Source organism: Microcaecilia unicolor, chromosome 9 (assembly GCF_901765095.1).
Source record: "Microcaecilia unicolor chromosome 9, aMicUni1.1, whole genome shotgun sequence".
Classification (NCBI taxonomy): Eukaryota; Metazoa; Chordata; class Amphibia; order Gymnophiona; family Siphonopidae; genus Microcaecilia; species Microcaecilia unicolor.
This window is the reverse complement of record NC_044039.1, coordinates 194693965-195270680: the sequence shown is the minus strand read 5'-3', so window position 1 is coordinate 195270680 and position 576716 is coordinate 194693965. Positions and strand designations below refer to the sequence as shown.

At 43.7% G+C, this 576716-nt stretch overlaps 4 protein-coding genes across 6 annotated transcripts; 2 read left to right on the top strand and 2 right to left on the bottom strand.

Moving 5' to 3' along the window:
* The first annotated feature begins 68928 nt into the window (after nt 1-68928).
* SLC25A47 (solute carrier family 25 member 47) lies at nt 68929-84668 on the top strand. The gene is made up of 6 exons (XM_030215119.1): nt 68929-69019; nt 73149-73192; nt 74059-74130; nt 74222-74404; nt 79803-80076; nt 83590-84668. Exons 1-6 carry the CDS (start codon nt 68989-68991, stop codon nt 83868-83870), a joined length of 885 nt encoding a protein of 294 aa, XP_030070979.1. The 5' UTR covers nt 68929-68988; the 3' UTR covers nt 83871-84668.
* Nucleotides 84669-90766: 6098 nt separating this feature from the next.
* Nucleotides 90767-136162, bottom strand: WARS1 (tryptophanyl-tRNA synthetase 1). 2 transcript variants are annotated; one of them, XM_030214708.1, is made up of 12 exons: nt 136081-136121; nt 133206-133434; nt 124524-124732; nt 121290-121506; nt 119990-120098; nt 113818-113937; nt 113201-113383; nt 108528-108628; nt 104660-104772; nt 103258-103431; nt 96961-97101; nt 90767-92246 (listed from the first exon to the last, which is right to left on the bottom strand). In XM_030214708.1, exons 3-12 carry the CDS (start codon nt 124635-124637, stop codon nt 92088-92090), a joined length of 1431 nt encoding a protein of 476 aa, XP_030070568.1. In that variant the 5' UTR covers nt 124638-124732; nt 133206-133434; nt 136081-136121; the 3' UTR covers nt 90767-92087. The 2 variants fall into 2 exon arrangements, with proteins under 2 accessions (XP_030070568.1, XP_030070567.1); XM_030214707.1 differs by lacking the exon at nt 133206-133434 and having other exon boundaries at nt 136081-136162.
* Nucleotides 136163-136247: 85 nt separating this feature from the next.
* On the top strand, nt 136248-346181 carry WDR25 (WD repeat domain 25). 2 transcript variants are annotated; one of them, XM_030215303.1, is made up of 7 exons: nt 136248-136408; nt 138669-139443; nt 293101-293248; nt 296811-296941; nt 339057-339227; nt 344386-344526; nt 345492-346181. In XM_030215303.1, exons 2-7 carry the CDS (start codon nt 138721-138723, stop codon nt 345711-345713), a joined length of 1536 nt encoding a protein of 511 aa, XP_030071163.1. In that variant the 5' UTR covers nt 136248-136408; nt 138669-138720; the 3' UTR covers nt 345714-346181. The 2 variants fall into 2 exon arrangements, with proteins under 2 accessions (XP_030071163.1, XP_030071164.1); XM_030215304.1 differs by lacking the exons at nt 136248-136408; nt 138669-139443 and adding an exon at nt 268961-269017.
* Nucleotides 346182-356918: 10737 nt separating this feature from the next.
* BEGAIN (brain enriched guanylate kinase associated) lies at nt 356919-576159 on the bottom strand. The gene is made up of 8 exons (XM_030214925.1): nt 576133-576159; nt 501870-501959; nt 446056-446217; nt 434174-434240; nt 379085-379192; nt 364695-364778; nt 358390-358413; nt 356919-358293 (listed from the first exon to the last, which is right to left on the bottom strand). The coding sequence occupies exons 1-8, from the start codon at nt 576144-576146 to the stop codon at nt 357031-357033; spliced, it is 1812 nt and encodes a 603-aa protein (XP_030070785.1). The 5' UTR covers nt 576147-576159; the 3' UTR covers nt 356919-357030.
* Between the last annotated feature and the right edge of the window lie 557 nt (nt 576160-576716).

Below are 576716 nucleotides of genomic sequence, written 5' to 3'. Positions count from 1 at the left end.
CCCCCACAGTAGACATACCCCTTTTACCAGCCATGGCATCATTGAAAAAATTACACCAGTATAGAAGAAAAATAACTTAGCACACGGACCAGGAATTAGGAGAACAGACAGTCTTGCCAACTCTGAAAAACAATGTGTTATCAAAATTTCAGAATCTAACAAACAGATCCCTATTCAGACACTTGGCCTTGCAGTCACACATGTAGAACAGAGATAGCCCCTCTTCAAATTCTTAAAAAATTAACCTGAACTCTTAAGAAGTTAGACTCTGCATGCAGCATGATAGCCTTCCCATCGAGCACAGCTTAGGATCTAGCTAGGACAGACTTAATCAGCATAAACTAACATATTCTACAATCTGAGTTGGACAGACTAACAGGAGTTACTGAAGTGGGAATGAGAGATAGGTGATGGTTAGGAATTGAAAACAGGCATCTAGCCCTCCTGTCCTGTGAGTTGCTCTGTTGGGGGTGGGGGTAGAAAAGGGTGGGTCAGGTGCAGCACTAAACAGCAGTCTCTGACAAAACAAGGGTCCAAGCTCTGCTGTGCTGTTTCTGTCTGAGCCCTCTCTGGGCAGAGGACAGAGGTTAGCTGAGCTCCCACAAGTTATTTCAGAGCCAGATTCAGTTGGAGCAGTGACATCCTCTGACAAACACAAGGAGGATATTTCTCTGCTTGGGAGGGGGGAGGGGACGGGACAGAGAGCTAACAGCTTTGGAGCCAGACTGAGATGAGCAGCAGATATTAGATACTCAGCAGAGCTTGATTGCTTGCAAAGTGATGCCCTTGAAGGCAGGCGCCCTCCTGCAGTGCTTACCCTGCTTACCGGGTTTGACTGGCCCTGACTACTATGAATACAGAAGCTCCACTGGTTACACATTGGATGGAGAAACAGCCCACTGTTAAGAACATTAAATGGCGGATACTAGATCAAGTGACTGAAGGGTGGGAGGGTGGTAATTATGAAAGCAGAATGAATTATAAAGAACAGCACTGGATAGTTTTGCTGAGAACAGTTAATCCCACAGGCTTTTGATCACCACTACTCTTTCTCCTTTTCCCTCCTTTGCTATTATTTATTTTTATTTATTTATTTATTTATTGCACTTGTATCCCACATTTTCCCACCTATTTGCAGGCTCAATGTGGCTTACAAAGGTCTGTTATGGCAGTGCCATAACAGGGAAGGAATACAATTGGTGTAGCAAAGAGATAAAAGAAGACAAGAGGATCTGGTTATGCAGCTGTACAGTGAGGCATTCTGAGTAAAGGAGTGTAAGGGTTGTATTCAAGTCATTAAGGGTTCTCCTGGTAGGGTTTGTTAAAGAGATAGGTTTTCAAAGCTTTGCGGAAGTTGTTTAATTCGTGCATCGTTTTCAGGTGAGTTGGTAGTTCATTCCACATCTTCGTACTCATGTAGGAAAAGCTGGACGCATGTGTTAGTTTGTATTACCCTTTCTCTCTTTCACTTCTATGAAATTGATTGCTTGTTTGCTGAATTGTTGTATGTTTCTGTAAACTGTTGTAAGCCACATTGGGCCTGCCTGTGGGTCGGAAAATTGTGGGATATAAATGCTATAAATAAATAAATAAATAATCCAGCAGTAAATGCTGAGATACCCATTATACTCTTTTGGGCATCTCAACATTTAGCATCAACTGATTTTTAACATAAGCTAAAAACGCTAGCACACCATAATAAAAGACCCCTGAAGTCTTGGATCCCCATTATCGAGAACTTATGCTTTATTTTGTTTGTAAACCTTTTTTTTCTTTGAACTTTAGTGCATATGTTATTTTTCTGTACAAGATTATATGCTTGATTGTTAATGTAACATTTCACAAATAATTTTTTTAAGGAGTTAAAGATAAATAAGATAAAAAGAATCTTTTTGAAGATACAAGTATCATTCTACTGGAAGGGTTTTTTTTTAGGCGATGATTGATTCTAGAGTAAATCTCAGGCTTAAAGATATCTGAGGCTTTTTTTCCCTTTCATGTGGAATATAATTATATAGTTGTTAATGAATTAGCTGTTAGAGTGGAATAATTTGATAACATACATAGGGAATACATTCCACCAACCTCCAGTTCTTTTTCATGTAAAGGAACCGCAAAGTCATAATCACTACAAATATGTTTGTTGAACATTTTGTAATAGGATATTAAATCCATTTTTTTAATCTTTGGTGTGAGTTATATAGATTAAACTAAAGACATTGTTTGCCTGTTTGTAATAACATTTTCCCTGCAGTTTTAAAAAATGCAGTAACACAATAAATTTATTTTTATTTTATTTATTGCATTTGTATCCCACATTTTCCCACCTCTTTGCAGGCTCAATGTGGCTTACAATACATCATGGATAGTGGAAGTAAGAAGAGAATAGATAATTGGTATTACAGAAGGATTTGGGGTTGCATGGTAATGGAATACATGATAGTAATATAACAGAAGGCATTATTAAACATTTCTGGATATATGTGGGGAGTATCACATGTGTTGATCTCTGTGGTATATCTTGTCAAACGGATGGGTCTTCAGTTGTTTTCGGAAGTTGGTCAGTTCATAGATCGCTTTTAGGTTGCGTGGCAACGCATTCCAGAATTGCATGCTCATATAGGAAAAGGTTGATGCGTGCATTAATTTGTATTTTAGACCTTTGCAGTTGGGGAAATGGAGATTAAGGAATGTACAAGATGATTTTTTTGCATTCCTGGGTGGTAGGTCTATCAGGTCTGACATGTAGGCTGGGGCCTCGCCATGGATGATTTTGTGAACTAGGGTACATACTTTGAACGTGATGCGTTCTTTGAGTGGGAGCCAGTGGAGCTTCTCTCGTAGGGGTTTTGCACTTTCGTATTTTGATTTTCCGAATATGAGTCTGGCTGCCGTGTTCTGGGCTGTTTGGAGTTTTTTGAGTATTTGCTCTTTGCAGCCAGCGTAGAGTGAGTTGCAGTAGTCTAGATGATGGTAGATACCCGCATGGTCCATCCAGTCTGCCCTTCGAGGTGACCAGTGCTATGCCCACCACTCTGTGTGGGCCCCAGTCACCCATGCTTAAATGCCGATTGACAAGTCTCAACCATGCCAACCATATAAAAGGGGGCTTTACATCCTTCATTGGGTCTATGCTTCTACCAGCAGAAAGCATACAGCATGAATAGATATGAAACTAGATTACTATGCCTTGGTACTCTCCTCTGGGACTGATCCTATGTAGATGGCCACCCAGGGCAGATCGCCATTGCGCAGCCCCCTGCGTATCACCTCCACCCCCCAGCGCATCATCGCCACTTCCCCCCCCCCCCCGGTGCATCAGCTCCACTCCCCCCCCCGCGGCGCATAAGCTCCTGGGATACAGGGAGCAGTCACGCGGCTGTCATCTCCGCCGGTTCCCTGCCCCGGAACAGGAAGTAACGTCAGAGGGAGGGGGAACCGGCGGAGCCGACAGCTGCGCGGCTGCTCACTGCACCCCTTGAAGCGTTGGTACACCACTGAACTGGCCATCTTGGTGCAGTCCAAGGCGTTGGTCAGTATGTTCACAAGGGGATTTACTGAGTCTCGGTGAGGTGGTTGCAAGTGAGAGCAGAAAGAAATGGTCTCCTGGCTCTCTGAAGGGTTTTAGGGTCGGGGAAAGAGAAACTCAGCCTTGTCCCCTAATTGTCTGTGGAGCTGGAGAGGGAGGCAGCTTGGTTTTGCCTCTGTTGTGCTCTGTGGAGTGCAGGGGACCCTGCAGAGGGGTTTGTGCAGGGGTGTTTTCGGCAGTCTGGTGAAATGGTGTCATGAGGGGTTTGCTAAGTGATAGGAGTCCGTGAGGAGCAAAGCAGAAAAGACTTTAAAAGGAGAAATTCAAACTTTGGTACATCAGGTACTAAAAAAGAGTTCTTGGAGGTCAGAGCCTAAAAAATATCTAGAAAGGACTCAGGCCCAGATGCTCAAAAGTAAATGCGGGTGCTACAGGCCATTTGCGCCAGACCAGTGGTGAAGCCACAGGTGGGCCTGGACTCAGGCCCACCCAAAATTGTGACACTCTTGCTGTGACTGGTGGGGATCTCCAAATCTTGCCAGCTGAAGATTTTCTTTCCTTGGGCTGCCAGCGCTCTTCCAAATGTCAGCCAGCAGCTCTTGTCTTGAGCTGACGTGGAGACCAGCCCTTCTACACATGCTCAGTTTTTGCATATGCAAATGCACTGAGCATGTATGACCTGCCGGCAGCAGCATCAGTTTGAGGCGTGCTGCCAGCTGCTCGAGGAGGAGGAGGAAATCTTTAGCTGACAGGGTTTGGGGATCCCCGGCAGCTCAAACATTTAATATTTGGGGTTTGTGGGCAGGTAGGGGTGGAGAGAGGAGCAAACTGGAGGAGGGCCAAATTCCATGCCCACCCACCTTGGGCTCAGGCCCACCCAAAATTGACCGTCTGGCTACACCCCTGCGCCAGACTAGTGCCTGCATTTACCTGTGTAGAATGTTCAGAGGCCTTGAGTGTGGGAACAAGTAAGCGTGCAGGCGAACAGCGCAAGTAGCATGCTAATGTAGTCAAGCTCAATGCTCAGAAAAGAGCGCTCAGAATAGGGGCGTAACCAGACCTTACGGTGGGAGGGGCCAGAGCCCGAGGTTGGGGGCACATTTTGAGTGCCGCCCTGCCGCCCCCTACCGCTATGCCTCACCTCCTCACCCCCCCTCACCTCGCCAACAAATACCTTTGCTGGTGGGGATCCCCAATCCCCATCAGCTGAAGCCTTCTTCAGTGCTGGTCTCCGGCGCAGCCGTGTTCGCTGCCCTGCTCTTTTTTCTTCTTGCTCCCCAGATGAAATTTGCAGGGGCCCATGGTTATGCCCATGGCTCAAAAGAAAACTGCCTTACTGCTGCAAAAAACAATGACAGGTTGGAGCAGGCATTAGGGTGTTCGAATCATGAGAAATCCTCTTTTCCTTCTTTAAAATCTGTTGGTTTTGATTGCTTTTGGAAGCACAAGGAAGCTCGCACAAGCCCTTAAGCACTGGTCATGAGAAAAGACTATGCACAAGTCACAGCAGACCCAAAAGTGAAAGCACACATTGGCGTCTGTTTAAATATAAGCGCCCAAGCTAAAAAATAAAATAAAATAAAATGCTTATATCTAGGCCGCAGAAAACAGACGCCAATGTATGCTTCGCGTTTGGGTTTTGCAGGGTGAATGCACACAGGATTCGAGCTTACCACAAAACTCCTCTGCGCATACACCGAGCCCAATCCTCCCCCTGAACTCCCTAATTCTCAACTCTATGAGTGTGCCTATATTTGCATCTCATTAGCATTGGGCATTAGGGCGTTGTTCTTCTGCGCTGTTCTGGTGGTATTTTTTTACGGTGCTGTTTGAAACAGCATCGGAGTTTTGAGCATCTGGGCATAAGAGTCCGAAGAGAAGAGAAATAGGGTAACCCAGAAATGTTTGAAAGAAAATATTTAATCCTCTTGTGCATTGTTGTATTTATATACTGAATTCCATTATAACCTGGTGCCACTATTTCCTGTGAAGAATGTTATTCAGTAAAGTCTTATTTTGGAACATTGTCTCCTTCAACTATAAGTGGTACACTGTGGGCCTCAAAGTGAATGATCCGTTCCCCCCGTGAAAAGCCACACACAGATCACAAAGGGAGTCCGTGGACGAAGACCTGGAACACGGCAAGCCCTCCTGCACAATATGTGTACTCAGAAGAGAGGCTTCATGCAGTCCCATCCCTGTACTAGCTAAAGATTGATGGTCAGTGTGCAAATTCTCACACCATGCCAAGAAATCTGGCAGCCAGAAACTTACAGATACAGATACGCATCAAGCTTCTCCTTCATAGGAACTCAGCTATGGAATTCACTGCCTAAACTCTGAAAATCAACTCAGAATCATCTAAACTTCAGGAAATTATTGAAGACCACCCTGTTCAAGAAGGCATACCATCCAGGGCCACCGAGAGGGGGGAACAGGGGGGACAAAAGTCCCGGGGCCCGGGCCTCCAGGGGGGCCCGCCGCCGCCAGGCCCACCCTCTGTCGCCGCCTGGCCCGCCCTCCGTCACTCCCAGAACTAACCTTAAGCCTCTTTTCACTTCGCAGCAAGCAGCAGCAGGTCAGGCCACTCCTTCCTTCCATGTCCCGCCCTCGCCTGATGTAAAGTCCGCGAGGGCGGGGCACGGAAGAAAGGAGGAGAGGTCTGCCCTGCCGCTGCTTGCTGCGAAGTGAAAGGAGGCTTAAGGTTAGTTCCGAGGGCCCGGCCCGATAGCGGGTGGAGGGGGCCCGGCGATCTCGGGTGGGCGGCAACCTCGGGTGGGGGGGGCCCGGGGGCGGCCTTGTCCCGGGCCCGGCTCCGGCTCTAGGTGGCCCTGGTACCATCCAGACGTTACTTAGTTTCTCTCTTATCTGTTCAGCAAAATTTATGGACCCTACTGTTTTTCCATTATCTTTTATTATCTTTGTTGTCTTAGACGATACGTTTATGATTAATTTTTTACTGTGACATTGTTTAATGATATTATACTGAACTGTAGCCTACCCATGTTATTGTGTCAGCCACATTGAGCCTGCAACTAGTGGGAAAATGTGGGGTATAAATGTGTTAAATAAATAAAAAAAATAAAAGAAACCGCAGCTCCAAGAGCCAAGAGCAGAGGCTTGCGTTCCTCAGCCCCTGATAGGACTGCAAAAATAGCACACACAAGTTCTTTTGCTACGTTTTTCTAAGGCCCAGTGAAGCCACGAAAAAAGCATCTGCTGAGCCCACAGGACCAGTAAAAAGCAGTATATTTCACGTCTCAACACAGCCAGGCACAGACTGTATGAAGAGCATTACTTTTTGCACTACTGGGACCAGCTACAGTGGGGGAAATAAGTATTTGATCCCTTGCTGATTTTGTAAGTTTGCCCACTGACAAAGACATGAGCAGCCCATAATTGAAGGGTAGGTTATTGGTAACAGTGAGAGATAGCACATCACAAATTAAATCCGGAAAATCACATTGTGGAAAGTATATGAATTTATTTGCATTCTGCAGAGGGAAATAAGTATTTAATCCCTCTGGCAAACAAGACCTAATACTTGGTGGCAAAACCCTTGTTGGCAAGCACAGCGGTCAGACGTCTTCTGTAGTTGATGATGAGGTTTGCACACATGTCAGGAGGAATTTTGGTCCACTCCTCTTTGCAGATCATCTCTAAATCATTAAGAGTTCTGGGCTGTCGCTTGGCAACTCGCAGCTTCAGCTCCCTCCATAAGTTTTCAATGGGATTAAGGTCTGGTGACTGGCTAGGCCACTCCATGACCCTAATGTGCTTCTTCCTGAGCCACTCCTTTGTTGCCTTGGCTGTATGTTTTGGGTCATTGTCGTGCTGGAAGACCCAGCCACGACCCATTTTTAAGGCCCTGGCGGAGGGAAGGAGGTTGTCACTCAGAATTGTACGGTACATGGCCCCATCCATTCTCCCATTGATGCGGTGAAGTAGTCCTGTGCCCTTAGCAGAGAAACACCCCCAAAACATAACATTTCCACCTCCATGCTTGACAGTGGGGACGGTGTTCTTTGGGTCATAGGCAGCATTTCTCTTCCTCCAAACACGGCGAGTTGAGTTCATGCCAAAGAGCTCAATTTTTGTCTCATCTGACCACAGCACCTTCTCCCAATCACTCTCGGCATCATCCAGGTGTTCACTGGCAAACTTCAGACGGGCCGTCATATGTGCCTTCCGGAGCAGGGGGACCTTGCGGGCACTGCAGGATTGCAATCCGTTATGTCGTAATGTGTTACCAATGGTTTTCGTGGTGACAGTGGTCCCAGCTGCCTTGAGATCATTGACAAGTTCCCCCCTTGTAGTTGTAGGCTGATTTCTAACCTTCCTCATGATCAAGGATACCCCACGAGGTGAGATTTTGCGTGGAGCCCCAGATCTTTGTCGATTGACAGTCATTTTGTACTTCTTCCATTTTCTTACTATGGCACCAACAGTTGTCTCCTTCTCGCCCAGCGTCTTACTGATGGTTTTGTAGCCCATTCCAGCCTTGTGCAGGTGTATGATCTTGTCCCTGACATCCTTAGACAGCTCCTTGCTCTTGGCCATTTTGTAGAGGTTAGAGTCTGACTGATTCACTGAGTCTGTGGACAGGTGTCTTTCATACAGGTGACCATTGCCGACAGCTGTCTGTCATGCAGGTAACGAGTTGATTTGGAGCATCTACCTGGTCTGTAGGGGCCAGATCTCTTACTGGTTGGTGGGGGATCAAATACTTATTTCCCTCTGCAGAATGCAAATAAATTCATATACTTTCCACAATGTGATTTTCCGGATTTAATTTGTGATATGCTATCTCTCACTGTTACCAATAACCTACCCTTCAATTATGGGCTGCTCATGTCTTTGTCAGTGGGCAAACTTACAAAATCAGCAAGGGATCAAATACTTATTTCCCCCACTGTAAGTATTGCCATACTGGGAAAGACCAAAGGTCCATCGAGCCCAGCATCCTGTTTCCAACAGTGGCCAATCCAGGTCACAAGTACCTGGCAGAAACCCAAATAATAGCAACATTCCATGTAGAACCCCAAAGAGTAGCAAGATTCTAGAATTCTAAAGAATAACAAGATTCCATACAGAATTTCAAAGTGTATAGCAACATTCCATTTAGAACCCTAAACAGTAGCAAGATTCCATTCAGTATCCTAAGTACATAAGTATTACCATACTGGGCTAGACCAAAGGTCCATCAAGCCCAGCATCCTGTTTCCAACAGTGGCCAATCCAGATCACAAATACCTGGCAAGATCCCAAAAAAGTACAAAACATTTTATACTGCTAATCCCAGAAATAGTGGATTTTCCCCAAGTCCATTTAATAACGGTCTATGGGAAGCCGTCCAAACCTTTTTTTAAACTCCACTAAGCTAACCGCCTTTACCACATTCTCTGGCAACAAATTCCACAGTTTAATTACATGTTGAGTTGATGCAGCCAGAGTCACCATCTAAGCACCACTTCACATGCAAACACATGTGCAACCCTTTAAGTTTTGTTTTTTATATCATTCATTTTCTAGAGATCTTCTGTGTTCACGCCTTTTTTAATTCCGCCATAGTTTTTTTTTCCCACCACCTTTTTCAGAAGGTCATTCCAGGCATCCAGCACCCTCTCAGTGAAAAATAATTTTCTGACTACTCCTAAGTCTACCACCCCGCAACCTCAATTCATGTCCTTCTCTGGAAAATACTTGTTTCTATATTAATACCTTTCAAGTATCTAAACATCTTCTCCTCTAGGGTATACATAGTCAGGTGTTCCAAGTTGGAGCAAGGGGCTGACATTAGGGGAAATAATTAAGGTTATGTTGAGTGCAATGCCCCCCTTTTCAGCATCCCTGGCCTGGGTTTGGGGCCCAACCTGGCAAGACTCGCGTTTTGGGCAAGCTCTTTCAGTCCCTTAGGTGCCTGGTGCCTCCACCTGGGTCCCGAAAGATGTTAGTGGATAAGATTTTCCTCCCTTTTCTCCAGAAAATTCAAACCAATACCACTAAGTTTAAGTCTCTTAGGATTTCAGTCCTTTATCATCTGTAATTTACAGTGACTGGATTTTCAGTTCAGAGGAATCTTTTTAGAACCTCAGCCCTCTTTTGGCCAAGACCTGCAACTACAGCCTTTAAAGCACTGAAAAAACAGTTTGCCTAGCAGCTTTTTCAGGATATGGGCCCTCTTTTGGCAAAGTGGACTAACAGGGCTACCACACTCCTCTACTTAAGAAGGCAAAGATCTGTAACCGCAGGTTTTTTTTTTTTTTTTAAGCATTGAGGAAAACCCCTCCCTTCTCAGGAAAAGTGAGAGAGATAGAAAGAATGTCCCTCCTTTTGAATTCCAGCCCTTTGTAGACTAAAGGCCAGATGCACAAAAGCCCCTGCACAAAACTGTGCTTTTTGATCCCCGGAAAAAGTTACTGAGTTCTACATAGTGAGCAATGCTGGAAGGAAATCAAATGCAAATGAGCTGAACAATTTCAACAAACAGCTCAGTAGGGAAAGCATAGGGATACCATACGTCCGGATTTACCCGGACATGTCCTCTTTTTGAGGACATGTCCAGGTGTCCAGACGGGTTTTGCCAGTCCGCCCATTTGTCCGGATTTCTGGACAAACGGGCGGGCAGCGGGCCTATCCTAGCCTCCCCTCCCCTTACTTACTATCTACTGCCCTGGTGGTCTAGTGACCTCTTCGGGGCAGGAAAGAGCCCCCTCTTTCCTGCCCGGGGCGCTGCCTTGCCCTGCATTCTGTTGCTGTGACGGTCTCAGGATTCAAAATGGCCGCCGAGAGTTGAAGTGGCCTCGCAAGACTTCAACTCTCAGCGGCCATTTTGAATCCTGAGACTGTCACAGCAACAGAATGCAGGGCAAGGACAGAGCTCCGGCCAGGAAAGAGGGAGCTCTTTCCTGCCCCGAAGAGGTCACTAGACCACCAGGCCAGTAGATAGCAAGTAAGGAGAGGGGAGGTGACCCGGGGGAGGGGAGGTGACGGGGGGGGGGGGGGGGCAGGGGAGGGGAATATGTGACCTGGGGGGAGGGGAATATGTGACAGGGGGTGGGGTATGGGCGGGACATGTGTCCTCTTTTTCAGAGGACAAAATATGGTAACCCTAAGAAAGCACCAACTCATGCGTAGAACAGCCACCCACAGGAGGGCATTCCACATATCCACCACCCTTTCCATGAAAAAATACTTCCTGACATTAGTCCTGAGTCTGCCCCCCTTCAACCTCAATTCATGTCCTCTAATTCTACCACCTTCCCATCTGCAGAAAAGGTTTGCTTGCAGATTAATACCTTTCAAATATTTGAACATCTGTATCATGTCACCCCTGTTTCTCCTTTCCTCCAAGGTATACATGTTCAGGTCGGCAAATCTCTCCTTGTACAGTTTGCAACACAAATCTCATACCATTTTTGTAGCTTTTCTTTGCATCGCTTCCAGTCTTTTTACATCTTTAGCAAGATATGGCCTCTAAAATGAACACAATACTCCAAGTGGGGCCTCGCCAACGACTTGTAGAGGGGCACCAACACCTCCTTTCATCTGCTGGTTATACCCCTCTCTATGCAGCCTAGCATCCTTCTCGCCACGGCCGTCGCCTTGTCAGACGTATTTTGTCTCCGACAGCGGCCAATCCAGGCCCCAAGAACCTGGCAAAAACAAAAAATGTAATAATGATCAATGGACTTTTCCTTCAGGAATCTGTCCAGACCCCCTTTAAACTCAGCAAGACCAGCTGCCATCACTACCTTCAAAGATGCGTGGGATAAACACAAAGGAATCTTGTTTAGAAGGAATGGATCCATGGAATCTTAGGGGAGATTGGGTGGCGACGCTGGTAATTGGGAAGAGAAACTGGTGCTGGGCAGACTTCTACATTCTACGGCCTGATCGTGACTGAATAGATAGGGATGGGCTTTGATGTTAGCTTCAGTACTTTTAGTACAAGAAGAGTGCTGGGCAGACTTTTACGGTCTGTGCCCTGAGAATGGCAAGGTCAAATCAAACTCGAGTATATATATTAAGTATCGCATATCAAGTAAAATGAGTTTATCTTGTTGGGCAGACTGGATGGACCCTACAGGTCTTTATCTGCCATCACTTACTATGTTAGTACTATCCAGCTTATTTTCGAAAGAGAAAGACTCCCATATTTCGACCCAAATCGGGAGATGGGCGTCCGTTTCCCGTGGGCGCCCAAATCGGTATAATTGAAACCCGATTTTTGGCGTCCTCAACTGCAGTCCATCACGGAGACGAACAAAGATCACGGGGGCGTGTCGGGGTGTGGTGAAGGCGGGACTGGGGTGTGGTTATTGGCCGTGGAGAGATGGGCATCTTTAGCTGATAATCGAAACAAGAAGGGCGTTTTTGACGAGAATTTGGTCCGCTTTATTTGGACCCTTTTTTTTCAGGTCCAAGTCCCAAAAAAGTGCCCCAACTGACCAGATGACCACCAGATGGAATCGGGGATGACCTCCCCTGACTCCCCCAGTGGTCACTAACCCCCTTCCACCAAAAAAAATCCACTTTACAAACTTTTTTTGCCAGCCTGTATGCCAGCCTCAAATGCTGTACCCACCTCCATGACAGCAGAATGTGTTCTATCCTCTGATAGCCTTTCCCTGATTCTGATGTGGGTCTCGGGTGAGTGTGACACCTTTTCTGTTAAGGGCACTGCAGAGTCACATCAGCAATGCATTGTGGTGGGTATAGGGTATTGGGCTCCGTGATTCCACTAGCTTGTGTTAAATGCTCACGATGTTGGTAGTTGGTAGGCTCTACTCCCATGGTGCTTTTCCCTCTGCTTACTGGGTCAGAGTGTGCCCTGTTTTGTTTCCGGTAGTCCGTGAGGTAGTGGCCATTTGTGTAAGACACTTTTAGATCCCTTTCATGTATTAGCCACGTTACAGCACTTAGTTCTTACCTTGAATGTTGCTGAACGAGGGCATTGTACACCATTCTGCCAGTTCTGACCTACTGCTAATCTCAGTACCAGCGAGACTCGTTGCCAGTGGGGCACAACCTCTGATCTGCAGTTAACTGTGAGTAAAGGTGCTTATTCAAATAAAGGACGTTTTCAGCGAGATTAGTCTTCAGGTGTGAACTGCTGTGCCAAGGTTATACACCAGCAACAACTCCTATCCCTGGAGCACTTTTAGTGGGTACTGCAGTGCACTTCAGGCAGGCAGACCCAGGCCCATCCCCCCCCCCCCACCCGTAACACTTGTGGTGGTAAATGGGAGGCCTCTAAAACCCACTGTACCCACATGTAGTTGCCCCCTTCACCTCTAAGAGCAATGGTAGTGTTGTACATTTGTTCCTCCCACGACCAAATGGCTTGGATTAGGACGTTTCTGAGCTGGGCATTTTTAGTTTCCATTATCGCAAAAAAAAAAAAAAAAAACGTCCATCTCAGAAAGGACCAAATCCATGGCATTTGGTCCATACAAACCGTATTTTTGAAACGAAAGATGGACACCCATCTTTTTCAATAATACGGTCTGTCCCGCCTCTTCACATACCCGTTTTCGGACATAGACGCCCATGGAGATGGGCGTTCGCGTTCAATTATGCCCCTCCACATTATGACATCCCCTTTTAAGGTGCGCATGCCTACTTTCATCCACTCATAAGCTGCTAGCCATTCCTCCTCCTCACTGAGTCCAATTATCAATGGGCTTTTATATTCTTGTCCCTCTTCTCTGGAACTTCCCGGTTCGAAGAGTACATTTTCATTTTGGCCTTTGAGGTCTGAGTCTGGTCCCGGTCCTGGGGCTTTGGAGAAACAGAGACAGATGACTCAGTTTTTTATACCTTTTTTTTCTCCCTTATTTTTGACTTTTCAGTTGTGAACTGCTTTGATGTGTAATGAATTGCAGTATATGAAAACTTGTAATAAACATAAATATAATGCTTTCCTAAAAAAAAATGCCAAAAGTTGCTGTCAGATTTGCTAAGGTTGACCACTACTGTTTAAAATTCTAATGGAGTTACTTATAAACTCCACCAGGTGGCGTGAGAATATGGGCCACAACAGAACTGATCAGGGTGGTCTGACTCCTTCATGTCAAGGGTTCGGCAGTTACAACATTTGAATGGCATTACTTTGCAAATTGTTTATTTTAATTCTGTGCTAAATTCAGAAATCTTTTGAAAACAAAGCCTTGCATATTTGCATTTTTATATGTCCTGTTATTTTTTCGGAGAAAAATCTGGACGAAATTTCAGCGAATCTATACTATATTGTCAAATAATAAGCTGAACTCTGTTGAACAATCTATAAGTATTCATAACCTATAGGATGTGATATCTATCTTTTATCTCTTTTTTTAGTATTATAATCTTTCTTACTTTTTTTCTTCTTTTTTTCTCTCTTTTTAATCTCTCTTTTAATCTCTTTTGATTAAAAAAAGAAGAAAAAAAGTAAGAAAGATTATAATAGATATCACATCCTATAGGTTATGAATACTTATAGATTGTTCAACAGAGTTCAGCTTACTGTTATTTTTTTGTACAGCTGCTTTTCTTATTTTCAAGCTCTTTTTCATTTTCTCTTTACCCGCTGCCTTTAAGGTACTAAAACACAGACATCCAGCAGAGGGAGAAGAGGGCAGATTCTGCAAAATGGAGAGTCAAATGGGGATAGTATACAGGAAAGTGGGAACAGAGGAAGGCTAGACAAACTACAGGAACAACTCAATAGGAATTTATTACTTAAAATATGTATAAAAGTGACATAAAATCAATACTCAAAGAAACAATGAGTACAAAACAGAACACAATAAAAATACTCTAAAAATTCAGTAATATACATTACTTTTAATGTATACTATTGCCCTTCTCGTGGGACTTTTTCGATCAGTTACCTTCTGGTTAGAGTCAAATGGGGAACATCACCTTTTTTGTTGATTCACTATTGTCTTAAACTTCTGCAATGAGTAATGTATAAGTAAGCAAAACTTACTGGATGCGCTTTTCTTTCTTGCGTCTTCTCTCTTTCTAACTGGAAATCCTGTAGCCTTATTAATCTTAATTATTCGAGGTTCATAAATAGGAAAGTACATACCAGGCCTTGGATGGGCTGACTGGATAGGCCATATGGTCTATATTTGCCTTCATTTTTCTATGTTTCTATGTTCTGATCTTCTCAAATTCAAGTTTAAGTTCAATTTTATTTGATATATTCCAAATCAAAGCTTACGTTGTAAGATGAATAGTAACATAGTAAATGATGGCAGATAAAGACCTGTACGGTCCATCCAGTCTGCCCAACAAGATACTCTTGGAGCAGGCTGAATAGAAGACACCAAACTAGACTTGCGGGAATTCCTGTCCTTTCAGGGATACATCCTCCCACCGGAGGTAGTAACAACAAAACAAAAACAGTTCTGATTTAGACCAAATAGTTCCAAGTTAGTCTTAGGCAGTGCGTTTTTGCTAGTAAAAAAAGGTTCCAGTACTCAAATGCTAGGCCACCCGTCAAGGGTGGGGTAATCACTGAGGGATCCATCCCACAATAGCCAGGCCCCTGGGCCCTGCAACCAGTCACAGAACCTTTGACAAGGCAGAATTGGTGTGTAAAGCCTGAGCTCTTTCATTAAAACTTGGGGTCCATGGGTCAGTTTTTCGCAGACAATGGAAAAGGTGCCGATACTCATTACCCCCAAGTACCCCCTCAAAAAAAGCCCTGGTCTTAGGGCTCCTTTTACTAAACGGCAGTAAGTCCAACACGGGCTTACCGCTCGCTATACAGGAAGTACCACCGGGCTACTGCAGCAGCCCGGCAGCACTTCCCACCCCTAGCACGCCATCATTTCCGGCACTACAAAAATGTATTTATTTTTGTAGCACCAGAGTGTACCTGGCTGTAATCGGTTAACGCAGAAGCCCTTACCACCACCTCAATGGGTGGCGGTAAGGGCTTCCCCCCCCCCCCCCCAAAATGGCCACATGAGAAGTGCTTTACTTGCCACATGGCCATTTCCTTCAGGAAGTCAAGACTTCCCTTTTACCAGCTGCGGTAAAAGGGGGCCTCGGCGCATGTGTAAAACTTAATGCCCAAAGACAAGAAAATAGCATGACAGGTATGTACAGTGCGCTTTTTTGTGCCGGTATGCAGGCCTGAGGCAGGCATTCTTGTCAAAACACGGTCTGGTGTCAAGTCTACTTCAATAAAGGACCCTTCCTTTACATTATATTCCTTACTCCCTTGGTTTTTGGAAGAGTCCTGTTGGTCTTGCTACTCCTTTGCTTCTATATTGGGTTCCTCAAAATAAACAAACACCACGGGGAAAGTTGCTCGAGGACACAAGAGAGAGATAATTGATCAACTTTCTGTTTATTATGGACTTGATATACCGCCTTTGCTCATGAAGAGGTCAAAGCGGTGTAGAATAAAAACATAAAACCAGAGAAGAACTCCAATAAAAATAGGAAAGTGACATTTGCACATAGGTAAGGAGAATAATGGGGATGTGAGGGATGGGGAGAAGAGGAAGGGGAGAAGTACTGCGTTGCTGCTTTTACCCAAAAGAATTAGTATTTAACTAGGAACGAAGCCAAAGGACGTCTGAAGAAAATGGGTCTCAAGTTGTTTTTAAATTTGGGCAGGGAAAGTTCACGTCTTACCTGAGACCCTTTATTTGTTTTTCATTGTGTGTCCAATCTATTTTGGGGGTAATTTTACAATGGGATGTCAAGGCCTCTTAAAGCCAAGAAGTATAACCTCTGCACACCAAGCACACACCTGAAGCCTCTTTATTTTCTGAAATTTACTTTATTGAATAAACGTAGCTAATTTACTCACAGTTAGTAGATCCTCAGAAGTTATTGCCCCAAGGCAGGAGACTTCATAGTTTTCAGAGCTGTATCAGTGGGTGGAGATGGAAATCTGAAGAAAGGAAGCTTTATTGCAGAGGTGGGAGAGTGGTCAGGTAGATGAAAGCAGTTAAGAGATGGGGGTGCTGGGTTTGTGCAATATCTTGAGAGAAAGAATGATCAAGGTAAAAAAACCAAGTTTGCTGCAGGGGAACAGCAGGACACCTGCTGTCTGAAGCAGGGGCATATCTAGACTTCGCCGGTAGGGGGGTCCAGAGCCCAGGTGAGGGGGCACATTTTAGCCCCCCCCCCCCGGTGACTCCCTGGCGCTGCCGCCGCCATTGCCGCCACTCCCGCCGCCACCTCCAACAACTGTGGCCCGCCTGCCCGACAACCCTCTTGACCGCCGACGACCCTCTCGACCCCCCGCCCGCTGTCGCCTACCTTTGCTGGCGGGGGACCCCAACCCCCACCAGCCGAAGTCATCTTCCTTCGTTCGTTTGGGTTTCTTCTTTCTGAGTCTGACTCTGACATCCTGCACGTACACAACGTGCAGGACGTCAGACTCACAGAAACAGAATGAAGCCCTCAAGGTTTCGTTCTGTTTCTGTGAGTCTGACGTCCTGCACGTTGTGTACGTGCAGGATGTCAGAGTCAGACTCAGAAAGAAGAAACCCAAACGAACGAAGGAAGATGACTTCGGCTGGTGGGGGTTGGTGTCCCCCGCCAGCAAAGGACGTTGACGGCAGGATGGCGGCGGGAGGGGGGTTGCGAGGGTCATCGGTAGGGGGGTCCAGGGCCAAATCTATGGGGGCCCTGGCCCCCATGGCCCCATAGCAGATACGTCCCTGGTCTGAAGCACGATGGAGAATGTCTGAGCTCATGGGCCAGAGAGGTTGAGGAGAGCACCCACATGCCCAGGGGAGAGAGAAAGAAGGACCAATAAAGACAGAGTCTGAGATCAGATAGCAGAGGTGGTCCTAGAGGGCAGTCCTCGATTGGAGAGAAAGGTTATGCCCTAGCAGACCCATCAGGACAGAGATAGTAGGGAAGACAAAGGAGTCAAGCTTAGCTGACAGAGGGAGGAGTTCTTTGTAGAAGAATAGACCACTAGTAACAACTTTTGTACAAACAAGCAGGGGTGACTGCAGTATGTGTGAGACTACATTACACACAAGGCATTGCTTATATAGCTTTGCATTAAGTGACTGCAGCAGTGAAAATCCTTACAAGTGAGAATAATAGTAAAGGCATTAAACACATTTTATGGCTAAAACTAGTGTAAGGCTGCTGGGGAGCAGAACATGGGATATCTATTTATTTATTTAAGAATATTTATTTATCATGTTACAGAAAAGTATTCTAGTCGGGTATGCATGTAAGTGAATACTTATGCATATAATATATATTTATGCATACTATGGGCAGACTCAAGAAAAATGTCAGGAAGTATTTTTTCACGGCTACCTTTGCTGGCGGGGGACCACAACCCCAGCCAGCCGAGGTCCTCTTCTTCCGGCGCAAGGCTTCGTTTGTTGCTGGCTGATCTGCAAGGCTTCGTTCTGTTTCTGTGAGTCTGAAGTCCTGCATGATGTCAGACTCACAGAAATAGAACAAAGCCTTGCGCCGGAAGAAGAGGACCTTGGTTGGCGGGGGGTTGTGGACCCCCACCAGCAAAGGTAGCCGACGGCAACAGCGGGGGAGGGTTGGTGGCAGAAGGGGGGGGGTCAAAGTTGTTGTTGGCGGCAGCGGTGGGGGGCTCAAAAATGGCAGGGGGGTTGGCGGCACCGGGGGGGAGGGGCTAAAATGTGCCTCCTCACCTCAGGCTCTGGACCCCCCCCCTCCAGCCGAAGTCTGGCTACGCCCCTGGTTTTAATACTGGGACTAGGGAGCTAACACACAACTTACTATGATGTTCAAATGCTCAAATAACTGGAAAAGAATAGCTGCTGACAAGAAGTTTGGTATAAATGAGGTCAGGTGCCAGGATGATCCACGCTAATTTAGTGCTCTATAAAGAATGCTCTGCACTGAGTGCGCTTAATGGGCATTTCACACCTAACTTTGGGTGCGGGATTTACACCTGCCAAAACCTGGTGTAAATACTGATGCCCAATTGATAGTATTCTATAACGTCCTGCCCGACTTCTGGGAATGCCCCTTGATCTACCCATGCCGCTCCTATGGCCACGTCCCTTTGGAGTCGCACGCTATGAAAATTAGGCACATGCGCATGTTATAGAGAAGGGCACAGAGCAGATCTGTGCCTACATCCTAATTTTATGCCAAACACCACTGATAATTGACTGTTATCGCCTGATTATCTAATTAATTTAGGCACCATACCCAAAACTGCACATCCAACTGGGCGACCTATATAGAATCCGGTGGTTAGTTATCTGGATAGCAGTCTGAATATGTCCACTCTCTGGGAAAACATCTGGCTCCGCCCTCTCTGCCCAAGCTCCGCCCCAGCAGTAGTGGCTAGTACATAAGTACATCCTATATAATAAAACTCACCCTCAACATTCTGAGGACACTGACGTCAGTGTCACTTCCTTCGGGTACTTCCTTCTGGTTCGAAGGGTTCATGGTGGTGAAGCCACCGAAATCACTGTCTCTGGGCCCCGCCCTCGCGTCAAACGTGATGACGTCGAGGGTGGAGCAATGGCTTCACAGAGCAAGGGCGGAGCAATGGCTTCAGTGGCTTCACGACTCAGGAGATGAAGGTGGCGTGCGTTGACGAGGTGCGGAGCAATGACGGTCAGTGGCTTCACAACGCCGAAGGGGTGGGGGGGGGGGAGGAAAACCTTGCTAGCGCTCGTTTCATTTGCTCCAGAAACGGGCATGTTTTACTATCCTATATAATAAAACTCACCCTCAACGTTCTGAGGACACTGACGTCAGTGTCACTTCCTTCGGGCACTTCTTTAGGGTTCGAAGGGTTCATGGTGGTGAAGCCACTGAAATCACTGTCTCTGGCCCCGCCCTCAGCGTCAAACGTGATGACGTCGAGGGCGGAGCAATGGCGTCACAGAGCGAGGGCGGAGCAATGGCATCAGTGGCTTCACGACTCAGGAGATGAAGGTGGTGTGCGTTGACGAGGTGTGGGCAATGGTGGTCAGTGGCTTCACAACGCCGAAGGGGGTGGGTAGGGAGGGGGGAGTCGGGAGGAAGACCTTGCTAGCGTCCGTTTCATTTGCTCCAGAAACGGGCATGTTTTACTATTAAGTACATAAGTAAGGCACACTGGGAAAAGACCAAGGGTCCATCGAGCCCAGCATCCACGACAGTGGTCATCTAGGCCAAGGGCACCTGGCGAGCTTCCCAAACTGTACAACATTCTAGTACATGTTATTCCCTGGAATTGTGGATTTTTCCCAAGTCCATTTAGTAGCGGTTTATGGACTTGTCCTTTAGGAAACCGTGTAACCCCTTTTAAACTCTGCCAAGCTAACTGCCTTCACCATGTTCTCATGGAAACGAATTCCAGAGTTTAATTACGCGTTGGGTGAAGAAATATTTTCTCCGATTTGTTTTAAATTTACTACACTGTAGTTTCATCGCATGCCCCCTAGTCCTAGTATTTTTGGAAAGCGTGAACAGACGCTTCACATCCACCTGTTCCACTCCACTCATTATTTTATATACCTCTATCATGTCTCCCCTCAGCCGTCTCTTCTCCAAGCTGAAAAGCCCTAGCCTCCTTAGTCTTTCTTCATAGGGAAGTCGTCCCATCCCCGCTATCGTTTTAGTCGCCCTTCGCTGCACCTTTTCCAATTCCACTATATCTTTCTTGAGATGCGGCGACCAGAATTGAACACAATACTCAAGGTGCGGTCGCACCATGGAGCGATATAACGGCATTATAACATCCTCACACCTGCTTTCCATACCTTTCCTAATAATACCCAACATTCTATTCACTTTCCGAGCCGCAGCAGCACACTAAGCAGTAGTGCTGAAGCTAGGTGTAAGGATATTGAGCAGCACTATCCAGACAGCACCCCTGAATATCCATTGATAGTGGCAGCTATGGGAAATATCCCAATACTGGCTGCTGTTATCTGGATATTTCCTTTTGAATACTGTTTATTTATTACATGATATTTGCTAGCAGCATACACTAAAACAGACTGCAACAAGACCACTCCCTGCCCACTCCTATGACATACCAAATAGGGGAAACTGGGCAGATTCGATTGGCCATAATGTCCTTACACTCTTATCTGACAGCAGCTACTATGCCGTACTGTTTTGTTTATTTTACAATTTCCTTTTAAAAAGCAAGAAATAACAATACGTTCAGGAATGTTTCTTGTGCAATATCTACATAACGTTCTTTTTAGCTTTTTTTTTTTCCAAATCCAGAAAGAACCTGTTCTTATCTAAGAGGCAAGTCAGAGGGCAGACAACACAACCTGGTACTTGCTCTTTGTTCTGCTCATGTCATCAGCAGAGTTGGCTTCATAGAATCAAAGCTTCCTGTAAACGAATCACAACGTTATGCCGTGACGTTTAAGGGGTCCTTTTACTAAGGTGCGCTGAAAAATGGCCTGCGGTAGTGTGAGACGTGTGCTTTGGGCGCATGCAGAATTATTTTTGCCTTTTTTTTTGGCCGAAAACGGACGTGCGGCAAAATGAAAATTGCCGCACATCCATTTTGGGTCTAAGACCTTACCACAAGCCGTTGACCTAGCGGTAAAGAATCAGGGCAGTAAATGACCTATGTGTGCCAAATATTTTTCAGATGAGCGTATTGGATGCATGCCAAAAATGAAGTTACTGCAAGAGATACGTGGTACTCTGGCGGTAACTCCATTTTGGCGCACGCTTGGGCTTACGCGGCTTAGCAAAAGGGCCCCTAAGGATTTATGAACTATTTGGAACCCAATGCTTAAAACTAATAAATATCATGAAAATCTTTAAAAGATCACTTATTTATGACATTATAAGCCGCTTAAAGGACCCCAGCCAACATGAGCCAAGATTTGTTTACCAAAGTGTTTCGCCTATATTAATCCATTAAAAAAAATCTTTTTAAAAAATGGATTAACATAGGGTAACCTCTCTTATCTGCACCCTTCTCCTCCACCGCTAACTCCAGACTCCGTTGCTTTTATCTTGCTGCACCATATGCCTGGAATAGACTTCCTGAGCCAGGTCCGTCAAGCTCCATCTCTGGCCGTCTTCAAATCTAAGCTAAAAGCCCACCTTTTTGATGCTGCTTTAACTCCTAACCCTTATTCACTTGTTCAGCAACCCTTATTTTATCATCCTCACTTTAATATTCCCTTATCTCTTGTTTGTTCTGACTGTCTGTCCTAATTAGATTGTAAGCTCTGCCGAGCAGGGACTGTCTCTTCATGTTCAAGTGTACAGTGCTGCGTACGTCTAGTAGCGCTATAGAAATGATAAGTAGTAGTAGTATTAAAAATGCTTTGGCAAATAATCTTCTTCAACAGTTAATAAGGAACCAAAGTCCTGATGCAGCAGTGACAAAACCGTGGCCTCATGTTGGCTGGGATCCTTATATGTCATAAGATAAGTGACCCTTGTTAAGATTTTTCATGATATAAAATAATAAATAAGTTATATATTGAAATTTATAAAAAGATTATTGGACCGATGATGATTTCAGTAAATCATTTGAGCAGTATCTCTATGTGTACCGAGTTACTGTCGAGGTCCGTGAGAAAGATATATTGAATTGTGGTGGTATCTTAATTAAGTTACAGTTTAAGCAGTGTGTTTCAAATAGCTCTTCTGATTTCTTACCCCTGCTTTTCAGTACATTTGGATTTTAAGTGGGTTTGGGGTTTTAAAATATATGGTCCTGCAGTTTAAATTGTATTCAGTATGAAAGTCCCATTAAGTTATCGACTTTGAGCTAGCAGAAGGACTAGGGGCTCGATGCTCAAAAGTCGCCGTTAACGTCCGTGTATGTGTATAGCCACCGCCGAACACACCGAACATGGAACAGCGATCGATGCTCAAGGAAATTGCATGCAAATGAGATATACGAGAAGTCTACATGCGACTCGTAGAGAAAACACCAAGCACACGTGCAGACGTCTCACGGTAAGCATTCATGGAGGATTGTTTCATTGCTTATTGTTCCACAGCACCTTTTATACTACTGTTACGTGCAGAAAACACATATGAAACATACACATGACACATTTCCCTCACACGTGCAGATAGTATTAAAAAAATGCAAGCAGACTTTTTTTTCCTACGGGGAGAACACACACACATATAAATACATGCACATGGCACATTTCCCACACATCTAATATAATAATTTGCTCCTGCAACGTTCCAATGTCTCTCACTGCGTTCGTAACCATCTCCTGACGACATTCTCCCGCAGTAGAAGCCTGCTTGCCTGACGTCAGGAGATGTTACTACTCTCTGTGGCCTCCGAGTGCAAGGAGGACGTGTGCGAGTGCCCCAGCCCTTCGTACGTGGCAGCTGCTGTTTAAAATGTTTTACCTCCTGCTCGGCCGGCAACACTCAAGTTCACCAAGTAAAGATGCCGCTTCAGACAGGCTGTGGTTCGCTGTTCCTGTGGTCCCGCCCTTCCGCAAACAGGAAATGAGGCCTTTTTCCTTCCAGGTTTGAGTTAGAGACAGTGGGAGTAGCACTGTTTTATATACGACCTAATCAGGACATTTTCAGTTTGTGGAAATTTTTCATACTGTATTCTTGCGAGTTATAAAATATGCGCCAGTGCGTGTAAATCTACATGCAGAGATTTATGCCAGCTTTTCATTGGCGTAAATAAACACACATAGGCGCAGTTCATCTAAGTGTATTCTAAATATTGCACGGTATTTAGAATATGCTTAGGCATGATTGCGTAATGCGTGTTAATTTTAGTCGCCATATATAGAATCGGGCCCTATGTGCACAATAACATGTGCGCTAAACTGGCTAAAAGAAGTCTAAATGAAATGTTTCAAGCCCAGTTTGCTTTGAGCATTGGGGCCTAAGTATTCCAGGAGATTTCTGACACATAATAGACAGTTTTAGTTGTTATGACACTAGGGGGCTCATTTTCAAAACAGAAAAACGTCCAAAATGTATGATAAATCACCATTTGGATGGATTTCTTCTCAAAACGTCCAAATCGGTATTTTTGAAACCTGTTTTGCAGACATCTGTCTATGCGTTTCGTCTGCAGTGCATCCAAATCAGAAGTGGGCATGTCGAGGTCATTTCGAAGGCAGGATTAGGGTGGACTTAGGGTGTGCCTAACACTTGGGCATTTAACAGCCATAATGGAACAAAACCAAAAAGTATAAGGCGAAAACTTCAACGTTATGGTCTAGACCTGTTTTTCTAACAAATAAGTCACAAAAAGGTGTCCTAAATGACAAGTTGACCACTGGAGAGATTCAGGAATGACCTCCCTTACTCCTCCAGTGGCATGGATCCCCCCTCTCACCCACGAAAAATATGAATAAAAATAGTACTCACCAGCCTCTATGACGACCTCAGATGTTTAGCCAGGTCCATTAGAGCAACATGCAGGTCTCCGGAGTAGTATTGTGGTGGGTGAAATACTATAGATAGAAGGACCCAGGCCCATACCTCCCATACCTCCCCCTACCTGCTACACTTGTGGTGGAAACTGTGAGCCCTCCAAAACATACCAGAAACCCATTGCACCCACATATAGGTGTCCCCTTCACCCATAAAGGCGATGTTTAAGTGAAAAATTAGGGAGCTGTGTGTGTGTGTGTGTGTGTGTGAGAATGAGAGTGTGTGCCAGGGGCCTCCTCCCTCCCTCCTCCCTCCCTCCCTCCCTCCCAGTTTCAGGGTCCACCCGCCGCCCCTCCAAGTTCAAGGGTCCGCCCTCCCTCCCTTCACCCACTCAATTCCAGGGGCGTTGCCCCCCTCTCTCCCTCCTAGTCCCAGTTCTCCCCTCTTCCCCCCCCCCTCTAGCCACCCTGCGATGTTTAAGTGAAAAATTAGGGAGCTATATAGTGTAATAAAAGGCACCTGCAACGTTGTGAAGCTGACTCCATGGCTTCATTGAAGTGAAGGGTTCGTAAGGTTCGTCAGACTGTAACCATCTCTCTTGGCCCCGCCCTCGTGCCTCTGATAGGTCCGCCGCCCTCGACGTCAAAACGTGATGACGTCGAGGGCAGCGGACCTATCAGAGGCGCGAGGGCGGGGGCAGAGAGAGAGATGGTTACAGAGCGACGAACCTAACGATCCTTACGAACCCGTCACTTCAGTGAAGCCACGGAGTCAGCTTCAGAACGTTGAAGGTGACTTTTATTATAGTAGATACCTCAACAATTGAAGAGTCCAGTACTTCAATAAGAATATAGAAACCTTCTTGAATTTAAACAAGATGGAGACCTCAACACGAGTACGCAGATATGGAATGCATTACCCACAGACCTGAAATCAATTGTCGAAACAAATAACTTTCGCAAATCTCTGAAGACACAATTCTTCAACAAGGCCTACAAAGAGAACCAATATCTTCACTGACCCACTTTACCAACCCACCCAGCTATGAAAATCCACCTTACAATCACCCGCCTAATCACTTCCTCTATCTTCCCTTACTCAATCTCTGCACACTACTAATTGTATCTGATATTCTGGAATGACAATGTCATGACAAAACTATGTAAGCCACATTGAGCCTGCAAATAGGTGGGAAAATGTGGGATACAAATGCAATAAATAATAATAATAATAGTTTTCATGTCTTTAACTGGGGTTGTTTGTGATCATCATTGTTTTATAATTTTCTTAAAATCCTTTTATTTTAATCAATCTTCAATTTTTTTCAAAACATAGATCCTTTATTTCTTTCAATCAATCACTGAATTTCCCTTTCGCTAACTGCTTAGTGCACTGTAGTAAACATGCCCCTAGGCTGTGCTGGCTGTTAATGTGGTCATTCTCCACACACATTTATTTATTAGGATTTATGTACGCCTTTTGAAGAAATTCATTCAAAGCGATGTACAACAAGGATTTTCTATCCATTTCCATAAGTGGGGCATTCGATAATTAAAATAGTTACCAGTCACAAAAAGTCAATAAGAAAAGAGCGATTCCCTTAACGACACAAAATCACCAACACCAACCCTCCCAGATACCAAAATACACCTCTAACACTACCCTATATATCACCTTCTTCTCTAATTCCTCATCCAATCTCTGCTTATCACTGATTGTATCTAAGATCCTGTCATGACTATGTCATAACAACACTCTGTAAGCCACATTGAGCCTGCAAATAGGTGGAAAATGTGGGATACAAATGCAATAAAAAATAAATAATAATATTCGAAGAGTATTTCTTCTGTAATCTTAATTAGCACTTGCTAGATACTATACAAAACTGGGGAAGATTTCAACATCAAGGTTTCTGGTTAAGTATATATTTTCCTTTCTTTGGATTTACAGATCTCATCCTGACTCAGCATCACAATTTCTATTTTGAGACAAAGCACTTTGGTCTTCATAGATTTGTCTGAATAAACACCGTGTGGGTGTCAAGATTCAGAGTTGCCGTTGCCAAATGCTGAAATGATCTCATGGATAATACCCAAACATTTTTGCATTCACTCATCTATCAGGTGCATGCCTGTCATCGCAGATCAGACCTTTAAGCCAAATTTTGCACCTTTGCCTTGTTGTGAGTAGATATATCTGTTCATCTATTTGCACTGAGAAAAATGCTAACCAGCACAAAAGGAAAATGGCCTACAGGTCTGTCCAATGCTACTACCTGTACTAATCTATGTCCCCATTAGAACTGTAAATGTATCACAAGCACATCCTTGACCTGAATAAATCTCCCTTCTGTGTTATTCTGCCTGCAACAGAACAGAAAGAAACCAACCAACCAACCCCCTGTAACACTGAAAATGTCATTGCAGAAACCAGTATAGGGGTAGCAAAATGACAACCAATAGCTTTTAATCTAAGATGAAAACTCACGTAAAATGAAGCTGAGATAGAAAATAATCACTAATTTATATTTGTCTGTTTTAGCTTGCTTCATCCTTACAAAACAGAACGGGACTGAATTATATTCCATACAAAACTAATAGGCGTAAAAAATAAAATCCAATGACAAGAATTTCCTCCATTTGAATACACAGAGCACAGCCAACATATAAGTAGCCTAGAAGCCTTTTTACAAAGCGGCGGTAAGCCCAAATCGCTAAACAGGAGGTACCGCCGGGCTACTGCAGCAGCCCGGTACTAGTACCCACCCCCAGTGTGCATCATATCTGGCACTGGTGTGTACTCAGCGGTAATTATGCAGTGCCGCACGCTGCTCGGTTGCCACCGGGTTAGCGCAGGAGCCCTTACCGCCACCTCAATGGGTGGTGGTAAGTGCTCCCCCCCCAAAAAAAAAATGGCCACGCAGCAAGTGCTTCACTTGCCACACAGCCATTTCCTGAAAAAAAAAGAGAGACCTGCCTTTTTCCCACTGTGGTAAAATGGGGCCTTGGCACCAGTGGTGTAGCTATGTGGGGCCAGGGGGGCCTGGGCCCCCGTAGATTTGGCCCTGGACCCCCCTCCCGATGACCTGCCATCGCTGTCACCTGCCTTTGCTGGCGGGGGACCCCAACCCCCGCTAGCCGAGGTCCTCTTCTGCTCGCAAAAGGCTTTCTTCTGTTTCTGACGTCCTACACGTACCGTGCGAGCAGAAGAGGACCTCGGCTGGCGGGGGTTGGGGTCCCCTGCCAGCAAAGGCAGGGGACGGCGGGTTGGCAGCGCGAGGGGGGGGTCGAGAGGGTCAGCGGCAGGGGGAGAGGTAGGCGGCGCCGGGGGGGGGGGGGCTAAAATGTGCCCCTCACCTCGGGCTGGACCCCCCTCCCGCCGAAGTCTGGCTATGCCCCTGCTTGGCACACGTCAAAAACACGCACCGATGCCAGCGCAGGCCTCCTTTTGCCACAGCTTCCTAAAAGGGGCCCCAAAATTGTAAATAAATTTCCTTCATGGCCATTGACCCAGTGCTACATTAGCTACAGGCTACAAAGAGCCAACACAGTCCCTGCACCACGTGCGCACTGACTGCATACTGCATGCCCATAACTTCTTTGGGAACAAAAGTTTTAATATGTGTAATGTTGGTGGGCTTCTGGGTGGAAGTGGGCTCTTCACTGCCTAGGGAAAAAAGACGGTATATTTCATGTTGGTGGGTTTTTGAGTGGGAATGATCTCTGCAGTGCCCTGGTTAAAATTTTACAAAAGATTTATATTTAATATAGGTAGATTTCTGGGTGGGGGTGGGCTCTGCAGTGCCCAGAACACGAAAGGTTTTATGTGTGACTGGCAGGGGTCCCTGACCCTAACCAGCTGAAGCGTTTATCTGTCCTGCGCTGCTGGTCCTAATTAGATTGTAAGCTCTGTCTAGCAGGGATTGTCTCTTCATCTTCAGATGAGACCATAGCCCAGGCAAACCAATGGTTGTAGTTTTCCAAATTCCCCCGATTGAAATTCTGGAACTATGAACCCACTCCCAAGCTCATCTGGAGAGTGAACGGAACCTGTGAGAGAGTGCTGAGTGACTGAATGTGGGTGAATCTGAGGAATTGTCCCTGTCAGCCCGAATCACGGGAGACTGAGCTGTAGCCTAGGGGCAAGGCCTGGGCTATACTTGTAATCTGGGGGGTGTTACGGTTATTCCTGGTTCTGATATGGCTTCTTGTAGGGCTATTCTCTCATAGGCCGATGCTCAGAACTCCTGCGGTAAGCCAACAGTGCAGAAATTATACCGCTGGAATGCTGCAGAAACCTAGCTAGCCAATGCTGAAAGGAAATGGTATTCAAATTCTATGCATGCTGTAAAAGCGAAAGCATCTGGGAACGTGCTTGGCACATGCGCAGAACAGTTTCGTGGTAAGCTCAGTTCTGCTTGAGGGTTTGCACGGGCTTCCTTCTGCTTCCAAATTATATAAAAACTGGCAGATTTTAAAGAAAGAATCGTGAGGAATCCTCTCGTCAAACACCCTAACGCCTGCTTCAAGCTGGAGCTATTTTTTCAGCGGTAAGGGCGCCTTTGTTTTGTGTGCTGTTCTCTGAGCATTGGGAGGGAATACAAAATGACCTCATTAACATCCGTTTGACTACATTTGCATGCTATTTGCGCTAATCTTTGGCGAGTACATTGTCTCCTGCACTAGAGCCTCTGAGCATTCTGCGCTCACTAAGGCGGGCGCTAGTCCGCTGCTAATCGCCTCTAGCACCCGTGTTTGGTTCTGAGCATTGGCCCATCAACTGCTCTTATGCCCATAAACCATATTATCATAATATTTACACATTTGCATCCAGAATTTCCTTCATTCGAGGCTTATTCCTCAAGTTTCTCTCATGGATTTCATATTCTGTTTATTTTTATTATGTAATTGTAATGCCCCTGACCTGGGTGCTTCTGGGTTCAGAATCCAACCGTTCTGGAGCCTCCCGAAGGCAGTGTCCATCAGACCATTCACTCACTTGGTGGTCAGTGCCTCCACCTGGGGACAGAAGGGTTGATGGGTGGGATTACCCTCTTCTCTCCCCAAAACAAGTCCAAATAAAACAAAAGCTGTGGGGATTAAGACTGGCTGTTAATTTGGCAGGTTTAATAGTCACTTATATTCTCTTACATCCACATGAACACACTGAAGTCAGCAGCTTATACAAACTCAAACTGTTTATTCTTCAACTCTGCAACAGCAGGAACATCAATCCATTTCAGCTCTTCAACAGGGAATGCAAGGCGTTTAAAACCATAATCATTCTGGTGTTTTTTCAGGGGAACTCCTATGTTCTCCGCTCTCACATATATTTACAGGTATTTGTCAGCAGGGCTATGTACACTTTTTGCATACTTCTGTCCATGCCTATTCCAGAAAATAATGTCCCAAAGGGTGTGCTCCTCTCTTACGCTTAGGTCCAGACCTAACCTCCCTCCAAGGTGACCTTTGCATTGGCTCACCCTGGCTTCCGGGCTGGCTCTCTCCACTGCCCACCCATAGCTCTCCTTCTCACAGTTGCTGCTTTGCTCAGCTCAGTGGTTTTATTTCTCCTATTTGGGGTTCCTCTTGCTCCTCCAGGTCAGTGGCAGGGGATCATCAGGCAACCAATGACCCCCCTCCCCTAAAGGGCAAGTACTTCTCTTTATTTCTTTCCAGTCTCCTCCTTCCCCCCCCCCCCCCCCCCCCCCCCCCAGCCACTCTTTAGTCTCAGGGCATTATTTCTCTGCATTTTATTACAAAACTACTCTCCTTGGGCTGGGCTTCCTCACCCAGGGACATCCCAGTCACTCCCCCCCCCCCCCTCCCCAGTGACTCTCTGCTCAGGACTTACTCGCCCAGTAATCCCAACCTAATAAGGGGCTACATAATTTTTTTAGTTTACGATGCTCTTTGAATTCACGAGGTGAGAAAGAATGTTTTTATATAATCCATTGTATATGTATGTGCGAATATACACATTTGTTTATATACTTTTCGGTACATTTTGGGGTTCATGTTAGAAACAGGAAAGCATCCAAAAAAGGCACAAAGTGACAGATGGATTTTTTTTCCCCACAAAAACGTCCGAATCGCTATTTTCAAAACTCATTTTAAAGATGTTTTTCCACGCAGTTTGTCTAAATCTCAAGGGGGCGTGTTGGAAGTATGTTTTGGGCAGGACTAGGGAGGGCTTATGATTTGGACGTGTTTTTGCAATAATTGAACATTGTAAAAATGTCCAGGACAAAAAACAGGATATTTTTTGGCTAGACCTATTTAAATAATGACTACGTGCCAAAAAGTTACCCAAACTGACCAGATAACCACTGTAGGGATAAAGGCATGACCTCCTCCCACCCCTCTATACCAGGCTCTATGACAGTTGCAGATATAATGGCCTAGTGGTTGGTGCAATGTACGATAGAGAAGGGGACCTAAACTCATATCCCACTATAACTGGTACACTTGTGGTGAAAAGTGTGAGTACCCCAAAACCTACAAACTACCTACTTAACCCACATATAGGCGACACTTGCAGGCATAAGGGCTATTGTAGTGGTATATAGTTGGGTACAGTACATTTTTTTGCTATTCTTAGAGGTCTCATCATACAATATAAAGGGGTTATGATGTGATGTGTGCCTAGGAACGTTTATGTAAATTTCACTGCCGTGCCTCCTAGGATGTCCACTGCTCTGCTGGAATGTCTGTGTGGTTAGTCTAGTAAGACTGCTGGACCCCAGATATCCCAGTGGCTTGTTTTTGTGCGTTTTTCCCTTGGACTTTTTTGTTTGAAAATGGCCCTTAAAGAAAGACACACTGAGCACAAAAAATATCAAAACAGGATATTTGAACCAAAAAGACATTTTTCTGGTTCGAAAATTACCATGTTTGGCACTGGATTTTTGGACTTTTTATTTTATTTTTTTGCAAAATGTCCAAAATCAGATTTGCACATCATATCAGAAATGCCCTTCCACTTTATATTTTTAAGATTTCTTTCTTTTTTTTTTTTTAATTTCTTGCTGGTCTGAGCTTATGTATTTGTTAGGATATTTACAACCGATATTGTGTAATTTTAATTATGAACAAGCTCTCTGGTTTTAAGGTATATTAATTAGTATAGAGTGAGAAGTTTGACATTTACCAACTGACCCCCCCCCCCCCTCCTGCGTAGCAATTCCGACACAGCCCATTCAAAATGAATCGGCTGTGTCGGCGCTAGCGTGGCTTTGGTGAGTGAGTCGGTATATTTTCTATTTGGGAAGTGATGCTTTTATATTTTCTTTACATGAAGTGGTGGTTTGTTTAATATAATATGTTTGTATTTTGATTTGTGTATATGTCTTTTTGTTATAGGTGTATCTTTAGTTGATATTTGAACTGCTGCAATGCTGGCTGCTGGTGAATGTGTAACTTCTGTTAAATATTAGCCCACATATTAATAGCAAACACTAATGTGAAAACAAATATTGAAGAATCACAAATCAAGTAACAGGAAGTAGGAATACACATCTCTAGGACTGGTGCAAATATTAGGTGATGTGGTTAACCTTTTCAGTCTTGCAGTGTCGTAGCGAGGGCTAATGACACCCGGGGTGGGTCGCCGCTGCGCACCCCCCCCGGGTGCAGCACGGCGCGACCCTCCGCTCTGCGGCACACCCTCCCTCCAGAGCGAACCCCCCCCCGGAGCGCAACCCCCCCGGCCCGCATTCTTACCTGCGGGAGGGCCGATCCGCCCCGAGTGCACGTCACTCAGAGCTGTGTCGGCCCCGCTGGTTCCCTGCTCTCTCTGCCCCGGAACAGGAATTTTTCCCCACCCAAACCAGCCCAAAACCCGCCCAAGTCAAACCCCCGCCCCTGACACCCCCCCCCCCGCGTCATCACCCCGCCCCCGCCGTCATCAACCCCGCCCCTGCCGTCATCGACCCCGCCTCACCCGTCATTGGCCCCGCCCAGAACGTCACTGACCCCGCCCCCCGCGGCCGAAAAAACGCTTAAAAAACACCCAAAAGACCCAAAACAAGCCCAAAAAACCGCAACCCGCCGTGGGCAAAAATTTCCTGTGGCGGGTCGCGGAAAACTGCCCACCTGGCAACACTGGTTCCGGGGCAGAGGGAGCAGGGAACCAGCGGGGCCGGCACCCCCCGAGCGCGTGCACCCGGGGCGGACCGCCCCTCCCGCCCCCCTTCCTACGCCACTACAGTCTTGTACCCTCCCCCTTCCCTTCCCACGAATGATTTTGTTAATAAAACTCAGCAGGTCCCAATATCACTCTACAACTATTTTCAGAAAATTCCTATAAAAATGTATAATTGTAAATATTTCAATATTAAACTTTGTGACCCTTTTGACTTTGTACTTAGGACCAGATTCAGTAAATGGTGTCCAATGTTAGGAAAGACCTGCGCTAAATTCAAATCCCCTCCCCCGATATTCAAAAGCATTTAACCGGCCAGGATCGGCACCTGGCTGGTTAAGTGCCCCATAACTGGCTATTCGCTGATATTCAGCGGGGAATAGCTGGCTATTTCCCGCTGAATAATGCTGGTCAGCGGCTAGCAGACAGCCGGTTATATCAGTCAACATAACCGGCTATCTACCAGTTTTCATCCCCACTTTAGTGGCTATATTTGGCCGCGTGAATGCGTGGGATATCTTTGGCCGCTTAGAAGATAAGCGGGCTGAAAATCAACATGACGGGTTACCTTCTAACCAGCCAAAAAGAAACTGGATATTTAATACCGGTCACCAGAAACAGCCCGGCATTGCATATTTGGGTTTATCGGTGATTGCAGGAGTTAGCCGGGCTAACTCCCGCGGTCTGAATATTGACCCCATATTCTATAAAGGTTGCTCCGCACCAAGCACCCTTTATAGAATAACGCTTAGCACTGGTTCCTGCACCCAGTTTTGGGCTCAAGAACTTACACATGCTGAAACGTGGTGTAAATCCTTGCGCCCGACTGATGGCAGTTGGGCACGCAAATGACCCTATTCTGTAACATTTTGACTACATTTTGAGAATGCCCATGATCCGCACACGCCCCTTCCATGGCCGTGCCTTCTTTTGAGTTGCACGCACGACAATTTAGAAGTGCAGTGTTATAGAATAGCACACAGGCAGATCTGAGTGCAAATCCTAATTAATGCCAATTAATGTCAATAATTGATTAACAGATTGATACCTAATTAGTTTGCATGCAGATCTGGGATCCACACTCAAATTTGGGTGCCATTTTCTGAAGCTACTGAATGAAAGTGATGCCCAGTATGTAATCTGCTGTTACTGTGTTAAAATGTGGTACTCAGTGTTGCCAGATGGGAAAAAATTTCCATGCCCAAAAGAAGCCCAACGATAGCCCAAGCTGCCCAAAAGTCTATCTGAGGAGCAGGTGGGGGGGGGGGGGGGGTGCGGAGGTCCCACCCGTGCAAACATGCTACTTCTGCTGCCTCCTCTTCCCACATGGCTGCTGTACTGGTGCTGCTCTGCTCTTCGTCATATTCTACAGTGCTCTCTGTCTGGTTTCTCCTCCACAGTGTGATGTGTCATCATCAGCTGATGACCTCATCATGCACCTTGCCCTCCTATTGGCCAAATTTAGAACCAGAATGAGGCTTGAGATGAACCGAGCCTCAATTCAGCTCCAAATTTGACCAATAGGGTGACAGTAGAGAGAGCCGGAAGGAGGAAGCAGCAGCAGCCACCCAAAAACACAAAAGCCACTTCAAAAGTCACAACCCGCAACTGTTGGAAAGTGCCGGCAGAGACCAACAAAAAGAGGGTCCAAATCTCCCGCAAAACGCATGAAACAACAAGAAAAGCGGAAGAAACCAAAAAAAAAGAGACCAGACTGAAACCACAGATGGTAAGAGCACCAAAAAAGTTTTATTGGAACCCTACATGTGTTTCGGCCGAAAAGGCCTTCCTCAAGGGTCTTCAAATTGACGTATACAGATGTTCCTCCAAAATTCTCATGGAGTAGAAAGGCATGAACTGAGCCAGGTTCTAGTAGCTACACATACATAGCGAAGGCATACTCTTAGAGTGGCTTCCACTTTTATCAAGCTGCGGTAAAAAGGCCCTGTGGTAGCGTCAGAGAATGACATGGGGACGGGGACCAGAGTAACTGTGGGGATGGGGACGAGGACAGAGCCTGTGGGGAGAGGGTGGGGACAGATCCCATGGGAACAGGGCGGGGACGGGGACAAAGCCCACGGGGACGGGGCGGGAATGGGGTCAGAGCTCACGGGGTACGGGGACAAACTTTGTGAACTGGACTGTTATTTATGTTTGAGTGATGCAGACAACGATATTTTGATTTTTTTGGAAAAACAAGCAAACATGCTGGCCACATCTAGCAAAATTTGCATGGGGGATCCTGTGTCGGGACATGATCACTTGGGTCTCGTCAGGAGCAGAAGAGAGACAGACCCCAGTGCCGGGCCCCCCTTGGAGGTTGGGCCCAGGGGAATCTTGCTCCCCCTGCCCCCCCTCTCGGCAGCACTGCTAACATGAACTTTTAGAATTTATTTACTGCCTTTTTAAAGAAACTAGTAAAAAAAGGCCCGTCTCTGGAGCCAATGAAACGGGCTCTAGCAAGGCTTTCCTATGGCCCCCCCCACCGAACGCACCTTGGTTGTTAGTGAGGGCATTGCGCCGCCATGGCCGCCATCGATGTGTGACTGTGGCCCCCCCACCCAACGCACCTTCGTCGTCAGTGGGTGGCCCATTGCGGCGCCCTGGCCGTCGTCGATGTGAGTGAATTGCTCCGCCTCCGCCCTCAACGTCATAACGTTTGACGCGAGGGCGGGGCCCCGAGGCTGTGATTTTCTTGGCTTCAGAGTTTCGAACTTATGAACCTTGGCTTCAGTGACGTCATCAGACAATAGAACGTTGAGGGTGAGTTTTATATATATAGATTTGCCCAAGGCACTGTACAGCAAGTATAAGCTGGACAGAAACAATAAGCAATTAAAATAATAAAAATATTCAAATAACAATATACATTATGGCATAGTATGTTACTTAAAATGTCAACACAATGCACATTAAAACATCTCAATAGACAACCTGGGAGCTCAAATAGAAGGTAAGGGTCACCAACAAGGAGGTCAGAAAAGTTACAGGAAATGATCTTAGCTAGAGTAGGAGAGGTAGATAGTAAACAAAAGAGGTGACAGTATTGATTCTTGTGGTATCCTGCAGATCAGCACCCATGGTGGCAATGAGGTGCTGCTGAACAGTGTGAACCGTTGCCTATCTTAGGACCTGAACCAGGCAAGTACTGTGATACTGATACCTGTCTGTCAGTCCTGCTAGCATGATATTTATTTATTATATTATTTAGATTTTGCTCCTACCTTTTTCAGTAGTAGCTCAAGGTGAGTTACATTCAGATACACTGGATATTTCTCTGTCCCAGGAGGGCTCACAATCTAAGTTTGTACCTGAGGCAATGGAGGGTTAAGTAACTTGCCTAGGATCACAAGGACCAGCAGTGGGATTTGAACTGGCCACCTCTGGATTGCAAGACCGGTGCTCTAACCACTAGGCCACTCCTCCACTCAGCAACATTCCATGTAGAATCTCAAATAGTAGCAACGTTCAGTGTTCCACTGCACTAACCACTAGGCTACTCCTCCACTACCAACATTCCATGAAGAAGCCTGCCCTTGCAGATCAGCAACGCGGCCGCGCAGGCTTCTGTTTCTGTGAGTGTACGTGCAGGACGTCAGACTCACAGAAACAGAAGCCTGCGTGGCTGATCTGCAAGGGCAGGCTTCTACATAGAACGTTGCTAGTGGAATAGGAACAGTCCATGTAGAATCTCAATAGTAGCAACGTTCCATCTAGAATCTCCAATAGTAGAAACATTCCATGTAAAATCTCAGATAGTAGCAATAGAATCTCAAATAATTTATCTGGATTTTGCTCACACCTTTTTCAGTAGTAGCTCCAGGTGAGTTACATTCAGGTACTCTGGATATTTCTCTGTCCCCAGAGGACTCACAATCTAAGTTTGTACCTGAAGCAATGGAGGGTTAAGTGACTTTCCCAAGATCACAAGGAGCAGCACTGGGATTTGAACTGGCCACCTCTGGATTGCAAGACTGGTGCTCTAACCACTAGGCCACTCCTCATGTGTTAGTACTGCTGGATTTCTCAGCTGCTTTTCACACTGTGGATATTGTGGTCCACAGTGTGAAAAGCAGCTGAGAAATCCAGCAGTACTAACATGAGGCGAATCTCCTGTCTCGATTTCTGTGAAAATCACCTAGTAGGGCTTCAAGGATCGTCTCCACTTCATAACTGCAGACCTGTCAAGTCTCCCGCATTCAGCGGGAGACTCCCGCTTTGGCGGGTCATCTCCCGCACTCCCACAAAAGCGGGAAAGTCTCCCGCTGAGACACGGTGTCGGCAACTCCCCCTTCCACCCGGCATAGGCGCTGACTCCATGGGTGCTGTGGGTGCTCGAGCACCCCCAATATTTCACCCACCGGAAGTTCATTCACCCACCGGAAGTTTGTTCCCTCCCTCCCTCCCTCCTCCCTTCGAGTTCCAGGCCTCCTCCCTCCGAATTTTAAAAGTCATCTATTTTACCTCGTCGGGGTTAGGGCGGCAGCAGCGGTAAAAAGCATGCAGGCTCGGCGCTTAGTTCCATTTTCCCTTCTCTCTCTCTCAGCTCTGGTCCCGCCCTTGCGGAAACAGGAAATGAGGGTGGGACTAGAGCTGAGAGAGAAGGGAAAACAGAACTAAGCGCCGAGCTGAACCTGCATGATTTTTACTGCTGCTGCTGCCCTAACCCTGATGAGGTAAGATAGATGACTTTTAAAATTTGGAGGGAGGTGGCCTGGAACTTGAAGGGAGGGAGGAAGGGAGTGATGACGACCCTGGAACTGGGTGGGCGGGAGGACCCTGGAACTGGAAGGAACCCTGGAACTGTGAGGGAAGGAGGGAGGGGGGACCCTGGAACTGGGAGAGAGGGGGGAGGGAAAGGCGAGAGAGAGGGGAGGGAGGGGGCCTGGAACTCAAAGGCAGGGAGGGGGCCTGGAACTCAGAGGGAGGTGGAGGGGGACGGGGGGACAGGGAAGGGGGGACAGGGGGGAGAGGGAGGGGGGAATGCACCACCTGTAAAAAAAAATAATTCAGCACCCCCAATCATTTTGAAAAGTTGGCTCCTATGCCACCCGGTATTAATTTCCTAGCCACTGCTGCTTCCCCTCTTCAGCAGCAGCGGCTGCGACCAAAAAAAACATTAAAAAAGCAAGCGCGGGGCCGCAGCAGCCTTCAAGCATGGGCTGTCGGCTCTACAGCCACTCCTCTCTTCTCTCTCTCTGCCCCCGGAGGAGCAGGAAGTTGACATCGACTTCCTGCTCCGCTCCGAGGACAGAGAGAGGAGCTGCTGCAGCGCCGACAGCCCATGCTTGAAGGCTGCTGCGGCCCCGGGCTTGCTTTTTTAATTTTTTTGTTTGTTAGCTCTTTTTTGTTTTTGTCATGGCCGCTGCTGCTCAACAGGAGAAGCAGCAGTGGCCAGGAAATGATTATCGGGTGGAAGGGGGAGCGGGAGGCAGGTAGAATGGAGAGAGTGGGAAGATGGGGAGAGAAGGAGGGGACATGGAGAAGGGCTGGAGAAAGAGAGAAGCTGCTGAGGATGGGGAGAAAGGGGATGGATCCTGGCTGAGAGCAGAAAGAGGGAAAACATTGGAAGGAAGGGTAGGGAGAGAAACAGGAGAGACATTGAAGGATGGGGAGAGAGAGGGGGGACATGATGAGTGGAAAAGGGTAGAGAGAGAGACAATGGATGGAAAGAAGGGGATAGAGAGAGAGAGAGAGAGAGAGAGAGAGACACTGGATGGAAGGATCGGGAGAGGGGGTAGACGGATGGAAGGATAAGGAGAGATAGAGGGAAGATGGAAGGATGGGGAGAGAAAGAGGGAAAATGCATGGAAGGATGGAGAGAGAAAGACGCTGGATGGAAGGATAGGGAGAGAAAGAGGGAAGACACTGGATAGAAGGATAGGGCGAGAAAGAGGGGAGATGGATGAAAGGATGCAGAGAGAAAGGGGAGAGACTGAAAGGATGTGGAGAGAGAGGGGAGAGACTGAAAGGATGTGGAGAGAGAGGGGACACTGAACAGAAAAGGGTAGAGAGATAGAGAGACACTGGCTAGAAGGAGGGGGCGAGAGAGAGAAGTACTAGATGGAAGGATCAGGAGAGAGGGTAGATGGGTGGAAAGATGGGGAGAGAAAGAGGGAAGACGCTGGAAGGAAGGGTAGGGAGAAAAAGGAGATGCTGGATGGAAGGATGCAGAAAGAAAGAGGTGAGACACTAGAGGGATGGGGAGAGAAAGAGGGGAGCTGCTGGATGGAATGGGGGAGAGGATGGAGTAGTGAAAGACTGGAGAATAAGAGGAAGGGGCATGTGGAGAACATGGGTGAGGAAAAGATGAAAAGCCATAGGTAGATGAAGGAAAAAGAAGGAAATTAAAGAATGGATAGTAAGAATGAATTAAATCTGGACAGAGAGAGAGGCAGAAAAATATTGAAGAAAACAAAGAAAAAAGGAGAGAAAATGGTGAATGGCAGGAAACCCTGGCAAGAGAAAGATGAAGGAAAGCAGAATCAAGAGACTGGGAGCAACATAAGCACATAAGCACTGCCATACTGGGAAAAGACCAAGGGTCCATCAAGCCCAGCATCCTGTCTCCGACAGTGGCCAATCCAGGCTTCAAGAACCCAGCAACCCCCCCCCCCCCACACACACACACACACACCAAAAAAAAATTAATAATGTTCAATGGACTTTCCTCCTCAGGGATCTGTCCAAACCCCCTTTATATTCCGTAAGGCCAGCTGCTGTCACTACATTCTCCGGCAACGAGTTCCAGAGTCTAACTACACGCTGAGTAAAGAAAAACTTTCTCCTATTTGTTTTAAATCTACCATATTCTAGCTTCATCTTGTGTCCCCTGGTTCTATTATTGTTTGAAAGTGTAAACAAACGCTTCACATCTGTCCGCTCTACTCCGCTCATTATCTTGTAGACTTCTATCATATCACCCCTCAGCCGCCTTTTCTCCAAGCTGAATTAGAAATTAGAATTAGAAAAAGTCAATGGCCAGACAACAAAGGTAAAGAAAATAATTTTATTTTTAATTTAGGATAAAGTAATGTTAGCTGTGTTAATGAAGTTTAATAAATGCAAATAAAACATAAAATAGAAAATAAGGTGATACCTTCACTGATTTTAAAACATTTTTGATTAGCTTTCAGAGACCAACACTTCCTTCCTCAGGTCAGGAGAGGATACCGTAACAGCATTATACTGACCCGAGGCAGAAGGTTTTGACCTCTGAAAGCTAATTGAAAAAGGTATTAGGCTATTAAATAAAATATTTTCTGAAATGGCTGCAGGTTTGAGGTGTGCCAGGGGGCGGGGGAGGGGGGGTGGGGGGTGGGGGGGGGTCATGTTTAGTGGGTGGAGCCAATGCAAAGTGGGGCGGGGCTGGGGCCGTGTACTAAAATCTCCCTCTCTAAAATTGGGACCCCTTGGCAGCTCTGTAACTGGGTCTGACACAGATCTAGCTATTCTCTTCTAGTCAATCATTAAGCTGAACCCACACACTTTGAACTATACAATTTCCTAGAAATGGGATTGTAGACACTGGTCGTTAACTTTTGAGCTTGTCCTGGTTAAGGTTGTTCATGGGCAGGGTCAACGGAGCAGTTGCTTGGTCAAAGGCCTCTCAGAAGTTTGTCAAGGTCCTCATCTGTTATTGGGTTAATAGTGTCCCATATGTCTATGAAAGGAGAGGGCAAGTTTGTATGCTTCTGATTAACTAACAGGAGATTGGATGAGACTGCCTGTAAATCTTCATGGACACCTTTAACTTTGTTGATAAAAGTATGTAGCAAAATCATCACAGTTCAGTTTCGACTGGGCAGGCTGGCTCTGTTGTGGAGGTTGCAGTAGGCCACTTACTATGCGGAATAAGAGCTTGGTTGAATTGGCAGCCCGTTACGGCTGGGATCTTTGCGGAGACTGTAATTGTAATTATTCCTAAATCAGGCCAAAATCCACATAGGTGACTTAACACACACTGGAAAATATCCACTCTCCTGTGAGACTTTACATGGATATACACCTTTCTTCTCCTCTTTCTGTGACCAGGGGTACTTGACAAGGTGCCTCTTGTTTTCTTGATTATTTGTACTTGTTTTGGAATCATTGGCTTTTGCCATAAGACAATATAACCATATATAGGCGCCTCAGTCTATGCAGGTTGTAAAGAACAACTAACAAAGAAACTTCAGACTGCACAAAATACAGCAGCCAGATTGATATTTGGAAAACCAAAATTTGAAAGTGCCAAACCCATTCATGAAAACCTGCATTGGCACCCCACCAAGGAACGTATTGCCTTTAAGGTTTTTACTCTTGTCCACAGGATTATTTATGGTAATGCTCCTGGATACAGGCTGGACCTTATAAAATTACCACCTAGAAACAGTACCAACCTATCCCGTGCTTATTTAAATCTGCATTATCCAGACTGTAATGGACTCAGACACAAATCTACTTATGTATCCAGCTTTTCTTACATAAGTACACAACTGTGGAACGCTTTGCCCAAAGCTGTAAGGTCTATCCACAACCACCTTAACTTCAGGAAAATACTGAAAACCACTTTGAATGTAGTTACAAAAACCACAGAAAGGTGGTATATCAAGTCCCATTTCCCTTTCCCTATTTGAGGTTCTACAGGGAATGTTGCTACTATTTGAGATTCTACATTCTCTGGGCAAGTCACTGAACCCTCCATTGCCCCTGGTACAAAATAAGTACCTGTATATAATATGGAAGCCGCTTTGATTGTAACCACAGAAAGGTGGTATATTAAGTCCCCCCCTTAACATCAAAGTCTTTAATAATTTTATCATGCATTTTTATCTCCCTCTGGGCCATATACCAGGTAGACAACTAGAAAATCTTTAGCATCATATCTATGTTAGTTGATTGTTCTAATGCATGCTTATTAGGTGTATCATTAGTATTATGTTAACATTGTATTATATCTCTGGTACTTGAATTCCAGTTCTGTTAAATGTGTGTATATTTTTGATACTGTTTCACGGTAGCTCTATTATTAGGTTTCAATTTACTGTTTTCAAGTTTACCTCATTTACTGTATTTATGTTTATTCTTGGTTATTTTACTATTGTTTTATGTTAAACAATAGTAAAATAGGAGTGGAGGAGTGGCCTAGTGGTGAGGGTGGTGGACTTTGGTCCTGGGGAACTGAGGAACTGAGTTCGATTCCCACTTCAGGCACAGGCAGCTCCTTGTGACTCTGGGCAAGTCACTTAACCCTCCATTGCCCCATGTAAGCCACATTGAGTCTGCCATGAGTGGGAAAGCACAGGGTACAAATGTAACAAAAATAAAATAGATACTATTGGAGATTCTACATGGAATGTTGCTACTGTTGGAGATTCTACATGGAATGTTGCTATTCCACTAGCAACATTCCATGTAGAAGCCTGCGCGGCCACATTGGTGTCACTTAACCCTCCATTGCCGCATTGAGCCTGCCATGAGTGGGAAAGCGTGGGGTACAAATGTAATTTAAAAAAAAACTGTACCTGCTGTACACTGCCTTGCCTTGGGTGAATCTCTTCATAAAAGCAGCTAACAAATCCCAATAAGTAAATAAACTTCAGCCTCTCCTACACTTTCCAAGATGTAACTTGCGCGAGGGCGGGACACAGGGAGGGAAGGCCCGAAGGGAGGCGATCTGCAGACTGCTGCTGCTGCGCTTCTTTCACACGGAGCGAGGTCGAGGCGCTATGATTTGAATTCAGGGGGGCCTGGCCTGGTGGTGGGTGGAGGGGACTACGGCACCAGGCCCCCCTTGGAGGCCCGGGCCCGGGGAATTTTGTCCCCCCTGCCCCCCCCTCTCGGCGGCCCTGAGAATGTTAATGGCCCTGTTTAGAATACATTTGCATACTACTAGCATTCAGAGCCAGTGAGATCATTGTTACATGAGCTTGTCGGCTCTGATCCTAGGGTGCTAATCTGGCGCTTATCATTGGGGCCTGAGACCTTAAAGCAGAGTCAGGGGGGTGGGGTGAACTAAAAAGCCCTCTGGCAGGACAGAGCAGGGAGGCCCCCAAGGAGAGAAGAGAACTCCTCTAACCAATGCCTCTACCACAGAAGTGTAAGCTGCAGTAGTTCCACTAAGGTAGGCCAAGCTTATTTTGGAATCCTGCTGTAAAGTTTAACTTTGGAACAGTTTACCCTTTTCTCTGTAAATTATTAAACCACTTTGTTTTACTTTTAACACTCTGTGTGTCTGTAGTTATTAAGAGCCCAGGCCTGTCTGCTAGCAACGCCTGCCACACCCAATGACTTAATTGTTCTAAAATTCAATCCACTTGTTTGCGTTTAATAAAACTAAATTCTGAAAATGTCTGTCACTTCTGAGTCATTATTAAATCAGCACCACTAAAAAGATGTTCAATTGCTGCACTGACAGGAAGTGGAATGTTCAATCTAATAAAAAGTTCCTTCAAATCAGACCAGGCAGTGGTGTGCTGGAGCCGGCTCGCACTGGCTTGCAAGAGCCGGTTGTTAAATTTTCTTCCGGCTTGCGAGCCGGTTGTTGAAAATTGCGAGCCGGCTCTGGCTCTCCTCCCTCCCTCCTCTCTCCCTCTGGATCCGCCTCACCGCCTGCTTGTTTTTTGAATTCTTTGGGGCAGGCAGTCTTGCCTGCCCGCTTCCAGCGCTGACTGTCCTCCCCTGCCGGTTCGTGCTTTAAAAATGGCCGCTGAGACTTCCAGAGGCGGCCTCGCGAGACTTCTGCTGAAGTCTCGGCGGCCATTTTGAAGCGTGAATCGGCAGCGGGGGACAGTCAGCGCTGGAAGTGGGCAGGCAAGACTGCCTGCCATGAAGAATACAAGTGGGCGGTGAGGGACCAGATCGGGAGGGAGGGAGGAGAAGAATTTGCCAAACAACTCAGGAGGGCGTGGCAGGGGGGGAAAAGGGAGTCGCTGCTGGGCATGGGTGGATGGAGGGGGTTGCTGGGTATGGGTGCATGCAGGGCAGGGGAGAGGAGGGTCACTGCTGGACATGGGTGCTTGCAGGGCAGGGGAAAGGAGGGTCACCGCTGGACATGGGTGCATGCAGGGCAGGGGAAAGGAGGGTCACCGCTGGACATGGGTGCATGCAGGGCAGGGAAGAGGAGGGTGACTGCTGGACATGGGTGCATGCAGGGCAGGGGAGAGGAGGGTCACTGCTGGACATCTGGGTGCATGCAGGGCAGGGGAGAGGAGGGTCACTGCTGGACATGGGGGCATGCAGGGCATGGAAGAGGAGGGGAGAGAGAAGAAATGCTGGACATGGATGGAGGGGAGAGAAGAGTGAGGAAGGAGATGAGATGAGGGAAAAGGAAGAGAGGAGAAAAACTGCACATGGATGAAGAAAATAGGCAGAAGCTGAGGACCAGAAATGAAGAAGAAAGGAGGAAAGGAAAGAAATAAATGGAAAGGAAGCCCTGGAAACGGAATTAAGAGGACAGATAGCAGCAGAATCGGATACTGGGCCAGCATGATCAGAAAAACAGTCACTAGACAACAAAGGTAGAAAAAAATCATTTTATTTTCATTACAGTGTTGGAATATGTTCACTTTGAGAATCAGGTGCTCAACATTAAAAGTTTATATTTATTTACTTATTTATGGCATTTTATCCCACATTAAACATGAATTAGATTGGAACCTGGGATCATTTACATTTTTTTTCCTGGAGAGAGTAATGCATTGCCCCCTCCCCCCCCCCCCCCCGGCTATAGCCAGCTCTGCAATTTGGGGGGGGGGCGCAGAGGTGGACGGGGGGGCGCAGAGGTGGATGGGTGGGCGCAGAGGTGGATGGGGGGGGGGGGGGGGCGCCGAGGTGGACCGGGGAGAGAGCCTGTTGATAAAAATTTACCAGCACACCACTGAGACCAGGGTACAATACTACTGGGTCTGCAGGAGTTGATCAATGGAATCTCTGTCTTATAGCAAAGACTGCTTGATCATCCACCCTGCGCGAAATTTGGGATGCAGAATTGGTGCTGCAATTGCTTCAGAGTCATCAAGTAGATCAGAGAAGCGTTGATCGATTGTGTTCATGAGGGCAGTCTTGCAAGTTGTTGTTCATGTTTTCTTGTCAATGAGAATCTTCACGAAGCCTTATAACGGTTGGCAGCATCTAGGCCATGAACATCTTCTTTTTCGACTGCAGGATGCGTAAAGACTGAGCAACAGATTTCATTACAGAAACATAATCAACCAAGTCAACTCACCTGCAGTCAATCTTGGGACTTCCTGTTTTACTGCAAATGGCATTGAACTGCTTTTCACCATGCTCGTGATAAGGCTGGGAAAAGAGAGCTGATACTGGAAGATGCTGGGAATGGAACTGGCAAAAGACGGCTGATGCTGGAGACAGATGGGAAAATTATTGCCACATGCCTAATAAAATGGAAATTTGAAAAGGAAGTCAGCTATGGTCAGTTCTAAATCCATGAACATTATTTAATGATGAACTTGAAAAATTCTTTAGTGGAATTTTACTTTTATTTATACATTTCACAAATTATCTTCTAGCAAACCATAAATGTTTCTCACAGTCACTCTCTGAGAGGAAAAAAGACTTCAGATACCCGGTACTGTTTCACTCAATTAGTGAAATGTACCGCTCCGCTCAGCCACTGTGTGACTAGATTTCTGTACTGCTGTGTCGCGTTCGTGAGTTCTTGTGCCCAGGCGGAGCACAGAGATGAAGACTCGAACCTGTGCTCTGTTCGGCAGCCGAGCAACCCCAAGGCTTCACCTGTGATGACCGCTGTTCCCCGAGGGTTGAGCCCCCAGGTGCAGGCAGCCGACAGGACTTCCGGATGCAGGCAGGGGTCAGACGGCCGCAGGCAGCAGGCAGAGAGAAATCTGGATTCAAGCAGTGAGTAGAGGCAGGCAACAGCCAGAGAGTAGTTCGGGTTCAGGCAACAGTCAGGTCAGACAGCGAGCAGAGAGTAATCCGGGTTCAGGCAGTGGTCGGGTGAGGCAGCAGGTAGAGAGTAATCTGGGTTCAGGCAATGGTCAGGCAGCAGGCAGAGAGTAATTTGGGTTCAGGCAATGGTCAGGTCAGGCAGCAGGCAGAGAGTAATCCGGGTTCAGGCAATGGTCAGGTCAGGCAGCAGGCAGAGAGTAATCCAGGTTTAGGCAGTGGTCAGGTCAGGCAGCAGGCAGAGAGTAATCTGGGTTCAGGCAGTGGTCAGGTCAGGCAGCAGGCAGAGAGTAATCTGAGGTCAAGCAGTGGTCGGGTACGAGAAGGTAACAGCTTGAGAATCGATACAGCGCAAACAATCACCTACCGGAGTAGAAGCCGAAGCAAAGATGTGGAGTAAAGCTGCTCCTAAAATAGCCCTCACCATCAGGGAGACAAGAATCAGCTGGCAAGAGAAGTCTCCCGTTGGCCAGTCTGTCTTGGAGAAGGAGGAGCCTGACCGCAGGGCTCCAATCCAGTGGAGCAGGAGGCGGGGCAAAGAGTCTGGCGTTCCCCGTGGAGGCAAGCCACGCCGCCAACCACCCACCCGGACCCGCCTGAGAGGAGCTCCCGCTGCCGCAGACCACCCTCCCTAGACAGAGCAGGCCGAGCCGATCCTCTGGAGCGCCAGACCAGCCAAGATGGCCGGCGCTCCGTGTTGCGGGTGGCAGGACGGAGTTCCCGGAGCGCCGGGCCCACCAAGATGGCCGGTGCTCCGCGTCGTGGGAGCGCCCCTCACCGAGGTGAGGAGCGTGACATGCTGCTGGCGGGCGTCCTCATAAGTCTATAATAAAACCTCTCATAAGTGCTATTTCTGAATTACCCTTTTATGTGTAATCTATTCCTATATTAGAATAAGCACTTATCTTGACTGGGCGTGTTCTAGCTTGTTCGCTCTACAGCGAGCTTCTGTTTCACTTTTGCTTCCTAAGGAGCCGAACCCTCAATATCTGTGCCCTGTGAAAAGAATAAACTATTAGTACTGTGTGGAACATTTTTTGTAAAACTCATGTACTCACTTATTAATTTTTATGCAGCTTTTACCGGTAGGCCTTAACAGTAGGGTAGAGTGGAAGGCTTTTTTAATGAATACCAATATGGTAGGGACTGAGACACTCCCTAGGTAAGACCAGGAATATAGAGTTGAAAAAAAAGAGGAAGTTCCTCTTTAAATCAGTAAACATCCTCTGATTGGACGAGGCTGCTGGCGTCCCGCTTCTTAAAACAACGGGCGGGCGCCATTTTTTAGTATAGAGAAGCAGTGGAGACTGGAAAAGAAGCTGACACTGCAAGAGGTGAAATCTGCTTAAAAACTAATAAGTGAGTACAGTGATACCTCGGTTTTCGTTGACAATCCGTCCGAAAACAATCAATGAAAACCGAAACAGAAGAAAACCGAGGCAATTATTCCATATGAATCAATGTAAATCCAATGAGCAGGAGAATGCGTGGGTTGCCCTTTGTTTTCGCAAAATTAGCAGCGAAAACCGAGGCAACCAACGAAATCCGAGACAAAATTTTCACTGAAAAAATCAACGAAAACCAAAACCGACGATAACCGAAGTCAACGAAAACCGAGCTTTCACTGTACATGAGTTTTACAAAAGATGTTCCACACAGTACTAAGAGTTTATTCTTTTCACAGGGCACAGATATTGAGGGTTCGGCTCCTTAGGAAGCAAAAGCGAAACAGGCGCTCGCTGTAGAGCGAACCCGCTAGAACACGCCCAGTCAAGATAAGTGCTTATTCTAATATAGGAATAGATTACACATAGAAGGGTAATACAGAAATAGCACTTATGAGAGGTTTTATTATAGACTTATGAGGATGCCCGCCAGCAGCAGTACAGAAATGTAGTCACACAGTGGCTGAGCGGAGCAGTACATTTCACTAATTGATTGAAACAGTACCGGGTATCTGAAGTGTTTTTTCCTCTCAGTGAGTGACTATGAGAAACATTTATGGTTTGCTAGAAGGTAAGTTGTGAATTGAATACAACAGCAAACACCAGGTGGATTAAATCAAAAATTTTTATTTATACATGAAAAGTAATGAAGTAAAAGAAGTAAAAAATGGTTAAATATTACTTCATTACAATTAAAAGTATTTAATGTTTTCCAGTACTTTATTACAAGTGTTAGGAGTCACCACATAGGAAAAGGATTTAGGCTATATCATCATTGATGATGCAATGAAAACCCTCTGCTCAGTGTGCAGCAGTGGCTAAAAAAGCAAATATACTGTTAGGCAGTGGCGTAGGAAGGGGGGGGGGCGGTGGGGCGGTCCGCCATGGGTGCACGCCGCTGGGGGGGGGGGGGTGTCGGCTCCGCTGGTTCCCTGCTCTCTCTGCCCCGGAACAGGTTACTTCTTGTTCCGGGGCAGAGAGAGCAGGGAACCAGCGGAGCTGACGCAGCTCCCAGCGACGACGTGCACTCGGGGCGGAGCGCCAGTGGTAAGAATGCGCTCCGAGGGGGGGTGCGTGCGCCGAGGGGGGGGGTGCACTGTGCTGCATCCGGGGGGGGGTGCGCAGCGGCGACCCGCCCCGAGTGTCAGCCGCCCTCGCTACGCCACTGCTGTTAGGAATAATTAAGAAAGGAATGAAGAACAAAACTGAGAATATTATAATGCCTTTGTATTGCTCCATGGTGCGGCTGCACCTCAAATAATGTATGCCATCTTGGTCACCATATCTTAAAAAAATATATATAACTGAATTAAAAAATGGGTAGAGAGAAGGGCAACAAAAATGATCTAATCTACTCTAATTATTATTATTATTATTTGTAGCATTTGTATCCCACATTTTCCCACCTATTTGCAGGCTCAATGTGGCTTACATTATGCCAAGATGGCGATCGCCATTTCCGGGTACAGGATTTCAAATGCTATTACATTTAGGTGCATACATACATGGTACAGAGGAATGCATTATGGCATTGCATAGAGGTTTCTAAGTGATAAAGTGAGTTTTAACATAAATTAGGTCATTGACTATAGAGATGTCATTTTCAACTTAGGAAATATCTGTGGCTGATATACCACACTCATCCCAGTGAGAGGTTTTGGGTGGTTTACATTGTGATAGTTACAGTACATAGAGTGGGATGGAGTTGCGGGAGTCTGAAGGAAGAAGTGCGAACGGGGAAGGAAGGGTGGTTTGCTATGAATCATGTAGGTGGAGTCCCCTAACAAAAGTAGAACTGGTTAGTGTTTGTCAAAGAGTAGGGTCTTCACTTTCCGTGTGGAGGCTCATGTAATTTGACTCCATGCAGACTGTAGTAGGTTAAGAGTTCCATTCAGCTATGGAGTGAAGGGAGAATATGGAGTTGGTCTGACGCTCGAGTCTTGCGTTATTCAGTGGTAGATATTTCAGGAGTACATTGTCACACAGATGGGTTGATTTATAGAAGCATTGTCAGAAGAATTGAGACAGCGGTTCAGAAGAATTCCCGTGTAAAACTTGAAAGACTAGACATATGGATTTGAAGGTGGTTAGAGCTTAGATGTAGACCCAGTGCAATGTTTTGAGATGTCCAGTAACACTTTCAAATTTTCTTAGTCAGAAAATCATTCTCACCACTGTGTTCTGTGAGCAATTTGTTGTTTAGGCCAGTGAATAGGGAGTTACAGTAACCTAGGTTGGAAATGACCAGCTTCTGAACCGACACAGCAAAGTGGGATTTTTGAAACCGACACAGCAAAGTGGGATTTTTGAAAGAAAGCTCTTATCAGTCTCAGTTGATGCATTCGGAAGAAGGATTTCTTCCATAGTTGGCTTATGTGAGCTTTATAGCTTAGGGAGTAGTCTAGGGTGATTCCTAAGACTCTTAATTCTTTGGAAACCTCAAGGACTAGACTGTTGGGCAACGTGAGGTTGGAGGGGATAAAGGAAGCGGTATTGCCAAACCAGAGTAATTTCATCTTAGTCTGGTTCAGCTGGAACGTGTTCAGTGGGTCCATTTCTGGATTTTGTTCATTGAATTGACCACACTTTTGGATGTGTCTTTGAGTGAAGGTTTCATGGGAACGAGCATTAGGATATTGTCAGCATATGACAGTAAGCTTTTGTCCACTTCAAGGATGATGTTGGAAAGGGAGTTCATTTATAGGCTGAATAGCATGGAAGATAGTGGGGAGCCCTGGGGAACACCACATGTGGTTACCCAGCTCTTTGATATTACTCCCCCTTTCTGGACCATGTAGGATCTGTTTTTTAGGAAGTCACTGAACCAGCTTAGAATGGGACCAGACAGACCTAGGTTACTGAGTTTCAGCGGCGTACCAAGGGTGGGGTGGTGGGGGCGGTCCATCCCAGATGCACACTGCTGGGGGGGTGCAGATAGCAGCCGCGCGCCTGTCGGCTCCGCTGGTTCCCTGCTCCCTCTGGCCCGGAACAGGTTACTTCCTGTTCTGGGGCAGAGGGAGCAGGGAGCCAGCGGAGCTGAGAGCCGTGCGGCTGCTCCCAGCAGCTAAAAATGCGCCGGGGAGGGGCGCATTGGCGATCGGCCCCGAGTGGCAGCTGACCTAGGATCGTCACTGATGAGTTTCATTAACAGTGATAAAGGGGATGGGACGACTTCCCTATGAGGAAAGGCTAAAGAGGCTAGGGCTCTTCAGCTTGGAGAAGAGAAAGCTGAAGGGAGATATGATAGAGGCCTATAAAATACTGAGTGGAGTGGAATGGGTAGACATGAATCGCTTGTTTACGCTTTCTAAAATTACAAGGGCTAGGGGGAATGCAATGAAGCTACTAAGTAGTAAATTTAAAACAAATCAGAGAAATGGAAATGCCCTCCTTCAGCTATTTCCAAAAACGAAGATAATCTGCCTTCGTACAAATATAATCTAGCACTAGAGTACAGGCTCTATTAAAGCAAATGCTCTTTTGATGGCTAGACTTTGATGATACGTTGATGATATGTTGAAACCCTCTGCTCAGAAAGCAAATAGAATGTTAGGTATTATTAGGAAGGAATGGAAAACAAAAATGAGGACATTATAATGCCTTTGTATTGCTCCATGGTTCGACTGCACCTCAAATATTGTATTCAATTCTGGTCACCGCATCTCAAAAAAGATATAGTGGAATTAGAAAAGATACAGAGAAGGGCAACAAATATGATAAAGGGGATGGAACTGTTGGATTATTTGTAGTAAATAATTAGCAGATTTTAGTACACACAGCTTCAGCTTTAGAAATGTTAATTTCTTTCTTCATCTCTCTCTCATTCACCCCAGAATAATTCACTGCTGAGTCACTTTAAAGTTGAAGTAACAAAACATCTGTTTACTCACAGTTTGTAGTTAGATTATAATCAGACAGGCTTATATATACATATTACTATACATTTGTCTTATCAGCTCCTTCCATGTGCTTAGATGGTAATGGATGCTCACACCACCATAGATCCTCTCAGGTTAGGAGAGATCATGAGCTCCATGTGCTCCATGTGCTGCATGTGCTGCATCTACCCCCACAGGAAGTTGCATAGCAGTGTGACCTCTCTAAGTAATTCACATCAGAGGTCACAGAGTAATCACAGAGAAATAATAGGTGACAGGCAATGCATGTAAAATACAATTACATTCCAACAAACCCCTTCTCATGCATAACTGTCATGCAATTATTTATTCATACAAAGTCCAAGCTTTATACGCAGATTCACAAAATGTTCTCTGGGTAATGGTTTGGTCATGATGTCAGCTGTCATCTCACTGGTGTGACAATAGTGTAGACTGATGACCCCTTCTTTCGCCAACTCTCGCACGTTGTAGTATTTCGTTGCGATGTGCTTGGTGCGTGACTGAACCTTGTCATTCTGTGACAGTCGGATGCAGCTCTGATTATCTTCCATTAACTGGATTGGTCTCTTTTCAGCTATTCCAAAATCCAGCAAAAGTTTTTCAATCCACATCAGTTCTCTGCACGCTTCCGATACGGCCACATATTCAGCTTCTGTAGAAGACAAACTCACAATACTTTGTTTATGACTGGCCCATGAAATTTGTACATTTCCATACATAAACACATATCCACTTGTGGATTTATAATCAGAATGATCCCCTGCCCAATCTGAATCACAGTAACATATTAGTTTTGGATTACTATTGGCTGAAATCTTTAATTTACAATCAATGGTACCCTTTAAATACCTTACCATCCTTTTAACTGCAGTCCAATCTGATTTGGTAGGTGAGCTGACCCTTCTGCTCAAAATTCCTACTGCATTTGCTATATCAGCCCTGTATGTGGTAGCTAGATATAAAAGCTTACCTATGGCTGATCTATATTGGATGTTATCTGGTAAAGGTTCTCTTACTGTTTCATCCTTCAGAAAATCAGTGATCATGGGAGTGCTTACAACTTGGGCATCTTGCATACCTAAACTTTCAATAAGCTCATTTATTTTCTGCTTCTGGCTTAGAAGATAAGAACCATCATTTTGTTTCTCAATTTCTATACCAAGATAGTATGACACATTACCAAGTTCTTTTATCTCAACATTGAGGTTTAAACATTTTACAATGTCCTTGTACTCTTGCTCACTTTTGCTTGCAATGAGCAGATCATCAACAAAAGCTAAAATGTATGCATATTGTCCATTTGTGCACCTAGTGTACAAGCATTTATCTGCTTCACCTTGCTTAAATCCTAAATTTGTCAATATTTCATGCAATTTTTCATTCCAACATTCTGCACTTTGCTTTAATCCACAAAGACCTTTGTTTAATTTACACACTAGCTGTCTTTGTTTGTATTTATGAAACCTGTTGGTTGTTCCATGTACAAGTCTTCAGTTATATCTCCGTGAAGAAACGCTGTTTTCACATCAATGTGTTTGACTTGCATGCCTTTTGAGACTGCAATGCTCAGAAGTGTTCTTATTGTCGTGTGTTTCACTACAGGTGCAAACACTTCATCAAAATCTTCTCCATATTTTTGAAGATATCCCTTTGCCACTAATCTGGCTTTATACCTTTCCACTTTTCCTTGTGCATTCCTTTTTAACTTGAATACCCATTTGCATCCTATAGCTTTCTTGCCAGGAGGTAATTTTGTAAGAATCCAAGTATTATTTTTATCCAATGCATCAATTTCTTCTTGTGCAGCTTTATGCCATTCAGCAGCTTCTTCTGCTGGCATTTTCTCAATCTCATCCCATGTTAAGGGCTCTTGAGCTTCTGCTGACTTTGTTAGGTAAGACAGTCTTAGGGGTGGAACACCTTTGTTTTCCCTGGATGAGCGTCTGACAACAGGTTGGTCTGACCTTTCCGCATCCTCTAAATCTGAGAGTCCTTCTCCAATTGATTCCCCTTCTCCAACTGTACTGTCTTCTTCAATGATCCTTTCTGTGTCTGCTTCCTCTGCCTGTTCCTCGTTAGATACAGATGAGTTGCTTTCAGACATCTGCCTTGGTATGGCATTTATATACACTGGCATGTCTATTATGGTTCTAGTTTCATATTCTGGATGATAAGGCTCATCTGGGATAATCCAGCCTTTATCAACCCTCTTGTTTTCATCAAAATATGTAACATGTCTTATGCCAACAATGCCAGTTTTCAGATTCAAAATTCTATATCCTTTGTGTCCTGGAGCATAGCCAACTAAAATGCCCCTTTCTGTTGTGGAATCCAGCTTATGCCTTCTTTGCTTTGGTACATGAGCATATGCTGTACTTCCAAATGTTCTTATGTGTGACAGGTTTGGCTTCCTACCATGCCATGTCTCATGTGGTGTGCGCTCAGCGCCTTTAGTTGGCATTCTGTTTTGTAGGTACACTGCTGTGAGAATGGCTTCCCCCCATAGTCTTTTAGGGAGATTGCTATCTGACAGCATACATCTGGTCATTTCCACAATTGACCTAAATTTTCTCTCTGCAACAGAATTTTGCTCTGGTGTATAAGCTACTGTTGTGATATGTTGAATGCCTTCTTGTTCTAGAAATGTGCGCATGCTTTGTGAAGTGAACTCACCACCATTGTCGGTCTGAAGAACCTTTGGTTTTCTTTCAAATTTATTGCTCACCATGGCTACGTATTTCTTCAGCATGTCTGTGACTTGACTTTTCTCTTTCAGCAAATAGGCCACACAATATCTAGAGAAATCATCCAAGAATATTAGCACAAATCTGTTATTTCCCAATGATGGGATATTAAACGGTCCACATAAGTCACTGTGTATTAAGTCCAGTACTTTATTACTCCTATTTCCTGTGTATGCAGGAAATGAGGGTCTCACACCTTTTTGAGTAACACAGTCTATGCATTTCTCCATTTTACCAGCATCTGCACTTATCTGAATGCCGGTGGCCAGTTGCTTACTGTAAAGATCCTGGATCACCTTAAAATCACGATGTCCCAGGCGGCGGTGCCAGATTTCCAGACTACATTTACCATCATTCTTCCTTACTTGCGCCATATGTGAGGCTTCACCTGAAATGTTCAGCTTATAAACATCATTATGCATAAAGCTTCAGCATACACTTCATCATTTTTAGAGATTGTGCACTTACTGTTTTCAAAATGAATCACAAATCCCTTCTTATCTAAAGTAGATACACTAAGCATATTGCAAACTGCTTGGGGAATATACAAGACATCACTTACAGGAATTTCTTTAACTTCATTAGACACTTTGCATTTTAAGAATCCAATACCTTTTGCTTGGATCTTAGCAGTCCCTGCGTTTGCAGTTTTAAGAATACCTTCCTCTGGACACATTTCCTGAAAGAAATTCTTACAATTGGTTAAATGGCATGTGCTCCCTGAATCCAAAATCCAAGTACTTTCATTTGAATTATTATTTACCATAGTCAAAGATTTTTCTGCCATTAGAAAACCCTTGTGTTTATCTTTGTCCTTCATACATTTCCTGGTTTGAAAATTCTTTAGTTCCATTGGCTTAGGTGAGCTAGAGGGAGTGTTTTGTGTTTCCTTACACCATTTAGATACATGTCCCTCCTTTCCACATAAGTAGCAAATCAGCTTGCCCTTGGGTGGAGTTTTCCCATAGCTCCGCCTTCCTCTGTTCTTTGCCAAGAAATTTGTTTCATTTCTCTCTGACTTGCTTTGAGAACACATCTCCTCAGAATCATTTATTATGCATTCCTGCCTTAGTTTTGATGTTGTCTGTTCAAAAGATTGCCCTTCAATGGCCTCATTTACAGACCTAAAAACATCAAACTTCTTTGATAGTGAGGTAAAGAGAAATGCTCTTTTCAATGCATCACACATGGGAATTCCAGAAAGTTCTAGCTTTTGAAATGAAGACATAAGATGCATAATGTGATCATTACATTTACTTTTATCCCTTAATTTGGTTTCATTCAACTCTGCCAGCCAAATTGGTTGCTGCTTTGCATATGTAGTTGCATACATAGTTCTCAGTTTATATAAAATGTCCTTTGGTGTATCTTTTCCTTCCACTAATATGGCTTGTTTCTCTGAGAGAGCTTCCAAAAGCATGCACTTCACATAATAGTTTGCATTGTCCCATTCAGCCATATTTTCAGCTGTTCGGTCTTGATCTAAGCATATATTTAATCTTTTTGCTCGAAGGAGACATATGAATCTTAATTCCCACTGCCGATAATTAAACTCAGTTAATTTAGGCACCTTGAGAGAGTAGAACAATGGTGAATTTCTTCCCTCAGCCATTTTCTTAGCCTTCTGTCTGCTGTGTGGGGGGAGAGAGAGACAGACTGAATCTTTCCTTTAAAACTTAAGAGGAAAATGTGGCCTTTTTTTACTGCCTGGTAATATTTCTCTTCTTTTTCAATTCCTGAGCCCTGGGCCCATAACCCTTTTGTTGGATTATTTGTAGTAAATAATTAGCAGATTTTAGTACACACAGCTTCAGCTTTAGAAATGTTAATTTCTTTCTTCATCTCTCTCTCATTCACCCCAGAATAATTCACTGCTGAGTCACTTTAAAGTTGAAGTAACAAAACATCTGTTTACTCACAGTTTGTAGTTAGATTATAATCAGACAGGCTTATATATACATATTACTATACATTTGTCTTATCAGCTCCTTCCATGTGCTTAGATGGTAATGGATGCTCACACCACCATAGATCCTCTCAGGTTAGGAGAGATCATGAGCTCCATGTGCTCCATGTGCTGCATGTGCTGCATCTACCCCCACAGGAAGTTGCATAGCAGTGTGACCTCTCTAAGTAATTCACATCAGAGGTCACAGAGTAATCACAGAGAAATAATAGGTGACAGGCAATGCATGTAAAATACAATTACATTCCAACAGGAACGACTTCCCTATCAGGAATGGCTGACGCGGCTATGGCTCTTCAGCTTGGAGAAAAGACGGCTGAGGGGAGATTGTTTGTTTACTCTTTCCAAAAATACAAGGACTAGGGGGCATGCAATGAAGTTACAAAGTAGTAAATTTAAAACAAATCGAAGAAATTTTTTCTTTACTCAACATGCTATTAAACTCTGGAATTCGTTGTCAGAGAATGTGGTAGAGGCAGTTAGCTTAGCGGGGTTTAAAAAAGGTTTGGACGGCTTCCTAAAGGAAAAGTTCATAGACCATTATTAAAATGGACTTGGGGAAAATCCACTGCTTATTTCTGGGATAAGCAGCATAAAATGTATTGAGCTTTTTAGGGAGCTTGCCAGGTATTTGTGACTTGGATTGGCCACTGTTGGAAAAGGATGCTGGACTCGATGGACCTTTGGTCTGTCCCAGTGTGGCAATAGTTATGTACTTATGACTGTAACCTTACCTGCTCCAGGAGTGACAAATATGTTTTCTGAGATGACCAGAGCAATCTGGTAGAGTTATAAAACTCAATCTTTCACTGAGGTACTCTATATTCAGATACTCTAATTTAAAACTTTACAAATAAAGTAGGCTTGCTTTTCCGAAGTAGGCTGTGAAAACAGGCTGTTTATAGCTATTCTGCATGTTGTTTTAGATTCTTTAATTTGTCATTTTTCAATTTGTAATTTTATCTTTTCATGACTTTTTATTCTAATTTTCTTAGGGCTGCATTCTGATGAAAATTTATAATTTCGATTAATTGCGCGGTTAATGGTATGCTATTTATTTATTTTTTTTCCCCACTGCAGCTCCTTGTGGGCAATGGAAGGTTAAGTGACTTGCCCAGCCAGAGTCACAAGGAGCTGCAGTGGGGGAAAACCCCCCACAAAAACCCCCCCACAAAAAAAACATACCTGTAATCGTGTGATAAAGCAGAGAATTTTAAATTCCACCTGGTAGAACACCAATAACCAGTGGAGACTTTGTAATAAGGGATTCATATGGTCACATCTTTTTCACAACAGCCGAGCAGCCAGACTGCAGCCAGCTAGTTAATTTGATGAAGTTCTATTAGTTCCGTCAGTTCCTGGTTTATTACATCTAAAGTTCTGAAGAGCTGAGTGGACTGGTATTCTGTTCATGTAGTCACTTAGGGCCCCTTATACGCATAGCCGCCGAGAGGGGGGGCAGGGGGGACAAAATTCCCCGGGCCTCCAGGGGGGGCCCGGCGCCGCAGTCCCACCTGCCCTCCGTCGTCGACCGTCTGCCACCGGGCCAGACCCCCTGCATTGAAATCACAGCGCCTCTCACCTCCATGTGAAAGCGCTGCAGGCAGCAGGGTAGCAGATTGCCTCCCTTCGGGCCTCCTTCCCTCCCTGTGTCCCGCCCTCATCTGACGTAACAAGGAGGGCCGAAGGGAGGCGATCTGCTGCCCTACTGTCTGCAACGCTTTCACACGGAGGTGAGAGGTGCTGTGGTTTCAATGCAGGGGGCCCTGCCTGGTGGCAGACGGAGGGGGGTGGGTGGAGAGGGGAGCGGTGGCGGCGACTTCGTGGGGGTGGAGGGGAGAGCGGTGGCAGCGGCAACCTTCAGGGGGGTGGAAGGGGGAGCGGTGACAGTGACCTGGGGGGGGACGACGGGGGGGCCTGGGGGTGGCCTTGCCCTGGGCCCAGCCCAGTCTCTCAGCGGCCCTGCTTATACTAAGCCTTATAGGTGCCTGCCAAAATGGATTTACCGCCCAACTACCGCGTGGCTCTTGCGGTAATTTTATTTTTGCCGCACATCCGCTACGCGCATCTGAAAAATAATTTTTATTTTCGGACGCGCGTAGAGGACGTGCGCCAAGTGGCATCTGACGCGCTTAGGACCTTACCGCCCAAATTCTTTACCACTAGGTCTATGGCTGGCGGTAAGGTCAGAGACCCAAAATGTACGCGCGGCAATTTTGATTTTGCCGCACGTCCATTTTTGGGAAAAAAAGAGGGCTTTTTTTACAGACGCGCTGAAAAATGATTCTGCGCGTGCCCGAAACCGGCGCCTACACTACCGCAAGCCACTTTTCAGCACTCCTTTATAAAAGGACCCCCTTAGTGCACTTTTACAGAGGGACTGGGAAGTACTCTGGACTGACTGATGTGGAAAAGCTAACATCGCTTTTAGTAAAACCTTAGGGAGAATCAGAGGAATACTTGAAGCTCACTGACTTCGCGATGAAGTTACTGCTACTATGGAGAACACTTTCCAAGTTAGATATTTCAGCTCTGCTGATTCCAATTGATTTTTTTTTGTGGGGGCCCAAGGTTAAATTTGGGAAGGGGGGGGGGGGGGGAGACACTTAGCACAGAGATCTGTCTTTCTTCTGCTTTCCCTCTCCCCTGTATTTGCCCTCCCCCTCACTCACCTTTTGTATTTGCTACAGTCTCCCATCATATAGTATCATCTATCCCAGCAATTATCAAAGTTTCTCTGGCCATGGTGTTACAAGAAATGATTTACTTGGGGGAAGAGCTCTACAGCACTCGCTACTGTTTATAATTTAAGAGCAGGCGCTGTATTTATAAGTTTTAGAATATTAATTTCTCCACCAATCACCAAAGGTGATAATTGCAATATTGCAATAAATTAAATAAATTAAGTATATATCTCTGTTGAAATGCAGTATTCTGTACTGCAAGATTTGAAAGCATGTACTCAGAGCATGGCACTAAGTTTAAAGGTGTCCATGCGCTATCAGTATAACTTTAAAAGATACCATATACTCAGAACACAAAGAGACCGTATTTTTAGCTTCAAAAAGGTTGATTTAATATACAAATCATGTAAATAATATTGCAAACCAAACGAGAGGTAGGTCTTACAGATCTTTACAGATAATCTGTGCTTAAGTAAAGTAAAGTAGCAGGTCTAGATCAAAAGTTATATTACTTACAAGTCCTTGTTACATAGTATGAACAGCATGAGGTAAGCACATGTTTGCAGAAGAGGTCCTCATAGCAGGCAGGTGGGCTACAGGTCCCAGGAAGAGAGAATCTGAATCTTGGGGGAACAGCTTTTGCTTTTATATCTTGCAAGCTGCAGGAGGATATGATCACAGAGTCCCAGCACCTGCTTCCTGGTTTGCACTGGATAACTTGCAAGGCATTATGGTTATTGTAGTCTGTTCACATGATCTGCAGATGTCCTGGTGTCCATTTGTCTGATAGTTGATGGGAGGGGCAGGTATACCTCTGATGACAGGCAAATGTTTTGTTTATGGTTTTCCTCTGAGTTCTTTGTTGTCAATGGGTTCTCCAGACTTTCTGTCTCTTGGGTCTTTGGTTTTCGGAGATGTCTGGGTGAGCTTTCAGGTATCCACCTAGTCAAGCTTTTGTTAGGTGGGAGGGCAGAGGAAGCTATATATCTCTCTTTTGTCTTTGTTAAGTGTTTGTAATTGACTATCCTTGCTATCAAAAGTTCCCAGAAAAAGGGATGGGGAAAGAGAGTTTTGGAATGAAAGCCAGTTCCTGTTGCATCTTCAAATATATATATTTTTAAAGCTGTATTTGGTATTGCTATATATATATATTTGTATCTGATTCAGCACAATCTGCTCAATAATTCTGACACCATGTTACAATGGCACCATTTGCACGGCCACAGAAATTGTGTGACCCCCCCCCCCCCCGGCAGAACAGGACAATGTCATCATATGAAGGGACCACCTAGGTGATGACCCCAATGGTGGGTTTTGTGAACCCACGTGGGGTTGCAACTCACAGTTTAGGTGGCTCTGATCTAAACACCGGAAGGTTATCTCCATTACTCATTACTCTTTTTCCTGGCTAAGTTAGTCCAATAAAAATCATCTTATTTTCTTTTCTCTGCTTTTCTTTTCTTTTCTTTTATTTCTATTGATTACCTTTAAAAGTGGACTAACACGGCTACCACATCTCTCTACTCCTGGCTTCTGTAATCTCTGCATCTGTGCATGCGTCAAAACCTCAGGGGCAGTATGTTTGAATGCACTTGTAGATGCTCGGATTACAACAATGAAGGGATGGAGTGGTTGGAAGCAATGAGCTCCGTTAGCAAGGTGCTCAGGTATCTTCAGCTTGGGGCTTGGGGATCCCTGCCAAACGTAGTGTTCTTGCTCTGAGCACTGGAGGGGCTTGAGCCAAAAAAAACCCCAGAATGCATATACTCCTCCAGGAATCCTGTGGCTATGCCCCTGGTTCAACAAAGGTTTCATGAGCTTAGTTAGAACTTCATTGAGCTCCTATGGAATGATTACCTTTTGCGCTAATGAGTTCTACAGCGTTTTAGGATCTAGATTCGACTATTTCCAGGAGAGCTTATCCTTTGGAGGCTGTCTTCTGCAGGGTCATTCATTTTTGGTATCTTTTGAGGACGAATCATTTCCTGGAGTTGAGCGGTTCTGTCCCCTTCCACTGAAGACGCCTGGGCCTGTAAATGAACTGATCTGCTTTTTAAAACTTTTTGATGTATCTTAGGTGGCAAAGGCAAGTCCCCTTGTGAGTACTGAAAGGTCTTCATCTTCTAGCTTTTGAAATGTCCAGACCTGGCACAGTGTACATAGTTTATTTATTTATTTATTTATTTAATTTATTTATTTGTTACATTTCTATCTCACATTTTCCCACTATTTGCAGGCTCAATGTGGCTTACATAGTACTGTAAAGGCGTTCCCCAATTCCGGTATGAACAAATACAGTAATGTTGTGGTAGAATAAGGTTCGTGTGTACAGACACATTAGGGAATCGTAGAGAGGATCGTAGAGAGGAAGAGTTATTATATGTCCATTACGAGCTTTGGTTTCGTTGTGTTGCAGGGTACAGGCATTTAAGTTGGGTCGGTAGGGTATGCCTTTTTGAACAGGTTAGTTTTTAATGATTTCCGGAAGTTTAGGTGATCATAATCGTGTTTGGTAATGCGTTCCATAGTTGTGTGCTTATGTAGGAAAAGCTGGATGCATAGGTTGATTTGTATTTGAGTCCTTTGCAGCTTGGGTAGTGGAGATTTAGGTATGTTCGTGTTGATCCTGTTGTGTTTCTGGTTGGTAGGTCTATGAGGTCTGTCATGTAGTTAGGGTTAGATTCAGTAACTGGTGCCTAAAAATATCGGTGCCAACCCTCCCCCCACCCCCCCACAAACTTCAGCTGGTATTTTATGAGCTGTGCCTAAAGTTTGCTGCAGTTTATAGAATAACTTAAGCTTTACGATCACGTGTAAATGTAGGTGTGACCATTTGCACCAACAAAAACGTGGTACAAATGCCCGTGTCAAAATTTACATGTGGAGCATTCTTATTCTATAATTACATGTATAACACAAAACCACGCCCCCATTCCACCCCCAAATGCCCATGACCGTCCCCTTTCCATGCCCCCTTTTTCAGGCCATGCATAAATTTTAAGCATGGAGCCTGTGCCTAACTTTATGCACATTACACCAAATTAAATCTAATTAGTGCCAATAATTGCTTGTTATAAATTAATTGGCTCGTTATTCAATTAAATTGCACGCGCAAATCGGCACCATGCCTAAATTTGTGCATACAATTTTTGGCGACCTTTACAGAATCAGGGGGTTTATGAGAGCATGTCTCACACAGCTGTAGAATGCTGGTGAATGTCTGTAGAAATCATAGGTGCATTTCTTAAAACCTCAGGCATGCCAAAAACAAAAACGGTTTGCTAAGTCAAACTAAATTTTGAGAGGGAAGGACAAGAAATCAAAGTTTTTTCTTTTCTATTTTTACAGCAGGAATTCTGGCAAGATGAAAAAGGGAGCAGACCTTTTTTTTTTTGGAAGGAATACAAATACTACTACTACTACTACTACTTAGCATTTCTATAGCGCTGCCAGGGTTACGCAGCGCTGTACAAGTTTAAACATCGGGAAGGACAGTCCCTGCTCAAGAGAGCTTAATGTGTTAGACAAAATTTCCCATGTGATAACTCAAATGGGTTCCATGAGTCGGTGGCTATGGGGGAAATCCTGTAAATGATACCAAAGATTTCTGCCATTTTTGTGAGAGGTACCCATGTGGGCACCAGTGGAAACAGCACCCATCTGTGTGACTGATTCATCATCCTTGTCAATGAAGAATCAACTAATAGAAGCAGCTACCCTCACAGCTCCATATTCCACCTTCCACCAGTGGCACAGCTATGGGGGGCCACGGGGGCCTGCCTCCCCCAAATTGGCTTTGGGGTCCTGGGTTTGGCTTCACCAAAGCTCCGTGTGGTACCCTGGGCCCTCCAAGAATGTGTGCTGTGAGATGCCAGTTAGTTGAGTATTTTGGCTGGTTACATGTCAGATAATGGAGCTTTTACTGTACTTCCGAACTACCGAAACGTGTAAGACATTCGAAATTAAAATGGTCAGATGCTTTAAAACAAAGAGAAAGCAAAACTTGTGTATTCACTCATTACCTGTCATAGACATCCCCAGAGGGCCTGGTTGAGCCATGAACCCTCACTTTGGAGTGAGGCTCATCCAGTCAGTGACAGAAGGACAAGCCAATGACAGGAGACCTGGAGGCAGTGGCAGCATCCGCACTGCCTAGTATCCACCCATGTTAACCTTAGATCCCACCAACGAATCAGTCCTAGCTCTAATAGTGGTACCTCTGTCAATAGAAATTCTGTTGCGTGTCTGTGTCAGATTTCTCATTGCTGGCCATACATCATCCCTTACCTCAGCCCTTTAATGATGCACTGTAATTAACCCCTAATTTATCTGTATATTGAAGAAGTATCATCTGCAGCCCATATTATATTGACCCAATGAAGGGTACTTAGATCTGAAAAGCCTATCACAAATGTATTCAGCTAATTTTGTAGAAAGGGATCACCTACAATTTGTTTTCAAACTTTATTTCTATTGATTTCACTGTTAGCTTAAGTTTTCCTAGAAAACTATGTAAATTTTACTATGTAAAATTCCTCGATTGTCTAGACCCAATACCCGGTGAACATCCAGCTGATCGAACCTGGACTAACTTCGACACACTCTTGGATGAGAACATCTCCCAAGCAATCAAAAGGTTCGCCAAGTCCCACTGCAAACTAGACATACGCCCCAACAATCTTATAAAATTTGCCCCTCAACAATTCATATCAGACCTCACGATGCATTTGAATTATATGTTACAAAATGGACTCTTCCCAAAGGATAAAGGAAATATTTTACTCACCCCTATACCTAAGGACTAAATACAAGTGACTTAACCAACTATCGCCCAGTAGCATCTATCCCTCTGGTAACCAAACTAATGGAAGGTATGGTTACCAAGCAACTCACCAACTACTTAAATAAATTCTCAGTTCTCCATGACTCTCAATCAGGATTTTGGTCTAACCACAGCACTGAAACAGTACTAATTAAGCTTCTAACTAAATTTAAACAAGCAATTGCAATTGGCAACAATATACTACTTCTACAATTCGACATGTCCAGTGCATTCGACATGGTAAACCATAAAATATTATTATACTTCCTAGAATACTTCGGAGTTGGAGGTAATGTTCTTAATTGGTTTAGAGGCTTCATAACCTCAAGAACATATCAAGTGAAATCTAATTCGAATACGTCAGCTTTATGGATACCTGAATGCGGAGTCCCCCAAGGATCCCCACTCTCACCGACCCTCTTCAACCTAATGATGACACCCCTGGTCAAATCATTATCCAAACAAGGCCTTAACCCATACATATACGCAGATGATGTCACAATTTACATCCCGTTCAAACAAGACTTAAAAGAAATCACTCATGACATCAACCACAGCTTCCAAATCATGCATTCATGGGCGGATGCATTTCAATTAAAACTTAATGCAGAAAAAACACAATGTCTTATACTTTCATCACAACATAATGCAAGTAAATATGTTAGACTTTTTGCCCACATTCTCCACGAATTAATATGTTACAAGAAATTCTACCCACTTCTCCAGCAATTAATATGTCGGAAGAAATGAGTTATTTTGGGGAAAATAGCTCGAGAGCAACTCGCTACTGTTTATAATTTAAGAGCAAGCGCTGTATTTATAAGTTTTAGGATATTAATTTCTCCACCAATCACCAAAGGTGATAATTGCAATAAATTAAATATATTAAGTATATATATATTCAGAACACAAAGAGACCATATTTTTAGCTTCAAAAAGATTGATTTAATATACAATTGCACACGAGAGGTAGATTTTTAAGAGGAATCTTTACAGGTAATCTGTGCTTAAAATAGAACAAAGTAGCAGGTAGATCAAAAGTTGTTACTCACAAGTCCTTGTTACACAGTATGAACAGCATTAGGTAAGCACATGTTTTAGGAGCAAGGCTTCAGCGGAGCGGACCCCAAAGAGAGCAGCAGTTTCCAAGAGAGGCAGGTTTCCAGAGGAGGCAGGTCCCAAGAGCGGCAGGTCCCAAGAGAGCGAGCTGGGCTGTTTCCAGGCCTTTTATAATGTTAGCAGAGAAGCATGGTGTGTGCATGTCTTGGATATTTTGCAAGGCATTATGGTTAATGTAGTCTCATGTCTGCACACGACCCCTGAGTTGGTCTCATGTCTTATGACATCACGAGACTTAGTCTGGATTTTGCTGGCAAATGTCTTTTGATGTCCTGTTCAGTCTCTGTGGCAGATACACATTACAAGTCATTCCTTTCTGCACATGTCTGGAAGCTGATGGGAGGGGCAGGTATACCTTTGACAAGCAAATGTCCTGTTTATGGTCCACCCTTTGAAGTCTTTTGTCTTCAATGGATTCTCCAGACTCTCTGCCTCCTTGCATCCTCTGGTTAGGTCCAATCTTTGTTGTGTTGATAAAGCAGTCTTAAGTCTTTTGTTTTGAGGAATGAGAAAAGGCAAGGTGAGGCCCCAAAGGGAGAGGGAAGGGGGCTTTTGGAATGAGACTATTTTCTCTGCTGCAGTGTTTTTAAAAGATACACAATTATATTGCTGTATATATATCCAGCAAATATGCTACATATTTCAGTAATAAACTGATACCGTTACAAATTCACCACTATAACCACACCAAACTTTTCCCTTCCCGTTTCAGACACCCTGAAAATTCTTGGTATTACCATTGATCGAAATCTCACACTTGAAAGCCATGTGAAGAATACAACAAGGAAGATGTTCCATTCAATGTGGAAACTCAAAAGAGTTAAACCTTTCTTCCCAAGGGGTATTTTTCGCAACCTGGTACAATCAATGGTGCCAACCTGAAGGCCCAGTGTTGCTTTTTCTTGTTTCTATTTATGCTTGCATACTGTTTTACCCTGTCTTTTGTTACCTCATATCTAATGTCAAACATTACAGATTTTCTTTCTAAATTTAGATTTAGCTCATGTCTTCTCATGGGTAGCACGTCAAGTTGCCCTCATGCTCAGTAGGTATTTCCCTGTCCCTAGAGAGTGTAGAATCCAGGTTTTTGCCTGAGGTAACAGAGGGTGAAATGATTTGCGGAAGGTCAAACAGCCCATCAGTGGGAGAAGCAGGATCTGAACATGGCCTTCTTGGGCAGGATTGGGCTTCTGTTCTCTGCCTGCAGTTCTAACCACTAGGCTTGTTCCTTAAAAGCTTGAGTACTTCTAGGTTGTGACACCAAGAAAAGAGATGGTATTACCTGCATTTTCAAGATCTCACATGCCTCTTTCTCAGATGTCCTCTAAAATTTGAACTCCATCCACATGAACAAACCCAATGATCTCTCTGAATTTGGGACTGGTATGTATACTTAGCAGTTCTATTTGCTTTTTTAGCTGTTTTCACAGTGAACAGGTTGTTTGATCTAGGCTAGGGCAAATACCTTTATCTGTTAATATTCCCCTGACCTGCCATGCCTGCATATCAGAGAACATGAATTTTACCAGAAATCTACTAATGAGGGCTCAAACGTTATAAGGCACAGGCAATCCACCTATCCTGAATCCCAGCATGTTTCCCTCCCTTGATCTCTGCAGTGCCACAGATTGGTTCAGGATAAGGTCTGCAAAAGTACAGGCAGGGTACCCAGTCTCCAAATCAAAGGGAAAATAATGTGGTCTTCAGGTTCAACCAGTTCAGTGCTTCCAAACCTTGTCAAGGCAACGTTTTGAAAAATCTCTATAGAGCATAGACATGGAAAAGGACTCTTAAGGCCAAAAGGAAAGCTAGATAAAAATACTGACCCCATAATTCTGTAATCTTACTGGCCAATATTCAGAGAGATTTAAATGGGCAGGAGCCTCTCCTGTCCGCTTAAATTGCATACCATCACCTAAGTGGTGATATTCAGGGGCAGTTAACTGGACACTGCCGCTGAATGTCCAAACAAGAAAAATGTGTGCAGGTCAGGGGTGGCACTGGGGGGGGGGGGGGGGGGGGGCATCATTAGGAAGAAGCTGGGGGATATAGGCAGGTAGTGCCAATATTAGGCAGGTAGTGCCAGTATTCAGTGCCGGTACCCATATAGCTAAGCGGCTGAATTTAGGACAGCTCAAAAGCGTGCAGTACTGTCAGTTGCCATGAGAGGTCAAAGCAGCCATTTCACACAGGCAGCCACAAGGGGCAGGAGTGAGGGTGCTTTGCTTCTGCCCCCCAACAACCCCACTAGGACCACCAGGGAGAGAGGTAGTCCCTGGGGGGGGGCATACCTAGACCTCTGGGGGGCCTCATTCTAGGAGGAGGGGAGGGGGTAGGAGAGAGGGGGCAGTTTTGGAGGCCCAAGTTTATTTTGGAATCCTGCTGTAAAGTTGAACTTTGGAACAAGTTACCTTAGCAGGCAGGCAATGTGCAGGGGGAGGGCAGACAATGAACGGGATGGGGGGTATTTATTTGTTGCATTTGTATCCCACATTTTCCCACCTTTTTGCAGGTACAAAATAGTTATGCAGGTCTATTCAGCTGGGGCCCACTGGCCTGGCACTGAATATCTGGGGCTAATGTAGCCAGCGATAGTAAGCGTTTAAAAAAAATGGTTACTGCCTCCAGTTAAGTATTGGGGGTGAGTGCCTAAATGTAAGCGCCATCTGTGTGCCAAGATTATAAAATACAAGCACTTTTGTGCGTGAATGTCACATTCATATGGGTTAGTGCTCAGTGCACACACAGTGGTTTTCTATAAGAGTGCAGGTCTCATAGCATGGAACTGGAAAAGGGCGTTCGCAGGGGGGAGGTGCATGAGCGGGGCATGGGTGTGCCAAACAAATTTGGCATTTTCTCACTAAAGTGCTGCATTACCTCCTGTGATAGACATGGCACAAGTGAGTGTGGTGTAATGCTGGTGCTTCAACCAGGGACATAGCCAGACATTGGCGGGAGGGGGGTCCAGAGCCCGAGGTGAGGGGGCACATTTTAGCCCCCCCCGCCGCCGCCACCACCAACTTTGACCCCCCCCCGCTGCCAACCCTCCTCCGCCGCCGCCATCGCCTACCTCTGCTAGCGAAGGACCCCAACCCCCACCAGCCGAGGTCCTCTTCTTCCGGCGCAAGGCTTCGTTCTGTTTCTGTGAGTCTGACGTCCTGCACGTATAACGTGCAGGGTGTCAGACTCACAGAAACAGAACGAAGCCTTGTGCCGGAAGAAGAGGACCTCGGCTGGTGGGGGTTGAGGTCCCCTGCCAGCAAAGGAAGGCAACAGCGATGGGTTGTTGGCGGGAGGGGGTGGGGTCGAAAAGGTTGTCTGCAGGGGGGTCCAGAGCCAAATCTACAGGGGCCCAGGCCCCCATGGCCCCACGTAGCTACGCCACTGGCTTCAACACTGTGACAAGGTGGTGGCCATGGCCAGAAGGATCCTAGGCTACATAGAGAAGAAAAGAAGTGTTGATGCCCCTGTACAAGTCACTGGTGAAGCCCCACTTGAAATATTGTGTAAGGCCGTATCTTGTTAAGGAAGTAAAAGGACTATAAGTAGTTCAGAGAAAAGCCATGAAAATGATATGGAGTTTGCGCCAAAAAACGAATGAGGAGAGACTTGATGACCTGAACATGTATAGCCTGGAGGAAAGGAGAGTATTGGTATGTTTTATTTTGATGTGTAACTCCCTCCCTCCCTCCCAGCTCCAAGGCCCCATTCCCTCCCCCCTCCCCTGCCAGCTCCAAGGCCCCCTCCCCTCTGCCAGCTCCAAGGCCCCCCTCCCCTCCCAGTTCCAAGGGCCCCCCTCTGTCCATCTCTCCCAGCTCCAAGGCCCCCCTCCTTCTGACCTTCCATGTCCAGCATCCTCCCTGCTTCCCTCCCAGCTCCAAGGCCCCTTCCCCTCCCCCTCTTCCCTCCCAGGTCCAAGGCCCCCTCCCCTCCCAGCTCCAAGGCCCCCCTCCTTCTGAGACCTCCCGTCCAGCATTTCTCCTGCCCTCCTCCCCAAGGTCGCCACCGCCCCTCCCCCCCGAGGTCGCTGCTACCGCTACCCCCCCGGGGTCGCTGCCGCCCCCCCTCCACCTGAGCCGGGCCCTCTGTTCTCCATTGAACTTACAGCGCCAAAACCGCAGCAGGCAGATCAGCTCCCATCGGCCTTCCTTCCCTGCCTGTGTCCCGTCCTCGTGTGACGCAACATCGGCGAGGGCGGGACACAGGCAGGGAAGGAAGGCTGATGGGAGCTGATCTGCCTGCTTCGGTTTTGGCGCTGTAAGTTCAATGGAGAAGAGAGGGCCCGGCCCGGGTGGAGGGGGTGCGGCGGTGACCTTGGGGGGAGGGGGTGCGGCAGTGACCCTGGGGGGGGGGAGAGCGGTAGCGGCGACCTCGGGGGAGGGAGCGGTAGCGACCTCGTCGGTTCCCTCCACAGCGCAGTTTCCCTCTCTGTTCTGTCATCACGTCTTGACGCAGGTGCGGGACAGAGAGGGAAGTCTCTACTGCGTATTTGCAAATGAGTCGGTCACTTGTCATTTATATGTTTGATTATTCTTTACTAGGTGTAGGTTATGTGTAGGAATCTGTAAGTCTGACTTGTTTTTTCTTATCTTATTCCGATTTGTGTCGGAAGATCGCCGGTGATCCCTTTCGAAAATAAGCCTGATAGCGAAAGGTTCGTCTGCATTATAGAGTGGAACAAGCGGAAAGTAAAGTTAAGCCTTGTGATGATCACAGCATGACTGCAGGCCTTGCTGCTTTTTGGGAAGAAATGTTCTCTGATGGTTGGACACAAAAAATAGCATGGCCAACCATATTCCAACCTATTTCTAGATAATCGTTAATTTTTATGTCTAATTTTGACTGTTTTGTGTCCAAAGAGTTTTACGATGTTTTTATGTTTGTTTTTATATTAATTTAATTGTGTATATTTTAATGTGAACCACCTCTTCAAATAGTCCAGGTGATAAATGTTCTAAATAAACATAAATAAACAATATTCTTCATGTATCATAGTGAGACCTGTGTCTTTGTCTATTGCTGAATGTCCAGAGTGCTATGAACACTTTCCCAATAAAAATTTTCAAACAAAAATATCTAGATTATGGTGCATGCCTTTTGCATATGAGACATTAGCAAATAAATCTCAACTTTAGCACACTGACAAGCTAAGCCATCTGATGGGAGCGTGCAACAGGCTGAAAACAAACTGGTCCTTCACCCACAGGATTATTTATTTATCATTTTCAATGAACTGGCAGGTTATCTACAGATTTCCTGGTGATTAAAATTCAGGGAGGTGCTGAGTACTGAGTGGACAGTCAATCTGTATATAAACGCTGAGAGAACAGGCAGGACAGAACATTGGTGGCTGTAACTGACCTGATCATTCATCAATTTTGGAAATTGGGGTAGCAGAGCAGAAAACATACGCATCATGAGTGACTTCATTGCTGGAGCCATTGGAGGTAAGGATATGAATCAGTTGCTTTTATTGTGAACAAAAGTTTTGAATTTCTGCCAAAAAATATTTGTTGGCAGGCCACACCACTGCCTAGAAAGAGACTTCATATGCAGGTTCAAAGCAAGTCTGTTTTCAATTTACAGAAAGTATCTTCACACGATGCTTAGTCTTAAATAGGTTAGGGTCAGGGTGGAACCATCTAATTTCATTGTTCAATGTGTTTATTTTAAAATATAGTTGTTAATTAGTGAAGAATCCAGTAATAACAACCAAAAAATACACGGTCACTTTTCTTAAATTAAAACACGAGGAAAAAGACCTCAAGACACCCAAATGCTACTACAACCGCGGCATCTTCTGTTGGGGTTATGTCATTCATCATTGGTCTAAAAAAACCTTGTGTTATTGAAATTTTTATTTATTTCTACTTTTATTACTTTATTATATCCACTTATATAAAAAATGTTTTTAAGGTTTTCGTGTTCTTTTTCACACATGAATTTCTATTGAAAAAATAACTTGAAAACCTTAAAATACTTTTTTTTATTTAAGTGGATATAATAAAGTAATAAAAGTAGAAATAAATAAAAATTTCAATAACACGAGGTTTTTTTAGACCAATGATGAATGACATAACCCCAGCAGAAGACGCTGAAGTTGTAGTAAGCGTTTGGGTGTCTTGAGGTCTTTTCTTCGTGTTTTAATTTAAGAAAAGCAACCATGTATTTTTTGGTTGTTATTACTGGATTCTTCACTAATTAACAATTGTTTGAGGATTTTTGGAGCCACATTTCATTTCATTTCTCAATAGCAGCCCTTGGAAAAGAAAAGTTGTCCACAATCATTTCAGCCGCTGCATGGTTTTCTTCCAACCATCTTCACCCATTTCAACTGGTTTGTACCTTGCAATTTCCAGAGGAAGTGCATCTGAATGAAAGATTTTGTAAACAAACGGTGACAAAAGAGATCATGCTCTAACCAGATGACAAATACAGATGGTTTCAAAGGCAACATGCACAAAGCGAAATTAGGAGTCCTTTTACTAAGGTGCGCTAAAATATGGCCTGTGGTAGTGTAGATGTGTTTTGGGCATGCGCAGAATTATTTTTCAGCGCACCTACAAAAAAATGCCTTTTAAAAATTTTTTGCTGAAAGTGGACGTGTGGCAAAATGAAAATTGCCGCATGTCCATTTTGGGTCTGAAACCTTACTGCCAGCCATTGGCCTAGTGGTAAAGACTCATGCGGCGGTAATGACCTACGCACGCCAAATGCCACTTGGCGCGCGTCCGTTCCACCCATCCGAAAATAACAAATATTTTTCAGACGCGCATATTGGACACGCGCCAAAAAGGAAATTACCACAAGAGCCATGCGGTAGCCGTGCAGTAACTCCATTTTGGCGCACGTTGGGCGTGCGTAGACACGCGGCTTAGTAAAAGGGCCCCTTAAAAATAAATTCTGCCATCCACAAAAGTGTATCAACTTCACCCAACAGAAATGAGCCAACCGCCCTGATGACGCAAAAGCCAATCCCCCTCCCACTAATCACGATCAAGACATCTAAATACCCAATTCTACCCTACAACACCCCAAACAACCTAATCCCTAACCACTTACATCCAACCAACCAACCAACCAAACAACCAACCAACCAACCAACCAAAAAACAAACAAACAAACAAACAAACAAACAAACAGGAATTTGTCCTTGATCACCTGCTCCCCTTCACATTCTCTGCCATTGAAGCAATCACTAGGATCACCTACTTCTCATCCTAAAGGTAACTCCCTTTCTAACTTCATCTCAAATATAACCCTTTATAATTTTAGCTGGTCAAACGTGGTGGACTTACAGCTGAGATGGTTAGCGCTGATTTTTTAGCACTGCTAAACTTGGTCATATTTTCATCTGCGGATTGTTGTGACTGAAAATGTGCTCCGGACGGCCATCGCCCAGCCCAGCTGAAAATCCACCCACAAGGCTTTTTTCCTTTTCATTCTGTATCTTGGGACAGAATCTCAGTAAATCAGGCCATGGATTACATAAAAATTTCAAAATAGGACCAAGAACGAAGAGCAAATATTAGTACCCAACTGTTTACATACAGTAACTAAATAATCTGACATGCAGACAGGCAGAGCCATGCCTAGTCTCACAAACCAAGGGAGCTGGACCTTGGAACTAGGATTCATGTCATAGATCAATGTCCTAACATGAGGTCAGGTAACTATCAACCCTTAGATGAAATACAGACATATCACAAAATCTATGCTGCATGGAAGCCTGTGCTGAACAGTGGGGGAGGGAGAGAAGGAAAAGGTTGACTGGACAGGGGAGAGGTGGATTTGGTATGTGAGATCAGAGGGAGAGAAGGAAAAGGCTGACAGGACAGGGGAGAGGTGGATTTGCTGTGTGAGATTAGAGGGAGAGAAGGAAAAGGTTGACTGGATAGGGGAGAGGTGGATTTGCTGTGTGAGATCAGAGGGAGAGAAGGAAAAGGCTGATAGGACAGGGGAGAGGTGGATTTGGTATGTGAGATCAGAGGGAGAGAAGGAAAAGGCTGACAGGACAGGGGAGAGGTGGATTTGCTGTGTGAGATTAGAGGGAGAGAAGGAAAAGGTTGACTGGATAGGGGAGAGGTGGATTTGGTATGTGAGATCAGAGGGAGAGAAGGAAAAGGCTGACTGGGCAGGGGAGAAGTGGATTTGGTGAGTGAGATTAGAGGGAACATGTACTAACCATCTTCCAAAGAGCAGGATTTGATTTGTAGAATTCCCTTGTTAATACACACATTTTAGCACCAGGGGTAGGCAAATACATGTGTATGCCCTATGCCCACTCTGCAACTCATTTTAAAAGCTATTTTTTGGTTTTCCTCAGAATCTGGTGCAGCTCCGGGGGGGGGGGGGGGGGGGGGGGGGGGGGGGTGGGAGTAGAAGAAAGCAATGTCAGATTCAGAGCAAACAAACAAACAAAAAAAAAACTTGTGCAAGGTCTGGAAGCTGTAATCTAGGAAACTTACATTAAAAAAATAATACTAAAGCATTCCAGTTCTTCAGGGCTCTTGTTTTTAATGGCAGTCAGAATCTGGTTTACCTTGATCTGTCAGCTTTACTTGGCCTCTGTTCAGCTTACACTCCCAAACAAGAAGTGGAAAGGACAGACGAAGCAAAAGCATTTAGCTACCTTGCCAGTTTCATTAGAGTATTGATCAATAGTAATCACGTATCATATGGAGCTCACGCAGTGCCATATAGTTAAGCATTTAAGAATTAACGACACTCACAAGAATTTTCACCCACTCTGTCACTTCCTGACATTGAATTTACTGCTTTTTATGGGTTTGATTGATGCTATTTTTAAGCACCTTCCTTGGGTTCAAACATCTCTCCTTGTGAAGAGATTTGTTTTGAGATTAATTGTTTTTTGTTTTGAGTCATTTATAGCCAGTGTGTTTTTTCTAGCAAAAAAAGTGCCGGTACTCAAATGCTAGGCCGCCCTTCAGGGGTGGGGATGATCACTGAGTGACCCATCCCACAATAGCCAGGCCCCCTGCAACCAGTCACAGAACCCTTGACAAGGCAGAATTGCTGTGTAGAGCCTGAGCTCTTTCATTAAAACTTGGGGCCCATGGGTCAATTATAGCAGACAATGGAAAAGGTGCCGGTACTCAGTACCCCCAAGTACCCCCTCAAAAAAAAAGCCCTGTTTATACCCCATAAATAATTTCCTGAGTTTCTTACCTCACCTAGAAAGGTAAGCTGCACAGAGCTGCCATTATAAGCCTAATCATCTTACTAGGCTATTTCAGTCTTTATCTGACATCATCTACTATGTTACTATGTCTGAGGTGTCCTATGATGTTTACAGAACAGATCTGCATTGAAAGAGGCACTGCTATGCTGTTGTTTTTTTTCTTTAATTGATCAAATAAGAATGTTTTTCTTTTGAGAAGCATTTTAACCGCAACTGTCTTTCTTGATATTTTGTGGCGTACAATATATGGTTGACAGAAGTGCTGCTCTTTGTTTTTCTGTAATGTGCCACTTTGGGTCTGTCTAGCCAATGAACATTGTGCACTATTGAAACAAATATTCAAAATAAAGAGTTTCTGCAATTTTCTCTTTCAGGTGCCTTTGGCATTATGGTTGGCTACCCCTTGGATACAGTCAAGGTATTTATTTTCATTCAGTCTTTTTTTGTATTCTGAGTTTCTTTCTGACCCTGCAGTTCTCTCTTCCCCTTTGGGCTTAAGGCTCAGTTGGAGCCAGGCTGGGATTTGGCACCGCTAATCTTCATAACCAGGAAAGTCCAGTGTATTTGTTACCACGGTCCTTGACTGAGGTCCATCCATGCACCACGGCTACTTCTGGAACCGTGCAATCTGGCCACTAGGTGTCACCACTGCATGACTGCTATGACGTTCTTTCTCAGTGCGCACTGCCTCCGCTGCACTTAGGGGTCCTTTTAATAAGGTGCGCTGAAAACGGTCTGTAGTAGTGTAGGCACGTGTTTTGGGCACGCACGGATCCATTTTTCAGCACACCTGCAAAAAAAAATCCCTTTTTAAAATTTTTGCCGAAATTGGGCGTGCGGCAAAATCAAAATTGGTGTGTGTCCATTTTGGGTCTGAGACCTTACCACCAGCCATAGATCCGAGCAGTAAATTCTCACGTGATAACCGGATGGTAATGACCTACATGTGTCAAATGCCACTTGGTGCTGTGTCCGATATGCACGTCCGAAAATTTTTCAGACGCGCGTATGGGACGTGTGCCAAAATGAAATTACCGCAAGAGCTATGCAGTAGTCGGATGGTAACTCCATTTTGGCGAGTGTTGGGCGCACACAGACGCTTATGTGGCTTAGTGAAAGGGCTTCTAACAACCTTGGCCAACCTGGAGAATAGAAAGTATGAGTCAAGAGTGAAACCTTAGTTCTGCCACACTGCCACTGAACCACCAGCCACGCTTGTATCATTTTTTTCTCATCCAGAGGCTTGTGTTTCAAGAACTGCAATTTTTTTTTGTTTTTTTACAGGTGCGAATTCAGACTCAGAAGAACTACAAAGGAATGTGGCACTGCATTTACACAACGTACAAAATGGAAAAAGTGCGTGGCTCAGTTTTTGTGATTTACTAAGACCTTTTTAGCTGCTTCTGTGCATTAAACTTACTAATAACATGTGTCTTCTCTGCTCCAGATGTCCGGATTCTTCAGAGGTCTCTCTATGTCTATGTCCACCGTCTCCATCTGCTCTTCTATCTCATTCGGCACGTACAAAAGCTGTTTGCATGCCCTGTGCAAACTAAGATACGGCAGCGCGGAGGTGAAGCCATCAAACCTGGACATTTTTCTATCTGGATATGCTGCTGGGGCTGTTCGGGTGAGCTAATAATGCATTTCTATAACCAATGATTAATCTGATGATTGGGCATGGATTGGAGAGACAAAGCTGAAATCAACGAAAGCACCTTATCACAAAACAAGAAATTAAATAGTGAATATTAAATACGCTTTAAAGTGAGAATGGTGCTCAGAAAATAGTGTCCGTGATACCTTGTGACCATAAAATCAGCTGGCAATCGCTAAATTCAATCATTGCACCATATGACCCTGCCTGACAAGATACTCTTCTTCAAAACGCAAGAAAGGAAAAGAAAACGACTTGGCTTAATTCAATTCAATTGAACAATCTACAATGTGGACGTCTTTTCAGTGTAACAATCTCTTCAGGTAGGGAGGACAATTTATTCGAATATTCCACAAATCATAAATTCTATTATCTAGTTCTTGTATACCAACCATAATCCTGATTTGTGATTCACAGCGGCTCACAAGACGAAAATCTCTGAGCATGAAGAGAAGAATTTGCATAGGGGCCCTTTACAGAGTGGCGGTAAGCCCAACGCAGGTTTACCCTCGCTCCTCAGGGACTACCGCCGGCCCAATGTAGCCACTGTCGGTAGTCTCACCCCTCCATGGAAAAAGAAACCCCCAGAAATGACTTGCACAGTGATAACCTGGCGGTAACTGGGCATTGCCACACGCTGCCTGGTTACCGCCGGGTTAGCGCAGGAGCCCTTATCGCCATCTCAGTGGGTGGGCAGTAAGGGCTCCCTGCCGCGTAGCCATGTGGTAAGAGTTATCTCACTGCGTAGCCATTTCTTTTGGGCTTTTACCAACTGTGGAAAAATAGCCCTAGCGCATGGGAAAAATGGCCCCCACCATTAGCGCAGGGCCCTTTTTCCCGCAGCTTGTTAAAGGGACCCTGTAGTGAAGTAAAAAAAAAAAACAAGCACTTAATAAAAAACTTTTTAAACCTGTCCCTCAAATAGCACTTAATCATCTTCCTAAAGAATATATTGGTTGGTTGTAACTTCAAGATGATAAGCAATGTTTTCCATTGTAGCGCCCCTGAAGTGAGAATGATTTTTCTAAAACAGACTTTAATCCAGAAGCATAGCTATGGGTTGTCAGGAGAGCAGCCGCTCCCCCAAATGGACTTCTGCCGGCACCTATTTTTGACGCAATCTGTCGCATTTAAAATACATGCCGGCACTGGTCTGTCAGCAGTCCTCTTCCATTCCAACCACGTCTTCGACCTGGCTATGCTTCTGCTTAATCTAACAGTTTTTGTAGAAGGGATAACCTAATGCTAGAGCTCGGAGATAAAATTTCCTCTTTGAAATTGGAATCTCCAGCAATTCTACTAAACCTTTTGCATTATACCCAACAAGAGCCTTATAAATCATACATATAACACTTTAAAACTAATACGTTTTTCAACAGGCAACCAGTGTAATTCCCTCAATGCAGATGCAACACTGTCAAATCTTCCCAGCCCGAAGATCAGTCTGGCTGCTGTGTTTTGCAACAATTGTGAACGATCTTTCAATTTACAGTTAATCTGAGAGTATAAATCAATAACGTTCTTCTAAATCTTCATCTGCAAAATGATTTTGTGGATTTCTGTTGAAATCATTTTGGACAGCAAGATTTAGAAGAACTTTATTGATTTATGATTTGTGGGATATTTGAATAAACTGTCCTGGCAGCTGTAGCACCCCCCTAACTGGAGAGAAGAGATTATTACACCGAAAAGACGGCCACATTGTGGATTCTTCAATTGAATTGAATTAAACTAAATTGCTTTCTTTTTTTGCATTTTGAAGAAGAGTCTCTTGTCAGCAGGGTTATAAGGTGCAATGACTGAATTTAGTGATTGCCAGGTGATTTTATGGCCACAAGATATCACAGACACTATTTTCCGACCACCATTCTCACTTTAAAGCATATTGAATGCTGAATATTTAATTTCTTGTTTTGTGATAATCAAGGTGGTTTTGTTGATTTTAAGTTATATTTTTTGAACCACGATTTTTTTATTGTAGTCCCTGCTTTTTATATATTTTGTTGTTTTTGAAAAATAGCAAAAGCAAAAGGAACTGTGCACTGATCCCATGTACTAAAAATCCACACAGAAAAAAAAAATAATGTAAATCAAAACCGAGGGCTTCTTTTACGAAGCTACACTACCGATTCTCAGTACGGCAAATGAGAAGACGCCCATTCAATTCCTAGGGGGCTTTCTCTCATTTGTCGTGTGGGAATCGCTAGCGCAGCTTTGCAAAAGAAGCCTGAGAGACTTCTTCCTCAGGGGTCAAAGTTCAAGACTGAGCCAACATCCTGCAGTGCTTTATGTACAAATCCCTTTTTACACTGATTTATTTCCTGTGCTCTGAAAACTAAAGCTTGGTGGTGCAAAGGATGTGCAAGAAATCAGACTTGCAGGCTTGTTGCTCTTTTCTCCTTCAGTGGAGCATAAATTTAGCTGATGGCTCCTTTAGGTCATGTCTTATGTTACAGACCTGTCTGACAGCGATGATCTCTATGATAAATTTTATTTTCAACAGAATAGATATTAGAGTATAAGGCTGGCTTATGATGTCTTTTCAAAACTGGAACCAGTAATGTATTTTATGTTCAAATACTGGTAGCTGGACAGACATATTAGGAAACAATTTATCATTGTAACAGTGGCGTAGCCATGGGTGGGCCCAGGCCCACCCAGTAGTTGCACACCTATGATGTGGCTGGCAGGAATTCCCAAGCCCCACCAGCTGAAAACTCCCAACAACTGTCCCTCCTGCATACCTTGTAAATAGATCTTCACCTGCAGCAAGCAGTGACTGATATATACTGCTCGCACCAACCCCACAGCCTTCCCTCTGACATATTCCTGGGTATGCGGAAACAGGAAGTTGCATCAGTGGCGATCCTAGCCTGGATGACACCCGGGGCGGATCACCGATGCGCCCCCCCAGGTGCAGTGCGCCCCCCTGCGAAATGACACCTCCCCCCGTCGAAATGACACCCCCCCGGGTGCACTCCGCTGGGGGGGGGGGGGGTGCCGCGGCACGCGCCTGTCGGCTCCGAGTTCGCTAACTTCGCTCATTCGCTGCAGCTCCCTCTGCCCCAGAACAGGAAGTAACCTGTTCCAGGGCAGAGGGAGCTGCAGCGAACGAGCAAAGTTAGTGAACTTGGAGCTGACAGGCGCGCGCTGCGGCACCCCCCAGCGGCATGCAGCCGGGGTGGACCACCCCCCCTTGGTATGCCACTGATCAGTGGGAAGGCTGTGGGGCCAACATGAGCGGTGTGTATTAGTTGCTGCTCGCTGCCAGTGAAAATCTGCTATTTAAAAGGTATGCGGGAGAGGGGGGATGTTCGAGAGACCATTTGGCATGCAGGTGATCGAAGAAGAGACGAAATCACCTGTGGGACGGGGCGGGGTTCTTCTGCCCACCCATCTTGGACCCAGGCCCACCCAAAATTGGGTGTCTGGCTACGCCCCTGCATTGTAAGTTTAACCTTTTTATGTTAATAACAGAGAGCCAGACACTGATTGCCCTTTAGCCTTCACATTGCAGAGGTGCAAAAGTATTCTTGAACTGATTTCATCTTTTATTTTTAAATCAAGGGTCCATTTTACTAAAGGGCGTAAAGCCTTAATGTGCTTAGCGCGTGAGAAAAGGAGTACCATAAAACACGTTAAAGCGCTTTGCAGTATTTCGCCTGTTAGCACGTGCTATACTGTGCGTTAGCTTTAAAAAATATATTTTATGCAGGTTGTGTGATGGGCTCAGATTTCAGCACAACTTAGTACAAGAGTCCCTAAATAAAGCTTTCTTTCATATGATTTGGTATGCTGATGGCTAAAGGAGGCAAAGTGATTGGTTGATGCTATGTGATGTCATACCTGTGTTACCCTGGGGCAGGAAAAGTGATTGTGTATAATGAGAATCAAAGTAAAAATGGGGGGAAAAAGATCCCTGTTGAAATACAATTGAACAGACAGGCAAAATTTAATTTAAGCATTTACAGGACTTCCTGAACACTTTGGTTGTTCATCCCTGGCGCAGTGCCATCTGATGCACCCACATGATCTATTTTATCATGTCATGCTTTCTTATATCTCAAAGAAATATTTAAGAAAATCACCATTTGGTTTCAAGGAAGAGTTCTAACATATCCTATATAATAAAAACCAACCTCAACGTTCTGAAGCTGACTCCCTGGCTTCAGTGAAGGGTTTGAAGCTTCTGAAGCTCAGGCTCCATCTCTGTAAGCTCCGCCCTCGAGTACTTCCAGGTTTGTCACAAGCAGAAGAGACCAACCACATGAGGTTTCTCGGTTTCAGAATGTTGGAGGTGCATTCTATTAAATAGGATTGGTCAGTTCCTTGAAGCACAGCCAGAGCTCAGCGTCCTGCCTGCACAGTAACGCTCAGACACCAGAGAGAGAGAGAGAGAGAGAGAGGGGGGGGGGGGGGGCCTGACACCAGAGAGGGGAGGGGGGGAGGTATCTCTGTCACACACACACTCTCTCTCACAGTCAATGTCTTTCTCTCTCTCACTCTCACACACTGTATCACATTCACTCTCTATGTGTCACACAGTCACTCACACACTCTCTTGGTCTCATACACTCAGTCTCACAGACAGTCTGTGTCTCACACACGCTCTCTCGCACACATTGTATCTGTGTGAAACACACTCTCTCTCTCACACACTGTCTCACATACGCACTTGCACACACTCTCATTCTCACACACACACTCTCACAGACACACTTGCACCCAGACTCTCTCTCTCTCTCTCTCACACACACACACACACACTTGCACCCAGACTCACTCTCTCTCACACACACACACTCACACACTCTCTCAAACATACACACTCCGAGGAAAACCTTGCTTGCGCCCGTTTCATTTGTGTCAGAAATGGGCCTTTTTTACTAGTCTGAAATATTTTGCAGCTGTTCTAAATTCTACTGCACAGGATGTAAAATTCTATTAGAAAAGCCATAAGAAGCAAACAGTTCACGACTTCTCTGTTCCAGCCTTATGCAACTGTGTATGTTCATTTTATACCATATTTTTGAAATTAAACAACAAAGTGGTTTACAAATGATTGAGCCTGCAAATAGGTGGGAAAATGTGGGATACAAATGCAACAAATAAATTTTAATGGAATGAGGAAGGAACCGAGAATGTCACTGGATTATTGAAAAGCAGAGGGATAGGGAGTTAAGAATGGTTAGACTACAGCCAACATTTCATTCCCGCACAGTTCAGGATTCAGCCCTTTTATTCTGTTCCGCCTCATTTCATTTTAAGGAATATCCCATTGGTCAGAATCAGAAAGAACTAGGAATAAAGAAAATGTGGAGGAATGTGGTGAATGCTCCATTTCAGCTTTCCTTCTGCTATATATTTGCAGGTCTTGGTAACGTCACCTACAGACATGGCCAAAGTCAGACTACAGACTCAGATGCAATCATACTCTGCCGTCGCCTCTTCTTGTCTCCTCTCCAAGCCGAAGTATCAGGGCCCTGTCCATTGCCTGAGGATGGTGGTACAGGAGGAAGGCTTTCTGGGGCTGTACAGAGGCTGCTTGGCATTAATGTTCAGAGATTGCCTCTCCTTTGCAACATACTTTCTCTCGTATGCGGTTTTACGGGAATGGCTTGCCCCAGCTGGCCAGAGCAAACCAGGTATATGCATGTGGGGTATTAGAAACAGTTACCTGGGTTTTACCCATGGTTGAATAACATTAGCAGGCAGTGAATTCTATTGCTGATGGAGCTTCTTATCAGGAAGGACTCAATGTACTGAAAATGGGATGTGTACAACAATGTGTACACAGATCTGTGGATTTTCTGGAGAATTTTGACTTGGAAAATTTTCCAGAATTTTCCTATGCCATTAAGAAAAAGTCTCCTATTATATATTTTTATATATATACAACAAAATGAAAAAAATTGAGGAAGAAGAAAAAAAAAATAAAGTATTTTTTTGTGTTTAAAAATATATGGAAAGAAATTGAACAGTTTATGGATCAATGAAGATTACATATTCACCCTATACACGTTTGGCTAAGGGTTGAATTATGCATTTCTGACAGATCCAACAATATTTAAGATATTTTTGAAAAGCTATTTATATATATATAAAAAAGGAGTTAGGCTTGAAGATGTTATGATATTGTGCCGCCTCCTCCTCACTTTGAAAATTGCATAAAATTTCCATAAACATTATTTTCCGTAAAAATGCCCCATGTAAATGTTCCTGATGATCTAAATAGATTTTCGAGGCATTTCTAGCATCTTCCCTTACAGTTAATACAGAGGAAATGTCTTTACCTTATGTTAACTGCAGATAACAATTGCTGTAGTTAGCTGGCCCTATTCAATTAAGTGTGACTTGTGCCTGGTTATCTGCCCTGTTAAGTAACTCCTTCCACAGTCCCTGCCCATTCATCCATTTTCCATCCATTCCCCATTCCAGCGCATGAGAACTGTCATTGGAGCCGACTCTATGGGTGCTTGAGCACCCCCCAATATTGAGAATATTCCTTGTATGTGTCCAAGGAGGAGTTATTTTCATTGGGCTTGGCACCCCCAATAATTTTGAAAAGTTGGCTCCTATGATAACTGTCAAGCTGCCATGCTGTTAGCGTCTGCTAATTTCTGCATTAACAGCTTAGTGCAGTTTTAGTAAATAAGCATCTCAGTTTGATACACTACCCAGTCTTTTCTTTGGAGTCTCTTTCCTTTTTCTCTTTCTGGTGTTTCTGACACTTTCAGCAATTAAGAATTCACTAGATTTAATGATTTGCAGGTAAAATCGGTAGCCCTTTATCAACAGGGCCCCCGTCTCTTCTCATTTTTACCCCATCTGTTAGCAGCTCCCTTCTGCACGCAAAATGTCATTACTCTCTTCTCTCCAAGTCTGTCTTAAATTTTTTTTAATCTCCCATTTTCCACCTTCACTGTCTGTCCCCAGCCCAATAATGTCTTTTTTTTTCATCTCTCCAAACCATTATTGTTTCAGTCTCCTTCCAAAAACTATCTTTTCTGATCAATCTAGCCTGCTTTTCCTTCCCCAGTATCAAAGGTTCAATCTATCTCACAGTCCCTTTCCTTCTCTCTGGAACCTGGTATTTCTCCTTCCTCTCTAAAATTGTCTCTCATTTTTGTTCAACCTATAGCTTCTCACTCCACCTCCTTCCCATCTTCTGTCTGACCCATTTCTTTTCCCTTTTTCACTTGACCTGTCTCTCCACTCTTGCTTCATCTCCCAGCAGGTTTATAGGATGCGAGTGTGATGATCATGATTGCTGTGTGTATCAAACTCTTAGGGGGAAGGGGGTGAAGGCTGCAGACTAGGTGCCTGAAAGTTAATTTTGGGAGGGGGGGGGGGGGGGGGGGTTCAGGGTCATAGATTTTGTAATCCAGGCCTAGGTGAAATTTTCCAATCCCAGATGCTAATCTCACTCCCAATAAAACAGGCGCTGGTCCGGGCACACAAAGTAGGGTGTAGGCCGGGGCCGCAACCATCCCCACCATTTCAGAAACTCCTCCACTCAAAAAGAAAGAAGAACTTCACACTCACACGGGGTTAGAATTCATCGAAAAACTTTATTGAACTGGGAGAAGGGTAAATGGCAACTTAGTGAAAGTTCAAACAAGTCCAAAAAATAGGTACTATTTGCAGTTCAAAACAAAAATTTAATACAAGTGTCTATATTTACAATCCTAGTTAAAGTTATTGCTCTGCTGAGAAAAAGAACAAATCACCAAAATCCTTATTCAATTGAGCTATGTTGATAGTAAGTCTATCCCACCCTGGACCAGGTGGTTTGCCATTACAGGTGAATACCGAGCCCCTCACACTCTTCTCTCTCTTAGGCTCGCTTCAGACCGACTCCTTATTTAGTCCCACAGCGTCAACATTTCGTCTGTTACCAAGAGTGAGACTCTCCTTGTTCTCACTTTCGCTACTCCTGGGTAACTGAAGCTGATAAGGGGGGTCAGGAAATCTCATCACCAGTTCAGAGGGGTGGGCTGTACAACCAAAGCAGTTTACATATATGAAAGTACTTTTAAGATGAAGGTTTGCCTAGGCCGCCCAACATCCTTGCACTGACTCTGCATTACTCCCTGCCCTCCTCCCCAATATAGCCTTCTTCTATTTGCCATGCTATACCCCTGTCTCTTTTCCTTATCCCCTTTCCCCATTGGAATCTGGCCTGCCTTTCCTCAAGTCCTCTCTTCTGTCCCAGTAATCTCTATTCCCTTTCCTTACTGCCACATTCCCTGTCACCTCTCTCCTTCCTCTGTTTATTTAGTCTGTTTTCCTTTCCACTACACCTCTTCACTGCTTTTGGCCATTGCATTATCCCTCCTGTTTTTAGTAACTTTGAGCTGTGTGACCCATCACCTCGAATGTTAACAAGAAACGATCCAATCAAATAAGTGGAGTCATCAATGATCTTGGAAACAATCGATAAATCCAATATCTACTATCTTATATGAGAGTGAAAATCAATCATCGCTGCCAAACCTAGAGATTCTAATAAGGTCTTAAAAGCCCTCACTGAAGGTATTCGCTGACAATCCCAGTTATAGGTCAAATCTACCCAAATTACAAGATCTAGTTGGTACAGACATGATTTTTCCGGGTTGTATGGGGCACTATAAATGACTACTTTGGAAGGCCAATGGTAGCTCAAATTTTACACATCTACGTTCTGGATATATTTATCCCAAAGAAGAAATTAACACCTAAAAGACATCTAAAGCCCTTGGGAGCAGGCCTGGGAGGATGCATTTATATGGAACTGAGAAAATATTAGGAGCAAAATAATTCATTTGAAGGAGGCTTGACAAATATCCAGTGTACCTGAATGTAACTCACTTTGAGCTACTACTGAAAACAGTGTGAGCAAATACAAATACATTCTCTGTATGATGTATTTTCTGCACTTTGCTATTGGCATAGCTTAAAGCAGTAAAAATGATCCTTGAGGGCTACCAACCAGCTAAGGTTTTTACAGATAACCCTAACGGATGTGCATATGCAGCTTCAAGCATATGAAAGTCTATCTCATGCATATTTATTAGGGCTATGCAAAACACCTGACTGCTTAGTCACCCTCAAGAACTGATGTATCCACTGATCTTGAAACAATGAAGTGACCCCACTATCTCTGATTTCTCCTGCAGAAACACTGGGTGTACTTCTTTCTGGGGGATTTGCTGGAATGTTGGCTTGGACTGTTGCTACTCCCATGGATGTCATTAAATCCAGACTGCAAGTCAATGGAGCATCAATACCCAAGTACAGAGGAGTCATCCACTGTATCACAACAAGCGTGAGACAAGAGGGGGTCAAGGTTCTTTTTAAAGGACTTGGACTGAACTGCCTTCGTGCTTTTCCTGTGAACATGGTGGTGTTTCTCACCTATGAATCCATCCTAACTCTCACAAAACAGCTTTCAATATGAAAGTACGTTACAGAAGCTCTACTGTTAGAGGGTCACTGCCTCTAAGAATGTGAAAGGTACGGGAACGATCCCTCATAAGGTGTTGCATGTGGACTGGGTGGAAGCTAGAGAGAACTCATTTTCAGGCCAGAGCACAGGAAGGATTCTTGACTAGAGGCATCAGAAATGAGTGAGCAGGAAAGGGCTGAAGCCCAGGTAGAGAGGGCCCTGGAAAGCAAACTATGAGGAAGAGGAAGACGTGATGTACCCAGGATGCTGGGTTGTTTCAATTACTTTTAACTGTGGGACCTGATGCTGGACCTGAAGACTGAGTGGAATCTTGTTCAGGTTCTCAGGGCCCTGGAGCTCTTTACTTTTATAGCTGCTGCCCGAGTCAAAGACATTTGAGATCACATTGTGGGCACAGGAAATGAGAGAACTGCAAACCCCACATTCCTTACCTTGCAGTTTAGTATGGGACACACCATTTACTTGTTTATGAGTGATTATGTTGATGGTGTACTGGTTATACCAGCTTTTGCATACAAGCAACAGAGTGGTTTACAATTTTTATACAAAAGGTAGCAGAGTAGACAGAGAGAACGCCAATGTGTGACAGGACAGAAAAAAAAAAAGAGTATCAACTGTGTTTGGATGCATTCAATAAATACATTAGACTAGACTTTACAATGAACTAGACACAACCGGACTCTATACACAAGACTGACAACCTTGGCTGTCACTAATGAAAGTTACGCAATACGCACTACCTCTTTATTTCTCATGATGGAAATGAACTTTCTATTATCTAACTTATTTTATAATTCACTCTATCATTCAGGAACTTCAATGCGCCTTAATGCAATACCACTTGTAATTCTTTATCCGGAAATAGCGATCGCCACTACGGCATAATGTAAGCCACATTGAGCCTGCAAATTGGTGGGAAAATGTGGGATACAAATGCAACAAATAAATTAGTGGAAACCTTCACAACATTATCCAATTCAGGTGATTACATGCTAAAACTGTTAATCATCACAGATCCTAGTTAAAATGTAAGTGCAGCAGCACTGTTTGGGCTAAACATAGTCAAAGATCAAAATCATGGCATGTGCATTCATAGTAACATAGTAGATGACGGCAGAAAAAGACCTGCACGGTCCAGCCAGTCTGCCCAAGAAGATAAATTCATATGTGCTACTTTTTTATTTGTACTGTCCTCTTCAGGGCACAGACTGTATAAGTCTGGCCAGCCCTATCCCCGCCTCCCAACCCCGCCTCCCACCACCAGCTCTGGCACAGACCGTATAAGTCTGCCCAGCACTATCCCCGCCTCCCACCACCAGCTCTGGCACAGACCGTATAAGTCTGCCCAGCACTATCCCGTCTCCCAACCACCAGTCCCACCTCCCACCACCAGCTCTGGCACAGACTGTATAAGTCTGCCCAGCACTATCCTCGCCTCCCAACTACCAGTGCCGACTCCCACCACCAGCTCTGGCACAGACCATATAAGTCTGCCCAGCACTATCCCGCCTCCCAACCACCAGTCCCACCTCCCACCACCAGCTCTGGCACAGACTGTATAAGTCTGCCCAGCACTATCCCTACCTCCCACCACCGGCTCTGGCACAGACCGTATAAGTCTGCCCAGCACTATCCCCGCCGCCCAACCACCAGCCCCGGCACAGACCGTATAAGTCTGCCCATTCGTTAATGCATCTGGCATTTTAGTGCACTTTTAACAAATGTAGGAGGTCACTTACTACCAGCGCATGCTGTCTGCTGCAGGGTCCCTTGAAAGTGCAGACAGGGCTGCAAATGTATTCTTAAATGACCCCCACTGTGCGTGAATTAACAAGCACAAGGTCAAACAACACACCTTAAAAAGTATCAGAATGAATGTGTGAAATAAACCGGAAAATCAAAGATTGACTTTTCCCAAAACTAAGAGAGAAAAAGCAGATTTTCCACCGAAGAATGAGAAGGAAAAAAGCTGCAAAATCCTAGGGGAAAGAAGAGACACAGTAGCTATTGCAGCAAAATATGTTGCATCCTGCGGCCAGGCAAGGAATTTGACCTGACCAGGGACAAAATGGACCAAAACCAGAACCTGGGAATTATTGCTCTTATTGAGCTCTCTGTACATTAACATTGATTTTACTGTTGCTACTGTTTGTAAATGACCCCCCCCCCCCCTTCTGTTTGTCTTTCTTTTTATCTTAGCTGCTAGATGTGTAACTTTGGCAATTTGTGTAATTGTCATGACAATAAAGTTAATCTGAATCTGAAAGAAAACATGTCTTAAACTGGGGTGGAGGAAGGTGAATTTCCTTTTATTTTCTGTGCCTGTCCCTGTCAAAATCTGTTTTAGGCATGGCTCGGGCTTTTGTGAATCTTCTTGTAATGTCCAGAGTCCATAGCTACCCATTTTTAAACATCCTCTAGAATAGGTTGACCTATATTACGTAAATTTTAGACTAGAAAGCCTCTTAGCTGGTCCCAGGGTTCAGGCTGTAGAACAGAAACCCTTGTACTCAACATGACCTTTTCAGTGTTGGATAAATGGCTTAATTTGAATGACAAAACTGATGGTGGCTATAAAGATCCCTACAGGTTATGTCTCCCTGAAGACTTAGCTAAAGCCCACAAAGGTGCACATGTGTTAGCCAGGCCTGGAAACAGAGGAGGACGGAGTCCTAAAACAAGAGAAAATCTGTGTGGATGAAAACAAACAAACCCCAAAACAAAACAAACAAAAAAAAAAAGATTTTTTTTACTTGTAAATTCAGCTTTTCCTGCCTCTACAAACTGAGGGACCCTTTTACCACACACAGAGCACTAGAAAGTGGCCTGCTGTCAGTGGCGTAGGAAGGGGGGGGGGAGGGGGCGGTCCGCCCCGGGTGCATGCCGCTGGGGAGGGGGGGTCGGCTCCGCTGGTTTCCTGCTCTCTCTGCCCCGGAACAGGACGTCAGACTCACAGAAACAGAAGCCTGCACGGCCGCGTTGCTGATCTGCAAGGGCAGGCTTCTACATGGAATGTTGCTAGTGGAATAGCAACATTCCATGTAGAATCTCCAATAGTAGCAACATTCCATGTAGAAACTCAAACAGGGAAAGGGAAATGGGACTTGATATGCCGCCTTTCTGAGGTTTTTGCAACTACATTCAAAGCGGTTTACATATATTCAGGTACTTATTTTGTACCTGGGGCAATGGAGGGTTAAGTGACTTGTCCACAGTCACAAGGAGCTGCAGTGGGAATCGAACCCAGTGCCCCAGGATCAAGGTCCACTGCACTAACCACTAGGCTACTCCTCCACTCCAGGGGTGTCCCACATCCACCTTGCATTTACCACACAGGTACCACATTACATGCCTGGGCTGATAGCACAGACAACCCTCGCTATTGGCCCAGGGATTTAACATGGTGCCTATACAGAACGCATTCCAACAGTGGTGCCACCTATTCCCAGTCCCCCCCCCCCCAAGTTCTGATCCTCCTTGATGACCAGTGCTGATTCATTAGCTGTCCCCCCCTCCACCGTAGATGACAAAGTCTGTCTGCCCGCAAAGCCTCCCCCCTCCAGACCATCCCCGTAACCTTCATCCACCTCTGGGACTTACCAGGAGGCAAGGCCTGATGGTCCAGTGGCAAGGAATGCAAGTGCTCTCACTCTATCTGACTCCGGGTTCAAAATGACATTGATAACCCCTAGCAGTAGTTTTGTGGTACTACCACTAGGGGGAGGGTCAGCCTTCCATGTAAGGGCAAATATATAGAAAGCTGAACTGTAGTGGTAGTACCTTGAGATTACAGCTAGGGGGTCAGTAATGTCATTTTGAACATAGAGCCAGACAGAGCGCGAGCAAAGGGAGACTCTCCCACTTGACACCAGGACTTGCCTCTAGGTAAGCCCCAGGGGTGGATGGGGGGTTCTGGGGAGGGGCAGTATGAAGTGGAACAGGCTTTGTGGAGGAGCTGGATTTTGTCATCAAGGGGATGGGAGATCGACACATCATTTTGGTTTGAGCTGTGGCTGTTCTAACGGCAGTCATGACAGCTAGTGTGTAGTAATGACCCGTGCACTAGCTGGCATAGCGGGCCACTCCCACATTAAGCTGCTAGCGCAGGTTTCTTTTACCACGCAGGCTGCAGTAACAGCAGAGAAGACATTAGCACAGGTCCGCGCTAACAACCAACACATAGTAAAACCCACATTAGCTGTTTATCGCAGCTTAGTAAAACAGCCCCTGAATATGCATAAGCTAGATTCACCTACAACAGAGGCGTCTCATGCATATTCAACTTGGAGACTGTGAACCCCCGACTGGCTTGTGGCACTCGAGACCAGAGTTGCTGTGCCCAATCCAGACTACAGAAACACATTACTGGATGCCAGTGGTTAATTTTCAACTCCTCTCTATGTTCATACTGAGAAGTTGTTTTAAATTGGCTCCAGAAAGAAGAAATATGAAGACATGCGCTACTTTTTTTTTGCAGTTAAAACAGTCAGACAGCTGCTTTGAATGCACACTTCCGCAGCACATCATAAGCTGTAGAAAAGCGACTTACAAGAGGGCGTGTCCTCAAGTAATTAAAGCACTGCTGGTTTCCACAAAATGTATGTGACCAGCCTCATATTTCTACTGCACTCAGGAGAGTGAATAAGGTGACGTGCAGTGGCGTACCAAGGGGGGGGGGGGGGCTGGTGGGAGCGGTCCGCCCCGGGTGCACGCCGTTGGGGGGTGCCGCGGCGCGCGTCTGCTGCAAGAGTTTGCTAACTTCTCTCGTTCGCTGCAGCTCCCTCTGCCCCGGAACAGGTTACTTCCTGTTTCGGGGCAGAAGGAGCTGCAGCGAACGAGCGAAGTTAGTAAACTCGCAGCAGGCGCGCGCTGTGGCACCCCCCCCCCCCCAGCGGCATGCACCCGAGGGGAGGGTTCTTTCACCGGGGGGGGGGGGGGGGGGGGGGGGGGCGCCACCCCGGGTGTCAGCCCCCCGGGTGTCCGCCCCCCTAGTGATGTGGAAGAAAATACAGCCAGAAATATCCATGAATTATGTCTCAGAGAGAGACATGTCCTTTTATTCTGCAATTATTTCACAACTTTTAAATCAAAGTGCATTTCCAGAATCCATTTACACAATTGTATCAGATCTCAGCTTCTAAGAACCATCCCCCTGATAACGATGCAGTTGGCCCTGTTTTAAAATGCTGACCGTGGCATTTAAACTTATACCTGGATATTCGGCGCCAGGCCATATGGATGGATCCAGGCACTGAATTTCTGGAAATAAGCCCACGACCGAAACTTATATAGGCATGGCTGATATCCAGCCCTGGCACCTGAGTAAGCAAAATAGCTGCCCTAATCACCTGGATACCTATGCAGGTTCCAGCACCAAATGTTGGCAGAAACTAGACAGGCAGTGGCCTAGGAAGGGGGGGGGGGGGGGGGGGGCGGTATGGCGGTCCGCCCCGGGTGCACGCTGCAGGGGGGGGGGGGGGTGTCTGCTCCGCTGGTTCCCTGCCCTCTGCCCCAGAACAGGTTACTTCCTGTTCCGGGGCAGAGAGAGCAGGGAACCAGCGGAGCCGACGCAGCTCCCAGCGACGTGCACTCGGGGGGCGGATCGGCCCTCTCGCCCGCCCCTCGCTTCCTAATTCAATGTAAGAATGCGCTCCGGGGAGGGAGGGTGCACGCCGAGGGGGGGGGGGGGCGCAGCGGCGACCCGCCCCGGGTGTCAGCCGCCCTCGCTACGGCACTGTAGATAGACTTTGGCTCCACCCTGGCACCATCTGGACTGAACTGGGGCCAGTGAGGAGCTGCTCCAACTCAGGTAAGTAAGTGTCAGTGAATACTGGGCCCAGGATTTGTAGTGGAAGTCTATGCAATACATTATCTGATAGCAAGTCTATATGCTATTTGCCCTCCACCAGCCAGTTACATATCCAGCTGCACAAACTACAATCTTCATGCTCATAGGAGCAATACTTGCTTCTTAACCAGTATATTTTACCATTAATCCTTCTAAATTCCATTTTTCATAGACTAACACACTTTTCTGGTGCAGGATTTCTGGCAGACAACTTTTACTGTACATAAAAAAAAGAGAATTATTCTATGATCAGTGTACACAATTTACATACAATGTCATGTTGGCACTGACTTTACAGAAAAAGTGCAACAAGTATTAACAAGAGCCTTTTATTTTCTACACTGCTTGAAAATATGTACATATGTACATATATATAGCTTTGAAAGCAGAATCAAAAGAATATACATGAATTATGTTAAAATTGGAAGCAAACGTATTTCTGGAATGAATGAGCCTGCTCCTTCCAATTTCTTCAGGCCCAGATTGTCACGGAGTTTCTGCATGCAATCTTTACAATCTTTGTATAACCTAACAGGAGTTCTCTTTTAATGTGACAACCACCCGTAAACGATAACCTTCCCTAAAACGCCTTCAGCCCGTAAACCTTTCTATACGGTGCCATCTGTAGGTATTATATGCTTGAATTCTAAGATGTGTAAGATTAGCAGTGAATATTTAAGAATGCTAAAATAGCAAATATAGGGGTACTTTTACTAAGGTCCACTGAAAACTGGCCTGCGTTGGTGTAGGCCCGTGTTTTGGACGCCTGCAGATCCATTTTTCAGCACACCTGTAAAAAAAATCCCTTTTTAAAATTCTGGCTGAAAATGGATGTGTGGCAAAATAAAAATCAGCGAGCGTCCATTTTGGGTCTGAGACCTTACCGCCACCCATTGACTTAGCAGTAAGGCGTCACACATTAACCAGGCGGTAATGGTCTATGCGCGTAGAATGCCTTTTACCATCTGGTTAGTGCCGCGTGCCAGAAAATAAAAATTATTTTCCGGCACAAGTAAAAAATGAAATTACTGACCGGGCCACGTGGAAGCCGGGTGGTAATTCCAAATTGTCATGCGTTGGGAATGCATAGACGCCTACGCGGCTTAGTAAAAGGGCCCCATACTGTTACAAGATTCTTCATTCTATAATATATACAGTCCTGATACAAAAGCACCTACTGTTGCTAAGAATTTGACATGCTAAACATGTTACACTTGGTGGGTAGTTATTAATGCATGTTATAGCCCTAATGTACATTAGTTTTCAAGGGCAATAAAGTGCCTTAAATTATTGCAACATGTTATTATTTGATACCGCAGGACAGAGAGCAATGAGATGCAAAGCATGCAAAAGAGCTCATTACTATGTAACCCAAGTAACGCAGCTTGAGGTGAACACTGCAAGCCACATTTTTCCTGGAAAATTAGTGCCAGCATAAAGCACTCCCTTCAGTTCCCTTGTTAACAGGGCTCCACTTGTATAACCCTACAGGAAAGGAACAGAATTTTGTTTAACGAAAGGATGCGCTTAAAGTTCATTACTATGCAACTAAATAAAGAACTGTTTTCATACCTGAGACACCGCAGGCCAGTTGGTCCTGCGTGAAAATAAGGTGGGGGTAAAAGTCCAACTTCTACTGCATCTTAATAATTACCCCCTTAATTTGGTAATGTTGGGCATTTCTTGAAAAGGTAGCTGCATGTTCTCCATTCCCTCTAATGCATCAGCCACCAGTAAGGTTTACATAAACCATGTTAGGTCTGTCTGTCCAGGAAGTGACTCGTTCGTGTTCTAAGTACACTACAGGCATGAGGTTTAATGAAGCAGAGGGCTTTCTAATGTGATCATACAGCAGCTTCTGCAACCTTCCACTTGAACTCAGAATGGTGCAACGTATAAAAACTTATTAACAGCTGCCGAATTTAAGCTAGTGTCTACCAAATTACATGGCTTCACAGTGTATGGATCAGATAAGCACTTACAAACTGGAGCTGGAATGGGTTTTGCTTTCTACTGCATAACATTTGAAATGGAGCGCTGCATAGTGTATTAAACAGCACCCTCTGCTGTCGAGATCTCATCTTTCTTAACCTGCAAAAGCGAACTTGACACAAAAAACACCACACATTCTATAGTTAGGTTCTTGGAAATTAATCAACACCCATCTGTGTGTGTGTTCTCAATATAAAAGCAAATACGTTTCTAGGGCCATTTTAATGAGCCTGTTCATTTACTGAGTTCTCAGAGGCAAAAAGGCTTACTGACATGTAACAGAAGACTAGGTAGTGATAATTCACTTCTGCAGATTTATTGATAAAGGATACCAGTTATTGTGTGATAAATTACATCTGTGGAGATCATTAGAAATCAAATGCTAGTTTCCTTGGCGTCATGAACTGTTTCACCGTTTCGTCTGTAATTTGCTTCCGTCTCTCTTGATGTGCCTGGATCATCGGTTGCAAGGTTTCGATCAGTGTTTTCTTCAGCTCCCCCGTTAACAGGGCTCCACTTGTGTAATCCTACAGGAAAGGAACAGCATTTTGTCTGACAAAAGAATGCACTTAAACAGTTTATTACTATGCAACCAAATCAAGAGTTCTTTCCTTACAAAGACATCTAGAAATCAATGAGGCCGATTTTCAGAGAGTTATACGTTTGCTGGTGGGTGGCCAATGCATAACCTGCTTAGCCTTGGATTTTTGGCAACTTAGACACATAAAATCCTGCTGTTAAACTTGCTGAATGACCAGACTATATATACATATCAAAAAGGGCCCAGCACTGGAGAGGGGAGAAGGTGGTACTGCCTCTTATACATGTAGGGCTAGATTCTATATAAGGCACCCCAAAAAAAAACTGGCGCTGAAAAAGTGCTATTCTATAAGCCGTGCTTAAAGTTCAGCATGGTTTACAGAATAGCGCTTATGCCCGTGAATAGCGCCTAGGCTATTTGAAACAACTGAAATGTGGTGCAAATGAACGTGACTAAATTAGGCACGGATCCCTGATATTTTATAACATGTGTAAATTTTAGGAATGCCTCCTGTTACGGCCCTAACCCGCCCATTTCCATGCCCCCTTGTTCAGATTATGCCTAAATTTTAGGCATGGATCCCACGCCTAAATATACGCATGTACATCCCAATTAAATCTAATTAGTACCAATAATTGCTTGTTAAAAAGCCAATTATTGGTGATAATTAGATCATTCCAATTAAATTGTGTACGCCCAAATTCGTGCACAATATTCAACGACTTTTATAGAATTAGGGGGTTAGTGGCAATATTCGGCTGTTCAACTGATAAGCTGTGTCTTTAACAGTACAGATTTCTATTTAGCACACCTAACTTAAGTACATAAGTGTTGCCACACTGGGACAGACCAGAGATCCATCAAGCCCAATATCCTGTTTCCAACAGTGGCCAATCCAGGTCACAAGTACTTGGCAAGATCCCAAAAAAGTATATTTTATGCTGCTTATCCCAGAAATAAGAGGTGAATTTTCCCAAGTCCATTTTTATAATGGCTTATGGACTTTTTCGTTTAGGAAGCTATCCAAACCTTCTTTAAACCCTGCTAAGTTAACTGCTTTTATCACATTCTTTGGCAACAAATTCCAGAGTTTAATTACATGTTGCGTGAAGAAATATTTTTTATGATTTATTTTAAATTTACTACTTTGTAGCTTCATTGTGTGCTCCCTAGTCCTAGTATTTTTGGAAAGAGTAAACAAGCGATTCACGTCTACCCGTTTCCCCAGTATTTTAACGTGTATGTGCAGTACGTATATTCAGTGGTGGTAGTTAACAGTGCCACTGAACAGGGATGTGCATTCACTTCCCATGTCATTTCATGTCATCTTTAGCTCAGAATGACAAATCCCCCCTGAAATTTCATTTTTTTCCTGTGTTGTGAAGTGTGTGTACAACTGAAAAAAAAAAAGCCCGCATTCTCTGCAAAGACTGCACACTATGATGTTGTTCCCTGCCTCCCCCCCCCTGAAAACCCCTCCCCAAATCCAAAATGAATAAAACTCCTACAAATGACACAGAATGAAAATTAAACAGAATGAAAATTGCTCTACATACCTCTACCACTGAATATAAGAATACAGTTAAGTGCTAGGGATGTGAATTTGTTTGAAATGTGTCTATGTCACACTTGATATACTGCCTTTCTGTAAATACAAAAAATTTCCACCAAATGAAAATGTCTTATGCACAAATGTAGTCCTGCATAAAGATCTTTGTTCCAAGCTTTATGCAGGACTACGTTTGTGCATAAGACATTTTCATTTGGTGAAAATGTTTTGAGTTTATAATCTAGCGATTCTACATTTCTACACTTGATTGGTTTTGTGTTTTAGTGGTTTCTGTAAATACAGTCAAAGTGGTTTACATATACTATTTTTGCATGTACTTTTCTGTCCCTAATGGGCTTACAATCTAAGGTTATTTGTACCTTAGACTGTAAGCCCATTGGTAATGGAAATTCAAACATGCGTATAAACACAAAGGAATCCTGTTTAGAAGGAATGGTTCTGTGGAATCTTAGCGGAGATTGGGTGGCAACGCCGATAATTAGGAAACAAAACGGGAGCTGGGCAGACTTCTATGGTCTACACCCTGATCATGACTGAATAGATAGGGAGGGGCTGGAGTGTAAATTTTAAGGGGCTTCGATGTTAGCTTCAGAACTTAGTACAAGACTAGTACTGGGCAGACTTCTACGGTCTGTGCCCTGAGAATGGCAAGGACAAATCAAACTCGGGTATACATATAAAGTATCACATACCACGTAAAATGAGTTTACCTTGTTGGGCAGACTGGATGGTCCGTACAGGTCTTTATCTGCCGTCATTTACTATGTTACCTGTGGCAATGGAGAGCTAAGGGGGTCTTTTACAAAGATGTGCTAGCATTTTTACCACGTCCTAAATGATAGAGACACCTATATATTCCTATGGGTGTCTCCAGCATTTAACGTCTGCTTATTGCTAGCGCGCCTTTGTAAAAGGACCCCTAAGTGACTTGCCCAGGATCACAAAGAGCTGCAGTGGGACTTGAACGCCAGGATCTCAACGCACTGCACTAACCATTAGGCTGCAGTGGGAATCGAACCCGGTTCCCCAGGTTCTCAAATCAAAAGGCAAAATCTGTCAAAAGAATTATGTCGTACAGCGACAGCAGTCCTGAAGCAGGTCACATGATGGGCTCTCACAACAGAAGACCATGTGCTGTCTGAAGCCTGGAGAGGCGACGGGATCTCCTATCCATTACAACAATACTCTCTGAGCCAACATGAAACGTTGTGGAAGCAGTGTGCGATGACCCAGACATGACTCAAAGGAAATGTCTAATGGCTGGACTTGGGAAGGTCACATTATTGTGTTAGGGCTAAGCACAGGATTACACAAGAGGAAGGGAGAAGCTGGGTAACAGCAAATGAAGTCTTATGATTGCACTACCCAACAGAGTTTGCAACTGATTGAGGTGGAAGTCTAGAGGATTTCCATATCATTTCATATCACCTTTAGCCCAAAACGATAGGAAAAAATAAAACCTTAAGATTTCATTTTTTCCTGAGTACTGAAAAATTGCACATATTCTGACAATGAGAATTGTTGCTCTGCATACCTCTACAACTGAACAGACATCCATAAATCTGCTTGCTTCAGTCGAGGCAATAAGAGACAGCCAGGATAACTCCACAACACATCCTCTGGATGCAGAGGGTGTTTATGAATTACATATAGAGAACCTGACTCTCTAGGCTGTGATTGGCCAAAGCAGCTAAGACAGGAAACACACACATGCATAACTTAGGAGGTCTTTTTACAATGGCGCGCTAGCGTTTTTAGCACACGCTAAACACTAGAGCCGCCCATATATTCCTATGGGCGTCTCTAGTGTTTAGCGCACACTAATCATGAGAACGCACTAAGATCGCTAATGCGCCTTTGTAAGAGACACCCTTAACGAGGTTGAACTTCAAATAAACACCATTTCTCAGGCAGCAGAACTACACTACAGTTTCCAACGTATACTGATCATGTATACTCTTGAGGAAAAGAGAAACAGGGGTGACATGATACAGACATTCAAATATTTGAACGTTATTAATCCGCAAAGAAACCTTTTCCGGAGACGAGAAGGTGGTAGAACTAGAGGACGTGAATTGAGGATGAAGGGGGGGCAGACTCAGGAGTAATGTCAGGAAGTATTTTTTTCACGGAAAGGGTGGTGGATACGTGGAATGCCCTCCTGCGGGAGGTGGTGGAGATGAAAACGGTAACTGAATTCAAACATGCGTGGTGGGGTAAACACAAAGGAATCCTGTTTAGAAGGAATGGATCCACAGAATCTTATCGGAAACTGGGTGGCAACACCGGTAACTGAGAAGCAAAACCAGTGCTGGGCAGACTTCTACGGTCTTTGCCCTGATTGTAACTGAATAGATATGGATGGGCTGGTGTAGATTTTAAGGGGCTTCGACGTTAGCTTCAGAACTTTTAGTAGAAGAACAGTGCTGGGCAGACTTCTACGATCTGTGCCCTGAAAATGGGAAGGACAAATCAAACTCAGGTATAAAGTATCATACAGTGGCGTAGGAAGGGGGGGCGGTCCGCCCCGGGTGCACGCCGCTGGGGGGTGTCGGCTCCGCGCTGGTGCACTGCCCTCTCTGCCCTGGAACAGGTTACTTCCTGTTCCGGGTCAGAGAGAGCAGTGCACCAGCGCGGAGCCGACACCCCAGCAACGTGCAGTCGGGGCGGATCGGCCCTGCCGCCCGTCCCTCGCCGCAGGTATGCGCTCTGGGGGGGGGGGGGGGGGGGGGGGGTGCGCAGAGGCGACCCGCCCCAGGTGTCAGCTCCCCTCGCTACGGCTCTGGTATCAAATACCATGTATAATGAGTTTATCTTCTTGGGCAGACCGTGCAGGTCTTTATCTGCCGTCATTTACTATCTTATATGTTACAATCACTCTGGTTGCTTTACTCCTCTTCACACGTCTGTGCTCTCACAGTTCAGATGAAAATTCCTTAAATTTTAAATACACAGCTCACAGCACAACTTACATTTCACAGTATCAGTAGTAGGCGCACTTTTGGCACAGCTCCAACACTGTTGCTCTGAACAGCATCTTTTTAACCCCACCCCCACCCCCAGTTTGTCCCAACTCACAGGCACCTGTTCAATCTACTTGTAGCACCAGCCTGCAAGAATGCACGTGTACCTGTCGAATTTTTTCAAGTTTTTCATCATCTTCAAGGAAGAACGTTAAGTACATGTAGGACACATCAACTTCACAGTTGCCGCCGTACTTCCGGTGGTCCTCGATGGTGTCCTTTCCTCCCGAGAAAGCATGCTTATTGATCTAAAACACAAAGAGATGACTGTACAACTTCTGCTCTGTAACCTTGAACAGTGTAAACCCCGTCACTATTTATAACAGAGGAGAAAACTCACATTAATACATTGGATTTTTTGAAATTCTCGGGGGAAGCTGAACTTTTCCCTTGCAGTATACTAGGAAAGACATTTTATAACATCATTCCTGTGCAGATGTGAACAACATACATGTGCAAATTGAAACAAGATGACAGATATAGGCATATGACCCATCCAGTCTGCCCATCCTCTGTAACCCCCAATTCTACCTGTTCCTAAGCGATCCCACGTTTGTCCCATGCCTTTTTAAATTCTGGAACAGTCCTTGACACCACCGGGAGGCTATTCCACGCTTCCACCACCCTTTCTGTGAAATAATGCTTCCTTAGGTTACTCCTAAGCCTATTCCCTCTTAACTTTGTCATGTGCCCCCTCATTCCAGAGCTCTCCTTCATTTGAAAAAGGCTCTCTTCCTCTACATAAATGCCCTTGAGATATTTAAACGTTTCTATCATGTCTCCTCTCTCCCTCCTCTCTTCCAGTGCATACATGTTGAGGATCATAAGCCTGTCCCTATAATTTCTGCATTCAAGACCACTTACTAATTTCGTAGCCGCCCTCTGGACCGACTCCATCCTGTTTTTATGACCTCTTATAAAATGTAGACTGTGTAAGTATGTGTTTTGGCAGGAATGGGTGTGCTTTGCTCCATGCATGCACATGGGCAGAGTGTGGATAGATTATAAAATACTAGAAGTTTACATGTAGACTTGCCAAAGGTAGATTCCGACATTAACACATAGAAACATGACGGCAGATAAGGGCCGAATGGCCCATCCAGTCTGCCCATCCTCAGTAACCACTAACTCTTCCTTTCCTAAAGGATCCCACATGCCTGGGAGTAGGGGTGGACAAATGGTATGTGTTAAAAAACTAAGGCGAGTCACCAAAGATGTATTAAAAAATAGCCAAGGTCTGAGTAACATAAAAACAAACAAAAAACTCTATAAGGGCCAATATAGGGTTAAAAAAAAAAGGACTCATAAGCAATGCTCAAGTGAACCTTGGCTACGTTTTTATAAATCCTAAGGGGCCCTTTAACAGAGCGGTGGTAAGCCCAACGCGGGCTTACCGCTTGCTCTTTCAGGACTGTCGCCGGCCCAATGCGGTACCCCCGGAAACGGCTTGCACGGCGGTAACCCGGCGGTAATCGGGCATCGTCACACGCTACCCGGTTACTGCCGGGTTAGCGTGGAAGCCCTTGTTGCCACCTCAATGGGTGGTGGTAAGGGCTCCCCGTCGCATGGCCATGCGGTAAGAGAATGTGTGCTGGGGGCTTTTTTTATCCGCTACGGTAAAAAGGGCCCTGGCGTTCAGGAAAGATGGCCCCTGCCGCCAGCAAAGGCCCCATTTTCCCACAGCTTGGTAACCTTAGTTTTTAACACATACCATTTGCTCCATCCCTATTTTGTGTGTGTATGTTTTGAGCCGTAGGGAACCTTCTCCCTTTTTCTTTGTGGTTCTTTCATCTAGGGCTGGTTAAAATAATCAAGCCTGCAATGGAGGTTCGTGTTAGGCAGCTTACTTCTAGTATTTTATGAAGAAATGAGGCAAAAACTGTGCCTAGCCTGAATGTTATTAACCTGCACAGGGGGGATTTTATAACAGGGGCAGGAAGGCGCCTATTTTGAACCTATTCTATATTCGATTGCGTGCATGAGAAGTCTGGCGCACCACGTTATAGAATACACCTAGAAAGTTGTGCACGTAAATTCTAATTAAAGCCAATTAGTGCTGCTAATTGGTTAAGTATCAATTATCGGCGCGGGTTGACTTGATCAATTAAGTTGTGTGCGCAATTTGGCCAAGCAGCCAAATTAGCGCGTACAACTCAAGGTGTCACTTATAGAATTTGGGGGACAAATTGCAGAAAATTGCACCTGGGACAGTGAGTGCGTGAACATGTCTGCATGTAAAATACATATGTAAATGACACCAGGGTCCACTCCAAACCCCATCCTACATATAGGTATAAACTAATTTTATATGAGTTCTAAAATGACCCTCTCTGAATGTAATGTTATATAACAGGTTGCCTATGTGGCATCTATTTCAAGACTAATTTATAAAGGCAGATAGGTCCACACAAGCTGTGCAAAAGTCCTCCACCTACGTTCCTGCCAGTGGGGGGGGGGGGGGGGGGGGGGGGGGGGGGGGGGCGTTTCAATATCACATTTTCAATATCGAGGGAGAGGCAAGCTCTTAAGGACACCAGGGGAACCCACCTGTACCTAGCAATTGACAATGTGATAATGAAACAGCACCTCCCACTGGCAGGAACGAAGGTGGAAAACTCCTGCACAGTTTAGAGGAAACACTGATAGGCTCCTTTTTAAAATTAGGCCATAATTTATGCCTGCCCTGAAGCACATGCAAATGTTTGCACATATTTTAATAACGTTATGTTACAGGTCTTCTCACCCGCTCTGAATCTCTGAAGGGAAGGATAGAGCGGGATAACAGAAGGATACTGACACAATAATCAGAACAGTTCAATATAAAATACGATATAGAAAATGATCTTATAGCAAATATTTTGAAAACAAAAATAATATGACCACCAACGAATCTCTTGGGGTAGATCATTCCAAAATGTCACAGACTGATACATAAAAGAATTTGTAAAAAATAAACTTCAATTTAACGTTGTTGACAGAAAACCTACGTTTCGGTAATTTCATTTGTGGTGATCAATATTAGAACCTAATAAACTGATCAGAACAGTTAATTCTTCACAACAATGTCCTTCTAAGATTTTGTAAATCAAACATCCCATCTTGAATATTATACGGGCACATAATACCATGTAAAATGAGTTTATCTTGTTGGGCAGACTAGATGGACCCTACAGGTCTTTATCTGCCGTCATTTACTATGCAACTTGCAACCAAGGGAAGCTACAGTTCAGTTTTATTTAATATACTGCAAATAATAATAAAATATTTTTTTTTTGTTCCAATATTTTTATTTATTTTTAAGAGAAACAACAACAACAAATGCAAGATGACAATGTTAACAAATGACTAAACAAGTTAGTCAGTGAGGAAAGAAAAAGACTATGACTAAGCATCAATATACATGTCTGAGGAAATGAGTGAACAATGATTATTATTGCATCATAATAGTCACAGTGTAAATACAGATATTCAAATTCCGTAAAATAGTACTGTGCAGTTGGTCTTGTAAAGGAGCCCGTATTTTCTTACATTTAAGAGGTGAATTAAATTTTTCAGCACCTGCATATTCACATTTAGCTAGCGAACACAATATGAGTTCCACCATGTCAAGTAAGTTACTTTAGATAAGTCTTTCCAGCAGACGAAAAGTGTTCTCAAGGCTAGGTGAAGAAGTATGTCCAATAATTGTGCTTGATATTCATCCAGTGGAGATTATATTGCCAAGGAGCCTAATATGGCTATCTTATAAGAAAAAGAATCTGAAATATTTAATGTGCATGATGTGGTATTCCATATGGAGCACCAGTAATCTTGTATAAATGAACATGAGCAGATAATATGTTTAAGAGTTCCAGTGTTCATATCGCAGGTCCAGCATTTGTCCAAATGGTTTTTTGTAGTTTTGTTTAACTTGGCCAGTTTAGACGGTGTCCAAAATGCTTTGCGCGCCAAAAGAACATGGATTGTGAGGTAGATGCTGAATTGGTGGTATGTATTTAGTTCAAACTTCTCTTACTGACCTATAAGTGTATTCACTCTGCCGCTCCCCATTACCTCTCCACTCTCGTCTCTCCCTACGCCCCCCCCCCTCGGGTACTCCGTTCTGTAGATAAATCTCTCTTATCTGTCCCCTTCTCCTCTACTGCTAATTCCAGACTCCGTTCCTTTTATCTTGCTGCACCTCACGCCTGGAATAGACTTCCCGAGCCTGTGCGTCTGGCCCCGTCTTTGGCCATTTCAAGTCCAAACTTAAAGCCCACCTCTTTACCACTGTTTTTGACTCCTAACCACTACTCACTTGCCCTGTCCTTTTACCTCGCCTATTTATTCCCTTACCCTTAATTGTTCCGTTTACCTGTCTTGATTGTAAGCTCTTTGAGCAGGGACTGTCTTTTTTGTGTATGGTGTACAGCGCTGCGTATGCCTTGTAGCGCTATAGAAATGTTAAACAGTAGTAGCAGTAGTAGTACGTGTAGCCTTATGCCAAAATTTTTGCCACTCTCGTTGATCTAGTTGGTAATTTAAGTCCAGGGGCGTATCTGGCCTCCGGCGGTAGGGGGGGCCAGAGCCAGAGGGAACATTTTACCCCCCCCCCCCCCCCGCTGCCACCGACCCCCCCTCCGCCATTACCGGACCCCCCCCCCCCCCCCCACCGCCACCAACGACTCTCTCCACCGCCCCTCCCGCCGCCAGCCCTCCCCCGCTGCCGTTTCTTACTTTTGCGTCCGCTTCCTCCTGCGCCTTTAAAAATATTTCTTCAGCTGGCGGGGGACCCCAACCTCCGCCAGCCAACCCGAGGTGACAACTTGCAAGTTCTTCCTCCGCCGTGGCCAACATGCTGGAGTTGAGCGGCTGAATCCAGTTCGGAGTTCCATGACTGCATAGTACTCTGGTGGGTGAACCAAATTTTTCTTGTTGAATTGTTTTGTACCATTTAGATGCAGCTTTTTTAGATGCCATTAGAGTTCTGCATAGTTGCTAACAACTAGGAGTTTCAGTTGAAAGGTTATTTATTATGTCTAAGACTGCAGGTATACAGTGCTTAAGCTGTAACCATTGATAGTAACATGAATTGGGAAGACCATATTTACTACTACTACTATTTAGCATTTCTATAGCGCTACAAAGCGTACGCAGCGCTTCACAAACATAGAAGAAAGACAGTCCCTGCTCAAAGAGCTTACAATCTAATAGACAAAAATAAAGTAATCAAATCAATTAATGTGGGGGAGTGGTTAGGCATAACTGAGAAAAGGGTATCCAATTGTGGTCCTTGATAATATCATTTAATGACCAAATGCCAACTTTTTCCCCATACAGTCCAGTTTATACAAGGTTTATTGATTTTGAAAGTTGGATTATTCCAGATGGGGGTGTATATGGAATTCTTAAGCGGATTTCTCACAACTGACTCAAGTTCTTTAAATACACTTTTGAGAGACATATACAACACACTATTTGAAATAGTGTCATGTTGTGACCATGGAAAATAGTGTAAAGGAGTGTCTGTTTGCTTAATGGCTTCTAAATGAAGCCAAGTGGGAGTGTTAAATTGCTCCTTGTCAGCCATAAATAGTGAGTTTTGTTTTAATAAGAAGGATATATGATAATCAAAGAAACTTGGGAAATTAACACCACCACTCAGTGGACAAGCCTTCAGTTTTTTATTAGATATTCTGGGTGTCTTATTGGCCCACAAAAACTGAATTAGTTTTGATTTCCTAAGGATGAAATGCTCCTCATCTCTTTAACATCTTTCTTAGTCTCCTGGCTACCCTAACATGGTCGCATGAAGTCAATGGTTATTACTAGAAGGGGACATTCAATTAATCACAGGATTGGGCTCATATACTTTTAAAGTCTTGGTTTTAATGCACTAAGTACTTGTCTTGATGCAGTTTCAAAATGACTATTTGACCATAAACTGAAACTTAAACCAGCAACATCTCAGGCCATATTGACTTCTAGGAGGAATTCCTTTTCAAACCTCGATCTCCTTATCAGGCCATCCAATCTCTTCTTCCTCCACTCTAAAGATATTAGGGGTTGAGAAAGGAGAGGGAGCAGTGTCTGATCTGCAGGGAGGGGGGACAGAGGAGGGGGAAGAGTGTGGGATGGGATGGGGAGAAATTCTGGCCCTAAGGAGAGAGGGAGAGATGCTGGACCCACTTGGGGGGGGGGGGGGGGGGGGGGGGGGGGGGGAGGCAACAGAAGCGATGCGACTGGGAGGGGATGAGGTGCTACCAAAGCAAGTTGGCTTGGGGTGCCACTATCTTTTAAGCTGGTCTTGTCTTCATGACAGTATCAATTTGTGCACAAACCCTGTTCAAGCAGCAATGAAAGTGTTAAAGCAACTGTGCACAATGTACCTGCTGTTACATCTCACAAGTTCTCTGAGTTGTTACCTTGGTTTTGATCTGTTTTTGTGTGTCTGTGAGGTAGATGGATGAATTTGAGTCACTGGCACTCATTTTTGTCTGTGCTCCTTGCAGTGCTGGAAAGAAGGTTGAGTGTAATAAAGCAGGTTTGGGATAGCCAATCCTAGGGGCCACATCTCTTGTCATCCTAAAATAAGGATCCTAAAACAGGTGAGACATCACAATAAAACGTGTTAGTTCATTTTTAGCAGAAGAAACATTTTTGATCTACTAAAATCGGGCTGTTGAATCACGATCCTAAAGGGCCACAAACCAGTCTAGTTTTCAGGATATGGTAAAGAATATGCAGCATATATCCACATATAATACTTCGACAGTATACAAATATACTTTATGTATATTTATTAGGGATATTCTGAACACCTTGTTGAATGCAGTTTGATAATCCTGAACTATAAAAACATTATTTTGGCCTCACAGATCCTCAGACAGGACAGACTTCTTTTCCTATCCTCAACTGTGTTTCTTTACGGAAAAATCTCCTTTGATAATTTACATAAGAACGTAAGCATTGCCATACTGGGTCAGACCAAATGCCTCTCAAGCCCAGTATCCTGTATCCAACATGGACAAATTCCTTCAAGAAAAGTCTGTAAGCCATTATTAAAATGCGATTGGTAAAATCCACTTATTCCTGGGCTAAGCAACATAAAATCTGTTTTTATTCCTTTGAGATCTTGTTTTCGCAGGTACTTTTGATCTGAATTTGCTACTGTTGGATACAGTACTGTTGGATACTCTGCTAAACTAACTGCTTTTACCACATTCTCTGGTAACGAATTCCAGAGTTTAATTACATGTTGAGTGAAGAAATATTTTCTATGATTTATTTTAAATGTATTACTTCACTGCATGCTCTCTAGTCCTTGAATATTTACAAAGAATAAACAAGCGATTCATGTCTAACTGTTCCACTCAGTATTTTATAGACCTCTATCATATCTACCCTATGCCGTCTCTTCTCCAAGCTTAAGATCCCTAGCTGCTTTAGCCTTTCCTCATAGGGAAGTCGTCATCCCCTTTATAATTTTTGTTGCCATTCCCTGTACTTTTTCTAATTCCGCTATTTCTTTTTTGAGATGAGGTGACCAAAATTGTACACAATATTTGTGGTGTGGTTGCATCATGGAGCGATACAAAGACATTATAACATTCTCATTTTTGTTTTCCATTCCTTTTCTAATAATTCCTAACATTCTATTTGTTTTCTTAAGTCACCTCTGCACACTGAGCAGAGGGTTTCAACGTATCATCAATGATGATACCTAAATCCTGGAATATCCCCATGTCACAATCACTGGGCCAAGCCATTTGTCTCTGATCATAAGCTGAAACCTTGATGATTACATGTAGAAAAACACTCACTAACCTGATCAATAGCACACGGAATGAGGCACTGAATGCCCTTTTTGTCCTTGAAAATGTGTGGAAATGACGTGCTAAACGCTGGAGCTGCCTGAATTGCAGGGAAGCTGATCTTTCCTAACAAAGAGAAATCCATTTCAGAATGCTGATATTTAAATACAGCATTGTATTTAGATAATACCAATATGTACCATACACTACAGACAGAGGGGTAGATATTCAAAAATGATCTAAATAGCCAGGAGAGGCTCTTAAGCTGTTTAAATTGCCTGTGTGGGGCTATCTGGGGATATTCACAGGCCGATGATCAGAATCAAATGTGGGTGCTAGAGGCCAATAGTGCCATACTAGTGCCTGCGTTTGCTCCCGCCCAATGATCAGAGCCGGCGAGCGCATGTAATAACACTAAGCATGCATGCAAACAAGGGCGCTGCTCCCTCTGCAAACCCTATGCCAGCTCAGAGCTGGCATTAGGGTTTGCCAGCAAGGGAGGAATGGGGGAGACCCACTGACGAGGTTTGACAGGTCCAGGATTTTCTCTAGGACCTGTCAAACCTAAGCCCCCCTAAACACAAGACCTGGAGGTTCAGTGGACCTCCAGGCCCCCCCACCCCCAAAACACAAGAACCTTGGTGGTCCAGTGGGACTGCTAGCTCCCCCCCCCCATCGAACAAAAATGCCCTGGTGGACCAGTTGGACTGCTATCTGTCTGTTTATCTAGCTAGAACACCCTCCCTCCCCCCTCGGCGGTCTACCTCTCTGTAGTAGTAGTTGGAAGAGGGAGGGACTAGTGCTCCCTCCCTCATCTTCGGGGCGCCTTCCTTCTGGCGTCCCGCTTTGCCCGGTGCATCCTGGGATACTGCCATTTTGAGAACGCGACCGAAGAGGAGGGAGGGAGTGCTAGTTCCTCCCTCTTCCAAACTACTACTAAGGAGAGGTAGGCCGCCAGGGGGAGGGAGGGAGGGAGGACGGGCTAGCTAGATAGGTAGACAATGGTCCCGCTGGACCACCAGGGTTTTTGTGTTTTGGGGGTGAGGGGTCTCCAGGTCTTGTGTTTGGCGGGGGGGGGGGGGGGGGGGGGGGGGGAGGGAGGAAGAGGCGGGCTTAGGTTTGACAGCCCAGACCTGTCAAACAACTTCTGTGGGAGGACTATGCCTTGGAACAGCATGGGGCTTCTGATCATCGGCACCTCAGTGGCACTTAACCAGCTAGGTTAGATGCGGTCTGCAGGCAAAGTGACAACGTAGCTGGTTAGTGGTGATATTCAGTCTGCTAGCTGGTTAAGTAACTGCATAAAGTTAGGACAGTCTTTTTTGTCTTAACTTTAAGCAGTGAGTTAACCGGACACTGGTTTGAATAATTGGCCACGGCCCAGTTTAACTTCTAGATACGCAGTCATACCTAGATATACAATGCCAGGAGCCATACATGCTCAGGCATTGAATATCCAGGATTATTTCAGCCCACGGCTGGAATTGGTTTAACTGCTTACTGCATATCACCCCCAGAATTATTACCCAGCTACTACCCATTATTATTGTCCGCGTACAACTGGTACTCATCATCTGTGCATTGTAGATGATGAACAACATGATCTGTGGGGCTCTTCCCCAAAGAACTTGAACATGACCTTGGAGTAGAGAGGTTAAGTGATTTCTCAAGGTTAAACAGTAAGGGGGAGATTTGAATTGCAGGTTTTACTTACTAATTTACATTTATAGACCATTTTCCTGATCTGGTGATCATTCAAAATGATTTACAGAATGCATAAAAACAGTAAGTATGAAACAGAGAATAAAAACAACCTGAATAAAAAAAATAGCATCAGACTAACAATAAAACCAGAAAAACCCATGAATTCCTAAATTATTACAAAATTATTGAGGGAAACAAAAATGTTAAATGTTAGAGGTTCAATGGCTCAAGGTTCAGTTTAATTTGATTAGCCAGTTAAGGAAAAACTGTCAGAGCATAACACAATAAATAAGATCACATAAAGACAAAAGGAAACCTCTGAATGCTATGTCCCCATGCCCCTGGCGATCAAGTCTGAAACAAAAGTGCTATTAAGAAAATCACAGACTAATGGTCAAAAAGTCTCTGGAACAAATATGTTTTTAGAGTGGCCATAAATGTCTGTAATAAAGGTTCTGAGCGCAGAGAGTTCCAGAGTGTAGGCACCACCACAATAAACATTGATTTCTAGAAGGTACCAGAAAAGCCTTGCCAAAAAGAAGGAATAGTCAAGTATTGCTGCCTGGACCGAACTGAATGTGTAGGAACATATGGAATCAGGTGACCTGTGAAAAATTGAGGGGAACCTGTGAGTTGGATTTTGTGGACCAAAACTGATATCTTATACATTATCCGATACTCAACTGGGAGCCAATGTTCAGCCTTAAGTAATGGTGTCACACGGTCATACTTCTTGGCATAAAATATCAACTTAACTGCAATATTTTTGAATTAACTGAAACCTTCTAATTTCTCTTTGGCGCAACCCTTTAAAAGGCATGCTACAATAGTTCAAACATGTAATTACTAGGACGTGAAGAATAATTCTAAGGGCCTTTCGGTCAAACAAATACTGAACAGACCAAATCAGACACAGTTTGAAAAAAGAGTCACTAACTACAGGTAAGACATGGGTTCAAAATGTTAAATTTGAGTCAAGTACAACAGCTAACACTTTAATCACCTCACTCAATGCGATCACCAAGTTGTCTAGATGGAGGGTCTGCAAATTCAATGAGTGTTGACCCTTCTGATAAAGTTGGATCCGAGTTTACTGATTATTGGGTTGCATTTTGTTAACTAAAAGCCAATCAATGATGGTCTTCAATTTCAAGTTCATGAAAGAAAGACATGACCCATCAAAGTAGTCACAATTTGGACATCACCTGTGTATACAGATGGTGTTAATTCTAAAGACTGTATTAAACCTACCAGCGGGTACATGAAGACATTAAATAAAGTGGGGCAAAGAAGAAGAATAAGACAGTCAGAATAGTTGTCTTGCCAAAGGACATGATATGTTCTGTCAAGTAATTAGGCGTGGAACAGTTATACCTAAGGCTGAGTTTGCTGTTTGCTTCAATGAAGGTCAAATAATCAGCTACAATGCGTTTTGCGATTTTAGAGATGAAGGGTAGCTTGGAGATAGGATGTCATGTAGGTATTTAAATGTCTGCCTATCATATCTTCCCACTGCAGCTCCTTGTGACTATGGGCAAGTCACTTAACCCTCCATTGCCCCAGGCACAAAATAAGTACCTGTATATATGTAAACCGCTTTGAATGTAGTTGCAAAATACCACAGAAAGGCGGTATATCAAGTCCCATTTCCCTTTCCTCTCCTGGACTTCTTCCAAATTATACACATTAAGATTTTTAAGTCTGTCCCCATTTGCTATACGCTGAAGACCACTGACCATTTTAGTAGCCTTCCTCCGGGCCGACTACATCCTGTTGATATCTTTTTGAAGGTACAATCTCCAGAATTGTAAGCCACATTGAGCCTGCAAATGGGTGGGAAAATGTGGGATACAAATGCAGGAAATAAATAAATAAATAAATAAAATTGTACACAATATTCTAAATGAGTCTCACCAGGGTCTTATACAAGGGCATCATCACCTCTTTGACGCTGATTTTCCAAGCAGAGGGCACATAACTCTGTGCAATACAATTCTGTATCACCCTGGTTAAAAATGGAAGGAAAAGCGTCTGACTAAAAACGCCGTACACCAAAGTGTTTGCAACACTCTGTGCTCGAACCACCGACAGGCTCACAGTATGTTGTTCAGAAACTAGTTCACAGACAGGTACAGATAAAATGTTGGCAAAATGCGGAAGCCAACATTCCCACTTACCAATGCAATCGCTGTCTGTAAAGCCAAATATTCCTTTCACCTGGTTAAACGTGACATGCTTCTGAACTTGGACTATGTTCTTATAGAAATCAGGAGATCTTCTACAAGAGAAAGTATGGTTAAGAGGGAAAAGTCAGTAAGAAAAAGAAAGATAAATCTCATTACAAAAATGATTAATAACACACATTCACAACCTCTCAAGGCTGTTCTAGTAGGAAATGGCTTAGCTTGTAAAGGTGAAGATAACCTGACAGGACTAAGTGTAATTAATCACGAAGGTCTGCGAATCCCAACCTCCTGGAGGTCAATATACTAAAAGGAGCAAAACCTGTTCTGTGTGCAAAATGCAAAATACTGTGGGTTATTTGTGACAGTGAAAGCTATTTCCTGCTTTGGTATCTGAAGTTTTGTGCAACGTTTTGTTCTTCTGCAGAGTAACATTAAGAACATAAGAACAGCCATACTGGGTCAGACCACTGGTCCATCTAGCCCAGTATCCTGCTCCTAACAGTGGTTAATCCAGGTTACAAGTACCTGGCAGAAACTCAGATAGTAGCAACTTCCAGAATCCCAAAGAGTACCAACCTTCCATGCTACCAATCCCGGGGCAAGTAGTGGCTTCTCTACGTCTGCCTCAATAGCAGACTATAGACTTTTCCTCCAGGAACTTGTCCAAACCTTTTTAAAACCCAGATACGCTAACCGCTGTTACCACATCCTCCAGCAGCGAGTTCCAGAGCTTAACTATTCTTTGAGTGAAAAAATTTGTCCTCCCATTTGTTTTAAAAGTATTTTCATGTAATTCGGATTATTCTTCCCAAAGTGCATCACTTTGCATCTGATGCAGAGTCTTATGCATGCAAAGTGCTATTTAAATGAAAACTAAGGGGCCTTTTTACTACTCTTGACACTATGGGGAGAAGTTAGTTATCAACGTAGGCTACCATTTTATGCCATGAGATCCTCTGCTAAAACAGCATGACTTGTGGTAAAATAACTCATTTTAACAGTAGCCCACATTGATAACTTCCTCTCTAAGAGGCTTTACATTTTCCTATAAAAGCTGCAGAAATTCCAGTTATAATGAAGGCATGGATATTTACACAAGTAAATTGTAACTCTGCCTGCACTCCATGTAAAATTCAACCCTGAACATGTCTATACCAAGTTGCATACATGAACAGGTGTTCTTGTCACAGCACATAGTTTTATGTAGGGATAATTTTATAAGCACTATTTTACATCTGTGCTTGCATATCTGCATAAAAGAGTCTCTAGAAAATTACCCCACTGAACATGGCGCATAAATTGAAGTCTCGGCGGCCATTTTGAATCTCGCCGAGACCGTCAGGCTGCATACAGGAGGATGGAGAGCAGCGCGCTGGGCAGGAAAGAGGGGGCTCTTTCCTGCCCCGACGTCACTAGACCACTAGGGAAGATCGCGTGACGTGAGTATGGAGAAGTGGTGACAGGGGCAGGGCGATCCCGAACTCGGAGGGCGGGCGGCCAGCCAGCCAGCCAAATCTACCTTCGGACTATAAGACGCACCCCCCATTTTCCTCCCAAATTTTGGGGGAAAAAAGTGCGTCTTATAGTCCGAAAAATACGGTATGTGGAAACGGATAGGGAGCCAATGAAGTGACTTGAGGAGAGGGCTAATATGAGCATAGCGACACTGGTGGAATATAAGTTGTGCAGCAGAATTTTGAACAGATTGAAGGGAAGAGAGATGGCTTAGTGGGAGACCAATGAGAAGTTGCAGCAGTTTAAGTGAGAGGTGAAAAGAGTGTGGATAAGGGTTCTGGTAGTGTGCTCAGAAAGGAAAGGATAACTATATGAACTACCATCCTACATCTTTGAAACTCCATGGACAACTACATAAACTATCGATGCCCTTCATATGTCATCTACTATAATAAAACGCAGCCTCAACGTTCTGAGGACACTGAAGTCACTCACACACCGGTTCGTGGTTTCATGGTGGTGAAGCCACCACAACATCTTCATGCCCCGCCCTCGCGTCACACGTGATGACGTCGAGGGCGGAACACGAAAACAAATTTACGCACAGGGAGCACTCCTCCCCTTCCAACAAATCCCAGCCACCGCTGACGTGCACATGAACCCCGCCCCTTTCGCCACATAGCCCCGCCCACGGTAGCACACGCTTAACCTCACCAACCTCCCTCCCTCCCTGTCACCTCCCCTCCCCTTACGCGTGTCTCCCTGGTGGTCTAGAGGTACCTGTTCCGTCGGCCCAGGAAAGAAAGAGCCCCCTCTTTCCTCCCGTAGCGGTGGCTTCCTTGCTGCATGGTGTGGGAGTCCGGCTCTCGGCGTTTCAAAATGGCTGCCGAGAGTTCAAGCTGCCTCGCGAGACTTCAACTCTCGGCAGCCATTTTGAAATGCCGAGAGCCGGACTCCCACATCATGCAGCAAGGAAGCCACCGCTACGGGAGGAAAGAGGGGGCTCTTTCTTTCCTGGGCCGACGGAACAGGTACCGGAAGGGGAGGGGAGGGGAGTCCCGTGCCCGCTAGCGCCCATTTCATCGGCGCCAGAAACGGGCCATTTTTACTAGTAATTATATAAAACTACTGTAATCTCACCAAAATGTAAATTGTAAACAACTTTGAACCAAAACTTGTTTTTGGATAACAGTGGGATACAAAACTGCATAAATAGATAATGAAGGTCTACCAAAGCTATTTAAGTGGCCAGATGTGGCTGACCGGTTAAATAGAATATTGGCGCCAAACTGCTAAATATCTGCAGTTAACGGCTGGCTGCTAACCAGCTATACTGTGCGACGTAGCCGGTTAGGCATGGATATTCACCCATGCTGACTACTGCAACAGCATCTTCATCGGATGCCAAGCCCAAATCATGATAAAAACTCCAAACCGCCCAAAACACAGCAGCTAGACTCATTTTTGGCAAATCACGATTCGAAAGCACAACACCACTTCGTGAAAAACTTCACTGGCTCCCAATCAAGGAACGTATAAACTTCAAAGCCCACACAATAATCCACAAGATCCTCAGTGGCGAATCTCCAAGCTACATGTCCAGCCTGATCGATGTTCCAGCCAGGAACTTGACCAGAACATCTAGAACATATCTCAATCTTCATCTTCCTATCTGCAAAGGCCTCAAATACAAAACCTACTACGCATCCAACTTCTCTGTCATAGGCAGCCAACTCTGGAACGCCATACCTTGACATATCCAAACAACCACTGAACACCTACCCTTCCGAAAACTGCTGAAGACTTACCTCTTCAAACAAGCCTACCCAAAAGACCCCCAGATATTCAATGTCGGTCACCAGAAACTGCCCGGCATTAAATATTCATATTGAACGTCAGCAGTGGACAGCAAAAGCGCCACTTGCCATTGGCTGAATATCAGGTCTGGCGTCCTTAAAATGCAGTGCAGAGTTCCATCTTTAATCAACACGCTGTCACATTAAATCAAAAGATTATTCTTCATTGGATTTCTCCAATTCCAAAGCTAAACCACATTAAGCGATTAATACTTGATTTACCGTGTGTTAGCTTTTAGCGCAGACCTGCATTGTGATGACTTTGCAGTTAGTGTGTGGTAAACCGGATGTTAAGTGCTTTTTGTGTCAGGGACTTGGCTGCTCTTACTGTGTGCTAACTGCCTAACGCAGAGTTAATACAGGACCACTTACCACCTCCTAAATAGGAGGCATTAACTCCCGGATTCTATAAAATGCGACTTAAATTACACACGCAAATCCGGTCATATTATGGATTTGCGTGTGCAATTTAATTACTTAACAAGTTAATCAGTGCCGATAACTGCCAATACCTACCTAACACATACTCCCATGATAACGACATTGACCCACACTTCATCTCCCTCCTTACTCCCCTCTCCATTGCCTATTTCTACCTACCCATCTCGTCTATTATTCTGGTATACTTAACTTTTACCCTCTCTAACAATATTCTGTATTCCATTTACTGTGTAAGCCGCATTGAACCTGCTTTGAGTGGGAAAGCGCGGGATACAAATGTAATAAATAAATAAATTAACAAGCAACTGACACTAACTGGCATTAATTTGAATTTATGTGCACAACTGTCTAAGCGTATTGTGTAACATGATGAGCGTAAATTCTAAGTCACATAGTTGAAAAGGTGGGTGGCATGGCCATAGAATGGGTGGGTTTTGGGCATTTCTAAAATCTATGCGCGGTGTTAAATCTATGCGCGGTGTTATAGAATACACACAGTCTGCGCCTAATATAGGCGTTGGCATTTACACCAAGTTTTACTTGGTGTAACTGCCCGCAAACAAAATTTAGTTGCGTGAACGGGCGCTCAGCATATTCTATAAACCACGTGGAAATTTAGGCGTATTTTTCGGTGCCACTTTTTCAGGCACCATATATAGAATCTAGTCCTAAGTGTTTCCGTGTTAACCAGGAGCAGGTACCCGTGCGTTAATCTGAATGTTAACGCACAACCTCTAACAAAAGACCGTGAGAACGCCCTGAACAGGTGCCACATTAAATCTCCAGCTACCGCAACGTAGAATTCCATATTAAACCATGGCAACTGCAAATTTTACCATGGTTTAGTAAAAAGGCTCCCTAGTAAATAGTTATCAGCTGGATACAGGCAACTAAATACTTTCATGCTCTTACCCTATGTAGTCTAAATCCGAAAAGATGAATGTTTTATCGATATTAAAGCCACAGGCTATGATGTCTTTGGCATTTTCTACAGCATACTGGTACGCTTGCATGGGGGTCAGGTCTTTCCAGAGATATTTCTCATCATCGGTCAACTGGATAACCAAAGGAACATCAAATATCTCCTGCAACCACCTAGTCAACAAAACAACACTGCAGTGAGCATAGTTCTCCCAAACAAATTACACAGTAGCACAGCAGATGACAGTTGATAAAAACCTGTACGATTCATCCAGTCTGCCCAACAAGAGGTTCCCCAGTCAATTTTAATCACAGGAAGGAAAATTACTTTGAAACTCATCATTTCACGTTTTTTTTTCCAGTAAATAACAATATTCCAAATTAGTTAACCAGGGGCAGTATCTGGATAACGCCACTGAACGTCATTGCAACCCCCACACCCGTTCTGGTTCTATTCTGCTAGCGCCGAGCGGTCTGTGGGTGGAGCACAGAATTATCCAGAGAGTTGGCTATCTGGACAACTCGGAACAGAAAATCTGCTTGTCATATATTGGGGCCCTTTTACCAAACATGACTACGTAACTGCAACTTAACACCCTCACACTCACTTTGTAAAGATAAAAGGAATGAGATGACCCATGTGCATCGCCTCAGAGGAAGGTCCTCTTCCTGTATAAAGATAAAATGGCTTCTTCTGTTCATAGGCATCTAGGATTTGGTGCATATCTCTGAAGAGTAGACACAAGAGACAAAATCATCATCGGTTTTAAGAGGAAAGGGATACAGAGCACCATATTGGATTTCTCTGATTCCAAACCTAAAGCACATTAAGCGATTAATACTTGATTTACAGTATAACTTTCAAAATATGCATTCTGGTGCATAAAATAATTCACGGTGATGTCCCGACCTGCATGTTAGACCTCAATGACCTACCACCCAGGAATGCTAAAAGATCAGCACGCACATTCTTAAATCTTCACTTCCCCAGCTGTAAAGGTCTAAAATACAGAGTAATACATGCGTCCAGCTTTTCATATTTGAGTTCGCAAATGTGGAATGCTTTACCACTTGACCTGAAAATAATTCACAACCTAATTAACTTCCGTAAAGCACTGAAGACACAACTCTTTAACATGACATACCATAATGACTCATAATTGGAACCGTAATTCTCCATCATCTAGCTAATCGATCGGATTATTTTCTCCCTATATCGTACTGTCTAATTTATTATGTAATCCATGTTCAATATATGATACCAGTTGTATGTTCTCCCCTTTCTTACCTGATTGACGGGCCTTTTACTAAAGTGCATTAACCAGCTAACATGCGAATTAAGGTACGCGCACAGTAACTGTTGCTGCAGTAGTATGACTGCGCATGCTAATTGGGTGTTAGGAGGCAGGAAAGGGGCTGAGTACAGGGGCGATAAGCGCATCTGTGCTAACTGCGAATAATCGTAACATGAGCTAAAGAACTTTTCTGCGCTGCACGTGCGGGGAACGCGCTGGGCGTGCCCCAACAGTTACTGCATGTTGTTTGCACTTACTCCATCTTCATTTTGGCTGTTAAAGCACAGTAAGAGCAAAAACGTAGGGACCCTTAAAGAACTGTGTGGAAGTTTATATGGCACATTAGCACAAAGGCTCATATTAAATAATGCAATTTGCATTTTACTTTACAAAATTATTATATGGACAATTATTTTGGGGCCGATATTCAGAACCATGGGAGTTGGCTGAGCTAACTCCAGTGGTTGGCGCTAATGTCGGATATTCAATGCCGGGCTGTTTCCACTGACCGGCATTGAATATCCGTTTTATTTTTGGCTGGTTTGAACTTAACCAGCCAAGCCGATGTGCAGCGCTGGCCAAGTTCAAACCAGCCAAAAAGTATACCAGCTACACATGCGGCCAAAGATGGCCACCAAACCGACTAAAAAAAAAAAAAAAAAAAAAGAAATCTGCATATAGCCGGTTACATAGTGTGATATAACTGGCTATTCACTAGCTGCTAACTGGTAATATTAAGCAGGAGATAGCCAGCTATCTCCTGTTGAATGTTGTTGGATAGCCAGCTATGTACTATTTAACTGGCCAGGTGCCATTCCTGGCTTGTTAAATGGTCCTGAACATCAGGGGAGTTTGTTCTTTTTTTGGAAGAAGGAAAATATGGGATATGGAAAAAGAGGGTGAGAGAATCTTGGAGTAGTGAAACTGAGAGAGGATCCTAAAAGGGAGGAGGATGGCCATAAGCACACAGAATCAGGTGCTGTGTGTTCACCGGTCTCATAACACCAAGCTCGTACTACCACAGGAAAGATGTGCAGGTTGTTTCGATCCAGCCCTCAGGGTTCTCACAATTCCATGCGGAATGGGGAATTCTGTCGCCAGGACTGGATCCTGCCTCTAGCACATAATCCCAGGAAACGGGGAGCACTGACTTGGAACAAATCAACAGCTTACTCTGAAATTATAAAATTCTTGATATAATAGGGAGTAAGCCTCATTTTAGGTAGAGCATAGAAATGGGAATTGAGAAGTCCATGTAGAGATATGTCATATTCCCCTAATATTTCAGAAAAGGATTTGCCAACATAGAACCTTTTCCAAACTACATGTGGCTGGAGCAGCCATTTTACAAGTGTCAACGTCTACAACACTGCAAACACTTACACGCGTTTGTCAGTATTACGTTACACATATGCACTATTTTAGAAATCTACAAGTCTACTGTATATAGGAGGAAATTCCATATATGGCGCCTAAAAAAATTGGCGCTGAAATCGGTGCTGACTGAGCACATTCTATAGACACCTAGGTTTAGGCGCCGATTATAGAATATGCTTAGTTGATATTTCAGCGCCGATATCTACGTGCATCCACTTATGCCAACGAAAACCTGGTGTAAATCTCAGCGTGTAGATTTAGGTGCACTGGGCCATATTCTATAACTAGGTGCCTACATTTTGGAACGCCCATGAAATGCCCATTTCCCCGCCCGTCTTTGCCTCCACGCATTAGAAGTTTGGCGCACATTGTTACAGAATATGCTTAGCGAGTTGTGCGCCTAAATTCTAATCAGTGCCAATTAGTGCTCGCTAATGCTTACGTGCTATCAGCGCTCATTAACTTGTTAAAGCCAATTAAGTTACGCAAAGGGGCTCATTTTCAAAGCACTTAGACTTACAAAGTTCCATAGTAACCTATGGAATTTTGTAAGTCTAAGTGCTTTGAAAATACGCCTCAAAGTGTTATAGACTGTGCGCTGATTTCGGTGCCTAAATCTAAGCGCACTATACAGAATCCAGGGGATAATGTGTACATTATACACATTTTTACAAACTGCACGAACCCCCTAAACGCTATACGCATGGGTGCGCTATAGCGGTGTATTTTTACTAAGAAATAAAAGCAAAATTAACACATTTGTTTTTAAGGCTTTTTCTTTTTAGATATTTTGCAGATTTTGTGCAGTAATAATGCCTGCAAATACCTTAAAAAAAAAGCCCTTAAAAACAAACATGTTAGTTAGGTGACTAGCAGGTCCTTGAAAAATAAGCTGGTATAGAGGAGCATTTTCGACCGAGGGCGCCCATCTCCGAGGACGGTGCCTCGAAGGGGAGGGGCCAACCGTATTTTCAAACGAGATGGGCGTCCATTTTTCATTTCGATAATAAGGTTAGGGCTGACCAAATGTCAGAGATGGCCGGCCTCGGTTTTCGCCGATAATGGAAACCGAGGCTGGCCATCTCAAACCCGGCCAAGTCCAAGGCATTTGGTCGTGGGAGGGGCTAGCATTTGTAGTGCACTGGTTCCCCTGACATGCCAGGACACCAACTGGGCACCCTAGAGGGCACTTCTAAAAATTAAAAAAAAAAAAATATAGCTCCCAGGTGCATAGCTCCCTTACCTTGGGTGCTGAGCCCCCCAAAACCCACTACCCACAAGTATACACCACTACCATAGCCCTAAGGAGTAAAGGGGGGGCACCTACATGTGGGTACAGTGGGTTTCGGGTGGGGTTTGAAGGGCTCCCATTTTCCACCACAAGTATAACAGGTAGGGGGGGGGGGATAGGCCTTGGTCCGACTGCTTGAAGTCCACTGCACCCACTAAAATTGCTCCAGGGACCTGTATACTGCTGCGATGGACCAGAGTATGACATTTGAGGCTGGCAAAAAAAGTTTTTAAAGTTGTTTTTTTGAGGGTGGGATGGGGTTAGTGACCACTGGGGGAGTCAGGGGAGGTGATCTCCGATTCCCTCCGGTGGTCATCTGGTCAGTTCGGGCACTTTTTTGAGACTTGGACCTGAAAAAAAAAAAAAGGGACCAAATAAAGTGGACCAAATTCTCGCCAGGGACGCCCTTCTTTTTTCCATTATCGGCCGAGGGCACCCATCTCTTAAGCACGCGCCAGCACGCCCCTGTCCCGCCTTCGCTATCCTTCCGACACGCCCCCTTGAAGTTTGGCCGGCTCCGCGACGGACTGCAGTTGAGGCCGGCCAAAATCGGCTTTCCATTACGCCAATTTCGCCGGCCTTGAGAGATGGCTGGCCATCTCCCGATTTGTGTTGGAACATGGCCGGCCTTCTCTTTCGAAAATAAGCTGGTTAGTGTGCGTTATATGCATGAGTATGACATACTAGTTTATTTTTACACAAACTCACAATTTACGTGCGTTATGGACTAAATTCTATATATCACGCCTAAAAAAGATCGGCGCTGAAATAAAATTCACCTAAGCGTATTCTATAAAGTACGCCTTAATTTAGAGTTTTAAACGTGAAAGTTGATCGTGCTGGGACTTCACTAATTGGATTGCTTTATTCAGTGAACAGTGGATCAGGTATGTGCATGTTTTTGAACTTTTGTGGTTTGAGTTTTTGAAATATTTAATATTTTTTTTGGTAGACTGAAAGCATCGACACTAGTCAAAATATTATTTTGAAACTATTGTTTTGTACACAGTTGGACCAGTGCTTAGATCTAAGTGTGGGTCTTTGTGTAACACTTGGTTTGGAGGTCTTCTACTTTATACTGAATGTGAAGACATAGAGTAGTAAAATATTTTTGTCTGCTGATTCAGTTATGTTTAGAGCTTGTTTGATTTGAACTTAGCATTACTCATTGCTTTTGGATTCAGCTCCGATCTCTAATTGCCTTTATAAAATATGCAAGCATTTGTCAACTTCCTGGACTTTTCACATAGGCACCCCGTTACAGAATCAGTCCCACTGGACCCAGTATTCAGCGCGAGTTAACTGGCCGGGAACAGCTGCCGACCAGTTAACTCAACCGGTCATTTTCAGTGGCATTTAACCGGTTAACGCCGCTGAAAATGCCCGGTTAGCGCTGAAAATAAAGCCGGTGATGTTGGGGCATGACCAGTTAAGTCCTGATATTTAGAACTTAACCAGCCAGACTTAGCGGTCAAATAAGGCTGCATAAAAAGCAAACCTACCTTTGCCTGCTAAGTTATGGCTAATAAGTCTGAATAACCAACAAAAAGAAGGTCCAGGTCTCCCGCAAAAAAACCCCCACATAAAACAACAAAGAAAGCGGGAGAAAAACCAAAATAAACCAGATAAAAACCATAAAGAGTAAGAGCACCAAAGAAGTGTATTAAGACCCTACACGGTCCGTGTTTCGGCCAACCGGCTTTCTTCAGGGGTCTTCAAATTGACATATACAGATGTGCCTCCAGAATTCTCATGGAGTGCAAGGCATAAACGCTGGTGCTGTCTAAAATCGAACGTCAGCGTGTATAAGTCTGAATATCAACTTAACCAGACATGCGCTAGCCGGCATTGAAAACCCCAGATATTCAATGCCAGTTGCCGAAAATGACCCAGCACTGAATATCTGGATTGAACACCGGCAGTGGGCAAAGTACTGCCTCCCACCGGTTGAATATCGGGGGGGGGGGGGGGGGAGGGGGATTGTGTCTGACAACTATTTTTTCCCCCACTACCCATCATTACACTATTTACAAGGGCTACAAAGAAAGGCATTAAAATGCAGTGCAGTTTAATTTAACAACAGAAACGTGGGCCTCTCTAACTAACTTCGCTGAAATAACTTACAAGTCTCAGTGGCAAAATTCTTCTGTAGTTATAATTGAAAGAAATATTTACAAGAGATCCTTTTGCAGATCATTTACCTAACTAGCAGTTAAGCCCGTTAAAACGGGCGAGATTTCCAGCTACCCTCCTCGCCGCCGCTCCCGCCCCCCTCCGTGCCGGGCCCCCTGCACTGACCTGACAGCGCCTCTCACCTCTGTGTGAAAGCGCTGCAGGCAGCAGTAGATCTGCTGCTGCTGCCTGCAGCGCTTTCACACGGAGGTGAGAGGCGCTGTCAGGTCAGTGCTGGGGGCCCGGCACGGCGGGGGGCGGGAGCGGCGGCGGGGATGGGGGGGAGGGTGGAGGTTGGTGCGCGCGAAGTTCGTTTCCAGGCTCCAGCAGCAGCGTCTGACAGTCCGACTCCGTTTCCCTCTCTGTTCCGCCCTCTGACGTCATCACGTCTTGACGCAAGGGCGGGACAGAGAGAGAAGTCTCTACTGCGCATTTGCAGGTGAGTCGGTCACTTGCCATTTATATGTTTGATGGTTAGAAAGGAATAATGCTGTTATGTGTTATCTGCCTCAGGACCCATTTTTTTTTTTTTTTTTTACTTCTTCCTAAAATTTTCCTTCACATTTGGTGAAACTGAGCAAATGTCAAATGGACTCACAACGTAGATCCAAATTTTATCTTGCTATCCAGCAAACAAGAACTTACCTGTGTGAGAAAAAGATTCCCCTACGAAGAAAGTGATGAGCTTTGTGCCCTGTAAGTCGCTCGATCCGCTCTATCAAATCTTTATCAATCTTACTGCTACCAAATCGAACTGAAAAGAAAAAGAAACACATCTAAAAGTAAAGGAGAGCACATCCTTCAGTGTCGAAGAGACATCGGCAACGTCACACCATAAGAAAAGGAAAGAAGGAATCTTGGCTGTAAATGGTTTATAAGAGGTGAGAGATATTATCATGTGTAATAGGTACACACTCCCTACCAGTTGGTTTAGATTTTCACTCTTCAATCACTATGCAAATACCTTTTTATTGTTTTATGGCATACTAGCCGTTAAGCCCGTAAAAACGGGCGAGTATTGCAGCCCTCCTCTCTCCGCTGGCCTCACCCCATCCACCAATCCTCCCCCCCATATCCAGCGACCCTCCTCTTTCCCTTGGCCTCCCCCCTCCCCCCATGTCCAGCAACCCTCCTCTGTGCTCTGCTCTCACCCCAAGTCCAGCAACCATGGCCTCTCCCCCTGCCCTCCCCCCATGTCTAGCTACCCTCATCGCCGCCCCTCCCTCCCCCCTCTGTGCCGGGCCCCCTGCACTGACCTGACAGCGCCTCTCACCTCCGTGTGAAAGCGCTACAGGCAGCAGCAGATCGCTCTGCTGCTGCCTGCAGCGCTTCCACACGGAGGTGAGAGGCGCTGTCAGGTCAGTGCAGGGGGCCCGATACAGAAGGGGGCGGGAGCGGTGGCGGGGATGGGGGGAGGGTGGAGGTTGTTATGCGCAATGCTACTTTCCAGGCAGCGGCGTCCTACAATTTGACTCCATTTCCCTCTCTGTTCCGCCCTCTGACGTCATGACGTCTTGATGCAAGGGCGGGACAGAGAGGGAAGTCTGTACTGCGTATTTGCAAGTGAGTACGGTCACTTGCTGTTTATATGTTTGATTCTTTAAGCAAGTGTCAATGAATGATTCAAAGGTATAGCAAGCAGTTAGCAAAACAATAGCAGACAATGAAATTGCTGTAACTCTAGGAAACAGCACCAGATAGCCATATTACGGTAGGCAGAGGTTTAGAAGGTCAAGCTGAGTCACAAAATTGAGGTTGCCAATTATTTTCTTGTGAAAACTCCACGAGTTCTTTGATAGATGAGGCAGGACTTATTTATTTAATATGCAACATGAAGAACTATAAAACTGAACAACGCCCATTTCACACAGGAATCACAAGATTACACACTTTTTCAGACCATGGATGCATTTTTTTTTCCTATTCAGAAATGAAAAAAATGTACCTATCAGCTTATCATAGTCTATGCCTTTTGCGCTGCCCGTCTGCACTGTCCAAGGGTCAACGAAGTCTTCATCCCCATCCATTTCTGTGGCTGTGCCATTGATGCTCGTTGACATAACGTCTTCCGGAGGGGAACCCGGCTTATAATCCTGACCTGTTGTTTTTTTATAGTCCACCTTTAACTGAAGCAGTAGCTTTACCGCAGATTCAATTTCATCCTAAAATGTACAATGGAAGCAAAGTTTAACACCTATGCTATTTACATATTGTCACGCGACACATATAACTACTACTACAATGCGTAACACAGAATACATTTCTAAAAGTCTCCAACTAATTCAACACCTCCAACCAAGTTACCCAAATTTTCATGGAGCCCACTGTGCCATGGTAAATTACTGCTGGGTAGATGAGCATATCAGATCCCATGCTTCATCCCATACTCTGTCCTCCTTACACTAAGCTTTATAATCATCTGAACAGCTACGAGATGGCTCAGTAACTCCTGGATCACACTTAGGGCTTCTATTTTTAGGTGTTTATCAAACGTAAGAACAGGTGTTTTTTTTTCTAGCTAATTAGATATTCTTTGAGGGTACAAAATAAAAAGAAACACGGGGGGTTCTTTTACTAAGTCATGGTAGCGTTTTTAGCTCTTGGTAGAAATCAGCTGGTGGTAAACACCAAGACGCCCATTATATTCCTATGGGCATCTAGGCGTTTACTGCCGGCTGATTTCTGCTGCGGCTTAGTAAAAGACCCTCATAGAAATATATGGGTAGATGTAGGCCACATAGTCTATCCAGTCTGGCCATCCATACCATCTACTATTTTTTCCTCTCTTAGAGATCCTAAGTACTTTATCCCAAGCTTGCTTGAATTCATATGCAGTCTTCATCTCCACTACTTCCACTGGGAGGCTGTTCCACGCATCCACCACCCTTTCCGTAAAAACGTATTTCTTTAGATTACTCCTGAGCCTGTCCCCTTTCACCTTCATTATAAGCCCTGCTCATTCCAGAGCTTCCTTTCAATTGACCTGTGCATTTATGCCACAAGAGGTATATCTCCCCTCTCCTGCCTTTCTTCCAGAGTATACATAGAGGCATATTTTCAAAGCACTTTGGGAGGCTAAGTTCCATAGGTTTCTATGGAACTTTGGGAGGCTAAGTGCTTTGAAAATGAGCTTGATAGTGAAGTCTATATGTCTGTCTAATAATATAACCACATGTCAGACCAAACACTTGTGAAAAACAAAGATATATAGGCCTAAACAAACAAAATTAGTTTCAACACATTCTGTTTTAAGTGTTTAGATCTGAGCATGAACTGAGCATTAATATTTTGTTTTAATGTATTAGGAATTATTTACTGCCTTGTTGAAGGAATTCACTCAAGTCGGTGTACAGCAAGTTGAAATTTTGAACCAGAGTTATCCTTATATTTTGAGCATTTTTAAAAATAAATTAAAAGAGAGTCTAGATGAAAAAAAAATATATATATAGTTACCAAAATGATGGCTGAACAAATACATAAAAGGTTTGGGGAGTTTTTGAAGACCTATGGAAGAAAAACTTGAGCCAGGTCTGCTGAGACATTTCTACACTGGTCTCTGCTTCAGGCATCTGAGGTTTTTTTCTCCCTTTCTAAATTAAATTCAACCAAAAGGATAAACATATATATTTCAAGTGCTATTGCAATTATTTTTTGTCTAGACCTGAATATTTTTTGTCTACAAGTCTGTCCCCTTTATGACAGAGACCACCGACTATTTACAAGTACTATTGAGGGGTAACTTTCCCAGATGAATCAAATACATATATTTGTGCAGCTGAAACACAGTCAGCACTAAAAAGACACAAAACCTGAGTGGAGGATGATGATCCAAGGCAGGCCAGGGGAAGTAAATACCTACTTTAACTGGTTTGTATTGGAGGTATTTTATCAGTGTTTATTAGTTAAAGTCTGAAATCTGAAGCTCTAATTATGCTTTCCATGCTCCTTTTAGACCCCCCTCCCAAATTAAAATTCCTCTTTCTTATAGGAAACCAGTCAGTTCAGTTCAATTAAAATCTCAGGGATGTTACAGCCCACTGTGATGTCATCAATTATTTTTAAAGATGCCTTGTCATTGGTTAGTTCTTGTGGTCATCAGCTAGCTAATCTCCCCCTTTCACAAAACTGTGCGGTAAGGTCAACAGGTCCATTCACTCACATTGATGCGCGACAGCCGCTAGCATGGCTTTGTAAAAGGGGGCCTTAATGTGTTCCTAGCTCCTATATGTACAGAAAACTCATATCTAATATTTAAGGAAGTACTTATTACACAGAAATTTACATAACTTTCACTGTGAAAATGGTGCACAAAGTTCAGCAACAAAGAAGAAAAGAAGACATCAAGAAACATTCACTCATCTCCCTTTTAAGAATGTAATTCACATGAAGTGATCCAGCCCAAAATACACCAGACAGGTTGATATTTGGTAAAACACGATTCCAAAGTGCCATACTCCTCCGTGAAAAACTGCACTGGTTTCCGATCAAAGAACGTATCACCTTCAAAACCTGCACCCTGGTCCACAACATCATCTACGGTGAAGTCCCAGGTTACATGATTGACTTGATTGATCTCCAACCAGAAATAGAACCAGTTCATCACGGACTTACCTGAATCTCCATTACCCAAATTACAAAGAACTCAAATACAAAACAACCTATGCGTCCTACTTCTCCTACATAAGCACATGACTATGGAACGCACTGCCAAAAGCTGTGAAAACAATCTATGACCATCTAAAATTCAGAAAAATCACTAAAGACCTACCTGTTCGGTAAGGCATACCCTGCCGACCCAACATAAATGCCTCAACTCTGCAACACATCTATACCAAAGATCGTATTAGACATTATCTAACCCTTCCTATCTTAAACCCCTAATGTGCCCGAATCTTACCTACCCTATTCCACCCTAACGTCTAATTATATTTGTTCCTCTACCGGACTAGGCGATTGCCTTTACGGTACTATGTAAGCCTCATTGAGCCTGCAAATAGGTGGAAAAATGTGGGATACAAATGTAACAAATAAATAAATGAAGTCCACATCCACTGTTATTTGACACTGTGTTACGACCATTCTCATGATCATCAGAAAGACCAGGCCTATGGAACAAATAATACAGTGTACATGATAGCTGAAGGGGTAAGACGCTGTACAGGGAAAATGACAAAAATACCTTTGAGGCTTTTGCTGTTTTTAATGATCTGACTTTGTCACCTTGCTCAGTAATACATTGGAACAGCTGTAGTGGAGTTGACAAACAAGATTCACAGTTTTGAAAATCTCCCATTCTGCAGCTGAATATAGGAATGTAAACAACTTTCAGATGTGTAACCGTATCTTCTGATCTGTTATCCAACTACTTCAACCAGCTCTATGGAGGACCTGCAATGGAAAAACAAATAACACTATAGAAACGCATTATCAGCTAGGAAAAAGACCCATTTATCCTCCATAGTTAAAGGAAACGGTTGTCCTGGAAAAGATACAAAGAAGAGAAGCAAAAATATCAAATACGAGTGGCATTTTTAAATTTAACAGGATTGGAGTGGAGGAGTGGCCTAGTGGTTAGGGTGCTGGACTTTGGTCCTGAGGAACTGAGTTTGATTCCCACTTCAGGCACAGGCAGCTCCTTGTGACTCTGGGCAAGTCACTTAACCCTCCATTGCCCCATGTAAGCCGCATTGAGCCTGCCATGAGTGGGAAAGCGCGGGGTACAAATGTAACAAAAATAACATAGATACTATTGGAGATTCTACATGGAATGTTGCTACTCTTTGAGATTCTACATAGAATGTTGCTACTATTGGAGACTCTACATGGAATGTTGCTACTATTGGACATTCTACATGGAATGTTGCTATTCCACAGGCAACATTCCATGTAGAAGGCTGCGCGGCCACATTGGTGATCTGCAAGGGCCGACTTCTACATGGAATGTTGGAATAGCAACCAACATTCCATATAGAATCTCAAATAGTAGCAACAGTGGAGGAGTGGCCTAGTGATTAGGGGTGGTGGACTTTGGTCCTGGGGAACTGAGGAACTGAGCTTGATTCCCACTTCAGGCACAGGCAGCTCCTTGTGACTCTGGGCAAGTCACTTAACCCTCCATTGTCCCATGTAAACCGCATTGAGCCTGCCATGAGTGGGAAAGCGCAGGGTACAAATGTAACAAAAATAAAATAGATACTATTGGAGATTCTACATGGAATGTTGCTACTATTGGAGATTCTACATGGAATGTTGCTATTCCACTAGCAACATTCCATGTAGAAGGTTGCGCAGGCTTCTGTTTCTGTGAGTCTGACGTCCTGCATGTACGTGCAGGACATCAGACTCACAGAAGCAGAAGCCTGCGCGGCCACATTGGTGATCTGCAAGGGCCGACTTCTACATGGAATGTTGGAATAGCAACCAACATTCCATATAGAATCTCAAATAGTAGCAACAGTGGAGGAGTCGCCTAGTGGTTAGGGGTGGTGGACTTTGGTCCTGGGGAACTGAGGAATTCAGCTTGATTCCCACTGCAGACACAGGCAGCTCCTTGTGACTCTGGGCAAGTCACTTAACCCTCCATTGCCCCATGTAAGCTGCATTGAGCCTGCCATGAGTGGGAAAGTGCGGGGTACAAATGTAACAAAAAAAATAAAATAAAAATTTATTGAGGTGTAAGGCGGACAGAATTAACCCTTCAATGGGCACTAACTAACACTTTGGACTCCCCCATAGTGATTTAAATATTTAATTTTTAAAATATCTTAAACAACAAACTGTGCTAATTAGCATAACTATCATATGTCTTTATGCATAAAACAGAGGAGTGTGGTAGCCGTGTTAGTCCACTCTTAAGGTTATCAATAGAAATCAAAATTGGACATAACTTAATACATTTCTTGATTAGCTTTCGAAGGTTGCCCTTCTTCCTCAGATCGGAAATAAGCAAATGTGCATAAAACAGAAAATGAGAGGGTAAGGCATTTATAGATTCTTATTGACAATAGTTATATTCTGACCATGTTCCCCATTATCCTTTCTGCTACCCCCATATCCATTCCTTTCCATCTTTCTACGCCTACCTCTCAACGCTCTTTTCCTTCTGAACCCAATTCCTCCTATGTTTAACTTACCTTCCATTAACCCCATTAGTTTTGCGTCTACCACAAACTGTATATTCTTCTTACGACTTTGTAATTATTTATGTTGTTACTATGTAAGCCACATTGAGCCTGCCATGTGTGGGAAAGCGCGGGGTACAAATGTAATAAATAAATAAATAGAAAGAAGTTAGTTTCTCCAATGTTCAGCCGGAGGCGGGCATTGCTTTTGCTGTCTGCCAGCGGCTTTAAACCCGGATATTCAATGCCGGGCCTTTTCTGGTGACCAGCACTGAACATCCAGGGTTTTTTTTAACCACTAAAACGTTAACCAGCTATGCCAATATTCAGCACTAACCAGTTAACTTTTTAGTGGTTAAAGATAGGACAGCTATTAATGCGATCCTATTTGACTGCTAAACTTATCTGGTTTAGGCGCTGAATATCGGCACCAAATCGAATAAGTTGCACAATATAGCCTGTTATGCACGACGTGCTAACCGATGATATTCAGTGGAGATAACTGATTATCTCCCGCTGAATATTAGCGGTTAGGCGCCGATTATGCTAGTTAACTGGTCAGCAGTCATGTCTGGCTGGTTAAATAGCTTTGACTATTGGTGCGGTAAGAGACCAAAGACTTCAGATATATAAAAGAATCAGCGACTAGAAATGCAAAGGATAAGGTTGTGCCAATATTTATTTTTTATTTATTAGGATTTATTTACTGCCTTTTTGAAAGAATTCACTCAAAGCGGTGCACAGTAAGATTAAATCAAACATAAACAATAGACAATTACAGCAGTAAAAATATTCAAATAATACGAAGCATGGCATAGTATAATACTTACATAATAGAACATTTTAATAGACAGTGTAGGGTATAAGAATAGATGGAACATATAGATAGGTAAGAGAGTAAGAGGAGTTAGAAAATAAGGTGACTGATTTAAAGAAAGTTCCATGTGAGGTCATAGAGATGATTAACTGTTATCTCAGCTAGGGTATGAGTGGATAAACTACTACTGCTTATCATTTCTATAGCGCTACTAGACGTACGCAGCGCTGTACACTTGAACATGAAGAGACAGTCCCTGCTCGACAGAGCTTACAATCTAATTAGGACAGAGAACAGGACAAATAAGGGATAAGGACAAAGGGTAGCAAGATTCTGGAATCCCAAAGAGTAGCAAGACTCCGGAATCCCAAAGAGTAGCAAGACTCCGGAATCCCAAAGAGTAGCAAGCTTCTGTGCAGAGTCCCAAAGAGTAGCAAGATTCCGGAATCCCAAAGACTACTACTACTTATCATTTCTATAGCGCTACTAGACGTACGCAGCGCTGTACACTTGAACATGAAGAGACAGTCCCTGCTCGACAGAGCTTACAATCTAATTAGGACGGACAAACAAGAGATAAGGGAATATTAAAGTGAGGATGATAAAATAAGGGTTCTGAACAAGTGAACAAGGGTTAGGAGTTAAAAGCAGCATCAAAAAGGTGGGCTTTTAGCTTAGATTTGAAGACGGTCAGAGATGGAGCTTGACGTACCGGCTCAGGAAGTCTATTCCAGGCATATGGTGCAGCAAGATAAAAGGAACAGAGTCTGGAGTTAGCAGTGGAGGAGAAGGGTGCAGATAAGAGAGATTTACCCAGTGAACGGAGTTCCCGGGGAAGAATGTAGGGAGAGACGAGAGTGGAGAGGTACTGAGGCGCTGCAGAGTGAATGCACTTGTAAGTCAATAAGAGGAGTTTGAACTGTATGCGGAAATGGATAGGAAGCCAGTGAAGTGAGACTAAGAAGTTAGTTACTTCTTCCATTAAAAGCCTGGTTGAACAGCCAAGCTTTCACCTGCTTCCTGAAGTAGAGGTAGTCTTGTGTTAAGCGGAGCCTTTCAGGGAGTGCATTCCAGAGTGTGGGGGCTACTCCGGAGAAGGCTCGTTTGCAGGTATTGTATCATGTAATATCTTTTGGGGAGAGTGTGGTTAGGGATACCCCTTGGGAGGACCTTAGTAACCTTGGAGGTGTGTAGAGGGTCATCCTATTTTTCAAGTACTCTGGGCCATTTCCTTTAAGGGAAAGGGAAGGGGAAATGGGACTTGATATATGATATACCGCCTTTCTGAGGTTTTTGCAACTACATTCAAAGTGTTTTACATATATTCAGGTACTTATTTTGTACCAGAGGCAATGGAGGGTTAACTGACTTGCCCAGAGTCACAAGGAGCTGCAGTGGGAATTGAACTCAGTTCCCCGGGATCAAAGTCCACTGCACTAACCACTAGGCTACTCCTCCACTCCAGGGTTTTTTTTTTTTAAGGACCTTGAAGTTCAAACATAGAGTTTTAAATTTAGCCCTGTACTGTACTGGTAGCCAATGTAGTTTTTGCAAAAATGGTGTGATGTGGTCACGTCGCTTGCAACCTTCTATGAGTCTTGTTGTAGCATTCTGAATCAATTGGAGCTGGTGCAGACCCTTTGTAGTCAGACCAGTGTAGAGTGGATTACTGTAATCCAGCCTTGATGTTATCATGGCATGCACAACTGGGATAAGAAAGGCGGCAGGGGTCCTGTCTTGTAAGATTTCAGTGGAAAACCTGGAAGATGGAGCTATTTGGAATTGACCACTTTTCTTAGAACTGTCATAGGAGTTCAGCGGTTAGCTGGCGTTGTGAGGTGTCGGCAGCTGCCTAGTTGATATAGTGTATCGAGATTTTCAAAAAGCTTTTGAAAAAGTTCCTCATGAGAGACTCCTGAGAAAGTTGACGAGTCATGGGATAGGAGGCAATGTTCTGTTGTGGATTAGGAATTGTTTATTGGACAGAAAACAGAGGGTAGGGTTAAATGGCCATTTTTCTCAATAGAGGAGGGTAAATAATGGAGTGCCACAGGGTTGCTAACTCCGTGGTTTTCCCACGGGATTGGGTGACTTTTTTTTAGGAAGCAGCAAGCAATTTTCATCAGTTGCGGGTTGCGGTTTTGAGGCGGCCCGGCAGTTGCACAGCCCACCACCCCTCTCCAGGTGGCTGATTGGCTCTGTGTCAAATTTGGAGCTGGAATGAGGCTTGGTGCATCTGAAGCCTCATTCCAGCTCCAATTCTGACTAATAAGAAGTGAGGTGGGTGATGAGGTCATCAGCTGATGACTCATCATCATGCTGGTGTCTGGACTGGAGCGTCAGGAGCACAAAGCGCAGCACAGCAGTCTCGTGGGAAGAGGAGGCAGAGCAAACAAGCTGAAACATGTTGGGCATATAGGCTATTATGTAAAGTGTTTTGGACCTAATAATTTTGAATACGGTTGTTTTCAATTAAAAAATAGCTACTAGCTCAATATTCGCTGCTTTGTGCTTTTGTATTTTCTTTTGTTTTGTTGCTGGTTCATTGTACTGTGTTAGCTTGTTCTCATTAAAAAAAAATTATTCCATATTGTTTGACTAATATTAGCTTCAATATAAATTCAACATTACTACATTCAATAATATCAACAATGACCTTGCTGCATTTATTGAACGTTAACGCTTAACATACACACACACACCAGGTAAAGTCCCTACTACGGTTTTTACCATAAACCAACTACCACATCCCCTACAACAGCTGTGTTAATGTCCAACACTGTGTGTTCACCTCAAGATGGTTTGATAATCTAGACCTAGTGGCAACTGGCACCACTATATGTCCATCTAAAATGTTCTGTAAATATAATAGTCCAGCGTGTTCAACTTATCTTGCCGATCACTTGTCCAGGCATCGATAATCAATCATGTAAATCCAATAGGTAACCGGCTTATGCTATAAGCATAAACCTCCTCAGCACCGTTCTTCAATCTGTCACAGCTGTCGGGACAAAATTCATCACAAACACATCTTTTAGTGGGGCTCCATCTGGATGTTATTCCCACGTTCCAACATCAATTAAACCTCTGTCTTGGTCATCTTGAGGTGAACACACAGTGTTGGACATTAACATAGCTGTTGTAGGGGATGTGGTAGTTGGTTTATGGTAAAAACCGTAGTAGGGACTTTACCTGGTGTGTGTGTGTATGTTAAGAGTTAACGTTCAATAAATGCAGCAAGGTCATTGTTGATATTATTGAATGTAGTAATGTTGAATTTATAGTGAAGCTAATATTAGTCAAACAATATGGAATATTGATATACATGTGACTAATTAATGTAGGTTTACCCCTTGTGTTAGTATTAAAAAAATTAGAGACCATTATTAAATATGCTGTATACTGAAAGGTGGATTATAAATTGTAATTTTGCTTTGAGCTGATTAAGGAAAACCATTCCTCAGGGTCTTAGAAACAAGCTCACCGTACCATATGAAAATCTCTTTCCCTTTTAGTAATTTGCTCTGAAGATGGGGGAGAATGGTGGGAGTACATGGTAAAAGCATTTATTCCTTGGTGAGTGCATTATCCCACCCCAACCCAACACAGGGAAGCCTCTCTCTCCTTCTCCATTCTTTCTTTCCCCCAGATACAATCCTCATTGTGCTCCTCTGCAGCCCTCTCAATCTGACTTGTCCCTCCTCTCTTCCTACCCTTTCAGTCATCTTCCATGCTCTGACTGGGGCCAAAGATGCCTCCCTCCCTCTCCCCCCAAGACCCCGATCAGGAAATTCCACCATTTGCTGCTCATGATCGGAGTCTTGGGGGGAGAGGAAGGGAGGGAGGCATCTCTGGCCCCAGTCAGAGAATGGAAGATGACTGAAGGGGTAAATCTGGCTCATATCTCCTTTCTAAAGAAAAGATATCTGCTCATGAATACACAAGCCTCCAAAAAGATATTCAGTGTGACCTAGAAATCATATTGCACTAGAGGCGGAGTCAGTCTACAGACTTTATAGCAGGATTAGACTGCATCTCCATACTACCCACAAATGGTGAAATCACTCCCACATGCAAACACTCCCATGAGCTCTCAAACTTGAATAAATTGCTCTTAGTCAGGGCAGGGCTAAATCTATATGTCCTCTTTTTCAGTGACTAGACTTGAAGTTCTGTCAAGCAGGGATTATCTCTTAGGCATTTGTATACAGTGCTGCACATATCTAGCGGCACTATGGAAAATGAAAAATATTAATAGTACTATTTCCCATTGCTTTACATGGCTACTCCAATATTATTAGCACAATCCTTTATCAAGCACTTATTTTTTAAAAATAATTACCTCATCTTTAACTCTCATTCACAAAATTAACCATGCACACTTCACATTCATACCATTCACACTCCAACCTCCTCACTATAATTTATTGTCTCTTCCTCTGTGGAGGAGTAGCCTAGTGGTTAGTGCAGTGGACTTTGATCCTGGGGCACTGAGTTTGATTCCCACTGCAGCTCCTTGTGACTCTGGGCAAGTCGTCACTTAACCCTCCATTGCCCCTGGTACAAAATAAGTACCTGAATATATGTAAACCGCTTTGAATGTAGTTGCAAAAACCTCAGAAAGGCAGTATATCAAGTCCCATTTCCCTTTCCCTATTTGAGATTCTACATGGAATGTTGCTACTTTTGGAGATTCTAGATGGAATGTTGCTACCATTGAGATTCTGTTGCTACTATTTGAGATTCTACATGGAATGTTGCTATTCCACTAGCAACATTCCATGTAGAAGCCTGCCCGTGCAGATCACCAATGCGGTCGCGCAGGCTTCTGTTTCTGTCAGGACATCAGACTCACAGAAACAGAAGCCTGCGCGGCCGCATTGCTGATCTGCAAGGGCAGGCTTCTACATTGAATGTTGCTAGTGGAGGAGTAGCCTAGTGGTTAGTGCAGTGGACTTTGATCCTGGGGCACTGAGTTTGATTCCCATTGCAGCTCCTTGTGACTCTGGGCAAGTCGTCACTTAACCCTCCATTGCCCCTGGTACAAAATAAGTATCTGAATATATGTAAACCGCTTTGAATGTAGTTGCAAAAACCTCAGAAAGGCAGTATATCAAGTCCCATTTCCCTTTCCCCCTTTCCCTTATGACATCATAATATCAGAAGTGAGCCAAGTATCGGGCAATCAAGCCATTGTGACATCACTGATGAGGTTGGCTCTTATTGGTGGAATGAGTGGAGGAGTAGCCTAGTGGTTAGTGCAGTGGACTTTGATCCTGGGGCACTGAGTTTGATTCCCATTGCAGCTCCTTGTGACTCTGGGCAAGTCACTTAACCCTCCATTGCCCCAGGTACAAAATAAGTACCTGAATATATGTAAACCACTTTGAATGTAGTTGCAAAAACCTCAGAAAGGCAGTATATCAAGTCCCATTTCCCTTTCCCTCTTTAATACGAATATACTATATCTCTCTGATAACCTCTATAGTTTTCCAAATATGCTCCTAGTATTCTCTTTAAAATCAAATCACATGCTATAACTCTACTGCTCAGAATGCACACATGAATGCTTATATATATATATATTTTTTTTTTGCTGCATTTATATCCCACATTTTCCCACCTATTTGCAGGCTCAATGTGGCTTACAATATAATACAACTACAATCGCATTGATGGAATAGAGAATCAGAGTACATATAACAGATAAGGTGCATAGGAATATTATGGCAATCATATTAACAGAGAAGAATTTCAGAATTATTGCTATTAAAGGTATGTGTACATATATATATATATATATATATATATATATATATATATATATATATATATATATATGAGCAATTATTCTTGATTTCACCACATTTCACCAAACAGCTGTACTGCTAGTGTTCATATACTCATGCTTGAGGACACTTACCATCCGTCTATAAGAACTCTCCCCTATAATAAAATTGTCCATCAAAGTTCATTAGCTTGAACAACCATTTTAGTCAAGTAGATTCCGTCTCTGTATTTCACCTTCTCTTTTCCCCTCTCGTGATTGTATTTAATCCAGTTTCAGCTCCTTATTTGGATTTTAACTCTGATCACTATGTCAAACGCGAAACAGTTGCTCTGTTTCGCTCTAGGCATCTTCAGGGGTTTAACTGTGATACATGGATTAACATTATCAGAGAGTAAAACAAATTTTCTACCAAACCTCAACTAACTTCTAAAAACTTTGCATACCTTTCATTCTAAAAACTCATTTTCGGCTGCAACTGTTATCTGGCTATGGGAACAATGGCGCCCTGCACTGCACAACGCCATTGCATGCAAAATAATGCATTTTTCCTCTTTTTTAATATTGATTGGGTACATCACATCCTAAATATCTAACCATTCTACCTCCTTATTAAGACTGGACAGAAACAGTGTTCTTCATTCAAAAATAAGTCTCTATTCTTTATTAACACTTTTTGTAGTATACTGCCACCTTCCTGTAAATTAAATTGAACCAATACCACAAACTTCAAATCATCTAAAGAATGCTGGGCCGAGACCCAATGTTCTACCAATGGTGTTTTTAACTTCTGCAATTTAATGTTACTTAAATGTTGAGCTAAACCATGTTTAATGTTTTTGACTGTTTGTCCTGTGTACCAAAGTCCACAAGGACATGTTATGGCATATATAACATATCGAGGCATATTTTCAAAGCACTTAGCCTTCCAAAGTTCCATAGGTTTCTATGGAACTTTGGAAGGCTAAGTGCTTTGAAAATATGCCTAATGATGAACTGCATTTGTTCTAGATCTGAAAATATTTTTTCTCTTTTCCTTGATTTGGTATCATTATCCTTTTAGTTTCAATGCATGCTGACAACATCTACAGTCCTTGCACTTTGCATAAAACTCTTCTATTTGGGTCCTATGTCTATGAAAAGACAATTTTTCTCCTAGGTTTTGACCCCGTCTATAGGCAAACCAGGGCAATGATGCCTGAAGCCCTTTATAAATAGTTAACATTGGCCAAAGTTTGCATAAAATTTCTTTCACCCGATTAGTAAACAACACATATGGAAAAATACACGTCATTTTATTCTTGTTTACTGATTTACCTTGTGACTGAAACCACCAAGGTCTATGAGCATTATAAGCTCTTTTAAACGTTCTATGAAGCACTTTATGTGGACATCCCCTTTGCTTAAATCTATTCTGTGTTTCCTGTGCCTGGATCACAAAGTCCTCCTTTTCAGAACACAATCAATGTATATGCAAAAACTGGCCTATTAGTATACTGTTTTTGAAAAGGTTAGGGGTGGTGGTTTTTATAATGGAAAAGTGTGTTTTTATCTGTCTGTTTTCAGTATGCCTTAGTTACAAAATCTCCCACTATATAATGTATACTAATGTTCAAAAATTCAACGCTTAAACCTCTGACATGTGTGGTAAAGGTTATATTTTGATCACATAAATTAAGATAGTGATGGATAGAAAAATGTTTTGCAATATCTCCTCTCCATATTAACAGTACGTCATCTATATAATGTTTTCTATTATATAAGGGTTGTATTTGCTCTTACAGTATATACGTGAAAATCTTCAACTACAACCACATTCAAATAGGCTATTGTAGAGGCCACTGTGGCCCCCACTGCTACCTCCTTTGTTTGTCCATAATATTTTTGCTCAAAGCAGAGTTAATGATGAGGTAATTATTTTTAAAGATAAGTACTTAATAAAGGATTTTGTTATTAATATTGGAGTAGTCATTTGGTAAAAATGTGATAGTTTATGTGACTAGATTGAAATTGAGATCCTTAGTAGAGATATTGCTTTATATGGGAGAAAAATAATCTTTAATTTGAATTAACATTGAATTGCTAGCAGAGTAGATGACAAATCACTAACTGCGCAAAGAATATCTTTCTGCCAAAGGACAGCATTAGCCTTGGGCTTCACAAACGTGTACTGGAGATCCCATAGCCCCTAGAGTTTTTAGTATATGCATAATTTCTCTCATACATGCTTATTGTGGCTATCTTAAAAATCCTGCTGGTTATAGTGCCCTCTGTTCGGGTTTGGAAAGTCATGAATTATCTTCATGTCATTCATTTATTTAGATTTAATTCCCTTCTGTCTCGCTGCACCCTACGCCTGGAATAAACTTCCTGAGCCCCTACGTCTTGCCCCATCCTTGGCCACCTTTAAATCTAGACTGAAAGCCCACCTCTTTAACATTGCTTTTGACTCGTAACCACTCGCCTCCACCTACCCTCCTCTCTTCCTTCCCGTTCACATTAATTGATTTGATTTGCTTACTTTATTTATTTTTTGTCTATTAGATTGTAAGCTCTTTGAGCAGGGACTGTCTTTCTTCTATGTTTGTGCAGCGCTGCGTATGCCTTGTAGCGCTATAGAAAGGCTAAATAGTAGTAGTAGTAGTTTTTGGCATGGATAGTTCAAGGTGAATTACATCAGTAATCAGTAAGTAGCTCCCTACCCCAAAACATTTTCAATCAAAGGGATCTCTAGCTACTAAGCTGTTTTCCAGAGGCACAAAATGAAAGAAAAACTGAGGCCCCTAAAGTTTGTACCTAAAGGGAATGGGGGGGGGGGGGGGGCGCAAAAGTGGGTTAACAGGATTTGAGCCCTGGCTTCCCTGCTTCTTAACTTGCTGCGCTAGCCATTAAGATAGTACCCAGACTTGGTCACTGCAAGACATTACAACCGGGGCCCCTCTGCAACCGATCCGGAACCATATCCCGACCCACCAAACGGCAGAGCTTCCCCCTAGTGAGGGGAACTCACCGGAACGGCGGGGGACTGTGAGGTGGTCTCGTCCTCCTCCTTCAGCAGCTGGCTCCTGAGCTCTGACAGCACATTGCGTCAGCCGGAAACGAGGCGCAGCACCACAAACCTTCCGGGCGGAAACGCAGCTTGTGAACGCCAGGTCCCACCGGGAAACCGTTCCCCATCCCAGCAACAGCAGCTCCAGCCACTTTCAGCACCACAGAGGTTCCCAGTCCTGCAAGCTTTCCGGCTACGGTTAAGCTTGTTTGCAGAGAGGGGATAGAGCGATGGTTCAAGCTCTTGTTTCCGCACGGTTGTGTGCACTGACCGGAAGTTCACGGCAGGGGTATGTGGCGAGGAGTGCGGCGGTGGCTTATGTTATTTATCTCTGTAGTCGCAACTGGTCAGCGATAGCATAATAAGCAGGTGCGAGGGAGGCAGAGGAGTTTTCTGGCCCAGTTTAAAGCTTTGTCAAAAAATACAAAATCCCAGAATAAACCACTGGTAAAATAGAATAGAATATAACTGAAAAACCAGGGTCCAATTAGAGAGGAACAAATGAGAGAACGGATATAATAGAATAAATACCGTTGAAGCTTAAATACGTGTATAAATTTATATTGTTTTTATGGAGTAATCTCAGAGTAAAAACTCACCCCTTACAATAAACAATGGTCTTGATATATTAATCATTGAGGGGATTTGGAAATTAAGAATTTGTGTGAAAATACCTCGTAGCACTACTTACTGGAGTGCTAGAGTGAACACATTGGAGGGGGACTATGAGAGAACGATTGCTAGAGTGTGAAGTTTAATTTTAAGAGCACTGGGTGTTTGCTCACTTAAGAAAATTACAGGAGTAAATCTATGATTGAGAAGCTTAGCCAACCTTAGAGGTATAAATCGCTTTGGCGTTTCCTCGCTTGGGTGAGTTTTTACTCTGAGATTACTCCATAAAAACTATAAATTTATACACGTATTTAAGCTTCAATGGTATTTATTCTATTATATCTGTTCTCTCATTTGTTCCGACCCTGGTTTTTCAGTTATATTCCAGTTTAAAGCTTGGCGGAGGACTTATTGCTTGTCAGTAGATCTGGATACGGTCATTCGAATTTAATGTCTGACTCACTTGCCAAACCTCAGTATCTTGCCGTGTCGGTGGGTTGGAGTTAAGCCTGACATTTTATGGATCGCAACCAAGACCCCAGTGAATTTAGTAAACGCGTATTCAAAAGTACCACAAAGCAGCAATGAGCTCAGACTCTTCGCAGAAGAGCAGACTTGGAGGATAGGCATCACTTTTAATTAGTCTCAAATACTCATTCCCCAAAAGCTCTTCTTAAATTTGGCAGCTGAGTATGTGTGCAAGGGACTAGACTAAGCGTTTGCCTCAAAAACTTAAGTTTGAGAGTTCACTGTGAGTAGCTTAATAAATAAATTGGAAAGCAGGCAGAGCTGAAGAAACTTCGTACACCCTTTCTTACCGACTGCTCTGCCATCCCCCTTTCTCGTCCTAGTAGTTTTCTCTGGCTTAGCCCTGAACAGTAGCCAAATCAGAATCCTAACAATTCCAGTGCCTATATGAATTTCTACTTTTTCTTATATATATATATGTGTGTGTGTGTGTATATATATATATATATATATATATATATATATAAATTCTTTTGTGTGTGTTTGTAGAGGGAGACGTGTAGAAACATGAAACATGCTGGCTTTCATCTGTGTGTGGGCCAGCCTCATTGGCCGCTCTATCTACAGGATGTATTTTATGATTACTTGGCTCAGTGAAATGGTCACAGCATGAGAGAACCTTTTGCCTGTAGGCCACTACCTCAAATTCCAGATAAGGTGGCCTTTGTGAATTGAGACAACGGTCTAAGTTGTGTTCCAGGGGTTATATCTGAAATGTTCACATTGCAGCGTCTATCAGATTCCGATAAGCCCCTGAGTTCTGTTGTAGACGTGATCATTGATTTGTAACAAGGACACGAGTTGGGCATTCGTCCTGATTCTGGTGGGCACTAGGACTTATTTGTGTTGGGGTGTCTGTAGCTAAGCAAGAGTACAAAGCCATAAACTGGGAGACTTCAGTTTGATTCACCACTCATGTTGTAATCTTTAGAAAGTTACTTAACCTCCTTAATTGAAATAAAAAATAAGATGGTAGGATCTTTGGGACAAGGACATGAACTAGGATAATTAACTTGTGCATCACTATATATAGTTTCTATTGTCATAAACTAGTTTGATATGTTCAAAGGACTAGAAAACTATTTTGAATAAACACTGCAGTTCCCAGAATGGGTTATTTTTACGCATACTGTGACAGTAATGAAACTCATTCCTAAGCCATGGTATATGGAATATGATCTTAATCTCTCAAATTTACTGCTAATGCTCACTGTTGTACTTGCATTGTGCCAAAGAGAACTCATTCTGCATCACTTGGAAAATCCATTTAATAACTGGACCAGCAGTATTTTGTGACGAGTTTGTAAAATAGCTGACTGTATGATGTGCAGCTATGCCATGACAGTGAACTGAATTCTAGAATTTATCAGGTTGCTACAGATCTCCTAAATTATTACTTTTTCTTGCAGGCCCTATGCATGGTTGATGAAGGTCTAGTGACACCATTTATTTGTGTCTCTGATGACTTCGTTAGTTTCCTATGATGATTCTGATTCAGAGACAGATGTATGGAAAGCAGAAATATCGGATGGTTCCAATCAGGGGAGAAACCTGGATTGTTCCACCACGTTTCACACAAAACACTTTTCATCAGATAACGTAAACATGGAAATGCCCCACAAACAGAAATCTGTCAAGAATATTGGTGATGTTTGCCCTGGTAGTATAAATGAAGACTTGAAGCCTTGCCCAGTTACTTATTCTAGCAAAGTTGGCTTGGGTACATGTTCAGGACCAGCAAGTACGTACCTCTGTTATAAAAGTCAGGGGCGGTCATTAGACGCTTTGTCTAAATCTGTGACTGTCGGGGCAAATGTGCAGAAGAGAGTGCATGAGGACAATGTTTTTCCAGCTATGGGAATTAAGCCATACATCCCTAAAAGATTGAGGCAAGAGCAGCCCTCTGTGCTGAAAGATTCTACAAAAGATGGGGAAAACCAAAAACAGTTTCCAGATTCCACGATTAAACTAGATACAGCAGGAGAACATTTATCTACTATGACTTCCAGGGTTTCTGACATTATCAAACCTTACTTAGAAGCAAAGTGCAGAACAACAGAAATTCCGCGAAGTCTGATGTTTCAGATGTGTGAGCACCAAGGACCTGTTAATAAAGTCCAGTGGTGTCCTGTGCAGCAGTATAGCCACATGCTTCTTTCAGCATCTATGGATAAATCCTTCAAGGTAATATATTGATGCAAAGGAACAGTTGCTTTAAAGGCACTACATGATAATAGGATGTGAACATTGAAATAACCTAATGAAAACTACTAGGCCACATCCCCATCTCAAGCAGTTTTGTTACAAAGTGAGCACAGGGAATGAGATCCAGCTAAGGGATAGGGCTTTGATAATTATCATTTGTTATTGTCTTAACTATTATTTTTTATAATTATTGAGTAGCTCACTGTTTATGCACGGAAATTAACTTTATAAATTGCATTTTTATTTTGCTGTAGGCTGCACCGGGGCAGTTCTTTGGGATTGAAAAGGCAGATGATAAAATATAATGAAATGAAGTAGCTTTGCTAAAAATTTAACCTGTTTTCTCAGATTTGTTTGAGGCCATACTGCCATTCCAGGTAGCACATTATAAGTTACGTGCAGTTAGTTATGTGTTGTAGTGCATCTGTATTTTTTGCTAGGTTTATCGGATAACTGTTCTTGGAGGTCTTGTTCATTGACAGCTTGACTCAGTTCTAAGGCCAGCCCATATTCTCCGGTTTCTATATAGCGCGTCTAGAGATCCGCGCTGAAATCCAAGCATATTCTATAACATCGTGTGTAAGTTAATTGGCTTAACAAGCCAGTCAGCATTAACAGCACTTAATAATGGGCACTAATCGGCAGTAATTAGAATTTACATGCACAACTCCCTGCAGTAATGTTCTAATTCATACAGACAAAAAGGAGTGTGGTTATGGGTGGGGAAATGGGTGTTCAGAAATTTATATGCATAGTTATAGAATGTGGCCTAGTGTTGTTTCCAGTGTGGAGGAGTAGCTTAGTGGTTAGTGCAGTGGACTTTGAGCCTGGGGAACTGAGTTCAATTCCCACTGCAGCTCCTTGTGACTCTGGGCAAGTCACTTAACCCTCCATTGCCCCTGGTACAAAATAAGTACCTGAATATAGGTAAACTGCTTTGAATGTAGTTGCAAAAACCTCAGAAAGGCGGTATATCAAGTCCCATTTCCCTTTCCCCCTTTCCCTTATGACATCACAATATCAGAAGTGAGCCAAATATCGGGCAATCAAGCCATTGTGACATCACTGATGAGGTTGGCTCTTATTGGTGGAATGAGTGGAGGAGTAGCCTAGTGGTTAGTGCAGTGGACTTTGATCTTGGGGAACTGAGTTCGATTCCCACTGCAGCTCCTTGCGACTGTGGGCAAGTCACTTAACCCTCCATTGCCCCTGGTACAAAATAAGTACCTGAATATATGTAAACCGCTTTGAATGTAGTTGCAAAATACCTCAGAAAGGCAGTATATCTAGTTCCATTTCCCTTTCCCTTTTGTAGGAATATTCATTTGTTCCTTTTGTCATCACTGGCAATGTTGTTAAGAGTGTATACCATTCATGAATAGTCCGCACTCTTTTGAGAGTGTGCACTGTTGATGATACACAAAAAGCAGGGATTTTCATTTTTCTTCTGCTTCTTTTTGTTTGCAAATGACATGAAACAACATGGGAAATGTCATTTCAAAAGAATGCACATCCATAGTAGAATAGTACTTCAAATAGTAAATAACTAGTAGCTTCAGAGTTGGTGTTTTATTTTGAAGACAAGATCTCACCGGCCTCCCACTTAGCCATCTCTCTCCTCTTCAACCAGTCCAAAACTCTGCTTCACGACTCATTTTCCGCCAGAGTCGCTATGCTCACAGCCCTCTCCTCAAGTCACTTCACTGACTCCCTATCCGTTTCCGCATTCAATTCAAACTTCTCTTACTGACCTATAAGTGCATTCACTGTACCGCTCCCCAGTACCTCTCTACTCTTGTCTCTCCTTACGCCCCCCCTCGGGTACTCCGTTCTGTGGATAAATCTCTCTTGTCTGTCCCCTTCTCCTCTACTGCTAATTCCAGACTCCATTCCTTTTATCTCGCTGCACCTCACGCCTGGAATAGACTTCTCGAGCTTGTACGCCTAGTCCCGTCTTTGGCCGTTTTCAAATCCAGGCTAAAAGCCCACCTCTTTAAAGCTGCTTTTGACTCCTAACCACTACTCACTTGCCCTGTACCCTTTTATCGCCCACCTCTTTAATTCCCTTCTCTTAGTTGTTCTGTCTGTCTGTCCTGTTTAGATAGTGAGCTCTTTGAGCAGGGACTGTCTTTTCATGTATGGTGTACAGCGCTGCGTATGCCTTGTAGCGCTATAGAAGTGATAAGTAGTAGTAGTAGTACTGGAGCTGAAGTATTACTAAATATTAATTGGTCCCCTGAGGAATTTCACTAGAACAGGGTATGCCAGCTGATAGAATGCTAATGAAATCTGAGGAAATTGACCTTCCAACCACGACAAGGTTGTTCATGAGGTTTTTGAAATCTTTCTACTATTTGGATAATTGCCCGCCTTATTTGCTTAAAACTCCCACACCTAAATTTTTGAATTTACTAAGGGGTCCTTTTACAAAGCCATGGTAAAAAGTGGCCTGCGGTAGTGAGGGCGCATCTTTTTTGGCACGTGCTGGGTTACATTTTACCATGGCTGGGAAAAAAGGCCATTTTTTAATGGGCCGGGAAATGGGCATGCACAAAAAGTAAAACTAGCATGTGCCTATTTATGGCCTGAGCCCTTACCGTCAGCCATTGACTTAGCAGTAAGGGCTCACGCACTACCTATGTGGTAACCGTGCAGCATGCACCAACATGGCTGCGCTGCTGATTACCGCCAGGAACACCCCTTGCATTAGAACATAGAAAACCATTTTCTACTGCAGGATTTGGTGCATTCCAACTCAGAATTACTGCTGCATGCACCTGCTATCCTGGTGGAAGTGCCGATTTTGCGCATGCTATCTGTGTGTCAGCCCTCCCGCGGCTTTGTAAAAGGGCCCCTAAGTGATTGGATAAACTTTCACTTGAGCAAAAGACTGTTTCCTCCTTCAGGCAGGGACATAATCATTACCCCATCCCTAAGAACTCTCAGAGGTTAACAATTATAGACCTGTTGCCTCTCTTCCCTTACTCATCAAAGTAATGGAAAGATGAGCTCTTTCATTATAAGCATGTCAGGCTTCAGAAAAAATTACAGTAGAGAGACATCGTCCTCGGTGAAGCCTAAAGCAAAAAATTAATTTAATCTCTCCGCTATGGCCTTGTATTTCCTGAGTGTCCCTTTTACCCCTCGGTCATCTAGCAGCCCAGCTGATTCTTTTGCCGGCTTCTTGTTTCTAATATACCTAAAAAAGTTTTACTATGTGTTTTTGTGTCTTGGTCAATGAAAGAATAAAAACTTTTTGAATTTAAATATCTGTACAGTTCAGTTGCTGTTGAGTTTTGCATATGTGCAAACATTTCTCCAGGCTATTAATTTCTGTGATATAATTTGGTTGCCTAGCTCACATGAATGTAGCGATATTTTCCCGAAATTCCAGAATGTGCCACATTTTGCTTGGGTTTCTTTTGATGACTCTGCTAAGGCTTGCAGTGCTTCCCATCGCTGATGCAAGAACTGTCTTCAAAATAGCAGGTGTATGTGCTTTGCTTGGTGCAGATCTGGGCCCTCATGTACCAAATTGTGACTTTGCGAAAGCACGTTTTGTGTAAATAAAAATAGTAGAAAATGCTTGGAAACTTGCTAAAGTGCCAAATTATGTCTTTTACACAAAGACTATGTAAATTTGCCATTGGTGAGGTGCTGTAATGCAGAATTATGTAAAGCAACTCATTAATGGCCAAACTTGCAAAACAGACTTTGTGGGTGTGTTTTGCAAAAAAAAAAAACAACCCCAAACACCTCTCCCCCTCTCCCCCCCCCCCCCCCGCCAAAAAAAAAAGGGATGTCGTTGCAGCCATTTTGATTGTGGAGCTGGCATGGGCAGGATCAACTGGGGCTCAGTCCTGCTAGGAGACCACTAAACCACCATGGCTTCTAAGGTAGGCCCGGGGAGAGCCTGGTGGGAGGGTGGTGCTTTTGGTCGTGGAGGGGGATGGAAGTGGGCAGAGAGTGGTTGCGTTGTGGTTGTGGGGGGAGGGAGGAGTTTCAGACTGGCATTTTGGTCAAAGCCAAAGCATGGGAGGATGGTGATCCAAGATGGCGGCAGTTTGAGATACGGCGCCAGATGTGCTCTGACCTGCGACAAAAACGCTGCTGAAGGGGGTTCCTCTCCTACCGCCAAAATAGGGAAAAGGAGAGACAAAGTCGGGGAAAATCCCTCAACCCCTGCCGGGACTCATCGACTTCAACAAGCGACTCTGGAACAGTTTGGAGTCACGCCGGGTCCCGGGTTGGCTTCTACTCCTGCTGTCGATGCAGGCGCATCGGCGTCTGCTAACAGTGCAGACGGGGTCTCTTTGAGCCCTGTCGAACGTGCGGCTTCTCCTCAACCAGGACCGGGAAGTATGGAGACAAGTCTTGCAGCTCAGTCTCCAAGACGAGACCAACGCGAGCAAGGGGGGAACTTGCCCATACTGAGTGAGAGCTTAAACATCAACAGATTGGAGGAAGAAATGGCGATACCGGTACCTGTGCTGTCTTCACAGATAGTGAGTACATTGGAACAATCTGCTAACGCTCCTCTCCCTGTTTTTTTCTATGGAGAGAATGGAAAAACCGGCCGTAGCAACATTAGAGTCACTCTGGGATTTGACTTTTACTATGCAATCTTCTCTACGATCGTTGATACTTAAAAATACTAATATAATTAAGACTCTTTCTGAGGCTGCTCTTATTATTCAAACCCATGAAATTACTAAACAAGCTTTGGTAGTGAAATCACTAGTTGAAAGATCTCAGAAATTGGAACTTGTGGGACAAATCTCATTAAGGGAGAGGAATTTCACTTCCAGACGCTTAGAATATTTAGAGAACCAATCCAGGAGGCTCAATCTGAGGCCGACTAACTTTCCTAGATCACCTTTAATAACACCGATACAAACGGTTAAAAAATACTTGGTAGAAATTTTAGGTATGTCAGAGGAGTCATTGCCACCTATAACTCGGGCGTATTATTTACAAAGTAATATTTAAAAAATAGTAGGAACAATACAACCCCAAGTCGGAGAAGCAGTGAACCTCACATCCTTTTTGGAATCTTCTTTAGAGATTATAGTAACATAGTAAATGACGGCAGAAAAAGACCTGCATGGTCCATCCAGTCTGCCCAACAAGACAAACTCATATGTGCTACTTTTTGTGTATACCCTACTTTGATTTGTACCTGTCCTCTTCAGGGCACAGACCGTATAAGTCTGTCCAGCACTATCCCCGCCTCCCACCACTGGCTCTGGCACAGACCGTATAAGTCTGCCTAGCACTATCCTCGCCTCCCACCACCGGCTGGCTCTGCTACCCAATCTCGGCTAAGCTCCTTAGGATCCATTCCTTCTGAATAGGATTCCTTTATGTTTATCCCATGAGTGTTTGAATTCTGTTACCGTTTCAAACACGCGTGGGATAAACATAAAGGAATCCTATTCAGAAGGAATGGATCCTAAGGAGCTTAGCCGAGATTGGGTGGCAGAGCCAGCCGGTGGTGGGAGGCGAGGATAATCTTTAGAGATTATAGCTCAAAGAACAACTATGCTGGCTTTGTTTGCCCTGGAAATGGACAGAGATGCAGTCCTGAAACTTTCCTTTCGTCATCTAGACTCTAATTTTTTGGGATCTAAAGTAAGAATTTATCCGGACTTGTCTAGGGAAACACAGAAAAGATGAAAGGCTTTTTAAGCCTTACGTATGAGGACTTTGGCGATAGGTGCAAATTTTGTACTTAAATTTCCCTGCCGTATATTATTTCAAAATAAACAATTTCAATTCTTTGATCCTAAACAACTAGAAGAATTTTTGTTAAGTAAAGAAGAAGTTAATGTACTACTTACTACTACTTATCATTTCTAAAGCGCTACTAGACGTACGCAGCGCTGTACACTTGAACATAGGAGCCGACTCTGTGGGTGTTGTGGGTGCTTGAGCACCCCCAATATTGAGAACATTCTTTGTATTTGTCCAAGGAGGGGTTATTTACATTGGGCTTAGCACCCCCAATAATTTTGAAAAGTTGGCTCTTATGCACTTGAACAATGAAGAGACAGTCCCTGCTCGACAGAGCTTACAATCTAATTAGGACAGACAGACAGGACAAACAAGAGATAAGGGAATATTAATGTGAGGATGATAAAATAAGGGTTCTGAACAAAGTGAATAAGGGTTAGGAGTTAAAAGCAGCAGTTTAATCGCAGATGAAGCACTGAAAGACAGCTTAGGATAAGTAAAAAGGGTGAATTTGCTGTACCTAATATAGTTACTTATTAGATATATATCTATTTCTTATTTCTTTTGATTTTTCCTTGGATCAAATTTCTAAGAATTATTGTGGTCGTTAAGGTGATTATTTTCTAGTTAATCTGTTATATAGCATCTAGGAATACATTTTCCAATTTTGTGTATTGTTACTTATAGAGGTGTATAATATGAGTGTAATAAAATTTATAAAAAACAAAAAACAAAGCATGGCCGAACCTGGATTTCGGACTGGTTTTGGTGCTGAAACTGAATTTCAATCGGCCTGTACTGCAGGGGCGTAGCCAGCCTGCCGTGGGAGAGGGGTCCAGAGCCCGGGGGGAGGGGGCACATTTTAGCCCTCCCCCCGGCGCCGCCCCCCCCCCCCCCCGCCGACATTGCCGCCCTCCCCTCCCGCCGCGAACCCACCGCCGCTGCAGCCTACCTTTACTTTTGCTGGCGGGGGATCCCACTCCCCGCCAGCTGACGTCTTCTTCTCAGTTGCTTCCTGCTCTTCAATTTCTTGCTGACGTCCTGCACGTACTAAGTGCAGGACGTCAGCTAACAAATTGAAGAGCAGGAAGCGACTGAGAAGACGTCGGCTGGCGGGGAGTGGGATCTCCCGCCAGCAAAAGTAAAGGTAGGCGGTGGCGGGTTCGCCGGGAGGGGGGTCGGGGGTGAATCTGCGAGGGCCCCGGCCCCCTCAGGCCCCACGTAGCTACGCCACTGCTGTACTGTCGTCCAAGAGCAGATAGTTTTAATATACACTTGAGTATATCCAGAAGCCTCATCTATATTTATTAGTTTGTAGTTTATTTGATACTCGTAAAAGAGGCCCGTTTCAGATCAAATGAAACAGGCGCTAGCAAGGTGTTTGTCGCCAACACCCCCCCTCCCTCCCTGGCCAACCCCTTCGTTATTCTTCCATTGCTCCGCCCCCAACGTCATGACGTTTGACGCGAGGGCGGGGCCCGGAGCGATTTCCCACCCCCCCACGCCTCCCTGCCTCCCTCCCTGCCAACCCCTTCATTGTTCTGCCATTGCTCCGCCCTCGAGGGCTGGGTCCAGAGTGATTTCCCACCCCCCCACGCCTCCCTGCCTCCCTCCCTGTCAACCCCTTCGTTGTTCTGCCATTGCTCCGCCCTCGAGGGCGGGGCCCGGAGCGATTTCCCACCCCCCCACGCCTCCCTGCCTCCCTCCCTGCCAACCCCTTTGTTGTTCTGCCATTGCTCCGCCCTCGAGGGCGGGGCCCGGAGCGATTTCCCACCTCCCCACGCCTCCCTGCCTCCCTTCCTGCCAACCCCTTCGTTGTTCTGCCATTGCTCCGCCCTCGAGGGCGGGGCCCAGAGCGATTTCCCACCCCCCACGCCTCCCTGCCTCCCTCCCTGCCAACCCCTTCGTTGTTCTGCCATTGCTGCGCCCTCGAGGGCGGGGCCCGGAGCGATTTCCCACCCCCCCCCCACGCCTCCCTGCCTCCCTTCCTGCCAACCCCTTCGTTGTTCTGCCATTGCTCCGCCCTCGAGGGTGGGGACCGGAGCGATTTTCCCACCCCCCCACGCCTCCCTGCCTCCCTCCCTGCTAACCCCTTCGTTGTTCTGCCATTGCTCCGCCCTCGAGGGCGGGGCCCGGAGCGATTTTGGTGGCTTCACCACCACGAACCTTCGAACATTTTTGAAGGAAGTCAGGGCTTGGCTTCACTGACGTTAGTGTCCTCAGAACGTTGAGGGTGAGTTTTATTATAGTAGATACTGTATCACATATCACTGGGTTCTAAGGAGTATATATAACAATCAATACATTTTTAAAAATGTCCTGAAAATCAGATTTTGAAAACTTATATTAGGCTAAGAGATTTGCTCTTTGGGCTTCACAATTTTGTGCCTGATCTATCCAGGAATATTGGCAAGAACACAAGTCATTGACGTTCAGCGAGCTGTGTTGCCAAATGCAACTGTATAGATTAATCAATGTTTCTGTCTCACTTGGAGCAGATTAGTACTTTATAGAGCAGGGGTTTCAAATGCTGGCCTTCAGTTTTTCAGGCGATTTGTAGTGACAAAGATCTTCATGCATACTGCCCTCATTGTATGCACATCTCTTGCATACTGTATTCATTAGGGATACTCTTAAAACCTGACTGTTTTGCAGCCCTGGAAGACCAAAGTGGGTTTTGTTTTGCTACATTTGGACCCCGCGCTTTCCCACTCATAGCAGGTTCAATGCGGCTTACATATTATATACAAGTACTTATTTGTACCTGGGGCAATGGAGGGTTAAGTGACTTGCCCAGAGTCACAAGGAGCTGCCTGTGCCTGCAGTGGGAATCGAACCCAGTTCCGCAGGACCAAAGTCCACCACCCTAACCACTAGGCCACTCCTCCCTGTTATGAGATCCCTGTTATAGTATGTGTATATTTCTTCTTTTTTAAAATTGGGTTGTACATTTGATTTTTTGCCTGTTGCTAGCAGAGAATTTCAGATCGGGTCTTTAGAAATTAAAGCAGGATAAAAGAAAGTATTTAAAAGTGATTGGGACAGATACAGAGGCCTGTGGTAGGAACAAGATTGAGAGGTTGGGTAAAAGGCATGGGGGTGGGGGGAGAGAAAAGTCTTTCCATTGAAATAAGCACAACCTGAAAAATAGCTGAAGACACTGAAGAATAAGATTTAACCTTTTAATTTTCTTCTGTTTTATTTGTTTTGTTTTATTTGAATTTTGTGTATGACTTTGTTACCTGCTTTGGGACCCTGTTTAGTAAGCAGTGCTAAGGGCGTGCTAGTTTTTTTAGCACGCACTAATGATTAGCATGCGCTAAATGCTAAAATCGCCCATAGAAACATAGCACGCACTAAAAACACACCTTAGTAAACAGGGCCCTGGTTTTTAGATAGAGCAGGCTGCACATTTTTAAATAAATAAATAAATACATTTTCAGCTAGAATTCACTGGGGCAGAAGATGCCAAAGCTGAGGTGCCAGCTTGAATTCACAAACCATAGAGTCTGTCTGCGTATGTGGGTGTCTGACATTTTAAAAGCTGTAAATCACTAATACAAATAGTACTCTACTCACCCATTAATCATATAAAAGGGTTTTTTTTTTTATTTTCACACTAATTAATTACTCAACCACTCCAACCACCATGCAGCTTACTTCCACATGTCATGTGCGTCATCATCCGCTCAATAAAAAACAGCGGTGTATATTATGCACACATAATTCCTGCATTAAAGATATTCCACGTTATTATTTAAACTCGAGTCCATTGCTTGCATCGGTACTCCATTCAAAAATCTGATGTCTTTTAACTTCTCCCGTTGTGAGTCATTAACTCACAGATCTTTCTTGATCCAAATGATGAAAATGGTAGTCATCAAAGCTCTCACAATATTCACCTTTAACAGGATATCAAATCACTATTTTCAAAGCACTTAGCCTTCCAAAGTTCCATAGGTTTCTATGGAACTTTGGAAGGCTAAGTGCTTTGAAAATATGCCTCATGTGTGCACCACTCAGTTAATACTTCACCCTCAAACAACAGGGTTTAACTTGTCTTGTGGATCTGTGTCGCAGCATGAGAAAGGCTCACATGGATAGCCATCAAACAGAGATCACTTTTCTAATTAATTCTTAATTCCAGCTGGATTTCTCTGTTCCTCTATGCGAGACCGTATTTCGTGATGTCCTTTATCAGGAGGAACGATAATTCACAACCTATAATCATTTGGAAATATCATAACGTCCTCACACCGCTGTTTTTTATTGCGTGGATGATGACGCTCATGACATGTGGAAGTAAGCTGCACGGTGGTTGGAGTGATTGAGTAATTAATTAGTGTGAAAATAAAAAAACCCTTGTATATGATTAATGGGTGAGTAGAGTACTATTTGTATTAGTGATTTATAACTTTTGTACTCTTAGAATAAGCTGTTTCCCTCAGTAAGACATAAGATTTTAAAAGCTGTGCCAAATCAAATGCACTTTCAATTCCTTCTAAGCTTCTTGTGTGACTGGGAAAATTAGGGGTTCTTTTACTAAGGTGTGCTGAAAAATGGCTTGCGTTAGTATAGGCATGGGTTTTGGGCGCACGCCGATCCATTTTTCAGTGCGCCTGTAAAAAAGACCTTATTTTTTTTATTTTGTCTGAAAAGGGACATGTGGCAAAATCAAAATTGCTGTGCGTCCATTTTGGGTCTGCGACCTTACCGCCAGCCATTGACCTAGCGGTAAAGTCTCACGCGGTAACTGGGCGGTAATGGCCTATGCACGTCAAATGCCACTTGGCGCGCGTCCGAAAATAAAAATGATTTTTTCGGCCGCGCGTATTGATGCGCGCCAAAAAATAAATTACCACAAGAGCCACACAATAGCCAGGCGGTAACTCCATTTTGGCACACGTTGGGCGCGTGTAGATGTTTACGTGGCTTAGTAAAAGGGCCCCTTACTTTCCTATCCTCTGGCTCAGGTTGTGATCTGTAATGTCTTCGTTCCTTCATACTTTATACACACGAGTGTCAAAGTAAAGGCCTCGAGGTCACAGACCACTCTGATTTTTAGACTATTCCTAATTCATTTGCACCAGAGAGATTTATTTAATTTCTTATATAATTGCAAACACCTGAGGTAGTGGATGCAACTATCTCTAATGCATGTTCATTTGGAATATCTTGAAAACTAGGCCAGTTTGTGGCCTATGAGGATTGCAGGTTAGAAGTCGGATACTCTTATCAAGACTGTTCAGCCCAGAGGTGGCTGTAAGTATGTCACAGAAATATTGGAAGCTGGTTTGGATGATTGGCGCTATATAAATTCACTTCTAAGGCCTTGTCCATTGGGATTCCCCTCCTAAAGAAAGTAAAGCAAAAGTATAAACCTGGATGTACACAGAAACCTTGGGCCACACAGAAGCCTCTGACTGGACAATTTGCTTCACAGTTTCAGTGTACACCTGTATGCAGGACGCCCTGGGATTGGACCTTTAGCAAGTGAGCCCCCCAATAATCCTCCTTTTCTACTTCTCTTAGTGGGGTCAACTGAAAACATTCATTAGCTGTTTTATGAAAAAGTTGCTGTTCTCATTTGGAAATGTCTGAGAATAAAACATAATTTCTCTAGTGCTAAACAACTTGTAGAATATTATGAGGTTTGAAATGGTTTCAGCCCTGGAGCAGCCATTTTGTTTTTAAGTATATTTTCCATCTTGCCTTGGTGTGGTTGGCTTGATTTTCAGCTCAGCTGCTGAGAGCTAAGCTCTCCAGATATTATTCTGACATGTCAAATAAAATTCCTTTACCCTTTCATCGTCTGACTGAGCTGAGAAACTTGAATATTGAATAGCATAAACTCTTTTAGATATATAGAATGTGTTGAATATAAAAAGCATCCCTTATGTTATATTTATACTGTGTCAGCCTAGCTCTAATGTGATGAAGTCTTGGTGAGCTACTGACATATTACTGGTTAAATTATAATATTGCATTTGGTAATAATTTGTTAAAAAGAAGTTCTAACATTGAGCATCACCTACCACCACTTACATTAATATAAAGAATTGCCATACTGGATCAGGTCAAAGGTCTGTCAGCTCAGAATCCTGTTAAACATATAAATGATCGGAGAAAGGAGTAACGAGCGAGGTGATCAGATTTGCAAATGGGATAAAATTATTAAAGTTGATAAAACGGTGGAGGATTGTGAGGAATTGCAAAAGGATCTTGTGAGACTAGGAGACAGTCTGGCGTATTTTCAAAGCACTTAGCCTTCCAAAGTTCCATAGGTTCCTATGGAACTTTGGAAGGCTACGTGCTTTGAAAATATGCCTATATTATAGTGTTTAAATGGTAGATGAAATGTCATGTGGACAAGAGCAAAGTATAAGAAAAATAATCCCACCTACAGGTACAAACTGGGTCCCGAGGTAGGAGTTACTACCCAGGAAACAGAGCTGAGTTATCACGGACAAGATATTGAAATTTTCAGCCCAGTGTGGTCACAAAGGCCAAAAACAGCAAATGGAATATTAAGGAATCGCTTGAACAACAGTGAGCGTATCACTATGCCTCTGTGTAAGTCTTCAGTATAACTACTTCTTGAGTGCTGTATGCAGTTCTGGTCACACCCATCTCGTAGGGGATATAGAGGAACAAGAAAAGATTCAGGGAAGGGTGACAAAAATGATAAAGGAGATGGAACACCTACCTTATGAAGAAAGATTAAACCGCTCAGGGAAAGGTGACAGGTGGGATATGATAGAAGTTTATAAAACGTGATTGAAATGAAGGTTAAATAGCAAACATATATTTTTTACTCTTTATGATTCTCTGTAAGAACATCCTGAGTCAGACCAGCCTCTATTGAGCCCAGCATGAAGTCTCCAATGGCGGCCAGTCCAGGTCACATATGCCCAGCAAATCCCAAAATGTAGATCACTTTCTCATAGCTCATTTCAAAGAATGAGCAACTTCTTTCCCAATTTTATCTGGCTAAAGATATATATGGACTTTTCCTTCTGGTTGTCAGTTTCATGAAATGCCGTCTTATTTGACAAGTTAAACAGTGTTCTGCATCAGCAAATGGATGCTGCTGAGGTTATGAAAGCTGGTAGCTTCATTTATGCGTCTTGCTGGTCCAATGCCTGTCATTTGTATCTTATGGAGTCACAAAAGAGAGGGTGACAGCATACAAATATAAGCAGAAGCACAAGAAAAGCAAACACTGGGCCTTCAGGATTGAGAATAATCAAAACCTTTATTCCAGAAATGACAAGACACGGGCCGTGTTTCGGCGTACAAACGCCTGCATCAGGGGTCAAAAAATCCTATAGGTCTGCTCATGGACATATAAGATAAAATAAAGATCCGGATATATTTCCCAAAGTATATTGAAAGTCCGTTTAAGCTTAGAAACGCCGTTATTTATATCTTATATGTCTTTTCTTGTGCATGGTGCTAACCCGGCGGTAATTGGGAATTGCTGCGTTCTGCCTGGTTACTGCCAGGTTACCGCGGGAGCCCTTACCGCCACCTCAGTGGGTGGCAGTAATTACATAAGTACATAAGCACTGCCACGCTGGGAAAAGACCAAAGGTCCATCAAGCCCAGCACTCTGTCTCCGACAGCGGCCAATCCAGGCCCCAAGAACCTGGCAAAAATCCAGAATTTAATAACGATCAATGGACTTTTCCTTCAGGAATCTGTCCAGACCCCCTTTAAACTCAGCAAGGCCAGCTGCCGTCACTACCTTCTCCGGCAATGAGTTCCAGAGTCTAACCACACGCTGAGTAAAGAAAAACTTTCTCCAATTTGTTTTAAACCTACCACATTCTAATTTCATCTTGTGTCCCCTGGTTCTATTATTGATAGAAAGCGTAAACACCTGCGTAGTAAAAAGAGTCCTGGTTGGCCCCCGCCACTACCTCAGGGTCATTTTTCCCGCAGTTTAGTAAAAGGACCTCATAAGGAACGAGACAACTAAGGTTGTGCTGGACCTATTTTTATGATTCAAGCTCCATTGACTTGTCCCTCTTCCTCTCTACCTGTGTCTAGCCCTTTTCGATTAGGCCTGTTAAATATTCATTCAGTTTGACACATCACTGTGCTTCTTGCCAGTTTGATTTCTGCTAATAGTGTATGCATGACTTCAAGCTGGCAAGAATATCTTCCTCGGTGAAACCTGCCCGCCTGGTTACTCTTTCATCCATGTTAATCATATCTTAAAGCAGGGCGGGAGTGTGGCTGTTCTTTTATTCCTTGGAAGTTGCCCTCACACAACTTGCCAGTACATGTGGGTGTAGTTGGCAGAGGTCATATTCTGTTCTCTTCACTCTTCTGCTACTTCTGATTCCTCTTTGCATTTTCTTCTTATCTATCTATCTTTTTCCTTCTCCAACCTCACGTTTATTGGAAGAACTGCTTCCATTTATGGCCGAATTATTGACTTACTACTACTACTACTTAACATTTCTAGAGCGCTACTAGGGTTACGCAGCGCTGTACAAATTAACAAATAAGGACGGTCCCTGCTCAGAAGAGATCTAAAGGACGAAATGTCAAGTTGGGGTAGTTGAGATTTCCTGAGAAGAGGTGTAGTGATTAGGTGCCGAAGGCGACATTGAAGAGGTGGGCTTTGAGCAATGATGTGAAGATGGGTAGGGAGGGGGCCCGGCGTATGGGCTCAGGGAGTTTGTTCCAAGCATGGGGTGAGGCGAGGCAGAAAGGGCGAAGCCTAGAGTTGGCGGTGGTGGAGAAGGGTACTGAAAGGAGGGATTTGTCTTGAGAGCGGAGGTTACGGGTAGGGACGTAAGGGGAGATGAGGGTAGAGAGGTAAGGAGGGGCTGCAGATCGAGTGCATTTGTAGGTGAGTAGGAGAAGCTTGAACTGTATATTCTGTTTTAGGTGATTTTAATCTGTCTACCTTGGTCGGTCCATCGACTGGGGACCTTTCTGTTAATGTTTATCCCCCACTTCTACCAAGAAGCAGATTAGAAAATTTCATCTGGTTAATTTTGAGGATTGATCTAGGTAGAGAAATTGATGTTTCCACCTACTTTTGCCAGTTTGCCCCTAGAAGCTCAGCTGGCTTGCTGGAAAATGGCTTTTTTCTGTTGTTGCCTCCGTTCAGAGTGTCACTGCAGTCTCATTTATAACCCTGGTGTCATTCTGGCCTCCGCTTTCTGAAATGTCAGGGCCACCATGCGGAACACCATTTGTGTAAGCTGCACACTTCACAGGCATTGGCACAATACAAGGAATGGCGATCCACTTCTACAAAGCTCTCTGCACTTTCAAGAAATTAGCTGTTTTGTGGTTCCTTCAAGGTGTGATAAATCAACCTAAAACTCTTTAATGAAGTAGTTAATTCTCTTACTTTTGATTTGGTCTCTGCTCCCAGTTTGGATCCTCGGGTTGTTGCAGCTGATTTAACATTTTTTTTTGCTTTGGACTACTATTTGTGATTTACAATTGTTTTTCTCTCCTCCGGTTTGATCCCACCAAGAGCCTTCTCACCGGTTCAGGATTTGGACAATAACGCCCTTCCAGTTGTTTGTTTGAGTTTTTCTTTCTACCCATACAGTTTCTATTAAGGTAGCTTTTTCTTCTTTGAAACCCTTCTCTTCTTTCTAGGATCCATTACCTGCCTTTGGTGAAGAAACTGACTCCAGTGCCTCATGCCTTATTTAAGTTTGGTGCTACAGTTAAGTTTTTCATCAGGGATCATTCCAACTGCTTAGAAGCAGCCCACCATTGTTTTCCGTCTCTAAGAAGCCTAAACTGAGGCTCCGATGCTGAGAAGCAAATGCGGGCACTAGAGGCCATTAGCGCTGGACCGACGCCCACATTGGTACTGCAAAATGTTCACAGCTGGTGAACATTTTTAAAAATACACGCTAACAGGGTTATTAAAATTCCTTCCCAATGCTCAGGGTTTGCCAGGGCATTGGGGAGGAATGGGGAGACCCTGTTTAGCATGCATTTGCATGCTTCAAGGCCCCTCACCCCCCTCAAACACAAGAGGGCTTGGAGGTCCAGTGGACCTCCAGACCCCCCAACCCCCTCAAATTTATAAGTTAAGGCCCACCCAGTCCATTCCAGAGTGCACCAGGCAGGGCGCTGCCATTTAGAGGTAGCGCCCGCAGAGGAGGAGGGAGTGCTAGTCTCTCCTCCAACTTAAAGGTAACAGGAAGAGGTTGGGTTGGGGGGAACTCCCACACTGCTAGACCACCAGGGCTAGCCTTCGGGGGGGGGGGGGGGGTCGGGTCAATTCAGGCCCCCTGTTGCGGGTCCCACTGGACCACTTGGAGTGTGTGTGTGAGGGTATGTGCTCGGGGACGGTATGTGCTTGGGAGGTGGCTGAGGGGCCTGGGGGTCCATTGGAACTCCAGACCCCCTGTGTGGGGTGGGATGGGTCGGGTTGGTTTGGGGGGGTGAGGGATTGGAGGGGGGGTCCACTGGACCTTCAGGCCCTTATGTTTGACAGGATCGGGGGCCTGAAGGTCCAGGTTTGACTGGCGGAAAAAACCTCTTCTGCGGGAGGATTGTGCCTTGAGTGTGTGCCCAGGCACAGTCCTCCCGCAGAAGTCCCCCTATGATCAATGCTAATAACAAACATAAATTTGCATGTTATTAGTGTTGATCATAATGGCGTTCTTTCCCCGTGCTGTTCTGGCGGTAATTTTATGCCACTGTTTGGAACAGTGCAGGGAATTTGATCATCGGCACTTGAATCCCTCAGTTTTATCCAGCTATTGCTCCATCTCCCAGCTTCCTTCTTTTGTCGTCAGCTGTCTTTGTTCCTGGATAAAACTTTCATCTTGCATATGAGGCAATCTGGTTTTAGGAAAATCAGAGCTTATTAATTGCAATGCTGAATGAGATTGCATCTCCTTTTAGATGCTGGCAAAGGTTTAATTTTAGTTCTATTACACTTATTGGCCTTTGATCTCATAGATAATTTCCTTCTACTTGATTGACTTAAAGAAATTGGTATTGGGGCTATGGTACTTTAATGATTTCATGATTATTTACATCAGCGTTCTTTCTGTGTGGCAGTTGCTGATAACATCATCTGAATTTCCATATGACTGCAGAGTCCCCAAAGGGCCTAAGTAGAGCTGTTGTAGGATTAAAAACGGCACGATTAAATTTTTAAATCTTACGTTGACTGGTCTGGCATCGCTGTATTTGCCTGCCTCACAGGCAATGTCTGCAAAGGAAGATGAGTAGCAATCTTAGGTGACTGCTTTCAGGGAATTTTGTAACCTAACTTTGGCTGAAAGTAGACGCCTAAATTTAGGTGCTCGGCTTTTTATTGGTTGTCCTTTAAATCTCTAGTTTTCTTCAAGACCAATAGAGCTGCTGAATGTGCAGTATAATATGCACATCAAATAATCTAGTAGTAATTCTTGTTTTGATCATAAAATCCTTGGCAGAAGAAATCTGAAGTCTTATTTTCCATTTCTCCCCACAGTTCTTGCACGTTATCATATTCTACAGGTTCTAAAGCAATTCCTGGACTTTATCTTGCTAGAAGAAACCACTAGGGGGCACTGTCAGATAACAAATAAGAGTAACATACAGTAGTTTCGCATTCCAATTGCACGATCTTGTTAACTCTTCTTGTCCCATTGGATACTGAGCTGAACTTTCAGCGTGGTTTGTTCTTTCCTTGGTTCAAGTGAAACTTACCTGTTTAAATCATTCATACTAGGAATTGTATGCATCAAAAATGAATTTAGAAAATTCTTGTATTTTAGATTTAATTGCTTGCCTCTTCAAAGCCAGGCGTAAGACAAGTCACATTCAGGTGCAGTAGATCACGACAGCTGTATAAATAAACCTAAACAAACTGATTTTTTAAAGAATAACATCCAGAAATATGTTACATATAAATATAACACACAGAGCGAGCAAAATTCAAAATGTGATTCATACCACTTTTAACAAAAGATAGGAGGAAAAGACCTCAGAAAAAATGACTTGCCACAGCAGGTCTACGGCAATTAGACAATTCTTGTCTGGCGCCTGTTTTCTATAATCGTCGGTCAAAACCCCCCAACCAACCACTTAGGTCGGAAAAGTGATTGGTTGGGGGTTTTTGACCGATGATTATAGAAAACAGGCGCCAGACAAGAATTGTCTAATTGCCGTAGACCTGCTGTGGCAAGTCATTTTTTCTGAGGTCTTTTCCCCCTATCTTTTGTTAAAAGTGGTGTGAATCACATTATGAATTTTGCTCGCTCTGTGTGTTGTACCATTGAGGTTTATTTCGAGTGAGATTTCCCCCTTTGCATACATTACTGACATATAAATATAACACATTGAACTATTACAGTAGAGAGTTGTTATAAAAACAGAAAGAACCAGTTCCCAGTATGGTCCTAAGAAACAAGATGGCAAGCGATCCGCAAAATCCAACGTGGATACAAACAAAGCAGATCAATCAGTGATATGGTTCAAAACTTTATTTTCAGAGATTCGCCCGACACAGACTGTGTTTCGCCCACAAGGGCTGCGTCAGGGGCTAATAGTCCAAGCAGGACATGAGATTGAAACGTAAAAAACCAGCAGGGTGCTTTCCTCAGTCAAGATGAGGACATCAGCTCAATGCACAGGGTAAGTCTCTGGTCGCATCTCTCAGCTGCTGGAAATCTCATGTCCTGCTTGGACTATTAGCCCCTGACGCAGCCCTTGTGGGCGAAACACAGTCTGTGTCGGGCGAATCTCTGAAAATAAAGTTTTGAACCATATCACTGATTGATCTGCTTTGTTTGTATCCAGTTCCCAGTATGTCCTTGTTTTGTCCAGACAGGCTTGTTTCAGGAGGCTCTGGTGACCAGTTACGTTATGTGAGTTGTATGATTGTTTCGAAGTGGAAGTGGCACAATGTTGCCACTTATTTATTTATTTACAAACATTTATAATCTGCCCATTCTGGGTGGAGTACGCTGAGAAATACATAATCAAATGCTTGTTAATCCATAATTATTATCTCTCTGTATATAAAAGGCAACCCCAACGTTCTAATGAAGCCTCCACGGAAGTTGAGGCGCCCGAGATATCCGGTGTGCCCATGAGTGTCTGCACCGCCCTCGCGTCAAAATGTGATGACGTCGAGGGCGGAGCAATGACACTCGAGGGCCGAAATGGAAACGGCACAGGCACGGAGGCGCAGCAAAAAAAAAACAAAACAACCCTCCCCACACAGAGCGAACCACGAACAACGTCCGACGGTCACACGGGGGCAGGCAAGCAGCTCGGAGGGACGGAGGGAGGGGGCCCCTACCATTATAGAACCTTGCTAGTGCCCGTTTCATTGCGCTCAGAAACGGGCCTTTTTTCCTAGTCTAACAATATTTTGATGATCTGAGATACCAGTTTGTGTTTATATATGTACTAGCCGTTGAGCCCGTTAAAACGGGCTAGTGGGTCGCCACTGCCCCCCCCCCAAGTTCGCCGCTGCCAGTACCCCCCCCCCGAGTCGCCATCGCTGCCGCCACCCCTCCACCCGGCCCGTCTCTTCGCTATTCAACTTACATCTCCGCAGCAGGCAGATCAGCTGAGCTCCCGTCGGCCTTCCTTCTCTGCCTGTGTCCCGCCCTTGTGTGACGTAACGTCGGTGAGGGCAGGACGCAGGCAGGGAAGGAAGGCCAACGGCAGCTCAGCTGATCTGCCTGCTGCGGAGATGTAAGTTGAATGGCGAAGAGACGGGCCGGATGGAGGGGTGGCGGCAGCGGCGACTTCGGGGGGCACCAGTATTGGCAACCTTGGGGTGGGGAGTGGTGGCGACCTCGGCGGTTCCCTCCCCTTCGCGCAGTTTCCCTCTCTGTCCCGCCCCCCGTCATCACGTATTGATGTGGGGGCGGGACAGAGAGGGAAGTCTCTACTGCGCATTTGCGAGTGAGTACGGTCACTCGCCGTTTATATGTTTGATGTATGTATATATATTGTTGTGACTTCTCCAAATTCAAAGTCATGTGGAGACAGGTTATAAATTCAGAAGACTCGGAAACTGCCCTGCTTCCTAGCTGGCTACCCACCATTAGTACCACAGTTAACTTTAAATGACTTTTTCCACACACAAACCACAGACAGACCTTCACAAAATACAGAACAAGGGATCACAAATTAGAAATAGAAATATGAAGACCAAAACTGAACTGGAAACCTCAAGAAGTTAAACTCGGGAAGTACTGCAACGCTCCTTTTGTACTGAACTCAAACAGTGGTGTAGCCAAGGGGGGTACCCATCCCCCTTTCCTCCCCAATAAGCCAGCTGGCTACACCACTGAACACAATACAAAGATATCAGCAATACACACATCCTAAAGCTAGCATATTCCAATTAATACAAAATAAAACACTTTTTTCTACCTTTGTTGTCTGGACATTTTATTTTTCCATTGTGTTGTTCTCAGTCTCATCTCTGCTCTCCTGTCTGTCTTCTGTTAATTCTCTTTCCTGTGGCTGTTGTACATTTTGTATTTTCTTCACTCTCCTGTCTTGTTCCATTCCTTCAGCACACCTGTCTCTCCCATATTGCTCTTTGCCTTTTAGCTCTTTCCTTTTTCTTTTCTGCCTCTCTGTCCACTCATATTTCACTTTCTTTCTCACCCTTCTTTTTTTTTTAACTTTTCAGCTACCTTTCAGCTTTCCATCTCTTTCTCTCACCCCTAGTTCTCCCATCTCCCTCCTTCACTCGCTTCCTATTCCCTTCCATCTTTCATCTACTCCCCATTGTTACATTTCTACCTCTATACTCACCATCCTTATCTCCCTCACCTCCTTGCCACCCCCTCCCTCTTGGCCTCTCCCACATGGCCTGGCGAGAGTTGTTTCTTGCTCACTGCCTTACGGCTGCAATTGGCTCCCTATGGTCTGAGGATTCCAGACCTGTGGTGCTTACCTCCCTCTTGGCGGGAGTTCTTTCTCTACGTTGACTGCTGCTCCGTCTCAGTTACCCAGGAGGGTGGTCATTGTGGCTCAGAGACCACTTGGGGGCTGAGAGAGTCTCTTGGGGCATGGGGCCTTCTTGTAGTTTTAGTCCCTCTGGGCCAGGAGAATGCAGCGCCAGGTCTGCATTTCCACAAGTTGTGCTCCTTTCTTGTTGGCCTCCTGGTATCACCTTCTTCTCTGGCTGTTCCCAGGGGCTCCATCTGTGCATTTTGCTTGTTGAGCACAGTTCCATCGCTGCATGCTGAGCGCAGCTCTGTCGCTGCATGTTGAGCGCAGCTCTGTCGCTGCATGTTGAGCGCTGCTCCGTCGCTGCATGTTGAGCGCTGCTCCACAGTTCCAGGTTGGCTTCAGCTTCATCGCTCCATGTTGAGGACAGCTTTATCATGGCATGTTGAGTGAAGTTCCTTCGCTGCATATTCTGCAACCTTTCATCTCTGCATGTTGAACGCAGCTCCATTGTCGCATGTTGAGTGTAGTTCTTTCTCTGCAGGTCTCAGTGTGGGGCACAGTCCTGTGTTTGCGTGTAGAACACAGCTCTGAGTCTGCCTGTGGAACGCAGCTCCTTGTCTGTGTGTGGCATGCAGCTCTCTCTCTCTCTCTGCGTATGGAACGCAGCTCCCTGTCTGCATGCAGTGCGCAGCTCCACCCCATGTTGAGTGTAGCTCCATCTCTGTGTGTTTAGCACAATTCTTTTCTGCAGATTGGGCGCATTTCCAGGGCGGTATGTTGAGTACAGCTATGTGACTGCAGGTGCTGCACAGCTTCATGTCTGCATAGGAAGCATAGCTCCTTACTGGTGTCTGGAGCGCAGCTCCTTGTTTGCGTGTGGAAAGCAGCTCCTTGTCTGCGTTTTTTACACGGTTCCATCGCTACCACAGCTTCAGTTCTGCAGGTACCTCTAACATCCAGCTCTTTCAGTGGGGCACTGCTCATCCTCTGTCTGTTACTCTCAGCTTCTTCTCTGCTTGTTCAGTGCATTTCTGTCTTTGCCAGAGGTGTGCAACTCCTTCTCTGCCCGCGGTGCGTGGCTCAGTTTGTGTGCTTTGAGTTAAGTAGAGAGGTGTGGTAGCCGTGTTAGTCCACTCTCAAATCCATTTGTTCTCGTTGAGCATGGATCCTACTTTGTCTGATGAGCTCAGCTTTGTTTCTGTCCCTTGAGCACAGTTCAGTCTCTGACTGTGGAGCGTATTTTCCTTTGCCGGTTGGGCACTGTTTCACCTTGTTGGTCAACCCCAGCTCTTTTCTGCGGGTTGGATATAGTAACTTCTCATCATCTGTGACTTACCGCAGTTAGATTGCTAGACAAGGCTGTCTTGTTTCCTGTTAGCTGCCATTCCTGTGGCATCTTTTCTTGCCATAGCCTCTTGGTGGCTGGCGAGAAGCTTCTCCATTGCTGGAGTTTGAATTCGTCTCTGTTCCTTTTTTGTGTCTTCTTGGCACCTTGGGGGTCTTTTCTCCGCAGTGTGACTCTTGACTCTCTTTCTTTTTGTCTCCTTTTGTTCTGTTGGCTCTGTTCTTTCATCCCTAAGTCCAGAGCGAACTGGTTTAGGAGTACTCTCTTTCTACGGTTGTACCTTAGTATGCTGCTGCCCTTTTCTTCATGGTTCTCCTGGAGAGACTAGCACTCCACTTAGTTGGTTCTCTGGAGTCTCTTCTTCTTCTGTGGAGTTTGATACTCTCACTAGGCGCAGGGCTGGGTGGTTCCTGGGCCTTGCTTTCTTTCTTCTATGAAGTGTGGCACACTGTTTGGGGTTGCATACTTCTAGTACTTGTAAGGGCCACTTCCTCTGACCATCTTGTACTCAAGGCAGACCGGCAGGTTTGGGAGTTAGCCTTTGTCCTGCCAGGGTTCAGAAAAGTGGTTCCTGGTCTAGGAGACAGTTCTTCTCCTTGTTGCTCGGATATGACTGTTGCCTCCCTTCCAAGGGGGGTCCTTTGGCATGAGTATCTTTGCTGCTTCTTTTGCTACTCTCGGGGTACGTAGTTTTTCTTTTGCTCAGGACGTTTGTTTTACGTCCTACAGCTTCAGTTCCTTTTCTAGTGTCTAACTCTGTTCCATTTTAGCAACCTGGTGGTTCAGATATTCGAATCCCTTTCTCTTGATCAGTTTTTGCTGTGTATATAGCTTTGTTGATTTTTCAACCTTCTGCATTCTTCTTTTCTCCCCCCCTCTTTGGGAAACTGCTTTGTTACATCCCATTAGTCTGGACTGGTATGGTATAGATGACAAGGAAGGAAAAATTATATTCTTACCTGATAATTTTCTTTCCTTTAATCATACCAGACCTGCCCAGATACCCACCCTGGCTAATGTCTGTCAGAGTGTTGTTTCGTTTAGGTATCCCTGGCTGTTCCATGACGCTGCAATACGGTGGGATGTCCTACAGCACTACCTATTCAATCTCCTTCCACTTGTTGTGCCAGCTCTGTATGACTCCTGTTACTTCGAATCACGGAGTTCTTTCACCGGATTCAGGGGTAGATCTCTATGTGCTTGGGCAAGCTCGGTATTGGACCATTCCCTCCCGCTTACTTTACTGTGAGGGGAGGTTGCAGTTGCCTTTGGCCAAGCAGGAACGGTGAGGTTCTACATATTGGCTCCAAAAGTTTGCCTGTTTGTATTAACTGTGTTTTCTTCTAGACTTCAGAGCACCATTGCTTGGCTATTCGAAATACTGAACGTTCCAGGCTGCACGATACCCTTAAGGGGCGGTTCACTTGGAACTATTTTCTCTGTCTCCTTCTGCTGGTAGATGGACACAGCCCATTAGTCTGGACTGATCTGGTATGATAAAAGGAAAGAAAATTATTAGCTAATTTTTCCATTTTTTCAAAAAGTGTGTTTATAAAGAACATGAAAAAGTTGACCCTCTACAATATGTATTCTGATCATCACATTCTGCTACTCATGAAGCCCCCCCCCCCATTTAAATTTTTACAAGTGATAAAACAACTTGCCGGAAATACAGAGAAAATAATACCTTTTTTTTTTTTTTTATAAATGAGTGATGTGATAGCCAGCTGGAACCAATGACAAGTTGTGCCCACATTAATGTCCTCTAGAGCCTGGCCATGGACAATGGATGTGGACCCACAGATGTTAAATGCCTTTTTAAAAATTTTTTCCCAGTGCATAACTGTTCTTGATTCTTTTCACTTGTGATCATAAAGCCTTACTCGCTTCCTGCTGTCCTTACAGCAGCATTGTTAGCGACTTCTTTTGAATGTTTAAATAGCTTTTTGAGTTTTGAGAGGAAGCCAGAGCAGGTGGCCTCGGAGCATTTGTTTCTGTGCGTAAACACAGGAAACGTGTTCCTGTTTGGAGCAACTTCATTCATTTCTCATGTAAATATTATTGTATATTTCATTTGTTTGCTTTTGTGCTACCTTAGCATGTGAGAAAGGTGAAGAGGAAAGACAAATTATAGATCTGTAAATGAACAGTGATTCTTTATAGAAAGACGAATTACTCATTACAGCTTTTGAAGTTAGTTCCTTTGTTTTATTGTCTTTGTTCCTTTATGGCCCTAATCTTCTAATCCTGAATTTGCATTGTCAGCATGTCCTGAGTATTTTGAATTGTGCTTTATATGTGAATCATAAGTCTTTTGCTTCTCTTAATAGGCTACATGCATGGAGATGCATATATAAATATGTACATGTCAAAATTCATTCATTAGCACTTCCTGCTTATCCCCCATGGCTGAAGATATAACCTCTTAATCTGAAGTGAGGATCGTGACCCCAATGATCAGAAGCTCCACGTTGAACAGTGCTGTAAAATTAGTGCCGGAACAGTGTGGGGCAAAAACGCCCTTGCGATCAGAGCTAATATCATGCAAATTTAGGCATGATGTTAGCTTTGATCATAGAGGAAAGGCGTGGGAGGCATGCTCAGGCACAGTCCTCCTGCACTTGTTTGACAGGTCCAGTCTGTCAAAAACCAGGACCTGTCTAACTCGGGAGATGGAGGTCCATGGGACCCCCATCTTTGCTTTGGCTCTTGTGGTCTAGTGCCCCCAAGCCCCCCCCCCCCGGACAGCGACATGGGGACTGGAGGTCCAGTGAACTTCCAGTCCCCCCTAACCCCCCTCACACTCCCCAAAAAATTCCTGTTGGCCCAGTGGGCTGCAAATCTAACCCCCCCTCCACCCTGGTGGTCTATCAGCCCCTCCCACCTGCATCTCTGTGATGGAGGAGGGAGTAACACACTCATTCCAGTGCTGCCTTCAAATTGGCATTACCCTTCCCTGCCCAGTGCTTCCCTACCATATAAGGGAGTTTTGGTGCTTTCTTTCCTTGATTTGGAAGGACAAAAGCAATTGCTGTAAAATGATCTTTCTCACAGTGCATTTCAGTGCAATAATAAGCGAGTCATGCATGTCTGCCTTCTCATGTAGCAGATCAGTATTCTGAAACTTTGGGGTCTCATAGAGATCAGTTGACCCACCACAGGTGCACGCTGGCTATGTTTAACACATATGTGCTTCCAGACCTGTTCATCATTCCTTTCTTATCTGCCTGTGAAGCCATCTTAATTCATTTAGGTACATAGAGAGGACAAAAAAATAAAGCTTATCTATGACTCAGTGGCATAGCCATGGGTGGGCCCACTTTGGACTCAGACCCACCCAACAGCAGCACACCTCTGATGTGCCTGGCAGGGATCCCCAAGCCCAGCCAGCCAAAAACTCCCAACAACTCTCCCTCCCATGTACCTTTTAAATAGTAGATCTTTGCCAGCAGTGAGCAGCGACTGATACACATTGCTTGCGCCGGCCCCACAATCTCCCTCTGATGTACTCCTGCCTATGCGGAAACAGGAAGCCGCATCAGAGGGAAGGCTGTGGGGCAGGCGTGAGCAGTGTATGTCATTTGCTGCTCTCTTTTGATAAAGATCTACTATTTAAAAGGTACACCGCGCCGGGGGGGGGGGGGGGTGCGGTTTGAGAGACCGTATGACATGCATGCAAGTGGGCAGGAGAGGGAGAGACTGAATCACCTGTGGGGCAGGGGGCAGGCCCACCCGTAAAGCCAGTATTACGGTCACATATCTCAGAGATATGTGACCGTAATACTGGCTTTACATCAGCGGATTATGTTTTTGGCATCTCTGATTCAGCTGTTTTTTTCAGACCAAATCAATCCTTCATACATTTATTGACAGGACATTCCACATACGCCTTATATTTGGTAGCAAAGGACTCTTGTATAGCCCCTGAAGCAGCCCAGTTGGGCGAAACACGGCCTGTGCCGGGCTGTTTATATTTATATAAGAATTGCTATATTGTTTGAAATAAATTACATTTTTCCTTTTACACGATCTGCTCTTTTTACTTTCCACCTTGGAGTTTGCAGACCGTCTGCCTTTGTGCTTTCTTGCCTGTGGGAGAGACTGTTGCTTGCTGGGGTCAGTGTCCTGCTATGATCTACCAGACTTACAACAGGAGATTCTCTTTGTGAATGTTAGAATTTCTATATGTGACACAACCAGGGGCGTAGCCAGACACCCAATTTTGGGTGGGCCTGGGCCTAAGATGGGTGGGCAGAAGAACCTCGCCCCGTCCCACAGGTGATTTGGTCTCTCCTTCTCTCGCCTGCATGCCATATGGTCTCTCAAACATCCCCCCTCTCCCGTACACCTTTTAAATATCAGATTTTCACCAGCAGCGAGCAGCAACTAATACACACTGCTCATGTTGGCCCCACACCCTTCCCAATGATGCAGCTTCCTGTTTCCGCCTAGGCAGAAATACATCAGAGGGAAGGCTGTGGGGCCGGTGCGAGCAGTATGTATGTCACTGCTCACTGCAGGCGAAGATCTGCTACTTACAAGGTATGCAGGAGGGACACTTGTTGGGAATTTTCGGCTGGTGGGGCTTGGGGATCCCTGCCAGCCACATCATAGGTATGCTGCTACTGGGTGTGCCTGAACCCAAAGTGGGTGGGCCTGGGCCCACCCAAGCCCCCCCCCCTTGGCTACGCCACTGGACACAACTAAGTGACACCTGATGTTCCTCCCTGGTGCCATGCACATTTTACTCTCCACGTGTAAGTTTAGTGATCTTGTTTGCTTTGTCCCTGCTTGGGATTCTACCGTACATCAGGGTGTTTCTGGATGATGGTCGTTAAACCTGGGAAGTGCTAGATTGAAAGCCCACCTCTTTAACATTGCTTTTGACTTGTAACCACTCCCCCGCATTCATTGATTTGCTTGCTTTATTTTTGGTCTATTAGATTGTAAGCTCTTTGAGCAGGGACTGTCTTTCTTCTATGTTTGTGAAGCGCTGCGTACGCTTTGTAGCGCTATAGAAATGCTAAATAGTAGTAGTAGTAGACTCCATGCAGTAGTATCCTTCCAAAGATTATGCCAGGCAGCACCTGCAGTTAAATGAGGGCCTTTTGATGTTAGCCACACTTATTCTGGATCCCGCGCATGGTATGGGGTCCTGGCTTGCAGCTTGGGAATCACGACTTTCATGATAAAAGCCTCTTTATCACATACTAGTTTGCATAGCAACTGTTGCCAAGTGAAATCGGCATCTGTTCTAAATCAAAATTCTAGCCTTAACTAGCAGCGGTATTTCAAGCAATAATAAAAATTAAACACCCATGGTAAGGACATGTGTTATTTCACTATACAAATGTTTCTGATGATTGATACCCCAAATGAATAGTTATTACAGTGATTCAATGGAGGCAGCCTTTCGGAATAAGAGCATGAAGGGCAGTTCTGTAATCGAGATGCCCACATTTAGGAAATGGCCCAGAGTACTTGAACAACAGGGTCTCCCTCTGTGCACCTTCAAGGTCACTAAGGTTCTCCCAAGGAGTATCCCTAACCACACCCTCTCCAAAGGACATCACACATTGTGATACCCACCAGCGAGCCTTCTCCGGAGTAGCCCTACACCAGTGGTGTAGTGAGACCTGATATTTTGGGTGGGGGGGCCCAGAGTTAACGTGAGGGGCACTAGGCACATAGGTGTGAGTAGTGCTCGATATACTTCTAAATAGTGCCTTACAGTGCACTTAGTAACATACATAGTAGATGACGGCAGAAAAAGACCTGCACGGTCCATCTAGTCTGCCCACGATAAACTCATATGTGTATACCTTACCTTGATTTGTACCTGTCTTTTTCAGGGCACAGACCGTATAAGTCTGTCCAGCAGTATTTCCCGCCTCCCAACCACCAGTCCCGCCTCCCATCACCGGCTCTGGCACAGACCCCGTATAAGTCTGCCCTCCCCTATCCTAGCCTCTCAACCACCAACCCCTCTTCCCCCCGCCACCCAATTTCAGCTAAGCTTCTGTGGATCCATTCCTTCTGCACAGGATTCCTTTATGCCTATCCCACGTATGTTTGAATTCCGTTACCGTTTTCATCTCCACCACCTCCCGCGGGAGGGCATTCCAAGCGTTCACCACCTTCTCTGTGAAGAAGTACTTCCTGACATCTTTCCTGAGTCTGCCCCCCTTCAATCTCATTTCATGTCCTCTCGTTCTACCGCCTTCCCATCTCCGGAAAAGATTCGTTTGCGGATTAATACCTTTCAAATATTTGAACGTCTGTATCATATCACCCCTGTTCCTCCTTTCCTCCAGAGTATACATGTTCAGGTCAGCAAGTCTCTCTTCATACGTCTTGGAACGCAACTCCCATACCATCCTCGTAGCTTTTCTTTGCACCGCTTCCATTTTTTTAACATCCTTCGCAAGGTACGGCCTCCAAAACTGAACACAATACTCCAGGTGGGGCCTCACCAACGTCTTATACAGGGGCATTAAAACCTCCTTTCTTCTGCTGGTCACACCTTTCTCTATACAGCCTAGCAACCTTCTCGCTACGGCCACCGCCTTGTCGCACTGTTTCATCGCCTTCAGGTCCTCAGATACTATCACCCCAAGATCCCTCTCCCCGTCCGTGTCTATCAGGCTCTTCCCACCTAACACATACGCCTCCCTTGGATTTCTACTCTCTAAGTGCATCACTTTGCATTTCTTCGCATTGAATTTTAATTGCCAAATGTTAGACCATTCTTCCAGCTTCTTCAGATCTTTTTTCATGTTTTCCACTCCCTCCGGGGTGTCCACTCTGTTGCAAATCTTGGTGTCATCCGCAAAAAGGAAAACTTTACCTTGTAACCCTTCGGCAATGTCACTCACAAATATATTGAACAGAATGGGCCCCAGCACCGATCCCTGAGGCACTCCACTACTCACCTTTCCCTCCTCTGAGTGAACTCCATTTACCACCACCCTCTGGCGTCTGCCCGTCAACCAGTTCCTAATCCAGTTCACCACTTCGGGTCCTATCTTCAGCCCTTCTAGTTTATTCAAGAGCCTCCTGTGGGGAACCGTGTCAAAAGCCTTGCTGAAATCTAAGTAGATGACGTCCATAGCACGTCCTTGATTTAATTCTCCTGTCACCCAGTCAAAGAATTCAATGAGATTCATTTGGCACGATTTCCCTTTGGTGAAACCTACTACTACTACTACTACTATTTAGCATTTCTATAGCGCTACAAGGCATACGCAGCGCTGTACAAACATAGAAGAAAGACAGTCCCTGCTCAAAGAGCTTACAATCTAATAGACAAAAAATAAATAAAGTAAGCAAATCAAATCAATTAATGTGAACGGGAAGGAAGAGAGGAGGGGGTAGGTGGAGGCGAGTGGTTACAAGTGGTTACGAGTCAAAAGCAATGTCAAAGAGGTGGGTTTTCAGTCTAGATTTAAAGGTGGCCAAGGATGGGGCAAGACGTAGGGGCTCAGGAAGTTTATTCCAGGCGTAGGGTGCAGCGAGACAGAAGGCGCGAAGTCTGGAGTTGGCAGTAGTGGAGAAGGGAACAGATAAGAAGGATTTATCCATGGAGCGGAGTGCACGGGAAGGGGTGTAGGGAAGGACGAGTGTGGAGAGATACTGGGGAGCAGCAGAGTGAGTACATTTATAGGTTAGTAGAAGAAGTTTGAACAGGATGCGAAACCATGTTGTCTCGGATTTTGCAACTTATTGGCTTCCAGGAAATTCACTATCCTTTCCTTCAGCATGGCTTCCATTACTTTTCCAATAACCGAAGTGAGGCTTACCGGCCTGTAGTTTCCAGCTTCCTCCCTATCACCACTTTTGTGAAGAGGGACCACCTCCGCCGTTCTCCAATCCCTCGGAACCTCTCCCGTCTCCAAGGATTTATTAAACAAATCTTTAAGAGGACCCGCCAGAACCTCTCTGAGCTCCCTCAGTATTCTGGGGTGGATCCCGTCTGGCCCCATGGCTTTGTCCACCTTTAGCTTTCCAAGTTGTTCATACACACTCTCTTCTGTGAACGGTGCTCTATCCACTTCATTCTCAGGTGTACTTTTGCCAGTCCCTCTCGGTCCTTCCCCAGGATTGATAGCAGATTTCTAAATAAACAAGTCTGTTCTGCATCAACATAAACCACATGCACACTTACAGAAACCTTGGAAACACTGGCATTTTAAAATATAGTCACACTATCCCATAGCTTAAACTTGAGTCTGATCAACATCTCAACACACATTACCAACAAAACTGAAAACAATTAACAAAATAACTAACTTTCGCAAATCTACTACTACTACTTAACATTTCTAGAGCGCTACTAGGGTTATGCAGCGCTGTACAGATTAACATAAATTGACATAAAGGACAGTCCCTGCTCTAAAAACCTATCTCTTCAACAAGGCCTACCACGAGAATCCATAACTTAACTATTACACTTCACCACCCCACCCTGACTCTAAACGACGTCTTTCTTTAAAGGTTGGCCTAGTTCTTCTCTGTCATCCTTGATCTCTTTGTAATACCAATTGTATCTTTTACCCTGTAATGGCGATGCCATAACAGATCTTTGTAAGCCACATTGAGCCTGCAAATAGGTGGGAAAATGTGGGATACAAGTGCAATAAAATAAATAAATTACAGTATCCTGCAAAATAATTAGTACAATGGTACATATCCTTCAGCTTGCTTTATAACAAATATAAACACCTTGTTAAGCTGTTTGAAGTAGTAGTTTAAATATGTAGCCTAAGAAATATAAAAAAAATACTGACTCCTAACACTGCACACTGGACTATCAAGCTGTTAATTTGTACATATATTTTGCATCCACAGAAACCCCCCTGGCTTTTCTTCTAAACATGGATGCAAAGCAGAAAAGGGGCATTTCCCTAGGAACTCACCATACAGAAAAGTTGATTTTCATGTACTCTCAGTAAAAACAATAGTAATATATCCCAACAAGGAAGAGAGAGTATAGAAATTGATCTCACACAAGATTTCTCTCTATGATAAAGGCAAATATTGTACTTAAAAAAGACTAAAGTTCTGTGAAGTGCATCAAACTTCAAGCTTAGGGATCCCACAGCAGGAAATTTGAACGCGTTGAAACTGTTTGGTTTACTCATGCCTTGAGACACTCTGGCCAAAGTCGGTGTGTTGGACCGATTACCTATACGTGATATCTTCTCTGCATTTGAAAATAGAAGTTAAGTTTGAAATTAAGTTTATAATTTTCTTCACATTTTCCTGGATCCGTAGTCAGTTCTGTGAAGGTTTAGCATCTCTTGCACCATAAAATGAAAGGGTTTTTTTTTGCCGATGATGATAAGGAACCCATGATCTCTTCCAGCCTGTGTCATTAAAGATAATTATTTGGGTTGGAGGTTGGGTGGATTTCAGAGACTTTTTCCCTTTCATATTTTTGAAGCTTGATGCATTTCACAGAACTTTTAGTCTATTTGCCTTTATCATAGAGAGAAATTTTGTTTGAGATCTCTCAGTAAAAACATACAGTAGACCATCTCCAGTCCCAAGCATATTGTGAAGTACTATAATACATAGGGGCAGTGGTGTGCTGGAGCCGGCTCGCACCGGCTCGCAAGAGCCGGTTGTTAAATTTTCTTCCGGCTTGCGAGCCAGTTGTTGCAAATAGCGAGCCGGCTCTGGCTCTCCTCCCTCCCTCCTCCCTCCCTTCGGATCCGCCTCACCTCCCGCTTGTTTTTTAAATTCTTGGCTTCTAGCGCCGAGTCGCTGACTGTCCTGAGTTCTCCCTTGCCGATTTGCGCTTTAAAAATGGCCGCCGAGACTTCGGCTGAAGTCTCGGCGGCCATTTTGAAGCACGAATCGGCAAGGTAGGACTCAGACAGTTGGCGACTCGGCGCTGGAAGCGAAGAATTTAAAAAACAAGCGGGCGCGCGGTGAGGGACTGGATCGGGAGGGCGGGAGGGAGGAAGGAGAAGAAGAATTTCATAAAACAACTCGGGAGGGGGTGGCAGGGGGGAAAAGAGAGTCGCTGCTGGGCATGGGTGGATGGAGGGGGGTCGCTGGACATGGGTGCATGCAGGGCAGGGGAGAGGACGGTCACTGCTGGACATCTGGGTGCATGCAGGGCAGGGCAGAGGAGGGTCGCTGGGTATGGGTGCATGCAGGGCAGGGGAGAGGACAGTACACTGCTGGACATGGGTGCATGCAGGGGAGAGAAGGGTCACTGCTGGACATCTGGGTGCATGCAGGGCAGAGGAGGGTCGCTGGGTATGGGTGCATGCAAGGCAGGGGAGAGGAGGGTCACTGCTGGACATGGTTGCATGCAGGGCAGGGGAAAGGAGGGTCACTGCTGCACATGGGTGCATGCAGGGGAGAGGAGGGTCACTGCTAGACATCTGGGTGCATACAGGGCAGGGTAGAGGAGGGTCGCTGGGTATGGGTGCATGCAGGGCATGGGAGAGGAGGGTCACTGCTGGACATGGGTGCATGCAGGTCAGGGGAGAGGAGGGGCGAGAGAAGAAATGCTGGACATGGATGGAGGGGAGAGAAAAGTGAGGAAGGAGATGAGATGAGGGAAAAGGAAGAGAGGAGAAAAACTGCACATGGATGAAGAAAATAGGCAGAAGCTGAGGACCAGAAATGAAGAAGAAAGGAGGAAAGAAATAAATGGAAAGGAAGCCCTGGAAACAGAGTTAAGAGGACAGATAGCAGCAGAATCAGATACTGGGCCAGCATGATCAGAAAAACAGTCACCAGACAACAAAGGTAGAAAAAAAATCATTTTATTTTCATTATAGTGTTTGGAATATGTTCACTTTGAGAATCAGGTGCTCAACATTAAAAGTTTATATTTATTTACTTATTTATGGCATTTTATCCCACATTAAACATGAATTAGATTGGAACCTGGGATCATTTAATTTTTTTTCCTGGAGAGAGTAATGCATTGCCCCCCTCCCCCACTATAGCCAGCTCTGCAATTTTTTTTTTTGGGGGGGGGCGCAGAGGTGGACCGGGGAGAGAGCCTGTTGTTAAAAATTTACCAGCACACCACTGGGTGTAGGGAAGGACGAGTGTGGAGAGATACTGGGGAGCCGCAGAGTGAGTACATTTATAGGTTAGTAGAAGAAGTTTGAACAGGATGCGAAAACGGATAGGGAGCCAGTGAAGGGTCTTGAGGAGAGGGGTAGTATGAGTAAAGCGACCCTGGCGGAAGATGAGACGGGCAGCAGAGTTTTGAACCGACTGGAGAGGGGAGAGGTGGCTAAGTGGGAGGCCAGCAAGAAGCAGATTGCAGTAGTCTAAACGAGAGGTGACAAGGGTGTGGATGAGGGTTTTGGTAGAGTGCTCGGAAAGAAAGGGGCGGATTTTACGGATGTTGTAAAGAAAGAAACGACAGGTCTTGGCAATCTGCTGGATATGAGCAGAGAAGGAGAGAGAAGAGTCAAAGATGACCCCAAGGTTTCGAGCTGAGGAGACAGGGAGAATGAGAGAGCCATCAACAGAAATAGAAAACGAGGGGAGCGGGGAGGTGGGTTTGGGGGGGAAAATGAGAAGCTCGGTTTTGGTCACCTCCATCCTGGTGCATTCTGGGACTTGCAGCACTGATTTCAATGGGCAGGATCAGACACTACAATTCCCATACTGCTTTGGGATTTACGTTCCAAACCAGGAGTGGCCAAAATGTCTCCAGCTCGGAACTGGGTAACTTGGCATCTCTGCACACGTCCTGCTATTCTTCTTGCTGGTAGTTATTTTATTTATTTATTTTTGTTACATTTGTACCCCGCACTTTCCCACTCATGGCAGGCTCAATGCGGCTTACATGGGGCAATGGAGGGTTAAGTGACTTGCCCAGAGTCACAAGGAGCTGCCTGTGCCTGAAGTGGGAATCGAACTCAGTTCCCCAGGACCAAAGTCCACCACCCTAACCACTGGGCCACTCCTCCATTGTTGCTACTATTTGAGATTCTACATGGAATGTTGCTATTCCACTAGCAACATTCCATGTAGAAGTCGGCCCTTGCAGATCACCAATGTGGCCGCGCAGACTTCTGCTTCTGTGAGTCTGACGTCCTGCACCTACGTGCAGGACGTCAGACTCACAGAAACAGAAGCCTGCGCAGCCTTCTACATGGAATGTTGCTAGTGGAATGTGTAGAATGTCCAACAGTAGCAACATTCCATGTAGAATCTCCAATAGTATCTATTTTATTTTTGTTACATTTGTACCCTGCGCTTTCCCACTCATGGCAGGCTCAATGTGGCTTACATGGGGCAATGGAGGGTTAAGTGACTTGCCCAGAGTCACAAGGAGCTGCCTGTGCCTGAAGTGGGAATCGAACCCAGTTCCTCAGTTCCCCAGGACCAAAGTCCACCACCCTAACCAACAACAAGGCATATATTTTCCTTACATAATTTGTTGGCTAAATAATTGTTTCCATGCTTAAATTTGGCTGTTCTGGCAACATACATACGCATAATTAACACTGTGTTTGATTTTCACTTGCATGTGGGTGCTCTGTTCTCCTTTGAGTTATATTGAGTACTGTGAAAAATAAGAGGGAACGGAATGATTCAGTCTTATTTAGTGAATGCCAGAAAAATGGTCCCTAAAGTACAGATTAAGCTATTTGTAAATACCTCTCTCTGCTTGATTTTGATTTTATAATCCTTAAGGCTGTGCAGTGACAATGAAGAATGTTAATGGGAAGTGCAGAATTGTTTGGAAATTGTTGCTGCAGCTGAGCTTGTGCATTTTGGTCAGTTATTATGTGCCCTTGTCCTTTGGTAAAATCTTTCTAGTGTTCCAGAGAGTAATATGTTTCCCTAAGGCAGTAAATAAAGCTATGGAAGCAAAGGGTATTCACGTGACCTTCCTCTTAAAGGACAGTAGTGGTGTTAACTCTTTCTTATACTTTCCAGCCCAGTGAATATACCAAGGTGCCCAGGTTCTGTTACAGAATACTAATGTAACCCAGTATCAGGGTGTCTAACACGTACGTATCCTCACTTATGCCAGCCATAGATCTGGTGTCAGTTCCAGTGCCTAAATGTGGAAACAGCATTGTGTAAGTTTCGTCTGTAAATGGTAGGGTTAGTACATAAGTACATAATAAGTACATAAGTAGTGCCATACTGGGAAAGACCAAAGGTCCATCTAGCCCAGCATCCTGTCACCGACAGTGGCCAATCCAGGTCAAGGGCACCTGGCACGCTCCCCAAACGTAAAAACATTCCAGACAAGTTATACCTAAAAATGCGGAATTTTTCCAAGTCCATTTAATAGCGGTCTATGGACTTGTCCTTTAGGAATCTATCTAACCCCTTTTTAAACTCCGTCAAGCTAACCGCCCGTACCACGTTCTCCGGCAACGAATTCCAGAGTCTAATTACACGTTGGGTGAAGAAAAATTTTCTCCGATTCGTTTTAAATTTACCACACTGTAGCTTCAACTCATGCCCTCTAGTCCTAGTATTTTTGGATAGCGTGAACAGTCGCTTCACATCCACCCGATCCATTCCACTCATTATTTTATACACTTCTATCATATCTCCCCTCAGCCGTCTCTTCTCCAAGCTGAAAAGCCCTAGCCTTCTCAGCCTCTCTTCATAGGAAAGTCGTCCCATCCCCACTATCATTTTCGTCGCCCTTCGCTGTACCTTTTCCAATTCTACTATATCTTTTTTGAGATACGGAGACCAGTACTGAACACAATACTCCAGGTGCGGTCGCACCATGGAGCGATACAACGGCATTATAACATCCGCACACCTGGACTCCATACCCTTCCTAATAACACCCAACATTCTATTTGCTTTCCTAGCCGCAGCAGCACACTGAGCAGAAGGTTTCAGCGTATCATCGACGACGACACCCAGATCCCTTTCTTGATCCGTAACTCCTAACGCGGAACCTTGCAAGACGTAGCTATAATTCGGGTTCCTCTTACCCACATGCATCACTTTGCACTTGTCAACATTGAACTTCATCTGCCACTTGCACGCCCATTCTCCCAGTCTCGCAAGGTCCTCCTGTAATCGTTCACATTCCTCCTGCGACTTGACGACCCTGAATAATTTTGTGTCATCGGCGAATTTAATTACCTCACTAGTTATTCCCATCTCTAGGTCATTTATAAATACATTAAAAAGCAACGGACCCAGCACAGACCCCTGCGGGACCCCACTAACTACCCTCCTCCACTGAGAATACTGGCCACGCAATCCTACTCTCTGCTTCCTATCTTTCAACCAGTTCTTAATCCATAATAATACCCTACCTCCGATTCCATGACTCTGCAATTTCTTCAGGAGTCTTTCGTGCGGCACTTTGTCAAACGCCTTCTGAAAATCCAGATATACAATATCAACCGGCTCCCCATATGTCCGGACATGTCCTCTTTTTGAGGGCATGTCCGGGCAACCGGGCGGGTTTTGCCAATCTGCCCGGACATGCCCTTTTGCCAATCTGCCCGTTTGTCCAGAAATCTGGACAAACGGACAGTTTGCTGGCCTCCCCTCCCCTTACTTACAGGTGCCTGGTGGTCTAGTGACCTCTTCCACCTTCGGGGCAGGAAAGAGCCCCCTCTTTCCTGCCCGGAGCGCTGCCCTGCATTCTTCCTGTTGCTGATCCTCGGCGTCGATTCAAAATGGCTGCCGAGAGTTGAAGTGACCGATTGAATCAGCGCCGAGGATCAGCAACAGGAAGAATGCAGGGCAGCGCTCCGGGCAGGAAAGAGGGGGCTCTTTCCTGCCCTGAAGAGGTCACTAGACCACCAGGGCAGTAGTAAGGTAAGGGGAGGGGGGTGACAGGGAGGGGGGGCGACAGGGTATGTGACAGGGGGAGGGGAAAACGTGACAGGGGCAGAACGAGGGTGAGGAAGGGGGCGGGGCGGGGTGTGAAAGGTGGAATATATGTATATAGCTGTGTATGCTAGTGTTTCAAACATTTACGTGTGTAACATATAAATAAATATTAGTGCCTAGTTATAGAATTGCCCTTTATCCCCCTAAATCTATAAAATGTGCCTCGAGACGTGTGCAAATTTGGGCACGCACCCAAATTGCACGTGCATCTTAATTGAATATCAAGCCAATTCGTTCCATTTATTGGTGCTAAATGAATTCAATTAAGATGTGCATACGTAAGTTTAGGTTTGTGATTCACGCCTAAATTTTGCACGCATCCCGAGAAAAGGGGGCATGAGAATGGGATGATCCTGTGCGGTTCAGGGTGCAGCGTGGGCATGGATATTTATTGTTTAATAGGACTTTATATACCGCCCTTCAGAAAACAATCAGAGCGGTGTATGAATACAAAAATGGAGAAAAGGGAAAGGAACTACAAAATCCAAAAAAAAACCAGGGATAGCACAGGAAGAAATAACTAGAGATAAGGGAAGCAGAATACAGGTAGTGGTAGGACAGGCAGCCAAGGGCGAAGGGAAAAGCCTGGAAAAAAAGTTAAGTCTTTAGAAGCGTTCTACAACAGGGATAAGACTGCTTGGAATGGAGCTCGGGTGGAAGGGCGTTCCAGAGAGATGGAGCAACTGCAAAGAACGCAGAGTGGTGAGTGGATTGTAGGTGAGACCAGTGGATTTGGGGGTAAGGAAAGTCGAGAGGCAAGAGGTAGAGCGAAGAGCTCTAGAGGAGTGTGTAAGGAGAAATAAGTGCAGACAGGTAAGAAGGGATCCCAGTGTGGAGAACTTTGTGAACCAGGTTGAGGCCCTTAAACCGAATACAGTAGGGGACAGGAAGCCAGTGATGATGGGCGAGAAGGGGGGAGATTTTGGTTACGCGTGCAACTGGGGCTATGTGCTTAAATTTAGGTGCCAGGATTTGCACCACATTTTCTTTGGTACAAATGGACGTGCCTAGATTTACACGTGACCCTTTGCTTAAGTGCTATTCTGTAAATCGATGGGGCCTTTTACAAAGCCGCGCTAGCGTAAATCAGCTGGCAGTAAACACTGCGATGCCCATAGGAATATAATGGATGTCTCAGCGTTTATTGCCAGCTGGATTTTGCTAAAAACACTAGCGTGGCTTTGTAAAAGACCCCTCCTAGTGCTTAAGCAGTTTTTTCCGGTGCCAGATTTTTCAGCGCCATTTATAGAATTCATCCCTATATGTTAAAAGTTGGCATTGTGTCGTCAGAATAAAAGTTCTGCAGGAAACCTAATGCACTGTGGAATCTTTATGGATAGAAATTTCATGTGTGAAGGGAAGGAATAGTGGTGGGGTATGTTACTACTGTACACCTGGCCTGAACGAACAGGCAAATGGTGAAATGTTAACAGGAATTAGGAAAACTAACACATTTGGCAACACAATAAAAGCGATTGATTTTAATTACTCCAATATTGACTAGAAAAATGTTACATCAAGACCCATAACCTTACAAAACTACCTTACTAATCCACCCAGTTATTAAAGTCCACCTTCTACCCTGCCTAACACTTTCCTTCTCTCTTCCCTCACTTAATCTTTGTACAATACTAATTGTATCTGATAACATGGAATGATTATGTCATAACCAAACTCTGTAAGCCACATTGAGCCTGCAAATAGGTGGGAAAATGTGGGATACAAATGTAATAAACAATGAAATAAATAACTGCTTTAGGGAGCAGCTGGTTCGGGAACCAACAAGAGGAGGAGGAGCTATTTTAGACCTAGGGCCCTGTTTACAAAGCCGCGTTATAGGCGCGTTAACATTTTTAACGTGTGTTAACCATGTACGCTCGTTAGCGGTGTATGCGCCTACACTATCCCTGTAGGTGCCTACACAGCGCGCATGCTAATTGTAGGCACTTTAAAAATGCTAACGCGCCTTAGTAAACAGGACCCCTAGTCCTTAGTGGAATGCAGGATTTGATGAGAGAGGTAATGGTATTGAGACCACTTGGCGATAGTGTTCATAATCTGTATAATAATTGGTAACTCTGCTTCCCTGGATGGCTGGATTCGTAACAGCACGCTGACGTCAGCTCTCCTCCAGCGTTCCCTTTCAGTGTCCCGCCCTTGCGTCAAGACGTCATGATGTCAGAGGGCAGAACAGAGAGGGAAACGGAGTCGGACTGTCAGCCGCCGCCTGGAAACGAACATCGCGCGAACCAAAGGGGTTGGACGGTTTACTAAAGGACAAGTCCATAAACCGCTACTAAACGGACTTGGAAAAATCCACAATTCCAGTAATAACGTATAGAATGTTTGTACGTTTGGGAAGCTTGCCAGGTGCCCTTGGCCTGGATTGGCCGCTGTCGTGGACAAGATGCTGGGCTCGATGGACCCTTGGTCTTTTCCCAGTATGCCATTACTTATGTACTTATGTAACCTCCACCCTCCCCGCCGCCGCTCCTGCCCCCCTCCGTATCGGGCCCCCTGCACTGACCTGACAGCGCCTCTCACCTCCGTGTGGAAGCGCTGCAGGCAGCAGCAGAGCAATCTGCAAGGCGGCGAGGAGGGTAGCTGGACATGGGGGGAGGGGGGGGAGGCCAAGGGAAAGAGGAGGGTTGCTGGATATGGGGGGGGGGGGGGGGGAGGATCGGTGGACAGGGTGAGGCCAGGGGAGAGAGGAGGGCTGCAATACTCGCCCGTTTTTACGGGCTTAACGGCTAGTATGCATATAAAACCAAAGTGGAACAGCCTAATGGAGTCAAACCACACACAAGAAAAATGTCTTGTTCATTCGTCCAGGGTGCAGTTTTCTGGTGCTGGCAGTCATCAGGACGTAGCTTCACACCTCTAAGGCTTGGGGTGAGGAGCAAAAGTACTCACAGACAATATAGAATATAATTATTTATTCATGGAACATTCCCAGATCAATCAATAAAACTCACCCAACAAGAGGTACAGAGCAGAAATGGAATGTTTCACTTTACAACTCAACAAACAAACTCTGGTGGTAAATCAGTGATAACAACACAAACTCCATTACCAGACACCTTCCACCTGCCCCCTTTACCCAGCCCCAGCATCAGACTGGTCTCATCAGCCCCCTTCTCCTGTCTGCCCAGCACCACCCTGCTGAGCCACCTTAATCTGTAGGATTACAGACACTTGTTGCTATGTATCATCTGTTAATAAAACATATACATACACCATTATATCACAGCATCCCAAAGTCTGGGTTGGGACCCCAAAACCTGCATTTGGGGTAATGAAATGGGCAGACACCTCATAAGATGTCACTGTCCTGCACCACCTAGAGATCATGCACTTTCCACAATTTTTGTGTTGTATTGATTTGTTCCTCTTTCTTTGGAAAATTCATAAATCTTTGAGCTGTACAGGCAATGCATAAGGAAGGGAATTCAATAAACAGCGCTAGAACTTAGGTACTGAAAAAATTCAGCACTAAGCGCTATTCTATAAAGGGTGCACGCCTTATAGAATAGCATTTATTTTTATTACATTTGTACCCCGTGCTTTTTCCCACTCATGGCAGGCTCATTGTGGCAGGCAACGGAGGGTTAAGTGACTTGCCCAGAGTCACAAGGAGCTGCCTGTGCCGGGAATCGAACTCAGTTCCTCAGTTTCCCAGGACCAAAGTCCACCACCCTAACCACTAGGCCACTCCTCCACTCCGATTGCAGATCCCTCACCTAATCTTTGGGTGCTGGACTTATGCCTGCTGAAACTTGTTGTAAATGCTGGTGCCCAACTTAGGTACAGTTAGGCAGTGTTCTGATCTCAAACTTTTGGAACACCCCAATAGGCACGATGCCTTATAGAATAGCACACATCCAGTTGTGCATTCAAATTTTAGTGAGTGCCAGTTAACAGTAATTGGTTGTTAGCACCCAATTATTGAGGGTTTGGAGTTCACTATCCAATTTATTTGTGCGCACATCTCACAAGCACACCTAAAGTTGGGCGTGCAACTTACATAGTAACATAGTAGATGACGGCAGAGAAAGACCTGTATGGTCCATCCAGTCTGCCCAACAAGATAAACTCATATGTGCCACTTTATGTGTATACCTGACCTTTATTTGTATCTGCCATTTTCAGGGCACAGACCGTAGAAGTCTGCCCAGCACTAGCCCTGCCTCCCAACCAAAAGCCGCGCCTCCCAATCTCCGCTAAGCTTCTGAGGATTTATTCCTTTTGAACAGGATTCCTTTATGTTTATCCCACGCATTTTTGAATTCCGTTACTGTTTTCATCTCCACCACCTCCCGCGGGAGGGCATTCCAAGTATCCACCACTCTCTCCGTGAAAAAATACTTCCTGACATTTTTCTTGAGTCTGCCCCCCCCTTCAATCTCATTTCATGTCCTCTAGTTCTACCACCTTCCCATCTCCGGAAAAGGTTCGTTTGTGGATTAATACCTTTCAAATATTTGAACGTCTGTATCATATCACCCCTGTTTCTCCTTTCCTCCAGAGTATACATGTTTAGTTCAGCAAGTCTCTCCTTATACGTCTTGAACGCAAATTCCATACCATTCTCGTAGCTTTTCTTTGCACCGCTTCAATTCTTTTTACATCCTTAACAAGATACGGCCTCCAAAACTGAACACAATACTCCAGGTGGGGCCTCACCAACGACTTATACAGGGGCATCAACACCCCTTTTCGTCTGCTGGTCACACCTCTCTTTATATAGCCTAGCAGCTTTGGGCACCATATATAGAATAGTTTTTAAGGCATTGTTTTTTTTAAATATTAACACCTGGTGCAGGTGTATGCCAAAAACATGTCCATGTTGGGTTTTATGTAATCAATTTATATAGACCCTTTTACTAAAGCCACATGGCCCGTAGGTATAAAATAGGATGTGCAGCATTTAGCATGCGTTAAGTTTTAGTGAAAGGGTCCTTTAATTATTTATCAATTTTTGATAGAGTTTTTCTTATTGATTTTTGCTCTTTGGTTTCCAGCGGACCTCTTCAAGCTGGTGATCAGTTCCTGCAAACTGTCTCTTGTTTCTCTCAGGAGTACTAAAATATATCAATCAGTAATGGAAGTAAAGTCTCTATATAAAACTTTTAGCAATTCTCATCACTAACCATTGTATCCTTCTTAGCTGTAGAGGATATGTGAAAGAAACCAAGGAGTGGACAGGCTTGGCAGTGTTGCCTCAGGAATGAGAAAACAAGTTGATCCTTGCAGTCCTTATCTACTCCTATTAAACATTTTCTATCGATTCTAGAAATATTCTCTTTAAATTACAACAACCGGTTGTTTCAAAGGATAAAGTATAGCAGCATTTGGGTAGACATTAATAGTGTGTTGAATCCATAAAACTCTTCAGTTTTAGAGGCTCTGTTCATTTTTGCAATTGAATGTATTTATTTAGCAAGACATACTGAAAAAAATGCCAGAGGCATTTCTCTGGAAATAAACTCTTCCTTGCCCTAGCTTATGCTTATTTTCTTTTAGCACTGAGGGATCTTAATCAGGTCTGGAGAATAAATATTGCATGCTCGTTAAGTTAAGGTCAGGAATTACTATGGCACAGTTGAGAATCTAAGGTCATTTCCACACTTTACATTGCTCATTATGAAATTTATAATGAAGAGGTTTGGCTTTTCAGGGTGCTTCCCCTTCCTCGGGGTATATCATATCAAAATTTCATAATAGGCATGTAGAAGTGTGTAAATTAACATTGCTGACCTTTTCATAGACAGGTAGCTAGCATCATTATCTAGGCAGCTATTTAATATGGATGAACATCTTTGGAGACAACCACCGAATGAATATATGTTAAACATATATCTTCATCAGACGTGTTGAAAAGATTTGTTGGCTGTCGTGAGATCAGATTTTGCACTAACTTCTTCTTTCTGAGGTTTAGGTGAAGTCTTGCATTTTAAACCAGCAGCCTGTGTTCTCTCTCTGGAAATGATGTTGTGGTGATTTATGTGAATTCATGTTTTTTTGGAATTAGAAACTAGAAGAACTTCTCAAGCAGCTGCTAGATGTCACACAAATTCAGGATATGCAGTTTACTTTTCTTTCTCTTGGTATTGTTACAGCATCTTTTCTTTTCAATTTATTCCAAAAATAGAAGTCTTGGTGTTTCTATGACAACGTAACCAGCAATACATCATATTCTTTTAGCTGAAGAAAGCCTTCCGCTTCTACTGAAGCCTTGACACATTGAGGATAAGGTGCAGGCTGTCTTAGAAAATGCCTAGAGTGAAGGTATGTCATGAACTGAAGGCCATTAATTAAGTCATACTGATTAGACCTGTAGGCACAGTGGGTGCCTCCACTACCCTCTGTAGACCTCAGAATGTTTTCTCCTCAGTCATGTGGACTTCTAATAACTCCCCCCCTGCACCTCCCCCCCCCCCCCCCCACCCATGTGGTCTTCAGGCACTTCTGCATCAGTATATCCCAGATCACTTTTGTATTTTGCTCTGGACTTTGTATTACTTTCTTCACACCTGCATGGAGGAGTAGCCTAGTGGTTAGTGCAACGGGACTTTGAGCCTGGGGAACTGGGTTCAATTCCCGCTGCAGCTCCTTGTGACTCTGTGTAAGTCACTTAGGGGGTATTTTACTAAGGCACGCTCACGTTTTTAGCATGCGCTAAAATTGGGCGAGCGCTAAACGTTAGAGACGCCAATGCATTCCTATGGGCGTCTCTAATGTTTAGCGCGTGCCCAATTATAGCGCACGCTAAAAACGTGAGCGCACCTTAGTAAAAGACCTCCTTAACCTTCCATTCCTCCAGGTACAAATAAGTACTTGTATATACTATGTAAACCGGATTGAATGTAGTTGCAAACACTACAGAAACGCAGTATATCAAGTCCCATTCCCTTTCCACAGAGCTAATGGCCTTTATTTTACAAGCCCTATTCGCATTTGATACATACATAAACTGGTACTTAAATGTTTATCTTGCATAAACGTCTAAGTCCCTGTTTTACAAAGCAAGGATATGCACATATCATACCCCACGTTAGGAGTTATGAACCAAGAAAGGGATCTGGGTGTCATTGTTGATAATACACTGAAACCTTCTGCTCAGTGTGCTGCTGCGGCTAGGAAAGCGAATAGAATGTTGGGTATTATTAGGAAAGGTATGGAGAACAGGTGTGAGGATGTTATAATGCCGTTGTATTGCTCCATGTTGCGACCGCACCTTGAGTATTGTGTTTAATTCTGGTCACCGCATCTCAAGAAAGATATAGTAGAACTGGAAAAGGTGCAGCGAAGGGTGACGAAAATTATAGCGGGGATGGGACGACTTCCCTATGAAGAAAGACTAAGGAGGCTAGGGCTTTTCAGCTTGGAGAAGAGACGGCTGAGGGGAGACATGATAGAGGTATATAAAATAATGAGTGGAGTGGAACAGGTGGATGTGAAGCGTCTGTTCACGCTTTCCAAAAATACTAGGACTAGGGGGCATGCAATGAAACTACAGTGTAGTAAATTTAAAACAAATCGGAGAAAAAAAGTTTTCTTCACCCAACGCATAATTAAACTCTGGAATTCGTTGCTGGAGAACGTAGTGAAGGTGGTTAGCTTGGCAGAGTTTAAAAAGGGTTGGACGGTTTCCTAAAGGAGAAGTCCATAGACCGCTACTAAATGGTCTTGGGAAAAATCCACAATTTCGGGAATAACTTGTATAAAATGTTTGCACGTTTGGGTAGCTTGCCAGGTGCCCTTGACCTGGATTGGCCGCTGTCGGGGACAGGATGCTGGGCTCGATGAACCTTTGGTCTTTTCCCAGTATGGCATTACTTATGTACTTATGTGAATGGTAAAGGGCCATAGACTCAGTGCTTTTTCACAAGAAAGTGGTATGGCAAGTTCATAGGCATTTATTCCCCATTTCAGAAGGGGACTATAAGGACTGTGTCCTAAAAGATAGACTTCGGGATTTACTCCTGCTACCAAGCACATTTAGGATTTGGTAAACAACTGGTATTGAGCAGCACTGCACTGGAGGGATTGGGAGGAAGGTTACCTCTTTAATCCCCTAGGGGTTTTGTACCCCCCCTTCCAAGTGCCAGACTTGCAAGGGAGACCGGTCACTTTGACAGCATAGGGATAATATCCAGTTGTTTCTAAGGTCACAAAAATAACTAGTTATGTGCTGGCTTTGAACCTGTCGATAGTATGTATGTTTATTTTTCTAAAGTGGATGTTTATGCTGTAGTGATTGTCTCTTCCACTCCACAGGCACCATCTCCTCCTGTCTCTCTTCCCTTCTCTTCCTCTTCACAGGCACCATCTCCTCTTGTCTCCTCATTTCTTCCCTTCCCTTCCATGGGCAATGTCTCCTCCTGTCTGTCTTCTCTCCCCTTCCCTTCCCCTTCATGGACACCATCTCTTCCTGTCTCTCTTCCCTTCCCTTCTCTTCCCCTCCACAGGCACCATCTCCTCTTGTCTCCTCATCTCTTCCCTTCTCTTCCATGGGCAATGTCTCCTCCTGTCTTTCTCTCCCCTTCCCTTCCCCTTCATGGACACCATCTCTTCCTGTCTCTCTTCCCTTCTCTTCCCCTCCACAGGCACCATCTCCTCTTGTCTCCTCATCTCTTCCCTTCTCTTCCATGGGCAATGTCTCCTCCTGTCTGTCTTCTCTCCCCTTCCCCTTCATGGACACCATCTCTTCCTGTCTCTCTTCCCTTCTCTTCCCCTCCACAGGCACCATCTCCTCTTGTCTCCTCATCTCTTCCCTTCTCTTCCATGGGCAATGTCTCCTCCTGTCTTTCTCTCCCCTTCCCTTCCCCTTCATGGACACCATCTCTTCCTGTCTCTCTTCCCTTCTCTTCCCCTCCACAGGCACCATCTCCTCTTGTCTCCTCATCTCTTCCCTTCTCTTCCATGGGCAATGTCTCCTCCTGTCTGTCTTCTCTCCCCTTCCCCTCCACAGGCACCATCTCCTCCTCACTTATTTATTATGGGTATTACTAGCTTCCCATTGTTCAGGTTCATATGTAATGTAGGTACTATGTTTTAAGTTCAGGTTCTGCAAATAACCAGCAAACTTTTTTTTTTACCAGCAATTCAGCACAATTGCGATTTGTGCACTCTTTCTATAAGGAAAGACTTGCCGACCTTTATTTCTTGAAGAGTTGGCATTGAATGTACAGTCTTTTTAATGCTAAAAAGGGACATGATATTTTTTTCTAAATTGTGCCAAACAGATGTTTACCTACCCGAATGTCCCCTGAATAAATCCTTTTGATAGTTGATATTCATTAAACCCCAAACATCTGGTTCTCTTTTCCAAGTGGAAGGCCAAAATAGCAGAGAATAAAAATGCGACAGAAACTATTTTAGAAGATATATTGGTTATCTAATACTGTGTAGTCTAAGCAAATATATTTGTTTTGCGAACCGTTCTGTGTAGCTTTCCCATCCATAGTCATTCCATTGGTTCATCCATTGATAGTGAAAGCATGGATTGTGTACTTCCTTTTGGTCTTCCATGGTTCAGGTTTCCAAAGTGTTTTTCTTTTTGACACAAGATAGAAGAAATTGTCAAATCTAAATATACCTGGCTATAGGTGAAATAACAAGACAAAATTTAACAGCTACAATGAGTACCTCTGGTGTTAGGATAGGGAAAATACAGGATGCTAACAGGAAACTGTCAGAAGCTGTGAAAAGGGTAGCTGTCAAAGGGATTCGAGGGAACGAGAAGTGCTGTGCTCTACAGTTGGAAAGTAGAAGAATCTGTATGTAAAGTGCTTTTTGTTCTTTAGACTCAGACAAGCAAACGATTATCCATTGAACAGAGTGAGAGATAAGATGTACAGAGTGAGATAGGGCAGCATGCTCTGTTATTACAATGTATTTGGTTGTGTTTTTCTGTTTAGTCTACACCGCTTTGTGTCAGATTTTCTTAAAACAGAAAACAAAGCAATAGCACAAATAGAGGCCTATTTACTAAGCTGCGTTAGCTTTCTAACACTGGAATTTAGTAGCATTAATTCACTCTAACAGGTAGAATAGCATGCTGTTAGCAAGCGGTATGTTAAACGGCTAAACTTTCTGTGGTTTAGTAAATAGGGGCCAAAAATGGCATTCCGCCCCAGAGGGAACACTGTCATAGATAAATATTCATTTTCCCCAGCTGGATGATCATCCTATATAATAATTTGTCCATCTGCGTCCCTGGCTGGCTGGCTTTGTAACCGTATGCACATGAGCTTACGTCAGCTCGCCTCCAGCCTTCCCTTCCCTCTCAGTGTCCCACCCTTGCGGAAAGATGAAATGACGTCAGAGGAGGGCAGGACACTGAGAGGGAAGGAAAGGGAAGGCTGGAGGTGATGTGAGCCGAGCCTGCCGCTTTCACTGCTGCCGCTGCAATCTAAGGTAAAATGAAAGTTTTGAAGGCAGAGCAGGTGGAAGGAAAAGAATGCTGTTGTGGGAGACGAGGGTGGGCAGGTGAGGCCAGGGGTTGAACTCGACCTTGGGTGCTTAAAAGGGGGGCAGTTGGGGGCTGGTATAAGTCACTGGACATGGATGGGAGGGGAGGGCAGAGGAGAATCGCTGGACATGGATGGGATGGGAGGGGAGAATCGCTCGACATGGAGGGGAGGGCAGGGGAGAATCGCTTAGACGAGAGTCATTGGACATGGATGGGATGGGAGGGGAGGGCAGAGGTGAATCGCTGGACATGGAGGGGAGGGCAGGGGAGAGAAGAGAAATCACTTAGATGATAGCCTTCCTAGGGCCCGTTTCATTTTTCGCGAAACAGACTTTTTTGCTTGTCTTGTAATAAACATCTGGCAGTGGTCAGCATTTTTTGGGCATGATGCCCAAACATTCAGTGTGGGGCCATGTCCAGGTTTGCGTGGCTAGCTATTTCTATGAGATTAAAGGGCTCATTTTCAAAACAGGAAAATGTCCAAAAAGTGGCACAAAGCGGCAGATGGACAGATTTTTGTCCAAAACGTCAAAATTACTATTTTCGAAGCACATTTTTTAACATTCATTTATATATCGAAATGTTACAGAAAATTGAAAAGAAATTAAATTATTTATTTTATTTATTTTTGGTACATTTATACCCCACATTATCCCACAAAAGCGGGCTCAATGTGGCTTACAGTATTACAAATGGTACAATTCAGGAGGGAACGGATTCAATAAAGTCAAAGGCAGGGGTAAGTACAAGTGGGTAAGATAGGGATGAGGAAGACTAGGGTATAGCATTGGCAGTAGGATAAGCATTCTTGAATAAAAACATCTTTAAGGATGTCTTGAAGAGCTGGTGGTCAACAGTCTCTTTCAACTGCTTTGGTAGAGCATTCCAAGATTTCGGACTGATGTTCGAGAAGGTTGATGCATAAAGTAATTTATATTTAACATTCCTGCATCTTGGATAGTGTAAATTGAGGTAGGTTCGAGCAGCCACAGAAGCATTTCTGGAAGGCAGATGAATCAAATCTAGCATGTAAGCAGGGGCTTCCCCATAAATAATCTTGTGAGTCAATGTACAGATTTTGAACGTCAGACGGTCTTTAATGGGGAGCCATTGCAGATTAAAACGAAGAGGGGAAGCATGGTCAAAGCATGACTTGCCCAATATTAGCCTTGTAGCAGTGTTTTGAACTGTTTGGAGTTTCTTGAGGATGTAATCTCGGCAACCAGCATAGATTCCACTGCAATAATCAATATGCGATAGGACCAACCAATGAATAAGGGTTCTAAAGAGCTCTGTTGTGAGGAACTGCCTGATACGCTTCAACCTCCACATGGAATAGAACATTCTTAATTACTATACATATCGTACAATACAAACTAGGCAATATTATGAAGGACCCTCCAAGAGGAGAAAAAGAATCAAGTAATAAGAAAATCTCTAAAGGATATTAATTGGGCACATCTGCAGAATTTCTAACTTAACCCCTAATGAAACAACCTGATAAAACATTAATTAGGAAAAATTAGACAACCTTTGTTAAAAGAAAATTCTCTAAGGGCTTGTTTTTCAAAGCCGCACTAGCGATTCCTGCGTGGTAAATGAGAGGAAGCCCATTCAATTGCTATGGGCTTTCTCTCATTTGCCACGCAGGAATCGCTAGTGTGGCTTTGTAAAAGAAGCCCTAAATGACTAGGGTCTAGAAAAATAAAGGAATTATTTTCATGTGTGACCAGACATTTACAAGGAAATTGAGAAGAAGGTACCCCTGACAGCCAAGACCTTAGGTTTCAGCTGAAGCAAGGCCTTCATTCTCAACTTGGGTAGTCCTGGCCACATCAGGAAACATACAAATTGTTTGACCACAAAATGGAATTGCCTTTTTGGAAAAGAAAGATTTGAGAATTGACATCTTTTGTTTAGGTGAACCTAACAGAGTAGCTCTCTTTGAATTATTATCCTGAGAGGATTCCAAAAAATTAGAGAGATCTAAACTATCAGAAGGCGCTAAGTTATCCATACCCTCTTCATTGTTCTGAGATCTCATCTTTCTAGGAAGATAATAAAGCGTCCTCACCCCTAAATCATCAAAATTAAGTTGCAAAACATCAAAACACAGTTTAAAGATTTGTTTTAATGCAGTTCATCTTGCAGTACATCCAAATCACATGGGGGCATGTTGGGGGCGGGATTTGGGCTTATCCACAACTTGGACGTTCTTCTGCCATTATGGCACAAAGCAAAAACATCCAGGACTGAAAGTTAGCTGTTTTGGTCTAGGCCTGTTTCAATCACGACTAAGTCTCCCTTACTCCCCCAGTGGTCACTGACCCCCTCTTACCCCCCAAAGATGTGGAAGAAACAGTACATACCAGGCTCTATGACAGCTTCAGATTTTATGACCAGGAGTATTAGAGCAGCAAGTAGATCCCTGGAGTAGCCTAGTGGCCGGTGCAGTGCACTGTAGAGAAGGGGACACAGGCCCATATCCCACTCTAACTATTACACTTGTGGTGGAAAGCGTGAGCCCTCCAAAACTACCAAAAACCTAAATTTTGCTTTAGATATTCAACTACAGCTGATCTGAAGGTCCTAAGAACAAAACATTTTCAAGGGGTTCAAATCCTTCTTCTCCCACTGATCCAGGGCAAGCCACCTCATCTTCCAATGCCTCAGGTACAAAACTTGGATTGTAAACTCTCTTGAACATGGAGATACCTACACTATCTCTATATAACTCATCTTGAAAAGGCAACAAATCATATCTAAAATCCAAGGGGTTGATAGTCAAAGCGATTTAACCATTCAGGAGAGGCTTGATAAGATAAGAGGCTTGGATATAAAAAATGAATGGTTATATTATGGATTTCAAAGGAAACTAAAGACCTTTTTTATTCAAAAGTATTTTATTAACATTTCTTAATTTTAAGCATGTTTATTTGTATTTAATTTATTATATTGTTTATAGTTATATGGATCTTGTTTGCTGAATATAGTTTTTTATGCTATGTTAGTTGAATGTAGCTCTCTCAGTTTATATATCGCTTAGGACCTATTGTAATAGGTGATTAACAAAAGCTTGGATTAGATTAGATTAGATTAGCTTTACTGCAATATTTTGAATTAGTTGAAGGTGTCTGATGTCAGTTAAGCAGAGGACAGAAAATAGAGCAAATTGCCAATGACAAGAGTTTGCACTAAGACCCTAAGAACTTTTCGATCAAGTAGCAGTTGAATTGCACTAATCATTCTTAGTTTGAAGAAACATTTCCTTATTAAGTTAGAGAAGGACGTTGAAAGTTCAGATTATTATCAAGCATCACACCTAAGATTTTTAGTGAAGCAATCAATGGAATATGGGTGTCAAAGAATATAATAAAGTCAGGTAGTGGTTGAAGTTGCTTACTAGAACATAAATAGCTTTGGATTTGTCTAGGTTCAATTTTAATTTGTTTTGACTCAGCAAAGATGCAGTGGTGGTCAGCTTGTCCTTAAATAAATGAACATCAGTTGAATTTGAAGGAACTGTAATAGGAGCTGGTTGTCATCAGCATATATAAATGTGGTAAATCCTAGGGTTTGGATAAACATAGCCAAAGATGTTAAGAAGGTGTTGAAGATTGTTGTCCTTTTTGGCTTCCATTTGGCTGCCAGTCTCTGTTAGATGCTGCTTTTAACAGATTCTGTTCCGTAATATTCTATGAGATAGCAATTTTCAAAAGTCCTTTATTCAACTAAGTGGTTACTTATACAGGTAAAAAGACCATTTGAAAATGGCTCTGAAAATGGCCCACCTTGCAAGTGGTTTACAAGTACATGCCTTGTTTCATTTGCACTTTCTTGAAGGTGTTAAGTTCAGGGAAGGCATAATTGTTGCTTTCCATAAGAAAGCAAGTACACATTTCTCTGGTACTTTTTATGATCTAATATACTTACAAGGGTTAAATTTCAATCCAGTTAGTTACTAAGTATTCAATACACCAATATCAAACTAACTTCTTTAGCACTTAATCTGCTTATTACAAAATATTTATTAATACACATCATACATACAAACATTTCAAATCCCACATATTCTTTAACACTCTCACTAATTCATCCACTTATATACAAATCACCCTGGAAATCCAATAAAGTCCAACCACAACCAGTTCTCCTTATATTGTCCAAGGTCCAAAAAATGACCAAACCGGTCAAACTCAGTCCATAGGATGAATAGATATAGCACTCCATGATATACTATCAGTGCTTCCTCACTGAAGATACAAGTCCACTAATCTTCCACTGTTAATTCCACTGTTGAATCTTCACCATCATTGATTTTATCTGGAGATCATCCAATGTTTGTTGGCTCATTCATTCACCATCCAATCCAATCGGGTCTCGGTCTCAACACAGGCCGTGTTTCCTTTTACTTTATCAGGAGACCTTTACCAGCTCCATTAGAGCGTCTGGTGCACCAAGGTCTACTTCTGCATCCGGTACAACAGGCTACGTAAATTATTGGATTTCCGGGGTGATTTGTATATAAGTGGATGAATTAGTGAGAGTGTTAAAGAATATGTGGGATTTGAAATGTTTGTATGTATGATGTGTATTAATAAATATTTTGTAATAAGCAGATTAAGTGCTAAAGAAAGGTAACAGAAAGGAACTACAATGATTATAGGAAAGGCAAAAGGCATCCATACAAACTACAAATCGTGGGGAAAGCCTGGATCAAGGCAAGGGAAAAGGGGATGTGACCGGGGGGGGGGGGGGGGAAGGGAGTAGAGGGGCAGGGTAAGGTACTCCTGGAAAACAGTTAGCCCAAAGGAGGGGAAGAAAAGAAAAAGAAGACACCTGGTTATGAAGAGTCAAAAACTAGCATAAAAAGCCAAGTCTTTTGGGCTACTTTAAATTTGTCATAGGATGATTCACATCTGATTTCCTTTGGTGGACAGTTCCAATGAAAAGGGGCGGCGAAAAAGAAAGCACAGTGGCATATGGACTCCAAGCTGGCCGTGTTTGGCCCAGGGAGAACCAGACACTGATCATTGATTGAACATAAAGTGTGAGCAGGAGAATAGGGAATGGTAAGGTTCGAAAGATAGCAAAGGAGACCCAACCTAAAAGCCTTAAAAGTGAGTGTGAGAAGTTTAGCTCGACAGGGAGCCAATGGTACTTTTTAACAAGGGAGAAGAGCGCTCAAAACGATATGCGTGACAGAGGAGACGAATAACAGTGTTGTTGCAGAGATTGGAGCTTTTTTTAAATTGATAGCGGGGACAACCAAGATAGATAATGTTATGGTAGTTGAGCCTTGTTATTAAAAGGGACAGTATGTCTTGACTAGACTGTGAGCTCCGTGGGACAGGAACTTTCTTTTATGTTTCTATACAGTACTACCTCAAGCTTGCATTGGTCGTTGACTACATTAACAGTGTCAGTAACAGCAAAGATCTCTTCTATGGTCTTTTGTCCTGCAAATAACAAAACAAAACAAAACAGTTGTATTCAGCAACTCTAGTAGTTGGGAACTAAGGCCAGTGCTGGACAGAACTTCTGTGGTCTGGGTCCTGCAAATGACAAAAGACAGATGGAGATCAAGTCTGCATATTTTATATCACTTTATTATCATATGCTATGAGTGAGGGTGCTGTGCATCTCAAGGGAGAGGGGCAGACATCTTTATGTTGAAATAAACAAGTTAAATACTGTTAGCAATACTTTTGGTTTGAACATATGCTGTTCCAAGACTGCATCATATTTAACTGCCTATATATGGTTGGCATGATGGCAAATTGTCAACCAGTGTTTAAGCATGAATGACTATAACCTGCACAGTGGTGGTTGCGGCTCTGGTCACCTTGTTGGGCAGACTGAATGGACATTGCAGGTCTTTATCTGCCATCATTTACTATGTTACATTTGCCTTGTGTAATAAAGCAAACTTATCTTTGAAGTGCTCAGGTTTCTCCCAGCATACATCTTTTGTTACTGTATTCTCTCTCTCTCTCTCTCCGCTTGAAGTCTCGGCAGCTATTTTGAAGAAGCAGCGGTAACGGGAAGGTCAGCATCAGCAGGCAGGACAGAGTGGAATTCTTTCCTGACCTGATGAGGCCACTAGGTCACTAGGATGCACTGTGGTAGGCTGGGTGGGAGGGAGGGAGAAGGCAAGCCTGTCCGCCCGCTCACCTGACAGCCCGACAGCCCAGAAACCCAGACAAACGGATTGGCTGTAAAAAAAAAAAAATTCCTAGACTCTCAACAGTTCCCTGAAAAGGAGGGCATGTCTGGGGAGACGTATGGTAACCCTAGGTATCTGTATAGGTCGCTCAATGTTAGGTGCTCAATTTTACATGGGGATTAAAGTTCTGCACACAAAGTAATTGGCATAAATTGGTGATAACAGTCTAGAACTGGCATTAATAAGCACTTAATTGGCATGAATCTGCCCTATTCTATAACATGTGCGTCTAATTTTCATAGTGCTCAACTCCAAAGGGGGCATGGCTATGAGAGGGGCATAGGCGGGTCATGTGTGTTCCCAGGATTTAGGTGCGGAATTATAGAATACTGTCTTTTACATGACCAAACGCACTCAAAGTTAGATACGAAAATGTGCTCTAAGCTTGTATTCTATAAAGGCTGTTCCGTGTAGAATGACCTTTACAGAATACTAGCTTAGCGTGGTTCATCCTGGTGTCTAACCTTAGTTGATCTGTACAGAATTCCCCCTTATATTTCATAAATCGCTCATGTACCTTGAAACGCCATCCAAACACCTATACTTGATCTTTGTAAAAGTATGTATGCTCTTTTCAGCACGCGTACTTGTATCTGTATATATACAGCACCTACACAATTTTATAACAGTTATTTCCGGTGTATAAAATATGTTTTACATAATGAGCCCCTAAAATTTTATTGCATGATATTTATTTATTTTGTATGTAGCTCGTGGCAAGCAGGGGTGGACTGATATTGGCCCCTGGGGCAGTGAGGGTGATCTGGGCCTCCCCCCCACTACTACTGCAGCAGCTGCCTCTTTCTGCTCTCAGCCAGGATCCCCCCTTTCTCCCCATCCTTCTCTCCCTCTCCAGCCCTTTTTCATGCCCCCTCCTCTCCCCATCTTTCCATTCTCTCCATTCAACCTCCTGCTTCCCACTCCCCCTTCCACCCGATATCTGTTTCCTGGTCACTGCTGCTTCTCCTGTTGGGCAGCAGCGGCTGCGACAAAAAAGAAAAGCAAACGTGGGGCCGCAGCAGCCTTCAGGTATGGGCTGTTGGCTCTGCCACTTTTCCCTCTGCCCGTGCCCCCGGAGCAGGTGTTCTCTGAGGACAACAGGGCAGGTATCCTTACAACCCTCCCACCTCCCTGAGAGTTGAATTCTTTTCCAGCTATGATTTGTTATTGAGGGTCCTGTGCGCACACATCAGGAGGGAGGGCACTCACTCAAGCACAGTGGGGCAAAAGCCTTTTAAAGATACAGAGTACTGGGTAGCGTCCCACACTGGGCTCCGTTGGGATGACGTCACCCAGATGTAAGGATACCTGTCCTCAGGGAAGACCTGCTACAGGTAAGTAACGTGGCATTATTGGCTTTTTTTTTTTTTTTTGCAGTTTAGTAAGCAAACGATAGGTGGTGTATTACAGAAGAGAAGCCTGACAGATAAGTAGCTGTGCAAACCAGTCTGCACGATCAAACCATATTTTTTTTTCTTTTGCTTTATGTCTAAAATTTGAAGAATTGTTAAGTCAGTGTGGGAGTCCCATGGGGGAAAGTACTTAACATTGCCATTAAACTTCAAAGCAAAGTTTCTGATCAAAGCAGTATACAAGAAGTATTAAAGTTGTTTTCCCACTCAGAATACAGAAGTGTAGAAGTGGCTTCCTTGTACAATGGTTTTGTCATTCTGTCTTCCTGTGCTTGGCGATGTGTCTTCTTCCTTTGTTTCCAGCAACAAATCTGTCTCCCGCTGCTGTCGACTTTCATGGCTCTCTTTCTCAGTGTGTCTTCCTCATGAAGCAGGGGCTTTCTCTTCTGCTGTGCTTTTCCTAGTTCCATTCACTCAGTTGACCTTGCAGTTGAACCTGATACCATCAGCTTTCACATTAGGATAGGACAGGGGCCAAATACCCAGAAGTTCAAGACAGTATCTTTATTAGTTTAGCTGCTGATGATAGTCCTTAAATGGATAGACATAAATTAACCATGGAATTTTGTTACCTACTTTGTACAAGAGTCCCTAAAATTGACAAATTTTAAGGGCAGAGTTGCTGGTAGAATGACTGGCATTGTTGTAGAAATGATTTTTTAGCTAGTAAGTTGAAATTTCATCTTTCAGAAGATGTTGCTTAGAACAGACTTTTACGTGCATTTGCATCATGGTTTTAGACCTGTCCTGAGCAACTTTTGGAAGAGATCAGGAGACAAAATCAATAGATTTAAAAGAAGCATTCCTTGTCATCAGTAGTGGATGAATCCAGTTACTTGTGGGTTATGACTGTCTACCAGCCGGTGGAGATAGAGAATGCTGAATTCTGTCATTTAGGATGGTATGCGCCTCATTTCTTCAGTATATCTCTATCTCCAGCAGGCGGTGGACTGTCTCTCAAAAGCTCCTGGTCTCATTTCGGACCATTGCTCCTGTTCTAGCTAGGCTGCTTCAGTTGAGCTGGAGGTGATTAGGCCTCTGGAGTGTCTTCTCTAGGAGTACACCTGGTGATACCAGGTTCCTCCCCCCTGTCCTTCTCCCTCCTGCCACATTTTTTTATTCCCCTCCCCTTCCTCACATAAAAAAAAACAACAACAAAGAAAGGAGAGAGACTCACAAATCAGTGGCTCTGCTCTCTGGGAAGAACAGCTGAACCACAGCTGTGCGGATGTATCAGGAGGAACTTTTTTGGGAACCGCAGGCAGCCTCAAGGCAGAGAAGCTTCCAGTTTAGTTCAGTCATTGGTTTACTGAGAGTGCGCATTTAAATTTTTATTAGTGGCATTGCAGTTCGTGTTTCTCCTGGGGGGACCAATGGCGGCGGAGGCTGTTAATCACTGTTCGTGTTGTGGGAAGTGCAGAGCAGCATCAGAGCTGTATGACACTTGCCTGGTCGTGTTGGAGCTTCCAATTTTAATGCTGGAGATTGCAGGGCCATCGGGTTTCTGTGTTGGGGGAGGTTTTTGCACGAACCATGCTGACAGCAGCCTCAGGCTCTTCATCTTCGCTGGCACCTTTGGTCATTTTGGATCCCTTCACTACTGTTTCTGCAGGTGAGAGCATCTCTCAGGAAGCTCAGGGGGCTGTTTATGGAGCAGAGGCTAACTTTCAAACAGCTCTTCCCTTGCCACTAGGTCTCAGACAGTTCCTCAGATGCCCTTTCCTCCAGAGTTTGTATTGCTGATGCATCAGACATTTTTGCTGAAGAGGTCTCTCCCAGTTACTGAGTCCCCTCTTTTTTCGCAGCAGCAGCAGCCAGATATGTCATCTAAAAGGAGATGGATGGACACTATCTTGGAGCTGGAGACGATGTCTCACTCTTCTCCTGCTCCCTATGCAAAGGAACCCGTTTCTGCATCTGTGATTTCTGGTTTGCCTGATTTGCTGAAGGAGGAGGAATTGCCTGATGAGTCTGATGACTCAACTGTGGTTTGGACCTTTCTAAAGCCCTGAATATCTCGGCTTCTGACTCTCAGCCTGCTGCTGCATTTAGTCCTAAAATGGTGTACTAGGTCTATTTGGATCCCAGTGGACAAAAGCAAGAAAACCCACACTTACACAGACAAAGGTGCTAAAGAAATACAGACATTTATTAGAAGATTAAATATACATTACCAAACTCAGAAACATCATCTCAATGTCCATCAACTGGGATAGCCCCTTCTCAGCGATAATTGAGAGAAAATTTGGGAACTGTATCATGCTGATCAGCGGAGTGCTTCAGCTAGGGTGGGGTAGCACACCCTCTTTCTGCAAGCTGCTCAGGCTTGCATCACAAATCATGCACAGTAGAGGTCAGCTAAAGTGCAGATTCCACACTGTGCCGCAGTGACAAAAGAAAACTACCCTGCTGGTGGACAGGTATAGCTCTTAAGGATGTCCAAGGTAGGAAGCTGGGGCTTCCTTGAAGCTGCCCTTTGAGATCTCAGTGCTTTTTATGCAAGTAGCAATCTGTAATTCTTACACAGCTAGGGCTTGCCTCAGCTGGACTCAGTAGACGGCTGAAGTTCTCTCTAGTTCACAAGCGTCCGATGCTGTGGAATTTATGGCTGTGGAAATGGGGTTGATGTATCTGGCTAGCTCCCTCTATGATCTTATCTGAGCCTCGACCAAGCACATGGTGTTGGCGGTCACAGCCAGACATTTGCTCTGGCTCTGCCACTAGGCAGCGGATGCAGTGTCGAAGCAGGGCTTCACTAAAACCCTCTTTGAGGAAAACTTCTGTTTGGGGAGGATTTGGAGAAACTGATTAAAGACTTGGGGGATTCTAGGGCTCAGCATTTGCCTGAAGACAAGCCTAAAGGCTCCTGTTCAGCCAGTCAGGCCAGCTCGAGGTTGATGGATACTTTGTGCTATCGGCTGGGCCGCTTATCAACTTTCAGAGGCCCAACTACCATCCTAAGAAGTCCTTTCATGGGGACAAGTGAGCCTCTACCCAGTCTGCTCGGTCTTCTCCAGCTGCTCACTCCTCGCAATAATGAGGTGCTGTCCCACTTTTTGGAGGAGGTGATTAGAGGACGCCTGGTGCATTTTTACAAAGATTGGGCCAAGATTACATCAGACGAATGGATCTTGGAGCTTATCAAAGAAAGTTACAAATTAGAGTTCTCCTTTTCTGTTGCAGATTTTTTCTTGGAATCCTTGTGCAAGGCTTTGCACAGAGGGGAGGCTGTCTCCTCTAACCTTCAGTATTTGCAAGAGTTAGGAACAGTGATTCCAGTTCTCAATCCAAGCAATGCCAGGGGTGCTATTCCATCTACTTCATAGCCCCAAAGAAAGGAGGCTCCTATTGCCTGGTCTTGGACCTGAAAAGCATCAGCAGGTTTCTGCGAATCAACATTTTTGCATGGAGACTGTGCGGTCAGTGATAGCAGTGGTACGACTGGGATCGCAAGGAAATATACAGTCATGTGCCCATCTGGGCTGTACATCAATGCTTTCTGTGCTTTGCTATTCTGGAATAGCACTTTCAGTTCCAAATGATGCCCTTTGGGTTGGTTACGCCTTCCTGGACCTTCTCCAAGGTCATGGTGGTGGTAGCAGCATTCCTATGAAAGGAAGGGATCAGAGTGCACCTGTATTTGGGCCACTGGTTGATTCGGGCTTATCTGTGCAGGAGAGCCATCAGGCCACTTCCAGAGTCAATCAGCTGTTGTGGTCTCTGGGATGGGTAGTCAATCTGGAAACTTTGGAGTACCTATGGGTGTGTTTTGACCTCTACAGGACAAAGTTTTTCTGCCATATCAACAGTGGGAAAAGCTACAGTCGCAAATCCACAGTCTGTTGTGTATCCTGTAGCCTCATAAGTGGGATTACGTACAGGTCCTGGGCTTCATGGCAGTGACTCTCAAAGTAGTTCCCTGGATCAGAGCTCATATGCACCTACTGCAGCAGTCTCTTCTTTCCTGGTTGTCTCCCCTATCATAGGAATATGGTATTTGTCTGTTCTGGACCAAGCAAACCAGGTACAGCATGCTGTGGTGGCTGCATCCGGACCATCTTCATCTGGGGTTGCCCCTGTCTGTGCTTTCCTGGGTGGTGGTGGTAACTGACATGAGTTTGTCAGGATGGAGAGCTTACGGTCTCCTTCACTCTGCTCAGGGTCGCTGGAACGCAGCAGAAGCACATTGGCCTATAAACCGTCTGGGAGAGCTCAATGTTCAGGCGAATTATCAGAGGACAAACACCCTGGACACTGGAGAATGGATGTTGTCCTAGGATGCCTTCCTATTGGTCATGAGGATGTGGGGAACTCTGTTGTGAGATCTGATGGCTTCCCATTGCAATGCAAAAGTCCCCAGATTCTTCAACAGAAAAGAGTGCAGTTCAGAGGGGATAGATGCCCTTCTGCAAGGATGGCCGGTATACTGATGATAGGTTGAGTGCTCCACAAAATTCTTCTTAATCCTAGCTTAGTCATTCTGATTGTGGTGGATTGGCCTAGAAGGCCATGGTATGCGGATCTGGTCCATCTCCTAGTGGACAAGCCTCTCCGTATCCCAACTCATTGGAGATTGCTGGTTCAAGGACCCATTCAAAGAGACTCCATCCCTCTTTGGTCATTTGGCCTTTCTCTTGAAAGGTCAAAGTTAAGAAGGAAAGGCTACTCAGAGGAGGTTATTGCTACTTTGCTTCAGTCTAGGAAGAGGTCAAACTCTTCAGCATGTGCTCGAGTCTGGTGAGTGTTTGAATCTTTGTGTTCGGAGAGAGCATTTTCACCATTCCATTCTTCCTTTCCTCATATTTTGACCTTCTTGCAGGGGGGGCCTTGCCAAAGGTTTGGCCTTGAATTCCCTGAAGGTGCAGGTGGCAGCCTTGGCTTGTTACTTGGGGCAAATTCAGGTTTCCTCCCTAGCCATGCATCCGGATGTCGTACGTTTTTTGAAAGGGATTACTCGTCTTTGACCTCCTCTGTGTTCTGCTTATCCTGCATGGAATCTTAATCTGGTCCTTAGGTTGCTACAGGGGGCTCTCTTTGAGCCCATTCGTAAGGCTATGTTCAAGGATCTCACCTTGACGTCCATCTTTTTGGTGGCAATATCTTCAGCGCTCAGGGAGTTGGAACTGAAGGCGCTGCCCAGTAGATAATCCTTTCTTTGCCTGATGGAGGCAAGGGTTTCCATTCGTATGGTACCTTCCTTCCTACCTAAAATGGTCTCTTCATCTCACATAAATCAACCCTTGTTTCTTCTGTCATTTAGGAGAGAAGACTATGAGAAAGACTTTGACTTGTTGCATTTGCTTGACATCTTGTGGGTGCTCCTGCAGTACCTTAAGATCACCAATGAGTTCCAGAGGTTGGATCATCTGTTTGTGCTGTTGGCAGGATCAAATTGTGGAGGTGCAGCCTCTAAACCAACTATTTCTTGGTATGTTAAGGAGACCATTTCTTCAGCTTATATTCTTTCAGGTAAACTGCCTCCACTGGTTTTGAGAGCTCATTCGACCAGAGCGCTGTCGACATCTTGGGCAGAGTCTTGGGCATTTTCTCTCAAGGAAATCTGCTGGTCAGCTTCTTTGTCCTCGATATACACCTTTGACAAGCATTGTCACCTGGATGTCTTGGCACAGTCTGAAGCATCTTTTAGGGTGTCAGTGCTCACACGGGAGTTTCTGGTTCCCACCTTGTTTGATGACTGCTTTGCTACATCCCACAAGTTACTGGATTCATCCACTGCTGATGACAAGGAAGGCAGTTATGTCTTACCTGATAATTTTCTTTCCTTTAGTCACAGTGGATAAATCCAGGATCCCATCCTGTGCCTGTTTCTCTGGTTTGAGTCTTGACTTGTTTCTCTCTTGCTTCAGGTTAGAGCTTGGGCTCCATAGTTATCAGGGAATTCTTTGGATTCTGTGTGGAATGAGACATTGGAAAATGTCATTGATTTTTCTACTTTGTAATGAGACATACTGAAGAACTGAGGAGCATATGACACAGTTCAGTGTTCTCTATCTCCACCTGCTGATAGATGGTCATAACCTACAAGTTGCTGGATTCATCCGTTGTAACTAAAGGAAAGAAAATTATCAGGGAAAACATAATTTTACCTATTCTATGCACAGACAGAACAAAATTTCAGTACAAAGAAAATAAAAACACAGGACTCTTTAAAAGCTTTCTTTTCAGGCACAGAATGGAAACATTTTTACTTTAAAGAACGGGAGCAGCATCACTTCCCAGAAGGAAACGGTTCTACAGTTCTCTAAATAAAATATGCTGTTAATTTTCTCGTTGAAGGCTGCCAGAATCGTATCAGCAGAGATGTGTTAACTGAATGAAACAAAACAAGCATAGTGACAAGGTTTTATCTGTGCCTCTTAATCTTAGCATCTTTTTCTCATAAATTCCCTAAAAACGATTCTTGGAAAACAACATTCTTGTTGCCATACAGCAGTGACTCTCTTCTCTCAGGAATTGTTGCTGTGAATTTATGTTCTTGACTTCTGTTGACCTGTTCTAATCGGCCACAGAGCTTGCAAAGGCAGCATGAAATTTTCTCTGACTAACGGAACAACTCTTTTGGCATGCCGTAAAGGAAAAGAACTGCTGGTGCTGCTTTTTTCATCAGTAATTCCAGTTTTTCGTGCTGCAAAGATACTGTTTACAATGTAATTAACTAGGGGCCTTTATTTTCTCAATTTCCTCTTCTGTTCTTAGTTGTTACTCACTGACTAGCTATTTGTAGTGATACTCAGGTAGTGATTTGGGTATGACCTGCATTCACTGAGAAATGTTCCTTCCATACTGTCAATTTTCAACCTTTTCTTTCCTCTGCATTCACACTGTGAAAATGAAACTTAATCTCCTCGTTTACTCCATCCTTGCTGTTCAATTCTAATCCCCTCTGATCCTACTATGTTTTGTAGCACCATCAGAAATGTTTCCGTCTTTAGTAAGTTTAGCTCTATTCTGTGAAGATAATTTACCTACATTCTTTTATGTTTCAACATTTTTATTGATGATTATCAAAATGGATTGTCAACAAGCTCGAGATAAAACATATCACAGAACCAAACCTTCCTCTTAGATACAGAAAATAATGAGATCATCAACAATTAGTAACATAGTAAATGACGGCAGATAAAGACCAGAACATCCAGTCTGCCCAACAAGATAAACTCATTTTACATGGTATGTAATACTTTATATGTATATCCGAGTTTGATTTGTCCCTGCCTTTCTCATGGCACAGACTGTGGAAGTCCACCCTCCACCGGTTTTATTCTCCAAATACCAGCGTCGCCACCCATAGATCCATTCCTTCTAAACAGGATTCCTTTGTGTTTATCCCACGCATGTTTGAATTCCATTACCGTTTTTATCTCCACCACCTCCCGCGGGAGGGCATTCCACATATCCACCACCCTCTCCGTGAAAAAATACTTCCTGACATTACTCCTGAGCAGGGGCGTAGCCAGACTTCAACGGGAGGGGGTTCAGAGCCCGAGGTGAGGGGGCACATTTTAGCTCCCCTGGCGCCGCCAACCCCCCCCCCCCCGCTGCCATTGCCGACACCCCCCGCTGCCGCCAGCACCACCTCCAACAACTTCCTTGCGCAGTCCCTTCTCTGTCATAGCGCTTATAAATTTGTGAATGTGGTCCAAAACAATCCAGACAGTAAACTAATTAAAATTAACTAAACTTAAGAGGTCGAAAATGATGTTTTCTGTGGGTGTAGCGATGGGTGTGCAGGAGCGGAGGTTTTCAGCGACCGTTTCTGAGCATGGCGCCATGTGACCCCCTTACCTACATTCTTTTTGATCTGTCCAAGGAAAATATTGGAAAGTTTCCTAAAATGAACTGTCATAAAAGCAGGTACTCAGTATTAGGGAAAATATATATGATAGCCCACAAAAAGGCAAGATTTTGTCTGAATACCGCATAGATCAGTGATGGGCAACCTTTTGAGCTTGGTGTGTCAAAATTCGCCAAAAAACCGAGCATAACTTGGGTGGTGTGTCACTTCGAGAAAAAAACCATAATTTCGCGATATTTATAGTTTAAATAACAAAAATGTATAATTGTAATATATAACTGTATTTAATAAACCAAAACCTATTTATTTAACTTACCTGCTTAGTGACTTCTTTGTTCATCTGTCAGTCGGTTTCTTTTGTTGGTCTTGATATTATTTAACTTGTGTGGGGTGCCGTGAACTAAGATAAGTGAGGGGGAGGGGGAATTCTTTAACTAATCTGCCTATTAGTGACTTTTTTGTTGCTGAATTTCATTGGCTAAATCTTCAATTGAAGGTTGGTATTTTGTACACTTCAAGCCCAAGCAAGCACTACTAACTTCATCTTTCAATCTGTTTCTTTTGTTGGTTTTGATATTATTTAACGCTGAGAATAAGGTTTCACAAAACTACGTAGAGGGAAAAATTGTGAGTAAAGCCATTGCTATATTTTTCAGGGTGCTAAAAGTGTCTGGTAATCGGATCCAGGCACTCCAAATTTCCTGGTAACTCAGATATTCTCTTAATAATTGCATCTTTATTCTGCATATCGTGAAATAGAACTGGTGCACATCTTAGGAGAGTTTCTTTAATAAATTCTCCCTCACTGAGTGCTTTTCCATGCTGAGCTATGGAGTGAGCAATGCTCAAACTTGCAGATGTTAAATTTGTAGAACCTTTTACAAATTTAAGGATGGACTTAGATTGGCTCTTATAAAAGTGTAGCTGCCTGGAAATGTATTCCTTCCTTTCATCCTCACTTTTTTTCAAGAGCTGGGAATGATTAGTTTCAAAATGTCTATTTATATTCCACGTTCTGCTTACTACCGTTTCAGTACATAGAACGCAAAATGATCTGCCATTTTTTTCTATAATGCCATACATCTCGGTCCATGTCTCTTGAAAGGGTCGGCTACTGCTACTACCACTTCCTTTACTTAACCTTGGTTTTTTATTTTTTGGGTTCTCCATCAGGGGGGCAGTGACAGAAGATAGAATTATAGATAGCCTGTTAGCCCTGCAGGCAATTAGGGGTTAACTAGCCTAACTGACCACCTTATGTAAATTAAGATGGCTGCCGCTATTTCTAATGGCGGGAAACGGCACCCATAGCACATGCCCTCGCCTCTCCCAGCCTCTCCCTCACCTATCTCAGCAATGATGGTCAATTAGAAATCCACGACACCCCAGAACAGTAGATTGGATGATGGTTGCTGTGGTTATGTGGTAATGGCGATCACAGGGCCCCCAGAGATGCGTCCCCCACGGCATTCCGCTGCTCTCTGCTCCGCCGGCCGGAAGTGAGGTCAAAGATCCCCTAACGGCCGTGCAGGAGCCGGGGCAGAGGGAGCAGCAGGGAGGGAACAAGCGGAGGACTCGGAGGGAGCCAATAGGAGCGCACACGGCACCCCCCCAGCGGGTAAACATGCACCGGGGGGGGGGGGGGGGGGTGATTTCGCCGGGGGGGGGGGAGGTCGCGCTGCACCTGGGGGGGGGGGACGCATCGGCGATCCGCCCCGGGGAACGCCGCTGCTTCTCTGTATGCGGCCACATGCGGCCGCGTGTCACCGAAAATGGCTAAGCGTGTCAGTACTGACATGCGTGTCATAGGTTCGCCATCATGGGCATAGATACTGTTCACAGACATGCTCACAAGAATGTACCTTTTCTTTCCATGTTTACTCCAAATAGAGGTTGATTTAAGTCCAGGCTGTAGTCCTAAACAATAGTTCTACTTTTCCCACAGGATTCCATAATATACTGTTTAAAAACTACTTTGACATGCCCAAACAGTTAAAATCTCATTTACAACATGCTCACCATCTCTTTCTTTCTTACCTACTTAGCAGACTTTGTATACGTTTATTTTTAGTTGTATGATATCTCTTGCAGTTTCTTAATTGAAACTGATTTTATCTAACAAAGTAAATTTCTGAACCACATGATAATAAAATGACAGAATATAATTTTTTTTGTTACATTTGTACCCTGCGCTTTCCCACTCATGGCAGGCTCAATGCGGCTTACATATTATATACAAGTACTTATTTGTACCTGGGGCAATGGAGGGTTAAGTGACTTGCCCAGAGTTACAAGGAGCTGCCTGAAGTGGGAATTGAACTCAGTTCCTCAGTTCCCCAGGACCAAAGTCCACCACCCTAACCACTAGGCCACTCCTCCACTGTTGCTACTATTTGAGATTCTACATGGAATGTCGCTATTCCACTAGAAGTCGGCCCTTGCAGATCACCAATGTGGACTCGCAGGACGTCAGACTCACAGAAACAGAAGCCTGCGCAACCTTCTACATGGAATATTGCTAGTGGAATAGCAACATTCCATGTAGAATGTCCAATAGTAGCAACATTCCATGTAGAATCTCCAATAGTATCTATTTTATTTTTGTTACATTTGTACCCTGCGCTTTCCCAGGCTCAATGCGGCTTACATGGGGCAATGGAGGGTTAAGTGACTTGCCCAGAGTCACAAGGAGCTGCCTGTGCCTGAAGTGGGAATCGAACTCAGTTCCTCAGTTCCCCAGGACCAGAGTCCACCACCCTAACCACTAGGCCACTCCTCCACTCCACTGTTGCTACTAACTGTTGCTACTATTTGAGATTCTACATGGAATGTTGCTATTCCACCACTGTGGCCGCACAGGCTTCTGCTTCTGTGAGTCTGACGTCCTGCACATATGTGCAGGACGTCAGACTCACAGAAACAGAAGCCTGCGCAGCCTTCTACATGGAATGTTGCTAGTGGAATAGCAACATTCCATGTAGAATCTCCAATAGTAGCAACATTCCATGTAGAATGTCCAATAGTATCTATTTTATTTTTGTTACATTTGTACCTCGCACTTTCCCACTCATGGCAGGCTCAATGCGGCTTACATGGGGCAATGGAGGGTTAAGTGACTTGCCCAGAGTCACAAGGAGCTGCCTGTGCCAGGAATCGAACTCAGTTCCTCAGTTCCCCAGGACCAAAGTCCACCACCCTAACCAATAGGCCACTCCTCCACTCCATTTCCTTTAAATGATAAGTTTTGAGCGATCAAAAGATTTTCAATAGATTGAACGTTACAAAAAAAAAAAAAACAACAGGTTAAAACTGTATTATAGTCAAATGCATACTGAGTCTTTAAAAAATGTTGAAAGAAATTGGCCCAGTTCATTAAGGTGATTCAGAATTCTGTTCTGTAATTTCAAGGGCAAACAAAAACAGGAAAAACACCTCCATGAAAATCTGAACAAATCATGAAGAGTAGAGATGGCAACACAAGTAGCAGTTCCGGGAGTGTTTATAAGAAGATCCCACATGGGAAAAAAATCCAGGAAAAACACCTGTATTGACACCGAGCAAGGTGTGTTTCCTGGATTTTTACCTGTGTAGGATCTTCTTATAAACACTCCTGGAGCTGCTACTTGTGTTGCCATCTCTACTCTTTCTGATATATTCTTATAATCTCAAGGACCATAAATGAATTATCCTAATTATGAGATTGTTGTGGTCAGGGCCCATGCACCGCACGCAGATATGATGAGCATCTGACTGGGACATATTTTAGCTGCATTGGGGACATTTCTAAAACCCCGGACGTCAGGTGCCATCCTGTGTCTTGTCCTTGGACTTAGCTTTGTCTTTTGTTTTGGATTTTTGTGCTTAGGGAATGTTGAAGCAGAGTGAGAGCAAAGTCCATGTGGAGCATAGAAGTGGAGAAGAGAAACTGGCTCATGGGTAATCTGGTGGCCAGTTAGCACTAGGGGGACACATTCGCACATGCCCAGAAAGGTCTTCCAGACTTTTCTGGGCTCTAGAGAGCAGGTCTGGAATGGCGCCATCAAGAGACTAATGTCATCTATATGTGGCTGCCTTATCCTGCTTGCACACGTAGAAATTAATTATCCTAATTATGAGATTGTAGAAGAACAGGGTGCCCATATTTAGGACTTGAATATCCCACATACTGGGACTTGTTTACCAAGCTGCATTAGGTGTTTAATGCACTTAATAATTAAAAATCCATATTAGGGGATGTGGCATGACGGGGACTGCACCTTGTACAACACAGATACGATTGATGTACATCAACTGCTAGCATGACAAATAATACAGAACAGTCAATAACATCTCTAGTGGTGTAGCTAGCTAAATTCCACATTATTGGGCATGCTAACGTGTTGTTGGGACCATTATTCCATGCTGACTGCCCTGGGAATGCCCACAACAGTTAATGAGAGGTTTTGCACTTAATGCAAGGAAGACTGGGCATCTACTGTGCTACTGTTTGAGTTTCTGCCATGTACTTCTGACCTGGGATTGGCCACTTCTGGAAACAGGATACTGGGCTGGATGGACCATTGATCTGACCCAGTTTGACTATTCTTATATTCTTATGCCCTTTAACTTTGGCTATTGACGCATATTAAGTACAAACTGTATGTTAAGGGCCTACTGTCAGTTAGTAAAAAGGCTACAAATATTCTTAACAGAGTGTGCACACCCCTATAGCCAGAATGAGTAGTGATTAGGGTCTCCTAGTGATCTGAGCACTGGGACTCCATACTCACTATTGGTAGGTGCTCAGTCAGGCTGTTTCCAGCTTGGGCTTTGTCAGCGTTCATCAGTTAGGGATCCTCTAGGCTTTACTCCTTTGCTGGAGGACTCCACCACACCAGATCAATTCTGCTTGTACAAAAGGACAGGCCCATAGGTGGGCCTTCCCATCGGTAGGCCCTACTGAATGGCCATACATACTAAAGGTTGTTTGAGTGGTCTTTCTTGTGGACTGAGGGATAACAATTTTTTTGTGGTTTATCTGTGGTCGTATGTTAAGAGATTGATGGTGGATGGTTCCACTTTTTCTTGTGTTTGTTTTTAATTATTAGATTAATTGGGATGGGTTATTTTATTTCTTAACCTTTTATTTGATGTGGAGCATTTAAAATTGCTATTAATAAATGTTTTTATTCCTGTGGTTTGAGGTGGGGGGGGGGGAGTTCTAATATGACAGTGATATCTTATAAGACTCGGTATAGATTTAAGAACCCTTTAATTGATTGTTCTACAATTAATTCTTTGATATGTGAGTACAGGCTATGGTACATATGGTAGGAAACTATAACATTAAGCAGAACCATGACTCCTGTTTAAGATTTGTAAAATGTGAACCTTCATAGTTGATTGCTGATGACTTTATACCTGTACCAGTTTGTTATTTCAATACTCACTTTGCTTGTAATAAGATCAAAAATTTCAAGGGTCTTATGGGAAATAGGCGATTCTGCTGTCTAAATAATACAGGCTAAAATGCATAAATGTAGGTGTTTCATTGATGTACATAAGATTCTCTATGCTCTCAATGTGGAAGAACAATTATAGAAATACGTGAAAGAGTAAATAATATGAAACTAAAACTTTTTGACTACATAATTCTTTATACCTTCTTTTATAGCAAACCCAAATTAACTCTATTCCTAATGAGACCCATTTTAAGTTAAAAAGTGCCTACACGTATCCAGTAACAGTTGTTGAGCTGATTTAATACTCATGGATGAAGAATGTTGTGTGAAGTGAATCTGAAGCAAAGGAAAAAATGCTGAACATGGAGTAAGCAGAAGAATTCCAGGATAACATTATTCAAAGGTACAGATTGGGGGAAGGTTATAAGAACATTTCAGTAGGTTTGAATAACTTCCTGGAGTACTGTCTGGTCCATCACTGTAAAGTGCAAACACTTTGGTTACCACCAAGTTTTGCTTTCAAAGACAGTAGCGGAAGTCTTGCAGCCCATCTGCATGTTCCTCCCAGTATTCTCCGAAGTGACTCCTATGTCCACCCTGATACACTCAGGCCTCCGCTCCCCCCCTACCCACTGCTCTCTCTAACTGCCTGCCAGGTACTGGGAGATCTTGCAGCTCATCTGAATATGCCTTCAATAATACAAAACAAGCAGGGGTGACACCTTGAGACTGAAATTTTGTTAGGCCGGCCAGTTTAACAAAGCACCCATCCCTTCCATACTTGCAACATCCGTCCTATGCCCCGCTGAACAGGAATGAGTCTCACGTAATCCAAAGAATTTTACACACAACACACTTGCCCAACATTATAAAAATAAATAGCACTCAGAATAAAAAAAAACAAACAAACAACTTTGTACCCAATTAAATGCCAAACATGAATCCCAGCATAATAATTATTATCCTCAGTACAATTGTAGACTGATAGAACCCCCCCCCCCCCCCTTTCAATTTCTACTGGCCCCATAAGGGTGGTAGCTCACCGTAGGCTCTGATCTCCTTTATGATGGCATTGGCCCTTGGTAGTGAGATCCCTAGTAAGAAAATAGGGTCCCAAGCACTGAGCCACAGGGGAGATATCGGCTTTCAACTAGAAGATTTATCAACAGATAGCAGCAAATCCAAATAAATACCCTTAACTTAAAAGATAGACAACAGCAATGGATGTAATCAGCCTATGAGAACTCCAGACTAAAATCAGCTGGCTAAATAAATTTTCTCTTTCTTTCTGTGGTCCATCTTAGGACCACATGAATCCATAAGCAACATAGTGGATAATGGCAGATTAAGAATGAAATGGTTCAGCCCAGTAGGGTAAGAAAATAAGTGTTGAAGAGCATAGGTCCAAATCAAAGTAGGGTATACACAAAAAGTAGCACACATGAGTTGTCTTGTTGGGCAGACTGGATGGACCGTGCAGGTCTTTTTCTGCCGTCATCTACTATGTTACTATGTATGTATGTTGCCATACTGGGACAGACCGAAGGTCCATTAATCCCAGTATCCTGTTTCCAACAGTGGCCAAGCCAGGTTTTATGCTGCTTATCCTAGAAATAAGCAGTGAAATTTCCCAAATACAACTTAATAGTGGCTTTTGGACTTTTCTTTTAGGAAATTATCCAACCTTTTTAAAACCCTGCTAAGCTAACTGCTTTTACCATATTCTCTGGCAACAAATCCTAGAGTTTAATTACTTGAATGAAGAAATATTTTCTCTGATTTTTTTTTTATGTTTACTACTTCAAAGCTTTATTGAATGCCCCTAGTATTTTTAGAAAGAGTAAACAAGCGATTCACATCTATCCACTCCACTCCAGTCAGTATTTTATAGACATCTATCATATCTTCTGCCACTTTGTGCAGGTTACTCCCATGTTGGTTGCCCCAATACTTCATTTTCATCTTTTTGCCATTGAGATCATCTGTGAAATTTGTGTACTTTGGAAATCCATGTGCATATGAATCTCTCTGATGCATATTCCTTGTGGATATCCTGAAAACTGGCCTTTCTAAGATGGATACATGAGGGATGTATGAAGAAAAGTAAGTTTGCATCCAATGAGTTTCTGGAGGAATGGAGCATACCTTACTTTTTCATGAATGTCTTTGCAAGTGGAGGGGATAGCAAGGAACCACCCCTTTTTTGTCCCTTCCTCAATGCCTGGAGATGGTAGAGGATGCAGAGAGGGGAGAAAGTTTTAAGGATATCCTCCTTTTTTTTTGCAATTTACTGGAAACCGGGCCTTCCAGACTAGGATGGACTCACCTTGGCTTCAGGAATGGTTTATAAAGGGATGTTTGGCCCTTGTCTGCTGTCATGTTTCTATGTTTCTATTATGTATGTATTTATTTATTACATTTGTATCCCACACTTTCCCTCAATGCGGCTGAGAATGTTTATGAAAAAGTTAAAGACTAAGTGGGCTGTAGGGAATGCACACTGTCTACAGTATATGCAAGCCAGACACTAATGGTCAGGTTTTATTGCAAAACACCTGAGTAGCCTCATGTGGTTGACAGTAGATAAGGGATTTTTAAAGATAACCACCAGTACAAACAGCCTGTTCAACTGGTATACGTTAATAAAAGATCAGTTTAATTCTCCCCATCTCACCGCTTTGGTGAATGCTTGGTCCAGAGATACAGGAGAGAAGAAGTGACAGTTAGTACCTATGCTGGACACCTGTTTTGAAAAGATCCCTTGTATGGCGAGAAGGGCAGACTTACAAGAGTTACAGTATAGAATATTACATAAATCCTATATCACACGGGAGTGAAAATGCATATGTGGCAGGGGGACAGTTGTGGAAAATGCATAGTGGCTACAGGGACTTGGACACAGTCCTTTTTGGAATGTATTAAACTGACCAGTTTATGGCAGAGGGCTTTAAAATTCTAGAGAAAATATGTGGTCCTATTCCCTGTTATTGTTGGGAATTGAGTCTGCCTTACGAGACACTGGGTTGCATGAATGTATATTAAATTTGTTCACTTAGCCTTACTGGCGATAAAGAAAATTATTATGAAGCAGTAGATAGGTAATTAAGCTCCCAGCCAGTGGGAATGGATACATCAGATGTAGGATATGGGGTGCTATATGACTTGTGCAGTGCCCGGAGTAAGACCAACCCTGTCTGGGCATATTACAGACACTTATAGCACAAGTTCCAAGACGCTTGTTTGGAAGCCCTTGGGGGCAGACAGTGGGAGAGAGGGATGAGTCATCTCTCTTCTCTTCACTTATGGCGCCGTGTAACTGCTCCAAGATTGTCAACTTTTCTGGAGGAAAGTATCCACACACATACAAATAAGGAGGATATGAATGATTCAGCTGTATATGCTTGAATGTGAGAATGAGTGGAGGAATGACTGGAGAGGGCACAAGTTTGAAAACTGAAATTGGAGTAGTCCAGACTTGGAGAGGCAGTGTAGAAGTTGGCGGGAAGGGCTTGGCCTGTAATATTAACTACTGACCGAGCTCTTTCCATTTTCCTTTTCCTCTTTGTTTTTGTTTTATACTGTATGTTTATAAGACTTCTTGCCTGTAATGTGGGACTACTTATTGGTATTCTTGTACATTTCTACATGATTAGTTTGGTGTGATTCCTCATTTATAAGTGGCATTTTCTTCTTTTTGTCTGACTAAAGTAATTTTTACTGTGTATTCTGGATGCTACTCTTCAATTTCAATAAAAACAATTTACAAAACAAATAAATGTAGAATACTAGCATAGCAATTAATTATTCAGGCATGTGCATTTAAATTCTTCAAATATTGAAGCACATACATTGAAACTGTATTGTTGCTTTATAGGAAGCCATCGTAGGCTCTCCGACTAAAGAGTAGTATGTGCCCTAACTAAGATACCCAATAACAGATATTCTGCAGAGTTCTGAATGACTTGTAAGTAAGGAGTCCGAAATAAAGCAAAATAATCTAATCTTGAAATGACTCGTTATTATTGCATGATTTGAAACTGGTTGGGCTGCAATAAATGTCTCAATTTACATACCAGTCTCAGCTCAAAAAAGGAAGAGGAAACAGTGGCTTATATCTTTTTATAAAACACCAACAGTGAGTATCAATCTGTAGCTCTGAGGCTTTGCTGAGGAAGAAACTGGTAGGGTCAAATCATCCAGCAACACAACAGAGAGAGGTGAAGAATGATATTTTGTATTGGTACGAGTTATCCATAACAACTTGCTTTTTTCACAGTTTAAAATAAGCCTGTTTTTTTTTTTTTGTCAGCCAGTCATGGATGATCTGCAAGCTCTGACATACTTGCACAAAAGATCCACAAGATTAATTACTTGAAAAAGAATGTGTTTATCGTTCGCATTAATCCAAAATCAAAGGCCCTTAGTTCACTAGGCACTAGCAAGAGGCTGCAGATAGACATTAAACAATAGTACAGACTTGGGGCACACCAGAAAGCAATGGCTTCCAAGTGAATTGTTTCCCTTCAAAAATCATTTTCTGCCGAATGTTAGTAAAAAAAAAAAAGGATTGAAACCATGACAGCATTGAACTACCCATCCTCAAGGCATCGGGATTGAATGGTCCAGTATGTGAAAGGCTGAAGGATCAATGGGGCTTGGTTATCTTTGGTTAATATCTATATAACATCTAAGGGAATCAGTAACTAAAAGCAACATTTCAGTAACTGCCCTGACAAGGATCCAAAAGAGAATGCTCTTCTAAAAAATCTACCAGCTGGAACACAACACATTTCTCTGCCAGTTTGGCCAATAAAAGTAAATTAGAAACTGGGCAATAGCTAGTTATGGATGACGCATCTAACTTGTCTTTTTTTTTTTCTAATTTGGTTGAACTATTGCTCATTTAAGGAATGAAGATAAATCCCCTAAAATCATGGAAGAGTTAATCAGTTTTACAAGGAATGGGAGCCTCTTTAATTCGCAGCTGTTTAACCAGACAAAAAAAAAAAAAAGCAAGGACCCAGAGCTAAGAAAGTTTGTACTTCAGATGTTGATATGGTTGAAAAGGAGTCCCAGACCAAAACACCACAACGGGAAGTCATGACTGGGAATAACAGCCCCTGATGACTCTGTTACTAGTCTGCAACCTTTTTCTTTAAATAAAAAGTTTGGTAAAACCTCAGCTGCCAGAATGTGCTATAGTGCCAACTAATCTCTTAACAGTACCGAGTAGTTCCATGAATTATTTAGGGTCCCTTTTACTAAGCTGCATCAAATGCTAACAGGCGCTTAACGCAGGAAAGATGGCCTAATGCAGGATGCGCTAAAGTGTTCTGCATTAGTTTTACCATTTGTGTGTGCTAAACCCGCGGTATTTTTCTGGAGGGAGCCTGTCAGGGGAGGAGAGGGTGTGGAAGCGGTATTCAACTAGCATTCTGACATTGCCAGTGCACTAACTGGTTAGCACGTCTATAATGTGGGAGTCCTTAGCCCACTACTTATTCTCTTCCAGCCCCTTCCCATCAGGTTTTTTTTTACCCAGATCCTCCCCATTAGCCTCTTCCCACAAGTCTGTCTCCATCTTCTCCCTATTAGTCTCTGTCTCAGCCCTTCCCTACTAGTATGTCCACCTCTTTAACACTGCTTTTGACTCCTAACTAGAGAGTTGCACGGGGGACAGAAATCTTACCCATCCCTGCCTGTCCCTGCTGGAATCTTACCCGTCCCCACCCGTCCCCGCTGGAATCTTACCCATCCCCGCAAAAATTTAACCCATCCCAACCCGTCCCCATAAGAATTTAACCCATCCCCACCCATCCCCATAAGAATTTAATGGTACATAAAATAAAATTCCAGTCAGCTCTCTCAGTCTCTCTCTGGATTTGAGCCACAGCACTGTAGGCAAGGAAGGAACGGAAATTGGAACACTCTGGTGTGCACATGTAAGACTGGTTTCCGATTCACTTGCACTATGTGCTGAGAGGTCGCCACATGCAAGCGCCTGTAGGTCAGGTGACATCTGATTCTCATGCCTGTGTCAGAACTGAGGTCTGTGCACCAGCCTGGTAGCAAAGAGGATTAATAGTAACATAGTAAGTGACAGCAAATAGACCATCCACTCTACCAATAATCACACTCATGATCAATTCATCATTAAATCAACGAGTGTGATATTATATACTTGATTATGGTCTTTCTTTCGTGTTTCTGGAACAAAGACCACAGAAGTCTATCTGGCCCTATCCTTATGTTCCAACTACTGGAGTTGCCGTTGAAGCCCACTCCAGTCTATTCGTCTTCTCACTTGTGGGACACAGACCGTAAAAGTCTGTCCTACACTGTCCTCATGTTCCAGCCACTGAATTGCTGTCTAAACCTTTCCAGCCCATCCTAAACCAGATTGCCATGTATGAGACACAGACCATACAAGTCTGCCAGGTATCAGCCCTAGTTCATCACAGCCAGAGTCGCCATCTAAGCGTCAATTGACACAGCCACACACATGCAGCCATTTAAGGTTAGGTTTTATATAACTTCCATTTTCTAATTAGAGATCCTCTGTGTTCATCCCACGCCTTTTTGAATTCCGTCATCATTTGCCATGAGTGGGAAAGCGCGGGGTACAAATGTAACAACAAAAAAAAATGTGTGACTCTACCACCTCCTTAATGGAAGACTTTCCACATTTGTGCTGTTAAAGCAAGGAAGAAGAGGAGGAGGAGAAGACAGCACTCAAAGAAATTGGTATTCAGCAGATGAGAGGCTGGTGCAGCTTACACTTCTATGAGAAGACCGAACTGCTTCCATCCCCGCGGGAACCCCGCAAGAACTGCCTCCCTCCCCGCGGGAACCCCGCAGGAACTGCCTCCGTCCCCGCACCCACGGGATTCCCGCGAACCCCGTTCCCGTGCAGCTCTCTACTCCTAACCTCTACTCGCCCTGTCCTTTATCCTCAGCTATTTATTCCCTTACCCTTAATTGTTCTGTCTGTTTACCTGTCTTATCTAGATTGTAAGCTCTTTGAGCAGGGACTGTCTTTTTTGTGTATGGTGTACAGCGCTGCGTATGCCTTGTAGCGCTATAGAAATGTTAAGTAGTAGTATGTCACTCACAATTTCAGTCCTTCTTATAGGGAAAAAGGTCTGTGGTTTCTCACACAGTGGAAAAGTACTAACAAGCCTGTGTGAAAAACAGCTCAGACTAGAGATAAACTTAAACTCTGCACTATTTGGCAGGTGTCGAAAACAACTTTGAACTCCAAATGAACCTGATATGTGAAGGAAGGGTGAAATAGCTCAGAGGCTTGCTAAGAATACAGCTGTTTTCCCAAGAATAAAACACAGGGTGCTTGATTTGCATTGAGACTTACTTAACCTAGGACATGTTTAGGTGCCAGGATTGCCGAGACAGACATCACCCTGCCAGCTTGTAATGGTCCCCTGAGCAGTATGGTGCAGGAGTGTGCTGTGAACTTGTCTGTACAGTGCAGTATCTTTTATTGTGTTTCTTACTATTCTGTTGCCTTGTTCATGCATAATAAAATGATACTTTTTGCCCATTTTACCACTAATATCCTTGGTAATTACGACACATCACCAAGCTTAGTTTACGTCTCCCCAATCACTCCTGACTAGTTTCTCTCTCACAAGCCACTCCTCAGTAGTTTCTCTCTCCCCTAAGTTGCCAACCCAGCAATCCCTCGCTTTCTCTCTTCAGCTTCCCCCTATTTATTTCTCTCTCCATAGAGTTTTCCTTTGAAAAACTTAACAGATGTCAAAGTAGTCCTTTTCTCATGATCTTTGGCAGCCATTTGTCCAGCCTGGGATAGGGCCAGGAATAGGGGGAAGCAGAACAGAAGGGAGGGCATTTAGGAAGGAGCCACAAAGTAGCAGGCAATGTTCCCTCTAAGCTGTGTGGGAGTCCTCCAGCAGAATTCCTGCCAGTGGTGGGTAATGCCTCAATGTAGTGTTTTCAGTCACTAGAGTCAAGCAGGTCTTCTGGAGTCCTGCAGAATTTGCCTGTCCCTTGTTATTGAAAATGTGATGTTGAAACAGTATTGCCTCTGGCAGGAATGTAGGTAAAAGACTCCTGTACAGCTTAGAGGGAACATTGCTTACTGTTGTACTTCTGTGGCCCTGTCCTAAACTTCTTCCATTTTGTCCTGCTTTCCCCTATTCCTGGCCCCTTCATAAGTACCTTTTCTCTTGATTTCCCCCTTGGTCTTTTCCTGAAGACCATTCTCTTGCCCTTTACCCAACACCCTTGGTCCTTCTTGAGTCCCTTTTCAACTTCTATCTATGGTCCCTTCCCTGGTCTTTGCTTCCTGCACTTTACTGAGTGCCACTCCCTACTACCCCTTTCTAGGCGCTTTCTCTCATGTCTTCCTCATGTTCATGACCCTTTCTGCACTTCAGAATTTCTACATTCCCTACATGGTACTGTTTTCAGTGCCTTCTCCCCTGCTTCCTCCACAGGTGACATCTTCCTGGTCCCATACTCTCTCCCCAGTTCTATCCCTCCTATCCTCACCTTATTGCTCCAACCTCCCCCCCACAAGGGTTCTTCTTCCTGTATTCCTCTCCCTAAAGGCCCCTTCATTTTTCCATTTTGTGCTTCTATCCTATGTTGCCTCTTCAGCCCGTCTTTCTCCACCACTACAGGGATAGTATTCATTCATTGCCTCTTTTCTCCCCTACTGTAAGTCAGCATAGTAGTCGGAGCTCATGCAACAGTGTCTGGAAATATTGATCAGTGTTATCACCATCTTGTACATGGAGCAGTAGCTAATGAAGATGCTGGTGGCAGTATGGTTTTCCTCCTCATCTCTCTGTGGCATCTGACTCCTGGTGACGGTGATCAGCTATTCTAGTTTCCATTTGCTTTCTGTCCTTTTCAGGCTCATGGTGTTGGGAATCGTCTTTGCCTCCTGTCCATGATGATTTCTGCTTCTTATGATAGCAATCGGCTGCGCTCTTTCACTTCCTGTTAGAGTCTTGAGGTGAGCAGAAATCAGCTGCACGCTATCCCTTCTCCTCTCTGTACAGATTTAGTCTCCATGAGGCAGCAATTTTGCTTGTGTAGCATGAGCAATCTGGGGCTTGGAGCAGAGGAGAGGTCACCCTGTTCTTTTTCTCAGCAGTGGCATTTTGGTTGTCTCCTGTCTGGGGGACCCCCTATGATGGTCTCATAGACCTCAGATTGGAACCAACGATCTAGCACTTTTATTTGATAAATTGCTAGAAAACAGAAGGGTTTCCCCATAAACATTCCAAACATGTAAAAGGCTCCTTAGCCGCAGGTACAGTCTTAAGAAAATATGTTCACAGAATAAATAATTTGCAGTCTCTTGTATTTTTACAAGTTTTTATGCAGAGTTTACCTAGTGAAAAATAATTGCTTACTTTTTCAGTGTGAAGCAGGCAATCAATGATTCCAAGTTTAAGTTTCCCATCACTCTGATAAACAGTTTGGCTTTACAGTTCAGCAGATACCATCAGTGCTGTTTCAGTTTTGCAGTCATCCACAGCCAGTGTTTCTGATTGTGCTTCAGTAGAGAGGTGTGGTAGCCGTGTTAGTCCACTCTTAAAGGTTATCAATAGAAATCACTGCACCAGTGATTTCACAGTAAGAATACTGAAAGGTAATTTTAAAACAATACAGGAACGTAAGAGCTTTGAAATAAGAATGATTGAATATTTTGACACCCAACAAACAGGGCTTAATAAGGATCTGGGTCAGGGGTGTGCTGGTAAATTTTTAACAAGGGGATCTCTCTCCGGGCATTGCCGGCCCTGAAATTTGGGGGTGGGGTGGGAATACATACCTCTCTCTCCCCTTCCTTGTGCGGACACGCTAGGCATACCTTTGCCGAGCCCCACCAGCCAATAAATGGACTGCCACCATTCTCTGCTGCTTGTTTCTGGCTCTGAGCAGCATAATGGAACCTTCTTGTGCTTGCATGAAAAGTTCCAGCCTGATGCTCAGGGTCAGAAACAAGGAGCAGGGAGCAGCAGCAGTCTATTTACTTGGCTAGTGGGGCCAACATCACTGCCAGCAAAGTAAAAGAGAATTCAGGAGGGGGCCCAAGCCCACATTTTGGGAGTCAGTTGTTAAAGTAGCCATGGGGAGGCCTACTTTAACAACCAGCTCCCAAAATTCTTAAAAACTTAACAAATGGCTCTCGCGAGCCCGTGAGAGCCTGCTCCAGCACACCACTGATCTGGGTTTTCTAACTCATTATAAAACATAAAGCTGTTATTCTCTGTTTATTTCTCTGTTTAGTACCCTCCTCTCACCTACCAACACCCATTCTGTTAGAATATCAATGAAATGCTTTGATGTCCCCATGCATACCCCATCCTCCCACTCTGTCAGACAGTCAAAGTAATGCTTTGATGTTTCTCTCATATATACTATCTGCTACCTCATTTGCTTATTTCCGATCTGAGGAAGAAGGGCAACCTTCGAAAGCTAATCAAGAAATGTATTAAGTTATGTCCAATAAAAAAGGTATCATCTTATTTTCTTTTCCATGTTTTATTTTGTTTGATTTCTATTGATTGTGCTTCTCAATCCAAGTGCTCTGGAGCCAACCAATTACTTAATTGATGATAACGGCATTCAGTTAATGCCAGAATTGGTTTGTTTATTCTCATTCAATCCGTGGGGAATGTTTAGCAGGACCACACATTAACCTGACTTATAATTATTGTTAGCACAGATTTGTAACCCTTTACCTGTCCTGACTTGGAAATACAGGTCCCGATATTCAAAACAATTCAACAGGCAGGAGAGGCTTTGGCCAGTTAAATTGTGCAAAGAGGATCAGGAGGAGATATTGAGCAGTATTTAACTGGGCACTGGAGTCTGGGGTAGAGCTAGATTATTTATTTATTTAATTTTATTTATTTATTAGGATTTATTTACCACCTTTTTGAAGGAATTCACTCAAGGCAGTGTACAGTAAGAATAGATCAAACATGAGCAATAGGCAATTAAAACAGTAAAAACTACATCAAGGCCTAACGGTACTTGTAGCTCTGGACAGGCCACGTCGGCCGTGGTATGCGGATTTGGTACAGCTTCTCGTGGAGCCTCCCCTGAGGGTTCCGATCATTCCCGGGCTCTTTCATCAAGGCCCGGTGCAGATGGAAGAGGTCTCCCACTTTGGTCTTATGGCCTGGCTCTTGAAAGGGCGAGACTGAGGAAGAAGGGCTATGACGATTCCGTGATTGCCACTTTGCTTCGCGCCTGCAAACGTTCCACGATTTCGGCTTATGCCTGGGTATGGCGTATGTTTGAGGCGTGGTGTGCCGAGCGTGCTTGGTCTCCCTTTAAGGCGTCTGTTACATGTTAGCCGTTTTGCAGGGTTGGTCTACAGCGGGGATTGTCTTATAACTCTCTCCGAGTTCAGGTCGTGGCTCTGGCCTGTTTTCGTGGGCGTATTGCTGGCACTTCCCTTGCTGCTCATCTGGATGTGGTAAGATTTTTGAAAGGTTCTCTTCAACTTCGTCCTCCTGTTCGGCGTCCGTGTCCGTCCTGGAAGTTAGATTTGGTCCTGAGTGCTCTTCAGGATCCTCCTTTTGAACCGTTGCGTTCCGCTTCTCTTAAAGATCTCACTTTGAAGACAGTGTTTATGGTGGCTATTTCCTCAGCACGCAGGGTTTCTGAGTTACTGGCCTTGTCATGTTGAGAGCCTTTTCTCCAGTTTTCTGAATCTGGTGTCACCTTGAGAACAGTGCCTTCCTTTTTGCCCAAGGTCGTGTCTTCCTTCCACTTAAATCAGCCTCTTTTTCTGCCTTCCTTTCGGAGAGCGGATTTTCCAGCTAACTTTACGATGCTTCGCCTTTTAGATGTTTATCGTGCTCTACTTAGGTATCTGCGGGTGACTAATGATTTCCGGTGCTCAGATCATCTGTTTGTTTTGCTTTCTGGACCCAGGCGGGGTTATGCGGCATCCAAGGCGACGATTACTCTCTGGCTTAAAGAAGCCATTTCTTCAGCTTACGTTTTGAAGGGTTCCATTCCTCCGGAGGCTTTACGAGCCCATTCGACTTGAGCACAGGCTGCTTCTTGGGTGGAAACAGGAGTCCTTTCCTTGAATGACATTTATCGGACTGCTACCTGGGCTTCTCGCTATTCTTTTGTTAAGCATTATCAGTGTGATGTGGCATCGAGGGAGGATGCTCGCTTTGGGGCGGCGGTGCTCTCTATTTAGGGATTTCTGTGGTACATCCCACCTGTTCCTGGATTCATCTGCTGCTGATGCTAAGGAAGGTAAAATTATGTCTTACCTGATAATTTTCTTTCCTTTAGTCACAGCAGATGAATCCAGGATCCCTCCCTGTGTTGTTTACTGATTTTTCGACTTGATTTCTGAACTTTGCAGACAGTTCAGCAAAGAAAAAAAGAAAAGAAGAGGACTTGGACAGAAGTCAGTGGATTCTGATTTTCAGTTTGACTCCTTTGAATGTTTTTTGAGTCATAGTTCTTTTGTTCCAGTTTAAGTTTTTTTGTATGGCTGTTGCCGCTTTGTTGTGAGGAGAGTGTACCTTTCTTTCTCCTTATTCTGCTTTGAGATATGACCTATACTGAAGGGACAAGGAACTGGGCGTCCAGTGTCACTGCTTTCAGTGTTCTCTATCTCCACCTGCTGGTAGGTGGATACAACCCACCAGTTCCTGGATTCATCTGCTGCGACTAAAGGAAAGAATTTCAGGTAAGACATAATTTTACCTTTTCTAACTGAAGTAAATCAAGATAAGTCATAGAGAGTAATAATTCTATGAGGTGAGTTTTGAACATATTGGATAAATACTTTTTTATCTTCTTACTTTTCTTTGTAATTTATAGATGTTTTAGAAATTAATTCAAAACATATTCACTTAGGAAATATGTATTGAATTTTAGAGGGTAATGATATATGAGGTAAATTTGATTGTATCTTTTTTTTTTTTTTTGCTGACAATGTATTTTCCTGGTAATGGCCAGCCTTTTTTTAAAATTTATTTGCATTTTAATTTAACTTCCATCTATTAATAATAAATGTTGAATATAAGAAAAAATTAGAATCTTAGATACAAGGAAAAATCTTTAACAAAATTATAAAAGAAAATAGAGCAGAAACATGTAGAAAACCCGCAGCCAGACTTCTCAGCACATTCTCTCTCTTGGGCATCCTGGGTTGATCTTTCACTACTTTCTTTGGAAATTAAAACATTCCTCAATTTCTTAGGTTCCATGAACATATAATTGACTGAATTCAAGGATACTATACAACGACATGGAAATACTAACTTAAACAATCCCTCTATTGCAAGAGTTCTTGTTTTTAAACACAGGAACTCTCGCCGGCGGGCTTGAGTATACCTGTTTAAATCAGGAAATATTCGGACAGTTTCCCCTAGAAATTTATCATTCAAATGTTTAAAGTATAGTTTGAAGGTATTAGTCTTATCCATTTCGAGTGCAAAAGAAACTATAAGGGTAGTCCTTTCTGTTACTAGTTCCATAGAAATTTTCTAGAAACTCTGTTAAGTTCAGTTCAGGTTGTTGTGGTTGAGGATTCAAAGGATTTAACTTTCTCCCAGTTATGTATTGAATTCGTACTTTAGGAGGGAATCCCTCTGCTGGGAGTCCCAAAATGTATTTAAAGTATTTACTTAGCATCAGTGGCATAGGAAGGGGGGGGGGGGGCGGTCTGCCCCGGGTGCACGCCGCTGGGGGTTGTCGGCTCCGCGCTGGTGCACTGCCCTCTCTGCCCCGGAACAGGTTACTTCCTGTTCCGGGACAGAGAGAGCAGTGAACCAGCGCAGAGCCGACACACCCCAGCAACGTGCAGTCGGGCCGGATCGGCCCTCCCGCCCGTCCCTTGCCGCAGGTATGCGCTCCGGGGGAGGGGGGTGCGCTCCAGCGGGAGGAGGGTGCGCTGTGCTGCACCTGGGGGGGGGGGGTGCGCAGCGGCGACCCGCCCCGGGTGTCAGCTCTCCTCGCTACGGCTCTGCGTAGCATATCCATAGCTGGGATTAGAGGTGATTTGGGAAAATTAATAAACCGCAAGTTATTTTTCCTCCCTTGATTTTTGAGGAATTCTAGCTTCCTTGCTAGAATTTCTCTATCCTTAACTACAGTCCCTGCAAAATTCTGAAGAATGGAAAGTTCAGTCCTTAAAGATTCCATTTGACCTTCTTGGGTTTGAAATTTCTCTGATAATTGTTTTTGAGTCTGTTTCAAATTATCTATATCTTGAGCAAAGGAATGAGTTACCTGAGAAAGCAGAGAATTCATACCCTGAATGGCGTCCCATAAAGAGTCTAAAATCACCACATTTGGTCTTTTCACCTCCCGTAGCACCGACGTAGCTCCCATTGGTATGGGGGTAGAAGTTGTCAAAACCCTCTGTTGTTCCGTTCCAAATGAGGAAAGATCAGTGACGAGGCCTCCTGGGGGCAGTAGGTTCTTCTCAACTTCGGGCGTTCCTTCCACCCTCTCCGTCAGAGTCATACTGCATCCGGGTCGTGGAGGGATTGTGTTCCCCGGCGGACTCAAAGAGATCGCCTCCGCGCTGTTTTCCGCCGAAACCGTTGCGGAACGTTCCGAAGCGGGTGTCCGCATGACCAATGGTTGGACCCCGAACTGCTCCAGAACTGCTTGTTGAGAGGGGGGAAGAATCCCAGGTAACGAGGAGGCTGACTCCCTGGGCTTTTCTTTCCGTTTCTCCATGACCAGCACAGGGTACGGACCCAACTTCTCCACTTACAATCTGGTGAGTCAGGAGCTCAAACTCATACGGCTGCTCTGATCGGCCATTTTGTCCAGGCATAAACTCTATATGGCCAGCCTTTTTTGATGTAATACGCATAGAACCGCAAGGTTAACAGCGGAATATAGAATATATTGTTATGTTGTTATATTATAAAAAGATTAAAAAGAACTAGCAAAATACGGGAACCCTGCAGAACTAAGCATGCAAAAGTTCACCATTTTTCCAGACTTTATAATTCCTATTGATCATAAATTTTTATATGACAGGGCAAAGAAACTTTTATAAATAACCGCTAAATCTCTACTTCTCTTAGGAGCTCTTTTGCTAACACTTAGCATTCAATAAAGGACCTTAGCATGTGCTAAAAGCTGCACATCCTATTTTCTACCTATGGGCCATGAGGCACTTAGTGTGCGTTATTGTTTGTTAATGCATGCTAAGCTTTAGTAAAATAGCCCTTTAATGACCTAGAACTCTGAAGAACAGTATATCCAGGTGGACAAAGTTTAGCTAGCGATACACTTTTTTCCTTTAAAAGCTAACTTTCAACAATTAAGTGAAACCCACATCTGAATCACCAACTAAGGGCCCTGTTTACTATGCAGCGTTATAGGCATGTTAACTTTTTTAACGCGTGTTAACCATAAACATGCCTACAATATCCCTATAAGCACCTACATGGTTAACGCGCACAGTAAGTGTAGGCACACTAAAAACACTAACGCACTTTAGTAAACAGGGCCTTAAGTCTCTTTTAAGTTGAATTTTATTATGCACAGATCTGATATTAAAATAACAACAAGGAATTGGAAGACGAGTATCTAAAGGAGGATACAAATGATCTAACTTAATGGTTCTTAAGTTAGAAAAATTCCTCTTACCATGAATGGCAGTAGATATTGTACATAGCAGATGATTACCCTGATCTATAGGAATATTATACTACTAGTAAAAGAGGCCCGTTTCTGGAGCAAATGAAACGGGCGCTAGCAAGGTTTTTCTCCCCAACACCCCCCCTTCTCCCTCCCTCCCTACCTACCTACCTGCCGACCCCTTCGTCGTTCTGACGCCATTGCTCCGCACCTCCTGAACGCACCGTACGCCATTGCTCTGCCCTCGGTGTGTGACGCCATTGCTCCGCCCTCGACGTCATCACGTTTGACACAAGAGCGGGGCCCTGAGACTTGGCGAATTCGGTGGCTTCACCACCATGAACCCTTCGAACCCGTCTTGAAGGAAGTGACATCAGTGGCTTGGCTTCACTGACATCAGTGTCTTCAGAACGTTGAGGGTGAGTTTTATTATATAGGATGTGAAAGAAGAGCAATCAACTAGCCACCATGTGTTGGCTGTTCGGAAGCTAAAGAAGACAAGAAAGAGCACACTTCCTACCACTTGTCCTACAGACTCCACTGTGCATTACGACACTGGTTGACCTACTACTACTTAACATTTCTAAAGCACTACTAGGGTTACGCAGCGCTGTACAATTTAACATAGAAGGACAGTCCCTGCTCAAAGACCTCACAAGATCTTTTCAGATGAAGCAAAGGACCTTTGATGAGCACCAGATTGCATGGTGCAGCTAATAGAGCAAGAGGCAAGAGTATTGTATCTTGTCCCCTTTAGCTTTTACATAGCCCCAGTGAGGTAGGCTAGGAGTTCTTGAATGTTGAGAGGGAGCGTTCCTTAAGCATTGGGTAGATGGAGGTGAGGTAGGAGTTCAGCCTATTGTAGTCTTTCGTGGCCAAATGAGAGGGGAGGATGAACACATGCACATTTGTTACATTTATTTATTTATTTATTTGTTGCATTTGTATCCCACATTTTCCCACCTATTTGCAGGCTCAGTGTGGCTTATAATGGTACCGTGGAGGCGTTCGCCAATTCCGGTATAAACAGTTACACAGTGATTTTATGGTAGAATAGGGTTAATGTGGAGCAAACATGTTAGGGAATCATATAGAGGAAGAGTTATCTTTAGTAGGGTGTCTCTCTCACAAATGGGCCATTCATTTTCACAAAACAATGCTTTAATCTTTACATATCTTAAGTTATCTTCGTACTAAAGACATTCTTTCCAGCTTGCTTGGTTATTTGTATTCTTCTATTGCTGTCTACTTATTTCTTTCCCGCTTCCCTTGTTTTGAATTTGTCTTTGACCCTTCTCCAGTCCCTTTTTACATTGACTTTTACAATATCTGTTTCCAGTTCAATTCATCTTTCTGTTGTATTTGCTTGGCTGGTTTTATGAAGCTTCCAGTGCCGATAGAGTCAGGGTCAATTAATTATAGTGGATTGCTGTTCTCTGGCCCTGCGAACTTGGAACCAAAAGAAAAGTGCTTATTCTTAATGGAGGTTATATTCCATCAGGAACACAGTTGTATCTGAAAACTTTATACTATGCATATGATAGTGGGGGAAAAGATGGGCAATACAGATGCTAAAAATTATGAAGAAAGAAAGCATGCTATTACAAAACTGCAGTGATGTTTAAAAGGTATCATGCAGAAACACACCAGAAACATCCAACTCGGTTATCTGTAGCTGTCAATTATTCAAGGCGCAGACACAAGATCTTGTGCATATAGGAGCCTGGGTTAGTAGTTTGGTTTAAGAGAGAGAGAGAGAGAGAGAGAAAAAGCATAGGTTAGTGCTAATATGTCTAGGCATTTTGTATTTAGCATGAGAGACCTTAGGTAGGATCTAGCCAATGAGAAGGCAGCAGGGGTGGAGCACTGGAAGGCTGCTCTATTCACAGGAAGGAAGGAGGTGATTGACGGAAGTTTCTATGCTATAGAAGTGAAGTTTCTGCATCTGGTGGGAAGCAGAAGATAAACCCCCTCCAAAAATGTCACAGTACACGTCTATAGGAGAAGCAGTTCCAGCAACTGCAGTATACATACACTGAGTCACTTTAATATTATGATTAAGGAAGTGTACCTTTCGAACTTCCTTCCCTGTCATCTCCTATCCTGATCACAGACACACAGAAAGCACAAAAGCACATACACATATATCAACATACATGCATGTGCAACCCCCACATGCATTTACATACAGAGAGTTTATAAAGAATTCCATGACTCATGTTTTGCACATTTCCCCCACGTTTCTAACGCACATACCATTCCTTAAGAGAAAAAAGTGTTTGCGTTTATTTACTTTCCAACATTAAATATTACAAATTTGTATTCTCATAATGTGTTCAATAAAACCCATTTGCCTGGCAATATCTCCCACGGGCAAGAATTTTGGAAAAGCTGCTTGTTTTCATTTTAATTCTTCCCACATCAATGTCATTCCTAGCCTGTTTGCCACCTTGGGTGGGTCGCAACTGCGCTCCCCCCCCCCCCCCCCGGCATGCCACCTCTGAAGCGCATTACACCCCCCCCAAAGCGCATCACCAGACTTTTCCTCGCAGCAAGGGGGTGTGTGGAGCAGGACGAGGCTGTCGACTCTGCCGGTCACCTGCCCCAGAAATAACATTAGAGGGGACAGGGGACCGACAGAGCCAACAGCCTGCTCCACGCACCCTCTTGCTGCCTGCGCCCAGGGAGGACCTCCATCGCCCCGCTCTTGGTTGAAAAGGCAACAGCGAAAGCTAGAAGGATGCTTGGGTGCATAAGAGGAGGAATGGCCAATAGGAAAAAGGAGTTGATGATGCCCCTGTATAAGATTCTGGTGAGACCTCATTTAGAATATTATGTACAATTCTGGAGACTGCACCTTCAAAAAGTGATAAACAGGATGGAGTCGGTCCAGAGGGCAGCTACTAAAATGGTCAGTGGTCTTCGTCATAAAGCAAATGGAGACAGACATAAAGATATCAATATGTATACTTTGGAGGAAAGGTGAAAGAGGGGAGATATGATACAACATCCTGCATTCTAGCTATCAGGGCAGGACACACCCTATCTCTGCTCAAAACCCTGATATTGCTGCAATCACACTAAATAGTATGGAATTTTTACTGTGCTGGCTGGTTTTAACATATTGTAGCCGTTAGCACAGGTTTACACTAATACTCACTGTAAATGAACAATTGTATGAAATAGGTGCTAACATTTACATTCATGTTATTCAATATTCAGCCAGCAGTGGTCAACATAAAAAATACTTGAAAATGCCCTGTTTATTGGGCATGCTGGAAATGGGCTTAGCATGCAGGAAAGTCCCGTGTTAGCACACGTTAAGCCCATACCCTAGTGTCCTTTAGTAGACATACCCAATAGTCTTGCTATGCCCTTCCTAGAAACTCATGGAAGGCTTTATCTTGATAATATAACGGGTTCAGGTTCCAGATAAAATCCTTTGACCCTCACATAAGCTCTTGGACCACACTGATTAGGGAGTAGTCTGAGACCACTGAGCCTTCTATGTCTGCTTTTTTTTCCAGGTGGGAAATAAATTTAATATCTAACAAAACATAGTCTAACCTGATGCACATTCTGTGCAGATTGCAGTTAAAGATGAAATCTTCCTCCCAAGGGTGCTACAGTCTCCAAGCATCTATAAGGTCTTGTTCTTTCTGGACAAAGTTTACTCTTTGGTCAGCATCCATGTCCATGAGCTTGCTAGGCTTTCAGTCTGAGGGTTCACTGCGATGAAAAAATCTCCCCAATTATTAGCTGATACTTGCTATACATCACCATTTTGGCATCTAGCTAGGAAAATAAATGTAATGATTATAAACATTTGGTTCTAATAAATTACAGGGGATAACAGCAAAATGGAAAGAGAACCCTTACAGAAAAGTAAGTCAAACCAGAAAGGAGTAGAAGTTGACTGAATGACGAGCCAACTCAAGAGATGGGTCTTTCTCCTGGTGCTTTGAATAAAAGTATTTGCAAGCAACATCTCCTGAGTTGGCTGTCATTCGGTCAACCTCTATGTTGTTCTGGTTTGTCATATAAATTACAGAACATCAACTTCTGTCCATATAGGTCTCTGATACCATAATATTTCTCCAGATCCTGCAACACTTTGTGCATTTGGGATGGTATCCCTTTCCATATTAGTATCACCACCTCCCTCCGCCTACTGTTATAGACTGAGACGTGCATTTCCCCTCACCCATACTTTCTGCAACTTTCTATGTTCTATAGCACGGACGTGTGTTTTTTGCAGGTAGGCAACGTCTGCCTTTATCTTTTTCAAGCATGTAAGTATTTTTGTTCTGTTGACTGGGAGTGAATACATCCATATTTAGACTCAATTGTTATTTCAACCATTTCACCTAATTGTTCTGTCTTGACACAGTCTTTATCTTCCTGCCTTCATGTGCTTCCCTGGCTGTCACACCTTTCTCTTACCCTCTGCAGTGGTCTGTCTGGGGTTCTGCTGGAAAATTCACGTGCGTCAAGAGGCCACAATTCACTTCACCTCAGTCAGTTCTGCCAGGTTCTTTGTGCTATGGGAACTTGTGCAGTTTCCTTCTTTCCCTTCCACAGGAGCCATGCACAGTTCGCTCTGCACCATCACTCTCAGTGTGCTGTGGTGCTACCTCCTGACCTGTGCTGCTCACTTTGCACTGTCATTTTCCTCTGGTGCCTCCACATTTAACTTATTTCTTTGAGGCTTTCACTTTAGTGAAGCATCCTTTCTAGTGGTGTTTGAGGGACTTTAAGCTACTTCCTTAGCGTGGTGGGTACAATGAACCTCAGAGCAGTGTGTCCATCTTGGTCTATGACTCAGCCCACCTCATGTTAAATAGTTCTAATGCACATTAAAATATGTTAATTAAAATGAATTTGTGAATCCCCCTCCACCCTACCCCCCCCCCCCGAAATTCCATTACTGTTTAACCTGTGGTGACTTACATATCACCGTGGTAACTTTAGGGGCCCTTTTTCAAAGCGGCGGTAGGGCTTCCACATGTGTAACACACGCCAAATCGACATTACTGCCCAGTTACTGCACCCACCCAGCAGTAATGTCGAAATTGGCTCGCACTTTTTCCTGTGGTAGAAAATTATTTTCTACCACGGGGGGTGTTCCCGGTGGTAATCAGCAGCACAGCCACATTGACGTGCACTGCATGAGAATCGCACGTGTAGTGCACGAGCCCTTACCACTAGGTCAATGGCAGTAAGGGCTCAGGCAGTAAATAGCTGCATGCTACCTTTAATTCTAGCGCTCAGCCATTTACTGCCCCTATTGAAAAAAGCCTTTTTTCACAGGTGCGGGAAAAAATGGCCTAGTGTCCGCCAAAAACATGTGCCCACACTACCACAGGCCACTTTTTACCGCAGTGTAGTAAAAGGATCCCTTACTGAGGTGGCATTAGGGCTGTTTAAATCATGTTAAGGGTCAAATAACGCAAGTAAGGCCCTAATTCTGCTGGATGAATTCCCCCCTTCACTGGTTTCTCTTTTTAATGTTTACTTCCTGTTCATACTCTTTTGTGCAACATTTTCTGCATTCACGCCATTGGCCCTGCGTGCTTGCAGTCCTTTTCCACCATGTTTATCCTTTCCACTCACATTGCTGCTCCCCGGTCCATTTCCCCATTTTTTTCTGTTTGGTTGCCTTTGTTTTTTTGATCACTCACCTAATCTCCATTCTCTTGATAGTTACCTGGCTAACCCTAGCTCTGTGACGTTACAGAACAAGACTGAAGCTTATCTGCAACCCTAATTTATTAATCAGATCTTGTCTGTTTACTGAATGTATGATTCTAACAAGCTTTGTGCCCCGGTATGAGTATCGTGCATCCTCTCATTTTGGATGAACAGATACATTTGGATTCCCTTGAGTCTCCTCATGGCCTCACCCCCACACAAAAAGTACAGGTAATGCTTTGACTTTCTAGTTCCCTGCAATCGTGATGATCCATGTGTGTTACCAATGATCACACCCTCATGGGAATGTATTCACTATCGCAAGGGGGTGCATAGGCTGAAATGGAATCAAGTTCTTAAATTTCATTCCCACGTTGTTTCCTGACATGCAAAACTTACACATGTCAGCATCTCTGCAGGATGAGAGGTGGGTACGCACGGATAAAGAGTATGATTTGGGCTGTTGGCACAAATATAAAAATAAGCATGAATATGGAAAAAAGCTGCAATAACAAAAGTTGTCTAAGGGAAAAGGGACTGGCAGGATGTTAATCTTTTGATTGTTCTCTCTCAAACGTTGCTGGATGTCAGGAGCAATTCTTTAAAAGTTGAACTTTTTGACAAACCACACTGGGTTTCTGTGTTAAACAGCAGCATACCTAGGAAAATTAGTTTTTGATAGAGCTGCATTTTGGACAAAAGAAAGCCGTCCTGGCAGCTTACTCTGTGTAGGTGGGTTCATTCTAGCACTCAATGAAAATGACCTATTATTTATTTTATTTAGCAAAAATGAAAAGCAATTTAAAGTTATAAAATTGGCCTGCAATCATTTCTGAAAATATTCTGCTCCTTTATGGAGCTTATGTACTAAAAGGTGTTTCCAGTTTTGTGTTTACCGTGAAAATGGCTTGTGCATTTGGCCCTATGTGTTAGAAACAGAGTTTCAGGTTTTATTATATATTCTGAGATATAAGATGAATGATGTAACGTTAATCCGTAACTTTAGCTCACTGTTTCTTTTCTACCTAAAGAAAGTAGGGGGCTTTCTGGCTTATTAACAGAGGCTCAGAGCTGGCTGAACCTATGGACCAGTTGAGGCACTGGCTCAGGGTGCTAGTGATAAAAGGTGCCAAATCTCAGTCTGGCATCTCTCCTTGCTTCTTCCTGTGCCCTGTAAGCAGGGGGGAGGGGAGAAAGGAGGAGAAGAAGAGATCCTGGACCCCAAATTTAGGATTTTGGACCCCTTTATCACTTGCTTTGGGGGGGGGGGGGACATCAGAGAGAGAAAGAGATACTGGATTAGGGGGGACGGGAGAACTCAGTGTACCACATTCCCTTGAACCAGCCCTGCAGAAGCTGATGTATCAAAGGGCAAATTGTTTTATTATTTTGTTTTTTATTATTTTTTGTTTTGCAAATTTATATATGTATGTGTTTGTTTAATTATATTTGCTGTGCTGCCCCACACCATCAAAGTATTAATGTAAGTGCATCAGTAGCAAAAGCATAACATCTGTGCTATTATTTATTTATTTATTTATTTATTATAATTATTATTATATTTTTTTTAATAGATTACATTAAGGGGTTACATTTTAGGCTCATAGACTATCATACTCCCAAAATGGAAATATTTGCTATACCAGCTAACAAATAAGCACACAAAGTGGTTTACAGTGTTTGAAAAGAATGCTATTTAATGATAGGACAGAGCAGAAAAGAGAAGAAGACACAACAGTAGGGAAGGGAGCAGGCTGTCAGCTCTTACAGGTGAACAGCCACTTCTGCCATGGTCTGACTGAAGGCTTTTTTTGAAAACTTGGATCTTTAGTTCTAATCTGACCCTTAAATAGGAAGGTTCCAATTACAAGAATATAGAAAGAGAGTTCCAAAGAGCTGGCACAGTACAGAAAAAGGCTGAATCACGGGTAGAGTCCAGACGTGAACAATAAACTTGAGGGTATTGCAACACTGATGTTGTAATTCACCTGGGGGACAAATGACCTGGCTAACAATAGCCAGTTTACAGCACAGAGAGCATTCCAGAAGTTTGGGGAGGGACTGAAATCTTTGGTTCGGACTGTGGCTTTTTCTGAAGTAATTCCTACGTTGGGGAGGGGAGAGGAAAGACTACGCAAAACAGAGGAATTCAATAAGTTGCTTGAGTCTTGGTGTAAAGAAGAAGGTTTTAGATACATAGGAGAATGGGGTAATATGTGGAAAAATAACAGGCTGTACTGTAATGATGGGCTACATATTTCTGTGATGAGAAAAAGGATCCTTGGGGAGAAATTCAGAAGTATGTTTCTAGACATTTAAACTAGAGGGTGGGGGTGACAAAAGGAAACGGGATTTCGGAAAGTCAACCCCAGAATAAACATGATGGCAGAGGGAAAGGTCATGTAAATATAAAAAAACACTCACTAAGCACATGGAAAGCTATGTGCACAAATGCTCGTAGTCTAAGTAAAAAGGTTCAAGACTTGCAAGCCCTGTTGTTTGAAGAAAACTTGGATATTGTTGCTATTATGGAGACATGGTTCAATGATTCTCATGAATGGGATGTGACCGTACCGGGTTATAATCTTTTTAGGAAGGATAGAGAGGGCCGAAGAGGTGGAGGAGTGGCACTGTATGTGAGAGAGAATATCAGAGCGGCTGAAATGCAGGGAACCTGGGGAAAAGAAGAAGCTTTATGGATATTCCTGGAAAGAGAAGACTGCATCTGTATCCACACGGGAGTTATCTACAGACCTCCTGCGTAAACGAAGAAGTTAGACAAGGATCTGATAGAAGATATTCAAAAGATTGGTATGAAAGGGGAGGTGCTACTGTTGGGAGATTTCAGTTTGTCTGACGTGGATTGGAACGTCCCGTCTGCAGAATCGGAAAGAAGTAGGGAGATTGTGGATGCCTGTCAAAGTGCCTTGCTCAGACAAATAGTGATGGAACCCACGAGGGAAGGGTTGATGCTGGATCTAGTGCTCACTAATGGAGGTAGTGTTTCCGATATCCGGGTGGGTGCCCACGTATGTAATAGTGATCATCTCACCATATGGTTTGATATAAGGGCAAAGGCGGAGTGCGGACGCATAAAACTCAAAGTACTGGATTTCAGATGTACTGATTTTGATAAAATGGGGGAATACCTGAAGAAGGAGCTGTTGATGTGGGAAGGCATAGGAGAAGTGGAAAACAGTGGTCCAAGCTAAAGGCTGCTATAAATATGGCGACTGATCTTTTTGTGAGGAAAGTAAACAACAACAAGAGAAGCCTATATGGTTCTCCAAACAAGTAGCTGAAAAAAATAAGAGCAAAAGAGGCTTTGTTCAAGAAGCTAGTTTGAAGCTACTTGGGGTCATTCTGGATTCCCACTTGACTCTTGACCTTCAAGTTTTGTTTATTACAAAGCGAATGTTCCTCTCCATGAGGACCCTTAAATGTATCAAGCAGTTCCTATCGTTTGACCTATTCAGGACTCTAATCCACTCTCTCGTATTGAGCCATTTCAACTACTGCAATGGGATTTACACCGGCTGCAAATAACACACCCTTAAGAAACTCCAGACGGCGCAGAACACGGCGGCGAGATTACTATTTGGTAAATCTAGGTTTGAGGCAGTGAAACCCCTTAGAGAGAAGCTCCACTGGCTCCCGATTAAAGAACATATGAAATTCAAAATCTGTGCTCTTACCTACAAGATCGTATACGGGGACGCTCCAGCTTATGTGTTCAGCCTGATTGCCCTCCCTCCCAGAAATTCCAAGAAGCCGTCCCGCACCCATCTCAATCTCCACTATCCTACTTGCAGGAACCTAAGGTACAAACTACTCTTCGCCTTCTCTTTTTGCTTTGTGTGTCCCCATTACTGAAATGCTCTGCCATCAACATTAAAGGAGACTGCCAATCACAATCTCTTCAAGAAATCCCTAAAGACTTATCTATGTGATAGATCTTACTCCTCTGCTGCTTGACTTTTTGCCGTCCCTCGTTCGTTTCTCCTGTTGTTTTCCTCCCTCCCCTTCATGTACCTTATTCTCTGTTTTGAACTAGAATTACTATGATGTTCGTTTCATAAAATGTTGTAAGCCACATAGAGCCTGCCATAATGGGAATTTGTGGGATATAAATGTTCACAATAAATAAATACAAAAGAATGCAATGAGAGGATCACGGAAAAGATTATCGGATTAAACTGAAAGAAGCGAAGAGGGAAATATGGCTAGCGAAAGCGCGAGCAGAAGAAAAAATGGCTAAAGATGTAAATAGAGGTGACAAGACTTTTTCAGATATATTGGCGAAAGGAGAAGAGATAGGAATGGAATTGCAAGACTGAAAGATAATGAGAATGGCTGTGTGGAGAGTGATGAAGATAAAGCGAACGTGCTAAACAATTATTTCTCTTTGGTGTTCACGGAGGAAAATCCTGGAGAAGGACCGCAGTTGGCTGCTGAGGGAACGTCTGGGAATGGAGTGGATACTGCGCCATTTACGGAAGAAAGAGTTTATAAACAGCTAGAGAATCTGAAGGTGAACAAAGCTATGGGGCCGGATGGATTACATCCCAGGATACTGAAGGAGCTCAGAGAGGTCCTGGCGGACCTCTTAAAGATTTATTTAATAGATCTTCAGAAACGGGAGAGGTTCCACAAGATTGGAGACGAGCGGATGTGGTCCCTCTTCACAAAAGTGGACACAGGGAAGAAGTGGGAAACTACAGACCGGTAAGTCTCACGTCGGTGGTAGGAAAAATAATGGAGTCACTGCTGAAAGAAAGGATAGTTAACTTTCTAGAAACCAATGGGTTACAGGACCCGAGGCAACATGGCTTTACCAAAGGAAAATCCTGCCAAACGAATCTTATTGACTTTTTTGACTGGGTGACCAAAGAACTGGATGAGGGACGTGCGCTAGATGTAATCTACTTGAACTTCAGCAAAGCCTTTGATACGGTCCCCCACAGAAGACTCATGAATAAGCTGAAAGGGTTGAACTTAGGACCGAAAGTGGTGAACTGGATAAGAAACTGGTTGACTTACAGGTGGCAGAGGGTGGTGGTAAATGGAATTCGCTTGGAGGAAAGGAAGGTGAGCAGTGGAGTTCCTCAGGGGTTGGTGCTGGGGCCTATTCTGTTTAATATATTTGTGGGAGATATTGCTGAAGGGTTGGAAGGAAAGGTGTGCCTTTTTGCGGATGACACGAAAATAGCCAATAGAGTGGATAACCTGTAGGGAGCAGAAATGATGAGAAGGGATCTCCGAACATTAGAAGAATGGTTGAGGGTCTGGCAGTTAAAATTTAATGATGAACTATATCAGAAACCAAAATAATGATTACCATATTAATATCAAAAAAAGAAAAAAGAAACCCAGTAGTTTGAATAGTTAAAATTTAATGCCCAAAGTGTAGAGTGATGCATTTGGGATGCGGAAACCCAAAAGAGAGATACCGGATAGGAGGGGAGAGATTGGTAAGCTCGACTCAGGAGAGAGACCTTGGGGTGTTGGTGTCGGAGGATTTGAAGGTGAAGAAACAATGCGACAAGGCGACGGCCATGGCCAGAAGGATGCTAGGCTGCGTAGAGAGGGGCATAACCAGCAGAAGAAAGGAGGTGTTGATGCCCCTCTACAAGTCGTTGGTGAGGCCTCACTTGTAGTATTGTGTTCAGTTTTGGAGGCCGTATCTTGCTAAAGATGTAAAAAGACTGGAAGCGGTGCAAAGAAAAGCTACGGAAATGGTATGGGATTTGCGTTGCAAACCGTACGAGGAGAGACTTGCTGACCTGAAGATGTATACCTTGGAGGAAAGGAGAAACAGGGGTGATATGATAGAGACGTTCAAATATTTGAACGGTATTAATCCGCAAACTAACCTTTTCCGGAGATGGGAAGGCAGTAGAACTAGAGGACATGAATTGAGGTTGAAGGGGGGCGGACTCAGGACTAATGTCAGGAAGTATTTTTTCACGGAGAGGCTGGTGGATATGTGGAATGCCATCCCGCAGGAGGTGGTGGAGATGAAAACGGTAATGGAATTCAAACATGCGTGGAATAAACATAAATGAATCCTGTTTAGAAGGAATGGTTCCGTGGATTCTTAGCGGAGATTGGGTGGCGACACCAGTAATTGGAAAGAAAACGGGAGCTGGGCAGACTTCTAGGGTCTACGCCCTGATCGTGACTGAATAGATAAGGGATGGGCTGGAGTGTAAATTTAAGGGGCTTCGATGTTAGCTTCAGAACTTAGTACAAGAACAGTACTGGGCAGACTTCTATGGTCTGTGCCCTGAGAAAGGCAAGGACAAATCAAACTCAGGTATACATATAAAGTATCACATACCATGTAAAATGAGTTTATCTTGTTGGGCAGACTGGCTGGACCGTACAGGTCTTTATCTGCCGTCATTTACTATGTTACTATGAATCATAAACATAATGGAGTGTGCACACTAGGATGAAAGGTAAGTAGGGACCTGTAAAAAAAGTGCTTTATGGACCAGAGTCAAAAGAGGTAAAATGCACAGTTTTTAATCTCATGCGGTCAAGATCACATTTTGCATAAATATGGATGTAGTGCATGCTAATGCTTCTAGGTGTGCAAATTTAATTTGATAATGTAGACTCCTTAGTGTACAGAAGTTACAGATTTCTTTTAAGCATTTACATGTGTGAAATGGTCATTTTTGCAATGATAGATTTAGTCACGTGTTAGGGACTAGATGGTTAATTTTAATCTTCAGCTATAATTATACAGTCCCCTTCTGCAAGCATTTTGACAGATTTTTTTTCTTCCAAATGAGCTCCCTGTGTCTTATTTAGTAGCTTTCTTCTGGTAACTTGTAGTCGTAGTCTTCAATGCTATAAATAGAGACACTTCTTCTTTCATTAAGGTATCTGTCTAATTCTTATAGAATCCTTAGTTTTTCCAGCTGTAACGTTGATGTAGAGATTGCTTGAAAACCTTGTGTAAGTTTCTAGCCGTTGATGAAGTGTTAAGTCTTTTATATACGCATATCTGCAGAGCAATGGACTATATGAGTGGAGGCACTGTCCCTTGCTTCCAAAATCCAGTGTTCCTGAAGGCTCCCATTCCAAGGTATCCACCCCTTCGACCCTCCCCCAAGAGTATTCCCCCCTCAGATAGCTCCCTCCCAAAGACCGCTGAGGTCATTCCTCCTGATGAGGCCCCCCCAGAAGAAACCCCCTCCCAAAGTCCTCCCTAAGAGCATTCACACCCTCATAAAGATCCCCTCAGCACTCTATAGGCCATCTGAGACCTATCTTAATGATGCCTTGGTGATCTAGGTTAGGGTGGGTAGGAGCAATCCCCAGTACTTTCTGCCCTTGCCAGCTCAAGGTTCAAAATGGCAGCTGTGACTTCTACTGATAGTCACAAGCAGGGGCAGAGACCAAGAACAAGGCAGTTGTGGTGGAGGTTGCTCTATCTAGTGGTCTTGTCTGCAGCCCACATTGCATAGGTGGAGAACATTCAGGCTAATTTCCTTAGTCAGAATGTTCTGGATCTAGATGAGTGAAATCTGAAAACCCAGGCATTCCAGATACTAGTGGATCACTGGGAGTGCTGGTTTTCACTGTTATGGCACCACACTAGTACCAAACCTGGCCAGTTTTTCAGTTGCAGGAGTGAGGTTGGGCATCAACATACTTTTGCAACCATGGCCTCAGAGAGTCCAATGAATCTTTTCCTGCCTTGGCCACTCATTGAGTGAGTACTGCACAGCTTTGCCAATCACTCCTGACTGGCGATCCTGGTGGCTCCAGATTGTGTGCAATATGTTTGAGTCCTGATGTGTGTGCCAGAGTCTTTTGGTGCGATGTACAAATGTTTTGCAGAGACTGATTTTTGTATAGGGAAGACTCAGTTATGTTTATCGCATAATTTTCTTAAAGTGTAGGTGGCAGCACTGGCCTGTTTCCATGGATATGGATGTGGTGCACCCAGATGATGTTTGTTTTCTGAGAGATGTCAAGCAGATATGCCCTCTGCATCCGGGCCAACATTTGAGCATCTCCTGCATGCAGTCCCTATCTACCATTTTCAGAAAACTCAGTCACTTTGCGCACAGTCCCTTCCTTTTTGTTGAAGATGGTATTGTTCTTCTACTTTAACCAGTCTTTGCCTCCCAGCCTTCTCCAGGGGGATCTGAAGCATTTGCATGATTTTTCATTCTGTGGATGTTCATAGAGTCCTGATCTGGTATTTGAAGTTGACAAACTCATTTCGTAAGCTAGATTCTCTCTTTATCCTGCACAGTGGACAGTGCAAAGGAGAAGCAGCCTCCAAAGCTTTATCATCTAACTGGATCAAGAAATATATTGAGACAGTTTATTGTGAGCCATAAAGAGGTTTCTTCTGCTTTGCGGGCACAGTCACCCAGAAAGCGATAGTAGTTGCCCCAGAAAACATTTTCAAGGTAGTGACATGGTCATCGCTACATTCATTTTTCAAGTATTACATGTTGGATGTCCAAGCTCAAGAAGGCTGCTCCCTTTGGCAGGGCAGTCCTTAAGGGGGGTGTATTCCTCATACCTGGAATAGTAAAGCTTGGGTACATCCCACTTCTCTCTGGCCTGGCCTACAGAGCTGCCAAGTTTCCCAGTTCCAGGAGGGAGACTCTTTGACTACCCTTCTTTTTATCTTACAGCCCAAAGCTCCATGGATACAGCACTCCGCTCCATGGATAAATCCTTCTTATCTGTTCCCTTCTCCACTACTGCCAACTCCAGACTTCGCGCCTTCTGTCTCGCTGCACCCTACGCCTGGAATAAACTTCCTAAGCCCCTACGTCTTGCCCCATCCTTGGCCACCTTTAAATCTAGACTGAAAGCCCACCTCTTTAACATTGCTTTTGACTCGTAACCACTTGTAACCACTCGCCTCCACCTACCCTCCTCTCCTCCTTCCTGTACACATTAATTGATTTGATTTGCTTACTTTATTTTTTGTCTATTAGATTGTAAGCTCTTTGAGCAGGGACTGTCTTTCTTCTATGTTTGTGCAGCATTGCATACGCCTTGTAGCGCTATAGAAATGCTAAATAGTAGTAGTAGTAGGAATTTGTAGTCCCTACTTGTACCCATTGAAATCAGGGCGAGGCTGTCAGAATTCCAGGACTGGCTCAAAATTTCCTGTTTGAACTGGGTAACTTGGCAGCTTTGGTTCTAGCAGGATGATAAGGAAGGTGAAATTTGATCTTATTTGCTAATTTCCTTTCCTTGAATCCTGCTAGACCAGTTCAGGGCCTGCCCTAGAAAACAATGGGCTGCTGGAATGTATCTCCCACTGCTGCTTTTGAGTAATCTAAACTCTGGTTATACACACAGAGATCTGGGTCTAGGTATTGAGTCAGTAAGGGGTTCTGTTTAGTGTGTTATTAATTTATGTCTGAAAATTTAGTTTCTGCTTTGGCAAAAATATACAGTTGGGGAGCATGCCCACTTGTCTAGACAGGTTTAGCAGAGCTCAAGGAAAGGAAATTAGTAGGTTAGATCAAATTTCACCTTTTCTGTGAAATACTTCTATGAAGGCTCAAATATTATTAAAGATGGAGTCATGAGTTTGACAGCCAGAGATGTTGTATATTCAATACAGAATTCATTTTTTTAATTTAAATCTTTTTTATTCAAAACAATATCTTCAATTACAGTTACAATTCGCAATTCTAATTAGAAGACGTAACATGTCCTCAATTCAACGCTTTCCAACATATAAATTCACGAAAACAGATTCCAAACATTTCCCCCCAGCCCTCCTTCCCCCCGTCCCCCCCCCCATTTCCTAACAGGGGCAAAGCATCAGAAAGGCTTGGCTCATTTCAGCAGGATTGCAATGACTATTAAGGAGACTGCTCCTCGCCGCTGGCTGTAGCGTGTCCCAAAAACGACTCCACACCGCTTGCAGATGTCTGCCCTCTGTTATTTCAAAGTCCTTAATCCCCCGTCTCTCCAACTTTAGTCTCTCAATTATTTGTACTCTCCACTGTGCCAGAGTCGGGCTGGTTGGCGCTCTCCAATTCAGGAGCAACACTCTCTTTCCCTGCAGCACAGTTCTCCTTAAGAAGTCTTTCAGCCCGTGTATTCGAAAATCTCCCAGTAGGATTCATTTTTAAATCCTGTTCAATAGACAGTAAACTGATCTTGGTTTCCTCTTATGGTGCAGTGTTTTGCTGCCTAGTGCTTATCCAACTTCTCATAGACCTCTGTACAGAGGTATCTCGTAAGATATTCAAAACTCTTTTAAAAACCTGGCTGTTTTTATCAGGCCATCCCTGTTGTAGCCTCATAGATGGACATGATTTTGATATGAGTATTTAGTAGAATTCTAGGCCTGAAACTAGTATCTTCCTCCCCTTGTCTGTTCTGTTATCATTATTTTTTTATGATGATGTGCTACACTATTTCCCTCACCCTTGCCTTTGGTTAGATTATGCTCTTAGTGTGAAATATATGTATGTGAAACGTGTATATAAAACAGTACCTTTCTATATTTTTCTGGACAACCGCCATGGTGGCTCGCGAATGTGCAGTATACCAAATGACTTGTATGTAAAATAAATAAATAAAATATAACCTTTTAATCAGAAACATTTTTTTCTGTTGGCGAGATTTTAATCAGAAGCATTTTTATATTCTAATATAAAAATTATTATTATTGTGGTTTCACGCAGGCTGCCAGATGCTCTTGGCACTCTAAATATCAAGTCTTTCCCAAGAACTTAGGGTATTTCAGAGGTATCGGCACAGAATGTGGGCATTTCCAAGCAGTGCAGCCTTCTGTAGTTGACAGATGGTAATTTTGTCAATGCCCAGTGCATTCAGTGGTGTTCCAGGTCTTTTGATATTGCTCCAAGGGCCTGATTTCTACAGGGACCACACTACAGGATTTTGCTAGAGTGGCTCAACCTCAATTTTCAAACTATGATCCATACCTGCTTCTTTTCAACCACAGTGATATCAGGTATATTTAGGGTTACCATATGTCCGGATTTACCCAGACATGTCCTCTTTTTGAGGACATAACCGGGCGGGTTTTGCCAATCTGCCTGTTTGTCCGGATTTCTGGACAAACGGGCAGATTGGTAGCCTCCCCTCCCCTTAGTTACTACTGCCCTGGTGGTCTAGTGACCTCTTCCGCCTTCGGGGCAGGAAAGAGCCCTCTCTTTCCTGCCTGGAGCGCTGCCCTGCATGCATCCTTCCTGTTGGTGATCTTGGCGCCGATTCAAAATGGCCGCTGAGAGTTGAAGTGACCTCGCGAGACTTCAACTCTCGGTGGCCATTTTGAATCGGCGCCGAGATCACCAACAGGAAGGAAGGATTCATGCAGGGCAGCGCTCCGGGCGGGATGCAAGTCTGAGGAGTAGCAGCCTAGTGGTTAGTTTAGTGGAATGTAAACTAAGGAACCCAGGTTCAAATCCCACTTTAACTCTTTTAATTTTTTTTTTTTTTACTGTGAGCCCTCCAGGTATAGAAAAATACCTATTCTACCTAAATGTATAAGCCACATGCGTGCCTGAAAGCTATTGAACTAATATTCATTCAGATATAGTAGGTATTTTTCTGTTTTCGGAGGGCTCACAATTACAAAATAAGAGTTAAAGTGGGATTTGAACCTGGGTCCCTTGGTTTGTTGCCTACTGCATTAACCAATAGGCCGCCCCTCTGCTCTTTATGGATGTCTTTTGTGGCCATTTTCTAAGAATGCTGCCATATAGACGTCCATGTCCCTCGTTTTTCCCCATTCATAATTTGGACATTCTGGTTTGTAAAATGGCAGCTCATGCTGGATGTCTTCAGCACACAGACGCCCATCTCACATATTTTTGAACAGGAAATTTGTTTGAAAATACATGTGAATTGAATGTCTGTTTGAGATGTTCTGACTTGGATGTCCTTTTGAAAATGCCCCTCTATGTTATTACGTTAAATCCTAGTGCGCTGTCACAAGCAGAGACCATATCTGTTCGTAATGCAGAAACACCAAGATGCAGTGAAAGAATTGATACGTCCCTGACTTTTTGCCGTTTGAAACACGCATAAACAAATAGCTGTTTGAGTTAGAATACTACCATTTTGGGGGCAGTCTGAAACCCCCATGGAAATCACTTTCAAGGGAGGTGAACAGTGTATGTCCATGACATGTCTTTAATTTGGCCTTAATTTCTTTCCATTCTTTCACTTGTTTCTCGCTGTTGTTAAATTCTCTGCTGGTGACAAAGCTGTTTATGTGTTCTCTTTGAATAACTCGTAACATTAATGCCACTTTCTATGCTAGCCTTTTACGTAATCCAGCAGGACTTATCATTGTAAGGCTTCCTAGTGATGGAATCAATGACTCCAGTGAACTGAATGAACTGAAGTACAGTTGCGTCCCAGTCCTTGTACTATTTCCTGATGCAATCCGGCATCGTTTTTTCTGTGGAAAACAAATACTGTTCAAAGCATGCTAATCACAAAAAAATAAACAGTGCTTAGAGTTTAAAAAGACAAAAACCTTCAACCAATCATCAATGCTCATATAGATCTCCAGTTGGTCAGTTTTCTCATTACGTCTTACTGACCCACTGCTGTCTTAATCAGTATCTCAAAAATAAAAACGGCCACATGTAACAGCAATATTACATCTTTATGCTTATTTAAATATACATTTTTTGGCTTACTTTTTTAGTTCAATGACGTTGTGCCATCAAATGGAACACAAGCATTCCTGGGAACTGGATTATTCACAAGCATTTTACCATCCCCGGAATAGTAGACCCAGCTTTTAAGCATACTTTGGAGCACATATTTTTTAGCTAATAGGTGAGTATCAGTGGTACATAGGGAAAGAGATCAGTTTTGTTTACTCTTCATCTGGTTGCAAGAGGGGCATAACCCACTAGTCTGGACTGGTCTGGTCTGGTCTAGTAGGACTAAAAGAATGATGGTTATCGAGCAAGCTTAATTTTGCATGTATCTTTCTTCCATAACTACACTGAAAATGGGCACTGATGTACATTTTTTAAATATTTACCTATCCAGTATTAAATATCATACCATCTTGCTACCAAAATTTAGTTACTTTTTTTTTTTTAAGTCAATATATTTAAAAAGAACTACAGTATAGGCTAAAAACCTTTCATGCATACAATCCTTGTTTGTTTTTCCCCCCTGATTTTTGGATTTAGATATTCATTCACAAACACTTCTCGTAGCCTTATCCTTGAAGAACTACCTCTGAATTTCTGTGGGAAAGTTTAGTCAGAGGAGTCCTGCTGTGATAAAGTCACAGCCAGGATAGTTGGATTAAGGCAGTTTCAGTCTGAACTACAAGTCCCAGAAGGCATTGCAGGCAAGGAGCCAGTGGGTGAGATGAGGAACCCAGACTGGACTTCTAGCTGCAATAGGGGAAGACAAGGGAATAAGCTGACAGGATGTGTAGATTGGCTGCCACTAGGGGGAAAAGAGCTAGGAAACCCTGTGTGCAGGAGCTCCTCATTAGGCTCATGCTCAACTCAGCTGGTATGGGTGTGTAGAGAAGCTAATGAATGGAGAATGATTGGTTGTGAAGGGCAGAAGCCAGGGATTGATTAGGCAGGTGGGAATGAGTCTCATTAGTTCAGTTCAGGGAGAGCAGCAAGGACGGGGAGAATCAGTGACAGGCTAAAAACCCTTGGGCAGGGAGGTCCCTAAAGTACTGAAGTCTGAGAGGCAGTTGCAGGCTGGAAACCCTTGGGCAGGGAGGTCCCTAAAGTACTGAAGCAGGCTGAGATTCCTTGGGTGAGAGGAAGTCCCAAAAGTATTGAATTCATTGTGAAGCTGATGCAGGGGAAAACCCTTGGGTAGAAGGAGTCCCTAAAATATTGAACTCTCCTGAAGGTAAAGAGGATAGAAGGTAGAAAATGCTGCTTGGTGACTGAACTGTGATGATGAACTGAAAGAACTGCTTGTCTTGGGAATTGAATTACTGTTTACTGTGCACTGGATAAAGAGCCCAGACTGGAGCCTGTAAGCCTGTATTGAATTCTGGTATGTGCTATGCTGCTGTTGGAACTGTGTACTAGAAACCTGCATAGAATAAAAGTCCTTAAGATTGAAGTTACTGGTGGACATCTATTTCTTCATTGTGCCGGGAGCCTGTGGCTGGAGGAGATTGTTCTATCCTTGGCTGCACCTAGGGGCGCCTGGTTCACTGAACATCCCTGAGAAACCAGCAGTTCGATTGGCCAGGAGGCCAGAAGCTTCTTATTGAAAGATTGATTCTGTATAGCTCATTCACTCCACAAAACAAATAACTCTATTGACTTCTCTTGTTTTATACACCTTAATTGCTTTCAGCTTGATGCAGCTATGGGGAACTTTTAGTTCACAGTAGATTGTGGAAGAGCTCCATTTCCATTTGGTAAATCTCTAACGTTTAAATAGTTTACTTTCATTGTTTTTTTATCAAATGAAACCTGGTTTATAAAAGTACAAAGCCTAGCATTTCAATTCTTTATGAATCCAATAAAAATGAATGGAATCACCTCAGGTACTTGATAGTTATTGCTGTAATAAAGATCTCAATTCTGGCCCTATTGCTTGTTTACAAACCTAAGGGATTCATCAAAATGCTAAAATGGAGTTTAATGTTTTTGAATGACTAGGAAAACTGCAATAACCAGTATATTAATGACTGTGGGAAGTCTCTTTCCTAGTACTTGTGTTGTTTGAATGAAAAAAAATTGAAATGTCTATGCTTTTCGTACTGTTTTTCCCAAATATAGTAGTAATTGCCTCATACACTTCCATTTCCTCAATCTGTAACCATAGAACATGACTGCAGACAAGACATTTATGGCTTAGCTCATTCATACCAACTGCGTAGGTCTGTAATCCTTTGTTGATTATGTTAATGTTTATTAAAATATTTATATACCACTCTTAATAATGTATCAAAATGGATTATAGTAAAGTAGTAATATGGAATGTCCCGTCCGCTCCATCAGAGATCTCTGTGCTTCTCTTGTGCTTTCTTGAATTCAGATCCTGGCTTTGTCTCCTACCGTATCTCCTGAGTAGCTTTTAATATATCCCCCCAGCCTTTCTGTGAAGAAATACTTCCTCAGATCACTCATGGGTTCTCCCCCTTGTACCCGCTTCCTATAACCATTGTGTCGGCCTTATTTCTGTTGAAAGAGACCTGCCTCTTGTGCATTTATACCTTGGAAGTATTTAAACCTATCTCTCTTATCCTGCCATTCCTCCAGGGTGTACATATTTGTATCTTTAAGTGTCCCCCCACATTCTTTATGTGAGAGGCCGCTGTTTATTTAAGTAGCCACCCTCTGCATCTGGTTCATATCCTTTTGAAAGTGCAGTCTCCAGAATTGTACACCTTGGGCTTCTCTCAAATTAGTTTCAATTTCAGTCAATTTCAGGTCGTCTACATGAGAAACCTGGATCTGTTGTTTTTCTCCGTTAGGTTTATTATTGCCATTGTTTTATCTCAAGTGTCTTCTGTTCCTGGTCTATATTATTATCTTGAAGGTTTCTGTTCTGTTATCTACAATGCCTACTGCCTCTCAAATTAATGTGCATTTTAGACATAGCTAATCATATACTAGAATCCTTTCTTCTATAAACAGCGTGTTATGATTTTTTTCAAATCTTGTTTTATTTTTTAATTTTTTTAAATTAAAAAAAAAAAAAAAAGATTTGAAAAAAATCATAACATGCTGTTTACAGAAGAAAGGATTCTAGTATATGATTAGCCAGAACAGTGCAATTATCCTTCATTTTGCTCCATTATTCATTTTAGACATAGCATTATAGAGATGGTGATGTCAGCACATCAAAGTTCTGCTGGGGGCTTGATTGTTTTGTTTTCTACTATCTTTTTCATGTTCTCTGCGATAATGGATTAGGAAAGGGGTCTTCAGTGGGCTTTAATGCAAGTGACATAAAAGCAACGTGTTGCTACATAAAGAATATTGTCATAGCCTGCTCGTTCAGTATAGACCTAAATGAGTAAGAATTATATTCACTAGGAAGATTGTATCCTCTTTAGATCACTCCATAAATTGCTTTATAGAGTTTAAGGATTACTTTATTTCCCTGCTTCCTCTTAGATCCACCAGCTATTAACTAGCATTTTCTTTCAAATTATCTTATTGACAAGGTTGGGAATTTATGTGAAATTGGGGTATTACCCTTTTGTGATCTCCCTCTACTTTGAAATTTTTTCTCGTCAGGTATCCACACTAGCTTGCAAAAACTGAGAGATATGAACCTACTTGGTGTGCATTTGATCTTTTTCCCATTCATTCAATCAAGCTAATGTGTGGTGGTGATTACTTTAGACATATTGTTCAGTCTTCTTTGTTGAGAAGGTGTCCCTGCTTTCATCTTTGAAAGGAGGGTGTGACAGGTACTGGAAAGGCAACCTTTTGCCCCTTTGCTGTAACTACCATCCTATCTCGTTTCTCTTTTTTGAGAAAATGGTTGAGCAGATGGCTCTGCTTCAACTTCAGCATTTTGTTGATGGTTCTATTGTCATTCGTTAACATCAACATGGCTTCTCCTTGGGCTACAGAACCAAAATATTACTGATTTCTGTTTTGAATTCCAATTTTCGGGGTCTTAGCACCAGTGGAACAGCCTATTTGATGGCAGCCTTGAACTCTTGACAGCATTTCCTCTTGCCAGTTATTAAATTATGTTATGCCCTGCTTATATTTAGAAAAGGTCCTTCAGTTTCAAGTGATTGTTTTCTTTTCCTAGTGATCATATACAACAGGTTTGGGTTGGTTGTAGAACCTCAGCATGGGCTCCTATTTCCTCTGGGTCTCCCCAATGATCTGCACTATCCATATTGCTTTTTAATGTCTATTATGTCCCCTCTATGCCATGCTCAAAGATTTAAGGGTAACATGCCAGTTTTATGCAGATGACATTGTGTTGTTTTTCCCTGTCCAAATACAATCCTGTCTTCATTTCACAAGTATTTTGGAGTGTTTGAAGGTGGTATCTGCCTGGGGTGGCTAATGATGGTCTAACTAACCATAAACTTAGAAAAAAACTGAGGCACTGGTTGTCTCTAAATGTGTGTGCTATTGTTACCAGATCACTTCGCTCTTGGCAACTTTACTGTTCCTTTGCATTATGGGGTGTGTTACCTTGGTGTCTCATGAGATCCCAAATGAAAAATATTGAGCCCAATATTCAGCCCGCAGTGGTAAGTGGCTGACAAGTTGCTTCCAGCCATGGGTGAAGTAACTTTGGATATTCAGTGCTGGGGCATGCACAGCTCCCCCGGTATTAAATATCCAGATATGATCGCTCACCCAGAAGCTAACTGGGCACCAGCTGATATTCAGACAGGTGACTGGTTAAGTTGCCACATAAAGCTAGGACAGCTATTTTACTGTCCTAAGATTAAACGGTTACCTAACCGGTTAGTGAACTGGAAATTGCCGTTAACCGGCTAAATTTCTGCTTTGCCCTAAATTCATCCCTGCTCTGCCCACAGACTAGTCATAGACAGTTAGAGGAGATAATCAGCGGCACTATCTGGTTAAGTACTGCTGACTGGATAGCCCTGCTCATGCAATTTAAACAGCCAGGAGCCTCTCCTTCCTGTTAAATCGAAAGAGAAAAATGTCTAAAAGTGGCATAAAAACAGCATTTGGACGTTTTTCTCACAACAACATCCAAATCGGTATTTTCAAAATCTATTTTTCAGATGCTTCTTTATGCTGTTTAGTATGTCCAAATCTCAAGGGGGTGTGTGTTAAGGGCAGGATTTGGGCATTCCTAAGACTTGGACGTTTTTCTTCCATAAGGAAACAAAACAAGACTAAAACTACGACGTTTTGAGCTAGACCTGTTTTTAGAGCGAATAAGACACAAAAATGTGCCCTAACTGACCAGATGACTACTGGAGGGAATCAAGGATAACTTCCCCTTACTCCCCTAGTGGTCACTGACCTCCTCCCACTCCTCAAAAATGTGATTTAAAACATTACTTACCAGTCTCTATGCCAGGCTCAGTTGTTATACTTAGGTCCATTAGAGCAGCATGTAGGTCTCTGGAGTAGTTGCCCTCCCCTTGTTCCTTTCTCACCCAGTACTTCCCTCGCCCTTAATTGTCTTGTCTGTCTCTCTTTTTTAGATTGTAAGCTCTATTGAGCAGGGACTGTCTCTCTGTGCCAGGTGTTCAGCGCTGCGTTCGTCTGGTAGCGCTATACAAATGCTAATAATAATAGTGTAGTGGTGGGTGCAGTTTACCAGACAGGTGGACCCAGGCCCATACCTCCCCCTACCTTTTCCACTTGTGGTGGAAACTGAGCCCTCCAGAACTCACCAGAAACCCACTGTACAAATAAGTATCTGTATATACTATGTAAACTGCTTTGAATGTAGTTGCAAAAACCACAGAAAGGCGGTATATCAAGTCCCATTCCCATATAGGTGCCCCCTTTACCCATAAGGGCTATTGTAGTGGTTTAAAGTTGGGGGTAGTGGGTTTTTTTTTTTTTGGGGGGGGGGGGGAGGTTATCAGCAGACAAGATAAGGGAGCAATGGTGAGATATTTACCTCAGACCATTTATTTAAGGTCCACTGCAGTACCCCCTAGGGTGCTCCATTGTTCTCCTGGGAGGTCTGTGTGACCAGTCTACAAAAATACTAGCTCTTCCTATATCCCAATGGCTTGATTTTATGCGTTTTTAACTTGGACATTTTTTTTGTTCGAAAATGGACCAAAAAGATAAATGGACACAGCACAGAATCATCTAGCAAATAGCCATTTTTGAAAAAAAAAAAAAAAGATGTTTTTCTGTTGAAAATGGCTATATTCCCCACTTGAAGTTTGGCCACTTTTAACAAAACGACCAAAGTTGGTCTTAGACGTCATATCGAAAATGCCCCTCTTTGAATATTGACTCTATTATTGCTTCTGTGTTTCTCAAGTTGCAGCTATTATGTAGGCTTAAGCCTGGGGTGTCCAACCCTAGCCCTCACCAGGTCAAATTTTCAGGATTTCCCCAATGAATATGCATGAGATCTGTTTACATACAATGGAGGCAATGCATGCAAATAGATCTCATGCACAGTCATTAGGGCAAATTCTGAGAACCTGACTGGATTGTGGCGCTCGAGGACTGAGGTTGGACAACCCTGGGTTAAGCCTTTCCTGGAAACTTATGATTGTTCAGCAGTTACATAAGCTCTGATTTTACCTGCTTTTGATTACTGCAATTTTATTTATTTTGCGTTGCCTACAGCCTCTATTATTGCTCAGAATGTGGCTGCATTGGATGTAAACCAGGAACAGGCAAGCTGGGAAGTACAGCATGTATATAGATCTCATGCATATCATTGTGGAAATCTTGAAAGCCCAACTAGGTTGTGGCCCTTGAGGATCAATTTTGCCCTCACCTACTGTATAGTATGAATGTGTCTCCCTAAGGGTCTTTTTTACCTACACACTAATATATGGGCTTAGCGTGTTTTAACATGGGACTTTCCCATGCGCTAAGCCCATATATAAGGTGCCAGTATTTTAAGGAGCTCCCAGGCTAATTTTGTCATTAATGCAAGAGCACTTACCGCTTCCTATTTAGGAGGTGCTAACTTCTCTGGCATTACCTCTTCGTTACCTAGTTAGCACATGCTAATGTGAGCATTCTAACTGAATAACACTTATGTCCATTCCCTGCATGTGACACTCCATCTCCTGAAAAAAATACAGAAAAAATAACACACGATTAGCACATGCTGATGGGCAAATTACTGCTAAACACTTTAATGCATTTTGCAGTAGACCCCCCCCCCCCCCCCCCCCCCCCCCCCCCGTGTTGAGCACATGGTTTAATAAAAGAACCCCTGAGTCTTTGTTCACTCCACAGATTTCCTATTTTACTATATGTCTCGGGCATAAACTCTTACATTTGGGGTTCAGTGCCATGGAGTGCACTGTGCCAGTTTAGCTTGATGCCTTGTCCCTCCCTCCTGTTGGCCATGTGGTTCAGGCATTTGAACTGCATAGTAGAAAAGTTTGTCCTCATCCCGACCCAGTCCCCGCAAACTCAAACTCCATCGCACTAGTTCCATCATTTTTGATAAAAGACAATAGCTCACTTTTTTTGTATGAATGAAAATTTTATAGTGTTGCGGGGATGGTGTTTTGAGTTTATGTGGAAGGGATGGGGACAAACTCAAACTCCACCCCTGCCCTGTCATCCCCTACTGCGTAGCTCTCTGTGTCTGCAGAGTCCCATGAGGTTCAAACAGCAGCTATCTGAGCCACACAGGTTACAGGAGGGATGAAAGGTGATGAAGACAAAACTTTTTCCTGTTAAAAAGCAGTACAGAGCAGGAGCATCCAGGAGAAATAGAGACTCCAAGCTAAGTCATTGGGAGGTTATCACAAGGTACACAGTTTGCCTTGGTTACTTTGGATCAGGGACGTAGCCAGACACCCAATTTTGGATGGGACTGGGCCCAAGATGGGTGGGCAGAAGAACCCCACCCCATCCCACAGGTGACTTGGTCTCTCCTTCTGTCGCCTGCGTGCCATATGGTCTCTCAAATATCCCCCCTCTCCTGCACACCTTTTAAATAGCAGATTTCCACCAGCAGTAAGCAGCAACTAATACACAGTACTCATGTTGACCCCACATCCTTCCCACTGATGCAGCTTCCTCTTTCTGCATAGGCGGGAATACGTCAGAGGGGAGGGCTTTGGGGTCGGTGTGAGCAGTATGTATTATTCGCTGCTTCCTGCAGGCGAAGATCTGCTATTTGTAAGGTATGCAGGAGGGATAGTTGTTGGGAGTTTTCAGCTTGGGAATCTCTGCCAGCCACATCATAGGTGTGCTGCTACTGGTGGGCCTGAGCTCAAAGTGGGTGGGCCTACCCAAGCCCACCCTTGGCTACGCCACTGCTTTGGATAGCATTGCCTCCCAAACACTGGCGATGCTCTTTCCTCTTCCTGGTAGCCTGCCTGCATGGTACATTAAAGGGTGGTGTCTCCACATGGATTAGTTTAGTGCATCTTCTGATAGTAATGAACCTCATTCCTATGCTAGGATATAAGGAGTATGTTCTCAATCTCCCAAATTTAGTACTAACATCTGCTGTATTATGTGGCGCTTCATCCTGTAATGTATATGGGCAACTTATGAAGGTATTCTTGGAAATTGCTTTTTAGCAGGCCTGTTATCTACCAGAATCTTTTTGCCTCTAACTGCATTGGTTGGTACTCATGGATCTTGTCTTTGTCTACACAGTATACAGAATAGTAACTTGGTATTGACACCTCTATTAACATTTCCGTTGTATGGTTTTTTTTTGCCTTTACAGCTGTTATTTATTTTATTTTTATTTTTGTTACATTTGTACCCCGCGCTTTCCCACTCATGGCAGGCTCAATGCGGCAGGCAATGGAGGGTTAAGTGACTTGGCCAGAGTCACAAGGAGCTGCCTGTGCCGGGAATCGAACTCAGTTCCTCAGTTCCCCAGGACCAAAGTCCACCACCCTAACCACTAGGCCACTCCTCCACTTCTTGCACAGAGCTTCTTATAGATAGGAATAAGAATGTCCCAGGTGATCACAACCTCTTAATTTTTCTTAATTGTCTTGAATCTTGATCCCAGTGCTTTTCTGGTATAGTGATGTTATAATGTTTACAAAGTTTCTAACGATGAGACATGCCCTTTTACTGTGCCTTTCTCTATAGAGGGTTTCTCCTTGCAAACTGCTTCCAGCTCTTCCTTACCGAATCTCCATGTATCTGTTTTACCATTTTTTGAAACGTAAACTATCTTGTCCATAATCCACTGTCCTGGGCTTCTTTCATCCTTAGGTTTCAGTTCACCTCTCTTTAACCATTCATGTATTTGTGTCTGGTTTTGATCGGCATATGGGTTCCTGGCATAATGTTTTGCATTTCCCATTTGTTTTTGCTCATTTGCTTATCTAATTCTTTAAAGGTCTGTTTTTGTTTTGCAAATTCTGTTGCAGCCTTTCCTTTGTGTACTGTTGGATTCTTACTCATTCCTTCTACTGTTCAGAATGCTTGTTCAGATTTAACGATGGAGCTGAATTCTGGATGTTTCCTTTCATACTTAACTCTTTCTCAATATTTGGATCTCTTGACACTGTTAAGTAGGCCTGGAGACCTCTGATATTAGTTCTCTCTATATAATCTATTTCTGTAAGGCCCATTCCTCCTTCAGCTTGAGGAATGTGCTGTCTTTGGCATATACTGATTCTTATAAATGACATGTGCATGGAGTTTTCTTGTTAAATCAAGCTAGACTGTCGCCCCTTCCTCTACTCAAATACTATATACAGCTTCCTGTTCAAGTTCTTTTATGTCACAATCATCAGTCAGAGAGAAGTTTTCAGTTTGGTTTAACTGTCTTCTAAGGAAGGTTACCTTAGCATATTTATCCAGGCCAAAAGTCATTGTCATGTCATCTGAAAAACCTTTAGTACTCAGAGTTGTTCCACTCATTTTTACCAACTCTTGAACCCCATTATGCTCCATGGATATAACAGCGGCATGGTTCCAAAAATTGGTGATCAGCGAATTATGCATCCATACTACTAGAAAGAGGAAGTAGAGATACTGTTCTGTTGCAGCAAGAATAAACTATGGGGCAAGATGGCATCTCTGATGTTACATGGCACATGCTTTTTCTATGTCAGATGTGCACAGGTATTACTGAACACTTAATTAAAGACACCAACTTAGTGGCCTAGTGGTTAGGGTGGTGGACTTTGGTCCTGGGGAACTGAGGAACTGAGTTTGATTCCCACTTCAGGCACAGGCAGCTCCTTGTGACTCTGGGCAAGTCACTTAACCCTCCATTGCCCCAGGTACAAATAAGTACCTGTATACAATATGTAAGCCGCATTGAGCCTGCCATGAGTGGGAAAGCGCGGGGTACAAATGTAACAAAAAAAAAATATGGAGAAATGCCCTTAGACACACCCATGTGGCAGTCAGAATAAACGACTGCTAAAATGGTGACCCTTTGCACTCCATTCATCGAGCAAAAAACCTCCAGGTTGAAAAGTGATAATGCAATGATGTGCTTTTCATGCATTAAATATTTTAACTAAATAACAAACTTCGGTCATTAAATCAAGAACAGTCTCAAACTCCAAAAACCAACGTTCAAATATACAGCATCCAAGCTTCAAAATTGAGGAGAATAGAGTACTTATCTTTTCTGTTGCAAATAATTGCTGAGACACTGAAATGTGCACAATCATGCCAAGCTCCCCTGCATTTAAGCAAACAGACATCACACAGAGAGGTAGCACAGGGCTGGGCTAGTAGTCCCAGCTAAACAAAAGAACCACCCACTTAAGCACAAATAGAACCAAACAGAGAGGACATTCAGGGCTGTGCTAGATCCACAGCTATAAACGAATAATCCTAACCAAGTCAAAAAGAAATCGCACAGAGAGGTAGCTCAAGGCTGAGCTAGTAGTCCCAGCTAAACGGAAGAGCTGTCCACTCGTGCCACACAGAGAGGCAGCTCAAGGCTGAGTTAGTAGTCATAGCAAGCAGAAGAACCACCCACTCAAAACAGAATCAAACAGAGAGGATGCACAGGACTGTGCTAGTAGACTGCTAAATGGAAGAATGGCCCAGTCGTGCCACACAGAGAGACCGCTCAAGGTTGCACTACTAGTCACAGCTAAATGAAAAAGCAGTCCACTCAAACACAACCAGAAACCTCACAAAGAGAACTCAAACAGAAAGCACACAGGAAAAACTCAAGACAAGGCCACACAGAGGAACACTCATGGCTATGCCATACAGAACTCAAGGATAAGGGAACCACTCATGAGGGAACACTCTAAGTTGAACCATACAGCACTCAGGGAAAAGGGAAGCCACTCAAAGGAATACTCAAGGGTGTGCCACCAGGCACTCAAGGGTAAAGGGAAGCCACTCTTAAGAATACACAAGGCTGTACCACTCAGCACTCAGGGGTCAAGGGAATCCACTCACAAGACTACACAAGGCTGGCCATACAGGACTCCAAGGTAAAGGGAAGCCACCGTGTGCCACACAGCACTCAAGGGTAAAGGGAAGCCACTCACAAGAATACACAAGGCTGGCCATACAGGACTCCAAGGTAAAGGGAAGCCACCGTGTGCCACACAGCACTCAAGGGTAAAGGGAAGCCACTCATAAGAATACACAAGGCTGTGCCACACAGCACTCAAGGGTAAAGGGAAGCCACTCATAAGAATACACAAGGCTATGCCACAGAGTCAAATAACAGACACTAGAGACCAAGGGAAAAGCAAGCAAACAGGGAAAGCTGCCTTTACTTACACAAATCAGATAAGGAGCAATGCTCACAAGAATCAGGAAACAGACACAGCAGACAAAGAGTTAAAGCAGGCTAAAGGCAAAGGCTGCTTCTAAAACACAAAACAGCAAAAAGCAGGGCTTACACTGCAGTCAAAACTTTAAAGCAAACAAAGGGAAAAACAAAAAAATGTTCTTACCAGCACTCATGGGAGTGCTGTAAAAGGCGTGAACGTTCTGATGAAGACAACGTTCTGAAGTCACTCAAACACTCCCTGAGGGGTTTGTGGATTCATGGTGTGAAGCCACCCAGCCGTCTCTCACACCCATGTGGAGAAGGGCATCGGAAGAGGCAGTCTCTTGACCCAAGAATGACCATTGTCCCCTTATGTGTCTTTTTCTTCTGTCCAGTGGATTGAAGCAGTCAGCACCAAGAAAGGACAGGGCAAGAAAGTTTTTAAAGGAGACCCCTGAGGCAGGCGCCTAAACACGGCCCGTGTCGGGTCTTTGGCTAATAAAGTACTCCTGTTGTCCTATTCTTGAAGGCCCAGTGTTGCTTTTTTCTTTTGGTTTCTCTGATTGTATACTGTATTACCCTCTCTGTCTGTACTATACTTACCAGAACTCAGCCAGCACACAGCTGGGTAGGGTAGGGAAAGGAAAGGCAGGCAGAGACAGAGCATACCCAGCTGCATGGAAGCAAGGTAATCAAGGAAAGCAGCTGGGCTGGCAACAACCTTCTCTCTGAACAGTGAAAGGTAACAAGGGAAACCACACTAGGATACAGAACAGGCTTATGCTGGAGAGCCTAGATATAACAAGGAAGGAATGTATTCAGACTGAAACCAGAACCACACGCAGAAAAACAGAAAAGGGCTTTGCTTGGAAGCAAAGGTACTGGGCTAGTAATCCGTACAGGTTTAAAGCAGAACAACACACACAGAGCAACAAAAGAGGGCTTTGTTTGAGAGCAAACCTAACAGGAAAGTAATCCATACAGATTCAAACCAAAACCACTCACACAGGGCTCAGGGCTGTGCCACAGAGACTGTGACACAGCTTAACAAGAAGACCAGTTCCCTCAGAATCAAACAGTACAACAAGAAAAGGAAAATAGGCAGACTGGAGAGGTCACAGAGCTAGATACAGAGAAACAGTAGGTCTGAACATAAAGGCACGGCCACAACCATGACATAGCTCTTTCCATATTTATTAAAGTAACCACACTACTGAGCCATTCTGATACCAGAGGTAGTGGTTCTTCCAGTGCAGCATTTTGGCTTGGCACACAGAGAACAGTAAACAATGACATAATGCTTTCTATGATTAGACATGGTAACATTTTGGCACACCACCTAAATACCACTAGTAATGGGTTGAGCTGCTCAGATACTGTTCAACTGTTCTAACTTCTCCCAAACTCTGGTCTAGAATGTCTTAACTTTGTACACATCTAAAATACATAACCAGAGGTCCTACTCTATCACTAATAATTTGGGAAATTACTTAATCTCATTTGAGAAATAGGCGAGGAGTTACACAAGCATACTGTATCATTTATTTTTCTTACATTTGTACCCCGCACTTTCCCACTCATAGCAGGTTCAATGCGGCTTACATATTATATACAGGTACTTATTTGGACCTGGGGCAATGGAGGGTTAGTGACTTGCTCAGAGTCACAAGGAGCTGCCTGTGCCTGCAGTGGGAATCGAACCCAGTTCCCCAGGATCAAAGTTTTGCATGTTTCACATTCTCATTCAAAATGATATCTGTCAGTGATGTATGCACCCTGTGTCAGACCCAGCCCCCACCTTAAAATCCTATCTGCAGTGCTGCAGGCTTCACCCAGGGAACAGCAGCAGCATTGGCATGGGGCGGTTCAGGGAGGAAGTCCCGCTGCAGGCCCCATGAGTACCGCTTCTACTGCCCGGTTGAATACCTCAGCAGTCAGGATTTTAAGGGGCGGGGGGGGGGGGGGAGATGGGGCTGTTGGTGATGGCAGGAACGTTGCAGGTGGAGGGGGCAGCGGGCTGTGAGCCTTGTGAGATACAGTGTACTGATTATCTATGAACAAACAATGAGTTCTGAGAGGTAGTATGGTTATTTATTTATTTAAAGCATTTATATCCCACATTTTCCCACTGGTTGTAAGCTCAATGTGGCTTACATCAGCTATATCAGGGCTACAGTATAATAGTATATTAAAACAGTACAGACAGTAAATTAAAGCTTGGCATTATATTAAACAGCAGAATAGTAAAGAAAATAAATTTAAGTGTTTCTGGATTATCTGAAACCAAAGAAATTGATCTGATTATGTTGTTTCTGGAGAGTAGACCTTTTTGAATAGGATGGATTACGTTGTTGCATATCTGCCTCATCTGAGCTGCATCTGCAGGATGCCCATTTATAGTAAATCCTATCTTACCAGGCCCCAGAACTAGCTCTGGGGTACTGTTTTGTCAACAGTTCATCAGACCCTGTGCCTAAAACTTGGGAAAAATCCACAATTTCGGGAATAACTTGTATAAAATGTTTGTACGTTTGGGTAGCTTGCCAGGTGCCCTTGACCTGGATTGGCCGCTGTCGGGGACAGGATGCTGGGCTCGATGGACCTTTGGTCTTTTCCCAGTATGGTATTACTTATGTACAGATTTGCACTGCTCCTCCATCTTTGAACTTACTGTTATCATTGTATGGTCTGTAGCAAGTACAATAATTTTCAGCCAAATAGTTTTATGGAAGCCATAGAGTTAAATAGGTGGCCTCACTCATGTGGCATTTTATTAGATCATATAATCATAGACTCCTATATAGAAATTGATAACGTCAAATATGAATCATCTCTCTATATAAAACGCACCTCCAACGTTCTACTGAAGCCTCACTTACCCAACATTCTAAAAGTGAAGGGGGTGAGATCGCTTTGTGTCTGCCCCGCCCACGCGTCAAACGTGATGACGTCGAGGGCGGAGCAATGACAGTCAACCAATCGCATCGCTCGGCACCGAAACGTCAGGGAAGGAGGCGGCGCTCCCGACGTCTAGCCTTCCCTTCACTGTGTTCCGCCTTCTTCTGACGTCAAGGATGACGTCAAAAGAAGGCGGAACACAGCGAAGGGAAACCTAGACGTCGGGAGCACCGCCTCCTTCCCTGACGCTTCGCTGCCGGAACCGCCACGGAGGTAAATTTAAAAAGAAGAAAAAAAACAAACACGGATGTTGGGGGGAGAGAAGAGGGTGCCCAGTAAAATAGAACAATGGGAGCGGGAGGCCAGGGGAGAAACGACAGCATGGATGCGAAGGGGGGGGGGGGGGAAGAAGAGGGCGGGCCAGGCTGGGACATGGGAGAGAGAGGAGCATGGATGCGAGGGGGGGTCATGGAAGGGAGAGAGGGGACTTGCTGGAAAAGGATGAATGGAGGCGGCAGGGGACAGAGGAGCATGGATGGCCATGGATTGGGAGGGCAGGGCTCAGGGAGAGAGGGAAATTGCTGGAAAGGGATGAATGGAGGGGGCAGGGGAAAGAGGAGCATGGATTGGGAGGGCAGGACTCAGGGAGAGAGGGGAATTGTTGGATAGGGATGAATGGAGGGGACAGATGGGCATGGATGGATATGGATTGCAGGGCAGGCCTCAGGGAGAGAGGGGAATTGCTGGATAGGGATGAATGGAGGGGCCAGGTGACAGAGGAGCATGGATGGGCATGCATTGGAAGGGCAGGACTCAGGGAGAGGGGAATTGCTGGATAGGGATGAATGGAGGGGACAGATGGGCATGGATGCATATGGATTGCAGGGCAGGCCTCACGGAGAGAGGGGAATTGCTGGATAGGGATGAATGGAGGGGCCAGGTGACAGAGGAGCATGGATGGGCATGGATTGGAAGGGCAGGACTCAGGGAGAGGGGAATTGCTGGATAGGGATGAATGGAGGGGACAGATGGCCATGGATGGATATGGATTGCAGGGCAGGCCTCAGGGAGAGAGGGGAATTGCTGGATAGGGATGAATGGAGGGGGCAGGTGACAGAGGAACATGGATGGCCATGGATTGGGAGGGCAGGGCTCAGGGAGAGAGGGAAATTGCTGGAAAGGGATGAATGGAGGGGGCAGGTGACAGAGGAGCATGGATGGGCATGGATTGGGAGGGCAGGGCTCAGGGACAGAGGGAAATTGCTGAATAGGGATGAATGGAGGGGACACATGGGCATGGATGGATATGGATTGCAGGGCAGGCCTCAGGGAGAGAGGGGAATTGCTGGATAGGGATGAATGGAGGGGACAGGTAACAGAGGAGCATGGATGGGCATGGATTGGGAGGGCAGGGCTCAGGGAGAGAGGGGAATTGCTGGAAAAGGATGAATGGAGGGGGCAGGGGACAGATGGGCATGGATTGGGAGGGCAGGGCTCACACTCTCTCTCTCATATACAATGTCTTTCTGACTCTCACTCTCACACACTCTGTCTCACACTGTATCACATTCACTCTCTATGTGCCACACAGTCACTCACACACTCGCTTGGTCTCATACACTCACTCTCGAAGAGAATCTGTGTCTCACACACACTCTCTCTCTCTCGCCCACACACACACACTCTCTCTCACACTGTGTCTCACATACACACTTACACACACTCTCATTCTCACACAAACACACTCACACCCAGACTCACTCTCTCTCTCACATACTCACAATTTCACTCTGACTCTCAAACAGTCACTCTCACATACACTCTCCCAAACATACACACTCCGAGGAAAACCTTGCTAGCGTCCATTTCATTTGTGTCAGAAACGGGCCTTTTTTACTAGTATTTAAATAATAGAGGAAAAGTCTCAATCCTGGCGTGTGCTCCTTGTGTTGTAAAACAATGTTAGGGAGCACCGCCCGATCATCACTGGCTCAAAAACCTCTATTAAGTAACCCACTTCTATTTTCCAATTTTAATCAAATCTCAACTACATGGGTACTTAGCTTGCTGCTGAAAAAAATTCTGAGCAGTCTCACAAACGGAATACAGTCATCTGAACCCCGTCCACGGCCCGACTCGGCCCAAGTTTCGCCTTCTTCCTCAGGGTCCGTGGGTCAATCGACTGTATTTCAATCGGCACTTCGCTCGCTTCTGTGTCTGATTGTGGATAGATTTGACTGCCTATTGCTCCATTGGTGATTATTAGCATTTTATTAGATGACAGCAGCGTGAAAGGTCTCTCTGCATGTGGATCCCCGTCCCTGAATGTAGAAAAATGGATTGTGATCAAAATTGGTCTTTAAATGAGACGATTTCTTTAGACTCAGGTGACAAATGTCTTTCACCCAACATTGTTTCTGTTGCTTCATTGCGCTATGAAATGTGAATCTTTTACATAACAAGAGTGGAGGAGTGGCCTAGTGGTTAGGGTGGTGGACTTTGGTCCTGGGGAACTGAGGAACTGAGTTCGATTCCCACTTCAGGCACAGGCAGCTCCTTGTGACTCTGGGCAAGTCACTTAACCCTCCATTGCCCCATGTAAGCCGCATTGAGCCTGCCATGAGTGGGAAAGCACGGGGTACAAATGTAACAACAACAAAAAAATTATCACGATAGGCTTGAAGCTTTTGAAGAGGAATCTTGCAATGATAATGTGATTTACAAGGATTATACCATAATCTTAAAACCCCTTGCTAGTGTTGTTGGTTGTATTGACGTATAGCAACATTTGGGACACACTAGCTTTCTTTTTCTGTCACGGGTGCCCTTTAAGAACCAAAAGCATTGATTGTCTTATTGGTCACTCAGTCTAGCAGTATATTATTATTCTTAGGTGTTTACAAATTGTAAATTTAGTTGTTTATTTGCTGGCCAAATAGGGATTCTTTGTAAGTGCAAAAAATTGCTGTTTATCAGTGTTTTTATGCCACAGGTGCTATTGCTGGATACTTTCTTTAGTAGAATATATGCATATTTGGGATGCTTTTAAGAGTCATTAGCACATAAAAGGCACAAAAACTGAATTGAGGGTACAAGACAAGCCAGAGGAGGGGTCAGAAGTACTAGAAGTGACATTTTCTGGTGTTTCTCCAACTAAATACCTATTTTAACTTATTTTCAGTAGCAGTTTTATTGGTGTATATCAGTTACTTATAATCAGAAGTCCTAATTATAGTTATCTCTTTGGACCACAACAAAATTAGTAATTTGCAGAATAGATGAGAAACATCATGTAAAATTGCCTATTTATTTATTTTTCTATATCTTTCATTTAGGGCCGTAGTTATTAATGTTGGCTACTGTTAAGATGTGTTATTTTACTACTAATGTGCTCTTTTAGCACAGGTCCTATGTTATGCAGTGAGACCTAGTTATTAGTAACTGGGGTCAACAGTAAAATAATACTTCTTAATGGTAGCTCACATTGATAACGTTACTCATTTATTTAATGCATGTATTAACCAACACTATCTTACAACTTTAGGTGGTATACAAAATAAGACCATATAGAAAATCCAAACAAGGAGAGCATAAAACCCAAAAATATTTAGGGCCCTGATTACTAAGGCGCTTTAGCAGTTTTAATGCACCTACAATTAGCGTGCGCGTTAACCATGTAGGCACCTATAGGGAGAAATATTTTAAAGGTATTAATCCGCAAACGAACCTTTTCCGGAGACGGGAAGGCAGTAGAACTAGAGGACATGAATTGAGGTTGAGGGGGGGCAGACTCAGGACTAATGTCAGGAAGTATTTTTTCACAGAGAGGATGGGTGTATATGTGGAATGCCCTCCCGCGGGAGGTGGTGGAGATGAAAACGGTAATTATTATTATTACATTTGTATCCCACATTATCCCACCTTTTTGCAGGCTCAATGTGGCTTACAGTTCATCGTGGATACTGGAAATAGAAAAGAATGTACATTTGGATTTACAGCAAGTTTTGGGTGCATGATGGTGAAATACATAATATTGGGAATAGAAAAGAGTATACATTTATTTTAGCAGAAGTTTTGGTTACATGATGGTGAAATACATGATAGTGTTAGAGTCAAAAGCATTAGGTACAAGAAGGTGTGAGAGCAAAAGACATTAAAGAACATTCCTGGATATCTTGAAGAGGTGGAGTTACGCATGTTGTTCTTTATGATATACTAGCCGTTGAGCCTGTTAAAACGGGCTACTATTGGAATGAGGGTTTCCAAGGCCCCCCCCCCCCCCCGAGGTCACCGCCGCCGCCACCCCTCTACCCGGCCCGGGCCCTCTGTTCGCTATTAATTCAACTTACATCGCCACAGCACGCAGATCAGCTGAGCTCCCGTCAGCCTGGCCTTCCTTCTCTGCCTGTGTCCCGCCCTCGTGTGACGTACCGTCGGCGAGGGCGGGACACAGGCAGGGAAGGAAGGCCGACTGGAGCTCAGCTGATCTGCGTGCTGCGGCAATGTAAGTTGAATTAATTGCGATCAGAGGGCCTGGGCCGAGTGGGGGGGGGGGGTTACCAGTGACAGGGATCTCGGGGGGGGGGGAGCACAGTTTCCCTCTCTGTCCCGCCCCCATCATCACGTATTGACGCGGGGGTGGGACAGAGAAGGAAGTCTCTACTGCGCATTTGCGAGTGAGTTCGGTCACTCGCCGTTTATATGTTTGATTTTGTCGAAGAGCTAAATCTTCAGGAGTTTGCGGAAAGTGGTCACTTCGTAATGGAATTCAAACATGTGTGGGATAAACACAAAGGAATCCTGTTTAGAAGGAATGGTTCCATGGAATCTTAGCGGAGATTGGGTGGTGACGCCGGTAATTGGGAAACAAAACTGGAGCTGGGCAGACTTCTATGGTCTATGCCCTGATCGTGACTGAATAGATAGGGATGGGCTGGAGTGTAAATTTTAAGGGGCTTCGATGTTGGCTCCAGAACAGTGCTGGGCAGACTTCTACGGTCTGCCCTGAGATAGGCAAGGATAAATCAAACTCGGGTATACATGTAAAGTATCTTGTTGGGCAGACTGGATGTACCGTATAGGTCTTTATCTGCAGTCATTTACTATGTTACTACGTTATGTAGGTGCCTACACGGTTAGTGCGCATACATGTTTAACGTGCATTAAAGACACTAATGCGCCTATAACGTGGCTTAGTAAACAGGGCCCTTAATGTGTTACATAGCCAGACCAGCTAGCAAAACAGTAAATAAACAAACTGCCATGTTTAAATGTAGTTCGCCCGAGTAAAGAAATATGCTTTCAGCTGTTATCTAAACTGTAGCACTGCAGGAAGAGCAGTTACTGGCAGTCAGTTATTTTTATTTTTAGGTGTTCCTAAACATTTGGACACCTAGAAAGAAGGCCAACTGGAAACTTCATGAGTTATCCTGTGATTGTTCTTAGTCAGTTAAATGCACCTAAATGTTTGTGTTTGCAAAAGTAGTATTTAGCTAGGGTTACCTTATGTCCGGATTTACCCGGACATGTCCTCTTTTTGAGGACATGTTTGGGCAACCGGGCGGGTTTTGCCAATCTGCCCAAGTGTCCGGATTTCTGGACAAATGGGCAGATTGCTAGCCTCCCCTCCCCTTACTTACTACTGCCATGGTGGTCTAGTGACCTCTTCCACCTTCGGGGCAGGAAAGAGCCCCCTCTTCAACTCTCTTCAACTTCAACTCTCGGTGGCCATTTTGAATCGGCGCCGAGATCACGAACGGGAAGGATGCATAGAGGGCAGCGCTCCGGGCAGGAAAGACGGGGCTCTTTCCTGCCCCGAAGAGGTCACTAGACCACCAGGGCAGTAGTAAGGTAAGGTGAGGAGGAGTGACGGGGTATGTTACGGGGGGAGGGGAAAATGTGACATGTGGCGGAGCGAGGGCGTGAAAGGGGGCGGGGCATGTGTCCTCCTTTTTGGGGGACAAAATATGGTAACCCTATATTTAGCATACTTTGGAGGCACCATTTTGTAGGAGTTAGGAACAGGAAGGGCCTTTCTTGAAATCCAACACAGCTCCGATGATTAGAGGAGAGACCCTTTCTCCTACTGCACTGTTGTGGTGTAGTGTTTAACCTTCAGTTGTCTTCATTTACTTTGTTGTACTGTCTGGTGCTCAGTTTTCACATTTCACTTGAGATTAAAATTAGTTTGTTTTGGTCGAACTTATTTTTCTTGGCTGTAAGCTCAAAGGTGAACCTATTTAAAAACAAGCAAATCACATGTTTAGAGAGCTTGTAAGACAGCCAACTCTTTTGAAAATACTTCAACAAAACCACAAAGTTTTCAGTTTTCTTGACACTGACACGTAAGCTGGATTCCAGAGTATAATGAATGGTTTCTTTAGTGTAACAAATGAAGCATACTTTGTGGCTATTTTTATATTTATGTAGATCAGATGTATACTCGTTTGAGACTGAGAAGGAGCTTGAGATACAACCAAATGTTTTTAATCATTAGGTAGGGACTGAACATTAGGGCTGGGCTGTTGTTAGAAGTGACATCGGAGCTGCCAACAACATAACCCATGTCTTTTTCATGTCATTAAATCTGAAAACGACTGGGAGAAATCTGAAAATTTGTCCTGTGTATTTTTTGGAAAATAATGTACTCTATTTCATAAGGGCACTTTCCTTTCTTTTCCACCCCCCACTGTTTGCCTAATTGACAATTTGGCACCTGTAGAATCAGTCCTAGGTCACCTTGTTTGCTGTGCATGCTGACTGGTTGCTTGCAGCTGTGTGTTTGTTTAAGCTATTATGGCTCTTTTTCTGTAGCATTTTCTCAAAGGGGGCAATGAGCATGGGGATGAACATCATATATACAGTGATACCTCGGTTTTCATTGATAATCCATCCGAAAACAATCGTCAAAATCCGAAACCGATGAAAGCCGAGGCAATTATTTCCATATGAATCAATGAGCAGGAGGACGCGTGGGTCGCCCTTTATTTTCGCAAAATTAGCAGTGAGGTCGCGTGGGCACGCCGACGAAATCCGAGAGAAATATTTCACTGAAAAAATCAACGATAACCGAAGTCAACAAAAACCGAGGTATTACTGTATAGCAATCCTCTGATGGGTGACAGGATTTTTTTTTTCTCATGCATGGCTTGCTGGTCCTTCAAATTATGGGGTCGATGCAAAAAAAAAAAAAAGCACACGTTAGTGCCACTGATCACACCGCTACTAATAGGAGGTTCCCACAACAAATTACTGCTGTTATATGGTAATCAATGTGCTTGCAAATTACAGCCATGTTAAAATCATGGTAGTAACCCATAGCTCATTGCAAAATGTCCCTGTTACTGTCAATGCATGTGCAGTGATTGGCTTATGCACTGACAGGAAAGGGGACATTAATAAAAAATAATAAAGTAGCCGGCAAAATCCTTGGTAGTCTAGTGGCCTTCTGATCTGACCTGCACCACCAATCTGACCCCTCCATTTCCTCCTTGACTGGTAGTGTTCTGCATTTGCCCCTCTCCTTGATATGATCCTCCCAACTTAAAATTCAAATCCCTGGTAGTCTAGTGGTCTTCCCTCCCTCCCTCCCAGCAACCTGCCCCCCTGCCCCACTATTAAAAAAATTATACGTTGGTTTAATTTTGTCTGTATGCTTGATTATTGAAAAACCTTAATAGAAATTTATTTTAACTAAAAAAAAATGAATTCCCTGATGTCTAAGGTAACCCTTCCTCACACGGACCCCTCCCCACTACTTAAAGAAAAGAAATTGCCTGTTGTCTTTGATACCCCCACCCTCTCCCAGACCCCCTTTCCACTACTTAAAGAAAAACATTCCCTTGTGTCAAGGGTACCCCACCCTAGCCCCCCCAAAGCCCTTTGCACCACGTACCTTAAAAGAGGCAGGAGCATTGTGTTCTCACTCCTGTCTTGTCATCGCCATTTTGGAAAATGAATTCCCTGGTGTCTAAGGTAACCCTCCCCCACCTGATCCCCTCCCCATTTACTTAAAGAAAAAAAATTCCCTGTTGTCTTAGGTACCCCCAACCCTCTCCCAGACCCCCTTCCCACTACTTAAAGAAAAACATTCTGTGGTATCAAGGGTACCCCCACCCTAGCCCCCCAAAGCCCCTTGCACCACGTACCTTAAAAGAGACAGGAGCATTGTTCTCTCACTCCTGTCTTGTCATCGCCATTTTGGAAAATGGCAGTTCCTGACCCTGCACAGTGGATCCTGGGATGCACTGAGCAGGATCAGTCTGCCAAGTAAGGGAATTTTTCCCTTATTTGGTAGTCTCCTCCCACACTGTGAAATAAGGGGAAAATTCCCTTATTTGGCAGATTGGTCCTACTTGTTGCATCCCAGGTTGCACTGTGCAGGGTCAGTCTCCACAGTTTTCCAAAAAGATTTTTAAAAAACCCACTGACTTCCATTGCTGTGCCCTTAAAACAGGATACTATTGATGTAGCAGGTCAAATGTTGCTGTCAGATCCAATCAACCCAGAGCCATTTAGTCCTATATCTATCTCCCTATAAATCTCAATCAAAACAGAGATTTACAAGATTTCAGTACAGCAGTACTTTCAAATACCAGGTTAATATACAGCATTAAGTTCCTGTCTGAAAAGAGCTCCAACTGATGTAACATCATTTTCTCTAAGACCTTTCCAAAAAACAAGTTCAGTACCCATGTGGGCAGTTATCGAATTACACATCGAACCGAACCAAACCAAAGCGGGAAAAACTTCCACAATAGTCAAAAGCAGAAAGCAAGAGTGGAAGAAGTAGAACTCAGTACAACTAGAAGCCCAATATCTTCAAACAAAGGTTTATTCTCCAATAGAAGACATACACCATCCAGACCCAGTTATCAAATTATCCCTTAATAACATTCTGTTTATTACAAGTAATGTATATTATGTTGGTAGAACCAAGAGAAAGGCACAGCGAAGGTGACAAGGTGGATGATGTCAATGAAACTACTGCTGGACTCAAAAAAAGTTCACAGCAAGAGTTTATTGATAAAGACCGGACTCGACACGAATCGTGTTTCGGCCGCTCTGGCCTGCCTCTTCAGTGATTGTCGACCTATTATGTTGGTAGAACATGATTGTAGGCTTCCTGAGTTATGCAATTTAGGGGGACAACAAATGCTGAATTCAAAGGATACTACAATCTGAAAAAGCAATAGTAAAATTAGAGAGTTACAAGATTACAGCTACAATTATGATAATTTATTTTGCATTTGAGCAGAATGAACCAAGATAAAAATTGTTTTATAGAATGAGAAAGGGCCTGATTCAACTTTTTGGTACCTTTCTCCATTCATTGATCTTTCTGTCCTGACAAGTGTCTGAGTCTGTGCCCTTGAGAAACATCCCCAATTTATTTAACTTAATTACACATTTTATTTCATACTTAGGGCCAGTGGTGTGCTGGTAAATTTTTAACAACAGGCTCTCTCCCCGGTCCACCTTGGCGCCGCCCACCTCTGCGCCCCCCCCCCTCAAAATTGCAGAGCTGGCTATAGCCGGGGGGGGGGGGGGGGCAATGCATTACTCTCTCCAGGAAAAAAAATTAAATGATCCCAGGTTCCAATCTAATTCATGTTTAATATGGGATAAAATGCCATAAATAAGTAAATAAATATAAACTTTTAACGTTCAGCACCTGATTCTCAAAGTGAACATATTCCAAACACTATAATGAAAATAAAATTATTTTTTTCTACCTTTGTTGTCTGGTGACTTTGTTTCTCTGATCATGCTGGTCCAGTATCTGATTCTGCTGCTCTCTATCTGTTCCCTTGACTCCGTTTCCAGGGCTTCCTTTCCATTTATTTCTTTTCTTTCCTCCTTTCTTCTTCATTTCTGGTCCTCCGCAGACTTGACTGTCCAGTGGATCTAGCTTCTTCCTATTTTCTCCATCCATGTGCAGTTTCTCTCCTCAATTCCTTTTCCCTCATCTAATCTCCTTCCTCTATCTTCCCTCCATGTCCAGCATTTTTTCTCTCTCCCTTCCCTCCCCTCCATCCATGTCCAGAATTTCTCTTGCTCTCCCCTCCATCCATGTCCTGAAACTCTCCTCTCTCCCCTGCCCCCCTCTACCCATCCATGCCCAGCAAGCCTCTCCCCTGCCCCCCTCTCCCCATCCGTGCCCAGTGATTCTCCTCCCTCTCCTGCCCTTCCCTCCCGCTCCGGAACATGTCCAACGAACGATGTGCTTCGCCCCCACCCTCCCCTCCCGCTCCCATCCGTCTTTTTTTAATTACCTCCGTCGAAGCGCACGCGATATAAAGCCCTGCTGCGTGCTGGCCATCTCTCCAGGCTTCCCCTGTTTGCTTCGGTGATGTTCGCGCTCTTAGTCCCACCTTTGCGGAAAAAGGAAATTACGTCAGAAGGCGGGACTAAGGGCGCGAACATCACCGAAGCAAGCAGGGGAAGCCTGGAGAGACGGCCTGCATGCAGCAGGGCTTTAAATCGCGTGCGCTTCGACGGAGGTAATTAAAAAAGACAGATGGGAGCGGGAGGGGAGGGTGGGGGCGAAGGACATCATTGGGCATGTTTCGGAGCAGCAGGGGAGGTAAGCATGGCCTGTGATGGCGCCCTCCTGCCATGCTTACCTCCCCTAATGGAGCCGGCTCGCCCCCAACAACAACCGGCTCGCAAGAGCTGTCAAAATTTAACAAGCGGCTCTTGCGAGCCGGACAGAGCCGGCTCCAGCACACCACTGCTTAGGGCCCTGTTTACTAAGCCATGTTATAGGCGTGTTAACATTTTTAACGCATATTAACTATGTACGCTCGTTAACTGTGTACGTGCCTACAATATCCCTATAGGCGCCTACACGGTTAGCACGTGCTTCAATTGTAAGCGCGTTAGAATCGCTAATGCACCACAGTGAACAGGGCCCTTTGAGAGGTAGTTGTCAAGCTGCGTTAGAGCACTAACCTGCATTATTTGCTGCTTAACGCATGTTAAAGGACTCTAAAGCAGGTGCAAATGAGATGTAAAACAAGCAAATGCCTGTAAATAAGCTCATTACTATACTATAAAGCTGCTTTATACCCTGTATAATAACTTGTGCAAAAAGTTAGGGTTATGTTACCATCTGGGAGCATTAGGTCACGGAGCCATGGCCTGATGCTCCTAGGCATATCTTAAAGGGGCTAGCAATTATATTGAATAGGTGAGGCCGGGGCACGCTCTTCCCCCTTCAGCACAAAAAACAAAAACTCTGTAGCAGCCCTCCCATCTAGTGGCACCTAAAAAAAAAGGGCCCCTCTTATTGTTGAATCCCCCAATATCCATCCACTCTCCCGAAGGCATCCTTTCCCCGCCCCCGGACCTACTTGTATAAAAAAATCCCTGATCCCTAGTGATCTCATGTTAGCGCTGCATTACATAAGAATAGCCATACTGGGTCAGACCATTGGTCCATCTTGTACGGTGTCCTGCCTCCAACAGTGGCCATTCCAGGTGACAGGTACCTGCAGAATCTCAGATAGTAGCAACATTCCATGATACCAATCCCGGGCAAGCAATGGCTTCCTCCGTGCCTATCTCAATAGCAGACTCTGGACTTTTCCTCCAGGAACTTGTCCAAACCTTTTTTTAAACCCAGATACACTACCCTCCGTTACCACCAATTAGCATGTGGTTAGTGTTACATACTAGCTGGCTAACAGTTTCATTACCACACTCCATGACCTTGCCACACCACCTGACTGAAAAATTCAGCAATGCACAGTTGAACCTACGAAAACAAGCAAAACTCCTTAAAGCAGTCACATGGTAACCTGTTTCCGCTGGTTAACTGTGCGGTAAGTGCTTAACACCCTTTAGTGAAAGAGGCTCCTAATTTGTTGTTCTAAGTCATTTACCAACCTGAGATTGCATTATTGATTTCCTGAATAATATATAGTTCCCCAAATAATATATTCTGCGTAATTATAAACACTCTAGCCTGTGTAGCTTTACTTATACAGTATTATCTCTAATGCCGTAAACATTTTTTCTGGCATTTTCTTTATGGTTTTTGCAATTTCATTGGCTTAATTGTTCTATAGCACATTAATGAGCTCCTGCCATTCCCTGTGATGTGTGATAACAGAAGCTCATTAAGTGAAGGCAGCTTGGACTGCTGTTTTCCAGAGCCCCCAGGCATCTTTGGATGGTGTCATGCTTTCAGTTCTAATAACTACTTTTTAATGTTGTATCTTGAGTAATAATGTTTCTGCTACACAAAGCTTGCTTATTTTCCATGGACGAACAGTCTTACTAGAAATTGGAACAAACATGTATTGCAGAATGAGAAAACATATTTTCAAACCTCTGATTGATTGTTTTTTCTCTTCTTGTGCTTTGATCATCTCCAGCTTAACATCATAATATTCAAAGAGATGTCATTTTTATTTGTACAAGTAACATGCTTGCTTCCCTCTTTTTTTTTTTTGTTTCAAATTGCAATTTTCACCCCATAGAACTCGTGACTGAACATGAAAAAGCAGAGCAAATTGTGAGCAGTTAAGGCGACAATGATAAATGTTCTTCAGACAGTAGATGCTGAAATAATTTTTTTCCCATTACGTTTCAGCTGCAAATAAACTCTTTCTCTGTAATCCTATGTATAGATTGACCTAATATTTTTTTCTCTTCCATCTTGAGACTCACTGCCAATGAAACGGTGATCAAAAATGATAGCAGGGATGCTGTATTTCACTGTCTTTTACCTGTGGTTGCAAGATGTGTTGGATTGAATGCAAGAGGTACAATATAAAAAACGTATTTTACTGAGATCTCAAGTTTTGTAAGTGGAATTCTTAAAATGGAATTTTGTTTGTTGTCCATAGGACAACCAGTTAACCCAATGGTTACCAAACTGTGTGACGCAGCACCCTGGTGTGCTGCAGCAAACTCTCAGGGGTGCCGCGGCGCATCGCTCGCTACTTTTTCCTCCTGTGGGTCCGGCATCTGCCACTTCCTGCTTCTTCCCCCGCTGCCGCTGCAGTGCCTGCAGCTTACATTTTGGGATCATCCGCGATTCACACATGCACTGCGGGGACTTCCCTCTGCCGTTTCCGGCCCTCGTAACAGGAAGTTGCATCAGAGAGGGCCAGAAGCAGCAGACTGGGAAGGCCCTGGAGTGCCTGTGTGAATCGTGGACGGCCCGAAAATGTAAGCTGCAAGCACTGCAGCGGCGGCGGGGGAATGAGCAGGAAGCGGCGGAATCCTGGACCTGCAGGAAGGAAGGTAGCGAGCAATGCTGGATTTAGGGTAGGCAGAGGTGTGCTGGTGTGAGAGGAGGCGGCAGCTTGGTAAAAGGGCCCCTGAGGATGGGCAGACTGGATGGGCCATTTGGCCCTTATCTGCCATCATGTTTCTATGTAGATTCAGGAAATCTAGACTGCCCCAACTTGACATTTCGTCCTTTAGATTGTAAGCTCCTTTGAGCAGGGACTGTCCTTCCTTTTTTTTTTTTTTTGAATTTGTATGAAGTCTTTATTGTTCATTGAAACAACACAAAGAATGCAAAATACTATCCAGCAGATTACATTTACCTTTGACTAATACAGTATTCCACTAGTGCTTTGTACAGTATAACTCATCATAGTTTCAACTTTCCGATATCAACATTTTTAAACTTCAACATTTTTGTTTTTTTCCCAACTGTTTAATAGAACAGAGGTTACCCTCCCTCCCGCCCCCCTACCCCTCTCCGCCAAGAGAGCACCGCTGAGCACTACCTCTTTTTTTTTTTTTTTTTTTTTTTTTTTTTTTAATATATTTAACTAGGCACTCTTCTCTCAGACATATTAGTTCGTCAGAGCGTCTACAGGAATGTATTTCCAAACAGAGTGCCATTTCCCCATTTGTTGCTTATGCTCAGCCACCAATCTTTCCATTTCACGTACATACCTCAACTTATTAAGCCACTTAGCCAGCGGGGGAACTCCCTCCCTCCTCCATTGTGAAGCTACAACCACCCTTGCTGTACCAACCACATACTTTGCCAAAGTTTGTTGACAGGATAGTAAGCCTGCAATCCTAGCTGAAAATAGGAACACCTCAGGGGCCCAGGGCACTGTACACCCTATCCAAGCCTGCAGCCTGTAATGTACCGCCTTCCAAAAGGCACGAATTTTAACACAATTCCACCATATGTGTCCCATGGTACCCTCTTGGCCACACCTTCTCCAACACATGCCCGAGGCATTTGGGAAAATCCGCCTCAATCGGGCAGGCGTGAGATACCACCGATATAATACTTTCATAGCATTCTCCTGCAGGGGTACATGGGTTGACACCTTCACAGCTGCTTTTTCTATGCTCTCCCACCCAGGGTCTCCCAAACTCGTCCCCAGCTCTCGCTCCCAGCTTTTCCTATGTGCCCCGTAACTGGGCGCCTGCTTGCTTATATTATGGTACAGGGAACCTATCAATCCCCTAGATGAAGCATGTCGCTCACATATCCCCTCCAATTCTAATTTCTCACGCTGCATCACCTCCCTCACCGCCTTGCTTTTAAGGAGAGATACTAATTGACGGTATGCAAAGTCACCTCCCTCCACCCCAGGATATCTGCCCCGCAATGTGTCGAAAGATACCAGCTTATCAGCTTCAAATAATTGGCCCCAGGTTCTCACCCCTATCTCATACCATTTAGTAAAGATCCCCGTAGCCGTCCCCGGTAAAAATAAAGGATTAAAGGCTATCGGCGTGTAGCGAGTCAATATACATTGTCTCTTAGGGAACAAACTATCCCAATAATGGAGCGTTACCGCTATGGAGGGACAAGCTCTTTCATTTATACTTCTAAAGGATTTTGGCAGCCACATTAATGCACTCAAAGGTTTGTCACCCACAGAGTGTTGTTCTATTTGCACCCATTGGCGGTCCGGGTATTCTTGATACCATTCCAGTGCTGCTTTCCCCTGCGCTGCCCTGTAATACCATGCAAGATTAGGTACCCCAAGTCCACCCCTTTTCCTTTCCTTATATAGGAGCGACCTCGCTAGCCTAGGACGCTTTCCTGCCCAGACGAATCGCACCAGCCTATCTTGTAAATTAGCTAAGAATCGCCTGGGCATTATCACAGGCAGCACCTGAAAAAGGTATAACAGTCTTGGCAAGACATTCATTTTAAGAATAGCTATCCTGCCAAACCATGATGTTCCCAAATCTCCCCACCTCTCTAGATCTTCCATGATAATTTTACCCAACCCCTTATAATTTGCATTAAAGAGCTCCGAAGGATCCCTAGTCAGATTCACCCCCAGGTATTTTAAATGTTTGTGGGCCCACCGAAATGGGGATGAAATCTTTAAAGACTCCACCACATCCTCCGGAATTGTCACATTCAGGGCCTCAGATTTTGTCATGTTGACCCTAAATCCGGACACCGCTGAATACTGCTGTATCATGTGTTCTAAGTGCGGGAATGTGGTCAAGGGTCTAGTGACGAACAATAATACATCATCTGCAAATAAGGCCAATTTATGTGTTCTATCCGCTATCTTAGCTCCCGAGATATCAGGATCAGACCGCACACGGGCTGCAAAAGGCTCCATTACCATTGCAAATAATAAGGGAGACAAAGGGCATCCCTGCCTAGTACCTCTGTGTAAATTGAATAAGTCTGAATTTCCTCCATTGACCCGAACACAGGCCTTAGGGAACTCGTAAAAGGCCCGAATCCAGCTACGAAATTGTATTCCAAACCCCATATTTTCCATCACCTTATACATGAAGGGCCAGTGAACCCGATCAAAGGCTTTTTCCGCGTCGAGGCTTAAAAGACATAACGGCTTCTGATTGTTTTTTGCCAAGTTCATTATATCCACCGCCCTTCTAATATTGTCCATCGCCTTTCGGTACTGAACAAAACCCACTTGGTCTGGATGAATAAGTACTGGCAAAATAGGGGCCAGACGGTTCGCCAGTACCTTAGCCAATATTTTGACATCTGCATTAAGCACAGAAATAGGTCTGTAGGATCCGCATTCAGAGTGATCTTTGCCTGGTTTAGGCAAGACCGCTATCCATGCCTCCATCATTGATTGAGGTAATGACCCCCCTCTCCCCACCTGATTAAACAAATCTGCTAGGAGCGGAGCTATTTCAGGGGCAAACTTCCTATAGAACTCATTGGGCAACCCATCAAGCCCGGGCGATTTATGTGAGGGGAGACTACTAATTGCTTCCTGGATTTCCACGGGAGTAATTGGCTCATCTAACATTGTCTGCTGCTGGTGACTCAGAGAGGTAAGTTCACTATCCTGTAAGTAATGATCTATCAATTCCATCGAAGGGTTGAGCTCCTGGGCATATAGATCTTTATAAAATTCCCCAAATCTGTGTCGTATTTGTTCGGATGTACTTAAGGTATCTCCTCCACCATCTCGTATCTTTATGATATTCCGCTCAACTTTTTGCCTGCGCAACTTAATGGCGAGAAGGCGCCCTATTTTGTTAGCATATGCATATGAGCTCACCCTATTCTTTGCCTGTAGCATGCTTAGGTGTTCTGAATATATGGAGTCAAGGCGCATTCTCTGGGAATTAAGTTCTCTCAGAACCCTAGCTGCGCCAGTAGCCTTATGCTGCTCCTCTAGCAAACGAATGCTTTCCAGGCATTCCGCGATCTGCGCCCTACGAGCTTTCGATCGTCTACTGGCCAATTGTAGGAAATATCCCCGGGTCACCGCCTTCATAGCATCCCATATTATACTAAGCTGGGGTCCTGAGCCTAGATTAAATTCAAGATACTCTTTCAACACTTGCTTGTAGCCATCCACCACTGTTCCCTCCCGCAGAAGACCAGTATTCAGTGTCCATCTTTTATTTTTTTTTTCGGCCCTAATATTTGGTAGAGTCACCCATATGGGGGCATGATCCGACAGAGTCACATTACCTATCCCTGCTTCAGGACCATGCTCCACCAGGGTTGCATCCACAAATATATAGTCTATGCGTGAGTAAGAGTTATGTACTGCAGAGTAAAATGTGTAGTCTCGTACCCTCTGATGTTTTACCCTCCATAGGTCCACTGTGCCCAGCGAAAGCGCCAAAGACTTCAAGGCCAAAGATTCCCTATGACCCTCGCCTCTGGGGAGCCCTGAACGATCTATGCTCGGGTTCATCACTGTATTAAAGTCCCCCCCTATTACTAGTGAGCCCTGCGCAAAAGTAGCCAAGGAATTTCTAACCTTCTCCAGGAACCCAGCCTGTCCCGTGTTAGGCGCATATATAGAGGCCAGGGTTAAATCCACATTATCAATCTTGGTATGCATAAAAATATAGCGTCCACCCACATCCCGTTTTACCTTAAGAACCTGCGCCCCAACCGCAGCATGAATCAAGATCGCAACTCCTCCTTTCTTTGACCCAGTTGCTGATGCACAATACACTACTGGGTACTCTGGATGGGAAAGAAGCCTTTCATGTCTACCCACCAAATGCGTCTCCTGCAGGAGAACCACATGTGGTCTATGCTGCTTTATTTCCTTATAAAACTTTTGCCTCTTCTGAGGCATGTTTAGGCCCTTTACATTGTAGGAGAGAATTTTTAAGTCTGTATCAATCACCGTAGTTTGTAATAAAGCTGTTCTATCGCACCCCTGCATGATATCTCTATACAGTGCCATAATGCAAAATATACTCCCTGCATACCCAGCAGTGCCCCTCTCTCTCCCTTATTTTCCCATATCCCACTATCCCCCCCCCCCCCCCCCCCCCCCCCCCCCCCCCCCCCCCCCCTCCATTCACACCAATTGGAAGACCAATGTCCTCCAAGTGGGTCTTTGGGAAGTTATTCACCCACCACATAGTTCCCAAACCCACATCTATCCCTCCCCATCAATATCAGCTCATTCACGATCCCACTTAATCCTCACCCTTACATCTTTCATTACTATGCCCTCCCTTCAATTTACCATTTCAACATTCTTCAAAATCATACATTTTAAGGTTGTTGTCAACCCTACCATCAATGTTCAGAGTCAACTGGCATTTGCGGCAATGCCTACCCATCAAGGTAATCTCCTGGAAGCATGTCCCCAGTGTCCCGATCCAACTTGCTTCAACGCTTCTGGTTATTATGCCTTGCGGGTCCCGGGGTTCTCTGCCATCGCTGAAGCCTCGTCTTGGTAGCTGGCGCCATCACTCCAGGTGCAGTCTTTGTGGACACCATCTCAGCTGCGTGCAAGGCGTCCCATGCCTCTTGAAGAGTTTGCACCCGATATTTGGTGCCTTTCAGAGAGAAATTTAATGAGAAGGGGAAGCCCCATCTATATTGTATCTGTTGTTTGCTCAAAACTTCCAGCGCCGGTCTCATCAGCCTCCTCATCTGGAGCGTGAATAACGAGAGGTCCTGATAGACCTGAACCGGGGCTCCACCATACTCCAGGCTCTTTGTCTTCCTAGCTGAGGCTAAAATTCTCTCCTTAATCTCATATTTGTGAAATCTCACAATGATGTCCCTTGTCTGCTGCTCTTTTCGTGCTCCAAGAGCTCTGTGCGCTCTGTCCAGCTCGCATCTCATTTCATCTGCCTCAGGGCCCAACAAAGTAGAGCACAATGTATGCACTATTTCTGCCACGTTCTCTGTGTCTCCACCCTCTGGGACTCCTCGGAAACGGAGATTATTTCTTCGTCCCCTGTTTTCGATATCATCTAGTTTATATTGCAGGAGCTCATGTTTTTGTTCCATAGTCTGTAACATATTAGTGTGCTTATCAAGCAGTTCAGCGTGCTCATCTAGTTTTAACTCTGCCTCCTCCACTCTACCGCCCAATTCTCTGAGGTCCGCGCTGAGCGTATCCATGCGCTCTAAAATTTCTACTTTTGACTGCTTAATCTCCGACTGTATCGTAGCAGTTAACTTACGGAGCTCAACGGACAGTCCTTTCTTGGAAGGGGGGGCTCGCGTCTCAGCCATAGATAACGCTGAATCTGAATCCGAAGGAGACCCGCGCTCCGGGGACTCGCGGTGTCTGGAGGCCTTACTCGCCACGCTTTTCTCCGCTTTTTCCATCTCCTTTTTCCGGGTCGAGGCCGCTTTACTCATAGCGTCTGTATGCCAGGAAGTATTTTCTTACAGTTTTGCAATTTTTATCGCCGTTTGGATCGTGTTGTTTCCAATTTTACAGCTTTGGGGAAGGGAGCTGTGAATTCAGGCTACCATGCCGTCGGCTGACGTCACTTCCTCCTTGACTGTCCTTCCTTTTTAAACTGTACAGCGCTGCGTAACCCTAGTAGCGCTCTAGAAACGTTAAGTAGTAGTAGTAATGATTTTTAGATAATAATCTGCTTTACATGCATTTGCATGTTTTGCATCTCATTATTATGTAACCCACGGAGACCTATATATCACCCCCCCCCCCCCCCCCCCCCCCCCCAGTTGTACTGGTCTCAACCTAGACCCAAGTACTGTATCTAGTGAGAATAACCCTAGATGTCAGTGATACCCCACTGAAGGTGCGTCCCCGGTCTGTCAAGCAGATCTTAATGTCCTGTGAGGACCATGAACTAAAAGAGAGAGAAGAGGTGATAAAGTCTGAGACGTACGTTGGATATGAACTCAGATCTGGCTATCACTAGCTGAAGGTTTGATTCTCTCTTAACCTGTCCCCAGATGATCTGCAAATGCCCTTTAATTGACTGATTTTTTTCGGTAATTATTTCAGCAAACATAAACGTTACTACTGTAATAAAATCACAGAAAAAAATGTGTCATTCTTTATGTTACACGTGTGAATGTCAGCAAAACATGTAATTTCAGTATTGCACTATGTAATCAGACATTCAAAAGCACATACACTGTCAGCACTGGGTCCTAACTTTTTGAGTGCTTTTTATTAAAATATGTTTTTATTGAATACAACATCAAAAAGAAGAGACATTGCCGGCACACAGTGACTCCTTTACATACCAGCATGTGACCATAGAAACACAACACACTATGCACTAAAATTCAAACCAGTAGCCACAGTTTTGCAAACTTTGCCTAACCAATCCAATATTTTTCATTTATAATTCCAACTCAATTAATGTATATGTGTGTTTTAAAAAAATTCTGTGCCAAGTGATGGATAAATTCTGGACAGACAACTTGAACTTTGGCCAAAATTTATTTAAATGAAATTAGGAAAAATTTTATCCAGATAGCAGCAATATTCACTTGTTATTTAGATGAACCAGGGCCGCTGAGAGGGGGGACAAAATTCCCCGGACCTCCCGGGTGGGGGGGGCCGGCGCCGCTGCCGCCACCATCCGACCCGCCTGCCCTCCATCACTCCCTGGCATTGAACTTAAGTGCCTCACCTTTGAAAGCGCAGCAAGCAGCGGCAGACCACTCCTTTCTTCCGTGTCCCGCCCTCACCTGACGTAACTTCCGCGAGGGCGGGGCACGGAAGGAAGGAGTGGTCTGCTGCTGCTGCTGCTTGCTGTGCTTTCGAAGGTGAGGCGCTTAAGGTCAGTGCAGAGGGCCCGGTGGAGGGGGGCCCGGCGACCTCGGGTGGGTGGGGGGGGGGCCCGGGGGCGGCCTTGTCCCGGGCCTGGCCCATCTCTCGGCGGCCCTGAGATGAACTTATCCACAAATAGAAGGCGTAAGTTAATGGAAAAATTATCTGTTTGAGTTTATGGCCATAAATTCAGTGATCTGACCGAAACAGATATGTGGGGATGAGAATGATAAGGCACGGAGGGTTTTTTTCAACAGATTTAATACATGAGTGCTAAGGCTGTGAGGTGACATCTAAAATGTACAAAATGAATTAAATTTAACTTTCTTATATTGAATCAACTGAAAAATATAACTAGAAGCATTGTTTGCATCACGACAGACTGATTAAACATCTATTTTCAGCAGTCCTCAGTTGCCTGAAAAATAAATACCAAAATTTAGAAATTATAAATACCTAGAATCAGAAGCCCTAATGTTGTAAAATATATTGACTTCTTGTATAGCTAAATAGGTATAGCCACTGCAAAAGAAGCAACTTTTTTTTATTGACCTCACATTCCAGTAAAGGCAACTCTTTCACTGCTCTAGTTCACAGTCAGGTACGACCAGATATGAGCAAGTACAAAGATTAATTGTTATACCAGAACTTTATTTATTTATTTTTATTTATTGCATTTGTATCCCACCTTTTTCCCACCTATTTGCAGGTTCAAAGTGGCTTTCATAGTTTTGTTAACACAATTATTCTTGGATGTCAGGTACAATTATTGTTGTACAGAGATTAGTTAAGGGAAGAAGTAGAGAGTAGAAGGGAGGCATTTATTAGGTATAGTGAACGGTAGGTTTTCAGCAGTGGATTAGTAAGGTTCTAGGTTTTCATTTTATGCTTTGTATGCCTCTTCTACCTTCTTTTGAACATAAGAGTAGCCATACTGAGTCAGACCAATAGTCCATCTAGCCCAGTATCCTGCTTCCAACAGTGGTCAATCCAGGTCACAAGTACCTGGCAGAAACCCAGTTAGTAGCAACATTCCATGCTACCGGGCAAGCAGTTCCTTCCCCCATGTCGATCTTAGTAACAGATTATGGACTTTTCCTCCATGAATTTTTTTTGTTTGTTACATTTGTACCCCGCTCTTTCCCACTCATGGCAGGCTCAATGCAACTTACATGGGGCAATGGAGGGTTAAGTGACTTGCCCAGAGTCACAAGGAGCTGCCTGTGCCTGAAGTGGGAATTGAACTCAGTTCCTCAGGACCAAAGTCCACCACCCTAACCACTAGGCCACTCCTCCACTGTTGCTACTATTTGAGATTCTACATGGAATGTTGCTATTCCACTAGCAATATTCCATGTAGAAGTCAGCCCTTGCAGATCACCAATGTGGCCGCGCAGGCTTCTGCTTCTGTGAGTCTGACGTCCTGCACGTACGTGCAGGACGTCAGACTCACAGAAACAGAAGCCTGCACAGCTTTCTACATGGAATGTTGCTAGTGGAATAGCAACATTCCATGTAGAATCTCCAATAGTAGCAACATTCCATGTAGAATCTCCAATAGTAGCAACATTCCATGTAGAATCTCCAATAGTATCTATTTTATTTTTGTTACATTTGTACCCTGCGCTTTCCCACTCATGGCAGGCTCAATGCGGCTTACATGGGGCAATGGAGGGTTAAGTGACTTGCCCAGAGTCACAAGGAGCTGCCTGTGCCTGAAGTGGGAATCAAACTCAGTTCCTCAGTTCCCCAGGACCAAAGTCCACCACCCTAACCACTAGGCCACTCCTCCACTCGTCCAAACCTTTTTTTAAACCCAGATACGCTAACCACTGTTACCACATCCTCCGGCAGCAAGTTCCAGAGCTTAACTGTTCATTGTTTTAAAAGTATTTCCATGTAATTTATACCTTTTGAAAGAGTGAAAAACCGATTCACTTCAACCCATTCTACACCACTCAGGATTTTATAGACCTGTTGCTGTTGTAATTTTGTAGTGCCACTACAGACACTACCATGGCATGAATAAGGGGTTGTGTGTGTATTGCAGGCACATCAGTTGTGTTTGGGGACAGAGTTCCTGCTGAGGTGCATCTAAAGATCATTATTCCAGGCTTCTTGTCTTTTGCTTTCACTCTTGTAACTTTGATTTGCATGAACTATAACAGTAAAGCAGCTTCTTATTTTGCAGAAAGTAGCCTTTCAGGAATGAGTTAAGCAAGGGAAGTTGGCAAGAGGCATTGTAATACGCATTGTGCTATCTTGTGGCACATTATGGAAGGTTCTTATCATACAAGTAATTCTCTGACAATTACTGAATAGTCTGAAAGTATGAACAACCCTCTTAGACAGCCCTGTGTGTAAGGAAAGACCGCATAATATTACTACTGAAAAGAGCCATTAATTAGGGTTTGCAGCATTTTCCCAGCTTGTGGTGGGAAACCGTATAATTATTTCACCTATTTTCAAAGACTTTTATTCTTTCATTGTACATTTTGTACTGCACATGGTTGAAGACGCCCATTTTCCTCCACGTTCTTGATTTAATTAAATGTATATTCTTTGTAAGAATTTAATAGCAGTGTTTTAAAGGAGAGGGGCCTATATTCTTTATTAACTTACTGAATTTTTAGATCCCTACTTGAATATCAGATTGCTCACAGGGTATTCCATTGGCTCAGCTCAGTGTACCGAGTTGCACGAGGATAGAAATCTACCCATCTCCGCTGGAATCTAACTCATACCTGCTGGTCCCTGCTAGAATCTCCTCTATCCCCGCCTATCTCCACAAATAATCTCCTCCATTCCTGCCCGTCCCCTGTGCTAAAATAACCTGACTTGTGGTAAAATAACTCAACAATAGCCCATGTTGATAACGTCCCCTTTCCGTGCTTATAGGGATTTCAATGTTATCAACCATATCCATTAATTTTTTTTAGTGCTATTATAATTGCCATGATACAAGGAAACGGTTGATAGGCTAGCCTGGCACTACACTTCCGTGGGAACTCCGCAGAACCTGCGAGATCCCTGCAAGACCTGCATCTCTCCTCATGGGAGTCCCGTGGACCTGAAGGGGATTCCCGCCAACCCTGTTCCTGTGCAGGTCTCTAGCTCAGTGTTAAAACATATTATACACCAGAGGTCATATTCTGCATGTCTTTCAATTTGCCAAAATTACTATCATTTACATAATAAAATAACATAGTCTTATTTCCAGACCATGCCTAAATAGCTCTTAAAGAAGTTCACTTGACATTATGATGTTTAATATTATAAGTTAATACAGTATGTCTTAACAGCAGATCCAAAAGAGTGATAAGCTATATAATGGTAAGTCCATATAAACAGTAGTTAACAAACAAAATATATGTAATGAAGAAAATCAGAAATAGAGGTAAATGGCACTGAACCCTCCCCCCCCCCCCCCCATTAAGCATTATTCTATAAGCCATGCCTAAAGTCCAGCATGGTTTATAGAGTAGCGCTTAAGTGTTATGGTCACACTTAATTGTAGGCATGACCATTTGCACCAACGAAAACCAACAAATGCCCATGCCTACATTTACATGCAGAACACCACTATTCTGTAATTATGCATGTAATTCAAAGACGTGCCCCAAAATGCTCATGGCTGATTCCTTTCCGTACACCCCTTTTCAGGCCGTGTGTAAAGTTTAGGCATGCAAGACCCAATTAAATATAATTAGTGCCAATAATGGCTTGATGAAAGCCAATTATTGGCATTAATTGGCTTGTTATTCAATTAATTTATAAGTGCACATTGGGGAGACACCTAAATTTGCATATGCAATTTTTGGCAATCTTTACAGAATCGGGGGAATAATGTGCTTTACATAGAAGGTTATAGGAGGAGTAGCCTAGTGGTTAGGTCAGTGGACTTTGATCCTGGCAAACTGGGTTCAGTTCCCACTGCAGCTCCTTGTGACTCTGGGCAAGTCACTTAACCCTCCATTGCCCCAGGTATAAGTAAGTACCTGTATGTATTATGTAAACCACTTTGAATGTAGTTGCAAAAACCACAGAAAGGCAGTATACCAAGTCCCATTTCCATGTCCCCTATTGGAGAAACCCACCATTAAGTCCGTTAAGTGCACAATACATTCTTTTATTCAGAAAACCAAAACATTGTCCATCATTATGATAATACTTTATGAAACTTCAAAAATAAAAAAAAGAGTGTAATCAGGCAGTACGTACCTGAAATAGCACTGCCCAGAATCTTCATGCAGTTCAGCACCAACAAAAGAACTGCATCTTGCAAAAAATATGGGTGTCGCAGCTGAAGCTGTTTGCTTCCGGGGCCAGAGATAAATTCTTTCATGTCAGTATCATAAATATACAGCTTCAAAACCTTTGAACTGGACTAAAGAGGGTAAGCTGTGAAAAATGTCCACCTCAATGACATACATTATGTCTGATGCCCTTTATTTTATTTTATTTGATTTACTTATACTGCTACATACAAAAGATGTTTTCTAGCAGTTCACAATAAAATGAGTGATTTACAATTACATTGACTTTTATTAATACAAAAAATAAACACAGCGTTCATAATAACAACATAGTTGAAATAAACAGCTAAAACTAGATCCCATTACTTAAAACCTAATAATAGTAATAGCACAATTATAATAATAGTCAACCAATGAGCCCCTAATATTTTTGAAACAGCTATGTTTTCAAAGTTTTACGAAAAGCCCGGGCTAATATTAGAAGCAATGGGGTTTCTGGAGTCTGGAGTGGGCTATTAATTGAGGCACCATTTCTCTCCTCCACCCCTCCTCCTCGCTGTGAGCACCATTTTTCTCCTCCACTCTGCCCCCTTGTGGTAACTGCCCCCCCCCCCCCACCGCTATTACTGGATCCTGTTTTCTTACCTCTTCTCACTGTTATGGCGCTAGGCTGCTGTGGGGCCTTAAACATCTGTACAAGCTCAAGACTCCGTACCAGCCCAGTGCCATAACCATGAGAAGAGGTAAAAAGAGAGATCCAGTCATTGTTGGGGTGGAGGGGAGCAATTCCAGTTACTACAAATTTGGGGGGGGGGGGGCGGGGTGAGCTGTTATTGGGGAATCTAAATCTGACTTAAAGATGAAATTTACAGGGTGTTGTGGTGCTGAAGAGGGGGTGGGCGGGCTGTTACTAGAAATAATATGGCATTTTGTTTCTTGCTATTTTTATATGGACTCACCATTATATAACCTATCTCTGTTTTGGATCTGCTGTTGAAACTGTGGAATTGTTTTTTTTTCCTCTTTGTTTTTTTTTTTTGGCTTGAACAAAGTATGTTTGCAATATGAAGATAACCTCTTTTACTCCCCTACTGAATATGAGCAATTTCTATCTTCAGGGCAGCTATTAAAAAATAACAGTCAGCCGTTTGGAACAGGCTTATTTGTTGTTCTTTTTAAACTCATTTAATCATGTTTCCCTCTTGTTACTATAGGTAAGATTTGATAAAATGTTATAGTGGGTCTTCACAGTCAGGGAACACCTTTGGGCACATTAGAGATCTTTCATCTTAGCATGACTTCTTTTCTTTCTTATACAGTATATTCATTTATATTCCGCCTTACTCCAAAGCAGATAACACTAAAACGTACAAAATATCAAGTAAAAGCAGATAAAGTAAACCTTAAAACACAATCGCCATTCATACAAAATAAAATAAATACAGTTACAGTACAGATACAGTTAAGATTTCTTATAGTCCGCTAATTCCATTTGTATAGTTCAAAGCGGATTACTGCAAGAATCTAGATCACAATACATCTAGGATGTATCAGCAAAGTCTCTAAACTCTTCATAAACATATTATAGGTAAATAAAGAGCGTAAATTAATGGGTAACAATTGCCAGAATTTAGCTGCCTGATATGTAAACAAACTTCTTCATAATGATGCCTTTGGGACTCGGGAAATCAAACAAAAGAGAATTATGAGTATTATAAAACACATCCATTTGCACACTACCCACCAAAACTGCAGTGACCTTTTGTAGGCTATTCCTAATGTAGCTAGATTATAAAACATATACATACACTCAACTGTTGGGCTCTTGTACTAAAGGCATTAAGCACTTACCTGTAAACTCTATAAAAGTCGCTAAAACCTGTGCACACAAATATGGGTGTGTGCCCAATTTGTGCGCACAATTTAATTGAATGATGAACCGATTAGTGTTGCTAATTGAATGCTAAGAATCGATTATCAGTGCTAATTCGCATTAATTAAAATTTTCGTGCAGATCCAAAAAGGGGGCAGGGTCATGGGTGGATTGGAGGCATTCCCACAATTTACACGCATTGTTATAGAATAAAGGAGATCCGTGCCTAATTGAGGCATGGGGATTTACACCAGGGTTTCATTGGTGGAAATGATCATGCCTAAAAGCAGTCACAGTTCCCGGCACTAAGCGCTTTCTATAAATGGTACCCAACTTTGAGCACCATTTCAAGAATAGTGCTAAGTGCTGTTTTTTTTTCAGCATCCATTTTTTAGGCCAAGTCCAGACTTCGCGCCTTCTGTCTCGCTGCACCCTATGCCTGGAATAAACTTCCTGAGCCCCTACGTCTTGCCCTATCCTTGGCCACCTTTAAATCTAGACTGAAAGCCCACCTCTTTAACATTGCTTTTGACTCGTAACCACTTGTAACCACTCGCCTCCACCTACCCTCCTCTCCTCCTTCCTGTACACATTAATTGATTTGATTTGCTTACTTTATTATTTGTCTATTAGATTGTAAGCTCTTTGAGCAGGGACTGTCTTTCTTCTATGTTTGTGCAACGCTGCGTACGCCTTGTAGTGCTATAGAAATACTAAATAGTAGTAGTAGTAGGCACCGTTTATTGAACATCGTTCTTAATGCCATGTGGACCGCGTGAAGGAGTTTTGTGGTAGTTTGCCTGTTTCTGTGCATGAAACCGTGCGTTAGTGACTTTTTCACTCAGGGAGCATGGCATGGGTGGGGAATAGGCATTGAAGCATTAATCAGGTAGCATGTTATATTTATGGTATGCTAACTGGCTAACACGCTGTTCACATGGGAGCACTTAGCATCTCCTAAATAGGAGGAGGTAGTAAGAGCTCCCACATTAACTTCTAAATCAGAGGTGTTACTTCTGAGGCCACTCCAGTGTACCCCTCAGATATTCTGTTTTCTGGCAGCACGATTAATGTTTTTTGCCAGGTTCATAAAATGATTTCTTAAATTTGCCAAGCACATTCTGCATCCTAATCTGCATAGGAAGTGCATTCCATTCTCTAGGATGTGCTACCAAAAAAAGCACAAAATTGTGTTAGTTTTGAAAATTGAAGCATGCTAACTGCAAAGTCTGTGCAATAGTAGAATTTACCACACTGTGCGTTGCTGATAATATGAATGTATCCATGTTATGGACAGTGCACTTACTGTGGCCTCATTAAGCTAAAAAAAATCCCCAACTCCTCCCCTTTTTTTAAACAGAAGCCTCCCACACCCCCTCTTTCCTGGCTTTTATCAGAGGTGATCCTGGTGTCTAGCAGGGAGCAATTGTTATCCCCAGTCACTCTTGTCCCCTTGAGCACATGGGTTCAAAATGGCACCTTTGACCTTTAGTGGTAAACTCCAGGTAATACTGCTAGAAATCAAGCTGTTGTAAAAGGGATGCGGGTGTAAATGTACATGACTGAAGTATCTGCATTGGTGAATATTTTATAACCTTTGTGCTTACTTTGTGACACTGCTTGTGCTCTGGCCAAACTCTCACCCAAACACGTCTACACCAGAGTCACATACAAGTACGTGACTTCTTGGCATAGCACATACTTGTACCGGGGGGAGGGGGTAATTTTATAAAGGGTATTTTGTGTTTGTATAGTGACAAATGTGCATGAAAATTCCTTTATAAAATTACCTCCTGATTTGGGATCTTGGGATAAAAGCCTTATTAAATCAGACCCAATTACAGTGCACTCCATTTAAGTGCACGTCGGATAAGCGCAAGCTCTGTTTAACTGCATGCTGTACTTCGGTCCCGTTTTTGGCGCCATCAGTTTCTATGGGGACAAACTTCGGTTTAGCGCACCACTGATAAGTGCAAGATTCGTGCTTATGCATGGTTTAAGACCGCTTCTTTGCAGGAAAGACTCCGCATAAGCGCACACACGGAATATGGAAGCCAATTGGCACGTGACAAAGGGGCGGTAAATTTGAAATCGCGTTGGTTAGCTACCACAGGCAGAATAAGCGAAAGAATGTTGTTAGAGTGTACACTGGAGTCATCGTCGCGCAACTGTAAGACTTTAACACTGGCTGAACGAATAGAAGTTCTTAAAAAATTAGAAAACAAACAAAGTCAAGCATCTATTGCTAAAGAATATGGTGTCAATCCCAGTCAAATTTCACGTATCTTGAAGCAGAAAGGTCAGCTTCTGGAAGACTGGCAAAACAATACAAATCCACACAGGAAACGAAAACGGGTGGGAAAAGCTGAGGATGTAGAAGATGCTCTTCTTCGGTGGTTTTCTCAAGTCAGGAGCAGTTTCCTGTCAGTGGTCCACTGCTTATGGAGAATGCTAATCAGCTAGCTGAAAGTCTTGGACTAACTGAATTCAAAGCCACTATTGAATGGTTGGAAAGATAGAAGGAGAGGAACACATAAAATTCAAGAAACAGCATGGTGAAAAACAAGACGCTGATGACTTTGGTGCTGAAAATTGGGTTGTTTCAGTTCTTCCTACCATCTTGAACGAGTTTGCACCTCGTGACATTTTCAATGGTGACAAAAATGGTATCTTCTGTCGAGCAATTCCTGATGGAACACTTGCATTCAAACAAGCCGAAACTACAGGAAGTAAAACATCGAAGGACCGACTGACGATCCTCCTTTGCTGCAATATGGATGGGAGTGAGAAGTTGGAACCACTCATCATTGGAAAGAGCAAACAGCCCCGTTGTTTCAAGAATGTTAAGTGACTTCCTGTGTCATACGAGGCTAACGCAAATTCATGGATGACTGGGGAAATTTGGAAGCAGTGGCTAAAGAAGTTAGACACTAGAATGCGGGCACAAAAGCATCAGATTTTGTTGCTTTGTGATAATTGTGCTGCAAACAGTGATGATGTCAGGCTGCCTAATGTCAAGGTGGTCTTCCTGCCATCAAACACTACCTCTCTGATCCAACCTATGGATCAGGGCATAATAGCCAATTTCAAACAACATTATCGGGCTCTTGTGCTACGTTGTCTGATGAGTGTTATGGATGACCAGACTGGCAAGGATAAACGTGCTGTTGAACTGGCTCGTAATCTATCACTGTTGGATTCCCTACATATGCAGAAAGAAGCCTGGAATCATGTTACACAGGCAACCATTGTGAACTGCTACAAGCGGGCAAGCTTTCTTACGGATGTGGAGAGGAATGAAACAGATGCAGGTGTTGCAAATGTCAGATGAACAGGCTATTGACATCCCAGCCGGTGTTACAGAAGAGGAGTTTCATCACTACGTAGCTGTTGATTACGATCTACAAACAGCTGATGACAGCACTGATGTTGAGATATGCGCCTACACGCAGGCAACGGCTGATGATGAAACAGATGAAATGAGCAGCGAGGCACATGCTGACGAAATTCAACAACCTCCTGTCACTTTTGCAAGAGCACTGAAGAGTCTCAACACCATGCGGGCCTATCTGGACGCCACTGGATGTCAGTACTATGACAGTTTTTACCGTCTGGCAGACGTAGTCTATGGAACTCACAGACACAAGAGTGTACAGAGGACTATGACTGATTACTTCAAGTAAGCCTAACGTCAGTTAACGGAGACTATACTGTATGTATAATAAACAGTACTGTACATATGTTTATCAGATGTCAAGCTTCTTTGGGTCACAATAGTTAAGTGCACACTCCGGTTAACTGCATGTATTTCTTTGGTCCCAGACCCTTGCACTTAAGCGGATTGCACTGTATTTATTTATTAGGATTTATTTACTGCCTTTTTGATGAAATTCCTATGTGCATATATCATGCTTTGGGACATAGTTCAGCCTCTTTGCAAGGATAAGTGCAGTGCTCTGTAATTGAATGCATATCTTTTACCCACTGTGAAAACGTCATACGCTGTTTAACAGTGCATATACTTTTCACTCTTTGGAAAGTGGAGATATCAAATTCAAGCCTGAGAAACGGCGTAGTACTGGGGGTGAAGAAGAGGATGGGACAGTAAGTCTTCGTGCTTAAATGCCTTTTTTGCCCATAATGTTTCATGGACCCAATTCATGTGCGGCAAATGAGAGGAAACCCATAAGAATTGAATGGGCTTCATCTCATTTGCTGCACTGGGAATCGGTAGCGCGGCTTTGTAAAAGAGGCCCTTAGAGCTGCCTTTTATAAATAGAAGACTAGACTTTCCTACTCGTTCTTTTGAAGGTATATTTTCCTTTACAATTAAATGATTCCTGTAATCGTCGTCAGTGTGTCATATCACGCTTGAGGAATTTTGGCCCATTCTTCTGTACAGAACTGTTTCATCTCTGACATTTCAGGGCTTGTCTGCTTGTGCAGCTTGCTTCAGGTCTTGTCATATTTCATTGCAACTCCACCCAGGCTTTGCCCAACCTTACCCCCCCGAACTTGCCTATACCCTGCTTGCATAAAAGTATGTTTGTTCTGATTCTTACATATACTTTTACGTGGGAATAATTTTAACTGAATTAGCTCCCTATCTTGCACTTTAAAATGTTGGTTTAGAACAGATTATCTTTTATTCCTCCTGGGCAATATTCAGCCTGCAGCGCTTTTTTTTAAATGCTGCCCACCACAGACTGAATTAGACCTGGAGTTTCAGTGCTGGCCATATCTGGGGACTGACACTGAATATCTGGGGCTTCAGCAGCTCCCAGAAGTACGTTTGATTGATTGTTTATTTATTTATTGGGATTTATTAACCATCTTTATGAAGAGGTTCACCCAAACTAGTGTACAGCAGGTACAGTTCAACATAAAGCTTGCAACTTTGTTAACAGCATAACAATAGTAAAATGACCAAACATAAGCATAAACACAATCAATGTGGTATACTTGGAGATGGCAAATTGAAACCTAGTAATAGAACTAACATGGTATAGTATCAGAAATAAACACATTTAAAAGTACTGTAAAACAATCATATAACAGAAATATGATATATATCAGTACAGAAGAGGTGCTGTGAGAGACCTTCCAGAGCAGGACAGAAGTTCATTGGTAAGTTATTTGCTGGGAAATTGCTTTTACATTTGAGGAAAGGTAGACTTAGAGTTAAATAAATAATCTCAGTGGATTTATTTTTGTTACTCTGCTTATTTAGCAAAGGCAATTTAAGGAATAGAGGTTTTTTGTTTGTTTGTTTGTTTAGCATTTAAAGTCTGTATTTCAACTTCATAGGCTAGCAGTTAAGGGCCTATGCTAGAGTTTACCATAGTATCAGTGTAGAGCAGAGCTGATAGTCACAGGAACAGTTTAGATTTTAATTCTTAGATGTAATAAATGACTGCTTCTTGGAGCAACTAGTCCAAAGACCAACAAGAGGGGGAACTATTTTAGATCTAGTCCTTAGTGGAATGCAGGGCATGGTAAGACAGGTAACGGTGTTGCATCCACTGGGAAACAGTGATCATAACATTATCAAATTTGAGCTGATATTTGGAGTGAAGTCACTAAGGAAATCTACTGTAGCAGCATTTAATTTTTGAAAGGAGGACTGCAACAAAATGAAGAAAATGGTTAAAAAGAAGCTAAAGGATCGGACACAAAGGTTAGGGCTTTAAATCAGGCATGGACGTTGTTTAAAAAAACCATTGTGGAAGCCCAGACCAGATGTATTCCACATATTAACAGAGGTGGAAAGAAGAGCAAACGACAGCCAGCATGGTTAAAAGGTGAAGTGAAAGAAGCTATTAGAACCAAAACAACATCCTTCAAAGAATAGATAAAGGATCCAAATGAAGAGAATAAGAAGCAATATCATCGCTGACAAGATAATGTTTCATGGACCCAAAGCATTGATAAAGAAGGCTAAAAGAGAATATGAAGAAATACTAACCGCGGAGACAAAAACTCATAGTAACACATTTTTTAGGTATATCGGAATCAGAAAGCCTGTGAGGAATTCCATGGGACTGTTAGATCATGAAGGAGCAAAAGGCGCGCTCAGGGAGAATAAGGTCATAGCGGAGAAATTGAATGAAGTCTTTGCTTCGGTCTTTACAGAAGAAGAAGTAAGAGATCTACCAGTGCCGGAAATGGTTTTCAAGGGTGATGAGGTAGAGGAACTGAAAGAAATCTTGGTGAACCTGGAAGATGTAATGAGCCAAATTGACAGTTAATGACTAATAAATCACCTGAACCAGATGCTGTACACCCCAGGGTATGGAAAAAACTCAAATATGAAATTGGTGATCTGCTGTTAGTGATCTGTAGCCTGTCGTTAAAATTGTCTGTAATACCTGAAGATTGGAGGGTGACAAATGTACACTCATTTTTAAAAAAGGTTCCAGGGGTGATCTGGGAACTTACAGACCATTAAGCCTATCTTCAGTGCCAAGCAAAATAGTGGAAACTATTATAAAGAATAAAATTACAGAACACATAGATAGATATGGTTTAATGGGACAGAGTCAGCATGGGTTCTGCCAAGGAAAGTCTTGCTTTACCAGTTTGCTTCATTTCTTTGAAGGTGTGAATAAATGTGGATAAAGGTGATCCGGTTGATGTTAGTGTACCTAGATTTTCAGAAACGTTTGACAAAGTTCCTCATGAGAGACTCCTGAGAAAATTACAAAGTCATGGGATAGCAGGCAATGTCCTTCTGTGATTAGGAATTGGTAATTGCACAGAAAACAGAGGGTAGGGTTAAATTACTATTTTTCTCACATGAGGAGGATTGTGAAAAATTGCAGGAAGACCTTAGGAAACTGGAAGACTGGGCATCCAAATGGCAGATGAAATTTAATGTGGACAGATGCAAAGTGATGCACATTGAGAAGAATAATCTGAATCATAGTTATCTGATGCTAGGGTCCACCTTAGGAGTCAGCTCCCAAGAAAAAGATGTAGGTGTCATTGTAGACAATTCACTGAAATGTTCTGCACAGTGTGTGGCGGTGGCTAAAAATCAAACAGGATGCTAGGAATTATTAGGGAAAGGATGCAAAATAAGACCAAGAATATTATAATACCTCTGTATCACTCCATGGTTGGACCTCACCTTGAGTATTGCGTTCAATTCTGGTTGCCGTATCTCAAAAAAGATGTCGCGGAATTAGAAAAGGTTGAAAGAAGAGTGACCAAAATGATAAAGGGGAAGGAACTCTTCTCATATAATGAAAGGCTAAAAAGATTAGGAGGGGCATTTTCGATAGAACATCTAAATCTGAACAGGAAAGAAGGTCATTTTCGAAAAAGATAGACCTCTATCTTTTGTGTTCGAAAATGCTGCTATGGATGTCTTGTGATTTGGATGTTATATGATTTGGACATCCTTTTTTTTTGGTCCATTTTTGAACAAAAGACGTCCTAATGCAAGACATCCAAAACAGAAGAGGAGTGGCTTAATGGTTAGTGCAGTGGGCTTTAATCCTAGCAACATGGGTTCAATTCCCACTGCTGCTCCTTGTGACTTTGGGCAAGTCAGATGATGCACAAGGGGCATTTTTGGATATGACATCTAAGTCTGAATTTGGACGAAATACCAAGTAATCAGGCTGACCCTTGATTGTCATTGGCAGTGAATTCCACCGCATAGCACTCTGGTATCTAAAGTCAGCATTGGAAATCCTTGCACCAAGTCACCTACCAGGAATGGTGGAACTTAGTGCTCCAAATCTACAAATATGAATCACACCTTGCAAAGACATCTTCTCGCTTTGCTGCATATCGGGAGAAATGGCTACCACGTGTATCATATTTCAGCATTGTACAGTGATAAGCACTTCCCTAGATGTATTTTATGGCCTATGCATGTTTTCTATTTTGATCTGTACTCTCCAGGCCCCCCCCCCCCTTCCCTACTTTTTCTCTTTTCTGCCTATCTCTTTTCTTCTTAATTTTCAGCCTAGATATAGATAGCTACTTCTTACATGTGAGCTCCGGTATTGCCTTACTTTGTAAAATGTTACTTGTTATGTTGTGAGCTCTTGATTGTATCTGTATCAAAAATCAATACAAGAAATTAAACTAAAGTCAGCAGAGCGAACTGACTTATAACACACTCTCTTACAATCTGGAAGACGATGTCTAAGGTAGTCCCTAGAACCAGAGGTTATATTCTGTAGGGAACTAGCTATTAAGGGCTGCATATAATCCGGTGCCATGCCATATAATATTTGAAAGACAAAAACACATAATTTAAAAATAATCCTGGGTTTAATGGACAACCAGTTCAGCTTGCATAATAAGGGAATGGCTCTATCAATACGCGATACCTTGAGGACAAGCCTAGCTGCAGTATTTTGGGCCGTTTGTAGTGGGTAAGTTAGGATTATTATGTATGCAATCCTATTTGCCGGATATATATTTGTGCAGTGGAGCTTGGATAACTTCACTCTCTGCCTCTGCTCTGTCCCTGGACCACTGGATAGTGCCACAGAAGTCACACTTCACGTTCAGCAGCACTATCTGGTTAAGTGCCACCGAATGTCATGTGAGAAGCCGACCAGACAGGAGCAACGCCTGCTGAGTTAACTCCCACTGCATAGCAACCTCCTCATTGCCCTTTTACCTCAATCCCCAATCCATGCTCAGGCCTTATGAAATGTGACGTACCACAATGCTTACTTACATTAGGAGTCAGTTCCTTTCATAGGATTGTAGCTCTCACCATTCATATATTTTTAAAATGTTGTTAAGTTTCTTTTTCACTTTTTATAAGTGAATGGCCTCCTTTATATACATTCTTTGCACCTGTTATTGCTTCTCCAGTTTATTAATTTCCATCTTAAACGTTACTGTGAATTTTATCACTGCATATATTTTTATGATTAATTCAGATTATTTATGCTTGTACAGCTTCTCTCATTTCAAAGCACTTAGACTTACAAAGTTCCATAGGGGGCTCATTTTTGAAAGAGGAAAAAGGACACAAGAAGCATTACAACCTATCTTCAGTTCAGAAAAGTATTAAAAACCTACCTTTTCGAGAAATGTTATGGTTAATTATACGTGTTACTGATGTTCTATACTGTTTTGTAATTGTAAAACATTACAGTAACTTCTCTTGTTAACTGTAAGCCACATTGAACCGAAACTTGTTTTTGGATAATTATGAGATATATGAATAAATAAATAAGTGGCATAAACCGGCAGATGGACATTTTTCTCGGCCAAAATGTCCAAATTGGTATTATTGAAAGCCATTTTCCAGATGTTTTTCTATGTTGTTTGTCCGCAATGCATCCAAATCTCAAGGAGGCATGTTAGGGGCATATTAAGGGTGGTATTTGGGTGTTCCTAAGACTTGGATATTTTCTAGCCATAATGGAACAAAATGAAAACATCCAGGCAAAAACTAAGACGTTTTCAGCTAGACCTGTTTTAATTACGACTGAGCCACAAAAAAGGGCCCTAAATGACCAGTTGACCAGTGGAGGAATAAAGGAATGACCCCTCCTTACTTCCCCAATGGTCACTCACCCCTTTCCACCCCCAAAGATGTGAAAGAGGCTGGTATGTACTGTTTATGACAGCTTCTGATGTTATTGCCAGTCCTATTAGAGCAGCAAGCAGGTCCCTGGAGTAGCCTAGTGGTTGGTGCAGTGCACTGTGGAGAAGGGGACCTAGGCCAATAACCTTGTCTGACTGTTATACTTGTGGTGGAAAGTGTAAACCCTGCAAAACCCACCAAAAACCTACTGGACCCTATATAGGTGTCACCTGCAGTTGGGTACAGTAAGTTTTTTGTGGGTTTTGGAGGGCTCACTATACAATATAAGGGAGCAATGGTGAGATGTGTATCTGAGAGCTCTGCTGGGATGTCTGTGTGGCCAGTCTACTAAGAATGCTGGCTCCTCCTATATCCCAATGGCTTGATTTTAGACTTTTTTTTTTTCAAAAATGGACCAAAGAGATAAATGCGCAGAGCACAAAAACATCTAGCAAATGGCCATGTTCAGAAAAAGAGGTAGAACTTTTGCAGTCTTAAGAATCGCTGTACTCGTATTCAGATTCTGGACATTTTGAGCAAAATGTCCAAATTCGGACTTCATTTCATATCGAAAATGCACCTTCACGTAACTTTGTAAGTCTAAGTGCTTTGAAAATACGCCTCATAATAATTAGTTAATGATAAATTTGCTAAATTATATGTTTCCATATTTATATTTTGTTCTCTGCTTTCTAAGGTCTGGGATGCTGTAGATACAGGCAGCTGTTTGAAGACCTATTTGTGTCATTCTGGTGCTGTTCGAGATGTACAATGGTCCTCCTGTGGAAGAATGGTTCTCAGTGGAGGCTTTGATTCCATGCTTCATTTAACAGACATTGAAACAGGTACGGTACAGTATGAGCCCTTTAAAATACAGCACTTAGGACTTGATTCTTATTTGGCCTCTAAATGGCAGACATTGGAAAACAAGCACATAGATACTTTTTAAGAATAAGATATTCTGCAATAAAATAGAAAATTTGGGAAAAGCTTGATGACAGGACTAAAATCTACATACGTATTTGCCATTTCACAAAGGGAATACATGTGTATGTGGAATTAGTTCCTCATCTGCTTTTCCACCTGCATAACGGCACATATAGGTTTTAAAAAACTATTTGTTTCAGCCAGGGCTTTCCACAAGGGATTAAGGGGCCTCACTTACTAAAGGGTGTTACGTCCTTAACATATGGTTAACATGCACCAATGGGCTACTTTAAAACACATTATAACATTTTGCAGTATTTTGCCAGTTAGCACGCAGTATCCCATGTATTACCTATTTTTTGAAAATATTTTAAAAATTACTACTATGACTATTAATCATTTCTGTAGTGCTACTAGGCTGTACACATTATATGCAGTGTTATAAATAGCCCCCAGATAACCTGAGAACCTATACAAAAAGAACTTACAAAATCAAATTGGTGAAACAAGTCTTAATTAATTTATTGTTAAAAAAATACACTCTTGCAAGAATGGGTGTCTCTGAAAGCAATCAGGCACACCCTTCCTTAATTTTTACAGTTTTTATATATTCTTACTTTCTGGTTACATTAGGTGTCTGCCCCTAAGTTTCTCATTTGATATTGATCACATTTACCCCCTATTACATCAGTGCTGGTTATCATACAACAGTCCCTTCTGAAAATTTTCCATAGACAGAGCCTCTATTCATTGTTCGGTTTACATTTTCTTATCGTCAAACCTTCATGTGAGAACTCTGCATTAGTAGTTTCATACATGGTATGCTTCACCTTCCCCCAACCCCCCTTTTCTCTTGTTCCCTTTGTACATAGTTTCACAGTTTCATGTTCTCATGCCTGGCTCAACCTCCATTTCAGCTCTAAGGCCTGTCCTTGAAACCCTCATACATCTCTCTCAGCAGTTTGGGCTTGCTTCTTTCTCCTCCTCCTTTCTCAGCATTCCTTATCAATTTGCACACATCTCTTTAAACTAACACAGTTCCTTTGTTTAGTAATTTAGAAAGCCATAATGTGGTCTGTTAGAAAGGGCCTACACAAATATAGTTATACTCTTACCCCTAAAGAGTTCCTTTCTACCAGGGCATAAGCTATATATTCTATCTTTGCAATTATGTTAAGTGAAAAAGCAATATATTTACACATTTCTCACATGCAGATACTTTCTCTGTCCCTAGAGGGCTCACGATCTAAGTTTTTGTACATGGGGCAATGGAGGGTTAAGGGGGTCTTTTATTAAGGCAAGCTAGCGTTTTTAGCGCACGCAAAAAATAGGCACACGCTAAATTCTAGAGACACCTATAGGAATACATTGGTGTCTCTAGCATTTAGCTTGTGCCTATTTTTAGTGCGCGCTAAAAACACTATCACGCCTTAGTAAAAGAACCCCTAAGTGACTTGCCCAAGGTCACAAGGAGCTGCAGTTGGAATTGAACCCAGGTCACCGGGATCAAAGCCTGCTGCACTAACCATAGACAGAGAGTAGGTGTTCTTTCTATGTGCTCCTGGGTTACTTTTGTGCAAATGCCATGTTCTAATGACAACATTAGCGCCACACTCACATGAATAAATAATAAAAGAAATGCCCTACAAAGTATTGCATTAGATGGACCAGCCTGTCCCAATATAGCAGTGCTTATGTTCCTGCTTTGGGTTTCCCTGTCTTTCCCCAGTAGCTTTATTTCCCCTGGCAAAACCACGCCCTCCTGGCTCAGTTTCCCAGGCCTAGGCCTCTTAAGGTGGCCCTGTGAGGGATGTACATAAGAGAAACCAGTATCTTCCTATGTGCTCTGTCACACCACTGCTCTTTGGCAGGTTATTCCAATGCTTTAATGGATTTATAGGGTTTTAGAATTTTAACTGCCAGTCTGTGCAGGCTACCCCAGTGCCTCTGGGTAGGGTTACCATATTTTGTCCTCTCAAAAAGAGGACACATGTCCCGCCCCCTGCCCCACCCACACCCCACCCACACCCCACCCCTTTCGCATCCTCGCCCTGCCCCCTGTCACATATTCCCCTCCCCTGCCCCCCCCTTCACCTCCCCTCCCCAGGGTCACCTCCCCTCCCCTCACTTACTATCTACTGCCCTAGTGGTCTAGTGACCTCTTCAGGGCAGGAAAGAACCCCTTCTTTCCTGCCCGGAGCTCTGTCCTTGCCCTGCATCCTGTTGCTGTGACGGTCTCAGGATTCAAAATGGCCGCCGAGAGTTGAAGACTCGCGAGGCCGTTTCAACTCTCGGTGGCCATTTTGAATCCTGAGACCGTCACAGTAGCAGGATACAGGGCAAGGGCAGCGCTGCGGGCAGGAAAGAGGGGGCTCTTTCCTGCCCCGAAGAGGTCACTAGACCACCAGGGCAGTAGATAGTAAGTAAGGGAAAGGGAGGCTAGGATAGGCCCGCCACCCACCCGTTTGTCCAGAAATCCAGACAAACAGGTGGACTGGCAAAACCCGGCCGGACGCCCGAACATGTCCTCAAAAAGAGGTCATGTCCAGGTAAATCCGGACATATGGTAACCCTACCTCTGGGAAACTTGTTGCAGTTATACCACCGCTTTTAGGGATGTAACTGCTGCTCCATACGTTACGCCTTGGCTATCCCTATCACTTGTGGTGCCACTAGATCATGCTTTCACTATCTCTTCAGTTTGTGTAAAATATGCATTTTCTATGCTTTACCATAACTTTTTAGAGACCATTGTCATTGTGGCTCCCGAAATCTGCCATCTGTCTGTGAAAAATCTTTCCTTTCTTGTGTATCGGGTATTTAAGAGGAAAGTCTGCATATTACCCACGTTTCTGCAAAGCCCATGAATACTTTTACCCATGAGCTTTACACCAGTTTTGAAAGTGAAATGAACTGGTACCAGATGCAGCTCTTGTGCACTTTGACTCAGGTCCTTCCAGTGATATAAAATTTTTAAATACAGCGCTAGATACAGCATGCACAGGTATAAAAAGATGCAGTATTTAGGCATTTGGAATCTGCTGCCTAAGATGACATTAATTTTGAGCTGCAGTGGAGAACAATGCACAGTAATAAGATGATAATAACCGCAACGAGCAGGTATTCTCAATTACATTTATGCTAATAAATTAATATTTGCTCACAGGATTCTTTTGAAGATTATCGTACACACATTTGGAACACAGTGTATCCATGGCAACAGCATTAGCCTGGTGGAATTTAAATTAATTGCCTTGGTGAAGTTAAGTGAATGTTTTTCAGAATTTAGTATATATCTTTTATTATTTCCAATACACTATCTAAACTTTTGCGTATTTCCTTGCAATGGTGAGAAATGTTTTTACAGTTTTCATTTGTTATGGCATTTCATTTGTTTGACTTTGTTCTTACATGAGAGAATTGCAGATATTAGGGGTTAGAGTATATCTTATCTTTGGTTTTTCTTTTGCTTTTACACAGGGAAACAGTTGTTCAGCAGTGAAAATGAATTCAAGATCAGCACCCTAAAATTTCATCCCATTGATCGAAATGTTTTTGTATGCGGAGGGTTTAGTCCATCAATTAGAGCCTGGGATATCAGAGACTGTAAGGTACAGTGGCGTGCGGTAACATTTATACTAGGGATTCAGTAGATGTGTTAAACATTAGCGTAATGCGTACCCTTAACTAAGGTTAATGTACTCACTGTTTGTACTGAACGATGTCACATCTTGGTGTATTTTTGAGAGTCACCTGTAACATTTGCCACTTTTCCTTTTGACTTCTGTATTGATTTGAAGAAACTTAGGTTCTGTATCTCCATCACCTTTCCGAAATCTATCCTTCAGATTTATACAGAAACTGACATTATGTAGTATAGAATTGCAGATTTAATGAAAAAAATACTTTGAACAGTACAGGCTTTCTATGATATTTTGAGGCTGAAGCAGCAAGTTATTGTGTACCCACAAACAAGACGTGAAAGCAGAGAGCAGCCAGACACATGACTTCCAGGGTGCATGCAACAAAATAAAATAAGCTTTGCCTTGTCACCCATTTCCTTTTTCAGGTCATACTCAAATAGAAGTGACAGTAGACAATGCAAGGTCATTGTTGCCTGAAATATCCATGAAAATTTCATTAACATGTGAAACAGAACCAGTTAACAAGATCTCAAACACTGTGGCAGTTGCCACTACTCAGGACATAACACCTCCCGCCCTACGCCTCCTGTCCCTCACAATTTTTATTGAAGTCATTCTAGCCAAAATAATCAGGAACAATAGTAAAGAAAAAGAAAAACGACGAGAATGATACAGTCTCATCATATAACACTTCCAGAGAAACAAAAAACTCTGGGCAAGTCACTTAACCCTCCATTGCCCCATGTAAGCCGCATTGAGCCTGCCATGAGTGGGAAAGCGCGGGGTACAAATGTAACAAAAATAAAATAGATACTATTGGAGATTCTACTTGGAATGTTGCTACTATTGGAGATTCTACATGGAATGTTGCTATTCCACTAGCAACATTCCATGTAGAAGGCTGCGCAGGCTTCTGTTTCTATGAGTCTGACGTCCTGCACATACGTGCAGGACATCAGACTCATAGAAGCAGAAGCCTGCGCGGCCATATTGGTAATCTGCATGGGCTGACTTCTACGTGGAATAGCAACATTCCATGTAGAATCTCAAATAGTAGCAACAGTGGAGGAGTGGCCTAGTGGTTAGGGTGCTGGACTTTGGTCCTGAGGAACTGAGTTCAATTCCCACTTCAGGCACAGGCACCTCCTTGTGACTCTGGGCAAGTCACTTAACCCTCCATTGCCCCATGTAAGCCGCATTGAGCCTGCCATGAGTGGGAAAAGCATGGGGTACAAATGTAACAAAAAAAAAACAAACGAAAGGAGGGGCTCAACGGCTCCATCACATCATCTCTTAATGGGATGTGATAGGTTGAGGCTGCCAAGCCCTTCTTGTTTTTCTCAGGCTGGGATGCCCCAATCTCACGAGAAACAGCAAAAAGGACTCAGTAGCCCCAACATGATGATCACCTCTCACCCCCAGAGAAAGCAGCAAGAAGGGCTTGGTGGCCCCAACATATCACCTCTCATCACCAGAGAAAACAGCAAGAAGGGCTTGGTGGCCTCAACATATCACCTCTCATCCCCAGAGAAAACAGCAAGAAGGGCTTGGTGGCCTCAACATATCACCTCTCATCACCAGAGAAAACAGCAAGAAGGGCTTGGTGGCCTCAACATATCACCTCTCATCCCCAGAGAAAACAGCAAGAAGGGCTTGGTGGCCCCAACATATCACCTCTCATCCCCAGAGAAAACAGCAAGAGGGGCTTGGTGGCCCCAACATATCACCTCTCATCCCCAGAGAAAACAGCAAGAGGGGCTTGGTGGCTCCATCACATCGTATCTCAGAGGGAAGTGATAGGTTGGGACTGTCTAGTCCCTGTTGGTTTTTCTCAGGCCGGGATGTTCCCACCCCAAGAGAAACAGCAAAAAGGACCCAGCTGTCTGAATATTATCTCCTCTCATCCGCAGAGCAAACAGCAAGAGGGCTCGGGGGTCGCAACATATAACCTCTCAGCCCCAAAGACCGCCTCCCATCCAAAAAAGCACATTTTTCTTCCCAAATCTGCCCAGAGGCAGAGCCAAATCAGTGGCACTCAGTCAGTATTCGGCAGCGGGCTCCACTCCCACAGAGCACTCTGAAGGCCACAGAGCAAGCAAAGATATTGCTGCTACAGTGCTGCACGGGGAAAGGCCGTGGCTTTTCCTGACATGCAGCTGCTGCGCTGGGAATGGCATGACTGCTAAAAGATTCAGCAGTGAGGAATGCACATGCACTGACTACACAGCAACTCAGCATGAGTTGCTAAAGAGGCAGGATTACTCTGCTCTATTGGTGACAAGGGAAGGGACCAACTGGATCAAAGTTAAAACAGCATTTTCATAGTGCTGGGGATTCAGTGAATCCCCTGAGGGCCCTGACCGCACGCCACTGCCTAGTTTGTACAGCGCTGCGTACACTTTGTAGCGCTCTAGAAATGTTAAATAGTAGTAGTAGTAGTAGTAGTTGACATTTGAGGGATAATGCTATAAAAAAGGTGCTAACATTTGTGCACCTAATATACACATATTTATATCATTAGATTACAGTCATATATGGGCATATATCTACACATACACACATAAAAGCCCCAAAACTGCATAAGAGCTGCTTTGTAAATATGTGCATATCTTATAGAGTGCATATTTCACAGGTAGGCAGAGTACACATTTATGTGTATGATTTATAACATTCTCTAAGTTACATGCGTATGTCCGGCATTAGGCATGAACATTTAGATCAGCGCTGACGCCTAACCAAATATGTGTACATTTTCAGTTATACTAGTACTCTATAAAAGACAGTAGACGCCCACTTTTCCTTTATAAAATTGGTGCCACACGGGGTACCCAATGGGTACCTAAATATAGGTGCACTGTTAATACAACTGCCCTCCACATGTTTGTAGTTGTGTAAGTGCTTCTTGTAGCATATATTCTCTTTGGGTCTAGAAAGTGTTTCGTTTTGTTGGGAAGAACACATTGGAGTGGTGAAACCTCGGACGTGGTGCCTGCAAACTGTGGTTTACCTCCAGGTTTGATTATCAGGCTTATTTTTGAAATAGAAGGACGCCCATCTTTCCACACAAATCAGAAGATGGGCGTCCTTCTCACAGGGTCGCCCAAATCGGCATAATCGAAAGCCGATTTTGGGCGTCCTCAACTGCTTTCCGTCGCAGGGATGACCAAAGTTCATGGGGGCGTGTCAGAGGCGTAGCGAAGGTGGGACTGGGGAGTGCCTAACACATGCGCGTCCTCGACCGATAATGGGAAAAAAAGGGTGTCCCTGACGAGCACTTGGACGACTTTACCTGGTAGTGGGTTTTGGGGGGGGGGCTCAGCATATAAGGTAAGGAAGCTATGTACCTGAGAGCAATTTGTGAAGTCCACTGCAGTGCCCCTTAGGGTGCCCGGTTGGTGTCCTGGCATGTCAGGGGGACCAGTGCACTACGAATGCTGCCTCCTCCCACGACCAAAGGGCTTGCATTTAGTCATTTCTGAGATGGGTGTCCTTGGTTTTCATTATTGCCGAAAATCAGAAATGACCAAGTCTGGGGACGACCATCTCTAAGGATGACCTAAATTTCAAGATTTGGATATCCCCGACCGTATTATCGAAACGAAAGATGGACGTTCCTCCATCAGGACGTTTTGCGAGGACGTCATCAGCAAAACTTGGGCGTCCCTTTCGATTATGCCCCTCCAGGCTTCCCAAGGCAGATTACAACAACAGTTAAAATGAACCCAACAGGAAACAGGATATCCTCGCTGAAATTTGGCCATCTGTATTGTATAGAACAGTGTAGAAAAATTAGCAAAAATACAGAGTTTATAACTGCTGTTTCTACCAGCTATAATACATTTTTAAGCTGTTTTAATGATATTCAGTTTTTTTATTTCATGATATTTCTATCTACATATGGGAAACGTTCAAATAAATTAAAAAGCTGTCATATAAGTAAAAAACAATCTTTTGACCTCCACTTTTTAGGGCACTGCCTATCCACCAACTGGAACAGCTTTTGACTTTTTACAAATGGACTACGCATAAGCAATCTATTATAATCTTTTGCTATTGTTTTGATGCAGCAAAAATGATGAAATGTCCGCCTACTGGCTTCAGCCCATATAATGGGCTAGATAGGCTCATGCCGTCTCCTGTTCTCAATCTAACCTCCTTGCTCCCATCTCTCTCCTTGTCCCCCCCCCCCCCGTCCCCCCCTACATTGCTCCCGGTCTCGCCCCCACCCCAAGCATTGCTTCTCTCACCCTTCCCCCCGCCATTGCTCCTGTCTCTCTCCCTCCTCCAACCCCCCCCCCAAACCAGCATGCAACTGTTTTCCATCCTACTACTACTATTTAGCATTTCTATAGCGCTACAAGGCGTACGCAGCGCTGCACAAACATAGAAGAAAGACAGTCCCTGCTCAAAGAGCTTACAATCTAATAGACAAATAATAAAGTAAGCAAATCAAATCAATTAATGTGTACAGGAAGGAGGAGAGGAGGGTAGGTGGAGGCGAGTGGTTACAAGTGGTTACGAGTCAAAAGCAATGTTAAAGAGGTGGGCTTTCAGTCTAGATTTAAAGGTGGTCAAGGATGGGGCAAGGCGTAGGGGCTCAGGAAGTTTATTCCAGGCGTAGGGTGCAGCGAGACAGAAGGCGCGAAGTCTGGAGTTGACAGTAGTGGAGAAGGGAACAGATAAGAAGGATTTATCCATGGAGCGGAGTGCACGGGAAGGGGTGTAGGGAAGGACGAGTGTGGAGAGATACTGGGGAGCAGCAGAGTGAGTACATTTATAGGTTAGTAGAAGAAGTTTGAACAGGATGCGAAAACGGATAGGGAGCCAGTGAAGGGTCTTGAGGAGAGGGGTAGTATGAGTAAAGCGACCCTGGCGGAAGACGAGACGGGCAGCAGAGTTTTGAACCGACTGGAGGGGGGAGAGGTGACTAAGTGGGAGGCCAGCAAGAAGCAGATTGCAGTAGTCTAAACGAGAGGTGACAAGGGTGTGGATGAGGGTTTTGGTAGAGTGCTCGGAAAGAAAGGGGCGGATTTTACGGATGTTGTAAAGAAAGAAACGACAGGTCTTGGCAATCTGCTGGATATGAGCAGAGAAGGTGAGAGAAGAGTCAAAGATGACCCCAAGGTTTCCAGCTGAGGAGACAGGGAGAATGAGAGAGCCATCAACAGAAATAGAAAACGGGGGGAGCGGGGAGGTGGGTTTGGGGGGGAAAATGAGAAGCTCGGGTTTGGTTATATTTAATTTCAGGTGGCGTTGAGACATCCAGACAGCAATGTCAGACAAGCACGCTGAAACTTTGGTTTGGATGCAAGGTGAGATATCAGGGGTAGAAAGGTAGATTTGGGAGTCATCAGCATAGAGATGGTAGGAAAAGCCATGGGATGAGATTAATGAACCAAGGGAAGAAGTGTAGATAGAAAAGAGGAGCGGACCAAGAACAGAACCCTGAGGTACGCCGACAGGCAGAGGGATAGAAGTAGAAGAGGATCCACCAGAGTGAACACTAAAGGTGCGGAGGGAGAGGTAGGAAGAGAACCAGGAAAGGACAGAGCCCTGGAATCCAAGTGAGGACAGGGTATCGAGAAGTATGCTGTGATCGACAGTGTCAAAAGCAGCGGAAAGATCAAGAAGAATAAGGATGGAATATTGACCTCTGGATTTAGCTAGTAATAGGTCATTGGAGACTTTAGTAAGTGCAGTTTTGGTTGAGTGGAGAGGGCGAAAACCAGATTGTAGTGGGTCAAGAATAGCATGTGAGGAGAGAAAATCAAGGCAGCGGCGGTGAACAGCACGCTCAAGTAATTTGGAGAGAAAAGGAAGGAGGGAGATGGGTCGGTAATTAGAGGGACAAGTAGGGTCGAGTGAAGGCTTCTTAAGGAGAGGTGTGACCATAGCATGTTTAAAGGCAGCAGGGACAGTCGCAGTGGAAAGTGAGAGGTTGGGAATGTGACAGATAAAAGGAATAAGAGCAGGAGAGATGGCATTAAGAAGGTGGGTGGGAATGGGATCAGAGGAACAGGTGGTACATTTTGAGGAAGAAAGGAGAAGTGTAGTTTCCTCAATAGTAACTTCAGGAAAGGAGGAAAGGGAATGAGGGGAAGGAGAGAGAGGGGAACGGACTAGTGGAGGGAGAGGTGGTGAGGTAGAGAAAGCAAGGTTTATCTTTTGAACCTTGTTGTGAAAGAATTCAGCAAGGGTCTGAGGAGATAATGAAGGGGGAGTTGGGGGAGGGGCACCTTGAGGAGAGAGTTCAATGTGGTGAAGAGAAGTCGAGGATTAGAGCCAAGAGAGTTGGTCAGTTGGATATAATAATCCTGTTTGGCACGTAAAAGAGCAGATTGGAAGGAGGTCAGCATGAACTTAAAGTATAAGAAATCATCAAGGGTCCGAGATTTCCACCAGAGGCGTTCGGCGGAGCGGGTACAGGAATGTAGGTAGCGGATATTAGAAGTCAGCCAAGGTTGGGGTTTTGTACGCCTTACAGGGCGGGTCATCAAAGGTGCAAGAGTGTCTAAGGCAGAGGATAGAGTATTGTTGTAAGAAGAAACAGCCTCGTTGACAGACGTGGATGGTGCCACAGTAGAGAGGAGGTTTGAAACATGGGAGGATAGAGATGAAGGGTCAATATCGTGAAGATTCCTAGCTGTCATCAATGCTGGTTGCGGTGATAATTACAAAGCACAGCTGCGGGGGATCGCAGCTCTCTGCAGTCTGCATACTGCATCAGCGTTCCTGCAGGCCAGTCCCCAGCTCCTCTGATACAACTTTCTCTTTCAGAATAAGCAGGGCTGACTGGAAGGAAGCAGCCGCAGAGTGGAGAGAGCCGCAATCTCCCGCAGCTGTCAGCTTAGTAATTATTATCGGGGGGGGGGGGCCAGCATTGGTGGCAGCTGGAAGAAAAGATGAAAAGCTTCTGTATGCTGGCTGGTGGGGGGGAGAGGAGAAGGAAGCAGCAGGCGAGCAAAATTGTATACCAGGCGCCTATGCTGTACACTGGATTGGGGGGGGGGGGGGGGGCTGGGTCCCCCGAGGTCCCCTGTAGCTATGCTCCTGGTTGCTCCTGTTCGTTTCCGGAGAAGAACAGCAGTTTTAAAGGGTATGCACAGGCGGGGGCCTCGAACTGCTGTTTAAAACATTAGGAGCCCCTTTTTTCAAGCTGCACTAAAAGGGGGCCTGCGGTGGTGTCAGCACATGGATTTACTGCACTCCGAGGTCCCCTTTTACCCCAGCGGGTAAAAGGTTGTTTTCGGCCCAAAAAAAGAAATGGCCATGCACTAATCACAGGGATTGGTGCGCAGCCATTTCCAGGGGGAACCTTCACCGCCACCTATTTAGGTGATGGTAAGGGCTCCTGCGGTGCTGCCCGATTACCGCCGGGTAAGTCCCGGCGCTACAAAAATAAAAAATATTTTTGTTGTACCGGAAATGGTGCGCTATTAGGTCCAGTTGTACTTAAATTATTTTAACAGAAGTCTACTTTAAAATTAGGACTTAGAAGAAGGTAAATCTGAAAATATCAGGATGTCTCCTTTTATAACTATTATTGATTTTAAATGGAGGGCTATAGATTTTGAAAACATTCTCAAAAAGAGGGAAATTTATTGTTTCTGTTTGGTGAAGTTGAGAAGTGGCAACAAATGTGATCGAGGAGATTTGCTATATGCTGTGGTACAGTAAACGTGCAGTGACTTTGTGGAGAAAGCTGTGATCGTTTATGAGTGTGCTGATTAAACAAAAAATGAAAGAAAACTTCTAGCAGCTGGTTGTCCTGAAAAGATATCTCAGTGAATAGCCAGTTAGATAAGTCTTACGTTTGTAAATTTCAGGCAGTCCAATTTATTTGAAAGTAGGGCAGAGAGAAACAATAATATTTCACTTTAAGTCCTGGAAAACTGAGGAAGGAAAATTATTTTCTGATTTCAGGAAAGACAATTGGGCACTGTTAATAAGACACTACATTAAAAATTAATCCAACTGATTTGGTAATAATTTGTCAGTCGTAAAGTTCTATTTGAAATGTAAGCTTACTGGAGGAAAAGGAAATGGTTTAAACTGAACTTCCTTATACAAAAACTAGCCGTTAAGCCCGTTAAAACGAGCGAGATTTCCAGCTACCCTCCTCGCCGCCGCTCCCTCCCCCCTCTGTGCCGGGCCCCCTGCACTGACCTGACAGCGCCTCTCACCTCCATGGGAAAGCGCTGCAGGCAGCAGTAGATCGCTCTGCTGCTGCCTGCAGCGCTTCCACATGGAGGTGAGAGGCGCTGACAGGTCAGTGCAGGGGGCCCGATACGGTGGAGGGCGGGAGCAGCAATGGGGATGGGGGGAGGGTGGAGGTTGGTGCGTGCGATGTTCGTTTCCAGGCGGCAGCGTCCGACAGTGACTCCGACTCCGTTTCCCTCTCTGTTCCACCCTCTGACATCATCACGTCTTGACACGAGGGCGGGACAGAGAGGGAAGTCTCTACTGCGCATTTGCAGGTGAGTCGGTCACTTGCTGTTTATATGTTTGTTAGAACTTGTATTATATATATAGAGAGAGAAAGATAGATAGATAGATAGATATTGAGGTTAAAATAATAAAAAATATATCCTAAATAAGTATTGTTCATTAAAGAAGTGTTTTGCAAGTTTGCCTGAGCTGCTGCACTGAGCAGTTGTTTATGTAATACCCTTCCAATCTGGCTAAGGACTTAATAACTAGCAATCTGGTATACCATCTGACTGATAGTAGCTATCAGGTCTGTGAGGGAGTGGGTGGTACAAGGCAGTTCAGCCACCTTTCGACAGATGGCGCTAGTTTGCTGAGGCAGAGACTGATTCTGATGCTGAGTCAGAGGTGCGGGGCTTAGATGAAGCTGGAGCTAAAAGCTGTGAGGCTGAGTAGATCATGGAGACCCCAATACAGAGGTTTTTCAAGAGAGAGAGAGAGAGAGAGAGCACACACTGCCTTTACTGCCTGCAAATCTGTCTCATAAATATTCATTGTGGATATCCTGAAAACCTGACTGGCTGGGGTGTCTCCAGGATCAGGTTTAGGAACCACTGCCTTAAAGGCATGAGAGTTGATTGATTCAATTTGAGACCAGAAAGGGAGCCCATGGCAATTAGAAGTTTGGGGAGGTAAGATGAATATTTTAAATAGTATTCTGTGTTTGAAAAATTCATCCTTGAGAACCTGAATAGCTGCAGATAGGCTGATAATGAGTGTATAATTGAGGCTATTAATTGACCTTTGGCCCTTCAAGCCACAATATACTGGCTTGGTTCTTCAGCAGGAGAACTAGGCATGGGAGAGGATGAGGAAGCAATCTCATCCCTATAGGGGACCCAGGGAGAGGATTGGCCATTCCCAAGAGGGATTCAGAACCCTAGAGTGAGACACCTGAACCAAAGAATATGTAGTTAAGAGCTGCCCTTGGCCAGATGGTTTGGTGGAGAGTGACTAGGACCATGGACCCTCACGAATGGACTACACTTGAATGAACAGAGGAAGAAGAAACCTATTACCAGTAAATGACAATATTACAAATCTATGTAAGCCACATTGAGCCTGCAAATAGGTGGGGGAATGTGGGATACAAATGCAATAAATAAAATAAAATGCATTTTTTGGTTATAAAATTGCTTGTGGTTCTCTTCCTTGGATCTGGAGCTCTATAACTGCATGATTGATGGGTGTGAGTTCAGAAATATGGTTGTATGTTTGCACTGTGGAAACAGGTAGCATATAAGCATGGGAGAAGATGTAAGGGTGAGGTATGAATGTTAGGGAGGGGCACGTGTGGTTTGTTGTTAGGACGCTGGTTTAGCTGGTATATTATGGATGAGTTCTTTTTAACAGACGACATTTTGATCTCTAGTGGTGAAAATTGAACTGTCTATTTAAAAGCGATGAGATAGTCTCTTGAAACAAGACCTTTAGGGGTTCATTTTTATAAAAGCTGCCAAAATGTAATCACGCTGATCATGAATTCCATAACAGTATCTTGGTGCCCAGATTCCATTAAAGAATTCTACATGCCAACATTTAGATGTAGCCACTTATGCCATAGCAAGTATGAATGTGTGTGCGTAAGTACAGCACTTCAGCACATAACTTACAGTGTGCAACTGTCGAACTCACCTGTACTCCTCCCCCTGTGAACACCCCCCTTGCATTTACACGCCAAGGGCTTCTTTTACTAAGTTGTGGCAGAACTGGGCCTAGCGCGCCCTTGCAGGGGTTTTTCCCACATGCTAAGGCCATTTTTACCACTGCAGTAAAATGGTCGATTTTCCATTTTTTGTATTAATGGCCACGTACTAATGTTGCTGTTACTGCGCGGCCAAAAAAAAAATTACCATGTGAGCACTTACTGACACCTATTTTGGAGGCAGTAAGGGCTCACTCGGTGATCTTGCACAAAACAGCATGCGGAGGAGTGGCCAAGTGGTTAAGGTGGTGGACTTTGGTCCTGAGGAACTGAGTTCGATTCCCACTTCAGGCACAGGCAGCTCCTTGTGACTCTGGGCAAGTCACTTCCATTGCCCCATGTAAGCCACATTGAGCCTGCCATGAGTGGGAAAGCGCGGGGTAGAAATGTAACAAAAAAAAATAATGAAGATGTGCTAACTGATTAGCACTGGAACACCCAGTCTCTGCGCCCAACATGCCCTTCCAACAAATTACAAAATTTTTTTAGCATGCGTTAAGTTGGCAGTTACTGCAGGACGCATGAGCTCATTCCATGGTACGATATTTTAAGCAGCTTAGTAAAAGGACCCCTAAGCGAGTTGCATGCTAAAATGATAGACTACTACTTGGTGCCCAACTGTAATAATCGGATGTAAGAGCTAGAATTTTAGAACTTATGTGCACAATTGGTGCCTAACTTTAAACGACCTGTTATAGAATGGGGGGGGGGGGGGGGGGGGTTAAAGGACAGTTCTATAACAGGCTGCCTGGTGGGAGCCTATTCTATTAAGAAACTTAGGGGCCCTCTTATAAAGGCACGTAAGGGCCTACGCGCGTCCTCCAGCACACACCAAATCGGCATTACCGCCCGACTACCGCATGTCCTGAGCAGTAATTCCGGAATTTGGTGTGCACTGAAAACACATGGTAGAAAATATTTTCTATTTTCTACCGTGGGGCGCCTACCCGGTGGTAAACAGCAGTTGGAGTGCGCAGCATGCTTACCGCCCAGGTAGCATGTGAGAGTTTACCACTAGGTCAATGGGTGGCGGTAAGGTCTCAGGCCGAAAATGAACACGTGCTGGTTGCAATTTTAGTGCTCATCCATTTTCTGGCCCCTTAAAAAGGCCCTTTTTCTTAGATGTAGTTTAAAAAACGGGCCATCGCATGCCCAAAAGATGTGCTCGCACTTCCTCAGGCCACTTTTTACGGTTGCTTAGTAAAAGGGCCCCACATATACCTACAGGTTAGGTCAGGTGTGTCAAACTCATGACTAATGGCCACTACAGCAGCTGCTCATTCATCAATAGGTCGCACTAAAATATTTAGTTTCCTTATTCTCCCCATTACAATTAGTTAGGAGCTTAGGGGCCCTTTTACTAAGCCGCGTAGGCGACTACGCGCGCCCAACACGTGCTAATTTTGAGTTACCGCCTGGCTACTGCATGGCCCTTGCGGTAATTTCATTTTTGACGCGCATCCGCTACATGTGCCGGAAAATATTTTTATTTTCTGGCACACGGGCGGTAATCGGCATTTTACACGCATAGACCATTACCACCCGGTTACAGTGTGAGACCTTACCGCTAGGTAATGGCTGGCAGTAAGGTCTGGGACCCAAAATGGACACGTGGCAATTTTCATTTTGCCGCATGTCCGTTTTCAGCAAAAAATGCCTTTTTTACAAGTGCGCTAAAAAATGGATTTGCGCATTCCCAAAACCCACGCCTACACTACCGCAAGCCATTTTTCAGCGCGCCTTTGTAAAAGGACCCCACTGTTTCTTCCCAGCCGTGTAAAGGCAAAGAGGATTTTCCAAGCCACTTTTTCATATCGGGCTGCACAGTTTTGGAATTCTCTTCCTTCTTTTCGCTTAAGAATTTGTTGTGATTTTCAGTTTAGGAAAGCCCTTAAGACATTTCTTTTAATGAAATGTAATTAATTTGTAGTAACTGAGGTTTTTTTTGGAAATTATTGTTTAGTCTGGTTAAAACATTTTAATTCCTGATGTTTGTTCATTTTTTTTCTGTTGTTACCCGCGGTGAACTTTGTGGTGTTTTTCAGGCTATAAGACTGTAGTAATAATAAGTATAATAATTAATGTGCAGCCATTAAAAAAATTACCATATTAACACTTACTGACAACTATTTTGTAGGCGGAAGGGCTCACATGGTAATCCTGCTGTAATCAGTTAGTACACAGTAGTGTAGCTGGGCTAAATGATTAGCGCAGAAGCACCCACTTTCCACGCAAAATAAATAAATAAAATAAAAATTTGATGCGTGAAGTTAGCTCGTGCTGATTTGGTGCAGGACACCTGAGTACCTCCCATGGTACACTATTTTTAGCTGTGGTAAGCACCTGCTTAAAAGAATCCCCATAAGCAGCATGTAAATGTTAGTGCCTATAATATAAAATTACACCCTAAGCGATCTCTGCCCTGATACTGTTTTCATATCCTGCCCATAGGCAGTATTTTAGATTTAAATCTTATTACTTGCCATTTCCAAATCCGAGCTCAAGGCAAGTTACATCCAGGTGCACAAGTTATTTCCCTTTCCAATTAGGCTTATAATATAATTACAGATGAGGCAATGAAGGGTGAAATGACCTGCCCAAGGTTACAAAGAATATCAGTGGGCAAATTGGGATGATTGAATAAAAGGAAAAAAAGGCAACATAGCACGGCTGTGATGATTATCTAGGGGGGGGCGGAGGGGTGGAAAAGAAGGGTTTTCACATTTCTACCATGGAAGGTAATGGGAACTGTCCTGCAAAAAGTAAATATATGCAGGGCTGAGTGATTTGGGAAGTGAATAAAAGTTGAGTTAGTGTATGGGTGATTCATGCTTCATAAGCTGGTTTGGGCACAGAGCTACGAGCATTATTGGAGTATTTGTGAGGCCTCCTCCTTCGGCCACTTTGCTTTTCACATTAATGCTGAATAGATCTTCATGTGCCCTCTGACTGAGTGGCATAGCGACAGGTGTCTCTAACTGCACTCCTGCACTGATGGTGCATTTGAGCCACCATACAGCAGGTGCTGCTCACATGCCATGACAGAGGCTTAGTCAGTAGTGGCGAGGCTTGGACCAGGCTGGAGTTAAATGCCCTGAGTCAGTGTAGTACCTGAGGAGAGATCAGGGAAGCAGTGTGGCTCAAGCTTAACCCTCCAGAGTCTGTGTGGGAAGGACAAGTAGGAGATAACCAGGGGTGTGCTGGTAAATTTTTAACAGGCTTTTTCTCCGGACGTAGCCAGCTCTGCAGTTGGAAGGGCCAGTGGTGGCCGGGGGGGGGGGGGGGAGCAACACTTGCCTCTCTCTCCTCCCTCCCTTCGTGTGGGCACGCTAGGCATACCTTTGCTGGCAGCCATTAAATGGACTGCCACCACTCCCAAAGTCTTGCTCTGAGCAGCATGCTGGAACGTCTCTCACATGCTTAAGAAGTCCCAGCCTGCTGCCCAGAGCTGGAAACAAGGAGCGGGGAGCAGCAGTAGTCTATTTACTTGGCTGGCAGGGCTCAGCATCCCTACCAGCAAAGTAAAAGATAATTCAGCAGGGGGCCCAAGCTCACATTTTGGGAGCCAGTTGTTAAAGTAGCCATGGAGGGCCCTACCTTAACAACCGGCTCCCAAAATTATTAAAAACTTAACAACCGGCTCTTGCGAGCCTGTGAGAGCCTGCTCCAGCACACCACTGGAGATAACCTTGAATTGTATTCAGAAGGTATTTGCTTTTGGTGTGTGTCCAGAGGGAACCCAAGAAGGTGTTAATAGTCTGTTTTGGGCTAGGCTGGGAGCCAGCCCTAGGAAGAGAGTGTTGACATTGATAGTGAAGAACCAGAGAGAAATAAAGAGACTTTACTAATCCTGGACTAAAGCCTGTGATGTAACAGGGGTGCACATGTCGAGTCATAACAATAAAATGTTTTCCTTTTGCTTGCAAACCCTGCTTGTATGACTGTGTTTGTGACAGATCCAAACCACACCCTCGATCATGTTACCACAGGCCCAAATATCCCCCAAGGTAATCATTGGTGACTGATTTTTTTTGAGGGGGGGGGGGGGGGCAAATCCCAAACATCTGCTGTTAATTGTAAAACAGAGATTCGAAATGCAGAGTGTGAATCAACTCCATGGTTATAAACTGTCTGTTAGTTGGTTTTGTGCCATGTGTTCCTCATATAGCATAATTGTTGTGAAATAAGGACTAGTCTTCCCTATCTGTTCAGTTGCTCTTTGACACCACAGAGCCAGCCGACATTGCCTGTTGCCCTTATCACAACTCTGTAAGTGTCACTGGTTTATTCCTTCCTCCTCTACTCATAGACTATTCCAGATGCTTCACATTTCCTGAGAGCCTACCTGCCTCCAACGTCATATGGTTCTTCCTCCTTGAGTTACAATTTCTAGGTTTATACAAGAGGTTTGGGAGTTTTGAGTCATGGTTTTGCCCTTACAAAGAAATAGGATAAATACTAACACCCCCTGCCGTTCAGCAATGCTGACACAGTCCATTCAAAGTGAATGGGCTGTGTGTGTATTAGCGCATTGGCAGCCGCTGGCGCGGTAAAGTATTTAGCATCGTCTCTTCAAATCTGACACATGTTATGCTTTCTTTTAGAAATTCAAAATTAGACTGCAGCAGATTTCTTGAAACTCAAATCCTCTCTGAATTCACATTGTTAATAATTACAGAAGAAAACAATACATACCTCAATGTTAAGACTAAAAAATTGATGCTATTCACCAGTGACTCATTTTATGTAAATTTTCTCCACAGAGATGACATAAATTTTTTCCTACCAATTTGCTTCTAGTTTAAGAAAACAACAAAAATGTTTTCTTGATTCTGATTGATTAGAGAGGTGGAGTAGCCTAATGGGGTTAGTGCAGTTGGCTAAGAATCAAGGAAACCGAGTTCAATTCTCACTACAGCTCCTTGTGACTCTGGACAAGCCACTTAACCCTCTCATCACCCCGGGTACAAAAACGTAGGGGTCCTTTTACTAAACTGAAGTAAACTCTAGTGCATTCTTATCGCAGCCAAAAAAAGGGCTTACCGCGGGGCATGCTCAGGCGATCTGTGGTAGTTTTAGGATTGCCACACACTGCCCATGTGCTAAAAAAATTATTTTTTTAGCTCTGGGGGCGGAGAGTAAGTGTGTTCTACACTAATCAGTTAGTACAGCTATATTGCTGCTTGTTAACCAATTAGCACATGAGCCCTTACCGCCTGTGCTAATACCCATGAGCTAATGGGAAAATTAAAGATCGGCCATTAATAGAGAAAATGCTGCCATTTTACCCCCGCAGTAAAAATAGCCTAAGCATGCAGGAATAGCCCATGTAAGGACATGCTATATTGCAGTACGGTAAAAGGGCCCCTTAGATTGTGAGCCCACTAGGGTCAGAGAAAGTACTTGCATGTAATATATGTAAACCACAGAAAGGCACTATATCAAATATTACTCATACCCATCAATAGGTATTGAAATTCTGAACATCAGAAGTAAAGACAAATGGTCTGGCCAAGTGACCATAGTAATTCTCTTACCCATCATTATAACGGGTATGAGTAAATCTACACTGAATTTTGGATGTTGTTATCTCCGCCTTCTTTTTCCCACACCCAGTCACCATGTGCAGTCTTCTTTCTCCTCTGCCCATTATTCTCCTCCTCACGCCATTCCCTATTTATTTATTATTTATTTCTGCATTTGTACCTCACATTTTCCAATAGGGAATCGGTTCAATGTGGCTTACAAGTTATTTTGGTTGTGCATGTTACATAATTGTTATGTGTTGGTGATTGTCTAGTTCAGTTCTTGTTCAAGATCCGATGCCAATTGTGTGTTGTCGTGGGTCAGTTTGTTTACAAGGAGTCATCAAGGAAAGATTGTTTGAAGACATGGGCTTTCATGTATTTTCTGAAAGCCAAGTAGTTGTTTATGCATTTGAGGGCCTTTGGTAATATGTTCACTATCTTCCTTTCCCTCCCTCATTTTCCTCTCTCTCTTTCATCTATTGCAGCTGTCTCTTCCTTGCTATTACCTTCCCCATGTCTATCAGACCCAATGATTCTTGCTACCAAGTCTGCCCCTGCTGCTGTCCCCTTAGCCAAAAATGGCGGCTTCCAATCAATACCAAAGATGCTCCCACCTGGGCATCACAGAAAAATCCACTCATATCTAAAGAGAAGAAAAGTAGACTTTTTAAAATAGAACAAAATTACTAACAGAAATGCCCTTAAGATCATGTATATAAGACAAGATAATGCCTGGCCGTGCAGTGTTTCCTATGAGGAGACTATCTGGCAGAAAAGGGAGGCAGGCAGACATTCATTAGAAAAGGTTCAAAGAAGAGTGACCAAAATGATAGAGGATGGAACTCCTCTCATATAAGGAAGGAGCTAAAGAGGTTAGGCCTCTTCAGTTTGGAAAAGAGATGTATGAGAGGACATATGATTGAGGTCTACAAAATCCTGAGTGGTTAGAACGAGTAGAAGTAAATCGATTTTTTTACTCGTTCCAAAAGTACCAAGACTAGGGACACTTGAGGAAGTTACATGGAAATACTTTTAAAACAAACAGGAAGAAATATTTTTTTCACTCAACAAATAGTTAAGCTCTGGAACTCTTTGCCGGAGGATATAGTAACAGTGGTTAGCGTATCGGGGTTTAAAAAAGGTTTAGACAAGTTCCTGGAGGAAAAGTCCACAGTTTGCTACCGAGACAGACACGGAGAAGCAACTGCTTGCCCTGAGATTGGTAGCATGGAGTGTTGCCATGATTTAGTTTTCGGTCAGGTACTTGTGACCTGGCTTGGCCACTGTTAGAAACAGGATAAGGGGCTACATGGATCATTGGTCTGACCCAGTATGGCTGCTTTTATGTTCTTATGTACCATAGCACATTGGTGGGCATGTACTGCTTCCATTGTATGCAAATAAATCTAATGCATATTCGTTGTGGGAATCTTGAAAACTCGACTGGGTTGTTGCCCATCCCTACCTTAGCATACCATGATCTTCAGGTTTATCCTCTAACGATATTATGAAGGTGTAAAAATTCCTTATCAGATAGTGTTCATTAGGCCAAAGTAAAGCAGTTAAGTTTGGAGCAATGTGCTGTTCTAAATTCAACTTTCACCTGTGTCTTTCATTGATCTCTTCTACTTACAATTTCTTTAGCGCCACCAGATGTATACTGTATACAAATACCATTCCTACTCAACAAAGCTTACAATATATTAAGACAAATAAGAGATTAGGGAATGATTAAAATAATATTGCTATTAATCTATTTATTTATACATGTATTTAGCTCCAGGGATAATGGCCAGAACAGGTTACAAAAATACACACACAGCTATGATAATAATATACATAAATAATCATGATAGCAAGCAATGCATAAAATGTCATAGTATAAATCACAGGATACAAACGTTCATCTTCTAAAATACCCAAAACAGCATTAAGCTTGTAGAAACTAACTGATAATTTCTGGAATTTCATCTAATTAAACAATCAAGTTTTAATACATTTACCAAACTCAAGAAGATTATCAGTATTCCTAATGAATGAAGGAAGACGATTCCATAGAAATATAAAAAAACAAGAATAAGCACGTTTACGAGTCCACACAAGTTTAAAAGAATTTGCAGAAGGGAAGAAGGACGCGTCTCTCACCTTGAGAATGCAAAGTATGACAGGGTGTATGCAAAGGTAGCTTCTTGAGCACATACTTTGGTGCGATAGAATGAAAAACCAACAATTTAAACCAGCACCTCTTCTTAATAGCAGTCAAAGTAGAGATGACAAAACAGGAGAAATATACAAAATTTGGGGGAGTTAGTCAGAAGACGAGTGACAAAGAAGTGGTTGAGATAAAAGAAGACTCAAAGGGTGGTCTTTTAGCCTGGATTTGAATAGGGCCAGGAGCGGAGCATAACGTATTGACTCAAAAAATCTATTCCAGGCAGTAAGATGGAAGGAATAGAGTTTGGAAGTGGCAGTGGAGGAGAAAAACACAGATAAGAGTGACATACGCGATGAACGGATTTCCCGGGGAGGGGTGTAGGGAAACATAAGAGAGGAGAGATAATGAGCAGCTGCAGAATGAATGAACATTTCTGTCATATGATTACAAATTTTCTGCCTAATTAGTTTCAAGCTAAAAATGTAGGCTTTTAGATGATTTATAAATCCGAAACATAAGAACAGCCTGTCACCATGTTTTTTTTCTTTTTTTGTCTGTTGTGAACTAGAAATGGATTTCTCTCTTTCTAGACTTCCTAGTGCTGTTCCATTTAAACCTAAAGAAAAAATAGTGGGCTGTTTGCTTAATGCTGATCTGATCACACTTTTGCCTTGATCTTCCCTCCCACTCAGTAGAAATATACTGTATAATAGCAGACCTGGTCCATCTAATCTGGCCAATTTACTTCCTGGGATAGTACCATAGATCCCAGTTGACCTCTGACTTTCACGTCATTTCTATTCAATTAAGGAGCCTCTGCACTTCTTCCGTATTTTCTTGCATTTAATTACCATTCCTGTTTCCGTCACCTCCACTGGGTGGCTATTGCAATTACAATTACAACTACAACTACATTTATATTCCACAATACCACAAACGTTCAATGCTGATTACAGTAAAAGTAACCAGCCAAAAACTGGGAATATATATGTAAATAGTTAAAGTTTATTTAATTTATTAGCTAGACCTGTTCACAGCATTTTTTAAATTGTTCCTGGGGGAGAAGAGAGTAATCTCACCCTATCAGCACTTTTCTTCCCCTAGGTGGAGGCACCGAGCGCCAAGTAAGGGACCGACGGAGACTGCCTTTGGGACGCTCCAGCCAGGTCAGACCCCAAATCCAGGAGCGCCCAGTAAGGGGGCGTTACATAAAGAATTGAAAATTAATTTAACAATTTAATCACCTAAATATTGACTGAAAAAATAGATTTTTTTTGTTTCTTCCTAAATTGCCCATAATTTGTTTCCATCCTGATCATGCTTGGCAAAGAATTCCAGAACTTTGCAGATTGATAGATGAAAAGACAATATATATGTCTGTATTTAACATGATTGGCAGAGGGAAAGTTAACGTTTTAAGTGGTTATTTAAATGAAGACCTTTGCCAGATAAAAAAAGGAGGACAATACTTGCATTTAGTGGCTGGGGTCCCAAACCATGAATAAGGTTAACTACCAACACACATAATTTAAACAATGCCCAAGGTTTGATTGGTTACCAGTGAAGTTGTGTTAACAAAGGAGTTTCTCTTTCCCATTTGATTGCTTGATATATCAGTCTAGCTGAAGTATTTTGTAATGTCTGCAATCGCTTACGCAGTCTTTCAGAGCAGCCCACATAAAGTAGATTACAATCATCTAATTAGCTGATTATAAGAGCATGAACAACTAAGCTGAGCTGATGCGCAGAACTCCTGCGGTAATCCAACAGCGCAGAAAATTAGCTCGCCAATGCTCAAAGGAAATGGTATGCAAATGATATGCTCGCTTTTTTTTTGGCAAAGCTTACGCTCCACTCCCACCTAGCATCTCTAACTTCTGAACTGTCTCTGTCCCGGTGTCATATTGATCACCACTGCTCTTTCTCGTTTTCCCTTCCTTGCTTTTACCCTCTCTCTCTTATACTTCTAAAACATTGATTGTTTGTTCGCTGACTTGTTGTGTGTTTATGTAGACTGTTGTAAGCCACATTGGGCCTGCCCGTGGGTGGGAAATTGTGGGATATAAATGCTGTAAATAAATAAAGCGAAAGCAGGCATGGGGGATGTGGTTGGTGCATGTGCAGAAGAGTTTCATGGTAAGCTTTGCTCCTGTGCGCATGCACCAGGCAAACCTGAATGTGAAGCACACATTGGAGTCTGTTTTCTACGCCTTTAAATATAAGCTTTTCAAAATCTTTTAAAATTTTTATTATTTACTTGGAAGGCTTATATTTAAACACAGAAAAGAGGCGCCAATGTATGCTTTCACTTTTGGGTTTGCTCGGACTTGTACACATTTGTTTCTCACTGCTGGCACTTAGGAACTCGCACTGGCTTCCTTCTGCTTTGAAATAAAAAATAAAACGTCAAATTTTAAAGAACAAATCCTGAGAAATCCTCTCTTCAACACCCTAATGCCTGCTCTGAGCTGGAGTTATTTTTTCAGCGGTAAGGGCAGCTTTGTTTTGTGCACTGTTCTCTGAGCATTGGAAGGGAATAGGAAAAGACCTCAGTAACATCCGTTTGACCACATTAGCATTCTATTTGTACTAATCTTTGGCATGCTCGTTTCCCGCACTACAGCCTCTGAGCATTCTGAGCTCACTAATTCAAGAGCTACCCGGCACTAATGGCCTCTAGCACCCGCGTTTGCTTCTGAGCATCGGGGCCTGAGTTAGAAAAGATATTTTCTTATTCTTCAAAGTTTTTTCAACTTCCAACAGATCTTTTTTTACTTAATACATTGATATGACTCTGAAAAGTTAGCATGGGATTGAGTAATACTCAAAGCACTTTCAGTGCCGTTTCATTTTTCAGAAGAACATTCTTTAAAGAGAGAGCATTATTTATAAGTGGTGGTGTCAAGGTACCTGGGTAAATCATTTTAGTCTTATCTGCATTCAACTTGAGACAACATTTTTGAGCCCAAATCTCAACTTGTGTCCATACAAGTTTGAATAGTACATAGTGGGACTGACCGTTAACATTTTACAGGAATGAGCAGGGTAATGTTATCTGCATGTGTAGTAATGTACCTCCAGCTTGGACAAAAATTCACCTGAAGAACTCATTATTACGTTAAATAAAATTGAAGACAGTGGGGAGCACTGTGGGACCCCATTCACAGCCTTCCAAGCGTTTGAGAGCACATCTTGATATTTCACCATATATTCTTATCTTCCAAAAAGCCTTCAGACCAAGTCAATGCCTATTTCCTTTAGCATGTTCATTAAGATAGTATGATCTATAACATCAAAAGCTGCCAGTAGATCAAACCGGAGAATTATATCCTAATATCAAATGCTCCATAATCTTTTAACATCATGAACCAATAAGCTAAGCAAAGATTCTGTACTGGAGCACTTTTTGAACCCAAACTATGATGAATGTAAAATGTTATGAGACCCAAATGTTCAGTCAGTTGAGTGGCCATTATTACTACTACTATTTAGCATTTCTATAGCGCTACAAGGCGTACGCAGCGCTGCACAAACATAGAAGAAAGACAGTCCCTGCTCAAAGAGCTTGCAATCTAATAGACCAAGCCTCGAAAAGGTGCTTGAACTGACCAGATGACCACCAGAGGGAATCGGGGATGACCTCCCCTTACTCCCCCAGTGGTCACCAACCCCCATCCCACCCCCCCCCAAAAAAAAATTTAAAACAGTTTTTGCCAGCCTCTATGCCAGCCTCGTCATACCCAGCTCCATCACAGCAGTATGCAGGTTCCTGGAGCAATTTTAGTGGGTGCAGTGCACTTGAGGCAGGCGGACCCAGCCCCCCCCCCCCCCCCCATACACACACCTGTTACACTTGTGCTGGTAAATGTGAGCCCTTCAAAACCCACCCGAAACCCACTGTACCCACATGTAGGTGCCCCCCTTCACCCCTTAGGGCTATGGTAGTGGTGTACAGTTGTGGGGAGTGGGTTTTGGGGGGGTGTGGGGGGCTCAGCACACAAGGTAAGGGAGCTGGGAGCAATTTGTTAAGTCCACTGCAGTGCCCCCTTATTGCCTCTACGATCTTCACAAATATCAGCATGTTTGCAGATTGGTCTATAACTTGCAAGTTCCTCTTTATTTACCACTAGTAACGAAGGCCCGTTTCAAATCGCAATGAAACGGGCGCTAGCAAGGCTCCCCTCCGTCCCTTTGTGTCTCTGTGTGTCGGCGGCCCCCCTGCAGCCTCCGCCGAAGGCCCCCCCACCCCACTGACCTGCCAAAGTAACGTGTGCTCCGCCCTCGACGTCATCGCGTTTTGACGCGAGGGCGGAGCAGAGCTACAGTGGAGTACAACGTTGGAGCTGAGAATGTGCTCCGCCCTCAACGTCATAACGTTTGACGCGAGGGCGGGGCCCACAGACTGTGAATTTCGAGACTTCAGAGCTTCGAACATACGAACCTTGGCTTCAGTGACGTCAGCAGCCAATAGAACGTTGAGGGTGAGTTTTATATATATAGATCTTTTCTGTCTCTTTCAGCCCTGTACTGTAACCTCTTGTCTTCAAATGTTCTTTCCTGTGTAAAAACGCCTGCTTCCCGCGTATTATTTGTATTTAGGGTGTATTTGGATTACACTTCTCTCCTCTAGGTTTTATAGGTCCCTCAAGATTCATGTTATATGGTGCTCATCGCAGACTTCACCATTTCAGTTTTGTAATATACTGCTAGTGCTAGGAATAAGAAGTGACGACAGAATGCGGCATTGAGCCATGGATATGACATCTTAGAACATAATTAGTTCACTGTTGCTTAAATGCGATTTACACTTTCTACTTCTTGAGTGTGCTCTGTAATTTATCATGCAGTTTGTGGAAATGGTTCAGTCAAAGAATGCTGATTCTGCATGTTTTAATGAGTCTGTTCTGGTGTTTCCACTGGTACAAAGCCCACCTGTGGAGGAGGAGTCCTGCCATGAGGCTTCTGTGGCTTTGCAGCTCACTAAAGCAGAGTATAATACGCTTCACACGTTGTTGAGCGTACAGGGGTTCATTAGAGACTGCTGGAATGATTTTTTCACTGACGTTTTAGGAAGGTTAAAACTGTTTAATTAAACATTTCAGGATTGTTGGAAGCCCAGCAGCAGCACCTGCTACTTGGATAAATGCCACTGAGACATTCAGTGACACTATCTGGATAGAGATGCTGAAAGTCTTTACAGTCTTTCTGGATACTTTCTAGATAATGCCGGGGTGGTCTGAGGATGAAGTTGGGAGCAAGCCACAATTTAATGGGATAGCAATGATTTTCAGTGCTGCTATTCTCATAAGTATTCAGATAACTTAGGACAGCACAAAAAAAAAAAAACAGTCCTGAACGTTATCCACTGAATATTGGTGGCTCTTGTCCAATTAAACCATTTTGAATATCGACCCCAAAATGGGCCTGGCAACAGATAATGCATGATAATAGCACTATTACAAGCTAACCATTGGTAAATGACACCAGTAATGGCCGGTGTGTTAGGTATCCTTATATAAATAAGGTAAATGTATCCTGAGAACACAACATAGAAGTAAAATTTGTGGATTTTGTAAATAACAGTTTTTTTTGGAAGTGGTAGTCTTGAAGTTTTTAGTTTATTGCATTTTGTAAACCGCTTGGCTTACAAAAGCAAGAACACAGTGGGCTACATAATAAAAATCATAACAAACAGAAAAGGAACACTATTTAAAACATAGGAAAGACTTGAGGGGAAGGGGATGGATGGTGTCTGGTCGCTTGTGAGAGGGAAGTCATTACCTGTTTCTCTTGGTCTTCCAACATGGGAGGTGAGAAGCGGAAGGGGATGGGTCGGGGGGGCAAGGTTCTGTTTCCTCGATCTCCCGTTTTCTAGGCCCGATGAACCACCAAGCAGTAGTGTTGATACAGGGAACCGGACAGATACCATTGGCGGTGGCGAGGGAGCCGTTGGGAGTCGCTGCACTGGACATTGGAAACATCTTTGAGTCTGGGAGAAAGCAACCCCCCTGAATCTGGCAGTGATGAGATCTGCATGGGCGGTGCTGGATGTGCCAAATTTATCCCCAATGCCTGGTTTCACAACAGTTACTATGCAGAGGTTTCCTGATATTTGGCTTCTGGAGACCACAATTTTTATTTTTTTTCTCTCTACCCCAATCAGATTCTTAGTTCTACATACAAGGTTTCTGACTCTAGCACCCTTCAGCAGCTTTCATTTGCAACCTTCATGTTTTTTTTTCCTGTGAGTAATCACTTAGCCATCGTATCAGTGGTTCTTGACTAACAGACATGGAGTGCGACACCTATCAGAGCTTGGTGCCATTGTGCTAGCTGACACAATAAATTCTCTCTCTCCAGGAGCATAACTTCTGTTGAAGGAGCCAAGGGCTGCTCGATAGTAAGGGCCGTCTCTTCCGTCCTGTCACGGGACATATATGTGGCAAAAAGAAATAGCAGCAGAAGGCCTCGGAGGCTAGGCACATGCCCAGTGTTTACCAGTCCAGCCCCCTGTGACTTAAGTCAATGGGCTACTTTTACTAAGGTGTGCTAATGGAGCATGCGCTAAATGCTAAGAAGCCCATAGGAATAAAATGGGCTTCTTAACATTTAGAGCGTGCAAATCATTACTGCACACTAACTGCAGGATTCTGTAGAGGGCGACTTAAGTTGTGCGCACAGATCCGGTCGTATTCTGGATTTGTGCGCACAACTTAATTAGTTAACAAGCAAATCAACGCCGATAATTACCACTAAACATGCAATTATTGACACTAATTGGCATTCATCTGGGGTGGCTTTTGGCTCCAGAAATTGACCCAGATGGTTAAGCAGGCCTTGCACAGATCCCCTCTGGACTAATCCTAGTCTTTACCCTAACCTTCAACCTCTTGATAGGGGGGCCCCTAGGCATAGGAGCCAACTTTTCAAAATTATTGGGGGTGCTAAGCCCAGTGGAAATGACCCCTCCCTGGACACATACAAGGAATTTTCTCAGTATTGGGGGTGCACCAACAGCACCCACAGAGTTGGCTCCAATGCCCCTAGGGGATTGGCTGGGGTCCTGTTTGGTGTCTCAGTGTGGTAGAACATATCTGGCCATTACAGGAGGTACGAGTTCTTTGCAGAGAGTGGAGGAGGGCTCAGAGGTCCTCTCAGGCTCCCAGTCCCCTGTGGACTTCAGTTTCGGGGACCCTCCATGTCGGGCTGTGGAGGAGCGATCCCATAGGTTCCAGCCCTTTTGTCATGAGGAGCTGTCTCATCTTTTAGATGAGGTCACAGTGACCTTGGCTATGCTTAAGCTTCCTATAGCAGGCCCTTTGGGATCCCAAAGCATTTTCCGCTCCATAAGGCCCTCATCTGCTTGATGATGGCAGATTGGGAATCCCTGGATGTTTTCCTCAGGGTCACAAAGGCTCTTGCTTGTCTCTATGTCATTGCTGAGGAGGTGGAAAAGTGTTGGACCTTCCCAAAGGTGGACGGCCTGGTTATGGTGGTCACGAAGGTGACCGTTGGACCTGTCCAAAGGGGCTTGGACCTTAGGGAGCTCCGTGAAAAGTATGTGGAGCAGTACCTTCACCTGGCCTTTTCAGTGGGGGCTCCAGCATTCAGGCAGTTACGTAGCTCCATGCTGCGTTGTCAGGAGGTTTGTTTGCCCTCCTTTGTGGCGCAGGGATTGTCGCCAGAGGATCGGAAGTTTCACAAGCTGGATGTCTGCTCAGGGACCAGGCTGCTGGCATTGGCATTTAAAAAGAAGATAGAGCAACTTTTAAACTAGAAACTGGGGGAAGGCCAACAGTCGCTCAAAAGCGCATGATTCAGGATAAGGTATCTTTCAAAGATATCACCAAAACAGGGAAGATAGGGTATTCTGATAGGTTGCAAGAGAGACCATAGTAGATCAGGTGTCCTTAAATAAAAATAAAAATCAGACAAAAGATTGCAAATTAATACTGTCAAGTACTGAGCATGATGTAAATAGGAACAACAAACATAGTTTGAAATGTCTATATGCGAATGCCAGGAGCCTAAGAAATAAGATAGGAGAGTTAGAATATATTGCACTGAATGAAAAATTAGATATAATAGGCATCTCTGAGACCTGGTGGAAGGAGGATAACCAGTGGGACACTGTCGTACCGGGGTACAAATTATATCGTAGTGATAGGGTGGATCGAATTGGTGGAGGGGTAGCATTGTATATTAAGGAGAGCCTTGAATCAAATAGATTGAAAATTCAGCAGGAAACAAAAAACATCTTGGAATCACTATGGATTGAAATTCCATGTGTAAAGGGGAAAAGGATAGTGATAGGAGTGTACTACTGTCCACCTGGCCAGGATGAACAGACGAATGCAGAAATGTTAAAGGAAATTAGGGACGCAAACAAACTGGGCAATACAGTAATAATGGATGATTTCAATTACCCCGATATTGAGTGGGTAAATGTAACAGGGCATGCTAGGGAGGTACAGTTCCTTGACGAAATCAAGGACTGCTTTATGGAGCAGCTGGTACAGGAGCTGATGAGAGAAGGAAAAATTCTAGACCTAGTCCTTAGTGGAGTGCATGATCTGGTGCGGGAGGTAATGGTGCTGGGGCTGCTTGATAACAGTGATCATAAAATGATCAGACTTGATATTAGCTTTGAAGTAAGTACACATAGGAAATCAAATATGTTAGCGTTTAACTTTAAAAAAGGAGACTATGACAAAATGAGAAGAACGGTGAAAACAAACTTAGAGGAGCGGCTGCGAGGGTCAAAAATTTACATCAGGTGTGGATGCTGTTCAAAAACACCATCCTGGAAGCCCAGGCCAAATATATTCCGCGTATTAAAAAAGGAGGACGGAAGACCGAACGACAGCTGGCATGGTTAAAAAGTGAGGTGAAGGAAGCTATCAGAGCTAAAAGAAAATCCTTTAGAAAATGGATGAAGGAACCGACTGAAAATAATTTATTTATTTGTTACATTTATACCCCACATTTTCCCACTTATTTGCAGGCTCAATGTGGCTTACAAAGTACCGTAAGGCGTTTGCCATTTTGGTTGATAACAAATACAAGATTGTGTTGTGGTCAAATGAGGTAGAATTGAATCAAGCGACATGAGTTTGAGGTTGAGGAGAAAGAGGAAAGTAAGTTGTCCAGTACGATCATTGATTATGGTGTGTTGATGGATGTGAGGATTTATGTTGGACCGGTGGGGTAAGAGTTTTTGAAGAGATGGGTTTTTAATGATTTCCTGAAGTTTAGGTGGCCATGTATTGTTTTCACTGCATATGGGAGTCCATTTCATAGTTGTGCGCTTATGTAAGAGAAGCTGGATGCATAAGTTGTTTTGTATTTTAACCTTTTGCAGTTTGGATAATGTAGGTTTAGGTATGATCGTGCTGATCTGAGTCTGTTTCTAGTTGGTAGATCTATGAGGTCTGTCATGTATCCTGGGACTATGCCGTAGATAATTTCGTGGACCAAAGTGCAGATTTTGAAGATAATCCTTTCTTTGATTGGGAGCCAGTGTATTTATTTATTTATTTATTTATTGCATTTGTATCCCACATTTTCCCACCTTTTTGCGGGCTCAGTGTGGCTTACAATACATTATGAATGATGGAAATACATTTTGTTACAATTCGGTTATGGATTACATTGTGACGAGTTATACGAGACAAAATCAAAGTAACTTTGTAGCTTTTCTCGTAGGGGTTTAGTGCTTTAATAAGAAACAGTATAAGGAATGTCAAGTCAAATGCAAAGCGCTGATAAGGAAGGCTAAGAGGGCCGTCAAAAAAAAAGATTGCGTTGGAGGCAAAAACACATAGTAAAACTTTTTTTTAGGTATATTAAAATCAGGAAGCCGGCAAAAGAATTGGTTGGACCACTAGATGACTGAGGGGTAAAAGGGGCGATCAGGGAAGACAAAGCCATAGCGGAGAGATGAAATGAATTCTTTGCTTCGGTCTTCACCGAGGAAGATGTGGGAGAGATACTGGTGCCAGAAATGGTATTCAAAGCTGATGAGTCGGAGAAACTGAATGAATTCTCTATAAACCTGGAGGATGCCCCATTACATCCCAGAGTACTGATAGAACTGAAAAATGAACTTGCGGAGCTATTGTTAGTAATATTTAATTTATCCTTAAAATCGAGCGTGGTACCGGAAGATTGGAGGGTGGCCAAATGTAACGCTGATTTTTAAAAAAGGTTCCAGAGGAGATCTGGGAAATTATAGACCGGTGAACCTGATGTCGGTGCCGGCCAAAATAGTAGAGACTATTATAAAGAACAAACTTACAGAGCATATTCAAAAGCATGGATTAATGAGACAAAGCCAACATGGATTTAGTGAAGGGAAATCTTGCCTCACCAATCTATTACATTTCTTTGAAGGGGTGAACAAACGTGGATAAAGGTGAGACGGTTGATATTGTGTATCTGGATTTTCAGAAGGTGTTTGGCAAAGTACCTCATGAAAGACTCCAGAGGAAATTAGAGAGTCATGGGATAGGAGGTAGTGTTCTATTGTAGATTAAAAACTGGTTAAAAGATAGAAAACATAGAGTAGGGTTTAATGGTCAGTATTCTCAATGGAGAAGGGTAGTTAGTGGGGTTCCCCAGGGGTCTGTGCTGGGTCCGCTGCTTTTTAACATATTTATAAATGACCTAGAGATGGGAGTAACTTGTGAGGTCATTAAATTTGCTGATGACACAAAGTTATTCAAAGTCATTAAATCGCGGGAGGAAAATTACAAGAGGATGAGACTGGGCGTCTAAATATAGTAACGTAGTAGATGACGGCAGAAAAAGACCTGCACGGTCCATCCAGTCTGCCCAACAAGATAAACTGATATGTGTTAGTTTTTGTGCATACCTTACCTTGATATGTACCTGTCTTTTTCAGGGCACAGACCGTATAAGTCCGCCCAGTACTATCCCCGCCTCCCAACCACCAGCCCCGCCTCCCACCACCGGCGCTGGCACAGACCGTATAAGTCTGCCCAGCACTGTCCCCGCCTCCCAACCACCCTCCCCGGCACAGACCGTATAAGTCTGCCCAGCACTAGCCCCGCCTCCCAACCACCGGCTCTGCCACCCATTCTAGGCTAAGCTCCTGAGGATCCCTTACTTCTGAACAGGATTCCTTTATGTTTATCTCACGCATGTTTGAATTCCGTTACCGTTTTCATCACCACCACCTCCCACGGGAGGGCATTACAAGCATCCACCACCCTCTGACATTTAATGTGAGCAAGTGCAAAGTGATGCATGTGGGAAAGAGGAACCCGAATTATAGCTATGTCATGCAAGGTTCCACATTAGGAGTCATGGACCAAGAAAGGGATCTAGATGTCGTTGTTGATGATACGTTGAAACCTTCTGCTCAGTGTGCTGCTGCGGTTAAGAAAGCAAATAGAATGTTAGGTATTATTAGGAAAGGAATGGAAAACAAAAATGAGGATGTTATAATGCCTTTGTATTGCTCCATAGTGCGACCGCACCTCAAATATTGTGTTCAATTCTGGTTGCCGCATCTCAAACAAGATATAGTGGAATTAGAAAAGAGAAGGGCGACGAAAATGATAAAGGGGATGGGACGACTTCCCTATCAGGAAAGGCTAAAGCGGCTAAAGCGGCTAGGGCTCTTCAGCTTGGAGATAAGGCGGCTGAGGGAAGATATGATAGAGGTCTATAAAGTAATGAATGGAGTGGAACGGGCAGACGTGAAGCATCTGTTTATGCTTTCCAAAATACTAGAACTAGGGGGCATGCGATGAAGCTACAAAGTAGTAATTTGAAATGAATTGGAGAAACGTTTTGTTCACTGAACATGTAATTAAACTCTGGAATTCGTTGCCAGAGAATGTGGTAAAAGCGGTTATTTATTTATTTATTTATTTATTGTTCACTTATATCCCACATTTTCCCACTCATGCAGGCACAATGTGGCTTACAAACATTAAATAAAATACAGAATAGGAAAACTTAGAAGATTATACAAGGAGTATGCAGGGGGAGAAGCATCTAACAGGGTGAACTAGCAGGGTAGAAGCCAGGGAGGATGCATCAAGCAGCGGTATAAAGTGAGGAGTAGGTCTTGGCAAAGAAGTAGGTCTTCAACAACTTCTTGAAGAGGGCGTGGTCCGCTTGAGTTTTAAGGTGTTAGCTGAGCAGAGTTTTAAAAAGTTTGGACGGCTTCCTAAAGGAAAAGTCCATGGACTATTATCAATGGTCCTAAGCCATGCAGATTACTGCAACGGAATCTACGTGGGCTGCAAAGAACAACTCATAAAAAAACTCCAGACCACCCAAAATACAGCAGCCAGGCTGATATTCAGCAAAACATGCTTTGAAAGTGCCAAACCCTTCCAAGAAAAGTTGCATTGGCTCCCAATTAAAGAACAGATCATCTTCAAAATCTGCACCTTAGTCCACAAAATCATATACGGCGTAGTCCCAGAATACATGACAGACCTCATAGACTTACCAATAAGAAACAAAGTCAGATCATCAAGATCCTACCTAAACCTACACTACCCAAATTGCAAAGGACTGAAATACAAAACAGCTTACGCAGCTGGCTTCTCCTACATAAGCGCACAACTATGGAATAGGCTCCCAAAAGCTGTGAAAACAATCCACAACCACTTGAACTTCAGGAAATCACTAAAAACCAACCTCTTCAAAAAGGCCTACCCCAACGACCCCACGTAACCCTCATCACCTACCAACACAGCATGACTATGATCAAACAGGACAACACGCAATTTTCATCCATTCCGACCCTCCACTTATACCTCATACGATCACTATACAACTTTGTATTTGTTATCCACCGACTGGGCAAACGCCTTTGATGGTACTATGTAAACCACATTGAGCCTGCAAATAGGTTGGAAAATGTGGGGTACAAATGCAACAAATAAATAAATATTATTAAATTGGACTTGGGGAAAATCCACTATTTCTGGAATAAGCAGTTTAAAATGTTTTGTACTTTTTTGGGATCTTCCCAGGTATTTGTGACCTGGATTGGCCAATGTTGGAAACAGGATACTGGGCTTGATGGACCTTTGGTCTGTCCCAGTATGGCAATACTTATGTACCCCAAGGAGATGAGTGAGTTTTGTCTCTTGGACCATCTTTTTGTACCTTTCCATGCCCTTGGAAGGGCTAGGTAGCCTTGAAAGCCTCCATTGTGAGGTGGATTAACACAGCTATTGAATCCGCTTACTTTGGCAAGAATAATCTGGTACCTCAGGGGCTCTAAGTCTACTCTTCTAGGGCTCAAGCCTCTTTCTGGGTGGAGGCCCAGGTGGTATCCCCTGAGGAGATCTGCAGGGCAGCAACTTTGTTGTCTCTTCATTCCTTTGCTAAGCACTACAGATTGGATGTGCTGGCAAGAGCCCGATCGGACTTTGGCAGAGCCGTCATCTGGGGAACCTTGTCTTCTCCCTCCCAGTGGATCTGCTTTGGTAAATCCCGTTGGTTCAGAACAGTGGAGCTGATGCTAAGAAAGGAGAAATTATGTCTTTCCTGATAATTTAATTTTCTTTTCTTTAGTCAGTGACTCTGTTCTGAAGTCCTTCCCTTAGAAGACCTTGGCCCGGGGTTCTGGATGTGCTCTTTGCTTCCTTTTCAGTGCTCTAAAAAAAAAAGAGAAATTTATTTTATGATTGGCAGCCGTACAGCTTCCTGTGATATGGCTATATCCTGGTATATGCAGGATATTTTGCTCACTTCATTATCATTGCAGCTGATCGAATTTTTGTGAATTGATGAGAAGCTTTACCGCTGAATTCTGTATAATCTGTAGATGTCTTAAATCAGAGGATCGAGTACCATGCAGGAGAGCATTACATTAAACCATCTTACTGATGACAAAAGCATGGGTCAATACACGAAGAGCTCCTTGTCTTAAATAGGTGCTGTTATGGAATGGTATATGTGTTCTATAGGTCCTGATTGAGTTTTGTGGGGGGGGGGGGGAGGGGGGTTATTAATTCATAATATGCCTGATCTGGAGAGGGGTTATGTTGCTGTTACTGAGATGAAACCAGAATCAGAGGGATCAATATTCAGCATGGCTTAAACGACAAAAGAGGTTCGTCCCCGCTTAAACCACGCAGAACTGGCCAATGCCGCTGAATTTCAGCTCTAACTGCCCAAGTACAATCCTAGGCACTGCTGAGACAATCCAAGGGGTGGAGTCAGGGTAGAATCAGGAGTTATATAGTGATATTCAATGTGGGTGCACATATATCTATCTGGGCAAATTGGACTGCTGAAAAGATAGTCCTTACTTTGCCTGGTTAGATATTAAGGTATGTCAGCTGTTCCCACATAGTTTCCACATGCCACTGCAGATCAATATTCAATGCCAGTGTCCAGGCCTGACCTAGCATTGAGTGTTTGGGTCTATTTTAGCCAGCAGCAGCCAGCACTTAGAAAAACACTCACCACCACTGGCTGAATGTTGACCGGAGATTTTTTTTTTTTGTATGATAAATTCTATGGGGAAATGCCCTAGTTCTGGTCTGTACATTTGTTGTGTGAGGAAGGCTTCTGTGGATGCAAAATATGTTTGCATTTAACCCTGTGACAGTGCAGAGTCAGGAATTAGCATTCAGGCTAAATAAATTTAACTTAAAACAATTTTTGTTGAGTACAATCGATGTTGGCAAAGTTTTCAATTTTTCTAGTGTCTAGCCTGGAAATATAAGTTGTGTTCTGTTTTTCTTGGAGCAACTTCCTGACCAGTATTCTAAGTGAGGGGACTTCCTCCCTGACCAAGGTTTTGAGGGGGCTGTCTCTTTTTTGGGTGCCTTGGGAGAGACGGCGCCATCTCATTCTTTGCATCAGGCAGCAGACTTCCATGAGCTGCCTCTGAGCACTGGAAGGAGGTGAGCGCAGCACACATTGTTTTTACCATTAGCTGTGCTGCTGCACCACCTTCCAAATCAGTCCTTAAACTCTTCCCCATGTGACCTAGCAGCAAGTAAAGTGCCAAAGCACCCCATTTCCTGCTGCTGTGGTGTTGAAGTCTCACAATATGAGCCATGAAATCTCATGGTTCATACAGCGGTGAAGGGTGAAGAAGTGAAGCATCTTCCCTGAACCCTCCATGGCATTCATCTGCTCCTCTCTGCAGACCTGGAAAATCTCCCTTCTACTGTAGAGACCTACCTCAGACACATTTCCCTCCATTGCAGTCCCCCACCCAGTTCCCTTTCTGCAAACCCATAGCTGCCCTCAACTGTACACCCCCCACATCCTCTCTGCAGACCTCAGACACCTCCCTTTACTGCACCTCCAGCCCACACCCTTCATGCAGCCCCACCTCAGATACCCCACTACCACCACCATAGGCCAAGCCCTTCTCAGACCAGGCTTCTCCCATGTCCTCACTGTCCTCCTTGGTCTCTTATTCACATACCCTCCCCCACTGCTCCACAGCCCCAGACACCTCACATACACATATTCCCACTGCATCCCTGACATAACCAAGTCCCTACTCACACATCCACACATATTTCTTTTTTTATTTTATATTTATTAGTTTCAACTTTTAAACAAGTATTACACTTGAAACAGTAAAGGTACATTTGTCTGAAATAAAACATTTTTAAATAAAGAAAGCAAATTATTTAACAAAGTACACTCTAGTCCACCATATAGATCCAAGATTAACAATGCGGAGATCCACACATATTTGTGATGTTATAGGTACCCCTTATATACCTCACATGTACCATTCTGCCCTACATATAAAACCCCCAGACCCACACATACTATATCCAAGATATACCTTAATTTCCAAACACCCCTCCCCTGCTCCCTAACTGAAATGCTGAATTGGACCTGTGCTTGGCTCTTGCTGCCTTGGGAAATATGGAGGGGCATAATTGAACGAAAACGCCTATCTCCATGGGCGTTTATCTCCGAGAACGGGTCAGTGAAGGGGCGGACCGAACCGTATTTTCGAAAAAAATAGACGCCCATGTTTTATTCAACAATGTGTGAGCTGGGCGTTTTTGTTTTTCAGCGATAATAGAAAATGAAAGCGCCCAGCTCAAAAACGAATAAATCCAAGACATTTATTCGTGGGAGGGGCCAGGATTCGTAGTGCACTGGTCCCCCTCACATGCCAGGACATCAACCGGGCACCCTAGGGGGCACTTTTACAAAAACAAAAAAAAAGGTCAAAGAGCTCCCAGGTGCATAGCACCCTTCCCTTGTGTGTTGAGCCCCCCAAATCCCCCTCAAAACCCACTGCCCACAAGTCTACACCATTACTATAGCCCTAAGGGGTGAAGGGGGGCACCTACATGTGGGTACAGTGGGTTTGGGGGGGTTGGACGACTAATAAGCATTAAGCAGTACAATTGTAACAGGTAGGGGGGGATGGGCCTGGGTCCACCTGCCTGAAGTCCACTGCACCCCCTAACAACTCCTCCAGTGACCTGCATACTGCTGCCAGGGAGCTGGGTATGACATTTGAGGGTGAAAATAAAAATGTGTGAAACATCATTTTATTGTGGTGGGAGGGGGTTAGGTACCACTGGGGGAGTCAGGGGAGGTCATCCCCGATTCCCTCCAGTGGTCATCTGGTCATTTAGGGCACTTTTTGGGGCCTTATTCGTGAAAAAACAGGGTCCAGGAAAAGTGTCCTAAATTCTAGCTAAAAACGCATACTTTCTTCCCATTATCGCTGAAATGCGCCCATCTTTGTTCGGCAGATAACCACGCCCCAGTTCCGCCTTCGCCACACCTCTGACACGCCCCCATAAACTTTGTCCGCATCCGCGACGGAGTGCAGTTGAAAACGCCCAAAAATCGGCTTTCGATTATACCGCTTTATTCGTTTTTGTGAGATAAACGTCCATCTCCCGATTTAGGTCGGAACTTGGGCGTTTTTCTCGTTCGATTATAAGCTGGATGGTGTTATAGGGACCCTTCTTAAAATTTTCCCCTGGGGCCCATTCAGTCGTAACTATGCCACTTCCTCTCGCATTCTCTCAGTATGCCCCAACAGAGCCAAAGAATGGAAGTCTAGGCTTGGGTCTCAAACTTGGATTCTCTGCATAAACTGCTACTGGAGCATTAGGTCAAACCAAAGTCAAACTGAATTTGGATGAATTGAGTCCTGTGTCTGTTAATGCAAGAAAGACAGGGCACCTGGAGAACATATCACGTGGCAGCTGTTAAAAATGCAAGCCCTTTGCTAAACAGCACATGATTGGTCCGTGGATCTGACTGTCTCAGCACATCATGTAAGTAAGCAGTATAACTGGCTTTGGCAGTCCTTTTGCTCTTAGAAAGTTTTTATCATAATCATGGTGCCAATGATAACCAGGCCACAAGTTTTCATAGGGATATGGCATTGCAGTAACCCGATTAGTGAATCATATGACAAACCTTGCATAATTAATATCTTAAAAACATTTACTGAAAAATCCAGAACAATATTAAAAATAATGTCATTTCAAGATGCTCAACAGAAATGAGAAATTTTGTTATCATCTATATTGGATTTTTGTCAGCATTACTTTGAGGTATAAAAATGTCATCCGTGAAGACAGATAAGCATTGCTGGCAAGAGCTCTCATTTTTGTTCTTTAGCTGTCGATATTTTTTTGTCTGCGGATTTATAGCAGCTCTGTTTTTATAGGTTTCATCACGTTAATAGATTATTTAATCCATGCGCTTCCAGAGTGAGCCTTACTTCACAATTAAAAATGTAGCACATTTATTTCAAACAAATTACTGCTTTAATGCAGTAAAAAAATGTTGCTTTGATTCTTAGCTTCTGTAGGACGTGTCGTGTATTTCTTCTAAGCAAAAACAACTTATCACTACATACAAAAATTTCCCAAGAAATGCATCTGTGGAAATAAAGGTTAAAAAAAAGACAACAAAAAACCCACAACCTGATACATTTTTATTGGACTAGCTTCATACATCAAACTTATAAACGGCAAGTGACCGACTCACCTGCAAATGCGCAGTAGAGACTTCCCTCTCTGTCCCGCCCTCAGGTCAATACATGATGACATCAGAGGGCGGAACAGAGAGGGAAACGGAACGGAGTCTGAGTCACTGTCGGACGCTGCCGCCTGGAAACGAACATCGCGCGCACCAACCTCCACCCTCCCCCCCCATCCCCGCCGCCGCTCCTGCCCTCCTCCGTATTGGGCCCCCTGCATTGACCTGACAGCGCCTCTCACCTCCGTGTGGAAGCGCTGCAGGCAGCAGCAGAGTGATCTGCTGCTGCCTGCAGCGCTTTCACACGGACGTGAGAGGCGCTGTCAGGTCAGTGCAGGGGGCTCGGCACGGAGGGGGGAGAGAGCGACGGCGAGGAGGGTAGCTGGAAATCTCTCCCATTTTAACGGGCTTAACGGCTAGTTTCTTGACTAGACTGCAAAAGTTACACTCCCTTCTTTAAGTCGCATCAAAATCAGATTGCTAATGAATGTATAAATTGCGAATGTAGAGCACTGGAAACCTTTATTGATGTTGCTTTCGATCTGTCAGTGGTCTTTGGCAGCGAAGGAGTGTGGCGTGTTCAGGCCCTGATGTATTCATTTGCACGTAATATAATACACGTGTGAACAAAGACCGCAGTCAGTGACCGGTGGAAATGTTTGTACTTGTGCATGTATAAAATCCGCTTCAGTTTCTATGGCAACAGCCCCGCACATATTAATGCTCAGGTCAAATGCAGCAGGGCAGCCAGGGACTGAATTTCTTTTCAGATCCCTGAAAAGTGAAGAGATCATTAGCAAAAGTTCTGAAGGTTGAAACGAAACTAAGCTTGTTGAACCTGAGCTTTAGAACTTTATCATCCATGGTGCTACTGTCTGTAATTAAATTGCCATTAAAATGTGCCAGATGAAGTACAGAAAGTTAATGTGATCTAACCCTTGCTGTCACAGATGTGCAACATTTCATATAAAATGTGCTTGAAAGGATGAAACAAGTAAGTTGTGTTTAGTGGCATCAAATAAAGGTGTAGGAAAATGAAATGATCAGGGGCAATCTTGGATGCAAGATATTTGGCATGTCAATGTATTAATACTGATAAAGTAAAGCAAACTTTGGGGGGAGGGGAGGGAGGATAGTTACTAAGATGTGATAAAATAACATATTATTGTGCAGTTGTATTTACTGTGGGAGTCACCAACCTGCGGCTTGAGTCTGCAGTGCTTTTATGCTTGTTTATAAGAGTCGTCTGCTGTAACCAGTTTGTTGATTACTTTTCAAGGGCGACATGTTAACTGTACAGAGTTTATGAGTCTGAGAAAGGTTTTTGTTTTTAAGGATCGTTATGGACAGGCTTGAATTGTTCAGAGAGTTGCTTTGAGTTGGACTCGACTTGAAGGCATCTAATCACCATCACTTGAGTGATATTGAAGACAGGGGCGTAGCCAGACTTCGGCGGGAGGGGAGTCCAGAGCCCGAGGTGAGGGGGCACATTTTAGCCCCCACCCCTCTGGCGCCGCCGACCCCCTCCCACCATTGCTGACTTTGCCCTCCCCTGCCGCCGATTCCCCCATTGCCGACTTTGTCCCCCCCCTGTTGCCGACCCTCTCGACCCCCCTCCCGCCGCCAACCCGCCGTCGCCTACCTTTGCTGGCGGGGTACCCCAACCCCCGCCAGCCGAGGTCCTCTTCTTCTAGCAAAAGGCTTCCTTCTGTTTCTGACGTCCTGCACATTAGAAACAGAAGGAAGCCTTTTGCGAGAAGGAGATCTCGGCTGGCGGGGGTTGGGGTCCCACGCCAGCAAAGGCAGGCGACGGCGGGTTGGCAGCGGGAGGGGGGGGTCGGGCGGGTCGTCGGCAGGGGGTCCAGGGCCAAATCTACGGGGGCCCAAGCCCCACGTAGCTACGCCACTGATTGAAGAAGACAGCTAGTTGATGGCATTAGCAACAGCAAAATAAAGTTTCTTAGGAATTTGCATTAGCTACCTATTGGCAGTTTGATTACATTTAAAGTGATAATCCTGACCTTTAAAACCATAAAAGAAAGGGTAGCAGATTATTTGAGACCTCCCCCTCCCCTTTTTAAAGGGAAGGTTTGATTAAAAAAAAAGAAATTGGGGAGAGAGGGGAGATCTTTGGTCACAGTGAGTTTTAAATGCAGATTTTCTCTGTCTGTTGCATTGAGAAAATAAGAGAGGTTTCTGACTGTCATCTTGCTTGAGCATCTGCACTGTAGTAAAAATGTATGAATTTCCTGAAATGCTACATGGCTGAGCTAAGCAGAGAGGGAGGTGGGCAGCACCTTATGTTAATTATTCACTAAAGGAGAGACAGGCAGACTGATGGTACCACATTTATACACTTTGGGATATATTATTCACTAAAGGGGATAAAAGTAAAATGAGTTTAGCAATGTAAGCACATAGAGAAAGGATTGCATGAACTTTGGGGGGGGGGGGGTGCTGAGAATTTACTCATCACAATAAAAAAGCAATATATTGACAATAGCCTGTTGATTAGGAGGTGGGATTTTGGTTGGCATGTCTTTGAGACTCAGAGATTTTGTGCTTGGCCTTATGGTTGAACTTGGAGGTTGTTCTATATTGGGGAAACTTTGGAACCATTGATTAGAGAGTCCTGTTAAGGTCTGGTATTCTGGGCCACAGCAAGCAGGAAAAGTACCCTAAGCTTCTCGTGAAGGTTGATAGAGGGAAGTTTTCAGTCTACTGGGGAAACCCTGTTACTGCTGGTCATCACAGAGCCCTGCTAAAGGCTGGTATTTTGGCAAAGAGGTTGCTTTCTGTGGAGGAATCTTGGAACTGTTGGTCACAGAGCTCTGTTAAGAGCTGGTATTTTGGGCCATAGCAGGACCCCTAGAGGTACCTCGGGAAGATTGGCCACCCATAGGAGGTGCTCAGGGCAGCTGGTCTTGGAGCAGCACAGGGTAAGGCAGAAGGCCCAGAGGTCCAATTGCAGCGAGTAAAAGGTAGGTCTTTCTTTTTTTTTTAAAGAAATGGCCATGGGGCAAGTGAAGCACTTGCCACACAGCTATTTTTGGGGGGCTCCCGCACTAACCCGGCGGTAACCGGGCAGCACACGGCACTGCTCGATTACCGCCGAGTACACACCGGCACTACAAAAATTCTTTTAGCGCCGGATATGATGGTGCACTTGGAGTGTGTGGGAAGTACCACCGGGCTGCTGCTGCAGTAGCCCAGCGGTACTTCTTTTTTTAGTGAGCGGTAAGCCTGCATTGGGCTTACCGCTGCTTTGTAAAAGGGGTCCTCAGTCTTTATTGAAAATAAACAACAGCCACTTACATAGACCAGTATTCAGCCTTTCCTAGTAACCAATTAATAGCAACAAGCTATTGCAAGTTATAGAAATGGAATTACCCCCTCCCAACCTTCTATCTTCAGCCCCCCCAACTTGACATACTCCTTCCTCTCCTGTCAGTCATATACCTCATAAAATGCACAGGACTATTATATATATATATGTGTGTGTGTGTGTGTGTGTGTGATATGGTGCTGTATCAGTTTACTTCAATTCTTTGAAGGAGTAAACAAACATGTGGACAAAGGGGAACCGGTTCATATTGTGTATCTGGATTTTCAAAAGGCATTTGACATGGTACCTCATGAAAGGCTACAGAGGAAATTGGAGGGTCATGGGATAGGAGGAAAAGTCCTATTGTGGATTAAAAACTGGTTGAAGGATAGGAAACAGAGAGTGGGGTTAAATGGGCAGTATTCACAATGGAGAAGGGTAGTTAGTGGGGTTCCTCAGGGGTCTGTGCTAGGACCGCTGCTTTTTAATATATTTATAAATGATTTAGAGATGGGAGTAATTAGCGAGGTAATTAAATTTGCTGATGACACAAAGCTATTCAAAGTCGTTAACTCGCGAGAGGATTGTGAAAAATTACAGAAGGACCTCACGAGACTGGGAGACTGGGCGGCTAAATGGCAGATGACGTTTAATGTGAGCAAGTGCAAGGTGATGCATGTGGGAAAAAAGAACCCGAATTATAGCTAAGTCATGCAAGGTTCCACGTTAGGAGTTACGGACAAAGAAAGGGATCTGGGTGTCGTCGTCGATAATATGCTGAAACCTTCTGCTCAGTGTGCTGCTGCGGCTCGGAAAGCGAATAGAATGTTGGGTATTATTAGGAAAGGTATGGAAAACAGGTATGAGGATGTTATAATGCTATTATATCGCTCCATGGTGCGACCGCACCTTGATTATTGTGTTCAGTTGTGGTCACCGCATCTCAAGAAAGATATAATGGAATTGGAAAAGGTGCAGCGAAGGGCGACTAAAATGATAGCGGGGATGGGACGACTTCCCTATGAAGAAAGACTAAGGAGGTTAGGGCTATTCAGCTTGGAGAAGAGACAGCTGAGGGGAGACATGATAGAGGTATATAAAATAATGAGTGGAGTGGAACAGGTGGATGTGAGGCGTCTGTTCACGCTTTCCAAAAATACTAGGACTAGGGGGCATGCGATGAAACTACAGTGTAGTAAATTTAAAACAAATCGGAGAAAAAGTTTCTTCACCCAACGCGTAATTAAACTCTGGAATTCGTTGCCGGAGAACGTGGTGAAGGTGGTTAGCTTGGCAGAGTTTAAAATGGGGTTAGATGGTTTCCTAAAGGACAAGTCCATAAACCGCTACTAAATGGACTTGGGAAAAATCCACAATTCAGGGAATAACATGTATAGAATGTTTGTACGTTTGGGAAGCTTCAAGAAAACACAAGGGCAAACGGTCTGCAAGCTCCAAGATGGAAAACAAACGAAGCAGATCGCAAAAATAAAACTAATTTATTATTAAAACCTGAAGTTATATATACATAAATAGCCCGACAAAGGCCGTGTTTCGCCCGACAGGGCTGCTTCAGGGGCTATACAACAATCTTTTACTCACAAGTTTAATTGATAATATTGGATATGTGCTGAGATGAACTGAAATTTCATACATAGGAGATCACCTTGATTAATTTAGAAAAACAGCTCTATCAGAGATGCCAAAAGAGTATTGACATAACGTCAAACGATTAGTCTCTTATCTCTGATCGTTTGACGTTATGTCAATACTCTTTTGGCATCTCTGATAGAACTGTTTTTCTATGTATGAAATTTCAGTTAATCTCAGCACATATCCAATATTATCAATTAAACTTGTGAGTAAAGGATTGTTGTATAGCCCCTGAAGCAGCCCTGTCGGGCGAAACACGGCCTGTGTCGGGCTATTTATGTATATATAACTTCAGGTTTTAATAATAAATTACTGTTTTATTTTTGCGATCTGCTTCGTTTGGGAAGCTTGCCAGGTGCCCTTGGCCTGGATTGGCCGCTGTCGTGGACAGGATGCTGGGCTCGATGGACCCTTGGTCTTTTCCCAGTGTGGCCTTACTTATGTACTTATGTTACACTAGCAATCTAATGCTGTATAGAAGTGTTCCATCAACACCAGCCACACACTGACCAAAGAGAGATGCAAATTGCCTGCCTTCCCCAATGCCCACCATGGGCGTAGCCAGACCTCGGCGGGAGGGGGGGTCCAGAACCTGAGATGAGGTGAGGGGGCACAGTTTAGCCCGCCTCCCCCAGCCACCGACCCCCCCCCCCCCCCCCCGCCACTTTTGACCCCCCCCCCCCTTCTGCCGCTGACCCTCCCCCGTTGCCGCTAGGTACCTTTGCCGGCAGGGGTCAGCCCACAAGGTGAGGGAGCTATGCTCCTGGGAGCAATTTCTGAAGTCCACTGCAGTGCCCCCTAGGGTGCCCGGTTGGTGTCCTGGCATGTCAGGGGGACCAGTGCACTACGAATGCTGGCTCCTCCCACGACCAAAGGGCTTGCATTTGTTCGTTTCTGAGATGGGCGTCCTTAGTTTCCATTATCACTGAAAATCAGAAACGACCAAGTCTAGGGACGACCATCTCTAAGGACGACCAAAATTTCAAGATTTGGACGTCCCTGACCGTATTATCGAAACGAAAGATGGACGTCCATCTTGTTTCGATAATACGGGTTTCCCCGCCCCTGTATCGCATTTTTTGTGAAGACGTCCTCATCAAAACTTGGACGTCCCTTTCGATTATGCCCCTCTTGATGATAACAAACTGTTTATATTAGTCTGTGAATCTTATGCATTGTTTTCTGAAGGGCAGCGTGAAATTTACAAATGTGTTCATGATATTCTTTTTCCTTTTGTTTGGCAGGTGGTAAAAGTGTATAAAGCTGCGGTACAGCAGACTTTAGACATTCTCTTTCTTCCTGAGGGGAAAGAATTTCTCAGTAGCACAGATTCTGTGAGCCGGGATTCAGCTGACCGCACGATTATTGCCTGGGATTTTCAGACTACTGCAAGAATCTCTAATCAGATTTTTCATGTAGGTATCACAGTGCCATTTCTTATTTTGTATTAGAGAGTTAGCATTTTGAGGTAATTATAAAAGGAATTTCCATGTGTAAACAGTATTGTTTCTTAATTTAAATTTTTATTAAATTATTAAGAACACAACGATTCAAATTCAGATAACAAAAAAATAAATACACCTCAGCAAATATAGGGCCCTATTTACTAAGCCACACTAACGTTTTTAGCACGCGCCAAAAATTAGCGTGTACTAACGCCAAAGTGGCGGGGGGTCGGCGGCAGGGGGAGGTGGCTATACAGTGCCCCCCTACCTCGGGCTCTGGCCCCCCCTCCCGCCGAGGTCTGGCTAAGCCCCTGGTCTCTAGCATTAGCACACACTAATTTTTAGCATGCGCTAAAAACGCTAGCACACCATAGTAAACAGGCTTTTATAAAATTTCCTCACAAAACTACACATAAATGCAGGCTGTCCCAAAGGCATAGGACACCCTAGGTGAACTTTGTATTGTTAGTTGAATATTTTTACTGCTGTAACTGCCTGTTGCTCATGTTTGATCTATTCTTACTGTACACCGCCTTGAGTGAATTCCTTCAAAAAGGTGGTAAATAAATCCTAATAATAATAATAATAGTTGATGGCGGCAGATAAAGATCTGTACCATCCAGTCTGCCCAACAAGATAAACTCATAGCATAGTGTATGATGTGATACTACACATTTATATTTGATTTTGATTTGTCCTTGCCATTTTCAGGGCACAGACCCTAGAAGTCTGCCCAGCACTGACTTTGCTTCCCAATTCCTGGCCATCTAATCACTGCTGTTTGGTTTCATTCCCTCCGTACAGGATTCCTTTGTGTTTATCCCATGCATTTTTGAATTCTGTAACTGTTTTCATCTCTACCACCTCCTGCGGGAGAGTATTCCGAATATCTTCTCCATGAAAAAGTACTTCCTGACACTAGTCCTGAGTCGGTTCCCCTTCAACCTCAATTCATGTCCTCTAGTTCTACCACTTTCCCGTCTCTGGAAAAGGCTTGTTTGTAGATTAATATCTTTCAAATATTTGAATGTCTGTATCTGAAACTTCAGTCATGCCATACCCCCTCCTACATCAAACCTTCAGCAGTGCCAACTCCTTCCCACGCAGCCAAGCATCTTCCCTTCCTCTCTCTAACTCACCTCCCCCCAACACACACAAGTGGCCAGCATCTTCCCTTCCCCTCGAAACGCTCAAACCCCCCAGCTGACTGACTTCTCACTTCCCCTTCCTTACCTCCACCCTATGTCTAGCATCTGGCCCTATTCCCTTCTCACCAGTGGCGTAGCTACGTGGGGCCTGAGGGGGCCGGCGAACCCGCCCCCGCCACCGCCTACCTTTACTTTTGCTGGCGGGGGATCCCACTCCCCGCCAGCCGACGTCTTCTCAGTCCTTCCTGCTCTTCAATTTGTTTGCTGACGTCCTGCACGTAATTGTACGTGCAGGAAGTCAGACTCAGAGAACAGTTCTGTTTGAGTCTGACGTCCTGCACATACAACGTGCAGGACGTCAGCAAACAAATTGAAGAGCAGGAAGCGACTAAGAAGAAGACGTCGGCTGGCGGGGAGTGGGATCCCCCGCCAGCAAAAGTAAAGGTAGGCTGCAGCGGCGGCGGGTTCGCGGCGGGAGGGGGGGGGCGGCAATGTCGGCGCCGGGGGGAGGGCTAAAATGTGCCCCCTCCCCCCGGGCTCTGGACCCCTCTCCCACGGAAGGCTGGCTACGCCCCTGCTTCTCACTACTAGGCCTGCCTCCGTTTACATTTTCCCAGGCTGGCCAGAAGATTAAAGGAGCATTGGAGCTGCATGAGCCCTGTAAGTGCAGGCCCATGCTGAAGTGTCACTTTGTCCTGCCCCCCCTTTGAGGAAGACTTCCTGTTGGGGGAGTGTGGTGGTACAAAGCAGCACTTCAACTTCGGCCTGTGCTTTCAGGGCCTTTGCAGCACCAATGCTTTAATCTTCCAGCAGGCCTGGGAGGAGGCAGGGGCAACAGCGGGGGCAGACCCTGCAGCGAGAAGAGTAGCGAGGAAGGCTCTGTTGTTGCCCCCAAAACTTGCGACCCTAGGCGACTGCCTAGTACAACTAGTGGCTGGGTCGGCTTTGCATAAATCTATGCGCATGTAAACCTGAGTGTTCACATGTATATTCTGAGGAGACAGGACTAGGTGGGGTTCATGTTTACACACAAATTTTATAAATACTCACACTTGCACATTTTTTATGTTTAACTTAAGCTAGAATTCTATAAATGAAAGTGGGCACCTTCCCACGTCTCCCTAAGACAACTGTCTAATATAATAATTTGCTCCTACAACGTTCTAATGTCTCTCACTGCGTTCGTAACCATCTCCTGACGTCACTCTCCCGCAGTAGAAGCCTGCTTGCCTGACGTCAGGAGATGTTGCTACTCTCTTACTCTCTCACAATCCTCTTGCGATTTAACAACTTTGAATAACTTTTTTGGGGTGTAAAATTAACCTTGGTAAAATACCAACACTCAAGTCCACCAAGTACAGACGCCGCTTCAGACAGGCTGTGGTTCGCTGTTCCTGTGGTCCCGCCCTTCCGCAAACAGGAAATGAGGGCGGGACCAGAGGAACAGTGAACCACAGCCTGTCTGAAGCGGTGTCTGTACTTGGTGGACTTGAGTGTTGCCGGCCGAACAGGAGGTAAAACCTTTTAAACAGCAGCTGCCACATATGAAGGGCTGGGGCACTCGCACATGTCCTCCTTGCACTCGGAGGCCACAGAGGCAGGAGGTGCTGGGCAGTGGAAATCGAAGAAGGGGGATCCTGAGACGAGGGGGGGTCCTGAGACGAGAGAGAGGGGGGAGGAGGTGGAGGTCCTGAGATGAGAGGGGGTAGGGGTTGGGGGTCCTCAGATGAGAGAGGGTGGGGGGTCCTGGGGAGAGGAGGAGGGGGAGGAGGGGGTGATGAGGAGGGGGGAAGGGGGTCTGAGGAGAGGGTTGGGAGGGGGGTTGGAGGAGGGGATCGGATGAGGAGGGGAAGGGGGGAGGAGGCAGGGGGAGGAGGAGTGGAAAGGGGGCCCTGAAACCTTGCTAGCGCCTGTTTCCTTTCTGTTGGAAACGGGCCTTTTTTTACTAGTAAACACATAAAGCCCGTTTAACTTAAGACAAATGTTAATCTTGTTTTTCTATATAAATTGTAACCTAGTTCTGTACAAACTGTTATTCAATTTACTTGTTCTATATAAACTGTTAACCAATTTGCCCCCGACTCTTGTAAGCCATATTGAACCTACCAGTAGGTGGGAAAACGTGGGATTAAAAAAAAAAATCATCACCCCCAATCATTTTGAAAAGTTGGCTCCTATGATTTAGGGCCAAAGTTACTAAGCTGCAGTAAAATATGGTATTTTACCAAAGTTAATTTTGCACCCCAAAAAAGTTATTCAAAGTTGTTAAATCGCAAGAGGATTGTGAAAAATGACGGGAGGACCTTACAAAATTGGGAATCCAAATGGCAGATGATGTTTAATGTAAGCAAGTGCAAAGTGATGCATATAGTTACGTAATGCAAGGTTCCACACTAGGAGTCACCGATCAAGAAAGGGATCTAGGCATCATCGCTGATGATAGTTGAAAACCTCTGCTCAGTGTGCGGTGGCGGCTAAGAAAGCAAATAGAATGTTAGGTATTATTAAGAAAGGAGTGGAAAACAAAAATGAGGACGTTATAATGCCTTTGTATCGCACCTCTAATATTGTGTGCAATAATGGTCACTGCATCTAAAAAAATATATAGCGGAATTAGAAAAGGTACAGAGAAGGGTGACGATAATGATAAAGGGGGTGAGACGACTTCTCTGTGAGGAAAGGCCAAAGCGGATAGGGCACTTCAGCTTGGAGAAAAGATGGCTGAGGGGAGATATGATAGAGGTCTGTAAAACAATGAGTGGAGTGGAACGGGTAGACGTGACTTGCTTGTTTACTGTTTGCAAGAATACTAGGTCTAGTGGGCAGGTAATAAAGCTACAAACTAGTAAATGTAAAATGAATCAGAGAAAATATTCACTGAACGTGTAATTAAACTTTGGAATTTGTTGCCAGAGAGTATAGTAAAAGCAGTTTTCTTTTAGGAAGCTATAAAACCTTTTTTAAACCCCGCGAAGCTAAGTCTATAAACTATTGTTAAAATAGACTTGGGGAAAATCTACTGCTTATTTGTAGGATAAGCAGCATAAAATGTATTCTACTGTTTGGGGATATTTCCAGATGCTTGTAACTTGGATTGGCCACTGTTGGAAACAGGATGCTGGGCTTGATGGACCTTTGGTCTGTCCCAGTATGGCAATACTTATGTTTTTATGTTCTTACGTTCATTTATAGGATAGGCATCTACCAGGTGCACAGCTACAGAATTGCCCTCAATATGTGTATTTTTACCAAAATATAGAATGAGAAATTTTATAAAAAGCCATGTTTATGCATAAATCTCAGTTTTATGCATGTAATTCACTTTTAAAATGACTTCTTAATGGTTGTGATTTGTGCAATTTCCCTTCTAGCAGCACAATCCTTTTAAATTGAACTGTGTAGAGGACAGTCTTTGGATGTGCATAGTTTCTCTGAAGGCAAGGCGGATCACTAAGTCACACGTTTCTAGAGATTTGTAGGAAAAAAAACAAAGGTTCTTTTTGACAATGCAATGTCTGTTTCAGCATTGAATTTCTGGGTATAAAGGAGTGGCGAGAACATAGCCAGTTAAGTGTGATAATCAGCACAACCCGCTATGATGAACCACATAAAGATCGGACTGACTTTTATGCGCTCCTATTTATGTGGTTACCTTGGCCAGTTAAGTGCTGAATATCAGCACTTAACTGGCCAAGTACCGACTCTGCCCCTAGAATGCCCCCAAAATAGCCAGTTTCAGTGTGGATCTCAGTGTTTACTTCTCCTTTGGGAGATACATCATTGCCGCTGGGATTTTATTGTCCTGTTTCTTTGAACACTGTGACTTTGGACTCCTGAGGCAGGCACTGGTGCGCCGAAACACGGCCCGTGTCGGGTCTTTCTCAGAATAAAAGGACTCAGTTTATTCCTGAGGACCCAGCTGTGCTTTTTTTTCTCTCATTATTTGTTATAAACGTGAACGTGCTTTTTTTGTTTTTCAGGAGCGCTACACGTGTCCGTGTCTAACTCTACACCCCAAAGACTCCACATTTGTTGCTCAGACAAATGGAAACTACATGGCATTGTTCTCAACCCAACGGCCTTATAAAATTAACAAAAACAAAAGATATGAAGAACACAAGGTACTGATTGTTGAAGGTCCACTTTTCTTTTAACGTGGCGTGGGATGATATTGATTTAAAGATGATGAAAGGAAAACTAGAGGTATGCAGTTGGGCTTTTAATAAAAGTTGATTACTATAATTAGCGTGGTTACAGAGGTCAGACTAAGGGACTGTAATAGAGCTTCTTGTGACTTACATATCCAACGAGATCGCTGTTTTTATTATTTAAGATGTAATGAGATTGCCATTTGATAGTATAATTCATTTTCATGCACATGGCAGTTTTCATATTGCCAAACTATCCTCAAAGTTCTTGAGTAGCTTTTACTCATGATGTTTGCATCACTTTTGAAAATGAAAGTATTTTCGTATTTTCGCTTTGACAGTTTCCTAAGGATAAGACAGACAAATACATTTGTGCCTCCTTTCCATTGGTAAAGCACATTTTATCCATGGAACTGGCTTTGAAAATCCCCCTTTTTAGGTGCTGATCTTACTAAACAAATATCACACACATTTTTCCCTGTTCTGGTAATTGCAAATTTTCAAAACAAAAAAATACCTTCTGTTTTGAAAATTACCCCAAGGAATGTATTCACTTAGGTTTACATCTGTTCTTTTTGGGATGATTTTATGCATTTACTTGCATATTTTCAAAAGTATGCACGTAATTGCAAAACCTTTGTCCAAACTCTGGAAGTACCTCTGCTCAGTCCAAATAGACGTAAATGTGTAATAGCTGTATGCATTCAGCTTTATACACTTATCAGATATATGGTTTTCTAACTACCCGTTTCCAGTGTTTAAGTACAGAAACAGCTTTCAAAGTTATCCTCCCCATGTCAAATAAGCAACAATTTTTCAAGAAATAAGAGGCACTCAGAAATTGCAGGATGTAAAGAGTTAGGGAGCCAATCAGGCAGGTTTTTTCTTTGAAACAGATTTTATCCTCTTTGTTTTTCCTTGTTTTTGACCAACCCCAGGTGGAAGGCTTTGCAGTGGGCTGTGAATTTTCTCCTGACGGAACCCTTCTAGCCACCGGAAGCTCTGAGGGCAGAGTGTTTCTGTACAATTATAACACGTCCAGAGTCGTGCGTAACTTTCCTGCTCACAACCAAGCCTGTGTTAGTGTAACCTTCCACCCTGTACTTCCATCGCTTTTTGCCACATCTGACTGGGGCGGAGAAATCAAAATATGGCAGTAGTGGGAAATTACATTATCGACTTGGTGATTGCATGACTGGAGAAGCTGTCCTTCCTCCATTTGATGTTGTATCTGCTTCGTGATGGACATCCGTTACATCTTGCTGTGAATAAACATGACAACAGCATTATATATCTGAACCTCACAGCACAATAATAATACTGAGCCACATTGTTCCATTTGCAGGAACTCAGCACCACTCACCATGCGATCTGCCCTCCATGAAGAGCTTTTGATTGTCGAGTTGTCATCAATTATTAATTTCAAAGAGAGGAGGAGATTTTGTCTACATTGTAATATAAAGAATGGTAATTCTATTTTATCTACAGTGTATAAATAAACCAAGATGAGTGTACAATAAATTTAGTATTTAGTGCGAATGCATTGTTCATATATGAAATCTGAAACGGTCACTTAGGGGTCCTTTTACTAAGGTGCTCTAATGATTAGCGTGCGCTAAATGATAAGATGCCCATTATATTCCTATGGGTATCTTATCATTTAGCGTGTGCTAATCGTTAGTGCAGACTAAATCTGTTAGCGCACCTTAGTAAAAGGACCCCTTAGACAAAAGTTGTAGAATCACAGGCTTCTGTAAAATAGTTGTGTCAATAATTTAGGGGGAAGTTCTATAAAGGCTGCTCAAAATTAGCTGTCGGATTCTATATAGCGTGCCTAGCATTCCGCACTGAAATCTAAGCGTATTCCATAATGACATGCATATCTTAATTGGCTTCAAGAGCTAATCATCATTGATAACAGCACCTAACAGGCATTAATGAGCACTAATTGTCATTAATTAGAATTTACACGCATAACTTGATAAGCATATTCTGTAATGAACTGCGCCTAAATTCTAATGTGTACAGTTCAAAAGGGGCATGGTTATGGGCAGGGAAATGGGCGTTTTTCCAAAAATGTACGCGTGTACAGAATATGGCTCAGTGTGGGTAAACCTATGCCCAGGGATTTATGCCACATTTTCGTTGTGTAAATGGAGGCGCACGTAGTTTTAGGCGTTGGGATATCAGCTAAGTGTATTCTATATACCATGCCTAAATCTAGGTGCTGCATATAGAATACGCTTAGCGAGAAATATTTACCGCATGGATTTTTTTAGGCACCTTATATTGAATCTGGCCCTAGGCGCCCAAAATCTGTGCGCTAAGATGACGTTCTTTGAGTCATCTGGGCACCCATTGAATAGAGCCTAAGTTGGACGTCAGCATTTAGCACTAGTACGTACACCATGTAGAAGGCAGGTGTAAATGTAGTTGCCTAAATGTTGGCACCTAGTCGCACAACTTACAGTATTCTATAAGTTTGGCAACTAAGTGCCCCACCCAAAATGCACACCCTCTTTGCAGTTAAGCACTAAATTATAGAATAGTGCCTCAGAGTAGTTAGGCGCCTAACTGCCTTTTGAGCACCTAACTTGTGGCGCACTATGGGGCTCGTTTTCGAATCAGAAAAACATCCAAAAAGTGGCACAAAGCAGCAGATGGACCATTTTTGCCAAAACGTCCAAATCGCTATTTTCCAAAACCATTTTAAGATGTTTTTCTATGCAGTTTTTTTTACAGTGCGTTCAAATCACAAGGGAGTGTGTCGGAGGCGGGACTTGAGGGTTCCCAAAACTTGGACTTTTTATGCTATAATAGAACAAAGCAAAAAAATCCGGGGCTAAAAGTTAGATGTTTTGCTCTAGATCTGTTTCAATCATGACTAAGTCATAAAACGTTGCCCTAAATGACCAGATGACCACTGGAAGGATTAAGGCATGACTCTCCTTTACTCCCCCAGTGGTTTGCCACTTGATTTTTGGACGTTTCCAGCAAAATGTCCAAAATCGGATTTAGACGTCATATCGAAAATGCCGCTCAGCATAGAATTAGGGGGTTCATGACTTTCCCATACCAATCTTTGTCTTTTCCCTTTTGATATTTAAAAACTGAGGTTTTCGGGGCTCTGGTAAATTGTAAGTGGGATAGGTTTGGAAGTTGTTATTATTGATGGATTCCCACATCAGTTGACTGCCTGATTTGCTGTATATCAATAAAACATTATTCCAAATGTTTGTTTGGAATAGAAATTTTGGGGCCCTTTTACTAAGCTGTGTTAAGTAGTAATTCGCACTTAATGTGTGAAGGAGTGGAGGAGTAGCCTAGTGGTTAGTGCAGCGGACTTTGATCCTGGGGAACTGAGTTCAATTCCCACTGCAGCTCCTTGTGACTCTGGGCAAGTCACTTAACCCTCCATTGCCTCTGGTACAAAAATAAGTACCTAAATATATGTAAACCGCTTTGAATGTAGTTGCAAAAACCTCAGAAAGGCAGTATATCAAGTCCCAATTCCCTTTCCCTTTAATGCAGGAAAAAGTGGTCTAGTGCAGGATGCACTAAAGTGTTGTGTGTAACTGTTTTTCCACGTGTGTGTACTAAGCAGAGCAGTATTATTTTTAAAAACTTTTTTTGAGGGGGCTTGTCAGGGGTAGATCATGGAAACACTGGTGCACTGACTTTACTGCTGCACTAACTGATTAGCACGTCCGTAACACGGGAGCCCTTAGCATTTCCTAAGTAGGAGGCAGTAAGCTCTCCCATGTTAATTTAACATTAACACACGGCCAGAAATTCAACAAATAAAAAAATGCCTCTTTTACGGCCGTGCTCGAAATGGGCTTAGCACACTGGAAAGACCTACGTTGGGACGGGCTAAGCCCATTTAGTAGCTCAGCTCAGTAAGGGCCTCTTTGTAGACAAGAGAATGTGAAAAATGTACAAGGATGCAAATAGTTTACAAGCCGGTGTAGATCTTCCATAATGCATATGTTTTCAACTAACCTGCAAGGAAGCATCCCCAGAGGTATATATATATAGATCAGGGCAGGAAAATAAGGTGCATAGATTTGACTTTTAAATCTGTGCTTGTTCTTTTTAATTTCACCCACACAAAAAGCAGTTGAAAAATCCAAAGATATGTATAATTAGCTTTCTAAAGGAAAACAGATGTGTACTTTTCCTAAAATAAAAAAAAGCACAAGGTACCTTTTCTCTTTGTAGTTAGGCAGGGAGTTAGAAAATTCTCCCCTGAAATATTTAGCTCTAAAAGACTTCACTGTTGTATCATTTTGTAAAATGTATAAGTGCATCACCTTGGTAAATAAATAATGGGTTTTTGCAAAGCAGGTCTGAGTATTTTCTCCAGGTCTTCTAGTAGCAGCAGTTTTTCATTATAACAGTTTAAGTGAAAGTAAACTAGATGTCTGTTTGGACACAAGTAAATTACTGAGGCAGAAAATTCTATTTTTATTACTTTTGGTTTGTTGTTATTTTTATCTTTCTTGTACTCGGATATATGGCAGTGCAGACACCATGTTCTCACATTTATTCTATGCTTGACTAGAAATCAATTAAAATCAATTAGCACATCTGTCACCCGACATGTAGCAAGTTTTTTTTAAATCATCTTTACTTTTACCCAGAAATTGCAAGACTGTCTGTTAACCCTTTGTGTCTTAAGTAAGAAGAGTATATTGCATGTCACTCAGTTTTGGAAGGTGCCAGTTGTGCGTCTGCACGAAGATTTTGAATTCTGCACACATAGGGCTGGATTCTATAAATAGCACCTAAAAAAAAATCTGTGCGGAAAATATTTCTGCCTAAACGTATTCTATAAGTGGCACTTAGATTTAGGCATCCAAATCTCAAGGGAGCGTGTTAGGGATGGGATTTGGCCATTCCTAACACTTGGATATTTTTTTTGCCATAATGGAACAAAACAAACATCCACGGCTACAATGTAGACATTTTGGTCTAGACCTCTTTTTATCATGACTAATGGGCTCATTTTTGAAAGAGATGGACGTCCAAAAAGTGACATAAATCGGCATTTGGACATCCATCTCACAGAAACGTCCAAATCGGTATAATCGAAACCGCATTTTGGACGTTTTTCTCCGTCGGAAGGACATCCAGATCTCAGGGGGGCATATCGGAGGCGTGTTTGAGGTGGAACTTCGGCATTCCTAAGACTTGGACGTCTTTGAGCCATAATAGAACAAAGCAAAAACGTCCATCACTAAAACTTCGACGTTTTGAGCTGGACCTGTTTTTATTACGAATAAGCCACAAAAAGGTGCCCCAAATGACCACATGACCATCTGGAGGGAATCAGGGATGACCTCCCCTTACTCCCCCAGTGGTCACTAACCCCCTCCCACCCCAAAAAAAGTGTGTTGAAGAACATTACTTGCCAGCCTCAGATGTCATATTCAGGTCCATATAGTTTTGTAAAATTGCATAGCTTCACGTAGAAGAGGTTTGTCCTGCATATGGAGGTTGTGAAATCACTGCTTGCATGTGGACTTGCAGGGTTCATGCTGCTTATTTTTTTTCCCACATGTATATTTGTAAAATGGCTACTCCCTTTGTATGTGTCAGTAAATACATGTGCACTCCTGCTTGTCCTTAAAAGTATTTTACAAAAGGGTCTGGGCTTGGCCGAGCTTTTTGTGAAATACCACCGGAATTGTGAATGTCCCTGACTGGACATTTGAATTTCAATCTCAACATCCTGTTCAAAGTGGGCCTCCACATATAGAATTGCTTTAATTAAAACATTTGAAATCATGATATTATTTCCATTATACTTGATGTGGTCCATAACACACAAATTTGAATTCACCTTGAAAGAAAAGTTGCACAAAAGCTTTTGTGTGCACAGCCAATCAAATATTAGCGGGAACACTGGTTGTGATGACTCATTTTTCTTCACAGGAGCCAACAGCAGCAAAGGCGGTCTAAAGTGGAGGAAACACCCAAGGATGTTCGAAAGTGCCTTTATTGGTGAAATGGCCCAATAAATTCACTTTTGAACATCCTTGGTGGTTCCCTCTTCTTTAGTCCACCTTTGCTGCGGTTGATTCCTGCGCTGATTTCTGCAAAGGACCTACTTCTGTTCTTTGTAGTCATTTTTCTTAACAGCAGTCCACTTTCTGTCTGCAGTTTAAATAACATTTGTTTGCATTAGCTTCGGAGCAGCACCAGTCAGACCCTGAGGAATTGTTTTTTCCGCTTTGAGTCGATGTTGTTTGCCAAGGAGTCTTGCAGTGAATGTCGTTGAAGAGTGATATGGTAACTAGCAGTATAACCAGAGACATGTTCATCAAACATGTTGGAGAAACTGTTTTCTTTGTGTATGGAGATAATTAATAAAAGGATGCTTGATATTGCCATTCTGCTCCCCACCAATATGTAGTGCTGCCCAAAGGTTTCTGCAGATGGTCATGGCAGATAAACGGCCTGGCACAGATTTTTGTCAGTCTGTAGCAGATGGCACTATGGATCTAAGAATGAAACAAGCCAGGGATATTATTCAGAGGGAGGAGTGTAGCTAATGTTCTAGACTAATCACATAATTTTTCCAATGTACATTGAAAAATATCTCTCTGTATAGATATGTCATAGATACAGTATTACAGGTTCTTCCTTGGAAAAACGGGCATTTTTTCACTGCATGTCTTATCATTTTTGCTTTGTACTTTATATTATGTGCTGTTCTTTAATCTGAGTGACTGTACAGATTGCACATTTTTTTTGTTACATTTGTAACCTGCGCTTTCCCACTCGTGGCAGGCTCAATGCGGCTTACATGGGGCAATGGAGGGTTAAGTGACTTGCCCAGAGTCACAAGGAGCTGCCTGTGCCTGAAGTGGGAATTGAACTCAGTTCCTCAGTTTCCCCAGGACCAAAGTCCACCACCCTAACCACTAGGCCACTCCTCCACTGTTGCTACTATTTGAGATTCTACATGGAATGTTGCTATTCCACTAGAAGTCGGCCCTTGCAGATCACCAATGTGGCCGCGCAGGCTTCTGCTTCTGTGAGTCTGACATCCTGCACGTATGTGCAGGACGTCAGACTCACAGAAACAGAAGCCTGCACAGCTTTCTACATGGAATGTTGCTAGTGGAATAGCAACATTCCATGTAGAATCTCCAATAGTATCTATTTTATTTTTGTTACATTTGTACCCTGCGCTTTCCCACTCATGGCAGGCTCAATGCGGCTTACATAGGGCAATGGAGGGTTAAGTGACTTGCCCAGAGTCACAAGGAGCTGCCTGTGCCTGAAGTGGGAATCGAACTCAGTTCCTCAGTTTCCCCAGGACCAAAGTCCACCACCCTAACCCCATTCAATGGATATTTGTGTCTAAGGGGGGTGAGAAGGAGGTAACCCATTGCATTTGAGACTCTATTATTCGCCAAACAGCTAATGGCAAACTTCTATCCATGTTTTATAGACGCCTGATTTTGACCAAGTACAATGATTCAACCCCCAGGTACCTAATTTGAAATTGAAACCTAGATCAAGGGCTGCAGTTAACTGAAGACGATTGGGGATGTATCTGCGGAAAAAGCGCAGAAATTCTCAGTTTGTAGCAAAAGAACATAATTGTTTATTAGGCTCCTTTGTCGTACAAATAGGTGACCTGAGAACTTTACAACATTCTGCCTTACAGTGACTTCCTGGTGATGGAAGGGATGCAGCAGTTGTAATGCTGCTAGATTTTCCATAGCACTTACTTGGAAAGAATCTTGAATATTAAATGGCTGGTGGTCTTTATCATAAAGTGTACAGGGACAGAGTTAAAGATTTCAATATGTATTCTTTGGAAGAAAGGCGGGAGAAGGGTGGCATGACAGAGATGGTAACTACTTTTGTGGCATAAATGCACAGGCGGCGAGCCTCTTTCAGTTGAAAGGAAGCTCTGGAATGAGTGGGCATAGGATGAAGGTGAAAGGGGATAGACTCAGAAGTAACCTGAGGAAATACCTCTTCACGGAAAGGGTGGTGAATTCACGGAATGGCCTCCCAATGGAGATGGTGGAGATGAAAACTGTATCTGAATTCAAGAAAGCTTTGGGACAGGTTCATAGGATCTCTAGGGGAGAGGAAGGGATGGTAGGTTGCATGGGTGGACAGACTGGATAGGCCTTATGGTCTTTATCTGCTTTCATTTTCGATATTTCTGTTAGTCGTCGTAAGATACATTTAGAGGACATGGTTTCTATAGAGAGAATTATTTATGCCTTAAAGGGCAAATTTGTCAGAGCTGTTTCAAGTGGAAGGAACTTTCTTAGGTGTGAGTCTCTCAGAACAAATGTCTCTGTGAGTTGTGGATTGCAAATGCAAGTTCATATGCTATTGACTTTTCTGTTGTGTGTTCTGCTAAGGATGTAATCCTTTTTTTTGCGAGAAGAAACAACAAAGAGAGTCCAAAATCTCCCGCAAAAAAACAAAGAAACAACAAAAATGAGCGGAAGATATCCAGAAGGACCAGACTGAAGCCACAAATATTGAAACCAAGATGATTTATTACGACCCAACACGGTCCGTGTTTCGGCCAACAAGGCCTTCCTCAGGGGTCTTCAGACTGGTTTGTGCTAGTATTCCTCCAAAAAGGATCTCACATAGAGTGAGATGATCGCTGATGCTATCGAAACGGGCTTATAAGTGCTATCTACATAGACTTGCTGATTTGCTGAAATCTATCTATAGAATTCCCCCACTGCAAGACACTCCCCAGATCTACCCTTTGCAGTTGTGTGTTATAGCATTTAGACACCATTGGGGGAATTCTATAGATAGCACCAGTGGCGTAGCCAGACCTTGACGTGAGAGGGGTCCACATCCAAAAGTGTGTGTGTGGGGGGGGGGGGGGGTACGTTTTGACCCGTCGTTCCCTCCATCGCCACCTCACATATCTTAGCTAGTAGGGTCCTCAACCCCTGCCTTTTGAAGCATTTGTCCAGCGCTGGTCTCCGCCGCATTGCCTGCACTAAAACGAGCATGCACGTGACATGAGGGAAAGAGCAGGACAGGCAATGCAGCGGAGAGACGGAGACCAGCACTGGACAAATGCTTCAGCTGGTGGGGGTTGGGAACCCCTGCCAGCCAAACCATGGGTCCCGGAGCCAATTTGGGAGGTCCCTGGCCCCCGTGGCCCCGCGTAGCTATGCCACTGGATAGCACCCAAAGTTAGGCATCAGGAAGATCTGTTTGAAACTAGTATTCTGCAAAGGGCGCTCTGCGTAGGGCCTCCAAACTTTGGGCGCCGCTCTTATGCCTGCTGAAACCTGGTGTAAATGCAGGCACATGACTAATGGCAGTTGGGCGCATAAGTGACCCTGTTCTGTAACATTGTGCCTAATTTCCGGGAACACCCCAAAACTGCCCATGTCCCCTTTTGAGTTGCATGCCATAAACGTTGGGCGCACATTTTACAGCAGATCCACACTTAAACCCCAAAGAAGGCCTGTTAACACCCATTATTGATTGTTAACGGCTCATTGACTAATTAGTTTGCATGTGCATCTAGGATCTGTGCCCAGATTTGTCCCGCCTATATAGATTCTGGGACTATAGGCACCTAACTGCAAATCAGTGCCAATTAACACCAGTAAAAAGCCATTATTGAAACTTCAAGCCAATTAGCATCTAATTTAACTACTAAGTTAGGCCTATAACTGGCACTGTTCTATAATCATGTGCAATTGTATACACTAGTCACGAAATTGTGCACACAAGTTTATAGAATGAGGGGGTGAATGTGTGTGAGATACATTTATATAAACTGCCTCCGTATGCAGAGTTCTTGTGAACTCAATGACTTTATCTTACCCCTGTAACTTTACACCGTCCATATCCCTTTCACTTTATTGTACTTTACTGTTTGTTTCCTAAATGTTGTAAGCCACATTGAGCCTGCCAGTGGTGGGAAAATGTGGGGTATAAATGATATTAAATAAATAAATAAATAAATATATCTGATGAACAATCATTCAAGATATCCTGAAAAACAGGTGCTGGACAGCTTCTCAAGAATGGTGTTAGAGGAAGAAAATAACCACAGCTGATATGTCTTACAATTTTTCTGCAGAAAAACGCACAAAAACAACTTGATACAAGAGTCATTTTTAAAACTGTTGTTTTAGCTTTTATTGTTCAAAATTACAAAAGTTTTCAAAATCCACTGGTCACATCGGTCCAAAAAACAATTTGAAGCTTGCAGTTAAAAAAGGGAAGTGTTTTTAAAAACATGTAATGCATTTGCCTCTGTCGTGCTGCCTTTTACTTTCATACATCACTATGGTATCTTAGGACCCAGTTTCCAAGCTGAAGGATATTCTTTCTTATGTGATGATGAACTCCTTGATCAATGCTGCATGAGATATAAGTGTTGCTCTGCCTCTAGGTTTGCTGTACAGTGAGGACTCGAGCACTTTGTAAATTAAAAAAAAAAGAAAAGAATATCTATCTATATGGGGAAGAGAGCTTCAAATGCAGAAAATGGATTCAGCAGAGTGGATACAGGATTGGGTGCAGCCTAAGCCTAATATACCGAAAGCTATATTCAGGTAGTCAGTTGTTACTGTGCATAAAATTTCATGTTTATTTCACTACGAGGCCCTTTTACAAAGACGTGCTAGCATTTTTAGCATGCGCTAAATGCTATAGACACCCTAGGAATATATAGTAACATAGTAGATGACGGCAGAAAAAGATCTGCACGGTCCACCCAGTCTGCCCAACAAGATAAACTCACATGTGCCATTTTTTGTGTATACCTTACCTTGATTTGTACCTGTCTTTTTCAGGGCACAGACCGTATAAGTCCGCCCAGTACTATCCCCGCCTCCCAACCATCAGCCCCGCCTCCTACCACCGGCTCTGGCACAGACCGTATAAGTCTGCCCAGCACTATCCCCGCCTCCCACCCACCAGCCCCGGCACAGACCGTATAAGTCTGTCCAGCACTAGCCCCGCCTCCCAACCACCGGCTCTGCCACCCATTCTAGGCTAAGCTCCTGAGGATCCCTTCCTTCTGAGGAGGATTCCTTTATGTTTATCCCACGCATGTTTGAATTCCATTACCGTTCTCCTCTCCACCACCTCTCGCAGGAGGGCATTCCAAGCATCCACCACTCTCTCCATGAAAAAATACTTCCTGACATTTTTCTTGAGTCTGCCCCCCTACGGCTGTCTCTAACAGTTAAGCGCACGCTAAGAACGCTAGCGCGCCTTTTTTAGAAAAGGACCCCTTAGTAAAGTGCTGCAAATAAAACCTTATCCTTTCTATAGGTATATTCGAGAATGGGTAATTTTTTATTTGCATTATTGGGAAATGGATGGAATCTGGCATTTGCTTGGTTCTGGTTATAAATTCCTTTTTAAAATATATATTCCTTCATGCAAATTTCCGAGAAACCCACTTTCAAAAAAAAATTGTGCTTTCTAATGGCATCAAGTGCCATAACAGCTGCTTCAATCCTACTAAATGAGCCTCCTCCCTGTCAAACATTCTCAAAGCAATACCGTTTCAAACTTTTAACTGCACTACAGAATACATTTCATGTATAAAGATTGTAATAAATATTTTCAATAAATAAATACATTCTTAAAAACACATTTTAATCGGAAATATCCAAAGTATTCCATTGGTTTCTTTTATTATGTAATGCAAAATACAACACTATTTATAACACTTCATGCATTGTAGACAATATAAATGCAAGCCTATAGAAAATATAAGAGAAGTAACCCTCAATTACTCGTGAGGTAGTATATGAGGGAAACTTGGGAAAGCAAAAACGAGACCAAAGACAAATGTCCTTTAGCATTTTGTGCATTCATTTTGTATCAAGAAATACAGCAGTACAAAACAATCCAGAGCTCGTTTTATTTTAAAAATATACTTTAAGAGGGTCTTTTACTAAGCCCCAGTATCGTTTTTAGGTCGTGATAGAAATTAGCTGGCGGTAAAAGCCGACATGCCCATTGTATTCCTATGGGTGTTTAGGCGTTTACAGCCAACTGATTTATACCACGAGCTAAACCCGCTACCGTTGCTTAGTAAAAGACCCCCTTAATTCTTCAGCCTTCCACTTGTCAGCCACAAATGTGGTTGGATTTATAACACCTTGTTGGTATCTGTTATTTATTTTATTTTTTTACTTTCCTTCAGCTCTTACTCTGAGAGAAGACACACATGGGCTCATGCAGCAAGAAAGGCATTTTTATAGTACTATTAATGGAAAGAGATTGTGGTTTTGGTAGTTCACGTTAGCATTTCATTATGTATCTAGAAAAATAGTTCAGGTTTATAAAATGGAGGTTCAGGCATCATACATTAAATCAACAATGTTGAAAACAAGTTGTGCAACACTGTTTTGAATAATTTGTTTAAACCTGTGCCCATCTTAAAACTCTACTGAATATGCTAAATGTTCATTGTTATTGCACTTTGGAAGATGTTTAATTTAGAAGGGTTCCATACAGCTGTGCCTTGGTGAGACTGTCTTTTCTACTCAAGCCAATACTCCCAGTCCTTTGAAATTGCTGAGATTTGTTGTGGAAAGTTGAATGTAGTCCTTGCTCCATGGAAGACTGGTGCATTTCTGAAACCTCTTCAGGGCTTTGATTAAGGGATTCTGCAGAACTGTTTGGGCTAACATCAACATATTCCCTTTTTACACCCGTACTAGCATCAATACTTTTGCTGCACATCTGTATTGATATCATATCATTGTCTTGGTCTCTTCCTTCTTTTGTTTTATAGTTAGACAGCATTTCTTGCTTACAGCTAGCACTGATGTCGATATTTAAACCAGAGTCTGTTCTCAAAAAGCAAGAATCAACAAGTCTGCCCTCACAGTCCTCATCACCCTCCGAAAAACTATCTTGTTTGTAACTAGCATACAAGGGACTCATTCTACTCTCTAATTTCTTTACAGGGCTGTTTGTAAAGTATTCTTCCGTAAAACTACATGGAGACACCCTCTCAGTATTTCTGAAAGAGTATGCACCAATCTCGTCAATGCTCACTTGCCTCCACTGGGTTGGCAGGTCTTCCTCTGAAAGATGGATGCTTCTGCACTCACTGCGTAATTTTTGAGGCCCTAATGCTTGTTGTGTGCTTAGCCCAGCAAAGTGAAAAGGTTTCTCTACATAAGATGAAGTCCTAGTAAAACTTGGAGCAGTTTCATTCTCCTGGTTATGGTTCATGTGTTGCACAGATTTTGATTTTACAAATCTAGGGCTTCCTGCGGGCTCATAACCTGTAGTTGACTTTCTGTCAAACATGTCTTCTCTAGTACTCCTATATATAGCTTGTTGTGATGCTGTCAGAGTACTGGCCTGTGCATTTTCTTTTTCTTCTGATGTAACACTGAAGCTTGAATAGGAACTGGAAGTCGGTAATGAGGCAACATATTCGTTGAAGGCCTCGTGTGAAAAGCTAGAATGAAAGCCATCTTCTTCTACTGTGCTCTCAGTTGAATTTTGGGATCTTAAAAATACCTCTTCTTTAACTTGTACATCGAAACTTTGCCGTCTCTCTCGCCTTCTTTCTTCAGGGCAATAAAGGGCTGTGTCACTACAGTAGATATCAGACTTAAATTGTGACCTCTGGCCAAGTTTTTCTTCAAGTTCCTGATTGCTGTGCAGAAAACTGAGATCCCTCATGGATGCGCTTGACAGATGTGAAGACAGGCTGCTTGGGTCAGGTTTCTCCAACACCTTAGCAATGACACAAGTTGGTATGCTGTCAGAATATGAGGTGTGGCAAGGAGGCACAGAAAGGCTACATCCATGTTTTTCCATATGAAGACTTACTCTTTCCTGAAAGTCGGCTGGCAGCTGTAGCATAACAGGGAGAAAGAATGATAGGTCAGAGGCTGCTTTAAAATCATGTTAACACCACAAAGAGTATACCATAGATACTTGCTAATAGTCTGTAGAAATGTCCAACATCTCCAAGGGACAAAAATACAATTGATTAACAGCACTGGGACAAGAAAAGCAACAATCACAAACAATGTTACATACAATTCACCAATAACACAATAGTTTTTTTTAAGAGAGCACTTTTTCCTTTACCAGGTCATCTTAAAGAATTAGAAATATCCAATGATGGTTAATTGTCAAGAGTCATATTTCTTTAGACTATGATGGATAAAAACAAGATGTCAAGTTTAAACATATCTTGGACTCAAATGAAGTTTACAGTACAACTGATAACTCTTTGTATGGCTATGAGTACATTAGCAAAAAATATAACAATGATTGAAGAATAATATATGTAAAATAATCCAGGTGTTTATCTGTTTCTACAATGACAAGTAGGATACAGTTCTCCTCACATATGGGTGACATCATACGATGGACCCTGTGCAGGAACAGTTCTCTAGCTTTACTCAAGCTTGTGAGAGAGTTCTACTACTTACGCATACACCTTCCCACCTGCCACTGTCGCATAGGACCTCAACAGTCACTATTTTTCCTCCGAGCTCAGTGGTCACATTTTCATGGTGCTCCCTCATAGCTCACATCTGGTAACATTTTTCACAATTTGTTTCTGATTTTTTTTGTGTGTGTTTATGTTGTGTAAGTCCTGTCAGTGTTGTATGGTATCTCTATTTTTCCCATCAGCCATTTTAGGGTTTTTCGTCATTTCAAGTTTCTCTTATTTTTTGGGGGTTGGTTGAGGCCACAGTAGGCCTGAAGCACCAAGTCGGGTATCTTTTCTCCAGCTGAGTAATTCTATGAGTCTGAATCAGAACGCCCCTGAGTATCTGAAGAAGAGCTAGGGACCTTATCAGAGGAGGAATCTATTGGTCTCCCATCAGATCTCTTTCCACTATATAAATTTGGAAGGGAATTCCTTTCGCCAGCTTGCAAGAGCTGTGATGGAGATGACATCCCAAAGACTCTCCATGGCTTGTGTCCACTGGGTAGACAGAGTTTGTTAAGATTTAAATAGAAGACGTTTGCCATCAGGTATGAGGGCAAGACTTTAGATCTGTTCTCTTGTCCCACACAAAAACTGTTTGAATAACTTCTGTATTTATCAGTCAGTTCTCAAGACTAACTCTGGGGCCCTTTTACTAAAGTGCATTAAAATATGCATCCTAACATGGGACTTTCTCGAGTGCTACTCCCAGATTTTATGCAGCATTTTATAAACCTTTGGGGATTTTTTTGCTAATTTTGACTTTAATGCACAATACCTACAAAAGTTTAATGCGGGAGCATGTACCGCCTTATATTTAGGAGGTGCTAAGTGCCCCCACATTAACCCAGCGTTAACCAGTTAGCTTGTGATAATCCTAATGAGCTACCTGGTTAACACTTCCATGCCCATTCTCCACCCATGACTTGCCTCCTGGCAAAACTGTTTTGGAAAAAATAAGTAGCGCTTTAATGTGTTTTGCAATAGCCTATTTTTCACGTGCTAAGCATGCTTTAGGGCTTAACGCCCTTTAGTAAATGGACCCCTCTATAAGGATTCAGCTTAGTTTAACTGGTATTTATCAGGTAGAATGTAAACCCATCTCTGCTCAGACTTTAATTTTCGGTTTATGCAGGGCATACTTCTATGGACACCTCTCTTCAAGCCTCCTGTAGGTAGTGTCATGGGACCTCAGTGTTCTATCTCAGCTGTTGAAAGCTCCTTTTGAGCTGCTAGATACCTGCCAGTTGTAGAATCAGACCTGGAAGGCCCTGTGTTTGGTGGCACCCACTTCATCCTGTAGGGTCAGTGAGTTCCAGGCCCTAGTAACTGATCCACTTTACACAAAGTTCCAACAACAGAGTGTTCTTGTGCACGCATCCTAAATTCTTTCTTAACCAGTCAGTAGATCTGCCACCATTGTTTTCCAAAACCTCATGCCCACAAAGGTGAAAGTGCACTGCATACTTTGGCTAGCAGATTGCATTTCCTTTGCTTACATCCAAGCAGGCCTAACTATTGAGGGTCATGTCACTGCTCATAACGTTAGAGCTACGGCTATGTCCGTAGCCCACTTGAGATCAACCTCCATAGAGGAAATTTGCAGAGCTGCAACTTGGTCTTCACACATTCACATCACATTATTGTTTGGGGCAGGACTTCAATATGACAGTTGGTTTGGTCAAACAGTCATCCAGAATCTATTTGGTATCTAGAATCAAACTTCACTTCCCTGTTCCAGGCTACCTTAAAAAAAAACAGTTGTATGTTATTGTTGTAAAGTCTTACCTGTTGTGAGGCTCATCTTCATCATCCCCTTTTGTTGTTGAAGGCAGCCTGTAGCTAGGGAGTCCCACATCTGAAGATATCTGTATCCTGTTTCTCTTCGGAGAAAACAAAGTTACTTACCTGTAGCAGGTATTCTCCAAAGACAGCAGGATATATATCCTTACGTATACTCCATTCTCCCCTTGGGGTTGAATTCGATTAGGTAGAAACTCAACTGGTAAGATCCCATGCAACAGTGACAGGAAGGAAGGCATGTGTGGTAGCACTCAAAAGCTTGTGTAAATCTGTAAAGCTGTTCCCACGCTGAACTCCAAAAGATAATTTCACCTACCTGTGAGGATAGATGACCTGCTGTCCTCAGAGAACACCTGTTACAGGTAAGTAACTTTGTTATACTGCTGTAACCATGCAAAAAAAATGCTGGCACTGAACCTATTAGATCAAATTTACATTAAAAAAGCCTTTTATATAAATGTGATATGATATAATAAATACTAAACCTCTTATTCTGTAACCTTAGAATTTAAATGTAAGCACATTTGTGTGGTAAGATCATAGAATACCAACATGTACGTGAATGCTACATTCATGCATGTAAGTGCCAGTTGGGTACAAACTGGGTATTCTGCAAACATAGCACGCAACCCGCATAGCTAACAACTGCAAGGGGGCATACACATGGGCAGGGGCATGGACGGGTCCCATACTTACACACATAACTTATAGAATACTATGTTACGTGCTGAAGTGCAACATTTTGGCACTAACATTTATGACTGCCTTTTACATGGCATAAGTGTTAGCACCTTAATGTTGGAACGCAAATGTGGACTTACACTCTATTCTCTAACAGAATCTGGGCACCCAGATGCTCAGTGCCCTGCCTTTTGGCATCCAAATTTGGGCAACCTTTATAGAATTGCCCCTTCTGAAGATACAGAACAGTGCTTAAGCTCCCTGCTGGCAATAGTGCACATAACTTACACAGTGCATATTTGCAAGGGGGTGTCCATAAGGACAGCATGGGTGGGGCTCCCAGTTACACACTTGCCCCCCTGTTCACTAAGCCCTCGCATTAATGTCAACACAGGCCATTCACTTTGAGTGGGCTGTGTCAGCATTGCCGTGTGGCAGCCACTAGCACGGCGCAGTGAAACGGAGGAGGGGGTTAAATCCATAAATTTGTTGACTATTAATACCCAAACAAAAATAATGAGACAAACTATTTCCCGAAGTATTGTATTTGGAAGCTAAAGAATGATGTTTATTATCCATTTAAGGAATAGGTTAGACTGATAAATAAAATACGGTGGCATAATGATCTTAGGACGCATTTTGAAATTGCTGTTGCTTTAAGCTGTGCTGGACCAGGAAGTATGGTGAACAAGACTGAAGGTAAATAACACCTCAAAGATATGCTGGCATCTGCTTTCAATTATTTACATTTTAGGGATCTGTACTTTCTCCAGGTCTTGACTGCCCTTTATCTTTTCTCGATGGGCTGAATGCAGTGATGGTTTCCTACTATTGTTTTGTTGCCCTATCAGTTTCCCGTTGTTTCTTTCCATTGTTCCATTCAGTGCTTTTTTTGTGCCGGTACGCAACGGTACGGCGTACCGGCACCTTTTTTTTTTTGCTCCCCCCGCCCCGTGACGGACACAGTGCCAGCCCCCATTTCCGGCCGCTGCTGCTTCTCCTGTTGAGCAGCAGCGGCCGCTACAAAGAAAAAGATTTAAAAAAAAACTTCAAACCTGGCTGAAACGCGGCACCCCGGCACTGTAGACAGCCATTAGGCATTGGCTGTTGCCCCGCAGCCGCTCCTCCTCTTGCCTCTACGTCACTGCGCTCCTCCGGGGTCTTCCTCCAGGGGCAGTGACGTAGAGGCAAGAGGAGGAGCGGCTGCGGGGCAACAGCCAATGCCTAATGGCTGTCTACAGTGCCGGGGTGCCGCGTTTCAGCCAGGTTTCAATTCTTTTCAAAATCTTCTTTTTCTTTGTGTAGCGGCCGCTGCTGCTCAACAGGAGAAGCAGCAGCAGCCAGAAATAGGGGCTGGTGCCGCGTGCGTCGCAACTTCGCGCCGTTCGCGGGAAACTTGGCAGGGAGAGGGAAAACAACAGAGGGAAGGATTGGGGGGAGAGAGAAAGAGGGAAACCAACAGAGGGAAGGATTGGGGAAAGAGGGAAAACAACAGAGGGAAGGATTTGGGAGAGAGAGAGAGAGGGAAAACAACAGAGGGAAGGATTGGGGAAAGAGGGAAAACAACAGAGGGAAGGATTTGGGAGAGAGAGAGGGAGGGAAAACAACAGAGGGAAGGATTGGGGAGAGAGAGAGAGAGGGAAAACAACAGAAGGAAGGATTGGGGAGAGAGAGAGAGAGAGAGAGGGAAAACAACAGAGGGAAGGATTGGGGAGAGAGAGAGAGAGGGAAAACAACAGAGGGAAGGATTGGGGAGAGAGAGAGAGAGAGGGAAAACAGAGGGAAGGATTGGGGAGAGAGGGGAAAAACAGATGGAAGGATGGGGAGAGAGAGAGGGAAAACAGATGGAAGGATGGGGAGAGAGGGAAAAAACAGATGGAAGGATTGGGGAGAGAGGGGAAAAACAGATGGAAGGATGGGGGGAGAGAGGGAAAAACACATGGAAGGATTGGGGAAAGAGAGAGGGAAAACAGATGGAAGGATGGGGAGAGAGAGGGAAAAACAGATGGAAGGATTGGGGAGAGAGGGAAAACAACAGAGGGAAGGATTTGGGAGAGAGAGAGAGAGGGAAAACCACAGAGGGAAGGATTGGGGAGAGAGGGGAAAAAGATGGAAGGATGGGGAGAGAGAGAGGGAAAACAGATGGAAGGATGGGGAGAGAGAGGGAAAAACAGATGGAAGGATTGGGGAGAGAGAGGGAAAAACAGATGGAAGGATTGGGGAGAGAGGGGAAAAACAGATGGAAGGATGGGGAGAGAGAGGGAAAAACACATGGAAGGATTGGGGAGAGAGGGAAAAACAGATGGAAGGATGGGGAAAGAGAGAGGGAAAACAGATGGAAGGATGAGGAGAGAGGGGGGAAAACAGATGGAAGGATGGGGAGAGAGAGAGGGAAAAACAGATGGAAGGATGTGGAGAGAGAGGGAAAAACACATGGAAGGATTGGGGAAAGAGAGAGGGAAAACAGATGGAAGGATTGGGGAGAGAGGGGAAAAACGGAAGGATGGGGAGAGAGAGGGAAAAACACATGGAAGGATTGGGGAGAGAGGGAAAAACAGATGGAAGGATGGGGAAAGAGAGAGGGAAAACAGATGGAAGGATGAGGAGAGAGGGGGGAAAACAGATGGAAGGATGGGGAGAGAGAGAGGGAAAAACAGATGGAAGGATGTGGAGAGAGAGAGGGAAAACGGAAGGATAGGGAGAGAAAGAGGGAAGACGCTGGATGGAAGAATGCAGAAAGAAATAGGGGAGACATTGGAAGGATGGGGAGCGAAAGCAGAGCTGCTGGATGGAAAAGGGGAATAGAGAAAGACTGGTCAAGATAATAGCCACTCTGATAGTGTATTGGTCCAAGCCTTTTCTTTCCAGTGCGCCTACGTCTAACCTTTCTAAAGTATTTCTAATCTCATTCTCCTCCCCCCCCCCCCCCAAAAAAAAATGATGTCAAAATTAACTGCACATAAACCTCTGCTCCCAATAGAGATGCCAGAGGATTATGAAAATGCAATCATGTCTTTTCCATCTATTCCCCAAAGAACATGACAGTCCCAAGAGCAATGAACCTATGAAACAAGACCCAGGGGACCATTCTTGAGCTCTGGTATCTTGCAAGGCAGTGCACATAAGACAGTGCTGTCTATAGTACAGACTGATGTTAGATCATAGTATATCTTTTACATAGGATAAGTAAATTTGGCAACATTACCTCAGAGAGTTTATGTGCCCTGTGGTATGTCTTGTTGCTCTGAAGCAGCTGAGAAGCTAGATTGCAGTCCTTTCTATAGAGCTCCTAAAAAAAAGCAAAACAAAAAAAGCCCAGTTTTAAAGCTTGCATCAAAATTATGTTTGAAGTCATTAAAAAAAAGTTTGCCATTTTTGTGACATTTTACTATTGCACGTTATAGTCAAGAAAAACAAAGCATGTGCCATGTTTTGTTACATGTTGGTTTTTTTTTTGTGGTTCGTGCACCCTCTGCTCTTTGCACGCAGGAAAACTAGAAATACCTTCATGACTGCACTGGTGTCAGTGCATGTTTTTGATGCGCACCGAGGCCCCCTTTTACCGGGTAAAAGATAGGTCTTTCTTTTCTTCAGGAATTGGCCCTTACCGCCACCCACTGAGGTGGCGGTAAGGGCTCTTGCGCTAACCCAGCAGTAACTGGGCAGTGCATGGCACTGCTTGATTACCGTCAGGTACAATATTTTTGTAGCACTGTAGTTACGGACCAAGAATGGGATTTGGGAGTCATCGTGGATAGGATGTTGAAATCTTCAGCTCAATGTGCTGCGGCGGCTAAGGCGGCCAACAGAATGTTGAGTATTATTAGAAAAGGGATGGAAAACAAGCATGAGGATGTTATAATGCTGTTATATCGCTCCATGGTGCGACCGCACCTAGAGTATTGTGTTCAGTTCTGGTCGCCTCATCTCAAAAAAGATATAAAGGAATTGGAGAAGGTGCAGAGAAGGGCGACAAAGATTATAAAAGGGATGGGACGACCACCCTATGAGGAGAGGTTAAGACGGCTAGGACTCTTTAGCCTGGAGAGAAGGCGGCTGAGGGGTGATATGATAGAGGTCTACAAAATAATGAGTGGGGTAGAGCGGACAGATGTGAAGCCTTTGTTTACGCTTTCTAACAATAATAGAACCAGGGGACACAAGATGAAATTAGAATGTGGTAGGTTTAAAACAAATCGGAGAAAGGTTTTCTTTACTCAGCGCATATTAGGCTCTGGAACTCATTGCCGGAGAAGGTAGTGACGGCAGCTGGCCTTGCTGAGTTTAAAGGGGGTCTGGACAGATTCCTGAAGGAAAAGTCCATTGATCATTATTAAATTCGGGGGTTTTGCCAGGTTCTTGGGGCCTGGATTGGCCGCTGTCGGAGACAGAGTGCTGGGCTTGATGGACCTTTGGTCTTTTCCCAGCGTGGCAGTGCTTATGTACTTATGATGGCACACTGGGGGTGGGAACTACCGTTGGGCTGCTGCGGTAGTTCCTTCTTAGTGAGCGGTAAGCCACAAAGTAACTTACATGTAGCAGGTATTCTCCAAAGACAGCAGGACATAAGTCCTCACAACTCTCCTGCCACCCCAAAGATTTGTATTCCTCTAGCTTATAAAGGACTGAGGAGGTCCCACATGAAAGTGGCAGGTAGGAACAACTCTACACATGCAGTAGACTTATTCAGAGGCTTCTAAAAAAACCTTTTTTTGACATAGAGCTTTCTTGGCCGGCCTCCATCGGTGGCATCGCCCGTGTGTGAGGATTTGTCTTCTGCTGTCCTCAGAGAACACCTGCTACTGGTAAGTAAACTTGTTTTCACTAGTAATCTATAAAGGAAAGAAAAGATAAAAGTAGTCCCCTGTATGCATGTCTTGATTAACTTATGGGGGGTCCCAATTATATGACAGTTTCTTGACAGACTATTAGCAGTGTAGTTTGCCATTGCCTTCCTCAGTTATCTTTGTGAAGGTGGAAACAATCTTTCAGCATAAATTCCCAGTTGGTAGCGTAGCTAGCTGCTTCAGTTTGTTTAATATATCATGACACATCACTTTTGTTAAGGTTTTCTTTCTGTCATGCATTGTGACCTGTTATGCACAGGGCAGCCGAGAGACTGAGCCGGCCTGGGGCAAGACCACCGCTGCAGCCCCATAATGACACCGCGTAGCCAGACTTCAAACATTATGGGGGCTGAAGCTCAAAGTGCGGGGGTGGGGGGCACATTTTGCCCCTCCTCCCTGCCCCCCACTGCAATTCCGCACACCTTGATTGGCGGGGGTCCCCAAGCCCTGCCAGCAGAATCCTTCCTCCAACGCTGTTCTCTGCCACATTGCCTGCCCTGCGGCTACTTCCCCCTCACATCGCTCATGCTCAATTTAATCAAAACCGAGCATGCACGACATAAGTTGTAAGGAGTATGAAGGAAGGAAAAGGGTGGAGAGGAACCCCAGCTTCCTACAGGGGAAAAGAGAGGTGGAGGTTAGGAGGGAAGACCCTAGGGGGGCTCCTGTTTTGCCTAAGAGGGACATACCAATAAGAAACTACAACTCCCAGAAAGCCCCAGGAGAACCCCGGGTAAAGGGAAATAGGGTGCAAAACCAAGAAGCTCCAGAAGAGGGCTGCCAGAAAAGGGGAAAAGCTGAGTCACCACCCTGGTGGAGGAGGTGGCTGAACCGGGGGTGGGGGAAGGAAAAGCAGCCTAGCCCGGTTAATGAGGAAAAGAGAGATCAGCTGGAAAAGGGGTGGGGAGAGGAGAAAATGGACTGGGCTCCAGAGAGAGAGGAGGAGGAGGAACAGGAGGCCATGGAGCAAGAGGAGCCAGAGAATGTCTCAGAAGAACCGATGGAACTCTTGGCTCTGAGGCAGCCCGAGCAGGAGGTATAGTGGGAATGCCCGGGTCATGCGGGAGGAGGTCAGGAGAGTAAGGCTGACCAAGAGGGTGGGACCCGAGGCTTTGAGCCCGCGCAAAGCCTGTCTGTAATTGGGACTGTGTTTGGAACAGCCTGGCTATATTGAACTGAGTGGAGAAAAGCCTGGCTGTATTTTGGACTGTGTTTAGCACAGCCTGGCTATATGGAACTGAGTTGAGAAAAGCCTGGCTGTAATTGGGACTGTGTTTTGAACAGCCTGGCTATATTGAACTGAGTGGAGAAAAGCCTGGCTGTATTTTGGACTGGGTTTAGCACAGCCTGGCTATATGGAACTGAGTTGAGAATGTTGGAATGTATTGTATTTTACATGCATTGCCTGTCACCTATTATTTCTCTGTGATTACTCTGTGACCTCTGATGTGAATTACTTAGAGAGGTCACACAGCTATGCAACTTCCTGTGGGGGTTAGACACAGCAGATGCAGCACATGGAGCACATGGAGCTCATGATCTCTCCTAACCTGAGAGGATCTATGGTGGTGTGAGCATCCATTACCATCTAAGCACATGGAAAGAGCTGATAATACAAATGTATAGTATTATGTATATATAAGCCTGTCTGATTATAATCTAACTGCAAACTGTGAGTAAACAGATGTTTTGTTACTTCAACTTTAAAGTGACTCAGCAGTGAATTATTCAGGGGTGAATGAGAGAGAGATGAAGAAAGAAATTAACATTTCTAAAGCTGAAGCTGTGTGTACTAAAATCTGCTAATTATTTACTACAAATAATCCAACAGAGAAAAGCCTGGCTGTAATTGGGACTGTGTTTTGAACAGCCTGGCTATATTGAACTGAGTGGAGAAAAGCCTGGCTGTATTTTGGACTGGGTTTAGCACAGCCTGGCTATATGGAACTGAGTTGAGAAAAGCCTGGCTGTCATTGGACTGTGTTAGAAACAGCCTGACTTTATTGAGCTGTGCTGAGAGAAGCCTGGCTGTACTTGGACTGTGTTAGAAACAGCCTGACTTTATTGAGCTGGGCTGAGAGAAGTCTGGCTGTACTTGGACTGTGTTTGAAACAGCCTAGCTCCATTGAACTGTGCTGAGAGAAGCCTGGCTGTAATTGGACTGTGTTAGAAACAGCCTGACTTTATTGAGCTGGGCTGAGAGAAGCCTGGCTGTACTTGGACTGGGTTTAAAACAGCCGAGGAGCTGAAGAAGAAAAGGGGCTTGGGTTGCCAATCCCAAAACCAGGCCCCAGAAAGAAGAAGAAACACATAAAGAGGAAAACAGAGAGCTCGGTGCTGGTGGTGAGGAGGCTTCACGGACTTAGCCAGTAGGAGCCTTGTTTACAAGTGGTGGCAGTGGTGGGATCATCTGCAGGACCTGTCGCTAGAGGAGGCCGCGACCTGCCTAGACGAAAAGCCCCCGAGAGGGCCAACGCTGAGAAAGGCGCAGACCCGTCTTGGGTTCCGGTAAGCGGGCCCAACTTGGGGGAGGGGTAGAGGGAGCAGAGAAAGAGTCCAACATAAGTGGGGTAATCGCACTTGGAGGTGGTTCTCTGTTGTTTTTTTTTTCCAGGTGACGATTCCAGTGCCAGGATGGACCCCAAGGAGATCTTCGGGTGGATGACTCTGCAGTTCCAAAAACAGCAGGAGCTGACAGCATAGATAGTCGAGGACTCATTGATGGCGGCCAGGGATCAGCAGCAACCAGTACTAAACATGCTACAAGACTTTTTCCAAAGAGGTGCTAGTGCTCCACGAGAGGGGGACATAGGAGCGAATGGACTGGGGCCCGGAGGAAGCGGTGCGGTAGGACAAGTCTCCATGCATTCACTTAACTGGGGAAAGTTGTCCGAGCAGGATAATGTGGACGATTTTTTGACTGCATTTGAGAGGGTGGCTGGGGCGGCTGGGTGGCCACAAGAGCAGTGGGCCATGAGATTGGTGCCGTCTTTGTCAGGGGAGGCGCTGGCAGCCTTTAGGGATTTGTCTCCTGGGGAGGCTGCCAACTATGGAAGGTTGAAAGAGGCTATTAAGGACAGATATGGACTCAGTACACAAGCTTACAGGCGTAAGTTTAGAGCCACTAAATGGGAAAAGGGAACCCCCCCTAAAGCGGTAGCAAATAAACTAATGGATTTAGTGAAAAAATGGGTGGAGCCCGAGCAACACACCCTGCACGAGGTACTGCAAGAACTGGTAGTGGAGCAATTCCTCCAGGGTCTGCCAGCCGAGATTAGGGCAGAATTAATAAAGAGGGGATGTAAGACGGTAGAGGGGGTGACCTTGGGGTTGGAGTGTTACCTAGAAGCCCAGCAGTGGGGTGGACCAGAGCGGGAGGGAGGCAAGGCTCGGGTGTTAGAAAAAGGGGAGCAAAAAGTTTCCCTAGTTAAGCCGGAGACCCCCGCAGGGAGTAAAAAGACAGGGCTGGACACCGGCCAGAGTAGAAAGGCTACTCCTTTTGGGAGCAAGGTGTGCTTTAAGTGTGGTAAGGCTGGACACTTCAAAAAAGATTGCCAGTGGCGGGAGGGGTGGATCTCTCAGGTGGCCCAAGGGTTTAGGCCCCGATACCTAACTCAGGTTAAGGTGGAGGGAGTGCCCATCACAGCCATGTTAGACTCTGGGGCAGACCAATCCATGATCTCTAGGAGGTTGTGGCAACAAATACGAAAGAGGAGGACCCCGGGTAGGGATACCTATGATGGAGGGGTGTCCATACAATGTATTCATGGGGCCAAGACACGTTATGCGCTCCAACGGTTCAACTTACAGGGGCCCACCGGGGAGATAGAGCTGGCCATGGCCGTTCTACCCCGATTGCCCCAGGACATGATTTTGGGGAGGGATTGGCCACCGTTTATAGAGTGTATGGGCGAGAAAAAAGTGTTGGTCACTACCAGAGCGCAGTCTCACCGCGAGGCGGACGGGGAAGAGGAAGGCATAGGGGCTGTTTTTCCTTTTCAGGGGGAGGTCTTGGGCGAGCCGGGCCGAAAAAAAAAGAGAAAAGCGGAAAAAAAAAAAGAACAGAAAGATCGAAGGGAGGCTTTTCAGCGGGTACAGAGGGAGAGTTACCTGCCGGTGGCTCCGGAAGAATTAAGAGAGCAGTTTCCCCAATTTCATAGGGAGTAGGCCACTGACCCTACTTTAGAGTATGCCTGGGAAAGGGCGCGCCAGGGAGAAGGTCAGGTAGCTCCGGGGTTCATGATAGAAGGGAACATATTATATCGAAGGGTGCCAAGCTGGGAAAACTCGGGAGGAGGGAGACAGCTAGTGATCCCCCGGGCTTTTCGTCCTTTGGTGGTAAGGCTGGCCCATGATCATCCTCTGGGCGGACATAAGGGCTCCCAGGCTACCCTGACTCAAATATTGGCGAGGTTTTATTGGCCAGGTGTTTATGGGGAGGTGGAGAAGTACTGCAAGTCCTGCACCAACTGTCAAAAGGTATCAGACAGATTCCCTCCTAAAGCACCGTTAAAGCCTCTTCCGAGGGTAGAGCAACCGGGGAGGCGGATAGCCATGGATATTGTGGGGCCTGTAACTAGGTCACAGAGAGGGTTCCTCTATGTCTTAGTAGTTATGGACATGGCCACCAGGTATCCATGGGCCCTGCCCTTAAGGAACATTTCAGCGAAGGGTATTGCCCGGGAACTCATAAAAATTTTTTGTGAGGTCGGTTTTCCCCAAGAAGTCTTGACCGACAGGGGGTCCAATTTTATGTCACATACCTTAAGGCAAGTATGGGAGGCGTTTGGGATAAAACATGTACGCACGGCAGCTTACCATCCGCAAACCAATGGGATGGTGGAACGCTTTAACAGGACCTTAAAGGGTATGCTAAAAAAAGCCTTAGGAGAGGATAGGACCGGATGGGACCAGCTTTTACCATTTGTGCTATATGCATACCGGGAGAAGGTGCAAGACTCTTTAGGAGTTTCACCTTATGAGTTAATGTTTGGTAGGAGACCCAGGGGTATGTTAGATATCGTACAGGAGCATTGGGTGCTGCCCGAAACCACCGATCAGTCTGTGGTTGAATATTTACGGGATCTGAGGGGCCGATTGGATAGGATACAGGAATATGCCCGGGACCGGCTGGAACAGAGCCAAGAACAACAAAAGGGGTATTACGATAGAGGGGAAAGGGAGTTTGCATCCGGGGATAGGGTCCTTATCCTGATATCGGAAGATCCACATAGGTTCGCCTCTAGGTGGAAAGGACCCTGGGTGGTGAGGAGGAGACTCGGTCCCCTCACGTATGAGGTGGCAAATGAGAGGGGTCGGGTTCAGACTTTTCACGTTAATCTTATGAAACCTTGGGTAGCTAGGGTAGGGTTTCAAACTCGGGGGGAAGAGAAGGAAGGAGAGGAGTTAGGGCCTCAAATACGGGAGATTTTCAAGCCCGGCGAGCCCGGAGTTAACCCCCGGCTACCCCAGGGGCAGAAAAAGGAGATAAGAAGGCTTTTAGAACGCTTTAAAGATGTTTTGACGGCATGCCCGGGGAATACCCACCTAGTAGAGCATGATATTGTAACGGAACGGGATAAGATAGTACGGCAAAGGCCCTATAGACTCTCCCCAATGAAAAGGAGGGAAGTCATTAAACAAGTGCAGGAAATGTTAGATTTTGGGGTAATTGAGGAGTCCCATAGTCCCTGGTCAAGCCCAGTGGTATTAGTCCCAAAACCTGAAGGGGAGTGGAGATTTTGTATTGATTTCCGCCAACTTAATACTATCTCTCGGACGGATGCCTATCCTATGCCTTATATTGAGGAGCTGGTGGACCGGTTGGGGTCAGCACAGTATCTTACGACCCTTGATTTAACAAAAGGATACTGGCAGATTCCCCTGTCTCCGGGAGCTCAAGCCAAGACAGCTTTTAGTACCCCCATAGGCTTGTACCAATTCAAAAGGCTCCCCTTTGGCCTTAATTCGGCGGCGGCGAGCTGCCAAAGATTGCTTGACCGGGTCCTCAGACCACATCAGACATATGCTGCGGCATATATGGATGATGTGGTAATACACAGTGAGGACTGGAACACCCATTTGAAACACGTAGGGGCGGTGATGCAATCTTTTAGGGAGGCCGGACTTACCCTGAACCCGAAGAAATGTTACTTTGCCCAGTATAGGGTGAAGTATTTAGGGTATAACGTAGGCCGGGGGGAGGTGCGACCCTTACTGAATAAAGTTAAAAGCATCCAAGAATTTCCCAGGCCCAACAGGAAAAAACAATTGCGTAGTTTTCTGGGTATGGTGGGGTATTACAGGAGGTTCATCCCTCACTTTTCCGAAATGGCCACTCCCTTAACGGACATGTTGAAGGGTAAGAGTCCGGATCAGCTGAGGTGGGGGGAGGAGGAGTTGGGGGCCTTAGAGCAGATGCAGAAGGCCTTATGCCAGGAACCGGTGTTGAAAGCCGTAGATTTCGAAAAACCCTTTATTCTGCAAACCGATGCTTCGGGGAGGGGGCTAGGGGCAGTGCTGTCTCAGGAACATGAAGGGGCAGAACATCCGGTACTGTATCTAAGCCGTAAACTCCTACCTCATGAGGACCATTACTCCACCATAGAGAAGGAATGTTTAGCAATAAGATGGGCGGTACAAGAGTGTACGGTCTATCTCGAAGGGAGGCCTTTTAAGCTAGTAACGGACCATGCTCCATTGAAGTGGCTGAATTTAATGAAAAATAATAACGGAAGGCTAATGCGCTGGTACTTGGCATTGCAACCCTTCCAGTACACAGTGGAGCATCGTCCGGGGAGATGTTTGGGAAATGTGGATGCCCTATCCCGGGTAGGAGAGGATAAGGAGGAAAAGGAAAAAGAATTGGGGAGTGAAATCTTAAGGGGGGGGGGTATGTAAGGAGTATGAAGGAAGGAAAAGGGTGGAGAGGAACCCCAGCTTCCTACAGGGGAAAAGAGAGGTGGAGGTTAGGAGGGAAGACCCTAGGGGGGCTCCTGTTTTGCCTAAGAGGGACATACCAATAAGAAACTACAACTCCCAGAAAGCCCCAGGAGAACCCCGGGTAAAGGGAAATAGGGTGCAAAACCAAGAAGCTCCAGAAGAGGGCTGCCAGAAAAGGGGAAAAGCTGAGTCACCACCCTGGTAGAGGAGGTGGCTGAACCGGGGGTGGGGGAAGGAAAAGCAGCCTAGCCCGGTTAATGAGGAAAAGAGAGATCAGCTGGAAAAGGGGTGGGGAGAGGAGAAAATGGACTGGGCTCCAGAGAGAGAGGAGGAGGAGGAACAGGAGGCCATGGAGCAAGAGGAGCCAGAGAATGTCTCAGAAGAACCGATGGAACTCTTGGCTCTGAGGCAGCCCGAGCAGGAGGTATAGTGGGAATGCCCGGGTCATGCGGGAGGAGGTCAGGAGAGTAAGGCTGACCAAGAGGGTGGGACCCGAGGCTTTGAGCCCGCGCAAAGCCTGTCTGTAATTGGGACTGTGTTTGGAACAGCCTGGCTATATTGAACTGAGTGGAGAAAAGCCTGGCTGTATTTTGGACTGTGTTTAGCACAGCCTGGCTATATGGAACTGAGTTGAGAAAAGCCTGGCTGTAATTGGGACTGTGTTTTGAACAGCCTGGCTATATTGAACTGAGTGGAGAAAAGCCTGGCTGTATTTTGGACTGTGTTTAGCACAGCCTGGCTATATGGAACTGAGTTGAGAAAAGCCTGGCTGTAATTGGGACTGTGTTTTGAACAGCCTGGCTATATTGAACTGAGTGGAGAAAAGCCTGGCTGTATTTTGGACTGGGTTTAGCACAGCCTGGCTATATGGAACTGAGTTGAGAAAAGCCTGGCTGTCATTGGACTGTGTTAGAAACAGCCTGGCTTTATTGAGCTGTGCTGAGAGAAGCCTGGCTGTACTTGGACTGTGTTAGAAACAGCCTGACTTTATTGAGCTGTGCTGAGAGAAGCCTGGCTGTAATTGGACTGTGTTAGAAACAGCCTGACTTTATTGAGCTGTGCTGAGAGAAGCCTGGCTGTACTTGGACTGTGTTTGAAACAGCCTAGCTCCATTGAACTGTGCTGAGAGAAGCCTGGCTGTAATTGGACTGTGTTAGAAACAGCCTGACTTTATTGAGCTGTGCTGAGAGAAGCCTGGCTGTACTTGGACTGGGTTAGAAACAGCCTGACTTTATTGAGCTGTGCTGAGAGAAGCCTGGCTGTAATTGGACTGTGTTAGAAACAGCCTGACTTTATTGAGCTGTGCTGAGAGAAGCCTGGCTGTACTTGGACTGTGTTTGAAACAGCCTAGCTCCATTGAACTGTGCTGAGAGAAGCCTGGCTGTAATTGGACTGGGTTTAAAACAGCCGAGGAGCTGAAGAAGAAAAGGGGCTTGGGTTGCCAATCCCAAAACCAGGCCCCAGAAAGAAGAAGAAACACATAAAGAGGAAAACAGAGAGCTCGGTGCTGGTGGTGAGGAGGCTTCACGGACTTAGCCAGTAGGAGCCTTGTTTACAAAGTACATAAGTAATGCCACACTGGGAAAAGACCAAGGGTCCATCGAGCCCAGCATCCTGTCCATGACAGCGGCCAATCCAGGCCAAGAGCACCTGGCAAGCTTCCCAAATGTACAAACATTCTATATATGTTATTCCTGGAATTATGGATTTTTCCCCAGTCCATTTAGTAGTGGTTTATAGACTTGTCCTTTAGGAAACTGTATAACCCCTTTTTAAACTCTGCCAAGCTAACCGCCTTCACCATGTTCTCTGGCAACGAATTCCAGAGTTTAATTATGCGTTGGGTGAAGAAAACTTTTCTCCAGTTTGTTTTAAATTTACTACTCTGTAGTTTCATCGCATGCCCCCTAGTCCTAGTATTTTCGGAAAGCGTGAACAGACGCTTCACATCCACCTGTTCCACTCCACTCATTATTTTATATACCTCTATCATGTCTCCCCTCAGCCGTCTCTTCTCCAAGCTGAAAAGCCCTCTAGCCTCCTTAGTCTTTCTTCATAGGGAAGTTTTCCCATCCCTGCTATCATTTTAGTCGCCCTTCGCTGCACCTTTTCCAATTCTACTATATCTTTCTTGAGATGCGGCGACCAGAATTGAACACAATACTCAAGGTGCGGTCGCACCATGGAGCGATACAATGGCATTATAACATCCTCACACCTGTTCTCCATACCTTTCCTAATAATACCCAACATTCTATTCGCTTCACTGAGCAGAAGGTTTCAGTGTATTATCGACGACGACACCCAGATCCCTTTCTTGGTCCGTAACTCCTAACATGGAACCTTGCATGACATGAGGGGAAGCAGCTGCAGGGCAGACAATGAGGCGGAGAACAGCGCAGGAGGAAAGCTTCTGGTGGCGGGGCTTGGGGACCCCCGCCAGCCAGACCAGAGGCCACGAAGCCAAACCCAATTTGGAATCTTGTGTCTGCTCCTCCCCAGCCAGAACGCAATCACCCGGATCCCCTCAGGAGCAGGAGAGAGACCCCGGAGATGGCCCCCCCATGGAGGTCAGGCTCGGGGAATCTTGCCCCCCTGTCCCCCTCTCAACAGCCCTGGTTATACATGTCAGTAATGAATTTTCGTTAAATAAATATAAATGGTGCACAGATTTTCAGACTTGGTTTGATTGGCAACTGAGGTTACCTGTGTCCTGCTCTTAATATCTCCTTTAATATCTCTTAATATCTTCCTGATAAACTATTGACTCCTTTATTCTATTTCACCCCCTTTTTATTCTATCTTATTAACACACAACCCCCCCCCCCCAAAAAAAAAAACCTGTCCTTTCACTTGCAGAGGGTCTGACCTCTATAAGTTCCTTATCTGTCTCTATCCTATTGCCTATGTTCTGTGATTTTATATTTTTATGCTGGTATTGTCTTAAAGGGATTTTAGAGAACTGAGTTTTGAACATCTGTACTAGTGATTTCATCTTTTTATGCTGGAATTGTCTTAAATGTGTTTTCATTGGAACTGTGTTTTAACCTTTGCCAAGTGTTTTAAACCTGTGACTTAATCTGGTTACATTGAATCTGGTGTCTGTTTTCATTAGAATTGTGTGTTAAATCTACACTGCCAGAGACTTGGCAGCAGTATTAGAACTGAATAGCAGGTGGGTCTCTTTGGCAGGCTGAATGTTCTGTAATAAATAGGGGGTATATTTACTAAACCGTGGTAAGTTTTTGCAGTTTATTGCATCTACTTAAAGTGTGGTACATTGCCATCATCTTCTTTGCTTTTACCGCATATGGCAGACACTTGCTGCATGGGTCTGTGATACTGCACCTCACACTATTTGCCAAGACAGATAAAGTGGGCCCCTCTACTAACAAAAAAAGTCAGCTGCCACAGTGGTACATCCTGACTTCCCAAACAGCATTCCCCAAAAAGTGCCATCCCAACAGGTAGACCGCCAACAGATTTATTTATTTATTTATTTATTTGTGACTTATATCCCACATTTTCCCACACATGCAGGCGCAATGTGGCTTACAGAGAATTAAATAAGAGTACAGACTTAACAGTTTAGGCAAGCATAAAGAAGTGAGTAGGAGGGAAGAAACTAACAAAGTGAACTAGATAGGGTAAGGAACAAGGGATGCTTTAATCAACATGGTAAATTGAGGGGTAAGTCTTAGCAAAGAGGAATGTCTTTAACAACTTCTTAAAAAGGGCATGGTCCACTTGAGTTTTAAGGTGACGAGGTAACGTGTTCCAGTATTTGGGACTCCAATAACGGAAAGACGAGGTGAAGATTTTCTTATACTTAACTCCCTTACAATTTGGAAAATGGAGGTGGAGATAGGACCGAGCAGCAGGGTTGGCATTTCTAGGCGGAAGATCGATCAAGGGAAGCATGTATTCCGGAGCAGCCCCATAGACGATTTTATGTGTTAGGGAGCAGATCTTAAAAGCAATGCGCTCCTGTACAGGCAGCCAATGAAGTTTAAATCGCAGGGGGTCGGCGTGTGCGAATCTCCTTTCGTTTAGGATGAGCCTCGCCGCAGTGTTCTGAGCCGTTTGGAAAGTTTTCAATAAGGAGGCCTGGCAGCCCACATAAATACCACTACAATAATCCAGGTGGGATAGGACGAGCCAATGGACAAGGGTACGAAACAAGTCTCTGGGAAGGAGGTATCTGATGTGTCGAATCCTCCACATGGCCTGGAACATTTTTTTTGTTCAACCCCCAAACAGCTAACCCCCCTCAAGAGACTCCCCTCAACCAAAGGCACCTCTAAGTAGTAATCCCCCCTTAGCATTCCTTGATTCCCTGGGACTCACATGGTGGGTCTCCCTTGTAGTCCAGTGAATAGCTCAATTGCAGAGGAGGACCCATACCCACTAGGTTCAAAATGGCAGCTTTTTGTGCTGCTTATCCTAGAAATAAGCAGTGGATTTTCCCCAAGTCCATCTTAATAATGGCTAATGGACCTTTCTTTTATCCAAACCTTTTTAAACCCTGCTAATCTAACTGATTTCAACATGTTCTCTGGCAACAAACTCCAGAGTTTAATTACACATTAAGTGAAGAAATATTTTCTCCAATTTGTTTTAAATTTACTACTTTGTAGCTTCATTGCATGCCCCCTAGTCCTTGTATTTTTGGAAAGGGAAATGGGACTTGATATACTGCCTTTCTCAGGTTTTTGCAACTACATTCAAAGCGGTGTACATATATTCAGGTACTTATTTTGTACCAGGGACAATGGAGGGTTAAGTGACTTGCCCAGAGTCACAAGGAGCTGCAGCGGGAATTGAACTCAGTTCCCAAGGATCAAAGTCCACTGCACTAACCACTAGGCTACTCCTCCTTCACATCTACCCATTCCACTCCACTCATTATTTTATAGACCTTTATCATATCTTCCCTCAATAGTCTTTTCTCCAAGCTGAAGAGCCCTAGCCACTTTAGCCTTTCCTCATAGGGAAGTCGTCACATCCCCTTTATCATGTTCGTCACCCTTCTCTATACTTTTTAAAATTCCACTTGAATTAAATGCAGCTACTCTTTCAACGATCGTGACAACGAGCATGCAGTAACATCCCATGCATAGTTGTCAGTGCCAGCTGTTCCCAATTTCCACCCATGACCATTTTTTCTTTTATTATTGAATGGTTGTTCTTGATTTGACTGTATTCGTTCTTTTCTATCATTTTTATAGAGTGCCTTTTTATTTTGTTATGTATTTTTATTCTATGGTATTGTAAACCACTTAGATCCTGGCGGTATGTACAATTTCTAATAACTATAAATATTCCGAATCCCACAGCAGCTAGCATGAGATTGTACCATGTTGGTTGGTTTTAGTATGTGAAGCCATTAGTACTAGACCATGCTAACAGCTACCATATGTAGCATTAGTGCTAGCTGCTTAGTGGAGCTTAGTAAACATCCCTCCAGAGACCGGAATATTCTCAGAGGATCATTTCCAAGAAGGAATGATGGTCACCTGAAGCCCCAACTATAACCATAACTATAACTGTGCCTGTGCATTCTACTGATCATGCAAGCAACCCAAAGCTAAACAAAAAAAAAAAATACACAGTCAACAGAGCATGGGCCTGCCGCTGGTTAGACAAATGACAGATTTCCAATGCTGTTAAATGCCCAAATTAAGGATTTTAAGATAAAACCATTTCACACATGCTCACTGTTCTAATCAATGCTACAAATAATAGCAAAATACGATATAAGAATGCAAACAGTCTTGCTTTTAAAAATGGTTCATTAAGTACTTACGTTATCTTCGGATAATTTATCTATTGTCAATTTGGCCTCTATTAAATGGTTATTGAGTGTGATTATTTCATGCCCTAAGGCTCTTTTTTCCTCTTCATAATGTTGGCCCTGCATACAATAACAGAAATAAAAGGAAAAAAACCAAAACAAAACAATGCATCAAATATACACAGTCTGCGTGACTGACGTTTTCAAGAGTTGGGGCACTTTCATATGCTTTTACAATCAGAGAATAAAACCTGGCAGCAAAATAGTGCATAAAGCAATCTGCTTTACTTTAGCAAGGACTGAAGCTGATGTACAAAAACCTTTTACCACATTTTTTTGCCAGTTGGAGGTGGATTGGGGAAAAGGCTTAATAATTCAGGTTTTAGTATCATGCCACAGTATAACCATTATAGGGAGAAATCTGTACAAGCAACAAATAGCAAGAAAGGAAACAAATCTAATAAACAGAGGGGCCCGCAGTACAACATTGGATAGAGAGAATTAGGGGACTTATATCAATGGAAGAATTGACAGACAAAAGGCGGGGGAGGTATAGTCCAGAAGCAGAAGAATGGAAGCAGGGGCGTAGCCAGACAACAAATTTTGGGTGTGTCTAGGCAAGAAGTGGGTGGGTATTAAGTGTTCTCCTCTTCACCCACCACCAAAAAAAATCTCAGCTGGTGGGAAAACGCTTCTTTCCACCTTAGTAGTCTGCAGCAGGCACGCGCTGAAAACTGAGCATGCGCAGGTGCCAGTATCATGGAGAATAGCGTTTTCATTACCACCAGGGGGAAGTCTTCAGCTGGCGGAGCTTGGGATCCCCACCAGCTACCGCTAAATGTGTGCTACTGTTGGGTGGGCCTGAGCCTTAATTGGGTGGGCCCCTGCCCACCCAGGCCCACCTGTGGCTACGCCACTGAATGGAAGCATTTTGATAGGCTTTTAGGGAAAGACCGGAACATGGGGGAGGGGGGACAGAGGGGAGGGTGAATGGGGATGGATTGGGGTCGGGCTAGAGGAAGAAAGAGGAAGGGGATGAGAAAGTTGAGGGGGAGGGGAGGTGGGTGGGAACAGGGGGAACATAGAGGAGGGGAGAAAATGGAGGAGAGATATGTTATGATATTGGTTAATGTTTATATGTTTGTACCTTGAGGTGAGAATTCGGGTGCGGGAAATGTTAGATACGCAGGAGGTGCGACATGGTAATGTTGTTATATTTGTGGTATGTTCAGTAAACTTTACAAATTAAAAAAAAAAGCAATTTGAAAAGTTTAATTCCATCCCCAGCCTAGATAAAGGCCCATGCGTTCCTTGGATTTGCTTTTTTAATATCTCCTAACAAAAGAAGACCAAGGCTCTGAATTGCCTCAGCAGTAATACATGTGTTAATGCGTGTTAGGCTCCTGCATTATTTATTGCACTTAAACCAGCTTGATTAATATACCATCTATGCTAATGATCTGATGAGATGCAAAAGGAATCAGAATAGGTCATTACCTATTAGCACTGTGAGAAATTACACTTGCTAAACACACAAATTATAACACAGATGTATGAATGCAAAAGAATGGCTATTAATAATCATTGTTTAGCACATGCTGGACAGAAACGTAATGGGCATGCCCTGCTCCTCAAAGCTTAAAGTCTAGTCAGTGAAAACTGACAAGATTATGCAGACAAAAATGAAATAAGAAACTATAAGATAACAGCCAAACTGTGATTGGGAAGAACTAAAGGGCTTGTGAAGAAAAGAAGGGCAAAAGGATTGTGACAAAATGCCTAGCCACCCACCTGGAGTTACCCTGTGACTAGGGTTATCATATGTCCAGATTTACCCAGACATGTCCTCTTTTTCAGGACATGTCCGGGCAACCGGGCAGGCTGGCTGGCAGGCCGTCCTATGCTAGCCTCCCGGCTCTCCCCTCCCCTTACTTATTACTCTACTGCCCTGGTGGTCTAGTGACCTCTTCTGCCTTCGGGGCAGGAAAGAGCCCCCTCTTTACTGCCCGGAGCGCTGCCCTGCATCCTGTTGCTGATCTCGGCGCTGATTCAAAATGGTCGCCGAGAGGTCACTAGACCGCCCCAGGGCAGTAGAGAAAGGTAAGGGAAGGGGGGTGATGGGGAGGGGAGGGGAGTGGAGGGGGTGATGGGGTGTGTGACAGGGGGAGGGGAATATGTGACGGGGCGGAGCGAGGGTGGGAAAGGGGGCGGGGTGGGGTGGGGCATGTGTCCTCTTTTTTGGGGGGACCAAATATGGTAACCCTACCTGTGACCACTTAGATGGTCTATCCCCACACAGCTTAGGTCCACCTGCACCTGCCGCTTGTGCTCTACAGTAGCTCCCACTGTCTGGGTCACAGTCACCTCTGGGCGAGTCGCCTGATGTCAAATTATCCCCAGTGATTTCTAGGTTACTGGAGGCCACACTCCCAGTGGTCCCACAGATCCCAGAAAGCACTCACAGACCCAACAAACAAACCACCAGGATTCTTTATCAGTCCAGACAAGCACAGCCAAAAAACTAAGGGGCCCTTTTACTAAGCTGTGTAGGCACCTACATGCACCCAACATGCGTCAATTCGGAGTTACCGCCTGGCTACTACGTGGCCTGTGCAGTAATTTCATTTTTTGACGCACGCCCGTTATGCACAGCAGAAATATTTTATTTTCTGGCGCGCGGCTAAAATTGGGCGGTAACTCCGACTTGACGCACGTAGGCGATTACCGCACGGTTAGCGTGAGAGACCTTACCACTGTCAATGGCTGGCGGTAAGGTCTCAGACCCAAAATGGACGTGCACCAATTTTTATTTTGCCGCATGCCCATTTTCGGTAAAAATTTCAAAAAGGCCTTTTTACAAGTGCGCTGAAAAATGGATCTGCTTGCATCTATAACATGTGCCTACAGTACCGCAGCCCATTTTTCAGCGTGCCTTTGTAAAAGGACCTCTCATATTGTTTATTGTCTGAGAAATTGAACAGTGAAACATAAAAAGTGCAATCAGCAAAACAATAACAGGTAACTGAAATATGGATCAATTATAGCACTAACTAAACATTTGTTTACTTTCTAAAAAGTACCTGGGGAGACAGGAAATATGCTGCTCACAGATTATCAAATATAACTGATCACAGGGCCTCAGCAGAGAGATCTGTCTTTCTCTTCTCCTGGGCTAAGACTGGGGCAAAAGCCAGTACACTTCAGATGAAATTGAGCTCCTGGGCTAATCAGAGCCCAGAACAAGTTTGAAAGTATACTGCAGCCTGCCTTTCCAAAAGGCTTAAACAGCAGCTTCAAAACATAAACACGCACCACCTGCTGGCCAAACTAGAGAAATACACTTCAAGAATTAATTAAGCGGCCCTTTTACTAAGCTGCTTAGGCACGTATGTGCGCCCTACATGCAACAATTGTGAACTACCACCCGGCTACCACGTGGCCTAGGCAGTAATTTAATTTTTTATTTGCATCCACTAGGCGCACCATAAAATTTCTGGTGCGGTGGCGCAAACTGGGCAGTAATCGAAATTGTACGTGCATAGACCATTACTGCGTAGTTTACACGTGAGACTTTACCGTTAGGTCAATGGGTGGAGGTAAGGTCCCAGGCCCAAAATGGATGCACGCCAATTTTTATTTTGCCGCACGTCTATTTTGGGCCAAAAAAGGCCTTTTTTTGCAGGCACACTAAAAAATGGAGCTGCTCACGTCCAATAGATGTGTCTACACTAGCGCAGGCCATTTTTCGGTGCACCTCAGTAAAGGACCCCTAAGGCAGATTTACAGGCTTAAAAAACCCACTGTTCTGTCACAGGGCCCTTTTACTAAGCTGCTTTAGGTGCTAATGAATGCCTAACGCAGTTTAAAATGGCATACTGCTGGACGTGCTCAGGCATCCTGCGGTGAATACCAAATGTGTATGCACTAAGGGGCCTTTTTACAAAGGCGCAGTAGGGCTACCACGAGGATAGCGTGCACCAAATCGGGCCTACCACCGGGGTAGCGCAGGAGCCCAGCGGTAGTTCCGAAGTTGGCACGTTCAGTTTCCCATGGGGGGGGGGGGTGCATTCCCAGTGCTAATCTGTGGCATGGCCACATTGCTGCACACTGCCCGATTATCGCAGGGTTAGCGCGTGAGCTCGCACCACCAAGTAAATAGGAGGTGGTAAGGGTTCATGCAGTAAATGGCCAGGCACTAATTCTGGATTTATTGCCACATTTGGCTTTTGGCAGATGCGCTAAGAGGTGGCCTGAGCATGTGGGAAAATCACCCTCTAAAAGTAGCACAGGCCACTTTTTAGCGCACCTTTGTAAAAGGGGCCCTTAACAGTTTATTTATTATTTATTTTGTTTTAATTATTTATTATCAATATTCTTTCTGAGACCCTCGGCAGTCCATTACAGTCAACGGAACCCTTTTGCTGAGCAGCACTAAAAAGCGACCTCGCCATCCCCTGTGCGGGTCTTTCTCGCATGCTAAGGCCACTTTTAGCTCTGCCAGGAAATGGCTGATTTTTCTCTTTCTGCAATAATAGCCACACGTAATTTCCCCATTAGAGTATGGCCATTTGCACTTGAACATTTACCAACACCTATTTTGTAGCTGAATGAGATTCAGACCACCCGATTGGATATACAGAAATGAACCAATCAGACTAAGTGCAAAGATCCAATATTGTTCTTTAAAATTTAGTAGTTGATCAATAGCTGATGGACATTTAAATCTCAGTGGCGGTGAAAAAAGCCACGGCCATTTTTCCATGTAATTTATTATGCACACTACTGTTTTGTAAGTTGAACCCAGGGGCGTAGCTACATGGGGGCCACAGGGTCATGGGCCCCTGTAAATTTGGCCCTGGCCTCACACCCCCCCCCCCCCCCGCCCATCGCCAACCCTCCCCCGCCGTCGCCGTCAGGTACCTTTGCTGGCGGGGGTCTCCAACCCCCGCCAGCCGAAGTTCTCTTCTCCGGCGCGGCCGTGTTGCTGATCTGCAAGGGCAGGCTTCTGAGTCTGACGTCCTGCACGTACATGCAGGACATCCCTTACTGATTTATTTACTGCCCTTTTGAAGAAATGCACTCAAGGCTGTGTACAGCAAGAATAAGTTAAACTTAGCCAATAGACAATTACAGCGGTAAAAATATTCAAATAACAATACAAGATATGTTGTCCATTAATGCGCAGTCATTGAGAAGCTATATCAAATGTGCATGGACCAACACCTAGTTTGTAGACAGTAAGGGTTCACGCGGTAATCCTGCACTAGCCAGTTAATGCGTGGTAATGTAGCTGCCTTAACTGAGTAGCACAGGAATGCCCACTCTCTGCCTCAGACTTGCCCCCTCCAAAAAAATTAAGCAATGTTTTTTTTTAGCATGCACAGATTTAGAACGTACTGCAGGACGTCTGAGCATGTCCCATGGTAATCCATTTTACGCTAAGGTAAATGCGCGCTAGCGCTCACTGTAGCATCAAAAACACACACTGACGCTAGCGCAGGCCTCCTTTTACATCAGCTTAGTAAAAGGACCATCAAGTTTTGAGCAGTTTTTAAATGCTTAGTAAAAGGGCCCCTTAATTATTATAAGTTATCGACAATAGATATTTTAATTTCAGTTACCACTCTCCATAACTATTTTTTCAATATTTGTGCTTAGTATCAATTAGGCTTTAACTGGATAATAGATCTTGACCAATAATTATCTTAGTACACAATCCCTACTGTTTACTAAGCTGCGCAGCAATGCTGACACAGCCCATTCAAAGTGAAAGGGCTGTGTCGGCATTAGCGCTGGCGCAGCTTAGTAAACAGGGGGAATTAAGAGGCATAGCTCTGCCAGCAGGCAAAGCAATACAACAAACAAAGCAGATCAGCACAAAAATGAAAAGAGAAGTGGTTTATTACAAAAGAGTTACTCGACGTGGCTACGTTTCGCCCACCAAAACATGGCCGCGTCATGTTACAATAATAATCTTAGAAAGGGTTACAGCTTTTGGTCTTTTCTAGACAATCAGATGAGTGAGGCATCTGTCGCTTTTCAAAATGTGAAAAAGTATGTAGCTTAGCCAAAGTTTTACTTTCTTTATTATAAAGTGAAAATAGATGGTAATAATGGGAATGCGATGTCAGAGATCATATGTATATTCAGTATAGGTTAGACTTTCACCATCATCTCTGTTACAAGGACCATATCATCCTCCATATGCCACTACAGACCTCTTTCTGGCCCCTCCCCTTTACTCCTCTTCCTGCCGTTATTAGCATATTTTCTAATATTAGACAATCTTTATAAACATGCCAGTATAATAGTTCATAAAGCTTGCATTAGAAAGCAGTTGGTGCCACTAAAAATGACCACATTTTCTCAGCAAGGTTTATTTATTAAAGTTTGCTGATATGTACTAAGCAAATTGCCAAAACAAGGGGTCTAAACAGAGCCCTTGTAGAGCAGCAGGGAAGGGAATTTTCAGCACTGTGCAAACACTCAACAGCATTACTAAGGGCTAAGTGCTCTCCTTGTGGAACATGAATAGCTTTTAAATGCTTTTCTGCACTGTAAGAATTGTACAACTCTGTACATGCAGCACAGGGGTGACAGATTGCACCTTGTGGCGCTCTGTTGCATGAAAGCTTAAACAGACCCTGGATTCATTTGAGCATGTTTCATTCGCTGCACAGCTGACAAGTGCTAAAAGCTAAGCTTTGCTGTAATTGAAACGCTCCATTCTAGAAGTGAATCAGCACTTGACTGAGGAGTAAGTTCAGCATAGAAATCAGTAATCAACATGGTGAGTGAACTGAAGCTGCTGGGCATACCTCTGCTTTAATACCTCTATGCGTGCCCAACATGCGCCAAAATGGAGTTACTGCCCAGCTCTTGCAATAATTTCATTTTTGGTGCGTTTCCGATATGAGGGGCTGAAAAATAATTTTTATTTTCGGATGCAGGTATTGGGCGTGTGCAAAATGGCATTTGACGCGCGTAGGTCATTATCGCCCAGTTACCGCGTGAGACTTTACTGCTAGGTCAATGGCTGGCGGTAAGGTATCACTCCCAAAATGGACGAGCGGAAATTTTCATTTTGCCGCACATCCATTTTCAGCAAAAATTTTAAAAAGGTGCACTGAAAAATGATTCTGCACGCGCCCAAAACACACGTCTATACTACTGCCGGCCATTTTTCAGTGCACCTTAGTAAAAGGGCCCCTGAATATGCTCTTCATATTCTTCACTTAGGGACCTTTTTACTAACCTGCGTTAGGTGCTAACGCACATCTAACGCAGCTTAAAATGACCTACTGCAGGATGTACTTATGTGTCCTGCGATAAGTAGCAAATGTGCACAGACTGCATGCTAGAAAATGGTTAAATTTCTTTGAGGGAGCAAGTCTGGAGGGGTGGAGAGTGGGTATTCCTGCACTAACCAGTTACGGCCATTTTACTAAATGGTTGCTGTGTGGCAACCCAGAACTACCACCGGCCCAACATGGCCGCCAAGGGTAGTTCTGCCTTGAGCGCTCGCCATTTCTGGTGCTATGGAAAATAATTATGTAATTTCTTGCAAGACGCTAACCTGGCGGTAATCTGCCCGGTGATCACTGGGTTACCATGGGAGCCTTTACCGCCACCTCAGTGGGTGAGGGTAAGTGCTCCCCCCACATGACCACATGGTAAGAATAATCTTACTGCATGGTCATGTCTTTTTTAGGTTTTTTTTTTACCCACTGCTGTAAAAAGGGCCCTGACAAGCGCAAAAATGGCACCCACCATTACCACAGCTTGGTAAAAGGACCCCTTAGTACAGCTACATTACCGTGCACTAACCAATTAGTGCTCAAGCCCATACCACCTACAAAATAGGTGGCGGTAAGTGCACACACGCAAAAATTTTTAATAGGTGCACAATGATACAGTTCACAGTTTATTTTAAATTTGCTTTACTGCTTAACTTTAACAGAAGAACTCAGCAGTGTACAATATAAAAGTAAACAAGAAAAGAACTCCATTAATCAGATAAGACAGCAACACATTCATCCAAACCTAAATAAGTAAAAAAAAAAACATACGTTTCTGGGCCACCCACATTACTAGCTGTCAGGTAAGGATGCTCCAAATGCTAGTGTAAAAAAAAAAGGGGAGGGGGCTTTCAACAACTTCGTGAATCTTGTAAGGGAACCCTCCATCCTCACCCTCCCTGGAACAGAATTTCACAAAACAGGTACTAGCTTTAAAAAACTGTACTTGTGGCTGTCCAATGAGCCCTAGATAAAGATCTTGGGGCCAATATTCCGACCATGGGAGGTAGCCCACTGACCAACTGACCAACTCTCTTGGCTCTAATCCTCGACTTCTCTTCACCACATTGAACTCTCTCCTCAAGGTGCCCCCTCCCCCAACTCCCCCTTCATTATCTCCTCAGACCCTTGCTGAATTCTTTCACAACAAGGTTCAAAAGATAAACCTTGCTTTCTCTACCTCACCACCTCTCCCTCCACTAGTCTGTTCCCCTCTCTCTCCTTCCCCTCATTCCCTTTCCTCCTTTCCTGAAGTTACTATTGAGGAAACTACACTTCTCCTTTCTTCCTCAAAATGTACCACCTGTTCCTCTGATCCCATTCCCACCCACCTTCTTAATGCCATCTCTCCTGCTCTTATTCCTTTTATCTGTCACATTCTCAACCTCTCACTTTCCACTGCGACTGTCCCTGCTGCCTTTAAACATGCTGTGGTCACACCTCTCCTTAAGAAGCCTTCACTCGACCCTACTTGTCCCTCTAATTACCGACCCATCTCCCTCCTTCCTTTTCTCTCCAAATTACTTGAGCGTGCTGTTCACCGCCGCTGCCTTGATTTTCTCTCCTCACATGCTATTCTTGACCCACTACAATCTGGTTTTCGCCCTCTCCACTCAACCGAAACTGCGCTTACTAAAGTCTCCAATGACCTATTACTGGCTAAATCCAGAGGTCAATATTCCATCCTCATTCTTCTTGATCTTTCCGCTGCTTTTGACACTGTCGATCACAGCATACTTCTCGATACCCTGTCCTCACTTGGATTCCAGGGCTCTGTCCTTTCCTGGTTCTCTTCCTACCTCTCCCTCCGCACCTTTAGTGTTCACTCTGGTGGATCCTCTTCTACTTCTATCCCTCTGCCTGTTGGCGTACCTCAGGGTTCTGTTCTTGGTCCCCTCCTCTTTTCTATCTACACTTCTTCCCTTGGTTCATTAATCTCATCCCATGGCTTTTCCTACCATCTCTATGCTGATTACTCCCAAATCTACCTTTCTACCCCTGATATCTCACCTTGCATCCAAACCAAAGTTTCAGCGTGCTTGTCTGACATTGCTGTCTGGATGTCTCAATGCCACCTGAAATTAAATATGACCAAAACCGAGCTTCTCATTTTCCCCCCCAAACCCACCTCCCCGCTCCCCCCGTTTTCTATTTCTGTTGATGGCTCTCTCATTCTCCCTGTCTCCTCAGCTCGAAACCTTGGGGTCATCTTTGACTCTTCTCTCTCCTTCTCTGCTCATATCCAGCAGATTGCCAAGGCCTGTCGTTTCTTTCTTTACAACATCCGTAAAATCCGCCCCTTTCTTTCCGAGCACTCTACCAAAACCCTCATCCACACCCTTGTCACCTCTCGTTTAGACTACTGCAATCTGCTTCTTGCTGGCCTCCCACTTAGTCACCTCTCCCCTCTCCAGTCAGTTCAAAACTCTGCTGCCCGTCTCATCTTCCGCCAGGGTCGCTTTACTCATACTACTCCTCTCCTCAAGACCCTTCACTGGCTCCCTATCCGTTTTCGCATCCTGTTCAAACTTCTTCTACTAACCTATAAATGTACTCACTCTGCTGCTCCCCAGTATCTCTCCACACTCGTCCTTCCCTACACCCCTTCCCGTGCACTCCGCTCCATGGATAAATCCTTCTTATCTGTTCCCTTCTCCACTACTGCCAACTCCAGACTTTGCGCCTTCTGTCTCGCTGTACCCTATGCCTGGAATAAACTTCCTGAGCCCCTACATCTTGCCCCATCCTTGGCCACCTTTAAATCTAGACTGAAAGCCCACCTCTTTAACATTGCTTTTGACTCGTAACCACTTGTAACCACTCGCCTCCACCTACCCTCCTCTCTTCCTTCCCGTTCACATTAATTGATTTGATTTGCTTACTTTATTTATTTTTTGTCTATTAGATTGTAAGCTCTTTGAGCAGGGACTATCTTTCTTCTATGTTTGTGCAGCGCTGCGTATGCCTTGTAGCGCTATAGAAATGCTAAATAGTAGTAGTAGAAGTAGTAGCCCGGCTAACGCTCATGTTTGGTGGTGAGACTGGATATTCAATGCTAGGCCGTTCCCAGTGACTGGCATTGAATATCCGGTTTATTTTTGGCTGGTTTAAACTTAACTGGCCAAGCCAATATTCAGCGATGGTTGGTTAAGTTTAAACCAGCCAAAGATAGACCTGTTATTTTGGCGGCCCAATTCGGCTACCAAACTTAGCCGGCGATGCACTGAATATTGTTTATCGTTTATTTATTTACTATACCATTTCAAATTGCATTCACAAAACAGAACGGTTTACATCATGATATAAAATCTCATATTAAAAACATATAAGAAATCCATCAATTAATAGAAAAGCACAGCAAAAACTAAAAGAACATTCTAAAAATAATAACATCATTGAGCCAGGACAACCATTCATAACAAACTACATAAGCAAACATATTATGTTACTGTATATTCATTCTGCATATAGCGGATAGCCGATAATATTGCACGATATAATCAGCTACTAAAGGGGAGTTCTATATATGGCACCTAAAAAATCGGCGTAGAAATCAATGCCGACTAAGCATATTCTATAAGCGGTGTCTAGATTTAGGTGCGATATATAGAATCGGCTTAATTGGTATCGCAGCGCCTAAGATTACGCGCCTCCATTTATACCAATGAAAACAAGGTATAAATCCCAGCATATAGATTTAGGTGCACTGGGCCATATTCTATAACTACATGCTTAAACTTGGGAATGTTCATGAGCCGTCTATTTCCCCGCCCATAACCACAACCCTTTTTGCCTGTGCACTTTAGAAGTTAGGTGCACTGCATTACAGAATGCAATTAGCGAGTTGTGCGTGTAAATTCCAATTATATGCCGATTAGTTCTCATTATTGCTTGTTAAAAGCTGTTATCGCTGATTAGTTATGTGTGTTGTTATAGAAAATGCTTGGATTTTGGACGCAGATCTCTAGCTGTGCTATATAGAATCCAGGGGTAAGCGCTGACCAGAAATAGTCAGCGGGAGATAAACAACTAGCTCCCGCTGAGTATTCATGGATAACCAGTTAAGGGGCCCTTTTACTAAGCCGCGTAGGCACCTACGCTCTCCCAATGTGTGCCAAAATGGAGTTACCACCCAGCTACCGAGTGGCCCTTGCAGTAATTTCATTTTTGACACGCATCCGCTATGCAAGTCCAGAAAATAATTTTTATTTTCTGATGTGCATAGCGGACGCATATCAAGTGGCATTTTACATGCATTGGTCATTACCACCCGGTTAACGCGTGAGACCTTACTGCTAAGTCAATGGCTGGCAGTAAGGCCTCAGACCCAAAATGGACATGCGCTAAGTTTGATTTTGCTGTACGTCCATTTTCAGCAAGAATTTTGAAAAGGCATTTTTTACAGGTGTGCTGACACATGGATCTGAACGTGCCCAAACTCCACGCCTACACTACCGCAGGCCATTTTTCAGCGCACCTTAGTAAAAGGACCTCTGAGTAACCAGCCAGGAGCTGATCCTGGCTGGTTAAATAGCGCTGAATATCGGGGGGAGTATGACCAGTCTGATCTCATCCTTCAATCTCAACTTCCTCCCTGGAACATACAAAGATATCAAACCAATAAGAGTGGAAGGGAATTTCTCAAAGAGAACAGCATGGGCCAAGATCAGCAGTTTAAACAAAACTCTAAAATCCACTGGTAACCAGTGATAGTGGAGATAAAGAGGGGTTGCATGATCAAACTTCTGAGTATGCCCTATCAACCATATAACAGTGTTCTGTAATGTTGACAACTTCTTTCATTTGCCCTAGTTAGCCCAGCCAGGACCACATTACCATAGTCTAATTGGGACACAAACAAGGCATGAATCAGAGTAAAAAGCAGGTTCATCAAATAAACCCCTAAGAGAACGTACAATCCGATTAACCTGACTACAAAACGTAAGTTGAAAATCTATAATGACGCCAAGTATCTAAATTCATCAACAATTGGGGCAAATATATCCAACAACAGCACAGTGGCAGAAGGATGTAGAATACCGGCCATATTCAGTCCTATTTTAAGGGCAATCAACCACTGTTGATAGCAACCATACAAGACTGTAGTGAACTCAAGCCACAATTATCAGGGGAAACCTGACATAGCAAAAGAATATCATCTGCGTATGCACAAACAATTATAGCAAATGATTGCATAACCAATAGCAATGAACTTAAATATTTAAATAAGGGATAAAACTGAACCCTGGGGAATCCCACATTCCAGTATGCAAGTTCCTGATCACTCCCGTCCTCCTGTGACCGAAGAAGTACATCTTGAGAAAAAGGAAGTGAACCAGGCGAGGACACCACCACCAATACCCAGCGGCTGCAATCATGATAGCAGCATGGCATGATCAATAAGATCAAAGGCAGTCGTTAAATCAAAAGACACAGTCAACACTATGTCCCCAGCTTCCAATATCTCTCTAACCTCACTCAAACATGCGGTAAGAGTTGTCTCAGTGCTATGACCACATCTAAAGGCAGGTTGCCTTGGGTGGAGAATCTCATTCACCTCTACTAAATCAGTGAGTTGCTTCACTATTACCTTTTCAACCACCTTAGCAGCAAAACAGAGATCTGAAGTAGGCCAGTAGGCCTATAGTGTTCTGGCATCAAAGGATCCAAGGACATACCCGTCAATACCATCTGGGTCCGCGCATGTTTCCAAACTGCAGGAACTACACCAGTCTGCAAACTCTCATTTACCATCATCTAATAAGAGAGGGGCTAGGCCACGTATAGTAGACTGTATCTAATTAGCAGGTACGAAGCATCAACTTTTTCAAAGACACATCAGGGAAACAAGTTTAAACTCCTTCCTCATAATCTGGGTAGGATGTAGAGCATCCACCAAGAGTGAAAAGCCATTAATACAAGAAATAGAAAAAAGCCATTTTTATAGCTGCGGTAAAAATGGCCTTAGTGCGCGGGAAAAACCCACACAAAAACATGCTAAGGTCACTTTTTACCACAGCATAGTAAAAGTGCCCCTTTGGAAGCCTAGGGCTAGGTTTACTAAGCGGTGCTATGGGGACGTTAGCGTTTTTAACACATGTAAATGGTGTACGCACATTAAACGCTAGCGTTTAATGTGCGTACACCATTTACATGTGTTAAAAACGCTAACGTGCCCGTAGAAATATATAGGCGCATTAGCGTTTAATGCGCCTTAAATTTACAGGCACTTTAAAACCGCTAACGCACCTTAGTAAACATACACCCTAGTCAGGAATTACAGAGGAAACCAGTGCTGGCTACAGGAATACATACTACATAGTAACATAGAGGGGCATAATCCAACGTCGCCGGCGAAATAGATTGCCGGTGATCTATTTTGGCGGCGGTGCAACAGCTGGCCAGAACCGTATTATCGAAAAAGATGGCCGGCCATCTTTTTTTTTTGATAACACGGTTTAGCCCGGCCAAATGCCAGAGTTTGCCAGGTTTGAGATCGCCGATTTTGTTTTTCAGCGATAATGGAAAAAAATGCCGGCCATCTCAAACCCGGCGAAATCCAAGGCATTTGGTCATGGGAGGAGCCAGCATTTGTAGTGCACTGGTCCCCCTGACATGCCAGGACAGCAACCGGGCACCCTAGGGGGGACTTCTAAAAATGTTTAAAAAATACACAAATAGCTCCCAGATGCATAGCTCCCTTACCTTGGGTGTTGAGCCCCTCAAATCCCCCCCAAACCCACTCCTCACAACTCTACACCATTACCATAGCCCTTATGGGTGAAGGGGGGCACCTAGATGTGGGTACAGTGGTTTTGGGGGGGGGGGTTGGAGGGCTCAACACTTAGCACCACAAGTGTAACAGGTAGGGGGGGATGGACTTGGGTCTGCCTGCCTGAAGTGCACTGCACCCATTAAAAACTGCTCCAGGGACTTGCATACTGCTGTCAGGGAGCTGGGTATAACATTTGAGGCTGGCATACAGGCTGGTAAAAAAAGGTTTTTATTTTTATTTTTTTAGTGTGGGAGGGAGTTGGTGACCACTGGGGGACTACGGGGAGGTCATCCCCCATTCCCTCCGGTGGTCATCTGGTGAGTTGGGGCATCTTTTTGAGGCTTGGTCGTGAAAATAAAAGGACCAAGTAAACCCGGCGAAATACTTCTTAACACCGCTTTTTTTTTTCCATTATCCGCGAAAGCTGGCCATCTGGTAGCCATGCCCATGCTCGCCCATGTCCCACCTTCGCTACGCCACCGACACGCCCCCTTGAACTTTCGCCAGCGCAGTGACGGGAAAGCGGCGATGGTGTAAAAAAAGCCACTTTCAATTATACCGATTTCGTCGCTTTTGAGAGATCGCCGGCCATCTCCCGATTTATATCGGAAGATCGCTGGCGATCACTTTCGAAAATAAGCCTGATAGTAACATAGTAAATGATGGCAGATAAAGACCTGTACAGTCCATCCAGTCTGCCCAACAAGATAAACTCATTTACATGGTATGTGATACTTTATAAGTATACCCGAGTTTGATTTGTTCTTGCCTTTCTCAGGGCACAGACTGCAGAAGTCTACCCAGCACTGTTCTTGTACTAAGTTCTGAAGCTAAAGTCGAAGCCCCTTAAAATTTACACTCCAGCCCATCCCTATCTATTCAGTCACTATCAGGGCATAGACCGTAGAAGTCTGCCCAGCTCCCATTTTGTTTCCCAATTACCGGCGTCGCCACCCAATCTCCGCAAAGATTCCATGGAGCCATTCCTAAACAGGAATCCTTTGTGTTTATCCCACGCATGTTTGAATTCCATTACCGTTTTCATCTCCACCACCTCCCGCGGGAGGGCATTCCACATATCCACCACCCTCTCCGTGAAAAAATACTTCCCGACATTAGTCCTGAGTCTGCTCCCCTTCAACTTCAATTCATGTCCTCTAGTTCTACCACTTTCCCGTCTCTGAAAAAGGTTCGTTTGCGGATTAATACCTTTCAAATATTAGAACGTCTGTATCATGTCACCCCTGTTTCTCCTTTCCTCCAAGGTATACATGTTCAGGTCAGCTAGTCTCTAAGAGAATATCCCCCTATAATTGATTAAAGGGAAGCTACCACCAGATTGTCCTTCCTTTTTCCCTTTATCTCCCCCAGGCCTTGGGTTGCAAATGGCTTTTCTTGAGCTTAAAAATGTTTCTAGGGTTGCAATATTTTAAACTGCTCTCAGGTGTCATGGATGCAGTATGTGAAAAGCCCGAGTCAAAGTAATTAAATTTTGTTCAGTCAGTGCCCCTTGGGTCTTACGGTTATGTGATGAAGAGAGAGCTGGAAACAAAGAAAGACTGACCTACAATTCTAGGACATGGAAACTTCACACAGAACTCATCTTTTTTTCCTTACCCAAGAGCATCTATTTGTCAACTGCCAAAACAAATTTCCTTTGCTAATGATTTGCTTAATTATGAATACTTCATATCACAACTGCAGGGAAAGCTAAATTAGGAAGATGAAATGATGTGTGTGGGGGGGAGGAGGTCGGGTAATCTAATAAGTATGGGGTTAATATACAAAAAATATTTACACCGATAAATGTGTTTTTATATGCATGAAAACATCTTCTACAAATTGCCCCTCCCAATATACTACTTGCAGTTTTACCAATGTGAAAACAATGGAGCACTAAGAAATAACATTCCCCCTTTTCTGTTTACCTATTTGTATTCAACTCAGTGGAAAATGTATATGGTAGGGATTGAGAATATCTGTCCATCTGTCTGCCAGGGGGCAAAGTAACTCTCTGAAAATGCAACAGAATTGGATGAAACTTGGCATGGAGGAAAACGCAGTAAAAACACACAGTTCAAAAATGGGTCAAATCGGACCAGGGATTCCACAGAAATAAGCCTCCCTTCCCCTCCGCATTCCATAAAAATGGCCATTGCATTTCATGGGAGCTTGAGGATGAGTTTCAGGTGCTACAACGTAGAAAAATTAACAGAATGAAACAAAACTTGGCATTTTTGTAAAAAAAAACCACAACCCCCCCCCCCCCCAACCCAACAACATATCAAGTTCATAAATGGGTCAGTTTGGATAAGGGGTTCCAGAGAAATAAACTCCTAAAAATGGTCCAGTGCATTTCTATGGGAAAAGGAGTTCCCACCTCCATGTGCTATCCCCCTTCAATTAACCACTCCTTAAAACTACCTCCTATAACTGCCTCACCAACCCACAAACTGCTGCAATCCCTTGCAACTGCTCCACCCCCCCACCCCAAAATACCTTGCTCACCACCTAGCAAACTGCCCTCATACTGTAAACAAAACTGCCCCATGAACTAAAAACTACCTATACACAACTTCTCCATCACCTCGCAAATTGCCTGCATCCTCCAAAAATAGCCCCTGCTTCTGCCCCACCACCACACAGTCTGATATCACACCCAAAACCACCACCACCCCCACAAATGCACCATCACTCTGCAAACTATCACTATCACAAAAGTATATCTATGTTGACTTTCTGTACGTCTGCAATAGGGAGAATAGATGAGAGTGTAGCACAGTTTTAAAGGTGCAATATCTTGATCATGTTAAAATACTGTATACTGGGCCCAATATTCAAAGCAGTTTAACCGCTGGATATCAGCTCTGACCAGTCTCAAAAAAGTGGACAGGTCTGAAGGCAGCGTTGGGTAGAAGCTGGTAGTATTCAATGCTGGCATCCAAAGCGGGCAAAAATAGGACAGCTCAAAAACCACAACCTTAAGTACTCTGGAACTGACATCAGCATGTAGTGAACATCCCCACTACACTACCGCAAGCCATTTTTCAGCATGCCTTTGTAAAAGGACTCCTAAGTCTTTGATGGCAACGCTTCTACTTCTAAAAGACGCTGGACATGAGATAGTCACTACTCTGCACTCGCATGGTGAACTGACTAATGTAGCCTCTAGGATGTATAAGCGATTACTCAAGTATCACCATCGATTACCTTTACACCTGCAATCTATCTGGGAGATGGAATTGGGTTTGTTCCTCACAGAAACTCAATGGTCTGACTTATGGTCCAAGATCAATTGTCCTATATGCTCAGCCTCAAGAACATGAGGGCAAGTAGGCCCTATGCTGAATTTTCTCCTATAATTTGATGTTACTGCTGTTGGGTCAATGCTGGCAAGCAAATGACATAATCATGAAGTTGAGGGGGGACCGATGGATGGATGGGATTTGGGCAGCAGCAAGTGTTTCAGAGGGGAGAGGGCTTTTGAGGCCTTTGAGGTACGCAGGTGCTGAATGGCCCTATGCTTGTTGTGTCTTTTCTTTCCATCGTTGCAGCAGTGCATGAAATGGTATGGTGGGGGCTGCCACTGCTGCATCAGGAGGGGAAAGATTTTGGAAGGAAAATTCTGGTTCTGGGGAAGGAGCATGAGAAAGGATAAGGTAAGGCAATAGATGAGAGATGCTGGAGGAGGGAGGTGGGAAGATGGAGGAGGGGCATAGGACAAACTTGCTGGACATGGGGCAGGGAACCTAAGGATATGGAAGAAAGGTACTGGTCACAGGGGAGGAGGTACAGGGAAATGGAGAAAGGATGTTGTACCTGGGGGGGGGGGAGGGAGGAAAGATTCTGGACACAGAGGAGGGGTCATAGGGAGATGGAGAGAAATGCTGGACACAGGGGAAGGGGGCATAGAAGGATGGAGGGAATATGCTGGACATGAGGGAGGGAAAAGGGAGAGAGAGAGAGAGATGCAGGACACAGGGGAGGGGAAAAGGGGAGATGGAGGGTGTGAAATTGAACTAGACTTGTTTGGAAGAACCTGTAAATGGTACCCTTAGAAGTCAACTAGATTAATTTATGAGAGGAGCTCTTAATTTTGATGGAATACTTAGAGACATCTGGGGAATGAGATTGTGTCTAGTTTCAACCCAAAGATAGAGCTGAATGAGAGGGAAATAGATTGTAAGGAATTCCAATGTGAAGTAATGAAATAAATAAAAATAGCACTGAATCTAAGTCAGGAACTGTTCGTTAATTGTTATTATTCTGAACTGTTTTCTATTCATTAAACATGAGTTCCAACAGGGCCTCACCGGGAAACAGCTGGGACAGTGGCAGCCATGTTTATATTAAATTCTCACTTTCACTTAGTGCAGGATTTCTTAAGGTGGTACAGGATGTGGAGTCAACAGGCCTGTAATTAATAACTCATTGGAGCTCTTTTAGATTTTCCCCATGGAGCTCTTTAACATGTACAGTTTGCCAGAAAAATTTTTTTTAAATTTTTTCAGATTTAATTTGAGGAGATGATTTTTTGATAATATCTTTATTAGTTCAAAGGTAGGCACAGAACATACAGCAGCAAGCCAATCAAAAATGGTACAAAGCTGAACAACACTGCAACAGGCAAATGTATAATAGGACAAAAATAAAGCAACGATAAGGAAGATATGGTTCACCTCCCCTCGAACATGTTTTTTATACCCCCCTCCTCGAGATGTTTTATATTCTGAAATTCCTTTACCTCCTTCTCAGGTGGTTTTGGGGAGGAAAGAGTGAAGGAAATGTGGATTTAGCTTATACTTTTTTATTAGTGGTAATAACTCAAGGTGAGTTACATTGAGGTACGGTAGCTATTTCCCTGTTCCCAAAAAGCGTACAGTCTAAGGGGCTGATGCAGTTACCTTGTGTTAAAGCTACAACTACCAGTGGCGTACGAAGGGAGGGGCGGTCCGCCCCGGGTGCACGCTGCTGGGGGGGTGCTGCGCGCCTGGCGGCTCTTCGTTTTCATGCTCCCTCTGCCCCGGAACAGATTCCTGTTCTGGGGCAGAGGGAGCATGAAAACGAAGAGCCGGCAGGCGCGCGGTACCCCCCCCCCCCCCCAGCAGCGTGCACCCAGGGAGGGTTCTTTCACCGGGGGGGGGGCGGGGCACATCGGCGATCCGCCCCGGGTGTCAGCCCCCCCTAGGAATGCCACTGACTACTACTAAACATTTCTAAAGCACTACTAGGGTTACGCAGCGCTGTACAGTTTAACAAAGAAGGACAGTCCCTGCTCAAAGGAGCTTACAATCTAAAAGACAACATGTGCAGTCAGCTTACAATCTAATGGACAACATGTGCAGACAGTCTAGATTTCCTGGATAGAGGTAAAATGATTAGGTGCCAAAGGTGACGTTGAAGAGATGGGCTTTGAGTAAGGATTTGAAGATGGGCAGGGAGGGGGCTCTGCGTATGGGCTCAGGGAGTTTGTTCCAAGCATAGGGAGAGGCAAGGCAGAAAGGGCGGAGCCTGGAGTTGGCGATGGTGGAGAAGGGAGCAGAGAGGAGGGATTTGTCCTGTGTGCGGAGGTTTCGGGTAGGAGCGTAAGGGGAGATAAGGGTAGAGAGGTAGTGAGGGGCTGCAGATTGAGTGCATTTGTAGGTTAGTAGGAGAAGTTTGAACTGTATGCGGTACCTGATTGGAAGTCAGTGAAGTGACTTGAGGAGAGGGGTGATATGAGCATATCGGTCCAGGCGGAAGATAAGACGTGCAGCAGAGTTCTGAACGGATTCAAGGGGGGATAGGTGGCTAAGTGGGAGGCCAGTGAGGAGTAGGTTGCAATAGTCAAGGCGAGAGGTAATAAGAGAGTGGACGAGAGTTCAGGTGGTGTGCTCAGAGAGGAAAGGGCGAATTTTGCTGATGTTGTAGAGAAAGAAGCGTCAGGTCTTGGCTATCTGCTGGATATGCGCAGAGAAGGAGAGGGAGGAGTTGAAGATGACTCCGAGGTTGCTCTCCAATGCTTTATAAAGTGTGTACTTTCAGAAAAAAACTGTGCAAACTGCCACAGTATTAGGAGTAGCCTAACGGTTAATGCAGCAGGCTTTGATCCTGGCAACCTGGGGACCTTGGGCAAGTCACTTAACCCTCCATTGCCCCAGGTACAAAAAACTTAGATGGTGAGCCCTCTAGTGACAGAGAAAGTATCCGCATACAATGTGTACAGTGCTGCGTACATCTAGTAGCACTATAGAAATGATTAGTAGTAGTAGTAACATGCAACCATTTGCTATATTGAGGAGTAAAATGCTTCTCTTCTTGTCAAAGCATGAGCATAGAGAGCTGCATGGGAATGAGGATTGTGGGAATCCTGCAGAACCTATGGGAATTCCAGGGGTATGGCTTCCAGGATTGTGGGAATCCCCTGGATATGACTCCTGAGTTTGCAGGATTCCTGCAAGGAAGGAAGAAGTTGTTGTGGGTTGCCCCACAGGTGTGTGAAGTCAAAATATCTGATGATGCTAGAGTGAGGGTTCAATATTCTGGTGCGGATTAGGAATTGGTTATTGGACATAAACCAGACGGTAGAGTTAAAAGGTCATTTCTCTCAATGGAGGAGGGTGAATAGTGGAGTGCCACAGGAATCAGTACTGAGACCGGAGCTATTTAACATATTTATAAATAATATGGAAATAGGAACGATGAGTGAGGTGGCTAAATTTTCAGATAACACAAAACTATTCAAGATTGTTAAAACACATGTGGATTGTGAAAATTTGCAGGAAGAGCTAAGGAAACTGGAAGACTGGGCATCCAAATGGCAGACGAAATTTAATGTGGGCAAATGCAAAGTGATGCACATTGGAAAGAATAATCCCAATCATAGTTACCTGATGCTAGGGTTCACCCTGGGGATCATCACCCAAGAAAAAGATCTAGGTGTCGTTGCAGATAATACGCTGAAATTTTCTGCTCAGTGTGCGGCGGCAGCCAAAAAAGCAAACAGGATACTAAGAATTATTAGGAAAGGGATGGTAAATTAGACAGAAAATACTATAATACCTCTGTATCGCGTCATGGTGTGACCTCACCTTGAGTATTGCGTTCAGTTCTGGTCACCATATCTCAAAAAAGATGTAGCAGAATTAGAAAGGGTTCAAAGAAGAGTGACCAAAAAGAGGGGATGGAATTCCTCTCATATGAGCAAAGGCTAAAAAGATTAGGGCTCTTCAAATTGGAAAAGAGACGGATGAGAGGAGATATGATTGAAGTCTACAAAATCCTGAGTGCTGTAGAACAAGTAGAAGTGAGTTGATTTTTTACTCATTCCAAAAGTACAAAGACTAGGGGACACTCAAGGAAATTACATGGAAATACTTTTAAAACAAATAGGAGGAAATATTTTTTTCACTCAGTGAATAGTTAAGCTCTGGAACTCTTTGCTGGAGGATATAGTAAACAGCAGTTAGCGCATCTGGGTTTAAAAAAGGTTTGGATAAGTTCCCGGAGGAAAACTGCATCGTCTGCTATTGAGACAGACGTGGGGAAGATACTTCTTGCCCTGGGGTTGGTAGCATGGAATGTTGCCACTATTTGGGTTTCTGCCAGGTACTGGTGACCTGACTTGGCACAGGATACTGGGCTAGATAGACTATTGGTCTGACCCAGTATGGCTCTTCTTACGTTCTTATGTAACACACTGAGGCTATTGTGCAAGAATGAGGCTTAGAATGTCCAGAGAGACATCACAGAACACCAGATTGAGGCTTGGAGTACTCATTCTTTCTGCACTGACCTAAGAAATAATTAGCGCTGAATTTTTCGGTGCCATTTATTGAATTCCCTCCCATGTGCCTAAAATACTAGTTTTCCTGAAAGAGTTGTTTCTAGTAGTACTGCCTGATAGAACATTAAAGTCTCTCTTGGGCCAGATTCAACCTTGACTGAAAGCACGTGAGAGGAATTTCTGTAGAAAAAAACTGAATCTGTCCATCTGTTATGCAAATTCCCTGTACGCAGAAAATACACAGTGACATTTGGGTTTTCAATTACTACATAAGTTACTGGAATAATTGAAAGACATTGATTTACCGCCTATTATAATAGCTATGCAGTTTACAATAATCATATAGGGCTAGATTCAGCGATGATCCTAGGTTGGCTGCCACCCGGGGCGGATCGCCGCTGCGCGCACTCCCCTGGGTGCAGCGGCATCCGTCCCCCCCCAGGGTGCAGCACGACACCCCCCCAGTGCATCAAGTGTCCCCCCCCCCCCCCGTATGCATTCTTAGTTGCTGGGAGCAGCCGTACGGCTGTCGGCTCAACTGGCTCCCTGCTCTCTCTGCCCCGGAACAGGAAGTAACCTGTTCCGGGGCAGAGGGAGCAGGGAACCAGTGGAGCCGAGAGGCATGCGGCTGTTCTCTGCACCCTCCAGCAGCATGCACCCGGGGCGGACCGCCCCCACCACCCCACCCTTGGTACGCCACTGGCTAGATTCCATATATGATGTCAAAAATGCTATTCTATAAGCTATGCTTAAGTTAGGTGCAGTTTATAGAATAGCGCTTATGCCCAGGAATTGCGCTTAACTTTAGGCATGGCCATTTGCCTCAACTGAAATATGGTGCAAATGCACATGCCTGCATTAGGCACGTATTTCCATTATTCTATAACAACACACGTTAATTTTAGGTACACTCCTGGTACGCCCATGACCCTTCCAGTTCTACACTCCCCTTTTTCAGATTCCATGTCATTTTTAGGTGTGGATTCTGCACCTAAATTTACATGCATAAATGCCAAATACATGTAATTACTGTCAATAATTGCTTGTTCAAAAGCTAATTATTGGTGCTAATTAGCTCATTATTCAATTAAATTGCGCACACAAATTGGGCACACACCCAAATTTGTTTGCACAATTTTGGGCAACTGTTATAGAATCAGGGGAATAGGGGCCCTTTTACTAAGCTGCATTAGGTGCTAATGCATGCTTAAAACAGCTTAAAATGGTGTAGCACAGGACGTGCTCAGGTGCAGTAAAAAGGGTCTCAGTGCGTGGCAAAAACAGCCGCCGCTGCTAGTGAAGGGCCCCTTTTACCACAGCTTAGTAAAAGGGCCCCTTAGTTCCCTAATAGGCAGTATCCTATATAATAATTTGCACCTCCAACGTTGCATGTCTGGCTGCCTGGGTTCGTAACATCTGATGACGTCAGCCAGCCTCCAGCGTTCCATTCCCCCTCACTGCCCCGCTCTCGTGTCAAAATGTAATGACATCAGAGGGCAGAACAGTGAGAGGGAAGGGAATGCTGGAGGCGAGCTGACGTCAGAAGGGATGTTACAAACGGAATGGAATCCAGCGCCAGCCAGCCAGAGAACTTTCAGGTACAAATCGAGGGGAGGAGAGAATCGCGGGACACAGGGGCGTATCTGGACTCTGGCAGTAGGGGAGGCCAGGGCCAGAGGGAGGGGGCACATTTTAGCCCCCCCCCCCCGACACCACCGACCCCCCCGCCATTGCCAGAGCCCCCCCTGCCACCAACGACTCCCCCCCCGCCATTGCCAGAGCCCCCCCTGCCACCAACGACTCTCTCCACCTCCTCTCCCGCCACCAACCCTCCCCCGCTGATGTTGTTTACCTTTGCTGGCGGGGGTCGCCAACCCCCGCCAGCCGCCGAGGTCTTCAAAGTTCTTGTTCGTCGTCCTCCGTCCGTGGCCATGCTGTTGATTCGGAGTCTGACATCGCACCACGTTGTACGCGCGTTGGGGTCCCCCGCCAGCAAAGGTAAACAACGTCAGCGGGGTTGGCGGGGTTGGCGGGGTTGGCGGCGGGAGGGGGACCAGGGCAAAATCTGCGGGGGCCCAGGCCCCTATGGCCCCACGCAGATACGCCCCTGGCAGGACATCGAGGGGAAGGAGGGAGGGAGGAAGGGAAGGGAAGGGGAGGGGAGGGCAGGGCAAAGGAGAATTGATGGTCATGGATGGGATGGGAGGACAGTAGAGGAGAGAATCGCGGGACATGGATGGGGGGGCAGGGAAGAGGAGAATCGCTGGACATGGAGGGCAGGGCAGGGGAGAGAGAAAAAAAAGCTTACATAACAGCCTTCCTAGGGCCTATTTCATTGTTGAGGAAATGGGCATGGTTCCCCTAGTATTAAATAAATGTGAAACTTGAAAAGTGTATTAAACCACTGATAATTTGCCTTAAATGTTTGCCTCAGATAATGGGCCAGATTCATATGGTGCCTAGAAGACCTGCTTGGGAAACAATTCTGCCTAAGTGTATTCTATAAGTGATGCCTAGATTCAGGCGTGTTATATAGAATACGCTTAGTTGATATCCCAGCACCTAAAACTATGCGCCTCCATTTACGCCAATGAAAATGTGGTGTAAACCCTGGCACATAGATTTAGGCACGGAGGGCCGTATTGTATAACAATACATGTAAATTTTGAAATGTCCACGCAATGCCCATTTACCCACCCATAACCATGCTCCTTTTTGCCTAAATTCATTAAAATTTAGGCGCAGTGCGTTACAGAATATGTTTAGGGAGCTGTACTTATAAGTTCTAATTATTGCCAACTAGTGCTCATTATTGCTTGTTAAAGGAGTCTTTTACTAAGGCAGACTACTGTTTTTAGCACAAACTAAAAACAGGCGTGCGCTAAATGCTAGAGACGCCAATGCATTCCTATGGGCATCTCTAGCGTTTAGCATGCGCTAGAAACGCTAGCGTGCCTTAGTAAAGGACCCCCCTTAGTGCTTTAAGACGCTGATTGGCTTGTTAAGCCAATTACGTTATGCATGTTGTTACAGAATGCTCTTGGATATCAGTGTGGATCTCTAGGCATGCTATATAGAATTCCGGGGGAATATGTCTAACATGCACAATGGCGTAGGAAGGGCGGGGCGGTTCACCCCGGGTGCACGCTGCTGGAGGGTGCAGAGAGCAGCCGCGTGCCTGTCGGCTTCGCTGGTTCCCTGCTCCCTCTGCCCCGGAACAGATTACTTCCTGTTCCGGGACAGAGGGAGCAGGGAGCCAGTGGAGCCGACAGGCGTGCGGCTGCTCTCTGCACCCTCAAGCAGCCAAGAATGCACCCGGGGGGGAGGGGAGCCTGATGTGCCGGGGAGGGGTGTGTCATTGCGCTGAGGGGGGGGGGCTTGATGCACCGGGGAGGGGGTGTTATTACGCCGGGGGGTGTCGTGCTGCACCCTGGGGGGACGGACACCGCTGCACTCGGGGGGGGGGGGGGAGTGCGCAGCGACGATCTGCCCCAGGTGGCAGCCAACCTAGGATCACCACTGAACATGCCATAAAACTTGCGTTACCCTTATGCAGTTTAATACATAGCCCCATGGTTTTTCATCTGCTTCGTATCTCCCCCCTCATTCCGCTTGATTATACCATGCCGTTTGATGTTTTTATCACTTGTGACGTTATACCAATTCTTGAGGAAATATTGGTACCATAACCAATAGTACCTTTTTTAAGGTAGGAAATTTTACTACACAGTATCTATTAGACTTTGATCTATTATTACTTCACTTTTCCTTACCATAATAGGAGACTAGAAACATGTTATTATCACTTTTCTACACGACAGCTTCATGCAGCAGCATTCAGAAATACAAGAGGCACTGCTCTTTAAATCTGAATTGTCTTCGGTGGGCAGTGATTATTTCTTATGTTTAACATGGAGGCCGAATCCTCCCCTGATTTCACTGCATTCAGGATTTTGTTTTGTAAGTGTTCAGGTAATAATGTCAATGTATTCTTAGATTTTTTTCTTTTGGGAGGTCATATTTTAACAGGCAGCTTAACTTGTGCAGCCAAAATTTGAATACGTTATACCAGTTTTCAGAGGAAAGATATTTATTTATTTAGATTTTACTCACACCTTTTTCAGTAGTAGCTCAAGGTGAGTTACATTCAGGTACTCAGGATATTTCTCTGTCCCAGGAGGGCTCACAATCTAAGTTTGTACCTGAGGCAATGGAGGGTTAAGTGACTTGCCCAAGATCACAAGGAGCAGCAGTGGGATTTGAAACGGCCACCTCTGGATTGCAAGACCAGTGCTCTAACCACTAGGCCACTCCTCCACTCAGCAACATTCTATCTAGAATCACCAATAATAGCAACGTTCAGTGTTCCACTGCACTAACCACTAGGCTACTCCTCCACTAGCAACATTCCATGTAGAAGCCTGCCCTTGCAGATCAGCCGCGCAGGCTTCTGTTTCTGTGAGTCTGACGTCCTGCATGTACATGCAGGACGTCAGACTCACAGAAACAGAAGTCTGTGCAGCTGATCTGCAAGGGCAGGCTTCTACATAGAACGGTGCTAGCAGAATAGGAACAGTCCATGTAGAATCTCAAATAGCAATAGAATCTCAATAGTAGCAACGTTCCATCTAGAATCTCCAATAGTAGAAACATTCCATGTAAAATCTCAGATAGTAGCAACAGAATCTCAAATAATTTATCTGGATTTTGTTCACACCTTTTTCAGTAGTAGCTCAAGGTGAGTTACATTCAGGTACTCTGGATATTTCTCTGTCCCAGGAGGGCTCACAATCTAAGTTTGTACCTGAGGCAATGGAGGGTTAAGTGACTTGCCCAAGATCACAAGGAGCAGCAGTGGGATCTGAACCGACCACACCGGCCACCTCTGGATTCCTCTGGATTGCAAGACTGGTGCTCTAACCACTAGGTCACTCCTCCACAGGTATAGTTATACCTGTATTTAGTATGCACATATTTTTCTCTCAAATTTACATAGTAACATAGTAAATGACAGTAGATAAAGACCTGATTGGTCCATCCAGTCTGCCCAACAAGGTGGAAAAAATCCACATGCTTGATCCTGATTGTCTTTGCCATTTTCAGGAGTGGAGTTGCTGTCAAAGCCTACTCCAGCCCATCCTGATCTGCCTTTGCTAGTTTTGGGGACACAGATTGTGGAAGTCTGTCCGGCACTGTTGTTACTTCCCCAAAATTTGAATTTGCTTTAAAGCATCACTCTTGCTCATCATAATACATCAACTGCCACAAGGTCATGTAAGTTTTGTTCTGAATCTAATAAAGAGATCCTCTGTTTTTATCCCGCACATTAAAAAAAAATTCTGTCACTATTTTATCGCCACCTCTACCAGGAGGCAGGGCTTCATTTCTGGGGGAACAGTCTGAAACACAATTCCACCACTTTATTCCAGACTCCAGAGCAGCAGGGGCATTTCTGTTCTAGCCCGTCCCTGCCGTACAGCCTGCAAGGAAGAAGATGGAAGCAGATTAGAGACCTGCATGGGAACGGGGTTTGTGGGAATCCCATGGAATCCAAAGGAATCCCCTCCAGGGATGCAGGGTTCCCCTGGGGATGGAAACAGTTCTGTGGGGTTCCCATGGAAGTGTAAGTTGTACCTGTGCCAGCCTCTCACCTACTAAGTACCGAGTTGTTTGAGAGCTGCCCCCTCCTCCTCCTTGCTTTAACAGTGCAGATGTGGAAAGTCTTCCACTAATCCTCTCTGCTCCTGGTCTGATGTGCAGGCCTCAGCTTTGACACAGGCACAAGCATCAAAGGTCATCTGACTTACTGGCGTGTGCATGGGGCGAATTCTCAAAACACAGTGTCAGCAAATCAGTGACAAGTCATACATGTGCGCACCAGAGAGTTCCAACTTCCGACTTCCTTTTTCTTCCTTGCCTGCAGTGCTGTAACTCGAACCCAGAGAGAGACCGAGAGAGTTGACCGGAATATTTATTTTTTTGGTACCATTAAATTCTTGTGGAGACGGGTGAGGATGGGTGGGGATGGGTAAGAAGCCAGCAGGGACAGGTTAGATTTCTGTCCACATGCAACTCTCTAAAGGGGATGAGCCTGAAATAGAGCAAAGAAATGCCACTCTACTCCCTAGTCCAGCCCGTATTCTCCTGCTACTCCTGCCATGGACCTAACCACCCTTCCCTTCCGCTCCACAGTTCCACTTTTTTTTATCTACAAATTAAGTCCTGTCAGGAGAGTATTCCAGGCATTCACCACTCTCTCCGTGAAAAAGCATTTCCTGATGTTAATCCTGAATCTATCATCTTGCAACCTCAATTCATATCCTCTAGTTTTACCACTTTCCCATCTCCCTGGTAAAGATTTATATGTATAATAATGCATTTCAAGTATTTAAATGCCTGTATCAAATCTTCCCTATTCTGCCTTTCATCGGTGAGTCTGTGCTAATGTATATTTTATGAATGTTTTGAAATGGTATCATCCTAATTGTCCCTTGTGTTCTGAAAGATATTTACCATCACTTATGGATTATCATTAGGTGGTAATCTCCAGCAATTTAAAGGCTTCTGAAGACCCATTATTTTTTAAAGGCTTACTTGGAGGATTGAAATAGTTTTCCATATTTAAATGACTGGGAGAGAATTTTTTTATGATGAAGTAGAGAGATGTGGTATAAAAAAGGTATCAGATTTTCTTTTCTATGTTTTATTTTAGTCTATTTGTAATGATGACTTTTATGATGAAGAAATGAGTTCTGTTATTTGTTTTGTTGTATTCTATGTATGTTTTGTTACCCGCTTTGGGATAAGGTGGGATACAAATATGAAGCCTCTTCTCATCCATATTTTATCCCTGGTATTCAGTAATACTGTATTCATCTGTAGTGAACGTCCCTGACCTGCCCATGCCCCTTTTGAGTTGTGCGCTAAAAGATCTGTGCGTGAATCTTTATTGAATAGCATTTTGCAAGATGCGTACACAAATCCAAATTGTTGCGAATAATTGAATTCTAGCACCTGATTATTAGCCAATTTCATTACAAATGCATCTCAGAACTTGCACGCCATTTATAGAATCGGGGGGGGGGGGGGTAATTTCGTAATGAGGGAGCCAATATTTAGGCATCAAAAATACACATGAATGACCAAAATATCAGCATATACTGTACATGTGTAAGTGCTACTACTACTACTAAAGTTCCAGACAGTTCAGAACACTGCCGCGAGACTCATCCTACGAGAACGACGCTTTGTACATGCCGAACCCTTGCGTTTCAAATTACACTGGCCGCCTGTACAAGAGCGCATTGCCTTTAAGCTCTGCTCCTTGACTCATAAAAGCATCTATGGGGCTGCCCCAGATTACATGCACCCCTTGATCGACCTTCCGCCCAGAAATGCCAATCCTGCTGCTCGTTCCTTTCTCCATCTGCACTTCCCGAACTGTAAAGGTGTCAGGTATAAAAGGATCTTCGCCTCGTCCTTCCGCTATTGGAGTCCTAAGCACTGGAGTGCACTCCCGCAACACCTAAAAACCCAAGCGGACCACTCCCTCTTCAAGAAGTTGTTAAAGTCCTATTACTTTGCCAAGACTTACTCCCTACTTTTCACCGTTGACTGATGCACTCTCCTTGACCCTTACCCTGTTGGATTCACCCTGTTAGATGTTTTTCATCCTGCCTCCTCCTTGTATACTTTTCTAAGTTTCCTATTTTGTGATTTTATTTAACTTTTGTAAGCCACATTGTGCCTGCATGTGTGGGAAAATGTGGGATATAAGCAAACCACAAATAAATAATCATTTCTATAGTGCTACTAGACATACCAGCTCTGCGCACATTATATGCAGGTACTTTCTCTGTCCCTAGAGGGCTCACAATCTTTTTGGTACCTGAGGCAATGGAGAGTTAAGTGACTTGCCCAGAGTCACAAGGAGCTGCACTGAGAATCAAACCCAGTTCCCCAGGATCAAAGTCCACTGCACTAACCACTAGGCTACTCTTCCACTAGCAACATTCCATGTAGAAGCATGCCCTTGCAGATCGGCAATGCGGCCGCGCAGGCTTCTGTTTCTGGCCCTACGTAAACAGGACGTAAACGTCCATCTGGCCCTATGTAAACAGGAAGTGCGTCAGAGAGGGCCGGATGGACGCGGCAAAGGGGAGCGGAGCTGCCTGTGTGAATGAATGGCAGCGCTGCCGGCGACGGGTGAAGAAAAGAATGCTGCAGGGACCAAAGGTAGCATGCAGGGTTACAGGCCCGCGCACATTTTTCATTTTGTTTTTTTTTTCACAGGGGTGATGGAGAGAGAGAGGCAGGGAAGGGGAGAGCAGAGCATGGTGCCCATCCATCCAAGCTGATGGCTCACCCAAAAATTGCCTTCTGGCTACGCCACTGCTGTAAATATGCACATATTTGCAAAGAGGCATACACATGGGCAGAGCCAGGGTGGGATTCCCACTTATGTGCGTAATTTATAGAATACTATCAGTTACATGCATATCTCTAGCACTTAGAGGCAAGCATTTACACCAGCTCTGTGTCTGGCGTAAGGGCTCGAGCCTATAAACTCCGTGTGTATATGCCCCATTACCCTAGTATTCTATAAAGGAAAGAAGGCGCCTATTTTCCATTAGAGCATAAACTCCTACCGGATGCCCTCTGGGTACATAGCTGTACGTGCCCCGTTAAGATTGCCCTTTTAAAGTCTGGGAAGTTTTATACCAAGCTATTTCAGGTTATAGCACAAATCAGTTTGTGAATTATCCTTAGATAATTCATAGGACAAAATACAAAATCCCATTTATACATTATTAAAATGTTTTTGCCTTTTTTGAGTTTAGAAAATTCCTAGCTCAATCAGAATGTGCTATGAGCCTTAATCAGTGATGCTATAAATCCTCATTCACATTTACTGGAGGTTTCTCCCTATTTCTATTTTGTCTTTTTCTCTACTGTCCAACTTGATCTGTAACCTGTCATTCAAATTCTCCGTGGTACCTGAAGGCGAGAAGGTAGCCAATGTAACACCAATTTTTCAAAAGGAATCCAGAATGATCCGGAAAAATACAGGTAAGCGTGATGTCAGTGCTGGGCAAAATGATGGAAACTAAATTACCAAACACACAGATAAGCGTGGTTTAATGGGACAGAGTCAACATGGATTCAGCCAAGGGAAGTCTTGCCTCACCAATTTGCTTCATTTTTTTGAAGGCATGAATAAACATGTGGGTAAAGGAGAGCCGGTTGATGTAGTGTATCTAGATTTTAAGAAAGCAAAGTTGACAAAGTTCCTCATGACAGACTCTTGAGAAAATTAAAAAAAAAACCCAAAGGATAGAAGGCAATGCTCTGTGGTGGATTAGGAACTGGATCAGAGGGTAGGGTTAAATGACCATTTCTCTCAATGGAGGAAGGTGAATAATGGAGTACCACAGAAGGCAAAAGTAGAGACCAATAGACGATTCACCACTGGAGACGTGAGTCCAACAGTCTTTATTATATCAGAGCTATCTCTGATATAATAAAGACTGTTGGACTCACGTCTCCAGTGGTGAATCGTCTATTAGTCTCTACTTTTGCCTTCTGTGATTCGTCATCGTAGAGAACTTTTCCTGTTCTATATTTTAAATAATGGAGTACCCCAGGGATCTGTACTGGGACCAGTACTTTTAAATGTATTTACTACTACTACTACTTATCCTTTCTAGTATTTACTGTATAAATGATCTGGAAATAGCAACAATGAGTGAGGTGATTATTTTATTTTTGTTACATTTGTATCCTGTGCTTTCCCACTCATGGCAGGCTCAATGCAGCTTACATGGGGCAATGGAGGGTTAAGTGACTTGCCCAGAGTCACAGGGAGCTGCTTGTGCTGGGAATCGAACTCAGTTCCTCAGTCCACCACCCTAACCACTAGGCCACTCTTCCACTCAAATAATTATATATGCAGATGACACAAAACTATTCAAAACTGTTAAATTGCATAGAGACTGTGAGAAATTATAGGACCACCTTAGGAATTTGAAAGACTGGGCATACAAATGACAGATGAAATTTAATGTGGACAAGTGCAAAGTGATGCACATTGGGAAGAATAATCCAAATCATAGCTATATGATGCTAGGTTACATAAGTACATAAGTACATAAGTAGTGCCATACTGGGAAAGACCAAAGGTCCATCTAGCCCAGCATCCTGTCACCGACAGTGGCCAATCCAGGTCAAGGGCACCTGGCACGCTCCCCAAACGTAAAAACATTCCAGACAAGTTATACCTAAAAATGCGGAATTTTTCCAAGTCCATTTAATAGCGGTCTATGGACTTGTCCTTTAGGAATCTATCTAACCCCTTTTTAAACTCCGTCAAGCTAACCGCCCGTACCACGTTCTCCGGCAACGAATTCCAGAGTCTAATTACACGTTGGGTGAAGAAAAATTTTCTCCGATTCGTTTTAAATTTACCACACTGTAGCTTCAACTCATGCCCTCTAGTCCTAGTATTTTTGGATAGCGTGAACAGTCGCTTCACATCCACCCGATCCATTCCACTCATTATTTTATACACTTCTATCATATCTCCCCTCAGCCGTCTCTTCTCCAAGCTGAAAAGCCCTAGCCTTCTCAGCCTCTCTTCATAGGAAAGTCGTCCCATCCCCACTATCATTTTCGTCGCCCTTCGCTGTACCTTTTCCAATTCTACTATATCTTTTTTGAGATACGGAGACCAGTACTGAACACAATACTCCAGGTGCGGTCGCACCATGGAGCGATACAATGGCATTATAACATCCGCACACCTGGACTCCATACCCTTCCTAATAACACCCAACATTCTATTCGCTTTCCTAGCCGCAGCAGCACACTGAGCAGAAGGTTTCAGCGTATCATCGACGACGACACCCAGATCCCTTTCTTGATCCGTAACTCCTAACGCGGAACCTTGCAAGACGTAGCTATAATTCGGGTTCCTCTTACCTACATGCATCACTTTGCACTTGTCAACATTGAACTTCATCTGCCACTTGCACGCCCATTCTCCCAGTCTCGCAAGGTCCTCCTGTAATTGTTCACATTCCTCCTGCGACTTGACGACCCTGAATAATTTTGTGTCATTGGCGAATTTAATTACCTCACTAGTTATTCCCATCTCTAGGTCATTTATAAATACATTAAAAAGCAACGGACCCAGCACAGACCCCTGCGGGACCCCACTAACTACCCTCCTCCACTGAGAATACTGGCCACGCAATCCTACTCTCTGCTTCCTATCTTTCAACCAGTTCTTAATCCATAATAATACCCTACCTCCGATTCCATGACTCTGCAATTTCTTCAGGAGTCTTTCGTGCGGCACTTTGTCAAACGCCTTCTGAAAATCCAGATATACAATATCAACCGGCTCCCCATTGTCCACATGTTTGCTTACCCCCTCAAAAAAATGCATTAGATTGGTGAGGCAAGACTTCCCTTCACTAAATCCGTGCTGACTTTGTCTCATCAGTCCATGTTTTTGTATATGCTCTGCAATTTTATTCTTAATAATAGCCTCCACCATCTTGCCCGGCACCGACGTCAGACTCACCGGTCTATAATTTCCCGGATCTCCTCTGGAACCCTTCTTAAAAATCGGAGTAACATTGGCTACCCTCCAGTCTTCCGGTACTACACTCGATTTTAGGGACAGATTGCATATTTCTAACAGTAGCTCTGCAAGTTCATTTTTTAGTTCTATTAATACTCTGGGATGAATACCATCAGGTCCCGGTGATTTACTACTCTTCAGCTTGCTGAACTGACCCATTACATCCTCCAAGGTTACAGAGAATTTGTTTAGTTTCTCCGACTCCCCCGCTTCAAATATTCTTTCCGGCACCGGTGTCCCCCCCAAATCCTCCTCGGTGAAGACCGAAGCAAAGAATTCATTAATTTCTCCGCTACGGCTTTGTCCTCCTTGATCGCCCCTTTAACACCATTTTCGTCCAGCGGCCCAACCGACTCTTTGGCCGGTTTCCTGCTTTTAATGTATCTAAAAAAATTTTTACTATGTATTTTTGCTTCCAACGCTAATTTCTTCTCAAAGTCCTTTTTTGCCCTCCTTATCTCCGCTTTGCATTTGGCTTGGCATTCCTTATGATCTATCCTGTTACTTTCAGTTGGTTCTCTTCTCCACTTTCTGAAGGATTGTTTTTTGGCTCTAATGATTTCCTTTATCTTACTGTTTAGCCACGCCGGCTGACGTTTAGTCTTTTTTCCCTTTTTTCTAATACGTGGAATATATTTGTCCTGAACCTCCAGGATGGTGTTTTTAAACAGCATCCACGCCTGATGCAAGTTTTTTACTCTGCGAGCTGCTCCTTTCAGTCTTTTTTTCACCATTTTTCTCATTTTGTCGTAATCACCTTTTCTATAGTTAAACGCTAGCGTACTTGATTTCCTAGTTTCACTTCCTTCAATGCCAATATCAAAACCGATCATATTATGATCACTGTTATCAAGCGGCCCTCGTATCGTTACCCCCTGCACTAGATCATGAGCACCACTAAGGACTAAGTCTAGTATTTTTCCTTCTCTTGTCGGCTCCTGAACTAGCTGTTCCATGAAGCTGTCCTTGATTTCATCAAGAAATCTTATGTCCCTTGCGTGTACAGATGTTACATTAACCCAGTCTATATGCGGGTAATTGAAATCCCCCATTATTATTGTGTTGCCCAGTTTGTTTGCGTCCCTGATTTCCTTTAACATTTCCGCATCCGTCTGTTCGTCCTGGCCAGGCGGACGGTAGTACACTCCTATCACTATCCTTTTCCCCTTTGCACATGGAATTTCAATCCACAGTGATTCCAAGGAGTGTTTTGTTTCCTGCAGAATTTTCAATCTATTTGATTCAAGGCTCTCGTTAATATACAATGCTACCCCTCCACCAATCCGATTCACCCTATCACTACGATATAATTTGTACCCCGGTATGACAGTGTCCCACTGGTTATCCTCCTTCCACCAGGTCTCAGAGATGCCTATTATATCTAATTTTTCATTTAGTGCAATATATTCCAACTCCCCCATCTTATTTCTTAGGCTCCTGGCATTCGCATATAGACATTTCAAACTATGTTTGTTGTTCCTAAGTACATCATGCTTAGTACTTGACAGTATTAATTGGCAATCTTTTGTCTGATTTTTATTGTTATTTAAAGATACCCGATCTACTACAATCTCTTTTGCAACCTCACTATCAGGATACTCTATCTTCCCTGTTATGGTGATATCTTTGAAAGATACCTTATCCCGAACCATGCTCTTTTGAGCGACTGTCGGCCTTCCCCCCATTTCTAGTTTAAAAGCTGCTCTATCTCCTTCTTAAACGCCGATGCCAGCAGCCTGGTTCCACATTAAAAGTCATTACCCAAGAAAAAGATCTAGGTGTCATCATGGACAATATGTTGGAATCTACTGCTCAGTGTGTGGCAGCAGCCAAAAACCTTGCTAGCGCCCGTTTCATTTCTGATAGAAACGGGCCTTTTTTATTAATAAAATAAGACAACAAAAATATTATAATGCCTCTGTATCGCTTCATGGTGCAACTTCACCTTGGGTATTGTGTGTTTACATTCCTTGTACATATTTTGAAGGCCAAGTTCAACTTCTAACACTCATTTTTCTAAGTGTTGCATCTGCTCACTTTTCTGTTGCATTTGATTTGACTGCTGAGATTCACCACTTCCACTTTGAACTCAGACATGTTCATTGTGCTATCAGTCATCACGGGCTCCAAGAGATCTTGTAACTCCCCGGGGGGATGCCATTTTGGTGGGTACCAGCAAAATCTGCTTTGAACATTTACCCCCCTCTGATTGCTCCAAATGCTGTGTCAAGCTTGTTTTGCTTCAAACCAGACATCAACACTCCACAATGGAAAGGTCTGTTAAGTACTACTTACGATCAACCAACTTTCAGAATATCACTGAAGACCACCTTATTTAGAAAAGCTTACGCTAAAGTCCCGCATTGTATTAGTGACTCCTGAACTGTTACTGTTATACGGATGTATTGTACTCTTTTGCACCTTTCTCTTTTCTTCCCCTCTGTCATTACTCACCAACTACTTCAACCTAAATGTATCTGATTGTTTGTTACTAGATTGATGTAAGCCTTTTTACACTACTGTACGCCTTTTTAAACTGACATAAGCCACATTGAGCCTGCCCATGGGTGGGAAAATGTGGGATATAAATGCTCTAAATAAGTAAGCACTGGTGGAAATTGAAATCAATGAAGCTGAGGGAGCAGTGGCATACCAAGGGGGGGGGGGCGGTGGGTGCGGTCCGCCCTGGTGCACGCCGCTGGGGGGGGGGGGGGGGTGCCGCGCGTCTGTCGGCAATGCTCGTTCCCTGCTCCCTCTGCCCCGGAACAGGTTACTTACTGTTCCGGGGCAGAGGGAGCAGGGAATGAGCGAAGCCGACAGGCGCGCGGCACCCCCTCATCAGGTAAAAATGCACCTGGGGGGAGGTATCCGTCCTTTCACCGGGGGGGGGGGGAGGTGTCCTTTCACCGGGGGGGTGGGGGGAGGGGTTGTGCTGCACCCGGGGGGGGGGGGTGTCCTTTCGCCGGGGGGGGGGGGGGTAGTAGTAGTGAGGGATAGAAATGTGCACTGGAATTGGAAGTTCACGTTGAGTATTGTGTGCCACCTTGGGTGAATCTCTTCATAAAGGCGGTTAATAAATCCTAATAAATAAATACAATTCCCGTCACTGTATCTCAAAAAAGATATAGCAGAATTAGAAAAGGTTCAAAGAAGGGCAACTGAAATGATTAAAGGGATGAAATTCCTCTCATATGAGGAAAGGCTTAAGAGGTTAGGGCTCTTCAGCTTGGAGAAGAGATGTCTGAGGAGAGGGGATATGATAGAGGTCTACAAAATCCTGAATGGAGTAGAACAGTTAAACATGAATCGATTGTTTACTCTTTCAAATAGTACAAAGACCAGGGGACATTCCATGAAGTTACATGGTAATACTTTTAAAACAAATAAGAGTACATTTTTTTTTCATTCAATGAAAAGTTAAAATCTGGAACTCGTTGCCAGAGGATGTGGTAAAAGCAGTAGCATATTTGGGTTTAACAAAGGTTTGGACAAATTCATGGAGGAAAATTCCATACACTGCAAAGCCACTACTTATTCCTGGGACTGGTACAGCATAAAATCTTGCTACTCTTTGGGATTCTGCCGAGTTCTTGTGACCTGAATTAGTTACTGTTGAAAGCAGGATACTGGGCTAGATGGACCTTTGGACTGACCCAGTTCAGCAATTCTTATGCTCTTTTGTTCTTAATCTAGCCATAGATATCGCGGTTTTCTGGCAAAGAGGCATGAACAACAGTTCCCTTTGGAATCCAGTGTAAGTGTACCAGACATAGAGGGGCATAATCGAACGCCATGGGTGACTATCTCTGAGGATGGGTACGTGAAGGGGCGGGACAGGCCGTATTTTCGAAAAAGATGGGCGTCCATCTTTTGTTTCGATAGTATGGTTAGTGCCAGGCAAATGCATCAGATTTGGGCGGATTTGAGAAGGGCGGTATCGGTTTTTAGCGATAATGGAAACCGAAGCCGCCCAGCTCAAAAATGAACATATCCAAGGCATTTGGTTGTGGAAGGGGCCAGGATTCGTAGTGCACTGGTCCCCTCACATGCCAGGACACCAACCGGGCACCCTAGGGGGCAATTGTAAAAAGTAAAACAAAACAGTAAAATACCTCCCAAGTCCATAACTCCCTTCCCTTGGGTGCTGAGCCCCCCAAATCCCCCCCCCAAAACCCACTCCCCAGAACTCTACACCATTACCATAGCACTTATGGGTGAAGGGGGGCACCTACATGTGGGTACAGTGGGTTTTGGGGGGGGGGGTTTGGAGGGCTCCCATTTACCACCATAAGTGTAACAGGTGGGGGGGGGGGGTGGGCCTGGGTCCACCTGCCGGAAGTGCACTGCACCCACTAACAACTGCTCCAGGGACCTGCATACTGCTGTCATGGAGCTGGGTATGATATTTGAGGCTGGCATACAGGCTGGCAAAAAATGTTTTTAAACTTCTTTTTTTTTGGTGGGAGGGGGTTAGTGACCACTGGGGGAGTCAGGGGAGGTCATCCCCGATTTCCTCTGGTGATCTTCTGGGCAGTTGGGGCACTTTTTGGGGACTTATTCGTGAAAAAAAGAGTCCAAAAAAAGCGGCACAAATTCTCGCTACTGCCGCCCTTCTTTTTTCCATTATCAGCCAAGGGCGCCCATCTCTCCTCGGCTGATAAACACGCCCCAGTCCCGCTTTCACCACGCCTCCGACACGCCCCCGTCAACTTGTCCGTTCCCGCGACAGACTGCAGTTGGAGGCGCCCAAAATCGGCTTTCGATTATACCGATTTGGGCGCCAACGGGAGAAGGGTGCCCATCTCCCGATTTGGGTCGGAATATGGGCGCCCTTCTCTTTGGAAAATGAGCTGGATTGTGTGTCATTGTTTTGCAATGACTGGCACTCCATCCTTCCTAGGTGCTATGCATTTTATTTTAAATATTAGAGTTTATAAACCATAATTTCTATACAATAATCAATATGGTGTGCCACAATGGCATGTTCAGTCTCAGTTCACCTGGATCACCCACATGGCCTTTTGGCTGAAACACAACGGTTGTGTCGAGTCAAATATACTAATTAATAAAATTTGGTTTTAGCTTTACTGTGATCCAGTCTCTGGGACTCCTGGTTTTGTGCCCACTTTTCTGTTTGTTTTACAAAGTATCCGTGGGTCTTCTTTGAGTTCTCCACGCTTTGTGGATTCTCTATTCACTATTACCCTGGGACCATGATGCCTACCCCATTGGTCTAGAGATTTAACGTTCCTTTTTGATAAACAGTTTATAGAAGAGAACCTATTACATTGGATAACATTTTAAAAGTGCTTACATACACCAAAAGGGACATGTCTAAAGATCCTCCCCAAGGGGATTTGCCAATGCACACTCATTTATTAAGAATTAAAGACATAGCTCATCAATATTCAGTGCCCATGTTTTTGCAGTGCTAACATCAGATTTACTTTTACTGCAGCTGAAAATAAATTGTAGTGTTGCGAAGTTTTTGTTTTTTCACTTCCTTAAATTAATTTTCACCTTGTGTAACGATTTTTGCTCACACATCCAAAATAAAAAAAGCATGCCAATATGACTAAAGCATCCAATTCAGGCAAATGCTACATTTCCAAATAAGGCACACTGTTTAAACATAGCCTAAGTCCCAACTGCAGAACTTTAGTGGGGGGGGGGGGGGGGGGGGGGTGGAATGCACAGAATCACTCCTTTTCTCTATATAACCAGTGGGTTTGAATATCGGGACCAAAGCCAGATGCCAGAATAGACCAAGGAGTGTGTGGTTTGTTACGGGTCCCGGCAGAATCTGCCCAGATGGCTGCCTCTAGGAAGAGGAACATATTCTGGAATTTAGTAGCTGTGCAACAGATGTTCCAAGGATGCCACTGAACAGCATGTTGTAATGATAGGCGGATGAGATAAATTGTATGATTAGGTCAATGATTGTTAATAAATGCCATGCAAGTTTATTTTGCTAATGGGATTTTACTACTCTCTGGTTTTGCATTTAATCTATTTTTTTTTAACATATGCATGGGAAAGGTGATCATAAAGCAAATAAAATTGAATTGTACTATTTATGATAGAGTGGAGTAGTCTTATACTTAGTGCAGTGGGTTGGGAACTTGGGGAATTTGGGTTCAAATCCCACTATGACTCCTTGTTGCCCTGGGCAAGTCACTTAGGGGGCCTTTTACAGAGCGGCAGCAAGCCCAACATGGGCTTAATGCTCGCTCTTCCGTGACTACCACTGGCCCAATGTGGCCACCGGCAGTAGTCCTGCCCCAAGCGCACCATTTCCAGGGGAAAAAGAAAACCCCCGGAAATGACTTGTGCGGCAATAACCCATGGCCATCTTTTTGGGCTTTTACCGGCTGCAGAAAAAACGGCCCTGGCATGTAGGAAAAACAACCCCTGCTGCTAGTGCAGTGCCCTTTTTCCTACAGCTTAGTAAAAGGACCCCTTAACCCTCCATTGCCCCAGGTACAAAATTAACCCCCCTTTTACAAAGCTGCGCAGCAATGCCGACAGAGCCCATTCACTTTGAATGGGCTGTGTCAGCATAACCACACCAACAGCCACTAGCACGGCTTTATAAAAGGTGGCCTTAGATTGTGAGCATATAAATATGCAAACCACGTTGGTTGTACCACTGAAAGGTGGTATATCGAATGCATTACCGTTTACCCTTTGATGCATAATGCTGTCTTTTTATTGCTCATGTTCTTAATGCAAAATAGATGCTACCCCTATTCCTTCTGATACTTCCTACTTTAACATAGTAACATAGTAGGTGACGGCAAAAAAAAACCTGTACGGTCCATCCAGTCTGCCCAACAAGATAAACTCGTATATGCTACTTTATATGTATACCTGACCTTGATTTGTATCTGGGAAACAAAGCCAGCAGATCAATATAACATCAGAAAGATTTTATTGAAGATACCGTATATAAACAAATTGCCTGACACAGGCCGTGTTTCGCCCACCAAGGGCTGCGTCAGGGGCTAATTATTTTTTTCCAGCTTCAACAGCGGTGTATGCAGGCGTTAGGAATCACAGGATCTGCTGTATGAGCTGGGTTTTTTTCATCTTTTATGCACTACAATTGTTCCTTTCAGGAGGTTTCAAATTAGCCCCTGACGCAGCCCTTGGTGGGCAAAACACGGCCTGTGTCAGGCAATTTGTTTATATACGGTATCTTCAATAAAATCTCTCTGATGTTATATTGAACTGCTGGCTTTCTTTCCCATATTGGATTTTGCAGATCGCTTGCCTTGTTGTTTTTTGGGACCTTGATTTGTATCTGCCATTTTCAGGGCACAGACCGTAGAAGTCTGCCCAGCACTAGCCCCGCCTCCCAACCACTAGCCCCACCTCCTAACCACCGGTGCTGCCACCCAATCTCTGCTAAGCTTACTTGTTATCATAAGATTTATATGCCTTTTGATAGTTTCTGACTGCAGTGGAAATATGTACTTTTACACACCTATATGTACATTTATTTCAATCTTTACTTCATATAACAGGGGGACCTGAGACTCTGGATCACTAGCTAATTAAGGCAGCCATCTGTTGAAACACCCTTCCAATAGCACTTTATTCATAAGTTCCTTAAAAAGATTCAACACTTGGAGTAGTTGTCACATTCTTAGCACTGTGTCATTTAGTATGAATATACTAGCTTCATTTCTATGCGATATGTGTGTGTCTCTTATGTGCAAAGGAAAGGGTCATCTCAAAAATTGTCTGCTGTTTTCAGCAATGAATGGAAATCATAATTCACGCTGCTATGTGGAAATATTAAATCAACAGTTTCATTCTTGCATTAATTACTAAAGTGTGAAGGACTGATATTTATTTATTCAGATTTGTGTGATGCCTGACCAAATGTATGCTACACGCAATTTCCATAACATCTAAAAAAAATGCAATAAAACATATGGCATCCAGTTGCTTCCCAGGTTGTATGATGATTGTACTTTGTTAATTATCGCTGGCTTGGTTGTGCTGGAGTGTTTGTTAATTTGTTAACTCTAAGAATAAAAAAATTTTGAACTTAGAAAAACATAGAACAAACTAACTCAAATCATTTCAAACATTCATAAACCACGGGACACAGGAAATTAGCCCCAAAGCTCAAACAAACAAAATATGAAGAAACTAAAAATGTATATGCAGCCTAAGTAAAATAAACCAGAACATCAGCTGCATTAATAACAAAACAGAATGAATCCTCTCAGTCCTTTACACCAGAAGCTTAGAGTGTCTTTTATGAAGTGGCAGTAAGCCCAACGCAGGCTTACGGCTCGCTAATCCAGAACTACTGCTAGGCTACCTCAGTAACCCGGCAGTAGTTCCCACCACCAGCGCGCGCCATGTCCAGCTGGTGCTGGTGTTTACCTGGTGGTAATGCTGTGCAGGAGCCCTTACTGCCACTTCAATGGGTGGCCTTAAGTGCTTCCCCCAGAAATGACTGCACAGCAAATGGTTCACTTGCTACATGATATCTACAAAAGTAGGGAAATCTCGTGGTCAGAACTCCAGGTGGTGAAAAGACCGCAAGACTCACATAAGAAGAAAAACGAGCAGAGAATAAGTGAGCAACAATACAAGCTAAGTAATCTATAAGATTCGTTAAGATTGCATGCTCATACTTACAACCAGGGGCGTAGCCAGACACCCAATTTTGGGTGGGCCTGGGCCAAAGGTGGGTGGGCAGAAGAACTCTGCCTTGTCTCACAAGTGATTTGGTCTCTCTCGCCTGCATGCCACATGGTCTCTCAAACATCCCCCCTCCCTCATATACCTTCTAAATAGCAGATTTTCATCAGCAGCGAGCAGCAGCTAACACACACTGCTCATGTTAGCCCCACAGCCTTCCCTCTGATGCAACTTCCTGTTTCTGTATAGAAGGGACTACATCAGAGGGAAGGCTGTGGGGCCAGTGTGAGCAGTATGTGACAGTCGCTGCTCGCTGCAGGCGAAGATCTGCTATTTACAAGGTATGCAGGAGAGACAGTTGTTGGGATTTTTCGGCTGGTGGGGCTTGGGGATCCCTGCCAGCCACATCATAGGTGTGCTGCTACTGGGTGGGCTTGAGCCTAAAGTGGGTGGGCCTGGGCCCACCCGGGCCCACCCTTGGCTACGCCACTGCTTACAACTGCTACTGAGCTAGAGGTTTTTGGCCAATGATGAAGAAGTCCAGCCTCTGAAGCTATAATAGAGCTGGGGGCTTCTCGAGGCCTTTTCCTCTCAAAACTCGTCTAATGTTCAAGCTAAGATTGCTACAACTTGACAGAAATATACTTTTGTAAAGAGATTTCCCTACTTTTCTAGATATCGTTGATTTATATAAAGGGTCATCATCTCCAAGTCTGTTTATAGTTTATAATCATAGGCGGTTGGTGGCCCAACCGTTTGAGGAGGCAAAAGGGGGTGGGGTTGGAGGCGGGGTTGGGGGCAGAGCTTAAACCCATAATTGTCACCCAGCATCAAGCACCCCTTCCTCCCACCCACCTAACACCAGGCACCCCTCCCACCCAGCATCAGGCAGGCAGGCAAGCAGGCACCCCTCCCTCCCTCCCTCCCACCCACCCACCCAGCATCAAGCGCCAGGCACCCCACCCAGCATCAGGCCTGCCTTCCTTCCTTCCTTCCTTCCTCCCTCCCAGCCAGCAGCATCAGGCCTTCCTCCTTCCCACCCACCCAGCATCAGGCCTTCCTCCTTCCCTCCCTCCCACCGAGCACCAGGTCCAGTTCCCGCCCCCCCTCCGAAATTTAAAACTTGATACCTGCTCGGGGTTAAGGGAAGGCGGCGTCGGCAGTGACACAGCACATCAGCACCAGTGAAACGCGTGCTGGCTCAGCGCGCCGAGCCAGCACGCGTTCACTGGTGCTGACGTGCTGTGTCGCTGCCGACGCCGCCTTCCCTTAACCCCGAGCAGGTATCAAGTTTTAAATTTCGGATGGGGGGTGGGAGGCAGGCGGCGAAGGTCACAACTGGGCTGGGGAGGCTTAGCCTCCCCAAGCCTCTTATACGGGGCGCCTATGTTTATAATCTAACGTCACTTGCTACATGGCCATTTCTTTAAAAAAAAAAGTCAGCGTTCTACCTGCTGTGGTAATAGAGGGCCTCTGCACGTGTCAAAACCACGCACTGACACCAGCACAGGCCCCCTTTTACCACAGCTTGGTCAAAGGACCCCTTAATTAGAAAAAGCCTCCATAAAGACCCATGTTTCCAACTTTTCCTAAAGGACAAAAATTCTATGCAAAGCCTAATCTCTCCTTGGATATGGCATTCAAACGAGTTGGGGCATAAATGTTTATAGTACTAGCTTATATGCATACGTATATTATTATTTTTATTTGCTGCATTTATATCCCACATTTTCCCACCTATTGGCAGGCTCAATGTGGCTTACAATATAATGCAACAACAATCACGTTGATGGAATAAGAAAATCAGAATATAGATAACAGATAAGGTGCATAAGAATATCATGGCGACCATATTAACGGGGTAAGAATTTCAGCATTATTGCAGTTAAGGTGCATAAGAAAATTATGTATAATAAGAAGTAGATAGATAGATAGAAAGAACAGTGTGGAGTGGAGGAGTGGCCTAGTGGTTAGGGTGGTGGACTTTGGTCCTGAGGAACTGAGTTCAATTCCCACTTCAGGCACAGGCAGCTCCTTGTGACTCTGGGCAAGTCACTTAACCCTCTGTTGCCCCATGTAAGCCACATTGAGCCTGCCATGAGTGGGAAAGTGTGGGGTACAAATGTAACAAAAAAAACATAACATAATGATATCAGGACAAGATATACACATGCATATACCAATATTTCACCTAAGCATTATTCTTCAAATACATGTATAGCACATATTTACACAGGGGCTGAATGTGGGCAGGGCTCACACTTATCCCCTGGATTCTATTTATGGCGCCCAAAGTCGGACGTGCTTCCAAGATGCATGCACAAATAAATTGGATAATGAACTCTGAACCATCAATAATTGGGTGCTATCAACCAATTATTGATATTAATTGGCCCTTATTAAAATTTGTGCATGCACCTGGATGTACACTATTTTATAAAGCCTGGTGCTTATCTCCCATTGTGTGACTCTCAAAAGGGGGCATGGCCATGAGCATGTCGGAGCATTCTGAAAAGTTGCACGCAGAATTGCAGAATACTGGTTAACCATGCCTTACTTGGGTGCCAGCATTTACATAAGGTATCAACAATCTATCCCCAATGCTTCAATGATCAAAATGTTTGTTTTGTTACATTTGTACCCCATGCTTTCCCACTCATGGCAGGCTCAATGCAGCTTACATGGGGCAATGGAGGGTTAAGTGACTTGCCCAGAGTCACAAGGAGCTGCCTGTGCCTGAAGTGGGAATTGAACTCAGTTCCTCAGGACCAAAGTCCACCACCCTAACCACTAGGCCACTCCTCCACTCCACATATGTCATCCCATATGTAGCTTTTTAACAGTCAGAAGTTATCACTCTATCTTTACCTTCCTTGAAATCTCAGCTGGTGACTCGTTTCTCACGAAGTAACATAGCCTCATGACTCACCAAAATCGTCATTGGTTTCCTAAATATTTACCATCGTATCTTTCCACTTAGCTCGACTTAGTTCAACTTGGCTGATATATTTGAAATTGTACTTAGCTTATGAGGACCCTTTACAGCCTGCCGCCGACATGGGTATGTTTCACCGCATGCTATATTATACTATCAGAATTTTTTATACCGCTATTGTTCCAAAAGGATTCAAAGCAGTTTACAATAAGGAGGGAAAGCTCCAACAATAAGGAGAAATTAACAATCTAAAAACACAATAAAAGAAAAATCCAGTAAATACATAATACATTAAACCAAAAACAAATATAAAATCCAAAACTTTAAAAAAATAATTGTTCAAAAAGATGCGTTTTTTTAAAACATGTTCCTAAAAGAGAAGTAAGAAGGGACCAACCTTAAATGCAAAGGTAACTTATTCCATACTCTAGCTCCAACTCAAGAAAAAGACTTCTCAAAAACAGCCTTAAATTGAATATTTTTTAAAGAAGGAAAACCTAGCAAAATTCTCAAAAAAACGAATTTTCTACCTGCAGATTGAAAAACCAGCTCTGCTTCAGGGCATAGTCCTTCTAACTATGTATCTCCCAGCTTACCAGCTACTTTCCTCCTGCTGTTCATTCATGATGGCCATCAGGTTTCAGCAGGTGTAAGTCTGGCACTCATAAGTGAAGCACGAGATCTGTGCTAAACACTATTTTATATAAGATATGCCCCCTTTAGAGAATAGTGCTTAGCACTGAAACTTTTTGGCACCTTTTATTGAATCCTCTCCTATGTGTGTCAGTGGCATAGCTATGTGGGGGGCATGGGAGCCTGGACCCCCAAAATAGGCTCTGGGGCCCTGGTTTGGCTGGCCCACCCCCCGCCAGCTGAAGTGTTTGTCCCACATTAGTCTCCGCCGCATTGTCTGCCCTGCTCTTCCCCTTATGTCGCTGCATGCTCATTTTAGTGAACCTGAGCATGCGCAACACCCTCAGTGGATAGCAGTAAGTGCTTCCTCCAAAATGGCCACGTGGCAAGTGAAAGGTTACCTCACAGCCATTTCTCTTTTGGGACTTTTTATCTGCTGCGGTAAAAGGGGCCCTGGCGTGTGGCAAAAAAACAGCTGCCGTTGCTAGCACAGGGTTCATTTTACTGCAGCTTATTAAAAGGGTCCCTTTGGGATGACAGCTATAGAATAGGGCCTAGCAGTTATTCCTGCAGCTGACTTTGGGCATGAGGACTTATGGCAGCTGAAACCTGGTGTAAATCCTGGCATGTAAGTTTTGTTTATTTCCATTTTGCTCACACCTTTTTCAGGAGTAGCTCAAGGTGAGTTACATTCAGGTAAACTGGATATTTCTCTGTCCCAGGAGGGCTCACAATCTAAGTTTGTACCTGAGGCAATGGAGGGTTAAGTGACATGGCCAAGATCACAAGGAGCACTGGCAGGATTTGAACCGGCCACCTCTGGATTGCAAGACCAGTGCTCTAGCCACTAGGCCACTGATCCCCAGAATTCTATACCACTGTGCACATCTTTTGAGAACACCCTGACCTGCCCGTGCCCCTCCCATGGCCATGCCCCTTTTGGATTGCACGCTATGGAATTTGGGCATCCAGGCTTATAGAATAGCGCGCAGCCAGGTGCATGTACAACGCCTGCATGGTGCCAATTAACATCAATAATTGATTGGTAGCATCCAATTTATTGGTGTTAATTGACTCATTCTTCGATTAAGTTGCACGCTCATCTTGGGCACCCTTTATTGAATCCAGGGGTAAGCGTAAAGTTGAGCGCCCAAGTTTATAGAACTAAGGGATAAGTACTCCCGCATTAAATTCCCAAGCCCTTTAGTAACCAATGCCCCATAAGTTTCTTTATTTCAAAAGAAAGTGGCAAAGGAAGAGCAACTAAAACGTTTGAAAGCAAGGCTTGAGTTATTCTGTCCAGTGACTCATTCTCACAGTGAATAATAACACCAGATAATTGCGGATCCCGAAGAACTCTAAGGGTTATATTGATTCTCTTTCAGAAAATAAATTGGAGATTTGGTGATTTATATGTGTGAATAGTGAATTTAATGTACTGTTTTCCTGGCAAAGAGAACATGTGCTGATTTTTTACTTGCACCATTGCAATAAATCACAGTGAGTACTGGAGAAACTTAAGAAGAGATACTGCCAATTAGTTCACTGGAAGGATGTACAGGGTTTCAGGCCTTTAAGCTGATTTGTTCTTTCAAACTTTAATTACAGATGTTGTTTTAGAAACTGTGTGGTCCAATCCTCCATGTATATACTGGCATTTACACCCATAGGGCCCTGTCTACTAAGCTGCATTATAGGCTCATTATAGTCTTTAACGCATGTTAAGTATGTACGAGTGTTAATCATGTACGCACCTACAATATCCCTATAGGTGCCTACACAGTTAATACATGCGCTAATTGTAAGCGCATTAAAAATGCAAACATGCCTTAGTAAACAGGGCCCATAGAGAGCATGCTCATGTAAATACCAATTTTAGAATGCATCAGTTTACATGTGGGGGGGGGGGGGGGGGGGGGAGGGGCAGGATCTAGATGTGGTTTGAGCAGCCCAAAATATATATTCACAACCCCCCCACCACCAAATTCTATATATCATGCCTTAATTTCCACATGGAATTGAAGCGTATTCTACAACAATGTGTGTAACTTAATTGGTTAACTAGCTAATTAGCGCAATTGGATGTTAAGCAATTATCAACACAAATTGGTATTAATGTGATGTGTGTAAATTCCAAGTCTCATAGTTGAAAAGGGGGTGTGGTTATGGGCAGGTTGTGGGCATTTCGAAAATCTGTGCGCATTATTATAGAATACACCCGCTGTGCGCCTAACTTAGGCATCTGGATTTAAGCCAAGTAAAACATGGCCTAAATGGATGCGACCAAATTTGGTCACATGGAAGGTCGCTCAGCGTATTCTATATACTGCACAAAAACTTTAAACGAGTCTATAAAATCTAGGCATACTTTTTAGAATACGCCTAATCGTATTTTTTTATTGCACGGATTTTTCAGGCACCATATATAGAATCTAGCCCAATGGAAATGAATGTATATTTTAAAAAAAATGTTGCCTTCATCATTTACACCTGCTTACAGGCATGCATTACTGTCAGCGCATTTGGGGCTGGAGTCTCAACCAGTGATTAAGGGAGCAATTCTCTGTAATTCAAAAATTCAATAAAAAGTCATTTCATTCAGCCATTTAACTGGTTCCTATTATATGTGTACAAGTGAAATCTAGCAATTACACATGTAAGGGGTGGCATATGTACATGTAGTTTGCAACATGTGTAAACTCCCAAGTGATTATAAAAAAAAGAAGAGAGGAATGTGTTTGTGAAATCAATGCTTGTATTTGTTGGTTACCTTCTATGTATTTTATATGTCTGATCTTCAAGGCCCTGAAAGGAAATAGCCCCGAGTATCTGAAGAATAGGATGATCCTCCACACACCACCAGGGACTCTAAGGTCCTTCCAAGGACTTTCACTAACCACACCCTCTCCAAAAGACATTACACGATGTGATACCCGCAAGCGAGCCTTCTCCGGAGTAGTCCCCACACTCTCGAATGCATTGCCTGAAAGGCTCCGCTTAACACAAGACTACCTCTACTTCAGGAAGCAGGTGAAAGCTTGGCTCTTCAACCAAGCCTTTAATGGAAGAAGTAACTAACTTGTTGGTCTCACTCACACACACAAGGATTGAGTCGGGCTGCACATACTGCAGCGGGACATGTTTATCCACTCCTACCCTAGCTGAGATGATATTTAACCATCTCTCTGACCTCATGTGCAACTTTCTTCAAATCAATCACCTTACTTTCTAATTCTTCCTACTTTCTTACTCTTCTATATGTTACAACTTTGCCTTACCCTTCACTACCAATTATAATGTTCTAGTACATATTGTGTAGTCATTGCAAGTAGTATACCATGCCATACTTTGTATTGTTGTCCGAATATTTTTACTGCTCTAATTGCCTATTGCTCATGTTTGATCTATTCTTACTGTACACTGGCTTGAGTGAATTCCTTCAAAAAGGCGGTAAATAAATCCTAATAAATAAATAAAAGGCTCCATATTCAACATAGCCTTCTGTAAAATACTCGGGGAATCGTTAATGCCTCAACCTGTTGATCTTAGGTAAAATTTCAGATATTCAAAGTTGCGGTAGAAAATACTGCCGCATCTATGTTAGCATTTCTCAATCAGTAACCCTTGGCTGATGCCAAACAAACAGCAATACCATGAGACTATCATTAGGTATCGCAACAAATGTCATTCTGAACCTGGAATTGAAAGAGCAGGGGTGACTTATGATCGCTCCTGCTCCTTCTATGCCACCAGGGACCTTTGGTAGGAGCCAGGGCTATGGTTGAGGGGTGGGGATCTGCTGGGGGGGGGGGGAACCACCCTCGGTGGAGGTGTTGATATCTGGGGATTACTCTAGAGGGATTGACGCTCGGAGTGGTCCCCGTTGGAGGGAGATCTTCATGATCAGGGAGGCACTGCTAGGAAGATTCTAATGTCCAGAGGGCACTCTGGGAGGGGTGTGTGTGTTTTAATATCTGAATGGGAGGGGAATATCTGGGTGGGAAGGTTGATGTTCAGGGTGGTGTTGGGAAGTTGGGTGCTGCATGTTGCGGCATTTGGAGGAGATTGGGGCAGGAGGGGAATGGATACTGTTGGGAGCAGTAATTTTACAAAGCACACTGATGCACAAGTGGGATTAGGCTGCCGTTTTCCACACCGTCCACCCCCATACGCAGCTTTGTACAATCACTGCTTCCATGGAATGTGGAGAGGCATGGACATGCAGTCTTGCACATCTTTACACACGTTTTACGATATTTTACCAAATGCAGAGGCTTTGTAAAATCCTGAGAACATTTTCCATGCTCTATCCTGGAGGTTTTAATTCCCCTCTCCACGTCCTTTCTGAAATAAGACTCCTCATTTCCCAGCGTGCCATAGGGCATCCAAGAATCAAGACAGTGAGTGGCAACCAGAACCGTGTGTACAAAATAAAGGTTGCTGGATCCTTTTTGCCCTTCCCCTTAGTTACACACCTCCACTACCACAGGACCTGCTGCGAGTATCTGGAAACACGTAACAGTAAGTTTGACATAAAAATATGAAGAACATTGTAGGAACTTGTAGATCATGATGTGTCGCTGGGGCTGTAATTGCAACCCCGTTTTTTTCCACTGAACCAGTAGATAAATTATGTTGTACAATATAACGGCAGATGAACTAATGTTCTGTTCAGTACATGATGACTGAATAAAAAAAAAGATTTTGTGAAGTCAATAAAATTATAGGAAAAAAAATCAATGTGATTTGGGCAGAATCCTTCTGTTTAAGCAAACATGCGTGGGTTCTTACAATCTCTTCTTTCCAACTCTAATATAGCCCTTTTCCTGTAAGCACAGGCTACGAATGGCAATACCCAACACTTCCTAATGAAAATGTGAACGTCAAGACAGAGGTAAAAGGTCTTGGTTGCTGAAATGGTAATTTTAAACAGAAGTTCAAAGCAGAAGAGCTGCTATTTGGAATTTTGAGAGATGATGCTGTTTCAGTATGGGGTTTATTTTCTGTATATTTGAGGTCTGAAGATGGATCAAGTTGATCAGAGCAGTTATTGGTATGAAGTCAGAGCCCCCCCCCTTCCCCCGAGAGCTATACTATTGACAACTGGAAACTAAACACATTTCTCAGCCAGAGGGGTGAGTTTAATTCAATTGCAGTTGCTGTAAAATTAATAGCAATATATGTGCTGTGGGAATAGTGCAGGGAGCTGGCTGTGCCAATACGTTTACATCAGTTCATTCATCATTTTTGGATCCATTCAGCAGACTTTTGTGTTTAGCCTTATGTCTGGTATTCAGGTTCAAAGGAAAGCTGTCATCACTGGACTAAGATGTGTAAGCTTACAATGATGGCCACCTGGGGTTTCCAAGCTTCTCTCTCCACTCATCCTTCTATTCTCTTTCACTTCCAGCTCAGCTGTCAGGATGGCAATCCTCTGGCCGAGATACAAGGAAGATGCTTCTCTTTAGAACCTGGCCTAGCCACAGGTGTTCTCCTCAACAAGTCAATAGGTGTCACTGCTCTGTGATGACCGGGACACCCTGTCCTCCAGGGGGTAGCGAATGCTGATTTTACACCATCCCTGTCCCCAGCTAATTTTCAGGAGAAGGAGCCAAGTCTGGTAGACACATATTAGACGAAATAGCACCTTTACGAACAAGAACTTCACGCAGACACAACTCGATACCGTGGTTCAACGAAGAACTGAAACAATTAAAAACACAATCCAGGAAACTAGAACGCGCATGGAAAAAAAATAAAAGACGAACAAACACTCAACGCATGGAAACAAATACAAAGGAAATACAAATACGCAATAAGACAGACCAAAAGGTCATACTACAAAACTAAAATTGGGCCGGATTACAAAAACACGAAGAAACTATACCATCTCCTGAACAAACAACTAGACACAACACCGGTCACCACAACCAACACTGACATCCCATCTGTAGACCACCTTGCTAAATGCTTCAACGAAAAAATTGTAAACCTACGCAAAACCATACCTCAGGACAACACGGACATAGAAAACTTCATTAACGATCTAGTCCCAACCCCTGGTGAATACCCAACGGACCGAATCTGGTCAAACTTCGCTCTCCTCACCGCCGATACAGTTACCCAGGCGATTAAAAGATATTCCAACAGCCACTGTCAGTTGGACACCTGTCCCAGTTACCTAATAAAATCCGCCCCCCCCCCCACTGCTTCATAACAGATCTCACATGCTGCTTAAACTTCATGTTTCAACAAGGCATCTTCCCTAAAGAAAAAGGCAACATCTCACTCACCCCAATACCAAAAGACACCAAGAAAAAAACAAATGACATCACCAACTACCGGCCAGTAGCATCCATCCCAGAATAAACGTTTCTTTTTATTTCACTTCTGAGTAAGTAAATATTATTTGTTTTGTTAGTGTAAGAAAAACCCAAGGATGTGAGTGTTCCGGCAATAGTCAGTTGGGGCAAGCTCTTATGGGGGTGACTGTCTAACGTGTGATAATCGTAAGCAGACCCCAACACATATTTCTAAGAAAGTTAACTGACCATTGATATCACTAGGGAAAACTTACAAAGCAGAAAGCAAAACTGAATTTCTCCCAAACCTCAGTGGCCACACACGTTTTGTCTGACAAGCAGGCTGCTAGGGTAACGAGCTCATGAATGCAACATTTTTGGCATTCATTCTTGGATGTGTATCATGGCTCTGAATTCCACTGAAAACCTATTTGTTTAAGGTGGCCTTTTCTTTTACTCTATAAAGCATCAGCTTCCTACCATACTTGGCAAAAATTAGAATTTACACGCATACATTGCTAAGCATATTCTTTAATGTACTGCGCCTAAATTCTAATGTGTGCAAGCAAAAGGTAGCGTGCTTAGGGGTGTGAAAATGGGCATTTCGTGGGTATTCCAAAATCTACACGCATTGTTATAAAATATGGGTCAGTGCGTGTAAATCTACATGCAGGGATTTACACCAGCTTTTCGTTGGCGTAAATGGATGCGCTTAGATTTAATCACATGAACTACACCTAAGCATATTCTAAATACTGCGCGTACTATATTTAGAATACACTTAGGTGTGATTGCCTATCGCTCATTAATTTTAGGCGCCATAAATAGAATTGGGCCCTAAGCGGCCACAATTACCATATAAACGGGACCCCATAAATGTCTGTCCTATTTTTATGCGGTAACCAATGGCCACTTAAGTGATCAATATTGACTTAAGTGGCGATGTTTTAAATGGCTTAAAAATAACCGGATATTCAAAGCTGAAGCCCACACAGGTCCTGGCATTGAATATCCAGCAATAACGCCGTTGGTGGTGAGCAAAACACTGCCTGATGGCTGAATTTGACCCCAGGTGGCCTAGACAAACTTTCAGCCTTGTGCCTCCTCAGTTAACTTTTAGGCCCATATCCTTCCCCCTTAAGATTTTGAGAATTAAACTCCACAATTATGATCAACTCAATACCACTACCCGTAAAATGATCCTTTAAATACTTATAAAATTGTGATTAATGAACAGCAGTACTGATAACCTAAGGCAACATTTTTGGCATTAGCGCAGCTTGATAAAAGAGGCCTTAAGGGAAGTAGTCAGACTCATCATTTGGCCGCATGTTCATTTTCGGCCCCCCCCCCCCAAGGCATTTTTTATAGGTGCGCTGAAAAATGGATCTGCGCGCATTCAAAACACGCACCTACACTAGCGCAGGCCACTTTTCAGTGCACCAGTGGCGTTCTGTGGTTCACTGCCACCCGGGGCGGATCGCTGCTGCGCGCACCCCCCCGGCTGCAGGGCAACACGGCACCCCCCCCGGCGTGACACAGCAACACGGCACCCCCCCCCCCGACTCAGTCCCCACCTGTCTACCAGCTCCGTCCACCTGGTGCCTTGCGCGACTCTACAATGCTGTAAAAGAAGAAAATCGCCTCGTCGGCCCTTCCCTCACTGTGTCCCGCCCTCTGATGTAACGTCCTATTTCCTCGAGGGTGGGACAGAGAGTGAGGGAAGGGCCGACGAGGCGATTTTCTTCTCTTACAGCAGCGCAGACGCGAGGCGCCGCACCACACAGCTGCCGGGTGGATGGAGCTGGTAGGGACTCGCCAGCAGAGCATCCCCCCCACCCATTGACACCCGGGGCAGACCGCCCCCACCGCCCCGCCCTTGCTACGCCACTGCAGTGCACCTTAGTAAAAGGACCCCTTAGCCAGTTAAGTGCCACTGATTATTAGCGACTAGCCCCGATGAAGTGATTTAACTTTTCAGTGACCGGCTAAATCTCTTTGAACATCGGGCCGTGAATGTTTGTTATCAAAGCTGTTAGGTAGACATTGGTCATCCAAATTTAGCTTTCACACTATCAAACATATAAAAGGCGAATGTCGTACTCACTCGCAAATGCACAGTAGAGACTTCCCTCTCTGCCCCGCCCCTGCATCAATACGTGATGAGGGGGGCGGGACAGAGCGGGAAGTCTCTACTGCGCATGCCGCAGATGTACTCGCAACCGCTCTGCCCTTCCCTTCCTCCCCCCCGAGGTCACTGCTACCGCTCCCCCCATCCGGAGTTGCCGCCACCGCTACCCCTCCACCCGGCCCGAGCACTGTCTTATTGAACTTACCTCGCGCCACACAGACGCAGCAGGCACATCAGCAAAGCTGCCGTCGGGACGGGCTTCCTTCTCTGCCTGTGTCCCACCCTCGCCGCGTTACGTCACACGAGGGCGGGACCCAGGCAGAGAAGGAAGCCCATCCCGATGGCAGCTTTGCTGATGTGCCTGCTGCGTCTGCGTGGTGCGATGTAAGTTCAATAACAGACAGTGCTCGGGCCGGGGGGGGGGGGGGGGGTGAGCAGCGGCGACCTCGGGGGGGGGGGGGGGCTCGGAACCCCCCCATTCCAAAACTAGCCCGTTTACACGGGCTCAACGGCTAGTAATAAGAATAAGAAGACACATTTCTTACAACAAAAGTGCTTTAAGCTCTTATTATAATGTCACAAAGTCACACTCGAAACCATCTTTTTTTTTTTCCCAAGACACTTGGTTTGCTGCTCATTTAGAAGATGGGACTAGGTAAAATTTTCAACCTTTTTATGATCCTTGACATTTTCTGAGAGCTGAAACATGCCAGTGGGATTTCTCAAACATCGGGCAGCAGCAGATCTCCGCTGTATTTCTGCCTGGCTGTCTTTATTCTTTCATCACTCAAATGTCACGACTTAGCTATTTCCGACAGCAGGTCATAGGGAAGGTGAAACCATGCATACATTGACATACTCAGAGAAACCAAATTAACGAAAGGAGGACCAATGACAATTTTGCAAAAGACGATGATTATCTTAGCTATGGATTCATGCAAGCGTTATAGGACTTACCATTCTTTGAACTTTATCTTCCAGCTCCTGATTTATTCTTTGTAAGGACAAGTAATTGGTCTGTATCCTAAACACAGATGAGACAGAGTTAACGCCGATTTTCTTTATATTGATTATTTCCTATTGATTTGTAAAAATGACCCTATCTGGGTTCTAGCTTACGCAGGGCTTTTTTTGAGGGGGTACTGAGTACCGGCACCTTTTCCATCGACTGCTAAAATTAACCCATGAACCCCATGTTTTCATGAAGGAACTCAGACTATACACACCAATTGTGCCTTGTCATGGATTCTGTGACTGGTTGCAGAGGGCCTGGCTATTGTGGGATGAGTCCCTCAGTGATCACCCCACCCCTGAAAGGTGGCCTAGCATTTGAGTACCAGCACCTTTTTTGCTAGAAAAAACGCACTGAGCTTACGTTTCCCACAAATATTTTCTACAGCTAAGGGACATGTTTACTAAGGTGTGCTAAGCAGTTAGCGCCTGGTTTTAGCACGTGCTAACTTAACGTTGCCAACTGGATCCAGATTCGCCCAACAGGGTTGATCTAGTCTTGGGTTTATCTTGCTGAATGCAGGGACTTGTAGTTCTGACTTCCCCCTTGCAGTCCCTAAGCAAAGCAAGACTACAAGTTCCTGCATGCAGTAGGGTAAACCCAGGACTGGATTAACCCTATCGAGCAAATGTGGATTTAGTTAGCAATCTTATGCTAACTGTTAAGTGCCGGAGTGCACTAATGGGTAGTACACATTAAAGTAGTCTGTGCAGTAAAAGGTCCTTTTACTAAGGTGCGCTGAAAAATGGCCTGCGCTGGTGCAGATGTGTGTATTGGACCCGCGCAGGCTCATTTTTCAGCGCACCTGCAAAAATGCCTTTTTTGGGGGGGAGGGGGATGAAAATGGATATGTGTCCATTTTTGGCCTGAGACCTTACCGCCACCCTCTGATTTAGTGGTAAGGTTCAATTTTCACTGGTGCCAGACGGTCGGCAGCGGATTGAGATCCTGGGGGGAACCAGGTTCAATTCCCTCTGCAGCTCCATGTGACCCTGGGCAAGTCACTTAGCCCTCCACTGCCCCAGGCACAATACTTAATTTAGATTGTGAGCCCTGTAATAGAAATTGTAAACCGCATAGTCGCCTTAGGGATCACTTGAAGTATACCAAGTGCTAAAAATAAATAAATCGGTGCTGAAAAAAAGTGCTATTTTATAAGCTGTGTTTAAAGTAGGTGAGGTTTAGAGAATAGTGCATACATCTGGGAATTGTGCCTCACTTTAGGCATGGCCTTTTGCACCAGCTGAGACATGGTACAAATGTACACCCCTATACTAGTTTCATATCCCCATTATTCTGTAACAATGCGCGTTAATTGTAGGAACATCCCTGGTACGCCTATAACCCTCCCATTTCCGTGCCCCCTTTTTCAGATTGCATGTAAATGCCAGTTAAATCTAGTTACTGGCAATAATTGCTTGTTAAAAAGCCAATTATTGGTGCTAATTAGCTTATTCAATTAAATTGCACATCCAATTTTTGACATCTTTTATAGAATTAGGGATAAATGCACTTGCCTAAATGTGGCACCTTAGCATGTAACTTACAGTATTCTAAATGTTACATGTGTAAATGTGGGACCCACATATGTGGCTCCCCCCTTTGTCCCCTTGCAGTTATGTGCCAATCAAGTTGCACACTAATTCCCTAATTCTCTATACAGCACTCAAAATTGTGCATATCCAATTTATACATGCAATTAACATGCCAATTAATGCCAGTAATTTGGCACTAATAATCAATTATTGTCACTAATTGTCACTAATTGGAGTTTACACATGCACGCATGCATAGGGTTACCATATTTTGTCCCCCAAAAAGGAGGACACATGCCCCGCCCCCTTTCATGCCCACCCGCCCCATCCCTTTCACACCCTGCCCTGTCCCCTTTCACGCCCTTGCTCCGCCCCTGTCACATTTCCCCTCCCCCCTGTCACACACCCCGTCACTCCCCATCCCCTTCACCCCCCTCCCCTTACCTTACTACTGCCCTGATGCTCTAGTGACCTCTTTGGGGCAGGAAAGAGCCCCCTCTTTCCTGCCCGGAGCGCTGCCCTGCATGCATCCTTCCTGTTCGTGATCTCGGCGCTGATTCAAAATGGCCACCGAGAGTTGAAATCTCGCGAGGTCACTTCAACTCTCGGCGGCCAGAGCAGTAGTAAGTAAGGGGAGGGGAGGCTAGCAATCTGCCCGTTTGTCCAGAAATCCGGACAAACAGACAGATTGGCAAAACTCGCCCGGTTGCCTGGACATGTCCTCAAAAAGAGGACATGTCTGGGTAAATCCGGACATATGGTAACCCTACGCATGCATGTTTATAGTCGGTATTCTATAAAGATATGCGCATAACCTTTTACATGTGGATCTGAAAATACAGCATGGTTAGGGGAGGGGCATGGCGGATCAGGGACGTTTCTAGAATTTGTGCACAGTTTTATAGAATAAAACAGATCTGTGTCTAATTTAGGCGCCAGGATTTACACCAGGTTTCAGTTGGTTTAAATCCTCGTGCCCAAAATTAGGCACAGATCTCGGAACTACATGCTATTATATTAACGATGCCCAACTCAGAGCGCTGTTTATAGAATAGCATTTAGGCCCAAATTCTATATAGAGCGCCTGAAAAATCAGAGCTGAAAAATCACACGCTTAGCACTATTCTATAAACTACGCCTAAAGTTAGACATCATTTATAGAATATGCTCACACACCGTTCTTGGTACTAAAATCAGGCCACCTAAAACCAAGCCTAAATACTTGCGCCTAATGTAGGCGCAGATTGGATGTATTCTATAATAGTGTGCATAGTTTTTGGAATGTCCACAACCTGCCCATTCCACACCCATTGCCACCCATTTATGTGCACCGTGTTATATAATACATCTGTAAGGTTGTGCGCGCAAATTCTAATTAAAGCCAATTAGTGCTACTAATTGGTTGTTAACTGATTGGCTTGCAAATCAATTAAGTTGTGCACGCAATTTGCCACATGGCCAAATTAGTACGCACAACTTGAGGCGTCGTATATAGAATTAGGAGGTTAGAGCTTATATTTTTTGGCACCGATATTTCAGTGCCGTATACAGAATCTAGCCCTATGGTCATAGACTACTACGTAGCACCCAACTGGCATACACGTAGCTGCAACGGTCTCACCCATAAGCACTAGTATTCTATCATTTTTAGTGCATAAATGGCAGTAACATTTTTTTTAGAATTAGAGAAAGAGTATGTAAAAACACTAACACATCCTCCCTGCTGACTGATTTGTGTCAGATGAGGCTCCTTTGTCCAACTGCATGCAGAGACCATGGAAGACCTGGTCCAACATGATCTGGTTGTTAAAAAAAAGTCCTGCGGTATAATTCTTAGTCATCCAACTCCTTTTACCTTGATCATATGTATATGCCAATGAGAGTAGCCTTTGGAGTATAACCTGCATGAGATCAAACAAATTTGTAAACACTACTTTGCCACACCGAACTCTCTCCTCAAAGTGCCTTCACCTCCAACTCCCCCTTCACTTTCTCCCCAGACTCTGGCTGAGCACTTTCATGATAAGGTTCACAACGAATTCTCAACCAGGTCACCTCCACCTCTCCTTCCCTTAGTCCATTCTCTCAACCCTCCAACCTCTGCCTCCTTTTCTGAAATCACTGAAGAGGAAACTACACATCTTCTTTCCGCCTCGAAACTAACTACCTGTTCCTCTGATCCTATTCCAACCCATCTACTTAACACTATCTCTCCTACTGTCATCCCTTTTATCTGTCGTATCCTCAGTCTTTCACTTTCCACTGCGCCTGTTCCTGATGCCTTCAAACATGCCGTAGTCACACCACTCCTTAAAAACCTTCATTGGACCCTACCTGTCCTTCCAACTATCGCCCCATCTCCCTCCTCCCTTTCCTATCCAAGATACTTGAACGTGCTGTTCACCGTTGTTGCCTTGACTTTCTTTCATCTCAAGCTATTCTTGATCCACTTCAATCTGGCTTTCGCCCCCTTCATTCAACCGAAACAACGCTTGCTAAAGTCTCCAATGACCTGTTCCTGGCCAGATCCAAAGGGCTGTATTCTATCCTCATCCTTCTCGATCTATCTGCTGCTTTTGACACTGTTGATCACAGCCTACTCCTTGATATGCTGTCCTCACTTGGATTTCAGGGCTCTGTTCTTTCCTGGTTTTCTTCTTATCTCTCCCAGCATATTTTTAGTGTATACTCTGGTGGATCCTCCTCTACTTCTGTCCCACTGTCAGTTGGATCTGTCCTGGGACCTCTTTTTTTCTCCATCTATACTTCTTCCCTTGGTATTCTGATCTCATCCCATGGTTTTCAGTATCATCTTTACGCTGATGACTCCCAGATCTACCTCTCTACACCAGAAATCTCAGCCGGAATCTAGGCCAAAGTATCAGCCTGCCTGTCTGACATTGCTGCCTGGATGTCTCGGCACCATCTGAAACTAAACATGACCAAGACTGAGCTTCTTATCTTTCCACCTAAACCAACCTCTCCTCTACCCCCATTCTCTATTTCTGTGGATAACACTCTCATCCTTCCTGTCTCATCAGCTCGTAACCTTGGGGTCATCTTTGACTCCTCCCTCTTCTTCTCTGCACATATTCAGCAGACTGCTAAAACCTATCGTTTCTTTCTCTATAATATCACCAAAATTCACCCTTTCCTTTCTGAGCACACTACCAGTACCCTCATCCACACTCTTATCACCTCTCGCTTAGACTATTGCAACTTGCTTCTCACAGGTCTCCACTTAGCCATCTCTCTCCTCTTCAATCTGTTCAAAATTCTGCTGCACGACTAATATTCCGCCAGTGTCGCTATGCTCATATTAGCCCTCTCCTCAAGTCACTTCACTGGCTCCCTATCCATTTCCGCATACAGTTCAAACTCCTCTTATTGACTTATAAGTGCATTCACTCTGCAGCTCCTCAGTACCTCTCCACTCTCATCTCTCCCTTCATTCCGTTCACTGGGTAAATCTCTCTTATCTGCACCCTTCTCCTCCACCGCTAACTCCAGACTCCGTTCCTTTTATCTTGCTGCACCATGTGCCTGAAATAGACTTCCTGAGCTGGTACGTCAAGCTCCATCTCTGGCCGTCTTCAAATCTAAGCTAAAAGCCCACCTTTTTGATGCTGCTTTTAACTCCTAACCCTTATTCACTTGTTCAGAACCCTTATTTTATCATCCTCACTTTAATATTCCCTTATCTCTTGTTTGTCCTGTTTGTCTGTCCTAATTAGATTGTAAGCTCTGTAGCAGGGACTGTCTCTTCATGTTCAAGTGTACAGCGCTGCGTACGTCTAGTAGCGCTATAGAAATGATAAGTAGTAGTAGTAGTTGCTTTCTTATTGGTGTTGTGACACGGCACCTAAAAAACCCGGCAAATTAAGCAGGTGAGTTTTTGAAGGCAGCACAGTCAGGGTGTCTGAATGAGAATAGATGTTTGTCAGGTTTCTGGCATATGCTTTTCTTGTCAGTTTCCAGAATGTTAAAAGCTGACAGGGATGCTTTGTACTGGCCATATTAACAAAAACCAGCTTTCACTCTGCTTGAGGTTTATAATTTCTATGAATTTAGGGCATACTAGCTTTTTGTTTCTGGCAGCCATTGGAGCATTGAGTGCCTTTGCTAGTTTCAAATTCATTAGTGGTATCTGTGAGGCTTACTGATGGATTTACTTGCTCAGCTTGTTTAATTAACAGATTCTGTATTTGTATTTCAGACTGAAGAGGGAGCTTGCAGCTCCCTGTACACACGAAATCCTGGTGTTCAGCTTATTAAATACCCACCATGTTCACTGACCCTGACACTAGCTCTACTGAACATGAAAGGGGTGACTCCTGGATTGCAGCTGTGTTCAGGAAATACATTTTTAGAGAAAGGCTCAGTGCCCAACCTAGGCAGCTGAATGTTCTTTTGGTTAGGAAACGTTTACAGGATATCCACAATGAATATGCATGAGATAATTTTGCATGCATGGCCTCAATTGCATGCAAACCTACCTCATACATATCAATTATGGGAGTCCTGAAAACCTGACTGACCACGTGTGTCTCAAGGTCTGGGTTGAGAATATCTGCTCCATACTAATAATTATTGCTGTTGTTCAATCAAAATTTTTAATTGCAATTAATCGCTTGATGAAAAATGCTTAATCATGGTTAATCACATTTTTAATCACAGCCTCGAAGACCCCTTAACAGCTTCTTCCTGATGCTCCCCCCAGAGCATCCACTGTCATTTCAAGCCTCACCCAGAGCATCCACCCCTTCCTGAAGACCCCCTTAAAGCATCCTTCTTCCTTCCGATGCCCCTCCCAGCACATCTACTCTCCTCTCAAAGCCCCCCAAGAGAATCTACCCTCCTCCTGATGTCCCCCCTGAGTATCCACCCCCTCCTGAAGCCCCTCCCAGAGCATGTACCTTCCTCCCAAAGTCCTGCAGATCAAGTATCCTCCTCCCAAAGCTCCTCAATGGTATCCACCCCTTCCTGAGGACTCCCTACCCCCCCCATAGGCTCCCTGTTCCACTCTAGGTTCAAAACGGCAGCTGCAACCTCCATATACTAGTGATGTTGATTAAATGCAGTTAATAATTTTAATCACTATTAACATTTTTGAGTTAATTGTGATAGTTAACTGTGATTAATGAACAGCAGTTGTGATAACCTATGGCAACATTTTTGACAGTCATTCTTGGATGCACATCATTGCTCTGAATTCCACTGAAAACCTGTTTGTTTAAGGCGGCTTTTTCTTTTATTCTATAAAGCATCATCTTCCTACCATGCTTTAACCCATTTCTAGTGATTTTTTAGGTTTAGTGTTGTGCTGTCTGGATGAGGTTGACATGTTATTATCTGCTGTATTGGTTTTATCCCTTGTGTTAGATGGTATCTGCTTAGAATGAAAAAAAAAATAAGATGGAATATCATGGTTATTACTGTATTTGGAGAAGAGAAAGGGAAAAGAACAAAATGTTCCATCAAAAGCAGAAAGAACAAAAACAGAGATGGCCAAGGGGATAAGGATGTCATTGGAGCCACACTCAGGTTAATAATTTATTGATGACGCAACACAACCGTGTTTCAGCAAGTGCCTGTGTCAGAGAGCTTCTTAATTCTGTATGAGAACAAGCTCAATGTGTTTACACAACTACACTTCTCATACAATAGCAATATTGAACAGAAAGATTTCAGAAGATCACATGTTCATAGCCATTATAATAGAAAAATACTATTACAATGAGGGTGGAGGGGTGGTGTTCTGGGTGTTGTTTGGGCACGGAACTCCCCCCTCCAGTAATACACATATATATATTTTTTAATTCTCCGTCGGCTTTTGCACCATCTCTGAGACACACCTAAGTGTCAGCTAACAGCTTGGTTTGACCTGGGCTCAGAGAAGAGACGAAGGAGTCAATTCTGCATAACCTTTGGTTTTTAAAATGAGTTTGAAATGTGAAAATAAGTCTTTAGGAGCTTAGGGGGGTCTTTTACAAAGGCGCAGTAGGATTTTTAGCCCACACTAAACGATAGAGACACCCATAGGAATATATGGGTGTCTCTAGCATTTAGTGCATGTTTATTTTTAGCATGTGCTAAAAACGCTAGCACACCTTTATAAAAGGACTGCTTAGTTCTTTTAATTTATGCTCATATGTGTGTAGTTTTATTAGAATGGAATTATCAAAATGAATTAGTAAGTACATATCTTATATAATAATACTCACCTCCAACATTCTAACCTGCCTGGGACCGTGGATCCCTCGGAGGTGGTCTGCTAGGCAGCTTAGAACACACTGATATCAGTGACGTCACTGACAGCTGATTCCAAGGCAGGGGGAGGAGTAGGGAAACATGTAATATGATAGTAGTGGAGAGGTCACCAATGAAAATCTCTGGATGGACCAAGCCAGTGGCACTTGTCTGGATAGAAGCTGCTTCTATTGGATAAGTGCTTTTAAATATTAACCGCTATATATACTTTTCGTTAAGAAGACATTGGGGTGCTTTGAGGCTGGGGTTAGAGTTTAGCCATGAACATCTGCACCATCTGGCTAAAATGAACCAGACCAGGGGCAGTGGAATACCTTTTTAGTTGGAGGTGCCAAGCAAAGCAATCTCTGACCCAGTCCTCAAGTTCTCTAATTGCTGATGCCATGTTGGCAAAAATTTGGGGGGAAGCAAGGCCCCAGTGACCCATCCCATTCCAGACAAATCAGGCTGGATCAAATTTCTGTCCTAAAGTTAACTGGATATTTTTTATCTGGTTAACCTTATCTGGGTAAATTCAGTGGCTCTTTTACCCAGATTAAAATAGGTCTTCTCATCGGTAACCAGTTGGCAACTGGTTTCCAGTTCACCTGCCAATGTATTGTCTATAAATTTCATTGTAGCAATGGCTATATAGTGAAATCCTGTTATAGTGCATTCCCTGGTAAAGGGAAGATTTCTAAAATCCTTATTGATCAGGCAGATTCTCTCTTGTAATGAAAAAAATCCCCAAATGTAATAAATAACTGAACAGAGTATATTGTTTTAATAAAGGCTTCACCGACATACTACTACTACTATTTAGCATTTCTATAGCGCTACAAGGCGTACGCAGCGCTGCACAAACATAGAAGAAAGACAGTCCCTGCTCAAAGAGCTTACAATCTAATAGACAAAAAATAAAGTCATCAAATCAATTACCGGTAATGTATACAGGAAGGAGGAGAGGAGGGTAGGTGGAGGCGAGTGGTTACAAGTGATTACGAGTCAAAAGCAATGTTAAAGAGATGGGCTGTCAGTCTAGATTTAAAGATGGCCAAGGATGGGGCAAGACGTAGGGGCTCAGGAAGCTTATTCCAGGCGTAGGGCATAGGGCTGGAATAAGAGCGTAGGCTCTTCTTGCCTTCTTCTCAGGCATGCCTTAAAACCCCATCTACAACGATGTGTAGCTCTATCATAAGCAAAGTAAACAAAAACTGGCAAGAATTCAGATCTGTATTTTTTCCTGTGTATTGTCTGTTTTTTTAATTAGCTAGAAGAAAGCCGGATGAATGAATCAACCAACTCTGTGGGGGTTGGAAGGGGTGAAGAGAGACGGGAGAGGGCTACCACCTAAATTATTCTAAGATTAGGATGCAGCCCTGGAAGTTGTCACAGTTGTTAGGTCTCTGCATGCACCGGAAAAATCTGAGTCATTCATCTAACAGGAGAGCTGCTCTTGGCGTTCTGTTAATTAAGTTATCTTGATTCAATTTATTGAAGAAAAGTGCACATGGCAACACACAAAGAATACTAATGCAAGGTGTACGAACGTGGAAAGGACAGCTTTCTAAATTTCAAAACTAATACTGATGATTTAGGGGGGAATCCTATATATGGTGCTGAAAAAAATTGGCACAGAAAAAAATACACTTAACACTATTCTATAAACCTTGCCTAAAGGTAGGTGCGGTTTATAGAATACATTATAGCATCCATCACTACGATCAAATTTAGGTATGGTAATTTATGCCAACTAAAGCCTGGTGTAAATGCCCGCGCCTAACTTGGCTGCGGATTGGGCATATTCTATAACAGTGCACGTAAGTTTTAGGAAAGCCCATGGCTCACCCATGGCGCCTCCCATGAGCATGCTCCCTTTTAAGATTCAGGCATTAGAATTTATTTATTTATTTATTTAACACATTTGTATCCCACATTTTCCCACTTGGTTGCAGTCTCAATGTGGCTTACACAGTACACAATTTACATGCACCACTTTACAGAATACGCTTAGAAAGTTGTGCACGTAAATTCTAATTAGTGCCAATAATTGCTTGTTATTGGTTAATTATTGGTGCCAATTGGCTTGCTAATCAGTTAAGTTGCACATGTAAAATCTGTACGTGCATCTTCAGTCACCATATATAAGAATAGCCATACTGGGACCGACCAATGATCCATCTAGCCCAGTATCCCGTTTCCATCATTGGCCAAGCCAGGTCACAAGTGCCCAGCAGAAACCCAAATAGTAACAATATTCCATGCTAACAATTCCAGGGCAAGCAGTGGCTTCCCCTTGTCTGTCTCAATAGAAGACTATAAACTGGGTTCAATTCCCACTGCAGCTCCCTGTGACTGTGGGCAAGTCACTTAACCCTCCATTGCCCCAGGTACAAAATAAGTACCTGAATATATGTAAACCGCTTTGAATGTAGTTGCAACATACCACAGAAAGGCAGTATATCAAGTCCCATTTCCCTTTCCCCTTTTGGACTAGATTCTGTAAATGGCACTCAAATGTGGGTACTGTTTATAGCGCCAGAATTTGCATCCAATTTTGGGTGTGAAGATTTACACAAGCTGAAACCTGCTATAAATCATTACACCTAAATTAGGTGCAGATCTGCCATGAGTGCAATTTTTAAGAATGTCCCTGATTCTCCCAGGCCCCTCCTATGGCACACCCCCTTTTCAGATCCACATGGAAAATTTATGCACACATCTTTGAAGAATCCCAACTGGGAAGATGTGTGCATAAATTTTAATTGTTGCCAATGAGCACTAGCAATTGATTATGAACACCTAGTTATTGCCAATGAACTGCTCATTTGCCAATTAAGTTGTGGCCACAATTATGGAATACTCCTGATGTGCACCAAATTTTAGCGTGCAATATTAGACACCATATATAGAATCTGGGGTTTGTGTGTATTTGGAGGGCCTTCATCCCACTGGCCCTAAGGACTTCAAGCTCAGTTAGAGCCAGCCTCTCTTGGGACTTTTTTCATTTGTTCAAAACAGTTGCCCATTGCAGAGACAGGGCTGTGCCGATGCGGTAAGCGGGGTAAGCGCCGCAGGGGGGCGCTATCCTCTGGGGGGCGCCGCCGCTGCGTGCTTACCCTGCCCTCCCGCTCCCATGTAGGAACTGCCCGCCCTCTTCTCCCCCCCCCCAACATCCCTTCCTTTTTTTTTTTCTTTTAAATTTACCTTCCTCCGGCAGCGCAGCGTCAGTGAAGGAGGCGGGGCAGTGAGCAGCGAACAAGGGAAGGCTAGAGACGTCGGGACTGGGAGCGCCGCCTCCTTCACTGACGCTGCGCTGCCGGAGGAAGGTAAATTTAAAAGAAAAAAAAAAGGAAGGGATGTTGGGGGGGGGGGGGGAGAAGAGGGCGGGCAGTTCCTACATGGGAGCGGGAGGGCAGGGGAGAGAGGGGAATCGCTGCCTTGGAGCCAGGCAGGTGCGGGGGGGGGGGGGGGGGTCGCCAACTGGTAGTCTGCAGGGGGGCGCCAGAGACCCTTGGCACGGCCCTGTGCAGAGACAGGCCTTGAGCAGGGGCTACAGACCATAACTCCTGTTGGAACCCTGTACAAGAGTCTCCTTTGTCTGGCCAGCCTCCAACAGGGCTCTGAATATCACCCCCCCCCCCCAACCAGTGCAAGGATCGGAAACCGACTTCCACCCCTTTCTACATGAACATCACAGAGCATGCATCTATGACAGTGGTCCTTAATGTCGTCCTTGGGACACACTTGTCAATCAAGTTTTCAGGATATCCACAATGAATATATATGTGATAGATGTGCATACAATGTAGGTACCCCATGCAAATTAATCTCATGCATATTCATTATGGATATTCTGAAAACCAGACTGGTTGAGTGTGTCTTGAGGAATGGGCTGAGAATACATCCTCCCTGCTGATTTGTTCCAGATGAGACTCATTTATCCAAAGCGCATGCATAAATTTCACATGGTAAAGGGCGACATGGCCACCAGACCTTTGGGCCAGCCTAGTCAAGTTAGTTTTGAGAAAATGACAGCTAACCTTCTTAGTTTTTCAGTCACTTTTTCCAGTTCTTCCTGAGCTCTTCTCAACTCCGTTTCCAGGTACTGGCGTGTGGAGTCAAATTCTGTTTCAAGCATTTCCAGTTTATGTGCCGTGTAGGATAGGCGTTTCCGTAAGTCGTCCTTCTGGTCATGCAACGAGCTAAAAGAACAAACATCGGAGCCAGGATGTGTAATAAGTTGTAAGATTTTTTTTTAAATTATAATTTTATATGAATTCAAATAACATTTTTAAAGATTAACTATTGCATGCCCTGATAATCCATCATAGCTCTACTGACAGTGCACTGAGAAAAGGAAAATGTTGCACTAAATAAGATATACAGTACATGCTCTCGATTGCTATGGTATTAGCTGATAATATTTTAAATATCCAAGGAATTGGGAATTGTAGCAGTTTTGCTGGTGAAGCACTGCTAAAGAACTGTCAGCCATGTGGCAGAGGCGCTGACAAACTGTGACGCTGCATAGCAGAGGCAGTGCAATACTTTAAAGGTAAGCACCCTGCCTGTAATGAGAATTCTATGGGTAAACTTTGGAGAACTGTTGCTATGAGTGGGAAATATTTACCTGGCTAATAGTGGAGTGGAGGAGTAGCCTAGTGGTTAGTGCAGTGGATTTTGATCCTGGGGAACTGGGTTACATAAGTACATAAATATTGCCATATTGGGAAAGACCAAAGATCCATCGAGCTCAGCATCCTGTTTCCAACAGTGGCCAATCCAGATCACAAATACCTGGCAAGATCCCAAAAAAGTACAAAACATTTTATACTGCTTATCCCAGAAATAGTGGATTTTCCCCAAGTCCATTTAATAACGATCTATGGACTTTTCCTTTAGGAAGCTGCCCAAACCTTTTTTAAACTCCACTAAGCTAACCGCCTTTACCACATTCTCTGGCAACGAATTCCAGAGTTTAATTGCACGTTGAGTGAAGAAAAATTTTCTCAGATTCATTTTAAATTTACTAGATTGTAGCTTCATCGTATGGCCCCCCCCCCCCCTAGTCCTAGTATTTTCGGAAAGCGTGAACAGACGCTTCACATCTACCCGTTCAACTCCACTCATTATTTATATTCCCATTGCAGCTCCTTGTGACACTGGGCAAGTCACTTAACCCTCCCAGGTAAACAGCATTGATTGTAACCATAGAAAGGCAGTATATCAAGTCCTTTCCCTAGTGCTGGAGAAAATCTTGGTGCTCCATTGATCTTCTCATGATTCTCTTGCTTAGCCAAATGGAAGGGCTGGAATAAAAATCTGATCCATTTTACCTGTTTTGAATTCTGCTCTAAGCCTACTTCTCCTTGAAGCAAGTTTGCTTTTGGTGACTGAGAAGCTGAGAAAAGGGAAGGGAAGCTTTTTTCCTCCATGCTGCACCCTAAACCGCGACTCACAGCCTATACACACCCTAGGTGACGGCCTACTTGTCACAGTATGCACAAGACACCTCTGCCTTCTGTATCTCGTTTTAATCCTACCCTCTACTACTACTTCCATATCAATATACTAAAGTGTATTTTTCTGCCTCTTTCATTGACCCTCTCCTTTGTATTCCTATGATCTATGTTTGATCTCAATTTCTAGTAGCACAGGGGCCTGAATGGAACAGTTTCTGTGCTATTTATACCCCCATGAATTATAACTAGTGAAGTAAATATTCTTTTTTTTGGCACTCCTAAGAGGCTACATAGAGATGCATCCCTGGTGTATATGGAGCTTGTTCTCTTTGCCATCCCTACTCTCATCCTTGTGTGCTTTATGAATGAATTGCACCCATGAGAGCTGCTGATATGAACTAGAAATAAAACATAATACACATTATGAATGGTCCAGTCAGACCTCTTTAGTAATCAGTTTCATGGATCCTAGGGTAAGGAAGTAGAACTGGGACCGTTCTGTCTTTAATGAGATTGAACTGAGATTGAAGGGGGGCAGACTCAAGAAAAATGTCAGGAAGTATTTCTTCACGGAGAGAGTGGTGGATGCTTGGAATGCCCTCCCGCGGGAGGTGGTGGAGAGGAAAACGGTAACGGAATTCAAACATACGTGGGATATACATAAAGGAATCCTGTGCAGAAGGAATGGATCCTCAGGAGCTTAACCGAGATTGGATAGCAGAGCCGGTAGTGGGAAGCTGGGCTGGAGGTTGGGAGGCGGGGATAGTGCGGGGCAGACTTATATGGTCTGTGCCAGAGCCAGTGGTGGGAGGCGGGACTGGAGGTTGGGAGGCAGGGATAGTGCTGGGCAGACTTATACGGTCTATGCCAGAGCCGGTGGTGGGAGGTGGGGATAGTGCTAGGCAGACTTATACGGTCTGTGCCAGAGCCGGTGGTTGGGAGGCGGGGATAGTGCTGGGCAGACTTATACAGTCTGTGCCCTGAAGAGCATAGGTACAAATCAAAGTAGGGTATACACAAAAAGTAGCACACATGAGTTGTCTTGTTGGGCAGACTGGATGGACCGTGCAGGTCTTTTTCTGCCATCATCTACTTTGTTACTATGTTAATTAAAACAAAGAGGAAAATATGGCTTTAGAATGCTTTTTGACATAGTTTTTTGAAGGGCGGTGTGATGATTACTACTACTACTACTATTTAGCATTTCTATAGCGCTACAAGGGATACGCAGCGCTGCACAAACATAGAAGATGATAGGGTGTAATTTGATGGACAGATGTATGAATGGGATATAGGTAGGAGGTGTTGAACTGGGTGGGCTTGGGTGTGTGGGAGGGATTTGTATGTGGTGCAGGTGTATATTTTGGGATGTGAGGTACGTATGTGGAAGGTGTTGTGTTTACTGAGGAGTGTTTGCTTTGGATGAATATGGAAGAGGTTTGTGGAGGAGTTGTGTGTGTTTAGGGGAAATGAAGGAGCATATTTTGGGGAGTATGGCTATGATTGTGAGGGGGTATATGTGCATGTGTGAAGGGGTTGTATTTAGGTTGGGTATATTCAGGGTTTTTTTTGAGGGGGTACTTGGGGGTACTGTATACCGGCACCTTTTCCATTGTCTGCTAAAATTGACCCATGGACCCTAAGTTTTAAATGAAAGAGCTCAGGCTCTACCTACCAATTCTGCCTTGTCATAGATTCTGTGACTGGTTGCAGGGGACTTGGCTATTGTGGGGTGGATCCCTCAGTGATCACCCCGCCCCTGAAGGGTGTGGCCTTGCATTTGAGTACCAGCACCTTTTTGCTAGGAAAAATTGCACTGGGTATATTTGTGGGGAGATGTTTGCTTGTTGTATTATATTGGATGTCTGTAGGGGTCTATTTGGAAGTATGGATTGTGTATATGTATGTAGAGGTTTATTAGGGGGCTGGCTTTGTGTTTTTGGGTGAGGTTGCGCATGTGGATAAGAGTTAATTTGGGAAATGTATGACATGGCTGTGTGTAAGGGGAACTGTGGGGTGTTTTTTGGGGGGTATGGCTGTATTTGGTTGGGGCATTGTGTGTGTGTGTGTATGTGCTGGAAGCAGGTGTATGTCTAGTGTGTATGAGCTTGTATGTGTGGGAGGCGGAAATTTGGGGTGTGGGAGAGTGGGGAGATGTGAGTGAGTGTATGGGAGTGTGTGATAGTGCATAGGGTATTTGGTGTGTGTGAAAGATGTGTATTTCTGTGGGATTCAGTGCATATTTGTGTGTGTGGTATGTGTGAAAGTCCCACAGTCCACCTGCAGGCACACCCCCTCTGAGAAAAATTTTAAAAAAATATTTGTTAGTATGTAAATAGCGCACACATTTGAATCTTACCACGGGACACCTCAGCATGCCCTGAAGGAAACTCTTTTAAGCTGCAGTCATCATGCGCTATTGTTTACCAGAGCTTAGCAAAAGGAGCCCTTAATGAATATCTGTCTCTCTTTTGAAGAGTTATTGGTCCATTTTACTTGGTTCTGGTTGAGCATCAGTGGGCTACACAAATATATTTTTATTGGACCGATTAGAGGACAGAGGTAGGAGGCTGCCTAGCACATAATCCACACATTCAATGCTGACTTCTTACAGTCAACAAAGCAGTCCAAACAGTTTAATATCACAAAACTGTGGAGACTTGAATATGAAATTGAAATAACTGTGACAAGGTTCCAACAATGATTTATATCACTCGTATACAACAGAAAAGATAATTAAAGTAAAAGGTTACACTTACAATCCTCTGTGGTCTTTTTCCTAATTGCCCTAAAAGTAAGGCTGGCTCATTCCAGAGGGATGTCTGGGGTGCAGAGAGGTTTTACCTTGGTTGATATTTTTAGCTACAGCTGGATTAGATAGCACTGCTGCTCTTTCTCATCTAAGCTTTCCTGCAGGCAATAGAGCTAAATAGGTCCCCCCCCCCCCCCCCCCATTCCTGTGCTCCCTTGAACAATCCAGCAGCTTTACAGGCTCTGAGGCTGATTCTCACTCCTGGCTTATCAAAGTCAGACACTGTTAGTCAAAGACCTTTCTGTTGTACATTAGAAAACACTACAGCTCAGAGCTTAAAGGTACTTTAGTCCCCTTGTATTAATGTTAGTTGTTTGACCAGGGACTCTGCCAAACCCTGGTCCCCTTGCATAGAGGTGATCTGGCTGGGGACCTAAATCAAAGACAGGACCTCGTCCCCTGGGGTGGGTTTTTATAGTCCCTCAGATTTACCTCTAAGGAATATCCCCTCCTATTCTGTCAGTCAGGAAGGAAGCTACAGCCCCTATTCTGGTACTGAAGACAGCATCCTTCAGGGAAGATCAGCTGCTATTTGCTGTAGGACAAAAAAGCCACCAGCCTATGACTGCTTCCTTTTCTGCAGACAGCTCAGGGTATGCAGTGGTGTAATTCTGAATTCCTGCCTGCATCCTTAAAAAGGGTATTTTCTATCAGGTCACCTAGTTAGAAAGACCAAGCAGACAACCATTTGAAGGCCTTTATAAAGGCAACTACTTGCCTTTATAAAATAGCCCCTCAAAATCTGCAGAATTTGCACCTGCTCTAGAATTGGTGTAGAAGTGGAGGAGTAGCCTAGTGGTTATAGCAGGCTGGTAGCCAGAGAGACCAGCATTAAAATCCCACTTACACTCCTCCTTATGGCCTTGGGCAAGTCCCTTGTAGGGTAATTCAATAACTGTGCACCTATAAATAGGGCACTTGATAGGAGTTTATTCTGTAAAGGAATGTAGGTGCCTATTTTTCTTTATGGAATACTAGTTTAAGTCTGTACATGAGTACGAGCTTAGGCTTGAGCACTTAATGCCAGCAATAGAACTCATCTAAGTAAGTGGCAATGTTCACGTGATGCATGCAGAACTTTTAGCGTTTTTAAGCATAAGTGTGTGCCCTATCCATTCTCCACCCACACACACTGCCCCTGTATATGCTCGCCCGCAACCTATGAGCTCTCAAAGATGTGTACGTAGTTATAGAATATTGGTGCATAACTAGCATGTAAATCTTAACATCTACCCTCCAAACCCTCTACTGCTTCAAATAAAAACCTAGATTGTGAGCCCTCTGGGGTATACCTACTGTACCTGAATGTAACTCACCTTGAGCCACTACTGGAAAGGCATGAGCAAAATAAATAAAAAATGTGCATGAAGTACATGCGTATTTTATAAACGGGATGATTCTGTAACTTGGCACTGAGATGTAGGTGCCTCAATGAGGCATGCTTAGCACCAGTATGGCATTACTTATGTACTTATATGTACTTATGACCATTTCAGTGCTGTAGTTTGGATGAAATCCCGACTGTCTAGGATCTAAAACGTGGTGCTGCAACTGTGATCCCACCACTACCTTTGCCATCTTTGCCAAAAATTGAATATTTGATGCCAATTCAATTGGGGCATATTTTATTGAATCCATTGTTGAAGAGTTCTAATGTTGGTTCCAATCTCTGCCCAAACTTTGGACAGAGATTGGAACCAACATTAGAACTCATCAACAATGGATTCAATAAAATATGCCCCAATTGAATTGGCATATCCTCTTCCAATAAAAACTGGTTAACCAAGTGAGTGAGTATAGCCACAGGATATATAGGCATAGACTTCAAAATTTTTGCTGAGCAGGGATCTAACTGACAGGACTCTTTTGCAAAACTTTTAAATACTTTTACTTTAATTACCACTTCGTCCACAACAGAGAAGGAATTCCAAATCCAGTCAACAGGGATTCTGTTAGAAACCATGATGTTCTCATCTTTATCTAACTCGATCTCTACCTTTTCTTTAGAATCTCGCTCTTCCAATTCTAATTGACTTTTCAAAAATGTCCCTTGAAAATAAAAAGGAAAATCTTCCTATGTTATCTAATTGTGAAGCTTGTTTCTTCACTGGAGTTGACAAACTTTTCACCATATTGAAAAGTTCCTTAATGGAATTACAAGTATCCATGAATGGAGGAGTAGCCTAGTGGTCAGAGCACCAGTCTTGATCTCCAGAGGTGGCCAGTTCAAATTCCACTGCTGCTCCTTGTGGTCTTGGGCAAGTCACTTAACTCTTCATTTCCTCACATACAAGCTTAGATGGTGAGCCCTCCTGGGACAGGAAACCATCTACTTTACCTGAATGTAATTCACCTTGAGCTACTACTGAAAAAGGTGTGAGTAAAATCTAAATTAATAATATTAGAAAAGTAAGTCTTTTCCTGTAGCGGAATCTTTTTTTTTTTTTTTAAATATATAAACTTATCTGCTATCTGCAGAGAGATTTCAGCTCATCCGTCTGTCCTTCTCTCTAGTGTTCTACATTCTTTCTGTCTTTGCCTCAACTCCTCCGTTTACCATGGGTCTACCCTAGACCTTGGTTATGGAAGTTGACGCAAAGAGGCCGCATTATCTAAAGCAGATTGAAATGATTCATTCTTAATTTGCAATGAGATGCTCCATAAGCCATTATTAAGATGGACTTGGGGAAAATCCATTGCTTATTTCTAGGATAAGCAGCATAAAATGTATTGTTCTGTTCTCGGATCTTGCCAGGTACTTGTAACCTGGATTGGCCACTGTTAGAAACAGGATGCTGGGCTTGATGGACCTTCGGTCTGTCCCAGTATGGCAACACTTATGTCCTTATGTACTGAAAAAATTGTTAACCACAGTTGAGAGGAATCAATCCTACCCCTTGATAAGCCTGTGACTTTTTCCCTATAATGTAATCTATTTGCTTGCAAATATAATACAAATTCTTGCAAAAAATGATCAGACCATAATGACTTATGAATAGCCCAATAGTCTATTAAGGAAGTCAGAAGAAGATGTTATAATACCATCTAACATGTGCCCTGCTTTGTGTGTACTACCTTCATTTATAATCTGCACATTCAGTTTCTGTCTAAAAATTCTACAACTTGTCTATCATCTTGTTTCTCTAAATGGATGTTAGTACCCAGCAATAAGGATTGAAATTGAGAAGAGGTCTGCAACTTGCTAAGTGTTAAACTATAAAGGTGGACACACAAATCCATTAGTGCAAACTGAAAAGGGGGTGTGGCCATAGGACGGGCATGGGCGGGTCAGGAGCATTCACTACAGACACGCATACTATTATAGAATTTGGGGGATTCAGTGGCATACCAAGGGGGGGGGGGCGGTGGGGGCGGTCCGCCCCGGGTGCACGCCGCTGGGGGAGTGCTGCGCGCGCACCTGTCCTTCGTTTGTTCCATGCTCCCTCTGCCCCGGAACAGAGGCATGCACCCGGGGGGGGGGGGGGTCTTTCGCGGGGGGGGGGGTGTCCTTTCGCCGGGGGGTCGCGCTGCATCAGGTGGGGGGGGCATGGTGCATCGGCGATCTGCCCTGGGTGTCAGCCCCCCTAGGAACGCCACTGGGGGGATCCGTGCCTAATTTAGGTTTGGGGATTTACACCAGGTTTCAGTTTGTATAAATCCTCAGACATAAAAGTTGGGTGTGAATAACAGTGCTATGAACTAGTCCAGGGGTTCCCAAACTTTTCAGTTCATGGCACCCCCCCCCCGGCCACATGGGTCTCCATGGCACCCCCCCCCCCCATGGCCACATAGGTCTTTACACCCCTCTGCCACATAGGTCTCCCTTTCCCTTTCCCTGCAGCCCCCTACTCTTACATCTCACACCTTCCCCAAATCCAGCATTGTTCTTACCTTCCTTTCCTGCAGGTCCAGGATCCCCCCCCCCCCCACCACATAGATCTCCCTTTCCCTGCAACCCCCTCCTCTCATTCGAGCACACCTTCCTGAAATCCAGCATTGTTCCTACCTTCCTTCTTGCAGGTCCAGGATCGCTTGCCGCTTCTTTCTCCTTCTCCCACCGCCGCTGCAGTGCTTGCAGCTCACATTTTTGGGCTGTCTGCGGTTCACACAGGCACTCTGGCGCCTTCCCAGTCTGCTGTGTCTGGCCCTCTCTGATGCAACTTCCTGTTGTGAGGGCCGGATGTGGAAGAGGGAAGTCCACGCAGTGCCTGTGTGAATTGCGAACGCTTGAAAATGTAAGCTACAAGCACTGCGACATCGGTGGGGGGAAGAAGCAGGAAGCGGCAGATATCAGACCTGAGGGAGGAGAAAGTAGGGAGCGATGCACCGTGGCACCCCTAAGAGTTCACTGCAGTGCAGCAGGGTGCCGCGGCACACAGTTTGGGAACTGCTGAGCTAGTCTTTAAACGGTGTCGAACTCAAAGTGCCATTTATAGAATAACATTCAACGCACATTTTTTTCTGACCCAAATGTGGGCGTCTTTAACTGAATTTAGTCCTAAGTGCCCATTTGTAGAATTACCCTTCATCTGTGTACTTGGTGACTCTGTCTATAATCTGCCCAAACTCCTCCCTCGAACGCTTGTACATTAAGCAGGTGCAAATATTCTGCATGCCTACTTTATATGCACATAGGGGGAGATCCTAAAAAATTGGCCCTGAAGTCAGTGCTGACTAAGCGTATTCTATAATGGTAATGGTAAATTGGTTTTCTATCTCGCTATTTCCTCGCAGTTCTAAGCGGGTGACAACTTTTAAGAAGCCAGTTTCATTTAACTGGGAAGGAGAGACATAATAATAAAGTTAGTACTCAGAAAATGAGTAAATCAGTAGTTAGCATGGGATACATATTTCTGAAACAAAAGGGTATTCAAAAGTTTCCTAAAAAGAATATAGGACTGAGAAGATTTAAATATAGGTGAAATCATAGTCCATAATCTTGCTGCTTGAAATGCCAAACCCTAATTCAAAGAACTGTAATCTCTTTTTACCTTTTGATGATGGAAAAGAATAACCTACAGTACCAGTATGTCTTGTTCTCAAAGCATAAATGAACATAAAATGTGGATATAGATAGTCTGGTGCAGGGGCGTAGCCACGGGTGGGCCTGGGTGGGTCCAGGCCCACCCACTTAAGCCCAAGGCCCACCCAGGAATGGTGCATCCCGAGTCGAGCTGGTCTTAGGGTGGGGCGGGTGACAGGGCCTCGCGCTCTAAGAGGCCCCGCTTGGCGTGCCTCCTTCCCTCCCTCGGCCCGACCGGCAGCCCTCCTCCGCTCCTCCTCCATTCCGTCCCCCCCCCCCTCCGTTCCATCCCCCCCACGCAAGAGCATTGAACCTGTCCTTTTTCTTTTCAGTAGCAGCGAGCGACGTGAAGACACTGCTTCAAGTTCTCCCTTTCCTCTTCACACAGTGTCCGTCCCGCCTTTACGATGACGTATTTCCTGTTTCCGCGAAGGTGGGTCAGACACTGTGTGAAGACAGGGAAGGGAGAACTTGAAGCTGGCGAACTTGCAGTTCCTTCACGTCGCTCGCTGCTACTGAAAGAAAAAGGACAGGTTCAACACACTCGTGTGAACGTGGGGGGGGGGGGGGGGGGGTTGGATGGAGAGGACTCGGGCTGTTGGGGAGCTGAGGGAGGGCAGGGAGAATCGCTGACCATGGATGGGAGGGGAGGGGGGAACAGAGAGGACTCGGAGGGCTGTTGGAGAATCGCTGGCCATCACAGCAGGGGGAGGGAGAGGGGAGCTGAGGGAGGGCAGGGACAATCGCTGGCCATCATGGCAGGGGGAGGGAGAGTGAGAGAACAGATCGCTGGACATGAAGAAGAGGGCGGGGGTGGGGAGAGAACAGATCGCTGGAGGGGAGACAGGAAATTGCTGGACATCAAGACATGGATGGATGGATGGAGGGGAGAGAGGAAATTGCTGGACATGGATGAGGAGAGGGGAGGGGAGGGCAGGGGGAGAGAACATAAGGACACAGGAGGATGGTGGACATGATGAGTGAAAAAATATCAAATAGAAAGAAGACACTGCATAAAACAAAAGACACTGGGACCAACGCGAATAGAAAAACTAAATGATCAGACAACAAAGGTAGAAAACATTTTTTAATTCAGAATTTATTAATTGGAATATGTCAGCTTTTGGAAATGTGCATCTGTGATATTTTGCATGTAAGTTTCAATTTTTCTAGTATTGCTGCATGCTGAGTCTGACTTCTTGAGGTAACTTTCCAGTTCAGAAATTTGCCTTCATATTACTACTACTATTTAACATTTCTAGAGCGCTACACTGTTGTGTCATGTGTTTTTCATGTGTGATCAAGGTGCAGTATTCTGCTAGCGTGTAGTATTTGCAGCCTTTTTTGTTTTGTTTTGCTTTATGTTTCACTAGATAGTGTACTGGTGTTTTAGAGCCCGGTGTAATTATAGTGCTGCCTTTCCACTCATAAGGTTGTAGCTCGTCCTGTCCTTGGAATTAGTGCTGTTATGGTTTGGTAAGGTTATGAGTGTGTTTTTGCACAAGTTTGTGTATAGTGTTTTGCAGTGGAGAGATTGTGCGTTGGCCTTACTGAGGTGGCACCAAAACATCAGAAATGGTGTAGAGCCGAAATCATGACACACTACCTCTTGAAGAATCTATATATGGTCGTTAATAAAAGGAGCTCATTGTGAACACTATCCACCCTAAAAAGATGTTTAGTGTCTCTACATGAGAATTGTGATATGATCCCTTGTTTCATATTGTTGACGGTCTGCATTTTCCGTATCGGTATATTGGTGTATTAGGTTCTGCCCAGTGTAATATTTATGGTACAGTAAGGTTCTGAGTGTGTTTTTGCACAAAGTTGTGCATAGTGTTTTGCAGTTGAGCGATTGTGGTTAGTATATGCTTTGAGCAACCACTTTATTCTTTGACATATGACACATATCTAATATCTAAATTTAATTGAAGGTATTAATTGTCAATGGGGTGGAGCTAGGGAGAGGTGCCAGACCGGGGACTGGAGGCGGGGAAGAGAGAAAAGTGGTGGACCGATTGGTATTAATTGCCTTCGGAGAAAGTCCTCAGCTAACAGAGCTTGAGGATCCTCATTAGCTAAAGTATTTATATTTTGAGGTGGAGGTATGGCGGGGCAGAGATAATTTTGTGCCCACCCACTTTAGGCTCAGGCTCACCCAAAATTGGCTGTCTGGCTATGCCACTGGTCTGGTGCCAAGCCATGTAAAAGCTTAAAGAGAAAACAAGCCAATTTGAAAGACCTTCTAGCCTCAATAGGCAAGAAGTGTAATGAGAAATAACTGGGAGTGGTCCTATCAAATTTAGACAGTCCGAAAATCATTCAAACTGTTGTATTCTGTATCGTTTGCAGTCTCCTCATCAAACTTTTAATACATCCTAAATATACCAGATTATAATTGCCACCGTAGTTGATATCTCAGCGCCTAAAACTGCGCGCATCCGTTTATACCCACAAAAATATGGTGTAAATCCTCGGCACATAGATTTATGCACACTAAGCCGTGTTCTATAACTACGCATGTAAATTTCAGAACACCCACGAAACGCCCATTTCCCCACACTTAACCACACCCCTTTTCGCCTGCTCCCGTTAGATATTTGGCACACTTCACTTATCGAGTTGTGTGTGTAAATTCTAATCAGTGCCAATTAGTGCTCATTATTGCTTGTTAAGCACTGCTATTAGCGCTCATTAGCTTGTTAAACTTGTTAAGTTATGTGCATTGTTATAGAATCCTAGGCGCACTATATAGGATCCAGGGGATAACCTCTGCTCTAATCTTTATAAAAGCCCTTTTTGCAGATAAAAAAAAAAAGGTTTACTCATGGCAGAAAGGTTTATAAAATTATTCCCAAAATAAACATAGCCCAGAAAGTCTTAAATAATTTCATCTGTTGTGGTGGGAAAGATTAACATCTTGAAATTATGGATGAGGAATAAGGGAAATGGGACTTGATATACCGCCTTTCTGAGGTTTTTGCAACTACATTCAAAGCGGTTTACATAGTATGTTCAGGTACTTATTTTATACCTGGGGCAATGGAGGGTTAAGTGACTTACCCAGAGTCACAAAGAGCTTCTGTGGGAATTGAACTCAGTTACCCAGGATCAAAGTCCACTCCACTAACCACTAGTCTACTCCTCCACTAGCAACATTCCATGTAGAAGCCTGCCCTTGCAGATCAGCAATGCGGCCGCGCAGGCTTCTGTTTCTGTGAGTCTGACGTCCTGCACGTACGTCAGACTCACAGAAACAGAAGCCTGCGCAGCCACGTTGGTGATCTGCATGGGCAGGCTTCTACATGCAATGTTGCTAGTGGAATAGCAACATTCCATGTAGAATCTCAAATAGTAGCAACATAATCTCAATAGTAGCAGCATTCCATCTAGAATCTCCAAAAGTAGCAACATTCCATATAGAATCTCAAATCGGGAAAGGGAAATGGGACTTGATATACTGCCTTTCTCAGGTTTTTGCAACTACATTCAAAGTGGTTTACATATATTCAGGTACTTATTTTATACCAGGGGCAATGGAGGGTTAAGTGACTTTTGCCCAGAGTCACAAGGAGCTGCAGTGAGAATCGAGCTCAGTTCCCCAGGATCAGAGTCCACTGCGCTAACCACTAGGCTACTCCTCCACTAGCAACATTCCATGTAGAAGCCTGCCATTGCAGATCAGCAATGAGGCTGCGCAGGCTTCTGTTTGCAGGACGTCAGACTCACAGAAACAGAAGCCTGCGCAGCCACGTTGGTGATCTGCAAGGGCAGGCTTCTACATGGAATGTTGCTAGTGGAATAGCAAACAAAAAAAACAGCACCACGGGCCTTTAAAAATGGAACACAGTTCTTTAATGAATGAGCCTTGACAAAAAGACCCGACATGGGCCGTGTTTCGGTGACTAGCACCTGCGTCAGGGGTCACAGTGATGACGTGGAAAACTTGGGGAATAACTCGAATATATTCCTCTACAATATATTATTCCTTACCCCACGTCTCATGTAGTAAAAGCTACAAAGCACCAAGGCACTTTCACTTTCTGTATCAAAATGGAATAGCAACATTCCATGTAGAATCTCAAATAGTAGCAACAGAATCTCAATAGTAGCAACATTCCATCTAGAATCTCCAAAAGTAGCAACATTCCATGTAGAATCTCAAATAGAGAAAGGGAAATGGGACTTGATATACCACCTTTCTGAGGTTTTTGCAACTACATTCAAAGCAGTTTACATATATTCAGGTACTTATTTTATACCTGGGACAATGGAGGGTTAAGTGACTTGCCCAGAGTCACAAGGAGCTGCAGTGGGAATCGAACTCAGTTCGCCAGGATCAAAGTCCACTGCACTAACCACTAGGCTACTCCTCCACTAAGGAAGGGAAAAGGCCTCGCTCATCAATGGATTTTACAACAGTTGTTCATTTCATAAATTTTTATCACCGTTATTGGGTTTCTTTTTCAAATTAATTTGTATTGTTAGGATTTGTTTTCAACGCTGTAGTCTGCTCTGTACAATATGTTGATTGAAAATGTAGAATAAAAGTCCTTCAATTAAATAAAAGCGCTTTTCATCAGATTCCCCCCTTAGCTTTAATGCCACACGTTTTTCTTAAGTCTTCCCCAAACATATTTTTGCCTTTAACTCTTCCCGTGGCCGTCTCTGTAAAGCTGTTCCTCAGTGGAGCTGACTCAAAAGTTAGTTCACTTGAAATGTTTTTTTTTTTACATGGGCGTTTATTGGTAGATTTCTTTGTTAACATGCTCACCTCTGTGAGTATGCCGATTCATATTAAACAAATTGGTACATGCATTGATTTTGTCTGGACAGCATGCCGCCAGTAACCACAGTGCTCATTCTCTCTAATTTCATACGTATGTTCTCTTTTTCCGTGCGTCCTGTCTAGTGTATACTGTATTTTCATGACTCCCCGTGGCTTGGACACAAATACAGAAATCAAGGTCAACAAACAAGTTGTTGTTAATACCTTATGAGGGGATTAACTTAATAGATTTGTGACTCGCTGTTGAGAATTATATTCCTTTGCCAGATTAGTGCACAGAAAAATGCACGGCCCTCATTTTACAACCCCTGAATATGCATATATCACATTCAAATGCATGTGAATGGCAAGGGGGTGTGGTCTGGGCATGTTTAGGGTGGGCCAAGGACAGGGCAAGTTCAGAGATGTTTATTCCCCATTTCAGAAGATCAAGGTTGGGAGTTACACCTGCTACCAAACACATTTAGGATTTGGGAAACAGCTTAATCCCCTTAGTTACTCAGTGCTTTTTCCTCCCTTCCCCAATCCAAACTGGCAAGGGAAATTGGTCAGTGTGACAGTGTCAGGATAATAACTGGTTATGTTTCTAAGATCGTAAAGATAACTGATTACCTTTACAATCTTAAAAACATGGAGGTCTTTTACTAAGATGCGCTAAAAAATGGCCTTATTATGTTTTAATGTAAGAGTGGCCTAGTGGTTAGGGTGGTGGACATTGGAGTCCTGAGGAACTGAGTTCGATTCTCACTTCAGGCACAGGCAGCTCCTTGTGACTCTGGGCAAGTCACTTAACCCTCCATTGCCCCAGGTACAAATAAGTACCTATATACAATATTAAGCCGCATTGAGCCTGCTATGAGTGGGAAAGTGCAGGGTACAAATGTAACAAAAATAAAATAGATACTATTGGAGATTCTACATGGAATGTTGCTATTCCACTAGGCTGCGTAGGCTTCTGTTTCTGTACGTGCAGGACGTCAGACTCACAGAAGCAGAAGCCTGCGTGGCCACATTGGTGATCTGCAAGGGCTGACTTCTAGTGGAATACCAACATTCCATGTAGAATCTCAAATAGTAGCAACAGTGGAGGAGTGGCCTAGTGGTTAGGGAGGTGGACTTTGGTCCTGAGGAACTGAGTTCGATTCCCACTTCAGGCACAGGCAGCTCCTTGTGACTCTGGGCAAGTCACTTAACCCTCCATTGCCGCATTGAGCCTGCCATGAGTGGGAAAGCGCAGCGTACAAATGTAAAAAAAAAAAAAAAAAGACTATTTAGGAGGTGCTAAGTGCTCCCACTTTAACCCTGTGTCATCCAGTTAGGATGCACTAATGTGAACACGCTAGCTGGATAACGCGTCCATGCCGCATCTCAAAAAAGATATAGTGGAATTAGAAAAGATTCAAAGAAGAGCAACCAAAATGATAAAGGGGATGGAACATCTCCCATATGAGCAGTGGCATTCCTAGGGGGGCTGACACCCGGGGCGGATCGCTGATGCGCTTCGCCCCCCAGGTGCAGTGCCCCCCTGGATGCAGCGTGACACCCCCCATGAAAGAACCCCCCCCCCCCGGGTGCACGCCGCTGGGGGGGTGCCGCGCACGCCTGTCCTCCATTCATTCCATGCTTCTTCTCTGCCCCGGAACAGGAAGTAACCTGTTCCGGGGCAGAGAAGAAGCATGGAATGAACGGAGGACAGGCACGCGCAGCACCCCCCAGCATCGTGGACCGCACCCACCGCCCCCCCTAGGAACGCCACTGCATATGAGTAAAGGCTAAAGAGGTTAGGGCTGTTCAGCTTGGAAAAGAGATGGCTGAGGGGGGATACGATTGAGGTCTACAAAATCCTGAGTGGTGTAGAATGAGTAGAAGTAGGTCAATTTTTCACTCTTTCAAAAAGAATGAAGACCAGGGAACACTCAGTGGAATTACATTGAAATACTTTTAAAACAAATAGGAGGAAATATTTTTTTCACTCTAAGAATAGTTAACCCCTGGAACTCAGTGCTGGAGGATGTGGTAACAGCAGTTAGTGTGTCTGGCTACTGTTGGAAGCAGGATACTGGGCTAGTTGGACCATTGGTCTGACCAGATATGGCTATTCTTATGTTCTTATGCCCATTCCCCAGCCATGACGTGCCCCCTCCTGAATAAATTAGTGCATTAGTGCTTAACGTGATTTAGTAAAAGTATCCCCTGATCAGTTATGTGACATAACCGGTTATTTGCTGGTTTTCAACCTGTCAGTATTATATACATTTATTTTTCTATAGTGGATGTTTATGTTACATGCACTCTGCACATAAACATCCATTTCTCCTGTATTTTAGAACAGGCCCTTCATCGCAGATTCTGATCTAAAATACTGATGACGTGAAATACACTGACGTGTACTTCTCAATTTCTACTTCTATCTAAAATGGTGCTGCACAGATGGATAGAATGAAGCAGCAAAACCCTAAACTACATCTACCAGAAGTCATTGCAGGAGGGAAGGTAGAGGGTGATCACAAAAGAAGGGAATGCATTTCCAGTCCCAATAGGGGGAGCCCTGGGGACAGGCAAGCTGGCCATATACCGTCTCCAACCACAAGAGGGAGAGAAAATGAAGGAGCCCAGTTCCCCTGGACCCGCAATCAGTATGTCATGCAGCCCACCTGTAATAGAGAGGGGTGGGGTGAGAAGCAGGAGGAGGATTGGATGGATTGTATGGAAGAGGGGGTTAATCAGGCTGGGCAGGAGGAAGAAACCTCAATGGAATGAGAGCTTGAGAGCACTGAGGAACGCAGCACCTGAAAGTTTGCAAATCTACATTGTTTGGAATTTATTTTGGTTTAAACCCTGCTTAAATAGAGAAGCCAGCTTTCTTTTGTGGGACCTGTTTGCTTTGGGGGAAACCCTGACTGTTGGAAAGTTTGCTGGGGAGAATTACAAACCTGTTTCCCAAACTGAAACCTGATTATTTTGAGAAACTCTGTTGAATTTGAAAGGCTTGTTTATGAAGGGGGGGGGGGGGAATCCTGCTTGGGGGGCAAGTACTGTTTGTTTGCTACTGATTTTGACAACAAGGAGGGATTTCAAAAGGACTATTGCCTCCCCCTCAGGGAAGGGGGCAGAGACTTTGTGTTTAGTGGGCTGATGTACTAAGCGAGGCAGAACAGCCCTGCCCGAGAAGCCCTAACCCAGGGCTCTGGAGTGAAGTTTTGGTTATTAACCTGCAAAATAAAGGAATGTTTTGAAGTATCCCCTGGTGGCAGTTTGTGAAGATCTGGCTATTCGCGGAGGCGGCTTCCTCCCTCATACTGGAGCAGCGGGCCCGTTTACAACATGTATTAATAATGCATGGATGTGCTCTATGCATGTACCAGCATATGTTATAAAATATGCATGTACACCATAACTCTACCTCTACTGACCTTTATTTTTGCATATGTAAGTGAACCAAAAGGTATAAATGTATCAACAAATGTGTATGTGTAATCTATATGAGCCTGTAAATTTTTCTAAAATATGCATGTACATTGAATTTCCACTTCCTTTGTCATGTATTTCCACATGTATAAGTAGACTAACTATATATGTTTAGTACCAATGTACAGTTCACAAGGAATCTGCTGGTGTCCCTACTAAGGGAATACAGTGGATGCATGACTAAGTTCAGCCAGCAGATGGCAGCGCACTAAAGAAAGCTGGGTGCTTGAGATTCATCAGGTTTTCTAAGGAAAGTTGGGAAGAAGAGCTTTTCCCATTCCTTTCCTGAAAAGAAAAGGGGCGACAAAGTGCTGAGAATTAACATTTTATCGCTTCCATTTTTATGTTTTTGTTTTCTAAAAAGCTTACTATACTGCCTTTGTTAAAAAGTAGATCAAAATGGTTTACAACTTAATGAATTGAAGATTGAAAGGAATGCCAAAATGTAAAAAAGGAAAGATAAATTTGAGACATTCATAAAAAAAGATAACATTTCTTAATCAGGCAGAGTAATTAACTGTGTGTAAAGAGTCCAGAGGAGGCGAATTGAACAGTGCATCAAGAAGTGACCACAAAACAGCATGCCATTTTTATTACATTTGTACCCCATGCTTTCCCACTCATGGTAGGCTCAATGCGGTGGGCAATGGAGGGTTAAGTGACTTGCCCAGAGTCACAAGGAGCTGCCTGTGCCGGGAATTGAACTCAGTTCCCCAGGACCAAAGTCCACCACCCTAACCACTAGGCCACTCCTCCACTCCACATCCAGGAGGGTTGAGTAACCTCTTAACTGGGATATGTAAACAGACAGGGTGAGGGCCCCAAACCCTTTCTGTCCGAGTGCTCCAAGGTATTTCAAGAACACAGAAATATTACTGGTGACATCTGAATAGTTCAACTAGATGAGCCTGTCTACCGGATTTTACCTCACTGTTATGGAACTAATTACCAGTTAAACCACTGTGATTTGGGAACCATGCTGGTGATGTCCAATGTATTGATTTCAGCAAAGGGTCTTAATTCATTGCAAGACTTCACAGAGAGAGCCGTCCTATTTGATTAAAAAAAACCTCTGAGTGATATTTTTGTGACTGAGTGGAGCCAGGTCATTCTACTAATTTGGGAAATCATTGTTTTCTTACTATCATGTAGTGAATTCTTCAATGTAATTAACTTCAACTTTAAATAAATATGCCAAAGAATTAGAATAGCAATGGGAAAACAGTAAAAACGCAAAAACAAGATACAGTCAACAAAAGAAAAATCTTCCCGGTTCTAAAAGTCTACAACTGAGGAGAGGGCCAACCAACATTTCAAAAATTGAACAATATAAAGCTACAACCACAGCTGAAATTGCTTCAAATCAATACAATACCCCATGTTACATGAGCCAATTTGATATCGAGCAAGATGCCTATGTAAGAGGAGTAGCCTAATGGTTAGTGAAGTGGCCTGAGAACCTGGGGGACCCTTTTACTAAGCCACGTAGGCGCCTATGTGCTTCCAACGCATGCCAATTTGGAACTGCTGCCTGGCAACTGTGTGGCCTGGGCGGTAATTCCGATACGTGTATTGAAAAATATGTTTTATTTTCCAATGCGTTGGCGCTAACTGGGCGGTAATCGGCAGTGTACGAGTGCTGAAGATTACCACCTGGTTAACCCGTGAGACCTTACCACTAAATCAGTGGGTGGCAGTAAGGTGGTCTCAGACTCAAAATGGACGTGTGCCAATTTTTATTTTGCCGCACTTCCATTTTCGGCCCCCCAAAAGGCCTTTTTTACAGGCGCACTGAAAAATGGACCTGCGCACATCCAATACACCCTCCTACATTAGCATAGGCCATTTTTCAGTGTATTTTAGTAAAAGGACCCCTGAGGAACTAGGTTCACCTCCCACTGTAGCTCCTTGTGACTCTGGGCGAGTCACTTATTCCTCCATTGCCCAGGTACAAATAGGTACAACTTTGATTGTAAACACAGAAAGGTGGTGTATTAAATCCCATCCCATCCCCTTTCCTTTCCTTTGTTATCTAAGAACTCATTTACCTGAGATAGCTCAAAGAAAATATATGATCAACCCTGAAATGTAACAATGCAATTTCTAGGAAATGTTAAGTAGAGAGGTGTGGTAGCCTTGTTAGTGCTCTTTTAAAGGTAATCAATAGAAATAAAACCATGGAAAAGAAAATAAGATGATACCTTTTTTATTGGACATAACTTAATACATTTCTTGATTAGCTTTCAAAGGTTGCCCTTCTTCGTCAGATCGGAAATAAGCAAATGTTGGTAGATGACAGTATATGTAAGTGAAACATCAAAGCATTTCAGTGACAGTCTAACAGGATGAGGGTGGATAGGTGAAAGACAGGAAGAGTCGGGTGGATGAGGGACAGGGAGATATGCATGGAGATAGGAGGGTGACAAAGCAGTACAATTTTATGGTTTATAATGGGCTAGAAAACCCAGATCTTTGTTAAGTCCTGTCTGGTGGGTGTCAAAATATTTAATCATTCTGACGTCAAAGGTCTTACATTTCTGTATTGTTTTAAAGTTCCCTTTCAGAATTCTTACCATGAAATCACTGGTACAGTGTTCTGGTTTTGTAAAGTGCTGCCCCACAGGTGTGACATCTTTATTGGTACTAGCATTTTTCATATGGTGTCTATGTAAATTAAATCTCTTTTTTAGCATCTGAGTTGTTTCTCCAATGTAGCACCCTTCATTGCATTTTTTACACTGAATTATATATACCACATTGGAAGCTGAGCATGTGAAAGATTCCTTAATGTTGAATATTTTTCCTTTGTGAATGACCGAGGGGTCCTGTGAAATGTTTTGGCATAGTTTGCAGCTGGATATAGGGTGGTGGACTTTGGTCCTGGGAAACTGAGGAACTGAGTTCGATTCCCGGCACAGGCAGCTCCTTGTGACTCCAGGCAAGTCACTCAACCCTCCATTGCCTGCCGCATTGAGCCTACCATGAGTGGGAAAGCGCGGGGTACAAATGTAATAAAAATAAAATAAAAATAAATATTGCAAGGATGTGTGCCATTCTTTTCTTTTTGAGTCTGTGTTGGGAGCTTACTTCTAATTAGCTTGTGTTTTAAGTTGGGTGGCTGTCGGAAGGCCAGCACTGGTGGGGATGGGAATATCTCTTTCAGTAATTCATCCTCCTGGAGTACAGGCTGCAGATCTTTTATGATTTTTCTTAATTTTTCCAGCTCTGGGTTGTATGTCACTATAAGGGGGATTCTGTCTGTGGCTTTTTTTTTCTCTGGGTATTTCTATTGATTATCTAGGAAATGTTAAGAAGATTGCAATATCCAAAGACAGAACTCTAGATTGGTGAAACCAAAAACACTCTTCTAGTTCTGTCTACCTATAGAAACATCTGGAAAGGTACAAATTCTATACACATGGAATAAATTATCTGTATACTTAAATTTTTTTTGAAAATCATATTCCTATCAATAGCGGAAACAAGAGGGGCACCAAGGGTTGCCCTCTTAAAGTCTCTACAGTAGACATTTTCAACAAGTCTGTCACATTCAAATTATTCAAAGAAAATGGATCCATCTCATCTGTTTTCACCCTATGCTTCCAAAGAAAATTTGGGATATAATAGACATATGGAATATGGAATACATGACAAAGAAGCAGGTATTCCTAGGATTCTGAATTCCAGAGAAACAATTTTCAATCAAACCATCATGAGAAGCAAATTTTAGTTGACGTATAACCAGATAATTTGCATAACTGAGTTAAGCAATTGGTCAAAGTGGCTTCTATTCACCAGATAAGCCTACAAAGTTCTAAATTGAAGGCTTCTATAATCTCTAGCTAAAACAGATGAAATTGCTTCTTCTCCAGAAACTTTCACAAGAAAACAGCAAGGTGTGATTATCACTATCTGGGAGGAACTTAACACCTTGCTTAGAGAGGGAGGGACATTAACATCCAACTCCATTATATCACTGTCCCTTCTCCCAGTGATATTAGCATTCAGGAGTAATTAGTGTTCCATGTCCATAATTATCCTTGATGGCCATATCTCAAGAATGCTTTGGCTCTCCTTCACTTAATCTATGCCACACAAGATTTGTGCAAGAGGTGGGGTATGTGGAATAGGGTTTAGGGAAGTTTCAAGTCCCATATTCATGAGATTCACAACTATGTAGGTATTCTCTCTGTGTCGAAATGATGTTTGGGCCTAAACTTAAGGCAGGTTACCAGTCTCTACTGACTACTCCAGCTCCACTCAAGACTCTTCAGCTGGCCATCTTCGTTTGACTAACTTTTTGTTCATAAAATATAAATCTCAAGTCAGGCAGTTTCCTTATATTCTATTTATATTTCTTTAGATACTGTTGGCCTTATTAGAAAATGACATTAAAATATTTTCTATCATTTGACATTTACAAATAGTTCTTCACAGAAAGGGCAGTGGTCTGGGCAAAAGTATCCGCAATATTAAGAAGGGTATGGAGTCCAGGTGTGCGGATGTTATAATGCCGTTGTATCGCTCCATGGTGCGACCGCACCTGGAGTATTGTGTTCAGTACTGGTCTCCGTATCTCAAAAAAGATATAGTAGAATTGGAAAAGGTACAGCGAAGGGCGACGAAAATGATAGTGGGGATGGGACGACTTTCCTATGAAGAGAGGCTGAGAAGGCTAGGGCTTTTCAGCTTGGAGAAGAGACGGCTGAGGGGAGATATGATAGAAGTGTATAAAATAATGAGTGGAATGGATCGGGTGGATGTGAAGCGACTGTTCACGCTATCCAAAAATACTAGGACTAGAGGGCATGAGTTGAAGCTACAGTGTGGTAAATTTAAAACGAATCGGAGAAAATTTTTCTTCACCCAACGTGTAATTAGACTCTGGAATTCATTGCCGGAGAACGTGGTACGGGCGGTTAGCTTGACGGAGTTTAAAAAGGGGTTAGATAGATTCCTAAAGGACAAGTCCATAGACCGCTATTAAATGGACTGGAAAAATTCCTCATTTTTAGGTATAACTTGTCTGGAATGTTTTTACGTTTGGGGAGCGTGCCAGGTGCCCTTGACCTGGATTGGCCACTGTCGGTGACAGGATGCTGGGCTAGATGGACCTTTGGTCTTTCCCAGTATGGCACTACTTATGTACTTATGTACTTATGTAATATTCAAGAAAAAGCTGGTAGAGGACTTTGAAGATAAAACAAGAGTAAAGCTGGTGGAGAAACAATGTCTGCATTATTATAGTAGGCAAGGAAAATGGAAGAGAAGATGGACCTTGAAGATGGTGGAGGAATCTGTATTTTCTATCATAAGCATCTATGCGAGAAATTCTTTGATTCAATGAAAGATTTTTAAGGAATGTATTGAAACATCCCGGTAAATCTTGATCTCTTTGTATTGGATTGTTTGGAGATGCAAAACTCTTGCTTTTTCACATTTTCTGCCAGATTCTATATGGCATGCCTAGCGTTCTGTGCTGAAATCTAAGCATATCTCATAACAAGCTAATCAGTGTTGATAATAACACTTAACAAGCAATAACAAGCACTAATCGGCATTAATTAGAATTTACGTGCAGAACTCACTAAATGTATTCTGTAATGAACTCTGTCTAAATTCTAATGTGCACAGTTCAAAAGGGGTGTGGTGATGGGCAGGGAAATGGGTGTTTTGTGGGCATTCCAAAATTTACGTGCATGGTTTAAGAATATAGTCCAGTGTGCGTAAATCTATGTGCAGGGATTTACGCCATGTTTCCCTTGGTATAAATGGAGGTGCATAGTTTTAGTCGCTGGGTTATCAACTAAGTGTATTCTATATACCACACCTAACTCTAGGTGCCGCTTATAGAATATGCTTAGCTGGAAATGTTTACCGCACGGATTTTACAGGCGCCTTATATAGAATCTGGCCCTTTATACTAATTCATCATATAGGAATTAAAACAATCTCTTGTACATATTCCCCTGGATTCTATATATAGCACCCAGATTTGTGTGTCCTTTATAGAATAGTGCTGATTTTTTTGGTACCCTTTTTTGAATGCCATGTATAGAATTTCCCCCATTATCTTTTGATACTATACAGAGCTTCATTAAACATTGGTTACTTTGGGAACTGCATGATGTAAGCTGGATGTTGGTTCATTTTATATTGCTAAAAAGCAAAAACATGAGTTGAAAACAGAACGTTGACCTTTTTTTTGCTGTATTGCAAACAGATAAACAGAGTTTAGGACCCTTTGGAGTGGGGGAGTGGTTAGTGCAGCAGACCTTCATTCTGGGGAACTGGGGTCAATTCCCACTGCAGCTCCTTGTGATTCTGGGCAAGTCACTTCCATTGCCCCAGGTGCTTTGAATGTAGTTGCAAAAACCACAGATAGGCAGTATATCAAGTCCTAACATAGTAACATAGTAGATGACGGCAGATAAAGACCTGCATGGTCCATCCAGTCTGCCCAACAAGATAACTCATATTTGCTGCTTTTTGTTTATACCCTACTTTGATTTGTACCTGTGCTCTTCAGGGCACAGACCGTATAAGTCTGCCCCGCACTATCCCCGCCTCCCAACCACCAGCCCCACCTCCCAACCACCGGCTCTGGCACAGGCACAGACCGTATAAGTCTGCCCAGCACTATCCTCACCTCCCCACCACCAGCCCTGCCTCCCAACCACCGGCTCTGGCACAGACCGTACAAGTCTGTCCAGCACTATCCCCGCCTCCCAACCACCAGTCCCGCTTCCCACCACCGGCTCTGGCACAGACCGTATAAGTCTGCCCAGCCCTATCCCCGCCTCCCAACCACCAGCCCCGCCTCCCGATCTTGACTAAGCTCCTGAGGATCCATTCCTTCGGCACAGGATTCCTTTATGCTTATCCCAAGCATGTTGGAATCCTGTGTCCTATTTCCTTTTCCCTATTTGTCTTTCATCACACAAGTGTATCGCAAGCCGACTGATCGCAACACATTGTTGTACTATGACAGCTGCCATCCCAGATCCTTACCCAATAGTTTGCCTTTTTCATAGTTCTTACGTTTCCGTAGGATATGCACCAACTTGCAAGATTTCAAAGTTCACTCAAAATTACTTTTTCAGGATTTATTGAACAGAGGTTACCCCATCACATTTTGAAGATGGCTTATCTTAGAGCAAGATATTACTACTACTTATCATTTCTAAAGCACTACTAGACGTACGCAGAGCTGTACACTTGAACATGAAGAGACAGTCCCTGCTCGACAGAGCTTACAATCTAATTAGGTCAGACAAACAGGACAAACAAGAGATAAGGGAATATTAAAATGAGGATGATAAAAATAAGGGTTCTGAACAAGTGAATAAGGGTTAGGAGTTAAAAGCAGCATCAAAAGGTAGGCTTTTAGCTTAGATTTGAAGACTGCCAGAGATTAAGATATCTTAATAGGGACCTATTGTTGACTCCTAGAAACTCTGAAGATGATGCATCCAAAATGGTTTGTGTTATGAGGTACACACAGGGTGGGAATGAGGTGGCCAATACCTTACACAAACATTGGGGAATTCTGAAAACTCACACAGCGTTTGCTACCCAACAGTTGATGATAGCTTTCTCTAGAGGTAAGAACATTAAAGAAATTTTAGCCCGGCGCTGTTGCCTTCTGTTCCCGACCGTCATCCAGACCAGTCCACAGTGGGTCATTTCAAGTGTGGACATTGTAAAACTTGTTCCATCACTAAAGTAAGTGACAGTTTCATCAATCCTACAGATCACAAGATTTACTACTCTAAAAAACGGACTGACTGTAAATCAACTTGTGTCGTGTACATGTTGCAATGCCCGTGCCACAAACTATATGTGGGTAAGACCAACAGAAGCCTTAATATTCGTATGAATGAGCACAGACACAGTATAGTCCATCAACGGGTTGGGTCTCCGTTGACGGCACACAGTCTGGAGAAACAACATACTTTTGATGTCTACTCAGTATGGGCGATTGACAGCGTTTCTGCTCAGAAACGTGGAGGTGATTTAGACAGAAGCCTATTACAACTTGAGCAGTGCTGGATCCATCGCTTACAATCTGTGGAACCTCAGGGTCTTAATGCGAGGGTAGAATGAACCTGCTTTTTTCTAATAGGAGGGTGACTCTCCACGTATACGCACTTTTTTCAACTTTTTGTTTTAATGCACCCCTTGTTCAGTCCATGAGTAATCTTTTGATGTTGACATTTCACATGGGTGTGCGCATGCATCGGCGTTTCTTTATAAGCAGCCACCATGTTTAGTTCCTCGGCGGCCATAACACACAGCCGCAGTTACTGAGGTATAATGAATTTTGCTCCTCTGTCTTGATGTTGTATGTGAGACTGGGAAGGCTATTTTTCATTCCTTCTTTTGTTTTTCAACAGCATTTGAACAGCAAAGGCAGCACAGGGTCCCCTGAGGAAGCCTTTTGGTGAAATGGGTCCCCATTGGGACGTTTCGCTACTGCCGTGCACTGTTGCTCAAAAGATAAGTTGAATTTTGTTTTCCCCCACATTGTTGTTAAAATGCAAAAGGATTTTTCATGCATCAATATATAATTATAAAAAATTGGGGCTGTTGGATAATTTTGGACCTGTTCAGAAGGAAGGGATCCTCAGGAGCTTAGCCGAGATTGGGTGGCAGAGCCAGTAGTGGGAGGCGGGGATAGTGCTAGGCAGACTTATACGGTCTGTGCCAGAGCCGGTGGTTGGGAGGCGGGGCTGGTAGTTGGGAGGCGGGGAAAGTGCTGGGCAGACTTATACGGTCTGTGCCCTGAAAAAGACAGGTACAAATCAAGGTAAGGTATACACAAAAAGTAGCACATATGAGTTTATCTTGTTGGGCAGACTGGATGGACCGTGCAGGTCTTTTTCTGCTGTCATCTACTATGTTACTATGTTTACTATGATCGAAGCCAGTACTGTGTTGTAATTGCTGCACCACATAACAGCAAAAAAAGCACAGGCGCCTGAGGTCTTTCCCCAACTTTATATAACATTATATGTGTTTATAGTATTAGCCACAGTCAATTTCCTTTCCCACTTGTTTTGCTTGGACTGTATTAATGAGGGTGAACATTTATTTTCTTATGTAAATGATATTTTAATGTTGGTTCCTACTTGCGCTACCCTGCGTGAAACGTCTGTCAGAAATTTTTGTGCAATGAATACAATTCAGGAATGGGCTGTTGAACATATGCTTCAATTGAATCAGGGCAAAACAAAGGTTCTGTGGTTTTCTAATTATATGGAAGATATTCCTCTTAATGTAACTGCACCCAATGGAATTGTTTTGAATGTGGAAAAGAATCTAGGGTCTTGGGTGTCATCTTGGACTACTCGTTAAAGTTTGGAGCCCAGACCAATCAAGTTTGGAAAAAATCTTTTTTCTGTTTGCATCAGTTGAACTTGATAAGGCCTTATTTTCATAAGTCTCATTTTGTTCTGCTGGTTCAGATATTGGTTTTATCTAATCTTGGTTATTGTAATTCATTATATGTTGCTTTGAATAGTAAGTTGTTAGCTAAATAACTTTTGCAGAATATGGTGGTATTATTATTATTATTACATTTGTATCCCGCGCTTTCCCACACAATGCAGGCTCAATGCGGCTTACATAGTAATTTGAAATACAAAGTTAATAGAATTTTAATAAAACAGTAGTAAAACAATGTAAAGTTGGGCTTAGTAGTGTATGATTGGCCTAGTGGTTAGGGTGGTGGACTTTGGTCCTGGGGAACTGAGGCACTGAGTTCGATTCCAGGCACAGGCAGCTCCTTGTGACTCTGGGCAAGTCACTTAACCCTCCATTGCCCGCCGCATAGAGCCTGCCATGAGTGGGAAAGCGCGGGGTACAAATGTAATAAAATAAATGATAAGTTGAGCTAGATAATATATGACTAGGATAAAAGAGGGTAGACAGGATAGTGTAATTTGGGAGAAAGGGTAAGGAGGGATAAAATTAAGGAGAGATGGAAATAGAAGGATGGGAGGTTGGTATTTAAGTCGAACAGAATTGGGGGTGGAAGTTGGCGAGATTAGGTTGGGGCATTTGGGTAGGCTTGCTTAAAGAGATGAGCTTTCAGCATTTTTCGAAAGGGCAAGAAGTCGTTTATTAATTGGATTGGTCTGGGTAAAGCATTCCAAAGCTGGCTGCCCAAAAAGGAGAAACTGGATGCGTAGTAGGTCTTGTATTTAATTCCTCTACAATTGGGAAGGTGTAGGTTAAGATAAGTTCGTGAACAAATAGATCTGTTTCTAGCAGGGAGGTCGATCAGTTATCCATGCATGAATTATTTTTAAAACTGCATGCTTAGTTTTTCAGGTGTTGTATGGAACACATCAGAACTGTTAATTCAACTTTTCTCTTATTGCTCATATACTTCTGTTCGCGTTCGTAGCAGCTTACTATTGAAATATCTGTGTTTTTTAAAAAGAATATACGATTCAAATGTCAGCTTGGTTTTGTTTTCTTTTCAAGCTATCACTGTGTGGAATAACTTACCTGGTTTAGTTCGGCCAGAGTTAGATTATATGCGATTGCGTAAGAAGCTGAAAACTTACTTATTTGGTAAATTTGATGGATAATTTTGTTTTTATTTTATATTATGTATTTCTGTTATTCCTCTTTTTGTGAGCTCTTGAATTTGAAAACCATCTGGAACCTTCTGCTGGGTTAGGTGCGGTATATAAACTGTGAATTAGATTAGATTAGAATTAGAAATTTAGGTGCTCAATTTTGCATGCAGATCGAAGATCCATGTGCAAAGTGATTGGCTAAATTGCTGATAGCAGTCAATAATTGGTTTTAGCAAGCACTCAATAGACAGTCATCAGGAGTTAGATAAAGATCTGCCCTAGCATTTGTGTGACTCCAAAGGGGTGTGGCCACGGAAGGGGCATGGGTGGGTCAGGAGCATTGTCAGAGTTTTGGCACAGTGTTACAGAATACCTGCATTTCCACACCTAACTGCCATTAGATGGGCATGAGTATTTACACCAGCTACCTAAACTTAGGCGTGAAGGGGAGATTCTATATATGGTGCCTAAAAAATCGGCGCTGAAATGAGTGCCAACTAAGTGTATTCTATAATTGGTGCCTAGATATAGTTGCCGATTATAGAATATGCTTAGTTGATATTTCGGCTCCTAAATCTACGCGTATACAGTGAAAACGTGGTGTAAATCCCAGTGCGTAGATTTAGGTGCACTGGGCCATAACTAGACACCCCTTTTTGCCTGTGCGCACTAGAAGTTTAGCGAACATCATTACAGAACATGCTTAGCGAGTTGTGTGTCTAAATTCTAATCGGTGCCAATTAGTGCTCATTATTACTTGTTAAGTGCTGATAACAGTACTCATTAGCTTCTTCAGCCAATTAAGCAACGCACAGTGTTCTAGAATCCATGCCAATTTCAGCGCCTAAATCTAAGTGCACTAAATAGAACCTAGGGTTCAGGGACTTATGTGCCTAAATACTAATCAGTACCAATTAATGCTCATTACTGCTTGCTAAGTGCTGTTATCAGCACTCGGTAACTTGTTAAGTTACGCACATTTTTATAGAATCCATGACGATTTCAACGTGGATCTTTAGGCGTGCTATATAGAATCCCGGGGGAAATGTTCTAAGCTAGTATTCTATACAAACCTTAAAGAACCTTCAGACCGCTCAAAACACAGCAGCTAGGCTTATATTTGGTAAAACGCGATTTGAAAGCACAAAACACTTCTGCGAAAAACTATACTGGCTCCCAATCAAAGAACGCATCGCTTTCAAAATCTGCACCCTGGTTCACAAAATCATATACGGAGAAGCCCCGAGTTACATGACAGACTTGATCGACTTACCAATTAGAAATACATCTAAATCAACACGAACGTATCTAAATCTGCACTACCCAAGCTGCAAAGGACTTAAATACAAAACAACTTACGCATCTAGTTTTTCCTACATAAGCACACAACTGTGGAACGCATTACCAAAAGCCTTGAAAACGACGTACGACCACCTAAACTTCCTGTTTAAAAAGGCATACCCTACCGATCCAACTTAAATGCCTGATCTCTGCAACACAACCAAACTAAAGCACGTAATGGACATAACACAACTCTTCCGTTCTCTGATTCCCTAATGTGGCTGTGCCACATGAACTTGATCTTACCACAACATCACACTGTATTTGTTCACACTGGAGCCTGCAAAGGCCTTTCCGGTACTATGTAAGCCACATTGAGCCTACAAATAGGTGGGAAAATGTGGGATACAAATGTAACAAATAAAATAAATAAATATACAGGCTGTTCTGAGTGGAATGACCTTTACAGAATTTGCGCCTAACTTTGGGTGACCCCAGTTAGTGTACAAAGTTTGGTGCCAATTTATAGAATAAATGCAACTTAATTTAATAATTGGCTGTTAACTGTAATTGGAGTTAGCCAATTATTGACTTAATTTGGTGTTAACTGGCATTCATTGGCACAGATTGGCTGTTGGGCATGCATCTGACCTTAGTTGCTATTCTAAAAGCTGTGCTCGCAATTTCTGTCATGTGCAGCTTCTAAGGGGTGTGGCTGTGGGAAGGGCATGGGTGGATCAGGGCGACAATATGTGTGATTGCATGTATTTTATAAAATCATGCTCTGCCCAAACTTTGACCCTGAGCACACCCCACTGTTCAAGTATGCACTTGCATACTTTTAGGTGGGACCTGATCTTTACGTGTATAAATCAGTGCAAACATAAATTACTCTCTCTAACAGCAATTCTATAACTGGGTGCCCATATTTACACACTGATTGCACATGCAAATGTACAGAACTGCTGCACTTTTGCAGGTAAGTGGCATCAGAAAACTAAGTGCAATTCTGTAAGGCTGCATTTAAATGGCTGTAAATGCAAGGTGCATGCACATGGGCAGAGAATGGGAGAGGCGGAGGCAGTGCTTACAGAATACATTAAGATACTGGCACCCTTGCAGTCAGATCTACAGCTAGTGTCACTTCAGGCACCTAGATTTTAGGCTCCCTGATACCAGGTTATACTAGAACAGAATCTGGGCCCTCATCGTACTGCATTGGGACACGTAGAAGTCCCCAACTTATAAAATTACATGTAACTGGCAATGCCTCTGGAATGTCCAAAAGATTGCTCCCTTTTTTGGCCATATAATTTGTATTAAACTTTTTATTTTTCATATTTCAAATTATACAAGCACATCACAAAGAATGTAGCTAAAGAAATTTAACCAGATATTATATATAAAAAGAAAATGAAGAAGAAGAATATATTCCATAAACTTGCGTCTACTAGACTAGAAAAATAGGACCAAGATATATAGAAAAAAAATAAATAAAATGGAAAATAACTATATTAAGAGAAAACATCTTATACAAACAAAGGCCACAGCCAGTTAACAGTGGCCTCCAATCCCTCCATAGGTTGTCGTGTATTTACTTTCAAGTTTTCCTTTGAAACTACAAATTCGAATAATTATTTGGGTTCATTAATAAGAATTATTTTGATAAAATTTATAACAAGATCAAGGAAAACAGAGCAAAAAATTCATACCCAGAGCCTTCACTGAAGGCATAAAGCCAAAAGCTCCTGGCGCCTTCTTTGGGTATTTCTTGAAAGATCAGGAGTGTGGTAGCCGTGTTAGTCCACTCTTAAGGTTATCAATAGAAATCAAACAAAATAAAACATGGAAAAGAAAATAAGATGATACCTTTTTTATTGGACATAACTTAATACATTTCTTGATTAGCTTTCGAAGGTTGCCCTGACGAAGAAGGGCAACCTGACGAAGAAGGGCAACCTTCGAAAGCTAATCAAGAAATGTATTAAGTTATGTCCAATAAAAAAGGTATCATCTTATTTTTGTTTCCATGTTTTATTTTGTTTGATTTCTATTGATAACCTTGAAAGATCAGGAAAACCCCTTATCTTAGAACCCATAAATTCACAATCTATATAATGAAAATACAGTTTGAGAACCGTATCCCTTTCTGGCTCTAACGCAAAAATCACCAAGAGTACAGTTCTTTAAGTAACTAGGTCCAGAGAAGATAACTCCAAGAATTCTGTCAAATTTGCCTCCTGAAGGCCTGACCCACTCTTACCACTTGGCAAAGCCAAGTATTGAGCTCTTACAATAGGTGGCAACATCTCAGATGGAAATTGAAGCACTTCCATGAATTACTTCTTGGCCATACAAACTAGGGCAATTAAAGGAGACTTTGGAAAGTTCAAGAATCACAAAGTATTTTTCCTTAAACGGTTCTCCATATATTTCATTTTTCTTGAAACATAATTCTTGTCTTTTAGCAATGTCCCACAGAGTTCCTGTAACTCAGAGATCTTAGTCTCCAAATTAACTACCTTGGCAGACTGTTGTTCCACTGCCTGAGCCTGAACATTCAGGGTTCTGGTTAGAAAATTCAATTCTGAGGAAACTTTAGACACAACTTTGTTTAGAAAAGAATTGACTATGTTTATGGCTCCCCACAGAGTCTCTAAAGTTAACTTTGCCAGTTTAACCAGTAATGTCACCATAATCAAATGAGCTTCTTCCCCCACAGTAACGGCAGAAAAGGTAAAAAATGCTGGCTTAGTGAGTGCTGAATGGAGATAACCCCGGGGGTGGACACCATAGCTGAGAGATCCTCCAGGTCCTGGAATTCCTATGGACTACCATTCTGCCCTGCTGTGTTATCTCTTCCGGGTTGCGGTGGAACCGACCTCTGGGCAGGGCTAAGGGAAACCCCACCAACACTGCTGCCAGGAGACTGATACTCCGTCAAAACTGAAGTGGTTCCTTTGTTTGTACGGACAGGAACCTGAAACTCTTCCAGAGTTGCCTGTCTCAAGATTTGGGACCCATCCGACAACGGAGGAAGCTGCCGGATTTTGTCTCTCTTCTTCCCCATTTCATAATGGGGAGGGATGTCCCAAAGAGAAGGTAATCTCATTTAGAGCAGAACTCCTATCTGGTCATCTGCTCATGCCACCATTTTGGTCCCAAGGCTCATATCTTGGCCATACATACATACATTCGGTTACCCTGAATATGTTTTAAATTTAATTTTGCAACTATAGCTTCCCCTAATTATGTGGATTTTTGGATCTCCTCTATGTGGACTATAATTTGATACCTATGTTTAAGATTATTATAGCCATTATTAGTTCTTTATTCAATTTTGTATATTGATATTGATATCTCAGTGGGGATCAGTATGCTTCTCAATACTGACCTATTTTTTTAATATTTAAATTAATTAGGCACCTTTCTTTTAGTCTCCAGATATTGGGGTGTCCTTAATAGAGGGCCTCTTTTATCAAGCCACGCTAGTAGTTCCCGCTCGACAATGCCGACGGAGCCCATTCAAAAGGAATTGGCTTTGTCGGCATTACCGCACCTAGAGCAGCTAGAGCGGCTTGATAAGAGAGGCCCATAAGGGTGAGCAACCAAAGACCTCAAGGGCAACAATCCAGTTGAGTTTTCAAGATTTCCACAACGATTATGCATGAGATCCATTTGCAAACAATGGAAGCAGTAGCTGCAAATCAATCTCATGCATATCCGTTGTGGAAATCTTGAAGTCCCAGCTGGGTTGTGGACCTTCAGGACCATGGCTGTCCACCCCTGCCCTGGTATATAGTACCGATGACATGTATTTCTGTTGTTCATAGCATTTTAATTTTCTCACATTGAACCAAAATGCATTTATAAAGATGCCAGTTATATTATTTATTTATTTATTGAGATTTAATTAATTGCCTTTATGAAGAGATTCACCCAAGGCGGTGTAGAGCAGGTACAGTTTAATCTCAGTTAAGAAGTAAGCTGCTTATCAAAGAACAAAACATTATGGTTCTCTGGGTAACAAGTTCTTTTTGGCGATTTGTTACATCTACGTCTTCCTGCCTGGGTGAGCATATTCCCTCAGGTTGTGTATGCGAGCTGCAAGCTTTGCTAAACAAAAGCAAAATCTGCCAGAAAGAGATTATTCCTGCCTCTCCCCTCTTTGGAAATGTATTTTGCAGCTTTTGGCATTCCACTTTTTATTTGGTTTTAAAATTATTTTATTTCTCTGTTTAACCCCCCCCCCCCCCCCCCCACACCCTGAATTTTCAAATCAAGAAAAGAATAGAAATATAGTTTAGTGCTCCTTCTGCTTTATCGGAGCAACAAAAGAGCAGTGTGGAAACCATTTTAGGAAATCAATTTTACTGAATGCACAAGTTGCGATGGGAAGGCTAGAAATAGTATAAATCAATACATACATGAATAAAGTCAACATGCGGCACTGATCCTGTACGACCAATCTTTTTTCACATGGCAAAAAATAACTACCCCCCTCTAAACATTAGAAAACAGCAATGCCATGATCGCTGGCAGTGCAAAGTGGGCAACAGAGATGCTGGAACACTCATACTTCTGTGCACAGCTGCCATGTTTTTCATCTCTAAAGCAGCTGGACTGCAGACGTATAATTATTCTCATTTCAAGAAGGGATGAAAGAAAGCTAACAAAGAGAAGTTAACACTTTAAATGGTGGTAAATGGTTCCATCTGCATATTGGGTTTTAGAACAATATCAACAGAGCTGAGCATATTAATGCCATCCACATTGAAATATGGGAGATTGAATCAATAGTTATTAAATAGTATTTGCAGGTCTGTCGCAAGGGGAGGGCAAGTGGTAGCCTTGAGTCAGCCTGCAAATTTGCAAGCCTCAATGGAGAGGGGGAGTCGAAAACAACCCTTGGCCTGGGTGCCATTTTGTCCAGTGACTGATCTGAGTATTTGGACTGGGTAGACTGCAGGATATATACTCACTAGTGTTTGTTACTTTGTTTTTCCTGCCCCCCCCCCACCCCAAATCCCTCGTCATGTTTCAGGGGTAAAAGGAGAGATTCCTTCAGACTTACCCCTATATATCTGTCTTCAAAGTCAGGGTGGTCTCTTCTTGTGGGTCTGTGCACACTCACCTCTTCTTGTGGGTAGGAAGAAGAGAGATATCCCCGGTTATATGCACACTCTCCTTTCCCCACAGACAGTGAAACAGAACCTTCTAGGACCATCCAAATAAATTCTTCTTCTGAACAGATTCCCCTGTGGTCTGCACATGCTTTCTTCCTTGCATCTGGGAGGAGGATTCCTCTGTGCCTCTGCATACTTCAGCTGTTCATGTGGGTAGGCAGAACAGAGCCAGTGAGGCTGTGCCACTTCTTCGATTCAGATCCAGGAGATTTTATTTGATTTTTATTAGAAATGTATATGCCCACAGTATATTGGGGTGGCGTATATCCATTAAGATATAGAACACAGTATAAAACACAAAGCATGCAAACTGGCATGACAATTTGTAGTTGCACAACCAAAATAATGTATGAGAGAACTGATTTTAGAGCCACATATATAAGTAGATATGCCTGTTATGTATACAGAAAGAAATTATTTTAAAAGGCAAAGTAGATATATACTTTCCCTTCTAAAATTGCCAATTATCATGCAACCAGCTTCTGCAGCAGGCTTACATACATATTTATGCCTGATCCAGAGCAGGTGTACATATGAATGTGCATGTCTGCTGGATTATAGGTACATACCTTTGCATTTTACAAAGTATATATGCAAATTCTGCCCAATTCTGTCCCTGGGAATGCCTGCTTTATACACATATAAAAATACAGAAAAATCCTTCAATCACTGGTAAATAATATACAATACTGACTATTAGCATATTAGCATATTTTTGTTTATTGGAGTGATGTCATCATGAGGAGACAGATTCCCGGCAGAGACTTACGTATATATGAGAGCGCCTATATAAGTTGCCTATCTCAGCATGGAAAGGAGTTCATAACAAAGACGCAAGGAAGTCAGCGGTAGCAGATTTATGCTGCCTGTGAAATGCCTTTAAAATCTGAGTCCCTGAAGAAATATTTTTGAAACCCGCGGCGTCGGACGTCTTCATAGAGGGGGAGGCTATTGAACAAACTTTTAAGATAAGTGCATGTGAATTTAATTTTTACACTCACAGTGGGGCTATTGTTAAGCAGGTGTATTGAGTATCATTATCACCTGATTAGCACATATATATATATGAAATAAAAATACTAAAAAGAATTACCTGATGAAAGAGTGCTGAACCACCGGGCAGTGAAATTGTCTCTCGCCGTATGAGTGGAAAAATCTGAGGGTATTCACATAAAAATCTTTTTGCGATATATATATATTATAATTTTCGATAGCCTCGACTGTGTATTTGTGTATGGACATTTTGAGTTTTGGCAATTATAATCCTGGTTGGGATAGTCAGTATTATACACATATAAAAGCATATGTGGGATCTCACCCTGCATATATGTTTATAGATGTGTAATTGGCAGCAAATTTTACATGGTTGGCTTTCTACATGTACACATATGTGTTGAAACACAGCCTGTGTCGTGATGTTTTGTCAAGTGCATCCTATATACTGCATGCGAAGATTGTATTGAGAGAATATCTCGTTTATTCTTTAAAGGACTTTTTAATCTTGGACTTTGTCTGGGTGTCTTCCACTCTTTTGTTTGTAGCCTTTCGACATGTACAACTGGATTTTACACATAGAAAACTTTCTAAAATTGTTCTTACAGTGATTGAAATCCTTCCTGGTGGGAAGAACAGAAATGTCAGCTGTTCATTGCATAAAGCCAAGTGCTAGTCAGGAAATGTGTGAATTTGGATCCATGAATAAGAGATTTTAGATACATATTGATTCATTGCCAGTTACATGTACTTCATGCAATGGCAGGGACTAGCCAGATTTGGTCCTATGTTTCTCGATTTATTGACTTTTTGGATCTCTGGTCATTCTTTAACTATATCCAGATGGAGCATGCATGGGGACTACAAACACCTATTTGCACCTATTAGCACTGCAAAGCATACAAAAATCTAAAACCAAAGGCCGTATCTGGAGCAAGGCTACAACAGAATCTAGCGTTCATGCCAAGAACAAGGGTAGAAGAGGAGCAAGTCTACAAGAGGACCTGGGAGCTGACACTAGGAGACAGTCTGTGAGACTTGTGGGGGAGGAGTGAAGTTACAAGAGGAGCTGGGGGCTGCACCCGGAGACAGTGATGGGGGCAGGGGAAGGAGCTGGTTTTGCATAAGACTACAAATGAATGAAGAAATTAGCTTGGGTGGTAATGTATTGTACTGCCCCTGACTGAGGATGGGAACTAGTTAGGAAGGAAGGAGCTGGCCGAAAAGGTGGAAGAATGGCACTGTACGTGAAAAGCAACATAAAAGTGGCTGAAATTCAGGGCAACTAGGGAAAGGAGGAAGCAATATGGATTGTCTTGGGGATAGAAGGTAGAACCTCTGTTCATTTAGGTGTTGTCTACAGAGTGGAAAATCTGGACAAAGATCTAGTTACAGATATCGAAAGGCTGTGAATGAAAAGTGAGGTACTGTTGCTGGGAGATTTCAACTTGGCGGATGCAAATTGGAGTGTTCCATCTGCAGAATTGTAAAGAAGTAGAGAGACAGTGGATGCCTTTTAAAGTGCTCTCCTCAGGCAAATGGTGACAGAACCATCAGAGAAGAGGCAATGCTGGATCTCGTGCTCATAAATGGGGAAAATTTATCTAATGTCTGGGAGTGTGCACCATTGGGCAGTAGTAATCATTACAGTGTATGGTTTGATGTAAGAGGTAAAGGAGGGTGTAGACACACAAAACTCAGTCCTGGATTTCAAACATGCTGACTTTAGTAAAATAAGGGAGTATCTGAGGAAAGAGCTAGCAAGATGGGAGGATATAAGAGAAGTGGAAAGTCAGTGGTCCAAGCTAAAGGGAGCAATAAAAATGGCAACAGATCTGTATGTAAGGAGAATGAACAAAAACAAGAGGAAAAGGAAACCAGAATGGCTTGCCAAATAAGTGTCTGAAGGAATAAAGGCAAAACAGGTGGCATTTATGAAGTACAGAAGAATGTAGAAAAGGGAACATAGAAAAGAATACCACATAAAATTCAAAGATGTGTTATCCTGAAAATGGGCTTCCTCCATTACAAAAACTGTACTAGTTGCCCTCTCCACTAGCTCGAGGAGCCACATCGAAAGGCCAAGTGGGGGTGAATTCGTCTTCTGATAGTTTGGATGTCTCAGCACTTTTAGAGGGATCTTTAGATGAAGTGGACTTTTTTGGGCCACTTTGTTGGTCTCCTTTGTATTCCTTCAAGATAAAGAGGCTTTGATAAGACTTTATCTGAGACAATCGGTTCCAGTTCTCTTTATGGGAGAAAAGATTCAGATATTTCCGGATGCCTCCAGAACGACACAGGAAAGAAGGAAGAAATTTCTGTCTATGCGACAGGAAGCTTTGATTTTGGGTGCTAAATTTCAGTTAAGGTTCCCATGTAAATGTGTGCTTCAGATAGAAAATACTACTTATCGTTTTTTTGAACCTTTGCAATTACGATCTTTCTTGAATGCAAGAGTTCCTAAAACTGACTTATAATGACTTTCTGGACTAGTAGAAAATAATGTTGCAGGCGCTATTTTCCTTTTTTTTCTGGTTTTCTTTTTTTTCTTTCCTCCTCTCAGGAATGGTGTTATTATTCCCCCCCTCCTTATTGTGGACTACAGCCTATATATTATTGGAGTAGAGGGAACTCCCTGAATATTTGTTTTCCTGTAAACTATGGCAGATTGCTTGACAAAGTTCGCTTTGGAATTATGAAAAATTTTTAATAAAGAAAAATTAAAAAAAAATTTTCAAAGATGTGAAGAGAAAAATACAGCTGACTAAAGCATAGATAGAAGAAAAAATGGCTAGAGACATAAAAAAGTGATGACTTTTTCAGGTATATAAGGGAAAGGAAGAAGGCTAAAAATGGAATTATGAGACTGAAAGCACTGTTTGAAAGATTTGTATAATAGATCCTTGGAGACAGGGGAGGTTATTGGAAAAGTATGGATGTTGTCTCTCTCTACATGTATACCCTGGAGGAAAGGACCTGAACATGTATACCCTGGAGGAAAGGAGAAACAGGGGTGATATGATACAGACGTTCAAATATTTGAAAGGTATTAATCCGCAAACGAACCTTTTCCAGAGATGGGAAGGCAGTAGAACTAGAGGACATGAAATGAGATTGAAGGGGGGCAGACTCAAGAAAAATGTCAGGAAGTATTTTTTCACGGAGAGAGTAGTGGATGCTTGGAATGCCCTCCCGCGGGAGGTGGTGGAAATGAAAACGGTAACGGAATTCAAACATGCGTGGGATAAACATAAAGGAATCCTGCTCAGAAGGAAGGGATCCCCAGAAGCTTAGCTGGTGGTGGGAGGCAGGGCTGGTGGTTGGGAGGTGGGGATAGTGCTGAGCAGACTTATACGGTCTGTGCCAGAGCCGCTGGTGGGAGGCAGGGCTGGTGGTTGGGAGGCAGGGATAGTGCTGGGCAGACTTATACAGTCTGTGCCCTGAAAAACACAGGTACAAATCAAGGTAAGATATACACAAAAAATGGCACATGTGAGTTTATCTTGTTGGGCAGACTGGTGGACCGTGCAGGTCTTTTTCTGCCATCATCTACTATGTTACTATGTAAGTGATGATAGAGAAGAAGTGGGAAACTACAGGCTGGAAAGCCTTATTTCAGTGGTAGGAAAAATTATGGAAGTGCTGCTGAAGGAAAGAATAGTACAATTCATAGAATCCAATGGCTTACAAGATCTGAGGCAATATCCTCCGAATTCTATATATTTATTTATTTATTACATTTGTATCCCACATTTTCCCACCTATTTGCAGGCTCAATGTGACTTACATAGTACCGTAAGGCGTGACTTAAGTTGCACGTGCAAATCCAGTCATATTCTGGATTTATGCATGCAACTTAATTAGTTGACAAGCCAATCGGTGATGATAATTGCCAATTAACAAGCAATTATTGACACTAATTGGCATTAATTAGAATTTACATGCACAACTGTCTAAGCATTCTGTAGCACGACACGTTTATATTCTAAGTCGCATAGTTGAAAAGGGGGCATGGACATGGGCATGGAATAGGCTGGTCATGGATGTTCTAAAATTTATGCGCATTGTTATAGAATACGCCTAATTTAGACTTTGGCATTTACACCAAGTTTTACTTGGCGTAACTGCCCACAACTAAATTTAGTCACATGGGTGGGCGTTCAGCGTATTCTATAATCTGAACTGAAATTTAGGTGTATTCTATAAAGTGTGCCTAAATTTAGGCATGCTTTATAGAATAAGCCTAGGCCTAATTTTTCTTGGTGTCAATTTTTTAGGCATGATATATAGAATTTAGTCCTATGGTTTTACCAAAGGAAAATCATGTGAAACAAGTCTGATTGATTTTTTTTGACTTGGTGAGCAGAGAACTGGATAAAGGGCACACACTTAATGTAGTCTATTTGGACTTCAGCAAAGCTTTTGGCTTGGTTCCTCATAGGAGGCTTGTGAACAAATTCAATGGGCTGAAGTTAGGACCCAAAGTGGTAAACTGGATTAGAAACGGGTTGACTAACAGACATCAGAGGGCGGTAGTGAATGGAATTCACTTGGTGGACAGAAAAGTGAGTAGCGGAGTGCCTGAAGGATCACTATTAGGGCTGATTCTATTCAACGTATTTGTCAGTGACCTTGCCGAAGGGTTAGAAGGGAAAGTTTGCCTTTTTGTGGATGACATGAAGGTTTGCATCAGAGTGGACACCATGAGAAGTGATCTAAAAAGATCAGAAGAATAGTCTAAATTTTCGCAGTTAAAATTTAATGCAAACAAGTGTATAGTGATGCACACAGGATGCAGAAACCCAAAAGAGTTGTATTTGCTAGGGGGTGAGAGGCTGATAAACACAGACTGGGAGCGGGACCTTGGGGTGATAGTGTCAGAGGATGTTAAGGCAGTGAAACAATCTGACAAGGCAGTGGCAGTAGATTGAAGGATGCCAGGATGCATAGAGAGAAGCATATCCAGTAAAAGAAAGGAGGTATTAATGTGTTTGTACCCAATTTGGAGTATTGTGTTCAATTTTGGAGGCTCTGTCTCGCTAAGGACATCAAAAGATGAGGCAGTTCAGAGGAAGGCAACAAAAATGATATGGGGCTCATGCCAAAAGATGTATGAGAAGAAACTTGAAGACCTCAACATCTATACCCTAGAGGAAAGGAGGGATGGGGGGGGGGATATGATACAGACATTTAAATGCTTAAAAGGTATTAATATGCAAACTAATCTTTTTCAGAGACGGGGAAGTGGTAGAACTAGAGGTCATGAGTTGAGGTTGAAGGGAGGGAGACTTAGGAGCAATGTCAGGAAATACTTTTTCACAGAAAGGATGGTGGATGCCTGGAATGCCCTCCTACAGAATTCAAGAATGCATGGGATAAACACAGAGAAAAGCTATATAGAAAACGGATGCAAGCCAGTTAAAGCAAAACCTAAATTAATTGGAGTGAGCTTTGAAGGCAGTTTCAGAGGTTGGGAAGTAAGACCAATGCTGAGTTGACTTCTACCGTCTAGGTCCTGTTAGTGGCAAAAACAGATCAGGATCAAGGCTGCAGTGGGTTTTGACTACAACTCCAGTAGTTGGGAAGTAGGCCTGTTGCTAGTCAGAGTTCTACGGTCTGTGCCCCAAAATTGGTAGGGAGAGACAGACAAAGTATGCCGGTGTTTAATCATGAAGAAGTGGAACCTGTGCAGACTTTGAGACTCAACTCTGGCCACCTTGTTGGGCAGACTGGATGGACCTTGCAGGTCTGTATCTGTCAAAATTTACTATGTTACTATGAGCTACAGGATTCTGCAATGAGAGACTGAGGGCAACGGTGAAGAAGAAGGAAGGATTAACAGAAGGATATGGAGGGTTAGGAGAAAGGAGGTTGGGCAAGAACAGACTAGTATAGAAAGAGATGACTGTGAGGCTCAACGAGTGTGGAACTCTGCCCTCAGTATGACCTTACAAAAATTAACCCCCAAATACTTACGTTCTACCAAAAGCATCCATCTCAGCCATGGTTCCAGTTATGTCCTTCTATGTCAACACCTGGCAATGGTGAGGTTCTTTTTTTTTAATTCTGAGTTCTGCTGGCCCTAAATTTGACTTGGACATTTAGAGGCAGATGCAGCAACCAAACGTAAAAAAATCAAAATCGTTAAAGTCCCTAACGATTTTTAAAAAACGAAGAATGCACCCAAAAAAAAAGTCACACATGCTCAGATCGGTATTCAAACGTACAATGTATCAAAGAATCACAATACACATCGGTAATCGGCCCCTAAATCATGCGCAGAGCAGCCAAACGTTTTGCTGGCTGCTCTGCGCATGCTGCAAACGTAAAAACAAACAAAAAAAAAAGCCACAACACATACACGTGGCTACCCGGTCAGCAAAATCCAAAAACAAAGGATCGGGAGGGGGCAAGGGCGCTCATCAGGAGCGTCCTGTATGGACGGCCTTGCCCCCCCCCCGCTGCTCCCCACTTTCCGCCGCTCCCCCCCCCCGAAAAAGTAAAATGCTAGCTGGCTGCCACGGTCCCCCTCCCTTCCTGTTCCTGTGTTCTGCAGAGCTAACTCCGCCTCCCGTCATTCTTTCGCCCTGTGCCCCGCCCCCGCTGCCCCCCCTGAGGTCGACTACGCCGCTCCCCCCCTCCACCGAGACCCCCCTCCCTATTAACGACCCGAGCAGCGCCTCTCACCTCTTTCAGAAGCGCTGCACGGACAGGAAGATCTATTGTGTTGGTTGTAGAGTCTCCATGACGTCTCTTCTTCCCTGGCCTAGGCCCCGCCTCCTTCTGACGTTAGCTGCTGGCTTCCTCGGTAAAAGCCCTTTGATGCATGCAACGGATCAAATTTTCCTCGTTGGAGGGTCATTAAAGGCTCATTTAGCTTTAGTGCATCTGCCTCTTAGTGTCAGGCCCTATTCAGGCACCAGCACCCAGAAGATACGCACATGTGGCTGATATCCAGTGCCTTATCTGCATAGTTAACTGGGAAAAGTTAAAACTGCTATTTATGCTGTCCTACCTGTCCAGTTAGCTGTGTGGACACCAACCCTGAATATCACATAACCAGTGGCGTACCAAGGGGGGGGGGCGGTAGGGGCTGTCTGCCCCGGGTGCAAGCCGCTGGGGGGGGTGCCGCGCGCGCCTGTCCTTTGTTTGTTCCATGCTCCCTCTGCCCCGGAACAGGTTGTTCCGGGGCAGAGGGAGCATGGAACGAATGAGGGACAGGCACGCGCGGCACCCCCCCATCGGCGTGCTCCGGGGGGGGGGGGTCTTTCGCATGGGTGGGGGGGGGGCAGGGCGCATCGGCGATCCGCCCCGGGTGTCAGTTCCCCTAGGAACGCCACTGAACATAACTTCCAGATGTACCCAGACTGTACCCATAAACCTCCCTGGCACTAATCGGCAAATGCTGTGGCATTCTGAGTGCATATATTTTTTTGTTACATTTGTACCCCGCGCTTTCCCACTCATGGCAGGCTCAATGCGGCTTACATATACAGGTACTTATTTGAACCTGGGGCAATGGAGGGTTAAGTGACTTGCTCAGAGTCACAAGGAGCTGCCTGTGCCTGAAGTGGGAATTGAACTCAGTTCCCCAGTTCCCCAGGACCAGAGTCCACCACCCTAACCACTAGGCCACTCCTGGCATTGTCCAGTCAAGTGCTGCTGAATATCCCTTCCTGACCTGCTCAGTGCAATTTAACCAGACAGGAGCCTCTCCAGCCCAGTTATAATCATTTTATATTAGGCCCAATACTTTTGCATTTGTGGAGCATCTTAAATATACAGCAAACAGATTAAATATGAGAATACATTTTGTACATATTGGCATATTGTAGTTCTTCCTGCTTTCTGACACTTTTTATGAAGCTATGTTTAGGATGAAATAACTGAAAGCAGAAACGAATCATGGAGGGGGACCAATATAAAATAATTAAGAGAAATACATAGTTCTCACGGGGAGAAACTGAATAGATATTAAAGGAGAAAGAAATGAAACTGGGAACAGTGTGAATCAAAGTGCATTCAACTATTTATAACTATTCATTTGTATGCACATCCTACACTCCCCCCTTCCTGCAATACTTGCTAACACACCTTTATGAAAACTGTACATTTTCAATTATGTACATTTTCATTATATAGTTGTCAAGAGAAAAGAGCATACTGTATATAAGTTTATACTGTCAGCAGGATGCCAAACAGAAAAAAATATATGCATACTTTTAAGCCCATAAAAAAGGTAAGCTGATTTTCAAACCCTGTTCAGCCGATATTTAAAAGCCTTTAACTGGCCAGGAACGGCTGTGAACCAGCCATTGGTCTAGCAGTAAAGACTCACATGGTAACTGGGCGGTAATGGCCTACATGCACCGTATGCCACACGTTGGTGCCTAAGTGTTCCCTGGAGTGTGCCTACTCTCCACTCAGTTGTGCACCCTCTTGAATTATTTGTGCTAAGCAATTTTGGTGTGTATGTTATAGAATAGCACCTAGAACGTATGCACATAAATGTCATTTTGTGGGAGGAGGCTTACTACTAGATGCTGGAAGATCTGAAGAATTCTCCCACTCTTTTTCTCAGCAGGAGATGCAATTGGAAGCTGTCAGTGGAGTTCTGGTGGGCACTAATTTGGACTGTCCCCTGGATGTCACCTTGGGGCCTCTGAAGTGCTACTAAAGGCTGTAGCCATTGTGGTGTGTGGGTGTAAGGGCATGGAGCCCCTTGGAACAGCAAGGGGCTCAGGTACTGTGTTTGAATTGCTATTCCTTTCGGATATGGGGAAGTACGAAGAATTATTGAAGCCAAAGGTCTCCACTCCCGTTTTGACAGGTCTGATGGACAAGCATATTGTTACGGCATTTATGGAGTACAAGTACCATCCCCCATAAAGGTTTCACTCAGCCCCCCCCCCAGATCAAACTCCTCTCCTTCCAGTTTTACCTTCGTTAGCAGGGGATTCCCAAGAGGTGCCCTGTTCTCTGGTGGCTCTGCAAGTGAAGGCTGTTGCTACTTCAGGTCTGACCTTTGGGAAATTGTCAGCGAGGATTCAAGTAACTCCTTTTCAAGTAGTGACCTCATTGGTAGAGACAGCTAAAGAAGTTACTTTGAAAGATCTGTGGACTCTTAATTTGCATATGGAATGTTGTTCATTCGAGATTGGAATCAATGAAGAATGTCCAATTTACATTTAAAAATTTTTTCCTTCAATTTATCTGTTATGTCCTCAGATTCTCCTTAGGAAGTATCTCAACGAGATTTTAGGTCTGGTGAATTCTGATGCTATTAATCTGAATAACTGCTATTATTTGCCTGTTAAGAAGAAAGTAGCGGTTGATCAGCAGATGGATCAATTGGAAGCCTTTTTGGAGGATCTCAAGATGTTATTACTACTCGTTCCACTCTCCTGGTCACATTTGATAACGTTAACGATATATTTCTTGTTTTGAAAGCTTATTTTACAAAGAAAGAAGAAGTTTTGTGGGGATAAAATTCATGTTTTTCCTGATGTTTCCAGAGGCATAAGGCTTTTTAAAGCCTGAAGCCTTGTGTAATTGCTCTGGGAGCTGTGTTTTTTTTCTTAAGTATCCATGCAAATGTATTATCATCTGCCAGGGGAAAGAGCTTATTTTTTGGGATTCATTCCAACTGGAAGATTTTCTTAAGGGCCATGATAAGTGACTGCGTTAGATAGGAGTTTTATTAAGGAATTAGGCATTGATTTATGGGATGTTTTCCTGATTCTATTACATTTGGTATTCATGTACAATGATAACTCTCCTCTCACCTGATGTGAGCTAGAGGAATTGTATTGACCTAAATTAAACTAGTGGAGGAGTAGCCTAGTTGAATGAGTGTTGGGCATTTCCTACAAGTTCAAAATTTAAATCTGCTGTAGCTCCGGAGTGTATGCACGGAATTGCCTTGCCACCCATAGCAACACCTATGGGAAGTAGGGAAACTCATGATAGGCTTAAGTATGCAACAGCTGTGGATTTGCAAGTCCAAAAACTTGATAATTAAGCAAATCAGGTAACTGAAGGCAAGCGGGGACACAAGTCACAAGAGACCAAGAAGGATGAAGATGTCTATGACCCTCCATGACCTGAATAAGCCAAACCCAGTCTAAAAGGATGGTGCTGGAAACAGGAAGTTGTTCACAACAACAGGACTACCCTAGCTGCCTAACAAAGTGAACTCTCTGCTCTGATCGTTGCCTTAAGTTTCAGCTATAGTGCCTTCTGGTTCTACTCGCTACCGAGGCTTTGGCTTTGGGTTTTGCTCTCAGTGAAGTCCCACTGGCTCTAACCATACTTGTTCCTAGTATGAGTCCAAAGCAGGTTCTAGTCTGTCAAGCTCCAAGTTCCTGTTGCAGCTTCCAGTTCCATTCTCCACAGCTTTGGCTCCGGTTGTTGTTTTAAGCTTAAATTTTCGTTTTTGTTCCACGATTCCATTCTGTGCCAGACTTCAGCTCTGGTTCCTGTACGAAGAAACGACTCCAGTTCCTGTGCCAAGTTCTAGTCCCAGCTTCAGCTTCATATTTCAGCTCAGAACCTAGTGCCTGCTCCAAGGAGCTCCAAGTCCCAAGCTCCTCCTCCATATTCCATTTCATATTCCGGTTCCTACTCTGAGTTCTGATTTCAGTTTAGGGTTGCCATCTAGGTTCAGTCCTGGGCTTACGCCAATGCATGTAGGGACTTTTAGCCTTGCTTTTCTTAGGCAATCCGATGGGGAAATCAGAACCGCAAGTTCCTGCATGCATTGGGGTAAGCCCAGGATTGGATCAACCCTGTCGGGCGAATCTGGATGTAGTTGGCAACCCTATTTCAGTCCAGCTATAGCGTATTGGGATTTCTATCTCTGCTTCAAACCCAAACTCCAATTACTGATTACTAGTATGTCTAAGAAACTTAACCATCATCTTCTTTGTAAAAACAAAAACCTAAAGCTTTATTATATTACCCTTCGGTAGTGCAAAATATAATTTTTCAGAGAAGAATATTTGCACGTCAGATTTCTTAAGCTCAGTTTAAACAATTGAGCTGTTTGATGGAAGCTATTCTTGCCAATGTATAATTCCTTCCTTTTGGGGAGGTAATTACTGGCTTTGTTTTAATTGTAATTTTGAAATTAAAACTCTATTATTTGTCATTTCTGATTTTCATACTTAATTGATCCTTGCGAGGTGCCGTCATAAGTGAGTGGCTTACAGATATTTTTTTTCCCTACAATTATCCCCATCTCCCGACCCAGCGTTTATGAATATGGCTCATTGACTAATTCACTGATGATGGACTATGCATTAGATTCAATGGGTTTGAGATTTTGAGGGGAATATGGCTTTTATTTGTATCATTGAAGTGAGTGTAACAGAAATTTTAATTACTTTAAAAGCTGTCATCTCCTACCCTGTTAATCAGTCAATCAGATTGCTGTTCATGCTGCACCTACTTGGCACACTGCTCCACATGCACTGCACAGAATACAGAAGCAGTTCAACATCTCAGACAGCAAAATCACAGAGCACATTCATGTAAATTGCAAAATAAAATTAAACTGAAAGCAATGTTTTAGAGTTCTGAGTGGACTTTGCCAGCTGACCACACAGAAGGAAGAATGCATTTGTCAACTAATCTGCCAACCTTTTGCTTTTGACAGAATCATAAAGGTTTCATTTGTGGATACAAATCAAATGGGAAAGAGGGGGGGGGGGGGGGGGGGGGGGAAAGAGACAGAGTCTATGGGCTGGGGAGAGTGACAGAAATTGGGCAAGACTGGATAGGTGGGGTGGGAGAGAGAAATGAGGCAAGACTGAATGGGAGAGAGAGTGACAAAGAGAGATGGGGCGATACTGGATAAAAGGGGGGGGGGGGGGAGACACAGAAGCTATGGGCTGGGGAGAATGAGACAAATTAGGCGACTGGATAGGTGGGGACATAGGAGTCAACTTTTCAAAATGATTGGGGACCCTAAACTCAATAGAAATTACCCCTCCCTGGACCTAGTCAAACGGTTTGCTCAATATCGGAGGTGCTCAAGCACCTACAGAGCTGGAACAGATCAGTGCTGGAGTTGGTTATAGTGGAAGAGGTGAAGAAGAAGAGAAAAAAATGACACATGGACAGGAGACCTTTGGATAGAGAGTTAAAAGAAGATATTTATTTATTTATTTGCTGCATTTGTATCCCACATTTCCCCTACACTTTTATGAAAGCAGTAACCAGAGACTTGGACCAACACAACTAGAAAAATTAAATGGCCAGACAGCAAAGGTAGAAAAAAGAATTTATTTAGGATGCGGTAGCTGTGTTAGTCCACTTTAAAAGTTAATTTATTTATTTATTTATTCGATCTTGTATCCCACAATTATTTGAAATTAGGTTTTGGTTCAATGTGGCTTACATTCAAATTTTTTTTTTCTTTTTTGTGGATTACATTGGTGCGTTTCCTTTATTAAGTTATAGTTAAAGAATGTTTTTGGAGTATCACTAGTAGCCTTAGGGGTCCTTTAACAAAGGCACGCTGATAAATGGCTTACGTTAGTGTAGGCACGGGTTTTGGATGTGCGCCAATCCATTTATAAAACACACTGCAAATTGTGAACATCCCTTTTCTGACCTAGACCACCTTATACAAAATTGGGCTTCCCAAGACTGAAAAACTGCTGGGGATAGATTGGCTGGGGCTGATAGGGTGATGGACTTTAGATAGGTTTACTCCACCCACCCTGTCCTCAAGCGTCTCATTGCAAGTTTTTTTTCTTTTTCTGCTGTCTCCACATTTTAGCCACCTTACCCCAATCACTTTATCAGTCTTTCTGTCAACCCTCTAGGGCCCAGGTTTTCTTAGAGGGTAGAAACAACCCTCATTCACTTTTACCTTACCAGTCTAGGTTTTACAAATTGCATGGACCTCATTCTTTTACAGAAGAAATTGGCAATAGTGACAACTTTAATCTGCCCGTGCCATTTCCAATGGTGCAACCAGTGGGGCACGACTGATAGAATCACTCCCATTGTTGAAGAATCCTGAGGATGGGTGAAGGGTCAAGAAGAGCCAGGGGAAGGGTCAGGGAGGAGTTTTTTTTTCTTTGCTGCAGTGGAAGCCTAATGTTTTAAAAAACGGAAATCAGGAGGCGGACCTAAGATGGCGGCGCAATAGGTTGTATGGAACAGCAGCTCTGAACCCGACTTGGTAAAAAAAATTATTTCCTCGAGGAAGAATGCCACATACTAAAAGAAAGGGGACAATGAAGGTAGTTCCCCCACCTACCTCTACTCCCACGGTACCTCAGTCTGGTCTCGAGCGCTATTTCGCGCCTATTTCCCGAACAATAGGAGATACGGATCCTATAGCGGGGTCCTCTGGGGAAGCGGAGGCCCTGCTAGGAGAGGAAATATCCCTTTCACCACCTGCAACTGTGAGACCTCCATGCCCGGCGTCTACGACGAGGCCCGATGAACAGCGACGCCCTACCGGAAGTGTTTTGGGTGAAGCTGTTTGTGAGGGGTGGGAAGCGCCGGAGAAGACGCCGAAAGTACAAGAAACATCTTTAAGAACTACGAGAGAGGTAAATCTGACAATGATTTGGACAATGTTGGGAAAAATGGACGAGACATTACAACAAACTTCAGGAGAAGTGAGTACATTTAAAAAAAAGTTTCAAGAGTTGAATTTAAAGGTGGACCAGTTAAAAATGGATATTGCTGAAAAAATGACTGATTTCCAAAATAAAGCAGACGCTTTTCAAGAGTTTAAAGTTAGTGTGGTTAAAGACAATGCTGATATTCGAAGGAAACTGGATCAAATTGAGAACTTCAATAGAAGATTAAACTTGAGACTATTGAACTTTCCCAAACTCCCTGGGACTAATCCCTATGATTTACTTAAAAAATACTTAAATGAAGTTTTAAAAATGCCTCTGGAAGCAATGCCGCCTATTAACAAGATATATTACATCTCAAGCCCCAAAGGAGAGAACGGGAAAAAACAGAATGGATTACACTCTAACTTAGACATTGAGAATATTTCAGCTATACTAGAACAGACGGTGGATGAAAATGCAGACCGGTCCACCTTGATAGTTTCCCTGGTTTTCGAACAGGACTTGAACAATATAATGAAACTTTATTTCAAAAATCTTCAAACCTGTTTTGGTGGGATAAAAGTACAAATCTTCCCTGATGTTACAAAATCGACTCAACAGAGAAGGAAAGCTTTTCTAGCATTAAAATCAAGAACACTGGAAATAGGCGGGATGTTTTTTCTTGCCTATCCGTGTAAATGTTTAGTTAGGTTGGGTCAGGTCAAATACACTTTTTTCTCACCAGATAGTCTAAAATCATTTCTAGATTCTAAACAAATTTAATAGTTAAACAATTTGGGAATATTTGCACCACCTATTTTCTTTATATAAGTTCAATTTAAAATTTCTTCCCTAACTCTGTTCGCCTCAGGATTAAATGTGGTCTAAGGAAGCTTAAAATATATGTCTATGACAATATGTATTAATTTCTTTTTAGTTTTAATTGCTTATATGGGAAATTATTGAATTTCTGTTAATGTAATTATTGCTGTATTTCAAAACAAGTGTAATCTTGTTAAAAATTGAAAATTAATAAATAAATTGGAAAAAAAAAAAAAAAAAAACGGAAATCAGCAAAAACAAAAAATTGAATTCATCTTCCTTTCCTTTCATTTTAAAATGAATACAAACACAATTAGTTAAAATTACCTCATCCATTTTAAATGAAATCACATCCCTTCCATATAAAAATATTCAACATCATTTCTAGTTTGGCCAACAGCCCCCAATTTTTTTTTTTTTTTTAAAGCTGAATGAGTAGTCTGGCATCATAGCTGAGGAGGAGGTTCTGTTTGTCATCTTCTGTTTATTATCGTGGACCTCGTCTCTTTGTTTCTACAAACAAGGCACTTTCTGAGCCAGGGCAAACAGACAAGTTTGATGTGTGCCATGCATCCAAAATGAGGTCATCTCTAGAAACGTTTGTGACGGCTCAGCAACCAAAGGAGCCTGTCTGAGCATAAATAGTAGCTTCTGATGCGATGACAATTTTTGGCAAGCAGAGTCACTGCAAAACTGGCCTAGAGGAGTTGCTGGGTGGGTTCTTTCATTAGTAGAAAAGCAGCTGCACGTTTCTGATGCAGGTTTTCATCTTGTCAGGATGAGAGCATATTCCAGTAGTTTTCCTAGTAGATACCAAAATTAAGCTACAAAAAGTATTAACATACAAGATAATTTTATATCAGGATGTTTATAAAAAAAAAAGTTGCAAAAATGTGTCTATTTTATGCCTGTTTTATCAAGGCCAAATGGAATAGAGATTGAATGCCACTATGTCTTTATTGGTTGACTGGGCAAGAGAAGGTCCTGTCCGATTAAATTTTGCTGACTGGCTTAACTGCTAATATTCAGTGGTACTCAGTGAGTGCCGCTGAATAGAAACATAGAAACATGACAGCAGATAAGGCCATATGACCCATCCAGTCTGCCCATCCTCTGTAACCTCCAATTCTACCTGTTTCTAAGCGATCCCACATGCTTATCCCATGCCTTTTTCAATTCTGGAACAGTCCTTGACTCCACCACCTCCACCACCCTTTCTGTGAAATAATACTTCCTTAGGTTACTCCTAAGCCTATTCCCTCTTAACTTTGTCATATGCCCCCTCATTCCAGAGCTCTCCTTCATTTGAAAAAGGCTCTCTTCCTGTACATAAATGCCCTTGAGATATTTAAATGTTTCTATCATGCCTCCTCTCTCCCTCCTCTCTTCCAGCGTATACATATTGAGGTTCATAAGCCTGTCCCTATAATTTTTGCATTCAAGACCGCTTACTAATTTCGTAGCCGCCCTCTGGACCAACTCCATCCTGTTTATATCTTTCCATAGGTGCGGTCTCCAGAACTGCACGCAGTACTCCAAATGAGGCCTCACCAGAGACTTATACAACGGCACTATCACCTCCTTTATCTTGGGTTACTTCTGGTGAAAGTGCTGGTGCCTGGAAAAGTAAAGGGGCAAGTAGGACTGTATAAACATCAGTCCTATCTGCTGGAGGTTGCAGCAGCCATTTTTAGATTGGATCTGGCATGGGCAGGAGCAACTGGGGATTGCTCCTGCCCTGACTAGCCACAAGACCACAGAGACTAAGGGAGGCTAGAGGGGGAGGAGCTTATGGGTGGGTCTGGGGAGAGGAGGGGGAAGGCCTTTTGTCGGGGGTGGGGGTGGGAGAAGGAATGGAGAAAGAGAGAGAGAGAGAGAGGAGGGAGTGAATCTGTTATTGTTTGGGCAGAGAGGGAGGAGGGAGCAAAGGCTGCTATGGTTTGGAGGCAGGGCAGTTTCAGCTTCAGTTGCGGCCAAAACTAAGTGGCGAATTTCAGCCAGAGATTTAAAAAATGATTTCAGTTGCCTTCTAAATCAAATTTCATTCAAGGCCTTCCTACTTATTTGGAGGCATTTACACGTGTCGGTTTGCAAAATGGGCAGCTACGTGTAGTGGTGGCACCTCATACACTGGAAGTTGCAAAATTGCCACGCCATGTGGAAGCTACCAGATTTGAGCACCGGTCTTGCAATCCAGGGGTGGCCGGTTCAAGTCCCGCTACTGCTCCTTGTGATCTTGGGCAAGTCACTTAACCCTCCATTGCCTCAGGTACAAACTTAGATTGTGAGTCCTCCGGGGACAGAGAAATATCCAGAGTACCTGAATGTAACTCACCCTGAGCTACTACTGAAAAAGGTGTGAGCAAAATCTAAATAAATAAATAAATAAATAAATAAATAATTTTATCCACATACAGTTTTCTAAAATGACTGCTCCTGTTTCTGCCAGCAAGTATATGAATTCCTGCAGGTAGTTTAGAAAAGCCTTAAAGCATAATCATTCAACTCAAGGCTCAGTTAACAATATACATCAATAAAGCATACAGATACCCTCAAATTCTGTACATAGCACCCAACGTTAGGCATGCCATAGGTCACGTAGTTATAGAATAGAGCCAGTTATGTATGTACCATAATTAACTAATTGGCATGAGATTGGCAAATAATTGGTGATGACTACCAATAATTGGCATCAACAAGCACTAATTGGCACTAATTTGCCATTGCAACCCATTGATACTGTTTTATGGTAGTTCTATTATTTAGTTTCAATTTGCTGTTTTCAAGTTCATCTCATTTATTGTATTTATGTTTATTCTTGGTTAGTTTTTCTATTGTTATGCTTTTAACAAAATTGTAAGTTTTATGTTAAACTGTACCTGTTGTGCACTGCCTTGGGTTAATCTCTTCATAAAGGCGGTTAATACATCTCAATCAATCAATCAATCAATAAATAAATAAGGGGCCCTTTTACTAAGCTGCAGAGGTGCCTACGTGTGCCCAACGCATGTCAATTTTGAGTTACTGATCGGCTACCATGTGGCCCTAGCAGTAATTTCATTTATGACGCTCGTTCGCTATGCATGATGCAAGTAGATGATTACCGCACGGTTACCGTGTGAGACCTTACCGCTAAGTCAATGGTTGGCGGTAAGGTCTCAGATCCAAAATGGATGCGTGCTAATTTTTATTTTGCCGCACATCCATTTTTGGCAAAAATAAAAAAAAGGCCTTTTTTTTACAGACGCGCTGAAAATGGATCTGTACGCCCCCAAAACATGCACCTACACTATCACAGCCCATTTCCCACCGCACCTTAGTAAAAGGGCCCCTTAATAAACTACAGCTATGTGATGCAAGGTTCCACATTAGGAGTCACCACCCAGGAAAAGGATTTAGCTGTCGTCGTTGATGATACATTGAAACCCTCTGCTCAGTGTGCAGTGGCGGTTAAGAAAGCAAAGAGAATGTCAGGAATTATTAGTAATAGAGCAGGAAACAAAACTGAGGACGTTATAATGCCTTTGTATCGCTCCATGGTGAGACCGCACCTCAAATACTGTGTACAATTTTGATCACCGCATCTCAAGAAAGATATTGCGGAATTAGGAAAGGTACAGAGAAGGGCGACTAAAATGATAAAGAGGATGAAACGACTTCTATACAGAAGAAAGGCTAGAGCAGCTAGAACGTTTCAGCTTGGAGAAGAGACAGCTGAGGGGGGAGATATGATAGAGGTCTATAAACTACTGAGTGGAATGGAATGGGTGAAAGTGAATTGCTGAAACATAGAAACATGACGACAGATAAAGGCCAACTGGCCCATCCAGTCTGCCCATCCTCTGTAACCCCTAACTCTTCCTTTTCCTAAGCGATCCCACATGCTTATCCCATGGCTTTTTAAATTCTGACATAGTCCTCGACTCCACAACCTCCACCGGGAGGCCATTCCACGCTTCCACCACTCGTTCAGTGAAATAATACTTTCATAGATTACTCCTAAGCCTATTCCCTCTTAACTTCATCGTACACCCCCTCATTCCAGAGCTTTCCTTCAGTTGAAAAAGGCTCACTTCCTGTACATTAATGCCCTTGAAATATTTAAATGTATTGTTTACCCTTTCCAAAAATACTAGGACTAGGGGCACGCAATGAAGCTACAAAGTAGTAAATTTAAAATAAATTGGAGAAAATATTTCTTCACTCAATATGTATGTAAACTCTGGAATGTGTTGTCAGAGAATGTGGTAAAAGCAGTATACTGGGTATTTCCCTGTCCCTGGAGGGCTTGCAATCTAATTTTGTACCTGAGGCAATGGAGGGTTAAGTGACTTGCCAAAGATCACAAGGAGCAGTAGTGGGATATGAATTGGGCCCCTCTGGATGTCAAGACTGGTGCTTTAACGACCAGGCTACTCCTCCACTTCACCACTAGGCTACTCCTCCACTTTAGTAAAAGGTCTCCACAGTCTCCTGTTGCTACCAGTTTCATTAATCTGGACACATCAGCAAAAGAGTGAATGGCAAAATTTTGATTCACTTCTTGATCAAGCATTTCCAGTACTGTAGAACAAGCTAATAAAAGGTGTTGCAGAACAATACAGATCAATGGGGAAGATTTTGTCAGAATTTTTTGTTTCAGCCACATCTGGGCGACTGCAGGAGAACATGTTCCTCATATTGGAATCAAAAGCAACCACAAAAGTGGAGAACTGGATCCGCTATGAGGGGAAGCACAGAAACAGAGGAGTAGTGTGATCAACATGACACTTCAAACCCCCCCCCCCCCCCCCCCAAGGAGACAAGAATAAGTAGTAAAAATATCCTTTAATAGTGGGAAAATAAGACTCGACATGGATTCGTGTTTCGGCGAGAAATGCCTGCCTCAGGTAAACGCCAGTGGGTGGAACTGAACCAAATCAAGCCTCTAGAAAGACTAAGGATTGGTAGATATGCAGGATATGTTGATAAAAAGCACAAGCAAAACTGAAAGGAGAATCGTGTCCACAAAAACATCGCTTGATTTGGTTCAGGTCCACCCACTGGCATTTACCGTATACAGACTCCTGAGGCAGGCGTTTCTTGCTGAAACACGGTGCCGTGTTGAGTCTTATTTTGCACTATTAAAGGACATTTTTACTACTTATTTTTCATCTGCTTGTTTTTTTTTTTGACGTGTCCTGTTGATCACACTACTCCTTCATTTCTGTGCTTCCTCATATTGGAATGCAAAAGAGAGGATATATCCTCAACTATAGTGGTTGTCGACAGTCATGTTTTCCTCGCTATCATATCAACAAGAAGCAACGAAAGTCACATTCAAAGGATGAATTACAGTTTGAACTCCACTTGCTTGTTCTTAAAGCATTCTGTAGCATAAAGATGACTAGGAAAATTCTCATTTCAATATGCTTTTCTACAGGCGTATTCAATAAAATATTCTTATAAAAAGGTTTTGCTGTTGTGCAGTTTTGCCAATGAAATTATTCTGGTATTTGCAAAGATTCACATATTAAGGAAAAACCTGGAGGAATATTTTTGATAAATCTCATCTGTCTGCATATAAAGACATGGTAGTTGGATTTGCAAACATTTAACATTACACCTACATCAGTTACGGATGCAGTGCTATAAATACTTTCATTAGTAATATTATAGACTACAGAACAAACATTTGAAAATGCAGTTAAGCACTGCTAATTAAAATAGATTGATTTTTTTTAAATATAATTTTATTTCTCTCCATTTGGGAATAGCAGTACCAAGAGCTACAAAGTACTTTGAAGAAGTAAAATCTAAGAGTCAGGAAAGCAAGCATAACTTAATAAAATATTGTGTGTAATTACCTGTCCCAGAGGGAGGGTGAAGATTTTGCATGCCTGCCCTGGAGAATTCTAGATTGCCATAGGCAGTCTGGCACCCAGGAATTTCGCACCCTGCAGCATGAATAGAGGATAAACCGTGGCTAGACATGGCTCAGAACAGATACTCACGTGGCAAACCTAGTACATCTTGCAAACCTGCAAACAAGCAGGTATAATCTGGATCAGTGGCGTAGCCAAGGGTGGGCTTGGGTGGGCCCAGGCCCACCCACTTTGGGTTCAGGCCCACCCAGTAGCAACACATCTATAATGTGGCTGGCAGGGATTCCCAAGCCCCACCAGCCGAAAACTCCCAACAAGTGTCCCTCCTGCATACCTTGTAAGTAGCAGATCTTCGCCTGCAGTGAGCAGTGACATACATACTGCTTGCACCGGCCTCACAGCCTTCCCTCTGATGTATTTCTGTGTAGGCGGAAACAGAAGTTGCATCAGAGGGAAGGGTGTGGGGTCAACATGAGCAGTGTGTATTAGTTGCTGCTCGCTGCTGGTGAAAGTCTGATATTTAAAAGGTGTACGGGAGAGGGGGGATGTTTGAGAGACCATATGGCATACAGGCGAGAGAAGGAGAGACCAAATCACCTGTGGGACGGGGCGAGGTTCGTCTGCCCACCCATCTTGGGCCCAGGCCCACCCAAAAATTGGGTGTCTGGCTACACCCCTGATCTGGATGTGCAGAGGACTGAACAGATTCAGATGGAAACTGATAGGGATGTGCGCAGGCAAAAAAAAAAAAAGTGGTTTGTTTTCATTTTTACCAAATGTTTCCAGAATTGGGGGGGGGGGGGGGGGGGGGGTGGGGGGGGGTTGGAGTCTTTTAGGTTCATTGTTTTCATAGGAATTTTGTAGCAAGTTTTGACATGTACTAGTCCCACACATTAATTTGCAAGTTAATGCATGTTAAATTAATTTACCGTACCCTAAGGGGGTCGATATTCAGGCGGTGGCGGTAAGTGTTTTTTTTTTACCTGCCGCCATTATTCCCAGATAGTCAATGCCGGGCCAAGTCCCGGGTACTGGCATTAAATATCCAGGTTTATGCAGCCGGCTATCTCTTATGTGTTTTTGTGCAATATTCAGTACTTAACCGCATAAGCGACACCCCATAAAAGGACTGACTTTTATGTGGCCTGATTTGACCGCTAAGGTTAGGGAGTCTTTTACTAAGGTGCACTAGTGTTTTTAGCTCATGCTAAAAATCAGCTGGTGGTAAATGCTGAGACACCATGAGGGGCATAATCGAATGGCGCCGGCCATCTACATGGGCGGCCATCTTTACGGCTGGCACCGCAAAGAGCGGTCCCGAACCTTATTATCGAAAAAGATGGGCGGCCATCTTTTGTTTCGATAATATGGTTGGGATTTGGCCGGGTTTGAGATGGGCGGCCTCGGTTTTTGCCGATAATGGAAACCGAAGTCGGCCATCTCAAACCCGGCCAAATCCAAGGCATTTGGCCAGGGGAGGGGCCAGCATTTGTAGTGCACTGACCCCCCTGACATGCCAGGACACCAACCGGGCACCCTAGGGGGCACTGCAGTGGACTTTCTAAATTGCCCCCAAGTTCATAGCTCCCTTCCCTTGGTTGCTGAGCCCCCCCAAATCCCCCCAAAACCCACTCCCCACAACTGTACACCACTACCATAGATCTAAGGGGTGAAGGGGGCACCTAGATGTGGGTACAGTGGGTTTTGGGTGGATCCCATTTACCACCACAAGTGTAACAGGTGGGGGGGGGGGGCCTGGGTCCGCCTGCCTGAAGTGCAGTGCAGCACCCCCTAAAACTGCTCCAGGGACCTGCATACTGCTGTCAGGGAGCTGGGTATGACATTTGAGGCTGGCAAAAAATGTTTAAATTTTTTTTTGTAAGGTGGGAGGAGGTTGGTGACCACTGGGGGAGTACGGGGAGGTCATCCCCAATTCCCTCCGGTGGTCATCTGGTCATTTTGGGGCACCTTTTTGAGAGTTGGTCCTAAAAATAAATGGACCAAGTAAAGTCGGCCAAATGTTCGTCAGAGCCGGCCGTTTTTTTCCATTATCAGCCAAGGTCGGCCATGTGTTAAGCACACCCCATCCCGCCTTTGCTACACCTCCAACACACCCCCTTTCATTTTAGCCGCCCCTGCGACGGACTGCTGTTGAGGCCGGCGAAAATCGGCTTTCGATTATGCCGATTTTGCCGGCCTTGAGAGATGGGCAGCCATCTCCCAATTTGTGTCGGAAGATGGCCGCCCTTCTCTTTCGAAAATGAGCCGGCATGGGTGTCTCAGCATTTAGCGCCAGCTGATTTTTAGTGCAAGCTAGAAACTACAGGGCACCTTAGTAAAAGACCCCCTTAGGCAGTTAAGTATTGAATATTGGCACTTAACCCCTTAAGTGCCAGCTCCAGCCATAAACTGCTCACAAAATAGCCGGTTTTCAGTTAACGGTCTGTGGTGATATTCAGTCGCCACTAACCAGTTATGTGCAGCTGAATACCAGTGGATTGTCCCCAACAAGCAATTTAACTGGCCACAAGCCATTTCCGGCTGGTTAAATTGCTTTGAATAATCAACCCCTAAATTTTTAAGTAGTCGTAATGAATTGAGGGGAGCGTCTTTTACCTCACACTAAAATGGAAGTACCTGCCGGCCCGACATGGACACCGGCAGTAGTTCCAGCTGGAGTGCGCACCATTTCCGGCACTCCGGGGAATTGTTTTCCCTTATTGTGGTGCTAATCCGGCGGTAATTGGGCATCATGGTGTGCTGACCTGTTACTGCCGGGGTTATTGTGGGAGCCCTCACCGCCACCTCAATGGGTGCTCCCCACCTCATCGCCACGCAGTTAGGGCTATCTTATCACACAGCCATTTCTTTTGGGCTCTTTACCCACTGCGGTAAAAAAGGGCCCTGGTGGGTGGGAAATACGCCCCCCCCCCCAGCCACTACCGCAGGCCCCTTTTCCCTGCAGCTTAGTAAAAGGACCCCTGAATGCACACTAACAAATACACATCCCTAAAAATGAATATATTGTCTTTCACTTACTTGCTAAAACAGTGCATACACTCGGGGAGGGTGGGGGGGAGTTATCAAGCTGCAGTTCGGCATTTACCTGGGTTATTTTCCTGTTACTGTGATGTAAAATGGCACTAAGCAGTGTTATCTAAGACACTGTGTGGTGGGGGGGGGGGGGGTTAAATAGTAAAGAAGTGCACAGCATAAAAATGTGTGGAATGCAGCTCATTCCTATTTCAATTCAACAACACGGCTTGCGATGAATACTGTTGCGCAACGCGTGTTGTATTACAGCCAGTAAAATAACCCCAGCTCAGGAGCATCGAGCTTCAAAATGCCCAGGCTGCGTCTTAAAGGGGCCATCAGAGCTGCCGTCCAGCATCACCCCTCCAATCAAAACCCCTGTCTTCCAATCACCATCCCCTACTCCCTGATCAGAAGGCTCCCCTTATCACCATCTCCACCACCGATAGCCCTCCCTACACTTGATCAGAAGTACTCACCCCCTCGAAGGACCCTCCTGACCCCGTGAGCCCCTTTGGCATATTCCTGGCAGTCTAGTGGATCCCTTTGCAGGAGGGATCCTTCCGCCCTTTCTGTTGCCATCGGCCAATATGGTGCCCCTAGTGGTAGTCTTGTGGCTCTTTCATTTAAGGAAATATGACCCCTGGAGGTAGTATCACAAGACTGTTGTTATGGTTACCATGTTGGCTTGTGGGGCCAGCAAAGGCAGGAGTGACTTGGGATCACGACTGCCCAGGGACTCACTAGCCCACTAGACTATAAAGTTTGTGCCAGTAGGCCTACTGGTGTCAAGGGTACTTTGGGGGTGAGGTTTCTGATCTGGGTGGGGGGTGGGGGTCTTGATCAGGGTTAGTAACATCATATAAATTAAAAATAAATCAAGGGTGGGGATGATGATCAGGGTTGGGAATCTTGATAGGGGAGATAATGATAGTTGACAGGGATGGTAATCAGGAGTGGGGGGTCTTGATTGGGGGTTATGATGGGGGGTAATAACGCCGATGACTCCTTTAAGATGCAGCCAACACCAGGACCGGTCCAACCCAGTAAGCGAGGTAAGCATGGCAGGAGGGCGCCGCCACGCCATGTTGACCCTCGCCGCTTACCTCAGCTCCCGGACCCCGACAGCAGCCCTGCCTTCGGTTTCCTGCTCCGGTACCCGCGCCGCCCTAGGGCATTTAAATCTTGTATTTAAATTTACCTCCGATGTCGCAGCAGCTGCACAGCATCAGTGAAAGCGCTGCTGCCATACGTCTCTAGCTTTCCCTTCGCTCGTTCGTTCCCTTCTCAGTGTCCCGCCCTCGCAAGGAAATGAAGTCAGAAGAAGGCGGGACACTGAGGGAACGAACGAGCAAAGGGAAGGCTGGGAGACATCGGCAGCAGCGCTTTCACTGATGCTGCGCAGCTGCTGCGATGTCAGAGGTGAATTTAAACACAAGATTTAAACCTGAGAAGAGGGCGGGCAGGTGGACATGGGAGTTGGAGGGCAGGGGAGAGAGGAGCATTGATCGATGGACGTGGATGGGAGGGCAGGGCCCAGGGAGACAGGAGAAATTGCTAGACATGGAGGGGAGGGGAGGGAGGAGAATTGCTGGATATGGATGGATGGATGGAGGGAAGGGGAGAGAGGAGCATTGATGGACAAGGATGGATATGGATGGGAGGGCAGGACCCAGGCAGAGACGAGAAATTGCTGGACATGGAGGGGAGGGGAGGGAGGAGAATTGCTGGATATGGATGGATAGATGGATGGAGGGGGGCAGCTGGGGAGAGGAGAATTTCTGGATATGGATGGATAGATGGATGCAGGGCAGGGGAGTTGCTGGACATGGGTGGATGGAGGGGAGGGCAGGGAGAGAATTGTTGGACATAGATGGAGGGGAGGGAAGGGAAGACAGGTGTAATATTTTCAATGATGCCCTCCCATCCATATCCATCCTTGTCCATCAATGGCTAGTAAAAGGGGTGTGACTACTGTAGGGGCGGAGCCATAGTGATCCCACTCCTGGATGGGTAGGGGCGCTGACTAATAGACTGCAGGAGGGCGCCAGAAACCCTAGGACCGGCCTTGACCAACACCCACAGAAGGTGATCTCTCCACAGGAGAAACGAAAGCCAAAACACACAGACAGTGGATCCAAAAGAGTCCTCTCATGAGTAGTGTTTTCTTAAACAAGGTCTTTCGGTTATCCACTTCGGTATACCAGGTGGGACAGAGAAATTTATGCAGTAGCACTCTGTACATGATTTCTCAGTTAGCAAGAAGTTAACCGTTTGTCAGTTTGATCTGCAAAGGTTTTTTTCTATATTGGAAATCAATAGACCCCTGACGCAGGCCTTTACGGCCGAAACACGAGTCGTGTCGGGTTGCTTTTATTCCTTTAAGATGCAGCCAGAAACAATGGGCCACAACTTTGAGGCCTGATGTTCCTGGGCCACTGGAATAGCACTGCTTGTGAGTTGACTTTCATGCAGCATTATTCACTTACTATGTGGGAGTTAGCAGCCAGCAGTACTGAGATACTGCAGGTTCATGATTCCCATGGGAAATCAAAGTGAGCTACAAACTTGCCTTTTTACCACACCTTGATAACTTCCCCCCTCAATATAAGATGGGAAAACCAGTTGCAATGTGCATTAATTTGATTTACCATGTTTCAAACTGCTTGTCTCAGTTATTTGGGAGCTGAGATGAACATTTTTAAATCAGTCAGCCAGGCTTTGCTGTTACTCCTGGTATACATTAACTCCCAGGGCTGTGCGCCTCAACTCTGCCTCCGCTCTGACCTCCGCTCGCCTCAGACGACCATCCGCATCATTCATGATGATCCCGCGGCTCGGCCGCTCCGCACCCGCCACCACGGCTTGGGCCCGCTGAGCCCGCCGTCAGCTCCCGAGACCCCGGGGTGGAGCTAGGGTGGGGGCAGGGCTAGGGTGGGGCCCCACCAAATTGGTCTGCACAGGGCCCCGCACTTGCTAAGACCGGCCCTGTTAACTCCCCCCTGATTAGCTCAGCTGTACACCAACTAGTTGAATAACGGCTAATCAATAAATGAAAGAGCTGTGTGCATCCAGCTCTTATTTAAAAAAATAGGACACAAGTATTTTATTCATTTTTTAATTTTCTTCGTTCTCTGCTATTATAATGATTATATGTTTAGATTACATTTTTTTGTTGTTTAAGATTTCAACAGCAAAGTTGCAGGTGATACATATTTACTGGACTAAATGTATCTTTGACAAGCTTTTGAAAGTTATTCTTTCTTCATTAGATCAGTGGAGTGTTTAAAATAAAATCTTTTTTAAAAAGTCATCCATTTGTACACTTGGTATTCATTTTCATTATATTTTCGCGTTGTTACCTTTGAAAGCAGGCATTTTCCACAATTAGTGGACAATCCCTACTTCAGGGTATTTCATCCTATTGATTAGTCATGAGCAACTGTAGGTAATTATACTTCAGTTGACTATGGTTTCCTTTTACTAAGCTGCGATAAGCACGAATTCATGTTTACTGCAGCTTAAAATGCCTTATTGCAGGGGCGCTCAGGCATCTCGCAGTACTTCCGTGTACTGGGGGCAGGTTGGGGGACGGAGGAGAGTAGGCATGTTTTGCACTAAGGGCCAGATTCTATATATGGTGCCCCAAAAATCCACACGGTAAACATTTCTGCCTAAGTGTATTCTGTAAATCAAGTTGGTGGACTCAAATTACTTATAATCTCAGACCAAAGGCGGGGGCTTTATAGACTCATCTACTCAATACAACATTTGCCCAGCGCCATCAATTAGTAATATAGAACAGGGGCGCCCATCTCTAAGGACGGCCCGCAAAGGGGCGTCCCCGACTGTATTATCGAAACAAGATGGGCACCCATCTTTCGTTTCGATAATACGGTCGGGGACGGCCAAATCTCAACATTTGGGTCGACCTTAGAGATGGCCAACCTTGGTTTTCGCCGATAGTGGAAACCGAGGACGCCCATCTCAAAAACAACTAAATGCAAGCCTTTGGTCATGGGAGGAGCCAGCATTCATAGTGCACTGGTCCCCCTCACATGCCAGGACACCAACCGGGCACCCTAGGGGGCACTGCAGTGGACTTCACAAATTGCTGCATAGGAGCCGACTCTGTGGGTGCTGTGGGTGCTTGAGCACCCCCAATATTGAGAAAATTCCTTGTATGTGTCCAGGGAGGGGTTATTTCCACTGGGCTTAGCACCCCTAATAATTTTGAAAAGTTGGCTCCTATGGCTCCCAGGTGCATAGCTCCCTTATCTTGGGTGTTGAGCCCCCCAACCCCCCCCCCCCAGGTCTGCCTGCCTGAAGTACACTGCACCCACTATGTAACTGCTCCAGGGACCTATATACTGCTGCGATGAACCTGAGTATGGCATTTGAGGCTGGCAAAAAAGTATTTTTAACCTGTTTTTTATGGTGGGAGGGGGTTAGTGACCACTGGGGGAGTAAGGGGAGGTCATCCCCGATTCCCTCTGGTGGTCATCTGCTCAGTTTGGGCATCTTTTCACGGCTTGGTCATGAAAAAAAATGGACCAAGTAAAGTCGGCCAAGTGCTCGTCAGGGCCGCCCTTCTTTTTTCCATTATCAACCGAGGATGCTCATCTCCTAATCACGCCCCAGTCCTGTCCCAGTCCCACCTTCGCTACCCTGCTGACACGCCCCTGTGAACTTTGGTTGTCCCCTCGACGGAAAGCCATCGAGGGTGTCAAAAAAATTGGCTTTCGATTATGCTGATTTGGGCAGCCTTGCGAGAAGGGCGCCCATCTCCCGATTTGTGTCGAAAGATGGGCGCCCTTCTCCTTCGAAAATAAGCTGGATAGTGTCTTCTCTTTTATATTTTATAATACTGAAATTCTTTAAGTTCTCCACTTAAATACTTAAAGAATTTCAGTATTATAAAATGTAAAAGGGAAGACATTATATTACTAATTGATGGCGCTGGGCAAATGTTGTATTGAGTAGATAAGTGTATTCTATAAGCAGCACCTAGATTTATGTGCAATATATAGAATACGCTTAGTTGATATCCCAGTGACTAAAACTACACACATCCATTTACACCAATGAAAATATGGTATAAATCCCTGTGCGTAGATTTACGCTCACTGGGTCATATTCTATAACTGCATATGTACATTTTGGAATGCCCACGAAATGCCCATTTCACCACCCATAGCCACACCCTTTGTGAACTGCATGCATTGGAATTTAGGGTCAGTTCATTAAAGAATACGCTTAGCGAGCCGTGCAGGCAAATTCTAATTATTGCCAATTAGTGTTCATTATTGCTTATCAAGTGCTGTTAAAAATGCTGATTAGCTTGTTAAGCCAATTAAGTTATGAGCGTAGTTATAGAATACATCTGGATTTTGGCACAGATGTCTAGGCACGCTATATAGAATCCAGCAGTAATTGGTTAGTGCGTGGGCACTGCCGCAGGCTAATTGATTAGTGCATGGTTAGCTTGTGAGCCTTTACCACCTACAAAATAGGTGGAGACAGAGGCTCATGCACTAATGGCCATGCGCTAATGGGAAAAGTAGCGCATAGCCATTATTGTCGACATAGAAAAATCAGTCATTTACCAGCAGCGCTTAAAGTGGCCACTTTTTAACGTTGCTTAGTAAACCGAGCCCTATATCTATCATGTCATCTGGAGTTGAATATGACAGGCCACTTTGGACTTTGTGCCGTAAAACCAGAACAGATTCTTATATTTTAACTAAATGAAATAAATCATCATCAGACCGGTCATTTTTGGAAACTGTAATAAAAAATACTTAATAAATATTAGCGACATTAAAAATTCAGAACTTGTAGTTCTATATTAAACTGAACATTTCCGACATCAGCAGCACACCATTTATTAAAGAACAAAGCAAATTGTATTATAATGGAAGCCAACTTGAGCACAGAATACAAGTTACAAAGAACACAGAGCAGCAACAATTATGGAAGCCAACAAAGAGCAACAAATAGCAACGTCTCAACACGTAAAGCTTTACATTAAGGCTTGAAACAATGAAAGGCTGCCATTGTTCTACTAAGTCATAAGAGATGTTTATTGTTCTAGAATACCTGCTAAAGAATTTTGCAACATGTATATCTGAATTCTTTGAGATTGGAAACCCATTTTCGCTGTATGTGTGCCAGTGCAATCCTTATTTTATATCTGACAGTCAAAAATCTTGCATAGCAAGGATAATTCATTAGGGGGCCCTTTTAAATGCTGAGGTGTCCATGCTAGTTTGGCCAGCAGCGTGTGCTACTCCCATGGTATAAAGTATGTTTTATTTTTTGCCTTGGGAGGCGTGTCGGGGGGGGGGGGGGGGGGAGTAGGGGGAAAGATGTGGCATGCAAATGATGGAACTGGGTGAGCTTAAACCCAAACAGTTCTTTAATGAATAAGCCTTGACAAAAAGACTTGACACGGGCCGTGTTTCGGTGACTAGCACCTGCGTCAGGGGTCACAGAGATGACGTGGAAAATTCCTTACCCCACGTCTCATATAGTAAAGGCTACAAAGCAACAAGGCACTTTCACTTTCTGTATCCTAACAGACGAAAAAAAAGCCTGGGTGAAGAGCCATGCAACGGAAAGGTAACCTGCTTTAACGCGTACCTGCTTGATCCCAAGCACTGAGTTAAAGAAGTAGTAGTCTAACCTCAGTGTGGTAATGGCCTCCCCCCCCCCACCTTTTCTTACATATACACTTAGATATGGTCGAGCTGTTATGTCTTCATGGTTACCTCCATAGATAGCTACAAGTGTTAATGCGTTAAGGGTACACATGTTAATGTTATAGTTAGTTTGGTTAATGTTAAAATGCGTTGCGTTGTAACTGTGCTGCGGCCATTGTTAATAAATTCCATCATCTTTGGAAGAACCAAGTCTCAATGGACAGGGTGAGGAGGGGGAAGGAGTCAAGGGATGGTTCGAGGTAGTGGCAAAAGTCCAGTCAGCACCTACCCTATTTGTGTATAGAGAATCCATAGCTACAAAGGCAGGAGAGGTAAGGAAGAAATCACTTGGGGTATGTGATATATTACTAGGAAATAAAGATGATAATTTCATATAACTATATATATATATATTAATTATTATTATTAATTACATTTGTACCCCGCGCTTTCCCACACATAGCAGGTTCAATGCGGCTTACACAGTAAATAGAATTACAAAGTCTTGAAGGAGAATGTTACAAGTTGTAGTAAACATAGTAGTAGTGGGGTTTTGAGGATATGTAAATTGAGCATGGAGGGGTAAACAAAGATAGGATGAGCAAAAGGAGAAGAGATTGGGAGGGGTAAGGAGTAGGAAGGATGGAGAGGAAGAGATTGAGGAATGAGCATAAGGAGATTGTGAGACATGGTCAAAGGTATAATAATCGTCGGGGCAAGAATCAGGTGGGTTGGCTTAAAAAGTTAAGTTGGGTCATTAGGGTAAGCTTTCTTGAAGAGATGGGTCTTCAACATTTTTCTGAATGGTAGATGGTCGTTGATTGTTCGGATGGATCTTGGCAGAGCGTTCCAAAGCTGGCTGCCCAAAAAGGAGAAACTGGATGCATAGGAGGTCTTGTATTTAATACCTTTGCAGTTGAGAAGGTGTAAATTGAGGTTAGTACGAGAAGACGATGATCTATTTCTGGTTGGGAGGTCGATGAGGTTATTCATGTAGTTAGGGGATTCTCCATATATGATCTTATGAATCAGAGTGTGGACTTTAAAATTTATTCTTTCTCTGATGGGGAGCCAATGAAGCTTCTCTCGAAGAGGTGTTGCGCTATCGAATCTTGAATTGCCGAAGATAAGTCTGGCTTCCGTGTTTTGGGTAGTCTGAAGTTTCTTAAGGATTAGGGTCTTACATCCTAAGAAAACACTGTTGCAGTAATCTGCGAGCGTGAGTACTGAGGATTGTACTAGGTTCTGAAAGGTGTCCAGGGGAAGGTATGATTTCACTCGTTTCAAAATCCACATCATATTAAACATTTTTTTTATATATCAGTAGGGGCAAGTAAATGCCTCTTAAAAAATTATTTATAAGAACATATGTATTTGTACATGACTCTAATGGAGGTGTATTCTGGTGTGGAGACACAATTTATGCATATATTTTATAAAATTAAAAAGTTGCTCTGGAATGAGGGGGCATGGGATGAAGGTGCAAGGGACAGAGTCAGGAGTAATCTGAGGAAATACTTCTTCAAGGAAAAGGAGGTAAATTCATAGAACGACCTCTTAGTGGAGAGGAAAACTGTATCTGAATTCAAGAAAGCTTGGCATAAGTACTTGGGATCTGTAAGGGAGAGGAATGGATAGTAGATGGCATGAATGGGCAGACTGGATAGGCCACATTGTCTTTTATCTGCCTCCATTTTCTCTGTTTCTATAATATATGTATGCAAGCATTTACACTTGCTTCTGAGCAGGGTAAATATCTGTGGCTTCATTTTAGGGGTGGTTTTTTGTAGGATCCATCCTGGTAATTTATATAGACATATAGGTGCTTATGTATTTTTTTTAAATAGATTACAAATAGGTGCCATCTTACCCTCTCAATCTAGGAAACCTTTTATGCAATTACCCTAGGTTAATTAGGTAGCAAGGTATCTATTTTCCTATTTTATGAAATACAAATCCGGCAGAAATTGTGCCTACATTGAAGATACAGATAATTTCTCTTGCTCAGGAGCAGGTGTAAATATTAGCATATAACCCCGGATTCTATGAAGGTCGCCCAAGTTTGGGCACGATTCTTAGTTGCATGCACAACTAAATTAGGGGTCCTTTTACTAAGCTGCGATTAAAAAGTGGCCTGTGGTAGTATGAGCGTGATTTTCGGCACGCGCTGGGCCATTATTTTACCGCCTCTAGGAAAAAGAGCCTTTTTTCAAGAGGCTGGAAAATGACCATGCGCTAAAATTGAAACTGGGGCATATCCATTTTCGACCTCAGACCTTACCGCCACCAATTATTGGCACCGATTGGCTCGATACTCAAGATATCTGCGCAAATTGGATATGCTTGACGATTTGCGTGCATAACTCTAGGTGCCATATATAGAATCCGGGGGTTTATTTACATACAAGGTTTGTAAAATGACCCTAAAAGATTGCCCATGACCTGCCCATGCTCCTCCCATGGCCACACCTCCTTTTGAGATCCACACGGTAGAATTTACATGGACTACTTTATAGAATACACTTAGCGAGTAGTGTGCATAAATTCTAATTAGTCCCAATTGGTGCTAATAATTGCTTGTTAACATCCAATTATTGGCGCTGATTGGCTCGGTACTCAATTAAGTTATGTGTGCAAATTGTTTACGTGTGCTGATTTGCATGCGTAACTCTAGGCACCATACATAGAATCCAAGGTTTGTAAAATGACCCTCAAACTGTGCAGACTAGCTGAATCTCATAATCCTTATTTTCTGGCAGATTCTCTGCATGTCTGTAATTCAATTTGAAAAACACCAAAGAGAGAGGGTAAGATTAAAGAGTAAATTCACAGTTATCTTTAAATGAATATTCAGCCAATTTTCCCTAACTGTGTGACTAAAAATAAATGGAAGAAGAACAGCTATGGGCTATTTGTTGTGCATGTTTTAAAATTAAAATCCTTTCATTTTCTTATGGTATTCTTAGGTCAACATACTGCCTTGCTCCTCCTCAACAGGACCAAAATACATGAGGCTTTATCGTAAAAACAAAAATGCAGAAAAAGAGACTAAGCTTTTTGGACTGTCCTCTTAGTTTACTCTATGGCATGGGTGGGAGGGGGTCTTGAGAGAGATACCAGATTGTGAAGGGGCGGCATCGATGCAAAAGTTGGCTCAGGGCCTCACTGCCCTTCTTTTTTTTTGTCTAGATTTATGAGCTTAATTTATGAGCCTAATACTGAAAATCGGTCCTAAGTGCCTAACTTTCCCCCCACCCTAAATCAGCCTCTTTTGCCACCTACTTTTTTTTTTTTAATTATTTATTTATAATTTGAATTATACATCTTATCCAAGAAGCATAAAAAAGAAACTAATTCAATTTTTAAACAAAACAGTCTATACATGAGACAAAATAAATGTCCCAGTAAAAGAAATAAACATTGTTACATCGACCTCAAAGTTGGAAATACTTAACTAGATCCTAGATAAGGTAACAAATTAAGGTAATTAAATATATTTTTTTCAGAGCGTTACATATTCCGGGTACATTCTCAATCTATCTTTCAGTGCCCATATGAGGTTCTAAACTTTAACATTAACATTCTCAGCCTCTTTAGCTAACAAAAAATCTTCGAGTTGTTTTGGGTCCATAAACTGGTAACTATTCTGAAGGTAAATAAAACGACAAATACAAGGAAATTTTAAAGTAAACGTTGCCCCCAGATTTAAAGTTCTTTGACGTAATGCCAAAAATGCCTTACGTCTATATTGAGTGTCTCTAGCGAGATCCGGAAATATCCTAACTTTGGAACCAAAAAACATCGAATCTAAGTGTTTAAAGAACAACTTCAATACCATTTCCCTGTTTATCTCAAGAGCAAATGTCACTAGTGCAGTTGTCCTCTGTGTAACCACTTCCAGGGAGGATTCAAGAAAAGATGTCAGGTTCATTCCTCCATCCACAACAACTTGGTTACCTCCAGTTTTAGATGGTATTAAAGTTTGAAGATAAATTACCCTTGTTATGGGTGGTAAAGATTCCCCAGGCATCCCCAAGACTTCCCGTAGATATTTTTTTACCATATCACTAGCCGAGATAACTGGAGATCTGGGGAAATTGACAAGCCTCAAATTAAGTCTTCTCTGCTGGTTTTCAAGATATTCCATCTTCTTTTTAATAAAATTACTATCCTTAATTGTGGCTTTGTTCAAGTTCTCCAGTTTCTGAATTTTTTCTTCAAGCATTTTTGTTTCAGACATCTGACACGCGTTGATTTGATCCTGAGTCAACAGAGCTTCTGACAATGTTTTTATTTCGCCAGCGTTTTTTAACAAAACTGATTGAAGCGAAGAATGCATTGAAAAAGTTAGGTCCCATAGTGACTCAATAGTAACTACGGCAGGTTTCACCATGTTGATATTAAACTCAGGAGGGGGGGCTTTAGAAATCTGTTGTAAAGCGTCTCTCATTACTATGGAAAACGTTTTTGCAGTTTGTCCTACCAGAACTTCTTCGCCCCCTGTGAAATCGGCTGGGCTCCTTTCTCCGAGGGTCCTCTCCTTTGCAGGCATCGGGTCCTGCGAATCACAAGCCGCTCGCATACTTCCTGGTTGTGGTGGTGCCGCACGGGCGTCAGGGCTCAAGGAAGCCCCGTCTTCACTGATGGCCGAATAGTTGGAAGCTAGGCCGATAGTAGGAGATGATGTCGCCCGGGGACCCAGCGAAACTCCGAAGCTTTCCAGCGTCGTCTGCCTCGAAAGGTGGGTACCGGTGGGGGTTACAGGAGCCTCCCTCACTTTTCCCCGCCGCTTCCCCATATCGAAATAGGGGGATTCGGACTCCTTGCTTGGTTCCGTGTGGGCAAGTCTCGGAGCACGTCTGGGGTAGCGTCTCAACTCAGCGCCATCTTGGATCCGGTTGGCCACCTATTTTTTATGCTCCTAAACTTAGGAATTCAGGGCTCAATGAACAAATAGATTTAAGTGGGCAGTAGAGGCTCCTGCCATCTTAAATTGCATTCAACAGACTGGCTCAGAGGCATTTACGTAGGTCCCAGCTGGGTGCAGCGGCATTCCCCCCCCCCCCCCCAGGGTGCAGCATGACACCCCCCCTGGTGCATTGACACCCCCCGGCGCATCAATACCCCCCCCAGGTGCATTCTTACTTGCTGGGAGCAGCCGTGTCGCTGTCGGTTCCGCAGGTTCCCTGCTCCCTCTGCTCCGCAGAAGGAAATAACCTGGTCCGGGGCAGAGGGAGCAGGGAACCTGCGGAACCGACAGCCACGCGGCTGCTTTCTGCACCTCTCCAGTGGTGTGCACCCGGGGCGGACCGCCCCGCACTTGGTACGCCACTACTGCCAGCACCCGAATGGTTTCCGGGCAGCAGACAAAGATGTAGATATGCTTCCCTTCCTCCCACCTCTCACATGGTCTGACCCCCTTCCCACACCTGTTTCAGAGATCTCCTGCCCAGAGATCATCCCCCCTTTTCCCTCAGAGATTAGACCTCCCAGAGATCAGACCCCCTCCCAAACCCTGCTCAAATATCAGACCTCTTGAACTTACATCCCTGGTATAGTCCAGCAGGGTAGCCCAGGCAGGATCCCCATTCGCTCCTGCCCCTAGTGGCTCCATCAGATAAAATGATTGTTGTAAGCTCTAGTGGTAGTGTTGCACTAATACCACTAGAGGTCAGTAAGTACCTCATGCTAGCTGTCATAATTGTCAATAGCACAACTGAAATTGCCGTCACCTACAGCTGCACTACTGGAAGTCCAGTAGCACAATGAGCTATGTTTTATTTATCTTTTATTAAAATTTGCTAAATCCGCATTTATCACTAAAGCAAATCAAGGTGATGTACAGTAAAATAAAATAAAAAAGAATGCAAAATCAGTTGGGACAGCATATCAAACATACAAGAAAAATCATTCAAACAAAATGAACAAAACTATGAAAATGACACAACTTTCATAAAAGTTTCATAACAATTTCATAAAATTTTTGTCTCCCATGTAGGGAGCCCACAGAACCCGACACAGACCAATATCAATTGGATAAAAAACTAGCAAATGCTTGATTGACAAAAAGCTTTTTAAAATCTAGTCTTAAAACTGGCAAAACACACATTCATCTCTCAAAGAAACAGGTCATCATGAATTCCACAGAAAAGGAGAGGTAAAATAAAAAGTATTCTTCATAGTAGACTCATAATAAGCTTTAGATGGATTTGGCATATCTAATCTATGGCCATTAAAAGAACATGGAACACCTGCAGGCGTATGTGGAATAATTAAAGAAGCCAAATAATCTGGGGTAGCAAAATGGAAAGCCTTTACATGTTAATAACAACATTTTACATTTTATATGATATTCTATAGGCAACCAATGAAGCTTAACGAAGAGTGGAGAGACACTATCACTGCTGAGTATGGCGTAATAACCTGGCTGCAGTATTCTGCAATGTTTACAAATGCTGGAGTTCTGCCTTTGTGATTCCAGAATAGACTATATTACAGTAGTCCAAATGGGAAGCTATAAATGCACAAAAAGGGGTACGGAGAGAGTCAAAACTAAGATAACTATGTACTAGTCTTAGCTGCCGTAATCTCAGATGAAAATTGTTAAGAAAGTTTACATAAGTACATAAATACGTAAGTATGGCCATACCGGGACAGACCAAAGGTCCATCAAGCCCAGCATCCTGTTTCCAACAGTGGCCAATCCAGGTCACATATTCCTGGCAGAAACCCAAATAATAGCAACATCCCATGTAGAACCCCAAAGAGTAGCAAGATTCTAGAATTCTAAAGAATAACAAGATTCCATACAGAATTTCAAAGTGTATAGCAACATTCCATCTAGAACCCTAAAGAGTAGCAAGATTCCATTCAGAATCCTAAGTACATAAGTGTTGCCATACTGGGACAGACCAAAGGTCCATCAAGCCCAGCATCCTGTTTCCAACAGTGGCCAATCCAGGTCACAAATACCTGACAAGATCCCAAAAAAGTACAAAACATTTTGTACTGCTTATCCCAGAAATAGTGGATTTCCCCCAAGACCATTTAATAATGGTCTATGGACTTTTCATTTAGGAAGCCGTCCAAACCTTTTTTAAACTCTGCTAAGCTAACCGCCTTTACCACATTCTTTGGCAATGAATTCCAGAGTTTTAAGTTCTGAATAACCAGACCTCAAGATATTTAAATGTATCAACAGGAGTAATGGTCACATGGAAAAGTACCTGAGGAATAGTTGGAGGAGTAAGATGGCCTGACAGCCAACATGCTGTTGTCTTCTCAGGATTCAAAATTAGTTGATTCTTCTTTAACCAATTAGCAACTAAATGTAAACACTCCAGTAAGGGACGATTATCAGGATTACTTGAAGTAGTATAATAAATAAGAAAAATGTCATCTGCATAATAATAACTGCTAATCCCAGATGACTGAACCAAAGAAGGAAGAGGACTAAGAAAACTATTAAAAAGAATAGGGCGCAAAAACTGAGCCCTGTAGGACACCACATGAAAGGGGGTAATGATGAGATGAACCATCAGAAGTAACCACAGAAAATGATATGTCCTGGAGAAAATACATAAGTATGGCTATACCGGGACAGACCAAAGGTCCATCAAGCCCAGCATCCTGTTTCCAACAGTGGCCAATCCAGGTCACAAGTACCTGGCAGAAACCCAAATAATAGCAACATTCCATGTAGAACCCCAAAGAGTAGCAAGATTCTAGAATTCTAAAGAATAACAAGGTTCCATACAGAATTTCAAAGTGTATAGCAACATTCCATCTAGAACCCTAAAGAGTAGCAAGATTCCATTCAGAAGAAAACCACTTGTGAACTGCACCTGAAATACCTATCTCAGAAAGATGTGACAACAACAGAGAGTGGTTAATTATGTCAAATGTGGCTGACAAATCAAGAGACACAGCCTACGCAAAATAACCATCATCAAGCTTACTATGAACTTTTCTCAACAGAGCTGCCCAGACAGTTTCAGCACTGTAATCTGGTCTAAAACTGGACTGATGTGGATGAAAAGTTAACACTGATTCTAAATGAGACTGAAGTTGTTCATACACAGCACTCTCAATCACCTTTGAGACAAATTACATAAGTACATAAATATTGCCATACTGGGACAGACCAAAGGTCCGTCAAGTCCAGCATCCTGTTTCCAACAGTGGCCAATCCAGGTCACAAATACCTGGCAAGATCCCAAAAAAGTACAAAAACATTTTATAATGCATATCCCAGACATAGTGGATTTTCCCCAAGTCCAATTAGAGATAGGATGGTAATTAGCCAGAACAGAAAGTCCAGTGATGCCTTCTTCAAAGCAAGACGAACAATGGCCTTTAAAAAAAAACCAAAACAACAACAGGCATCAAACCTTCAGTTAGTCAAAAATTGATGAAGTATAGGCGATAGTTTCAGGTAGGACAATTTAAACCACTGGGAAGGCATTGGATCAAGTTTACAAGTTGTGATATTCATACCTGACAGTAATTTAGAAAGCGATTCAACAGAAGGAATATCCCAAATAGAACTAGGAATCGATGGAGTCACGTTAGAAGAAAAAGGAATTGTTGAAAACTCTGAATGTAAAGAATCAACCTTGGAAATGAAATATTGGGCCAATGTATCAGCAGGGGGCATAGAAGATGAAATAGCAGACACATGAAGATTTGTTAAGTTTGAAAAAAAGTGCTACCCTGAACCCTTCTGATGATCATTCCAAGCCTCTAAACTCAAAGCTGACCACACCCCAACAAGCCCAACCGTCAGACAAGGTTGATATTCCACACAAGCCCAACCCTCCTAATGATAATCTAGACCCTCCCTGACATAAGGCTGGCCCCTCCACACAAGCCCAATCTTCCTGATTTCCATCCCCCAACACAAGGCTGACTCCCATATGCCCAAGCTCCTGATGAACATCAAGACCCTCCAACATAAGGCTGACCCACTCCCCGTTCTACCCTCCCCATGACCATCCAGACCCTCTAACACAAGGCTGACCCCCTCCACAATTTCCACCCTCCCCATGACCATCCAGACCCTTCAACACAAGGCTGCCCCCTCCATAAATTCCACCCTCCCCAGACTCTCCAACACAAGGCTGACCCTCACACACTCTGGCCTGACCCTTCCAATGACCATCCAGACCTCCTAACACAAAGCTGACCCACTCCCCCCCCCCCCCAAGTGCTGAGATTTCTTTATTTCTGTTTCTGTAGGCCCACATGCATCACTGCAATAACAGCATGGCCACCCATATTATCTGACTCTGCAAGTAACAAATTGCCCATGTGCTGTTGGCCCTGTGCGGTGCATGCAGTGCAGATGCAGAGCATGTATTATACAGGCTTTGCATTTGCCACACATTAATTTTTGTGTTAAACTTGCAGTAATTGCAAAAACTGCTGCACTTTAGAAAAAGAACCCCATAGAGATAGATATTATACCGATAGGGGGTAATTCTCAAAAGCTCACCTAAAGTTAGGCACTAGGATGATGCATTCTAAGCACAGATTCTAAAATGGCAGTTGTGCTTCCAACTGCCCTTATAGAATAATAGCACTTCTGTAGGCAAGAGCACTTAGCTAGCCCAATGGCTAGTAAAAATGCTCATACCTATCTGTAGGCAGTTAGGTGCATAAATGCTCTAATATTCTGTAATCTGTGTGCAGTGTTGTATAGTAATTAAGTAAATGTAACCAGCTACTGTACTTAAGTAAAAGTTTCAAAACTTTTACTTGTAAACAAGTACAGGATAACATTTGTTACTTTTACCATAGTAATAATTTCACCAATTTTTACTACTTTTACTCAGTTACATCTGATACTTGCAGTTAAAAGTGGAAGTTAGATGTAAATGACGATTCCTCAGTAAACCAAATGAAATAGCAAAACTGGGAACAGGATTTTGCTATTGCAAACCTTGTCACGCAAACTCTTAAATATCTCTGCTGTGGTTCTTGACTCCCAGTTGTCCTTTGTAACCCACGTCTCATCCACAATCAAGGCTTCCTATTATTCACTCCACACGTGCTTGGACTATGCCTCCTGTGCCACCCTGCTGTGCTCTTTGGTTCTCTCAGAGCTTGACTACTGTAATGCAGTTTACTCTGGGCTTCCTAAGATTAAACACCTCCAAATGGATCAAAACACTGCGGTCCATCTCCTTTCACACGCACATAATTTTGACCATGTCTCATTCCTTCTTGCCCATCACCACTGGTTACTGGTTCTGTTTTGCATTCGATTTATGTTCTTGATTCTAGTTCATAAGACTCTCTAAACCAAGGACCCCTTCTTCCAGCTGTAATTTACAGAATACTGTATGTTACCTGAGTGCCTGATGTTCTTAGGTAAGTGCTTAGTCCAGCTCTATGGCTGGCGTAAGGACGAGCGCCTAAATGTTACGCATGTTGATACCCCAATATGCTAGTATTCTATAATGGAAAGTAAGCTCCTGTCAATTATAGGTTCAGGTTCAGCTTTATTTCACTCGATTAACCGCGTAGAGAACATTTATACTGCTAGACATTCAATGCTATTTAAAGGACCAGGAAAGGTTCCTAGCTGGTTAAATAGTCTAAAGTCAGCTAAGCACTAATATTTAGTGTGAGATAACCGGCTATGGGATCCTTTTACTAAGACTCGAAAAAAATGCAGTGTTGCAGTAATAACTAGAGTCTAAAATTCGTAATGTGATACCAAAAAAACAGGACTCTAGAGTAAAAAATTATCACAATAGTGTGCTTAAATGTGGAGAAAAACCCTCAGAAACCTGAAACTAAACTGTCTCAGGTTTAGAGCGGGGTTACTAATGTTTTAAAGTAACTCACGCTTAGGTTCTATCATCGGGAAAAAACTCCACTCAGATGTTTACTGAATTAATAAATTAATAAAGCTTTATGTGTCCATTGATTTGTTGTGTCTCAATTCAATAAAAAGAAAACACTTTCTATCTTAATGTCCACTTTTGATATTGCTGACAGCATTGCTTATATAAAGAAAACGCTCTTATCTTAATGTCCGACGGGGGCCACTGCCGTTTCTCCTTTGCAACAAGGCTTCCTCAGGAACTAAGCGTTGAATCGCGATGCTGTAATTCTGTGAAAATCAAAAAGTGAAACTAAGAACAACATAAAGTATGTAAAGCGCACAACTTTAGGCAAGAATTCTTGGGTCGGCTTACAGCTAAAGCGGAGCACCAAACTTTTCAAAATGGCGTCTCAGCGTCTTTGGTATGTCAGCTGACATTTATAGAAATTAGAGGCAGTTAACGTTGCTCACGGGCTGGTGAATTAGAAAATTGACTGGAAAGTGCCTGACTCGTAGGCTAGTAAAAAACATGCCAGTCAATGGAGCTGTTGAGACCATTAGGTTCAACAGAGTTCAAATTGAAAATCCACTCTGCCTCTTTTCTTTGTAATTTTAACTTGCGGTTTCCTCCTCTGTGTGATGGATCTATTCTATCGATGACATAACATTGTAGATCCTCAAACTTATGATTGTAAATCATACAATGTTCCACCAAAGGTTCTTTGATGGCTGACCTACGAATGTTGGAACGATGTTCTAATATTCTTATTTTCAACATTCTAGTGGTCATCCCAATGTATAATTTATCACAGGGACAACTGATTACATAAACAACATGATCTGAGAGACAATTGGTAAAACGGCGAAAGACATGATATTTGTTAGTCTTTGGAATGTATATTTGCTTGACCTGTTTGGTGATAGGACAAATGGGGCAAAGCCCACATTTGAAATGACCATGTATTGCCTTCTTATCTGATGTTCTAATAGATTTAAGATCTGCAGGACTGATCCGCTCTTTAAGATTGCTACATCTGGCATAAGCAATCCGTAAGTTGCTGTTTCTAAAGGCAGGAATTGATTGTACAATATCCCATCTGTTTTTGATTAACCTTGCCACAGAGGGACTGTCTTCGTTGTATTGCATAACCATGGTGCAAATTTCTTCATCATTTTTGTCACAGGTTGTAGTTTTCAAGAGCAATTCTCTATCATTGAATTTTGCTCTTTGATATGCTTTATGAAGTGTCGATTTTGAATAACCTCTGTCAGCCAAATCAACTGTTAATTTTTTGGCTTGTTGTTTAAACGTGGAATGTTCCGTACAGATGCGTCTTAGTCTTAGCATTTGAGAGTAAGGTAAACTCTTCTTTAAATGTACTGGATGACAGCTTGAACTGTGAAGAAATGTATTCCTGTCTGTACTTTTTTATATACCTGAGTGACAAAATGACCATAGGTTAATCTCACTTCAACATCAAGGTAGTGTATCAATTCCATTGAATGTTGTTCTGTGAATTGAATATGATCGCTACAACTGTTGAGCCATGTCATGAAATTTTTGAGTTCCATGGATGAACCTCCCCAAAGCATGAAAACATCATCTATATAACGCCACCATGTGATGATGGCCTCAGAGAAGGGGGAGTGGTCAATCCATTCTTTCTCAAATTCTGACATGTAGAGGTTCGCAATGGAGGGAGCGAATGTGGCCCCCATTGCTACTCCACTAGTTTGCAGATAGAACTTGTTGTTAAACACGAAATAGTTTTCTTTTAATGCAATTCTTGTGAGATTTAATAGAAAATCTGTTGGAATTTGATGTGGTCTTTCCCTGTTTTCGAGTGTGTGATGTACTGTTGCTAGCGCATCAGCTTGGGGAATAGAGGTGTATAACGAGCAAACGTCAAGGGTTACCATAATTACCTGACGTTGTTTCAAAACGACATCTCCTAACTTACACAGGAAGTGTGTGGTATCTCTAATATAAGATGATTGTTTAGGAACTTCCAATTTCAAAAACATATCTACAAATGTTGACAGGGGCTCTAGGACAGAATTTCTCCCTGACAGAATAGGTCTGCCGGGAGGGTTAATCAACTGTTTGTGTACTTTTGGTAAAAAGTACATTACTGGAACAGTAGGATTATCCTTGCACAAAAATTTTTTATCCTTTAAAGTGATAATGCCTTGATGAAGCGCAGTGTTTGTTATTCTTTTAATCTGAGATTGTAACCTGTTTGTTGGATTCAATTTTAACTGTTTATAAAAATCTGGATGATTTAATTGTCTGAGTCCTTCTTTGATGTAATCATCACGGTCAAGCAATACTACAGCTCCCCCTTTATCTGCTTTTTTTATAATGATGTTATTGTCATTTTGCAATAAGGTTAAAGCTGACATTTCTTCTTTTGACAAATGGAATCTTTTTTTAGAAAATCCACTATGTTTAATTTTGAGAATTTCTAAATCAGATAAAAGTAAAGATTTAAAGGTAATTAAGGCGGGAGCTGGTGGAATCATAGGTTTCCAAAAGGACTTAGGTTTAATTACTGTTCTATCTTGGGTCTCTGGTCGTTCATGAAAAAAATCTTTCAGTTGTAATTTTCGAAGGAATTTTTCGAGGTCAATATTAAACTGAAATTCACTAAAATGAGAAGAGGGTACAAATGATAAGCCTTTTGATAGAAGATTCTCTTCTATAGTCGTTAACTGACGACTAGATAAGTTGATGACCGCTGTTGTTATTGCTGGGATCTGGTCCACGGTCTGTTTCCTTCGAAAATTACAACTGAAAGATTTTTTTCATGAACGACCAGAGACCCAAGATAGAACAGTAATTAAACCTAAGTCCTTTTGGAAACCTATGATTCCACCAGCTCCCGCCTTAATTACCTTTAAATCTTTACTTTTATCTGATTTAGAAATTCTCAAAATTAAACATAGGGGATTTTCTAAAAAAAGATTCAATTTGTCAAAAGAAGAAATGTCAGCTTTAACCTTATTGCAAAATGACAATAACATCATTATAAAAAAAGCAGATAAAGGGGGAGCTGTAGTATTGCTTGACCGTGATGATTACATCAAAGAAGGACTCAGACAATTAAATCATCCAGATTTTTATAAACAGTTAAAATTGAATCCAACAAACAGGTTACAATCTCAGATTAAAAGAATAACAAACACTGCGCTTCATCAAGGCATTATCACTTTAAAGGATAAAAAATTTTGTGCAAGGATAATCCTACTGTTCCAGTAATGTACTTTTTACCAAAAGTACACAAACAGTTGATTAACCCTCCCGGCAGACCTATTCTGTCAGGGAGAAATTCTGTCCTAGAGCCCCTGTCAACATTTGTAGATATGTTTTTGAAATTGGAAGTTCCTAAACAATCATCTTATATTAGAGATACCACACACTTCCTGTGTAAGTTAGGAGATGTCGTTTTGAAACAACGTCAGGTAATTATGGTAACCCTTGACGTTTGCTCGTTATACACCTCTATTCCCCAAGCTGATGCGCTAGCAACAGTACATCACACACTCGAAAACAGGGAAAGACCACATCAAATTCCAACAGATTTTCTATTAAATCTCACAAGAATTGCATTAAAAGAAAACTATTTCGTGTTTAACAACAAGTTCTATCTGCAAACTAGTGGAGTAGCAATGGGGGCCACATTCGCTCCCTCCATTGTGAACCTCTACATGTCAGAATTTGAGAAAGAATGGATTGACCACTCCCCCTTCTCTGAGGCCATCATCACATGGTGGCGTTATATAGATGATGTTTTCATGCTTTGGGGAGGTTCATCCATGGAACTCAAAAATTTCATGACATGGCTCAACAGTTGTAGCGATCATATTCAATTCACAGAACAACATTCAATGGAATTGATACACTACCTTGATGTTGAAGTGAGATTAACCTATGGTCATTTTGTCACTCAGGTATATAAAAAAAGTACAGACAGGAATACATTTCTTCACAGTTCAAGCTGTCATCCAGTACATTTAAAGAAGAGTTTACCTTACTCTCAAATGCTAAGACTAAGACGCATCTGTACGGAACATTCCACGTTTAAACAACAAGCCAAAAAATTAACAGTTGATTTGGCTGACAGAGGTTATTCAAAATCGACACTTCATAAAGCATATCAAAGAGCAAAATTCAATGATAGAGAATTGCTCTTGAAAACTACAACCTGTGACAAAAATGATGAAGAAATTTGCACCATGGTTATGCAATACAACGAAGACAGTCCCTCTGTGGCAAGGTTAATCAAAAACAGATGGGATATTGTACAATCAATTCCTGCCTTTAGAAACAGCAACTTACGGATTGCTTATGCCAGATGTAGCAATCTTAAAGAGCGGATCAGTCCTGCAGATCTTAAATCTATTAGAACATCAGATAAGAAGGCAATACATGGTCATTTCAAATGTGGGCTTTGCCCCATTTGTCCTATCACCAAACAGGTCAAGCAAATATACATTCCAAAGACTAACAATATCATGTCTTTCGCCGTTTTACCAATTGTCTCTCAAATCATGTTGTTTATGTAATCAGTTGTCCCTGTGATAAATTATACATTGGGATGACCACTAGAATGTTGAAAATAAGAATATTAGAACATCGTTCCAACATTCGTAGGTCAGCCATCAAAGAACCTTTGGTGGAACATTGTATGATTTACAATCATAAGTTTGAGGATCTACAATGTTATGTCATCGATAGAATAGATCCATCACACAGAGGAGGAAACCGCAAGTTAAAATTACAAAGAAAAGAGGCAGAGTGGATTTTCAATTTGAACTCTGTTGAACCTAATGGTCTCAACAGCTCCATTGACTGGCATGTTTTTTACTAGCCTACGAGTCAGGCACTTTCCAGTCAATTTTCTAATTCACCAGCCCGTGAGCAACGTTAACTGCCTCTAATTTCTATAAATGTCAGCTGACATACCAAAGACGCTGAGACGCCATTTTGAAAAGTTTGGTGCTCCGCTTTAGCTGTAAGCCGACCCAAGAATTCTTGCCTAAAGTTGTGCGCTTTACATACTTTATGTTGTTCTTAGTTTCACTTTTTGATTTTCACAGAATTACAGCATCGCGATTCAACGCTTAGTTCCTGAGGAAGCCTTGTTGCAAAGGAGAAACGGCAGTGGCCCCCGTCGGACATTAAGATAAGAGCGTTTTCTTTATATAAGCAATGCTGTCAGCAATATCAAAAGTGGACATTAAGATAGAAAGTGTTTTCTTTTTATTGAATTGAGACACAACAAATCAATGGACACATAAAGCTTTATTAATTTATTAATTCAGTAAACATCTGAGTGGAGTTTTTTCCCGATGATAGAACCTAAGCGTGAGTTACTTTAAAACATTAGTAACCCCGCTCTAAACCTGAGACAGTTTAGTTTCAGGTTTCTGAGGGTTTTTCTCCACATTTAAGCACACTATTGTGATAATTTTTTACTCTAGAGTCCTGTTTTTTTGGTATCCTTTTACTAAGCCATGGTAAAAAGTAGCCTGAAGTAGTATAGGCGTATGTATTGGGTGCGCGCTGGGCCAGTTTTTACCGCATCTACAAAAAAGGGCTTTTTTAAAAATAGGACGGTAAAAGGACCTGCCGTAAAAATGATACCTGTGCGTGGCCAAAACTGGCCTGAGCACTTAACGCCACCCATTGATCTAGCGGTAAAGGCTCAAGTGCAACACACACGGTGACCGGTCAGCATGCGCCAAGTGTCAATTACTGCCAGAACCGGCATGCGAAGGAGGAAATAAATAAATAATTCATCTACATGTTGTGGGCTTGCGCCAAATCTGAAATTACTGCCAGGAGGGCACACTGGCCTGGCAGTAGTCTCAACTGGGCGTGTGCTACACACACGTAGAGCCTACCACAGCTTAGTCAAAGGGCCCCTAGTTCAGCTGAATATTAGTGCTTACCCCTGGATTCTATATATCTCACTGAAATTTCTGCCCGGAAATCAAAGCGTATTCCATAACAATGCACAAAACCTAACTGGTTAACAAGCCAGTCAGCGCTGATAATTGCCAATTAACAAGCAATTTATGACACTAATTGGCATTAATTAGAATTTCAGAACTGTCTAAGTGCATTCTATAATGTACGGCATGTGAATTCTAAGTTGCACAGTTGAAAAGGGGGCATGGAATGGGTGGGTCGTTGGCATTTCTAAAATCTATGTGCATTGTTATAGAATTCGCCCGGCCTAATTTAGGCGTTAAACCGGATATATACAAAAACACACCCCACAATCCTTGGTTGCCAACTACGGTGCAGTTCACAGTATCTGGCTCGCATGGAAGCATCGGATGGCTTTAACCCAAGTCCCTGAGGAAATTTTTTGAAACCCGCGGAGTTGGGCGTCTCCAGGGGAAGCCGTTTGGGCAGTCACATTTCATGACTACGAAGTATACAGCAAGCAAGCTGGATAAGCGAGCGGAGCTTTTCTAACAAAAAAACTTCAAAAAACCCGTTAAAGATAAGTTCACATTTTTCTTTATATTGTGCACTATATTAGTTTATAGCACTTTTTGATTCAGGTTATAGCACTTACATTCACGGATAAGAGTAGCCCTATGAAAGATGTGCTATGCCACTTGGGAAAACAAATGATATTGCCTTAAAATGAGTGGAGATTTCTGAGGGCACTCTTTAAAAATATTGAGAAATATATAAAGACTAGTAAAAAAGGCCTGTTTCTGACACAAATGAAACGGGCGCTAGCAAGGTTTTCCTCGGAGTGTGTATGTTTGAGAGAGTGTATGTGAGAGTGATTGTGTGTGTGAGAGAGAGTGAATGTGCATGTGTGTGTGTGTGTGTGTGTGAGAGAGAGAGTGAGTCTGGGTGCGAGTGTGTCTGTGAGAGAGAGAGTGTGTGTGTGAGAATGAGAGTGTGTGCAAGTGCGTATGTGAGACACAATGTGAGACAGAGAGAGTGTGTTTCACACAGATATAGTGTGTGCGAGAGAGAGTGTGTGTGAAACACAGACTCTCTGTGAGACTGAGTGTATGAGACCAAGAGAGTGTGTGAGTGACTGTGTGACACATAGAGAGTGAATGTGATACAGTGTGAGACATAGAGTGTGTGACAGTGTGTGAGAGTGAGAGAGAGAAAGACATTGACTGTGAGAGAGTGTGTGAGAGAGAGAGTGTGTGTGTGACAGAGATACCCCCCCTCTCTGGTGTCAGGCCCCCCTCTCTCCCTCTCTCTGGTGTCAGGCCCCCCCTCTCTCTCTGGTGTCTGAGCGTTACTGTGCAGGACACTGAGCTCTGGCTGTGCTTCAAGGAACTGACCAATTCTATTTAATAGAATGCACCTCCAACATTCTGAAGCCGAGAAACCTCGTGTGGTTGGTCACTTCTGCTTGTGATGAACCCGGAAGTACGTGATGTCAATTCAGGAGATGGATACAGAGAGCAGGAATGCCTCAGCCATGCAGTCAGCTTCAGAATGTTGGAGGTGTGTTTTATTATATAGGATATAACGAGTGTTGTATAAGCATATAAGTCTTTTCATTACATATTGCTGTTAGCCTGAGTTGTTTATACAGCAGTGCAGATCTTTGGTTTTCAGTAGTATATAATTTAGGCGTTAGCATTTACACTAGATTTTACTTGGTGTAACTGCCCGTGACTAAATTTAGTGCATGAACCAGCACTTGACAGGTTCTATAAACCGAGTGGAAATTTAGGCTTTCTATAAAGTAGGCATAAATTAAGGCATATTTTATAGAATGCGCTTAGGCAAATTTCATTTTGGTGCTGAATTTTTAGGGGTGAGATAATAGAATCTAGTCCTTAGCAGCTAGCCCGGTCACCGACTATGTCACGCGACATAACTGATTAGCGCCAATATTCATCAGCTGACCAACTAAGTTTAGCAGCCAGATAGACCCGCATAAATAGCTGGTCACTATAACTCAGACGGTCAGCTAATGAATATCAGAATAACAGGCTATATTCAGACCACCCATAAACCCCTGGAAATTCAATGCCGGGTGCCGGATACGGTCCGGCATTGAATTTCCCAGTTTGCTGCCAACTGGGAAAGGCAGCCCAGCTATCTCCCATGGTCTGAATATTGGCCCCATAGTGCCTAATTAAAGACACACAGTCATAGAATTTCCCCCTATATATATATACACACAGGGCTTTTTTTTGAGGGGGTACTTGAGGATACTGAGTACCGGCACCTTTTTCACTGTCTGCTAAAATTGACCCATGGTCCCCAGGTTTTAATGAAAGAGCTCAGGCCCTACACACCAATTCTGTCTTGTCATAAATTCTGTGTCTGGTTGCAAGGGGCCTGGCACCTTTTTTGCTAGAAAAAATGTAGTATATATGTATATCTATCTATCTATCTATCTATCTATCTATCTATCTATCTATCTATCTATCTATCTATCTATCTATCTATCTATCTATCTATCTATATATATATATAGAGAGAGAGAGAGAGAGAGAGGCACAGGGGAGGCATTGGCACTTCTGTGTGTATTTTATAAACTTCATCCATTTGTGAAGATTCTTACATCCACACCCACCTGTACCTGCTTGTAGCACCTAATTTTTTTAAAGGCACATAGGCATATATGTTACCTCTAAATAATAGTGCAATATATGTGCCTATTTGTACCCCCTGACCCGCTAATTCTATAAAAGTCACCAAAACTTGTGTGTGCAAATTTGGCCATGCACTAAATTTCCATGTGCATTTACTGTGCATTTATTTGAATAACAAGTTAATTAGCACCAATAATTGGCTTTTAAAAAAGCAATTCTTGGCACTAATTAGATTTAATTGGCATTCACATGCATAAATTTATGCATGATCTGAAAAAGGGTGCATGGAAATGGGAGGGTCATGGGCATAATGGGGGGCATTCCTAAAACTAATGCATATTGTTATACAATAATGGGGATACGCACCTATGTAGGCATGTATATTTGCACCACGTTTCCGTTAATGCAAATGACCGCGCCTAAAGTTAGCTGCAATTCCCGAACATAAGCGCTATTCTATAAACCGGGCCTAACTTTAAGCGCAGATTATAGAATAGTGCTTTTTTTTGTGCTGATTTGTTTGGCATCATATATAGAAGCTAGCCTAAAATGTATTCTCCAGGACATCTGCTTACAGATCTTACATTGAAATAGGGTAAGTCTGCTGGTTTCCTCATCACACCAAACTAACAAGATATTTTACCCTTTTTTAAAGGTACTACTTCATACTTAGGGGCATGACAAATTGTATTCCAGAAGGCATTCACTATTCACTCAATGCCTTCACTGTTCTTCCAATTGTTAAGAGTAAGTTTGATCAGAAGAGACAGAAGGATATCCATCAGCTTCTTTGTGGAGATAGAAATGGTTTGTTCTAAAGTAAGTGATTTCCAAATGATAAACTTATAAGAAACCTTTTCTCAAATTCTGAAAACCAAACAAATCTTCTGTACTCTTGCCAGTATATCTTTACATGACACAGACGTATAAAATATGGGACAGAGTCCTCCAACTGCATTCTTACCAGTAGGGGCAGTGCTTCAATATTGTGTTTTCAATTGCTAGGTGTAAAGAAACTGTGTATTTTAAGTCTGTAAATTGTATTGGATATTTTCCTAAACATAAGTAATGCCACACTGGGAAAAGACCAAGGGTCCATCGAGCCCAGCATCCTGTCCACGACAGCGGCCAATCCAGGCCAAGGGCACCTGGCGAGCTTCCCAAACGTACAAACAAAACAAGAGTTGTATCATTTACATTGGCCAACTACACGGCCACTGTTTTTCAGCGCATCCACAAGACAGAAGATAATCAAAGAATTTTACTGCTAGATCCTTACAACAATTTATCCTGTTGTCAAGCCCTATATTACAACATCAGAGATTTATCAAGACCCCTGAGGCAGCGAAGTGACTGAAAGCAAAAAAGACCTGAGCACACTTATCTTCTCATTGTTTGCCAGGTCTCCGAGAAGATAAGTGTGCTCAGGTCTTTTGGGTTCCTGGTCTCTGAAGACCTGACAAACAATGAGAAGATAAGTGTGCTCAGGTCTTTTGGGTTCCTGGTCTCTGAGATCTGGCAAACAATGAGAAGATAAGTGTGCTCAGGTCTTTTGGGTTCCTGGTGTCTGAGATCTGGCAAACATTTTCTCACGGCAAGTGATCTCGTCTCCTGGAAATCACTCTTTCTCCCTCTCTCCCCTTTAGGGCATGTTGCATAGTACCAGCTAGATTACCACCTTGGATTTGAAATAATATTGTATTTGATAAGTGGTAGAGTTCAACGATTTTGAAAGGAGTTATTACATCAATGACATATTTTTGATTTGGCGGGATACCAGACTGATTTGATGTCCTTTGTCCAATATTTGAATAGATGTCATGCTATCACTTGTTTTGAGTGTAATTGTGAATCTTCTGAAATTTCATATCTGGATGTTAAAATCAGTAAAGGGTTAGGTAAATTTTCTGCTATTGTATTTAAAAAACCTACAGATAGAAACACCTTCCTTCTCTATGCATCCTGTACATCTGAAAATAGACTTCCTTTATCTCAGCTTCTTATGTAAAGCCCCTTTGCCTGGGTGCTTCTGGGTTCGGAGTGCAAGTGGGCTGGAGCCCCACGAAAGGCGGACTCCATTGGTCCCTCACTCAGTCGTTCATTTGGCACACGGTACCTCCACCTGAAGAAAGAAGTGTCAGTGGTTGGGGTTACCCTCTTCTCTCCCAGGAACCCAAAAGTCAAGGTCCAAAACCCCTGTGGGAAGCAAGGCTGTCAGTTAAAAAAGGCTGTCTTGAGGGGACAGTGATACCTAGTCCAAAATAACCACTCCTTAGTCAGTAGCATAAAACTCAAACAGTTTATTCTTTAACTTGAAACCACAGGAACTTTCCAACTGCATAAACTCTCCATCAATTAGTGCAATCTTTAAATAAATTGTTCTTCTGATATTCTCCATGGGAGACATGATAGAGATATATACTGTAAAATAATGAGTGGAGTGGAACAGGTGGATGTGAAGCGTCTGTTCACGCTTTCCAAAAATACTAGGACTAGGGGGCATGCGATGAAACTACAGTGTAGTAAATTTAAAACAAATCTGAGAAAATGTGTCTTCACCCAGCGCATAATTAAACTCTGGAATTCGTTGCCGGAGAATATGGTGAAGGCGGTTAGCTTAGCAGAGTTTAAAAAGGGGTTGGACGGTTTCCTAAAGGACAATTGCATAAACCGCTACTAAATGGACTTGGGAAAAATCCACAATTCCAGGAATAACATGGTCAATGGCAGGGGATCCTCAGGCAACCAAGGACCACCCTTAAGGGCAAACTAATTATTTTATTAACAACTAACTCCACCTCCCCTGTCACTCCTGTCACTCATGTCCAGAAGGGCACTATCTTTCTGCATTTCATTTCAAAACTCCTCTCCTTGGGCTGGGCTTCCTCCCACCCGGGGACTTCCCAGTCACTCCCTCCAATGACTATCTACAGGGACTTACTCTTCTTAGTAATTTATTTATTTATTGCATTTGTATCCCACATTTTCCCACCTATTTGCAGGCTCAATTTGTCTTACAAAGTCCCGTTATGGCAATCACCATTCCAGGGTGAAAGATACAATTGGTGTTGCATAGAGAACAGGATGACACATTGGAAATAGGCAAACAGATATCAGAAGAAAATAGTCAGAACATTGATGGGGTGTTGATGTGTTATAATTAAACTATTATTCCATGTGGTATACCTTGTTGAAGAGAAATGTCTGCAGAGATTTACGAAAGTTAGTTATTTTGTAAATTGTTTTTAAGTTACGTGGCAGAGCATTCCATAGCTGCGTGCTCATGTAGGAAAAGCTGGTTGCGTGTATTAGTTTATATTTTAAACCTTTGCAGTTGGGGAAGTGTAGATTAAGAAATGTGTAATCCCAACCTAACAGGAGATTACACTTAGATAAAGACGTATATGTGGCATTACTTTTGAATTTGTACAAGCATCTAAAGAGTTAAGTGAACCACCAGTTCAGACAGGGTATCCTAAGCAGATTGTGTGGAAAGCCATGAAAAGAGCTAAATTTAATCATAGAGACATTCTCCTTCAGTATAAAGTCTCTAGAGAGGGCACTGATGTCTTTACTTGCATATTAAATTATACCAGAACAGCAGAGGGAGTGTCTAAAATCTTGAGATTTTCTGCGATGCGGCTTCGGATTGCATATACTAGGAGTTGGAATTTGCGAGACCATTTATACCGCTCTGATATTTGGACTTCTATCTCCCCTCTCCCGCTTTTCTTCCAAAGTATATATTTTGAGATCTTGAAGTCTGCTCCCATATGCTTTATGACGAAGACCACTGACCACTGTAGAAGCCACCCTCTGGTCCAACTCCATCCTGTTTATATCTTTTTGAAGGTGCGGTCTCCAGAATTGTACACAATCCCCCAGATTCTATATAGTGCGACTAGAGTTACATACGCAAATCTAGGCGTATTCTGATTTGCGCATGCAACTCAATTGATTAACAAGCCAATCAATACCGATAACTTGATGTTAACAAGCAATTATCGGTATTAGTTGGCATAATTAGAATTTATGTGCACTACTAGCTAAGCGTATTTTATCACATAGTCCACGTAAATTCTACCGTGCGGATCCCAAAAGGGAGTGTGGCTATGGGAGGAGCATGGGTGAGTTGTGGGCATTCCTAAAAATTATGTGCAGTGTTATAGAATAACCCGCTCACCCCCTAAAATTAGGTACGGGCATTTACACCAGATTTTCATTGATGTAATTTGCTGAGCCTAATTTCTAATCACATGGATGGATTTAGGCGTATTCTATAAACCGTGCCTAACTTTAGGCACAGCTTATAGAATAAGCCTAAATGTGTTTTCAATTAGTGCCGATTCTTTAGGCGCCATAGAAAGAATTAGGTTCAATATTCTAAATGAAGTCTCACCAGGGTCTTATACAAGGGCATCATCACCTTACTGCCCATTCCTCTTCCTATGCACCCAATCATCCTTCTAGCATTCTCCATCGCCTTTTCTATCTGTTTGGCCACCTTAAGATCATCACATCCAATCACACCCAAATCCCGCTGTTCTTTTGTGCACAAAAGTTCTTCACCCTCTAAATTGTACCATTCCCTTGGATTTTTGCAGCCTAAATGCATGGCTCTGCATTTTTTTTTTTTAGCATTAAATTTAAGCTGCCAAATTCCAGAAATGTCCTCTAGCTTTGCTAAGTCCTTCCTCATGTTATCCACACCGTAAGGGGTGTCTACCCTGTTGCAGATTTTATCACCCGCATAGAGGCAAACCTTACCAGACAACCTTTCAGCAACAGCGCATTCAAAAATATTAACAAGAACCGGCCCAAGAACCGAACCTTGCAGCACACCACTGGTAGCATCCTCTTCCTCAGAAGCAGGGGCGTAGCCAGAAAATAGATTTTGGGTGGGCCTAGGCAAGAACTGGGTGGGCACCAAGTGTCTTCCCCCTCCCCCCACCCCCAACCAAAAAAATATCTCAGCTGGTGAGAAAACGCTTCTTTCCACCTTGGCAGTCTGCAGCAGGCATGCCCTGAAAACTGAGCATGTGCAGGTGCCGGTAGCGTGGAGACTAGCATATTTCTTACCTTCAGCTGGTACAGCTTGGGATCTCCACCAGCTACCACTAAATGTGTGCTACTGTTGGGTGGGTCTGAGCCCTAAGTGGGTGGGCCCTGGCCCATTCAGGCCCACCTGTGGCTACGCCACTGCTCAGAAGGAGCTCCATTTACTACTATCCACTGTTGCCTTCCACTCAACTAGTTCCTAACCCAGAGAGCCTGAAGTACTGGGGGGAAGAGACCGAGACGTCGTTTCCATGGCATTTCAATGCAGACCAGAAGCGATTTGATTCACAGACCGAGCAACCAGTGACAAGTCTCTTCTCAGTCAGTTTTGGATCATGGCCCTATGAATCCCTGGATCATTGTTACCTTGGATACGGTATTATCTCTTTTGCCACTGCAAATGGCATTTCTGTTTATCAATGTAAATCAGCAATTTTAATTGAAATGTTTGTATGTATGAAAAATGAATCTGGAAACTAGAAAAAAAACCTGCCAGAACACAAGTAATTGTGCTTCCAATTTAAATTCTATAATTACAGGAATGAGCTCTGAACAGGTTTTGATAGTGGGTATGGCATTAAAAGTAACTGGAATTCATGCTATAGATTCTAACAATGTTATAATTCTTAACTGTGATCTTGCATATCTAGCCAGGTTAAAGGGCCCTTTTACTAAAGTATGCTAAGCATTTAGCACCAAATTTTCTTTATTATTATTTATTTATTCATTTCAACTTTATTGTACAAGAAACATCTTGTGTGGGAAAAGCATCAATACATTTGAATAAAAATTAAAGGAAAAAAATTTTAACTCAGCAATGGAAATTTGACACTCAAGTCCATAAATTGAAATCCAAGAATTCGGAAAATATAGGGAGAACAATTAATAATCATAAGACAAAATAATGGTATCTCTGGAAAGTGGTGTTGATATCTTATCTTAGCGCTTATCCTTTTTCACTGAGTTTACTAGCGCTGAGACATGAGCAGGCTCTGTAAATACATATTTTTTCCCCTCAAGCCTTACTATGCACTTGCATGGGAATCTTAAAAAAAAGGTACTCCCCCAAGTGTAGGATTTCAGGCTTGAGGAGCAAAAATTGTTTCCTCCGTCGTCTAGTCTCCTTAGAGACATCAGGAAAAAGTAATATTTTAAACCCTAGAAAAGGTTTGTCCCTATTTCGAAAAAACAAACGGAAGATCCAATCTTTGTCGGGCAATAAGGTAACCGTCGCCACTAAGGTGGCGGCAGTTGCCATTTCAGAGTCAGAAGTTTCAAGCAAAAGAGATAGGACCAAATTTTCTAAGCATGGTGCTGGAAAAATTGGTGCCCAGTGTCAATCCATAATGGGCACAGTGGCATAGCTAGGTGGGGCGCCAGGGGAGTGGCTGCTCCCCCAAACTGCCGGCGCCTATTTTTTTCTCAAGTCGAGTTGCATTTCAATGAGAAACGGGCTTTTTTTTACTAGTATATTATATTACAATGTACTATACTATACATATTCTTATATTCCGCTAAGTTCAAAAAAGATTCTAATCAGATAACAGTTTAAATTCCTCCAATCAAGTAAAAGTACTGAATAGTTATTAAGTGAGATCCTAATTCATAATCTTACTAAGTTTTTTAAGGTATCAATCACACCAAACAATAATGTTTTTAATACTCTTCTAAACGTATAGTAAATTAATAATCTCCTAATAGATAAAGGTAAATTATTCCGCAGTTTTACGAAAAAGATTATTTTTTCTAAACACCCTGTCAAGATAGGATAATTTAATTTTAAACAGCGCCCAGATCTTACTAAGGCAAAAGAAGAAGGGAAGTCCAAATAATTAATCAGCTTATCAGAGCACTCACCATAAAGAGATTTATACACCATACAAGTAATTTTAAGCTGTTCTTAAATTAATTGGAAGCCAGTGTAATTCCTTCAATAAATGTGTCACCCTATCATATTTTCCCAAACCGTACATCAGCCTAGCGGCCGTATTTTGCAAAAGCTGTAGCCTACGTAACAGTTTTTTTTTACTACAGCCCCCTGAATTACAGTACACCTCCCTAACCTTTGCACACTAGAGGACTTTACGAGCTCCCTTATAGAATGATGTTAAGTATATAAGTACATAAGTATTGCCATACTGGGAAAGACCAAAGGTCCATCAAGCCCAGCATCCTGTTTCCAACAGTGGTCAATCCAGGTCACAAATACCTGGCAAGATCCCAAAAATGTACAAAACATTTTATACTGCTTATCCCAGAAATAGTGGATTTTCCCCAAATCCATTTAATAACAGTCTATGGACTTTTCCTTTAGGAAGCCGTCCAAACCTTTTTTAAACTCCGCTAAGCTAACCGCCTTTACCACATTCTCTGGCAACGAATTCCAGAGTTTAGTTACACGTTGAGTGAAGAAAAATTTTCTCTGATTCATTTTAAAAATGTTGAGGGGGTTTACGCTTGTAAGGCACCTAGTTATAGAATTGCTTTTATATTCCTTGTTAAATCATCTCTTCCATAACTATTTTTGCTAAGCATTTTCTGCTCCCCTCCTCCAACTCTTTATTTCAAGACCATATTAATTTCCTTGGACAGATTTCTATGTACAAAACTCAGCTTCTATGTGTTAAGTGCTTAAACTATCTTCTTCTAGGTATTCAGTCTCCCAGGAGGCCACTTGTTATGAAGGTAGGTATGACTGTTGATGTGATCATCTCAGCACATGACTTTTCAAATACTCTGAACATGGAGCCCTCAGGATCGGGAGGCGTTAACTTAAATTTTATTGGAGAGACCCGACATGGTCTGTGTTTCGGCAAACCTGCCTGCATCAGGGGTCTTGCAACAGTTCACAATATCCAAAAAATTGCAAAGGAATACTGCTCAATCTGAGGACTTTCTTGGTGTTACTCTGCTGGTTCATGGTTGTTTATTGATGTGGTTTTGTCGTATATTCAGAAACATAGTAACACAGTAAATGATGGAAGATAAAGATGTGTACAGTCCATCCAGTCTGCCCAACAAGATAAACTAATTTTACATGGTATGCAATACTTTATATGTATACCTGAGTTTGATTTGTCATTGCAATTTTCAAGGCACAGACCATAGAAGTCTGCCCAGCACTGTTTTTGTACTAAGGAAAAGGGGAAAAGGAAATGGGACTTAATATACCGCCTTTCTGTGGTATTTTGCAACTACATTCAAAGCAGTTTACATATATACAGGTACTTATTTTGTACCTGGGGCAATGGAGGGTTAAGTGACTTGCCCACAGTCACAAGGAGCTTCAGTGGGAATCGAACCCAGTTCCCCACGATCAAAGTCCGCTGCACTAACCACTAGGCTACTCCTCCACTAAAAGTTCTAAAGCTAACATCTAAGCCCCTTAAAATTTAGCACTCCAGCCCATCCATCCATATCTATTCAGTCACAATCAGGGCACAGACCGTAGAAGTCTGCCCAGCACCGGTTTTGCTTCCCAATTACTGGCGTCACCACCCAATCCCCACTAAGATTCCGTGGATCCATTCCTTCTAAACTGGATCCCTTTGTGTTTATCCCAAGTATGTTTGAATTCCATTACCGTTTTCATCTCCACCACCTCCCGCGGGGAAACCAGCTGTATGTGCGGTAATTTTGACGTCTTTCGTCGTCCTTGGATTGAGAAGTGTTCCTTTGCATTTTTCAGATATTGTGAACTGTTGCAAGACCCCTGGATGAAACATAGACCTTATCAGGTTTGTCCAATAAAATTTCAGTCGATGCCTCCCAATCCTGAGGGCTTCTTGTGCTTTTGTTCTCTACTCCTGTGCGAGTGAACTTTGGTTTCCCTCTCCTGCGTTTAAGGCTGACATTCTGTACAGCACATGCAAAGTTCTAATCCTTTTGTTCATCCGACCTTTTGGATCCTGCATTGAGACTTTATTGCAGTTTGTTTAAAAATCATGCGCAATGCAATTCTACAGATAAGTTTGCATAACTAAATATCATAGTTGTATTCTCTTTTCATTCCAGCATACCCAGCATTTCTTTCATGAGATCTCCAGTCTGTAATTGGTATTGGGTAATAAATGTGTGTTATGTGTAAAGGGCTTCGGGTAAAACTGTTGTGTAAGTATAATAGCGTTATTATATTATTCTCATGGGAAATAATGGGATCATCATAGCGTATTTTCAATGAGTTAATACAGATCACAAATCTTTTGTGGCACCTAATATTGACAACATAGAGCAGCTGTCATAAATCAGTTATCGACACTGGGTATCATTTAAAACCCTTGCTAACTGTGGTTCTTCTTGGGGCAAGTACAGCAGCTGGGTTTGAATTTTCGGTTTCTAACTCAACATTTGCAAAACTGAGCTTTAGGCAGGGCAGGATTAAGTCATAGACAAACCGGGTATGTGCCCAGGGCCCAGATGTTTAGGAAGGGCCCTCTTAGAAGTGCCAATTCAATGACTCCCAAAGCTTTTTGCCTTGGTAAGTCACTTACTGGCAGAAAGAAGACTGGGGGAGGGGGCCAGGGTCACTGCTGCCCATAGAGGTATTTCTTCCCACCCCTTGCTGCTGCTTCTTTGCAGTCAGAATTACACAGGACTCTGTTTTATGGGAGTTATAAATGTATTTGTATTAAAATGGGGGTGAAGCAATGTCCCTTGCCTGCCTAGGGACCATAAAAGGGTTAATCCTGCCCTGGCTCTAGGGAAATTACATATTACTACTACTACTTACTACTACTACTTAACACTTCTAAAGCGCTACAAGGGTTACGCAGCGCTGTACATGAGGTGTTTCCTTGCTCAGACTGGCTTACAATTAGGGATGTGCATTTGTAATGTTTTAAACCTAAAATGACAGGATCTTACCCCCCCCCCCCCCCCCCCCCAGAACAAAAATGTTAGTTTTTGTTCTGTGTTGTCCATTATATGTACTATTGTATAGTAATGCAGACTATATGAAGCTGCGGCAAAAGGGGGCCTGTGCTAGCATTGGCATGTGCTTTTGATGTGCGCCAAGGCCCCCTTTTACCACAGCAGGTAAAGGGTAGGTCTTTCTTTTTTTTAAGGAAATGGCCATGCGGCAAGTGAAGCACTTGCCGCACGGCCATTTCGGGGGAAGCCCTTACCGCCACCCATTGAGTTGGCAGTAAGGCTCCCACGGTAACCGGGCAGTGTGCTGGGGGTGGTAACTACTGCCAGGCTGCGGTGGTATTTCCTTTTTAGTGAGCCTACATTGGGCTTACCAATGCTTTGTTAAAGGAGCCCTAACTGAATAAAGCATTACAACATCCCAGTATAGCTCAATAGCGTACACTGTTTCAATAGACGCACTATTGTTGACATTGTCCTCCTGAAATGAAATTTAAAAAAAAACAATTAAATAAAATGAAAAATCCCTTAAGGAACATGGTAAACTAAACAAAATTAAAGGGTTCGATAATTGGCGTGGTTTATGCAGGCAGGAGAGGCCGCCTACCAATATTCAATAGCACTTAACTGGGCAGTGCCACTGATTATCAGCTCTATACCCATATAGTAAAACCGGGCAGTAGAGGGGCATTATGAGGGTGGAGTCAGGGAGGAATGGGGAGGTATGTGAACACATAGGTAAGCAACCAAATAGGACCATACAAAACGCTGTCCTAATGATCGCTTAGCTCAGTGGTTCCCGAGCCTGGTCCTGGAGACTTTCAGGATATCCACACCGAATATTCATCAGAGAAATTTGCCTACCAAGGCAAATCTCTCTCATGAATATTCATTGTGGATATCCTGAAAGCCTGACTGGCTATGATGCCTCCGGGAACAGGCTTGAGAAACACTGGCTTAGCTGTTTTCAGTACCAGCACTGAATATCCTCTCTCCTGGCAAGAACTAACTCCCCTCCAGGACCCTTCCCCCCCTGGACAGCACCTCACCCTGGATGCCTCCCATGAAGAGCGCCCTTCTCTGGAAGCATCTCAACCAAGAACAACACCCCATCTTGGACCTCCCCCAATAATAGCGCCTCCTCTGGAAGCACCCGCACTCCCACCCTCTATAGGCTCCTCAGGACTGCAGTCACATTCCCTGATGGTCTAGATGGTCATCAGGGCAGGAGCAATCCCCATCCCTCAACATGGCTATCTTGACCTTTAGTGGCAGTCTTGCAGTATGTACGGGCACCTGCATGTTCAACACACCGATATGACATTAAACTATAATAGAATCTAACTTAGGTTCCGTTATAGAATAGGGTTTAACTGCACAGCCTTGGGGGTGTTTAAATGGAGACACCCAATTGTAGAATTTCTACTGGAGAGCAAGTGTAAATATTAGTGCATATAGTACACACGTATGCACATAGATTACATATTTCATAATCAACCGGGCCAATATTCAAAGCGATCTAAGCTCCTGCCCACTTAGATCGCTTCCCACTGCCTAAGTGGGAATATTCAGCAGCACTTAACTGGAGAGTGCTGTGGAATATCCTCACAGACCGCCCAACTAAAAAGTGGGCATGACAGGGGTGGCTCTGGGGGCGGAACCGGGGAGGAGTCCAGTATTATGCGAGTGCTGGTAATATTCAGTGCTGGCGACCACGTAGCTAAGTGGCCTAATTTAGGACAGCTCAAAAGCTGTCCTAAATTAGGCCGCTTAACTATGCGGGTTCCGGCATTCAATATCTGGCCCTCATCCACATAACCATTTTTTTTAAAGGTTCCCTCCCATCCCCCTAACAATGCCCCCTCCTTCCCCCCTCCCAAGCCCACAGACAAGAAGCCTCCCTAGAAAAACCCCAAATGTCTAGGTAGGCTTCCCCTGAGCATACCTGTATCCTTGGTGGTCCAGCGGTGGTCGTTGGGGGTAGGAGCGCAACTTCCTCACTCCTGCCCCTTGCGGTGCTGTTCCAAAATGGCTGCCACAACCCCTCACAGCAGCTCACAGTGTTACACAAAGTACCGAGAGCTGCGGTGGCAGCCATTTTGGATCAGCACCACAAGGGGCAGGAGTGAGGGGGCTGAGCTCATGTCCCCAACGACCACTGCAGGACTATCAGGGATACAGGTAGGCCCGGGGGGGGGGCATATTTCTGTGGGATTTGGGAGGGGGCATTGTCAGGGGCAGGAGGGACTCACGGCAACCTTTAAAATTTTTTTAAAAAATTATATGGGTCCTAGTCCAATATTCAGTTGAGCTGCATAACTCTTATGTGGGTCCCAGCTGAATATCAGCCAGTACCAGATAAATTCTGGTGATCAGCCTACCCACATTTAGCCCTCAATATTTAGTGCTGGTACCCAGATGTGGCCTGGCACTGAATACTGGGGCTAATTTAGCCGTTGATGATAACTGTTTTATCGGGGGGAACATGCATACTTTTGATTCTGCCCAGACCCTATCCCTAGCAATGCCTACAGTAACATCACCCATGTTCATGTGAATGCATTGCAAAGCAAGTTTCCAAGCACAGAGAACAGTCCAAGTGATGGTTACTAGGGATGAACCAAGGAATTCCTATCATCAAAGATGACGAACCATTAAGGGCATCTGAATTTAAGCAGGGCCTTTTAAAATGGAACACACAGGAAATTGTTAGCTGCTTCCAGTTACCACCCATAAAACGGATTTTTCCTGGCATGATCAAGTGAGTCTACCAGATATTCAGACTGAGCTCACGTTAGTTCAATGACTAGTTTATTCACTTCCAGAGTTGAATAGAGCTTTGAGTCACTGAACAGTTCGCCTGAAGCTGCTCACAGGTACAATACCAGCTAGTCTCATCCTAATTCATCCTTGTTCATAGTCACAGTTATTTAGGATTTTCCGGGGGGGGGGGGGGGGACATAAGGAAATCACACCTGCTAGCACCCTTCTTTCTCAAGAGGGGGCACCGAATGCCAAGCAATTAGGGACTGGCGGAGCCTGTCCTAGGGGGACTCCGACTAGGTTGACCCCAGATCCAGGAGCACTGCAAGGGAGCACTATGTATGCTTTGTCTTCTTGGGGAATTCCCCAGTAGAGAGTGGTTATCATGTCAGGATCAGTATGGTAAAGGTCTTTGCTCAGGAGAATGTCCTCATCCTTTTGGGTGAAAAAGGATAAAATTGAGTCAGCAGGGAGCTGAGCATGCTTTCACCTATTATTATTATTATTATTTTATTATTTGTAGCATTTGTATCCCACATTTTCCCACCTTTTTGCAGGCTCAATGTGGCTTACATTTGCCGTAATGGCGGTTGCCATTTCCGGGTACCAGAATCACAAATGGTATTGCGTTAAGGTGCATACATACATGGTAACATACATGGAACATAATATGTATGGAACAGATCATGGTATATATATATACCATGTGAATACATGCATGGTAAAGAAGAGCACATTATGGTATTGCTTGAAGGTTCCTGAGTAATAAATTGGATTGTAATATACATTAGGTCATCGACTATAGAGAAACTCTATTCAACATAAGGTTTAAAGTGGTAGTGCTTGATCATTAATAGCAGAGTGTTTAATCAGTCATGTGATAAGAGATCGGTTTTGTATAGATCGTGTATAGTATTATTATTTAGTATCTAAGGTGGATGTTTGTGGTATGCCTTCTTGAAAAGATCTGTTTTCAGTAGCCTTCGGAAGATGGTTAGGTCTTGCGTTGTTTTTATGGCCTTCGGTAGCGCGTTCCATAGCTGGGTGCAAATGTATGAGAAACTGGTCGCGTGTGTGGATTTATATTTTGGCCCTTTGCAGTTAGGATAGTGGAGATTGAGGAATGTGCCTGATGATCTTTTTGCGTTACTAAAGACCTGGGCTCCTCACAGATCTCTAGTCAGTTTTGGATCTGGAATAGCCCATTTCAGTGGATAATAGGAGCATGGTATTAGTAGTAGTAGTAAAGCACCTCACGTAGGCCAAACAAATGGTTTCTGCTAGTCATTCATTTTATGATGTTATATTGATATAATTTATTCATTGGCTTCTGAAATTTATTATGTTTGGTATTCTGATGTACACCATTTTGCAATTTAGAAAATTAGTATGTACGTTTGATAGGATGAAACGAAATGGGTAAATAGCAATTTATATCTCATACATAATTGCATTTTATGATTTCATAAATTTTTATTTTACTTCCTTCTTAATAGATCTGGCTTCTGAACTGAAATTCATCCTATGACAGGCTTGGTAATTTACTGGTTTCATTGTTGGAATGATGCATAAACTTATTTTCAGTATTCTTCACTAATTCAGCTCTATTGTTATTACACTTAGGGGTCCTGTTAGTAAAGTGCATTCTACTTGCAGTTACTGTGGCATAATACAGAAATTTAGCTGCAAATCTTAACATGGCAAACTACTGGGGGCATGCCCAGCATTTTCCATATTGTCCGGCCCTTTTTAACATCTTTGTGAGTGATATTGCGGAAGGGCTATCTGGTAAGATTTGTCTCTTTGCGGATGATAGGATGGACACTCCAGAGCAGTGGCGTAGCCAGTATGGGGCCACGGGGGCCTGGGCCCCCGTAGATTTGTCCCTGGACTCCCCTCCCACCGCCAACCCGCCGTCGTCAACCCGCTGTCGCCTACCTTTGCTGGCGGGGGACCCCAACCCCTGCCAGCTGAGCCGAGGTCCTCTTCTTCCCAATCCCGTGCAAGGCTTTGTTCTAGTCTGACGTCCTGTTCAGATACTGTAATATCTGAACATACATTGAGAATATGCCATGCATACACCGTGATATATAGCATATGAAAAAAAATGTTTGTAAACCTCTCACGATCTGTTCCCCTTTCATATAAGGGGTGATTTTCAGACACTATGGTAAAAAGTACTGAGGGGCTTAGCATCTACAATTTGAAGGGCAACGGTTTGCTAGACATCAACAACATGTCTTCAAACATCAAGTCTCTGTGCATTTCTTAGTCTAAGGACATGAAATGAGATTGAAGGGGGGCAGACTCAGGAAAGATGTCAGGAAGTATTTCTTCACAGAGAGGGTGGTGAACGCTTGGAATGCCCTCCCGCGGGAGGTGGTGGAGATGAAAACGGTAACGGAATTCAAACATGCGTGGGATAGGCATAAAGGAATCCTGTGCAGAAGGAATGGATCCACAGAAGCTTAGCTGAAATTGGGTGGCGGGGGAAGAGGGGTTGGTGGTTGAGAGGCTAGGATAGGGGAGGGCAGACTTATACGGGGTCTGTGCCGGAGCCGGTGATGGGAGGCGGGACTGGTGGTTGGGAGGCGGGAAATACTGCTGGACAGACTTATACGTTCTGTGCCCTGAAAAAGACAGGTACAAATCAAGGTAAGGTATACACATATGAGTTTATCGTGGGCAGACTAGATGGACCGTGCAGGTCTTTTTCTGCCGTCATCTACTATGTTACTATGTTACTATGTATCCTGCCCTGGGAATAGCTTCTCTTAATCTGGCTAATCATGGAAGCCCATACATACTGCTTTATCAGATTGAAGGAGAGTCAACTTTCAGCTGTGCCAATTTTTTTTTTTTGACTGTTTATGTTTTTACATATGTAACTCTGTTACCCGCTTTGGATAAAAGTGGGCTATAAATAAGATAAATAAATAAAAATAAATAAAACGAATAAAACTTTTTCTTTTTCCGTCACAGAGAAGCATTATAATATCTTATCTCCCTCCAGGAACTACTAAAAACCTTCTGTCATTGCTTGGGAGCTGATATTAATCAGGAATTTTATGATGGATCTGATAACTGAGGCACAGAATCAGGCTACTGTTAGACTATCGGGAAGCAACTGTTTTATCTTTGTTTTAAACCGAATTTTATATTGATCATGTTGCAATATAATAAAGATAACACAAAAACTGGCCTGCGGCAGTGGGGGCCCATGTATTTGGCATGCACCGGACCCTTACAGGGGCATTTTCGAAAGAGAAGGGGGCGCCCATCTTCCGACACAAATCGGAAGATGGGCGTCCTTCTCTCAGGGTTGCCAAAATCGGTATAATCGAAAACCGATTTTGGGAGTCCTCAACTGCAGTCCGTCACGGGGACAACCAAAGTTCACGGGGGCGTGCCGGAGGCGTAGCGAAGGCGGGACTGGGGCGTGCTTAAGAGATGGGCGTCCTCGGCCGATAATGGAAAAAAGAAGGGCGTCCCAGATGAGCATTTGGTCGACTTTACTTGGTCCATTTTTTTTCGCGACCAAGCCTCAAAAAGGTGCCCAAACTGACTAGATGACCATCGGAAGGAATTGGGGATGACCTCCCCTTACTCCCCCAGTGGTCACCAACCCCCTCCCACCCTAAAAAAAAAAAACTAAACATCTTTTTTTGCCAGCTTCAAACATCATACCCAGCTCCATCACAGCAGTATGCAGGTCCCTGGAGCAGTTTTAGTGGGTGCAGTGCACTTCAGCCAGGTGGACACAGGCCCATCCTCCCCTACCTGTTACACTTGTGGTGGTAAATGGGAGCCCTTCAAAACCCACTGTACCCACATGTAGGTGCCCCCCCTTCACCCCTTAGTAGTGGTGTACAGTTGTGGGGAGTGGGGTTTGGTGGGGCTCATCACCGAAGGTAAGGGAGCTATGCACCTGGGAGCAATTTGTGAAGTCCACTGCAATGCCCCCTAGGGTGCCTGCTTGGTGTCCTAGCATGTCAGGGGGACCAGTGCACTACGAATGCTGGCTCCTCCCATGACCAAATGCCTTGGATTTGGTTATTTTTGAGATGGGCGTCCTCGGTTTCCATTATGGCTGAAAACTGGGGACGACCATCTCTAAGGACGACCTAAGGATGACCATCTCTAAGGTCAACCTAAATGTTGAGATTTGGGCGTCCCCGACCATATTATCGAAACGAAAGAGGGACGCCCATCTTGTTTCGATAATAGTGGTTTCCCCGCCCCTTCGCCGGGATGTCCTTAGAGATGGGCGCCCTTAGAGATGGTCGTCCCCGTTCGATTATGCTCCTCCACTTGTACTGTGTCTGGAAAAAAGGGACTTTTTTTTTACTGGGCCAGAAAATGGACGTGCAGGCAAACTGAAAACCAGTGTGTGTCCATTTTTAGCCTGAGACCTTACTGCTACCCATCGACTTAGCGGCAAGGTCTCACGCGATACCTGGGCGGTAAGCATGCAGCGCGCGCCAACTGCTGTTTACAGCCTGGTAGGCACCCTGTGGTAGAAAATAGAAAATATTTTCCACTGTGTGTTTTCAGTGCATGCCAAATTGGGAATTACTGCCCAGAGCACGTGGTAGCTGGGCGGTAATGCTGATTTGGCGCACGCTGGACACATCTAAGCCCCTTACGCGCCTTTGTAAAAGGGCCCCATAATAATTAGTCCAGTGCAAGAGGCTAAAGAAAATTAAATCTTAATGCTTGCAGGTCAAACAAGTCTGCAGAAGTGGTTCCAGCTTTTCTAATGAGCCTGGGCTGTTCCATTAAATTGGCTAACAAGCCATCTGTGATGCAGTTCCCTTTGCCAATGGAATGTAAATTATTACCTAAGAAGTGCTGAGAATAGGCTTGTTGGTTTAGGGCACTAATTTCTGTATTAGCTCTGTTTCCCAATCAACATAAGTAGGATATTGCCTATAATTTGGGTCTACAAATTAAACAGGGTGACTTCAAAAGCTTCAAGTGGAAAGGGCTAGTCCTAGTTTCCCCCCATGGCATGAGATGCAGGCAAATGTCAGATTGTTTTACTTAGAGAAATCAGAACTGCATCTTTACACATGCAAGAGTGGTTTACATTGCCCCTTTGGAAATAGCACTCTCTCCTTTCCCCTGTAGCCAATCTGATCATCACTGGCAACGGGAGGAGTGAAGCACTTCATGCATGTCCTGCGAAGTTCAATGAGTCTGAACTAGGTGGCAGGAGGAAAGACTCTTTTTCTTCAGGTTGTATTTTTCCTCTGCACCCTTTCTGCTTACCCAGTGGCTGATTCATTCTCTCTCCTCCTCCTGCGGATCCAAAGTGCTTTCTCAGTGGCAGCAGGAGGAGAGAAACTGGTCATATGACTTCTTCAAAGGCAGTGAAGCCAATAGGGTCATGGTCCCTACCACCTTTTCCCCCCACACAGAATCTTCGATTAGAGAGCGTTAGGAATACGGTTGTTTGGTTAAAAAAGTGTTCTGCTGCCACTTTCCTTCCTTCCACCCGGACGAGCCTTACAGTCATTCAATATGGTTAAATTAACAACAGGTATTTATATTTCTTCCTTTAAAAGGCTCCCCAAGCCTGTCCTGGGGAACTCCAGCCAGTTAGGTTTACAGGATGCCCACAATGAATATTCATAAATTAGATTTGCATTCAAATCTAACCCATGAATATTCATTACAGATATCCTGAAAACCTGACTGGCTGGGGTTCCCCAGGACAGGTTTGGGAGCTACTGATATAACCACAGGCAGTGTAATGGGGTGAGCCACTGGGCCAGGGCCCTACCAATATTTGGAATGGGACGATATACTGCCTTTCTCTGGTTTTTGCAACTACATTCAAAGCGGTTTACATAGTATATACATGTACTTATTTATACCTGGGGCAATGGAGGGTTAAGTGACTTGCCCAGAGTCACAAGGAGCTGCAGTAGGAATTGAACCTACCAGGATCAAACCACTGCACTAACCACTAGGCTACTCCTCCACTCAAACACATCAGCAGCAATTAGAAAGCTTGGGGAAAGGGCAAGAAATTGTTTGTTTGTTTGCTTTGATCTCTCTAACTAAAGAACACATTGAGGGGCATAATCGAACGACGCTGGCCATCCATATGGCCGGCCATCTATATGGCCGGCGCCGCAAAAGGCAGTCCCGAATAGTATTATCGAAAAAGATGGCCGGCCATCTTTCGTTTCGATAGTACGGTTCGGGACGGCCAAATGTCAGAGATGGCCGGCATCGGTTTTTGACGATAATGGAAACCGAGGCCGGCCATCTGAAACCCGTCCAAATCCAAGGCGTTTGGTCTTGGGAGGAGCCAGCATTTGTAGTGCACTGGTCCCCCTGACATGCCAGGACACCAACTAGGCACCCTAGGGGGCACTTCTAAAAATTAAAAAAAAAAAAAAGCTCCCAGGTGCATAGCTCCCTTACCTTGGGTGCTGAGCCCCCCAAAACCCACTACCCACAACTCTACACCATTACCATAGCCCTTATGGGTGAAGGGGGGCACCTACATGTGGGTACAGTGGGTTTTGTGGGAGGTTTGGAGGGCTCCCATTTACCACCACAAGTATAGCAGGTAGGGGGGGATGGGCCTGGGTCCGCCTGCCTGAAGTCCACTTCACCCACTAAAACTGCTCCAGGGACCTGTATACTGCTGCGATGGACTTGAGTATGACATTGGAGGCTGGCATAGAGGCTGACAAAAAAAGTTTTAAAAGTTGTTTTTTTGAAGGTGGGAGGGGGTTAGTGACAACTGGGGGAGTCAGGGGAGGTGATCCCCAATTCCCTCCTGTGGTCATCTGGTCAGTTCAGGCACTTTTTTGGGACTTGGACCTGAAAAAAAGGGGACCAAGTAAAGTGGACCAAATTCTCACCAGGGACGCCCTGGTCCATTTATTTTTAGGACCAAGTCTCAAAAAAGTGCCCCAATTGACCAGATGACCAGCGGAGGGAATCGGGGATCACCTCCCCTTACTCCCCCAGTGGTCACCAACCCCCTCCCACCCTAAAAAAATAAATACAAAATTGTGTTTTGCCAGCCTCTATGTCAGCCTCAAATGTCATACCCAGCTCCTTGACAGCAGTATGCAGGTCCCTGGAGCAGTATTTAGTGGGTGCAGTGCACTTCAGGCAGGTGGACCCAGGCCCAACCCTTCCTACCTGTTATACTTGTGGTGGTAAATGTTGAGCCCTCCAAAACCCACTGTACCCACATCTAGGTGCCCCTCTTCACCCCCTAGGGCTATGGTAGTGGTGTACAGTTGTGGGGAGTGGGTTTTGGTTTTTTTTGGGGGGGGCTCAGAACCCAAGGTAAGGGAGCTATGCACCTGGGATCAATTTGTGAAGTCCACTGCAGTGCCCTCTAGGGTGCCCAGTTGGTGTCCTGGCAAGTGAGGGGGACCAGTGCACTACAAATGCTGGCTCCTCCCACGACCATATGGCTTGGATTTGGCCGGGTTTGAGATGGCCGCCATTAGTTTCCATTATCGGCTCAAACCAATGGCTGCCATCTCTAACGCCAGCGATCTCTAAGGCCAGCCCAAATGTTGAGATTTGGCCGGCCCCGACCGTATTATCGAAACGAAAGATGGCCGCCCATTTTGTTTCAATAATACAGTCGGGTATGCCGCTTGATGGGGCCGTCGTTAGAGATGGCCACCCTTATAGATGGCTGGCCCCATTCGATTTTGCCCCTCCACGTGGCTTAGTATAAGGGCCCCTTAAAGAATTCAAAATATATTTAGTGGAAAAGAAAAAAAGAAAGTGTGGTGGTGATAAAAATATTCAAATATATACTAGGCTACACAGAAAGGGAGCGTATGCTGGGTTTTTTTTCCCTCCAGCTGTCTGGGACGGGAAAATGGTCTGTGGTACAAATGAAACCGGCTTGAGCCCTTAACACCACCCATTGATCTAGCGGTAAAGGTTCACGCGCTACATGTGTGGTGACTGGTCGGCGCTTGCCAAGTGCCAATCACCACTGGAACCAGCGCATGTAGGAGGAAATAAATAAATAATTTATCCAGGCATTATGGGCACACGCCAAATTTGAAATAACTGCCGGGAGGGCACACTGGTCTGGCGGTAGTCTCATTTTGGTGCTTAGAGCCTACCGCAGCTTAGTGAAAGGGCCCCTCAGAATGGGTAATTAAAATTGTGAAGTGCCCTTTCTCAGAAAGGTTACTATCAAAAGCATTGGAAAGAATCATGGTGTGCATCCAATTAAGAAAGATCTTTCTTGATCAAGATAAACTAGTATCAAAAATAAATGGGGAGATTCATAGAACAGGCAGTATGTTCTCAACTAAATGCCTGGCTGTAAGAAAGAAGCTGGCTTGATCCTCATCAATCTGGCTTCAAAACTGGATGCAAAACAAAGACATTACTCATCTCCTTGCCAAAAGATCTCCATAGAAACCATAATAGGAGCGCTTGGCTTCGGTGCTGGTGCTCTTGGTTCCTCAGCAACATTTAATACTCATAATCACACCATTACGCACTCATGGCTGAAAGAGGCTGGTTTGAGGGACAAAGTACTCATCTAGTACCTCATCCTCATCAAGGACTTGAATCTGATAGGTCTCTGTACAATCTACCTCTTCTATTCAACATCTACATCAAGCCACTAATCCTGTATGTATTGCAGATGTTGCACAACTTCTCCCCATGGACCTGGAGTTGCCAAAAGCTATAACAAAACTAACTGCAGATTTAAAGGCTATTCAAGAAAGGGCAAAAGTAGCCAACTCTATCTGATCTCAAGCAATTTGGAGATTCTGTGGGGTCTAAGTACAAGTAAACAGACCTTGAGTTTTGGTGGATGAGGGGGGGGGGGGGTCTGAACCCAAAGGTTTGCCCCAACCCCACACTCCACCCCATCCCTCAACCTGCTGTCCATGCCCCCACCCTGATACCCCCAAATAACTGAGTTGGCAGCTGCAGAAATCCATCCACTCATTGAGAAAATAAGTTTGGCTGAATACTGTAATATACTCTCTATATAATGATCTAATAAGAAAGGATTTAGACCAGCTTCAGCTAATCCAGAATAACAGAATGACTGTTGGAGACTGGTAAGCAACAGACTCAGCTCACACCTATTCCATAAAAACTATAGACACTTAAGTTCACAACAGGGCCAAATTTAAATTCTGACTCTAGTCTTGAGGATCGCAACAGAGATCAGCCCAAGTTACCTGAAGGACTGTTTCTCCTTTTAGGCACCCTGCTTTATCTTTAAGATAATCCCAAGGAGACTTCTTGATTTTGCTATCCCCATAAGTAACTGAGATTTTTTTCCAGTTAGAAAGTATACGCTTCTAGGCAATAGTAATAAGTATATCAAATAGTTTGTTTTTGAAAACTGAGAAGACAAATTTAAGGGGAACAACTGAAGAGGAAATATCAGTTTGTAAAGCAAAAATATTATATATATAAAATAGACCATGGGGTTCATTTTAAAAAGAGAAAAATGTCCAAAATGTGGCATAAACCTGTATTGGGATGTTTTTCTCACCAAAAGGTCCAAATTGGTATTTTCAAAACCAATTTTTAGACATTTTTCTATGAAGTCCATCAGAAGTGTGTTCAAATCACAAGGGGGAGTGTGTCAGGGGCATGTTAAGGGCAGGATCTGGGTGTTCCTAACACTTGGATATTTTTTTGCCATCATGGATCAAAACAAAAACATCCAGGGCTATAAGCTGGACATAAGCCCCCCCAAACCTTTTGGTTTTTCTTAATTGTTTTACACCAGAAATGGGACCATTGTTTAGATGTAAGACTAAATCCAAGTCTGTTTCCCATGTTTGGAAGATATCAAAGGTTTAGAAGTAGACAAGCAACAAAGCCCGTTTCGTGAAAAATGAAACGGCCCTAGGAAGGCTCTCATCTAAGCGATTTCTCCTCTCTTCCCTGCCCTCCCCTCCATGTCCAGTGATTCTCCTCTGCCCTCCCATCCCCTCCCCTCCCATCCAATCCATGTCCAGCGATTCTCCTCTGCCCTACCCTCCCCTCCCATCCATGTCCAGTGATTCTCCTCTGCCCTGACCTTCCATCCATGTCCAGCAATTCTCCCCTCCCGTCCATGACCAGTGACTCTCTCCTCCCCTCCCCTCCATATCCAGCAATTCTCCCCTCCTGTCTCCTGCCCTCTTCTCCTTCCTGCCGCCATGCCTTTAAGCCATTCATGTTACCTCAGGTTGCAGGGGCAGCAGGCTCGGCTCGTGTCACCTCCAGCATTCCCTTGCCTTCCCTCTTAGTGTCCCGTCCTCCTCTGATGTCATTTCATCTTTCTGCGAGGGCGGGACACTGAGAGGGAAGGGAACACTGGAGGCGAGCTGACATCAACTCATTTGCAAGCTGTTACGAACTCAGCCAGCCAGCCATCCAGGGAGGCAGTGTGACCAATTATATAGATGAGGCAGTATGACCTGAAAGTAGAAGTGATTTTGCAGCTGATGTTATGGATGGTACTTCAGGGTTTATAGTATTGAGTAATTTTTCACTGTCTATACAATGCAACTATTTATAGAGACGTGAAGGTGATAAAGCAAAGTGTTCTTGCAGTCTTATGAATGAAGACAGGTCATTATTTTGGGAGAAGTCATTCAGAGTCCATATATCTTTATCAGCCCATTCCTTTCAGAATATTAAAGATCTATTAATTTTAATTCATGGATTATACCAAAGAGAGATATATAGAGAGCTATCAAAAGAGTTATCTAAGAGTTTATCAAACTCAAGAATACAATTATATTTGGTACAGATTGTTAGATTAGACTTCTGAGACTGAGATAGTGCTGGAATAGGATGAAAAACAGATCTTTAAATGGTTAACCAAACTGGTGTGTAATCTTCATTATTAAACAACCAATTACATCCTTGTTGAAGGATGAATTCTTTATGGTAGACAAGAAAATCAGGAAATAATATTCCTTCTTCTTTGGGATTTTTGAGCTTTTTAAACTCAATTCTTGGCATCAGATTTTCCACAACACAAGAAGTTAAGATGCTATCTAGAATGATGGAGGGAACAACACTGGGATCATGCTTAGAATAAATTAATTTTGGGAGCTACCATCATTTAAATGGTTTCCAATCTTCCCCATCATTAGAGATGGAGAGGATGCCATGAATGCAAAAGCTCTTTCACATATTTTTAAAATGCATTGACTATTGTGTTCAATTGTATCAATCAAATCAGTATATAGATCTATTCCTAAATATCTAATCTTGGATGATACCCATATTAGTTGGAAAAGGCAGACTAAATCAGGGTGTACATATTTATTTAATGGTATTTGCTGATTCGTTTTATAACCAGAAAACTTTTGAGAAGGCATAATACGTTGGAATAGTGTAGGTAGCAAAGTGGAAGGACTGGATAGATATAAGATCATATCTTCGGCATAAGCAGTGATTTTGATTTCATACTGTTTGTAGTCAATTACTAGTATTTGGGAGTTAGATCTAATGACTATCAGGAGGAGTTCAAGGACTACAAGAAAAGGAGAAAGTGGGCAACCCTGGCGTGTACCTCTTTTTAAAAATAGAGGCTCAGAGAGCAAATTAGTAAGAATGCGAGAGGAAGGGTGAGTTTGTATATAAATGTAGAGTGAGCCCCCAAACCATTCCAAAATATGAAAAAGATAAGCCCATTCCATCCTTTCAAAGGCTTTCTCTGTATCAAGCAAAAATACAGTGACTGGGTGAGTCAAAGACTTAGCAATCTCTGAGAGCTGAAAAAATAAATGAGGATTATCTGTTATGAAGCCTACCTGATTTGGGAAAATGACTTTACCAATAATTTTTGGCAATCTATTTGAAAGAATTTTAGCATAAATGTTATAATCTATGTTCAGTAGCGAAATGGGCCTAAAATTGTGTACTAGATTTGGGTCCTTATTAGGGGGTCCTTTTACTAAGCTGTGGTAAAAAGTGTCCTGTGGTAGTGTGGACACATGAAATTGGTGCTGGCTGGGCCATTTTTATACAGTGGCTGGGAAAAGGGGCTTTTTTAATGGGTGCAGTAAATGGCTGTGCGGTAAAATTGAAAGTAGCGCATGGCTATTTACTACCTGAGCCCTTACCACCACCCGTTGACCTAGCATTAAGGGCCCATGGGCTACTCGTGCAGTAATTGGACAGCATGCGCCAATGTGGCCGCTCTGCTGATTACCGCCGGGAATAACCCTGAGGTAGAAAATAGAAAATTATTTTCTACCACGAGAAACAACATGCGCCAATTTCAGAACTATCGCTGGACGCGTGTACTGCCCTGGCGGTAGTGCTGATTTGGCATGCACGAGCCATGCGTTAACCCTATCACTGCTTAGTAAAAAGGACCTTAGGTTTGGGAATTACAGTGATTATTGCACCTGCAAAATGATTATATTGCACATTATCTCAATCTAGATGAAAAAAATAACTGTAGGATATAATAGATAATTTCTTTTTTATTTATTTATTAGGATTTATTTACCACCTTTTTGAAGGAATTCACTCAAGGTGGTGTACAGTAAGATTATAAAGCATATAGAACTTCACAGGAATACCATCTGGTCCCAGTGTTTTCCCGCAATTGAGATTATCTTTTCTGTATTTTGTGATTGAAGAATTTGATTATCTGAATCTGTCCATTGTGGTTTAGTAAGAGGGTAGATTCAGAAGTGTAAAGTTGTTGATAAAAAATGGTGCAAAGTCTGCAATATAGCCAGTAAGAAAGTTGTCAAAGTACCTTCAGGTAGTTTAAGGTCTGGGATTGGAATTTTTGTCCTTTTTCATTTAAATAATTCATCAACATTTTATTGTATTTATTACTTTTGGCATAGTGGTTAGATTTATAAAGAAAAATCTTTTGATCACCTATTTCACTTATGGGTCTTTTTACTAAACTTGGGTAAGCACTAACGCATGCTTACTGCCGCGAAAAAGACCTTACCGAGGGGTGTGTTCAGTGTCCCATGCAGTGGCGTTCCTGGCCTGGATGGCACCCGGGGCGGAGCGCCGATGCGCCCCCCCCCGGGTGCAGCGCCCCCCCCCCCCCGCTAAATGACACCTTCCCCCCCTCCGGTGAAATGACACCCCTCCCGGGTGCACGCCGTTGGGGGAGGGGTGCCGTGGTGCGCGCCTGCTCTGAGTTCACTAAACTTCGCTTCGCTGCAGCTCCCTCTGCCCCGGAACAGGAAGCAACCTGTTCCGGGGCAGAGGGAGCTGCAGTGAACGAGCGACGAAGTTTAGCGAACTCGGAGCAGGCGCGCGCCGCGGCACCCCCAGCGGCGTGCACCCGGGGCGGACCACCCCCACCGCCCCCCCCCCCTTGGTACGCCACTGGTCCCATGGTAATTTTATGATTGGCATGCCCAGCCTATTTTTCAGTTCTGGGGTTGGGTTGAGGGGTAGAGAGTAGGCGTGTTCTGCACTAATTGGTTAGCGCAGCTAGATTACAGTGTACTAATCAATTAGAGCATGATAAGCGTGAGAGCCCTTACGACCTACATAATGGTGGTGTTAGGGGCTCACATGCTAATGGCCATGCACTAATGGGAAAATTAGTGTGTGGCAATTAATTCAAAAAATAGAAAAAGCAGCCATTTTACCCATGTGGAAAAAAATGTCCTTAGTGCATGGGAATGACCCATGTAAGAACGCGCTAAGGCCACATTTTACCACAGTTTGGAAAAAAGGGCCCCTTATAATTTGATTATAAATATATTTTAGTTGGTAATGAGAGTTCAAAATAGAATTATCATTATGCAATCTGTATTTATTTTTCCAAATCTTTTAATTTGTTGTTCCAGAGATTTTAAGAGAGCATTTCTCTTTATTCTTATATGCATTGATGGATATTAATTCTCCTCTCAGGGCACCTTTGAAAGTTCCCCAAATAATGATGGGACTCATATCATGACTACAATTAAACTGAAGGAATTCAACAATAAATTGTCTAGTTTACGTTTGTGATTCATCATCTGCTAAAAGACGAGGACTTAATTTCCAGAATGGAGAGCAGGGAGGGGGAGGGGGTTAGAGACTTCCAGTTTACGACCACCATGATAGAAACATGGTCAGAAATTATAATATGTAGCCTTTTTGTTTCAGATACAGATTCTTAATGTGAAATACTTCCTGGCAGACTCAGGAAAGATGTCCGGAAGTATTTCTTCACAGAGAGGGTGGTGAACGCTTGGAATGCCCTCCCGCGGGAGGTGGTGGAGATGAAAACGGTAACGGAATTCAAACATGCGTGGGACAGGCATAAAGGAATCCTGTGCAGAAGGAATGGATCCACAGAAGCTTAGCTGAAATTGGGTGGCGGGGGAAGAGGGGTTAGTGGTTGAGAGGCTAGGATAGGGGAGGGCAGACTTATACGGGGTCTGTGCCAGAGCCGGTGATGGGAGACGGGACTGGTGGTTGGGAGGCGGGAAATACTGCTGGACAGACTTATACGGTCTTTGCCCTGAAAAAGACAGGTACAAATCAAGGTAAGGTATACACATATGAGTTTATCGTGGGCAGACTAGATGGACCGTGCAGGTCTTTTTCTGCCGTTATCTACTATGTTACTATGTTACTATCCTGCTTATAATTGAAAAAGAAAAACGCCTATATTGCGACCCAAATTGGGAGATGGACGTTTATCTCACAAAAACGAATAAAGCGGTATAATCGAAAGCCGATTTTTGGACGTTTTCAACTGCACTCCATCGCGGATGCGGACAAAGTTGATGGGGGCGTGTCAGAGGTGTGGCGAAGGCGGAACTGGGGCGTGGTTATCTGCCGAACAGAGATGGGCGCATTTCACCGATAATGGGAAAAAAGTATGCGTTTGTAGCTAGAATTTAGGACACTTTTCCTGGACCCTGTTTTTTCACGAATAAGGCCCCAAAAAGTGCCCTAAATGACCAGATGACCACTGGAGGGAATCGGGGATGACCTCCCCTGACTCCCCCAGTGGTCACTAACCCCCTCCCACCACAAAAAAAATGATGTTTCACAACTTTTTATTTTCACTCTCAAATGTCATACCCAGCTCCCTGGCAGCAGTATGCAGCTCACTGGAGGAGTTGTTAGGGGGTGCAGTGGACTTCAGGCAGGTGGACCCAGGCCCATCCCCCCTACCTGTTACAATTGTGCTGCTTAATGCTTATTAGTCGTCCAACCCCCCCAAACCCACTGTACCCACTTGTAGGTGCCCCCCTTCACCCCTTAGGGCTATAGTAATGGTGTAGACTTGTGGGCAGTGGGTTTTGAGGGGGATTTGGGGGGCTCAACACACAAGGGAAGGGTGCTATGCACCTGGGAGCTCTTTTACCTGTTTTTTTGGTTTTGTAAAAGTGACCCCTAGGGTGCCCGGTTGATGTCCTGGCATGTGAGGGGGACCAGTGCACTACGAATCCTGGCCCCTCCCACGAATAAATGTCTTGGAGTTATTCGTTTTTGAGCTGGGCACTTTCATTTTCCGTTATCGCTGAAAAACAAAAACGCCCAGCTCACAAATTGTCGAATAAAACATGGACGTCTATTTTTTCCGAAAATACGGTTCGGTCCGCCCCTTCACGGACCCGTTCTCGGAGATAAACGCCCATGGAGATAGACGTTTTCGTTCAATTATGCCCCTCCACGTGATCTAGATAACAGAAAATAGTCAATTCTTGGAAATACTTTGACGAGGAGAGAAAAAAGTAAATTCTCTAGCATCTGGGTGTTTCTCCAAGGGGCTTATAAATGATACTGAATCAATAAGGGGTGGAGAATGATTTAGGAGGGGTAATATAGGTTCTAGATTGTCTATGTAGCCAAATATCTACAGGAAGATTAAAGACACCTGCAATAAGAATAAGTAAAGAATATAATTCAGAGATTTTCTCAAAAAATATTTATAAAAGATTCTGGTGAGTCCGTATTGAGTGCATATAGATTAAGTAACTAGATCTCTTTATCATGTAATAATAGGCAAACAAAAGTCCATCTTTCATCAGGGTCTGTATATTGTTCCTTATTGCAGGCATTTAAATCTTTATGAAATAAGTTGGAAACACCATTTTTTTCTGCCAACAGGAGAGTCAACTCACTTATCTATCCAATTACAATTTTGAGTACAAAGAGACATATTTGGGAGATGTGTTTCCTGTAAAAACAATAATGGATGGTTTTAATATTTAAATGTGAAGCATGACTTTTTCTATTTGACAGGGTGCCTCAAGCCATTAATATTCCATGAAAGAAGCATTATGGGCATAGTTAGGTTCACGTACAGTGTAGAGCTAAATGAAATGACAGAAAACACACACTGCTGTTATCTTGTTAGTAATATCACTATCAGTTAAGATCATTATAATGTATCTCTGATCACAAATAACAATGAATGGCATAAAGCACTGTAAAGATTCAGCCAAACATGGATTTTTGTTCATCTCATTGCCTGACTGACAGGTGAGAGCACAAATGTCCAGCTCAGGGGAAGGTCTTTGTTTTCAGAATTTACGAACACAACTCGCTAAGCATATTCTGTAATGCACTGTGCTCAACTTCTAATGCGCCCAGCTAAAAAGGGGTGTGGTTATATGTGAGGAAATGGGCATTTTGTTGGCCTTTTGAAATTTATGCATGTAGTTATAGAATATGGCCCAATGTGCCTAAATCTACGCCCTGGGATTTACGCAATGTTTTTGTTGGTGTAACTGGATGCTGGGATATCAACTAAGCGTAATTCTATACACTGCACCTAAATCTAGGTGCCACTTAGAATACGCTTAGGCAAAAATGTTTTCCGCGGGGATTTGTTAGGCGCCATATATAGAATCCACCTTTAGCGTGCATCATCCTGGCATTTAAATTTCGGTAACCTTTTGAGGATTACCCCCAGAATGTACATAGTTACTCTGAAACTTTGCCCTGCTTTGTCTAAAAATCCAAGTGAAAGTAAACCTAGTCTACTTTTTTTTTTGTTATATTTGTACCCTGCGCTTTCCCACTCATGGCAGGCTCAATGCGGCTATGGAGGGTTAAGTGACTTGCCCAGAGTCACAAGGAGCTGCCTGTGCCTGAAGTAGGAATTGAACTCAGTTCCTCGGGACCAAAGTCCACCACCCTAACCACTAGGCCACTACTGTACTGGTACTGTGCCATTGAATTTTTGTGGTATATAATGCTAGTCAGCCTTCTAGCTTTGCTAGCCTCAGTTCTGACCTTGAAAACATAGGCCAAATATTTGTGGTAACCTGCCTGATGCTGATCTGGGTAAACAAGGGTTATACTCATAGACGGTCGGTAGCCCAACTGTTTGGGGAGGCTAAAGGGGGCGGAGCTTACCTCCATACGCTCCGTGGCAGCGACGTCAATGAAGAAAAAGACACTACAGGCTCGCCGCCAGCTTCTCCCATCTCTCTGCACACAGTGTCCCGCCCTCGCGGAAACAGGAAATGCATCACCGCAGAAGGTGGGACACTGTGCGCAGAGAGAAGGGAGAAGCTGGCGGCGAGCCTGTAGTCTTTTTCTTCATTGACGTCGCTGCCACGGAAATAAAAGATCAAAATGCGTGGGGCGGGGGGGTGGGCTACATCACAAGCGGAAGTCCACGATTGGGCTGGGGAGGCTTAGCCTCCCCAAGCCTCTTATACGGGGTGCCTATGGTTATACTAGTTATACAGTACAGTAGATACCTACTTTCATAGACGCCATCTAGGTGCATCTAGGCTATCAGATATCGTCTGTATGGCTGAATATCACCATTATACAGATATCCCCAGATTTTATACAGATCTCCCAAAGTTGGGTGCTCAAATTTGGTTGCAGATCCCAGATGCATGCGCAAACTAATTAGTCAATTAAGTGCTAACAATAAATCACTAGGGTTAATTGGAATTAATTGGCAGCAATTTGGATTTCTCACACTGCCCTAGTCACTATTCTATAACATCCATGTCTAAATGTCATAGTGCACAACTCAAAAGGGGGTGTGAACGTAAGAATAGTCATACCAGTTCAGACCGAATGTCCAGCCCAGTATCCTGCTTCCAACAGTGGCCAATTCAGGTCACAAGTACCTGACAGAAACCCAAATAGTGGCAACATTCCATGCTATCAATTCCAGGGCAAACAGTGGCTTCCCCATGTCTATCTCACTAACAGACTATGGACTTTTCCTCCAGGAACTTGTCCAAACGTTTCTTAAACCCAGATACGCTAAGCACTGATACCACATGCTTTGGCAACGAGTTCCAGAGCTTAACTATTTATTGAGTAAAAAAATATTTCTTCCTGTTGATTTTCGAAGTACTACCATGTAACTTCCTTGAGTGTCCCCTAGGTTTGGCCATGGAAGGGGCATGGGCAGGTCAGGGACATTCCCAGAAATTAGGCATGATGTTATACAATGCCTAGATTTGCGTGCTCAACTGCCACCAGTTTGGCGTAAGGATTTACACCGGGTTTCAGTAAGTACAAGTCCTTTGGGCGTGGGAATCTGCTCTAAGCGTGATTCTAAAAAGGCTGCTAAGTGCTAAGGGGGTGTTGTACTAAGCTGCGGTACTGTTTTTAGCTCATGGAAGAAATCAACTGGCGGTAAACACTGAGATACCCATAGGACTATAATGGGCGTCTCGGTTTTTACCTCCAGCTTATTTCTACTGCGAGCTAAAAACGCTATTGAGGCTTAGTAAAAGACCCCGTAAGTGACCTTTATAAAACTGGTGCTCAGTGTGGATCTTAACGGCGCCCAGCTTTGGGTACCATTCACTGAATCCAGTCCATCATGACTGACAGTTACTGGCAAATATTAATATTCAGCATCCATTGACTATCCATATAACAGCACAAAATAACTGACATTTAAAAAGCAATGCTGACTGCCAGAACTGAAAATGGATGCCACGGTTTTTATATATATCTTAGTTGTAATTGAAAGCAGGTGGGTAGTTCATTGATAGCTGGGGGATATCCTCAGCTAGAGGAGCGTAGGCAGGGTTAAATGGGCAGATTGAATGGGTCACATGGTGGCATCCTGTGTTCCAGCAGAGTAAAAAATATAACTAGTCCATTTATCAACATTTATTCTGCCTAACATTCAGTTTCTACTTGGACCGGGTATAATAAACAACCGATTAGAATATGTTACTCATCTCATAATACGGAATAATAGATTTTGGATTTAAACACGTGTTTGCCTATGTTGTATTGTACATGTGTAAACTTTCATTTAGGGACCCTTTCACTAAAAGGTTGCTGAGTGGCAGTAGTTCTACCCCCAGCGAGCTGCCCAGTTACTGCCACCTCAATGGGTGGCGTTAAGTGCTCCCCCCTCAAAATGGCCACATGGCAAGTGTGAACTTACCACATGTTCATTTCTTTTTTTGGTCCTTTTACCCACTGTGGTAAAAGGGGCCCTGACACAAGGCAAAAACGGCCATCACTAGCGTAGGGCCCCTATTACCGCAACTTAGTGAAAGGGCCCCTTAAAAAGTTAAGTCAGTAGTTTGGTTCCTACTGTAGGAAAGGTGATGGCTCGTGCTGGCAAAGTCAAAGGAGATTTTCTGTCAGTCTCTGGATTTATATAAATGTAAAACTGTAAATACTGGCAGGTAGAGACATTATGAATCTGCCTGTGTTGCTTTTACTCTGGTTTAGGGGTGTGCAGTGAAAAACAATTTCTTTATTTTTTTTGTTCTGGGGGGGTTTATTCAGGCTTTTTTTTGTTTCATTTAAGATCTGTTTTGTTTTTGTCTTTTTTTCAAATAAAAGCGAAGGTGACTCAGGTCCCCTCCTGGGCATCTCACTTGCTCTCCTCCTCTCTGACCCTCACAGGTGCAAAACAGAAAACCATGAAACCGTGCGCGGGGCCGCAGCCCTGCGTATGCCGCTGCTGGCTCCCTTCCTCCTCCCTCTCCAAAACAGGAAGTTACATCCTGAGGGAAGGGAGAAGGAAAGAGGCCAGCAGTGATGCGCGCAGGGCTATGGCCCCACGCATAGTTTCATTCTTTTTATTTTTGCCCGCTGCAAGCGTGAGGGTCGCAGCTCGTGGTTCCTTCAGGCCGCCGCAGTACTAGCCTGGGAGGAGAAAGGAAGCTGGCACCAGCGTGTGCAGGGCTACAGCCCAAGGAGTTTAGATTGCGAACAGGAGATGCGCGAAGTCAAGTTGAATCCACGGAGGTTTGTCTTTTTCCCCTCCCCCACGCACCTGTCATCCCTGTACATTCAAAACAAAGCAAACATTCCTTTGAGCTGCTGCATCCACGTTGCCGTTCTTTAATGTTGGTAGCATTTTTATTTAATCTCACTTATATGTTCAAACATGCCAGCTTGTGCAGCATATGGATGTACACAGAGGAAATATAATAATGAAATAAATTTTCATAGGTAGAGTAGTAATTTGTTATAAATTGTAATTAGTGTGTCATTTGGAGGGGCTGGTTACAGGGACCATCTAGCATGTGTTGTATTCGTGCAGAGACTTTTTTCTCCTGGTAAACGGCCACTAAAACAGGCATCGTGTTATGAGAATCAGGTGCTCAACATCCAGAGTTTCTGTCTATTTACTTACCTATGACATTTATATGCCACATGAATTAGGTTGAAACCTGGGAGCATTTAACATCTTTTTTTCCTGTGCCTAGATCAAAAGAGAAAGATGGTTGGCATCGCTGCCAGCAAAGATATGCCTAACGTGCCCGCATTGGGGGGGGAGGGAGAGTGAGGAATGCATTGCCCCCCCCCCCCCCCTAGTTCACCCCTGCACCTCCCCAAAAAAACCAAAAGTGTACGGCTGGCTATGCCCGGAGAGAGAGAGCCTGCTAAAAAATTTTGCAGCACACCACTGACTTGGGGCAATGGAGGGTTGAGTGATTTGTCCAGAGTCATAGGGAGCTGCAGTGGGAATTAAACCCAGTTCCCCAGGGCCAAAGTCCACCGCACTAACCACTAGGCTACTCCTCCAGGGAACTACAGGGGGCTGAAACATGCAAATAGCTGACTTCCACTGCTTCAGAAGAATCAATTCCACTATTATCTATACACACAAATAATTATATCATTCAAAGTTGAAGGATAAGAATGTATGTGTTGGAATATACATATTGTAAGGAGGTGGCAGAAATGTGTTCAAGGGGGAATACAATTCTTCACCACAAATAGGATAGTATCTGACTTCCGAGTTATTTGCTTCAAGAAAAGAAACAGGGAAAGAAAACAGGTGGGATTTTTTGGTTGGGGGGGGGGGGGGGGGGAAAGATGTTTCTCTAGGTTGGGTAAACTTAGCTAAACTATAGTCTTAGGGGCTGTAATCACAAAAGAAGCTTAATTCACACACACAAAAAAGAGCTGGAATCACAAATGAACTTAATTCACAAAGAGTTAAAAGCCTAGGACCTAGCAAGAGTGTAACCAACATAAGAGTAACCATACTGGGTCAGACCAGTGGCCCATCTAGCCCAGTATCCTGTTTCCCAAACAGTGGCCAAACCAGGTCACAAGTACCTGGCAGAAACCCAAATCATGGAAACATTCCATCTGGAACCCCAAAGAACAGCAAGATTCCGGAATCCTAAAGAGTGACAAGATTCCATGCAGAATCTCAAAGAGTAGCAACATTCCATACTACAAATCCCAGGGCAAGCAGTTGCTTCTCATGTCTGCCTCAATGGCAGACTATGGACTTTTCTTCCAGGAATTTGTCCAAACCTTTTTAAAACTCAGATATGCTAACCGCTGTTACCACATCCTCCAGCAAAGAGTTCCAGAGCTTAACTATTCAGACAGAGAGCCCCAGGTAGCTTGGGCAGAACAGTGTGGAAAAGTACCTCCTCCAGGCAGGAAGGAGAATTGGCATCAGAGAAGCAACCTTTCCAGGTGGGAGAGAGGTTTGGCAGTGGAGATGCAACAGAACAGCACCCCTTCCAAGCAAGAATGAGACCAGTAGAGCAGAGGAGATGGCAAAGCAACACCCCCTTCATGTGGGAGGGAGGTCCAGCAGCTGAGAGACAGCAGAGCCACAGACCAGGAAGAGCTTTGGGATCAGACAGCAGAGACAGGCAAGGATAGGCACAACAAATACTCTTGGGACTTCCCGCAGCCACTGGTTCAGTTGCATTGTGTGATTCTTGGGGTAGGGTTGAGAAGCAGAATGGGAAGGACAGCTACATAGAAATAGAGAAAAATGTAGGCAGATAAAGACCATATGGCCTATCCAGTCTTCCCATCCAAGTCATCTACTCCCAGAGATCCTATGAACTTATCCCACAAATTCACCACCTTTTCCATAAAGAAGTATTTCCTCAGGTTACTTCTGAGTCTATCCCCTTTCATCTTCAGCCTATGCACCCTCGTTCCAGAGCTTCTGTTTAATTGAACAAGACTCACCTCCTGTGCATCTATGCCTCGTAGGTATTTAGCTGTCTGTATCATATCTCCCCTCCCGCCTTTCTTTCAAAATATACATATTGAGATCTTTAAGTCTGTCCCCACGTGCTTTATAACAAAGACCACTGATCATTTTAGTAGTTACCCTCTGGACTGACCCCATCCTGTTTATATCTTTTTAAAGGTACAGTCTCCGGAATTGTATACAATATTCTAAATGAGTCTCATCAGAGTCTTATACAGGGGCATCATCACCTCCTTTTTCCTACTAGCCATTCCTCTTCCTATGCACCCAAGCATCCTTCTAGCTTTCGCCTTCACCTTTTCTACTTGTTTGGCAACCTTAAGATCATCACATATGATCACACCCAAGTCCTGCTCCTCTTTCATCCACAAAAGTTCTTCACCCCCTAAACTGTACCATTTTCTCGGGTTTTTGCAGCCCAAATGCATGACCTTGCATTTTTTGGCATCAAATCTTAGCTAAAAATCATACAAAGAAACCAATCCACTAAAGAAATAAAAATAAACAGTGCATTGTGTATAACATAAATATTTTTTCTTTTTTTCATCTGCTAATAGTGCGCAGTAGGAGGGGTCGTGTACACGGGACTCACTCGCAGTATGTTACTGCTAACGCCCCTTAAGACATCATCGCACTCCTTCCTACCATATCCACACAGTGTTCTAAGCAGTTCATTATAATGATGATGAAAACAAACTTGTACTTAGCTTATTCAGGAGTGCAGGGGGTCACTGTTAAATCAAAAGTCCTGTGGGGATCCCCATCCGTGATAGTGACTAAAATTGTAACAGTAGTAACCACTACTTCCTAAAGTCAGGATTGGAGTCCAGCATCCAAGATATTATTTCTTGCAGGTTCCCCTGTTAAACCTTAGCTGCCAAATTACAGACCATTCCTCTAGCTTCACTAAGTCCTTCCTCATGTTATCCCCATCACCACGAGTGTCTACCCTATTGCAGATTTTGGTATCATTTGCAAAGAAGCAAACTTTACCATTCAACCAGTTCCTGAGTCCGTACTGAGGGCCCATACCTAGGGCACTCAGTTTATTTATTAGTTGTCTATGGAGAACCGTGTTAAAGGCTTTGCTAAAATCTAAATACATCACATCTAGCACTCTCCATCAATCCAACTCTCAGGTTACCCAGTCAAAGAAATTAATTAGGTTTGTCTTACAAGACCTACCTCTAGTAAAGCCATATTGCTTTGGGTCCTGTAAACCACTGGATTCCAAAAACTTTACTATTCTCTGTTTTAAAAGCAGCCTGTAGTTCCCAACCTCTTTCTTACTTCCGCGTCTGTTTATTTGTTTATTGAATTTGTACCCCACATTTTCCAACATAGTAGTTCAATGTGGCTTACAGTTAACGTAAGGTAAACCACTTACATGTTATAGTGCCGTGTGGGGCAATGAAGCCTGGTTGTGTTCAGTTCATAATCATGATTATGGAGTGTTGATCGGTTGTTTGCTTGACTAAGTGAGTTCATCCAAAAGGAATTTTCTAAAGAAGTGGGCTTGTAAGTGTTTTCTGAATGTGAGGTAATTGTTTATGCATTTTAGGTCTTTCGTTAGTGAATGCCTGATGACTGGGTTGAGAACTACTGAACTAGAGCGCATAGAGTACTTCAGCCTTGTAATTCCTTGTAATAACCTGCACCATCTGGCAGGTACAAACCCCAACAACCTTTCTGAGCAGATTTGATGGGACCTGTTGAACTTGCTTTGCCATTGTTTTACTATCTTACTTTGTAAAGGACTCACCCACATTTGAGTTCATAGTAACATAGTAGATGATGGCAGAAAAAGACCTGCATGGTCCATCCAGTCTGCCCAACAAGATAACTCATATTTGCTGCTAGGACTTTTTGCTGCTATATAACATTGGCACACCAGTTGACACCTGAAGACTAATCTCTCCAAAAACGTCCTTTATTGGAATAAGCATGCTTACTCACAGTTAACTGCAGATCAGAGGTTGTGCCCCACTGGCAACGAGTCTCCCTGGTACTGAGATGAGCAGTAGGTCAGAGCTGGCAGAATGCTGTACAATGCCCTCTTTCAGCCACATTCAAGGTAAGAACTAAGTTCTGTAACGTGGCTAACACGTGAAAGGGATCTAAAACTGGCTTACAAAAATGGCCACTACCTCATAGACTACCGGAAACAAAACAGGGCACACTCTGATCCAGTAAGCAGGGGGGGAAAGCATCATGGGAGTAGAGCCTACCAACTACCAACATCGAGTTCCACAGGCAAACTAGAAGAAAAGGAGGAAGCATTCAGACAGAGGACAGGGAGGAGAATTTTCTATAATGAATACATTCAAATACAACACGAAGCTGAAGAATAGTAACCTAGTAGATGACGGCAGAAAAAGACCTGCACGGTCCATCCAGTCTGCCCAACAAGATAAACTCATATGTGCTACTTTTTGTGTATACCTTACCTTGATTTGTATCTGTCTTTTTCAGGGCACAGACCGTATAAGTCTGCCCAGCATTATCCCCGCCTCCCAAAGGATGGCTCAGAAGAAATATAAGGAAATGCTTCTTTACTGAGAGGATGGTTAGATGTATGGAATAATGTACCTCTAAAACAAAACAATCCAAAACTCACTGCTATAAATAATACAAGCCAATCCTAACCAGGAGTAAGCACTAAGAAAATAATAGAGAAGGGGCACCCTCAGATATATTAATCACCAATGTGATGGACCAGATTAATAATGACTGCTAAAACGTGAACAATTGCATCTCTTACATTGGGCCACCCTCTTCCGTGGATATATAGTGTAATGTGTGCATAAATTTGCAACACCAATTGATTTAAACTTAATATCACAGTATGGCAAAATGAGGTACTTATCTTAGAAGCCCGGCGCCAACCAACAAAGGATGCAAAGGGCTCGGGAAGTAACAAGGCTCTCTCCAAGAGATCATGCCAGACTCCACTATTTGAAGACGCTTGACGCCGTGGGTTTCCGACCAGAGCTTTCTTCAGGGACTCGGGTGAGGGCCGTCTCTTTATGGTGCAAACGCCAGCAGAGCTTGCGAAAACCAGTATTGTAACAGAATTTTTTTAAGTGTGCCGGGGCCGGTCCAGTGGCTCAATTACAGCCCTGTGCATTACAACACAGAAGATCCCTTGTTTGAACTCAAGTTGTGTCTTCTGTACCCCAAACAAGTTGGGGCTTAGGATGCTGGGAAGACACTGTCCGCAGTTCCTGCTTATCAATATGGGTGACATTAGGAAGTCAGATTTAAATAACATGATATGGCATTCTAAAAAGAGCCCTGGTGCATGTTTTTGGGCCTCAGGACCTTTGCTTCAATGACCAGACTAAGAACAGTGGGAGAAGAGTCTATTAAACATTAGGGTAAAATTCATATGGGAAGAATCCCTAGGTAGATGCTGCACTTAAAGGTTTACGGTACCAGGATCCTATAACTGATCATTGCCCTTACCCAACCCTTGCCAATGCAGTGTTGTACTTCCTGGTGTAGGGTTTGAGGTCAGACAGTCATTTTTCAACCTGGGGGGGGGGGGGGGGGGGGGGGGAATGGTAGTCAAGTCATGTGCTGGAAGGGCATGTTGTAAGTGTAATACACCATGGAGATTTTTTCCAGAGCTCTGGGGGAAGGGGAGGTTCCTGCTAGAGGGCTGAAGTGGTAGGATGTCTCTGGGTGGGAGAAGGCCCAATCCACAGGGAGTGGTTTTGAAATAGAATGCAGAGGAAAAAGAGTTGCCCTTGTAGAGGATAGCAACGGGGGTTGGGAGTTACAAAGGGAATAAAGGCTGAAGTTATGCCCAGAAGGGGCTCTTTGGTTGCCTGATGGTCCCATGCTAAGAGACCAGGAGGAGAAAAAGAGAATCCTAAGTGAGGAGTGTGATCACTGGCTATAAAGGAGGGCTGTGGCTCCTGAAAGTGGCAACCTGGAGATTGCGTGTGCTACAGGTGGGCAGAGGAAAGACCCAGACCGGGAGCAGAGGATTAGAGCTTGGTCCCAAGACTAGGGTAGATCTAGAGAGGGGTCACCGCTGGCAGAGGGTCAAACCAGAGGAGGGTCTGAACCTGCAGAGTTTTGAGTCTATATAGAAAAAGGAGGAGAAGCAGTCAGGGGAAAGAGTACTGCCCAAGGAATAGGCATAAACAGAAGAACTGTATATATGTACATATTCCCTATTGGGAACTTTCTCTTATAAATAAACCTGAGGAGAGAAGTGGTAAAGGAGTTCCCCTGAAGAAAAACAGAAGGATTGGAACAGAATTTGTATTTACTTGGAGTTGGACCACAAAAGACTGTTTGAAGCTCTTGTCGTTGCAAAGTTGGAAAATTAAAGTTTTGAGTTCTTGCATAGACTAGGGATTACAGTGTGTCTTTAGGGACCAAGAGGCGAGAATGAACTGATACCTGAGAACATGAGTGTCTCCCAACCCCCCAGATCTCTAATTTGGACCACTGACCCACTCCCAAGCTCAACCGTATGGAATTGATGAGTGAGGGGAGAGTGGCCCTGAGCGTGGGGCTGGAGCTTTCTCACAGGTGAGGCCCGGGTTACATAAGCTTGGCCAAGAGAAAGGATCATAGTGATTCAAGACCATCTAATTGTAGGAACCTGGAAAATTCCTCCAATAAAAAGTATAAAACAGAAGTTGTTGGTCTCACTGGTTGCCATGCAGAAGGGTATTTTCAGTGAGCTGTGAGATTGTGTCAGTAACCAGTGGAAATGGGAGTGGCCCAGTCTCTAATTGGTGAAAGTTAGAAATCTGGGAGGAGTTTCAGTCCTGGAGGAAAAGTTAAAAATATATTTATAAAGGAGCGCCTAGCTTTGCATTTTGTCTGTTGGACTCAGCCTCCTGGGCCCTAACTCATGTAACAGAGAGAGCCCTCCAGCAAGATGTCTCTAGCCTTAAACACAGAAGACATACAACAGTGTTGTACTAGCCCAGGCAACACATTTAAACTGTTTCTTTTTACAGACAGGATTAAGGAGAGTCACCCAGACTTCTGACCTGCTGTTCCTTGGCACTGGGTAAATCTCTCTGATCTGCACCCTTCTCCTCTACTGCTAAATCCAGACTCTGTTCCTTTTATCTTGCTGCACCATATGCCTGGAATAGACTCCCTGAGCCGGTACGTCAAGCTCCATCTCTGGCCGTCTTCTAATCTAGGCTAAAGGCCCACCTTTTTGATTCTGCTTTGAACTCCTAACCCTTATTCACTTGTTAAGTACCTGTATTTTATCATTCCTACCTTTGTTATTCCCTTATCTCTTATTTGTCCTGTTTGTCTGTCCTAATTAAATTGTAAGCTCTGTCGAGCAGGGACTGTCTCTTCCTGTTCAAGTGTACAGCGCTGCGTAAGTCTTGTAGCGCTATAGAAATGATAAGTAGTAGTAGTAGTGAGCCTGGAAATAGGGGGATCCACCTCTTTACCTTTGGGCTAATACTAGAAGGAGAAAGAGATGAGAATACCTGTGCCTTATCTTTGCGTTAACACCAGGCATCTTTTAGTTTCCAACCCCAAATACTGTAGCATCTGTCAGAGCCCAGCTGGGAAAAGAGAACTAATTCCTGAACAAAACCACCAGCCCTTGTTTGACTTTCCTACTGACCTCCCGATTCCTCAGAGGTGGTAAGAACCAGTATTGAATGGCTCAACAACAGTACGTTTATCAATTCCTTGTTAATACTTACTGCTGATGACATCGGCTGCTGTAAAATTGAATCGATTGGAGAACTCCACAGGCCTCACAAGGAGTGGAGTCCGATATATAATATGGGGCTCATTTTCAAAGCACTTAGACTTACAAAGTTCCATAAGTTACTATACAATATTGTAAGTCTAAGTGCTTTGAAAATACGCCTCCACGTAAAATAACGTTTTTTTCTGTCCTGCGCTTGTACTGCCTCTGCCTTAATTGTCCCCGATTGTTTAAACCTGCCTATTTTTAAAGCAAACTATTATTATGGTTCAGAGCACATCAACCATGTGGTCTGCTTTTATTTTTGAGAACTGAGTGACTGTAAGTGTGTGGTGCATAGCCTTATTCAGCCTCCTGGGGTTTTCTCCAGTCCCGGCCTATGCCCTAAAAATAAAATATTGTGCACCAACCAGCTCTCATGCTTCAGAGTGCACACTAGTTAATTGCCTAGGGTGACCCAAAAGGTCAGGGCTTACGTTATTGTTATTTTTATAATGCTACCGGGCATGCATAGCAATTTACAGTCATAAGAGATGGTCCTTACTACTCAGACCTTGCAGTCTTATTTTATTTTGGTTGCCATGAAAAAACTAGAGCTGAGAACCTGGATAAGGAAAATGAGGAGCTACATGGTATATGAAGAATATAAGATACCAGTGTATTATTTACTTACTAGTAAAAAAAAGCCCACTTCTCATTGAAATGAAATGGTCACTAGCAAGGTAATGACCTTCTACCATTAATGTTCTCCCCCCTCCTCTACCCCATCCACCCCTCGTCTCAGGACCCCCCTCCATCCCTGTCATTGCAGCACCCCCTCCCCCCTCTCTCTCTCGTCTCAGGACCCCTCCTCATCTCAGGGCCACCCTCTCCTCCAATGTATGCGCCCCCCTCCTTCCATTTCCACAGGCCAGCGCCTCCCTCCCTCTGTCTCTGTAGCCTCTGACAGCAAGGAGGATGTGTGTGGGTGTCCCAGCCCTTCATACGTGGCAGCTGCTGTTTAAAAAGTTTTACCTCCTGTTCGTCCGGCAACACTGAAGTCCAGCAAATACAGACGCCGCTTCTTTCAGTTGTTCCTCTGGTCCCGCCCTCATTTCCTATTTGCAGAAGGGTGGGACCACAGGAACTGGAGAAACAGAAGCAAAACCACAGAGTTCCCTTGAGGGCGGGGCAGTGATCGGGAGTGCGATTACGAGCCCTACGAACACTACACGGCTTCACTGCCACGCTGCCACGGAGTCAGCTTCAGAACGTTGGAGGTGCGAATTATTATATTAGATTTGATATTCTGCTTTTTGATATTTAAAATAACATGTATAAGGGTTAACACAAATAGAAACATAGAAACATGATGGCAGATAAGTGCCAAATGGCCTATCCAGTCTGCCCCTTCTCAGTAACCACTAACTCCTCCTTTTCCTAAGGGATCTCACATGACTGTCACATGCTTTCTTAAATTCTGATACAGTCCTCATCTCCACAGCCTCCACCGGGAGGCCATTCCATGCACCCACCACCTTTTCCATGAAAGAGTATTTTCTTAGATACCTCCTAAGCCTATTTCCTCTTAACTTCATTGTATGCCCCCTCATTCCAGAATTTTCCTTCATTTGAAAAAGGCTCACCTCCTGTACATTAATGCCACTGAGGTATTTAAATGTCTATATTATATCCCCTCTCTTCCGCATCACTTCCAGAGTATACTTGTTGAGGTTTATAAGTCTGTCCCCATATGTTTTATGACTGAGACCGCTTACCAATTTGGTAGCTGCCCTCTAGACTGATTCCGTCCTGTTCATATCCTTCCATAGGTATGGTCTCCAGAATTGCATGCAGTACTCCAAATGGGGCCTCACCAGAGATTTATACAAGGGCAGTATCACCTCTTTTTTCCTGCTGGTCATCCCTCTCCTTATGCACCTGAGCATCCTTCTGGCTTTGACCGTTGCCTTTTCTACCTGTTTGGCTGCCTTAAGGTCGTCAGACACAATCACCCCCAAGTTCTGCTCTTCTTTTGTACACAGAAGCACTTCACCCCCTATATTGTACCTTGCCCTTGGATTCTTGTAACCCAAGTGCATGACCCTGCATTTCTTAGCATTAAATCTTAGTTGCCAATTATCGGACCATTCTTCAAGCTTCACTAGATCCTTCCTCATGCTATTTACACCCTCCGGGGTGTCCAAATACAGAAAGGCTAGATACAGCAATGATAAGTACATAAGTACATAAGTAGTGCCATACTGGGAAAGACCAAAGGTCCATCTAGCCCAGCATCCTGTCACCGACAGTGGCCAATCCAGGTCAAGGGCACCTGGCACGCTCCCCAAACGTAAAAACATTCCAGACAAGTTATACCTAAAAATGCGGAATTTTTCCAAGTCCATTTAATAGCGGTCTATGGACTTGTCCTTTAGGAATCTATCTAACCCCTTTTTAAACTCCGTCAAGCTAACCGCCCGTACCACGTTCTCCGGCAACGAATTCCAGAGTCTAATTACACGTTGGGTGAAGAAAAATTTTCTCCGATTCGTTTTAAATTTACCACACTGTAGCTTCAACTCATGCCCTCTAGTCCTAGTATTTTTGGATAGCGTGAACAGTCGCTTCACATCCACCCGATCCATTCCACTCATTATTTTATACACTTCTATCATATCTCCCCTCAGCCGTCTCTTCTCCAAGCTGAAAAGCCCTAGCCTTCTCAGCCTCTCTTCATAGGAAAGTCGTCCCATCCCCACTATCATTTTCGTCACCCTTCGCTGTACCTTTTCCAATTCTACTATATCTTTTTTGAGATACGGAGACCAGTACTGAACACAATACTCCAGGTGCGGTCGCACCATGGAGCGATACAACGGCATTATAACATCCGCACACCTGGACTCCATACCCTTCCTAATAACACCCAACATTCTATTCGCTTTCCTAGCCGCAGCAGCACACTGAGCAGAAGGTTTCAGCGTATCATCGACGACGACACCCAGATCCCTTTCTTGATCCGTAACTCCTAACGCGGAACCTTGCAAGACGTAGCTATAATTCGGGTTCCTCTTACCCACATGCATCACTTTGCACTTGTCAACATTGAACTTCATCTGCCACTTGCACGCCCATTCTCCCAGTCTCGCAAGGTCCTCCTGTAATCGTTCACAGTGTAAACAGTGTAAACATTTCTCCAGAAAAAAAATGGCCATAAAGCATGCAAAATGACAAACTGCTACAACCTGTATCATAACGATTAATAACTTATTGGGTTAATTGCCACTAAAACTTTGGCAAAGATAGTTCTGTATGTCTAGCCAAGATCTCTCATGACAACCAAAATCTGCCAGCTGGACGGCACTGCGCTTTCATCTTGTAACTACTCTTAACACCTTCTACGAGATGACAGTAATGTTCTGTCTAGACCAATCAGCTTCTTCAGATTTCTACATAAAATCTTAGCAAACCTGCCTGGATACTGAACAGAGGAACAGACCCACAGTGTTATCTAGAAGGGGCAAGGTTCAGTGAGGCCCTACAGAGCGGGAAGTGGACCGGGAAACCAGAGCTTTGCAATTCTAGCAGCAGATCTCCTATAAAGATGGATTTCTACCACTACAGATAACATTGGAAGGTGTTTTTCATGTGGGTTCACATACATACACACTCTCTTTCCCTCTGCGAGACACACAAGCCGTGCTCCCGAGAGCAGACTTACACTTGGACAGGAGATGGTAATAAACGGAATTAGCTCACAAAGTTAGCTCCTAATATTAAAACCAATAAAGCATAAACCACCACGATTACACGTTACAATGCAACAGAACTGCAGGCAGAGATATGTACTTCCTGCTGCCCAGCAAATAAAGCAGACTTGGTACAACAGTAAAACAGCATCACGTCGAAGCAGACCACAGTAATTAGATGCCTTGCACTCAAACATATATATTTTTTTAATGCTATTCATGAATTATTGATCCTACCCCCTTCGCATTCAAATAAGCAATGAATGCTGTTGCAGGAGGAAGGTACATGAATATTGCATTTATTCATCAACTCCATGCACCTTGGTAATGAATCCATGTTTATGTGGCATTTCGATACTGAATTGCAGGATAGATTTACTGACACAAACAAATCTATTACACGTTATCTATAAATTCTATGGCTCTCATGTTGCCATACAAAACAGTAGCCCAGTCATATCTTTTTACCTCCCCCACCCCCCCATCAAATATTTTTCAGAATCAGTGCATTGTATTTTGAGCCCCGAATATTTCCCCTGTCATTAAGAATATGCAAACTGTCTGACTTACCTTATTTTCTCCATTTCTGACACAGAGGCCTAGAAGAAATCAAATGACAGGATGAAGTGAATGGAGCCAAACATTCACTCGGCAGATTTGTGCATAGTTTCGGCCTCGCAAATGATGTTCGGCAAGTGACTAGGAAAGGGGGAGTAAAGGAAGCCACATCTGCATTAGCAGGAAAGAACATTGACAGATAAACTCAGGAATAATGCAGCACGACGCAGAAACCCTGTGTACCCACGAGCCATAAGCAACAGAATGACTCAGTTGTAGCACTGAGGCAGAAAATGAAAAAAAAAAAAAAGCACGTAACAGGTTACTCTGCCTATTGAATTTCAGAAACAAAAGTTGCAATAGCCTGTTAACGCATTCTAAGCCTGTGCAGTGCAGGGCTGCAGAAGGAACTGATCTTACAGATCGATTCTAATTCTCTGAAACATTTTTTGGGGAGGGGGAGGCATATTTTCTGACAGTGCACATCAGCATAAGAGACTCAGCCAAAGGAATTACTCTTTAATGCTAAGCTGCCTTTTAAAACAGATCAGTACAAGGAGGGAAATTATCAATGTGGACTACTATTAAGAAATGTT

What these genes read in the sequence shown, in the direction of transcription:
- WDR25 (XM_030215303.1), top strand. Translation starts at nt 138,721, where the DNA reads ATGACTTCGTTAGTTTCCTATGATGATTCTGATTCAGAGACAGATGTA. An exon ending in CTATGGATAAATCCTTCAAG is followed by an intron (nt 139,444 to 293,100) that starts GTAATATATTGA and finishes CTGCTTTCTAAG; the next exon opens with GTCTGGGATGCTGTAGATAC. An exon ending in TTTAACAGACATTGAAACAG is followed by an intron (nt 293,249 to 296,810) that starts GTACGGTACAGT and finishes GCTTTTACACAG; the next exon opens with GGAAACAGTTGTTCAGCAGT.
- WARS1 (XM_030214707.1), bottom strand. Translation starts at nt 124,637, where the DNA reads ATGGGAGATTTTCAAAACTGTGAATCTTGTTTGTCAACTCCACTACAG. An exon ending in AAACAGCAAAAGCCTCAAAG is followed by an intron (nt 121,507 to 124,523) that starts GTATTTTTGTCA and finishes TGTACATTTTAG; the next exon opens with GATGAAATTGAATCTGCGGT. An exon ending in AAAAACAGATCAAAACCAAG is followed by an intron (nt 97,102 to 103,257) that starts GTAACAACTCAG and finishes TTTGTGTTTTAG; the next exon opens with ATCAATAAGCATGCTTTCTC.
- SLC25A47 (XM_030215119.1), top strand. Translation starts at nt 68,989, where the DNA reads ATGAGTGACTTCATTGCTGGAGCCATTGGAG. An exon ending in CAACGTACAAAATGGAAAAA is followed by an intron (nt 74,131 to 74,221) that starts GTGCGTGGCTCA and finishes TCTCTGCTCCAG; the next exon opens with ATGTCCGGATTCTTCAGAGG. An exon ending in ATGCTGCTGGGGCTGTTCGG is followed by an intron (nt 74,405 to 79,802) that starts GTGAGCTAATAA and finishes ATATATTTGCAG; the next exon opens with GTCTTGGTAACGTCACCTAC.
- BEGAIN (XM_030214925.1), bottom strand. An exon ending in TCACCCTCCCTCTGGGACAG is followed by an intron (nt 446,218 to 501,869) that starts GTAATTACACAC and finishes TTGTTCTTTTAG; the next exon opens with CTCGTTGCATGACCAGAAGG. An exon ending in ATAAATTATCCGAAGATAAC is followed by an intron (nt 364,779 to 379,084) that starts GTAAGTACTTAA and finishes GCTTTTTTTTAG; the next exon opens with GAGCTCTATAGAAAGGACTG.